This window comes from Cataglyphis hispanica, chromosome 20, assembly GCF_021464435.1.
Source record: "Cataglyphis hispanica isolate Lineage 1 chromosome 20, ULB_Chis1_1.0, whole genome shotgun sequence".
Classification (NCBI taxonomy): domain Eukaryota; kingdom Metazoa; phylum Arthropoda; class Insecta; order Hymenoptera; family Formicidae; genus Cataglyphis; species Cataglyphis hispanica.
In genome coordinates, this window is record NC_065973.1 from 1,781,754 (window position 1) to 2,327,972 (window position 546,219).

At 35.8% G+C, this 546,219-nt stretch overlaps 22 protein-coding genes across 85 annotated transcripts; 13 read left to right on the forward strand and 9 right to left on the reverse strand.

Moving 5' to 3' along the window:
- Positions 1–20,634: 20,634 nt before the first annotated feature.
- Positions 20,635–28,084, reverse strand: LOC126856887 (ATP-binding cassette sub-family C member 10). Its single transcript, XM_050605861.1, has 17 exons — positions 27,943–28,084; positions 27,259–27,397; positions 26,408–27,172; positions 26,023–26,280; positions 25,594–25,870; positions 25,292–25,515; positions 24,943–25,180; positions 24,585–24,853; positions 24,270–24,500; positions 23,998–24,209; positions 23,042–23,900; positions 22,738–22,964; positions 22,118–22,624; positions 21,847–22,038; positions 21,483–21,726; positions 21,265–21,404; positions 20,635–21,141 (listed from the first exon to the last, which is right to left on the reverse strand). Exons 2-17 carry the CDS (start codon positions 27,394–27,396, stop codon positions 21,024–21,026), a joined length of 4,899 nt encoding a protein of 1,632 aa, XP_050461818.1. The 5' UTR covers position 27,397; positions 27,943–28,084; the 3' UTR covers positions 20,635–21,023.
- A 411-nt stretch (positions 28,085–28,495) lies between these two features.
- Positions 28,496–30,683, forward strand: LOC126856946 (coiled-coil domain-containing protein 97). Its single transcript, XM_050605978.1, has 3 exons — positions 28,496–29,410; positions 29,849–30,014; positions 30,560–30,683. The coding sequence occupies exons 1-3, from the start codon at positions 28,512–28,514 to the stop codon at positions 30,623–30,625; spliced, it is 1,131 nt and encodes a 376-aa protein (XP_050461935.1). The 5' UTR covers positions 28,496–28,511; the 3' UTR covers positions 30,626–30,683.
- LOC126856906 (vacuolar protein sorting-associated protein 35) lies at positions 30,569–39,865 on the forward strand. 6 transcript variants are annotated; one of them, XM_050605904.1, is made up of 13 exons: positions 30,569–30,705; positions 31,293–31,491; positions 31,600–31,723; positions 31,799–31,994; positions 32,066–32,260; positions 32,381–32,464; positions 32,561–32,797; positions 33,013–33,161; positions 33,236–33,722; positions 33,803–34,222; positions 34,300–34,443; positions 34,521–34,686; positions 35,668–35,798. In XM_050605904.1, exons 1-13 carry the CDS (start codon positions 30,703–30,705, stop codon positions 35,676–35,678), a joined length of 2,415 nt encoding a protein of 804 aa, XP_050461861.1. In that variant the 5' UTR covers positions 30,569–30,702; the 3' UTR covers positions 35,679–35,798. The 6 variants fall into 6 exon arrangements, 4 of the variants coding, with proteins under 4 accessions (XP_050461861.1, XP_050461860.1, XP_050461863.1 ...); XM_050605903.1 differs by lacking the exon at positions 35,668–35,798 and having other exon boundaries at positions 34,521–34,877; XR_007688424.1 differs by lacking the exons at positions 30,569–30,705; positions 31,293–31,491; positions 31,600–31,723; ... (7 more) ...; positions 34,300–34,443; positions 34,521–34,686 and adding exons at positions 35,132–35,378; positions 36,223–36,307; positions 36,413–36,575; ... (6 more) ...; positions 38,430–38,592; positions 39,732–39,865 and having other exon boundaries at positions 35,668–36,150.
- LOC126856901 (centrosomal protein of 104 kDa) lies at positions 38,843–45,875 on the reverse strand. 2 transcript variants are annotated; one of them, XM_050605896.1, is made up of 15 exons: positions 45,599–45,875; positions 44,076–44,240; positions 43,136–43,347; positions 42,545–42,943; positions 42,275–42,482; positions 41,999–42,146; positions 41,794–41,920; positions 41,499–41,725; positions 41,135–41,404; positions 40,730–40,943; positions 40,492–40,673; positions 40,272–40,417; positions 39,997–40,098; positions 39,755–39,880; positions 38,843–39,475 (listed from the first exon to the last, which is right to left on the reverse strand). In XM_050605896.1, the coding sequence occupies exons 1-15, from the start codon at positions 45,636–45,638 to the stop codon at positions 39,405–39,407; spliced, it is 2,637 nt and encodes an 878-aa protein (XP_050461853.1). In that variant the 5' UTR covers positions 45,639–45,875; the 3' UTR covers positions 38,843–39,404. The 2 variants fall into 2 exon arrangements, with proteins under 2 accessions (XP_050461853.1, XP_050461852.1); XM_050605895.1 differs by having other exon boundaries at positions 40,730–40,961.
- A 1,206-nt stretch (positions 45,876–47,081) lies between these two features.
- On the reverse strand, positions 47,082–48,349 carry LOC126856960 (dolichol-phosphate mannosyltransferase subunit 1). Its single transcript, XM_050606005.1, has 4 exons — positions 48,165–48,349; positions 47,819–48,029; positions 47,550–47,740; positions 47,082–47,477 (listed from the first exon to the last, which is right to left on the reverse strand). Exons 1-4 carry the CDS (start codon positions 48,302–48,304, stop codon positions 47,258–47,260), a joined length of 762 nt encoding a protein of 253 aa, XP_050461962.1. The 5' UTR covers positions 48,305–48,349; the 3' UTR covers positions 47,082–47,257.
- Positions 48,350–49,968: 1,619 nt separating this feature from the next.
- Positions 49,969–117,420, forward strand: LOC126856881 (cell adhesion molecule Dscam2). 50 transcript variants are annotated; one of them, XM_050605801.1, is made up of 30 exons: positions 49,969–50,106; positions 51,995–52,131; positions 56,189–56,370; positions 56,764–56,902; positions 62,119–62,289; positions 62,964–63,125; positions 68,479–68,628; positions 74,119–74,242; positions 88,933–89,369; positions 89,686–89,942; positions 90,139–90,451; positions 94,344–94,664; positions 104,896–105,015; positions 105,097–105,270; positions 105,362–105,658; positions 105,742–106,103; positions 106,187–106,558; positions 106,625–106,811; positions 107,058–107,345; positions 107,500–107,769; positions 107,845–108,076; positions 108,151–108,327; positions 108,405–108,571; positions 108,890–109,132; positions 109,552–109,707; positions 110,228–110,365; positions 111,244–111,434; positions 111,590–111,950; positions 112,369–112,426; positions 113,610–117,420. In XM_050605801.1, the coding sequence occupies exons 2-30, from the start codon at positions 52,047–52,049 to the stop codon at positions 113,692–113,694; spliced, it is 6,219 nt and encodes a 2,072-aa protein (XP_050461758.1). In that variant the 5' UTR covers positions 49,969–50,106; positions 51,995–52,046; the 3' UTR covers positions 113,695–117,420. The 50 variants fall into 50 exon arrangements, with proteins under 50 accessions (XP_050461758.1, XP_050461764.1, XP_050461760.1 ...); XM_050605807.1 differs by lacking the exon at positions 74,119–74,242 and adding an exon at positions 76,985–77,108; XM_050605803.1 differs by lacking the exon at positions 74,119–74,242 and adding an exon at positions 77,859–77,982.
- A 1,008-nt stretch (positions 117,421–118,428) lies between these two features.
- LOC126856984 (protein dpy-30 homolog) lies at positions 118,429–121,380 on the forward strand. The gene is made up of 4 exons (XM_050606042.1): positions 118,429–118,518; positions 118,646–118,722; positions 119,223–119,495; positions 121,087–121,380. The coding sequence occupies exons 1-3, from the start codon at positions 118,437–118,439 to the stop codon at positions 119,463–119,465; spliced, it is 402 nt and encodes a 133-aa protein (XP_050461999.1). The 5' UTR covers positions 118,429–118,436; the 3' UTR covers positions 119,466–119,495; positions 121,087–121,380.
- Positions 121,178–382,941, forward strand: LOC126856905 (protein O-mannosyl-transferase TMTC2-like). 3 transcript variants are annotated; one of them, XM_050605901.1, is made up of 11 exons: positions 121,178–121,326; positions 180,388–180,497; positions 294,209–294,449; positions 297,154–297,450; positions 301,735–302,620; positions 306,980–307,094; positions 347,790–347,875; positions 362,479–362,723; positions 379,893–380,033; positions 380,747–380,831; positions 382,260–382,941. In XM_050605901.1, the coding sequence occupies exons 2-11, from the start codon at positions 180,430–180,432 to the stop codon at positions 382,589–382,591; spliced, it is 2,496 nt and encodes an 831-aa protein (XP_050461858.1). In that variant the 5' UTR covers positions 121,178–121,326; positions 180,388–180,429; the 3' UTR covers positions 382,592–382,941. The 3 variants fall into 3 exon arrangements, with proteins under 3 accessions (XP_050461858.1, XP_050461859.1, XP_050461856.1); XM_050605902.1 differs by lacking the exon at positions 121,178–121,326 and adding an exon at positions 144,179–144,316; XM_050605899.1 differs by lacking the exons at positions 121,178–121,326; positions 180,388–180,497 and adding an exon at positions 187,907–188,109 and having other exon boundaries at positions 382,260–382,940.
- A 51,853-nt stretch (positions 382,942–434,794) lies between these two features.
- On the reverse strand, positions 434,795–475,209 carry LOC126856927 (UDP-glycosyltransferase UGT5-like). Its single transcript, XM_050605948.1, has 4 exons — positions 473,901–475,209; positions 465,276–465,495; positions 438,945–439,274; positions 434,795–435,213 (listed from the first exon to the last, which is right to left on the reverse strand). Exons 1-3 carry the CDS (start codon positions 475,012–475,014, stop codon positions 438,965–438,967), a joined length of 1,644 nt encoding a protein of 547 aa, XP_050461905.1. The 5' UTR covers positions 475,015–475,209; the 3' UTR covers positions 434,795–435,213; positions 438,945–438,964.
- A 12,309-nt stretch (positions 475,210–487,518) lies between these two features.
- On the reverse strand, positions 487,519–490,465 carry LOC126856923 (phosphatidylinositol-3-phosphatase SAC1). Its single transcript, XM_050605942.1, has 8 exons — positions 490,166–490,465; positions 489,958–490,049; positions 489,543–489,883; positions 489,353–489,464; positions 488,913–489,256; positions 488,355–488,732; positions 487,917–488,084; positions 487,519–487,850 (listed from the first exon to the last, which is right to left on the reverse strand). The coding sequence occupies exons 1-8, from the start codon at positions 490,201–490,203 to the stop codon at positions 487,572–487,574; spliced, it is 1,752 nt and encodes a 583-aa protein (XP_050461899.1). The 5' UTR covers positions 490,204–490,465; the 3' UTR covers positions 487,519–487,571.
- Positions 490,466–491,474: 1,009 nt separating this feature from the next.
- LOC126856970 (GTP-binding protein Rheb homolog) lies at positions 491,475–493,498 on the forward strand. 2 transcript variants are annotated; one of them, XM_050606020.1, is made up of 6 exons: positions 491,475–491,892; positions 492,386–492,504; positions 492,682–492,753; positions 492,863–493,070; positions 493,148–493,277; positions 493,343–493,498. In XM_050606020.1, exons 2-6 carry the CDS (start codon positions 492,456–492,458, stop codon positions 493,430–493,432), a joined length of 549 nt encoding a protein of 182 aa, XP_050461977.1. In that variant the 5' UTR covers positions 491,475–491,892; positions 492,386–492,455; the 3' UTR covers positions 493,433–493,498. The 2 variants fall into 2 exon arrangements, with proteins under 2 accessions (XP_050461977.1, XP_050461978.1); XM_050606021.1 differs by lacking the exon at positions 491,475–491,892 and adding an exon at positions 491,913–492,073.
- Positions 493,499–494,179: 681 nt separating this feature from the next.
- On the forward strand, positions 494,180–495,484 carry LOC126856990 (uncharacterized). Its single transcript, XM_050606051.1, has 3 exons — positions 494,180–494,371; positions 494,948–495,111; positions 495,294–495,484. Exons 1-3 carry the CDS (start codon positions 494,323–494,325, stop codon positions 495,351–495,353), a joined length of 273 nt encoding a protein of 90 aa, XP_050462008.1. The 5' UTR covers positions 494,180–494,322; the 3' UTR covers positions 495,354–495,484.
- A 226-nt stretch (positions 495,485–495,710) lies between these two features.
- Positions 495,711–499,850, reverse strand: LOC126856904 (exocyst complex component 1). The gene is made up of 12 exons (XM_050605898.1): positions 499,711–499,850; positions 499,076–499,582; positions 498,809–498,963; positions 498,496–498,723; positions 498,167–498,403; positions 497,830–498,070; positions 497,445–497,662; positions 497,200–497,390; positions 496,738–497,105; positions 496,477–496,622; positions 496,202–496,396; positions 495,711–496,037 (listed from the first exon to the last, which is right to left on the reverse strand). The coding sequence occupies exons 2-12, from the start codon at positions 499,521–499,523 to the stop codon at positions 495,885–495,887; spliced, it is 2,580 nt and encodes an 859-aa protein (XP_050461855.1). The 5' UTR covers positions 499,524–499,582; positions 499,711–499,850; the 3' UTR covers positions 495,711–495,884.
- Positions 499,785–501,822, forward strand: LOC126856953 (deaminated glutathione amidase). 2 transcript variants are annotated; one of them, XM_050605995.1, is made up of 6 exons: positions 499,785–499,884; positions 500,431–500,572; positions 500,657–500,812; positions 500,911–501,114; positions 501,177–501,389; positions 501,464–501,822. In XM_050605995.1, the coding sequence occupies exons 1-6, from the start codon at positions 499,880–499,882 to the stop codon at positions 501,617–501,619; spliced, it is 876 nt and encodes a 291-aa protein (XP_050461952.1). In that variant the 5' UTR covers positions 499,785–499,879; the 3' UTR covers positions 501,620–501,822. The 2 variants fall into 2 exon arrangements, with proteins under 2 accessions (XP_050461952.1, XP_050461951.1); XM_050605994.1 differs by lacking the exon at positions 499,785–499,884 and adding an exon at positions 499,891–500,233.
- Positions 501,823–501,945: 123 nt separating this feature from the next.
- On the reverse strand, positions 501,946–503,090 carry LOC126856958 (ER membrane protein complex subunit 3). The gene is made up of 3 exons (XM_050606000.1): positions 502,833–503,090; positions 502,481–502,737; positions 501,946–502,348 (listed from the first exon to the last, which is right to left on the reverse strand). The coding sequence occupies exons 1-3, from the start codon at positions 502,979–502,981 to the stop codon at positions 501,975–501,977; spliced, it is 780 nt and encodes a 259-aa protein (XP_050461957.1). The 5' UTR covers positions 502,982–503,090; the 3' UTR covers positions 501,946–501,974.
- Positions 503,091–503,925: 835 nt separating this feature from the next.
- On the forward strand, positions 503,926–520,434 carry LOC126856889 (tyrosine-protein phosphatase 69D). Its single transcript, XM_050605865.1, has 11 exons — positions 503,926–504,513; positions 506,986–507,300; positions 507,445–508,032; positions 508,375–508,668; positions 508,739–508,995; positions 509,075–509,879; positions 509,964–510,210; positions 510,569–511,580; positions 511,947–512,234; positions 512,829–513,257; positions 513,444–520,434. The coding sequence occupies exons 1-11, from the start codon at positions 504,408–504,410 to the stop codon at positions 513,522–513,524; spliced, it is 4,422 nt and encodes a 1,473-aa protein (XP_050461822.1). The 5' UTR covers positions 503,926–504,407; the 3' UTR covers positions 513,525–520,434.
- Positions 520,435–522,929: 2,495 nt separating this feature from the next.
- Positions 522,930–526,025, forward strand: LOC126856954 (uncharacterized). Of its 2 annotated transcripts, XM_050605997.1 has the most exons (4): positions 522,930–523,383; positions 523,478–524,383; positions 524,802–525,089; positions 525,588–526,025. In XM_050605997.1, the coding sequence occupies exons 2-4, from the start codon at positions 524,027–524,029 to the stop codon at positions 525,846–525,848; spliced, it is 906 nt and encodes a 301-aa protein (XP_050461954.1). In that variant the 5' UTR covers positions 522,930–523,383; positions 523,478–524,026; the 3' UTR covers positions 525,849–526,025. The 2 variants fall into 2 exon arrangements, with proteins under 2 accessions (XP_050461954.1, XP_050461953.1); XM_050605996.1 differs by having other exon boundaries at positions 522,930–524,383.
- Positions 526,026–526,285: 260 nt separating this feature from the next.
- LOC126856948 (TBC1 domain family member whacked-like) lies at positions 526,286–529,386 on the reverse strand. 4 transcript variants are annotated; one of them, XM_050605988.1, is made up of 5 exons: positions 529,218–529,386; positions 528,208–528,373; positions 527,571–528,138; positions 526,940–527,209; positions 526,286–526,771 (listed from the first exon to the last, which is right to left on the reverse strand). In XM_050605988.1, the coding sequence occupies exons 2-5, from the start codon at positions 528,357–528,359 to the stop codon at positions 526,667–526,669; spliced, it is 1,095 nt and encodes a 364-aa protein (XP_050461945.1). In that variant the 5' UTR covers positions 528,360–528,373; positions 529,218–529,386; the 3' UTR covers positions 526,286–526,666. The 4 variants fall into 4 exon arrangements, with proteins under 4 accessions (XP_050461945.1, XP_050461942.1, XP_050461943.1 ...); XM_050605985.1 differs by having other exon boundaries at positions 528,208–528,376; positions 529,218–529,385; XM_050605986.1 differs by lacking the exon at positions 529,218–529,386 and adding an exon at positions 528,663–529,209 and having other exon boundaries at positions 528,208–528,376.
- Positions 529,387–530,068: 682 nt separating this feature from the next.
- LOC126856921 (CTP synthase-like) lies at positions 530,069–534,951 on the forward strand. The gene is made up of 11 exons (XM_050605938.1): positions 530,069–530,419; positions 531,789–531,959; positions 532,073–532,158; positions 532,314–532,445; positions 532,633–532,797; positions 532,928–533,215; positions 533,333–533,421; positions 533,525–533,823; positions 534,005–534,112; positions 534,240–534,455; positions 534,643–534,951. The coding sequence occupies exons 1-11, from the start codon at positions 530,254–530,256 to the stop codon at positions 534,741–534,743; spliced, it is 1,821 nt and encodes a 606-aa protein (XP_050461895.1). The 5' UTR covers positions 530,069–530,253; the 3' UTR covers positions 534,744–534,951.
- Positions 534,952–536,016: 1,065 nt separating this feature from the next.
- Positions 536,017–541,371, forward strand: LOC126856903 (DNA replication licensing factor Mcm2). The gene is made up of 15 exons (XM_050605897.1): positions 536,017–536,256; positions 536,571–536,743; positions 536,938–537,101; positions 537,259–537,341; positions 537,411–537,593; positions 537,883–538,094; positions 538,200–538,392; positions 538,484–538,687; positions 538,849–539,080; positions 539,162–539,412; positions 539,740–539,904; positions 539,974–540,279; positions 540,485–540,667; positions 540,769–540,924; positions 541,230–541,371. Exons 1-15 carry the CDS (start codon positions 536,254–536,256, stop codon positions 541,356–541,358), a joined length of 2,637 nt encoding a protein of 878 aa, XP_050461854.1. The 5' UTR covers positions 536,017–536,253; the 3' UTR covers positions 541,359–541,371.
- Positions 541,097–543,205, reverse strand: LOC126856978 (zinc finger CCHC domain-containing protein 10-like). Its single transcript, XM_050606034.1, has 3 exons — positions 543,039–543,205; positions 542,789–542,938; positions 541,097–542,459 (listed from the first exon to the last, which is right to left on the reverse strand). Exons 1-3 carry the CDS (start codon positions 543,071–543,073, stop codon positions 542,210–542,212), a joined length of 435 nt encoding a protein of 144 aa, XP_050461991.1. The 5' UTR covers positions 543,074–543,205; the 3' UTR covers positions 541,097–542,209.
- A 259-nt stretch (positions 543,206–543,464) lies between these two features.
- On the forward strand, positions 543,465–545,372 carry LOC126857178 (uncharacterized). The gene is made up of 6 exons (XM_050606371.1): positions 543,465–543,650; positions 544,214–544,370; positions 544,451–544,619; positions 544,706–544,827; positions 544,983–545,029; positions 545,271–545,372. Exons 1-6 carry the CDS (start codon positions 543,465–543,467, stop codon positions 545,370–545,372), a joined length of 783 nt encoding a protein of 260 aa, XP_050462328.1.
- Positions 545,373–546,219: the final 847 nt, after the last annotated feature.

Sequence of the window (546,219 nt, forward strand, 5' to 3'; positions counted from 1 at the left end):
CGTGCGTAGTTGCGGCGAAGGTTCGATTCGCGATCGCGATAAAACGGACAAATAACTGCTTCGGAATGAAAACGAAAAAACTATCATTTGTCTTTTACCGTATTTGCTACGAAGCGATGTGTGAAAGAGAAAAATATCTCGAGTTTTTTTTCGCCTTGATGTACAATTTGCTATCGCGCTTTATTTAACGCACTAATTGACGACATAATATTTGTCGGTTATAGAAAATATCTGTGCGTTCGAAAATCTAGTCATCGGAGTACAATAACATATGCTTGACCAATAGAGAGCAAAAAAGTCCTCTCTCCTGATTGGTCGATCGAATGTTAATCTATCGGAATAGGTTTTCGAACGCAATTATACGCGTTGACGTGCCTGCAAAAAAAATGTAAAAAACCAACTTCAAACCGACGCGCAGTGACGACATGATGCAATACGTTGTATTTCCGAGCATCATCGAAGCATCGGCTAATTAATGTCGTGTATCACGATTAATCGAGAAATTAGCTCGACTTTTATTTCCGGGCCGCATGATATGCAATAATATATACAGAATTTGTTTTGGGAACTCGACGCGAATAAATGAAGTTACAAATGTCGAGCGACACAGTTGATCGCGATCGCGAATATTAATACGACGAAAATTCAGCAATCAATTTGAAACTTTAAATGCGTATAAGATTCTCTCTCGCGAAAAGTGTTAAATAATTTTGTCAAGTATTGGAGCCAACAACTATGAGTCACTCGACGAGTTGGACAACAAAACGAGTAAGTACCGGCTGGCATTATTACATATTTGTTACCTATAATTTTACATTAATAACGATTGAGGTATATGTGCTCGTAATCTCAGAAATTGTATTTTTGCTATGGATTTGCTTGCTCTCTGAAAAACAGAGCAGAAAAGTGGTGGCGATTCAATTAATGAATAAATTAGTTTATTATATATATTTCTGTAAATATATATATAAATTGCTTATTTATTATAAAAATATATAATTCTTAAAAAAAAATTTTCTTTTTTTATATTGAATTTAACTGATATATCAAATATGCCAAATATAATATTAATAATATCTTTATTGCAAATTAAACTGTTAATACGACGTAAAGATACATCTTTGTTAATAAACAATTAATTTGATCAAATGTTTATGCTATTATTTACAGTAATTTTTCAACAATTCTAAAAACATAAAAACACTATTTTTTAAATTTACTTTTATTTAATATTACTGATTATGTATTACTGCTTTTGAAAAAATTATATTCAGATCTTTTTCTGTGATATTATATTGAAAAGAATATCAATAATCATTGCGAAATTACATTGTAAATTTAAGAAACTACAATAGAATATATTTCAGATTAGATTAGCATTAGATTATCTACCGTTTATGCGATAAGGATATACAATATATGGGCACCTCTCGCGAAGGGTCTGTTACGTGACCTCCAGATTTTCCGCTCAAATATCATCGAGCCTTTCCTTTCTTGCATACCCAGACCGATAGACGTCTCGACATGCATTTTACACACATCTGCGCGGAAAAACGTGAATCTCGTCTCGTCTCACGTCAACGATGTAAGATGCGCTTTGCAAACGGTCGAATCCCATGTAAAATAAATTCCGCATCCAGGTGTGATTTTCCGCAAATATCACTCATCGTATTTCCTTGGTTTATTTTATTCGCGAATACGAGAAATTGTTTTTCAACAATAATAACTTTTCCTAACGTTACGTTACAAAAATATATATTATTATCTGTTACAAATTATTTAAAATTAATACGAAATTGATAATAATGAAGAAATGCGTTTTATTCTCCGATCTTTTTACAAAATAAATGTTATTTTTGATAAAATTAACGGTTTTTTTTTTTAATGTTAATAAAATCAGTGATGAAAATATCAAAATAGATTCCAAAAATATTTATTTTATATTTATTCTCGCGCATCTAATAACTTTGGCAGCGATAGTTTCCCAATGTAACTGCGCTACCAATGTGCCGGAAACAATAACGGAATGAAAATTATGAGATGCGATATGAAACCGAGCGGCGCGATAGTCTCATAACGAAATCCGTCCGTAATTGAAGAAGACAATGTGAACGAGACCTTAAGGAATCAATGGGGTTCGCGATACGCGTATGTTATATATGCGAGAGTACCATGAGGAGAGTAGCTGGAATATGTATCTAAGTACATATATGGAGTATCGAACGTGCCCTTGAGGGATATAGTACACGGCCGGGCGGGTAGGCTAAAGACGATGGAGAAGGAGAGAGAATCGTGGAGATGGAAAAGGAAGGAAAAGACGATCGAGATTGAATTATGGCTCGCGGCTTAAACGCCGGATTCAAATCGATCTCATATATCACATTACCAGACACCTTTATTCTCCTTTCTGCGGTCGCATCTCGCCTCCGTTCCCGGGACACCCTATTGTTTTACCTCTGTCTCTCTCTCCTTTGCTCTCTCGTTATTCACCGCGCACGCAACCAGATATGAACGTTCGCGACGCATACGGAATAATGTGCGTTAAACTCTGGACAATGCATCTTGTTACACACAACGAACGGATAATTAAGTATAGTATCTTTCAATATCAATTTCAATAATTTTTTGACTTTGTTAATTTTTTAAATTAACTCGTGTTATTTTTAACTTCAAGCTTGCGCGTGTATTTTTTTATAAAATATTTCGAAACATTTTATATTTACAAAGATCTTTAGAACTTCTTGTTAGACTACGATATTTATACGTGTATGATGAAATTGCGCAATTATGTATTATATTTTTATAATTAATAAGTTGATAGAAAAATCATTTTCTAATATTATTCTTTCTCGTCAGTCTCGACTTTAAACTTATCGCTCATTAATCAGAAAGTTTCATTTGACGACGATAAATTTGTCGGAGAGTCTTACGCGTCGAGTATGAAGTTTTAAACTCATGGGGAAAAGAAGAATACAGATATATCTCGGAAATGAATGTGTCATCATATATCGGAGCCCACAGCTTTGTACTCATCGACGAACAGAAACAAAAGTTCACCGGATGGAAATATCGTTCGATACCTGTCAAATATAAACCTACCGTAACAAATGCCTTTTCCATTGTTCACGTACAGGCAAATACAAAATCTTCTTGGTCTCTTCTCTCTCTCCCACAATACAATATATTTGTAATAAAATTTAAAATAAAAAATAATTGAATAATAATAATATAATATTAAATAATATATATAACATAATGCAAAATTTTTAAATAAAAATATAATCAAATAATAATATAACTAAAGAAAATCTTGTGATAAACACAATTTATAATTTCTCGAATCTTATATATCATTACATTGAATATTCAGAAATATTGTTTTCATTGCATGGATAAATCGTAAATTATTATCGATTAAAAAAACAATATGACTCGCTTTTATTTATTTATTTATATATATTTTATTTGCCAATAATAATCTTAATAGTAATGCACGAAAAGTCAACTTATTATCAAACCTGATCATAATTCAACGCAATCACGCGCGTACCAACGGGCCAATTTTTCCACGCCGGACGCAGAAACTACCAAGAAGAATTCGCTATTACGTTGCAGCGGCCACCTCTCTTCTCTCCCGCACGCGCGATAATTTTCTCGTGTTTACGGTCTGTGAAACATCCTATCGTTTTTCTTGCCACCAGGCACGAAAAAAGAAAAATCCGTGACGTACGGAAACGCGAAAAAGAGCGGACGAAAAATTGAAGGGAAAAGCATACGAGACCGGAAACGTCGATCGCGTGCGTATCCGTGCGATACACGCTTCTACATTCGTGTGTATAAGTGTTGATGCAGGAATCGGATCGGATTGCGTTAATCGGCCGAGCGCGTGCCCATCAAAATCGATCGACGAATCGACTAGATTTGACGTCAAACACATTCGGTTTACTTGTATAAATCTACTGCTTACATTATTCGAGATGCAAGTTTTCACACGAGCGATGAGAAATAAAATCGAGATTGATCCGTGTTCGATCTTGTGTTTTAAAAAAGAGATGAGAAAAAAGACAAAAGGTGAAAGAAAGAGAAGGAGAGGTCTCAAAAAATATTTTATTATAAAATATAAAACTATACAAAAAATATTTACGGAATATAATCGATATGGCTCAATTTTAAAATGATGCGATCATTAAAATGTATTGTGTATTCCCTATACGCGCTTCAATACATTATTTTCTCGTTGCAGCCGCGTTTATCACACACGAGATTCGCGCTATGTAAATCCATAAATATTAAATGTCCTAATCAACGCTGTGTTTTATTTCCATTGAGACGTTTTATTGCTCGGTTGTACGCTCTCTTTGTCCAGCGTATATCTAGAAATAGCATGTTACATTAACGTCGCATACCAGATTTACACATCGATCGTGTAACGTATTCCTCCTTATCTTTATGCTTTCCACACGATCTTGTAAATCGGACCGGTATTGGAAAGGAGACTTCCTATTCCATATTCCGTTTTGTACTCTGTGGCGTCTGTCCGGCAAATACCTGGCTCGCGCGCGTGAATGAGTTTCGTTATGGGAAATTCTACAGTTGTCTCCAGTTGTATCGTCGCGTGTTAACGTTAGCGATGTCAAAATGCAGCTTAGTCCGCATGAAATGCGACTGGTCGGCTAGTATGTGAGGATTGTATGCAACAAATATAACTCCCGTCTCGCGCTTAATACTGTCACAGACTAAACACACGTTATCGTAAATGCAATTTGCTCAACATTGTTCGATAATTCGCGCATTTGCATACGCAAGGTTGAACGCAAAGCTCATCAGTCTGAATGAAGTCCTACGAAATTTCTACTTAGGCACTAAATACGTTTTCAAAGCTTCCGATGGAACATCAAATCTAGCCAGGTAACTTCTAAAACATAATACATTTTAGATATGCATGATAAATAAATAAAATATAATAATATATATATATTTCATTAACTGTGAAAAAGTATTCAAAGAGATATGCCTGCCATTTATGCCATTTCAACTAGCAAATTTTGCATACATACATAATATGCATTATTAGATCATGCTGATACAATAATCATATTGTCAAGATATCGTGTTTATTCGACATTTCCGCGATCGTACAATGTGACGCACGGTAATTAATCATCGTGAGCACTGAGGCAAATCATTGCAACGATATTGTTGCTGCGAGCAATATTGCGAACAATCATTTATAATACATTGGAGAGTGATGAATAATCAGTCACAAATAATCGGTTGAGCAATCATCATATACATCAGTATATTTGTCATGTTGTAATTACTACTCGAATAATTTCACAAACATAATGCTCAGTTCGCGATGCAACACTAATAATTATCGTCATCGAGTTCAAATAATTTCTAATTTCAAAATAAATTACGTTGATAGAAATAAGTTAAAAGCACCATTTTTAGAAAAGAGAAATCACTCATCTATCGAAAAAAATATGACGAATTCATTTCTAAACACAAAAGATGCACAAAGAGAATTACTATATAAAAGTAAAATGTTTTAACTAATTCAAGTAAAATATGAAGATTAAAGTAAATTAATTTGTGTAATTAAACTTTTTAATAGAATTAATTTAAATGAAAATACAATCTCCCAAAAAATGTATATTATTTTAAAAGTAGAAAAAAAATAAAAAATTTCTAATATTCTTTTTTTATTTTCTATATTCTATTAAAAGTGTATTTTATTAAAAATTCAATTATTGCTAATTAATTGTTTTGATCTTTATTTTTTAATTAAATTATTTCATGTTTTACTCTTGAAGAGATGAATATATATAAAATGTGTATAGAATTGTACACATAAATATATATGTGTATATATTTATACATATATACATATTTTTAAAATTATAAAATAATAGAATAATAAAATAATATTTTATAAATTATAAAATAATAAAAGACAGATCTTTTTCTTAGATTAGGATTCCCAGACGTTGTGCTAGATCTTTGAAATATCTCGTAAAAAATTTCGTAACCTGATTTCTGGCTGCGAACTTTTTGCTCGATTCGCTGCAGTGGTTTAAGAAAACTCGCGCTTTGCCGATTTTCTTACCCTCGAGTGTCTTTAAATTCTTGCATCGCCAGTGTCGTAATCCGTAAAATACGCGTGGCGCAAAGACGTTCGACAATTTGCCAGAAACTAAGACTTACACTGAGACTCTCTAATGACAAAGAGAACTAGGGAACGCGCGAGCTTTTTGATCGCGAACTCGAATCACCGAGTTCACACAGATTTTGCGCATTCACACATCAATTCCTTCCATTTCGCCCCGAAAGGCTGACTTATCGGCGCGTTTTTGATTCCTCGCATTTCGTTTTTCTGCTGTGAATTTTGCGGAAATGAATTGGAGTACGTATGCACGATCGGTGTACGAATATAATCCCGATTGCCGCTGATAAACATCGTTTTGATTTAGACAATCGAATAAGCACAGTCGCATGTCGTAATCGACGATTGGAAAGAAAAAATTTGAAATTATAGAATAAAATTTATTCTAAAAAAAACTGTGTCTGAAAAATTTTCTCATTTCCTTAATTTTAATCTACACAATGCAAATAACACTTGGAATTTTTTATGGCATTTTGAAGTCATTATATTTTCATGTAGAAACTACAATTTACATAGCAAAATAAAAGTCCTTTTTAAAATTCACAGAGAAGGAATTAAATCTGATATCTATATTTTTTCTATTAAAATAAAACATTGTTTAATTACATTTAAAGATTATAATATCCGCAAGATTTTTTTTCTTCTCTTAAGCGAATAGTTGATATAATAATCTCGCGTATTAAGAATACCACAAAGATCTGGCGAACCGTGCTTTCTCGTAATACGGATCATCTCAATAAGGACGATTATGAAGGACGACCGCTTAATAGGTCGAGCTTGGATTAAAATCGTGCAAGTAAGTCCTTTGTCTCGCGCGATATAATGATGTGAAGGAGAAAATATAGCGGCAAAGAGACCGAACGAGAGCATTAGCGTTGCAGCGGCGCGACCCTTTACTACGCTTTTCGCTGTATTATTCCGCGCGAAACGGATGCGAGGAGGCATCGCTACGTTCAATGCAATTTCTCCACGAGGCGAAAACATTATTCGTTGTTTTCGCTGGCAGGATCTAAAGGGGTGGGTTGCGGTGCTCTGTACACGAGGAGAGAGCGAACAGCTCTCGACGAATGTACGCTCGGATGTCTGCGGTCGGAATTGCATCGTCGACTTTTTCAACTAGTCTACAAATTGCTGCCTCTCGAGAACGTACATACATACGTCGAGCGATTATACAAATTGTAACTTCAACCTCCGTATCTTAGGTATACGGAGATTTATACATTGACTTTTATTACGAACGAAAGCAATATCTATTTATAATCTGTTTTTTTTTTCATCTGACCTTATGAGTAAGAAATTTATAAGTCCTTAAAATATTTTTATAGACTAAAATATACTAAAATATACAATCGTGCGATGAAACGCAATCATTTAATTGCGTATCGAACGTAGTTGAGTGCTGCATCGCCCCGAAGTAATCCTATATCCTAGAAAATAATTAATCTACAACGATACGCGAATAATTACACAAATTACACATTCCACGATGAAAGAGCCTATATCTTTCGTAGACTAGTTCGCATGCGTATTTACAAGGTGTAAGCCTTGTAGATCGAAATATTACAGCCGGGTCTGCTTAGTACTAAGCTACCTAGGTAAGAGCTATATCGGGTAAAGGGGTGACAACGAAGGTTGCCTTTGTTTGACTGGAGTGCGCGCGTTTCACCAGCTCGAAGTGGCAGTAACGACGAGGTAGAAAGAGACAGAGATAGACAGAGGGTGGCGATCTCACGTGTGTATGCTGCCCGCGCACTTCTGAACGCAGCAAAGGAGAAGGAAGGGTTGAAGAGCGCGCGCGCATATATGTGTGAGTGTACATGCGTAATAAAAAGAATACCGCTACGTGATAGACAGTCGGTGTCAGCCATGTGTAGCTCTAACGTTTTATTTATCAGCGCTGATGACTTCGCCGTCCTCGTCTTCACCGAGGGTCGCGATTTTTTTTTTCGGGGTGGAAGCTTTAAAAGAAGTCCGCTCGTCGTCGCAATCAGGATCGCAACCATGTCCGCGTATTCATGCTCCTGGTATTCTCTTGTCTACCCGCTACCCATTAGCGTTTCCGAGGATATTTAGACCACGAAATGTTGAATTGCGACTTTCGTCGTGTTAACATGTCGCAGTCGAAATGTTCTCCTTTTGTCACTCACCGAGTATTGACAAAGGCGTTGTAAAGGGGATGATTAAATTACACGTCTAGTCAGAAAAATACCCCGGTGGGGAGAATTTGATGATAAGCAATCTCTCTCTAAAAAGGAAAAATCTTACATAATATGACATTTTCATTCCATTCTGTATTTATCTCGCGATTGAAATTATATAGATACAATCGAGACACTATTGTTAAAATAATAAATAACATCTGTATTTCAAAATTTGCGATCCAAAGTTTAAATAATATGATTTTTCGGGTATATTTTAAGCTTGAATATTAGCAGAAATCAAAAGACGAAATTATAATTTGATCGAGTTTTCTAAAAAGGCGGTAGAAATTCTCGTATCGACTTCTTTCCAATTCTTGACAATTCCACCTTGACGGAACTTGCATCATCGGACTGCAATAATTCGCTGACATCTCCCACTTTCGCGATATACCCAACCATCTAGCGCGGCACCCCTGAAAAATATCGTCAAGACGGCGTTGAAATATTACACTGTGTCACACCGCAAGAATTGCTGCGCCGTCGACGGTAATCTACCGCTGTCTCTGTACGCGAGCGACGATTCGTATTGCTCGCACGAAGAAAACTCTAGGGCAGGTGGCGGTGACATTAAACTCTAGGGCAGGTGGAACTTTGTCGATGAATATAGCAAACTATCCCGATATATCGTCGCTGCATATTCGATTTAATTCGCATTAATTCTGGATATGATATACGCTCATTTCCGACCGCGTGTGTCGATATATCATTGTCTTTTAACTAATTTTTGAGCTTATCGCGCGCTTTTTATCGACAATAAATCTGTTCAAAATCGCGTATCTCTTACTAAATATATATTGATTTGGAAACTATCCTTGTAGTAAAACGAGCGTGAAATTACGCGTGTTCACACACATAATTATTTCGACCAATAATTGCTTGATTAAATTCTCACCGTGTAGCAACGATACCTTATACTACTATAATCATCCGCCGCACAGTTGTGATTCTTGGCAATCTGCCAATGGACGCACGTGTGCGTGTATATAGGATATTATACTCGCGTTGTAACAAATTTATCACTCTAACTGACATGATATCCCTACAAGAGAATCTTGGCATTAAATCAAATTATCAATTAATCTACTAACACTCATTTAAATAATATGTCCGCTAAATATTCGACTACACGATTATCCAAAATTTAAGTAATTTTTAAACTCTTTTTTTCATGAAAAAAATAAAAGATATTTAAAACATAATCTATGATAAAAAGACAACACTTTAAATATTATTAGTTATAAATAAAAAACACTAAAATTATTATAGTTATAAAAGGAAAAAAGATATTAATGATAATTTAATAATAAATTATTATACGCTATATTTTATTGAGGATTATACTATTTAATATTCGATTATCATGTCAATATAAATTAGATCAAGTCAATGGAAACTTTTAAATAACGATATTCATCGTCTTATTTCAATCTTCGAAAGGGCGCATTGTACTTAATATATGCGTTATCGCAATCGGTTTGAGGGCTATCGGAAGTAAGTAGGGCATGTCTCTCTCAGCTCTCGCGCGAGATATCCAGAAGTTCGTATTGCTCCAGAGTGGGTTATCTCAAAGGCAACATCTCCATGCTAGTCACGGGAAATGACTCTCGCAATCTTTTCGCTGAATGCCGGTTGGCAGCCGGCGCGGGCCGAGTGGACCTCCAGCAGATATTAAATGAAAACATCGGGGGGCAGCCTCTCTTACGCTTCCGCGGATCCATCTAATATTTGCACAGATACATATCGCAAAGAAACTGTGTCTGCGGCTCCGCTCTTTTTTTTCCCTTCTTTTACCTTCTCGAGATACTGCACAAGAAAGCCGCGCACGTCTGCGTTACAGAGGCGGATCTTTATGAAAATTAACGAAACAAACTTTCGTCTCTTACCGAAAGACTTCGTGGTATAATTTTATTCAAAAACAATTATTAATAATTTAAAGTTATATATTATGTAGAGAATATAAGAGACGATACTGCTGGAGGTCTCTAAAGTTACTATTCATGATTCACGAAATACTATCATCGCCCCTGTTATATCGCCAATCTCATTCAGTGCTTTCAGAAGCGAGAAAAACGCGGTAATGTCGCGAGATGCGAACAGAGATCCAGAGAAATCGCATGAGACCCGAGTGAGATACGCCTTGAAATAATCTCGCCATTTCGCCGTCTTCGTGACCAAACGACCCGTTACCGACTCTCCTTCCTCGCCAGATAGAGAAAGAGAAGAGAGACGAGTAGATTTTATCGCTATCAATTTACAATACGACTGGCGCATCGCCCGCTCGCGCGCCACACCGCACTTTATGATCTTGCTTTTCCGCGAGCTGCGCCGAACAGAGATCTTATCTAGCCGCTTCCCGATTATTCCCTCACCTAGAGAGGCCCTTTACTAATTCACACGATTTTACGAAGCCTATTGTCCGCTCGGACGACGGTGAGGCTTACGTCAATGGATGCTGCATCGAGTATCCTCTTGGCCTACCAATCCTTCCATTCTCCGCTTCTCTTCTCTTCCTTGCTCCGAATCCCTTTAGACAACGATGATAGACTTCAAATCCCGAAGCAATCAGATTTAACTCCTATCTCCAAACTCCCATTAGTCCATACGGTTGAACGGCCTCCGTTGCTGTTTCCGTGCGAATCAAAATTATAAGCGGATTTAAGAAGCAGTCTTGAGAGTTCTTCTTCGATAGTTGCAAAATCTGTAACAATGCCATTAAAACGAACTTTAGCTTTGACATAAAATGTGCATTTTCCGAACTTGCAGGTTTCTATCGTGAAGTATTTCAAGTAAAATAAAATCACCGAAAAGGCCTTAAGGCTGCTATGAATATTTTAATGGGAGAACTCTGCAAGTGCCTTGAAAAATTTTTTGAGAATCAGGAATATTTATTATAAGCAATTAAAAATTTAAATTATGAAATAATAAGAAAATGATTTTAAATTTCTTATTTTTTTTTTTTATTTTAAATGTGTTTTAAATCTCAAAAGTTGCATGAATGTCAGATACATATCTAGCGTAATATATAAATTCAATTATAGAAAATAATCGAATTTCTTCAATAAATTCACTATCGTCATGTTCTGTCTTTTCGCTGCTTCAAAATTTTAGGACACACACTTATATATATATATATATGTCAAAGTTTTATACATTATTTATACATCGATATATATTATACACAAGTAAAGATAAATATGTCATGAAAGAAATGAATATACATAGACATACTTCATTTACTAGCTGTTGCATTTAATTAACGTAATAATTGGCTGACAGAAATAATGAAAATGGATAACTTGTTGATATTGCAATCTCGGTGAAATATATGTATATCCTCTGTTCGTAATAAATTAATGCAATTTATTAATGTTATTAATTAGTCAATTCAATTTGTACGTTTCACATCTCTTTGTGTAATATATGTACAGTTTTATTGGTGACGTAAGTATTTTTGGGAGACAGAGTGCTTTGATTCTTATAGATTCACATATTTTGTCGCTTGTTATTTCCCTTTTCTTTCTTTCTTGCTAGTTACAAATACTAGTGGCTATGTATAATTCATGGCGAACGTATCCATATGATGAATAAGGATAGCGTAACCGCACGAGATACATTGCTGTCGCAGATTTCGGAAAGTTTCTGGATCGATTCAGGGACGACGACCTTAAATCTCCCACGCAGTGCGCAAGCACCACGAAGAACGGCATGTTGAACTACATTTCCAACTGCTGTTGGTCGATGGTTGCATTTTATCTTTTCTGCTTCTTCTCATACAAAATGCACCGTAATCTCCATCCGTATGTTCTATTTCGTGACTATAATTTTATGTTGATTTTAATGTGTGTGTATGTGTGTAATATAAAAAACTTTCATTTCTCAGCATTCCGCGCACGTTAAAATCCAAAAATTTTAATACTAAACATGATTATAATAATATACAAAGCTTATAATAAGTATAACAAAATAGATTTTTTTTTATTATTTTATTGAGTTTGTTATCTCGAATTTTTCATGAGTTTTTTGCTCCGCAATTTCTATTATTTTTTATTTTCTCGAGACTTGATACATCTGATCTGGCGGATGATTATCCTTGTCAATGTCGAAGCTATAATTCAAAGTAAGGAACGATCTCTATTAAAGATTGTTGCGCCTTGTTGCGAGACTTTAGCTCTCATATTCCGCGCTGTTGCATTTTAGTATTTTATTCTCGTCCAATCTCGTCATCTTCTCTCTTTTCAATTGCTTTATATTGTCTGTTCTTCTCGCGCTTATCGTTTTAATCCTTTTAAATTTCTTCTTTTTTCTTTTTTTTTGCGGACGTTTCCGACATAGCGAGTGATTTCGCAGTGCAAAAAATTTACATGAGTTATTGAGACATTATATCAACAGTTAGTTAGTGATTCGTGTCATCATCGCTGCTAGAGACTTTAAAAACATGACAAATGGAAACGTGTGAATAACGTGTTTAAAAATATTCATTTATCCTATATTTACATTAGTTAATATAATTTTAAAGACAAACGATAGAGATCAGTTTCTCTGTTATTTTTAATAACTGGATTGTTTGATTAAATTATTGTAAAATAGTTTTGTTTATTTTTTATTATATTACATAAAATAGAAATAGATGTTTGAATTTCTTTAAACTGATAAGATTTAAAAAATGTTATGGAAAAGCTTATTTCTTTTACAATCGTTTTCTTTAAGAAAAATGAAATCTCTATTTTAAGCGGAAACCCCGAGACGAAAAATTCTTTACCTTAAATATTTCTCTCTTCCATCGTTATATATATTTATTTTTTTAAGGTGATACTACAGACAATGAGATATATTATTTCTTAATATTATTGCATAAATTTTTAAAACTTGCAACATTATAAGCTTTTTACTTCACATCAAAATCACTTTTATAGATTTGTAAAATAATTAATTTTTTTTACAATGAAAAGAATTTACGAAATTTTTGTCTGAACTATAAAGCTGCTTAATGTTTTTTTTAATCTTTATATATGTGGTGCCAAGATAATCATAATGTTGATACACATAAAAATTTTATTTATATTTATATAAATCATGATTCCTCTTATTTTTACATATAACTATACAAAATAGTAATTGCGCAAATCAGGAATACAAATTGTTTTCTGCAAACGACAGCTTAAATTCAGTGCGTGCATATCACTAGGGTGTAAGTTTATTGAATTCCTGGACGGCGCCCTCGCGTCCAATTTCAACCCTTTGCGTCAACGCTACTCAAGAGACGACGCGTCTTATCGCATTCATACGAGAATGCATCCTCATGTTTGCAACACGTGTTGACGGTGAGCTTGACGAAGACATTAAAACATTCTACGCCTACAAACACATTCTACAAACACACATGCACGCTCACGTGTCGGCCGGCCGAATTTATTTAATCCAATTAAGGAACCTCGTCGGCAATCTTTTGAGCGACTGCTCGGTCGATTGAAAGTTACACGTGTTTTTGTCAGCTCTCATTTAACACACACCGGGTGTGTAACCGGATACGAAACCATCTGAAGTACCCGGAGGCAATGGCAGGCAACGCCGATTTGGAAATGTAGCGTTACGTTGTGTGAGAGAGGAGACCTTATAGATGTCGAAGTCTGGCGATTCCGTGTCGATTACGGGGAATCGAGAGAACCGATACGACGGGATAGTCTCATCGTACGATGACGTACGACGATATATTTCGCTAGCCATAAACATATGCTATCATCGAATATCATTTCTCCAAGTTTTCCGATTTTATACACGGAAATATGAGTATGCAACTATATGCTCGACAAATATCAATTGTGATGATTTTTGAGTTCTATTGTATCAGATGTAAATAAAATCGTGTTATGTGATCCGGAAAAGAGAACAATATTCGAACTGGTATTTTAACATGATACTAAATTTCACTGTTTTTTTTTTTTATTTTTTTTTAATATTTGTGTAAAATTTTCACGTTGTTGCAACTTTTATGAAAGTTAAATTTTTCTGGATGATTTCTAAATTATTATTTTTTACGATTCACAAAAAAATAGTTGTAACGACTATAAAAAGTGTTATTACTTAATTGTAGTCCGATGTACATCTGGCTGAGTTTCTAATAAGATGTTTTGGTAGAATCGATATCATCTATACGCCGGCTTAGCCATTTTACTAATGAAACAACTTTCATGGTGCAATTAACAAACTTGCCGTTGAATTAATATATTAGACCAACCATTTTATGTGGGTTTCTCATTTCGGAGCAATGAGACCAAAAATTATGATATTGTCTCATACATATCTTATATGCGTGTGTATATTTCTTCTACACAGTGTCGAAAAAAAAAGTCTTTCATTATGAAATAAATGATATTCATGTCAAAATTTCAAATTTTTAGAAATTAAATGTTAACTAGATACATATTTATCCAATATAAAATTTTACCACAATATTTTTGATATAATATAATATAAAATTATAATCAAAGCAATAGAGTAACGTAGTGATTCTATAAATGAGATACTTGTTTCATCTTAAAGTTTCATATATTTCAAATTTACCATAAAGATAGTTGCTTTCTCTGGTGCACCGTATATAATGGATTTGCGGATAGAGAAAGCCAATTACTATCTGTGCCGCATTTGGCATAGTACGAATGGACTCCCATCCAGTTCGAGCTGCATCTATTTCGTATCAGGTGGAAGCCAATTGCGCAGACTGGGCGAGCCAGTCATATATTCCTGGCAACAGCGCGGCGCTAAATTATTATAATACCCATCGGACAAAGCGCACTGTCTCGCTTGAAATTCTATGCTAATGAATTAGGGGGATCGAATTCGATCGAACATGCGCTTTTACATGGATGCGTTGTCAGATATTATCTACGCAAGTTCTTAGATTATCTCATATACGCCGAATTGAAGCCAAGCTTAATCGAAACGCGTGACGAATGAAATATAATCTTTATGTAGTAAAAAAAGATAAAAATTATAAATAAAATCTTGAGATATATTATAACTTCATTAATTTTTACCGTTATTAATTTCATTACATAAAAATACGAAAGAAAATATACATATAATTGCAATATACATATAACTTGACATAATTTAAAAGTTTCATCAGAGTTGCAGCAAGTTGTTTACGAAATCGCATATGCTCCGTCCGTTTAATTAATTTTAAAAAGCCGGATAATCGTTATACTCATTAGCAACAGTAATTAAAATTTTATAACTTTGTCGAAATCGCATACGGATTAATGTTTAAAAAAATATTGGTTAGTAGGTGTACATTATGCGCAACGTTACCGTTTGCAAGTATTATATGCGTTTAATTATTTCTAGCATTATAACGTTTGCGGTTCGGTGTAATCGAAACTGAATATTTCGCGCAATATTATGGGATAATCATCGGTTCCACCCACCGAGCAGAAATATTAAAGGCAATTAAACGCTTCCCCCTTTGGTAAACGCGCGTCGCATGCGAGAATGCAAAATTCGTCTGACTCGCCGTGGATCATAGGGGACGTAGATAGAGATAGAATCAAATTGTTTATCTGTGCGTATATACAAGCGATTTAAAAATATATTATATATTAAAACTTGTGAATCTTTGCAAGTAAACAAAATAAATTGTTTATTACAATATCGGATTTTATTAAAATAAAATTTGGATCAACATATGTATTTTTACTGTTGAATATAAAGGAGAGCAGAGATCTATCTTTAATAAAATGATATTTAGACATGGAGACTTGGGAGTGTACTTGGAATTGCCTTGATTTCATTCTTAGATGAAACTTGAGATCTGGAATGAAGCAGCTATCTGAGCTCGCCGCAACTTGTCAATTATGTATAATAAGACGCATAATGAATGGGTGCGTTCATGATCCGCAATAGAAAAAAAAAAAAAAACATAAGGAAAAAGGAAAGCTCATTTTCATCGATCGTTAACGGATGCTAAATACGCTCATCTTAACACGAGACTTAGTAATGAGCTCGCGGAATAGAAGTAAATGCAGAAGAGCTCTCATTTACGTAGACTCAACATGTCTTGCTGCGACAAACCGTACAATATGACTCGTATTATACGAGCGATGCATAGATATCTCTGCGTACACGAGAAGTTATACGAAACTTTGTCTGGATACATACCTATTCGCGTTGTTGGTAACGAGCGAATCCTTAATCTTTACCCGACAATGCGACGTGTGATAAGATTAACATTCTATTCGTGGAAAGATATAATAATGAATAATATATAAAAAAATAATTAAAAAATTAATAAAAAAATATGAAAATAAAAAATAATTCTAAAATTATGAAAATTTATCATCAATAGTTAGATTTGAAAATAAATGAACGAGCAACTTTTTATTAATTATTATAGTAATTGTTTATATTTTTTATTATTTTATATTTGATTTCATAAATATTTTTATGCTATTTATTAATTAAATATTATATAGAGAAAAAATATAAGAGGAAGAAAATGAGATAAAAAATACTTAAAAAGTTTTGTTCATGTAATATTTATTATTATATTTGTTATTACTGTTTCAATTATTGAGATATTTGCGAAATTACAATTTTTCGAAATTAAAAATTATTATCTCTCCAAGGATTTAAAACATAAAGCTTTAAGCTTCTCATATAATTTTGATACAAAAGGGAATTCTAAATTATATTAATTATTTATTCATATTTCGATGTCCAAAATAATTAAGCTTTTATTTCAACGTCGTGCTTTGATCAGTCAAAGAGCGTATCGTACGAATAAAAAACAGATAATATAAAAGATGATCGGCACGACTAATGTTACGACACATGAGACAATTCGCAGATTTTCCGAAAGAAAAACGAAAAATCTAATGCACAATATATGAACATGCTAGACATCGACACTTATATCACATAACTTACGTTGCACAAACGAGTTTATGCATCGGATGCTGATGTACCTTGACGTTTCTGATACACGTGTACATATGTTTATATACATGTGTGCACATAGCTTTTCATCTTATCGCGCACTAATCATGGTAAAAGCAGTAGCTAGCGCGTTATATTCGTCATTCGACGTATCTTGCCTTACTTAATGGAAATATGAGAGGTATTACTTTCGCGTTTTCGTGACATCTCTTTCTTTATCTGTTTTTATTTTTTTTTTTTTACTACTTTTAGAAACACTACAGGGAAATATATTATTCCATCATCTCTATTAAAAATAATCATTTATGTATGCCATTTGTCAAAAATTGAAAATGTGCTAAAACGCAAACACGTTCAAATAGAATTCAAAAAAATTTGAAAAGAGATGACGCGCGATCAAATTTTCATCAAAGAAAAATTATCTCTAATTTTAATAGAGAAGAATATGCAAAAGTATATATTTTCCAATACACGTTGTATACATACATTTAAATTAAATTTATTGTTCACAAGTATGTAACAATAAATAACAATATATCTTCATATCCTTAAGATGATTTATTTGACATTTAACCCGGTTACGGTTAGCGTCAGAAAGAATTATTGCATCGATTAAGCAAAGAGAGGAGAAAAGCTGCATGGTTGTAATTACCGGTGCTAAAGATCGCGCCGAGATCGATTACACGCGTCACGCGCACATCGCACGCAATCGTAGCTTTTTAGTTTTGCATCTCGCTATTCCTGTCCACCTGCGACCACCAGTAGAGCAAATTGTGATTTATGCGAGCAACGTGTGCGACCGCCTGACGAAAGAGAATTGTGAGCGTAATGAATTATGGAGGCTCGCTCCTAATTCAGATATATGGTCATGTAATCAGCCTTTTGCTTGACATCCGCGTCACCATGTCTTCGTGTCTTACCGCGATAACATTTTTTTATAATCCAGGATTATCCTCTACCGCATTTTAATCTTGGCAGGAGCGAATCCTAACTTGTGACACGATAAGCCAAAAGTGAATTAATCATTATTCAATTATTGATACATTTTCTAATTTATATTGAAAGCTGATTGATTATTATCTTTGCTTTATGAATTGTTAAGAAATTTATTAGATTTAGGAAAAGATTATAAAAACAACAGCAATGTCACAATAATCGATTTTGCAATAACAAATAGAGTTATAAAATAGAATAATACATATAGAATATTTTTAATGAATTTTAATAATTAACAGTTGCTGAATGGCATCTTTTTAGAGTTGATTATAATATAAAATAACAATATTACGGTGCGATTTTCCATGCATAAATTTAAATACAATCGCGTTTCTCAGTTTTAGTTAAGCAGCGTGCGGTTCGTGGCAATACTGTTCGTATAAATTGCGGTAATAAATGGTAATTATGTTACAGCACACGGCAGTAATGTGGCACCGTATCGATTTGCGCCTGCCTATGATTTAATATCCGCGACCATTTTACTATGAAATTGCTATCGAATTGGATAATAGCGCCTGGTAGTTATCAAAGAGGCGAATATTATGCACATATGCACACATATTCTCTCTCTCTTTCTCTCTCCTTCTCTCTTTCATTCTATCCCTCTTCACGTTCTAACGCAAGTCTTTAGGATTACGTATTCGTTGAACCAACCCCTCGATAGACGCACTTTTGGAGTAGCCAGCCGGTCTGTCACAGTATAGCGACTATGCTTCAGACTTCAAGTGCCCGCCGAGAGGCGTGTAAGAGCGAAAGGCCTGCATACCATCCGTGATACGACAAGCTGCTACGTCCAAGATGAGATTTCAAATATTTTACAAAGCCCATGTAATCTGTTAATGAACTAACCGGATGGATGATGTGTACGCGTGAACAATGATTCTGAAATTATATGTATTTTATCGACTTGACAAAGCTTATACTAGATGATCACGTTATTTTTTTTGCATTTATATATGATTTTCATTATGCGAAATTAATATATATATATATATATATATATATATATATATATATATATATACATATATATATATATATTATAACAATTTAATTATTTAATAGATATAAATTTTGTATAGAATTAATTGTATAATTATTAATAATACAAAGAACAGAGAAAAAAAATTATTAAAATACATATTAAAAAAATACGTATTAATAACATCAAAAATTTTGGAAGTATTTAAAATGCTAAAAAATAGAGAAATGTAACTTTACTATGTTATAAAAGTATTCCTTGCGCGCGCAGCGAATACTTTCAGACAACGTGGTACAAAGTTGAAGGGAGGATCTAACGGCTCTATCATGCCGTATAATTTTTTTTTTTATTTTTTACTTACCGTCAGTCCTTTGAGACACGTGAGCACTCCCACCGCAAAGCACAGGCAATTTTAGTTTAAAAGCGAGGCTTATTGTAGATTTATGTCACATGCGCCTATATCCGCGATAGTTTATAAAATACGTGATAAGAAAACCAACTTTTGCTCGAGACATTTTTCTTTTTATGACTTCGGATTTTAATAAAAAGAAAAATAATAAAGTGATAAAAACATATTTTTACATACATAAGAAACCAATTAATGATATATTTTTAATATTAAGAAATATCTAATTATTAAACTAAAATTTTGTAAATAGAAAGTTTCGATAACTTAACCGTATCGAGTGGAGTTTAGCTTACTCGGGAGCTTCTTGCATCGCGAAAAGCTTCGGAAGACCGACCGATCGTGTAAAATAAACGACCTCATTAGCGGCATGAATTGCGCTTGTTTTCCGAGGCATGCGTCTCTGCCTCTCTCGCATTCTTGTGATTTAGTCGGTAAAACACGAGTGTGCAGGACATCTCACTTTCGTTGACACGTCGGCATAGCGTAGTACATGTCCCGCTAAATTTCAGGCAATTAAAAAACGGAAAGCAAATTAGCTGGGGCTACAGCTCATTAATTCTCGCCGCCTTATAACGATGACAGCGAGAAAACATCATGTCATATGGCTGAATGCCGGATACATTACGATATAAATTATGCCGCTTCTCGAGTTCGCAAACACAGACATGCAAACGTGACTTGCAACACGTGCATACACGCTACCGGGCGCTAATTAACTCCGTAAACAATATCACAAAATGTTCGCCTTTAACAGCAAACAATCGCATTCTCAATTATTATATAAATCGCATCAATCGCGTTTCTCAAATAAACTGTATCAAAGTATAATTCAGAATAATAGATGTGTTACAAAATAATTTATAGCTAGATAAAAGTTTTAATAAAATTTCTGACGGCTTATCCTTTGCATTACATAAAGCATAAAGTATGGGATGAATCAACTAGAACGTTTTTTATTTTTTTATTGTTGTTTATTTGTTTATAAAGAATAGATGGACAACTTATATATAGAATCCATAAACATTAATTAAACAGTAGATTAGATAGCTTCGCGATTAATGTTTACGGTAACAATGATATTAATATATTACATATTTTTTTCTCTCGTAATATATATACACAAATAAAAAATGTTTACTTTTATAGATTAATTGCTTTTGCTTTTTAAACTTATCCTTAAAAATATAATCCTGTCATATTCGTATGAAAATACAATAATTCCTCTCTTTAGAAATATCGTAATATAAATATGTATACATCACATACACAACCATCATGTACATACATTCATTATTTTGAATCATGATTATGTATAATCAGATCGTATTATATGCTTAATCATTCTTGATCCGTAAATTCTTGACTAGCCAGATGATAGAAATAAGAATCGGCATTCTGGATTAATAAATTTGGCTCATCAAATTCCAATACTTCTCCATCACCCATTACTAGAACTCTGAATAGAAAAAATATTTTTTAGACGAAAAGTAGCAAAAAATACATTAAATTAATGAAGACTTTTACATCTGCAAACATATTATTAAATAAAAAAAAAGCTTAGAACTAAAAGATAAAATACCTATCACAGTGCATAATTGTTTTTATTCTATGGGCAATTGTAATAACCGTTGCACTTTGGAAGGAAAACTTTATTGTCGCTTGAATAGATTTATCCGTCTCTTGATCTACATTCGCAGTGGCTTCGTCAATGCAGACGATCTGTAAATGATAAATAAATATCAAGTTATTAATATACGAACAATTGCTTTCTTAAACAATATTACAAATAAGAAGTACCTTCGCATTGTGTAGCACAGCCCTGACTAAGCAAAACAATTGTCTTTGACCGGCGCTGAGATTACTACCACCTTCATCCAAGACTGCGCCAAAGCCACCCAATCGATAAACTAAAGAATGTACTTTACATTTCTCAAGGGTTTTGTATATATGCATATCAGTATACTGATTCAACGGATCCACGTTCTCTCGAATAGTACCCGAGAAGAGAAACGGATTTTGAGGTATAATAGCTAAACGGGATCTAGAATGTTTTTCTTTCTTTACAACTATTAGTACACAGTGATTATTTGGTAATGTTTTGGTAATGGTTTAGTAATGTTTTGCAAGTTTATGATAAATATATTAATATATTTATTAATACCTTAATGCATTCAATTGCAACGTTTGAATGTTCACGTTATCGATTAATATACTTCCAGAGCTGATCTCTGTCAGTCTAAATAACGAAGCTAGTAATGAACTTTTTCCAGCACCTGTGCGACCAACGACGCCTATTTTTTCCGCTGGTCGCGTGATAAATGTTACTTCTTTCAACGATGGCACTAAATGATCTCTGCAGATATGATAAATTATATTTACCAAAAAAAATGCCACAATCGTATTATCTTTCCTAGAAAATTTGAAACTATTACCTGTACTTCAAAACAACATCTTTAAATTCTACAACACCCTGAGTAGGCCATGCGTAAGGTGGATTAGCACCTATCGTATTTTCAGTCGGCACATGATCTAAATACTGTTTAACTCGTTCCACCGCAATCATCTCTCTCTCAGTCTCAGTAAAGGAGTTTACAACTCCAGATAATAATCCGGTTACAGATAATGCGTATGTAATCGCTAAACCTATCAAACCAGGATCAGCTATGTTATATTGATGTTGCAATACTGCCATAATGCTAACTCCGGCTAAAAGGGCGACACCGATAAATTGCAATCTTAGCGCGAGCCATTGACTGATAGCTATAGAAGCGAATTGCGTTTTTTGGTTGGCTTCCAACAGTAGTTCGTTTTCCTGTTTAAAGCGAGGTACAGTGCGAAAGGCTCTGATACTTGTTAGCCCGCTCAAAGTTTCATTAAAATGAGCATATAAAGGAGAAAGCGTAATACTGGATAACCGTTTTACCTCTCTCGATGTTAATCTAAAAGATAATGTAGAAGATATGTGGGGAGAATTATAATTGTATAAATTTTTTCACAAATATCGATTTTTATATTTATATGTGTTTATAGAAAATAGAAAAAAATTGTATACCTATAATGATTTTGTATCCAATGGTAGATTGGTATAAGTGGTGCTAATACTAGAAAGATCCATGGTAATCCATAAGCTGTAACTATAATGGTAGCAACTAAACCAAATAGGTGTGCCAACAAGATGTTAGTAATAAACGGCAGAGAATCGTCGATGGTGTATGTATCGGATGAAAATCTATTTATAATCCTACCGAGCGGTTGAATATCGAAAAATGTTGTTTTTGCCTAAAATAATTTTCATAATAAAATCTTGATATTATGAAAAATAGGAATTATTCCATAACTCTCTAGCTCATATTTACCCGCATAATTATCTTCAAGAGCTGCTTATGGATCGTTATGGCTGCTTGCAAGCCACCATACGCGAAAATAAAAGCTCTGATTAAAGTAAAAATGGAATTAAATATAGCTAGTAGGCTGTAAACTATTAAGTAATACTTCGTATCATGCAAACTATAATTATCGTAATAGAATTGCAATAATTTTCCAGGTCGAGATATGTCGGTTGAATTGATCATTGTGGTATTAGCATGGGTCACCCAATATGTTAACCATAAATCTGTAATGTTTTTTGAGCTTTGCATTAGAACCATAGAGAGAAATATTGAGATTGCCAAGTATCGTCCAATGGCCTTGATGTAGTATATGTACACTGAGAAGCGTACTGTTCCTTTCTCAGTAATTTCTTTTTCAAGTAACGGATCTATATCATTTTTTTCCGATCGACTAAATTCATTAAATATCATCTTTATAGAAGCCATATCCAAGTCAGATTCTGTGGACTCTGATAAAAGATAATCTTCCAGATCGGGCAAAACGTCACTCGGTTTACCTTGATTAATAATTTTTCCTTTCGACATTTCGATAACTAAATCTGCATGGATCAAATATTGAATCTGATGTGTGCATAATATCCTGGTCTTATTTCGTAATAAGCCTAGAATTACATGTTGAAATACGTGTCTAGCAACTTTGACGTCCAGCGTTGCTAATATATCATCTAGTAAATAAATATCTTTATCCGCATATACAGCGCGAGCTAGAGAAATTCTCGTCTTTTGGCCGCCACTCAAAGTGTTCCCAGCTTCACCAACAGCTGTTAAATCTTTATTAGGCAATGAATTCAAATCGGACGTGAGAGCGCAAGCCTTCAAAATGTTCCTATTATAATCGTAAAATAAGATCAAATTTAAATTAGTATACTACATAAAAAATAGAAAATAATATCATCATCAATTTCAAGATGCTTGATACTTACTTGTATTTATTATGATCATAGGATTTTCCAAAGAGAATATTATCCCGGATTGTGCCACGTTGTAACCAAGAATTTTGTTTTACATATCCAAAACCTTTATGATCATCATTAACCGCTATTATCCCTTTAGTTTTTGTTATTTCTGCTAAAATGCCATCTAGGAGTAAAGACTTTCCGCTTCCAACTTTGCCCATGATACCGATTAATTGTCCCTATGCAAAAGAAAATATTTGATTTATATTCAAAGAGAACGTTATAAAATTTATTCTTACCTTTTGTACAGATAAATTAATATTATGTAAGGTAAAGACGTCGTCATCTTCGAAAGTAACGCTTTTCTTAACATCAGTACTCGAAGATGGAGTTGATAAAGTTTTTGGACTTGCATTTATAATATCATCATTATTCTTTGGACGATTTACAGTTAATGTTACATTTTGCAGCAATAAATCAACATCGGGAGTAATATCTGTATAATACAATGATGCATCCATGTCTGGTAACTAAATTAAAAATTAATATTATAGAAACTGAGTATCTACCAATAATTTATTGCGCTTGGTATTATAATTTCGAAATATACATACATCTAACATTCTTTGAATTCTCTTAAGAGATACCCATGCTTCTGTAAGACCATTTAAAACCCATGGAAACGCATTTAACGGGCCTATTAACATGTTCAATAATGCCATACTCGTAAAAACCGTTTTGGCATCTAATTTGTTTCCAAGCAATACATATGTTGCAAATGTTAATATCGCGATGATAACAGGCGTAGTTGCCCAGAAATAAACGCAAAGAGCATCTAAATATTTTCTACCTCGTAAATATTTCACTTCTTTCTCTCTTAGCTCTACATAAAGAAAAAAAATATTTAGATAAAAATGCTAAAGTACAAGAAATTTTATTTTCTTAAAATTATCTAAATGAAAATGTACTAACTGTAAATATTTCGTAAGAAGTGTTCTTCCCATACATTAACCTTGATTGTAGTTATCCCACGCAATATCTCTCCCATCAGCCTGACTCTTTGATCTTTATATTCCATCAATTTGGTGCTAAGCTTACCAATTTTATTTGCTATGATCTTATTAATTGGTATAAGTACTATTGAAAATGCAACACCAGCTAAAAAGGAAACTCCAATTTGCTTATGTAGAAGATATAGTGTCACAAATAACTGAAAATATAAACATTTTTAAGGAGCATCAAAAAAGAAAACTTAAAGATGTAAGATATAAAGAATACTATTTTAATACACATATAAAAAAAAATAAAATAAATATATTACCTGTAATGGTATACTCCAAAATGTATGAAAACTAGGACAGCTATTGACCAATCTATCGCTGTCAGTGCTCATAAAATTAACAATTTCACCAAAATTAAAATGGTGATTTAAATCAATATTAGAAGAATGCAATGTTTTCTTATAGATTAAAGTAATAATTGTAGAGCGAATTTTCAAACCCACAATAGACATCCAAAATGTAAAATGAGTATTACAAAAAGCACCTATAAATATTACTCTGTCATAATAATTCATAAAATAAGTATATTTAATATTGAAATTAATTATAATTGATTTTGTACCAATTATAGCGCTGAGTATTATAAGAGATGCATATAAATATCCATGTGAGATTGGCTCATTTTTATCTTCAATAAAGCCTATTAATCTATTTAACAATATTGGCCCCACAAACGAACTGCAATCTGCGATAAATTTTAATATTCCAACCGTATAAAATTCCCAGCCGAAACATTTATGCAGCAAGTAAAATAGTGTTACTTTTTTTGTAATTACTTTTACATTCGTCTGAAGCGGTACTTCCGAATTATTTTCAAGTCTATCGCTTGCTGTTTTCGGCTGCAACGTCAGTATTATTATTATTATTATTATTATTATTATTCATTATTATTACAAAAATTTATGAAAAATAATTATTATATATACTTAAAATATTCTAACAAATGTTATATAGTTAAATAAACTGCAGAATGTCATAGTTGCTTGCTTACCATATTATTTAAGTGCTCATCAATTTTATAACTAATTGCATTGGTACTAATTTGGTCAGGTAAATCAAATAAATCATCGGAATGATTTAACAACCTCTTAACGCCTTTTTCCATTAATGGTGTTACCCAATGGAACAAGAGTTTAGAAATAATAGTAACATCTTCCATAGCAATTCCAAGGTAGCTCGGGTCCTGTTCCTCCGGAAATTGTACATATGAGGAAGTAGGGGTACTCAATAATGCAGTGCGTTCCCCTATCTACAAAAATATTGTAATATTACTATAAGATTTTTGTTTATTGATAAATTGTTTGAATATTTTCGGAAAATCGTAACAAAAACAAAGATTGATGAAAACATAAAACAATTCTCTGATAGTAACTTACTATGACATTTCGGGATGATATTCTCATGCGCTCTGACCTACTGGGACCCGGTATCAATGTTATTGTATATAATATCAGAAGAGTAACTACACTGATACTGAAACCTAATGATAAGTTTGGCAAAACATCGTCCTTGGATGTATTATTGATGTGACTGCGTAATAGTAGCACAGAAATAACGATCAAGAGAAATATCAATGCTCGCATTAATACCGGTCCTCGTGGATTAGGATTATGTCCACGTTTCAAGCTTAAAATAAAACAAAGATGCATAACCCATGCTAAACCTTCGGTACTTGCTACAAGATAATCCACTGGATTAACAGAAGTAAATTTATCAGAAGTAAATTTCGGTGTTGTCCCATAAATATAGGTAAAAGATGTGGCAGGAGTTACAGTAGTATCTTTAACACTACTCTCTGGTAATAGAATTGATTTAGCAAATCTAATGGTATGATTTAATCCATCACGTATCCTGCTTATAATATCTGTATCATTTAAAGATGAATTTATATTTCTATGAAAAGAAATGTCCAATCTTTTTGGTACTGGTGTGCTATAATCTTGCACTTCATCATGCACCAAAGGGATAACAGTATTAGTCAAAATAATATATGCCCTTATGATAGGCAATATCACAAGACATATAGTAATAACAATTCTTATGTTTATAGCATGGTAAGTGTGCTGCTGTCGAGATGAGGATATGTTTGTTTTTCCACAATAATATGCGGAAATTACAGCTATGAGAGCTAATACTGGTATCTAAAAGTTCAAAAATAAATTTGATAGACAAATCATATCAATATATATTTAAAATAAATAATATAAAATCAATTTTATTATGTTACCTGAAGACAAAGCTGTTGAAAACATATACCCAAATCATGTGTTTCAGGATTCAAAGGATTAATATTTCTGTTAGATCCACATAATTCTGTCCAATTCCATTTCCATCTTTCTACGTCATTCAACAAATTCTCTGCCATGCTAGGAATTATAATTATAATTAATTCATGATTAAGAAACTTGTTCATTTTTGATAGGTTAAATAAATATTCTTGGAGATATAGTAATGAAAAAGATTTAAACATAAATATATAAATAGCATATATGAATTATAAGAAAAAGCTATATTATATTATGTCAATATTATGTACATATTTACAGAAATATAAAAAAAAAATTCCTTAAAAATAAATCAATCAAAGCAATAATAACTAAATAAAATAAACATATATATACATAATAGAACGTTATTTATACTATTTCATTTAATAATATTGCAGTTTTCAAATTTTTATATCACTCTTCTACTTACAAATATTCTCAAAATAATATAGTATTTTATTAAATCATGCAATTAATATAAGTCAGATATACGTTCCGCTATAATATTCGACTTAAGAGATTAAAAATTGCAAAATGATACCACCGAGCGCGATTGATCTGATTGATAATTAATTATAGGCAGATAAGGTGGTAATGAGACATTAGTAAACAATATAAATTTAGCATGTTGAGTAAACGTTTACCTGTCGGTTGAAAAATTGTCATAAATATACTGAAGCACGCAATATTAATAAGCACTATAATATTTATTACGCCTTTTCGATTGCATTATATTTTGCTGTCGTGCTCTCATATCAACGACGACGAGTACATTCACAGGTTAAGTCTTGACAATGACGCATAGTGTGATGTAAACTTTGGATGGCGATTGATTGTCCGTTGAATTTTTACAAAGCATTCTGAATATACAAACATACCTGTGTATATATATACTGATCAAAAACCACGCTCCTTATCTTATTTATCGCAAGTAATAATAACAAAAAAATCTCGCGTAATCTCGCGAGAAATAACGAAGAAAATGTGATATAGGGAATATATATATATATATATATATATGGTGTAATATACATACTTATATTTTCTCTATGTGCTTATTTTTATTCGAACTCTTTCCTGTTGTATTAAAACTACAATACGAACGATATAAATTCAACTGATAAGTCGGCGTATATAAATCTATTCGAGCTCCTGAATTTAATTTGACTTACTAATGAAAGAGACCTAAGAATCTCAAATTTGCAAAGAAAATATGACTCTGGAAATGAAAAAAAATATTTCATATAGTGAGACTGAGAATGATAATAAAAAACAGAACATAGATTTTCCTATGGGAAATGTAAAATGTGATACTCTAGAGGAGGAGATTCTAAATCATGTAGCCAACAGCAAAGCAATTTTCAAGAGCCAGCAGAAAGAAGAACCAGAGTTGACGTACGAGGAGAAGCGTTCCATAGCTGAGAAATTGTTAAAAAAGAATCATTGCTTATTCCTATCCAAATTTGGACACTATTTGAAAATGGAGCATTTGGTATACTTTAATAAAAGCGAAGATTACGAGACGATTTATCATATAAATAGATTACAGAGATATTTTAATAATTCTACAAGACGTATTGATGTTAGGAACAAAAGATATGAAGCTTTAAAGTCATTAATAGAAAAAGGGGAATATTTCAGCGAATGTGAAATGATGAAGAGGAATCCATTATTGTATGAATATTTGGTAGGGCAATATTTGACAGAAGAGCAAAAGAAAGCTAGAGATACTATTGATACACGTAGCATAAATTATGTCGATATATTAATGGAAACTGTTGAAAGGAACAAAATGCAAAAACATCTGGAATCTCAACAGGAACAGGAGGATGAAGTACAAGAAGAGAATGATTCAGATGATGATGATGATGATGATGAGAATGATAATAGCAGAACCAGCACTATATCTAAAACAAGTTTTAATAATCAAATTAAATCTCACTGGGGTGAAAATTTAAATAAAATGATTGATAAAGACAGAGATAAAAAATTATCAAGTAATAAAATACAACATAAAATATCAAGTCAAGAAATACAATTATTCAGGCAAGAGTTTGTTACAAATATGTATGAGAGTTTCCTGGATGGTAAAGATAAAGATTTTGATTATAGGTATATTTATTATACTAATGAATATAAATACAAAATGAAAAAATCTTTATAAATATATTTTTACTTATATTAATAAAAATTTATATAATTAAAGAATTTATTGATAACATATATTTAAAATAATTTATATGATTAAACAAATATTGATATCTTAATATATATTTATATATGTAATTATTTTTTTAAATACATATACAAATATAAAAGATATAAACTATATAATATTAACATATATTTCTGTTCATGAAATAATTTTTAAAATGAATTTATATATGAGATATATGTCCTTTTTCTCCACATTTACACATTTACTTACTTATTTTTTTTTAATTTTTAATAATTATATTTTTTTATAATTTTAAATAATAGTTCAAATCAAATTTTTTTAGGTATTTAAAAATAATCGTTTTATTACATATCTTTGTTATTTATTTTCAGCACTGTGGATGATAATGAAGCTTATGATAATGTAGAATTGAGGAATCAAGATGAAGAAGAAAAATACTTTGATTCTGAAGCCCCTGAAATTGTTCTTCCACGTAATGAATGTAATGATCAAAACGAATCTGAAGATGAATTGGATGTGTATATGAGAACACTGAAGGTTAAATAATATTTTACACTTTACAATTGCCTCACTATTGTTGGCATTGATTCATAGAAAGGTTATTTATCCATTAGGAACAGACACCTACAAATCCACACTCTTTGGATAATCAATAGCGCAGCATACATTAGGTTATATACAATAAATACATTTAAATATAATTCTGATTATATATGTTTATTATAGACTACAAACCCCCTTCCTTTCTCTATTTTAATTTTAATTTATAAAAAAATATCAATTTTGAGAGATAATATATTGAGATGACCTTTTACCCTATTGCAAAATATTATTCTTTTCAGTCTAAAATTAATTAAAAATATATGATTTCTTTTAATATAATTTACCAAAACATCAAAAAAATTGGTTGTTATATTATCAAATATTTTATTCTTTTTTGCCGCCGCAAAATGCTTAATTTTATTTATTACTTCAAATAAGAAAAATTAAAATTAATTAGCTTAATTTTATTTATTTTATTTGTACTTTTGCCTATTTACAATCAAGTTCAAACACATAACCGATATATATTTATGAATCAGAAATTATCTATCAAAACCAATCAGAGAGATGTCTATAGAATCATATGGAATTCTAGCCAAAGTTGAGCGCGTCTGGTGTCTTGTCAAAACGACTGTATCGGAAGTACACAACGGTTAATTGTGTACTTTTTCTTTTCAAGAAAATGGTAAAAATCATAGTATTTTGAATGTTCTGCAATGTCGCTTGCAAAAATAAATATTTTGTAGATTATATCCGTGTGGTGATCGTCGCATGAAAAATTAGCTTAGCATTGTAAAGGTTATGTTTGCAAAAAGTGAGAATTGTTTCGTGGGAAATTTTTTTTACAAAGCAATAATATGTAGAAATAGGATAATTAATTTTTAGTTTCTATGCGAACTAATCAGCGTTTACATAAATTATGAAGAGTATAAATTTTTATTTTTGAAATAAACGTTTTATTTTTTTAATTATTTCTAAGTCATATCATTATTCCTAAGTCATATTTTTTAATATTCTTATTGTTTTTAATATAGACAAATGCATTTATATAGGAAATATTATGCTTGATATATTTTATTAGTAACATTATGTATATAGGAATCAAGAATTATATTTTGCCTCTTATTGTTAGTGCCTATCTTTAATCATGAGTAGATTAGTTGCAATAGCTTTCAAATAATTTATTCTTAATGCTTAAGCATTTGTAGTGCATGCTTGAGTTGTGGCTTACCTAGTACGGTACCCTGGTAGGTATCTTTATTTTTTTCGCAGCCAATGACACCTGCCATAACAGGAATGGAAGAACAAGAGAAGTTGTTGGAAGATGCTATCGGTGTGGTTAAAGTTCAAGCTTTTCAGATGAAACATTGTTTGGACAAGGCTAAATTGATGGATGCACTAAAACATGCATCTACTATGTTAGGAGAACTCAGGACTTCTCTTCTCAGTCCAAAGAGTTACTATGAATTGTGTATCCTTATTAGTTATTTAATTCAGTGACTGAATTATAATATTTAATATGAATATTTGGTTTTGGTATATTTGTGATATAGATATTTCTTATAATAATTATTATTAGATATGGCAATCACAGATGAACTAAGGCATTTAGAACTTTATTTGTTGGATGAATTTCAAAAAGGAAGAAAGGTTACAGATCTTTATGAATTAGTGCAATACGTTGGCAACATTGTACCTAGACTGTATGTATTTGCTTTTAAATTCTGCATTATTATTTCCTGATTATATAAAGCAAGATAATCTGGTTAATATTACAGCTACTTACTCATTACTGTTGGTTTGGTTTACATCAAAACAACTCCTGGCTTGAAAAGAGATCTTTTAAGAGATCTTGTAGAAATGTGCAGAGGTGTGCAACATCCATTACGTGGTTTATTCTTAAGAAATTATTTATTACAATGCACAAGAAATATTTTGCCAGATGTCACTGAAGGCGATGATGAAGATGGGACTGTATGTATCTTATAAATCGTGAAAATTTTTCTCTCTTAAATACATTATTATTTCTAAAATTTTATTTTCAGGTTCGTGACAGCATAGATTTTGTTCTGATGAATTTCGCAGAAATGAATAAATTATGGGTGCGCATGCAACATCAAGGACATAGCAGGGATAGAGAAAGAAGAGAAAGGGAAAGGGAAGAACTTAGAATTCTAGTGGGAACGAATCTCGTACGACTTAGCCAATTGGAATCTGTAACGTTAGATAAATACAAAAAGGTATATTATAGACATTATATATGCATATATGTGTATATATATATATATATATATATATATATATATATATATAATCTTATTTTAATCTAATTTTATTAAACATCACAAATATATTTTCAGCTTGTGCTACCAGGAATATTGGAACAAGTTGTTAGTTGTAGGGATGCCATAGCACAGGAATATCTTATGGAGTGTATAATTCAAGTATAATTCAGTATATTTTTTTATGTGTCATAAATGCTGTTTCATTTTAAAAATGACAAAAATGGAAAAAATAATATATTATTTTTATATGTTTAGGTCTTTCCTGATGAATTCCACTTACAAACATTAAATGCATTCTTAAAATCTTGTGCAGAGTTGCAAAATGGTGTGAATGTTAAAAACATTATTATATCACTAATCGATAGACTTGCAGCCTTTAGTCAACGGTCCGACGGCGTAGGAGGACCGGGAAGTCCTAATCAAATATCAGGAATTCCACAAGATGTCAAACTTTTTGATGTGTTTAGTGATCAGATTGCTATTATTATACAGGTATCTATTAAATATAAACTTTATTATTAAGTATGTAAAAATGACCATTCAATGATGATTAGATACTGCACAATATTTGACAATTCTATGATTTAGAAAGTTAAAAATTCCTTATCATCTAGTTTAAGTCTGAGAATGGTTCCAAGATATGTTACACATACATTACACTTAATTACAGTATGTACTATCTATTTGAGATATTTATCTTTTTATAGACAAGACAAGATATGCCTCCTGAAGATATTGTGTCCCTTCAAGTAGCTCTCATAAACTTAGCGCATAAATGCTATCCAGATCGGGTAGATTATGTAGATAAAGTCTTGTTCACAACAGTCCAAATATTCCAAAAACAAAACGTCGATAAGTGAGTTTAAGCAGTTTATTATACATGTTGGCAGGTTTTTATATTTTGTATATTAAACATTTGTTTATTCTCAGGCTGGAGTATAACAGTGCCGTTTCGAGAGAGCTAGTTAGATTAATGAAAATTCCTGTAGATAATTATAAAAATATATTAACTGTGCTTAAACTCGAGCATTATGCACCTCTTTTGGATTATTTCGATTATGAGGGCAGAAAATCGCTAGCTATATATATAATAACAAATATTTTGGAAAACGAAACATTGATACCAATGCAAGAGCAAGTGGATGCAGTGCTCTCTATGGTATCTCCCTTGGTACAAGATCAGCCAGATCAACCAAACATAGAGGAAGATCCTGAAGATTTCGCCGAGGAGCAAGGTCTGCTTGGCAGACTAATACATCATTTTAAATCGGAAACACCGGATCAGCAATATATGATATTAAGCGCTGCAAGAAAACATTTCAGTGCTGGTGGTAATAAAAGAATTAAATACACTCTGCCGCCTATAGTCTTCCAAAGTTATCAATTGGCCTTTACATATAAAGCATTGAAAGATCAGGTTTGTAATTTCTGTACTTAAAATGAGATAAAATCATTGAATAATGATGTCAACTGACATTCTCTTGTTTTTTTTTTCAGGACGAAATGTGGCAAAAAAAGTGTCAAAAAATTTTTCAATTTTGTCACACGACTATCACGGCACTGATGAAGGCTGAATTAGCCGAACTACCTTTAAGGCTATTTCTACAAGGTGCAATAGCGATCGGCGAAATCCGCTTCGATAATTTTGAAATGGTTGCTTATGAATTTATGAGTCAAGCGTTTTCGATATATGAGGATGAAATAAGCGATTCAAAGGCGCAGCTCGCGGCGATCACTTTGATTATCGCTACGTTTGAACAAATGAGCTGTTTTGGTGAAGAAAATGCAGAGCCTGTGCGTAATCAGTGCGCTTTGTATGCTAGTAAATTATTGAGAAAGCCTGATCAATGTAGAGGAGTCGCTACTTGTTCACATATATTCTGGTCAGGAAAATCTTTAGCTACAGGCGGAAAAGAGGTATGTACGAATGCATATCGATCTAAAGTCTGATTATTTAAAAGATAAATTATAGGAGAAATATATATACTTCGCAGATGCAAGAAGGCAATAAAGTATTAGACTGTTTGAAGAAAGGTATTAGGATAGCGAGCCAATGCATGGATACATCAGTGCAAGTACAATTGTATGTGGAATTGCTGAATCATTACATTTATTTCTACGAGAAAGGAAATACTGCTGTAAGATTCGATCACAGAATAGCATATCAATTTATTTTTTATATGAATTGGCCTTTTTAATTTGATTATTTTTTTAGGTGACCGTGCAAATACTGAATCAAGTGATTGCGAAAATTAGAGAGGAGCTTCCCAATTTGGAAGCAAGTGAGGAAACTGATCAAATACAAAAACATTTGGCAAATACATTGGAGCATTTAAGAAACAGGATGGAATCGGCGGATTCTGATGGACTTTCTTATCAAGGTCTTGTTCTGTAATTGCATAATCGGCATTGTAATTTTGTAAATAAAAGACTTCTAGAATATGGACAATATTATGGATCGATAGTATCAACAAATATTAGCATTAATTAGAATCCTGAAACTCAATTTTCATTTTTGTCTTTATTGCAAACAGGATTGTAAACTATATAGTAAAAAATAATTCGAAATTAATTGCGATTGTTATAACTCATATTAATAGTTGTACAATTATTTCTTAATTGGATAAATGTTTATATTAAATTATATATTACAAGATGATTTATTAACAATGTATCAAGTATATATATATATTGGAATTAGTAGAATTATATATATATTTACTCTTTAAAAAAACAATTCATTATAATTCAAACAATCTAGTTAATCCACTTCCTATTTTATCTCCGCGGTATTTATTTCAATTTCTTGTTCACTCGACGCCATTTTCATAGCCATAGCAGTATTTAACCCACCTGATTTAACCTCTACCACGTGTCAAACGACCGCATGTAGTAGAACGATTATTTGTGTCCGCATATAAATTATTAATACATACTGGAATCGTACTTGTGTATATGTGTAATTATTAGTGTTAATTAATCATAGTTCCGTATTTAAAAGAAAAAAATGGGTAAAGGACGCAAAAATAAGCCGAAAAAGAACTTCGCTGAAAAACGTCGCGAGAAACTAAAAGTACGATTCATAATTATTAATATCAGAGCTATATAAAAAAATAAGAGATAATTATACTTATACAAGATATAAAAATTATTAATATTTAATGATAAATAATTAAACTATGAAAATAATTAAATTGTGAAATTATATACACAAACGCTTATGTATATTTTAGATATTTAATATAAAAGCATATGTGTGTATATATTTTAAACATCTTTAAATTCTTTTCTTATCTGATTTAATATTTGATAGTAATATAAATTTAACAAGTTATATATTGACATATAATTAATATTTGTAGAAAAAGGATGAATGGAATAGCACTCCCCATAGAAGTTATGCAGATATTATTAGGGAGAACAAAGATTTTGAGAATTATTATAAGACACAAGGAATAGTTCCAGAAGATAAATGGGATGCGTTTATCAGCACTATGAGGACCAATTTGCCAGTTGCTTTTCGTATTACTGGTTCAAAAGCTGAAGCTAAAGCCTTATTGGAGATAATCAAAAGTGATTTCTTTAAAGAAATTTTAAATGCAAATTTGAATGATGATAAGGAAGATCTTAACAATGAAGTAAAGACTATTTTACATAGTTTACCTTTTTATCCGGAGGAATTGGCATGGCAATTACAATTAACTAGAAAAGATATTAGACGATCTGAAGCATATTTTAAGCTGCATAACTTTCTTATCGCTGAAACTAATAATGGTAGTATCAGCAGACAAGAAGTAGTTAGCATGGTTCCTCCTTTGGTGTTGGATGTCAAACCTTCGCACAAGGTACTTTTTTAAATTTATTAAAATTATTCACAAGATAGTGGACAAAATAAAATATACTAATTTTATCTACAGGTTCTTGACATGTGTGCAGCACCGGGATCCAAGACAGCGCAACTTATAGAAATGATACATGCAGATGAAAGGAATATTCCTCCAGGTAGCTAATACTAAGTTCAGTTAAGAGAAATAAGCATTATGTATAAGTAAATAATAAGTTTTTATGAGCTATTATATACTAAATATTTAATTGCTTGTTTTATAGAAGGTTTTGTAATAGCCAACGATCTTGATAATAATCGCTGTTACATGCTGGTGCATCAAGCTAAAAGACTGAACAGCCCAAACATTCTTATTACAAATCATGATTCATCTGTTATGCCCAATTTCATAATTACTAATCCAGATGGTACAAAAGACACATTAAAGTAGGCAATTCAAACTCGGTAATGATTATTTATATATTAAGAATTTTTATATAAACTTTTCGTTTTTTGATAGATTTGATAGGATACTTGCAGATGTCCCATGTAGTGGTGATGGCACTATGCGAAAGAATCCAGATATATGGTGCAAATGGAGTCCTGCTAATGGCAATAATCTCCATGGGTAAAAAAAAGCTTAATTTTCTATAAATTTATATATTGAATAATAATGCAGAAATTAATCTTAATTCTTTTGCAGAATTCAATATAGGATAGCGAAACGTGGCTTGGAATTGCTAACAGTTGGAGGGAGAATGGTATATTCTACATGCTCGTTAAATCCAATAGAAAATGAAGCAGTGCTTCATAGGCTTCTTTGTGAAACTGGAGACTCAGTACAGTTAATTGATTGTAGAGACTTGGTACCGGGATTGTTATGTGACCCTGGTTAGTCTTAAGATTAACAATATTTGAAATACTTGTAAAAGAGATTTTTTTTTTAATCTTTTAAAATGTTCTGTATATGATAATATAATAATGTATTTATAGGTGTTACACACTGGAAACCAGCATCTAAAAATTTACAATACTATAACACTTGGGACGATGTTCCAGAGCAATGGCAGACACAAGTACGGCCGAAAATGTTTCCTCCACAAGCAAATGAGGCTTCCAAATTTCATCTTGAACGTTGGTAAATACCAAATGATTTACCAAATATAATTATAACAATTTTGTAGACTGCATTTTTTTACTTTGCTCATTCTATAGTATGAGAATATTACCACATCATCAAGATACTGGAGGTTTTTTCGTGGCTGTACTGGAGAAAGTAAAATCTCTGCCATGGGAAAGTGAAGCCTGTACATTAAATCAGAATGTATCGAATCTAAGTGATAATGAAAACAAGGATGGACTTATTCCTAAAGAAGAAACTTCACAAGACAAGCTTTCAACAAGTGGAAAAAGAATATTAGAAGAAGAAAAGAAATCACGAGATTTACAAAGAAAAAGAAGAAGGATTGTTGGTTATAGGGAAGATCCATTTGTTTTCTTCAAGGATGAGACGGAAGATGTATGGCAGTCTATAAAGTGAGTTTGAGTTTTTTTTATTTGTTGAATAATTTTTTTTTTTTATATTGTATCATCAATATATTTTCAGAGATTTTTATGGTATATCTAATGATTTGGATCCGCGATGTCTGTTAGTAAGATGTCACGAAGGAAAAAAGAAAAATATTTACTTTACATCGCCAGCAATTCGTGACATAGTGATATCTAATGAAAATAAAGTCAAAATGATTAATACTGGCGTTAAAACTTTTGTGCGATGTGACAATAAAAATATGAAATGCGCCTTTAGACTTGCTCAAGAAGGAATGCAGAGTATCATTCATTACATAAGTGATAACAGAAAGCTTAAAATTTCGAAAGAAGATTTAATAATGCTTTTACAAAGTGATGACCCACATACACCACCGGAAATTGTAAAATTGAATCCAGATACTCAAGAACGTCTCAAAGATTTCAGTAAATATTAATGCTGAGTTTGTTTACCTTTTACATGATGATACACAAATATATAAATTTGAAAAATATATTTAATTTTTAAGCAACTGGAAGTTGTATACTGTTATACAAAGAAGAGGAAACTGACAATATAAATCAGCTAAATCTTCAACTGGTAGGGTGGAGGGGAATAATGTCTCTCAGAGCATATGTGCCTACTTGCGACGCGATTCACTACTTACGACTTTTAGGAGCAGATTGCTCTAAATTTGGTATGTTTTGTTATGTAAATATAATACACTATTATACTGTAACGAGAAGATGATTATTTACCTTACAATTTTATAGAGAAAAACAAATTCAAGGAAAATCGCACAACCGCAGTCGAGGACGCCAATAACGATGATATCGGAACTGAAGATTGATAAAAGAATTGTAATGGGGAATAGTAATAGTAAAAGAAAGTCGACGACGCAGAAATACTGACTGAAACTAATGAATCGTTCATTACGTAATTATAACTTGTCAATTTTTCTAATTTCTTACATGCGTGCTTTTAGTCGTGTGCTATATTTAAATGAAATATATAAACTGTATTTTTTATTTAACATGAACACATTATTCTAATGATAATCAAGTATTGATACTAGAATAATGTGATATAAATTATATTATGAATGAATTATAAATATAAAATATGATTTTGTAGGACAAAAACTTCGACAATGGAATGATGATGTAATGATTACTTTTACTATACATTTACTATGAAATAACTTTTATGAAATTACGTGCGATAAGTAGTTTTCCGTTTTCTAATACCTATATGATGCATCTCGCCATAATTTATACTACACATTTTTCTTATAAATATGGCCGGATGCGAAGGAATCATTAATTCCGAAACGAATTGATGTCTTTATAACATCTGATATCACTATCTTTAATAATTGATGCATCCCTCAAATTTCATAGGTATCATATGATAACGATGCGAGGAAGAATGAAATCTATTAACAACTTCTAGTATTACCTTGATTTTCAATCAAGTCATATCCTCCGCAAATTCACTTGATATAAGCGTGTCATCTAAAATTTTAAATATTAGGATTTTTAACTTACAATTAAAATCTCTTAAAGGATTTCTATCAATATAAAGGACGGGTTTTGCTATAAAAATCATTTAAATATAGATACAAATATAAAAAGGCTGGACAGCTCATAACATATATGTATATATATAAACTATAAAAAGAAATAAAATAAAAAATCTTCCTAAGATTTGTCGAATTCCTCCGTTGGTTTCGAAGTTGATGCTTGATGCTAGTAATCCCTACCCGTTGGCGATGTTAATTTACCACTGAGATTTTGCGAACTAGATGGCGATTTCGAACCTAGAATTATATAAGAATTTCAAGTTCCATTAAAATTATATAAAACAATTCTGTTGCTCTATACTCTATATATAACTATTGTTTCTTTGTAAAAAATATTTATATATATATATATATACATATACTTGTAGAGAGAGAATCTTTTTGTTTGTCATAAAAAAATAATATTGCACTATAGCTTAATAGTTTATTATATAAATAATATTAGCTCTTATATTATTATAAATAATAGTTTAAACAATGGCTTTTTTACTAGGATCAAGATGTATCAAGACTTACAACTTTTTCCAATCTTGTTTCGTGTATTATTTATACACGGATGTTCTCCCATGAGATGCTCTCTCCATTTGTTTTGATTAACTAAAGCCAAACAGAGGGGACAGCGTTCATATCCCTCTATAGGTTCTGAAACAAGAATCAAGATTCGAATTTTTGTCATATTTAATTTCCAGTTTCGGCAATTATAAATTGATTTCCAGCATTGTAAATGGTATCAGAATAGTCAGGTAATATTCACATACTTGTGCATTTTTTGTCTTGTCTATGATTTTCAAATGTACTTTCATGGACTGCCTGTTTACATGTTTCACATTTTACGTAATTACTCCTCATATCGCATTCATCTGTAAAAAGAGTTGTTAAAATTTACTATATATATTAATACATATAACTCCACAATAAGTGCGAATCATAAATAACATTATCAATTTTGTTTATCATACTTTTTAAACCTTGTTTATAGAATATTTTCTATTATTAAATATTATTTGAATATATAAAATTCTCATGTACTTACTTAACAAATGTAGATTCAAATAAGAAATTTCTACAACTTGCTTACACGCTTCACATTTTGTTAACATAGGACAAGTCCTCCAATAATGTATGTTTAAACCTTCTTCAGAATAGACTTGACCTTTTGATAGGCAAAATATGCACATTCTGAGAAATGAAATAGATGTTAAAAAGTTTCATATCTATTGTAAAATAACTTACGAATTTTAATTTGCACGTACTTATCTCCCTTATGATCAATACTGTTCTCGGACGGAGACGTGATACTTGTTGAACTTCCAGTACTTACGACCGGGCTCGACCTCGAAGGTGATTTCGTTAAATTAGATACATTATTTTCTGTAGATTTAGTTCGCGTGGGCGTCGTTGTTGCTTTATGGGTGGATTCGGCTTCCTTTTTCCTCTGCAATCATTTGCACATATAAATTTGAAACCTCAACTTCATATATTCGGACTTACCTGAAGATCGATCAAATCGAATTCATGGAAGAGCTGACGATACAACAGATTTCGTCGAGTTATATCATCGTCAGGTGGCAATTGCTTTCGCACCAGTCTGGGATTGACTTTGTATACTAGCACAAGAATCCTTTCGGATACTTTTCGCACCGCCTCAGCTGGATGGTGTAGACCAGAAGAACCTAATTCGGATAACGTCCGACAAGTCAACCCGCTACAACAGTTACAATACCTTATCAGAGTAATTGCGTTTTAATAATACATGGTCTTGAGGAAAGACCTCTGCGAATCGATTAGATAAAAGTCAGCGAAAAAACGCTTCGACAGCAGAAGTCCAAGATTCCTCAAAACGACTGGTAATTCTCATGCAGGCCAGAATATTTTAAGTATATAGTTCAAAACCACCTTTGTTTCTCTGTAGAGATGCCATGGCTCAGTATCAGTTGCTCCACCATCTCTAGTCTACTCAACGCTAGCCTTTGATGCGTGCTGCTGTTGACGGGCCTAGTTAAATGCACCGGTATTATATGTAATTCTCTTACACATTTGCAGTCTGCCATACTGAGGATTGTATGTACTGCCATATTATGTATCCTGGGAGTGGTATCACCGGATTTTGTCAAAAGTTCCGGCAGTAAACGTTCGACGCTTCTGGCAATCTCAGTCGAGGATACTCTGAATAAATTATTGATAAATCATCAGTTGTGGAAATATTGGAAGTTTATTATAATACTAAGAATAATAAAATTTGCTAATAAGAAGAGTTTACCTATCCGCGGCGAACTCAGCGAAGAAGATCCTGATAAGTTGCGCAGCTAAACTATACACACTGAAGACCTTGTCCCTAAGAGCTCTGTGTAACAGTAGAATCGCTGCTCTAGCTATTTTATTCGGAGAATGCTTTGACACCTCCGGATCAAACGTCTTTAGTTCTTCTTTCAGTTGCATCAGACCTTCCTCCTTATCCGTGAACTGTTTCGAATAGAATTTCTCCACCTATATACAATCATTATTATTCCCCTGTATTTAGAGATTATGGAAAACAGCTTTGATAATGTTTTTACCATGTCCATCCCGAAGACCGCGATAGGCAAAGCAGCTTGTTTTTTCTCTCTATCATTAAGTTTCGAGGTAACTTTCGTTTCTGTACTATCTAGGTGACATTCTCTCGTGAATTCATTCGTATGTGAACTAAAAAAGATATTTAAATTAGAAAGATTGCATAGTATTTCTATATCATCACAATATTTCAATATTATATCATCTTACTGTCTGAGAGCGGGAATAGTTCTTTCTTCATAAGCCTCATAACTTGAGCGAAGAGCCGGGCCCGCTGATTTAGTTTTCCGCCTGAGAGATCCCTTGTTACAGTTGCTCTGCTTTTCATGGACACCATTCGTAGGACTATCGGTTACCTCTGGAAAATAATAAAAATACAAAGATTTAATATTATATAAAAATTTTTAAAAATCTAAAAATTTCGATTATAATATTAAAAGAAAAACAGAATCGCGCGCGCGTATGATATCTTTAAATAAATTATACCGGGACTATTAGATTTTTGATGTAAAGGCGACACTGGTGGTTGATGTGCAGGACCAGTAGGTGACAAGGCACCATTGCGATTAGGTGGTATAACTAATCTCGGAGGAGATGTGATGTCATCGGGTAACACAGCCGTTTTCGAAGTACACGTATCAGCAGATGTCTGCTCTGTATCTTCCACGGATGACAAATTGTTTTTTTCTACAGGCTGTAGCATTTTTTTTCATTATTATTACTAAACTTTTGCTGTTAAAAGATTTCGCTACTTACCCCGTGAACTTCGAGCAAGTTGTATATTTCTAACGATTGATAAACCTGCTGTCTGTATTGTTGAGCTTGAGCCTTTTTAGCTTTGGCCTTATCGTAGTCTTCTAAAGCTATAGCGTACTTCTTTTCCAATTCATATTTGCCCAGCCGTTCTCCTGCTTTCCTTAAATTTTCCATTGCCACTTTTAATTTCGAAGCGTATTCGAATCTTTCCTCTTCTACCGCCAACAATTTTTTCGCTTCCATTTGCCTTATGATTTTAGCTACTTCCCGATCGACATACATTTCAAATGCTAGATCATCATAAGGCGAGGTATAATGTGGATTATATGGGGCATCTCCCTGTCCGGTTAATTCTTGACCGTAGGGTTCGCCAAGTATATTTATAGCAATAAGACCAACCTGATTGTAAAAAATAATTTTTAGATTTTTATTGCAGAAAATTAAAAAAATATAAATTCATCTTTGTACGTTTTTTAATTTGTCTTCTAAATTAATTTTGTTTAATTTAACTTATTTTATGCAATTTTATTAAACTATATTTTTAAACTATATATTATTTTATAATTAATTATTTGCCAAAATGATTCGTACCTGACAATAGGTGTTGTGCGCGTTACTGTGCGGTTTGTGTAGTCTGAGCTTCAATGACAGTGCTTCCGTCTCAGGAAGGGCCACGCTTTTCAGTTCCCTGCTCTTGTAAAGGGTCGACGCATTGTCGGATAGTGTAATGTAACCCAGGTAACTAAAGTCCGTCGAAGCGGATGCATTTTCTTCCCTCGATGTCCAGATCTCCAACTTTTCAGCTACAATTAAAATAAATGTTAATATTAATATTAATATATATTTCTTAGAGAAATCGCGTTAATAATTTTTATCAGAGAAGATTTATATCCGATTGTAATCTCAGATTGAAAACTGACATGATTCTTTTGCAGTTCATCGGTACAGTCTCATTTCCGGCAGTACACCCAGAATAAACGAGGGAAAGAAGAAGAAACGATGTAGCCCCGAGAAATTACGGTAAGCTCGTTAACTCAATTTCCATTGTCGGTAAATTGCTTTTTAATTAGAATTTTAATGAACAATAGCGACTTTAAGAATATTAATCTTTGTTTTCTTTTAACGTTACATTTATCTTATTGCCAATTTACTTATTTTTACATTATATTTGTAACATAGTTTGCTAACATTATTAATAAAAATAGTATTTAACAATTTTATCTTAAAGTAGCTTTTAGCACTAAACTAATAAATATAAGATTTCTCTCTCTCTCTCTCTCTCTCTCTCTCTCTCTCTTTCTGACAAAAATACAATTTTTAATATTTTTTATTTCAGCTCAAGATATTTTTTTGCAGTTAGCTGCAATTTACATTACATGTTCTATTATTGTTCAAATTATTTGTTAGACATCTATTTCAATTTAATATTAATATAAAAAATCTCTTACCTTATTTTTTGTAAATTAGATTTAAAATGAATAGTTGGATGAATATTTCGAATAGCGGATAATTTTTTAAAACGCACACTTACGTATGAGATACTGGTGAGCCAGAACCTGTATCCTTGTAAGCTTCGTGGGTCCATGAAGACGTAGAATTAGTTCCTGAGGATATGTGCAATTTCTTGCACTTTGCCAACCCCTTACCGTTGGCCCGTGAACATTAAGCTCTAACGATGAGTGTCTATCTTCCTCGCCTAAACAATAGATTTTAAAATGCGATTAAATCTTATTTAATTGTTCTACTCTACAAAAAGAACAATATATATTACTTCAGAGAATTTTTTCTATTATTTTAAGTTTAATTCTAAAGTATATATATATATATATATATATATATATATATATATATATATATATATATATTATTATAAATGTATATTTTATCTCGTATATTACGCAAGGTAACAACAAAAATTAATCTAAGGAGATTAAACTACAATGAAAAAATTGCTCTAGAGTAATTTGATTATCTTGCTTAATAGAACGAAATGATTAAACTAGGAGATGATATATAATAACTACGATATAATAATAGTTTGAATATCTAAGAGTTACAAGCATTCCATCAAAATGTCAATTTAAAGCCAAATGTCGATCGAACACGCTCAATGTAGTTCTTACTATACGTTACTTAATTATTGACACTTACTTTCATGGTGCTGGATACATTCTTACTTATTTAAATATTTTTTTGACTGTTGCTTTTACTATTTTAATTATTTTTATCCACATTTTCAGAATTTACAATTTTCTATGCAAAAAGAAATCGATATATTTCACTATTATTTTTGCTCTTTTTAGAATTTTAAAATACATTTTTCGAGGGAAATTGCGCCAGATCGTCACGCAATACTGCGGTTTCGTGCGCAATTTATGATTGCATATTAAATAGAACATGTATAACGGAATTATTCTAGAATCGTGCTACTTCGCATTTATGAATATACATTAGTAACATATCTTTGTAATTAATTCTACAGTATAATACAAAAGATTGCTTCCGTCGATTAAACCGGAGACACGTGCCGAATAACATGCTTCGTCGCAAGTTCGAGAAAATCGCGGTTCGTCGCGATAGAAGAAATCAATGTATCCGAATATATGATGAGCATTGAAACGTGGCAATCTCTCTTGGGAAAATTCTCTGGTGGATCATGTCCAAATTGAAGCGCTCAGAATTATACCAACTTGAGCCACAAAAGGTGAATTTTACAACACGACAAGGAAAAAATTTGAAAAATTTCTATAATTTTATTTAAAATTATTCTCGTAAATATTAATTGTAAATTCTCTAATTATAATTTTAACTAATTTTTATAGAATCACCATGCACATTCACGAATCACATTATTTTAACTATTATATCTATAACTGCTGCACTATCTGAAAAAATAGCGAAACAGTAATTTTTTGATGGGATTATTATATCCACGTATACCCATCTATGGCAAATTAAATTTGTTGAATTTTGATCTCTTTGTAATGTTTATCCCTTTTCCGACTCGAGGTTAGTACGTGATTTATTTCGCAATTTTGGATCTGGTTGCCTTACTCGTGGCGTAGACGACGTTGAATCCGACCTTCCTGGGCATGTCGAGGTATGCTGATTGCGGCGAATGATAAAGCGAACGATGAATTAATCGACAGAAATATTATATCACGAAGGGCGCTAATGAACGAACGGAGAGAAACACGGAGGGACACGTCAAAATCGAAAAGGCACAGCCATCTGCAAGCTCGATAAAGGGGGAGCTTGCAAGTTTCGCCCCGGCGCGCAGGCCACCCCACTTATACATCCGGCCGCGGCGAAGCTTGCGACAGAACTGGCTTTCGTATCTAGAACCACCCTCTATCAATTTCTGCTGATGGGTTAAGGGGTTTTCCTTACAAAAAAGCATGCGTATATTCGTCAATATATAATATTATTGTACACGTTGCTGTGATATGACACAAATATTAAAGACGTCGCAATATTGCTATATGATAAATGGAGGCTTCTGTATAATTAGCGAATATATAATATATATCTTTCGGAAGAACAAAGTGAAAGAGAATCAGGAATTAAAAATTTAATAGGTTTTTACTTCTTTTAGATGTGAAAGTTCAAGGATTAATGTTGCGATTGAATTGCTTTCTACTCTTTCCTATTCTTTTATCTCTTGAATTTAACTTTCGCGAATAATTCTGAATTAAAAATAAAAATATTTTCGGTTTTGCGGACGCGAAAAATATGCATCACATAAAATACTTGATTAAAACTAATTTTTTTTTTAAATTTTATATTTTTTAATTACATTGCTAAGTATATATCATATTAGGTTTAACAAGAAAACTAAAAAAAAAATTTAATTCCTAGTTTTGAAAATAAGATTTAATTTAACAGATAGATTCTTTTCAATTTATTTTGAAACTTAAGAATATTATTTTGAAATAATTGTTTATTTTTAGTTTTTTTATTTAATAAAACTTTTTTATACTTCGCTTATTTAAAGAATTTTCGGGTTAGTAATTTTTCAAGAATTACATGAATAGTCTATGAATTGATTAAGTTGCGATAATGTTTGAGAATCTCTGAGAAATTATTTCAATAAAAACTTCACATTACAAGGTCTGTTTATTATATCAGTGCCCACATCCTGGGTTAATCTAGTCTACTTGCGTCTTGCATTCTACTCGAGTCGAAATATAGACTGTAATTTCGTAATGGATCAATAAATGGAGGCTGCGTGACGTCAGAGGGTGCGGCGAGGGTAGACGAGCCCACAGGAATTGTTATATACGCATGCCTCTCTTTATCGTTAGCGGCCACGTGTAGAAGCACGTGTCTTCGTGAAATAGTAATATTTTTCTGCGAAAATGTTCATGTTATAAAAACATCGCGTGACAGAAAAATATCCAACATAGTAATACTGTGTATGTACATGTCTAACATTCATAATAATCAGATAATATTTGCTAAGAGATTTAATAATCAGCAATATACAAGTTTTTTTTTTATTTCAATATAATATATATATATATATATATATATATATATATATATATGTATATGTCATTTTTTTTAATATATCCATATTTTTTAATTATATATTCATACATATTGGTCATACTTAGACATTTACATAGTACAAAGTATAAAATGTTTAGCCAGGAAGTTTGACATTTATGGAAAATTAGAATTTTTCCTATTCTTAAAGGAAAATGCTCATCTTCATGTGGTAGCAAAGAGATATAAAAGATTCTTTACAAACTGGAAAATCTCTGATCCAGCAAATTTGGATTGACCATAGACTCTGTCAACAAATGTAATTGGAACTTCTCCTATTGTATAATTGAATTGCCTAGCCTTAATTATCATTTCCATTTGGAATGCATAACCTTTAGACATACAAGATTGTATCAACTTTTCCAATACATCTTTTTTATAAAGCCTAAAATTAAAAAATCAAAGATGAATACATTAGACATTTCATAAAAGTAGAAGTCTATGAAAAATTTACTACCTGAAACTACCAGTCAAATCACTTGCTCCAGGTCTCAGCAAAATCTGTGTTAGAAAATTTGCACTTCTACTGACTAACTTTCTTTTAAAATCCCATCCATAAACACCACCACCTTGTATATATCTTGTACCACTAACTATATCTAAATTGAGATATCGTTGCAGCTCAACCATTTTTGGAATAAATTTTGGCTGGAAAGTAAAGATTTTCTTATGAAATATGCTAATTATTACTAAATCGCTCTATTCATCTATCAACATAAAACATACATGATGAGACAAATCAGAATCCATGATAACAATAAAGTTTCCTGTTGCATATTTAATTCCATGCATGTAAGCAGTCCCCAATCCCAACTTCTTCTCTCTGGGCTTTAAAACTATTTTATCCTCGCCATAAACCTGTTGCAATTGCTTAGCCATATCCAGAGTACCATCTGGTGAACCATCATCTATTACAATAATTTCGTAGGCAAGCTCGCTGTAATATTTTAGATTTTCGCTTAACAATTATTTTCAATTTTCTGTTTAAATTAATTTGTGTCTTTATCTATTTATTTTTTTCTATTAATCATATATTTCTAATTAATTTCAGGTTATGCAGTTATCTCTCTACCTCTCTTCCATATATTTCACAATAAGCCATATTATTATCGGTAAATTCTCCACTTCATTATAAGTAGGAAGTAAAATGGAATATTTGTCATTTTTGCATAATTCTTTTATGTTTTTCTTCACTTGATCCTTATTAACCATTTTGGCAGCTAATTTCAAGAGATATTGCAACAACAGAAGTGACACTTTGACAGTTGGTCAAACTGATGACTGTGAGAGTGCATTCAGAAATTTTACCCGTGGAATAAAGTATCATTCAATTGACCAATCAAAACAAAGAAATCTTTGCTTCTGATTGGTCAATTAAAGACTACTCTACACTACGGTATATGTCTGAACACACTCTGGGAGAAAGTAGGCGCGCATGTTGATCGCAGCGACATCTCATTCATTTTAAATCTTGTGATTTTCAACGGAACACTGAATTACATCTCTCCTTGCAAGGTATATCATTTTTTTTATATATATTTCTTTAGAAAACTTAATTGTCTAATACTATAGTGTTAAAGTTATAAACAAAGATATATGTTATTCAATTTGAAGCATTTAAATAGGTTTAATTAATAAATGGTGTTGAAAAATGTATACTAATAATATGAGCGCAAATAGTGAAGTTGGCACGATATAATTCTGTTTCTGGATACAAAGTACATAAAATTATTTTAACACTCTAAAATGTGTTGTTTTATAAATAAATCATAAATATATATAAAAAAGAAAAAACATTTTTTTTCTAAAGTAAAATACAGTATATTTACGCTGCCAATTTTTTTTTGTAACAGCATAACATTTAAAAAGTTTTAGACTTTATCGGTTAAAATAACAGGAAAAACAAATTAAAAACGCATGTAATTAAGTAAAAATACATTAAAATAATTGAACAAATTTTTAGAAAAATATATAATAAGGCGCGTTATACAAATTAATAAAATTATTTATATGAGAAAAAACATTTTTTAATAAAATATCTATTTTTTATATATTACACAATATTATATTTTAATATATTTATCTTTATTTTTGTGCTTTTTATATAACTTATTAATTTTGTTATTACATATTTATCTCCTTCAGTTTTAAAATATTATCTCATAAAATTATCGGCGTAATGAGTTTACAAGCATTCCGCAAATATCCGCGAAGATGCGTTTATGCATACACGTTCGCACATACACACACGCATTCGCACATATAAATATACATATTTCATATATATTTGGTCCATTGGTCGTTTCCGTTGCGAGCGACAAAGGTCGACCAACTGATAGTAGCGGTTGAATAATTTTTGACACCCAGGACAAAATGATTAGTGGATGTAAGCTTTTATATCTGCGATAAATAAGTTTTAAGAATCTAAATCTGTAATTATTATATATATGCAATAAATATATATCCATAATTGTTTAAAAAAACACGCATTAATTTTTTTACACTTTTTTATAACAGAGAAAAAAATAAAAATATAAAAGACATATATATTTCATTTCTATAAAATTATTTATGTAATTTTATAACTCACGTCCACTATATTTATATTTTGAATTTCAGGTATGGATTTTAATGATATAAACAAATTACTATTGTAGATTATTGTTTAAGATTTTTATACTTTTGTGAAACAGAAAAAACATGAAATTATATTTTAATATCGAAAATTTCATGCTATCCTTTTTTTCCATAGCGAAGGGTGAAATCTCCTGGACGGCCCTGTCGATCCATCCCCCATTCCATGGAACAGCGTGAGTGTTCACGCCGACGATCCCCACCATCACCTCCACCGCCGTCGACCTCGAGATAGCCGAGGAGCAGCCGCTGCTTCGAAGCAAACGACGCCGCACTCTACGGTCGGTCGTTGACGGATCCGGAGTGTTTATTTCTCCGCTCCGATCAGTGTGTAATCAGCGTGTGCATCTGTGCTCCTGCGAATTTATACGATAGTGTCGGTACGTAAGATTAGCGTCGTGCAAATTTTTCGCGATATTTTTCCCCGCCGATTTTCGAAGCGAATCAAAGCGCGCGGTAGAAAACGAGCGTCGGCCGATTTTACGAAATCGCTCGTAGGTGTGTGTCTGTGTGTGACTGTGTGCGTATGTGGTGGAATATATCAGCAGTGATCATGCTCTGTGTGTATGTGTGTATGCGCCGATCTGTGGACTACTTAAAATGCTTTTTGTTCGGCCTTTGCTGTTGGAAGCTGGGAATTCGGCAAGACGCGATCGCCGATGGTTAAATCTCGATGGAGCTTTCAAGATGATTGATTAAGAATATATAAATCTATCTTATTAAAGATATAATAATTTTTGTGTCAATCAATTAAGAATAATCTTTATGTTACGCGAAAAACGAATTTGCAATTAAGATCTAGGACAATGATTTTGTACGCGTTCGTTATTCTCTCAAACTTGAAAGACATAGCTGGGAGTCTGCGTGGATTATTTTTTGTCCGCTTCTCTTCTCATATGGTCGTAAGATTTCGCTTTTTTGTCACAATGTCGCAAGATTGTTAGCGATCTCTCATCGTTCTTGACTTTTTCGCGCAGAGATCAGCGATTCTATCGCAAACTATCATCTCCGCGACGAGCAAACTGCGATCATTGTAATTTCTGAATTTTCAGTATCTATTTCCATGACTGCTTTCCCGATTTTATGACTTGCTACATGTATATCAAATTACAAGATGTAACGACAATGACGTATGTAGACAATGACATATGTAGCTGGCGTCATGTTTCGATTCCGCGATTTAATCAAATTGCGCGATACATGTACGGTTGACATATCAGCTTGAACAATAATTTTGGGTTTTGTTGTGAATTCTTTATGGGACGCGTGAGAAAGTGATGCGGATTTAATAAAGGTCCACGTACGCAGCACCGTGGCTGCCTGGCTAACTCCGAGTTCCGGATGGCAGGCAGCATGGCGCACACCGTCGCGAGGGGTAGATTGAACCGCTCCGCACCCTGCGATCAATAAACTCGCCGAGAGGGAGCAGCCCCGTGACGAGCCGTTCAACTCCGCCACATTTTGTCTCCCTTCTCCCTTCTATGTCTTTTCATCCCCTCTCGCGATCGTTTTCTCTCCACCTTCCTCCCCCTGCCCGCTTGTTCGCTGTTCTTCAGCCGTAACCCTTGCTATCAGCGATTCAGCACGTGCACTTCTACTCTGTTTCGCAACGAGATTGCGCTCTTGCGTTCTGCTGCAGATTATCGCGGACCAACGAACGTCAAAGAGACTTCTGGTTTTTTAGAGCTTTTCTCGCGATTTTGACCTGTTCTTGCGGAGCGTCGATATTGCGGAAAGAGCAAAAGCTGTAGGAAATATTTTGCGGTTTTTCATGTTAAACATTATTTTATTTTAATTTCAAATTATAAAGAACAATTAGAGCAAAGGATTTAATATTGTTAATGATCGGTCTAAAATTAATTATTTTTTTATAGAATAAAAGAGTCCTTAAATAATAATTTAATTCCAAGATATTAATCCAGTCATTCATTCAAATCATATTTATGATTTCTACAAGCAAAGAACGACCGATTACATGACACTTTGGAAGTCATAAAGATTAGCTTACGTGCGTTCTTAATGCATGCTAAAACGCCACACGCGTTGAAAGCAATCGTGCCTTTAATGGTTACCAAGCAATCAACACGACACTAAACAAAATTTTTTAAATTTTATTTGCCAAATTTAAGCATTCAGATTAATAACTAAATATATTTTAGAAAACTTTTTTATAATAGCTATTGAAATATACCATCGAGACGAACCATCGGTGATTGTTTTACAGTCGATGAACGTGTTGTTCAATCAGTGTATTTTATGTGAAATTAGGTGAAAATCAAAGAGGAAGAGAAAAAGTGCGCTCAGAAGGAACGAGATAAGGATGTGGCGAGAACATCCAGGCGGGGGGTATAAGATACCCGTCAACGTCATGCTCCTGTTAGTTGCTGTCCTGGTATCGACAACGGGTGAGTCAACTTTAAACTAAAAGATCTCATTCACACTGCGTTTCTTGGCGTGACGCGGCGATAATTACCGAGAAACATTGATGGATGCCGGTCATGCGATTTACATCAAAGATTAGAAAAAGATGTTTATTCGAGAAAGACAAGCCATGACTTTTATGTATTAAATGCATAGTAAGATGCATTAATAGAACAAATTTCTAAAGCAATAATGATATAATATTAATATGATTTTTTTATGTGATGAAAATATGTGATGAAGAAAAATTATAAGAATTAGATTTAGAAATAAATTAAAAGATTATGAGAATAATTAACATTTTTGTTTAAAAAAATATAATTTTTGCTAACTAAGAGCTTCTTAAAAGTTTTGTACAAATTATACGTTGAATCTTGTGTATCGCAGCAATTTTTCCTATGTTTAAGTATTCATAATTCCTTATGCGTAAGTTATCTACTTGACATACATTTGAATATATTACTGTAATATCTTTTAAAATATATCTCAGTATATCACATTACTTGTCAGTTGATGCGGCAGATCATTCTCGATAGTACATGCGTGCTTTCAATATATATAATATTAGATATTAAATATCTCCAGATTTTTCTAATTATTATTAGAAAAATTATTAAAAGAAATGAATTTATTTTTATTAAAATACAAGAAATTTTTGTTATTTATTATGAAGGCAAACAATAAAAGAGTGAAATTTTAAACATATAATTATAAAATAAAATAAGATTATTGCAATTGTTAAATAATTAATTTACGATTTTTGTTCTTATTCTTTGTGATTTACTCTAACGGTCCACGCTGCTGCTTTTTTTAGCGTGATCTCATCCGCGTATTTTGAACCTAACAGGCGGTTAGTTGGGACCGTGAAAGGTCCTGAGTATAGGTAGGAACGAATCACGAGACGCAGCTGCCGGCGGAAAGACTAAGATGAAGGGGATGAGGAGATCGAGGGAAAGGAACAGCTGCTGTTCTCAGAATGCAGGCTCACATCATGCTTCGGAAAGAATTGCATTCGGTCGCGAATACTCGCCACCAGGTGAATCAGCCTGTTATATGAAACCTCCATATTTCAACAAGAGAATTTTACTTATTATGAAGTATAGGGGCACCAATTTTGAAAATTCACGAACTTTCTAATCGATCTTTGAAAAAAAGATAGAAACTGAAAGTGATTTAATTAATCTCATCAAACAAAGTTGAACATTAAATTGAACATTTGCTTTAGGTTTTGTTCCAATTGAATGATACTGATTATAAGTATAAGTCACAATAAAAAATTTTAATCACATTTTACTATAACATAATTTTATTGAATTTTAATAATCTTTATATTGGATACTGAAAATTGATTGCATTTACTTTGAACTAGAAAAAACCACACGCTTAAAGAAACATTCGTTATTTTGGTATCCAACAGGAAGTCTTAGAAATAGATGCAGTCATAGAAGCCATATAAGATCCGAAGAGTCCGAGAGTTTTATTAAGCATTTCTTTAGACTTTCTCTACTGAAGCGAAGGTCATATCCACCCTCGCAGTCATCAATATGTGTAGAGTATTAATATAATTTTAATAATTCTATAGTAATTTTGGAAACAATAACTTTTTTGAAATTTCGTAATTTTTAATTTAAAGTTTTATTAATTTCAGTAACTGTTTTGTTTATTTTAGAATTTTTTCAGAAATAACCAGAAAAGAAAGAATTAAAAGAATTAATTAAATTTTTTATTTTTTTAAAGACAATTAAACGTTGTAACAAGTTTTTATTATGAATAATAATTTATGACACATGACAGTTCCAGCAAAATGAAAATATATACGAATTTATATTAAATGCCTCTTCTGACTCTTTCAAGATTGAAAATTTGACATTAGACTAACAAAAGATCGAAGCACAAGTTCCATCAAAAGATCGCTTAATCGACAACTTATGATTTCGAGATATTTCTCATTATTATGTACGTCACACCATTTTACGTTCCAACACGTACAGACGCGAAACTAATATGAGCACACATGTGAGCCGCACGTGCAACGATCACGCGTGCGCGAGTATGTGTGCTGGAAATATATTCGATGCAGCGTGTCCGGACGTTTCAAAGAGCTATATCTATATATAGATTACAGAGCGGTTGTCGACCGAGAAGAATCTTGTCTTTCATCGGGGATGCATAAGAGTTCAATTTCGAAAAAAAATTTTACAATGTACTTTTGCGACCGATATCCGCTCATACAAATGTACTATCTATCATGTATAGCCACATTAGCCACAACAATACTCTGACACATGAGCCGTTATTATGCCGTGCACGTGTTGTAGAAAGCATAAATAATGTAACTCTTGGACATAAACATGCAATCATCATTGAAACGTCTTGTGTGTGTATGCGTCCAGTTAATCATTATAATATCTAAATATTAATTTAATCTTTTTGGCGCTTTCGCTGTCTAATGCTATTGTAATGTTTAAACATCGTCAGCTTAACAAGATATTCAAGACAGAGAAAGAGAAAAAAAAATATTTAGTAATAGCTTTAAAAAAAAAATAAAATGTAAGCTATAGTTATTTATATACTCTCTTTCATCAAAAATAGTAAAAATTATGTGATACTTTGTTTCATGCGCTCTATTTAATCAATCTGTTACGATTTAGTGTAATTCTACTTAAAGAAAGTTACAATCGGCATGCAAATTTAGAAGGAGCGAGGATAAGCGACAAAACTGTGAGATAATGTTTGAATGACAGAGATAGCGCAGATCTACAAAAATTCTGAACACCTGTTCTTTATACCTGTGTGTATGTATCCTGTCGTTCACTCCAACGGTGCGCGCTTCGCCCAACCGGTTCTTCGTGACTTGATTTTATACTGCACCAGGTTTATTTGCTCTCACTTTACTGCAGCCGTCGTCGTAGGTGAATCAGTAGGTGGTTATATGCGAAGAAAGTAGCACAGTAAATCCTTATACAAATTTTGGACATTTTATGTAAAGCAACAAATGACTTGTATTATTAAATATTTGCTACAACTTATAAAGATGTTAATTATTTTTACATATAAATAAATAAAGATTGCATGAGAATTTTTTCTCCGAGATAAAATATAAATTAAAAATTATTGAAATTATTGAAATTATGATTAATAATATAACTAATAATAATTATATAAATAAAAAGTATATCATTATTTTTATATTGAATTACATAAATAAAATTACATAAATAAAATTGCATAATTAAATAAATTATATATTATATATTAAAAAAATTATTTACTATGCTTTATAATATTCTTTAGAAGACAATATTCTCTTGCTTTTTATTATTATAAATATGTATGTGTTTAATATGTAATATTTATGCATTTTGCAATAAGTTTACAGTGATACATAAACTTCTATTGATGGAAACATTCCTGCTATCGATGATATTTGTAAAAGCAAAAGGCGTAACTCTCTGCGACGGAAAAGGAATCACGCATTGTCGTCTCCCTTATGCTCTCGTGACGTTGATCGCATATTATTCAATAACAGATCCGACAACCTGTTGTTTGCTGCAATTGGCAACGCGCCAATTGAATGTGGGTGTCGCATATCCTGGTTAAAACGAATGATAAGCGAAACTCGAAGACACGAGACATAAGGTCTCGTCGTGATGTTCGTGATGTTTTAAATTAATTAGCTTTTTGCGCGCACGTGCTAATATTCCCACAAGCTATTAAGCGTTTCTTATATTTTGTTTTATTTACAAAACATTTTCTTTTTGTAATTAAAACACTTCTATAGCTTTTGATCTAAAATTGATCATTACATCTAGAAAATTACTTAAAGTCATGGCATGTCATTTATCATTTAAAAAATTCAAGACAACTTTTATTTATCTTGAAAATATTATAATTACAAAAATCGTTTTAAATTTGATTGATTAAAATATTTATAATGTTTCCAAATTATATGTAATCTTCGAAATAAAGGGTTTTGTAGCAAGAATAGCTTAAAAACAAACATTCGTAAAATAAATGGAAATATTTGCATTTTATTTGCAGTTGTTTCGGCTGAAGATGTATCCATGGGACCGGTATTTGTCAAGGAACCTCCAAACCGAGTTGATTTCTCAAATGGAACTGGAGCCGTTGTCGAATGCCAGGCAAGAGGAAATCCTCAACCGGATATCATCTGGGTTCGCTCTGACGGAACTGCTGTAGGAGACGTTCCTGGGCTGAGACAGGTATTATGCCAAGCTTTGACTTATTTTCTTTATTTAAAAAACAATAGTATAATAAAAATTAAATTTTATTTACGATTAATTTTATCAAACTTTTTTAAAAATATGTGGCGTTTGTTAACTTATTAATGTTGCAATAGATATTCTTAGTAGAAAAACAGGTTTTTATTCATTTAAAGTAATTTTTTTTTTATATGGGAGGACAAATTATTTTTTTAAATAGCTGCAGTCATTCTAATATCAAACACCTTTCTGTATCATGCGAATGAAAATATTAAACATTTATGCCTTTCTATATTCATTTACACGATCATGAAAAACGCGTCAATTATTTCTGAGTTTGCTGTTACATGATTATGCAAGTTTAGACTACATATGATTATTGATTCCTCGCAGGTTTTGCCAAACGGAAATTTGGTATTTCCCCCTTTCCGCGCTGAGGATTATCGTCAGGAAGTTCATGCTCAGGTCTACAGCTGTTTAGCACGTTCCCCTGCAGGTTCGGTACACAGTCGTGATGTCAACGTGAGAGCTGGTGAGTGTCATTTTTATATTTATTCATTAAGTATTGTTTAGCCATCTACAGTTTTTTATAGAAGATGCCCCAAAAAAGTATAGCAATTTTAATTTTAGTTCTAATAAATAATCTGACAAATTTTTGGTACATATTAATTTCGGAGAAAAAAATGAATTTTTAAAATATTTAATATTAAAATAAATGTGTATGTGCAGAGATAATAAAATTTGCAATTAAAATTGTGAAAAAGATAGAAGCAATTTTTGAATTTATTAAATTAAATGCAATTTGGTACAAATGATTTATTAAAATCAAGGTCAATGATATTGTGTGTGGAAACATTTCATGTAATGAAATTAATTGTTTTTCCAGCGACTTAATTAGTCTATTCAAATTCTTTTGGAAACAAGAAATGGAATTGCTCAAAGCAAATGCTTATTAAATTTTCAAGTTTAGTTTAAATTCAAGTTTAATATTATATAATAATTTTAAATGTTAAAAAATTTTTTAAAAAATTTTTTATTAATTTTATTTCTGAAAATTATTATATGTAATATTATATACATACATGTATTTAAAGTTAAAATAATATTGTAGAAATATAAGATGGCTAAACATAGGAAAATTTAAAAGATATTATTTTCAGCAATGGCTAATCGTGGCACGTTTTATCGTACATTGTTCCACGTTTATGGAACATAATTCGACATAGTTCTTTGGAAGAACTTTAATTCGGTAAAAAACATTGGTATTAATTCGATAATTTGACTAATAAATATTCGGTCAAGAGACTACAATGTATTGCTCTTTTAAATATCTTGCAATCTCTGCCGCCGCCGTTTATGCAAATATATATTAAATTCGTTCTCCAGTCTCAATCTGCTCGCAAGTAATCAGGAAATTACTTTTTACGATCGATGTAATCACATTTCTACATGATGTCATTCCATTTCTTGCAAAGTTGAAAATACTTCTGAATCACATGTAGTGATGTCATTAGACTTGACGTCATGTTGTTTTATCGATCAGCGCAGATTCACAGCATCCTTATTTTTCATTATTTAAAAATAAAAAAATTATGTATACAAAAATAATATATAATATTATTATAATAAATATTCTTTGCAACATATTTTATTTAAATTTTATCTTTTTTGTGACAAAAGTATGTAACAATTATTTAGTAACATTATATTTCAGCAATTAATTATATTGTCATTATAAATATAATAACAAAATTTATTAATAATGTTCCTATATTAATTAGATTCAATTTTGAAACAAGTATTTATTTAAAGAAATGTTTGTTTCAAAAAATATATTTAAAATATTATTGTATAGACTTTTATTGAGGCTGGAGTGAATTCACGTATTTGACAACATACCGTGAACGCTATTTTTTGTGTACAAAATTATAGTGGTGGCGCAGTATTACGACACCGATGTCAATAAGGAATACGCGATTCGTGGGAACAGTGCCATTTTGAAATGTGTCGTTCCCTCTTTCGTCGCCGATTTCGTCAAAGTCCTATCTTGGCATACAGATCAGGGAGAGGAATTCGTACCTGGCGATGACTTTGGTATTATTAGAAGCATTCGATCAGTAAACTAAAATCGATCTCCTTATATTTTTTGCGAGCAGAAAATTTTGTTGTTGCATCTTTAAAGGTACATAGAATGATTTATGTTTCGATTACTATATAAATTTGAACAGGCATTATGATTTATTATGATTATATAATCGTCTAAAACAGAAAATTTTATACTTAATATAAATCTTGCACGTGCAAAATATTAAAGCGCATTTTTGAAAAAATATAATAAAATTATATTGGAATATTGTTAAAAAGATATCGACATTATTTCAATTGATTTATGTCTCTCACAGAGACAATTAAGAAATAATGTCGTTATCACATGCTCGTATGTTCGAGACCACAAATGCATCGTGTCGTTTGGTTGAATAACTGACACCATCCGTGCAACTCGGGCGCTTCTCGTATATTGATCTCAATTGCCATCGTGGCGAAATGCAAACCCATTTGGAGCGCGAAAGTATATGGGTCGCTCACTTTCCACTTCCACGGCCAATATACGTACGCCTGCATCGTCATTCGTCTCGTTAACGTTATTCCCTACTCGATATATCTAGCTAGCGCGTTAACCGAAACAATCCAATATTTGATCGATGTGTCCGCTATCTCTTTTGTTTTTCTATTAAACCACACGGTTATACGATATTTGTTTCTGGCGCGTTATCTGTCTATTTTTAAAGTGTCAGTTTGTTTAAACAATATTTACTTTAGTCTAGTTTCTTTTCTTTATTTGAGAAATTCATCTATGTTAGATACTTTCGCACAATGCTAATTAATTTTAATAATAAAAATAATAATAATAATAATGAATAATTTATATATATATAATAAGTATTTTATAAATTAATTTTTGCCTACATATCATATACAGTTACGCAGATTTGTTGTTATATTAATTAATCAGTCAATCTTATAAAATTATAAAATATTTAAGTATGTCAATTAAGACAATTGTAATACAAACAATTCAATTAAAAATTTTTTTGAAACATATTGACTTATCAATATGAGTATATATGGGTATACATACGCATGTATCGGGGTTGGACAATCGATCGTATACTCTCATGACGCCTGTTTGTCGGCAACTGCGACATGAGATGCGACAACGCGAACTATTCTGCTCGCAAAGCAATGGCAAAATGTATTGTCCAAAGCTGTCGTCAACGTCGTTTCATTCGGTTTAAATAAAAAAATTAATTTTTTTGCGCGCCCGCGTGTTTAAAAACACTATTTGTCAATATATATTTTCGCATTGTAAAATTGCATTTTAATCGAGCAGTTTCAAGCAGCGTTGTCATAAAGTACAATTCATTGAAAATATTTTGATAAATGTATTTCCAATCATTGGAAACTAAAATGCCACAAGAGTGGACGCCTATCGCTCAATAGCAGAAACGAGGACACGCAGATTATTTCGCCCGTTTATTACAGTGGTGCATCAGTATTATCAGTCCGAAGTCAACAATGAATACGTAATACGCGGCAACGCGGCTATTCTTAAGTGCAGTATACCGAGCTTCGTCGCGGAGTTTGTTCAAGTCGTTGGTTGGCAGGACGACCAGGGAAACTCTTTCGATCCGGATCAGGACAACGGTACAATTCGAGATTTCTAAAAATATTTGAAAAAGTCGGAATGCGCGTGGGCAGCGAATGATAAATTAGTCAACGTCGTCGATATCGTTTCCTACATAACAGATTTCTCTTTATCGCAAATCTTGCGAATATTTCATTTAAACTGAAATTTAAATGAGAAATTTAAATTTAGGAACAACCTGAAATGTATTAAACTTATTATTACTGTCTTTATATATATATTTAAATGAAAAGCTTTAACCGTATTAGTTTAATGTTTTATTTAAGAAAGCTATGTAACTGTTGTAACTTCTCTAGGTACTCTGAAATATCTACTTATTACTTAAGAACCAGTTTGCGTAATTACATAGCATAGAGCATCAAATGGTACAATGTTAGTTGTTAGGCTGCAATAGATTGCAATCTCTTTAATCGCCTAATTTCCTCCAGAGAAATTCATTTCATTTTTTTACGAAATGATTAAATCAACGCGCATAACAAGATATTGCCTTACGAGTGTACAATGACTTGCGCGTCATAATGATTCAGGAATGTGTGTTGTGGCGTCCTGAGTCGAGAAAATTGATTCTCCTCGATTAAGCACGCAACAACACGCAACACGATGCGATGTTAGGAAGCGTGCGATGTGCGATATAGTTACACAATGCGCCATTATAATATTATCTTTGCCATTATCTTTCGCAGTCGTGACTCAATATTACGAAGCGGAAGTTGTATCGGAGTACGTAATACGTGGAAATGCGGCTATTTTGAAATGCACCATACCGAGCTTTGTCGCCGAATTCGTGTCGGTCGAATCGTGGGTGGGAAGCGATGGCTCAACCTTCAAATCATCTACTGATTATGGTACATGCTCTCGTCCATTCAGAATACTTACTCTCCTATCCTTCCAGAGAAGAATTCTTTCTTAAAAGGGATAATATGCCGGAAAGATTTTATACTCTTTTTTTATTTTTTCTATTTTCATTCAGACATTATGAGAAAGTTAATTATTTATATTAATTTAATGGCATAAACGATGATATTGTTCATGATATTTTGTTTCTTTGAAAATATGTATGTATAAATATATAGTATATGTCACACATATAAAAGATTACATATACATATATATACTCTCTGCAAATTAAATTATTGGGATGCATTTTAATTAATTTATGAGGTGCAGGCGCAGGTTGCAATTTGTATGACAACAATTATGTATATGATGACGGCAATAAATGTACATAATAAGTACACAGAGTGAGGAAATTCTCTTTCCGGTCATATCACCCTCTGTATCCATGCTACTCAGACACCTCGTCCCCTTGTCCAACTTTGTCAAAGTTCAAAGTGGCACGTGGTAACGATTCGTTTCCGCTGGCCGCGCGGTCTGATAATCTGACAGCGGCTTTGAACGGCGGCGGCAGTACATACATACATGAAGGTTAATGAACCATCCGGTGGTTCTCACGCCGCGAATTATGACAGGCCAAAGAAAATAAGCCGACACCGCGCATCCATGACGCGAGCGCCGTGAATTTCGGGAAGTTTGATCGAGAAGCTGCCCTGGGGAAAGTTTTAGAGTTGCAGATCTCATCGTGATGTAATATTATAGTTTAGTAAGCACAAAATAAAAATTACGAAAGAATGAAAAGAATTCTTGGAATTGTTCAATTGTGATTGTATTATCGCGATGACGTTTTATTCCATACAAACATATTCATGAAGTACGGAAGTATAAAAGATTGCAAACAGTTTTTTCTGCAAATTTAAAAAAAAATATTGTTTGCTTTCAATTTATTAATACACTGATATCTTTAAACAGTTTGAATTTTTTCTGTTCATCGATGAGAGTGACGAATTAAAAATCTAATTATATTTTTTTGTGATCCTTTGCACAAACTTCTCTTTTCTATCTACAAATAATATGACAAACTAAGAATAATAAACATACATATATTTTGTACACTTACATAGTGCTAACTATATTTAAACGACCTCTTTGCGATATTTGTTATTGGTTTCATTAAATACTCGTTTTAATTTGCACTCTCTACATAGTCGTCACTCAGCCTTATAATCCGGAGATATTGACTGAATACGTTATAAGAGGAAACAGCGCGATCTTAAAGTGCAGCATTCCCAGTTACATCGCAGAATTCGTTACTGTCGAGGCGTGGATTCGCGAAGATGGAGAGGTTTATCTTCCGGAGGATCCTGCAGTCGTACAGGGTACTGCAGATCCATCCTCAATTATTTTAGGCATCCCATTTAAAATTTGTATATGAATTAGGTTGACGTACATTAATTTTTTACAATAAATGTCTTTTATAATTTAATTCTAATAGAAAAAGATATTGAAAGTAAAAGTGTGCCGCAGTAGTTTAATTTAATCTTTTAAAGAATTTAAAAAATTAAGAAAAAAAATAATCTTAAAATTTAGAAAATTAGATTTAGATTAATTTTTTTCAGGTTTTTAAGAAAGTGAAAAGCGTTGAATTATTTTTTTATCGCCTAATCATATGCAAATTTATTGCGAAAGACATTAGTCGCTTATTTATGTCCATGAGATATCTTTAACCAAAATAACATACTCACTTTTTCTCTTACAATCCTATTGCAATATTTATATTCTAGTCCGTCGTTCCGTCAGCTTTAACTTCTTGAGGAATATGCATTTTTATAAAAATACATATTTACAAAAAAAATTGGTAACTAACATGAGGTATCGTTTGTAAAAAAAAATACAAAACACTTTGAAATTTTTGTTTAATTTATTTCGTATAAAGTGATATGAATTAATTTTTTTATCATTATGTAAGAAACATATAATGATGAATGAATTCTTAAAGAAATGGTTCTTTCCATCGCGTCTCAAAGAGTTAACACGTTGCCCGCGCCGGCAGTCGTTTCGCAGTTCTATGTCACTGAAGCCGAGAACGAGTACGTGATCCGGGCTAATAGCGCGATCATGAAATGCAAAATACCGAGCTTTGTGTCCGAGTTTGTCTACGTGGATCAGTGGGTGGCCGACGATGGGACGATTTACATGCCCGGACAGGAGTATGGTATGATACCGGTCAATGCCGAAATAGTATGCGTTGTTGGGATTTGGAACAATTTCTGTATTCTCTTCTTTTCCCGCATTCTCATTTCCCTCCCTCAAATAAATTCGCGACACTTTCTTCTCGTTCCCCGACAACTGTCGGCTGCAACCTGCAACTCACGGTCATTTCGACTTTTACTTTTTAATATAGTCTGGTGTAATCGAACACAATGACAAAGAATTGCATTTATAAGCATGAATGTTACGAGATAAATATCAAGATCATGTCAAACACATGTCAAAGATTACACGAAATCTGAAAGCCATAACAGTTTCAGCGACGCAAAACATGATAGTATTATCGAATTTTAATTGTCTTTCGGTTCAGTTCGAGTAGCGTGCGTCAAAGCAAATAAATTACATTCTAATTCAGATATATTAAATCATGATGTATGTATGTCATATCATGATCTGTTCGAGAATTCGCGCATTGCAGTGGTCCAGCAATTCTACGAGACGAGGGTCATTGACGAGTTCGTCTTACGCGGAAATACGGCAACTTTGAAGTGCCTCGTGCCCAGCTTTGTGGCGGATTTCGTAGATGTGATTGAGTGGCAGGCTGAGGATGGCTCGACGTATAATGCGAATAGTCAACAGGAAAAGGGTACTTTACGTTATGCCGGTTGCACGAAATCAACATTAACGGAGTAATACCGTAGTTTTAATTTTTTGCGATATTTAATTTTTCATTCTACAACCCTAGAAAAAATTAATTGTTCTGAAATGCAATTTTTTATTTGCCTTTTCTAGATAAATCTTATTTCTTTTTGTGTATCCTCTTAAAACTTGTCAATATATTTACTTTTATGAACCATTCTTACAAATTGAATTACGATGTACTCATCTCAGATGGTCCATCCGTGCATATATAAGGCACATACGTTGTTGGATAGGACGCGCATTCTCGGATAGTGGAAAGAAGGATTAGTGGTGATGGAATGGAACGCGGATCTTGCCGAAAGTTTGCCCTTTCCGATTCAGCGATCGGCAAGGGTGAATAGAGGCAGAGCATGCGGCTGGCAGTGACTTCGTTCAGTATGATCCTCGGATTAAGTTAAATCGGATTAATCGGGTCGAGAAGCAAATTAACGCCCGCGCGATTCTAGATTGATCTACTTTCGGTAGAGAAGAGAGAGAGAGAGAAAATGATCGTTAAAAGGTTATTTCTGACGACGTAATCGAATTTACTTTACGGCCGCGAAGTCAGTACTGGAAGAAATTATGATATTAATTTATAAAGTATATAGCAAGCATTAATGTATTAAATTTCCTTTGTTCCAATCATGCTATCGTATATGAATAATCATAATTACGCTCTTTTTAATTCGTGGACTCGAATATTATTGCTGCATTATTGCATAATTCAAATATAGATAGATGAAATATTCTAATAAATCAGAATATTTGTGCGATAAGAATAGAAATTATGATATAATTTTCAGCAAATTCAGAGAAAATTTGGTTTATGATTGCTTTGAAAAATATTATTTTAAAAACATGAGTCATCTCTAATAATCGCTTATCTTCTGGATTGCAATATGTCATTCGCGGAATGTGAAATTGCTGTAAAATTAGACGATGAAAGCGCGGGTTTACTCGTGGGTATAATTTGCCATTAGATTAAGTCGGATTAATCGGATCGGTGTCCATCGTACGATCAAAATTTGCTACGCTTGATGAAGGCACGGTCAGAAACTAGTTGCAGCAGTCGGTTTGCCGACAGCCAGGTTCATTGAAATTTTAATCGGCGCGATCGCGATCAAAGCGCGCACCGACGACACTCACAAGCTAGAACAAACGCCAAACTCTTTTTTTTTGCGCTTCATTGCAGTGGTCGCCCAGTACTTTGAAGTTCAAGTTTACGATCAGTTTGCGATACGTGGCAACGCGGCTATTTTCAAATGTCAAGTTCCCTCGTTCGTGGCCGACCACGTGGACGTAGTGGGATGGATCGATTCCAACGGCGGCAGTTACGTCGCCGACGAACAATCATATGGTAGTCAAAAATGAAAGGATGCACATTGCATCGTATTTCTTTCTTTTTTTTTTGCAAACTGGAAGGACACAGGTTCTCCTTAGAGAAGGCGCAAATCACCAAACAAGAGAACTGGCTCGATCATCGAGTTATTCACTTTCTCTTTTTTTCTCTTATCAATGTCAGGCATTATGTTTCTTTGTTTTAAGTGTATAAAATGCTGCATAAATGTAGCGTAAATAGTTATCGTTTCCAAGTATAGCGTTATGTACCGATGTATATTTGCGCGCAACCTGTTTATTAAATATATGCAATGAATTGTAATGTTGAATATCGATCTCGTCTATTTCAAGACCGGTTGTGCGACCAGTTCTCTCTGACAAACGCAGGAACGTATTCTTCACAGCTGTCCTTCGAACTTATTTCAATTTACAGACGTGACTGTGACGTAAATAAAATTCTTAATAAGATATTCATACATGATATATTGTCGAACAGAGTTTATTGAGTTATTGAAAATAATTACGATTACATATGAGTTTGAGAGTATAATGTCTGAATCGTTTGTCGAATATCAACTTTCACTACAAATTCTGACACAGTTTAATTATATAATTATTAAAATACATAAATACATTAAATATTTATGCTTAATTAAGCAAATAACCGGTTTTGTTATACATATTAATAAGATATTTCTGAGCATTTTATTTCGTAATATATAAATTTTGTAGTGATACGAAATGTCGTGATATTAGCATTGCTCGCTGTATGAACATTCGAAGTGAATTCGTTAAAGCGTAAAATAAATTCAATATTTTGTCGGCTCTAACAAACTGTCTGAATTGGTACAATAGACATTATGCAATATATTTTCCGGTCTGATTTCTCTGAAATAATACAAAAATGTTGATTTCGAAATATATCTAACAATTTTTTTATAACTCAAATTCAGTTAAGAAAATATTGAATTTGTAGTATAAATATTGAACCGTTATGTAATAAACTAAAATTCAAATTAAATTATTTGAAATATAATATTTTCAAGAACACTGTGTTTTTAAAAACTTGCGTAAACATATATAAATCTAATATCAGAAATAAAAAAAAAATATTCAGTATTTAATACAAATATTGGGTTATTAATATTCAGCATTAATCACAATACTTTTATTTTATCGTAAAAAAACTTTTCATTTTAAATTCTGCCTACTATTAAAATTGTCAATCGGCGAACGATTGACGCGACCGGCTACATTGGAGATTTGCGTCTTATGGTAAAACCGGAAACCGGTGTCTGGTTGCAGTTGTCGGGCAGCGGTATGCAGTGAACGTGATGGACGAACACGTCCTTCGGGGGAACGCCGCAATTATCAAGTGTCACATACCGAGCTTCGTCGCCGAATTCGTCGAGGTTGACTCTTGGATAGAAGACGAGACTACTGATATATATCCTAGCGCCGATTATGGTACACGATGTATAACATTTCATGTGTTCTCGTTCTCGTTCTACTCGAATGTCGCGTGAATCTTTCTATCTCTAAGATAATGCAAAATTGGCACATTTACAAAATTGACACATTCCGCAAAAAATTCTAGAAATATAAACGCATGGAATATGTTCTGTGAATGAAATTATATTCTATTTTTGTATTTTTTCTCATTAATGTTATTCTACCATCAAAATTATATATTTTATGAGATAATATTTCTGTAGAAATATTTCTATTATTTTTTTATACATTTGTATTACGGTAAAACTGCTACGTTTTTTTTTTCGCATTTGTTTGATAAAGTCAAAATTATGGTGCTCAGAAAACTATTATTATAGCATATCGCAATGTAGTTTAAGGATTCTCTCATGAATCGTCCGATCATCATCCAGTAATGATACTCCGCTTGACGATCGCTTTTGTGTTTATGCAAAATTTATCCTCGGCTCGATCGTGACATATAACAATGCGACCTTCAATTACAAGGTCTGCAATACAATTGTCTCGCACAAATTTTAACAAATATGGAAACGCATAGGGAAAAAGAGAATGACGAAGAAAAGGAAATGAATTTTTTTGATCGACACAAACACAGTTGCCAAGTGGCAGAAATATAAATCCAGGTCGTCTAAATCGTTCCATCGGTCTCCGATTCTATCGACCAAATAATCAATCGAACTACGCTATTGTATCACGACACGCGTGCAAACTGCAAGATATATTTGTAATCGGACGCCCCTCGTTTCAAAACTGCCGTGCAATGCGGGATTCTATATAAAAATTTATACGACGTTGACTGCCGCTGCTCGCGCTGTTCCAGACCTCTTTTCCCTTTTTCCACCGATTTTTTTCCGGTCATTCGATCCGTTTATCCATCTCTTTTCACCTGTGTCCTCCTCTGTGTGTGATAGTAGCTAAATGGTTATGGATACCGCTTGTGTGTGATTGCATGTAACTAGTTCGCCTATCCAGGAAGTCTAGTTCGCCAATGAGACTCGGCCGCAAAAGCGATCAGATTCGTTAGAGGCGTTGAAACTGCAATTTCAACCACAATAGAGAATATCTAAAAGGGATTAACGAACGATATGTTATATCTCGTTTATTAAGGCGAAGATAATTTGCATAAATGGTGCTCTTGCATTCGTAGATATTTAATTAATTTAGATATTGTGAAGAGATTTAATAATTAATGTCTCAAAGTAAAATAATAAGAAGATTTTTAAAAACATTTATTAATAATATCTATATTACTCAATTTTTATAAATTTTATAGATTTTTTTATATATAGAGGATGAAAAAAGGTGTCATTTTATTTTTATTATAATAAACACAAAGAACAGATTTCCTGGATGCTTAAATGAGCAAGAGGAATGTTGCGTCATGTATTTTCACTTGCAAAGAAATAAAAGTGTGATTCTGCATAATATCTTTTTTATGCGACGCAAGATTCCCATGCTATTGTTTGGCGAACGTGCTTGGGTTTCGTAAAGAATTCGTCGAATGTTGAAGCGGGAGATAGACGAAGGGTCCGTGGCGATTCAACGTTCGACGAGAGACACTGCATGTTTATTAATCAAGACGGCATTATGCTCGAAGTATATATTTCGCAATTTTATATCTTTGTATCGTTCGAGCATCGTGCGACTGTATCGTGCATCGGGATAATCGACTTCTCCTTGATGTTAATAATACGTTTATAGCTATAATTAAACAAATAATCAATTAAATGATTGATGATGATATTATGCAATAAACTTAATAATCAGTCGATCGATTATCCTGACGAGTCACGTAAGAGTAAGACTAATGTGCAATAACTAATGTATGCTATTCTGAACGGGTTTAGATGGAAAATACTTGGTACTGCCATCCGGAGAATTGCACATCAGGGACGTCGGACCCGAAGATGGATATAAGACTTACCAATGTCGCACGAAACACAGACTCACAGGTGAAACTAGACTATCTGCTACGAAGGGACGTCTCGTCATTACTGGTGAGTCAAAACGCAAAAGTCTTTTATTCCTTTTATACGGAAATTACGATTCTGATTCAATATCGTTCTCTATAAAAACGTTTCTCGATAATTCTTCGATGTAATCGGAAATGTACTTTCTTCATTAATCAAGGTTCTGCTTCTGTTTTTCAAATGAAATCAGAATCGTATTTCTAGTTTCGGACCTGGATACTATAATTCATATTTTTAACTTGATAGAGAGATTAGTATAAATGGATTGCAGTGTTTATTTTATGTAGGAAAAAATAGTTTTAATTATAAAACATAATTACAAAATAACTATTTTTTTAATAAAATCATTCTTGCTTAACGATTTGTTTATCTGTCGATATAATAAATATAAAGACTTAACACAACATACATTATTTAACAAAAATTTATAATATATATTTAATATTAAATATTATTTTATATATATCTTATACACAATCCAAAAAAATTTAGAAATGTCAATTTTTTAATGTTTTTTAGCATAAATTATTCATCGCATTGCGAGGTATCTGGGTTCGAAATTATTATCCAGGAGACAATTGATTTTTTTTGTAACAGAAGAATTTTGCATAAAATTGATATTTTAAGCAATATCATTATTTAATCTATGTTTTTATCATTATGCAAGTATTTTTATATTGTTGGAAAATCGATTGTCTCTTCGGATCTATAATCACGTTCAATGAACGTGAAATCGTTTGGGCCAACGAGCTTGATCGACTCTCTCTCACTCGGTTTCTTAGAAAATACAAAAGATCAATTGTTAAGAAAAGTTATTCGATATTTTTGGATCAGTATTTGAAGTATTTTATTATTTTAAAGAAGTCGAAATATATGTATAGCATTTGACGCGATCAAGCTCGTGGGTGAACCTGAATGCTGGGACAGGGTACCCCTGCGGGCACGCGCCACCGCCCCGCCCAAAACTCGACTCTTGGCATGATCGGTTTCGAGAGTAATTAAAGAAAGATAAATGAAAAAAAGGAAAAGAAATATATATACATGATTTGGGTTGCGAAATTCTTTCGACGCTCCGCGGCGCCTTCCGCGATCTCCGGGCTCTGTCCTTCGCTCTCGCGTGGTAAGTTTACAAGGAACATATTTTTTCAGCCAACAATTTCATTGTATGGACGTTGCGCACGTTCAATAAACGTGGAATTAAACGCTCAGCTGCGTTCTGTGCTGTTAGGCAAAATCGATCGAATCATTTTTTGCCTTTACAGCAAATTAGCAGTAATATTTAAACCGTTAAGTGCGACAGTGGTATCAGCTGCGTCCCTCCTCATTGAAAAAAAAATGAGAAGTATTGTTTTTTATTTTGCTGTCTATTTATAAATATTAAAAACTCTAAATCAATTGTATATGAAAGTAATATATGTAAATATTTTACTTTGATTTATATCTTTATTTGTGATTTATATATTATTATATATATTTTACTCAACGGTTTATCTTATCGCGTAATTCAAAGTAAGGTTCTCTTTAATATACTTCAATATATTTTAATATACTTCAAAGGATTCTCCGCACAATGAGATATTGAGTGCGAAATCACTTCCGCTTTGCCACTTTCGCATAGCTATTGAGCACTAATCGGCAGGATGACATTGATAAGCGAATCGCTTTGTTCGTATGAGGCGAGCCGCACAATATCGCAAAGGCAAACTTGTCGAGCCATTGACGATGCGCAATGCAACAATTTAGGAGCTAACTAGAGCAAGATGCAATATAGTAATAACGATGATTAGTGGAACGAACGGGGAGGCTTGGCAAGGGCTTGACACGACTCTCTATACTAGCTTTTTGTTATGCAAAACTTATGTGGAATAAAGTTTTCTACGATGTACAACTTAAATGGATTTTCCGTGGGCTTGGAAGGCAAAATATCTCTCGTGCCCTCCTCAAAGCAAAATAACGTAGGTACGATATTCTTGATCGGAATGCAGAATAATTTGTTTTACACTGAAAATTTAAATTTGTTTATCACGAGACAGCATTAATATTGCTTAACGACAATAGAGTGAATTATGTACTTTTTGTTAACTATGCTGTAAATAATAATAAAATGACAAGATATAAAATTATATAATAGCGGATTAATCAAAATTGCAAGAGTAGGTTAGTAGTTGTTTAAGAATGATAAAATTAAATGTAATTATATTATGGATAAAAAAACAAAAATTTTTTAATAACTAAATGGTTTTGATATATTATACTTTTTGATTTTAATTAGGCTTTTTATTGTTAATCCAGATCTTATTTAAATTTAGAATGTGTCGGACATCAATCAGAGAATTACATTCGAGAAATATAACTAGGAGATTTATACATTAAATGATCTTAATATTTTATAATTATGATATATAAAATTAATATAGCAAATTTCTTTGCAAAGTATTTTTTAAAATAACGTATATGTAGCGTAGGGGTTCCCTGTTCCTTTTCACTGATTTTGGTAGATAATCAAGTATTATTGTTCTTTAAGACACGAAAATTACTTGTAATTAATTCATTATCTTCGGGAAGGATAAATTCATATTTCATATTATATCAAGCGGGAGATGCAAAAACAAAAACGACGTGGTTTTTAGAGCCGGTGGGCAGCGTACGTCCAAAGATTCCGTCGACAGATGACATACGTGGCATCCGGACGTTGGTCGGAGGCTCCCTGGTTCTGATATGCCCGGCACAGGGGTTCCCCGTTCCTCTGTACAGGTAGAGACATTATCAAAACGCGAATCCTTCGGGATGACCGTTCGTCGCGGACGCGCAAGTCCCAATTATAAACGATATGATCAGAGCCGATCGGCAGCGTGAGGCCCAAGTTTCCGACGATCGACGACTCCAGAAGTTTTCGCACGACAAAGGACGGTTCGGTTACGTTGATGTGCCCCGCTCAGGGATTCCCTGTTCCCTTGTACAAGTAAGTCGCTCAGGACGCGGAAATCATTACGTGCTTTCTTCTTCTTTTTTTTTTTTCTTCTTCCGGGATCCCCATGATGTGACAGAACCCGTGGGAAGCGTACGCCCGAAATTCCCCAGCATCAGCAATATAAACGGCCTTGTCACATTCACGAACGGAACTTTGCCGCTTCTGTGCCCTGCTCAAGGCTTCCCGGTTCCATCATATAGGTATTATATCATCAAATGTCACATTAGAGTCTCTTGCGAGTTCTCCATTTAGGAATTGCGATTATATTCCGTACTTGCGGTGAAGCTGGTAATTAGCAATGATAACACATCTTACATTGCGACCGTTTTCGTTTCACATTACATGTTTTTTTAATGATATTAATGATATAGTTTTAATTTAATGTGGCTTTTAATACGGTTTTTAAACGGTTGCATAACTGTATTTTATAATGCTTTTATTTTTTCTTGTTTTAATATATTTTTTGTTTATAAAAATTTAATGGTATATAATATTTTTGTAATATAATATAATAATTATAGAGAAAGAGACAGAAAGAAAAAACTTTGTTTTATTTTTTAAGATTAAATGTGAGGCGAAAACCATTTGTATCTATAATCTTTATGCACGGAAAAATTGTCGCAGCGCCGAAAGATAAAATCGCGCCACGTTAATATTTTTATGATCAATCACGAAATCTTAGAAAATTTGGAAGCATTTTTAAGAGCTTTAGGGGTTCCCCGTCATCAAGCATATATACAGTATCCCAAGAAGCAATAGTATATACTTGATTAAATAATGTTTAGAGCCGGTCGGCAGCGCGAAACCGAAATTTCCGACGATAGACGACATCAGAGGATTTCGCATGATCAAAGATGGATCTGCAACTTTGTTGTGTCCCGCTCAAGGGTTCCCTGTTCCGATTCACAAGTAAGTTCGAAGTTCGCGATTCGTTGCATCGTCGTTTTCTCTCATAATTGTCCTCTTCTTCCCTCGGGCTGTGACTGACAGAGCCTGTAGCAAGCGCACGTCCAAAACTTTCGAGTACCATCAACTTGATTGGACTCACGACGAGGACCAACGGAAGCTTGCCACTTTTCTGTCCTGCGCAGGGATTTCCACTTCCGTCTTATAGGTAGGATAAATTGTCTGTCTGTCTCTCTCTCTCTCTCTCTCTCTCTCTCTCTCTCTCAAATCGATTTAAAATAGAGTTATATAAATTCTTAGAATAATGCATTTTACGAAAAAAACAGAAAACATTAATAAGCATTTCTTAATAATAATTTCTGATTAAAAATATTGAATAAAAAAATATTGAATTATGACATGGAAGTGTATAACATCCGGATAAATAAGGAATCGAGCTGGTTACGCTCTTTAAACTATTTCAATGCATTCAAGGGATTCCCTGTCCCCAGGCATACATAAATGGATCATTGTGATGTTGTCAGCACATTTCTGACACGTTTCCTTTCACACTCGGTCTTTTTGTAGAACCCATAGGGAGTGTACGCCCAAAGTTTCCGACAATGGACAACTCGCGTGGATTTGTCTCACATCAAGGAGACACTTTGACTCTACCCTGCCCTGCTCAAGGGTTCCCCGTTCCGTCGCATAGGTGGGAAAAGGTTATATCGCGGTATATTTAGATTTTAGGAATAATGAATGAAATTATAATGCGGAAGAAATAGTATGCGAGCGACGAGCAATTAAAATTTTATTTTTTGAAATCGCAATTATTTTTTCAATACTACACAACAATTTAACACAAGTTTATTTTTTAGTATAAATTTTTTAAAATTATTTCATCCAAAAATATTTGTGTTTATTAATTAATAACGCATTTCAATAAACATGAAATATTAATATGACCTGTCTCAGCAATCAGTTTTATAACAATTTAAATCAAAGGGAAATAAAAATTTGTAGAAATTTCACCGATTTCAAAGACTGATTTTTCATAGTTGCGATAATGCGATTATAGATTCGCGTTGTACGCTCGTCCTTTCTTTCGCTTTCTTATAGAACCAGTCGCCAGCACAAAACCAAAATTTCCGATGACAGAGAACTCGCGTACGTACACAGTTCACTGCGATCGGTCGCTGACTCTCATGTGTCCGGCACAGGCCTTTCCCGTTCCAGCCTTCAGGTATACAAAGCGTCCATATCATAAGAAAGTAAATGCGACTATACTCCAGTTGGTGCACGACCGCAATGCGAAACGAAGAATAAGAGAGGAAATTGCGGACTGATATATGTGCACATTATTTCTTCTTCTTTTTTGATCTCTTGCAATTTTTATAATAATTAATAGATATATCCATTTATTTACGCAAAATATAATTAAAGAGTGCAGTATTTTTTAAAAAATAATTACAAAAATATTAGTCGTATATTTATTAAATATTGTTGTTATCTATTATTTAAAGTTGAAGAATAATTAAACTTAATTATTATTACGCTATAATTTGCAATAATATTCTGGTTCGGTCTAATTGATAATATAAATAGCAGAAAGTAAATCTCGTGTTTATCGATGTTTCTTCGGTATCTTGGAACTTTCGTAGAACCAATCGCAAGCGCTCGTCCGAAATTTCCGTCGCTGGCGGATTCGCAGACGTTCAAAGTATATCTCGACGGTGCAATGACATTGCTGTGTCCTGCCCAAGGGTTCCCCGTTCCATCGTACAGGTAAAGACAGCTTAGTGTGTACTACCGCAAAAATAATCTTTTATATCCAGAACCAGCGTCCAGCACGCGTCCACAATTATCCGGCTCGAGCGATCTTCAGCGATTTAGCGTTTCTTCGCATAGAAGCGTTACTCTACTTTGTCCTGCTCAAGGATTTCCGGTACCTTTCTATAGGTAGGCGTGTTCGTAGCGATTATTAATTATTTTCAGAATATTTAGGGATCTATCAAGACTCTACTTTTACATCTCAGCATGCACAACATCTTGCAACGATGTTATTTTATCGAGAAATTTTAATTATTTTATACACATATTTTTGGTATAATTTTTTTCTAAGATTTTTATTTTATTTGATTTTATAATTAGAAAATTTTAGGACACTAGTATTATTGTTATCTTTTTCTCTCTTCCTCCTATGATAGTTTAATTCGATTAGATTACTCATGGCTCGCTATCGATGCGAAATGTTTATCGGTGTTGACGAAAGGGGCAAACTCTATTCCAGCATATCAAGAATAACCTGGTGCCGCTTTGTGTATATCGGACTGTCTAGCGTTCTGTTTTTAGAACCCGCGTCGAGCACCAAGCCTCAGTTTCCATCTGTAAACGACGTTGGGCTGCGCATTATAAAAGGCACGGGCTTTACGTTGCTATGCCCGGCTCAGGCGTTTCCGGTCGCCACATATAGGTAGGTCGATGTATTGGTCGATCTTCCGTGTCGTGGAAAAAGGAGAATTGCGAGGGGAAGTATCTGAGAGTGTCTTCTTTTTCTAAGGATACTCTGTCCCAGTATCGATTTCTTACAGCAAAAACGAAGTCTGTAGCTAATCTCAGTTTTCAATCAATTGATAGTAAATTCTTTTATAGATTTGTACTATTTATTTACATTTATTTACATAATATTGTGGTTTTATCTTTTTTTTTATTTTTATATTAAAAAAAAAAAATTGTTTCTAGAAATATAATTCTACTTTCATAAATCGATATCAATTAACGAAATCAATGCCTCAACTTGACTGTAAGTTTAATTTGTAGAACCGGTTGGCTTCGCAAAGCCCAAGTTCTCGACTATCGATAAAAGCCGTACATTCGAGATCGCGGAAATCAGAGGTCTGACACTGCAATGTCCTGCTCAGGCGTATCCTGTCCCAGTCTTCAAGTACGTAAGTTTGTGGATGAAAGACACGCGGGGATGATCGATTTTCTACGGCCAAACGATTCGATATTCGCTCGTGTGTATTTTTGATATGACCTGTAGAACCGTTGTCGAGCTCAAAACCGAAATTAACGGCGCTGGACGTGAAATCGACAAATCCGAATGCGATATTGGGCTCCGTCGCGACTTTATTGTGCCCCGTTCAAGGGTTTCCCGTACCGGCATTCAGGTAAATTGCTCCTTAACTTCATATTAGTCAGATCTATCCGCCGTCTGCTTCTGGACGGTCTTTGATCGTGCCTATTGTGGGTGAAGTCATCACGGACACGTCATGGCAAGTAATTATCCTCCCTAGTGTTTTATGATGGTTGCCGAGCACTGGATAGTCAATAAAGCGCGTCTGATTGCCAATGGAGTTACCTTGTCCCGGTGCCTTTTTCAAGCATTAAAATAGAAGAAAATAAAATTGTCGGTTTGCAATAAATGTTATTTAGGGATCATTAATCGAATATCAATAATTCTTATCAAAAAAAAAAATCTATGACTATTTCTAGATTATTTTTAGATATGGCAATAATCCGATCTTGAATAAATAGGTAGAATTTTTATTAACTTTACATTGATAATTATACGTAACAATTATTGATATCTTCGAAAATCTGGTTCCTCTTTTGTAGAACCGGTTGCCAGTACGAAACCGAAATTTCCAATGACAGAAAATTCTCGTACCTACACGACGTACACAGTGCAACGTGAACATCCATTAACTTTGCCATGTCCAGCTCAAGCATTCCCCGTGCCGAGCTACAGGTATATCAAATGTATAGAGGTTATCACTGTGTATATCGGTTGATTCGCGGTTACGATGCAGAGAGTAATTAAGAGAGATGAATAAATGCGAGGGAAAGTGGACATTAAAGGGCAGCCATCGATTTTTCCTTCCAGTTTAATCGCGTCTTTGTTATTCAAATATTCAGATTCCGTTTAATTTCTGCTCAGTCTCTTCTCGGCTTTATAGTGTGCTATAGAAATTTAATAACTGTCGTTTTCTATTTCAAGCCAGGACTGGACAGTAATTTAAATGTACACATAGTTAATATAAATTTTCGAAATATAAAATATTACACATTGCTCTTTCTATTCCAAATAGAAATTTTATTCTTTGTTTAGCTCTGGTTTAAAAAATTAAAATGTTTTATGTATTTGATAATAATAATTTTTTTTTACATTTTTTAATTTTAAATAGCATTTTATACGTATATGTTGTATTTTTAAAATATTAATTAAAATTTTATGCAATTCTACCTCCGATTCTTTCTCGGGATACCCAGTCTCAACATTCGCGAAAAGCGTTATGCGATATCGACACGTTTGACATTCTAACGTTCCTTCAATATAGAGCCGGTGTCCAGCGCGAAACCAAAGTTCACAAACGCTGACATAAAAGTGGTGAGACCGACACCTAGCTCCACCGCGGTGTCGATGACTTGTCCCGCTCAAGGGTTCCCTGTCCCCATTACGCGGTCAGTAACAGTACCAGTTTCCGTGCTTAACAATGCTTGTTCTCGTTTTCGTACGCCTCTTAGAACCCACATCGAGTGCAAAACCTAAATTGCCGAGTATACGTAAAGTTGACTTCATGGAAACTAAATCGCATGATGCGGTGAATCTGATGTGCCCGGTGCAAGGTTACCCTGTTCCAATTTCGAGGTGAGACATGGATATATTTCGTCGAACTCTTCATAATTATATGAAAACAAATAAAATGTTTAATTATACGTCCGATATTGAATTTTTAATTTACGATATTTTATTTTTATTTTTGCGTCCACTGACAATTAATTATGTAATTAATTATTTTCGCGCGCGTATGATATTTTTGTTGAAATCATGGGTTTGCCACGAGCGATTGATCATTCCATCGTTCAACGTTGTTTCTCGTAGAACCGGTCGGGTTTAAATCACCGATCTTCTCTACTGATGATACGTCTAGAGCATATCCTAGACGTATGGGTACGGACGTGGTGCTTGCCTGCAACGCTCAGGGATTTCCTATTCCAACTGCCAGGTAATCTCTTGTAAGAGATTCTTACGCTTCTCGATGCAATTTCCATCGATTTCAGAACCGATAGGTGCCAGATCGCCGAGATTAATATCGGATGATTTAAGTCGTACGATCAGAAGATATGAAGGACAACCCATTAGTATTTTCTGCGCTGCTCAGGGAAGTCCTGTGCCCACTACTAGGTAATAGTTTTTGAAAAGGTTTCATGATCGATAAAAGTTTATTTCGTTACAAAAAAGAAAAAAATGTTTTTTGTATCAATGCAGGCAAAAATCGAAAGAAATAAAGTCATTTTATATATTGATTGACTGAGGTCGAGTTTCGTTTTTAAGGGGAAACTCTGTTCCCGCTATGTGTAAACAGAATAGTTTTCTACATAAATTAACATTCTTTAGAGCCTGTTGGTAGCAAAGCACCCGCTTTTGCGGGCGATGCAAAATTGTCTCTATTGGTGCGAAAGGCGAACATGGACGTTAGTTTGCCTTGTAACGCTCAGGGTCATCCTCCGCCAATATCTAGGTACGAAATTCAATATTATTAATTAATGAGAATGCAAGAGAGAGTATTGTCGAAAGCAAAAGTATCGTATTATTTTTATTTTTAAAGGAAAGCTACTAAACTTTATTTTATAAAAAAGGGGAGAAATATAATTATATTAATTTATTCAAAATATAGCTCTTTTCCGTTAAAAAATGAATTTCATATTGCATTGCGTATAATAATCTTGTTGACAAGAGGAAGCCCTGTCCCCGCTTTGAATGCATGAACGAAAATTAGTTTCGGAGTAATGGCAAGTCGATATTCTTTAGAGCCTGTCGGAAGCAAGGCGCCTGCCTTTGCCGGTGAAGCAAAGATATCTCTATTGGCACGAAAAGCGAACGCAGAAATCAGTCTTCCGTGCAATGCCCAAGGCCATCCTCCTCCTGTGTCTAGGTATGACAATTAGTAAATCGATTCGAATGACATCGGGATCTCTTTTGCAAATAATATGAAAGCTATAAAAACATTTTACAAAAACTATTCTGATATAAAAATGCAACGACAAAATAAAAAGGCCTATTGAAAGATATTTAAAATTCTTTTATTTCAAAGGATTAATTTAAGTTTTTTAAATATCTTGCATTTTTATATTTGTTATATTTAATTATTACTCTTGGAGCGGAAGAAAATCAATTGTGATTTTTCTCTCATATCTTCCATGAAATAACCGCGCGAAAAAAGTCGACAAGGGGAACCCTGTCTAAGGGTATTCAATCATATGAAACATATACATCTTTTGCGGCGCGTGACATCAATTCTTTTGTTCTCTTATTTAGAGCCGATGGGCATCAAGGCGCCCGCATTTATCGGAGATGTTAAAACGTTTTCTATCGTTCGTAACCGCGGGTCGGAAACCAGTATGCTGTGTAATGCGCAGGGGCATCCTGTTCCTGTAACCAGGTACCAGATAATTGCGTTATGATTGAGAATTTCAAACCGCTTTGTTTTTATAGTACATCTTCGTAATACTATTAGTAGTAATAGATATCAATTCCGAGTATGATAACTCGATTTTCTTTGCTTTTAAAATGCATTGAAATTTGATATAGTTATGTGACGATTATAGTTCATTCTCCCTCCGTGTAATTAGAACCAGTCACCACGAAGAAGCCAAAATTCTCGAGTGAATCAAAGCTGGCTTCATATGATCGCGTTCGAGGAAACAATTTAACCCTGTTGTGTCCCGCGCAGGGGTTCCCAGTTCCTACTTATAGGTACATACACATATTTTAAATCCGTAATAGAGTAATATATGATTTTCATATAGTATGCGAGGAAAGTGTCACTTTATTCTTTGTCATGTAATCAGAACCAGTTGCTACGAAAAAGCCAAAATTTTCGAACGATGCAAAATTTTCTGGGTACGATCGCGTTCGAGGGGACGATCTGACCCTGTTGTGTCCCGCGCAGGGGTTCCCAGTTCCAACATATAGGTACATATACAAATACAATACTAGGATCGTAGTTAGAACAAAACATAATTCTCGCAGCATGCAAAGAAAGTTTTATTTTATTTCTCGTGTAACTAGAACCAGTCGCTACAAAGAAGCCGAAATTCTCGAGCGATGCAAAGAAAGCCTGGTACGATCGTGTTCGTGGAGATGATTTGACCTTGTTTTGTCCCGCGCAGGGGTTCCCAGTTCCAACATATAGGTATATACGCGTAAATAAATTAAAATTATAGCTAGAACAATAGTTCTCGCAGCATGCGAGAATTATCTCACTTCATTTCATGTAATTAGAACCGGTTGCTACAAAGAAGCCGAAGTTCTCTAACGATGCAAAGCTAGCGTGGTATCATCGCGTTCGAGGGGATGATCTGACTCTATTTTGTCCCGCGCAGGGGTTCCCAGTTCCAACGTATAGGTATACATGCACATTACAAGTACTAAAGATATAAACGAAGTAATAGATGATTCTCATTAGCATGCTCTCGTGTCTGTTTATAAATTGTTAGAACCAGTCGGAAGCAAAGCACCCACGTTGACGGGCATTTTAAAAGGAGGTTTTATGCAGAGCAAAGCTACTTCCAATATTGTACAATTTTGTCCTGCGCAGGGTTATCCAGTACCTTCGTTTAGGTAAATTCTTCTTCTCTACATATGACTTTTAAATTTTTTTCTTAAGCTTTTAATTTTAATTTTTAATAATTTTAATTTTGATTAATAACATAATTTAAATATATGGGCCATACATTTACACATACAGTGACACATACATTTTGAATTTTTAATCTTCTATACAATTATAAATTACCTTATTAATTATTTTAAAATTAATATGTGATTTGATTCTATTGCTTTCGTATTACTCTGTTAATCGAAGAAGGGTCCCCTGTCCCTGTAAAACAAATGATGATTTTGCTATTGTTTATCGCATGTTCATTTATACATTAGAGCCCGTGGGCAGCAAAGCGCCGGCATTGACAGGCGACGTGAAAGGTGTATGGATGGAAAAAACAACAGCATCTAATGTTGTATTACCGTGTCCAGCACAGGGATATCCTGTGCCTTCTTTTAGGTAAAGCTTTCATATATTTTATACAAAAAGTTTAGCTACATATAACTAAAAAAATCGATTATGTGCAATGAGCGATTATGTGCGAATCAAGCTCAAATTATTGCTTCTTCGTTTCACATTTTACCTCTGCGCGCCAATTTTCTGCTCCGTTTCTTGCCAACGAAGGGGTCTCTTGTTCCATCAGAAAGGTTACATAAAAACACACGTAAGCGTACGCCACATACTATAACCGTTCGCGTTCAGTAAAAATATCATTGCCGAGCACTTGTTGCATAAATGATTAGAACCAGTTGGAAGCAAAGCGCCAGCGATAACCGGCATTGTGAAGGGCGTATTGATGGAGATCGGAGCTGGATCCGCTGTCGTATTGTTTTGTCCAGCGCAAGGGTATCCTGTACCTTCTTTTAGGTAATGACATAGCTCATAAAAACAATTAGATTCGATAGAAATTATTTACTGTTTATCTCATTACTTTTAATTTTTTTAGATTTGTTTCAATTTGTCGTCTATGATAATAAACTCATTAATCTTTCATTGAATTTGGATAAAAAATTAATCGGGATTAAATATTGTGTAAACAATTAATTTAAAAAAATTTAGTTTATCATGCACGTTTATAATCATTAGAGCCCATTGGAACTAAGTCTCCGACTCTCAGCGAATTAAGAGCGGGATGGTTGAAGAAAAGAGCGGGCTTCAACGCCGTGTTATCGTGCCCGGCGCAGGGATATCCTGTACCCTCTTTTAGGTAATGAATAATGTAGGAAGATACATAAAAATTAGATATGAAACATTTATATCAACATAAAATGGATACTTTACTTTTTATTCTATTATTCTTATAATTTTTACTTCAACTTATTGTTCGTGAATAGCCGCAACAAGAATTAATCTTGAATAGTTTGCGCAATCAAATATTTTACGAAATTTGAATTATTTGATTGTACGTAATCGTTAGAGCCGATCGGAACTAAAGCCCCGGCTCTCACAAACGAGATAAGAGGGGGATGGCTGAGGAAAAGAGCGAGCTTCAGTGCCGTGTTGCCGTGTCCGGCGCAGGGATATCCTGTACCTTCCTTTAGGTAAAGTTGCCGCATTTAATGAACACGTGTGCCGTTCTGCTTTTTTTTTGTTTTCGCGGTGGCTTCTGTACCGCCAGAACCGGTCGGTACCAAAGCGCCGGCATTGACGGGCGACTTGAAGGGTGGATGGAAGGCAAGAAAGTCAGGCTTCGTGGTTGTATTATTCTGCCCGGCGCAGGGCCACCCTGTGCCCAGTTTTAGGTAAACCTTTTTAATGTTTGTAAATATAGATGTGCGAATTTTTTTTAGGACGTAAAAATTTACGCAACTTTCCACTTTGAATTATTCCCTTAAAATCCCGACGATTTATAAAGTTTGTAATCATGTAAATATATTTATATATCAAGAAATTTTGTCACAAATTAAAAAAAAAAAAATTTTTAACGATAAAATATTTTTTAAAAATAAATTTTTAAATAAATACTTTTTATAATCAATTAAAAAAAAATATATATATATAATATATTCTTTTTTTTATTAATTAATTCTTAAAATTTTTTTTGATTTATTAACAATACCGAGATATGTATTAATAGTTCCAATAAATATAAATGGTTTATAAATTGCATTCCGCGTAGCATTATGTTTGAAACATTCGATTTACGTCGTTTTACATCATTAGAACCGATTGGAAGTAAAGCGCCGGCGTTGATCGGCGAAATGAAACGCGGATGGAAAGAGATGATCTCGAGATCCAACATTGTGCTGACATGCCCAGCTCAGGGTCACCCTGTGCCCAGTTTTAGGTAATGCTATTTTTACGCGATCCATTTTCGAGCGATTAATATTTATTATGCATCGCTAGAACCGGTCGGTACTAAAGCGCCCTCGATTTTGGGAGAAAAGGGCAGTTTGATGGAAAGGCACACCGATATACACATCGTAATTTTGTGCCAAGGGCAAGCTTACCCTGTACCAACATTCAGGTAAATTCAATGTGGGCGAATTATGTAATCGATTGAAGCATTTTCCTCTCAATTGCATAAGTAACGATATTTAATCGGGAATGAATTGAAATTAGAAAATAATTTTTTCTAAGATATCACGTTCTCTAAGATATCTGAAATGTTTTCTTGCGTAAAGAACCGATAGGTAGTAAGGCACCTTCCGTCACGGGTGATGCGAAACGATGGCTGCAGACTAAATCAACGATTGGATTCGCGATGCAGTGCCAAGCGCAGGGTCACCCAGTACCATCGTTCAGGTAGAGCGTTTTTTGCTCCCTTTATCGATCGCCAATTTATGCGTCATTAATAGGAATTTATGGTACTGATAAAACCATATACCGTTTAGGGAAGGTTATCAAGGCTTCTTTTACTTTTATCGAGAGTTTTATTTTCATGTGAATCGAAAACGTGGATTTCTCGCGATAGTTTGTTTTCTTTTCTTCAAGACTCGTATTTTGGCATACGATTTTTGTATTGCTAGAACCAATGGGAGCGAAAGGACCAAAATTCTCGAGCGATGATCGTGTCAACTCGTTTATACGCGCCGCAGGAAACGCTTCGAGTTTGCAATGTCCTGCGCAGGGGTTCCCCGTGCCGTCGTTCAGGTAATTAAGAGAATGAAGAATTCTCAGAGGAATTGAGAGAGAGCATCTTTTTTTTCATTTCGCTGCAGAGCCCGTGGGATCGAAGGTGCCCGCTTTTCAGAGCGACGCGAAAAGTAGCACTTACGTAAGAAACGCGAAATCATCACTCGCGCTAACTTGTGCCGCTCAAGCATCGCCACCTCCGACTCACAGGTAATGCTGTTAATGAGCTGAACATGAATTGCATAATTTAAAGTTTATCTAATAGAAATTGCAACTTAACTAAAAGCGTTACGCAATGTATTGTTTTATTCTCTTGAACTATTGTCAATAATTTATATATTTTTTATATATTTTATTTGTATAATTTATAATCTAATTTTCTATTATTTTTAAAAAAATTAATATGGAGCACTTTTTATTATATTTACATTCCTTCACGTATGTAATATTTATTTTAATTTATTTTTGATAAATAAATTAATCAAAAAATATAAAACGGCGGTGGCGCGTTCTGTCCTTGCGCAAATATCTCATTTTAAGAGAAATAATAAATTTTATTTCTACTGGTCAGAGCCAGCAGGTCGTGTGTCCCCAAAATTCCCGAAATCGGCAAAATCCGATTCTTTCGAAGTGGCGAACGGTGCCGTAATAAGTTTATTGTGCGATGCACAGGCATTCCCTGCTCCCGCATTTAGGTCAGTCCATCAATATATTTAATTATCAATTTTTATTTTCTTAATAAATTATTATACATATTCTATATACATTTTTATTTTTGTAAAAAGTATATATTGGCGGTGGCGCATTTTAAATAATACGAATGTATTATTTTAAATAATAGATTTCATTTAAATATATATTAGAACCAGCAGGTCGTGTGGCCCCAAAATTCCCGAAAATGGCAAAATCCAATTCCTTTGAAGTAGCAAAAGATGACGAAATCAGTTTATTGTGTGATGCACAGGCATTCCCTGCTCCTGCATTTAGGTCAGTCTATCGATATTCTTGATTTATTCGATACAATGTAGTTTCTATGACGTTGTCGTTCTGTAGAACCGATAAATGGTGCCAAACCTAGAGTCGCTTCCACCTCTAAATATGATGTTCTCGCGAATGTCATTGGAGCAGCTGTAACGATGCTGTGCCCTGCGCAGGGACACCCTCTTCCAACATATAGGTATTTACGATTATTAATGCTGAGGATTATGACGATGAATTTCTTTTTCGTCAATTCTATTTGACTCTTGATAATAAAAATGTGTCATTCATTATAGTGTTCTTTTCTTGGGGAAAGCTTTGCTCGTTTAGGGAATATATATGTCAACGTAAAATATCTAGAATCGTTTCATTGCATTATTGTTTGTGTATATAGAACCAGTAACTGGTGCAGCACCGAAAGTGCCACCGACAGCTAAAATAATTGTCCTCTCGATCGCGTCGCAATCTGCCATGGCGATGTTGTGTCAGGCTCAAGCAAATCCACTTCCTGTCTTCAGGTATGTGTAGATTCGAGGCAAAGATTGACCGTTGATAGAAACTTTTCTGAAATAAAAAGTAATTAATTCAGAATAAATATTAAATAAATTCTAAATAAAATTTACATTTGTTATAATTTTTCATGTATAAAAATATTTTTTTACAAAGTTCTCTTATTTTCAAGAAGCAACTATTATAAATTCTTAATCTTTGAACATTATTAATTTAATTAATCTTATTAAACATCGGGAAAGACTGAGATTTACTTTTATTTAGACAAAAAGTGCATTTCGCCAATCATGTACTCCAGATTACAAACAAATTATGTGAAGATATCGATTGATTTCTTGTTAGGTGGTGAATCTCTCACCCTTTTCGTTTTTAGAACCGGTTGGAAGTAGTCCACCTCGATTGCCGCCTAGATCCAAATTTGATGGAATGATGAAAATCGAAGGTCAAGCAGTAACATTGCTCTGCGATGCTCAAGCCAGTCCATCGCCTTTGTTTAGGTGAGCAAAGTTTAGAAACTTACTTATCGAATAATGTATTTTAATAAAATGCAATAAGAAATTTTTCAAACATAAAATTACTCGATCATGATCAATCGATAATCAATCGTTATCTTCACATTTTGCGATATCTGCGTTTTGCGTATCGTGCATCAACGGTAAGATCGAAAATGATGACGACGATGGAGAAAGTGTTGCGTTTTCCATTTTTCCACTATTTGCGCAATTGCAGAACCGCGAGGTAGCGTACGTCCAAACGTAAGAGACAAAGATGTAAATGGATTGAAGAGAAACATCCTAGTCGAAAAAATGGTCGGTCTACCATGTCCTGTTCAGGGTTTCCCAGCGCTTGCATTCAGGTATAGATATTTATTGGGTCGATTGATTAAACGTGATGCGAAATAAAATTGTTTAACTTAGAATATATAATGTATATAGTTATTAAATTTTCTATTAATATAAATAATTAATATTAAATTATAGTATACAATTACGTTAAAAAAAAAAAGATTTTAAAAGAAAGATTTTCAAGTCAATTTTTAAATGCGTATGATTTTTTTATTATTTTAATAACATATAACGTACTAGTACAAAGTCTTTTATTATGCTAGCTCGTATTTTGCATCGACCCTTTACAGAACCGACTGGCAATGTCAAGCCACGCATTGCTGGTGAGCGTTACGAGGGTGGCAAACTAATAGATGTACTAAAAACAAATACGGCGGCCTTGGATTGCGCGACTCAGGGTTTTCCTGTCCCATTAACAAGGTATATCGACAATGATTGTCGAAAACCTTTTATGCTTTTTTTTTACGATTTTACATAATCCGATTTCAGAGGGTACAAGTAAGATCGCACCGCGATCATCGGGGAAGAAATTTGAGGGATGGGAAGTTGTTTTGACTGCTAGAGATCAGGACATCGCGTTGAGCCATTCCCTTCAGGGATACCCTGTACCTATCACAAGGTAGACTTTGTACCAATGCTTCCATCCGTTTTCATTTTTCCACCATTTTCATCATCGTCGTTATCTATGAAATAAAACTACGTGGAATAAAACTACAGCAAGTCTGTAATATTGAGTATTTATATACATAAAATTTTTTTTTGATGAATGATAGAAATTAAATGGAAAATTATAAATGGTCACAACAAAAAAAAAAAAATCTAAATTTTGGGCTCAGAATTCAGAATTTTCATGAGTGAAATTAAGTAATCTATTCGGTCTATAATATCACGAGTTTACATTTATATTTTTTATCTAACGCTTATATCATATCATTTAGAGTATCAAAAAAAATAAATTCTGAAGAATTTTTTGAGACATATTATTTTCAGATATAAGCAATATGTAACAAAAATATGAGATGTAAACTTATATTAACTTGCTCTCTATTCACAATCCGATATCGTAGTGAGGTAAGTAAATTGCATGTGACGATTTTATTGAATCAAGCCAGGTCAGCACAATGGCATACCGGGTACGTATAATCAAATTTGTTAATCGTTGGGATTCTTCAACTCGCATTCTTCTTCATGCATCGTTTCCAAGATGAAATCAAGAAATACACGTAGAATAAATTTGATACATTACAAGGAGACAAAGCTGTCATTTTGGGCAATCTATTTATTTCAGAGCCGTCTGGTCGTACTGCCCCGAAGACGACTGGAGACGGTCTTAATAAGTACCGCGGGGTAGAGGGCGAGTCTCTGGCGCTGGCGTGTGCGGCACAAGGCTTTCCTGCCCCGATAACTAGGTACACATCTTTATAGATAGATTTCAGTTCTCCTTAATTTGGACGTAGTCTCACGCTCCGCGGGGCACAGATCCTGTGTATTCACTTTTGATATTTTTTATCCTTACCCTCTACCCCGTATCGGGTGGCGGTACCGTAAGATATGACAGGGGCAAAAAAAAAAAGAACAATATCTTCTGTAAAAAGATAGGGATATGTTATGAAGGAGCCAGTTTATTAAGGCAGGAAATATAAAACTATCATTAAAATTCGGTGCAAAATGTAAGAGAAAAATAGATAATAATATAGAGAACATAGATAAAAAAACAAAGAGAGAAAAAGAGAACGAGAAAGAACTGAATTATAATAAAACAGAGCTTAGTTGCGAAAATCAACGGAGAAAAAGCTGATGCTCTCGATTTTTGTGCGACGATTCGATAATCTCGATAGACTTTCAATTCTGAAAATAACTATGCGATATTTTATGCAAGTCACAAGAGCAATAGCGATTAAACGACGAAATATATATTCCTGATTCGGGGCCAATTGGACGTGTTGGTTTTCAGTGCCAACTGGATCCTACCCCCTCGGCTCAACCCTTGAGATATGTGGATGCGCGACTTCGAAAAGGATGCGGGCCCTCTGCTCCCCCGGCATCCTCGATGCTGATCAGGGTGGTCCGAGAGAGTGTCACCCGATCAATGGGCCGGTCAATGTTGCCCTACACCTGCACACCTCCAAATAAGTCCCACAATATCTGGCTGGTAAGTCCTCGCCACCTTCTCGTGCCTCCGTTCATCCGCTCGTGTTTTAATTCATAATTCCCCGCCCTCTCTCTCCCGTTCGTTCACAAGAAAAGATAAAGAGAAGCAGATCGTTCACGAGACGAGGATCGAGCCTTAACGTTTTTTCACATTGTCCAGTTGCACTTATCGCTATTAAACGTACCGCCAGTTCACCAACACCACCACCACTTATGCTTCTTACCCGACAGTCTTCCATTACTTGTGATTATATTCGACAATATCTCGTAATCCCAGTTAATAATCATTTGTTTACAATTCTGAAATCGATTAATCAATGCCAGAGAAAGAATTTTCGTGATTTTATATTGCAACGTCGTTATGTGAGATATTGTTGCCTGGAAAATTACGGAAGTGACCCTGCACTAGCACTTGCGTCCAATAGCCATGTCAAAAGACCGCTACTGAAATCTTTAGTTATGTTATTTTGTGTTCTGGATTTTATTTTAGACGTTTCTTTTTTTCCGCTCTCCCTGTCTTAGTCTAGTCAGCGTCGTTGCGAATAATCGCATATCATGAAGAATCAAGTAGAACCGTTCGTATTTGCTTTCACGCTGCAGTCGCCTTTCACCTTCTCCTTTAGGGATTTTCGCGGAAAGACACGCGAATATCCTTTTATATATTTCTTTTTTCTTGCTTTTAATCATCTCGTCGCCGCCAATCTTTGTTCTTCTGTTGCGTCCCGCCTGCATCGCTTCTCGATCGTGTAAGGTTACAGTAGAGATGTCTTGTTTTATTGTTAAATTATATGGTTTTGTTCTTGTACGAAATTATTTTGCGTGAGACATAATACCGATAGATCGATGAAAGAAACAAAAGGCCGTGCCCAGAGACGCCCAAAGCCCCGCATATAAAATAAGTCATAACAGCGTAAAATGGAGCATATAATGCACTCGCCAAAATTGTAACATTTATCATTTATTCTTATCCGATTTGAGACTTTCATTAGTGGTATATTACATGATAAAATTATACGCACGAAATAAGTATGCTTTTTAATGGAAAAAAAGTTTTTTTAATAAAATACATAAAATAAAATAGTAATCTAATAGATGTATATATAAATACATAAAGAATGTTTATATAAATTTAGATAAATTTAAATAAAAAACAATTTTTAAAATTAGCTTTTTTGTTAATATGTTTGTTCCATTTTGCGATATAAATTTGAATTTATAATGATAAGCGAAAATAATAGAAGTACGGAACGAGCGACTCTCGTTCCGGCATTAGCGCAAAAATCGGCAAGTTTTTATCCTTTTGTTTCAGATGGTACAAATTCATCGAGGGCACGTCGAGACGTCAACCAGTTCAGCTGAATGATCGCGTACGTCAGGTTAGCGGCACTCTGATCATCCGTGAAGCGCGAGTCGAAGATTCCGGTAAATATCTCTGCATCGTTAACAATTCCGTCGGCGGCGAAAGCGTGGAGACTGTTTTGACTGTTACGGCACCGTTGAACGCGGAAATCGAACCGAGCACGCAGACCATCGATTTTGGAAGACCCGCGACCTTTACCTGCACCGTTCAAGGCAACCCGATCAAGACTATCTCTTGGCTCAAGGATGGAAAGCCCCTTGGATTGGAAGATCGCGTGCTGAGGATCGAGAGCGTGAAGAAGGAGGATAAGGGAATGTATCAATGCTTTGTTAGAAATGATCAGGAAAGCGCGCAAGCAACGGCAGAATTGAAACTTGGTGGAAGATGTGAGTTAAACTTTTATATATATGTATATTATAATTCTCCGAATTTGTAATCAAATTATTTATGTACGCAAATTGACATTGTAATTAATTTAATTAAAAATTAATATCAGTTTTATTTATAAAAAGAAAGATTTTTATGAATTGATAGAGATTTTTTTTTATATAATTATTATGATTCTCATTCAAATAATACGCTTGTAATTATACATACATCAAACTGCCAATTAAGAAAATTGATCGAGTAAATATAAAAGAAAATATAATGATTGTGTGTGTGCCAATGGAATTATTTTCCTATCTCTTTGATTATCGACAGTCGAGCCTCCCCAGATTCGTCAAGCCTTTGCAGAAGAGACTCTTCAGCCCGGACCGAGCATGTTTTTGAAGTGTGTTGCCAGCGGGAATCCCACCCCCGAAATTACCTGGGAACTTGATGGAAAACGGCTGTCGAACACCGAGAGATTGCAAGTGGGACAATACGTCACTGTCAATGGTGATGTCGTGTCGCATCTGAATATTTCAAGCATTCATACCAATGATGGTGGACTGTATAAGTGTATTGCTGCATCAAAGGTTAGTGGTTCTCCTGTTTTTTTTACAATATATTTTAAATAAGAACATATAGCAAAATTTAAATTTTGTAATCTAAATATTAGCAAATATTAACAAATTAAAAAATTTTTAATTTTATTTAAAAATTTTTTTAACATATATGTGTCTTTTAAGTACGTTCTAAATAAAATATTCAATATGTATAATATTGTTATAGGTTGGAGCTGCTGAGCATTCTGCCCGTCTCAACGTATATGGTTTGCCGTTCATTCGTCATATGGACAAGAAGGCTATCGTTGCTGGAGAAACTCTGCGCGTCACCTGTCCTGTTGCTGGATATCCGATCGAAAGCATCGTTTGGGAACGAGACACCAGAGTTCTGCCGATCAATAGAAAGCAAAAGGTCTTTCCTAATGGCACTCTTATCATCGAGAATGTTGAACGAATGAGCGACCAGGCGACCTACACTTGCGTAGCACGCAACGCACAGGGTTACAGTGCACGTGGAACACTGGAAGTTCAAGTTATGGGTAAGTTTGAAACTTTATTTTTTCTTATATTTTTTTGCGTGGTCGATATTCCGTAACAAAATTGATCATTAATATTGATATTTCATAAATATGACAACTATTGACTTTTATTCGAAAGTTACAAAATTTGATCGCATCTTTAAAAAAAAAATTTATATTTAAATGAATTGAATTTTTTGACATAAAACTTATTAAATGAAAATTTGAACGTATAATAGAATATTAAAATCAAAAAAGTTTACTTTCATTTAATAATAATCTTAAATAATTTTAGAACAAGTAACACATATATTCAAAATTATTTGTTTTTATGATATACTTAATTCTTTGCCAAAGTAACGCGTCTTTTAATAATTTCGAAAAAGAAAATACATTTACAGCCATCGGCCGAACAGCTGACTAATCGACGACATAATTATGATAATTATGATAATGTTAGAATAGTAAACATTTTATTTGCAGCTATTCTACATGCAACAGATTGTCGTGTCTGTTACAGCCACTATTAAACTTTATGTCGCACTGCCCTATATTGAACATAACAAGCCGAAGGTGTCAACAATTTTTTTTTTTTGAGAGTGTTATTCGCGCGTGTATGAAACGAGTCATAAATTCTAAAGGGTGCGATTGTACATAGGACACGGGCACGGACTCGGACACGGACGCGATTTCGTTGCCGTCGTTATGATTAATAACGTACAGCAAACGTACATCGATTCATGGAGAGGACATGCATTTGTGGAAAGTTATGGGAGTTGGTATGGCGGTGCCCGATTGTGAATCGTTAGTAAGAATTCTGACGCGCTTAAATGAGATTTCTTCTTCCATCGTTCGTCGGTCTTGTGCAATAACAAGTGCCATGCATTCGTGTATGTAAATAGACATGGTTTTTTGATCAGACAAATAAATATCTTTCGCATTTATGATAAAATAAGATTTTTTGTGCAAAATTATATTTAATTTAATTCTTAATTTAATTCAAATTTTAATTATCTATCTTAATCAAAGAAGAAAATTATAAATTATAAAATATTAAAAAGCATTTTTAATGTGAAATTAATGTAACATGTCTATGATATTTACGAGCATGGCGCATGACGCGGACGCATATGCGGGTATACGGGCGACAATTACGCGATCTAATCGTATACATCCATACATCGCTCCTCCATCCTCAGTGCCGCCCATCGTTCAGGAGTTCGCGTTCACGAAGCTACCGATGAACGCCGGGGAGTTTGCGAATCTGCAGTGTATAGTGCCGACCGGCGACCTACCGTTAAACATACATTGGAGCTATCCCGGAGAAGAGATGGGCGGTTCCTCCGGCGTAATCGCGAAGAAGGTCGCGGATCGCGTTAGCATGCTCATGATCTCGGTCATCACCGCGAGACACGCGGGGGAATATGTTTGTACCGCCGAAAACGCGGCTGGAACGGCGTCCCACTCGACCATCCTCACCGTCAATGGTTCGGGACTACGATTCTGTTCCTAGAGAACACAGTCTTTTTTATTCTTCAGTTGCGTTTTGTCACATTTTTATCTCGTCCTTGCACAAACCTTGCAAACAGCATTATAGTTATTTCCTCTCGTTTGTCATGCTCGTCCCCCTCCTCTCTCTCTCTCTCTCTCTCTCTCTCTCTTTGCGTGAATGTTAATTGACTCCTTTGTCCGTTCGAATCCATCGAAAGCTTTAACGCGGCTATACGACGAAGCGATCCACGATTTCACAGAGGCTGCTGCGAATGAAGCATTTGTTTGATGACACCTCTAGTCGGGCCGCAGCTTCTACCCATTGCTTTCAATGCCGAGATTGCTAATTGGGGAGATTCCGTGTCCGTGCCCTGCTCGATCCTGAAGGGCGACATGCCCATGGATATATCGTGGGCGTTTAACGGTGTACCGATCGACACGTTGAAAGATACGGGTATCACAATCACCAAAATCAGCAAGCACTTGAGTACCCTCAGCATTGACGGCGTCTCGGCACGCCACGCCGGAGAATATGCCTGCTCCGCGTCAAATTTGGCCGGTTCTGTCAGTCGATCGACAACTTTGACCGTTAACGGTACGATTTTAATCCCCGTTGCACGGTGTTCCCGTTATTTACAATAGATTTGTACATAATTATTGTCATACACCTCAAATATCTCCATCTATCGAATAATCCATCATCCTTGCCGAAATATCTCTCGACGAAACATATTCCACCGCCATACCAACCTTATCTACTGATTCACGTTGTCTGAATCGAGATACGAAAAATGCCTCCGAGTATTCTTGAAATATCGCGAATTGACAGTTTAGTCTTTCTTGCCCCGTTTCTCCCAGTCGCTCTTTCCAGTTGCCCCGCAAATACTGCCTTTCGCTTTCGGGGATGAACCGGCCAGCTGGGGCGAGTTGGTTTCAATCACCTGTTCCGTCACGAAGGGTGATCAGCCTATCGAAATAACTTGGGCCTTTAACGGAACGTCGATCGACAGTCGCGACTCCGACGTCGTGATAGGCAGCACGAATCGAAAGAACAGCGTTTTAACTATCGAATCAGTCGCGGCCAGACACGCCGGTGATTATACTTGTACTGCGTCAAATCGCGTTGGTGCCACGACACACACGGCTCATCTGGCTGTAAACGGTATATATAATCGATTTCCATGGAAGAAATGAATGTTCGCCCTTTCTATCATGCATCGTCTTCCTCGTCTTCCTAACATATCGTTCAACCAGATTATTAATCGTAGCTGGTCACTGAACATTTACATACACGGCTATGCAAATTTTCTTTTACACCGATATTTACATAATTTTTTTAATTCTTTATTTCCTGTTATAAATATTACTAATAATTTGGTAATTTCGAAACTTTGTAATTTAATAACTCTAAATTTATATAATTAATAATATTATTATTTTCTGTTACAAATGTTACTAAAAATTTAATAATTTAACAATTCTATACTAACATAAACATTTTTTTTCTCTCTTTTTGTTATGTTAAAAAACTATAAGAAAATTTTCATATATTCATATAAAAAATACCATTATTTATCCTTTTGCCGACCATTTTCTGTTTCTCATTACACCCTTCCATCTATGCTGGGTGTCGTTTACGCAGTCGCACCACAGATCCTTCAATTTTCCTTCGGCGACGATCCTCTCAACTCTGGCGAGATGCTGTCGGTTTCTTGCACGATCGTCAAAGGCGACTTTCCCGTAAAATTGACGTGGACGTTCGACGACATGCCGATCGACTCGAGTCGGCCGGATGTTAATATTGTGATCAATAAGAGGGTCAGCTTCTTGAGCATCGACAGCGTAGCGGCGAGACATGCTGGAAGATACAAATGTACTGCGACCAATGCCGCCGGATCCGACAGTCACACCGCTGTACTCTCGGTGAACGGTACCGCGCTCTCGTATATGTAAAAAAATTATTATTGCCTTACACCTGTACACATTCTCTTGTAACTTCTTGTATATCTTCGCAGTAATATCGATTCAGTAATCACCGCTCGTGCTTACTGTCGTTGTCGAGGCGATAATCTCTCTCGTAAAGTATTCTGAAGCAGTGAGATTATCGTTGAAGACGACGACAGCCAGTGACAAAGATCCATCCCGCAGTGACAGCGAAACGATGGCTCACGTTATATATATATATATTTTTTTTTATTTAAATCTTTTCCCGTATCGCTTTATCGTTACATTGTTGTTCGATGTCCTCTATTGAAAGTACCGTGTCTCCATTTCCTTCCCCGATTTGTCCTCTAAAGATCCACAAATACTGTTTTGTGAGTCGTTCAATTTGGTTCTGAATTTCTTTCGGCTACGTTCCCTTACCGCGAAATATTCCAAAGTATCGACGTATATTTCACGAGTGTGCCGTTCGCGGTTGCAGTGGCACCGCAACTCGCGCCCTTCACATTCGGTGATGAGGCAGCCAATGCAGGAGAGATGGCGACCGTTCAATGCGCCGTGATAAAGGGCGATCTACCCATCGACATAATCTGGTCGTTTAACGGGCGTGTGATCGACACCGCGAATGGCGCATTCGACGAGCATAATTACGACAATTCCGATATAATGATAAGCAGGGGTAGCAAACGGGCCAGCCAACTGACGATTGATTCGGTAGCCGCAAGACACGCGGGCGAGTATTCGTGCACTGCGAGCAACACGGCCGGAACCGCTACCCACTCTTCAGTTCTGTCGGTGAACGGTACGCTTGTTCAGTTTGAATCAATGACGGTTGGGTGGTTGGTTGGACGCACGAAACACACCGGGCTTCTCTTATAGCGCTTCCTGGCACCATCAGGAAAGATTGCGTGTGTATGTCAATGCGCCGCAGCTTTGAAATGTAGCTGATAACAGTCACGTTATCACTAGTTGAATTAAATTAGTTGCTTTGAAAAATATTAATTATATATATACGCCAATTATATTACATATTTCTTTGTTAGAGTTTCTATATTTGAATGCTTTCAAGCAAGTTGCATCTCGAGAAAAAATTGTAAAAATTTTGGGAGATTGATATTTCTACGATCTATAATTTTCAAGCTTCTTTTTTTCATGCATTGTCTCACTTATCCCGCTTCCGGTTCGGTATCAAATAGCGTTTCTGTGACAGTACCGCCGCGCATCGCTCCTTTTGAAATGTCCGACAAGGCGGTGAATTGGGGCGATTCCGTATCGGTGGTTTGCACGGTAGTCAACGGGGACTCCCCGTTAGAAATTACGTGGGCGTTGAATGGAATGCCTATCGAGGAAAATCATCGAATATCTGTGACCACGACCAAGAGGAACAGCCTGCTGTCCATAGATTCTGCGAGTCCGAGTCACGCGGGCATTTACACTTGCGTTGCCTCTAATGCTGCTGGTGCAACCACTTATTCCGCGGAATTGACAGTTAACGGTATCTACAATAGACATTAGAAAAGAATGTCGTTTTTGCTCTGAAAAATTATTCCGTTTCTATTTTCCTCTCCTTTTCCCACCCGATTAAAATGCGAGGATGCGATCGAACATCTAAGGAAAACACGGCAATTATTTCGACATCTTATTTTATTTTTTTCTTCAATTCTCTGGCTTTGTCGTATCGAGACAATTGGACCATCAAGAAGATTGACGTAAAAGAGTAACAAAAAAAGAAAGAAAAGAAACAAATAGAAAACTCATTGCAGTCGCACCTCAAATCGCACCGTTCGAAATTGCCGAGGAACCAGCAAACTGGGGCGATTCTATTTCCGTGGTGTGCGCTATTCTCAAGGGTGATTTACCAATCGAAATCACGTGGGCGTTGAATGGCGAGCCGATCCGGCCAGATCGTTCGGACATTAATATCCTGGCGACGACGCGGAAGAATAGCATCCTCAGCATCGAGTCCGTCGCTGCGAGACACGCAGGAGAATACACGTGTTCGGCGTCGAATAAAGCTGGAGCGACCAGTCATTCAACAGTTTTAGCTGTGAACGGTACATCTCATCCGAGATATTTCCAATGCATTCGCTCTTAAACCTCTGCATCCTATCATCGCCCGTCATTATCCGTCATTATCCGCCTCCTCTGAATCATTGGTCAATCGTGATCTTCAAGGCGCTATCAGATCGCAAAGACGTGTTATCGTATTCATGCCGATGTTACATCAACGACTCGTACTAGATTAGTCGTATTATACGATCAATCATCTGTCCACTTTAGTTGCTCCGGAGATAGCACCGTTCGTGCTTAGTGAGAAACCAGCGAATTGGGGAGAAACAGTCACGGCAACGTGTACCATTCTGAAGGGAGATCAGCCGATACAGATCGAATGGGCGCTCAACGGTCAGCCGATTTCTCACGATTTTTCTGATATAACGATCGTCACCAGTAAACGCGTCAGCTTGCTCACGATCGACGCCGTTACGGCTAGTCACGCCGGAGAATACACTTGTGTAGCTAGTAACACCGCCGGTGGAACGAGCTATTCCGCTTCCTTAGCCGTCAATGGTACAATACGAAGTTCTTCAAAACTCTCATTATTATTCTCTGGTGCATGCATGAGTCAGTCTCTCATGTAGCTTGTAACGCTATTCACATACTTACTCCCAAAGATCCCATCACGTTCCTTCACGTCTAACGAAAGTGACAGGCTGAGACGTTAAAAGATGAAAATTCAAGTATAAATTACAAATTTTACAATGTATTAAAATTCTATTACATTTAGGAATAAAATATGAATTTTATATACGTGAATTCGACAAGGAACCATATTAAAAATTTTTGCTGAAATTAGAGTAAAAAAAAAATTATAATTAAAACACTTCTATAGTTGCCCCTGAAATCATGCCATTTGTGATCGGCGAGGAACCGGCGAATTGGGGTGACACCATCACGGTAACTTGCACGGTGTTGAAGGGCGATCACCCAATCCAGATCGGATGGGCACTCAACGGCGAGCCAATTTCTCGAGATCATTCTGACATATCGATAGTCAGTACCAGCAAGCGCGTCAGTTTGCTTACGATCGATGCCGTGACGGCACGCCATGCTGGAGAATATACCTGCACGGCTAGCAACGTTGCTGGTGGAACGAGTTATTCCGCATCACTTGCCGTGAACGGTATAAAGGCCTTCCCACGTCTTGTGTTTCGCATAGCTATTCTTACTTTTCCCTATCGTGCATGTGCAGAGCGGTTTATCACTCCCGCGATTTCCTTCAATGTCCTTAATCCATGCAAAAGTGTAAAAAAAAAATCTATAGAAAAATTTCGTCGATATCTTATCCTTTTATTTCAGCGATGTTAATAACAATTATCATCAAAAACGCAATTTGCGCGTTGAAAAGATAATTTTACTCAAGGATTATGATACTTTATTATATATATAATAAAGAGGTTTTTTATTTACTATTTTATATAAATTTAGATTTAACGGTTGTGAAAGTCAGCTGATATTTGTTATCATAATATTATAGTTGCGCCGCACATAGGGCCTTTCACGATTAGCGATGGACCGGCGAATTCGGGCGACATGGTTTCCGTGACGTGTTCTATTACAAAAGGCGATTCTCCCATAAAGATCACTTGGAAGTTTAATGGCCATACGATTAATCCGCACGATTCGGATATCACGATCACGAGGATTAATAAACATATGAGCGCTCTCAGCATTGAATCCGTGGCCGCGAGGCACGCGGGCGAGTATACGTGCGTAGCTACGAACAAGGCCGGGAATGTCAGCCATTCGACGACCCTCGCTGTCAACGGTACCTACTTATCTCCAGAAGCACACCTGCACGTCAGCTAAACGTCGTATAGCACTTGCTTAACCCATCACTGCGATTCATAATTCATCGTAAACCACCTCGCATAGTCTCACGATACGATACCTTTATTCCTGATCGCCGTAATCACTGCCGACGATCGATTTCGCGAGAACCGCGAGGACTGTAATTCGCAAAGGGGAGTTTCAGTTTCGAGTTTTTGTTTCTCACGCGCGATCCGCGATCGCAGTTGCTCCGCAGATCTTCCCGTTCACGTTCGGCGATGAGCCGGTGAATTCGGGCGAGGCAATCTCCGCGACCTGCTCCATCCTCAAGGGGGACTTTCCGATGGACATTGCCTGGGCTTTCAACGGTGAGCCAATATCCGCCGAGAGCGCAGATCAATTCTCTATAACGAAGGGCAAGCGTCTCAGCGTCCTGTCGATCGATGCTGTCGCGGCCAGACACGCCGGCGAGTACACTTGCACCGCGTCGAACAAAGCCGGGGCTTCCAGTCATACAGCCGCTCTAGCTGTAAACGGTAACACGCGCGCATGCATACAAACGCGATATCTCGTCTCGCGACTATTCTTTCTCCGCCGGACATAGAAGACAAAACGTCCCTCCTTTTCATCATCCTCTTCAACTTCCTCACCCACGCTCACGATCTTTTCAACATTCTTTCGTGCCTTGTCGAGTACGGGGGACGATGAGGACGCGTCTGTCTGTCGTCTAGCTTCTCATCGTGTATTCACTGTGACCGCGGAGATTTTGCAGCTCGCTATCTCATCGCATAAAGTTGACTTAAAAAGATAACGATGCTACGAATATTCTCTCACGATTGATTATATTTTTTTTTCAAACTCAAAGTTTTTTATTTTTTATTATTTATATAAAAAATAGGTGCAATTAACGTGAAGCAACAATGAAACATTAATTAACACAAATTAGAACATTTTCCAACGAATTTTCTGATAGGCATCTTTACATCGGCTTTTTTCGCGTGTCAGACGTTGGCACAAAGGGATTCGAACTTGATGAGTCTGTGAACAGATTTGATACATCTTGGAAAATATCATTTTCAGTCGCTCCGCAGATTGCGCCGTTCTCGATCAGCGACGAGCCCGCGAATTGGGGCGAGGCGGTCTCGGCGGTCTGCACGGTCGTGAAGGGCGACTTGCCGATCGAAGTATCATGGGCACTGAACGGCGAGCCCATTACCAAAGAAAATTATGCCGATGTGTCTATTTCAAGTAGCAGCAAGCGAGTCAGTCTAATAACTATCGAAGCTGCGAGTCCAAGACACGCCGGAGAATACACTTGCACGGCCTCGAATGCCGCCGGAGCAACGAGCTACTCCGCTACTCTGGCCGTAAATGGTACAGCACTGCATGAAGCAAAATGCCTCTCTGAGATCGAGAAATTGAGCTCACTAATCTGCCTGCAAACATATATATTTACACGAAATCGTTTTCCTTTCCTCGCGTTAATAACAATATCGGCCCTTTAAAACCGTCCCATCGAGTGAGGTATAATTGGCAATTGATCATGTACGAATATAATTACTGAGCAAAATACATATCTAAGATAATTGAAGAACTAATTAATTGGTTGATCGATCATCTGGAAAAATTGATTATAAAAATAAAGTACGTTTGCTCAATAAAATGTATATAATTCTATGATTCCTGCGCCGAGAGATCGCGCGAAGAGTTTTCATATCGTTTATATGTACGATAGTGATTGTTTTTTTTTTTGCGATTGTTTTTCCAGTCGCTCCACAGATCGCTCCATTTTCCATCAGCGAAGAACCAGCTAATTGGGGCGAGCAAGTTTCTGCGGTTTGTAGTATTTTGAAAGGCGATCTACCGATTGAAATACGATGGAGTTTGAATAGCGAACTTATTACGCGTCTCACTCATCCTGACATAACAATTACAAATACCGGGAAAAAGACATCTCTTCTGACTATTGAATCTGTCACCGCTCGACATGCTGGCGAATATAGCTGCGTCGCGAGCAACCTGGTCGGATCCGTCAGCCGTTCCGCCATTTTATCGGTCAATGGTACTGAAAAAAAAAATCGCATGTTATAAGACGTAGTATCGTCGTCAGCACTTTATCCCGTAAAATACTTTAAAAATTCTATCCTTCCTAATAAATATAAATTGCTAAAGCTATCGTTATAACAAAATCTATCCTTGAAGATCCATATAAAAAATATAATTTCCTTTAATTTTATTTCCTTGCTACGTCTATTTTTACATTTTACTTCGAAGAAAAAAATCGCTCGTTCGTCATTCTTCTGGATTCCGGACGCCACATATTTAAAAATGTCTATATGTCATCGGACTTCGTAAATAAAAACGCATGTCGTTTTTCTATTCTTTTCGAATCTTGCTTTATCGTGCGTTCGTATCGCAGTCTCCCCACAGATAGCACCGATCTCCTTCGGCGAGGAGCCCGTTAACGCCGGGGACTTGGTGTCGGTGCAGTGCGTTGTGACCAAAGGCGATTCTCCTCTGGAGATCACGTGGACCTTCGACGGCCGTCCTATACAATCTTATCACAGCGATGTGATCGTGTCTGATACCGGAAAGCGCGTCAAACAACTGACCATCGAATCAGTAGCTGCGCGACATGCTGGAGAATATACCTGTGTTGCTTCGAACGCGGCTGGATCAATTTCTCATTCAGTCACCTTGGACGTGAATGGTACACCTTTCGACAAATCTATGCTCGCGATTCGCATTTGCATATTTAGCCATTTTTCTCATCCAAAATTAATCCTTTCCATCCTTTAGAGAGCTATTTTTTTCACAAGTTTCTCTCCTTCTCACATTTTTTAATTTTATATTTCTATTTCACATCATTATTTTTTTTTAAGTTTCTCTGCAATCCGTTTCCTCGCTTTCCATAGCACGGCGTGTGTCTGTGTTCTCTAGCGTCTGCTATCATTACTTTAGCAACGAATGTTATTATTGGACGTGACATTTCTCGATCTTCTTGGTTATATATATGTTCTCTTTATTAATTCTGTTGTCGATTAGCATCGTGAAACATATAGCGTTTCAGAAATACAATACAAAATAAACGGCACACTCGCCATGATACAAATCGCAAAGCGGGGAGCGAGCAAGAAGAAATGAAAAAAGAAGAGGATAATACATCTTTCTATCTTCTACCCCTAAACCGCGCTGTTTCATCAACGTTGATTTAGCCTGCGGCTTCAATGATTCTTTCTCTCCTTCTCTGATCTCTTTTTCTCTCTTCCAGTCATTCCGAAATTATTGCCATTTGCTTTCGGCGAGGAGCCGCTTAACTCGGGTCAAGTAGTAACGGTACCGTGTGCAGTGGTCGAGGGCGATCCACCCTTGAAGCTTCGTTGGACCTTAAACGGTCATGCGATCTCGCCACACTCTGGGATCTCGATCGTGGATCTAGGCGGACGCGGCGCTATACTGAGCATAGGATCCGTCCAGGCGACCCACGCTGGAACATACACATGTGTCGCGGAAAATCTTGCCGGCAGGCATGAGCTCTCGGCCGATCTCATTGTGAACGGTGCATACTGATTAGCGAGGATCTACACGATATTTCGTTGAGGCTTGCAAACCCGCCTATCCGATATCTCATCCTTCCTTTTTTTTATCCTAGATCACCGCTTCTCCCGTAGACATTTGTCATTTTATCGAAATCGATTCCCGCTCAAATATCCGTCGCGCTTTTAACTTATTTTTGCAAACGCGATCAGGCACGAGAGTAGGCTGTTACAGAGATCGGGCTAATCGCGTCAGATATCGTGCAGTTTATCCGCCTCGATAAGCGGGAACATTTATTCTCGCTCGCGTGTCTTTCTCTTTTTCTCTCTCTTTCTCTCTCTCTCTCTCTCTCGGTGTATTATTGCCTATTGTCTCTAGCCTCTGTCCGTTCTCTATCTCTCGGCAGTCGCTCCACATCTGCAGCCGTTCGCGTTCGACGAGGCCAACTCCGGCGATCTGATAATCGTCCATTGCGCGGTCGTGAAGGGGGACACGCCGATTTCGCTCAAGTGGTTGTTCGAGGGCCGCCACTTAGAGGTAGGCGAAGGAGTGGGTATTACCGCGTTGGGGGATAGAGTCTCGGCCCTGACGATACCCGCTGTCAGAGGAGAGCACGCCGGAGAGTATGCTTGCGTCGCCGATAATCCAGCGGGCAGTGCACGGCACAGCGCCCATCTCAAAGTGAACGGTACAGAGAAAGCGTAAACACACACGATCACAAAAGCATCCAGTATAAGACAGAAAAAAAGTATTAAAAAATATAAAGTATACACATATATATTTTCTTTAACATAAAGCGAAACCGCGCGGCATGATGATGGTGTTTAACGGGCGTACGCGTAGTGATGAGTACTACCGTTTTGTATGCGTGTAACTATTTGAGCGGAAAGCAGTGGTACGTTTACCCTTTTATTCGGTTGTAGATTTATATTTAAATATATATATATATATATATTTATTCAATATCTTAGTAGAACGTTTTTCGATTTGTTAGATTTGTTACCCTTGCTGCCGCTTTCATACACGTCATAAAATCTCCAATCTCTCTGCCCGCCCTGACTGTTGCGATGATATTATTACGAGATATGTGTTGTCTGGAAGTCTTGCATTGCTCGACGTGCATACTCTTTCTTTCTATCTATAGAGAATTGTCTTTCTTGTAACGAGTTTAAATCGTTTAACTGGTTCGCATAGGCGTACGTAGTTTGTGCCCACGATTGTTCGAATCGAATATAAACAGTCGATATTATAAGACGAGCCGTGTTTCCCGTTATTTCCCGGCCCATAACTGTCTCTCTCTGTCACATTTTCTGTCACTCCGAATCCCTTCTCTCATCTCGATTACTCGAAACAATACCACATTAGTCAGGAGTCAATTCCATCAAAGAGTTAATCTTGATTATCCCATATAATTAGTTCATTATCATCGATTATTTGCAAAGATATCGCGTTATACAGAGAATGACGACGCCGAAAACAAAGAGGAAAGGCAACGTTAGATTCTTGAGACAAGGACGGATAGAAAATGAGTACGCAGATAACGATCGATGCGATCGTTCAATTGATCGCGAAAGATTCGAAGAGAAGGATCGTTATGAAAGCATGGATCTACCTACCGTTCCGTTGCAGTCCTGCCACGGATCAGTCCGTTCGATTTTGGAGATCAACCGATCTTTGCCGGGCAGGCCGCCCAATTGGCATGCATGGTGCCGGTCGGCGACACGCCGATCGAAATTGTCTGGACCTACGAAGGCGAATCGTTGCCGCAGTACATGGGATACAACATCGGGAAACTCGGCCCACGGACGAGTATACTACTGATCGAGCCGGTAACACCGGAGCACGATGGACATTATGCGTGTGTCGCTAGTAATCCGTCAGGCAAGACGGTCCACGAGACAACCTTACGAGTCCACGGTTAGGTCCAGAATAAAGAACGGAGCACTGAGAATGACATGATAATGATAATTGATAATGATGGTTGAGCAAAAGTTTTGGAATGAAAATGCAGCCGTGCGCGGATCTCGCGAAAGTATTATATGAGCGCAGGCTTGTGATTGGATTGCATCTTATTCAACGTTGCTGTAAAGCTGATCGTGTGTTTTTCCCTGTTGGCGAAAAGCTTTTCTGAAAATTTCAGTTGGTTCGACGCTCGCTCTACAATTCAACTTATAACGCAGCGCGTTGCTTTCGTCGCCGTTGACGACTTTCTCGCGCGTACTCTTTTCCTTTCTCTCTCACTGTCTTGCACTTTCTTTTCATACTCTTTGTCTCTCTGTCTCTTTCTTGCCTCTTGTCTCTATCTACGTTTATTTTTCTATTCTATTGTAATTCTCTTCTCTTTACTACGTATTCGTCGATTTTTTCAAGCGAGCGAAGATCAATCCGGAGCCTTTCGTGGTCCAAAAATCAATAGCTTATTCCGAGCCGTTGGCTTTCCTCGTTTATTTTGCCCGCCTCGTTATCTTGCTCTCATCGTCAGCCATTCTTCTGCGACTTTTTACGTTGGCTTCGATCATCCCTGCGGTGAAATAACGCGACTCTCAGGATCTTCCTTTCACACGCGAGTCTCGTCGCGTTTTCTACATCCTTCACGAACGCGTTCGCCATTCCCGTAGCACAAACGAATCTAATTGCTACTTTGCGATCGCAGAATTGCATAGGTCTGACACCGAGTTTTATATTATATTCGTCTCGTTACATTCGAGTGTCGATTTATACCTCACCGTACCCCCATCGCGCTAAAACGCGTCCTTGCTCTAAGATGACCGACCGACCATCCAACCAGCCGCATCTCAGAATTCTCACCCTTGAATAAATTCATATCATAGCCCTATCCACGAATGAATTTCCCCAACACGTTCTCTCTCCTTGCCCCCTCGCCACCTCACCACACGTCTTGCCTTGCTCATTTTGTAAACGCGTATGTAGCTTAGTAGAGAGACATTTAACATGCATGCAATTATACTTGAACGAACATAATATCGAGTATATTAGTCGTTAACGCGGTACAGCATGATGCACTATACTCGAGTAAAAATTTAATAGCGCTTTGTGTATGTTTGCCATTGAATTTTTTCAGAACCGTAGTCTCTCTCTCTCTCTCTCTCTCTTTCTCTCTGCCTGCATCACGTCTCTCTTTCTCTCTTTCTCTTCATGCATTAGACACCCGTATAATTCAGAATCCCGCATGCTATACGATACTCTATTCATCGCAGTAGCGGGAGCGTGTCGCGTTTTGTCCTGCACGTGACAAAACTAATTTTCATGATTCGAGTCCTTGTCGATTTTATAACAATATTAAAAATATCACGAATATATAACTTTTAATAAACAATTTTATTAACTTTTTTCGAATAAACAAAACTTTCTGATTTTACAAATTTCAAGTTTGTTTGTTGACTCTACACACTATTTAACTTTATTTCTTATTCTTACTTTTGTAGCTTATATTTTATGAAATTTAAAAAAAAGAAAACAATATAATTAAAATCAATATAATTGTAATATTTGATTGAAGTTCATATAAAAATATTATTACGATAAATAATAACTTGATTTTTCGAAAGTAGACGACTCGAGTTTTTATAAGCGACTGGCTCCTGGATACTGCAAAATTCCTTGTTACTCGATAGTGCAAAGCGACTAATCTGTTTATTCTGTAACAGTACCTCCTCGTTGGATTCTGGAGCCTACTGATAAGGCATTCGCTCAGGGTTCTGATGCGCGAGTCGAATGTAAAGCCGACGGATTCCCCAAACCTCAAGTCACATGGAAAAGAGCTGCTGGTGAGTGCGTTTGTAGCCGCAATTTAATAAATGTAAATGTAATTTTTCAAATGTATTAATTGTGTTTGTTTTATTTTACAGGGGATACACCGGGAGATTACACTGACTTGAAATTGAGCAATCCTGATATTAGTGTAGAAGATGGTACTCTGTCCATTAATAACATTCAAAAGACAAACGAAGGCTATTATCTTTGCGAAGCTGTTAACGGCATTGGATCAGGCCTGTCGGCTGTCATTCTTATTTCGGTTCAAGGTACTTTACTTTATTATTCTCACGTCTTTTATCAATATTCAATATACTGTTTAAGTTTTCTATACTATTATTTTTAATATCTTTTTTTTAGCTCCTCCCCAATTTGAAATTAAATTAAGAAATCAGACCGCTCGTCGCGGAGAACCGGCTGTATTGCAATGCGAAGCGCAGGGAGAAAAACCAATCGGCATTTTATGGAATATGAATAACAAAAGGCTAGATACAAAGAGCGATCCTCGTTACACTATTCGTGAAGAAATTTTAGCTAATGGAGTATTGTCCGACTTGAGTATTAAACGAACCGAGAGAAGCGATTCTGCCTTGTTTACTTGCGTAGCGACGAATGCCTTTGGCAGTGATGATACTAGCATTAATATGATTGTACAAGGTTGGTTTACTTGATTACGCTTAATGCGATATCAACAGATATTCGACGAAGTACTTAAATATCACTTTTATAATTTTTTATAGAGGTGCCGGAAGTTCCATATGGTCTCAAGGTGTTGGATAAATCAGGACGTTCGGTGCAATTATCATGGGCGGCACCTTATGATGGAAATAGTCCTATTAAGCGATATGTCATTGAATACAAAATCAGCAAAGGTTCCTGGGAAACTGATATCGACAGAGTGCTCGTACCTGGTTCGCAACAGAATGTAGCTGGAGTATATAATCTGAGACCCGCAACTACGTATCATCTTCGAATCGTTGCTGAAAATGAAATTGGTACGTCCGATCCGTCCGACATGGTCACTATTATTACCGCTGAAGAGGCACCTACTGGTCCTCCAACCTCGATCAAGGTCGAAGCTTTTGATCAGCATACTCTCAAGGTAACGATTAGAATGCGTTATAACCGTTTCAGAAGTAATGATAACAATCAACATTTATTGCAATAAATATGTTATTATATCAGGTAACATGGAAACCACCTCCACGCGAGGATTGGAACGGCGAAATTCTCGGCTACTACGTTGGATACAGACAGTCAGCGGATAAACCGTACATGTTTGAAACTGTCGAGTTCTCCAAGGAAGACGGAAAGGATCATCATCACTTGCAGATTGTTAATCTCAAAACTTATACACAATACGGCGTGGTTGTTCAGGCATTCAACAAGGTCGGCTCTGGACCGATGAGCGAAGAACGCAGGCAGCACACCGCGGAAGGCGTACCCGAGCAACCGCCGCACGATACCACCTGCACGACTCTTACCTCACAGACTATCAGAGTATCCTGGATGTCACCACCTCTCAGCGCGGCTAACGGTGTTATCACTGGCTACAAAGTTAGTAAAAACGCAGTTCGAGAAAAGTAGGCATTTAGCAGCGGCGTCTTTAAATATTTGTTTCAGGTTATCTATGGTCCGTCCGACACGTGGTATGATGAAAATACGAAGGATACCAAGATCACGTCTTCCAGCGAAACTATCCTGCACGGCCTCAAGAAATACACGAACTACAGTATGCAAGTTTTGGCTTTCACCTCCGGCGGAGATGGCGTCAAGTCAGCACCGATTCATTGTCAGACCGAACAAGATGGTAATTTTAAGAACTATTAAACATGTATGCAAAAGCATATTTCGAATATACAATATAATATATTATTCGCGTTTAAAAATACAATATAGCGATTTCCACATTTTTTTCGAACGATAATTATTTTCTTATTATTCATAAAAGCAGCGACAATTTTATTGCTTTTATGACAATAAAAATTAATACAAAAAAAATTTGCGATAATTATTTTTAACAAATAAAATTTTTATTTCTAATAAATTTTCTCAGCACCCGAAGCTCCAATCGCTATCAAAGCTCTGGTCATGTCCGCGGAATCCATTCTTATCTCATGGCGACCACCTAGCCAGCCTAACGGAGTTATTTCACAGTATACTGTTTATACGAAAGCTGACAATGCCGATGAAGCAACTAGCCAAAAAGTGCCGCCGAATCAACTCACTCACGAAGCATCTGGATTAGACAAACAACTTAGATATGAATTTTGGGTAACTGCTAGCACAAATATCGGCGAAGGTGAAGCTTCTAAGATTGTGACTCTGGGTCCAAGCGTTCGAGGTAATCTTTTACTTTTTAATCTACTTAAAATACTTCGTATTTTAATTAAATTAAATTGAATTAAATTAAAATTGTTATTTAATTATAATTTTTTATAGGTGATCATAAATTAAAAACTGATTCTAATCTTTATATTTAACGCGTATTTTTACAGTACCAGCCAAGATTGCATCATTCGACGACAAATTCACCGCGACATACAAGGAAGACGTAAAACTGCCATGTCTCACCGTTGGCGTGCCCGCACCGGAAGTAACATGGAAAGTACGAGGCACGACTCTTCAACCGAGCGACCGACTGAGGCAATTACCCGAAGGATCACTGTTTATTAAAGAAGTCGACCGCGCGGACGCTGGAGAATATTCTTGCTACGTAGAAAACTCCTTTGGACACGATACTGTGACTCATCAGTTGGTCGTACACGGTACATGAATATTTCGAAAATATTAATTGTTAATTTTAACTCTGTCGATTATTCTAATTAACATTATGTTCGCAGCTCCTCCGCATTCACCGCAGGTCACACTTACTGCCACTACGACAAATTCGTTGACGATGAAATTGCGTCCACATCCGACTGACAATGCACCGATTCACGGTTATACAATTCATTACAAACCCGAGTTTGGCGACTGGGAAACTGTTCAGATCAGTTCTACGGCACAAAAATATACTCTTGAAAACCTGTGGTGCGGTTCTCGATATCAGATTTACGTCACGGCTTATAATGGGTATCTTATCATTAAAATTGCACACTATAAAATACACAATAAGAAATTTTATACATGACAATGACAATTTACAGAATTGGAATTGGCGATCCTTCGGATATCTTAAACACGCGCACAAAGGGCTCCAAACCGATCATCCCCGAAGCAGCGAGATTTATCGAAGTATCCACGAATAGCATCACTTTGCACTTGAGTGCTTGGTCGGATGGTGGCTGCCCTATGTTATACTTTGTTCTTGAGCACAAAAAGAAGTAAGATAAAAATAAAATTTTTGGGAATTACATGCGATTTGGTAGAAATCGATAATTAAAAGCGAATATTTTTTCAGGCATCAACAGGAATGGAATCAGGTCTCGAACAACGTCAAACCGGGCAGTAACTTCGTGGTATTGGATCTGGATCCCGCTACTTGGTATCATTTACGCGTTACGGCTCACAATAATGCCGGTTTTGCCGTAGCTGAGTACGAATTTGCGACATTGACGGTGACTGGCGGTGAGTATGAGCTTGACGTTCGCAGCGGCGCCTCGTAGCCGGTGCCAATGGTGGCTGGATTAAGGCCGAAACATTTTTTGTTCCAGGCACCATTGCACCGGCCCGCGAGATACCGGATGTGAACGATGGTGGCAACGACGAGGACCCGATGAAAATTTTTATGGCTAATTTAAATCTGGTCGTGCCGGTGGTAGCAGCTATTCTCGTTATAATCGTTGCCGTCATCGTGATTTGCGTACTCAGAGGGAAGGGCCACGGTAGCGATAAAGGTAACGGCATCCATCTAATATTTTTTGTTCCATTTCTTTTCTCAAACAGGCACGATCGCACCTCCCGTACGTAACGGTGGTAACGACAACACCGCGGATGTAAGACGTTATTTCCCGTGGTTACCAAGTTGGCTCGACGTAAACGTGGTGGTGCCGGTCGGCGCGACGGTCGTTGTCATAATAGTAGGAATAGTTGTCATTTGCGTGGCACTCTCGAGGAGAACTCGAGGTCCGGAACAAACGCGGCTGCGAGGTATCTCTTCAGCCGACGAGAAATATTACGAGGGACAATGTATACAAATTTTTTTTTATTACTTTTACCTATTAAGTCGCATAAAGACGGTGGACATTCGTCGGGAAATAAAATTGCGCTAATAATCTTGCAAGCATAACTGAATGATAGTAATAATCTATAAGATATTATAGCAATATATACTATTTCGTAAGATTATCATAATTATCATAAATTTTCTGACGATTGATCCACGCGTCGGCCACCCTGTCTTGCAGTCTCCTCGAAATATCCCGCATTCTTAATTTTTCTCTTTCTTTTGTTTCACTCATCTTAATTTTCCTCTTCCTTTTGTTTCATCAAGCGTGGGTGATGGCATAATAAATATAATCTATATTAACTAAAAATAATATCAAAAGTATATTATATTAAGACGTATACGCATTTACTTTATTAGATTGCATTTACTCGTATTATAGATGATGTAGTTTATCAGCAAACCGGTGTTGGCGGCGCAACTCTAGATAAACGCAGATCCGATCTTCGTGACGAATTGGGATATATCGCACCACCGAATCGCAAGCTGCCACCTGTACCCGGTTCCAACTACAACACATGTGATCGTATCAAGCGAGGTACAGTTATAAGTAAGCCACAACTGCCAACACTTACCTTTTAGACCAGTTTCGACTACTACTTGTGTAGTTGTTGTCGCATCGGCACGATAGTTCCTTCTTTCATCTTTTCTCAAGAAATACACAATTTTTCGCATATATTATACATTGTTAGACTCTCGACCAATGTTATACAGCCCTCAGACCAGACAGAAGCCATACACACGATCATACAATGCCAGTTTTTTTTTTCGTTTGCCTTTTGCTTCCAAATGTTCTTATATACGTTATGTCGAGATGTATATGTCCCTCCAGCGAATATAACGTTCGTTTTTATTTGTTTGCGCTTACCACGCCGTTGGTGCCTAACGAGTGTCGAATGCACTGATTCGTATATATTAATCGTATCTTTAAAAAAGAAAAAAAAAGGAACGCCCTGCCCAGAATCTCCAGTCCTTCGAAGAGAACAGAGTTGGTCAGTTGGCAGGAATCTTGATAGGCGCCAGCGTGTCGTACGATCTTTGTAGTATGTGTTTGATAGGTGGAACTGGCTCGTTAAGAAGTCATTCGACGTGGGACCCAAGACGGCACATGTATGAGGAATTGAGTCACTACGCGCCCAACAGAAGATGCCCACCGCCACCACGTATGGGCAGCGCAGACGGTCTCTCGCATAGAGGTTGGTAAAAGAGCATTTTTGTTTAACGGGGGCGTCCGGCCGGTTTGTCCGATCGCCCTACGAGATCGATAATCGCAGGTCGGAGCCGGCGATGTAGCTGGCAGTCTTCGTAAGTTCCTCCTCAAACTTCATGAACCTCGTGTCACTTTAACGACATGTTTCTCGATGTTGCACGTTTTCGCATGCCTGCGTTCATAGCACGCCGACAAATGACACGAACCACATAAAGAAGAATTACATTTATTTACACTCATAGTCTTTCTGAGACAAAAAGTCTAGGCTAAAAATCTCTGTGCCCGTTATCGTCATATCGATTTCAGATTTCTAGAATGGATAACAAATATTTTTAGTATTTTTTAAAATTATTTATATATATTTTATTCAAAGATTAGATTTATTATTCATTATAAAGTTTAGATAAAATAAATAGACAAAATTACGACAATTAATTAATTAAAAAATAGCATTGTTTTATATATAATAAAAAATTATGTAATTAATTGATAAGACGACTGGGCGTTTTTGAAACAAATCTATTTAAATATATTTTTAATACGCATGAGGAATTATTGAAGATTTAATAATTTAACGTAGAATGAGAATCGAGGAAAGAAGAAACGTGAAAGTGAGTAAAAACATTTTTTTTGCTCGTTTAAATCTCAATAGAAGTAGCATGTAAAGTCAATAGAGAAAAAGATTGCTTACAATTATATATTTGTAATTCTATTTCCAATCAAGTTAAACTCAAGGAAATTGTCATAATGGACTTTACACGCGAGAAGCAATCTTTAAAGCAATTTTTATCGTTCGACAAATCACTTTCACAGATTTTCCGCCCATAGCGGCAGAGTCTACCCTGGTTGATTACTCATTTGCAGGTATGGAGGATGAGATCTGCCCGTACGCTACCTTCCATCTTTTGGGATTCCGCGAGGAAATGGATCCGAGCAAGGCTATGCAATTTCAGACTTTCCCCCATCCAGGAAACGGTCATTCTGGCACCATGGGACCACCTGTAGGACATCCGACTAATGCTTCTGCTCACAGCCGTTCTGGATCTCAGTCTATGGTATTTTATATCTTTTTCATATACATATTTAATTAAACAATATAAGAAAGTAAATTATGGATTGTTTTATATATTTAAAAAAATGAACAATTTTTATTTTATAAATTATTTCTATCAGCAATTATTGCTAAAATCATGGCTAATTTTTTTCACAGCCGCGTCAAAATGGTCGCTACTCACGAGTACCATCCCAAGGAGGCGGCAGCGGCACTCACAATGTTTTCTCGCCCGAATATGATGATCCAGCTAATTGCGCTCCCGAAGAAGATCAATACGGATCGCAGTACGGACAATACGGCGCACCTTACGATCATTACGGATCCCGTGGATCAGTCGGACGTCGAAGCGTAGGCTCGGCTCGCAATATTCCCATTTCTGGTTCACCGGAACCGCCTCCACCACCACCGAGAAACCACCAGGATCAGAACAACTCCAGCTTCAACGACAGCAAGGAGAGCAATGAGATCAGCGAGGCCGAGTGTGATCGTGACCAGCTTGTCAACCGCAACTACGGCGGTCAGTAGAAAGATTCGTGGGATAGATCGGAAAACGAGAAGAACGAGAGAGATCATGAAGCTGGACGCGGTCCAATGGGAAAGTCGAGAAGATTCGTCTTTCCTGTTCGGATCTTATTTAATCCAGCAACATGCTCCCTTTTGAGAAACGATCTCGCTCCGATTCAGCCCTACCTCCTACTGATGCTCGTTTTCACATGCACTAGGCATTATTAGGCGTACGACGGCTCGCATTATGCGGATCGTATCGCATGGCGAGCGAGTCGTGAATGGAGAAGACTCGCCGCGTGGACTATATGTGTTTTTCTCTATTTTTTTTTTATTCTAATCATTTATATAGCTTTCACGAATTGCATGCTACGTGTTGTCGTAGTAGTTTAATCGTTGTGTCAATCGTGCCGTGTGTTTTTCTATTTCAGTGAATGCTCGCGGCAAGGACGGCATGACCACCGAGGAGATGCGTAAACTCATAGAGAGGTCAGTAGAGCGCGAGTGAGTTTAATTAACGGTGTGAACAGTTTATTGACGATTACACCGTTCCTGCCGCTATATCTCGAGCGATTTCATTTTCACACGAGAGCAGTATATTAATGATATTATTACGATAAAATACGACGCGATGTGTTTTCTGAATTGAGCGCCGTTTCACTATCGCTCGCTGCGGTTTTGACCGCTATCCGATTCATCTCTATGCGTTCTTCCTTATAGGATTACGCTACCAATCGATCCTTTTAATTCTTGACGTATATCTTTATTCGAATACTCGAGTTTATTCGCACGCGATTCAATTATGGTAATGATAGTTTCGAGTGCGCGGTGGTTCACTAGCGACTTTCGAAGAGACCCTCGAATATTTTATTTAAACATTTAACATTCATCTGATCTTTTCTTGTTTCATGACTAATTACGCAGGAAACCGTAAGTTCGTTAAACATAATCAAATCAGGGTGTACAAACGTTAAAGATATGTGAAGAGCTTTTGAGATGCGTCATACTATTTTCCGTTGATTTTCATCATCCCATCGAAATTCGGCTATCTGATTTGTTTTGCGACAAGCAGAGTAGACGACCCTTCAAAGCGTTGCTTACGAACATGTCTCCAATCGGAACGCTCGCTAATATAACATGTGTTTGCATGTAGCTTTGAATAGTGCTATGTGTAACGTGTAGCTATGTAACTAATTCGAAAGTAAGATGCGGTAGAGATATGTATAAGTTTCGAATACTAATCATATTTCCACTGCAGTTATTAATATGCAATAGCTATTATCACTGTTATTAAATCCGCTTTATCAGCTGATGACGCTATTAACGACTAATATTTTTCGCGTTTTTCTACGACCATCTTTACATTTTATTTATTCATGGCATAATTAATATTGTTGCTATCATCGCTGCTTTTGGTATTGTTATAACGCATGTTTTCATCGTATTAATTCGCATGCAGATTTCTTATATTAATTTCTGCTATTGTTGTATTAAACAGATTCTCCATTCGCAAAATAAGAATTGCTAAGTAATCAAAGCAAGTGCTTCTGTTTTTATAATGTTAAAAGCGTATCAAAATTAGGAAAAAGATATCTGCACGCGAGAATGCTATTAAAGTTGCGTGGAGAGAATCGGCGTGGTCGGATGTCAAAAATGCAAATTCTTGTTGCAGAAACGAAGCTCCCGGCCGGCAAACCGGCAGCCCCCACGGCGGTCACGGGGGACTCCTCACACCCTACGATACTGTGGCAGTGTAACCTGTAAATCATCATCTTCCGTGATCTTCCGCCTCTCTCGATAGCCGGCGGCCGCGAGGAAAGCAGCCGAGAGATGCGGAAATGAAGCGCACGCTAATTCTTCCCCCGGTGCTGTCGTCGGTCCAATTTGCAACGATTTACGATAGAAATTAGACGTCGTCGCGAGTAGATAGATTCGATTAAGGTGTGCGCATGTTGATATCATCTCGAGATCGTGACTACAAAGATCTGAGGTCCGCCTTGCGAAATGAGACTGCCTCCTTCGACCTTTCGACCAAATTGCGACGCGATCCTCTTTTTTCTAACACTTTGGCCTTCCAGTTTTTCCTTGTACTTCCTCGAATACGTTCGTTTACAATTGATCCTGGGGAAGGCCAACTTTGAAACTGCCTTGTTTTTTATACGATTTTTCGGACCAGTTCAATCGATTACGCACATCTAGGAAGGCCAGACTCAAGACTGTCTGTATTTACTGCCTTTTCGCGAAGGAGGCATAGCGATTCGTAAGGTCAGTCATATTTCGTTCGCAAGTCTTGTGAGTTCTGAAACTCTTTGTACACGTTCAATTATGTCGACTAAGATCTTTTATACCGCTTGACAGAGATAAAAGACAAATTTTGCGTTTAGACACGAATCTTTCTCGATTATACGTCCATGACTCAACGTCAGATGTAATTTAAAGATACTCGATGTGATATAAACTTATGAATTAATTATCTTTACATATTTTGTACGAAATATTTCAATTATGAAAGAGATGATTTGAATTTTTCTTCGCACTGTTGTCGAACGTGTATGAGGGGTTCAAGACTCGTAGTTGCCGCTGTGAGGCAGTCCTGTAGGAAAGCGAGCACACAACCGGAAGTCGCGTGTTCGCGGACGCCCAACCGCGGCAGAGACGCGGCCCGGATGATGGTGCTCTCGGCGACGGTGGATTTAACGGGGGTTTTCTGATATATATATCCGGTATAATCCTAGACTACAATCGTCGCAGGAGTTGCGTATAATGAGGAGAAAAAGGTACATATGATATATACACATATACACACATACACACATACGCACACATACACATATGAGATTAGTTGGTCGCTTTTTGAGTCATGGTTGTGCCACACTGCCGCTCCCTGCGGGCGTACGAGATATATAAACATACATACGTACATATACTATATACATATACTGTACGATTTATAATTTCGTAACGAAGGTTGTGTCCCCCTTCCTCTCTGCCCCCTTTGTCCTCTTTGACAATCGGCAATCTTGAGTCTCGACGTCGCGGAGAGCAAAGTTTATAGGGTACGTCGTCGCTTCTCGTCTTTCGTCATTGTCGTCTTTTTTAATAGCAATTCATTTAGATTTAGACGAGCGATACGAGACATTCCTATCGCTCGCTCGAAGAATAAGATTCCGTATATAAAACGCCGATCGACTGTCCGTAGGAAGAACATACGCGGCAAGCCATCGAGGGAACGCTTCGATACACAGCAGGCCAGCCACATATAAATTAAAAATATTATACATTAACAACATTATCCTCACATACACGCGCTGGTGCGTGTGCACGCAATACACACGCCACACCACACTTGCTGTCGTCCTATATATACGATATAAATATTTAGTCCGCTGTAAACATCTAATTAATCCCCCCCGTGCTAATCTTCTTCGATCGATTACGACGTACCGATAAGATTCTTCATTCTGATATCGCGACGATGATCGTTAACAGATATAAGCGATTCGAGTAATATAAAAGCTGATTTAAAGTAGATAGCTCGTAAGCCGGACGGATGGTCGCGAGAAGGCGTCGTTGTATCTTTGCGACGAAGCGAGAAGTCGGGACGGGTCGTTTCCTTAAACGCGAATCGAAGGGACCACGATCAGGTGGTTGACCTTCGCTGGATCTTCGAACGAATGGAACGGATGCCTGCTGTGCATCTTTAGGTTGTGCATCCCGACATCCCGCGACGCCGTGATCGCGACGCTGCATCTCATAGTTCGTTTTTATCACGATACTATTTCTAGATATATCTATACATACAAATATAAATATATATTATATATACGCTAACTATATATTATACATACGTTGTAAGTAGCTATTTCTAGGTGTCGCATTTGTTTGCCGAGACGATGCACGAGCCGATTCCCAGTTGGGCGACTGGGCGAAGGAGCACCTTCGAACGAGTGTCTGTCACGCGAGAATTAAAGATTTTTTACTATATTTAATTCGGATTTATGTTTTAAGCAAACTATCTTATATTTATATATATTTTTATTATTTTAGTATTAATTAAAATATTATTCAATTTAGATTTATTTAATTATAAATTGAAGAGATGCAAGAGATATTAATATTCTGGTACTCTCGATGCATTTCAATGTTAATTCAATTTGGAAGTCGCAATTAATACATTCATCATTGTTATCATCTCATTTCTTATTTACATAAATATTTACATAAATTAAAAAAAATGTGCCCAAAGAATTTTCGCGAATAAAACTTGAAGAGGTGCTTCGTCCTCGTGAGTCGCCTTTACTTTCGCAGAGGCATTCCTACCCTCTGCCTCTCTTAAACTGGCCACGGCTCGACACGCCGACGCACTTTTACTCATCGATGTGATTTTAAAAGGCTGCGCAAAAGCCTCGTGTCTCGTGTATATGTTACGATCGCGCTCTTACCGTAATTAACGTAGCCATATTGTCCCAAGTCACCCTTTACGACTTATATAGTATCACGTTCTACTCACTTAACTCGTCCCCGCGAAAAACTTTGTCGCTTCGAATCGCTTCCGAATTTAACCAGAGCTAATACAATCGGCACAGACCGATGATGATAATGATATTAATGCATTCGTATATAATGATGTGATCACGTCCGCGCGTTATTTCGGTCACGGCTCATCATTTTGTCTTATAAGCGAAGTGGACGTCCGCGACGTCGCACAGGTTTATCACCTGTTATGTTAAGCGGTCCAGGGTGCTTGGCAAGAAGTGTTGTAAATGAAACATTTAGCGATGATCAGTAATAATAAATTGAATTTTGGCTAAATTAATTGATTATTTTTTTAGCTGAAAACATTGATAACGAAAGATATAACTTAAAGACTGAGAATTTACGTCCACGTATCATTTTATTCACTTCTCGCTCGTATTTGCTCGATTGCTTTATATTTTTTCACACATTTTAGCATCGTATATTGTAAAATTAATACATTTGCCATTTATGTGCGCTCTTCTTGCCAAGCATCCTCGAGCCCATCGTTCGCTCGTCGCGTGATCGACGCGTATATTGTGTGGTAATTCTTTGCAGGATTCAATGTTACTTTTTGAGAGACGCCGCGAAGCGTGTCGCTCGCTTGTGTATGCTTGATTGATATATGCGTTGAAAGCATTTGGCTGTTCTTTTTGTACGACGGCGAACGCGGTTCTTCGAGCTCGTACCCTTCTCATCGTCGCCTGTCAGACTCGAAGCGTTTCCTTTGCGTTCCTTTTTTTTGACCCCCGCACCCGTAAAACAAAAGCGGGATCGCGATGTATTGTCTAATAATTGGAAAAAAAAAGCAAAGAAGAAAACGCGCGCAACATCATCCTCCGCGTTTGCGGAGAGACTCGAGGACCCGCTCGCAGTGTATCGTTTCCTCTCAACGCCACTATTTTATGTTTTTGTACCAAAGTTGTAGCATCTAACTTTGCGTTAAATAAATAAATCTTAAAACGACAGTCGTCGACTTTTGTTCCCCTAGCTTCGTCAAATTCTCTCTGATTTTTGGATTTTATTTACGCGCAAACGGGAGAGTATTTTACATATATCGATTTTATACAATATCCCCGCATATATTAATTTAATTCATTTTCTGTACATTATTTTGATGTATTATATATCAATCATAGAAACATTAATAATTGTGATTATTTAATTTATTAATTGAGAAATATAATTTTGATTTATGATATATTATAATATATTATACATTTATAACATAATGTAATATATTTTAATAATTAATTAAAACATATTTTAATAATTTTAAATATATTTTAATTAATTTTAATTAATTAAAATATATTTTAATTATAACATAATGTAATATATTTTAATAATTAATTAAAACATATTTTAATAATTTTAAATATATTTTAATTAATTAAAATTAATTAAAATATATTTAAAATTATTAAAATATGTTTTAATTAATTATTAAAATATATTACATTATGTTATAATTAAAATATATTTTAATTATATATATTATACATATATAATATATATAAATAATATAAATAATACATTTATTAATATAATTTAATTTAATTTAATTTAATTAATTATTAAAATATATTACATTATGTTATAATTAAAATATATTTTAATTATATATATTATACATATATAATATATATAAATAATATAAATAATACATTTATTAATATAATATATACATATTTCATTTATAATCTTGCGTAAAATATTTTAAATATATTATTATATAATTATATCAAAAGTTTAATAAATTTTATGATAGTTAAAACCTTAATAATAGTTAAAATCTTATAAACTGTAATAATAGTTAAAACCTTAGATAAAAAAAGTCGCAAAAAGAGCGAGATCCAATTTCATGGATAAGTTCATTGAACCAAATTGATAGGTTCATTGAACCCGCTAAACTTTTAGAACGAAAATTTACCTACTGTTGTGGATCTCTAATCCACCTTATCGATGGCGGTTTACCAGTGTGATGTTGGCCAAGAATGATCGCGGCGCAGTAGTTCAATGTCGGTTGGCAGTGACGGTTGTTTATACGATGGCGTCCGGCGGTGGTATGTATCCGTTTATTTTCCATTTTCCATTGTAATATTGAGGTCTATTTAATGAGACTGGACTCAATTCAAAATCTCGCACTAATGTAATCATCATTTGCTCTTTGTTTCTTTCATATAACGACAGAGAACGGAACCGAAGAACGAACGGAAGCATCGACGCCGGCTCAACCCATCACCAATGTCGTATCCGAGACGACTCACGTAAGTAAATTCATAACTTCAGCTCTTTAGCGACAACAATATTTCATTTGAAGGATATCAAGAATCCGTTAAATCAAAATGAAAACAGGCGCGCGTTTGCAGCGCGAAAATGAGGTTAGGTTAGAGCTCTGATTGTATGATATCATTATTTATTATCTGATATCTGTTGATTGACGAGTATCTTGCATTAAAGTCACAGTATTCTTGCACAGAATGTGTTTGCATGTATCTAACTGTGGATTAAATCAATGTTTGTAACTTGTGTAAGTGTATATAATCTAATTATATTAACATCAGAGAGAGTTGACTAGTAAATTAGATTTCACTTGTATATACAGCTTTAAAGTTAGTATTGTGATTGAGAAATCACATTAAATTAAGTTGAGCAATTGAAGTTATTGAAGGAATTAAAACTTAGAGTTATTTATACAATAGCTGAAATATGTTTTCTATGAGCATTGCTTGATGATTTATAAATTTTATATTCTTTTTGTTTACAGAAAGTAATAGGAATGGATAAAGATGCGGATATGTCTGGTGTACCAGCAAAGAAATCTCGTGTTGAAGTGCAATCTCTTCCAACCAGACAGTATTTGGATCAGACAGTAGTACCGATATTGCTACAAGCGTTGTCCTGTTTAGCCAAAGAGAGACCTGCTGATCCTATAAGCTTTCTCGCTGGCTATTTACTTAGAAACAAGAGTCAGTACGATAACGGCGGTTCGCCGCCGACTAGTCAGTGAATGCTTCCCTGTCCATGTGCGCATTTTGTGGTAATATATGAACTTTACTTCCTAAAAATCTCTTTTTGATATTTCAAGGACATATTTACGTTATATACGTATTATGTACTTGTGTATTTTTGAACGAAATAAAAATGAATTAGCTCCCTACTGTAGGGACAGTAGTGACTTTTTAGCGGAGTAATATAGTGTTATTCTGTGGAATACAAAATATACATTTTTTAAATATTGAAATTATTTAAATAAATATTGTTTTTATATTAAAGTAATAGCAACATCAGAATTACCCTAATTGCAATAGCAGTTACAGAATTGATATTAAATTGTTATTGACACGTAATACATATTAAAAAGAGTTGCTAATTTTTTTATGCTAGTATATCGATAAAGTAAAATTGAAAAATATAATAATGTGGCTTTTATGAAAGAATATCTTAAAAATATATTAAAAAAGCGTACTGACTTCTTTGATTTTCAATTCTTTGCAAATTTATGGCGCGAAAGCGAACAAAAGAAAGGGTGGAGAAAAGGGCTGCTGCCATTGATCCAATAAATCGTAATGAACCTTCCCTGCTCGTGTCGATTTTAATTGGAACGGCGATTTAATTGGAGGCAATTAAATGTAATCGCGCAATGAATCGGCGTTAAATTTATCTCGCGCTCCAATGAAATCGATAATTTACATCGGACGTGCAGCTCTCGCTCGTCTTGCTGTTGCAAATAGAGAAAGGGGAAAAATAATGTCTAGACGCACACACACAGTGCTCGGTTTTATTATTCTTCGTGTCTCATTTCGTCTCTCGTTGCGGTTTTCGTCTCGACGAAAACTCGTCGGTTGGTCTTACCGAGTTTCGCCAGAGTAATTGGGCTCCCTTTGGGGCGTCGGCGAGGCACAAGGAAAAGAAAATCCGTGTAGCGGCGTCCGATTGTACCGCACGAGCTCTAAACGACAACGCGAGAAGATATCGGGGTAATTTCGTGACCGACAATTCGCACGGCGACATCATCGGACCTGGTCCAATTAACGGCGAGCTATCCTCTTGCTCGGGTTCTCCTCGTATATCCTCTCGTAGAATTCTCGACCCTTATCCGTACACACATACATTGATCGCGAACTCTTAGCCTTTTGTTTTGTAGACGTTCAGTTGGGAGGGTCGACGCGTTTCTGTCGTGATAAGATAAAGGCACTAAGCAGTATTTTTACCAAACTTGAGTTTCTCGTGAAAAGTACTTTACCAGTAATTTGTTCGTCTTAGAAACGTAGAGGCCGTCTCTGGAAAACAACAGATCAGATAATGCGACGAAAAAATAAATAAAAGAAAAGAATTTAACGATCTTAAATATACCTTTTTTTGCGACAAAAAAAAATAAAGTTTCAACGCGTTTATTATTTGTCATTTATATAATAATTTGAAAAAAGTGATATTTTATTCTATATTAACTCCATGTTATGCGTATGTATGCATGATATAAATTGCGCTTTTAACATGCGATAAAACGCTGTAAAAGTTTGAATTTTACTAGATGAATAGAGAACTGATATATTTTAACATTTTATATGCTCGTACATTGTCGAACGACACAGTAATATCGATTCTGTTTCTTTTTTCTGTGTATTCAGAGTGAACTTCCACATTCACCACTCATTCCTACAACGGATCACGAATAAATGCGCAAAAGTGGAAAGTCCATGCTCGCGGCACAATACAGAAGTTCGATGTGACTGTTGATAACGTTGCAACATCCACCTTTACCTTTTTTACTTCCCTACGAGAAGCATGCAATAGTTTCCACGTCGAGTTGCTTCCATCCTCCTCTTTCCACATTCCTGTTTGCTGTGCTTTTCCAACTTCAGAACTATGTAAGTAGCTTTATGCAATGTGCTAGAACATGAATATACAGAGTTTATCTCGAACCAAGCGTTCTTTTTCAATCATATAATGCAGATTTAAGTAATTTCCGACTCAAAAATGGATCATTTTGAATTATATACAATAATTTAAAATTAAAATTGATTTTTATATTTAAAAGAAGCTTCCTTTTTTTCTGTTAAGAAAATATTTTGCATTTTTTATATTAATTTATAATCTATACTTTCTTATCTTTATATAGTATCATCTCTAAATAAATCTCTACATAAATTTTCTTTTTCATTGTTACATCCATATTAAAAAAAAATTGTATGTTTGAAGAAAGATACTTTGTTTGGATTGCAATCGGTATAATTTTTGAAAGTTTGACGATACAGATACACGTAATGAAACGCCCATTTTATATATGTACAGCATCGAATCTGTATCTATATCGAAAATTGAACACGATGAAATTGTACCGGTTTCAATACTCGCTCTGTACTATCCCAGATCGAGACATTCCGGATATAGATATCTACCTATTCTCCGTTCCATCCCTGCATTATTCTTGTACGCTCGATACGCGCGCAATAATCACGCCGAATGCCGGATCAACGAAGTATTTCGTAGTTGTATTAACAGTGACCGCGATCATGTCGCGTGTGTCGAATGTGCAAACCGAAAGGTAGGTGGATAGATAGATCCCCCGAGCGTGTCCTCTCCAGAGGCACCCTTATTGCGGTTTGCCATATACATATGCGCGATACGCATATACAGGCGAGCATGTTGCACGCGTGTGTACACAAGGGTGCACGACCGAAGAGAGAGAGAGAGAATCTACGGATAACTATGGGGCCCTAGTTAATGGCCGAGCTGTGTCATGATTTTCGTCAGGGCGTTCAGGTTCGGGAATCCTGCAGGTTCACGCCTGCACGCCCAGCCTTGGGAGGACTCGGTCCAATTGGCACGCATATTGGAATTCTATTACCGGGATTACGGCCGGTAATTGCTCGGTTTAGCGCAATATCGCACGGCCGTCTGTCCGCGTCGCCGACGCTTCGGCAAGACCAGCGTGCGCGGATTAGCCGCGCGCCTAATCGTTGCCCGCGCCAACACGTGATCCCTCGTTACGATCCCAGCGATTAATTGCTGGTGGATGCCGAAAACGTTAATCCATCCCTCACTCTCTTATCGTATTGTATTATCTTTTCAAACCGCGGCTCTGATAATTATAATAAATCACGCTGTCTATCGAGATATTATCAATTTTAAATGTAAATAAAATTAAATATATATATTGCAAATATATATATATATATATACAAGACATTTGTAAATTTTTAATTTCGTCTGTCACAAAGTATTTTGTGTCAATATTCCCGAGACCGCTTTTATAGGAAGATATCTAACATCTGCTTTTATAAAAAGAATTACATATTAATTAATGGATTAACAGGTTAATATAAATATAGTTGTATGTACTTGCTTCTCTCCCTGTCTCTGTTGGCGTTCGATTTCGATCTGCGTTTCAAATACGCAGCTTGAGAGCTCAGCAACTCGAGATGTTTACGATGTAGGTACGTCCTTTGTGGAACGGAGTTAGGGAATTGCAACCTACTAAAACGGATCGGGACGGCTTTTGAAAGCTAAGATTGATTAATTAATGCAGCGGAATAACGTTGATAATTAAATAATGCTAGTCCGTATTATTCATATATAGAAGTCAAAGGATCGTAATATTCGTGATTAGAGCACTGATAGGAGGAAATTATCCTTTATAGCCCTTTCTAGGAATAGAATTCAGTGATGATGTGAATTTTTACTAATATGAAGTATTTACGTGCAAAGACCTAATTTGTATCTAAATAACTTTTACAACTTTAATGTTTTTAAATAAATTTTATAGAGAAAAGAATTTTATATATAATTGTTACAAAAATTTAGAATTTAATATCTTTTTCTATAAATGACATAAAATTTGTATATGGATTCAACATAACATTTGTAATTAATATAATGATATCAAGCAATATTATACCATATTAAAAATTGGTGAGAAATGTATATTGAAATATTCTTCAACAATTTAATATTTCCGCGTTATATTCTTTTTCGAGAAATCACGATTTGTAGAATAATTTTTTTTTTGGAAATCGGACCTAGGTAGAGACGACGGTGAACAAAATTGCTGACGTTCCCGATCAGCCAGTATAAGAATACAATTCTTAAGAAGCGCGACGGGATTTTTAGAGATTCTCTTCACTGATGCGCGGCACAGGATTATATAAAATGTTTCTACATAACTGAGAACTCTCTCTCTTCACCACAGCTCTTCGCTTTGCCGGGGTGTCGGGGAAAAAGCGCTTACCCAGCAGATTCGTGCTGGCTAAAGCCCTTCTTTCTCTCATATTTTTTTGCCGCTTGAGTTTTATCTGATAACGGCAAAAATATTTTTCAGTCTCGTCCGTGGAAGGTGATACACGATCTTTTGTTGTCACAGCAAAAAGCCGAAGCAATAAATACCGATATGAATTCCGGGCCTCTATATATTTTTACGATTAACTGCATTTCGGATTTCGAACTCCAGCTATTGCACGAACAAGTTTGCACACTCATGCGTAAGAATTTGTAAAATATTGGCATATCTAAGTCTTTCATTTAAGAAAGTAAATTTTATGTAATTTCTACAATACGAAAAACTTAAATTGATTGAAAACTTACATTGTTTACATTGTTTGCATTCTCAGTATTTCTCGATAATCTGTAAACAATAATTTAATAATTGTATACTACAGAGATCTTTTGAATAATTATTAGATACTTCTGTATTGAAGCGTTCGAATATTCGAGTTTCAAAATAGAACTGTGTGATGCTATTCGAATATTTGAATATTCAAATGATTTCAAAATTCAGAGATTTATTTTGCAGATGCGTTTTGCTTCGACAAAAAAAGCAAAACGCCTCCGCTCTTCTCGATTCAATACGAGTCGGCGCTTTTGAACCGGTTAATCCGCGAAGTGGTATTATTTCCGGCAAGATAGCCACGCTTCGGGCAGGGTCACTACGTTATCGGGTAACGCGCGCAGTCAACAATCGCGATTTCTACGGGGACACAGCTCGCCGGCAAAACTTAAATATTTGTCGGAGATTATATTATATTCATACTCTCTCCGGGTCGACTTTTTAATCAGTTTGTCGACGTTCTCGCTCACGCGTTCTCTCCGTTCCACCGAATTATCCCGCGGGTCTGCCACAGATTTTCATTTCAGATCTGGCTGCGCGGACTCTGCGAGAGAAAATAAAAGCTCCTCCGTTCCTCATCTCTCCTTTTTCATCCCTCTTTTCTCTCTTGATTTCAATCTGTTTGACGGTCTGCCTCTCTTACCGTCGTTGCTCTAGCGTATGGCGACGACGGCGTCTCAGTCTGAAGACAATGGGAGACAAGAGAGAACGGCGGAGGGAGATGTACGTTATCAAGTCGCGGCATCACTCGAGCATCCCAGCTTCCTCTTATTCCTTCCTTTCCGCGCATTCAAGTCGAGTCTTCCAAATTTGTTGGTACCCTCCTTCAAAGACCCCTCAAAGATCGTCCAGAGACAGTAATTGCAGAAATCAGTCATGTTACCTCTCGGCTAGACGATGTATCTGTCGGAAAATCTCCGCGATATTGATCTCTAATTTTCTTTGGGCGATATCAGGCCAACGTCTTATTTGTCTTATCTATTCTTGTATTTATTTTTTTAAAAATTAATGAGATGTGAGACATCTCAGTACGTGATACTTTGATTTAGTAATATATTATTTGACATAAACGTTTATAAGTTGAACGAATTCTAAATATATTAATGAAACGATGATCTCTTTTTATATATAAAAAATATATATTCTTTTATTTAGAAAAAATATAATTAAATATAATTAATTAAAATTTAATTAAATATAATATAATTAAAAATTTATTCCTCAATTTCGTCATAGAAAGAATGATAATTTTATTTTACATAAAAATCGTTCAATGTTAAAATATATCTGCGTTTGAATTTGCACAACTTGTTTAATTAATCTTGGCTATAAATAAGTTAGAAGCATCATTTATAAATATCGTCTTTTTAAAGTATCTAAAATCGATACTACCCTGTATCGCGAAATAATGGCGCGTGATTATGACTGGGAATATATTTCAAAGGTATATATACACACACACACACATAAATACTCTGTACCATCTCAGCGGGTTATTATTACCCGATCGCGAAACCGTAAAATTCGATCTTACGAACGAAACTGCGATCGGTGGGGAGACTTTCCGAAACACGAGCAGCCATGGAACGCTCTCGGATAGCGTCTAATGGCTGGAACTTTATCGGAAATAAATATTTTTTGCTTCTGTGCAGCGCGCGCGCATCGTGCCATTATGGCAAGAGCGGTTAGTAAGGCGATATCGGCATCGCCTGCGCGGCCTGCATCGATTCGATGAAACATACCTACGAAACATTACCTTTCTTTTAATGGAGCTTAATGTACAGATCCACCCCGTGGGCTTCGGCTTTCGATCGCGGAATCCCTCCTTTCCCCTTCGCTCTTCACCATCCTTTATCGTCTTCTCTCCGGCAGCAGGTCGGCGTCTCTCAGCAAAGCGCTTAATCCTCCAACGAGTCGAAAATCCCGACGGTATTACCGCAAACGTTGATTTGTGGTCGCAATAGCGACATTATTTATAATTTGCGGGTATTAATAGCCGGGCTTGTATCCTTGCGTACAACATCTACCGCCACGATCCTTCCTCTTTCATTTTTACCGTTGTCCTCATCTTCGTTATTCTAGGTTTTCTTTTTTTTTTTCTTTTATAGGAACAATGTCAGTTATAGAACAAAATAGTATTAAATATATTGAAAAAAACAATCTTTAGATAAAATATTTTTTTCACTGAAATTATAATTTATTATTTTTGAAGCATTTTTATTAATAATTTTTTTAGATTTTTGTTGATTTCAAAACTTTTTTATTTCTTATAGAAAAGAACAATCGTAATGTGATTTATGCCAATTAATGATTTTAATATTGTTACTATATTAGAAAAATAGCCAGGATACTTGATTAAGTTTAGTAAATCAAGGAAAAACATGATCTCGTGCTAAATATACAAATTATATGTATAATTTAGTAATAAATATATATATATATATATATATATATACATCAATTTATTAAAAATTAAATTAATATATTAAATTTGAATATAAATTTGTGTCTGTGTGCATTTATGTATGTGTGGTTTGCGAAAAAGCAACATATCATTATATAATTTATTTACTTTGATATTCGAATTGTCGAGAAATCGCTTACTATGATTATAATAATTATTTATTTTTTGTCGTTCACTCGATCGTGGTCTGTCTTCAGACTGTATTTTAAATCCAGGAACTTCTTGCATATGTATGAGTCAGCGAGTTTTTTTTTCCCGTATTTTCCATTGCATCCCTCGTCTTCTCTTCTTGCGACAGCAATGAAAACGGGGAGAATATCGAAACGATGAAAAACCACGCGGTGTACCTGCGAGTACAGAGTCTCCGAATACGTTATTTCTTCGGACTGTTATTTTCACGGTAGAATCTATGCGGATATTCGGCGCATAGATAACGGAATCAGATTGCTGCCATGCCATCCCTTACCACGGAATAATACCTTACGTCATATAATTCACTACTAGCGGACCAATATTTTTGTCCGAACGACACATACCTTTGGATGTCTCGTCTGCGCAATACGTTCCTTTTTTACTTGTGCCAATCATCTAAGCATCACTAATTGACAAATTACGAGATATTGCGCGAATAAAATTTTCGTTTTTTTTTTTTTTTTAAAAATAAAGCATATGATTATTTTTACGTTTAATATTTTTATAATGAAAAAAAAAAAAAAAAATATTGGTTATCTCTATTTTGGTGCGAATACTAAAAAAATAAGTACACACTATAGCTCCTCCGTCAAATTTTTAAAGTGTATCACTTTATTATTAAATGTACTTCAAATGAGTTCTGACATTTCGATAGACGCGTTTAAATATTTAAAGTTAAGTTTGTTGCATCTCGTAAAACGGTAACGACTCCGGTAATGAAAATGGCTGTTGCTTCCGTCTTTCTTCCTCAATATATTTCGCAATGCCGAGCTGAGAGTGCCAGTCTTCTGTCACGTTGCAAAAGACCAAAACAAATTAGCGGATATAATGTAATTGCACGGCACCAATTTATTTCCACTGCGCGGCGAAGCGCAACTTCGCGTTTCGGGCGTTTTACCGTACCTGTAAATGAAATTAAGATTAGCACAAAATAGAAAATAATCGCGACTCGTATGCGAAGATAACGAAGCGATCGTATCTTTGTGAGTTAGGTGAAATGTCAGAAGGAAAAATTAGATCGATAAAACCTCTTGCCTATAATATTGCGAGCCGGAAACGATTGATCTTGATTGAATTGTACATTCAGAATTGATTCCCTGTCGATATCCACCGCATTCGCTTTTCCTGACATTCAGATTAAATAACGTGATCTGTTTTCCTTATTCTACATACGAGCTGTGTGTGTGTGTGTGAGAGAGAGAGAGAGAGACAGCGTCTTTTATATCGACAAATTCTTTGACGAGTATTGAATGGATTCTTTGCTATTTGTGTAAATATATTTGTTTTTTTTTCTTGTATATTTTTTTTTAAATCTGGCTTGGCTAGTTTTGTTTATTATCTGACTATTACACTATAGTTAAAGACAAAAAATAATATTACATATTTTGTTTAAAACAACTTATTTATATTAATTAAAAATAGAGAGATAATATCGCATTATAAGACATTACAAAGTAAGAAAATTTCTCGCAGTTTTCATAAAATTTCTAAACAATTCCCGACATTTAATTTAACTCAAGAGCTATTAAAAATACTCAAAGAAATTACCATCGTTTCTTTCGGATGCAATTCGTTCCAACTCGCGGCAGAGGTACTCGTATCATTCGGACAGCGGCGATGCGCGATTCTCGAGATCAGAAAAATCGCGGATAGTAAATGAATTAAAATTTATAACGTTCTTGGAGAGATTAAACGGAAATGCTGAGGAGCGAATCGAAGATATTTGCGAGGTTCGACAGCGACGCGCAACCGAGTCACACACATACACACACACACACAGAGAGACCGCGAATTGGAATTCCCTACCTAATAAATCACCGTTATATATGTGCGAGCACGACAGCACGACGTATTCACAAGACTCTCGCCATTTCCCTATCCCAATATTCATTGCCCAGCATGAGCCATCTCTGGTTATGGACTTGCCGAGAAAGTCAATACTGTTTCACGCGGAGACGTGCGTATAGGATGAGGCAGATCGACAAATTAATATCTTTTAAAGTAATATGATCTAGAAAAGAAATGCATTATATAAATAAAAGTAATTTCAGTTACACAAGTTTTGTTAAAAAAAAATCGAATTTTATTCTATTGATCTTGGATCTATGGAACTGAGCTCAATTAAATTATATTGAATCAGCAATGAATCTCGTCGATGCGTCAAAAAGTAGAGTGCATGGCAATTATGACGCACGACTTTCGCTACTCCGGTTCCATTATCGCACTTTTTTGGCATTTAATAAATTAGTTGCCAATTAGCTCCGTTCGCGATTTCCACTCATCAGTTACATTTATGCATAATTGAATAGTCTGCCTATCGAAAATATGTCACGTACATTTAATTTTTTTAATAAAATATATTTTAATCACAATATCGCATAGAGATGTATTTAAGAATATAAATTTTTAATATCCGAAAATAATATCTATAAAATAAATAAATAATTTTTTATCGGAAATATTCTTATTTTTAAAATTCGAACGAACATAAAAAGAGTGCTTTAATAATTCAAAGCAATTTTTTTGTACATTATAAATATGTCATGCGAATTAAAGGCGCCTAGGTAGGTCTTTCCAGGTAATGGTATAAACAACACAGTATCTTGGTTCAGGAACGTTTTTCACAGCCTATCCGCTCGCGAAATCGCGTTTGGGACACTTCGAAGAGAAACTCGTAAACCACGCGGCGGAACGACGGCCGTGTTTCTTGCTTCGTCATTCTCTCGACACCAACCCCTGCCAACCGTTGTTGTCGACATTCTGATTCGCCGTTAAAGATGGCCTGGTACTATCTTAATGGATATCTAGCCGGCTTTCCGGATTCGTACTACAATACACGCGGTACCCTTCGAAGCTTTCCCTTCCCTGATCGCTGACGACTGAAAATCTCTCGGACCGAATCAATTCTGGATAACAAATTGCGTCGTGAAAATAGATGTGGGAAATTTATACTGTCTCGAGATTTAGATAATGTGTCTGTTCTTTGATTATTGTCGCCGATTGTCAGGCTGGAGAATTACTCAAATTTTAAACACTTGTTTGGCAAGAGCACGCACGATATTGTTAATATTACCCATTTTCCATCCATTTCTATGCGGTCAAAATTTCCGATATCAGCCCAGATGATACGATTTCGATATTTAATCTCTGTTAACAAATACACACAGATATATATGTACATATATAGTTTTTTTTTTTTTTTTAGACCGGATTGTTCGCGTGCCGCATGTAATTCATTCGATGTGGATTTGCAAGTTAAGAATTGTTTCATTTAAAGCTAATACATCCATTTAAAATGACAAAAATGGTATTGAAATATGGTATTACCTTTTAGTTTTGAAATTTCCATTACTCAATATTTCAAAATCAGCACATGAATTTCGATATGAATTAGTCAATGAAAGTTAATAAATTTAAAGTAATATTTTTTCGTACATATACTTCAGAAATTAATTATTAATTAATCAAATACGCGCACATACAATTTTTTTATGTTCTAAAAGTATTTCACTGTTCATAAACGTTCAATTGTTCCGGGAAAGATCGAATTATTAAATGAAGCGATTTTCACAAACGTAATTCAGAAAGGCGACATTATTGCGATTGAATTGTTTCGACGGAAGCGTCTGTACGCGACGGTGTCGTCGATGACGACATGGGGACAGCAACGGGTGATTTCACCCATGATAGGTATATACCTTTTATCCGCTATCCTGCAGAACGGCCGTATTAAAATGTAAATGCGCGGTAGCTAGTTATTATGCGGAGCGGCCGATGCGATCTCCACCGGCGGCGATGCGACCTCGGACGTCCTCGTGTGTGCCTCGTACTACACCCCTCGTCGTCATCCTCGTAAACACCCGATAATGGTGAAACCGTGTAGTCGGCTATACGATGCTATGCGAACGTTCCGAGAAGCGGAAGACGACAGAAGGTGGTATTCACGTGGTTTTCCTGATCGCGCGATCCAAAAAAAAAATATCTGGAGTATCCTGTATATATTTGTAGTGTAGTTCTTGAAGCACAGCTTCTTTATTTATATTCTGAGATTCGAAACTTAAATGTGTTTAGAATCTACCTCAGTAAAGATATTTTTACTTTAAAATATTAAGACTGATGATTAGATGATAAATATATAGATAGTAAACACAATACTTTGAAATGAAAACAAAGCGTATATGTATGATATTTTATGTGATTTAAATATATTTTGTTGTGTATATAGGTATCATATAAAAAAGGGATAGCTAGTAGTTTATTCGTTTTTTCTTACAGAGAGAGATATTTGTACATGTTCAAATCTCTTGTGATCTTGTTCGCGAATGGTTCAGTAACGTCTGTAGAGATGATTCTCGTGTCAGATTCGTTAAAACTATTGGTACAGCGTTGAAAAGAACGCCGTTGTGCTAGCTGGCGCCAAAAGGTTTATCTGTTCGTGCTGGACGAGGAGTTGCGTTTCTGAAAGGTTTGTGTCGCGTAAAAATCAAACTTTTGTGCGCCGCGTTTTACGCATCCGTTAAGTGCGGGGAATCGATGTTACACGGACGACAGTACGTAGCAACAGCCATTGCAAAGATATATTATCCGCTGTTGAATTTGCTCGTAGCGTGCCGATACAGTCGTCGAGAAAAACGTTCCGACACCAACGGCTTTTTCCAGCAGAACGACTTCCTACATTGTACGGTGTCGCATTGAGGAGATTAACGGAAAACGTTCTCCTTTCGGAAAAAGGATGTGCGCGTTTAGATATACGTGTTTTTAAAAATATCTACAGTCTCAATTTTAAATGACAATAATTCTCAAAGAATTTAGTTCGATTTTTCATTTATATACCGTGTGTATGTATAATTAAATTATATATATAAATACTTCTATATTAATTGTAAGATCCAATAACTTTTTTCGTGAAAATTCGTGGAAAGCGTAAAAACATAAACTACTCGATTGGCAATTTTGCAAAGATTGTAGATATTTTCATACAATTTTGCTGCTGTGTGTAGGGCAACGCCTCTCGTCGTCTTGCTCGCGATATTATCACCGCCGTCTGTTCTGCGGCGCTCCTATTATTTATACATTTTCACGGTTATATTCCTCGAGGTTTCCATATAATAAAATCTCTCTCGCGCGGCTTTGTCTCTCTCTCTCTCTCTCTCTCTCTCTCTCTCTTTCTCCTGCTTCCTTCTATCTTGCTCGCCAATCTCCAGTATTCCAGGGTGCACACGGTGCGTCGAGGCAACGCGTGACGACGCAGCGCTCCGGTCACGGGGGTGGGGGAGGGGGAAGTTGGTCGGAGAATGCAAGACCGAGGGTGCAGCGGGAACGTGAAAGGGTGGGAAAACACATAGCGAGGTTTGAGTAGCTGCAAACAGCAAATACCATCAGGTAGCAGCGCGTAGCCTCCCCTTCTTCTCTCCTCTCCTTCGATCCAGCCGATATGTACATATCGTCAAGCGAGACACACCGCGAGTGAAATCCGTAAGCAGAGAGACTGACTAATGTCGTGCATTGTTATTTGTCGATCATTGCAACCGCGAAAATGGGCTAATCAACTATATGTTACGGGTTCATGGTTTTGGAGCGTTAAGGATGTGGGGAAACTTTGTACATCAGTCGGGCTAATGAACCTGAATAGTTAGGTTAATCTGCCAGAAAGCACAGGATGCAAAGGGTTTCTCGTGGGAGAAAACGTGAGGTAGTTAGACAAAAAGGAATAGTGAGAGAGAGATAGAGAGGGAGGATAGCGACAAGGTTACAAAGTAGCCTTGGCTACCGCCAAGCCCGCAGGTCGGGTTACTCCATCAAAGGTCAAAGGATATATTTGCGACGGCGATGGTATCATAAGGACATTTTTATGGCGCACTCGGTATCGTTTGAGGAGTTTCTCTCCGCGATCTATATATGTAAATATTCGTTTAATAACCGAGACGTTATTTACTCGCGAAGTAACGGAAGCTACAACGAATTTTCTTCGCATAGCCCGTAGCTTGAAGACGCGGATTATTGAAATATCCCGATTTTGTAGGAGATTTGCCAATAAGAAGAGACGCATAAAGATCGGCGAATTATGATGATAACGTTCGCAGGCATAATTTTGTCACGATACTTCTTCGATTTGCGATTTAGGATTTCCTGTAGATTTAATCGAATTAGCTTTTCGCGAATATGACGAGCAAATTCAATAACAGCTATTGTGTCATATGTTTCATTGATTATAATTGATAAAATTATATATGAGTATCAAATTTTGTGTACACAAACTTTCATATATCTGTTAGCATAGTAAAAATGGAAAAATAACATGTGAAGCGCTACATCGTATATTATTATACAATTTTATTATAAAAATATATATTTTAAAAAGCGCCTTTATTCAATAAATTATTAAGTTTGTGTTGCTACATTTGCTACGACAAATTTATAAAGTTTGACGTTTATGTCGAATAACTTGTTTCATTGATAATCTTTTCTATAAATATCTTTGACTATGATATTGCCGATACGCCGACGCGATGCTTTATGCTTTTTAATAACCATTTTAGATAATAAAAAAAGGATTAGTTATATAGCTAAAAAATTATTTATAAAAAAAATTGATATAATATATATTTTCAAGAAAAGAGTAGTAAAGATAGAGTTATTATAATTTCATTTTATTTTATTATAGATTATCGTTAATATTTTTACAGATTTATTATATATTTAATAGAAATTTTAATTTAACATCTAGTTTAATATCTAATATAATATTTAATAATTCAACTAAAAAAAATTGATTCTAAATTAGAATTATTAAAATTTTCTATATGAAACAATGTGTGATATTGTAATTATGGATGATAATATGCATGTAAATTAGCGTAATCGTTCGAAAAAAATGTCAGAATGTTCTTGAAATGTTTGACTAAATCGCACATTCCATTAGAGCGGAAAATTCAAAAGCCGATGTAGTTACTCGATTTAAGTCGCTCGTTACAATGGCCTACTTTGCGGCGAAAGGTAAGGTTGATCGAGTCAATGATCAGCGACTAATCGGAAAAAACTCTTTTCCTATTGTCAGTCTTTGTCAGTATCGGTGAAACATATACATATAGAAAATTTCGTCTCGACGCTGATCGTCACAAGAGAATCGATGTTTCGATTATATGAAAAATATATTATCGTATGAGTTTGTTATTGTGTACATACTACGCTTTTAACGAGTATATAAATTCGCGGTAAATACAATATCTTTGTTTATAGCGCGAGTTTATGTGGTCGCTGTTTATTGACATGCAATCTTTGACGTATAGATGATGCTTCGAAATCTTTTCAAAAATCTCTTTTTGTTCTGGAAAAAGTTTCTTGTTACTAAATTTTACTAATTATAATTTTTTTTTTACTTTATAAATAATACTTGAACAAAATTGTATAAAAAAGAGTTTAATTCGGATTATTTCTCTATTGGCTATTTACTATTCTTCATAAAATATTTCATAAAGAAAGGGGATAGTTTGGGACGAATTTCTGAAATTGCTATGTCAATTAAAAATTAAATAAGAAATATGTAAAGAAAACAATATTTTAGACATTTTTTAATCTTCTTATTTTATTGAATTGCAACTCTGTACTTTAAATATGAATTTTAATATCCCGCACAAAGACAGGAGCGCTTCTACGCTTCTTTTCGATCCAGATCGTAACTTTGTACTCGAGCCTCAATTAATACCGACTTAATTGTTCGGCAAAATTCTTCGTCGTTGCACGAGAAGGCTGCACCCTCTCTCTCCGCTACTGTTCGGTCTCAGCTGGCTCCGATGGTCTCACGATCCCGCGTTTCATACATATTTCCAGCGACAACGGCAAAGGGAGCGTATTCCGCCGCTCTGGGATATCGCGGCACCGCTAAATATTCGAATCGCCATTCGCGATACAAGAGATTATTAAAATATTTAAACGAGCCCGTCGACCGGTCGTTACGATGGGCGGTCTGTAGGGGAAGGTAGTATCCTACTCTTCCCCCCTTTCCCTCTCCCCTTTCCCTGCGAGGTTCTCAATTAAATGCTAACGAGCGAAGAGCTCTTTCCACCTGAATACTGTTTCGCTGGAGGCTGCAGCAGTCACCTAGCCCGTTCCTCTTTTCCCCTCCACCTCATGTCGTTTCCCACCTTCCTCCTTCCCTCCTTCGCTCTTCCTCCCGCGCCTTTTACACGACGACATTGTTTTAACGAGACTGGGAACGTGCAATTTGTTCGTCCCGCGCCCGCTCCGTGGCAAGAGAGAGAGAGAGAGAGAGAGAGAGAGAAAGAGAGAGAAAGAGCGGACTGCATTCTCGGCCGTTGCATTCGCGTGCTATGCTCTTTCTTTCTCTCTCGACTCTCTTCTGTGCGCTCGCAAAATCCGTTCTACTTGTTCGCAACGGCGCAACCTCTTATACGCGTGCATATCCGCGCCGCATCACTACTGTCGCGTCGACGTGTGGAGTGCTGCCCCGGCGCAAAATAACTTTTTTTTTGAAGACGCAAACGCGCGCGTTGCACCGTTGCACTTGTTATGAGTCTCTCGACGCGCCGGCCGCGGAATTGCGAATAAAATTATGGCTCATGGTTTGGAGGACGCAGCTTCGTTAGTGCCTCCGCGCGCCCTGCGACTTCATCGAGGATGGGAAAAATACAGGAAAATATGTACATCGTCATTTAGCCGCAGCGTAATCCCGTTAAGTGCGTTTTATCCTGTGTACAGGAATGAACAAAAATTTTTTGCGTATTACTACCACCTAGCATTTATTTAATATGTAGTAAATGGCTGAAGGTTAAACAAAGACTTTAATATGTAATACATACAATAATATTATAATTCTACTTTAATTACATTAGTGAATGCGAAAACTCATATATCAAAGTTTTATTTTCGCTGATTTAGACCTTGTGACATATATTTCGAGATTTTTCTGTTATCGATAATGACGAAATTTCGCACCCAGTTTCTATAAGGAAACATTTTATCTGATGAACTTGAAAAATCTACATTTCTTTATGAATGAAAATGATATCTCGCTAAGCCTCAATATTCATACGTTATATCGAGGTAAATGGCATTCGCTTCATTTGTCAAATATAATCCGCGCTTTATTAATGCGTTGGAGAATATCTACTCCCACTTTTCTGTACGACTGCCACGTTCATTATTAAAATCCGGGACATAGATTAAAACGGCTGATGAATAATTCAACCGAATTATAAAAAGTATCGACTCCGCGAAATTTTCCGACTAGGCGAAATTAAGCTACGCGCGTCGATTTCGCATTGTAATGTTAATGTCCTCGCGCATTGATCATAGATGACGTTTCTCCTTTTTACGCATTACATGCTTGTGTAGATATGCGTGTGTGTACGTGCTTTTGAGTGTTTCTGCGCGTGTGTTATGTTCCAATATCGTGAGAACGCAAATGGAACTTTTCTCGTAAAACTCTTTATAAGATTTCTTGTAAAGGTTCCCAACTTTTCCACCGCTTCTGATACTTATGTATATTTATGCATTATTTATCATAATGTATCTCGTGCAGTTTATGTATATTTCTGTTACCGCAAAGCCTCTGTAGCGAGAAAAAAAAAGGACATCCGTGCAACTACCGTTTTTCTCGACAAACTCGCGCGTTCCGCGACGACGAAACTTTGTCACCGTCGCGAAAATCGAGTAATTACAATCACGGGTACGTTGCAAAGTTGCAAACGCGAAATTTTATCTTATAGTTATCTCGCAGTTGCCCTAAACTAGTTTTGTACACTATTAGGTATAATGATTTTTTCTCAATGTACGAGAAATTTTTTGTTGGTAAATTATTTTTATCGAATATTTTATATTATGTATATATTTTTATATTTAAAATGTTATAGAGGATCACAAAAGAAAAGCATTTATATTAACAATTTGTGAATAATCTTTTGTGAATAATTTTTGATAATTCTTAAGTATTTTAATCTTATAGAGAAGTGCTATGCTTAATGCATGCTGCTTGTCAAAGTTTTGTGCGATAGATTACAACGAATAAAAATTCCGAAGATACTTTGCTGAGCGAAATTCTTTTAATTTAAGACCCCTCGGACATTCGTGAAACTTCTAAGCCGTCGTCTCGTCTACTCTGACAGATTTTTCCGGCATTAGCTGCGACCTTGGAATGCAGCGGATTATGAGAATATCTCCGCGCTGAGAAGCCCGTCTTCCCTCTATCTCATATATCTCCCATTCTGAAATTGAAAAAAAATGCAATCTCGACTTGCCGGCATTTTTATTCCCCGAGAAGCAACGCAAGTTTCTCCACCGGCGAAAATTTCATAAACCCTTATATTTACGCGCAAAACAAAAGAACAGCATTTATTTCTTATGCGTGGAATTTGATAAATTAACTGAGAGCCTGCATCTGCGCATTGTATTTATCGTTATGTTTCTGCATGCGGAAAATCCTCTTTCTCTTGGCAAAATAATAAAAAATCAAAGCGGAGATGAAATACCGCGAATCGAGAAATTCCAGGAATTCCAACTATTTTCTATAAAAATTTCAAAATTCTTGATATCGATCAAATTCAATAATTTTTAGAACATTATTAATACATTATTAATATATAATTATATATTAATAATATATAATTATATATTATAATTAATATATAATTATATTTTTAAAAGATTCGAAAATTTCCTTACTGAAATCAGGATTTTAATCAAACGCTATTATAATTTTTTTTTTATCACCGGAAGGAGATGTTTAAAAGATTTAAACATTTTTCATTTTTTCTCGTATTTTTTATCGGTATCCCTTAGAGCAATCTGGCAACTCCGGTTTTAGAAGCGTTTTACTGAGTTATAATGCCAGAAAGTGTCGAACGCGCGGTGGTGAGTAAGAGGCGAGAGTGGATATACTGGGAGTTAAATTTTAATTCGCAACTAGTTAAAAAGTTAACGGGAACGAAGTGCTCGCTGGCGCGACAATAATGTAAGAAGGAGCGAACTTTCATCAGGTGGCTTAAGATATCCTTTCGGCAAAGGACATTTTCCAACTTATTTCTTTTCAATTGTAGAGTCACGCAATTTTACGACGCATCGATTGATTAAATTTGAATTGTATTTTTAGTGCGGTACGTGATCAATCGATTTTTTTTTTTTTATATAAAACGATCTATCCAAATCTATCCAAATATCTAAACATTCTCTGTGATTCTTGAAAAGAGAATTAAAGAGGAGACACGAAGAAAAACTGCCTCATAAGCGAGATAATAAGTAATGATGTAACTGTAATAATTGGACGCGGATGATGCAACAATGTGTCGAGTGTCTCCTTGTATTTAATAGACGCTGGAACGACCTGTTTGTCTCGTTTTTCTTCCTAATTGGTCTTCAGCGTTGCGCAATGGTCGGAGATATTTTCTAAAAGAGAATCGTACTAGCCTTTGTGTAAAGCGTTGCAGAAAGCAACGCTATTTTATATAGTATTGTATAAGTGGATCTGGAATTGATTTATTATATATTGTATAAATGGATTTGTGTTTGTGTGAAGTGAATTTATGAATATTGCAGTTGATTAAAATCTTTTGTTAATTTGTAAGAAATTCTATCACAGCGATCTTCTTTGTAGCAAAAATCGATCGCTCAAAGTGACTATTAATGATAAATAGAGATAATAATTATTATTAATATATTGAAAAATACGACATATATTTATTAATTGAATGGGAATTGGATACCTAATAATAAACTGCATGCAAAAAATATTGGCGAGGATAAAATTGCCTTTATTTTTAATTGGTTATATAGATGCTTTGTTGCACTGTTGTAACAAAGTACGAAAAATATTTATATAATTAATTAAGAATCAAAGATGTATGTTTTTCAGTAATATTTCTACTCTGTTTTTATTAATTATTATAGAGGTAATAATCAACGAAAAAACATTTATAAATGAATAAATGTTTAGCTATCCGTCAGAATTATTCGAAATTAATAAGCAGACAATATATGTAAAAAATTATTGTGCTCTCTTTTTGAACTTATTTTTATTATATTTTTTTAAATATTTGTCTCATAAAAAACAAAGCCCTCTCTTATGCCACCTCTTCAATAGACAATGAAGATTAGCATATCAATAAAGCAACAATAAAGTAACTTTATTGACATTACGTGGCGGAATCAGCTGTTTGTCGCGATAAATAATTACCAACATGGAATACAAATGGCAATTGACGTGCGGCAGTTATATGAACATATATGTATGTGTGTGTGTGCGAAAGAGAAAGAAAGAAGGAGAGTAGCAACAGCCGTTGAGTAGAAAGCGGGATGGCGACAGAGGAAAAAAGTCTCGCAGACCGCGAGAAAATGAAATTTCCTCTTCCGGGCGGGGTCGTCGAGACGCGTACGGTCGTCGTCGCGGCGGCGACGACGACGACGGAAATATCGGTTTTCATGGACGACGGGTTCATTGTCTCTGTTCTTTTTTTTTTCTTCATTTTTCAAAGAAGATCGTCGAATAAGACAATCGTTGACGCTTTTTCCGTTGCTATCCCAATTTTAAAATCTTAATTATAAGACTATTTTGTGAGTTACAGCAAAGAGACAGAGACAGAGAGAGAGAGAGAGAGAGAGAGAAAGGGGGAAGGGGAGGGGGAGAAAGCCAGAGTATGGCTTGAAGAGGAAAAAGACTCTTATTAGCTCTAAACTCAGAAACGCAACGTACGGCACTTGAGGAGTGAATTTATCGCGCCAATGCATGAGTAAGCTGCGAGTAAGCTCCGGGCAAGTAGTTACCGCGTGAGTCAAGTTTGTTATAGAGAGACCGTAATTGCATCCCATCCCCGACGACTGCATCCAGCGAAGTCGCTTATCCTGCGACGTTACAAAGGGATAGTAGGCCACAAATGGGGAGTGGAAGGTGAGCCGGCTGGGACTCCCTCGGAAACGATCGAGAATCTTGTGATTCCAATTAACCGATAACGAGCAAAAGTAATATCCCGGTTTCTTTTCTTCCGCCCTCTACGGTGCCAGTCTCCCTCCTTTTCCCTTTTCATCGCCGCGTTTCTGCTTCTTCATCTTTTCCCGAAGTAGATCGATCCCGCGACTCACTGTCTGCGACTTGGCGGAAATAAAAGAACAGAGAAAAATTGTTTTCTTCCATATATGTATATAAAATGTTCCGGATTTCTTTTAAATACGAATTTTTGAGTTTTTTAATGTGAGAAATATCTTTAATATAAAAAACCTAGGGATACCTTTTCTGGATTAAAGTATATTCATTCTTTATAATTTTAAATATACTCTATTTTAATAAAGTTTTAGTTTAATATATATTATGTGATAAAATTTTAAAAATTGGAAATTGAAATTTCAATATCTTGCTATTAGAGATTTGAAGAAAAGGAAAAGCCAAGACATTTTGTCTTAAGACGAGAGAGATATTTGAAATTATGATGACTAATACTTGTATGACTAATTGAAATTATATATTGTTATATAAGATCAAATATGTATTTTTAGCATTGCACACAATGTACAGTGATTCATTAACGCAGATCCGTGAACGAATACGAGAAAAAAAAAAATTTATTATAACCTTTGACGAATCTGCGAAGTAATCTCTTGCAAACGGTTTTATATCAACACTTGCTCAAACTTTGTGTTCAAAGCTTATTTAAATACTTTATGACACTGGAATAAGTGAGCAATAAAATTAATGGCACTCGTCGAATTCGAGGCGAGCGGGAATTCTGCGCGCAAACGTCAGCGAAACTCACATGTATAAATATCCGCGGGTTATCGTTTGAAAAAAAAACTTTATATACTGTGTACAAATATCGCCATAACGCTCATGATAAAAGAACGATTATAAAAAGCGAAAAAAATATATTTGAAAAACATTTATTTTATAAAAAAATCATTGTCATAGTCAATCGATGGACTGCATAAGATGTACTATCGACTGCGATCGTGAAATATATTTTCGTTGCGATATATCTGTCATCGAATGTAGAAAGACAAACATCTTGCAGAGGATAAACCTCTTTCCATTTTCAGCGGAAAATGACATTAATTGTTACAGAATTAAATTAAACTCGATGAAATGATACTAATTCGGAGTTGACAGAAACTTTCGAGCGAAAATTTGACAGAAATTTGATCGAAGAATCCGCATATTAAATGAGTCATATTCGAGGCACTCTCTACTTAATGGCATATCCTGTATGAATATTTCACTCGCGGTTCAAAATTGCTCGAGCACAGACGATCTTCTGCAAAGGACGGCCGAGTATGCGAGCGCGTCCTATTCGGCAAAAGCTCTCGCTCTGTGAGCAGTAGTAGTGGGCTTGTAGGGCACTTCCTGACTAATTGCCGGCGGGTTCGCTGTTTCCCGGAAGTCTCGTGGAAATATAGCTTCCGCGGGTCGAAGCACCGAAGACAAACCACGGAAAGTCTCGAGCCTACCCCATAGCGCGGAACCGACCTCGTAGATTCTCCCAAATACATTTCTCGAGTACAAACCCATCGACCTCCGCCGACTGCTCTGCCGCCGTAGCTATACACGAGCTGCTTAAGATCCTAGTGTCTTAAAACAGCATTGTCTGTATTAAATTCTCGTGTTTAATTAGTGATTACCGTAGGAATGTGTGCTTAATTGCAGCACTTCGTAGAGAGAGAGATCTATAGTAAAAATGTCAATGCGAGAATTAAGTTCTTGCATGCCGCTCTTATCTCAGGAGCTTATCTCAGAAAGAGAGTTGAATCTTCTACTGTGAAATCAGAAAATTTTTTTTTTTTATTTTGTATATATAATGATTGCAAGAGAACCTCTCAAGACGATATTAACAATGGTTCTGGAATACTAATTGCCCATTAATGGCCCGATTGGCTACCTTTAGTGATTTGAGTTATGGCGCAATTTCTCGCGTTTAATTGATAATTAGCGAAAAGAGCGACGTACTTACGTATGCTTTCTGTGAAAATTGGCAACTTTTACATATTATGCTAAAGTTTTTGCATATTATATTTGCACGAAAAGAGAATTATTGTGATGGTTACATTATTATTCGAGAATTGTATATTAATTTATATTTAAATAAGATTTTTTTAAACGATATGATATGGTATATTCCTATATGATAGATTCGAAATTTAAAGAGATTAAATTGTCTGTAAAAAAATAATTTACGTAATTATTGTATAAAAATATGGACTAAGTAATGCATTAAGTTTTAAATTTAAAATTTATATTTTCTACGCATTTTTTTATTTATATATATTAGTACTGGAAGAAATTATAGAGTGAAAGATAACATTTTATTACTTTCTTATTTACATGTGGCAAGTTTCAATATCCGACGGGTTTTAATATTAAATCCGTATAAGTTTGAAATGCGTATTTCAAATTTCAAATAACTGTGATGAAGTTGATGCTAGATTGAACTCATAATTTCTCTTTGAGAAATTAATTCAACATCTCGGGGCAATTTTCCGTTAGATGCGACCCGACACGTTTTTCTCATTACGCGACTTGTCCCACAACGTATCAAAGCCTCATCAAGATCGCATAAGGCCCGTCCTCTTGCTTTCGCATTAATTAATTACAAACGCCGAGCGTAATGTTGCCCGAGCTTTCGGTTTTTAATTCTCGCGAATTTGGGTTCTGCTTTTCGGTGGATGATAATGGTACGTCGCCAAACTAAGAAAATCAAAAGGAAAAGGAAAAGAAACATAATATTTTATTGTTCGCAGAAAAACTTAAGAGAAAAAAAATAGAACGTAATGAATATCTCTTTGCATAGAGATGCATCTCTTTGCATATTGTTTTGACAGTTGTAGAAAATCTTCTGAAAAATTTTAGTATCAATTTCCAAATATATACTTTTTATAATTAAAATGATAAATGTTTAATGCATTTAATTATTTGTTTACGTTAACTCCAAGGCAGATTTTAATCTGCGATTTTAAATCTGTCAGTATCGAGAATTTTTCCCAATGCTTCGAACGAATTTCTGCAGCAGGTCTCTATCTCTCTTCTCTCGTATCCTTCTTCGTTTTACAGATTTCTAGATGCGCCTCGTCGGCGGCCGGGCAATGTCGCGCCTTGGGACCGACGCGTAATCGTAATTAATGAGGCAAAAATGGAACCGTAGCGGCACAACGCGGTCGCGCCAAGTGAAAACTCATATTTACCGGTTAGCGAGCTCAGACGTCTCCGCGGTGTAATACCGTGGCATTACGCGATGCGCCGGGAATACTAGAGCTTCCGGCACCGGTGGACCGGTAGAAATAAGCCGCCCGGGTTGGAAATGTGTGTCGTGAAAACAAACGAGAGGGGAAGTTGATAAAGAGGAACGGGTGTGCACAAGGGCAGCGGCTTTGCTTGGCTATGAACGATCGCATTCGCTTAGACGATGCTTTAATGCTAATTCGAGTATTAGTTTTAGACTATCGGATATCAATCGTGTAAAGCAATTTTTTATCGCTGCCGTTTTTCATATCTATCTTTTATATTGTTTGCGTTCAATAATTAAATGAGATTAAGCAGTAATGATTATATGACTGAGTAATAATAAAAATTGTGAAACGATGACACACGTTATTCTTGTAAGGTATATATTATCAAGTTTATGCTGAAAGATCTTCTTGAATCTTGAAATATGAAACATGAGATTTATATATTACAATGGAAAAAATAATTTATCATTATTAGAAATAAAATATAACGTAACTAGTTAAAATAATTGCGAATGCAATTTATATATTCTCTATATAGCATATAATAGAGACGAATAATTTTGGGTTTGCTTTGATATATTTTAAAATCTCTTATAAATTGCTTTCGATAGACTCGCGTTGGAAAAAGTCGTTTAATCTCAATAATCTTTAGATGAAATATTTTACAATAAAAAAATATATATTTAAAAAAAGTATTTATATAAAAAGTGTGCATATTCAATATTTTATCATGTTGGAAAAATAATATGCGGGACAGACGGGAAAATATAGGAATACATACAGGAATATTGTATATATTCTGCTATAATAATAATATCCATTCTCCGTTATTGAAAAGTTCAGGTAATAGAGAGACAATTCTATCATTATCGTAAAAAATGCAATCCATAAGAAAAAACGTACAAAAATCTACCGAGAGAAAACCCGGTGGGAGGCAGAGAGAGAGAGACAGGGGATCGATAGACATTAACGGTGGATGGATTGAGGGAAATAAAATAAAAATTATAAGCCCAAGTAATCCTCTTCCGGCGCATTCTCGTTAATGACAAAATTTTCAGCCCGAGCCGGACTACCTACGCGCTTTTAACGAGTTCTCGCGCTTGCGCTCCGTAACAGAAAAGTAATACAATATTTTCCGCGTCGCGTAAGAGGGGTCCGCGGGCGCTCGTCCTCCTCGCTCGTTTTCTCTGTTTTTTTCTCTCTCTCTCTCTTTCTCTTTCTTTCTCAGACGGACAATTAAAAGCTCGGAACGCGCGGAGGATAATTGCTCTTCGTTTCGATGCGAAAGCCAGGAATTTTTAGCGGGGAGCCCCGGACAATAAAGCCCAAGCCGTAGCTGCGTGACAAGGGGACGATGTGATTGTGCCGGAGCGACAATCCGGTATGTCGAATGACCAAATGGATTTTACGTGTACACGAAAAATAGAGGTCCGGCCTCCGGGTAGCATTGTACTCGATATAACTCGCCGGTACGAGACAGAGAGGAGTCACACGCGCGCGACCCGCATGTTGTACGCGCGTTACACCTACATTACAACGACCATTGGAATCCACCTCGCCTGTGTGACACTGCCGTGGCGCGGCACAAGCGTAAGTACCGGACGATGTGATAAATTTATTTCCCACCATGTTGAAATGCATCTCGCGTCTCTCGTCTTCAGAAGTCACCTGCAATTTCAATTGCGCATCCGCGTTTCTCGTGCTTTCGGGCATTTTTTTGCCTCCATCCCTCTTTCTTTCGCGAAAATGGGAAAGGGTATGTTCAACCGTGCTGTTCCTCCGATGCGCGATCCACAAACTGCGAAAATGTAATTAGTGCCAAAAGACTATCGCGAGATAGCGGTGGCGAGATTTATTGTTTGTTTAATAATAGATGCCATTTAATAGCCAACCAGTTTTACAATCTATTTTGTTCACGGAACTTTTTTTCTCATTATTTGCAAAACGTTACTGCATCCTAATATCACATAAATGTTAAAAATGAATGTGAATGAAATATGATGAGATTTTTATCGATCTACTAACATTAAATATTTTTCTGCTACTGCGAATGTGAATTTTATTTGAATAAAATCTTAAGAGTCTTACAATTATTAATTAAAATGCTTTTCAAAATGCGCAGGACACATATCTGATCAAATTCAAGCTGCAAAAATTTATTTACAAATTCATACATTTTAAAATTTTATCTTAATCTCGAAAAATGCGCTCTATATCTTTCTTCAGCGAAGATGAAAAGATTTAGCTTTGTCATTGCGGCGGATGATATCGATGATCGACATCGTCATTTTTTATGCGGATATTTTGGATCTGATTTTGCGGAAGACACATCGGCGCAACGCAGTTGCAATCGCGGCGGAAGTAAAAGATCGAGATACTAAACGCGTGACCTGCGTACCGTGTGTCAAAACGAAAGCGTCAATTTTAATTACGTGCTCGCGCCGGTCTATTCGGAATATCGGGATAACGGTAGCGCATATACAGTTATACATCCGCCGGCGGGCAGGTGCGATATCGGCTATCGCCTCCATTCGCTTCTCGTTGCACGTGAAATCGGGAAATATGAGCACATGAGCACGGTACTGCTAGTTCAATACTCTCATCTTTTTCTCTCTCTCTCTCTCTCTCTCTCTCTCTCTCGTAATCTTCTTCTCTATCAGCTGCGTCGACACTCATATTTTCGCATTCATTAGTGTCTTTGAATACCGGATATATTATGAGAATGGAAACTTTTCGGTTATCATGCAGATGGGAAGTATATTAGGAGTGAGTCGTATCACGTTGCATTTGTCTATTTTCTTTAGCGGTTCTGTGTGTAATATTAAAAAATATTCTAGTATTCTAAAACTTCTTTTCAGTATAGATGGCAGTAATTAAAATATACCGTGTTAAAAAAAATGAGAGAGTAATAGATATTTTAAAGAAAAGATTAAAAAAATTATGTAAAAAGAAAAAAATTTTTTTAAAAATTTCTCTAAACAAGATAAAGAAAGAATATTGAAAAACACTACCTACTGCTGCATGATATACGCTTTAATTCAACTTTATATAACACGTAGCATATAATGAAATATCTGAAGTCGTTTGTGACATAATATTGTTACATACAAAATGCATGCTAGTTGTATTAACATTTCGAGTTTGCATTAGGTCGTCAATCTAATAACGTAAGAATATATTTATCACATCTTGACTCTGCGTGTCCGCTAACATAGTTTGTAGTATGTACACGTTCGCCTCTCTCCTCTTCAATTACCCCGAACGCAATTTCTCGCATGACGCTGTCTGCATCTGATCTAGATATACCTGCCATCGCCGCCCGTGTCTCATTACGGTCCGTCGACGTTCTCTGATAATATTAGCTGGTCGTGATCTCAATTCCCTGCATTTTCTGCTAATGATTCTTAATTAGAGATACTCGTACAAAGAATTGGTGATGCGTCTGACAAATATTATTTGCCCAACCGACGCATGAATTATAACCATATAAATTATTACACGGCGCAAAGTTGCGAGGGAAAATTAAGGCTGTATGCTTTAATTAAAGCTCGCAGAGTTTACCAATTTGGCGTAACGTCTACATTGATGTAACGCAAACATTCAACAACGAAGGATATACATAAGTGTCGGGTATCAGAGGCATTAACAAACATTACTAACGGGCTCTGGCGGTCGCAAGCAAATGGAGGGTCAATATTAATTCATAATTAATTCGCGAGCACATTTCCCTTTTTTCTTCTTATCTCGGTATGCGTATAAAGTGGTCCTAATTAACTTACCGAAGTCTTTTCTTCCGCGGGCTTTTTCGCTTTTGTATTCGCTCTTTCTCTCAAGCAGTATACCGATACGTCCGACGCTCGCAACTGTGGGTCGGCCCACAATATTGCGAATTTAAAACACGGACAACGAAAGGGAGTTAATTTCGCGCGGCGTTGAGCCGCGATAACGGCGTCGTCGTGGAAACTGGTCGAATACGATACGGTGGCGTGGCATCGCAATATGTCTTTCGGCCAGTCAGCGGCTCTCGTCTTCGCCCAAGGGTAATTGCGTTTGTGTGTAGCCGGGAAGTTTTATTTGGCTGGCATTTATTCGGCAACGAAGAGACAGCCGACCCACTTAGGCGGGGAGACAAATGTATTTACGTCGTGAATCTGCCAGGATGCCCGCATCCACCTTTCAAGCTTACCCCGTTTATCCGAGGGATTGCCGCGAAATTAAGGGCCCCCCGTGTTCCTCCCTTGGCTTTTTCTTCCCGTAGCTGGGAAAAGACGACGGACCGCGTCTCACGGCGGATCGAGTAATCGTCGAACACTCGATAGTATTAGCGAACAACGAGTAAATAAATACTGCTAGCTAATGGTTACAGTTGGGTCGATTACAGCCAACAGTGTTTTCTTTGAATTTCTGTTATGTCCTGGTTCAATTAATTGATTTGCTTGGTGGAAGGAAACAAATGACTTGCAGAGTGCAGGATGTTGTATTGCTCCGCTTTAAATTTTCTATCTCGAATTTGTTAGAAAATACTTCTGAGAGGGAGAAAGAGAGAAAGATTGATGCGAACCTTACGAAACACCCTATGTTTTTTAAAAATTGATCGTGTACGTCGAGAGAGGAATTAAAGGAGAACACATTCCGAGCATTTTTACTTTTTCCGGGTAAATGGCCTGCGTCTGACTGAGTATTATTTCCTTCCTGTTTCTACTCAAGTTATTTATAGCCTCATAAGTTGTATCTGACTCGCATATCTTCGTATTGTTTTAACGACGGAGATAGCTCGTCTACTTTCGTTCAAAATATCTCGTGGAGAAGTGAAAATTATGGAGCGTACAATATTAAATCGTTGTGCAAAAGAGGAAATGCGTCATAAAGGAAAAAATCTTGTCGAGTGTAAAAACAAATTCTCACAATTGAAAAGGAAATTATTGCAAAAATTATTGTAAGTAAAAATACATAAAGAAATAGAGAGAGAGAGAGAGAGAAACAGATTTATTACATTTGTTTTAATGATTTTATAAATTAAATTATTACTTGCAATTATTTACATTGCAGTCGAACTAATCTTCGCCGAGAAGAGTATCGCGAATCAAATTCTAATTCTTCCGCGACGTATCTTCGCGACAAGACAACCTGAGATATAAGGGACACAGTTCGTCGCTTATGACATGGCCGGGGCTGGCAACGCGCGCAAACGAACGTGTACGTGCAAACGCTTGCTCCGATAATAGATTCCCCATTTGGAGTTCAGAGTTCTACGGCGAATCTGTAACTCCGACGATCAAACTGCTTGCAAAGTTTGTCGCTCGAATCGAATGGGAGTTTGGGTAACTCGTACCTACCTACGCTCGATCTCGCTCGTACACGTGCGTATCCGCCTATACTTTCGTATATGTACATACGCGCTGCATCTGTCTGCTTCCTTCCCTCCCTCATTCTCCCTCTCCTTCTCTCTCCTTCTCTCTCTCTCTCTCTCTCTCTCTCTCTCTCTCTCTCTTACTTTTCGCATATCTACTTAGGAATATAGAGATGTAATATACAATTCGCATATATACAGGGTATCTTGGAAATCTCCTTCTCGCTTTTAGAATTAAGAAGACTATTGGTTGAATTATGACATTTCCAAGTATAGACAATTAAATTTATTTTTCGATTAATTTTAATTCTCATTTTATTAAAATCTTAATATGTATAATAATTTTTTCTGCTGGTATTAATTAATATTAACATTAAATTTTCACTGTTTTTATTTTTATGACTTTTCAGACATTCAGATAAGATTATTGTGCATTTGTATTAGTCGATATATATATATCTATCTCAAAACCACATTTATATATAAATATGTATGTACATACACACGAGGACAGAAACATTTTAACATAGATATTAAACGCATGTCAGAGCATATATGGAAAATGCATATGTGCTCTGATATGCGCATAAGATCATGTGTTAAGACAACTCCTGTTGACGAATACGGCGTTCTGGTAATCTTCTTGGCTGACTTGATGATTGTGTAGAGGTATTTTGTTTTATAGATAATCGATAATACCGAAAGGAAGCATTCGAGCCTTATTTTCGTTCCTTCATTCCATTCGCAGTTCTTGCCATTGCAGAGTGTACTATTAGCGCGTCTCTCGGCAACGTGTCGCGATGCCATGCTGTGCGCCGCGAATAAGTAACAGCACCGTTGGGTTGCAGCCGACAGTGTCGTTTCCTCCCGCTGGGAATGGACTCGCGCTCGAGAGTGACATCGCGGAGAATTATTGTTTTTCTCGGACAAGCCACGTAATACATACTGGCAAACAGATCTCGTTGAATACGCGCCACTGCGCGACGACCAAGTGTATACTTCTCTTTTCCCTCTCTTCGAAGTAATGTTACATCGGTATTTGTCTCTGGCTAGACAGCACCGTCGCCGTGTTTGTTTTCGATGCGTCGAAGATTGGAAACAAATACCGAGCACTTATATCGTGCCATGACAAATGTCACTCCGCATGTCGCTTCGTAAACGATAACAGATCTTTCTTCCAGAAACGTTGATAACTCGCTTTTCTCGTACAATTAAATAATTCTATACAGGTTGATAGAGATATGTAGTAGATAGATGTTTAATTAATTATTTTAATGCTCATTGCCGAATTCTATTCCGAGTCTGTCTCATATATGTAATTTATTTTGCTTATAAACATTTTTTTTTAGAAACATGAACTAAATTCTTCTGTAGCAAATAATTATTGCAAAACTTTTATACTGTTAAAACAAAATTTATTTAAGACAAAATGATGAAAAATATTATGCATTACTTAAATTTGATTAAAAAATTATCAATGTTTAAATATCAATACAAGCCTTATCTTTTCATAAGGTGCTTTTTAATATATTTTAATATTTTTTAATATCTGGGCCACCCTGTACATTGTGGCAGCTTGCTCGTGAATTCGACACTGAAGAGTACTTATCGCTCTCTCGTGTTCTTCTCAAGTTGCGAGTAAATCGTACTGTTCGAGTTCGACTTCAGGGATGTAACCCCCGCAGCGACTACTTTCCTTCGTTCAACCAGTCCTCTTTAGCCTCTTGTTTCAGCTTCTATTATATTCGTTTCTTTCTTTTTCTTCCCCCTACTTTTCTCTTTCTCGCTGAAACCTCGAACATTACGTAATGTATAACGCGGCGCGAAATACGCGATCGATAATTGTATCGAGTCCATTATATCTTTAAAAATTCTCGCGACGAGATTATGAATATCAGAAAAAGATGGTAGCGGGTTACTTGCATTTTCTCGACTTTCTGCTATTTCATTAATAGCAAATGCGGTTCCTAAAAGAAAATTTTTTTATATCTTGATTATTAAAGAATTGATTATGAAAGAAAGAAGAGAGAGAGAGAGAGAGAGAGAGAGAGGGAGAGAAAAAATATGCGAACGCATAATTTAATATCACTAATATTTTATTTATAATTATTATTATTATATATCATATACAATATATATTCTATATATATTTATACGAAAAATTTCTATAAATATACTATATTTTTTATATACATTTTTTTATGAACGAATATGTTTATTTTTTACTTTTTGCATCATTTAAAGGACGCTCTTCGTGCGCTTACTAAGAAATTGAGAAATCCATCACTGATTTCATCAACCATTCTTTTTGCTTTACTCTTTTTTCTTCTTTCTTATGTTACCTGTCTATCTATCTCATCCTTTGCTCTCTCGACGGCTTCCACGTTGCCCGCGTGATTTACCGCGCGCTCCTCCTCATTTTCCGCCGCCCCTCTTCGCTTCAATCTCGTTCTGCCTGGTAAAGGATTCCGAAGAAATTGAGAAAGATTTGCCAATGCTGCCGAGCAGGAAAGCCAATGAAGGGAGAAACGGTAGAGAATGCGAAAGGCAAGAAACCGTAGCACATCCGATTCGAGAATACGCTCGTGTAAAGAGAGCTGGCGTCCCCAATATGCTTTCTCTCTCCGATAAAATAATATTAAACGAACGAGTCGAGTTAATTACAACTGCACCCTCGATCCCAGGAAGATGGCCGTTCAGTATCTTATAAGAGAAACGCGCAGAATACTCGCCGTAATCTGCATTATAAAACTGTCGCAGCGGCAATGCAGCTGCGCGTGAAACATAAATACGGCTTGCAGTTCGCATTTATAAGACGGGCTCTCGACTTCGTCTGTTCGCATTGCTTTGCGGGAATTGGGAGCCTGAAATAAAGATTGAGAAATATTGTCAACGATTCTGATTGTAGTCTCGTCGTGTTTCAACAAAACCGGCGCTTCCACGCAATGTCGCAAAGGAGGTCTTGAAATTGTATTGTATATCGCAATGTAACGAAAAATACGGCGCGGTACAACTTAGCTTTACCTTGGCTTATTCGAGAACTCTTATTAGAGGATTTTTGTACGGGAACAAGCAAAGACGATGCTGCATAGTTCTCAACAATGTTACCGCCATTGGGCAAATTACTTTTTTGCTCCAATGTCTGATAGTCCCTGTATTTCACGCGTGTTCGCGAAAAACTAACATGGTCCTTATTCCGTTATTACATGGCCATGGTTTCAAGCGAAAAGCATTTTGCGGAAAATAAATTTACGTGCATCACACAAGCGCGCACCTCATATCTTTACAGCTGGAAATGAAACTTCCCCTCAAAATCATTGATTAACAGTTTTGCGCGCAGCAATCATAAAAGATTGATAAAAAAGATTGCTGATAATATTTATTCTTTTTGATTGATTTAATTATATTATCAAGCATTATAGTATAATATAACTTTATCTTTTTTTTTTTTAAAGTAATTTTAAATAAATAAAGTTTTCCAATAGAAGTTAATATTTTAACTTTTTGTAATGCTAATATGGAGGATAAATTTTGACAAGAAGTATCATTATAAATAAATTAATGATGTAACGAAAAAGTTATCGTATTAAAAGAAATAGGGACGCGCCTGAGTAATCAGAAAGCGAAAGCGTATTAAAACGGAGTGTCAGCTCGCTCGATACGCGGATAACGAATGAAATAATGCCGCAATCTTTTCCAATCATGGACCAACGATACGCTGCGCGCGCGTGCATCGAAAAGTCGATGTTTTCAGGACCATGTACCGCGTTGTCACCTCCATAAATCAGCCGAATTCCCAACCGTGAGCGGCGCGCATCGCCATCACGATCGCGGAAATATCAGCGTTTTACGTCTCCATCCTGCTCCATCGTCAAAAAAAAAGCCCCGGTAGAATCGAGTTTTGCGATGCAGCCGAGCGTCGGCTGGTTGACGCATCGCGTCGCAGCATCGGGTATCGATAGTTGAAACATCGTTGCCCGTCACGCAATATCGAAACGATTCACGCGATATTTCGCGCTCCTACAGCCACTGAGCTTCATTAAATGGACAGCTGCGGCCGCGATCTTTGCACACAATTGAAAATTTTTTTAAAGTGAATCACATGCATCATCGGTGAAACAATAAGAATCCCCAGTAAATGCTTGGCAATTAAAAATAGCATAACGGAGCTACAGTCAAATGATAACATACTTAACTATTATACTTGTATCCGTTTTTTTTTTTTTTTTTTCGAAAAGGCTACTTTCCATATATTTCTGATCATTTATTTTATGATCAGTATGTGTGCATTATTTGAGGAGTTTTTATATCGCAGAATTCTATCCCAAGTCTATTCTTATCTACTCATGCATCACGTAATTTATCTTGTTTATAAAAACAAATTAAAAAAAAAAAAAACTAAATTTTTTGTGATATTTCTAAGTGGTCTATTTCTCGTTAAAATGTTATCCATTTTTATAGCCTTTTTTTTATATTTTTATCTCTTGCAAAACGCGTTGCTATCATAGTTCTTCTTTCATCACGAAGACCAACGCAATCGCGCGAACCTTTCGAGATGCTCTTGGAGTGGTAGTGCCGTTGCGGGGTCGGACAGATTCCAATTTAGATCCGAGGGCATCGGTGCCGGGGGTGAGTCTTCCCAGCGGTGATGGCGAACAGGCATCGGCATCGTTATCGGCGCAGGTCGCCAACGTTGAGAGAAGGAGAGAGACGCTCCACGTTCTCCTATAGTATAAGCTACGGCCAAAGTCGTTTGTATACAAATATGCAGGCGAACAGGAAATTAAGGAGCGTGGTCGAAGGGGCGCGCCAAGAGAAAGTGACGGGGAGAATCGCGTCGCGGCGATGGTGTAATTTGTGATAGCGCCGTCGCGACGACAGTGCGCCTTCGCCCTTAAGCCGATTAGCGATACTTATTCGATACTTCGGAGAAGCGATATTTACCTGCGAATCGTTAATTGGCAATCGTCGTTTCTATATTTTTATTTTTAGTAAGATAAAAGGTATATACGGAATCTGAATCTTTAATTATTTTCTTTTTAGAGTAAAAACTTTACTATACGTAAGAAAAAAAAATCGCGTATATGATTTTAAAATTGATTTAATTTTCTTTTAACATGTGAACATACAATTAGGTTTATACATTGTTTTTCGGGAAATATGATTTTTACATTTTTTAGTTGTTGCTCCGCTTTAATGTGCGTATTGCAATTTGATAAGATTCGAGGTGGTAATTGCATCATCATACTAAAACGCGTTTCCGTATACTGTAAAAAAAGTTATTACGCGGTTCTCCGTTGAATTCTCGAGTCTTCTGTTACGTCTGTAACGACGACTACGCAGTATATCTTCCGCCAGTTTAATCCAACGGTTTCCCTGCGTGCGTCCTTTTTTCTCCAGACTGACTTTGTGAGGATTAATTTTATTTGTTTTTTTTTCTTTTTTTTTTAACACTTAATGCAGATCCTCGCTCGGGAGGACTAATCCTTTATTCCGTTGGAACCCTTTTAGCTAGTCTCGCGTTATTACTTCGGCGCTAGAAACGCGCAAACTGAAACGAATTGTGTAATTGGGTTGCAGCGATATTCGAAGCCAAATCGAGTAGAATGGCGATTATTTAAACATCAAATGTCGCTCTAGGATAAAACTACATCTCATCATAAATTAAACGATATCAATCGAACCGAGCTTTGAGTATGAATAATAAATGTTATTTTCAAACGTTAATATAAAATGACTCTTAACTTGATAAAGAATTACAGTAGTTTATGTCTCGTTATTTATTCTGTCATAATCTCATTTTATTAGGTTGAAGATGTACAAGTTAAAATTAAATTGCTGAATTGGATCGCAAGGCTGTTAATGAAAACGTAGAACAGAATGATTATTTCCAAGTCGAGATAATAGTTATGGAATTATTTATCTATATTTACATTTATACAATATTGAAATCTCTGTCGTTTAATTGTAACTTTTATTTGCTACCTAATTATAAATACTTTAAAATATTATTCTTCAAAATCTTACATCTTTTTTTTTTTATTCTTATGTTATACAAATATTTATCACGAGAAGATGGCATTATTTTTTAAAAGAAAGAATTTAATATAATTTTAATTTAATATAAAAGATTATTTAGATATAATATTTATATTACATGTTGATATAAGATTTTATATTATTATTTTTGTTTATTCGAATTAATTCGAGTCAATCTAAATATTTATCTTCATCTAAGCTTAGTCATAGTAGTCGAGATTTGAACGAGCTTTATCTCGACGGAAATTTTCGGCTTGAAATTTTGATGACATCTATTAAAGCCGAGTGTCGCGTTACCGTTGCGACAGTGTCGGAGAGACACATGGGATCGAAATGGATCACGCTGGCCGATTGGAATTGCGTTCGTTAAAATAATGAAGCAGATCCATCGAGAAATATCGCTCCCTTAACGCAAACGCGTCCGCAATTTGATACCGATCGCGCGCGTGCACGACACAGAAGAATCGTGAAAAAAAATATTTGCTTATCGACAAACGAGATAGTAGATAGAGAGAAAGAGAGAACGGTATGGTGACCGGTGTGTGTCCCCTGAACATACGATCGCCATAGAATGAAAGGGGTTTGCTGGGGGTTTGTGCGAAAGAATGGACGATAGGAGGACAGACGGAGAATCAGGTGGGAGGGAGCGATGTACGCGTGGAGGCGGACAGATGAGAGTGTGAGGCATGGCTGCGATATATCGTGGCTAAGCCTTTATTAAAACTGCTTTCGGTATTATTGCTTTCGGGTCTCGAAAATGCCATTTCCGCGAGATAGGCCGTGTGGTGGTCCTCCATGAGCCGCCGAAAATATATATCGCGCCCCCTCACGCGGCATCGCCATCCCTGCTGCTGTCTCTCTTGTCCGGAGATCGTCGCAAGCCTGACCCGCAATAGCCGGCAATAAATACGCTCGTCACTATGTACAGGTCGTCGGGGTGCTTCCTTATATTACGTCCTGTCTGCCGGTTATTGTCCGCCGACAATAGTCGAGTCGAGCTATAATCCTCGCCGGGAAACGAGGGCCAACTTCGCGTCCCGGAAATTTGGATATGCGGTGCTTACACCGGTGAATGTGCTCATAACAATATAATCTTTAAAGATGTCACTATGATCTTTCTTATTTGACACTTGTACTTAACTTTGGAAAATTTATTAAGATGAACTTAATAAATTAGGAAAAAATTTAAAAAACTAAGGGAAATGCAATTAAAATGCTATTTCCCTTAATTTTTTAAATTCTTATTCATTCTTATTTTAACTATTTATTATTGAATTATTTATGTATAAACAACTTGATTATGTAAATGTGTAACTTAACTAATATTTAATTTTGATATTTGTAATGCATAAATTGATTGATAATTACATATATATACACATAATGTATTATAGCATTTATATGATAGTTTGCTCATATTAACACCATATAGCATTAGAAAATGAAATAAGAGATTTAAAGTAAAATCAGGTGAATTAAGAAACGAGATATTTGTAGTGTATAATAAATGGATAGATATTTTGTAATTTGAGTTTCCCATAATTATCGATAGCTGTCAAAGTAACGTTTCAGACACAAAAATATCTTGAAATGTACTCGGAATTGGCATGTGCGCAACAAACTGCTGCGTTCAATCTTACGAATTTCTTCGTATGCTAACCGCATCGGCGAGATTGTAAACGCATACCGGAAAGTAGACAATTGCTGGTGGAATGCAATATTTTCCTCGAGATACGCCAAATGTCTCTCGCATGATATTCGTTTTGTACCGCTTGACAAACGCGCGACAACTCAAGGGCATGCCGTTTTCCCGTTTTCCCTATGCTCTCTCTCTCAACGCGGCCATCAGCTGAAAAGGCGGCCAATAACGTCGACCTAGATCATTTTCCTATGTGCGCGAATATTATACATAATACACGTTTTCGCGCATCCTCGCTCGCTACCGAGGAAAGTTAGAGGAAATTTTGTCGACATATAAGTTTTCGAATGGATAGAAATCTTTCATATTCATCGATATAGGACATTTTGCGATAGGATATTTGCGATTCAACTACGGTTTAGTTTTTAGAGTTATCTTGAAATGAAAAATTTAAACTAAATGTTTCATTATTTCTATTAAATTTGGATAAGATTATATTCGGATAGCCATGCACTTGAAAATGAAGAATCTACGTAAATGGTTATTGAAAAAAAGAAAAGTATTTTCGATAATAAAATTAACAAGGAGAGAAACAAGATTAACTAAACAAAAATACTATAAATTTAACAGAAATCTGGAGGAGAAAAGAATAAAACTTTTTTTAAGTTTTTATTTTATTAAAATCGTACAACATTTAAATGTGAAATGCAGTTATATGTATATATTTATTTTTTTCTGTAGTTTTGCTTTTGCGCGATAAAAAACCGCTTAAATAAATATGCAGAATTTTTGTTACTTTATGTAATTTATATCAGAATTGTGTGCAGAATCCGAATCTTTAAAATCTGTCATATAAATTGGCATATAAATACAGTTACTATTACATTGATATATAGATAACTAGAAACACCTGATATGCCTTTTAGCGATCTCTCAGAAAAAGTGCTATTTTATGTGTCAAGATTATCACTGTTGTAAAAGCTCATCTCGACGAATGAGAGTGGCAACGGCTAATAAAGACATCATGACAGTAATGGATGTCATTGGCAATCACTTTCCTCGCGTCCGACATTTCTGCACGCCGATACTCTCCTGCGGTGAGCACGCAACAACCGGTCGAATAGTTTCCCCCGAATCATAGCGAATGCAAATTGATGCGGAATCGATAGCAGGCTGCCAGGAGTTCTAATAAGATTCTCTTACCGCGATGTCGTTCCTATAGTTTCGATTGCATTGACTAAGAACTATTTCGAAATATCGTATATCAGATCTAAGTATTGTTTTGAGAAATAACTTTTTTGATGATATATTTTATTTTATTTAGTCAGGAGATATTTTTAAATAATTAAATGCTGATTTACTTGCAGTAATATGTTTACATCTTTATTATTATTTTTTACATATTTTTATAGAATTGAAAATTAATTACTCGGATTCTCTATATTTTTATTCATATAATTTCAAAAATATCGAAAAATTGATTAATATTTAAAAAAAAAAAATAATTATTCAAAACACATAAATTAGACTGAATATCTGGAAATTATTCTTGATTTATTTTCAAAGTCCTTCCCATTAAAGCAATGAAGAAAGTTAAGGAGAAGTTTGTACATGCAGTTCTGGCTGTGCATCGGCTTTTTCTACTAAAGTCTGACAAATATCCTCTCTTTCTACTATTAAATTCCTAAGGAATAAAGAATAAAATAGGAATAAGGAATAAAAAACAGATTATAACACGCAGAGGAGAGTTATTTCACACGTTTTGTATTTTTATTTAAGAAGAGTAGTCTTTAATAATATTTTGTACCAATATCCAGAAATATCTAATATGTAATAATAATATTTCAAGGATTATAGACGTATATATATATATATATACACGTTAAATTGTCCCGTTTCCCATAAGATAATGACATAAATGACAGTCGCGATAACGGCCGATATTACCTCGGTGGCATCACCTCGGGGTAATTTTTCAGCACGTTTCGATCACGTCGATCACGTCCGCGTCCGGCCGTCCGCAATCAGTCGTTTAACCGGGTACCGCGCGGCCGGGAAGTCTGACTGGGCACCACGTAGCGTCCTCATTATCCGTAAATTATTTCGCGGCCGTCATGTCGAAATTGGTCGCGCAACCGTACGACGATCGCGATAACATAGAGCGTGTGCGTGTTCCATTGGTTGCGTTCTCCGAAAGCCGGTATATCGAGCGCGAACAAACCTCGATTGTGCAGATTCGGAAGAGGGTCTCGTGTAAACGCGCGTCGTTCATTAGAGTCATTCGATTAAAGTATCATTTATATAATCGCATATGCTTAATATGTCGGATTAATCAAAATTTTTCTCTTTCTTTACAAGAGCAACATTTATCTGATAATTTTATTCGTAGAATTTTTTTTTCAATTGACAAGATACGTTTCTTGAAGACATATTGTATTTAAGTGTACATAAATGGCGGCGCAAGAGGGATGCAATTCGTACATGGAATGCCTGCAGGCGACAGAAACGTAAATGCGCCGGTGCGCACGACGAGAGATCGATCAAATTATTTCGTTAAATCGAGGGAGAGAGAGTTCGTTTCCAATCCCCGCGTAAACCCCGGCGAACGTCGATCACTCCTGGTCGTACGTGGTATTTTTTTCAACCCGGCGGCGATCGAATTATTGCACCGGTTCCGAGTCTCTCTCCCTCTCTCTCTTTCTTGTGCATGGCAAGAGACGCGACGCGTCTATTTTGCAAACATTTCGAGACTACGTGTGCACACACGGCGACGCGGCAAACCGATTGATCATGGGGCGTTCGAGAGCTCTCTCTCTCTCTCTCTCTCTCTCTCTCTCTTTACTTTTTGTCCTGCCGCGCTCAAGAAGAATTGCTCTCGCGGAAAAGTTTTGCGGAATTTAGGAAGTTGAGTAGCGGCAGACCTCCTTCTCGTTTCGGCTATCGATGCATCGCCTGTCTCGAGAGCTCCTCGGAACGATCTAATCCTCTTAATAAAGAGTAACGGAAAGAAAATAAAGTTTTAATTTTAATCAAGTTGAAACTTCTTCGTTGATGTAACTTTAAATTATCGTCGCGAACGAAAATTTGAACATTGGAATGACATTTAAATATTTAAACAAGTTACTATATATTTGAAATGGATGAATTTTTTAAATCGATTTGCGTCTTTTGAAAGATTTAACAATATAAACTTATCGACATCAAATTGGATTTGATTGGATTTAGGAATCTACGAATATAAAATTTTCTCAAAACTAGGGAGAAATGCAGAGACGTCGCAGTTTGTATGGTCGGTGACGTTCAAGCAATCTCTTTCTGTATAGAGTGCGGAGGTAATTAGCCAAGCTCCACTCCATCGTCGATTCAAACTACCAAATGGGTATATACGGGTCAAGTCATTAATTTCCCTGCAGTCAAACACTGTCCACGTTGATCCGTCTCCGTGCGCACCCGGCTCTCCCGATATTGTTATCCGCTTCATTATCTTTATCATTTCTCCGTGCCGCAAATATATGCGTTGAGAATTGATTTTCGATGTAAGAAATGATTGGTTAAAAAATTGATTAAATTCAATTAATTAATTCTTTAAACTTGCCAAAAAAGGAACGCAAAATTATCATGAAAATTAGAATACAATTATTGACATATGTAATAAAAATATAATAAAACTGATAAAATAGAAAATTATAACAATTTTTATAAAACTGAAAAAATATAATATTCACAAAATGTGACAAAATATTTTAAGTTTTACCTTTCTTTTATTACATATTATTTCGTAAGGTACATTCTTTACAAAAATAAAATAATAATCTTAAAAAATTACGACAAACAAATAAATATAATTTATGGAGTGACGAATTTTGTTGTCAAATTTGCCAGTTAATTTATATTTATGATCTGCGAATAGAAAAATATCACTGTGTTTTTGTTTTTTCTTTTTCTCTTTCTCTCTCTCTTTCTGTCTATTTCTTCCTCTCATTCTCCTACATGTCTGTTGATAAACTACAACGTGGTGTCATAGGTATATATACCATACGACGAGCAATAATCGACGGGCGTTATATTTCAGTCAGTTGAATTGGATTCAACGAGTCGCACCCAGTCAAATTTGCAAGCTACACTCTCCTGGTAATTATACCACTTCCGTCGACCGGCTCGAAGTTGCTTGTCTGTGTGTGCGTGTGAGTGTGTTCATCCGAGCAGATGTGTGCGTACGATGCGTCCACGCTGCTACGTCCTTACGCACGCAAGCAAGCAAGCAAGCGAGCGAGCGAGCGAGCGATTCCACCCGCCAGGCTTATTTCGCGGTCGTCCTAGTCTCGCATTGTGAATGATGATAAACAGATTAATTAAACCTTCCAAGTTTCATGATTTTAAAAACACAGTGTGAAACGATTTCAAATTAATTTCTTAACACATCTTTTGTGCCTTAAAAGTTAATAAAACTAGATAATTTAATGAAATAAAATACAGACATACAGTATAGAATTTAATTTTTAATTTAATTAAGAAACCACTCATATGAGTAAATTTAAATAGAGATACATTCGTATAGATAAATGTGATAATACAATATCATTAAATGTACGCTCTTTGTATAAGCGATAATCATGATTTCTAATTTTTTATTATTTCCTGACAGCATTAGTACAATTTTATTTTTTCTTATAAACATTTTTTTAATTTTAAATTTTTTTTTGCTGAAAAATTATTTCGACCTTATTCTTAATCGACCATTGTACGATTACTCTGATTGATTCTATCCTTGTGCTTAAAGCTTTCTAATCGCGCAGAAAGATTAGCGGCATTCTGTTTCGGAACCGGGAAATGGGAGTCTGCGCGATAAGCGCCCTGTAATTTAATCGGTAAGGCTGCCTGTAATTAGCCGTCGACTTGGGATTAAACAAAGAATGTTTAATGCGCCGCGGCCTTGATAGCACGTTTTACATTACGCGTACGCGCTCGCGCGATTACCTTGCGCGATCATAAATGAGATAATACCATAAAATTACTCTACTAATTACCGCGGACGATTATGCTAGTATGTATTCGCATTTCAATTAGCGTAATTATTTGGCACGTGTCGCACGGGTCTCGAATGAATGACGGATGACCCAGGTCGGAGCGACGGCACCGATCAGGTTACCGACATCAGATGTTCCGGTGCTGCGGATGTCCGCGGTAACATTATTATATTGATCATAGTTTGTTAATCTCTTGCAGCAATTAGTGCCATCGCGAAAGACTGTTCTCGGATAATTAATAATGGCGTTTGCGCTATATGTCTGGAACTGTAATAAAGCGATTCTCAGTAACTCGTAATAAAAATGCGACGACGCTCGTGTATAATATTAAATCTTTTGAGATCATTAAAGGAGCTGCGCAAGAGGAAAAGTTATCATTCCTTTCGTCGATAGTCTGTTTAATCAATTTAAAGTCGATTTCAACGTATAAAACTGACGTTTAAATCACGTTTCTGTATATAACGTCAAACATTATTAATATATAACATAATTCCGCCGGTTACTTGATATAAATTCCTTTCTATAAATTACATTTTACTCTCTCTCTCTCTCTCTCTCTCTCTCTCTCTTCCATATAGAATTAATACATTAAAAAACCACTATACGATAGAATCCAGCGATGTGTGCTAACATTATCTTGACGGTAATTATTTTTACATGCATACCATTCAAGCTTTATTATGCTATGTATCCGTTTTCTAATATAGTTTGTCGATCAATCTCTGGAATGTAATTTTTACGTGAATTATTTGGTTTTAATTTTCATATTTTGATTATTTATTTCATATTTTTTTCTCTTATTCTTCTTATGAGATTGTATCTCCCAAGAGATAATAAATATTCCTTGCAGCTACATCTGTTCATATATTCGTGATCTCTTAACTTTAATATTATAATAAATTCTTTCATATTTGAAGACAATTTTTCCCTAGAGAATATATATTTTTTAGTATTTTTAGTCATTACATTTGTTGCAATCGAATAAGCTTCAACATTAAACTTTATGATAAGCAAAGTTCCAACTGAACTTTTATAGTAATAAAAGTTATATAGACCGAATGTAAATAAATTATGAAATGCTGTTCAATTTCGGGAATGGTCATAATTAAAAAAAATTACTTATTTTTATGTTAGTTAAAATAATTATATTAGTGGAAAATGCTAGAGATTTTGAATCTCTGTCATTAAAATCTAGTTAAATCTAAGTTCAATGCTTCCGGTATACCGTATATTCATCTACATAAGTCGCGGAGACGCGCTAATTGCCGTCGCCAAGTTTTAGTCTAATTATCATTTCGGGCAGCCACCGGGCGGCACTGAATTTCTAAGCGCGGATGTTCATTAGAAAACGCAGAAGTGGGAAACCGGCGCATTCAAAGAGAAATTTGTCCGGCGTTCCCGTCGTCGGATATAATGCCTTCCTCCCACCTTCTTTCCGCGCTGGGCGTTGGATCGAAATTAAGACGCTCAGGGCAACTATAATCGCCGCGTCTCGGGATCCCGTTGTCGGGTCACGTACGGAGATCCGGGTAGCTAATTAGCCATCTACCGCTTCGGGTTCCGCCCTGGTCAATCAGCGGCGGAGATTCGGTCTTGATTCGATCCTCGGAGCCTCGTTAGCACCGCTGTATATCCTCTCCGCTTCCTCTTTCTCTCCCCCGCTATTCTTCCTCTCTATCTCACTTTGCTCTCCTCGGTTACATTCGCGGCAGAAGGTATACACGTACGTGTAACCACTTGAAGTTTCGCACACGATTTCGGCCCATCGGATTTAATTATGTAAGGCCGACTTCCCGTTAGCTCTATTCTGTTCGCTGCGCTTATTCTCCGAGAATTCTCCGAGAATTCTCTTTTGTTCGGTATAGCTGGCGGCTGATGAGTGAAAAATTTTTCCTGCGTGTGTGTTGGGAGAATATGCGCTTATTAGGATAACGAAGATCGCGCAGAGCGGATGTGTATAATCAATAAGTGATAATGTCGGCCAGGTGGAAAATTGTAATTTCCATAAATCGATCAGATAATCAAGATGAATTTTCAATTGATACGCGATTAGCGAGAGAAAATGACGACTAATAACAAATATCTTTATTAAAATATCCATTACGCACACGTAAAATTATCATTATCGTTAAACCATATAATTTATAAAGCGTGTGCCGTATACTCTCTTAATTAGAATATACTGCTTATTGCTTCAAAGTAATAATTAAAAATTAACGGGGACAACTGTAAAGCAGTTCACAGCAAATGGCTGTACAACTGCACTATTTATTATATCTACATCAATAATATGTACATGTATATAAATGAATGTGGATTTCCTCGTGCATTATGAAGCTTAAACAAATGGATTTTTTACGAGATACACATACATGATTATATGTCCGCGTAGAAAGAGAGAAAGAGAGACAGAGAAAGGGACAGTTGGCCGCTCACGTGCGTTAACGAACAATCCATTACCTGAATTAATATCTGGAGCAAATTGCGTTTCTCGCGATAGGCATCCGTGCGGCGCGTCACCGAGAGAGAAAGAGAGAGAGAGAGAGAGAGAGAGAGAGAGAGAGAGAGAGAGAGAGTGCGTGCGGCCGCTGTCAGCGTATCATTACTAATTCAGGAGGCGGTCGCGGCGCCGCAACGTTATACGCCAGACGACGCATTCTGCATAGCGTATTCAGCTGCACAATGGGGACCGTGGGAGGAAGGGGGAGGGGAGGCAGAAGAGGGTTACTAGAGTTTTGAAATATGACTATGAATACGAGCTCGCGGCTGCACGCCTCGCGCCCGCCGACGAAGACGGCCCTGCCGAGAAACGACGATCGATGTCCGCTCGCCTTCGCTCTTTCACTCTATGCCGCATGATTTTCCTGCGGGTCCCAACCCCGTCCTCTCCCCCCCCTCCCTCCCTCCCCCTCCTCCCGCGCGCTTGGATGAAACTGAAGTCTTGACTCTCCTGACCGAATTTCGTCGGGAATTGTCGCCGAGAATTGCCCGCAAAATGCAGCGGGAGTATTGTGTTCGACGATTATATAATTTAGGGCTTTAGATACGGACATCTTTCGCGGTGATTTGATGGAAAGTTACTACAAAAGTTCTCTTTCTCTTTCTCTCTCTCTCTCTCTTTCTGTTGGGTTAAAATATCAACTAAGATTCTGGCACATTATTAAGACTTGTGGATTCCATGAGGCTTTATTATGACTTTATAATCAGTATTAATTATTAATTATATCGAAACATGCGACAAACACACTAACATATGGGAATTCAGATGTGTGAGAAAAATAAATATTTTTCATTGCCGTAAATTTCTCTTTACTTTAGCACGATGAAGCTTATGCAGTGCATTTATTTATACAAAAAAAGTTGCATTTTTTATTCAATCGGAAAGTTATTTGGTTGAATACACATTACTGATTTAGAGATATGTGAATCTGAACGATTCGTGAAAGATTTATGAAGAAATCGTGCAAATTTTATTGCATATTTGAAAGTTTGTTTTAATATTCTCTTTTTGCTAATGGTATCCAATGAATATATGTTTGATCGTCAAGCGTTGCTGAAAATTCCCGAAACGCAAACTCGAACGCGGCTCTCTTTTGGCCCTGTTTGAATCGAGGATGCCTTAATCGGCTTGAGTTTTAAATGCATGCATCGTTTATAAGCTGAAAGCTGTTTTTTCGTAATATTTTTCCTCGTTGTTCAATCTTGGTAAATATTTATTAAATTGAAATATTTTTCTCTATATATATTTTCTCTATTTTTCCAGAATTTATCAATAATATCTCTTTATCAAAACTATGCATGTTTTTTTTTTTATTTTTTTTTATTTTTTTCAACATCAGAACATCTTTCACACGATCGAGCGAAATCGCAGATGGTCGAAATCTCAAATTGCGAGGCGCTGAAGACTCAAATGCACTTTCGACCACTCGATTTGGCGGTGGGAGCACTTTGCGAGAAAATTAATTAAACGCCCTATTGCTGTCTTTGTCATTGCCGCGATGCAATTCACCCTCGCCGTCGATAGCACGTTGTACGTTGTACGTTTTTGTAGTGCTGTGCTACGTATATGCCGTAGCCCTTCCATTGTACAACGAAACTATATACATCGATACACATATACTTGCCTTACAAGCGACAGATGTGTTCGACCGATAGAAATTGTAGCTGATCTCAGGCACACAATGCGCCATTAAAACTGTGTTACTGGCGACGTGACTGGATCATGAAAAATATTTTAAATATTTTGCAAGTGTATCGCGATGTAACGGTATTATTTTCTAAATTTATTTCGTTAAATTTGTGATTTTATTAAAAAAGATGTTGAAAAGGTCTTCTAAAAATTAGTATTTTATTTATATCTTATTTATTTATTATTATTTATATTTTATTCGCATAATCGATATTTCGTAGAATATATTTTTAATGCCTTTTACGCGTTATTGATCATTACAACAATCTTCAATTATTTTCTCTGACATTTTTCGTTTTCTTAAGCGGGTCGATTCATTTAACTTACTGACAGCAAACAACGGAAGAAGATAAACGTTCTCCTTCGTCGTGCAACGTAAAGTTTATATCGCGCAATAGCGAAGTTTTTATTAATAGTTACGCAACAACGTCCTCTCCTGTCCGACTCCTCGAGCCGGTATCGCTGGAAAACGGTCGGAATCTTCCGCGCGTTGACATTCTAGAGATGTGGGGGCGGCGGGCGGGACACGCCGGGCGCAAGTTCGCGGCGTAGTTCTCTTCCGGTTATTTGAGAATTTACGGCCGCCTTCGTAAGTTTTCTACCAAGTTTCGATATTTCTCGTCGGGGCCGTGGTATCTATTAACATCCATCTCCTGACAAATAGCAAACCGCACGCGCGGAGAAATATCATCGCGGTGCATCGCGTCGCGATGCATCGTCGCGGCTCTCTCGCCACCATCGACCAGTTGTTTACAACGCTTAATCGTTTTTGTCAGAAAGTTCGGAAAATGCTTCGATCCCGTTCGAGTTTCAACGCGACGCTTTTTGACTTCCGTCGACGATCGGCAAACTTCTCGTATCGACAAGTTGAACTTCGCATCGCGCTATCGTGGAAGCGGGACGCGAGAAAAAAAAATCGATGACTCTTCGTCGCTTCAATTCGAGACGATTCGCGCTGACATGATGGAAGAGCATGCGAATTCGAGCCGAACAAAGCCGATATCGAAATCTCATTTTCAAAGCGTCGTACTTCAATGGCAATGCGATGCCCGACAATAATACCAAAATACGATGGCGTATAGCTTCAGTACTTACTGCAACTAATTAATTCTAAATTTATATATTGATTTGTGTATCTTAAGTTTGCTGAATATCTTCTATAAATATTCAGTCTTTAATAATGTCGTTGATAATATTGCATAAAATGACTCTTGTACTGCAAATAATATATATTGCCATATATAAACGATATAATCTCTCAGAAAATACGGCCGCAAAAGCATCAGGGAGAATAAAATGAAGATCGGATTCCATCGGCATTCAAATGTGCACATTCCCCGCTCTACCTTCGATCGGAAAGCGCCGTTATACGTTCGATGTTCATCGGTCGTGCGGATTTAATGCCGAGAGGGGGAGGGAAGGAAGGTTAACAATTCCAAGATCGGTGCCAATTCGCGACCTCCGGACGATTTATGGACGGAGAGGGAGCGGCACGATCGCTCTCGGCCGAAAGATTTTCCATTCCGCCCAGTCTCCCCTAGCTGATCGTGCCGTTGAAAGTCGCACGGTTAATTTCGCACACGCGTATCCTGACCGCAAAATCGAGGCGATATCGAGGATATCGCGACTGACTGCGTGCATTACCGTCCCCTTTACTCTCCTTATCCCTCCTTGTCCCGATCCCGTGGCACCAACCGTCCGGGCGATTTCGAGAGAGGGTTGCTCTCGGCAAGATGCTGCCGCCGGCAATAACCGGTAACGTATTACCTCTTCTGGTCGGTTGAGCGCATTTAGATCGCCTATTTGGCAAGGCGGCGGAATAACTTTGCGTTTTACTCTCGTGCCGCGCCGGCACGAATCAAGCGCGAGAGAACCGCGCCAACCGACGAGTTACGACGCGCGGCTGGGTTTAGTGCAGGGGCCAGATTTAAGGCTTGAAAGTGGTTTATCTCAAAACGTAGTCCTCCATTCTGTCTAAAAACAGCCACTATATTCTCAGTAAGCTTATTTGAAAACGCCAAATAAAATTCAAGATGCTAATCGCTCTTCTCTTGATATGTGACTGACCATAAATTTTTAAAGCCTGAATTCTAAATGAATCTGGATCTGAATTAGGACCACTAAATTTCCAATTTTCTCAAGTTTTATCAATGACGTGTGAATGATACGAGAATAGAAACAACTGAAGAGAATTTTTATATATATAGATTGCGCTTATATGAAAGTTGGATGAAAATCAGGAGCAACTTTATTATAAATTTTATAATAATAAGTCAAAGTAAAAAATATTTATAAATTAAAGAGCGTAGTCAATTAGAGATTATACAACAATATTTATTAATGAAGCAATCAAAAATAAATATTTACTTTTTACTTTTTAGCTTACGTTACTTGCTATTTAAAATTACGCCAATTTATAGATACTAAATGTACTTTATATTAATGTTCAATGTCGTATTTTCTCCAGAGCGAGAAACCCTGTAATCGCGTTGGACGATACATTAATCCGAGTTTGGTTTATTATCGAGAGCGACGCGGGGTGACGAAGGATATGGCCGGGAGGATCCGGCTGGGATAAAACTTGACCCATTCGCGGGTGAATTATTCGTCGTGCCGCTCGCTGTGGCCGCGAACCGCAATTACGCAAATTACGCGAGCTGGCAATTCCGATGATCGGTCTGATACGACCTGCTGGCGAACGACCGTCGGCCCGATAGGACGCTTCGTCTATGACGCGACGATGCGTAGCGCTGATAAGCGTGAGCGTAGCGCGATAATGGCGTGAAAAATATCGATCGCTATTTTGAGGGAGAGGGAGATGTGAATAGATAGATTTATATTCCGCGCGCGGATCTCGCAGCGGAACAAACAAAAGATTTATCGCAGAGCCAAGTTCTCTAAATTATTGGACGAGTCTATACATTATAAATCAACCGTCAACTATTTAGTAATTTAGAGAGATTTTCAGATCATATCTCGTAGCTATAAAGTTATTTACTGGTAAAAATTATTTAGATACTTAAAATGTATTTCTTCTTTTTTTTTTTTTTTAAGGATTTTCTTTGACACCGAATGACATTAAATTAATATTGGTGGTTTAATCGGTATCTCGAAATCAAATTACAACACTTGATGCAAATAATGCAAAAACATCGATTAATCATGGAGATATTGGCGTGTCGAGTTAAATCGATTCACACGATATATCGTATATTTATTTTATTACGTACGAACTTCCAAACGATAGTCGTTTCTGAGTACGTAACGTATTGCTTCACAGTATTTGCTGCACAGCAATGTGTCAGCATTAATTATACCGGCCCCAAATGTCGACGTTCTTTGTAACAGTCGAACGCATGTAATTTGCTCAGGACGTGCGTCACGCAGTCAAAGGTGTGTCAACCGAGAACCGATCGTCATCGGAAATTAATTACTCGACCGCGCGCCGTATATTTGTGTATTCGTGGACGTCAACGTGGATGACAATGCATTCATTATATTAATTGTTTGCTCACAACCCTTTCCTATATACTCTTCTGTCCTTCTATTTTCCCTAACGCTCTTTCCTCTATTTTCCTCGCTATCATATTAATTTTATTGCGTACGTCGCGGATTCCAATTTTATATTTATTGTTTTATAAGTGTTTTAAAATTCCAAAAGAATAGTATTTAAAATAAAAAGAATGTCACAATTTTTTTTTTTTCATTTTGTGAATAAAATAATTTTGATAAAAAGATAAGAAAAATATTTGTTAAAGTTGAACAATAAAATTGTGAAACAAAGAACGTTACGAAATTGAACTGTTGATACATTTATGTCATGAAAGAAGCTCGATCACATCGCGGTCGGCGAGTTTCTATAGAGTTCATCCGATTCGCATTACATTCCCATTTTCCACGTACGTGCCGACGACACAGTCATTGTTGCCATTGACATCGTCTTTTCGTGCAAAGAGGGTGACGACTCAACCCCCAGCACCTCCCTTGTCATTGTCCCTTTTATAGATCGAAAAATCCTATTTTAATATTTCACAACTTACACCCTATCGCTCTTGGTCGGGTACGCGTCGTTAATACGAAACACCCTCGCGAAGGATGCATCGCCGCCGCTGTCGTCACCACTGTCGCCATCGCTGCCGTCATCGAATTCGCTTTAACCCGATCCGTCGAATGATGTATAGATGCTTCGCTTATCTCGCTCTCGACTCTCGATGAGGGAGAACTGCTCCGGAAACTGCACGAGAATCGAGTCTGTGCCGCCGCCGCCGCCGCTTCTCCGACCTCGAGAACACATGGAGACTCACGGCGGATTGCACGGCGATGCCATGCTTCACCGCATGCCAAAAGTCCGTGTACTCGGGATATCGTCGTGGCCAATTACCGCCTCCTCCCCGAAACTGCCGCCGCCCTATAATGGAGCAATTATAGAGCCACTACGTGGGGATACGATTAGAATTATTAACGGTTGCCTCTCGCTCAGTCATCGGCATGTGTGCGTGTGTGTGTGTTTAAGAACTGTCGCGGTATATTAGTTCAGAGAGTAATTTTCTCGACGAGAGAGAGAGAGAGAGAATCCGTCCCATCTTTCCCCTTTTCTCGTGTCGACGTCGCGCCTTCGGTACCGATACCCTCCTGGGAATTATCGCTGTAACGAAGTCGGTGTCATGTTACGTCGCGCGAAGATGATTCTCAGTGGCTTCCCACCTGTCATAAACTTCGTAGAAAACTGCACAGAGAAACTTTGAGAACTTTTAAATTTAAAGAGATAGATCTTGATCTCCAAATACATAATATACTAGTTTAGAATACATGAGAAGACATTGCTTACAAACAATGTAAAATGTTTAATGGAAATTTATGATTTAATACACGAAAAATATGTATAATTAAATATAAATATAAATGTTACTCGGATAATTTTTTACGAAAATTGTAAAACGTTTTAGAATTCGCGAGCTTAATTTTAGCTATGCATTAATTTCGTAATAATCAGAGAATTTGCCGCTATAATTATGATCATAAATTGCGGAATATCCACAGCGTCTATTTTATCTTAAATTTGAAATAATTTACGTTCACACACCATACAATTTTGCGCCGCCGCGTAATATAAGGCAATATAAGATAATATAGTTGAATCCTATAAGAACGAAATATAGATAGAGAATAAAAAGGCAATAACCTTATTATTCGATATTTCGAGTAAACTGTCTGGAAATCTTTTATATAATTTAGCAGTATGATCGATCGTGTCTCTAACATCAGAAATTATCAAAGTTTTATAAATGCATATCGTGCCGATATTTATTAGTTAATTCCGATATGCACGTACGCTGTCTTTCGCCGCATCGATAGCGGAGGAATTCAACAGGAAAATTGTTGCCCCGGGGTAGGTTTTAATGCACGCCGAAAAGTTACGTCTACAACAGCGCAAAATTGAATTAGCTCCAAGCTCCGGGCTCCAAGCTTCAAGACCAGATAACCTTTAAATTATGCAGTCGTTGTTCACGTGTTATTCGATCAAAATTACAGCCTCACATCGTGCCGTATCAGTTATTTAAACTCTCCTTTCGGAAGAAACATTATTCAGAACTCGGTATATATATATATATATATATATATATATATAAACGTTTCGTAAACTTTCTCGAATTGCCTGCATCGAAATAAAGTTTCTCTTAGTTAAATCTCATGTTTAAATATATAACATTTTAAAATATTTAACGATTATATTTTTATATTTATCTAAAGGTCATATCTTCTATTAAAGAGATTAATATCGAGCATGTATCTAAATTTCTGACCGAAATAACTTCAGAATAGCACGCGATATGTATCGTATACTTATCTTGCTATCATTTATACAATCACAAGAGTAATCTTGTTAGTCGATTTTTTCTCGATAAGAATTTAACGGAACGTTATCTTGTTGGATTCAGTATTTGATAATTTACTTCAAAATTAAAGGTAGTGCTTTTGAGATATTTTTTGGATTAAGATTAAATTTAGGATGCCATTATTATACGGGAGAGTATCGATACGCGAGTGCCACGACGACGCTATACTTGATTTCCCCCGAACCATATGCCGCCCCGTACCATCTCGCAGTCGAATGACGAAACATCCGGGAGGAATCTGCGTATCCCCCCTATAAAAGAGCGTGATTTTTCACGCACCGGCTGGCCGGGATGTCGCGCTCTCTTTCCCTGCCTTTCTCTCCTCTTTCTTTCCTTCCCTCTCGGAATCTCGTATCTCGCCGAACGTAGCAAATGACTCGTGTATGTTGTAGTCGTCTCGGAGAACCCAGGGGACGAAATCACCCCCGGCTTTAGATATATCAGCACCCGGAACGAGTACATAGTAACAAGGGTGCGGAAAAAAATATATATTAACATAATTAACGCTTTCTAGTCTCTCATCAGAGTTTCTTGAAAAATTAAGTTCCAATTTCACAAATTTAAATATTTATGTTTATCAATATTAGCTGTGCTTATTTCTGTATGTCTGTAAAAAAAAAAGAAAAACTAAAAAACTAAAAAAAAGATATAATTCTCTCTTTCTGTCTGTCTCTTATTGTGATTATATATCTATTAAAAATCTAATTAAAAATCTATTAAATGAAATCTTTTTAATGATATCAACTATTGTTTTTCGCTCTTTTGAAACGAACCCTCTGGATTCCACCCCTAAAGCCAGTACTGGACGTAAGGGGGCGGCGAGGATACGCGCGTCACGTACGCCGTACGTGCGTCGGATACGTTAGTCGTAAACGGTCAGGGAATCGCGTTCCGGGATGGCAGGAGACGTGGTAGTCGCTCGCGATTCGATCTAGCGACGTGCACGGTCATGAAGCAACGCGCGGACCGAACCTTAAAGCGCACTCCTTCCCTCCGGACTTTCCGGACGCGGCCGGCCGGATCTAGGCCGAAAGCCATAAGGTCGAAGAATGCTCGCGGATGGCCGATGTGTACGTACGTACATACGTGCGCGATGCGGAGCGTATCGCCGACTAAATCCCCGCTGATACGATCTCCGCGGATGAACTCCGCGGACTTTTATGATGCAGCTATGCAGTTACGACACTCGTTTTCTTTTTTAGATGCGCAGAAAAGAAAAAAGTGGAAGGAATATGAGATTGTAATATGAGATTAGAATAGAAAGGTGTTTAGCGAAAAAAATATGTATGTGTGTGTGTGTATGATTTTAAATATATATAACTATATGGAAATTTTTTAAACAAACGTATAACATATTAATCTCTAAATTACTAATATCTTTTTTATAAATCATTCATTACCTCATAAAATATAAGAGAATTATTTTAAGAATTTACTTTCCGGAAATATTCTCCTTTTTATTAAAATTATATAAATAATATAATAATTATTGTGCATCTCTATTAAAGTGAGCTACATTGCGGGAAAAAAAATTTGTGGAATACAAGCGGGCATACATTATTCTATCCTAATAACTATCGCGCGAGTGCTATGATGCCTTCGTTTGATGCAACGTTCAGAAACAGTCCGCCAAGTTTTAATGGATTCGCAGGACGTGCCGTGCACGGGTTCGGACGTGTGTCGGTAAATCCGCGGTTTTGCCTCGTATCGATTAACGGGCTCGATATTCGCCACCGTTACCGTGGATAAAGTTGCATTAATGTACAAAGGATTTTCCATCGCCGTATATATTTTCCAGCTCGTGTCGTCGGAACGTTTCTATTCGACACGAGGGCGACGGCTCGGATATCGTGAACGTGAACGAGCGCGCGAAGTAAAACACGGCGTAATTCTTAAAGGAGACACGTGCGGTTACTCTTATCTCGCTATATCTATATCCTCTTTTATCACCTCGGTAACGGCGGATCTATCGTGAAAGATGATAAAGAGTCCGATGCACGGTCTAAGGGTGCAGTCGCGCGTGTGCGGTATGATCTATCGCGACAGGACGAATATTGCGCCTCGTATTATCCGGAACACGACAGGCTCATTTAAGCCGAGTGGCTCTGTACGGTGGCACTCGATCCCTGGATCGGTATGCATGGACACTAATTGGTCGAAGGATTCCTCCATAGTCCCTCTGACACATACTCGTTGGGTGAGGTTTGCCGGGTATAGGACGGACAGACACAAGAGAGGGCGAAATAGAAGCGAAGGGGATGAAAGGCAGATAGGAAGGAGCATTGAGCGGAGTCGAGTGGATGTGCGGTTTAGGGTATCCTTGACGTCAGTTACGCGCGTGGACGCGGCGTGGCTTCGACGGGAAAGGGAAACATCCGTTAATTAAGCTTGGTATTAGAGAATTTTGGATGACGTGGCTCGCCCAGGTGGTTGCTTAAGATCTTTCGCCGCAACAGACGCCGTTTTGCGGCTGTTTATGCGCGCTCTCATTAAGTAAATACGTACAAGAAGGGTAAACAAAGGAAAGCTCACGAATGCAGAAGCAAAACTGTTCCTAAGTCAAGAACTAACAATACGAGCGTTAACCGTTCGCCGTTACATTTCCTCGACGTGAATGCAAAATTTATTTTCATTTACAGAAATGATTTCTAATTTAGAGAATTCGGTAGAAATATTTTCTTTTTCCTCTCACATAAAATTAGTCCTTTCGGTTTAGATCTCTATATTATTCTCGCAACGGCGCTTCGCATCAATATCACGTACGAAGCCGCGACCCCCGTTTCCTCCCTTTTGAAGAAACCGTATTATCGTATTCTATTCGAGTCGTCGCGTGGGTGGAAACTTACATTCGCCGACGTATACACGAGACACATGCGTAAAGTGTAAGTCGGCGCGGCGGATCTTGTTGCGAGAAGAGCAACTAGTTAACGCGAGATCTCGCGGCGAGTAGATAGGTAAGGTAAGACGAGCCCCGGGCGTAATCGAATAGCGGATTGAAATGACATCCACCACTCACGGGTAACTCGACGAGACCTCAAGTGCCGTCAGCCCGAGTGGCTGGTACTCTATCCAGGTTAGCGTGTAGCGTGTAGCGCACACGCCCCAAACAGCTGCACACGTTGACCATTATCGGCGCACGTTGCACGTAAGAAACGACTTTAGTGCACGGGCTATATCGAATCTCCGCGCGGGTAAAAGGAGCCCTCGTATATATATCTTCTATCTATGTACGTGGATAGACTTTCCTTATACTTTTGTTAGCTCAACTTGCTCCTTATTTTCGCTATTATGACGAAATGGCTTTTTCTTTTCTCCATTATATCTCAAATAAATTTATCAATCATAAGCATTTACCGCGAGATAATCAAATTAAAACTGTGTATTTATTTCTGGAATAACTTAAGATTGTATAATTATATTATTGATTTTTTTTTTTTTTCAAATTAATGAAGGTAAATTAATTATTACATAATCATATATATATATATATATATATATTTTTTTAATACGGATAATAATCGCTTTCAAACATGTATAATTATAACGTAAAGTCATTCTTCTTTTTGATTAGCGATGACGCGAGATGGATGATAGTTCTTAACATGACAATTCATTCGCCTTGTGTAAGCTATCAACTGGCTGACATGTTGCGGAAGGTATCCTCGCTGTCTAAGCAATAATATATTACCGCGGATGTTGCGGCTCACTGCGTTGCGCTTTATCTCGCGGCTATCTCACGGCTGTCTCTGAATAGTTTATAAATTGTTCATCCCGACGTGAGAGAGCCGCCGGTAGTACGAAACGAAGCGACATTGGTAAATCCAGTTCATCCGATCCTCGAACAAAATCAGTCTTTTCAATGCGCCAGTATGTACTGTGTTACATTTGTGCTGTTTTATTTATTTTGTGTCAATCGAGATTGGTATATAACTTTCCTTTTTCCTATTACAAGGAAATTCTTTAAAAGGAAATTTAAAAAAAAAATGTTATATTATAACTTAATAAGAAACTAAACTTTATTTATATTAAATTTATTAAGTGAAATATATATATGTAGGCTCTTTATAAAATTAGCCTTTTTACAAAAAGCCTTTACTTGAAGCTTTATTTAAAATGCCGTATTACAAAGATTCAAGATTTTAGAAAAACGTTAAATCTTTTTGTAAACAAGTTGATTTAAAAAAAAATCCTATCATATATATATATATAATAATTAATTAATTATATAATGTGTGTATATAAATTTTTTATTCCGATACACACAAAGAATGTAATAAAAAGTTGTAAAAATAATCCGCATCTTCTCATGGAAATATAATATTCTTTTTTATAGCTTTAACGCGATAATAAGAAGACTTCTCGCATTTTTGCCCTTATTTTCGTAGCGAACTTGGCGCGCTAATGACATTCAAACGCGCTGCACAAAGTGGCAGGTTGTACGATGTACAAACACAGCCATGATACTTGAGCATGTAACAACCGTTTCTACCTCGCGTAACATTACGCTGTACGATAGAAGGTAGGATAGAATAGGGCGGTCAGTAGTTAAGGCCAGCGAGCAGCAACCAGCTCTGCCCCTTATCCATATTCCGAGCAGCTGTTATCAAAGTGTTACTGGAACTGAAAATAGCTGCGAGCACATTTCACTCGGATTATCTCCACCGGCCGGTCTATCGTGTCGGGAACACTCATTCGTCCAAGAAAGGAATGAGAAACAAAGCCGCGGATAATAGAAAGGGACGTTAAGACGCTGTGACGAATCATACGGAAATTGTGCCGTTTTCTCCGTTATCAGCGTTATCACGAAAGAATGAGGGCTTTGCCGAAATGGCGAAAATACATGGTGCAATAACAAATGAAAAAGTATGAGTATGGAAAGATAGAATAATATATAATAAATATACATATGTATGCTAGTATTTTCTCCCGAGATTTTCTGTTATTTAGCATTTATGCGATGAGTTGTTTGATCTGCATAAATCATGATTCACAATATTCATGTTGAATTTTTTATTTTTTTAAGCTTGCAAAACAGTCAAAACATTATGCAAATACATATAAAATATATTTTGTTGGTATCTGACGCGCATCATATCAATTTTTCCAATTTAATTCGACTATTTGGCAAATGTAATCCAACCAATGTTCTCTGTGAATATTTTTGAACTGTAAATTTATCTAATGATATTTTTGAACAAAAACGCGAGTTTATTTAACGGCCCTTTAACCAATACAAATACTGTTGTCAAATCCCGTAGCAATATTGACATTTTCATTTTCATCATCCCTTTGAGAAATACCATGAAAAATTTCCATCGTTTTATTAGCAAACAAAACCATATCCAACGTTTAAATATTTCCATCTACGGTGGCCAACTAACATTGATGAAAAAACAAAGTATATTTTTTTCACGATTATGGAGATATAATAATCAAACCACTCTCGCATTTTATATCGGTGTTTGATTTTGTAGTAGATCGTTGCTTCATCTATATTCTCCCTCACGCGCGCGCATGTTACCGGAGATAACAAAATCTTGCGTCGTCCGATAACACGCTCCACGCGAACTCCGTGATGCGCTTCAATCCGTTAACGATAACGCGGTTGCTGGAGCCGACGATGACGCTGGGAGAAAAAAAGACGAAACGCACTTCCCGACCGAATCTCGCGCACGGATGAACGCGCTTATCCCTTTTTGCCGCTCAACTATTCCAGTCCTGCAGCACAGCATTTTATCACAGCATCTTCGTTGACTGAGCTGCTACGATGATACGACGTGCTGCAAGTACGTCAGAGTGGAAGATACGAGTTTTTACGGATGGCAACGAAAGAGAAAGAGAGAGAGAGAGAGGGTGGAAGGGTGGAGACAGGGCGACAGATAGTGCTCAACAAGTCGTGCTGTTGCCCCGGGCTTTTCTCTCCCCGCTTTGTATTCTGGTTTCTTGTCTCTCTCTTTTCGTTACATTCGTATTTCTCTCCCTCACTTCCTTTCTCTTTCACCCTCGATGAGGCTTTCTCCAGCCAGCTTTCTCCTCCACCTTCGTTAATGTCGCCATCCTTTCGTCAGACCCTCTTGCGGTCCGCATTTCCAAGCGCCTAATAATATGCTACTTATCGGCAACCGTAATTTACAATTTTCACCGTTTTGCTAATTAATTACTTCATCGAAATTGTGAATATGATTCGATGCAGATCGTGTCATAGTTTTGTTCATTCTGTAATTTTGCTTGTTTAAATTTAATCATTTATGAAACGCATGGATGTATCGTAATGGAAAAAATATCAACGTATTTTTATTTATTCGGGTTCTTAAAATTTACTTTTATTTTTATTTCTTCTTCTTTTTGTATTTCTTACATTTTAAACACATACATGATGATCTTTTTTCGCTCTATAATTTTTATCTCTTAATTGATTTTATATACTACAATGATATTAAAAAGAACTTGCTTATGATAATTTTTTTAATTTATTAGATATCAAATTATTATTCTTCGAATTTAGGAGAAATATGCTATGACATATCTAAAGAAAACAGATTTATTTCGTGGTCTGATATAATCTGAACTTTCTTGTGTATTAAACTTGTATATCTCATATAACTATACTTGACACTGTTCGCCAACGATGCGGGAATACGTGAAATTTGTTAACTTGCTTAATGAGAAGAGCTGAACCGCGATATTCCATTACAACGTGCGGGGCGCAAAGGTCAACTCGAGTTCTAGTTTACACGCGCAATGGATTACGACATCAGAATTATGCGAGTACTTTCAGGAAACGATTGATATAGCTTTGAAGATTTTCGCGAGAGTTACGTAGAGTCAATTATCGAAAGTGAAAAAAAGACAAGAATCTTCGAAAGTAGAGAAAAGATATATTTTGTACATGTGTATATATATATATATATGTGTGTGTGTATATTTTTTTTAGATTGCTTGCTTCTATGCGTTTTTTTGGAGAGCATTTGTATATAATTTTGTTGCTCGTTGTACGATATATAAGCGAAAAACAAAATAAGCGAATGTTATAAAATCCATCATATTTTGTCTTTATATTCTCTCTAAATGTATACCTTGCAGCTTTAATCCGCGCAATTCTCTGCGCATTATTGCACTATCCAAAGTGTATCTAATCACGTATCAAGCTCACGGTGTTTCGCAAGGACTTAGTCCTGCAACACAGGATCAATTCCGCTCTACTTTGCTACAATCTGTCTTTTTCTCTTCTCTCTCTCTTCCTCTCTCGCCACTTTTCCCCGTCCATCTACAGCAGCGTGGCCACAACTTCTCCCGGCTGGTAGCCCCACTTTCTCGTCGGAGTTTCGTTGGACCAGCTGTTGTAAAGTCGCGGAAGCTGCGAACGAGATAGAGGAAGGAGAGGCTGATGGTCCTTACGCGATATTTTCAACCGCACGATTAACGAAACGAAATTTTAGTGTTTTTTTTCGGAATATTTTGTCATTGTCTTTTTATTATTCCTGCGATCAAGTGAATTTCCCGATAAAGCGACGCGATATTTTAATTGCTGTAAACATCGTCCATGCCCTTTCACACCGCCGCGGGCAAGCCATTTGCGGGGCTGCAGCTTCGGGTGTGGCATCGCTCTAAATCTAATAAGGCGTTTAGGTCGCTGAACTAACCAACCGATCCAATAACAGCGGCGTTTGGCGGTCGCGGCAAGCGGCAAATAAATTTCGGTCGTTCGATTAATTAAATTTCAGCAGGAAATTAATTAACCCTTTAACCGTAATGAGGACAATATCGCCCACTGGGCGCGATGCATGGTGCGCCAGGCGATAACTGAATTAATTTTGAGACACATTATTCTCTCGCTTTGGGTGCGAAAATCGCGCCTAGATATTTCCTCCCTAATGTTAATGAAAACATGTGAGAAAGATGGCACATATTGCGCAATAATTTTTTTTATTCAACGTAAAATAATATAATAATTATTACATTATATTATTATTAAAAAGCGAATAATCACTTTTTTTAGTTAAATTATGTATATTATAAAAATTAGAAAAATTAAACCAAAATATTAAATATAAAAATATTAAAAATATTAAAAGTAAGTATATAAAATATAAAAAATATAAAATGTATAAAAGAAGAAGAGAAATATAAATTCAATTCCGCAATTACATATTGATAATTTGTAGGAAGAAGAGAAGAAATAAATTTTTAAATTTTTAATTTGATTCGTTGAAGAAACGTAAGAAAAAGTAATAAGTCATTTGATTCATCATATCTTTTTATCAAATCGGCGGTACTTATAAACGTCAAACGTATGATCTCGATGTAGTGCGACTCTCATGAATTAATTTTCAACTATCGAGTATCAGCCGTCCACAAGACTACGCACGAGTGAGCGCATGCCTTCAACTGTCGTGTGTTTTGACACTTGCGGATGAATTTTCCATCGGTGAATGTCAATTTTAGAGGAACTTTACAAATAGCCTCTCGGCGAGATTTCTCGACAGCATTGACGAAATAGAGCACGTATCTATTTTTTTAATAAAGGAAATTGTTATTGTATATTTTATCAGGGAAATTAATTTATTGTAATTGAGATATTCGAGAGGCAAAAAACAGGAATTAAATTATTTCATTTCACTTTAATTCCGATAACATCGTTTTTACTTAATTAATATTTTTGCCGTTGTCAACATTGAATCATAGGCGTTAAAATAAAGTTTTCAATTTTCTTTTTCACCCTCTCTTTATATATGCAAGTACATTGAAAAATTCTGCTATCACAGTGTTATAACCGCTTGAAACTATGGTCGAACTGCATCAAATTCTCGCAGTGACAGTCCGATACTTCCCCGTCACCGGGGGCACAAATTCGTCTTGCCTCAGGGCGACCGAATAATTGCTCAACTATCTCCGGAGTTTCGCTCGTCTCGCGGAAAGTTGTCACTTCCACGTTACGAGCACCCATTCCTCGCGGTCTCGTGCGCCGTCTAATTTCTCGTGAAACGTCGAAGGTCGCGAACTACCACGGTCTGCAAAGCACGCTACCTGTTGGTCCTCACAGAACATAGTAGCGAAGCGACGTTAAACGACCATACCTATGCATACCTAACACAAATATTTTTATTTATCTACGTATATTCTTCTCTTCAAACATTTAAAAAGGAAAGATGTAGAAATATAAAGTAAAAAAAAAAAAAATTTTTTTGACAGCTAGATGTTATTTTTGATAGTTTTAGACTTTATTCATATATATATAAATTATTTTAATAAAGAAATTATGTATATATTATAATAATTTTACATTTCTCTATTTTCTCTTCTCTGTTTAGATTCTAACAACGAGTCTTTTATGTCATCGTATCGAAAGATACATGTGCATCCTACTACCATTGCGAGTATACGATCGACATATCGTCGTGCCATGCGTCCATCTGTCAAGGTAAGCGTGCGAGCACGGAACGTGCGAACGCAAATTGGAAACGTGAGGTGAAAGTGCTTCGCAGTCGCCTCGTTTACGGCGATTTGCATCGACTACGAGTGCTCGTTCGTACGTACGTTCGTTCGTTCGTTCGTTCGTTCGTTCAACCTTCTACCGTCGACGTCGACGTCGCCGTTGTCGAATCACGATCGAACGTCAGAAGAACGATGGAAGGTGTTCGTTCGAAGAATGTCGCGGACGATGACCCTGGCCGATGAGTGTGCGGAAAATCGCGATGGATTATCGCTACGGAAACGGGAATTGCCGGTGTCTTTATGTATGTTGATGCGACACTTTATGTCTGATTGCGCATGTTACTCATTTAAAAAGCTGATTATTAAGAAAAATAATGCACATTTCTAAAATTTTTTTTTGAAATATACTTATTCAAAATTCTCTCATAAATAATCTGAAAGTGAAAAAAATGATAAAAAATATCTTAATCCCTATAAATTTATGATATTCTATACTTCTCCCATGTAAAACTTATCATGTTTATTTTTGACACATGCACAAATTTTATATATATAGCAATAATAATTAACTTTTAAATAAAAAGAAAAATAATTTTGTTGTTGATACATTTTTTACTTTAATATCTATATTAAAATTTTATTTTTCAAATATTAAAGAAAAATAAATTTAATAATTTTTCTACATGACTTTAAGTAGATAGTAAGTCTGTATAAAGTAACCGGTAACGATAATCGATCGTGTGGAACGATACAATAGAATGGTAGAGAAAATTTAATACCTTTTCCGTTTATTCTCCCTACGAATTCTACTCGTCGACACAATTTAGGAAACCCCCGGATATGTTCCATTTGAAAAGCACCGTCGTTCGAGAATTCCACACGGACGCTCGTTTCGCAACACGCATCCTCGAAACCAGCGTGTCGCTAAATCGTGTTTGCTTATCGATTCCCTCTGCGAACGGCTCTCGAAAACAGCGGGCTTGCAATTGCCACAAATCATTCTTGCGAAACGCTCGCCACATCGTCAATAACAAAAACGCGTGGACAGGCGAACGCGTAGAATCTGCTCCCGATACCGATTGTTAACCCGCGAGTGTCGCGTGTCATGAAACATCGCCTCCGTTGTTTGCGTCTGAGTGCAACGGCACAGTGTTTCCGGAGATAGCTGCAACGCGAAAGCTGCAGCGCGAAAATCGGAAAATGCCGTTGCGGTCAATGGATGTATTCGTCCCTCTTGCATAATCGTTATTTAAATTAAAGCAGAAAACAGAAGGTTTGAAAGAGCGACGAAAATCAATTCTCCAGGCAGCGCATTTTATATTGAGACAGTATAAATATAAATATTTGCTATTTTAAATTAAAATTTTTTTTTATCATCCTTTGAAAATTACACATATTATAATATACCGATATGTGCTTAAGAAACGCTGCATATTGGAAAACGCTTTCATTATAACTGGCATTATAAAAAGAATGGCATCACGGTTGCGTGCGATAACGAGGAAGATTTTTTTTAGCGCCGGCCGATGTCAGACAGATTTCCGGTCTCGGACAACGGTTTCAATGAACGAGCGTCACGAAGCGTACTCGCCACAACCGTTTTCACGGCAAAAATACGTCGGATGTAGCCCGACAATCAGCGGGCCCTCCGCGCCAGTTACGAGCCAATCTTTTTCGTTTGCCGGGCCAATTCGATAATTAAAATGTATTTGGTTCGAAGGGGATAGCCCGGGGTATTGTTACAGGGATATAATAGCTTCACGCAGAACGTCAAACGCGCGGATTTGATTGGCGTTTTCGGTTGCTTCGACATTTGTGTTAAAAATGAAAACTTTGCACCGGCGCGACTCACGTGTCACAGTGTTAGCTTATCAATTGCAACGCGATTCATCTTCGTTTATAAAACCTCATAAAATTGCTAGGTATATCAGGTCTCCGCGCTCTTTCGTTATCGAAGTGCAGTTTTTTTTTATTAATCGATCTTCCCTTAAGTGAGAAAGTTTTGCTAGATATCACTTTTTACAATCTATAATGGAAAAAAATTCCGATTCAATGGTTTCGTCATATAGATGGAAGAAACTAGGACGCTCTGCGTACAAAAGATCGCGCGCGTGCAAGGATATTGCCATTACACCTTCGTTATAATATAATCTGATTGTAAACGCGTCTTATCTCGCGTAACATCTCGCGCGCTGTCGGCCGCCGCGTTCAAATTTTAATTCTCTGCAAATTCATTCCATCACGTATTTTCGGAGACAATAGCGAACTTGCGCCATGCGTGGAGCACGGTACGCTGTGTCCACGAATTAACGACTTTCTGGCTGCGTGGCCTGAGTGCTAATTTCCACGAGCAAAAATTCAAGCGACAGACATTGCACGCGTTTATCGTTTCATTTAATTTTAAATACCATTATGTGTGTGAGTCAAATATATATATATATATTTTGTTATTTAAAATTAAAAATATTTTTTTCTGCGATTTTTCTTCAAAATTTATATGTAAATTATAATTATGCATTTCTCTGTCTGTACCATTTCTTTTTATATTTGTTATTTTAAAAGCAATATAATTAAATTTGACAAACTGAATCATGTATTTATGTTTTTTTTTATCATAAACTCGGTTCTTGTACTGACTCTTTGCGCGATAAATTTATTGTCGTCAAATAATCATCGCGACACGTTGACGAATTGCATGTAGACCGCACTGTTTGATATTAAATTAATATTATCAAATTAATTAAGCTAATATTATTTATGTTAATAACGTTGAATAAGGTAATGCAACATAATTAATAGTGTGAAATAGGATCAATGGATCAAAATTCTATACGGATTCGCGGACAAATGTGTGTAAGTGAAGATATCCCAGGTATCAGGGTTACCACTGATATTCAGATAGTCTTTATCAACGATAATGCTTTTGAAGTATAATCAATATGTAATTGTTGCCAAGCGATATTAATAACTAAAGAAATTTTATCAGGATGCAAATTGTTGTCGAATTGTAGAATATTGCGCGCTGAACCTATGTGTTGTGACACGATAAACTGACAAAGCGGAAGCGCCGATCTCTCTTGCATGTTGTACGCAACGAGTTTGAAAGGATAATAGCGAGCACACGTCACAAAGATGATCACGAGAGCTAACTGTCAGCACGCAGATACATAGGATATATGTATATATACATATATATATATATATATATTCAACAACAGATTTTTTTTTAGGTCGATTAAAAATTGATAGGGAAATTATCAAATCAAATTTTGAGATCAAATTATCAATTTTGTAAAATAAATATATATTAACAAATAAATACATACATATAATATATTTTTTTTTTTTATTTATAAAAATTTATTGATTGTTTTTTGCGCGAAGGTTTTCCTACAGAGATACGTTTGTCATTTCTTGCTACGCACAAATATAATGCGTACAAACGTACTCATAAGTGCATAAAGGCGTCACGGAACAAGCTGATTGCCGGCGCATGCTCGACGATAGGTTCGCACGATAATAATTCTCACATCGGGCTGCGCAAGCCTCCCGTGGCTTGCGTCCGGCGGGATCGCGTGGTCGCCGGTCATCGTATTTGGTGCCCTCCGCTCCCTCACCCTTTCTAGTCCGCCTTTCTCGGTCCGATGACCGACGCAGCACGATGCGGCCTGACGGCTTCGCGTTAACCCATTATCTTAATCTGCCAGCGGGACAAATAACAGGGTACTTCTCCTGCCTGGTAGCTAAGAGCATTATGATATCTGCCACTCGATGCTTTGTGATATTTGGATATTTTATAAATGTCTCCGATTTATAATACACTACAGAATTATTTTTGATTGTAGCATCGATATCAATTACGCGACCGAAATCATGAAATGTAATAATAAAGAGTAATAGTAAGTATCGATAAATATAAAAATAATGATTATTAAAGCAAACAAATAAGAGTTAAATACGCAATTAATGAAATATTAATTATAAAATGAAAAATAATTCTGACATTTAAAGATACATACCGAGTATAGCGTCGAGAATTTTGATATTGAAATTGATATAAACCATTTATATTTTGTCACGTTTCTGCTAGCGAAATAATCGGACATCGCGCGTGCTACGGAGGGAGGAAGGAGAGATAGAGGTGACCGACGTATCCTACACAAACGCGGGGATACATACGAGTTCCCTGTCCCTATTTCTATCCTCCGTGGTACCCACGCAATCTTCGCTCCCCTTTTCGTAAGCGGTATTGTTTACTGTCAACCTCGTTTCGTGAGCCGCGGGGCTATACCTCGCATCCCAACCGAGCGGCCCCTCGTCCCGTCGGACCCATATGGCTGGCTTTAGGGGAGTTAAGCACCGGGGCGGGTAATCGCGGAGTGTTACGAGCGCGGTTAATTTGTATTTCTATGGCGTTGTTACTCGTAGATGGATTACCGGAGCGGACGCTGAGCTTTATTGAGTCCGACGAAAAAAAAAAAAAGATTGCAATCCTTAAATTTTATTACCTATCCAGGGAAAAATTAGTTTCTCTAATTTTGAAGTAAAAAGTATTATAGATCTGAGTGTGTGAAAATACGTAATATATTTTCAGTAATATAAATAATTTTAATTAGATGAGAGAAAATGTGCGAAACCAGTCATAATTATGAGACATTATGAGAAACACGAGACATTCTGAGAAGCATGAAAGAGAGAGAGAGAGAGAGAAGGAGAGAGATACACGTACCGTAAGGTTAATTAGAGAGATACTGATATTGCACGTTCATATGTTATCATATTCTCTCAACTCAGCCTGGCTGTCGGCCATTCCTCCTCGTTTGTACATAGCGCTAATCGGTATTGTAGTTTGCGTAGAAGTGAGTTAAGCGTTTAAATGCTTAATTACCACATTAGGAGTAACCGCGGCGGGATCTTTAATCGCGGCTCATCGGAGCGCGAATTACTTTTGTTACGCGCTCGGAATAATTGAAGCGTTTACGGGTGGCGGCCTCTTGTTCGCGATACAATAGCGGCTCCGAGGAACGTCTAAGTCCAGCGTTAGCACAATAGTAAGAGAAAGAGAGAGAGAGAGAGAGAGAGAGTGAGAGAGGAGGGAATCCGCGTGCTATAATACGCGTGATAAATGCACGCGCGTTTCACGGTGTCGGTTCCGACGATTAATTACATGTAGGTACTTAGTGACGAATCGCCGTTATGCGCCAACGTGTCGACGGATTAAACTACCGAGAGTGACGATACCTTCAACGCAATCTGGTGTTAGGACCCGCGTGAAATACCATACGAGTTATATTTGCGTCATCGTATGTTTATAAGCGTTACAGTGAGAATAAATTTTACATTAGTGTGGGAGCACTACGAGAGAGAGGTAGAAGTTTATGCGCGATATTACGAAGCTTACCTTGTTGTACGACACTGCGGTCCCTTGTTTAAAAGTAATGTATGATTCAAATATAGAAAATTTTCTTAAAGCAGGAACGCTTCCTTCATGCGCGCATCAACTTGATTTGAATTTTACCCGTCCTATTTTTAAAATTAATGATTAATGAAATACATAAAACATGTGGACGTTTCTTTTAAAAATGATATGTAAAAGATAGATGAGCTGTTTGTTCAAAATAAGCGCATCTCTGCGACTACTTTGTATTCTCACACGCGATTCTATTCGATGTTACTAATTCCTCTCGAAATAGTTGTCGCAGAATCAACATTTCATATGATCCTACGATGACATTGCAACTGTCTCTGCGATTGTTCGCCGCGGCATCGTGGACGTGGGCTTAATCGCCACGTGGGTAGGTGACGACAATCGCCGTCGGATGCAGCCGGCTACATTCCCAAGCTAAACGTTTCCTCGACCACACGAACTCCGCGTTTAGTCCCCGTCGACGGAATCTCACGGAAAACGGAGAACCGGACGTACACAATTCCCTCACGGTCTGTCTGGCCGACGCAAACGTGGTCCAAAGTCCGAATTTTCGTCGGATCCCCTCGGTCCGTTCTCCGCGTCGCTACATACCACCACGTGCATCCTGCGCCGTGCGGCCCTTATGGTGGCGCATCATTTTCTCTAAAAGGACGTCCATCGGTCAGCATTGTCCCCGGGGTTGCGGTTAATCCGGCCCGTTGCGAGCGGTCGCGGTCGTGGTCGTTGCGAGCGGTCGTAGATGCGTAGAGAAAGGGAGGATGAAGAAGAGGAGAATGAGAAGGGCTAGGGGGGAAGGAGACCGCGCGAGGAGGATGAGGTGGAGGAGGAGGAGGAGGAGGAGGAGGTGGAGAAGGAGGACCAGGAGAACGGGCGAGCGCAAGCGCCTGTCCGATCGATGCCCGTCTCCCGCGTATAAAGCTCTCGTCCTCGGGGGGCGCGCGACAGTTGGCGTTCCGCATCCGGAACATGCGTCGCGCCGCGTGCCCATCGCGCTGGGAACATCTCGTCGTCATCGTCGTCGTCGTCGTCGTCGTTAGTGCGGCTCACATCAACAGCGGTATCTGTCGCCAATACAATCGTCGTCGTCGTCGTTCGGATTTAATCGTGCTCCGATCGAGCGCGCCGATCTCGCGGATAGGCAAGGAACGGCGAGCTCTTCTCGCGATCCGCGGATCGCTGGATCGCCGCAGGACACTCGCGGGGACACGAAGATTTCCCTGTCCGTTGACCGATAAGGAAGAGACGTCGAACGCAGCTTCGGATCGGCGACGTCGCGCTTCGTCTCCCGGTGAGGATTTTCTCCCCGTCCAAGTCTTCCTTTCGACGCGATTATTTTTGGCCGCGCAGCGGCCAAAGGTATCGGAATCCCAATCGTGCGTCAGTGAACGGTGAATTGAAACGCATCTGGCGCGAGCAGCGACGTCGCCGTCGACGAAAAGAGAGAGTCAACTACAACGAGCGATTCTCCGAGGATTGAGAATCGGTAATCGTTCTCGTAGTCAGAATGCCAATTGCTCTTTGCGGACGTGCTGCATAATCATCTTCCCTCTACTGAGGAGAGCTATTCTCTTTTCTAGGCCGTCAAGCTGTCTCTGACTCTGTGACGTTCTCCGGATCCGCGAATCTATCTCTCGCGAATAATCGATGTAAGATCACGAAGTGAGGCGTCGATTTCCGCTGTCGCGCCGGAATAGATCGAGGACCCGGATTCGGCGCCGGGAAAAGCTTCGTTGCTGGATCGTATCCGGGGACGCGTCACCGACATTCATCCCGCGCGGAACCCGTCATCCGGGCAGGCGGCGTCAGATCGGCGATCATTCGATCGTCCGGCGGACGTCTCGGCCGCCGCGCGAAGAACCGGCGGTGTCAGACGAAGACGTAGGGGGAGAGGAGGAGGAGGAGGGGGAGGGGGAGGAGGTGGAGGAGGAGGAGGAGGAGGCAGAAGGGGAGGAAGTGGTAGTGGTGCTGGTGCTGCTGGTGGTGGCGGCGGTGGTGCAGGAGGAAGGCCCGCGGACGTGCAACAAGTTAAGAGGCCGCCGCCGTCGACGTCGCTGTTGCCGCCAGCGTCCTCGTCACGATGTGACATGGATATCCTCGCCGTAGCCTGCGCCCTCGTCGCGACGGCACTCTACTGCAATACCCTGCAAGCGGGTTTCGTCTACGATGATCGGTGAGTGAATAAAAAATTGTCGTCCTTTTCCTTTGCCGGCATTGAGATTTTGAAGCGCGAGCGGAAACGGATATGGACTGACGTTTCTGCTATGCTATTATAAAATAGGGTTTGAAGTTGACATAATGTCGTTGAGTTGCAACTTTGATGTCGCAGACACGCTTTTATTTTCATTCGCGACGATAAAAGCGCGAGAGATCAGCGTGAGATTCCTCTTTGCGCTCGTTTATTTTTATGAACATTACGCTCGTAGAATTTATAGCGTCCTCAATAGTCTTGATTACCAAGTTTGAAGCTTGAGAGCTTCCGGAAAGTCTCGATCCAGAGCTTTCCTTGACAGGAGTTGCTTTAAGACTAGGTCGGAAAGCGGCCGGTGACACACTTGGCGGGGTCGCGTGACGAGATACGCCGGATTAGAACACGGTGTCGCGAAAGTTTCGAGGGCGATACCCGTGAACGATAATTCGCCGTCACTTGGCGATAGCGGCAAAGCTTTGATTTGTGTATGTGTGTGTACATGTGATGGAAACACGGTTGACGTGATACTCAGGCTTATCGGCTTGTATCGAATAAATGCGAGTCAAAGTACATCAATTCGTTCGTGCATAGTGCGATTTGTTGCCCGACCTCATTTACTTCTTGAAAGTTCGAAAACCATTATATAATTTAAGAATTATTCTCATATAGACATTAATTAACTAAAGTTAAAGTTTAATCAACTTTCTGTCTATTCCTAGAGATCAGCAATATCTGTCACGAGACGGAGAACTTATCTTAATCTAATGTTTACGACAACTTAAAACGATCGTCTTTTTATTATGCATTTTGAGGTAAAATCCTAAGTTAGAATTTTTTTCTTTAAATCAAGAAAAATCAGAGAATTTGAAGAATATAAGTATATCTTGATCTTTTAAAGATCGATTCGAGCTTGATTCAATATTTTTAATTACGCTAATGAACCGTCATTCATCGTCTAAAAAGAAAGAAAAATTCTTGTCGGCTGACACGTTTCCGAAGGGCGATGAATGTCACTCGTAAGGGCTCAAGCTCGCTGTGAATATTACTCATACCTGAAGTGATATACGATAGATGACATTCCTCGCGATATTTCAGCTGTCACTTCCGCGCCGCGCGAAATTGTTTCTACGCTGCCGTCGACTCGATACCTTACCGCCGCGCTATGGGAAACAAATAGCCACGAGCACGGAGTAATCGCAACAAACTGTGTACCACCATATCGTTCGTTCGTTATTTCGCTTCTCTTTCCGGATCAATAAGACTGCGACAGAATTTCCACGGCGTTCTCTCCCTCTTCGACGTCGATATTTTTTTTCAGCGAAATTTTCACGAATGCCGTCTGATGCTTTAATCTTTCATCGACGTCGTACGTTCCTTAAACATTACGCAATTTTGTTCAATATTGGACATTACTGCGAAAGCTCTTTTATTACTCGCCCAAGTAATTCAAAAATCATTGCATGCCAAATGTGAAAATGAATTTTGCAAAGCCCCATTTTATACAAAAGCACTGTGAAATAATGAACTTTAATATTTACGCGGAAAAATCTCTTTTTACAATATCTATATAAATTTTTTTTAAAATAACTATTATTCTCACATATGTATATATAACATAATATTGTTATTTTAAAAAATTTTATTTTATAAAAAATTTCTGTTTTAATTACAGAAAAATAAAAGAATTTTAATTCCCAGTCAAGAAAAAAAATTGCTTTCTCTCTTATTACACAATTTTAATATTTATAAATAAAAAAAATATAGACTTTATAACAAACAAGGAGTAAACTTATTGTGTAAAATAATTGTTATGGTTTTAAACAAACGTCAAATAAATCAACGAATATAATTAACACGTGCGTAATTTTACGGTTTGTCGCTATCGGAGCAAAGAGGGCGATTTCCTCCTCGATGTCATCCAATGTCCCGCGATATCCTTCGAAGTCGCTCGCGAGCCATATCTGGCGGATACCGCGGCCGAAATACGCGGAGCGCGGAATTGGCGCGCGGCGCTATATAATCCAAAGTTACTCGCACGATAAGAGCCCTTAATCCGAGGCTCTCGAATTCTATGACACTGAATCCCCTAATTGAGTATTCCGTAATCTCTCGAACATCGTGGCCAGAACTCGATCGTGCTGCGCCGTGCTTCAGGCCGAGTGGAGGCTCGCGTCGAGATATCGTAAGATGAAATTGGATTGCATTAACGGGAGTAATCTTGCATCATACTGAATTTACATTATTATATCGATTATGATTCCAAAAAATAATTTTATTATTCTCACATTTTCAATGTTCAGAGAAAAACTAGAAAAATGAATATAAATGTAGTTTAATTAAAATATAATTAATTAATTTTATTTCCTTTTCATGATTATTAATATTTTCTTTTCTCTCTCTCTCTTTCTTTTATATATATATTGTAATTATTTTCTTCATTTTCATTCTATTTTGATTTTATATTTATTTTGCACTTCGATAGCGCGCATAATTGCTAACGAACCTACTGTTGTTAGAAGACGATACAGGCTGTACTCGAGAGGCGCTCGATGAATGGAAAACAAGCCGACGTTATTTACACGACCGATGTTTGGAAAACCCGGCTATGCTTCCGTCGATCACTTCCGCGCATTCGCGCCGGTCGTTTACGGTTATCGGAAACAGTGCGCAAATAATCACGCTTATATTTCTCGAACAGAGTACAGAAAAATTTTTGTTGTAAAATTACGCCGTAAAAATGCACATCCGACACATATAGCCCTTGAAAACGTTACCTATCGTTGAATTATTTCTTGTTGCAAAAGTTTTATGATTCTCTTATCGAGGCATAAGTTTCTGGTATAACTACCTATAAAGGATTAGCTATCGTTATATATCGGATGTAATTTTGCATGTGATTCCTAGATCGTGAATACTAACCCGAAATATTCTTTGAGTTTAATAATCGCGTATCTTCATCAGTTCTCAGTAACCTTAATTTTTTTGTAATAAATTCACTCAACGCGTGATTGTGATTTTTCTTCTATTTTATTAAAACGTTATTTTTTAAGCCTCAATCTTTCTCAGGTATGATTAAATCCCAATTATTTCAAAAAAGAATATTTTATTCTTCTTAATTCAATTTTTTGCAACAGATTTATCTATTTTTATTTTATTAATTTATTATACATATATTAATATTTACTTACTCATCAATTGCTCGAAGAATCAATAAATAAAAGAAAATGTGAGATACTCAATATACCCTAAGTAAAAAAAAAAATTTTTGTATAAATTATCTCAAAATATGCGTAATTTTATATACAGTTAATATTTTAGTTCATTTAAATCATGTAAATTAGCAGAAATTGCGATGTCAAATATGCGAAGAAAAGTTTAAACATAATCTATATCCATTTTATTATTATATTCTCTCATCTTAACTTCAATTTTATATAGAATAATTTAAGTTTGTATTGTACTACATTATAAGACTGTACTTATACCAATTTACATAGAAATTAAATTAAAACGACGTCTGTCTAAGATAATACAATACAAGTTTACGAGCAGCGATAATGTCGAAATATCGCGTGACCGCCACGTTTTCTTCGCGTAAGGAGCATCCGCACGATCACTGATTCGGGGCGGTTAATCAATCATTCCGTTTACGTTATCGGCCGCACGAAACCAACAGCGTTATAAACATTTAGGCGCGGAACGGTATGGTGTGGGGAAGAGTGCTTGCCATAAATTAAATTATTCCGGTCTAGGCGTCGGAAATCAACTGTGCCGACCGTTCCGCTGGAAACGCCCGGCGCGATTAGTCCGATAATCAAGCGCTTAATTATGGAACGAATTTGGATAGCCAGAGAAACAGACAAATAGAGAGAGGGAGAGAGAGAGAACGAGCTAAAAAGAGAGTCCCGAAAGCAAAGGGCGAGGATATCGCGTTGGTTCCCGGCGGAGCCTTAAAGCTCGCGTAATAACGAAAAACGGCCGTGTGCTCGCGCGGGCGCGCGCATTAAGCCGAGATAATTTTTCATCCATATCCGGCCCATTAGCGGCTACCTCGTTCGATGCGACCGCCGAGGCTAAAACGGCCGATGTGCCCGCCGGTGGCGACCATAATCAAGTCGAGTCCGGTTATTAACGAGAACTCCCCGGCCTCCCTCTCCTCCAACCTCGTCCTTTTTGTCAGCGATTCTCTTTCTCGTTTCCCTTTTCTCTTCCTCTCTTTCTCTGCCTATCTCACTTGTACCTACTTTCTCGTCCTTTCTCGGCGTGACCTAGCAAAATGCTCGCCCGCCACCCGGCGTCGGCTATCCTGCTGTTCCTGGTTCGCTGGTTGCAATGTTAGGTCTTTCGAGACTTGTGCTCGATCCTTCATTCCATTTGTATCGTGATTTTATCATTCCATCTCGTATCTTCATTCTTATCTATGGCATTCGATACTAATTTTTAACGTACCTGTTTAATTTTAAATTTTTTGATTTCGCGTCTAATGTCTTAGAAACTTTGTGTATATTTATATACGACACTGCCTTTTCTTTTCCATGCTAAACCGAAAATAGAAAACACAGACACGTGCAAGAAGCGCGAGAAGATCCCAACTATTTTATTCCGCGACCGTAGGTCTTAGGCGAAGTTTACCGTGTGTCGTGAGTTTATTCCGGCCGCACCGCTGCGCCTGAAACTCATAGGATAATAAAAGCCCCGTATTTTACCGCGACGCCTCGACCACAATGGCCGTGCAAAGAATACGGGACTTATTTATTCGCCTAGTTTTTTACTGGTGGCGCCGGGAACGGAGTCGGAAGCAAACGAGAGAAACGAGGATAGAAACGGGAACGGACGCCAAGACGAAGGAAGAAAAGCCGAAACGCGACAAAGTTGGAAGGTATCGCTTCTCTCTCTCTCTCTCTCTCTCTCTCTATCTCTCTCTGTGTTGCTTTACCCTGGCGTCTCATCTCAAGCAAATCGCGAAACGAGAATATCTTAGCTAATGCATGCGCAAACTATTTTCTTTTTATTTATCATTTTTTATAATTTAGAGCATTTTTTTAGTCTCTCTCTTTATTTCTCTTATCTATTCTGATAAATATATTCTGATATACGCGATTTGTGTAAATGTACACTATTAGAAATTTGTATTATAGTTTTTGCGCGAAAAGAATTTTTTATTACTACTCGGAGATACAAATTGGAGACTTTCAAAGATATATATCTCGTATATGCATGCGGGAATTTGGAGTACACATAGTATCGTTATGCATCGCATCTTCGTAATCTGCTTGTGATGGAAATATTAGCTAGCAATTTTGCTGTTATACCGTATGCGGACATAACGATCCCATTTCAAAGTCACTTTATTACTACACATTTACATATACTAGCCTTGCTTTTAACACAAAGTTCTTTCTCTCTCTCTCTCTCTCTCTCTCTTTACTTGTAGTTTTCTGTTACATTTATTATTAATCTCATGCTCTAGAAAGCTATTTCATCGCTACTGATCATATTTTATGCTTATACTCAGTTATTCATATCTTATCCATTTGTATTACTTGCATCTCTTTCTTTTTTATTTTGAGATCTTCAAAAAGGATTTTAATCTTCCTTGAGATTAAACATTTGTTTTCTATTTCTATCATTCTCGTGTGCTAGCTAATCTCACGAATGTACTACACGCGACTACTGTACACGTTGGCGCGTAAGCTGCAGCGGTGCTTGGATGCAGCTGCATCGAGGACGAGTGCGGAATAAGAAAAGTTGGCGGTCGAGGCTTAGCTTGTTCCGTTTCCGCCGGTGAATAATACCGGCGGTATTCGGCGAAGGCGCGCCTTCGGATGAAGGCGCCGTCGCATGAAATGTAAAGTACGGCATTACTATTTCAGTCGATGCGGTGCATTCGGACTTACCTACGATGCACGGTTTCTCAGAGCATGCGTAAATAATGGACGCGCTCCGGAACACGGCTACGACGATGAAAGAAAGATTGTGTGCCGACTCTGTGTGTGAGAGGAAACGCGCGCTACATCATGCGGCGTTCTCATTACGAGGAAACCAGCGGAGTCATATGATCGATCAAACGCGTTGATTGATCCGAATGTGATTGATCTGAATGTGCGGATCGGGCTTATGTGTGATACGGGCTTTTACATAACTTATTAACGTTATAATTATTATACGTACGCGAGCCAGGGATTTCACGCCGCAGTTTCCCGTTTTGCATTTTTAAAACTTCATTATAAATCTGCCCTTTGGCGTTAATTATGTTAATAATTGGCGTTGTAATGCAATTTTTATGTAACACGCTTTTCTCGCTTTCATATTTTTTTACTGTTCTATATTTCTTTGTTTCGTGTGCTTCCTCACATCACAGAAATATGACAGTGATAATAATAATATTAATAATAATATTAATAAAATTTATATACGAGGAAATATAATTCTAATTACATAAAAGATGCAATATTCGCCATTAGAACCAAATGTTTGTTAACTTTATAATTTGACAACATATAAAATTTTTTGTAATATTAGCTGACACTTTTATCCTACCATGTTTTGATTAATTGCTATTGGAATGAAAAAAGTTGTATTGTTATGATATTATTCGCGTATGAAGAGTTTGACAGATACCTATTAATTTGTATAACATCGCTTTTGTGCATTTATTACGTATTTCGCAGCCGGAATATGCAATCATGCCAAACACAATTTACGGAACAACATACAGACGCGAATCGCGAAAAATTTATATTCCATCGGAACATCATCGAGAAACGTATTCGCTCACAAAGGTTTTGCCCAATAAATCTGTTCTCCAGATGTAATTTATAAAACACAAATGCGGTTAGAGATAATAATTTATGATCATTGTCAAGCAAAAGCAGCAAACATATAAAACAGGCTAATATGATTGAAATAAGCCCGCTGGCGCGCCAAACTTTGTTAAAACCAGCTCTCGATGCCGCAAACAATTAGTAAGGAATAAAAGTTTTGCTCACAATTTATTTTACTTCTGTTTTTTTGCGAAATTTTTTTATGAATTTTTATGCATCTTTTGCATTCTTAACGCCCATATGAATCTGTCAATATATAAACTTTTAAATTGTATATATATTAATAACGCGTGTCAAAACTACATTAATTAAGAGAGTTGATACTGAAAAGCGATTCATGCGTAAACTCGTTTGCGAGTAGAATTTTTATTTCAAGAGGGAGATCAACCAAAATGTCCGTCAATAATTCTAGCATGCTATACGTCTCTCGCATTTTAATTTAAACAGAATAAACTCTTCGCACATGGAAATTTCCCTTTTGCGCGCTGTCAGCTGACTACGCTTCTCTCAAGACAGATTTGTGACGAAGGCTGCGATGGGCATTTAGGAAGAGGGGGATTAAAGGTGGAATTAAACTATTGCCAAGTAAATTTGAAACAGATGGAATGAACAGATGAAAGAACGCCGCAACTTTTAGGAATTGCTTCCACAGAAAATGACAATTGAAAGAAGGAGGAGATAAGAAAAATAGCCCGGTGAAAAATGGCACTATTGTTCTTTGATGTACAATACTTTATTTTGACGTCACATCGTATCTGCGCCATTTTTCCTTGTAAAAGTGCCAGATCGTTGACGTAAGAACGGCAATTTTGCATTTGTGACTTTTTCCATTGGCTTTCGTAGAATTCAAATATTAATTGTAAAAATATACACAATCGTTTTCCAAATTAATATTTAATTCCGATAGAATACGATTCACAGATCGCGACTATCGTCGAATTGAAAGAGAATTGAGAATCGCGAATACGCGTATCGACCCGTTGCCATCCGAAGCGCGTAGGTGGATGTTACGGGGGAAGGGTGGAACATTATAAATCCGGAATTCGCGTCACTCACGGAGGCGAATAGCCAGCTGCCGGGATAAAAATGACGAGCGGGCGAACGCACGTCCTCCCCCCGAATGGCAGGCGGGATCGAACAAAGAGATGGACGGTGCTGGGAAAGCGGGAGCATCCATACCGAATTCTCCATCGGAACGCCGCGTACGAACGTTGCGTCATCGCGCGGACGCAATGTCCGCTGAAAATTCTTGCAATTTTGCTGCAACCGGGATATCGGTCCATTTTGCTCGTGGACGCGCACGTGTAGCTGTGTGCGTCCGGTATATCGTCCGCGATCGGGAATGCGTGCAACCGCGTCGGGCATTTATCCTATGGGACCGAACGATATAGGATCGATGCATTTTATCGCGCCCGAAGGTCTGCAATAATATAGAGGATAGAGGATGACAAGCTGGAGAGAAAGAGGGAGAGGAGAGCGAGAAATAATTTACGGCTTAGACTCTCTTTCGGTCTTGATAGTACCTTACTGCAGAAACGAAATACAATGCGCGACTGATACCGCGCTGCTATAAAGATCGGAAAAACGGGAGCGACGTGCTAGCGCGTATCCCGTTCGAGCGATAGTTAAAGAGGATAGTATATCACCGGTTGTGAGCGAGAACGGGGTGGACGCGCACGTTACCCGGCCATCGGGTATTCCGTAATGGCGACACGACGCAGTAAATATCGTCTCTCCTCGCGGATGGGGCGAATATACAAGCCGGAGCGAGAAGTTGAGGCTTTGCGAGCGAGCGTGTACACGTCGCGAGAATTAATCGACGATTTTTATTAGCAACGCTTGCTAAGACAAAGCGGAAAAGAAGAAAGCGGAGAAAGGTGTGACGTGAGCGCGAAACGATAAAAATGTTGATACATAAATAATCTTTAATTACATAAAATTTATCGTGTCTTGTACGCTATTGTTTAAGGTTTAAATTAACGTAAGGACTGAAAACATGCACTTCCCTCTAAATAATTATGCTGAAAAAATAACTTTTGTGGTTTCGCTGGATTAAATAAATCAAATCGCTGATATAATTTCGTTATTAAAAGAAAATTTCAGATTATTTCTTTACATATTATATAAATTCTGAGATTTTCAATCAGAAAATATGACGATTTCTCATAAATGTGTAATACTATCTTATGAGATAATTTGTGTTCAGTTAATTTTATAACGCAATTTCTTATGACTGCTTGCTTGAAGAAAATACGTAAAAGAATATTTTGAGATACAGAATTCATATGTCAGCATGCGCTTCGCGAGGATGAAGGGAGGACATTCGCAAGCTGGGATTTAACTCGGAGCGAGTTTCCACCAGGTTTTGCCACGGGCAAGCGACGCACATTATACACTGCTGTGTTTATATATACTAAAAAAAGCGTACAAATATTTCTAAATCCTCTATTTTGAAAGAAATAAGATTTTTTATAAAAATCCTAGCGAGGCGATTCTTTCGTTAATTTTCATGCTCAGCTTAAATACAAGAAAATATAATACAAGATTATTATAGATCAATTAACATGTGAACAATCCTCAAAGTTCAATACGAGTAACTTTTGATGTAAGCATACAAATTAATCGTTTCAGATTTATTGCATTTATTAAAATATTTATAATAATACAGAAGCAGTTTATAGAATTAAAAATATATATAATTTTTTTTTTTTTTTTTTTTTTTTCAAAAAGAGAAAATGTGATACTGAAAGTACTCTGGATGAGATTCAATTGTATCCGATCGGTTGAATCAAAAGAAACTTTTCTTCGAAACGCGACTTTTTCTTCTATCAAACACAAGATACTAATAATATAGCTTCTATAGGAGAAACAATGATTGTTAAAGCCCCATGTGCGTTTCAATTGAAAGTACCGTTCGAATACTACATGCAACGTACGTATAGTCCGTTATATGTATAGACACGGTGAATCCGGAGAAGAGGGTGAGGGAGATGGGGCTGAAAATGGGGAGGAAATGCTTGCGGAGTGTGCACTTGTACGTTTAATCGGCTCATTACCTGCGTCCCGAAGTCAGGTAAACTGCCGCGGCACGCACGCACGCCCAAGTGCAAAATTCAAACTACCCGATTATTGTTGTACGGTAACGCGTGTACGCCGCCTTTGCCCTCATCGCCACCGTCGCCGTCGTCACCGCCGTCGCCACCGCCACCGTCGCACCTCGAATTAGTCCGATTAGTAAACGAGCGATGTAAGCATAATGCAATAGCATCATTTTCACTGCGTGAAAGAGTATTACATTTAATCGGCCGTGCACGCACGCGAGTATGGGTTATATATATTACAATGTCGGCATTAAGCAGCCTCTGGCAATTAGGATCTCTGAAAAAATATATTATTCTTTTTGGAAAATGTAATTTGAAGAGAATTAATTCACCTCCAGGATACGCGTTTGAAAAAATACACTCAAACTTGATCTAATATATTGATTTATATTTTGCAGTCTCTAATTGATAATACAATTAATAATATAATGTACGAAGAAATGATACATATTTATCTTAAATATGCTGCTAGATGAAATATTGATTTAGGTCTGCTGAATATTAATGCAACATTGACTGGTTTTCAAAATTTGCGTCATTATAATAATCTTAAATTTATTTTCGAATAATAAAAAATTTATTTTTTTTTTGGGTATTTAAAAAAAAAACTTATTTAATAAAACAGTGCACCTCTATTGAATGTGTTTTAATATGTTAAGATTTTCATCCATGAATATCCTTTGTTTTGCATAATTTTACGCCACGTTTTACTTCATCATAAGAAGCTTGCGCGATGGCGCCTCGATGGAAATAACCGATAGTGACAAAAAGATCTGATGAAAAATATCGTATTACTAAAGTGATTCGCACAAATGGACGCGATAGTTGGCGCGATTCTGTGCAAAGTTATCGATAATAATCGTGGCGATGATTCCGCGCGCCAGATGGTATCTGCATCTGCTTTTTTTGCGGCATCAACGCTCATCCGCGAATTGGAACGGATCAACGACTGGCACGCATGGCCATTTTTATGCTCATCCGCAAAAAGCGACGCGCAGTGAAACGGATTTCTGGCGTGGCTGTATAGGTCGCGATAACGCGCACAGCGATTTGTTCATTTTGCGTAGTATTTTACACGGTAAATGCGCGTAATGCGGAGAGAAATTTACTTCACGCACGAGGTACTTGTCGGAAACTCATCCTCTAAATTGGCGTGAACATTAAAACGGAAGGATTAACGAGCAATGTAAATTTTACTGTAGATATCTATCGTTGAATCACTTCAACTGAAAATTCAACAAATTTTAACGGGAAATATTTATAGAAAATGTAAGACTGTTCCATAAAAATTCGTGTTTTTTTTTTTTATATAAAACGTTTATATAAAATCTAAAAGTGTTAAATAATAATTTTTTATTATAGTTTTATTTTTTCTTCGTTCTTAATGTAACTACATTCGCGAAGTGAGTGATAATATACAACATTGATCTTTTCAATTAAACTTCAAGAAAGGAATGATTGAATTTTAACAATACGATCTCGTTATTTGAAGAAGCTAGAAGAATCTCAGCTCGCTGCACATAATTTATAGTTAAGCGGAAACCAATTTCAAATTGCTCAAAGAATTTATTATTAAAATTATTTAGTCTGGTGTCCCCTGAATAAAAGTTTCCACGCCACTCTTTCGATAAGCTTAAAAACTACGAGAAGCAGGACGCAAGTAACTCTGCGCGCTCTTTGAAATTAAGTTCAAAGAGATACATTCAACGCTTTCTCGAGACGGTATTTATCTTCACAGCGCTGCTCACCCCCTATCCAAAGAGACTCATGTTAATCACTCGTCCCGCGACATTTCTCTCTCTTTCTCTCTCTCTCTCTCTCTCTCACTCTCGTGTTTTACACCGCGCAAATACTCTTCATTCCTATTCGCGGTGAACTTCGTTCCTTGCCGTGATGGCGGTCGCACCGGCAATAACGCAGATAAACAGTGGATTCTTTCTTATCGTCTCGCGGCATAAGGATCTTTTGCGAGAGACAACAATGTTTCGTTATTCAGCCGGTAGCGAAACCTCAACCTTCTCTCCATTTTCTCCTCCCCTCTCGTCCATCCACCGCTTTTCCATCATTTCTCCTCCCGGATTTCCCTACGTTTTCCTTTGTCTCTTCGTCTCGCTGCCGAAATCCTGCCAACTCCCTGCGAGTTCTCTCCAGAAACTGGAGCTGCCTCGAGATATCGCGGCGCAATAGTTGGAAAAGGATAGGGAATTTGCAGGCAAGACGCGAAGAGACGCGTTGTGGCAGGAGAGAGCTCGAAGGGAGTCAAGCGGAATGGCAAATCCCGAAACAAACGGTGCACAGTCTTTGCGAATCGGGCGAGCTTAGCAGTGGATTATCTTTGGCGTGTGTATAGGTATACAGAGCACGACATGGAGAAACAGAGAGAGAGAGAGAGAGAGAGAGAGAGAGAGAGAGAGACAGAGACGGAGAAACAAGGTGAACTTTGCCCGGATGCTGGGCAAGTGTACGCGTAACTAGAGCTCGAAACTGTGTTTCCCGGCGGTTTATACGTCGTGCATTCTCCTCACCAAGGACGACGCTGTCGCGATCGACGCCGAGATATATTCTACTCGTTTCTCGAAAAAATTGAAACAAATCGACTGTTAGCGCTTTTAAGCGAATTTGAAATGAGAAGATGGTTTATTTACCGGATCGTTATGGTCATCGAGAGAAATTAATTTGACGCTATTTTTCTGAAATATTATTACATAGTTAACTCAATTATCGAATTATATTCACGGTTTATTTTTCAAATATTATTATATATATTATTATATAATATCATATTATATTAAATATTACCGATATTTTTATATAATACCGTGTAATATGCTTTATTAGAAATGTAATTTTCTTTGCGACGGATCTTAATTTCACAAACGGCCACGATTCACTATCATCGAAAGTGAAATGTCTGGATCGATATCCATAAATAGAGTAGAGAAATGCAGCACATGCGGGCTCCGTTGTTGTTGTTGTTGCGAGTCCGTCGTTGTCGTAATCAAATTAGTCCGGCTGAATCGAAGGGAATGGCGGGGGCAAGGAGGTGAGGGAGGGAGGGGAGGGGAGGGGTGAGAACAAGTTGCGAAGCGGAGCGTCCGAAAATTACGACGCTATGGGAAATGCATCGTCTGAATACGACGTTTCACGTGCAACAGCAAATGATTTATTTTACATGAGTTTCGCAGCGCAATCGATTGCACATCAACGATTTGCGAATAATGTTCGCTTTATTCAAACATAAACGACATCTTTTCCACGGTCGCGCAATTTTTGTCCCAATTTCTATGTTGACGTTCGAGTTATCGTTAAAATCCGATAAACGCACAATGCACAACAATTTCATTTTCTCGATTAATTACTGTCGAACGTAAAATTCGGCAGAGGAAAGCTCAAACAAACTGCACGCGATGACGTTGCACGCGGTGAAAATTGCTAATAATGCAACGACGCCGATCTGACCCATATCCGTGGGATTATGATGCGCATTATAAAAATAACATTTACGGAGCGTCAAATATTAAAGCGCTATGGTAGAAAAGCAATGGATAAAAGCGTGATGGTATTTTAACAGCATGTAAAATAATATTTGATCAATTTTACATTAAATTCAACAATCCGCGATTAAACTACTCGTTTGATTATTTCTGTAATAATAAAGCAGATTAATCAAATATATGCAAAATAATAATACATTTCCTCCATCATGTTTAAATCTTGCATAAACTCTCATATAAGATGCTGTGTATATGTGTGTGTGTAGCGAAATAGTGTGCCGTAAAATTAATGACTCGACCAGATTTAACAGATATAAGCCTCCGTGGAGAACATACTCGAGGGTACGTTTTACATATCACGAAAAATGGAATTTTTCTAAGCGGCTCGTATTAAACCTTTACCATGCCGCGTTACACCTTTACGGCGTGAATTTCAGTACTCTCACAACAGCCGGCAGCGAACGGGAGAATAAATGTACATAGCCTCTCGATTATATCGCACGAACCATCTAATAATTTCTCATAGCACACGCGGGAAGAACTCTTCCGGAAAGCTCTGCCGAGAGATTTTTAAGATGCCTGGCGATAGGGAGGGGGCGGAATGTTTGCGGTAAAATTAGAGCGCCGTTTTCGTGCCACGAAAGTACAAGGGAAAATGGGCGCTCTTGGAATTCTTCGGATTAGAAAACGACTAGAGCAAAAGATAGGGAAGATAGCACCCCCGTGAAAACGCTATACGGCGTGGTGATTTCGTGGCATTAGGAGTCGCCAGCGGCGTTCTCACGCGACACCGGTATCGCTGCAAAACCGTGGGACAAAAGTGGGACGCCCGATAATGGAGGTCCTTTTCTACCACCGCATTCTGTGAGCTCCCATCACCTCTCTTCCCTCCCCCGCATTCTGCTGCCCTCCGCGAAGTCCTTTCACGACCAAGACACCCGGTGGATGCGAAATCGATGCCGGTGCCGGGACGTGTTGGCGCAAAAAACCCGTCCTCGGGCCACGTTATAACCTGGTGTCGTCCAAGTGAGACTGCAGTCGGGAAGAACATTACGGGCGACATAGCAGGTGTTTGTATGGGACAGTGGTTCGCAAATTCGAAAGATACGCCATTGATCATAGATAGCTAATCGAATATATTTTCAACCATTTTTACGAATAATAATAATTGGGCAAAGTATTTTATCCTTTTCTGTAAGAGAGAAATTTTTAAGCGCAGTTAGAGGGAAAGAGAGAGAAGAGTAATTGTCTATTTAAATTAGGTGCAGATTATAGAATAGCAAGTTGCGTTTGCGGGATGATATAAATCGCTAATGCTCCGTTGGTAGGATGTTTAATACAAGGTATTAGAGGGACGTCTGGGAACGCCAAAGCCCTCATTCGGGCTTTAAGCGACGTTCTTCGGGGATTACCCAAAAAGAGATATATATGGGATGACGCGAGCAAGCTGCTTCTTATCGACAGATAAGATCCCTACCGACCTTCATTATTCTTACTGACGCGAATCACGCGGATATGTTCGCACGTTCGCGAACTGCCCATATGAGCTAATGACCAATGTTTTTTTAAGTATTTATAAAAAACACCTCGCGAGATAATCGACATTATAATTGCCGGAGATAAATTTTAAAATAATAATTTTTTTTTAAGAAATTGCATTATTGTAAAGAGACGAAATAACGGCAAGAGGTTTTCAATTAAATAATATAAATGATGAAAGATTTTTTTTTGGCTCTGTATATATACGAGAAAAAAAGAAAAGCAAGCAATACTAATGCATCTTGTATAACTACAAAGAGAAAGAGAGAGAGAGAGAGATCATGAATTGTTAATACAAAGTGTCTTAGTGTCCATAAAATTGTGTATCGTACATTATTTATTATAAATTCTATTGGGTATTTATTGATTATTTGTTATATTTATTAGCCGATGTTTTGTTTAATTATATTTAATTTTATTGTTCTTAATCCGCAAGAAAGTTGGACCAACTTCCTCATTACACAATCGATGGAATATTACGTTAACCATCTCTCGCCGGGGTTTACCATCCGAAACTTCGTTAAGGTTAATGATCTAAGAGATCTTCTCTATGCTCATTAATCCCTTCTCTAATACGTTGTTCCCCGTCGTGTTGATTCCTCTTTAGAGGAAATTCTCATTATGATAAACTTAATCAATTAAGATTCGATCATATCAGCGTTTTGATTATCATAATCAGCAATACGCGTTTAATTAATGTTATTATAAATCGTTAATGTTTAACAATATATAACGCGATCAAAAAATAACGTTAAATTTAAAACAGATTTTAATTGCAAAGTTTTAATTTTAAAGAGAACAATATAAGATTTAAAAACTTATAATTCAAATAAAAATAATTTGTTTCATCTTGATAATAACGTTATATGCGTTGAGAAATAACTCTCTCTTTGTGTGTGTGTGTGTTTTAATTAATTAATAATAGCTGGAATATGCGCTTGGTAGTCTTGTATTGACTCATTTTTATTACATAAATGTAAACGTAAATTTATGATTATTGTCATAAAGTTTCAATCCAAAAAATATTAAAAGCATTCTGCAAAGTTTGAATTAAGGTTCATAATGTTGTTGTTACCTTGTTTCTCCCGTAGTTTTTCCGCAGTTTGTTTATGAAGAGCAAAACGTGCCTGGTATGAAATCCGCGGAGATCTGGAATCATCTTGTTTTATATACGCGTGTATACGTCGTGTGTTCTCGAGAGACTAGGATTTCACGAGTATCGAGTTTTCCAATAAATCCGTATGTCGTTGCCACGGGTGCCGTTTCGTATAATATTTGCATGGTATCATTGTTTACGGCCACGGCACGCGTTACTCATGTGCAACTCGCAACAATTTCATGCGCTACTTACGCGCAACACCATGCGTTACTATTCACCATCGTGGGAATTGAAGAGGCTCGTGGGAGAGAGAGAAAATTTCTTTTAAAAATGTTTCCGGATTTTCAGCAATTTTACTTCACACTTCAAATACTTCGTTTTCCAGTTATTGAGTCACGAATGTGGAACAAGTACATATTGAAATTTAAAAAAAAAAAAAAAAAATTGTGTCCAAACGAATGTAAGGCTTACGCGATTGACACACTCAAGCTAAATTGATTTAGTCAAAGAGAAGATAGATTGAAATTTAAAAACATATTTCCACGTGCACATCGCACTTAATTTCCCCTTTCCTACTAAATCCTAAGAAAAAAAAAATCTTGTTTAACCGATTAATTAGAGAACTCGCCGCCGGTGTGTCATATCGCGAAAAATGTTATACCGTATCTCTATCCGTAAATTGGATACGCGCGCAACTTCTTATGTATCATCCTTTAAAGGACACTAAACACAATGCATCTCTATAGCCGTATGCAAAAGCAATAGTGTGCGCGTTTAGAGCATGACTGGTGGGAAATTACACGGAATTAACACAGAGGATTGTTTGTAATAAAGATTAATAGCAGGCTTTGTAACGACCGCGTTTGATACTAGAGGCTCCCACCTCGCCGTGCCTTTCTCTTTCTCTCTTACTCGCTCTCTAATAAATGTCTCTCTCTTTCTCTCTCTCTCTCTCTCTCTCTTTCTCTTTCCACCGCGTTGCGACGAATGTTGTTTGTGTAATCAACGGAACGAACAGAGCCCCTCTGCCACGCCGCGCGAGGGTGGGACCCACCTACCGTTCCAGTAGCGTGTAATTTGTAATTCCGCACGCTGCATTATTTTCCGCTCTACCGCTTTTCCCGCTCGCCGTTCCTCTCGTGCACTGTCAACCCGCTCTCTGCCTCGCAGCGCTCTCTTTCACTCGCACTGATGGCTCGCGCCTCTTCTTGTCAAGGGTTGCGCGCGCGCGCGAGCGCTAAATTACGGCTTCATTCGCGTTTCGCATGACAATCCGCCAGGCATCCCCGGAAATTGTGGAAATCAAATCAGTTGAGCGTGTACGGCGTTACGCTTGACGGTTACTTCGAATCTCGCTTATTACCGTTTATAGAAAACACTAAGCTCGATAGAGCGAAACATACCTGTGCGTGGAAAAAGATATTGTATATAAAAAAAATTTTTTTCCGCAAAAAATGCCATTAATAGCATTTGAATAAAAATACTGAAAACTGCTTAATCTTGTTAACGAAATTATATAGTTACATTTTACTTGTCGATTTTTTGAAGATATGTATATATTGACGAAAATTTTTTTACGCTATGCGAAACGAGAGGCGGTGATTTTGTGACAATTTTATTACAACTATGTCAATAGACAACGTTACGCAAACTAATGTACGCATACATATGCATGTAAACATACCATAGTCGCGGCATAGAGATATTTGATGATTATTCTCGGATATCCAGAGGTATCTCCAAATCTCTCTCTCTCTCTCTCTCTCTCTCTCTCTCTGGATATTCATTAATCGATAACCGCACCATATTCAAGAATTTTTAATATCAGTGCACATGTATATATAATATACGGCATAAAATCGATCTTAATTTTGCAAGGTAGTAAGAAATTGCGATGTATTCATTAGTTGCACATCCCTTGAATATTCGAGATGCGAGAGAAAATTACTGAAAACACCACTTCGCGATCGCCAGGATCGCTAATAACACGACTAATTCTGACTCTGTCTGGGCGAGTTCTCGCATCCATATGTATGCCCGACTTCGGCAATCTTCCTCGGCAAAAACTTCTCGCCCCGGTGCCGCCGTCGCGCGCCGGCTTGCTCTGGCGTTGATATTAATAATGTAATCGGCGGGGGTTGAGAATTAGGAACGATGTCACGTCGTCGCGTAGGTAGATAGAGTACGGCAGGCCGGTAAGTCTCGGTGCCCCGTCGACCCGTGGAGGCAAAGATAATTAAACCACGACCCCACGACGTTCTATGCGATGAGGGTGCCGTCGTCATCGCCGTCGCCGTCGTCGTCTCGGTTACCTGAGCGTTATCGTGCTCGGAATGAGAATCTTAAATGGAAAGGGGTTGTTGCGAGTTGCGAGCACGAGGACCGAAGCTGCGGCGGCGTTAATAACGCCGAAGGTGTTTGCATTGCGAGTACAGTGCCCGAGATAACGTTGAGGATAATATAATCGATACAGTGTCGCGAAAGTTTCTCTGTCGGAGAGTGCATTTGACGTACACGATTGCGCGATCAAATCTACCGTCGACGTTAAATTTTATCTAGGACGGCGATTAAGTGTCTCTAATAAATCGCCGGCAAAGCGCGTGGAAAATCATCTGACAAGAATTTAATCTTCTTACGACGAAGTTAAATCCAACTTCAATCGCAGATATTTAGACAGTCAGAAAAAATATATTGTATACTTATTTTTATTGGAATTTGTTCCATTTTTATTATATATAGTATATGTAAATATTTTTTTAGGTCAACAAATAATAAGAAATGAAAGAAGAAACAGGTTGTTTTTAATCTTTAAATGTATAAATAAAATAAAATGTAAAAATAAAATTATTAACCTGATGGAATATGTAGAAGAAAATTTTTGGTAATTTTTATACTACACGTGCTGATTTGATCACATTCTTTAAATGATTTTTTTATGCAAAATATATGCTCTACTGTAGATTTTTACGAAACAGATTGATATTAAGTTTTATGTTGTATATTACACGTTGTGGCACAGTAATTCCGGGAAAATGATACCATTACCATTAACGTTTTATCGTGATTACTGACATTTATCGCAAAGTGCTCATTTATGTAACAATTATTATTATCATCATCCGTTTTACGAGAACTTTTATATAGTTTACTTATATATAGCGTTATCAAAAAGAATGTCACGTGACAAAAATGGTGACAATATGTCGGAATTATGTGGAAATTTTTCATACAACGTCAAAATAGTATTAATAAGAACATATCGCGTTTATTAATATGACAAAATTTAATTTTATCGGATAAATATTCTCCAAATTCTAAAATTTTAATACCATTCTTCCTGTTCGTTCGAGTTTTGTATTCGATGTTACAATGGAACAGCTGTGCGCGCACAGGCGTATTTTTCCCAGCATTTTCTTACGAAATTTAGCCTCCCACATTTTTAACACTCGTACGTTTCTTACGGGGGTAGGTTGCAGTGGTAAATTTCTTCGAGTCTCGCAGCTACATTATGGCATATAATTTCTAGATATAGCAGACGCGAGGGGAAGTACACTTTCATATACATACCACGCACCACCGCTTTCTCGCTACAGGGATACGACTCTGTGACTTACGAGTTGGAAACTTCCAACTTGCATCTATGCGCGCGGCCCGATAATTCACAATAATCGACATTTACGACTCACGTAGCGCGCCGCGCGCCGGGTAATCAAAAACATCTCTTCCGAAAACTGTTTCATCAAACGAGAATGATTAAATGAAATCAACATTTTCGCTTGCATATATTTTCGATTTGACGATTCGACGATTCATTATTTATAATAACACATTTAAAATAAGCAAAAGATGTCACAAACATTTATCTCGTATCATCCTAAATTCCACGATCTTAAAATTAAAAAAATTATGCTTAATTTATTCATGTTGGAAATATACACAAACTTCTTACTGCAATTCATTCTTCTTTCGCAAAATTTTTCGGGTAAACTAAACCTTGTTTAAAAATCGTTAAATACGCCCGAATCATGATAAGACACGCGAGTACGGTCTTTTGCTAATACTTGATAGGAACTAGGGAATATTTGAAATTGGATGCACACGAGGTACGCTGAGGCACGCGGTGAAACATGTTTCTCGCGAATATTCGCAACGGCGGCAACGGGATACGCCACTTAAATTGCGCACGGTGTGTCACTTTGGCGTAGCGATGCGCCGCTGCCTTTCCGACGTAAGGCGGCGGCTTGTAAGAACCGTCGTCGGGCATTATTAACACCACCCACTCACCACTCACCGGCGCATCTGTCTCGGCAACTGCCTTTTATGTACGGCACTCGCATTCCCACATGCCGGTAGTATATCTATTGTGTGCGTGTCGCGAAACGCGAGGTGGTTTAGGCGAATGTCACAGAAAACGCATCTGCGTATGGGCGTGCTCGCGCACGAGCAACCGCGTTAATGGCAGCTCTGCTGGCGAGGCAACTGCCGTAATTCTGAATCTGCTCTCTCATCTCCGTGAATTTTCCTTTCGCCTGCTATTGTTCCGTTTGTCTTTGGCATTTATTTATGTAAAATCATTAGACTAACGATTGCAAATCTATGCCAAATTATTTCTATATTATTCTATAAAAATCCGTTTGTAAAACAAGCATATTCTTTAACGTTAAAGAGATGTCATAAATTATTCCTATTTAGATTTGTCACTTATTTTTTTTTTTGATATAATAGTTTAATAAAATTATATTTTATTAAACTATTTATAAAATAATCGAAAGACTTTAAGAGAAAGAGAAATGAACAAGTTTGAACTACTCTTATGTATTACAAATCCTAATTTACAGGGCAATTTCGCGCAATTTTGGAAAATGCGACGAAGTCATGCGTACCTAGCGCCGTTTGCCGTGCATATGCGCGTGCATATGCACGATGAATATACACGTGATGATATAAATACTGTTCGGTATGATATGCAGCCGCTTCGTGATGAATATGCTCAGTAATTACTAAACGCTAATTACGCTAAAATGATAATGACGCCGCTTATGCGGAAGTACGTCCGTGTTCGCCAAACTGTTCTATAATTTTACATGATAGGGTCTACCTAATATCCCGTGTATCGCCGCAACGACGAGCACTAAAATCATTAATAATAATAACAACGCGCGCGCGCGCGCGCGCGGATATCGATTTATTTGCGCCTCAAATTACCGCGTCGGGCTATTTCCGCGACTCAATCTCCGCCGATAACGCTCGTCCTTATTATCGCCGGATAGATTTTCAGCTTCTTTTAATCCGCTTTCCTCCCCGGAGAAGATTTATTTCGTTTCAGATACGGGCGCCGCTCTTACGTTAGATATAGATATATCGCTCGGATATATGCGGCCGATGAATGGAGTCGATAGATTTTGATTACGAGAACCTTGTCGCATATAAAGAGGTTCCAAGCTCTTCATCTATTTCTTGATCGCCAATGCTATTTCCTTAAAAGTATTTTCGTGATATTTAGTTTGTATAATTTATGTAAGATCTATACAAGTATGCTAATCTCATAATATTTTTTAATTATACGTATTATAAGACAAGAATTTGGAAGATGATTATTATTCTTAACGTTGTCACAATTTATTAATTATATACAATGAAAATTAACTAAAATTATTAAATTAAAGGTACTCGTTTGATAACAAGAATTTTATGTTTTATTTCAAGTAGAGGTTTTTCTGAATTATTTTTTTTTGTATATATATTTCACAATACGACATCATATTAATTAAATAGAAATGATTTAATTAAAGCTTTCAAAAGTCATAAGAAAAAATGGAATAAAATTTATGAAAAAGTTAGCTTTGAAAATAAATCAAGTAAAGATAATTATGCCTTTGATTTGTAGCCTTATTTGAAAGTAAAATTACATCTAAAATTAATATATATTTCTCTTTCTCTCTTTCTTTTTTATACATAAAATATACATTTCGTGAAAATTGACATGTTATTCATTATAGTTATTTTTCAAATCATGCGAGATTTACAAGCGGATAATATAAATGTGTAATATTTGTCAACTCATCGCCACATAACTTCAAACATTGCAAACTTTATAAACGAGCCAAATTGTAAGACAAAGACATTTCGTATTATTAGTTAATATTTTCATCTCTTTGCTTTGCGGCGAATTTAATATTTAAGAGATGGGAGAAGGGATGCTTTTGTTTCGTCGACGGTGGTAGCGGCGGCGCGCAACTTCAGCCCGCAATCTTCCCTCTCCGGCGGGCAAAAGACGGCAACGAAATTCCCGGTAAGCTGCTTTGGCACGCGTGCTTGAGAGAACTACGGCCACGAAAGTGAAATACACCTGCCGTGCCGTGCGGGCTTTCGCAGATTCGCCCTCGAAAGCGGGGCGAAAGGAACGCGTGAGGAGAAAGAGAAGGGTGGCGGAAGGACGGCGCGATTTATGGCGTCTTAAGACTGCCAGTACTTTATGACGACCTTAATGTTTGCACCGTAAATTGGGTGGCTTAGGACAGCGAGGCAGGCCGAAAACAGTAAAGTGAAGATCCTGCTGCCGAGTCGTGACCGGCATTCCGAGAATAATACTCTCGTTCTAGCAAATTTTATTTTTTTTTTTTTAATTTTATTTTTAACTTGGAATTATCCTTAATTGATTATTTCGCAAAAAAAGTTTTCAAAAAGTATAATTAACGTACATTTATTCTATATTTTATAGAATTTGCAAAGATTATAAGAATGTGTAGGTAGCTCCGACATGATGATGATAAATATTTATTCAAATAAATACATAATTGTTGATTATATTTAAATAATATGTGTTTATAAATGCACATATTTCCTTTCTTCTCTCTGTCTTTTATACTTTGCGGACTTGTGATCAAAAAAGATACACGATTTATTTTTCAATAGCGTTTGGAAGATACATATTTTTGACAGATATCTAATAGTTGGAAAGATGTATTATTGTTTTCCTTTACCTTGCATTACTTCTGCGTCTCTCAAAGAAAATATTGTTATGTTTGTGTGTAACACACGCATATTACATTTTCCGCTCTACTAGGCATTATCTCGCAATACGCAAGCATCTCCTTGCATCGAGTATCCGTAGTTACGTAAATGCTGTTATTATCGAAATTTGAGATGCAGGCAAGCCGCATTTGACGATATCTTGCAGTAACAAGATCTGCTTTCGCAGTTAAAATGTGATCAATAGACTCCTCGATTCATGAGAATCGACAAGTTGAATATAATATTACGATCTGTTGCAAGAAAAATATTGCCTTAACTATCTAATTGCAGAAAATAAATTTAAAGAATTGAGATGCACAGTTTTTTATTAAAAATAAAATCAAGGTTTCTAGGACATGTGTGCATCAGTCTCGGTTCTTCGATTATATAATCAAGTCAACTTTTTATTAAGGAAATTCCGTAACTTGTATCCGACACTCCGACGTTTTGCATTTAATGACCGGTTTGGCGCACCCCAGCCGCCACCTATTTAAATTTTCACGATTTGACACGGTCATGGCATTGCGTGGCGCACGTATAATTTCTCGCGGTCGAAAGTGCCGCGTGTCACGAAGAGTTTAAAACAGACACTCGATATGGAACATAATTTCCAAGTGTCACGCGCGATTGTCATCATACCAGGTTTTCCATTCTGACTGAATTACCGGAATGACTAAATGATGCATACAAGGGCTATTTTTGCAATTCTTGAATCGTAGTAAAATATTACGCGAAATGTTTTAATTTAATACGAGAAATTAACTAAAAAAGTCATTTAAAATGTAGATAAAAAATTTTTTTGAATGTTATTTTTAATAATATTATTTTTGTTTATCTTTACTATCACATATCATTTATTTGAAAGTATATTCTTTGTTTTTCAAAAATAAGGCGAAGAGATTTTAATATATGTATATAGAAGACTATGTATTGTTTCAATGATATTGATTATGCTTTTTATTATCGTTTATGGGTCTTTCAAAATTCCGAATCTTAGACATGCTTAAATAATGGACACGTGAATAGTATACCGACAAAGAAAACGAAAGAAGTTGCATACGGAGCAAGGCGCGAGTGGTCCTCATGGCTCAACGAGCACGCTCTCGTTCGGGTTCCACGTAATTGAGACAATAAGTACCGCTCGATATCCGAGGGGGTCTTGCCTAGTAGGTGGCATGTTACTTAGCGGCTCTCGCTCTCTTTATGAGCGCTCCTAAACTCGAGTGAGGAAACCCTCTCTCGAGAAGCTGTCTACTTATTATTTTCATCCCTTAACGCGCGCGACAAATATTTACGTAGCGTCGTCGAGATGAGGCGCGGAGAGCCTGAAGAGATACCGGTGATGATGTCTGCCAACAGGATGGAAGAAGCAGACGACGCGTCGGTTTACGAGGCAGAGATTAGTGTTAACGACGCGACACTGTGCCGTAAGGTAGTCTCCCGCATGCGGGAGAATTTCATTTTCGGGAATAATAATATGCAGCTCGGCATTCCGGGGCTTATCGGCTTTGTTGGACTTTGTTGTTGCAAATTAATTTGGGAAATTATTGATAATGAACTAGCCAACGCGATTGATTATGCAGGAATTTTATGAAGATCGGCAATTTAACGGAAATCTACGGAATTCTCGCTACATGTAGTGCATGTAGATTCATTATATTTGAACTCGAGGAATTAAAAAATGATTAAAAAGCGAATAAAATGAAAGATAGATAACTAAACATTAAAATTAATTTAAATTTTGTATAACTACAAAATTATCTTTTGCAATTGTAAATAGAGGGAAGGTCCACTTTCCAATTTATTAACATAAATTGCTTCATCTGTTTACTGTAAATTATACAGACTGAATTATATAGTAGTTAAATTATCCAACTTTAATTATATTAATTAAAGATTAATTACTAACTGTAGGAATAGAAAATATTATAATAACAATATTGTTTTAATTAAAATATCGGATAAATTATGTAATAAAATTTTGTATTAAAATTTTTTACTATCTTTAATATATATAAATTGCGATTTAAAATTCTTGATTATAATAATTATAATGATAATCAAAGAAATCTCAACGTTATTGTTATACGTTATACGAGATTGTCACAAGAATTTAACTTATTGGTCAATTCATTTAGATTTTATTGGCGTCTTAATTTTTTGTAATTCACCAACGATGCTGTAAGATGTGTGGATGTACACACATCAAACTTTAAATGAACAACAGCCTCAAGCAACGTTGTGCAAATCATTTCTGGAGTAAAGGCGATACAATAGCGATCCACGTTAGCCGTTTGTAGGTGCGCCGGAATTATTTAGCGTAGCCGCGTCCTATGTTTGCACGCCGTTTCCCTTCGTTATCGTAACTCCGCCAGATTAGGACGGGGGTGTTCAAAATTCCATAATCCGCCTTGAGGAATTTATATCGCGTCTCACGAGCGGCGCCTTTATTATCGTGCTTCTCTTATCTAGGTGTTAGCGGATCCAGAGTATCACGAATCATAGGATCGCTCGGCGGTAATGACTTCCGGTAACGTGGAAGATCATCTAGGGAGAAATTCTCGGAAAAATGGAAAATCTAACGCGATAACGTTTTAACGCCCGTACCAAATGGCGTCTTTTTTGTCGTTTACTCTCGCCAGCTGGAGGAGAGCTGAGGCGAGGATAGGAAAGCGCGAAGGAAAGTTGGAATGTTACAGCAAGACGGCACCTTCCTTTAACAGGGGTCTTATGAGGTGGGTGATTACGTATTGGTAGAAGGGAAACGGTGCAGTAAATGCGCGCATGTTGGGTCCTCGGAAATCTAGACGGATATGTCGATTTTATATCCTGTCATTATTTCTATTACGATTACGTCATCATATGCATCCCTTTACATGTCTCATTTCATAATGTAATCTGATTCGATAATATTGCCTGTTTCTCAATAACATTATTTCGCTATTTTCTTTTATCGAAATGCTAAATTATGCTGATAAAAAAAATTTTAGAAATGATATCTTAAGCACTATGACGAAATTTTTTTATTTATGAATATTTTTTATATAAACTTGGCACAAGTTTATGAAAATAATTCTATTTTTGGAGTTTCGTCCACTTCGTGGATTTTTAATAATTTATAAGTAATATATAAAGGAGTAATTATACTGTTATAATAATTACAATCCCATAGAATTAATAAGATTAATGCGACGATAAAGTAATTAGAGGACAAGTTATATGAAAGATATTTGGAAGATTTCATATTTTCACAATTTTATCTTGGATTTGTAAAAACATGGCATTAAATAAAGTATCGACGAGACGAGCGACGGGAAAGCGTATCGCGACGTTTATTGGAAGCAAACAGTGGAACTAAAAATGTTATACGTACCGGACAGCACGGAGATCTAATAAGCGGAAGAACTCGAATGGACGTAAAGACATCTTTAAAGGAATATCGCTGCGGAGCGAGCGATTTCAAAGGACGACTATGAGTTACCTTTACGAACGCAAGGTATTCACAGCTATATGCAGCGAGATAGAAGCAACTGCACGAGCACACCTTCTAAAAGATTGACGCGCGCGTTCACTTGCAGACTTTCGTTTTATTCGGAAATGTTTAGTCACACATAAATTTATTTGCCCCCGTATACTTGCCGGCGAAACTGTTTGCTCGTCTTGACACAATAGGTACGATATGAATGATGAAACTCGACAAAATAACATCCGTGACGCGTAAACACCAATATCGGTTTACTAAAAATAGGTCGGGCCGAGTCGAAAAGCGGCGAAACCACCCCGTTTCGTCACAAGTACGTTCATCATCCGATCGATGGCAACGCTCCTCCGCTGCATTCCGCTTGAAGGGAACGAATCACCAAGAGACGACAATGCGACAAGACAACGGATTGCATTCGAGAAAATGGATATTATGAAACGAAACGAATACAGATACCCTTAAAAAATTCAGCCCGCTTTTGTATTAACAGAACGGATGAATTTCCGCCCCGTTTCACAGATTAAGTTACACTTTGAAGCTGATATTCTCTTAATGAGTTTATATTTAAGCTTGCATAGATCTGAAAAGATAATGCTTTCTCGTTTATGAAAAAGATTTTACTTGAATACACGTTGTGCGCGTTTGTGAGTGTAAACTTAGACTATTTTATTCATATCGGTTGAAATTTAATCTCGCAGCGAGCGTCCAGTCTTTAGAAATTATGAGTCTAACTGTAATTTCTCGATTATATTTGTGGCAGCCCCCCTACACCTTGAAAAAAAAAAATACTTTGTATTAAAATATCTGCGAGAAAATGTATCTACAAGATATGCTGTTTATGACAATATTTATCATTATAAAAAGAACGTAAAGAGAGAGAAAAAGATATATTATCATATTTAGAGAAATAACTTTCTCCTAAAAGGTTTATCTTTAACACTTACAGTTTTTTTTTTTTTTTTGCGTTTGAATCTACCGCAACGCTCACTCGGGCCGAAAAGTATTTTTAAAGAGATATCGGCGTCGTTCGAGGAGGACGACTACGATGTTTAGTCGGAGAATAGAGATGGCAGGGGAAAGACGACCGGGAATGGATGATGGCGAGAAATCCAGGCGAGCAGAGGACCGCCTGTGCACACACGAGCTGGCGCGCCACTTGTGGGTCGTTCGTGCAAACCCCGGTCCTCAAACCTACGTATGTACCTCGCTAGAGCTACTCTATATTCCGTTCGACTCGAACGTTACCGTTACCTATCTACCTACCTACCTATCTACCTATCTACCCACTCTACCCTACCTATCCCATGCAAGCTCTCGCACCTCGGCACCTGTAACACAGTGCGAGAGCAACCTCCGGACCGTCTTCCAGTTTCCCCCTCCTTCCAGTTTCATCGCCACTTCGTTCCTCGTCTGCTTCGTGTCAGTCCTTCTCTCCACATCGGTCCTTCTCTCCATCCATTCCATCCGATCCTCTCTGATCGCAAGGCGCGAGCCTTCTTTGCATATCCACTTGGCGCATATGTTACGGAACAGATAGACGACGAGACGCCTTATGTAGGAGCGTACTTGCGCTTATCCCGGCCGACATACCGAGGAATAGGTAGAGGAAATCGCGCGCACGTCGCCGCTGCTCTTGCTAGAGTCTTGCTTCCAAATGGAAGCTCTGGAGAACCATCGGGGCTTGTTTGCGGAATTGATCCCTGAACGAGCAACGTCCTCGATCACTCCATTTTTCGGACATTGCGTGCGATGTGCTCAAAAATTACTCAAAGGCACGATCGATCGAGCACGGTCTTGATTCATTAATCTTGGCTTGTTAAACGCCCCGTTCTTTCGCGGTAAATTAGCAACGACAAGAGGTTGTTTTATTTCGCCCGACGATAGATTTCGACAATGGATGCGGGATTCATTATGCACGCAATATCAGCGTATTATGTTTTTAGCAGGATCGGGAGAACAGTGTCGTATATATATATATATATATATATATATATATATATATATATATATATATATATATGCATCGTCGGTGCCTCATCCCGTTCGAGGAGACACCGACACACGTTCTCAGAATGTCGACCCGCTTTACACCCCGGCCATCATATCGCCGCTGTATCACTTAAGGGTTAATACCCATTTATGCGCTGCACTCGCACATGCCTCTTCCGCTGCACTTTCAGCGGCAACGTGTGGTCTCACTACTCTGCATCCATAGCTCGACTCGCTTCCGTCGGACTGTCGAAATGTGTTTTGGAGATCCATTAGGGAGTACGTTATACCGAATAAATTATGCAATTGAATGCTGCAGTGTGTGCTTCCTCGATTCCTAATTTGTGCATTAAGCACTTAAGGAAGAACTCGACGAATCAGCTACGTCAAAAGTTAATAAATCTAACACATTTCGAGATTCATGAATTTGACATTGTGCAAAGTATACGTTTAGCCCGTAAAGATATTAAATTAATAATTAATTTATTAATTAAGAAGGTAAAGATTTGCCCTGTAGAATCATTTATTACAATATTTTTAAATTAATTTTAAATTAAATTATTTTCAAATTAAATTTAATTTTTGTGACACAATTAAAATTGTGGCACGTTCACTATAAAAAAGTTAGTTTGATATAAAATAATAATTACGATTTTGAAATTAAATTTTTTTCTACAGAGTAAATCTTTATTTTAACACGTAAATCAATTATTAATTTTATATTTTAAAAGGCGAAAAGTGTTTTGTGCGCAATATTGGATTCACGAATTTCGAGATTTATTAATTTTTGACATAGCTGATTTATTCTGTTTTTCCTTAAAATCAAGTGCGTAAAATTATCTTGTCGTTTCTAAGAAGAGCCGTAAACAAAATAAATTTCTTATTTGGAAGATACTGTTGTTCAAAGTTATTAATAAAAGCCGTTATTCTTAGAAATAGAAAATTAATTAACATCTACAAATGAATTAATTATAACCGAAACTGTGTCAGACTTCAGAATAAACATTTGCATTTATTTTGAGAATATAATCATTAAACATTCCATATTTGATGAATCGCGAAATTATTCTCCATTATTCACGCTATTTTATTTTAGAAATGAATATCATTGTAAAACATTTGAAACACTCATCATGCAATGATACATAAATACCGATGCGATTTTAATATGTTTGATATTTTGATATATATTCAATAAAGAATTCCTTATCTGATACATTATCATGGAAAACAAAAAATATAAAGAAAAGAAATTATTTGAGATTGGTCGATTCTGGAATTATTTATGCTTCTTATTATATAATATATACATGCTTTCTATTATAAATTCAAAAAGTGCGCTTATGTCTTTTCATTTTTGATATTTTATTTCTTTCGTTAAGAGAAAAGAGTCTATTATTTATTAATATAATCCTAAATCCGTTATATTGAGAAGGACTCTAAAATTAATCACTACAGCTATATAGTTCGCCTCGAGCGATTATCAAAATTTATTTCGGAAATCCATTAGTGCACGGTTCACTGCGTCCACGATAAATTATGCAATTACGCGGCATTGCTGGAGGCCGTAACAGTGGCGAGCCTAAGGCTCTTAAGAGCTAAGACATTCGAAATTTATTCATGGTGTCCTTGATTCGCCGGCAGTGCAATATTCCATTTTGTAATGATCGATTCTAATCAGAGTCTCATACATATACACGTAATCAATCGGAGGCTGTAATATTATACATGATCCATCGGCGAATTTATTATAAGACGGACCGTAATTCTCGCGACAGCTCAACTTTTTGAAAAACATTATTCGCGTATTATACGTACACGTGTCATTTTTATTTAATATAATATAAAAAAAAAACATACACTAATAAGATCCCGTAAAGATTATAAGATGAGACCATAAAATGTGTAGATGGGCAACATAAGAAACATGGAACTCTTAAAAGCACGTCTGAATAATTCATTCGGCGATATAGTAACGCATTTGCGATATACATAGTGAGGAAAGATTATCTCGACGACGAATTCAATGACTGGCGTATCCGCGGGATTATCGTTCATAACGTTCCCTCGACAGTGTCGGTCCCTAATTCCGATCTCGAAAGAAGGGATGTCACGGGAGTAGTAACGAAGCAGCACGTCATCCTATTCTGTATGTATACGGTGTGCTGGTTTTAACACCGGGCGGAACCCCGTGCCGTCGCATGATTCCGGAATCCAGGGCGAGGGTCTAATCCCTGCGGGAACAAAGTTCCCTCTTAGTCAGGACCGAAGCGTAATTAACGTTCGTACTACGTGACCAGCCAATCGGCGACTTTCGCGATTCATAGTTGTCACTGGCGGGATGATCGCGCGCGACGTCCAAGTCGATATCGATCGGCGGCGCGCCGGGCTTTCCTCATGAATTTACATTGCAAATCGATCGTTAATAAATTGTCGCTCGCGCGACACGAGATCGCTGCTGAATTTAGATCGATCATTATAATCGTTGATTGCGGCCCGGCTCGAATGACACCCATGAGGAAAGGAGATACAAATCATTCCCCCGGCCGATGAAGCTGTGCAGTACACGTGGTTGTTTGCGCGTAATTAGAATTGAATTTTTCCAAAGACGAATTTTATTTGCAAAGGTTTTTTGTACAGAGATATATTTTTTTCATTAAAAGTATTTAATTAAAAAAAAGAACTACCGACTAAAAAAAATGTTAATAATAATTACTTTTTGAAGAGTTCTAAGAAATCTTGAGTCTGATAAATTCTTTTTATTATTCGTTCAGAATCGACTTAATAAATCAATTGTAGTTATCAAATGACAGGATAGATATTTGCAAGGAATAAAGTTTTCCGCTCGAAAAATTAAGCTTTTTATTCGTCAGTCTTGTCCGGCGTTCTTCCATTTCGCAGGAGATACTGTCGATCAGCGTCGAAATCACGTTTAATATCAGAAAGAGAGGAGAATACAGTTCTATTCGAACGCGAACGCGAGCAATATTTTTCCGGCTGATTCGCACAAACCCACACGGACCTGTCAACCGCATCTCGGGAAGTCAGATAGGGATCGACCGGCGCACATGGGTATTATTCGGTCGCACGGTATAACACGATCGCGTGCGCGCATATATGTATGTGGATAGACACGTACTAGAGAACAGAGAAATAGAGAGAGAGAGAGAGAGAGAGAGAGAGAGAGAGATGGAGGAAGGAAACAAGAATACGGCGAGCACGGGGAAATGCAGGCTGGAGAATGAGACTCGAGAACACACAGCCGCATCCTTCCAACTCTGTGCGATCCGATTCGCCATTCGCCCTCCAGCTAAATCCAACTCCATTGCGGCCATCCGGAGCCCTCTGCCTTCATTCGTTCTCTTCGGGAATATCATTGAACGGCTCTAGAAATCTGGGACGCACGCCCGACTCTACCTCTCTTACATCGTCTTCCTTCCTTCATCCTTTTCTCCCCATTCAGTCTTTCCATCTTGAATTAAAACGTCGAGATTCATCTCTTCTTCGTTCTTTCCTTCTCTCTCTCTCTCTCTCTCTCTCTTTCTCTATTTCATTTCTCTTTTTCGTTTCTCTCTTACTTTCATTCTGTCTTCCTCACGATCCTTGTACAAAACTGAAAACGTCTCAACGCGTTGCATTTAAGAAGGCACCCCATTTCTACCTCCCAGACTACTCTTCGCTTCTTTGCTAATGGCCATAAGGTGATACTAAGAACTTTCTTTTTCGAGATGTAAAGTCTGAGAGAAGGAGATGCTCGAGAATACAATATATCTGACCCCGATGTTGAATTTTGCAAATTTTATTTTTTGCGCGCTATTTTTTGATGAAATCTCGGTGCGTAATATAAATACGACTTTTCATATTTGCCACAAATTGAATTTGCTTTTAAAAAGTTTGTGTACACCATGTTTATTTATTTGATAAATTGTAGATTAATGCAAAATATATTTACGCAAGGATCATATATTTGGTTTTATTGCACGCGATAGGACGTAGTATTTGCATTAATTTTACACATTGTTCGAAATTTGTGTTCAGATATTTTCTCTGATTATTGAGAGTGCCGCTGTAATATGGAAAGTATTGAAAGATATCGAATTTTTCTGATGGATCATCGCATTTATAGTTTAAATATTATATCGAATAATATAAAATAATTATTTTACATTATAATAAAATTATTATATAATAACTATGAAAAATGTAATTATACATATAATGTTATATAATTATAATTATTAAATTTTTATTTTGAAAAATTATTTTACTATCCAAAGCACTATAGAAAAAAATATACGACTCCGAGATTAAAAATCTGAAAACGCGACGACGACACGATGAAACGTACCACATATCTCGAAATGCCTCCTCCTCCATCATACAGTATCGACATTCGTCACACTTTAATTTTCTGCTTTATCCGTGCTTCTATCCTTTTCACATCAACCATCGTAGAGACGCGATATAATCGCGATAGCATACCGATAGAAACCAGTTGGGGCATTCCCAGTTGGCGCAGGAGAGGAATCTCAATTTTACCCCGGATTCGCAAATTGCAAATTCGACATCGCGAGAGATAGAGGCAGAAAGTCAAAGAACGCGCGCAATCATTCGAGCGTCATCAATATCGGGTGCTGGCACTACCACCCTCTGTCGTTTTCTTTCCGGCAAGAAGAGGAGAATCCTCTCTGGATCGAGGGAATATCGAGGGAAAGATGAGCGCTTCACCTCTCGCGCGCCGACGGCCTCGTCTCTCCGGAATCGTTAATCCGATGTTTGCGCGGGTTACGAGATTAAAGGAGGCCCCCGCAGGATACCTCTCACTTTCTCCCGGCATCGCAATACCCCCGGTCTCTTTGGACGCGGGGGAGTGGGTTGCCTACGGGATCGCTAATCGTGTTTAAGAATAAACTTCGCAATCCTCCTCGTCCTCGACCCTCTCGCTTCTCGGGTGCAACATCCGAGCGAGAATACATTAGCATGATTACTTTCCTGCACAATGCAAGGCAGCTGCGACATGTACACAAGACTCATCTCTCTCTCTCTCTACCGCCGCTACCGTCGTCGTCGTCGTCGGTGTCGGGGAATATATCGCCGCGCTTCCTAAGATCGTTTGTTTTGCGACTGAATTATTCAGTCGCGCTTGACGCACCAAATCTTAACGGAGCGAAGTCGGATAAGAGCGAAATGACACGAGACGAGGCGAGACGAGATTCGCGAAGGGGCTCGGAGCGACTACAGGAAACTCAATAGCGACCTTAATCACATTTCGTTTCGTGTCATATGGATAATAATCTTTTTTTACTTTTATTCTCGCGGTGAAGTTCATTGTGCAAATTGCTTTGATGCCCGATGCTATCGCATACGTGCATCGCGCGCTACCAGCAAACTAGTGACAATATTAATATTATAAAATAATGTATTTTTAATGTCGATATCGCGTATGATACTCTGTTCACGGATTTAAGGTTAATTTAAAGTTATTCTTGTAAAATTATTTAAAATTATTTCATTAATTATTATTCTTGTAAAATTACTGGAATTATTTTCTCCAGTTTATTGCAGAATAATATCGTTGTTTCAAGAGAATCATCTTGTCTCAAACTTGTTCTTTTTATAAAACAGACAAGAAAATTTTATAAGTTGTATACGCGCAAAAAAGACAAAAACATATATGTTTCTACGAGAAATACGGGAACAGTATTCGCGCAATTCATCGTTATTTGTTCTCGCGAAGGTTTAATCTATAAAGAGATTATTTTACTCTCGCAATTTTCTATTCCTTCGGTCTTCGTGCGCAATGAAAATGCGCACGACTAATCCGATCAGATCTTTATGAGGCCCTATCGATATCCGGCAGTCTCGCCCCGTCTTCATCCTCGTCGTTCTATCTAGCTGGTGAAGAATGGCAACAGCGTGGAGCTCGTTTAACGGAAAAATTTCAAAGGCACGAGAAACTTCTGAATGGCTCTTTGATGTTGCTAGTCGCGGCTGTACGAACCCGGCCCTCTTGCTTCGAGCTTCCACCGCACCTTCCACCATCTGTCTCCTTTACTTGTCCCTCATTCGTCTTTTTCCCTTTTCTTATTTCTTCCCTTTCTAACATTTCACCTTTCTCTCGCTTTGACCATTTGCTCGTGTGTATGTGCGCAGTGGAAGTTTCGAGGCTACGGAGCTTTTATTCCTGGTCTGATCCGGACGGGATGTGTGTACTCGCGGATAAAGCTCGATAATAAACTCCCAGAGAGTCAAAGCGACGAAAATCGAGGCCGATGAAAGAACGCGAGGATAAATACAGACGGGAAAAAGAGCGGGAGTCAAAGAAGTGAGCGTCAATAGGGGAAACGGGATGAGTACACAGATAATATAGACATGATCTCGAGGAGTGATGCTTAAGGATTGATCTGCACACATTTCAAATACAATTATATACAAGGACTTTGTAATTGATTCACGAACTTGGATGACATAATGCCATAAATTAATAAAAATGTAATTAATAAATGTATGCCTGCGCGAATATTTTAATTTTTGCGAATAATTATTTTTGATTAACTATAAAATTGAATTAGAAAATTTCAAATTTGTAATAATCATCTTAAAATTACTGAAAATCTCATTCTAGAATTCGAAACGCTTTATGCGAATATTTTATAAGGTCCAGAATATATATTGCTCGCGATAAACGACGATATATTAAACCGAAAAAAGATGAAGATATAAGGAAAGGGGATCAAATATCGAGAGGAAGAGGCGTGATGAGAGAAAAAGAGAGTAAGAGAGAGAAAGAGGGGAATAGAATAACGGAAGGGGAAGATATAGGGTACAGAGGGAAGAGCGTCTTGCGAGAGGGAATTTGGTCGTAAAGCGTGCCAGCCAGCAGCTGAGAATAAATTGGAATGTCGTCGAAGGTGGTGGGCAGGAAGAGGGAAAAGGAGATCCGGGGTGGGTTAGAACCCATTGAGGATGGTGCCCCGGGGAATTGGAACGAGACGGAACGCGGCTCGATGGCTTTGTTCATGTTCCGCAGCGTGTGTTCCGACTGTATCCTCACTAGCCGAGTGATTTTTTTTCGTCCTGCGGAAAGATGAGAAGAAAGATGTGCGAATCATCCTCTCCCTCGTGGGGACATTTAACCGTCCCCGAAGCCGCCAAATTTATAATCCTGCGAGATAAAGTGGCGCGCGAGAGAAGGCGCTGACTGGCTGAGCATCGAGTATCAAATCGTGATCGTCTAGAATGCAACGTCTTATCGATCGCCATTTTAGAAATAGTACTTTAATTCGCGAATATATCCCACGATTAATTTCATCCGCAGAAAAGTTATTTAAAACAATTCGATATTTTAGCGCTGAATTTATTAATTGTTATAATATCATTTTAAAAGTGATAAAACTATCTATATCATAATAGATATTATAAAACTGTTAAAAAGCAACGATTTTCTAAATTATTGAAAAATATTACAATGTTTTGTTCCAAGTAGCATAATTACTGATAATGATTGCCCATTCAATTACTTCATTAACAATAAGGACATGAAAATGCTACCGTGTACATCTGGATTGCATTTTTTTCTTACACGAGAATATTTATTCTTGGCGGGACCGTAAATAACGATATGCTGTGCCATTAGCCCTGAATCGAGCGCGGATGCACAGAATTTACGTATTTCATTGTTAGTAGGGCGCAATTTCGCTTTAACGCGCCGCCGCTACCGGCCGCGCACCGCCAACGGTGATTAAAACTTTGCGATTTACATCCCTAACCCGCGCTGCGCCCCTCGCGTACCGCCATTAACGCCTACACTAACGATCGCTAACGTCGTCGAATTTATTCTTTTAATGTGCTTCATTAATCGCTCAGCCCTCTACCGATTCATATCGTTGTCTTTCTTTAAAAGATTTTACGCAACGTGACGTTTTGCGTTTCGAATGTTATTGGAAACATGCGAATCCAAGTCTGGCCCCAATCCGTTATTGTCAGTCAACTTAGACTATTCAGTCAAATTAAGATAGAACACCGCTCGTCGAATTTAATTCCATGATGTATCACGAGCGAGCTGTTTACACTTCATCTTCAGTTGTTGAGACATTTGAGTGTACGAAATGAAATTGCGAGTTTCTCTGCCTCGAGGAGAGTTGCATAAACGTTAAAGTTGGCGGCGAATTCGAGTTAATAATCCACAGAATGCACGAATCTGCGGGCAATAATGGACCATCTTTGTGGTTCGTAAGGAAGAATAGAGGATAGTGACTGAAATAGTGGCTTCAGAGACGGCATAATATCAATTAAAGACTTTTCTCCTTTAAGACATTGAAATTTTGAATATATCGTATAATAATAATTTGCGAAAACAAAACCTGCATACAAGTAATTGCACAAACTTTTCAGAAACGGATAATTATATATTTACAAAGATTTATAAATAATCAAAGCTTTAAAGTTCGATTTTTAAGACTTTAAAGACTACTAATTGACGCGTCAAATTAATTACGTTTAAATGTTCTTCTCTATATAATTCATATATAATTATTTAGTCTAAAAAGAAATAATCAAATTGCCAGGAATGCGTAGCTCAATTTAATGCAAAATATTACAGCTAAATTTTAAAAGCTCCAGAAAATCTTTGACGGTTAATACGCCAATGGTAAGCGATCGTCGACACGATACCGGAGTCACGAGCTCGAGCACGATTGTCCGCATTTAATGCCGCGCTCCAGCCCCTCGTTATTTTTCGCTACTCGCCCGCCCGTCAGAGTTGCCTCGCACGGCAACATCTTGCAGCTGCCGGTTCTTGGCATTGGACTACTTTCCGCGTTTATTAAGCCCGTGATATATGGCATTACCAGAGGCAAGCGGGCGAGGTGGACTACCGCCGCGCGTTTCTCGCACGACAGCCGGTGGAAAGCTTCCCGTGGGACAAGTTACAGACAGTTCCGCTCCCGTTCTCGCTTCGCGAGAGCACCGGGCATTTAAAGGGACCGCTGATAGCAAGCTCCGCGTTTGAATAATCACGGTAACCTGCGGGAATACCGAATGGGGGTGGCGAGGGGAGGGGTGAACGAGTTTCCCGAAATTCCCAAAATTGTTTCGAACTCGCGAATTAGCTTCGATGAGACAGAAATTCTACATATTTAACCTCTCACTGTATTACTTGATACACCACACTTTTCCAACAATTTCGACAATCCTGTAATAAGCTGTAATATCCTCCTGCCTTTTAGAACTATAAATTCATTCATGGTATTTGAATTAAAAGTAATTGTAAATATAGAAATTTTTGTAAACTTATTTTTACAAATAAATTTGTGTAGTGTATCTAATGCAATTTTAATTGGATCTAAATGTTCAGAAATTGTAGAAAAGATTCAACGAGACGTTTGCTGAGCAGCAATTTATTATGAATGTGTCAGAGAATTTAGAGATGAAAGTAGATGCAGCGAAACAGAGACACTCTACGCAGTCATATTATTATTACATTAATGAGAAATTTATTGAGATCTCAATAGCATACGAAGCTCTTTACTCAAATACCGTCTTGTACAATTCGCTCTCCTTCGCACGCGTCTGCAATGGGAATGGAAGCCCCCTATATAGCCGCACTGCTTCTACACTGACTGTTTAATACCGCACCAATTACGAAACTGCTTTGCATTTGTGATTCTTCCCCGGCAAAATTCTAAATCCCGCAAATGCGTTCTTTTGTCCTTTATGATTCGTAATTCTCTGAGTTGCGTATCTTTTCTTTCTGATAATTCCGCTGTTTTTCAACTGCAACTTTGATATTTCTTTTTTTTTTTTGGAAACTCAATTTGGCGCGAAGAATATTAAAATCAATTTTGAATTAATAAAAAACATGTAATCAAAATTATTAATATTTTGAGACATTCTGTATCAAATTAAGAATGAATTGAAGAGAATCATTAAATACTCTAGTATTTCTTCGCTCACTCTACCATTGTTTTATTAAATAATATGAAGCGCACATATCGAAATATAAATTAAAATATAAAAGTTTATAATAAAACAATAAAATTGAAAAAAAAAGAAAATTATTCTTGAGTCGATTGTATCGATCCACGTTTGGTAAAAACTTCTAACGTCGCGCTGTCTTTTCCATCGTCTTGCAGCTGCTAGGTTCGCGTATGCATCCTGAGTAAATAGATGGATGAGATCCCGCTTACTTTGGATCCCATGGGACACTCTTCGTGAAGAGAGTGAGAAAAACAGAGAGCGAGAGAGAGGCAGCGCATAAAATTTACAAACAAGAAGAGTTCGCCGCGTGCGGCACAACTCCACGGGACGTCATTAATACGGCAAAAAGTTACTTATATTATAAATTGTATAGTATGATGCTGCTTTTATCTTCTAATGATGTAGACAAGCTATTTCCAAGAACATTCTTTCTTTTCACGTACACAAAAAATTTGTTGCATCATTTCTCTTTAGTGTTATTAAATTAATTATTATAATCCGTAAAAGGAGAGAAATTATTACATCAAATTATTATATCTACATGTGATATGTATATATAAAATTTTTGGATTTATTTTTTACCGTCGCCAATTGTTTGTATAATAAATGTATACGCTCTCTTCTATTAATGACACTTCTATCGTTTCGAGTCGTAAATGCGATCTGGCAGTATGTATTACTTATTCAGGAAGAGAATAAAGTTGTCTTACGCGCGACCGAACGAAAACTTTGGATCTTAAAAGATGCAGGAGGATCCTTTTTCTTGTTCGCTATCCTTTTTAAACTGACTTCGACTTTCTTTGTACATACGCGCACGTCGCAAACAGATAAATGAATAGCATCGTGTCCGGAGAGTTCTTTCGGGATCGTCTTATTAACATCGAATATGTAGAGATATAATCCAAATTGTAATGAACAGCAAGACCTTAAATATCCCGCTTAGCCTCTGTGAAGTATCTAGCGGTCAAGATGGATTTGTGCCAAGAACAAGTACGATGTATGGCTGTATTATTGCTCCGAAATAAAATATTTGAGCGAGCAAACGAGTTTTTGGACGCATCTAAATGAACGGAATATTTCGAAAGTAACTGCAATGTCGCATGTACAGGATTAACCTATTTCCTTCATAACTTTGTAATTAACTTGGCACTTTGATAGGAACAAGTCGTTGGATCTTTACTTGGGATTCTACGTTCGTGAACAATTTATTCCAGGAGTATTCTTGAATAATTCGCATTATTGTCATTGCGTATCATCTCTTCTCGTGAGGAGCAAACAAACTCCCTCTCTCTCTCTCTCTCTCTCTCTCTCTCTCTCTCTCTCTCTCTCTCTCTCTCTCTCTCTTTTGCAGCATTTGACGTAGTCCGTAGAAAATTTTTATTTTATTCGAGGAAATGTCGCCCGAAAAATGGTAGAACGTGTAACATGAAGAAAAGAAATACGCGAGAGGCTCCATTGTGAGATCTCGCGCGATTTCGTGACTTATTCGCGATTTCGATATATTTCTGTGACGGTTGAATACGCCGCGATCGTGACTGCCACCTGTAATCTGACGAGGTTGTCTCATGTTCCTGAGAAATATCGTACGTTGAACACGCGGTCGATCAATCCGAAATACGTAATCTGATATGGCGTGATTTTTTCGCACGACGAGGTGAAAATCTTTTCTCTTTGATATATCGGATGTTATTGCGGTTATTGATTAAATATGAAATTTTTGATGTACGTCGTGCTATAGAGATTGATCAATTTTGTTATTAATATTGAATATAATATATTAATTTATTTATTCGTAATAAATAGCTATTGATATAGAACTATTTAGGACACTAACAAATAATTAAATAAATTAATGAAATATAAATAGAAAATAGATCATGTACAACAAATTAAAAAAAAAAAAAATTTAATATGTTTTTATTGATTAAAATTTTTGAAATATTCTATTAAATATCGATAGAATCAAAATGATTTATATGTAATCTTTAAGATTAAATTTCATAAATAACGCGATAAAATAAGTATGTTTTAATTGTTTTTATACTCGATGATTTTGATATTTTCTTCCCACGTGCTAATATATAGTGTGTTGTGTGTCATATGACACATTATATGTGTCATGCAATACATGACACTACAAACGAATATTGCGATGACGTCTCTACGTTTAATTCTCTTTTTTTTTCTGTTTTTCTCTCTCAATATTTTGCGGCAACATTTAATTTCCTTCGCCCACGCAAATTTGTTGTGTCGGAAAATTTCGCGAAGGCAGCATTGCCGTCGTCGCACTTGGCTAGCTTGCGTGACACAATGTAAACATCGAAATTACCTATACTCCGATACACAAGGTCGACCGGTTAATCAGCTGCACCGGCGATTTTCCAGCGAACGACGCGGAAGAGAACACGCACGCGGCCGATTTATGACGATAGGATTTCACTTCGGAAGCCATAGGAGTAAAAACGCGCATCGCTAATCAGCGATATAATCTTTTCATCTGCAATATAAATTTGCTATCATGAAACGAATATTTTGACGATACACAAAAAAGTGTAAATATTTTATTTACAAAAAAGAAATAATCTGTATTATTTCAATATTTCAATATCACACATACGAAAAATTGCAGTAATATTCTAATTCCAACATACCAGATAGAAACTTTGAATTTCTTTTATTATTATTTCTGTTGTTGAATAGATGAAACGTAATCGTGAGTATAAACAAATTCTTGACACTAGACTTTAAAATTTTTAATATTTATTCCGATATGCGGATTTATTTATTTTGTTGAAAAATTGCTCGTGTCTTTATACAAACGTGTTTCAATTAGAGTATCATCGCTTGTTCTCGAGAAACGTCATCGTCGAGCAATGAGTTTCGATAACCATTCGTGCGACCGCAGGAATTTCTTGAGCACATATCCGACGTCGAAGCGTCATCGACGTCGTCGTCGTTATAATTCAGTTTACGGAACACGCGGGCGTAACTATCTTACACGACGTAACTCTCTCGCGTGACGTAAAATAACTTTTCGCACTCTCGCGAAATAGGCTAAAGCGAGTTAGGGAACGCGGGAGCGCGGGGATAACGGGGGAGTACGGAAACGACGGAAGCCCCGCTGAGAATTGGTTTACCTGCAGATAGATAAGCGTGCGCGCAGGTCGCGGCAGTCCAAAGGTCCAGCCGAGAAAACGAATTCCAAGTATCTGTCCCGCTCTCCGAGAATATGGTTAAAATATAAGACCTCGGACGCGCGAGCGAGCGTCGGAGCGACAAATGTGCAAGTTTCGAAACTGAGTTTCGAGAGCCAACCCTCCCGGGGACGCGAAAACGTGCAAGGGTAAAGTGTAGCTCCGCTTCCGGGGGCGATGGACGAGAAGGAGAGCCGGACGAAGGATCGAGAGACACGAAGGGAGTGCACAATTGGAGGAGACAAGAAGGAAGAGAGAGGGGGAGAGAGAGAGAGAGAGAGAGAAACTACCCTAAAATCCGCTATCTCGATTGGACACCTTGGGGGTGCGCGCCGGTGGTCGTGGTGGAAGCAAAGGGGCGCCCCCACGAGGTGCTAATGTCTGGCAGCTTAAATCAACCCCCTCTCGCCTCTATTTCCCTCTCCACCCATCGCCACCAACCGCTATCGTCGACGGAAGCCCCAAGGCGTGGGAAAAACTTTCTCGGCATTGGGGTGTGGGATGGAGGTCGGTGTGTCCTGCTCTTTTCGCGATGTCCTTTCTTCGCTCATCAACCCCACCCGCCGCGGGTCCCCGGCTATAACTCGAGGATCGGGGGTGCATAAGAACCGCAAGAAACAAGGATCCATTTTCGCGATTTAGCCGGAGGGAGAGGGAGGATAAATGCCGGCAGAAGAAACGCATCGCGCGTTAATTAATTCAAACTGCTTTACCGGCTTCGGCGTTTAATGCGTGCTTAACGTTTGCATAATTAATCGGTCCTGCATTCGCGCGATATCTTTTATCTATATAGACGTCGATGAACGCGAAGAGTCCAATTGCGGATACGTAAGAAAACAGCCAGCTCGGACTTAATTTCCTATCCTCTCCCTCCCTAGTAGTTCAATTGTAACTGAAGAGTCAGCAAAGATAAAGATTGCACTTTTATAATTCTCTTCAGCGGCGACTTGTCTCCGCCCCATCTCTCTCTCTCTCCCTCAGCCGGAAAGGAGTATTCGAGTTTCCGAAAGTTCGCAAAAGATTCGCGATTGCAAAACTTTCTTTACTTTTAGCGATGAATTTTATTCAAGTCCAGCTTTTTATAAGGCGGAAAATCAGAGAATAAGACTAAAAATCAGAGCTCCGGTTGCTAACGTCGAACTAGCGAAGATCGATTTTTAATAATAGCTCGCGTTGATATTTAAATTTCATATATTAGTAGTTTGTAAATTTTCCACGATAATATCCACTAAAATAATATTCGAGCACGCACACACGTGCGCGATCTTCCATATAAAACTCACGTTTTTGGCCTCGGGCAGGCAAGTAACGGAGTTTAATAAAAACTGCTCGCTAACTATGAGCCATTGAAGTCGTTTCATGAAAAACGATGTCGAGTATCTCGTAGGAACGTACGGGCGTGCAGGAATTAGGTAGACCCGTGTACACACGGATGTATATATATCTATATATATATATATACATACATATAGACGCGAGTATACGTGTCGGATGAACCATGATGGCAGAGATACTCTCTCCTTCTTCGTCCGGTATGGCGAAGAGCTATTTATCTTCGCTTTACGAAGCTACGAGGGAAAAATGGCGCAGCTTTGTAACTGGCAGAGGGATGTTCGCGAATCGGGGCAATTTCGTCGCAGCCAGTGTAACGACAGTCACGTTCTAGGACGAGGATGAGAGAGACGCTGACGGCAAACAAAGTAATCTCGCCTAGATTCGACCGTTTCGTATATGAAAGAGACACAAACGTGCCATAATGTTGCTCCGCTCGAGTACTTTGAGTTCTCTCGGTCTCTACGTCGTTTGCCCAACAATTTTATTTGGCCCGAGCGATTCAAGTGCGTGTATAAAGGGATTTGCGTCGAAATCTCGTCGAAACGGACTGTTAGCCGAAAAGGAAAGGGAGAAGGAGAGAGAACGAGCTTCGAGATGTGGTTGCAGCACAAATTTCAAGATTTGCGAAATGTTAGACCGTCTTGTTTCTCTCTAGTTGGCGGACACCACCAATGCGCTCTATTCGCAGCTTATTGTAATATAAATTCGTAGTCCAAACTTATACAAACTTAGATATATAAAATATAGCACATTATCAAGTTAAATTACAACTGTATTAATTAGCACATTATATGTACAATTTGCCTGTTAGTATTTCCAAATAAATGACATTATTTTATACAAAGATATCTACATTTCGGAAAACTCGACAATCGATGGCGGTTTGCCGTTACGTAAAATAAATCTTTCGGACGGCTCGCCAAACAACAATGATTATTATCGTTTGCGACTGCCCGAGAGAGCAGCAGCAGCAAAGAATATACATTACAATCGCTAATGAAAGCGCGTTCGTCTTCGTCATCGCGTCACAGATCGCGGGATGAATGAACATAGAGGCACACAATGGGCAGGTACACAATGGCGTACAATTGGTCGATGGCTATAGAATATCTTCTGTAGCGCACAAGCAGGAAGACCCGCATAAAAAGGACAATAGGGCGTGTTACCGAGGCAAAAAGGAACCCCCTCAGTCTCGAAAGGCGAAAGGGGTAACGAGCGCGAGTCGCGAATTAATGGCGAAATAACAGACCGACGAGCATTCCAAACGCGAGTTCCTACTTTTGTTTTTTACTACTTACTACTCGTCTGACTATTTTCCCGTCTGGATACCCGGCGGTATGAACAAACAGAGAACCGTCAAGTGGAAATCTCGAAGGAAAGGTCAGAATGTAAATGTCTTGCGCGCGATTAAGTGCAATTGGAAGCCGGTGGATCAAGACGTTCGAAGGATTGATGGTTAGCGGCAAAATGCGTTCCCGAAGCGATCGGTCATAAAGATTAATGTCGCGAAGCGGTCGTCGCACGCGCGGAACCATCGATGTCGAAGATAATGGAATGCTTCCCGCTTCCGTCGACCCGGCAATAAATGCGCGATGGAAGTTCAATTTGAGTCTCGATCGAGTGTAACGATACTCGTGTACCAAATGTCTGACTATAACGATAAGTTTCTACTTTGTTTCCTTCTCAGGAGTTTATTCCGTCTCTTTCTTTTTTTTCTGACACATTTTCTTCTAATGTAATATTTATTAATATCTTAGTGAAGGAGAGAAATACATTCTCTGTTTAAGTGTAAAAACTTCAGATATATATATATATATATATATATATATATATATATATATATAATTATTTAATTAAACAATTAGTTTATACGCATTAATTACAAACGTGTTGCGCTGGATACTGACTGTCTGATTATATCAGTTTCTACTTCGTTTTGTTTTCGAAAAGATTTGCCATGCAAAACTTGGCTTCAACACATATTTTTCACGCAATGCATAATATAAATTTGACTGGAAGATAAAACAGAAATGATTTAATTCAATTTCACACGCGTATTACTTCCTGCCGCGTATTCTCCTTCATAAGCTTCCCAACGACAGCGTCGTTTGTTCCAAGCAGGATCGAAGCCCCACCTTCATCCTTATCCTCTCCTTTTCCTCTCCATTCTTCTTCTTTGTTTTCGCCTTCCTTCTTCATTCGATGCCCCGACAAAACTTTTCTTACCCGTGATATATCGCGTTACGAATGGGGTGCCACGGGGACTATATTCCCGAGTAGCTGTTACCCCGTTAGCTTCTTCGCCGTGGCCCGCCCATGCGATTTATCTTTCGCGGCTGCGAGATTCTAACCGTCTCTCTCTCTCTCTCTCTCTCCCCCTCTCTCCTTCCCTCTCTCCTTTCTTCTCGTCAGCTTCCGTGCCGTTTCGTTGCAGCCAGCGTACCGTTGCATCATTCGTGCGGGGCAAAGCCCTTCCTCGATCAGCTTTCGAGGTTGACGTCTCTTCCGGGCATATTTTTGTTACGAATCCGCGAGTCGCGCGACCCGAATCTTCTTCGGAAACGGTTCAAGTCAATTTACGAGAGTATCTATCCATAGTCGTTCGGGTTGACGTTTCCGCACCAATTTAAGTCGACTCTCGGATTATCCCGCCGAGACTGGAATTATTCCCGATATTATATCGCTCTGTATTTTGGATTATTGATTTAACGAGTTAACAAATTGATAACGCGTGTCCTCGTGTATAACGCTAATCATTAATTATTAATTATTTATAAAGCTTTAATAATAATTTTTTGTGGTAAAAAAGGTAAAACACACGTCAGGTATAGTACATAAAAAATATTCAAATTTGTAAAAAATTGATGCTATCAGTAAATTTAAATAATTCGATATAAATATTCAACGAATAATTCATAAAGTGTTTAAAATCAGCAATTAAAGTGCAAAACTTCTATTGCCTGAATTGATTAATATAATAATTTAATTCAAATAAATAAAAAATTTTTGGAATTCTAGAAATTTATTTTTATTTAGTATTACCGGAATTATTATACATTTACGAATTCTCAATCATTGAATTAATTAATCGATTGAATTGATAATCATTAACTATTTGTAGAGAATATTCGCGTTTTGAGAAATCGCATATGGAATAGATCGAACTTGTCGGATTTAATTTCATTACGCAAATACTACGTACAACACACGCAGTATAAACAAACGCCAAGGTCGTGTGCCAACTGATCGTTGTCCCGCAACATTACTTTACACTTAATATTTATAAAATAGTTTCATGCCTCCCGAATAAATGCTATTTCTCGCATTTCTGATTTATTATTAATAAATCGGTACTCAATGGCTTTTCATTATTTAAATTATTTGATCCGGCGATTCGTGCATTATTCCATACTTTATATATCAATTGCTTTCCGGTATTTGAGTTATTTGGTGATTTGTCCTTCCCGTGAGAGAGATTTTAATTTAAAGCACATAAGAATTTCCGATAAAGCTATTTGGGGTAGCATCTCGATAATATGCCCAGAATATTAATCGCATTGCCAGTTCATTTTTTATGAACGTCACGGCTATCGCATCTCTTGATTCTTTAACAGCTGCTTTATATTAATCTAATATAATTTTATTATGCAAGTCAAATCCGAAATTAGTTGAAACTATATTTCCATAAATAAGGAGAGCCAAAGTCGCGGATTTCGTGTACGCTTGTACCGATTAATATCACATTAATATTACATTTCCAAAAGTTAATCTTTCATTAATAATACATTTGCGAACGATTGTTCCACATTATAGAAACTATTCTATTAAATACATCGATCGAATATATACATATTTATTAATATTGGTTATTATACCAAAGTTATATTGTTAAAATTTACTATTTTTCTCCGCATCTGTAAAATTCTATCATTGCTATTTTTAGCGATGTTAATCGCCGCTGATCGTTAGAAAAGCTCGACCTATTTTTCCATCAATCTATTCTATTTGATCCGTCACGAATGAGACTTTAAGAAGAAAATATATAATGATATTGAAATGCGGCGAAAAAAAAAACATAATTAAATATTTTTAAAATTATGAATTATTTTTTTCAAGTTTTTTTCAGTTTTTAATCTATATACATCGTTCTCTCTTTCCCTCTCTCACTTTCTCTCTCTTTTCCTCTCTCATCTTAATTTCTTTCTATTAATCGAAAAAATTAAAAAAAATGCTATTTCTTGCATCTTCTCTTGCCTAAGTGCATAAACATAGACTGACGTTCGTTTACGTCCACAATGTCATCATGGCACGTGCATTACATGCACCTACCATAGGTTTGACTCGACGTCATGCTCGGCGGAGGGAAGCTATCGGGTGTCTGCGGCTATTACCACGCCGACCATTAGTAACGCGATAACCCGAGGAAAGGAGAATAGGCGAAGAGGTGGGTAGCCCCCTCGAGGCGTTGTATTGAGATACGTATAGTCAGCCTTCCCACTTTGGCATCTATCGGGATCGGATCTGATAGGATGACGTTATTCAAAGCGCAGGTACCTCTAATATGCTGAAACTTCCGGTCCGACTTTACGCAATTAGGTAAAGCGAATCCCGTAGTCACGATCGTCTGCTTCCTCTTCTCCTTATCGCTTCCGGATTATATTCGAATCTAAATCAAATTGATTGTAAAATGATGAGACCTATCTCAAAAATGATATAATCATGCAAAGATGTGTGAATGCAGACAAAGTTTGATATCTCCGATATATCGATATTAAATTAATATCGAAATATGAACAATCTTAAGATTCTTAATTTGACATTAACAAGAATGCAATTAAACGATTGATTGCGAATATTAAAAAAGAAAGAAAATTGGCACGAAACGTTTACATTTGTCTTTCTTTAGATTCGCATCATACAGCATCACTCGCAATACATAAATTTCTTTCGCGTTCGCTATTGGAAGTCTGGACCAAGTAGTTTCGTGCTTTAAAATCGGTTTATTTATCGTGCGATTTCGGCGCGAAAGAGAGAGAGAGAGAATGAGAGAGCGAGCACATTTCTAACGTTTTCTCGTTCCGCTTAAAAATAGCTTACTACAGCGCATCTGCTGATTTATTCGCGGCGGTATAATTCAGGGATACTTCCGCATCGGTAACGATGAAAATGTTCGCAAGAATGGCTGCGCATCGAGCCGTAAGTCGCGCGGCGCGGCAAGTATTACGGTCCAAGTCGCATTATTTCGTAGGCAGTGACCCCGCAGAGGGTGCAACACGGGGTGGACGGCCTTGCGGCAATAAAAATACTTGGCCCGTATCCAGCCCCGTTTATTGCCGGAATTTTCCTTCTTCGTACGCGGCCGTCCGTCCACCCGTCCGACTCAGCCGCTCGTGCGTTGCATTCGTATATGTTGCAAGTATGTCAGCCGGATGCTGGGGAGATCGATCAGGAAACAACGCTCGTACTAACATAAGAGCAATAACACGTTAAGCCACTCGAGGCAGAAATACAGATAGCGTCTCTGTTCTTCGCGCCAGACTAATCAACAATATTTCAGATTCAGGCGAGTCTCTCTCGCTCTTTATTAATATAATTTATCAATTTTTGAAATTAAAACGCAATTTATGACAGATTATTGAACGATTATAAAAAAAAAAAATATATTAATTTAAACACAAAAGCTAGAACAAAAGAATCTCCTACGCGACACCTTTTCCAAAATTAAATTTGCTAAATAAATCAAATTATACATGATTTGAATTGTGATGTTTATCATCCGGAAATGTCGCCTCGATCCGTAATTGCTCCGAAAGATTAATGTAAACATTTTTGTTTCTACAATATACAAAATGCAGCTCTCATGACACGCTGACATTTTAGTGGCCGAGATAACGATCGTAAATAGAGTCACCCACGACGTTATAAAGCCGACTAACTCACATTTACGTGTGCACGATCATAAAAGGCTTAACAAACTTCATTTCCTGATGCCTAAGTCAAATAAAGCCATTGGGTAAATTTATGGGAAATGAACATGTGGCAACGGACTATTCTCGTCTGCTTCTCGCGAGCTCCGTTGCCTCATACATTTTTATCTCTCATTTCGTCGTTGCAACGGTCTGCTACTGCACGCTAATTCCATGGTTGGAAAGCGCATGGTCGCAAGCGCGACTACGCGATTATTAAAAGAAGCAAACAAACGTATAGTTTTTCCAGTCTCGGTTGTTGCACGCGGTATTTTCTCTCCGTGTAAGAATGTCTACATGTAGCACGATGTTATGTATCAGAGCCGCTGCTGTAGAGAGGGATGTTAGATGCACGCGCGTTTTATGTTTCTGCATTCTCGCATTAAACGTGTCATGCCGATAACGCGGCGTGGAATTAAACGAGGGAAAGAGCAACGCGCGGTGCTTCTACACTGTTTATTTGGCGAAATCGTTATTGCTTTATATGCCGTCTTTCTCTTTCACACAATTCGTTTGGTTTATTCAAATCTGCGCGCATTGTGCACAGTTCGCGGCTTAACGCAATATGACGGTGCGAAAGTGATGCGAGCGTAATCCGTTTCGCCGCGAATATATTACTTTCGATTTCGATTCGATAGATTGCTGCATAATAAGAGCTGTCTATTTCGAGAGTGAGCGAATTAAATTTTCAGAATTTTATTAAAATAAATACATTTCCTACGTTCGTTCTCAGAGTCGAATTTAAGCATTTCCTAAAATTGGTTTGAGTTATGAGCGACTGAAATTAAATCACTTTACGCGAGCATAATTTTTAGAATGTAATTAAATAACAACATTTTTTACTTGTATATTAAGTGTTAAACATCGTTCAAAAGCACACTGTATTTTCAGCATTTTTATAAGATTTAGAATTGTCATAATATTTCATATGTCAAATACTAAAAAATGTATAATATAAATTAGGGCTTTCGCATAATTTTTTTTTATATTAAAATAAATTCTAGATTGATTAAAACCGTCGCTAAAATTAAAATTAAGAATTCTGGAAATTCTTTGTATGGATTCAACGAGAAATCGATTTTCCTAGTGAGACTCTCCGTCTCGCATTTGCGAAGCGAGAGAGAGAGAAAGTTCTCTCATCAATTAAAATTCACGCGGATATTCAACGGTCTTTTGATGTCTCTCGTAGCTGCGCCATTTATTCTGCATTCGTTCTGCATTCGCGGAATCGGGTGACAATGGCGGATGACGACTGCAGGCGCAACCGGCAGCGACACTTTCCCTCCCGCGTCGTGTCGAGATAAACCAAGCTCGACGCTCGGCGTGACTGACAGAATTAATTAAACGTAAAGGCAACAGCATCGACGCTGACTTTTTGCGATTATTCTCACCGTCTGTCCGTCCGTGTTTCCTATTCGTCACGACGAATAGAGCGCTACAGGTCCGATCGTCGAGGCAATGCGGTTGGATTGATACAGCAGCTGCAGTTCCAATTGCAGTCGCGCATGTAGGACGATTTATCGACTCCATTTCGATCCTAGTTTCCCCTCTGGCTTATTTTTGTAATGACTATATTACTATTACACTTATTATTAATGTTCTTACTAATTTATACATTTTTAATTATATTTTGCATTTCTTTCCTTTCCTTGATAATCTTTAATTCTGTCTTCTTTCTGTCTTTTTTAAAGTATACTTGATTATGATAATTTCCCAGATTCTTAAATTTAATCCTACTAGATAGAGATTCATATCAATCTCTCTCACTGTAGCATATAAAAAATAAATTCTCTCTTTTTCGACGACCAATTTGATCAAATTATAATCTCATCATTCATTCTTTTTTTTTTCTTTTCTCTTTTGGTCTCTGCCTCTCTTGCGTTCTCCTTTCGTGCCGCTTCGCGAAGAGAAAATTTCGCCGAGGTAATTCGTTCGGTTGCTTATATTTGCGGAATTTATTGTCACTCGGTCCGTACGCGGCGCGGCGCGTACCGACCAGTCCGCGAAGGGGCTTGTTTGCGACGTCGAGTGCTATCCCGGGGATAGTTGAAGGGGTCCATTGTGCGGCCGCGATTCCATTGTGTGCGTCGCACACCGCTATCCGCTTTCCGACGCTCTCGAGACACACAGGCAAATACACACGGACGCGAACAACCCTTCTCCTCTCTGTCGTAGCAACCCTCCCCGAGATTGCGGTTGCCGTTCTATCGACGACCTGTCTATGTGTGTGCGCGCTCTCATACACGCATATATATATATATATATATATATATTTATACACACACGTCCGCCGCCTCTCCTCTAACCATCCACGACCAGGAAGAACTTCCAAGCACAGACACCGCAACGGCGAATATCGAGTTCGCATTGACTTCGCGCGAGCATGCCGGAAGGTCGATTAGACTTGTTTGGTATCCGCGGAACTTCGCCAGCGGCTACGAAGGTAAATTAGACGCGCTTCATCCCCTCGCGCACGCGAGCGGCTTTTTATCCCTTTCCAGTGCGAATGTAGTTCGCGAATGTAGCCTTTTGTGCCCTCGCGGAATTTGAATACGTGAGAGATGCAATGGCATAAATTCTTCGCGTAGTGAAAATGAATTATCAATTATTGAAAATAATTCTGGTAATCGGGGAGAGACTGTTTCTAGAGGATTAGCATGCAATTATATGTAAAGAAGAAATACGGTATAAATATTTTTATTATAATATAATAAAAAAAAGTGAAAATATGTGAATTGAGAATATAATAGAATTAAGGGATTTGAAATTAAAACTTTGCATATTTTAGTGTAATTACAAAGAATTCCCTGGCATGTGACATTAAATCAGGAAACATTATAAATATATGCAGTAGCATATGAATCAGAATAATTTTTTAACATAAGCCGCGGATTCGGAATATTCGCGCGTGACGTTTTGTCGATATTATAAAACTTTCTTTCCATAATTATGACTAATCTCGAATTTAGAGCTAGTGGCAGATTAATTAATGTTTTAATTTACGATAAAGTTTTCCACAACAATGATAAATAACGTAATTGTTATTTAACATCTTCAAATAGCACAATAATAATATATATAAAAATATATAATAATAAAATTAATGCATCGTATTTTCTGCATTCTTATTAACTTTTTCTCTCAAGGAAATAAAAATAATTTTTTTTTAAATTATATAAATAATTATATAAATAATTAAATACCTAATTTAAAAACTCGTATCAATTTACGAAATCAATTTCTAAATTAATTTACTTTTACAATCAACAATTTAATCTTCCTTTCATTAAATTCACATTGAAATTTTAATACTTAATGAATATTCCAAGAAAAGTTACCAATGTGCGCTGCAAAAATTTATCAGTTACTATTTCACAATTGTATACAATGCATTGCATGTGTCAGCATTAGCGGGTCTCTTGCGTGTGATGAAACCACGACCGAACGAACCAATCCATCATAACGTCAACTATCATTACGCTGGGTGACACTGGGTATAAGCGAGCGTGGATTTTCTGTTTCCCGCTTCTCTTGCATCTATCTCAACCTCCATACCCCCTCCCCCTCCCCGTCCACATAGATTGGATTTAATTCCATTAACGAGGGCGTTCGGACGTTAACGATCCGCGGCCGGCGACGCGCGGGAGCACGAAATCCGATCCAGAGAGAGTCACGCCCGTTCCAAGAATTCTTATCCTGCGCGGGATTTATGTGCCGTCCCGGCGACGACGAAAACGAGAAACACTTTCCGAGCCGGTCGTCATGGCTCACCTCGGGGGAAAAAGTACGTACGACCCTCGAAAAGTCGGGCAGGTGGCGGCGAGAATCTAAATTGAATTTTTCCGTTTCATTTGACGATAAACCCGTCGCGCCGCGTTAAACGAACGCGGCTGGCAAGCGCCACCCCTGCGGAAATGTGTGGTCATCTCGTGTAGCGAGTATAGTGACCCCCGTACAGTGGCTGCAGCTTGCGGTGATAGGAGAAATACGATGCTTAAAATTATTGTTAAAATATAATTGTTAATGAGATATCTATTTATTCGATCAACTAAAATATCTGTCCAACCAAGTTATATTTATGTAATTAAATAAATAGATAGATGTATTTTTAATCTTGTAATATACATGTATACATAAATTTGTATAAAAATGTTTAAAAGAATCCTAATCTCGGAAAATTTATTACATACATTTTTTTCTCATTTCTGTCAGTGAAAACAATCTATTGGCTCATTAAAGTTTCTCGTCGAATTTTAAAAAGCTAATAGATTATGTTTCTCGTTTAAAAAATTGAAAAAGAATTATATTAAATTAAAAAAAAATATATATATTTTTTTATTTTATCGTACAAAAATGACTTTGTTAAGCAGATATTTCAGTTTAAATTATCATAGCATGCGAAGAGAGAAAAAGAGGCGATTATAAAAAATTGTAAGAAAAAATATATTTAAAACTTTAATTATATTTTATAACACGATTAAATCTTCTTAATACAATCCACTACGTTTTATTATGTATATCGTAAACCGCTGGGCGCTCGTCAATATGCGTTTATGAGGCATGCAATACAACGCAACGTGAAAATTGGCATACTCGAGCCCATTTCTCGTGTCTATTGGGAAATGAAACGTGCACGGTCACGCGATTTACGACGGACGGAAACGGCCTCTTCGCAAATAGACTCGATGCTGTGTGCGCGAATTCCTATTTTAATTGATCGAACGGTGAAACTGAATTAATCCCATTTTTCTTATCATTAAATCATTTGCGAAATATGAAGCATAATTATTTTCTTTCGAAAAAAAAAAATTCGTAATTTTTTGAAATCTTTATATCTTAATTTTATTAGTGTTGATTTTAATTTAGATTCAATAAATTTAATATGTTCGAAAAAATGACTAGAAAGCCTTGCAGATGCTGTTTTCTTCGCGTGGAATATTCATAAAGTTTTATATTCTTCAATTTTCTTATTTTCTTAACCTACTTTTTACATGTCTTCTTAACGTTGTATTTCTCATTGGCGTTGCTTCGTCTTTCGTCAAGTATTGTTCACTGTGTAAAAACATCGTTCTTAAAATTATTTAATATTTTAAAAGCCAACGGAAGCTCAATGTGATATAAATATTTTTAACATAAAATTTGTATTGTTTTTTTATATTCTCTCTTTATATTTTAAATAAACTGTTTTATAAAAAAGCTATGTATATTTCATATTTTGGTTAATATTTTCAACTATATCTCGTATTGTTTATATTTAAAAGATACGTGTACTCTGTATTTTGTTTCGTATTTGTCATCAAAAACTGTCATACCAGCTACATCGAAGCTATTACGGGAATGGGTTTGCGGTGCGTGCGGGAGTATGTTGTATGATCGATCACAAGATCACTACGCTATGCGGATATTAACGTAACTGCTACATACATTACGTAAGTGTCACCTATGCGTCCTGCTAGTCAGTCTTGGATAATTATTACGAACGTTCGATCAACATCGGACAGGAGCGACACATCGATCAATGTTATCTAGGTAACTCTATTGCTAACAGAATTGTTGCTCGACGATTATCGCACCTGCTATTGGACACTCGATACAGTGAACCTATTACGACTTGATGCGGCACGCAGCTAATTATCATCCAGCAAGCTATTGTCACACGATCCGCCGATTATGCCTATTTGTTATCAGAGCGTGTCCTTTTGCATCAATCGTAAACATAATGGCGCTAAAATAAATACTTCAAGTGCTTTCAGACTGCTTACATTTTTTTTTTTTTTTTACTTATAGAAATTGTATGGAATTTCAATATTTTGAATATTAAATTTTAATAAATTTGTTTTTAACAATTGTACAAATATTAATATATTTTTGAAATTTATAATGTATATATATATAGTAAATTTTTTTAATATGAAAATAATTGCTCTAAAAGATATCTTATTGTCGCGGTATATATCGCGTATAAGCCGATTTTTTTGAGGTTTGCATATCAGAATTTGAGGTTTGCATATCTTATCGTACGATAATTCAAGATGAAGGAAGAATAAAGATCGAGGTGAAATTCTCGCGAGAGTCGGGGGCGAATTATGCGATGGGCCTTGGACAGAATCTAAAATCAAGCGGAGCGCGATGTCTCGTTGCTATTCAAGGAAACCTCTCGGATATTCACCTGACCCTTCCCCGAAACGCTAGGTGGACGACCGGGGGAAGATGGAACGTATAAAAGGGGGATAGGAGTGTAGTTTTTCCTCGCTCAAGAGAAAGTTTGCCCAATTAAACGCGAGTCGGTGTTTACCACTCGTTTCTCTTATCGTCGTCGAATCGACGACAAGGGTTGAAAGTAAAAATAAGGGAAACACGTCTCTCACGCGTTCCTCTTTCACCATTCTTCCGTGTCCCCTCCCCTCCCCTCCCGCGCCTTCTTGCGCGGGTTTTTGGTGGAATCGATCTCTCCACGAAGCCGCCATTTATTTTCCCTCCCTCGTTTCTATTGGTAGCACTTTGAAGGATGTACATCTTTTACATTATTTGACTGGGGGAAGGATTACGCCCGACAGATATTTCACCGTTGCCTCCTATAAATGGAGACTACATCGACTGCGGGCGGAATTGTATTTGATCGATCGTCGATTTGCTCTGCCCGTTTCCGTGGCATCCTCCAGGAATATTAATTGCGAGGAATTGCGGGGAATCGTGGGGAAATAAGTGGCGGCTAATTTATTGGATCGAAGGAAGACTCAAAGTTTTCCGGATGTACTCGAGAAGCTATTGCTGTACTTTCAAGAGTAGAATGTCAATCAGATGGAGGAAAGGAAAGACTTTCTTAAGATATCTCGTTACTCGTTATATCGTAAAACTCACTAAAATGCTAAATATAAATAAATATAAAATTAATTTAATGCGTGTTCTTATATAATAATATGTACATGATCAATTTATGATTAAATGATCTTCATGTAATGTTTGAAGCGACAAATAATAAAAAATGATAAAGTTTATTAGAGAAAAAAATATATGTGTGATATCCACTATGTTCATTCAGCATTAATATGATTTTAATTGAAAATCACTGTTTAATTTAGTAAGTAGGTCTTTATAGTTATGCGCAAACCGCAAATTACGCGACATCCAATCGACATTCAGAGCGATTTTTCATTAATTATAATAATTGATCCTTCATCGAAAATTAATCGCAATATGTTCGTAAACCGCGAAACACAATCATATTATTTTACTCACGACAGTAATGGACAAATGACGCCGTCGTTACCCCGAACTGCGTTGCCATAATTATTCGCGCGGTCAGCAATATTTGCTCCTCTCTATATAATGTCATCGCCGCAACCCCTAGACGTTTATCGCACCCCGGAGAGTTTCGAGCCGCAGGAAATAATTTGGTCGGGAAAGATAGGCATCATACAAGGATTAGGAAAGAGGGAAAGAATGACTACACATAATCTAGTAGGATAATGCCCGTATTTCTATTAATAGTAAGAAGTTAATGCTCTTAACATAAAGAGGTTGTGATTTTTCGTCGTTGCTTGGACAAAACGCGATATTTAAGACAACAAAAATAACGTATAGAAACAAAGTACGTGTCAAATAAAATTGTAATAAAATTGAATTAAAATAAATTTAAGTTTTATTATCAAATTTGTAACATCAGGACTGTATATGTGATTATTACCGTAATTATTATGATATAAGGATAAAAAATTATTAAATTGTAAATTTAATATTTATTAAATAATTTAATATTTATTATATTTTGCTTATTAAGTTTGCTTTGATTGAAAGTTTCTTTCTCTCTTTCTTTCTCTTTCTTTCTCTCGGCATCAGAATTATCGTGCTTTTCTGTTGTTGAGAGAAAATCGTTTCGTGAAGAATCACAGACGGCAATTTCCGTTTGACCCTCAATGTTGCCGAAAATGGGATAACCGTGTGGAAAAAGGAACCACTTTATTATCTTCCAGCGACAGGCGCTGTGTGTAAGAGCAATGTGATATTTAAGCGCAGGACCTCTCGAGTATAACGTAAGTAATGGCAACGAAAGTATCTTCACCAACGGCGTGGGAGAGATCGCGAAAAGAAAAATATTTTCGCACGAGGTAATCTGTCTTGTGATATTCTTTATTGTCAAATGCTTTATTACCCGTAATTGATGAGAAGCGTGATTATTTTAAACCTTTTTACTTCCTCGTACAATTTCCTTTTACACCTTTATCGACTTTGTCGTTTATCAATTAATCAATAAAGAACTTTGATAGCTATTCATGTCGATAATAAAGTAAACACAAGCGAATATCTAAAAAAAAACCTTAATAGATCTTACACTTTAATTTCACTAATAAATTGTTTCATTAATCTAGAACCAATTTTTTTTTTTATTTGAAATATGGCATAGTTTTTAAATTTTAAAACGACTAAAAATGAAGTATACATTATATATATTTTAAAATTAGATATTCAACTTGTGTGAAATAAAATATATAAATCTTATTGCTCATTTAAAAACTCATATGAATTTTAATTAGAGATCTTTTAATTTGATGTTTAAATAATTAGATTTTTCATATTAAATGTATTGAAAGTCTGCAGTAAAATGAAATAATAAGAAAGAAATGAATTCATACATTAAATCATTAAATCGGCAAATTGATTAAACGTGAAAATTTTAAAAGGCGCAAATGAGATATCAGATATGTGCTTTTTAAATATGTCCAAGTTTCAGTGTGGTAATTTCGCGAAACAGAAACGTACACGTGGCGTCGTTTAAATCCCTCGTTTTTTTCCTAAGCATACATAGTGGCACAGTTTCGTAATAACGGCACTACCACGGCTGCACAGCCAATCGGAAATTCTTAATTAAGTCGCATTTACGATGCGTATTGCCGCGGCCGCGATAAAAATATTTCCGCGGATAGAATTAAATCCAACTCGACGAAGGTATCTCGCCGTGGTTATTGGGGATAAACCCCAAGATGAAATTAAATTCCGTGTGTGCAGAAAAGTTTACTTTTAGACACGATTAAAGATACTGACTTATATATGTATACTCGCTATCACGAAAATTGCGAGGATTGCATATTTTCAAAATGATCAAGCAAATCTCATACTTAATAAATATAGATTGTTAATTAAATATTATGATAATTGAACTTTACATTGAAATTGATAAAAAATAAAATTGTTGATCATCTCTATTCAATCTTTATCCCATCTCTATACAATCCGTGAATATTCTATAAAAAATTTAGTTTTTAAAAAATTAAATTTTTAATAAAATATTTTTTCAATTGTTTATAACTAAAAGGTTATCGATTTGCTATTCATATTGTTTCTAACATTTGCAGTTGAAAGAAAATATGAATACAATTTCTTTTTTTTTATTTGGGACACGCTCATATGTTTCCTCCAAGTTTAATTATAGTCTCAAACATGTCACTCATTCATGATATCGATAAAAACAAGTCGCTCCGGTGACTGAGTTAGTACCTTACGATGTCATGAAATTTGTACAATCTGGCTGACATCTCCTCAATGGCGGGTATTATCCGTACATCAGGAAAGCCAACAAACATTACCATAATGAGATCGCGCCGATTATCTCGTGATTCCATCGATTTGATCAGGATTCGATGGCTAGTTCTTTTTACTACCAGATCGTAACTATGTCCTATTAATTGAAATGGACGCAGTCACGCGGCGCACATTTGTGTTTATATAAAAAAAGTAGGTCGTGCGTGCAGGTAGAAGTAAATAAACCAGAGGAAGTTAACGAGCAATGGCTATTGGACGTTTAAACCAATGGTCTGTGTATTTTGTTTAGTCCGATAGCATGCAAATGAATAGTCGGGCTTAAATAAATGGGAACATTTTCATTAAGACTCGAATACTGTGTGCAGGTGAAAAATTGAATTTACGAAAGCAAACTGTCAATCTGTAAAAGCTGTATGTAGCGTGATGCTATGATGCGACAAGACAGAGCTGACAATTCAACGATATGAAAAATTTACTATAAATATACATAAAAGATCTAAAAGTTATTTTATTCGTCTCTTATTATCCAATTCTATTTGATCTATTTTTAAATTTAAATTCTAAGATTTATATTTTAATTTTATTTTTACAACAGTCATGAGAATCTTAGTACATTGATGTAACATCTTTAAGACAGAATTACTTGAGAAATTAGATACCAAAGTTCTGGTGTAAAATCACAGCACAAAGAACACTCGGATCCCTTATTCGCATTCGCAGCGAGGGGATGAGAGGGGATCGGTGAAAGACGGATAACGCAGTGCATCAGTTACTGGGGCTCGTCTTGAGAGGCAAGTGGAACTGCGAGGATAGGGAACGCTGCGAGCCAATTAGCGGTCGTTAGAGTTGCAAATAACTGGAAACCGCGTAATGCAAGACGCCTGGGAGGCGCGCGCCGTTTGTTCGGGAGGCCGCAGCAGTCGGGGAATGTTGGAGGAGGATGCCTTCACCTACTGTTCGTCCGGTAACTGACTGGGGCACGCGAAACATATTTCACCCCCTAATGGCCGGCTTAGCATAATGTATGCCTCGGGCCGGCATCCCGCCGCCAACGTTCCCCTTCTTACCCCGCCGTTCAGTATTGCTCGCTCCGCGTCTCTATCCCCTCCCTCCCTCCCACCTTTCTCGACCCGACACCCACGCTCATCTCCTGTCAAAATAGATGTTCGTTATCCGTCTCTGAGTTATCGTCCTTCCTGTCGGCTTCGCCGTCTCTTCGAGAGAGGAGAGACTCCCGATACGGAAATCGATCAATCGCGGTCACGGACCGACCGCGATGGCCTCCGTCGAGATTTTTTTCGTCGATGCGAACGCGATATATCGCAATAAGAATAGACGAGCGGTATTTCGAGCTGCCTGCAATCGCAATTGGTTTTATAATGAAACGTTGCTATTTGTAGAAATATTTAATATGTAATTGATATTGCGTTGCGTTGTAATGTGCAATATGCAAATGCAATTTTCGTTTTTAATTACCTCTCAATCAATGGAAAATGTACATATTTGTATTTACTTTTATATTATACAAAGTGTACGTATATAAGAGAAATGGATGGAATATTACAGTATTAAAATGTACTAGATTATTACAGTTAAATATTATACATATATTCAAGGGATAATAATGCGCTTTAATTGTAAAAACCTAATATGTATAAAACTTTCCAACGCGTTCAAAGAAATTCCCTTAATTTAAAAAGCGTTGTAAAAATATCTATCGTTTATTAAATCCACGCGTGATCGCGATCTATTGTTATATCGTCCTACAATAGCCGGGAAATGGAAAATAGATTTCTGATATAAAGCGCTGTTTCTATTTTTATACGGGAACACGATGGTACGCGACTTTTAGCATCCCGCGTGGCTTTTATATTCGTTTCGGTGCCTTCTTCGCGCGGATATTGCTCTCAGCATAATGGCATGGGGCTCAGATGCGAGAGCTCCTAACAAAGAGGCGGATCATTCTTAAAATAGCGCTGGGAACACTCTCAAACCCGGAAATCTTTCTTGATAAGATCGAGCGAGTGCGACGTGGTCCTCGAAATGGGAAATGTCTCTCTCTCTCTTTCTCCTTCTCTCTCCGATCCCCCTTTAAAATGTTTTCCAAGCGTACGATAAGGACAATGACTGGAATTCACGGTCTCACCACTACGTATCCGCAAAGTCAGGTTAAGCCATAATTGATCGCGCCGGCACGATGCTGCCATGCCTTCGAAAGGGGAGCGAAAGATATTATTAATTAATGAAATTATTGGAACAAGGTTTATGAGAAATATCAATTTTTAGGGGAAAAATGTATTTCTATTATGTATAAAATTAACCACATCAGATTTAGCGCGATTAATTTATAATTAATAAATTGATGATTAATTCTTCTGCACAATCGCGCGAACAATTGTTAAAATAATATTAACGTTGAAAAGATATTGAAAAATGCATTAGTCTTGAAATATATTTAATTTTTTTAACAATAAAAATTATAAAGACTTAAAAGATTATAAATAGAATAGATAAATAATGGACTAAGAGATAAGAGCCGTGCGCGTGAACGCAACTAAAGATCAAAATGGAGTTAGAAATAATTAAATGATGAACTTTAATAATAGACGTTTTGATTCCACTTTAGTACGCTGTAATATAAATTAACATTAATTTATTACGTCTATTATTATAATGTCTATTATTAAAGTTCATCATTTAATTATTTCTACCTCCTTTTTCATCTCTACTTGCGTTCATGACCTTGCACACCGCTCTTATCAACCTGCGCGGTGTATTGATCTAATATATTTATTTTAAATATTACTAATTAAATTTTTTTATATTTAATGAATCATACAAATTTATGGCTTTTAATGCGATGACTCCCTTCAGCATATTCGCAAACAGATTATTATAGATGACATTTGTAAATTACTGATAGTCCGACCAAAGATATGAATATGCCTTATCTATTATGTATATACCTTACGCAGCCGATGGGACATGACGGCACGAGTCGTGGACCACCCGATTTAGAATCCTGGAAATTGCTACGCTATCGGGGGCCGAGTAATTTGTCGAGAAGCTAGTGGACTAGCCATGCGGCGCTACCGATGGGATTTAAACGGGATCTCACCGACCGCAGCAGGAGGGAAATACCGGAATGTCCTATTCGACTGATGTGCTCGTTTCGCGAACGTTCCTCGCCTCTCGTATCGCGCGAACGGAAACTGAGTCTATACCTCTCTCTCTCTCTCTCTATGCCTCTCTCATTCCGATAACGCGGCCGACATTCTCTTCTCCTTTATATTATAAAATCGTACTACTACTCCCTCTAAACATCGGCCGACAGTCCCCACGTTTATCGTCCCGACTATTGTTTCAGCATCATTGTCACGCGAGAACTATTTGAGTTTCAATGATTACGTTCTTTGCGGAATGTATCGTACGAAACCATATAATATAGTTTAAAAAAAATATGATAGATAGAAACTATATAAACTTATATTCTCAGAGAATGTCTCAGATATCCAATTTTAATTAATAACGGGGCTTTAGACTCATTCCGAATCGAACTTAATTACGAAAAATAAATGTTATGTGTTAGAAATAAAAATCACTATTGTATCCTTTAGAAAATTTTAAGGAAAAAATAGTTTAAAAAAGATTTTACCCTAAGGACAGAATATGGAAAAGTTCCATTCAATTTGCTATTTTAACCAAATATATATTAAAAATCAAATAGATTTTTGCAAGTTTTTTAATATTAATTTCTTTCTTTTGTTCTCTCTTTCCCTCTTTCTCTCTTTCTCTTTTTTATTCTTGTTGAGAAAACGATAATTTTAAATTTTTTAAACAAGTTGAAATATTGATTTATATTTACATGAAAAATGTTAGCTACAAAATCGCTAAAATTATGGGAAATATGAAAATCTGACAATAATTCAGTTGATTTTGAATTTTACTTGGGAATTTACTATCACGCTTGCACTTACAGCTAGCGACTGTGCGTATCATGCACAAAGTGCAGAACGCTTTACCACTTGTTTAATTCTAGCGACGTTCCGGACTCCCTCGTAAAAGAGCCGCGCCGCATGTCCGTCCATGGACGTTAAGGGTGCTTAGTCTTTGTGCTCCGTCTCTTGATAAAAGCCTTAGTTGCTTTTCATTACGTCGTTCATTACATTGTCCCCTTTTAAACAGAGAAGCCCCTGATATAAATTTTGTAAATTCCATTAAAAGCGAGACTGTTCCGCTACTGTTTGCTACTGTTATTTAACAATGTACTCGAATCGATTTTCTTCGCAGAAACATTAGATCGTACATAGATATATAAGAAATTATAATATGTTTGTGTTATGTATTAATCGCAAACGCGCAGAGAGATTTATTAAATATTTAAAACTAAAATTAATATAGGTCGAGATTAAAAAAAAGAAACAAATAATATTACAGAACTGTAGTCATAAATCAATTTGAGCGATATTTTTCTTTGAAATTAAACAATAAACCGATCATAAACTTGATAACCGAATAATTCTCGGATTTCTTATAAATCGGCCAATTTCATATCTCTCTCTTTTTAATCTCGATAAATTTTTCTCGTGCAAATATCTCAACATTCTCATCGTAAGATTTTATTACGCTGAATAGAGAGATGTAGATATAATAAAACCTCATTCTTGAATTCTTTTCACGTTTATCGTCATTTCAGTTAGAAACCGACGACGCCGATCGATACATATCGGTTTATTATTTTCACGAGAACGATCACTCGGCAAATAGGATAAATCGACTACGGAGGAGCTCGCCAGGACGAGATCACCTCCGCCCTTGGCTTCCTTCCCTTCGAACTTAGCCGTCCAAACGCAATCACACGATCGGGTAACTTTCCAATCTCGGGTTAACGGCGTGCGTTCCCCAAATCCTCGGTCCTCCATGCTCCATCCCTCCTTCCCTATCCATCTCCATCCTTCAACCTTCATCACCATCTTTCGTTTTCCTCCTTATATCTGTTCCTCCCACATTGCATCTTTCCTCTCATCACTCGTACCTTCGTACACCTTCCTTTCGACTGTCTCGTTCTACTTTTACGTCTCTTAGCTTTTCGCTTAGTCTTTCTCCTTTTTCACTTTCTTACGCGTACACTTCCATCTTTTTTCTTTCACTCTCTTCCTATTTTTGTCTTCTTTCCTCTCTGCTATTTGCTCGTTTCCCTCCTGTTTTCCAGTTCTGCGCCTCGGGTGAAACCACTACGGTTAGCTCTCGAAGTTATCTCAATCTCATTTTAAAATAATCCAACTCGCCTTCCCCGCCCTCCCATCCGCATCCCCGCGCGTCTTCGCCACCGTCGCCACCACCCCCGGGGGCGATCTTCGAGCTTAGTTCCCTGATGTGGATTCACTGCACCCGTTGCTTTCCGCGAGTAACCCTTTCTCTCTCTCTCTCTCTCTCTGTTTCCCGTGTTCTCCACCCTCTACCCTTCGCCCTTTCGAACTCACGAAACCCAGACTGTGGCCGCAATTAGAAACCGCGGCGCAGCCCTGAAACGCGTCCGCTTTAAACGCCGCGGGCCACCACTACTGCACTCTCTAACAGAGAGAAGAAGGAAAAGACAAAGAGAGAAAAGCCTCAAGAAAAGCGAGCAGGCAATGGATCGTTGCTGCCACTAATGCAATGAAACAAAAGAGTTTACAAAAGATTGCGGGTAGGCTCGTGGAAATTCGTGTAGTGACATCGTAAAATATTTATTCGAATTTTTGGGATAAGCGATAATGTTTGTAACTTATTTCTTTTGTATTTTAATTTCGTATATATATTATTGAATATCATAAATAGAATTATAAGTACATGTAATCCCATTTTGAGAAAGGGAATAGATTTCTCGAAAAATTTCACAAAAATATGATTTTCAAACTGCACATTAGCATTTGTTTCATTAGTATTCTAACTGCAAGGTAATAAAAGAGTATGCGATTTAATAATAAAATTAACATTCTCAATTGTTTAAATATGTAATACACACGCATATTGTATGCATATATTCTTTCATTTTTATTATGCAAATTTGATATAAAATTAGAGATAAGTAAGCAGTAATAGCAATATTGTCGATTATACATTACTATGGTTTTAGATATCGATCTTAGCGGAGCGAGTAACATTGTTATGAGTCCGGGTCGCTTCCCCGACCCGGAAATAAAATTTGCATTCTCATAACGGCATTCCGCGACGGGGTCTCGCGCGAATTCTAACTGCGTACAAAGCGAAAGCGCCGCCAGGCATTGCTGGTACTTTGCAAGATGGAAAGGGTGAGGAAGGACAAAAGCGAATTGCGACATCGTTCGTGCGGCAAGGCAAAAAAAGTTTAGAAGGATCCCGTAGTAATGGCAGGACTTCAATTTATGGGGCTTGAGAAGAGATGAGTGAAGAGAGAGAGAGAGAGAGAAAGAGAGATTTTTCCTTGGAGAGAACACGATCTTATTCTTACGTTAATCCGTTAAATTCTTAATAATAGTTTCCTTAAACGGAAGACAGCAAAATACCATCGGGTTTACAAGTGAAAACTTTTAAGTTACTTTGATTTTGTCAAGAACTTTTATCGAGGACTGGATAGGATGTTGTTAAATTTTAAATTTCATTTAAATTTTTTTAATTTTCAGAAATAAAAAAGGAATCAAATCATAATCATAATCATAAGCAAACTTAGAATTAGTTTTGCCACAGAGTTATTCTATGTTAATTATGAAAAGATTATATGATTTTATTGAAAGAAAAAAAATGCAAAATTATGTCACGCCAAAATAATCGTAAAATATAATCGATCAATCTTAAAATTAATATTTTTTTTAATTTATGTTTTTGTATTGTTACTTTCTTCTATGGCTCATAAGCTTATCGCTTTTATCTTCTACCCTACATATCTCATTATGTCTGGGTCCTGACCGCGCGTAAGATGGATCTATCTTTAAAGTAGCGCCGCTGTATATGCTACGCGAACAATCGCGTTGGCTTGACAAGAAAGAAAGCGCGTTCTTTTCGTAGAGGCAAGCCCGAAAAAGTTGCGCTATTAGAAAGCGAAGCCTTTGTCCGGCGACTTCATTGTCCGTGACGCGAAAATATTCAGGAAGCCGGATGATGAGAAGTCGGTCCCGCATCGACGCACGTTACCGCCCTTTATGCGATCGGCCGATTAAAGTACGAATAATTTATACTCCCGCGCCGCGGTTCGCCAATGTACGTATATTTGGGGAATTTTCAGCGAGAGGATTCGATCACGCGCAATCGACCCTTTGACATCGAAATCGATGCTTTCATCTTAATCCTCTTTAAATCGAAAGGAGTTTCGAGCAAATTCATCGCTGTATATTCATCTAAACTGAGTATATAGTTAGTTTAATCCTGATGTGCTTAATCCGGATAGGAACTGTTTCGCGCAACTCGATTACAAATTCAAAAAGCGATTCTGTCAATGTTCATTGTGAATACGCTTTTTGAAGCTTGGAATTATTACAAAATCCTATTATTTTCTGAGATTATTATATAATATATATTTTATTCTTTTAATCTCTCTTATATATAAAAATATTCACAATGTCACCATATCGAAAATATGTATGTGACTTCTCTTTGTCATTATAGTTTCACATAATGTTAATTCTCGTTGAAATTGCAAAATTAGATTAAACAGAAATGAAAGTTTGAATTAACGGCAAATGTAATCTTTTTCCTTTCTTACAATTGCACGATTGTCATTACCGTCTTTAAAAATGGTAATCGCAGAGACGATGTAAGAAACACTTTATCGAAAGTATCACCCCGCCACGATGGGGCATTAAGCGCTAAAATGCGATAGAACTTAATGCTCCCATCCCGGGATTCATTAAGCCGCGCGCTTATATCCATTGTCGCATCCGGGATCGCAAAATAAAACGCTCGACTTTATCGCGGACGCGGCCACATCTTTTTCGCATGTTAATTAAGCGAGCTTTATTACGCATCTGCTTGTCCGGTCCCATTTTTCCGATGACACCCGCGTGGATTTACGACGATATACCTCTTCTTCATCTTTCCAACACTTTCAGGAAACTGATGCTAGTTACCGCTTATAGTTAACGAAATGAAGAATGATCGTCTTCACCATTATACTCGATTTTAACGGGATATAATAAAAATTAATCACTTTAATGTAGCGTGTTTAATTAATTTTTGCACATCTCATTTTTCCGCATTTGATACTGATATTTTTTAAATCACGTTCATAAAAAGAAAGAAAGAGAGAGAGACTTAATTTATACATTGAATATAAATCCATCTCAAAATTATATCCGATCTCCTCGATGCTATCATTCATTCAGAAACGAAAGAGGAAGGATGATTCGCGGCCGAACAGTATCACGTCTTCGCGCCGTCATCGGTATCATAAATTCCATAAATCGATCAATCGACGATACGCGTTCTCGTTGATATTCCGTGAGCATGATCCCTGCGGGCGTCATGCAACGCATTCATCGTCGTGTGCAACAATATCTCGCTGCCTCTCTCTTTCTCTCTTTTGTCCTTTTCTAAAATCCCGTCTCCGAATTCCGCGTCGCAACGCGTTTCTCTCTCTCTCTCTCTCTCTCTGTGTTTTTTTTTTCTTGTTTTGCGCACGGCAAGTTTTCTCGTTAGCATTCCGTGTCCCGCGCAACGCGCTCTCGCGGTTCAATTTGCTCGCTATGCATAAGGCATTATGTAGCAGACGCCATCGTCGTCGTCGACGCGGACGTCGCAGCGCGCTTCGACATAGTGCACGCTAGTAAAGTTCGCGCCGCTCGCTGTCGTTGCAAGCGAACGTGCTTTACGTGGTCGCATTTACCGAAATTTACGCCTCTACGTTAACCCCGCCGCTCCCCATCGACGTCGCCAGGTGCTATCCCGAGAATACGAGCGCGAAATGGGTCTCACTTTTCTTGAGGAAATAGCTTCCCGCCCCGTAACAGTCGCGGCAGTCGTGGTGGTGTACGCAGGATGCGCTTTGTACGACACCGTTGCGACGTGCCGAATAAAGAGTCCCGGCTAAGGATCCTATACGTCGTCTATATACGTCGTCCGTATTCCCTTCGTTCTCTTCCGCCATGTATTTCTCGCGTCCGCATATTGCTTACAATACGTAGCGGATAAAACTCTTTGAGTATACTGTAACCGACTTGAACGTTATATTCTAGAGCCAAATATATAGTTACTTTTTTATATATTATTTATATTTATGTTAATTAATGTATTCAGTGACAAATTAATATTTAGAGATTTTTCTTCTCTCATAAATAAAAAAATCAACATTTATGTTTTTCTAAATCGATCAAATAACGAAGCGATATTGTTATTTTCTGAATAAGTTGAATAATGAATTATTTAATTAGTTGCTAAAAATATAATTTAATTATTGAAAGAGAAACATATCGATCGATGAGAATTAAAACTGATATTTCTCGATAAACAAAGAATTATCTCATTTATCGTACTATCCGTTACGCTTGATTTTCCGAAACAGGAAAGGATCGAAGGATTGTCAACCGCGCGAAACGGAATCCTTTCGGACAGCACGGGACATATTTCGTAACAGTAATATCACGAAACATTTTTCCAACAGAGAAACGCGCTAACCATTCCACGCACGCACACCGCAGCTCCGACATATCATACTTTCAACCCTCATCTTTTTTTTTTCCTCCGCATATTGTGCACGCCACGCTCTATATATTCCTTTGTTGCGTTAAATGCCGCGTTCTTTTTCCACGATTCTTATTTTTCGCCCGACGTCTTATTGCAGTATGTTATATCTTATTATGTATTTCTTTCCCTCGGTTGGGACGATTCTTTCATGTTCAATTTATTGCTCGTACTCGCGATTCTCTTTGCGAGATGAATCTGCCTCTTTGTCAGTAAGTACAACTAGGTGAGTATAGCGAGAGAGGAGATCTCAAATCGTATTATTAAATTTCTTGGTTCAAATGCACGAGGAAATATATATATATATATATATATATATATATATATATATATATAATATAATTGCACGGCCCGCACAGTCATTGTCCGTTCATTAAAATACAAATTCTTTATTATCGTCCTTTATCAAGAGCAGCTTGCGTTAAGAGTCGCGCAATCGGCTTTTCTGCCGCCGCGGGCATACGATATTTTTTCTGCGTACATTTCTCGATAAAGCTATTCGGATACGGTAAGCATATTTAAATGAGATTTCCGCCGTTCTCTCTCGCACTCGGCTATCGCCATTAGTATACGGATGAAACGGCGTGGCCGACCGATATCGACTACGATTAACAAATACTCCTGCTTGCAAAGCCAGCGTATCGCAGATAAGCATAAGCTCTCTTTGGTTGCAAATTGTACATAATCGCGAAATTATAGCTTCCATAAATACCACCACCACTGCTCAGCGATATTCCCTCGCGATGCCCCGACGTCAAATTTAATATGTCATGTTTAACTGAAATACTTAAACATTTCAATTAAAGAAATAATAATCGGTTGTACACATTTAGTCGAATCAATAATTTTTTTTTTCTCAGTGTACGGTATTGTATGTGTCTATGTAAAACGGAGCACACGGTGAAGTCTGTGATTTGACGAAGAGAAGGAAGAAAAAAGGGAAAGAGACGCGAAGGCGTAGAGAAAATGTGCCACGGGTGTATCATCGCGCCGGTAAATTTCAAAGCGTATCTCATGGAATTTTGTACGTTCGTTCTCCTTCTCTTCTTCTCTTCATTTCCGTGCATAACAAGAGAAGGAAGTGAGAGAGAGAGAGAGAGAGAGAGAAAGAGGGAGAGAAAGAGAAAGACAAAAAGAAAATGAAAATGTGAGGCATCTCGTACAGCGCGCACTCAGGAAATAGGAATAATACCGCGACGAAAGAATATTCCTCGTAGAAATTACTGTGTCGCGCCTGCAATTTTTCACGAGAACACACCGGGTGGAATGTACGTACAGCGCGTTTGTCCACACACAACTCGGAACGACCGCGTGCGTGAAAATTTTCTAGCCGTTGAGCCGACAAGAGATACCAGCAAGAAAATTCCCGAGGGCAGATTGCAGATATTTATATGCACCGCGCACTTTTCATATATTATTTACAAATTGTTTTCTTCCCATGTCTCATGTCGCAAAAAAAGTATTCCGTAATTTATATGAGTGCGCCAGACAGAGAGAGCTCCTTCGATTGAGAGAAAGACGATAATTTAATAATAGTATATTTTTTTAAATCAAATATTTTTAAATATCTCTCAGTTTTAAATTATAATTTCTGAAGACAATAAAATAATGACTTACTTTTATAATTTTAAAATTTTATTTTTAATTATTTATTGTATGAATAATTTTGGAAGTCAACGCTGTCGATCTTTTTTGACGAGAAATATTATCGACAATAAATTATTAACGAATTTTCACCAAGTGGAGTTTATGAAATTTAAAGTTACTTTGCATAATTAATAGGTATAATCCATTTATATAAATTTTATAAAAAGAATATCTGAATCTTTTAGATGATAAGAATAATATATTGACTTCTCCTCTCTCAACTGTCTGACCATAAACAGACTTGAACTACTTTTTTATTGAGCAGATAGGTTTTATCTGTGGTCATTTCTCTCTTCAGGTGTCTTAAAAGGCATCTCGAAGGTGTTAATCTTTTTTATATAAAAGTTTATATATCAATCAACAAATACAAAGAAAATCTCTTCTCTCTTTAATTTTATTTAGCGGATGTATGTGTATTGATTATTGTGAGAAGAGATTACGATAATGTTTATCGTAATAAAGCATCTCTAAATTATTGCGTCGCGATCAGTGCTTTTTTTGCGATTGTTTCTTTTCTCTATAATGACTATATACAAACGTGTATACTGTATAGATGCCGGAGAGCCATCCAATAAATTTTCGCGTATGGTTATCAAACGTGACCGATCAAACGCGCTTAATGCCCCTTAATTGACGGTACGCTTTGACATTACGAGTCATAGGAGAAATTGAGGTTAACGATCATTTAATTTACACTGATTATACATAGTGTCTGCGAAAGTATTGGGATGTTAATTGAACGGCGGGTTTGACCTTTCGCTCGTATGGAGCTCGTTAGACAAGAAATCAAATAACGGATAAAAATAACTGTAACAACGAAACGAGTCATATAAGCTCCACCAAGCCGGCGGTACGATCAAACAGCACGGAATGGAGGATAATGGCCCCAAGTCGTGAGTTGTCGCAGTTAATCCCGTAACGGGGATACTGTGTCGTGCAAAAGTTTCCGAATACACTTCTCGTTGGTAAGGTTTTCATTGATATAACGCGACGAAATAATTTCTATTTTTCCCACTAGCCACACACGATTGTCGATGTCACAGAATGTCTTTTTTCAACCAACGAGAGACTCGACTTTTTATAGGCATAAACAATGTCTTTGGTATCTTTTCGCATAATCGATTCTACATCATAGTCGAACGCAACAACTAAACAATCGTAAGGTACATGCACACACGTGTAAAGGATACGCAGAGATGCGTATCTGTACAGATATTCACGTACACATCCGCAGACGTGCGTGACGGGGGTGGAATAAACAGCGACCGCGTAATGGGAGGAACGAAACAAGAACACGAGTGCTAATCGGCGCGAGTTTGCATGAAACATAAAACGGGCATCGGGCATCGTCGCAATCGGCCGTATTAACGTTGCCCCGTTGCGAGAATTATTACCGCAAGCGCGTGAGGCATAAAGTACCGCTTCTCACGCGCTCTACGCGAGAATATTGTTTGTATTTTTTTTTTTTTTTTTAACTACAATTGCAAATGGCTTCAATTATGTTTTTTATTGACGTTCAAATCCAGTCGTGGATTACCAAGAGCGCACGCGGCCCCGCAACTTCTTCCAGGTTTTAATAATAATGTTCTACTTAAGATTAAGACGGAGACTAAAACCTTATTAATTATTTATATTATCATGAAAATTAATTTATTAAAACTTCTTAAGTCTCAACAATAAATAACTTTGTAATTTAGGCGCCAACTAAGTTTGGCAATGAAAAAAATTATTTCAGAATTCTCATTTATCACAGTTTGTATACATCTATCTGATCACGTTGAAGTAGATCATCGTGGCATTAAGCGACTCGGCTGAAGGGGAACTCTTCCTTTCATTGTCGCATTGTCGGGAGAGAGAAAAATTGAGACGTTTCTTCCGGCAAGCGCGAACACGACATTTCGTCGTCGGTCGATTCGCGTCAAGAAAGGGAGAAAGAGAAACATGTGCCGTGGAGTTTCGAGGAAATTGATTGATATAATGGTCTCTTTCTCTCTCTCTCTCTCTTGTCGCCAAACGTCGAACGACTGCGTTTTTCTGCACCGTAAAATTTTCAGCTTGACAAAGTTCCATTACGATCGCCGTAAATCTTGCGAGATGAATGTTTGCGCCTCTTAAACAGCTTTCGTATACATTATCTCTGTTTGATAGTTCTTTTTCTTTCTCTGTTGTAATGATTTTGCGTTTAACGGAAAGTAGACGTATTTCATCGATATATAATACAGCGGAAGTGGCAAGTTTTTTTTTATTTTAATGTCTTAATATAAATCGATGTCGATATTTCTTTTATATGATTTTTTTATATGCGATCTTTGTGTGTGTGTGATTAAAAATATATTTTTGATTTAAAAATACGCCCTTTTTCTGTATGACACGAAAATTATCACTTATATCTTAATATTGAAATAATTGCCAATTATTCTTTAGCGTAGTGTCAGTGGCTAAGAACAGATGCGCGACGCTTTTTCCGAGATATTCTTGTATGACCTAATTTATCTTTCATGCGAACATTAACTACTACCGGAGATTACGATCATTACTAAGTCATATTCAGTCGCGATCGATATTCATTATCGCGGGTCGCATAAAGAGAGTCCTTAATGCTTCTGAAATGGCGCGAAAAAATTAAGGATCGCAATTCTTCGATCGTTCGCGCAATATTGTAAATATTCGCGTAACGGTAACTTTCGCTTCAAGCGTCGTTAGCAAGAACATCGTCGTCCTTAACTGCCTCGATTCTGATAGCGATCGTAGAGAGGCAAGAAGATGGAAATAGTTTTCGACAACGACCTCGGCCCAGAAGAACTCGACACCCCGATGGGAGCACTCCGCAAATCTAATCTTCTGGCTTCACAATTTTTCCTCCGCACCATCGCCTTCTACCTTGATAGTGCAAGAAACTTCGATCGTTCGCGCATTGCAAAATCGTGGAATCGAAATTCAGTATCCGCCTGTTCGCAATAGACTCAGGTTGCACGAAATATTGTTTGCACACGGAATCTTAAAAATATCATGTTATTATGTGTATAAAAAATATTATTTATAATTATGTATATATATATATATATATATATATATATATATATATATTATGTATAATTATTTGCTGATAAATATATTATACACATTAATTATTTATAAATAAGATTAGAAGAAAGTTAATTTACAACGATCTCCTAAGTTTCTTCAATAAAAATAGTTATTTACCAATTATTATTTAATCAACTAATTCGAGAATGTGTGATTTTTTTTCATACAATGCTTTAATTTACTCATAAATTTATTAATACTTATTGATATTTTTTATTAATGTATTGTAACGTCTTTAATTTGTTTAGGAGATTTATTCTTAGAACGAAATAGTTGTGTCAATTTATTTCTCCATGATTCTTGTCTTACTTTATTAAAAAAGAAATATGTTTTAGGATTGTGTATCATATTTATGTGCGTTCTTATAATTATTGTCAAAATTAATAACTTAATAAATTCTTTTTATACGTCTCTTATCTTTGGCGTTTGATACGTCGATTCTGCGCAAAATGCCGATCGTAAATTGTCTAAACGTTGAAAGTTAGCTTTTGGAAGTCAAACAGTCGACCTTCCGTTATCACATGAGGGTGAATGATTCAACTAATTTTATACGCTCTTCGTCCGAAGGCGGACTTCGCAGAAATTATGGCCAACGTAATCGATAAAGGCCTCATGTATATTCATAATCGACTCGAATGGCTGACTAAAGTGACCAGTCAGATAATTGCCACTGCTATCGAATCAAGATGAATTTAGACTGTTCATTTAAAAAGAGCTGATTTTCTTCTTACAATTAGTAAAATTTGTGCAAATAATTAGGAAATTAAACAACAATGTGTAAGATCGAACAAATGAGGGAGAGAGATTATTATAACTTATTTTACATATGTAAAGAGTATCGCTTTCAGTTAACGTAATATGAACGATTTCAAGACTTCGTGCATGACTAGAGACACATCTAAGTGGTTGACCAAAGAGTAGGAACCCAAAGAATTTACTAAAACAAAATAACAAACGAAATGTCAGACTCCGAGGAAAGAAATACGACGCAATTTACGTCGCTGCGCGACGGAAGCGAGAAGATTCTGCCTTGTAGTTAACGATCTTTTCGCGCGAGAGTCAAGACTAGTTCTCCAACTATTTCCTCGTCACAATTACACTTTGCGGTACTTCCTCGTTCGTGCTCTTTAATTTGCTGAGCTAAATTTCATGTGACCGATTTCACTTCTAACATTTCGCGGCATTGTTTATCTATTTCTCTCGTGTTTCTTTCACAAGAAAGTCGCGTGAGCGTCATAATTGGACTTATCAACAGGTCAGAATACTGGACTGTCAGTACTTGTTGATATACCGCGATTTTATTTCCGCAAAATCCTTTTCCGCGATATCGCGATTCTACATTTTTTATTATATTTGTATGACGCGAAAATTATTTGAAAGTAATTTTTTTAATTTAAATTAGAAATAATTGACTGTATTTAAAGAATAATCGATTATTAAAAAAGAGATCGAAAGTTCTAAGGGACACATTATGTAATTGAAAGTATTTTCTTTAAGATTACTAAAGCAAAACGCAATATATGGTGAGATATTTCAGACCATATATTATCTACCAACGTGATAAGAAAATGCTTGCTATCACCTGTACTAGTGACTAACTAGAAAGCCTTTGTGTACATGTGCACGCGCCTGCATGTGACAGCTTTAATATACCACAGCTTGAACCTCTCTCTCTTCCTTTTCTCTCTCTCTCTCTCTCTCTCTCTCTCTCTCTTTCTCTCTCTCTCTCTCTGTGTAATCGCTATCCTCGATATTCGTTATTAATAAGGCGTGCATCCCTTTAAAGCGAAATACAAATTATCACGAAGCGTCTCATCTCGGTATCACAGTTGCCGAGATATCTCCGGGAGTTAATCAGCGCCGCGCCGTATAAAATCAAAAGAAACTCCTGTCGAGTTTCGTCTTTCAACCTTTGTGAAACCTAAAAAAAAAGTAAATGAAAAAAAAAAGTATAAAGAAAGAAACGAAAAAGGAAGCGCGTCGGTAGACGATCTGCATCAGCAGGTGTAATATACGCGTTCGCGTTGGTTCAGATTAAAGGGAGTCTTATGCGAGCTACGCCGTAGCGTTATTAATCTTCGAGGAAAGTCTCGGCGGGATGGAAAAAGAGGGCAGGGGGACTTGGAGGAAAATGCCGGCGGGTTTGCTGAAACGCGACGCGCGAGTCCGCCCCTGCCAGATCTTTCTCCCTTTCTCTCTTTCCTTATCTCGCTCGCTGCCGTCGACGTCATCATCATCGTCACGTTGACAGCCCAATTTTTTCGCTCGCCGTGATATCGATCTCATTTTCGCGCGTCGTTGCGAAAATTTCAATGTAATGCGTGCCTTCTTCCTGTACAGGAGGCGCGTACAGGAGGTGACGTGAAGTCGCCGCATCCCATTGTGTCCTGTTTGCCAAGCGACACCTTTATTTAATCCCGGTTGACTTGCATCTCCTGGCGACGTTTCTCGGACAATGTCCGAATGGTAGCTCCGCGTTCTCTTAAGGGACTCGGTCAGATCACTGCAGGATCGCGAGCTAAGCCCGAGCTGGATACACAGGTGGCTTATTAGCGTCAGTTTAGAGCAATGGCATACCGATCCTTTTGGAATGAGCATGATGCAACAGATTCTCGAAGAAAAAGAGAAACTGCAGCTTATTTTATAAATTGAAAGTTCACATTTTTTACAATACAATGTATTTTTTATTTTTGACGGTTTTGAGATATATTGCGCAACATATTGTTCGAAAACATTGGTAATAGATTAGATATATTTGAAGAATTGAAATATATAGTAAAATTATCACGATTTAAAAGAGACTATTTATTATGTATAAATATTAAATGTAATTTTATTTATATTTTTTCAATATCTCGTGAATTCCAAATAATATTGTCTTGCATAGAAATATGTTTTTTTTTTTTTATTCCGGAAAATAGATATTTCAAGATTTATCTGCTATTTTTTTGTTTTCTCTCTCTCTCTCTCTCTTTCTTTCTTTGTATGATTCGTATTTTAATAATCGCATATGCAAACAAATGTATTAAACTCACTCGCTTTCCGCGAGAGATATGTTTAGAAATGTTATGTGTCCAACGAAGTGTTATGAAATTCTCCTAACACGAGCAAATTAATAGACGATGACACATGATAACACGTTCGATTTGGATATTGCATTTGATCGTAATATCTGGTGAATACAAATTTCTTGTAATTTCCACAAATATGTATATGTATACTCGAAACTACGAGTCAACGTAAACTCATGTGTATATTGGTACTGTTATATCATTATATTAAATCGTGTTAATTTCGTTGCTCCGAACCATTCATATTTCATTTATGTTCCATTCTATCCGATTTTTATCTTTGGAGCGAAGCATAATGGAAATTGATAAGAGTTATCTCCGCGTGAATATATTGCTGTCGTCGCGTTACACATATTATTAGAAATCCGAAATACGAGTGAGAAGATTAAAAGCATTAAGCTTTAAATTTTCGTTACCTTTGAAAGCTGTCAAAACGACCCATAAGAGCTATATATAGAGGAGAGTTTCTAAAATCTGGATTAGCTATAGCCTCTGATACTAAAAGCAGATGGAAATTCTGGATTTACATTAGAACGTGTTGACCTACAGGCCTGCACTCAGGCTTAAAGTTAGCTTGCTCTGAGTGGCAAAGGAAAAGTTAAGCCTCGCTTTGTAAAGTTTTCTCATCTGTTGCGAATTTTATCGTTACCTTTCCCGCGGCTAACGACACATTAATTAGTCATGAAAAACGTCGCCTTAAGCGCGAGCGTGATCTGAAATATTAATTAGACTCGCTTGCGTTGCAGTTAGGAATTCACTTAACCGGCAATGCTTTCAATCTTTCAATGCGATACATCGTACATATACACACATAATACATGCGTATACTTTCAGCAATCGCAACATGCGAATATTGAAAAATCGTTGACTCAGAAAAGAGAATATTTCTTTTAAGAGAGAGATACTTCATAAAAGATTTCTTAAATTTATATATCATGCTTTGTGAGATGCTTTGCGCATTTTTCTTCATCTTTATAAGATATTCAAATTATATCCGGAATAATTCCTACTATAGCATCTCAATTTTACATCAAAATTAACGCTTTATTCCTTTCATTGTATTGTATCTTTTCATTGTTCGCTCTCTACACAATCCGTCTTGCTTGTAAACGGTATTCCTCCTTGTTTTCGCCGATTTCCGCGAGCCACGAATTCTTCATTAGTCTCGGCGGAGCTTGAATGAAACCCCTATGTCATTGGGCTCTTCATCGGTCATGCCGGAATAGTCAGAATACCAGGACGCTTTCTCACGAGGAATGCCGAGAGGAGTTAGATTGTGACGTTTCATTAAGGCGCATTCTGATTCCTCTCTCTCTCTCTCTCTCTCTCTGTATATATATATATATATATATATATATATATATATATATGTATATGTCCATCTCTGGATTTGCAGTGTCCCTCTGATCGTACATTGGCAAACATAGAAGTAGACAGAATGACCGACATTGATCGTAGAAGCTTTTAAGCGCAAATTGATGTCTAACTGTGAACACATTATGTTCTACTCGATTCAGTCTCATCGATCTTTCGCGTAACTACGAATTAATAGCGCATTGCTGAAACTTCGTATAATAACAATAATTAATTGCGACATTCATGTCAAATGTTTAGCTGCTGTTCGAATCTGCGAGTTTGTATAATATTACGATACGTTAAAAAGATAATAGAAAAGGTAAAAAATAAAGAAGATATGTCGTATTCGTAATATGTAAATTTTTATAAACTTAACAAAATTAATAAGATCAAAATTTTTTGTGACTTAATATTACATATGATTCATTGAGTAATTAATTCTAAAAACTTTTACGACGTTATGAGAAATATTAATTAATATTTATATATGAGAATAATTCACTTAGAGTAAGAGCTCTATCACAGGACATATCATCTTTATCAATTTCCCGCTTCAATTGTCAGAAGCGATATTTTTCCGGCCGCACGAACCATCACATCGGTCAGTCCAACCGCGATCGATCGATAACCCGCGTGATGACAGAACGACATGTAACGTGACACGCGAAACTTGACCCGGTTCTGTCCCGCCCAAACGGTTTCTCTTTCTCTCTCACACACTCTCTCCCTGTCATATATGCCGGAAATGAATCGTCAATGATTCTAATGACGCCGGCATTTCGAGGCCGTCCCGGAACGTGAGCATCATTAAATCGACGCGTTTCGTAATTCAGGTCAACGTTATTTTGCCGAAATAATAGACGCGACAGTAACATTGTTTTGCTGGAACCACCAGTGCGCGATACATTTCGATATTTTAGCGACGTATACCACATTATCTAGTCATCCCTGCCAATCTTGGATATTAAAATCATTATGTAATAACAAACAAAGAAAATCTTCAAATACAATATTTTATACATATTTCATATTATACATGTTAATTTAATATAAATTTTATTTGCAGGAAACAATTGTCTTAAATTTCTTACCACGATTCTTCATTCAACAAACGATACAATGCACTGAATAATTCCTTAAAAGCAGGGTTTCATGCTAATTTTACATGGTTTAGAACGGCGAATTGGCCAGACTTTGAGTCGAGCGAATCATCGATGGGAAGCGGAGTTTGGCGCCGAAGCTGAGAGAGAGAGAGAGAGAGAGAGAGAGAGAGAGAGGAATCGAAGGCGAGAATTAATCGTTCTGCGCGTTCGCCGCGTGTGCCCGGTTATATTCGTGCGATCCGATAATTACAGATCGCCGCGAAACAATAACGAGTCCGTGCCGCCGCGCCACGTCGGCCGTGCCGTCGAGCGCAATATTTTACTTCTGCCCGGGCAACACTGACGCCCGGCTAATATTTTTCAACCATGGTCGAGCAGCCAGCCGGGCCGTTTATCGAGGGTTCCTGACACGTGAAATCCATCGTAGCCGTAGTCTTTTCCTCCTGGCCCGATGTGCACGAGCGAGCGAGCGAGTGAGCGTGCGCGTGAGCCCAGACTCACCCTTGTACACCCACGATACCGCCGACCACGGTTACCACTCTCCCTCTTTTCACCTCCCTCATGGGGTCGCGACTCGGTCCCGGTTTTTTCCGCGATTTTTTACATCCCGTAAACAGCACGCGTACGATTGCTTTCGGGAAATTAAAAATAAAGCGGGTCCCCCCTGTCGGATCTGGCGTTGACGTACGAATTTTTATTCCGCGTTACGAAGGGTCGGCTAGCGGAGGTTTTTCTCGTCTCGGAGTAAACGCGCCGCGTTAATAGTAGGGCTCTGTCCTGCCGCATCACGGAAGATGGAACGTTCCCAAAATCCCTTAAGAATCTCCCTGCTACCCGATAAACAATTTCAGATAGCTCGGACGCGCCCTTAGGTTCCTCGCTTTCGCATCCTTCTTATCCGCACCCTTGTCAAAGCAAAGAACACTGTCCATCGGATTATGACCTCTCCTCCAAATAAAGTCTTTTGACAGAAAGACGGTAGCAAACGACATGTTGCCCATGATTTGCGTGACGCATTTTAAGTGACTATCTTTTGTATCTCTTGACCGATGAAGTCATTAACGAAAAATATGCGATTTTAATAGATTCTTAGATATAGAGAAAATATAAAAATTAATTTTTATATATTTAAAAAATTTTGAGAAATAAAATTTAAATACTTTGTCATTTTTATTTTGATATTCTATATAATTATTTTACAATTATTGATGTGTGATGTTATAATTAATTTTTCATATTTATTTTAGAAAGTATCTGTAGAAAAATTGATGGTAAATTTAAGTAAATATTTGTGACTTGAAAATATGTGGCTTTTATAAATTGCTATATTATAGATATATCTTGATATAAGATCGCAAAGGGTTAAACTCTCGGTGACAATATTCCTGATACAGCGCGATGACTAGACGATGGCGTTATCCCCCGACATTTGTCAGGATCTGTCAGGAACATGCCCCGCGGCAAGATAAAGAAACTCGTTGCTCATGTTAAAATTATTATTGATGATCGCGATGTACTGTGACTTTAAGCGACAACATTCGACGCGAAGAAAGAATAGCGAAGATTATGTCTGGTACAAATGTTGATTTAAGTTTCGTATCAATCCTATTTGAGCGTATTTATATCCGAAGAGATAATATCGGCGCGCAGATTTTTGTTTAGCATAATCATATTTATTTAATATGAAAATATGTAATATTTTCGGAGTGGCAGAAATATTTTATTCGATGACGCTTTTTGGCATTCATTGGCCATTGCATATTCTATCTATGGAAAGTACTTCCTGCAACGAAAGGGCATAATATATAACGCTCCATTGATATTTCGGAAAATCTATGCATGATTCGCTCGTTCGCACTCACGATTTTCCATATTTTAGCTAACGAGAATCCACATGCCGTAATACGCCATCATCGAAAATGGTTACAGCACTCGTCCGTATAATATAAAACCTTGCCTAGCAACACAGTAAAGGGATATTATATTAAGTAATTGAATATTGTCACGGCAATAACGTATTCGTGCTGTACGCGCCCGGCATTCTCTCGACATTCTCCAAATTCCCCGTAATATCCTTCGATAAAGCGCTCTCTACGATTACATCGCGTCAATCATCGAACAATCGATTATCGAGTACGATAACGCTATATATCTACTGCCTCTATCTTTCTCGAAAACGACAATTCCATATAGTCCGGTTATCGTTTAAATAAATTACCGCGAATTTATGATTTGTCGAAGATATGATTAGTGTTTATTAGCGGCTTATTCATATCAAGCTGACAATGAACACGTCAAATCTACAAAGCAGCCAATCAATAGAGAATCAACATGGTCAAGTGAAATTTGATTTAATTTCGAGATGACTAAGATATTTTTTTGGTCATTAAATTATTTGCAATGATGTTAAGCAGAAAAATTTTCGAATAAGTGAATAATACACTGAATGTTTAATAAATAAATTAATAATTATAATCATTTATATTAATTTTATGATAAATAATAAAATGTTTATAATTTTTATATATAATGCCTTTGTTATAAATTTAAAAAATGTCTATATTGTCTTATTTATTTAACGTGAGATAAACTATAGATTGTGTATCGTCGTTCGAGATATCCATCCGTTCAGACAGGCAATCTTCGCGTAAAAGGAGGGTATATGCATGTGGCATCCCGTTAGGATTTTTGCGCGTGAAAACTCGTAGAGTTAGGCTCCGTTTTCAGCCCGTTGAAGTTTACGACGCCCGGCCGCATGAATCTTATCTACGTGCCGCAGGCGCTGCCTTCTCCATCTTCTCGCGCCCCTTCGTCATTCCTTCCGTAAGGTCCTGGCCGTCCCGCCCGATCGATCTCCTTTTAGCCCGCTGCCACGTCTATCAGGTTTCCCGTTTCATTTCATCAAGTTGATCCGGACTTTTGACGCCTTCGCTTTCGCCCTCGCACCCGCACACGATCTCTCTTGTGAGTGGAAAAAGAAGGAGGACTCTCTTTCTCTCTCTTCTTCTCTCTGCACTCTCCTTCCGACGATAAACGCCGTTCAAATCCTCTCTTCCTTTCGTTCCATCTCCTTCTCTCTTTTTCTCCTTTTCACTCCCCTTACTCTTTTCGTAAGCCGGTATCGACACGACCAAGTAACTTCTTATGCCATCCTTTACTCCTGCGTCCTCTCCTTCATCATACAGGGTTTCCTGCTCGCTTTCTTCCGCTCACCTACCGCCTGCCATCTCCCGAGTGGAACGTTCTACTTAACAATAGAACGCCGAATGGAGAGAGAGCCGGCATCAACCCTCAATCAACAATACCTCTCCGCGATCCTCTCGAGAGCTCCGGATATATATACGTTATGCCTCCCCGCGGAGATCTTATGTGCGCGCCATAGAAAAGACGGTATCATCGTTGATTCCACCAACAGCTACGTTTAGACTCCCTGCGGCGTGGCAGCGAATTGGATCTGCCGACTGGGAAGAGAAGGAAAGGGAAAGAGCAAAAGTCATCGGCGAGGAACGAAGGTGCAGAAAGGGAAGGAAAAGAAGCTTTGAACAATCATATGCGATACTCATCCCGTTACCCATCCCCCTCTCGAACATGTACGACCGCAATTTGAGATCCTGCCATCAGAGAAATGGGATTCGTCCGATTTATCCCTAGCTATTGTAAAAACGAGAAGGCAGGGAATCTTTAACTTAATCGCGGATTTTGAATTACATTAAAAGAGCGATCGATATACAAAACTAACGTGTATATTTTGCGCATTTATGTTTATATTATGTTATTATTATGTTCAATTTTATATTTAATGCGCATTATCGATTTTGTTTTATTAACAAATTTTAATATGGAATTTTTAATATCGGATAAAAACTGTTAAAGTATGAGCCTAGTAAAATAAATCCGTTGAAAAATCGCGTTGTATTTTTATTATTTATTAAATTTGCTTTTAAAAATAATATCGGGAATTTGAGAATTCTCAAAGCTCAGCCCTTTATTAATCGCGGACCTTGCGTTATGCCCTCGCGGGTTCAAGCGATAAAGCGTCCCTGAAGACCATCCTCCATGGTCCGGGTGACTTCAATAAGATTGCACGACGCTCTCGTCTCGGTACAATTACTCGGACCACGGAAGGTTGCTGTGGTTGCCCTTTCATTTGTCAGACCGATCTCGTATCCTACCTTCCACGGGGGATCTCCTATTTATTCATCGTGACGATTCGTGCATGGCTGCATTACGTTCGCCGTAATTTCTCGTATTATATCTTGATATATATATTTTCTTTAAATTTTATATTTTTTTTCTACGAATTATCTCAAAACTATCTGATTAAATATATGTCGAATAAATGTTTAATAAAGTGCAGCGATCTGTGATTGTGCAAATACAGACACATACAAATCTCGATATTATTAATTTATTTAATAAAACTATAATATCATCGCACATATTGTTGCTCGGAAAAATATGCAGTGTATGTATATATTAATGAATAATTTTTAAGAAATGTATATATTAATGAATAATTTTTACATATTTTTACTTATATTTGGAAAACGGATTTTATATATTTTTCAAACAAATTTTTTTTTAATTTTCAACGTAAACTATGTAACGTGGTAAATTTGAAATTAAAATTCCATAAAAACAAAATCCACTCTTAAATGAAATTTGTAAAAACAATTCATTTTACGTAATTACATAATTGTTCTGAGACTAAATGTCGACTGTATATTTAGCAGAACGTTGATCAGATCTCGTGTTTCTAATTATCATTTACATAGTAATGATTGACGTTCCTTTTAGATGTCGCACGACTCTTGATATTCACGTCGAATATAGTTAAGACAAATTCCATTTGAGCTTTGTGCCGAAGCTGAGAGTAATTTGGATCTAAAAGAGATAATCGTTGCTTCGACGTTGGAAACGAAATTATACGACCATTTCTCGAGACGGATCAGCGGAATAACGTTAGCTTTATGTAGATGTGTCTGGGCGATTTATATTCAGACGGCGGGACCGTGATGAGACCGTCTCTTTTATTAGCGCAGTCGGACGGGTACCTACGGGAAATCCTCTGTTTTTCTTTCCGACGGCCGTAATATTACAAACTTGGGCTCCCCTGAGTAAACAGTTGACTGTTCTTTGCGCGCGCGCTGTCTGACGTTGAAACATTAAATCCCATGAAACGGGTGTCATCTACGCATAATTTCAGGAATTTTCGCATCGTCAGCCATGTCATTCGCTGACAAAATTGGAATCTCGCACATTTGCATATGCACGTGATACGACACGACCTGCTGCGATAATATTCGCGATGAGCGAGCAATGTTCTGATTGAAACATTTCGATAATTATTTCAATATATACTTTTATTTTTTAATTTGGTACAACTGCCATTTGTAATTTCCAAACATAGATATTAATATTTATCAAGGGAATAAGGTACTTTAACAGTGAGTTTAATGTTTTTCATTACGAATGGGATTATTTTAAATACATTACGCGTTAGACCAGCTTATACACAAGAACGCGCTATTGCGGAAACTCTCCATTCGTAAACCGACATGATTTGCAAGATGTTTTAAAGATCGATTGCAAATGCATCTTCCGCGAGGATTTGCATTTCTCTTTTTGACGTGGCTCGCTTTGGCAATGATCTAGCGTTTTTCAACGTCACGCTGGAGCACATTGGATCTGTCGATAAAGAACGTAGCAGCGGCTTTTACAACGTTTCCCAGAATGAAGAAACGATGCCCATTGGAACGTCATAGAGAAATACAAAAAGCAATGTGAATATCTATATGTGAATATCGTCATGCGGCGGCAGCAACAAAGGAACTTGATAGTTGAAGCGTCGAGAAATATTCGTTAATTTTGCCCGTGTCAAGATTATGCAACTCCTATACTTTTTATTGGTATTTATTGGATTTTGAAATCTTGAGTTTGTGATAAATTAATGTGTAATAAAAAGACCTGTTACTATTCATTCTATTTTATGATGAATTCAATAAATAAAATATTCATTCCATATTGACAGATAGCATATTCATTTAAGAAGCTCACAAATATTAATTGAACAGGGATAGCTTAAATGAAATATTATAATGAATACTTAATGTTTAACTGAATAATTAGCAGCAAATGTCAATGAATGTTTGACAATGAATTTCGCAGATTATTTGCTTCTTTTGCTACTTTTCGCGAAACTTCCGTCTTCATCGGAAATATATCATTCCGCGCGACGTTCTATGCTCGGCGATTCTCTCGACTCCTCTAAAAGTGTCCTATAAAATCGATTAGCGGCCCGATGCGAACGCGCAAAGTTGCGAATATCTCTCGTTCGGAGATCGTGGGATCGTTTCTCAATGTCGTCGCTGAGAAAATCCGCTTTGTCGATGAGGAATATAAGCGGCGTCGTTACGCGAGAAGCGACTGCAGCTGCGACAGCACTTGGAATCGGGGGAGGAGGGTGGTGCGATCGAATATAAAACGTTGGAGAGACGATTGGTAGAGAGTGCGATTCGACAAGGGGGATGAAAGGAAGAAAAAGGAAACGCGCGAGACAGAAAAAACGGAGATATACGTGTAAAGAGCGGATCGACTACGCCGTTATGAGAAACCTCATTGTATCGCGCGCGAAAGGGAGGGAAAAAAGAGTAAAATATATTCTGCAGCGATACTGAACCACGATACATACTATCTCACGTCATAAAGAGCACGACGTCGGCCAGCGATATCGGCAGCGAAGTTTAGCCGCCACACGTTTTGCCATCTGACTCTTAGCATCGACCTCGCGGTTTCTTCGCGACACAGCTTGTTCCGCCGATCTGTCACTGTCAGTGGGTGGAAAAATATAAATTTTTCCATGCATATACGTTGCTGCAGATATGCGTTTTAGAGATATCTTGAGAGATATAAAATATCAATGTTGTGAAGAATGCAAAAATGGTAACAATTTGTCGATGCAATAGTATAGTTATGAAACTCGAAACTCGATTTTTGACGATTTTTAATTACATATTTAATTTTCATTGCATCGTATAATAAATGAAATCTGCAATTATATTTGTTACATACTCGTCATATTTATCATTTCTATTATTACAATTACACAATTGGCAAAATACGATATTCAATAAATCTCTAGTTAGATACTACAATTCTATTGTTATAAATCTACATAACGCCGTGTAATCCGTCGAATAAAACGATGACGTGTTCTATATAACGCTTTGATTCGACAGTTCACAAAGATAATCGAACTTACACTCGTCGCTCATCGATTTGTTTCGCGAATATATTTATGTCGGCTATCACCTTGTTTTTCCATCAAATGGTCAACTATAGGAAACGAATTTCGGCAAAACGCGTCAAAGATTATTACAGATTAATGACTCGGTATTTACTGTAACGATGCCGACAAAATTCGTTCGCTGGCAATAGGTTTACATGGAATATATAATGCTGCCGTGGAAGTATGCTAATGATTATTTTATGCGAAACGATGGCCCTCTCTATGTGAAACGATTCCGCCATAAACTGTGGCCAAACTTAATTTTCCGCAAAATTCTCTTCCATATATATTTTCTGTATCGCGCTGTATTTTAATGTCGACGATAGCTAACGGTTTGCGCGATAATGCGCGATTTTACACAATGCATTTATAACGAAATTTGTACCATAATATAATGTTTTAACGCAAAAAGTGTGAGAAAATAGAGAACACAGGAACATATATATGATATATATAAAACTTGTTTAACCGTATCTATTTAGCATATCTGTTTGCTGTATATTGGAACTCGAAAAAAAAAATATAATTTATTATTTTCTTAAAATATGCAATATTCGTTTTTGTATGAGTTCTTATTTTATTACAATTTCTAATTTGCAATCTAGTAATTTTTATACGAAAAATACGAATATTATAAAATCACGGGAATGATATCAATTATATTTTCAGAAATATTTAAATTCAAAAGTAATTAATAATATAAAATTTTTATATTAAATATTAAAAATTTTATAATATTAACATATGTATGTAATTTTAAAGAATTAGCAAAATATTTATTACACACAAAGAGAGAGAAAGAGAAAAGATATATTTTTTCAAAGAACATTAAAAATATCATGCTAAAAATTAAATTAAATTAGTACGCTATATATGCAACTGGAGCATATGCTCATTTGCATAATGCTAATTATAATATTAGATCCGGTTGGAAATAAGTTTTTTTTGTCGTTTCGATTTCCTTTTGTCTTTTCTATTTTTATAATTTCCGTTGTCCTCGCAATCCACCCCGAAGCGAGTACGTGATAACGAAAGCCGGCAATTTCACAATTTGATAAGACCAAATTTATGAACACGCAGTACAATAAATACCTATCTTTTTCGCCTGGCGTAATCCCGCAAAAATCTGGTCGTACATTTAATCAAAATGCTCCACATATACACGCATGTGCGCAATAAAAGATGGCGCGTATTTTTCGCGTATTATTCTCTCCGCCTTATGAATTACGATATAATTACACGCCCGAAAGCTATCTCGACTTCGGCGATTAACTTTTGCAATTAGGGAAAACGACGAAAATTTTGGAAAGTTTTGCTGGCGGCTGCAGATCATAGTTTTAGAATATTCACGGGTCCGCCGCCTTAATCGCTAGGCAAAAAAAAAATCGCATCAAAACGACATCAAACCGCCTTTCGCAAAGTGCCTCCGTCTTTGAGGATCGATATGGATGATCAGGATAACGATAGTTGGAAAAGAGCATAACGTTCTTAAACTTCATTGACAGAAATCGATATTCGCGTCCGCGGGCTTCGTTCATTCGAACGTTCGTGGCCATAACGATACTTGTTAATCCCACTAGGTAATCCAGTTAGCTTAGCTAATAACGGTAAGAAAAGAAATGCATTGTGAATAGGAGTAAAACAGGAAGCACTTGGAATTGCTGCAATTCGATTTTGCTCAATTAAATCAAATTTTTCAGTAATTTTCATTATTTAATGAGCAATATACGGAAAAAATTAATATACTCTATTAAAAATTAATTTCACGATAATTAACGATAATTAACATTTCACGGATAATAATGGAGTCGTATGTTTAAAAAATATATTTTCTTTCGAAACGTCAAATATGACTTATTTTTAAGTTATCGAGTTATGTTTTTAATTAAAAATTCATGTAGCAATAAAATATAGAATTCCCAATATTTTATTTATAATAGAAGAAATTTAAATTCGAAATATAATTTCAAAGGAAACTTAGCGCAACACGTAGCTGTAATGTCAGCGGCTTCTCTTTTCCACGTTTACGTGATCATTGCTCGAGTTATGATGCAACATATTTTAATCGATCAGACCTAAACACAAACTATAATCCCGATGCAGACGCATTCCGTTATAACTGAACTGCACTAAGGCAGACGCAGTGCGCATCCTGCTTAAGATCAAGAGGCGGTTGACGTGGAAGACGGAAGAGATATATGTATAGATGGAAGAACGTCGAGAACAGCGGAGTGTAACCATGGAGAAGAGCCGGACGGCACAGCTATTCAAACTATTCGAGTTGCAAGGAATTCCCTGCACCCAGTCATCCCAGTGTACACGGTTCGAGACGACGGTGGAAAGGGAGGGGCAGGGTGCTGCTGCACATATACGCGCATACACAAATCCGCCGATGCCATAGTTTCCCGATGTAACCGCAGTCGAACGAGCACCGCCCCACCCTCCGAATCCCCCTCCCCCCTTCCCACCCACTTCGAAACGCATTGTGGAATTTGTCTTCGGCCCAATGAATGGGATTACCTACCCTCGAATCGCCGTCGATTAAGCGATAGGGGTCCACGACAGGGGAGGCAGTCGCGTGTGCCTGGATACCAAAGGCACATATGTGCGCGCGCGCGCCCGGTAATTGTCGACGGCGTGTAGAGAGGGTTGTAAATTTACTAAACGGTGACGCCTCATGAAAAATGAAGCCGTGTTATTTGCGAGGTTTTGTAAATACGGTGAGAAAAATAGAAGCTTCTATGTAACGATTATCGCGTTAGAAAGTAAAAAAGTTAGCGAATAAAAAAAAGGTTAACGAAAAAATATTAACAGTAATTTAACAAAGCTTATAAAATTTTCAAAATGATACTTGATTGTTTAATCGATTGCATTAAAAATATTAATTGTTCAAGCTGTGTTTTATGATAAATCACGCTTAACTTGAGAGATTGGTGTTTGACGCGACAGACTGTATAAAATTTAGAAACATGAGTGTATAAAGTAAAAAGAATGAGAGTACACGAATGATAATTTATGGAGTCGGCATAATAATGTACATTGTTGAAAACGTCAGCTTGAGAAAGCAATAAATTGTCCCTCGCTTCTCAGAGTCGCGAGAAGCTCGTGTAAGCGTTTATCGCGAGAGTTTACAGAAGACAGATATCTCATTTCCGGAGAATCATAGTACAGAATTCCAAAATGTAATTTTCGCAATGGAGAAATATCACATGAATCAATTAAATCCTTTATATATAAGAATTACTTTTCGGGCTTGTTAAATGTTGAAGTTCTCGAAATTGCAAACATTCGGATACAAAATTGCGAAAAATCCAAGGACCATTCAATTTAAGATCTTAGAGAAGAGGATTTTCCAGAGACTTTTTAAAATCCTGTTTATCGCAATCCTAAAAATACTGAAATTCGCGAACCACCTCCACTCCCAAATTCTAGCACTTCTGTATTCCTGAGATCCTCTAGATCCTCGTGCTACAAGATGACCGAATCCTGAAAAACTCTATTTTAGGCGTATCTTCTCTGTACCGAGAAACACGATGTAATTTAAATTTTTGTCTCTTGACTTTTTAATTATCAATATTCAGATTACGGTGCTTCTTCGTGTGCATCGCTTCGAGCTGCTTCTTAAGAATTTACGGCGTTGATTTTATACCGTTTTATAAATCGACTTATATATCGTGGCGAGAATATACCGTCTAATTCCTTCGGCGCCGTTTCTTCTCTCAGAGGGAAGCGCTTGGCCGTATTATATAGGCAAACTGCGAAGCCTCGTCGATATTGGCGACACGAGCACGAGTCGTAAAAGATTCTCTTGTACCGGGCGCGAGCGAAATCCCCTCGTGATCGGAATAACGAGTTCCCGGGCTCTCTGTACGAGCGATCTGGTGTGCGTGAATGGGACCCGTAGGACGGAAGGGGAACAACTTTTCTCTTGCAGCCGTCTCGCGCGCGAGCAAGAAACGTGCTCGCTACCGCGCTGCCGATCGAAAACGTATAGAGTGCGATTTCCGGACGAGGCCATGAATTTTATTATAAAGCGCATGAGAGGGAGAATGAGAGAGGGAGAGAGAGAGAGAGAGAGAGAGAAAGTCGGAATTACATTTCCGGATGTCGAACGAGCGAAATTCGGCTTGGCGAACGAGGATCCTCGATGGATATCCGGATTTCGCACTGAAGATCTTTTTTTATTTCGCATTAATTCGCTCCGTGATCCGTTCGAGAATATCCTATGCACCGAATAACATGCAAGATTTAAAATCGTGATAATTATTGTAAAATAAGCACTGCCTAAAGTAAAATATAAAAGCGCTCGATACACAAAGCTGACTTGATATTTTATGCATCTTCAGTTAAAAATAATTTAATTATGCTTTAAAATTCGAAAATTATATAAGTTTATATATTATATACTTTTATATAATTTTTCCTATTTATTTTATTATGTATCACTCTAATGTAATTTATATAATAAAGAAATTTATGTAATTTTCGAAGCCATAGAGAGGGGGAGAGAGAGTACTCAAGATGCAATATTAGAAAATATCTTACTGATATTCTTCTGTATACATAGATACCAGAATAAACTCTTGCGACAAATGAAAGATCCGATAAAATATTGGGCCAGGGTTATACCAAGTTAAATATTTACGCTACATTTCTCGAGAAAATTCGAAAAGCCAATATTAAAATTTGCTGAAAGCGTTCATCAGATTATTTTCCGATGGCATGGGTGGTATTAATAAAATTAATTAACCCGATTTTCATACCGCTGCAATTACGCTCACACTCATATTACATTTAATTATGAGATAGCATATATAAATATCAGTAATGTTAATCATGCGCGCATAAAGATTAATGTGTTGATCATTTATTTAAACTGGATTAACCGGAAATTACTATAATATTAACGATATTATTCTAGCATGTAATCTTATTTTATATTTTCAGATAATAAGTAACACGCAGTTATCATTTAATAATGTATCTACTTTATGATTAATCCCTCTATAATTATTTTACTCTGTTTATTCTTTCCATTTAAGCTTTTTATCCAATGGTATCAAAAATCCATTAATTTGATCGTTTTTAATCGAATTCGAATTCGCGTATGATGTGCTTATTATTGTCGAATATATGCTATATGCGCTATCTGGGTTAAGTGCGCGACTGTCCCGTCAGGACGAGGTCCTTGGTGGGCATGGAGTTGGAGCAACAATGCAAAGAGGATCCTCGAAGCGGTCTCCGAGTGACCCAGTATCGACTCCACCACCATCCTGCTCCTCGAGCATTGATTCTCCATCTTGGTCCTTTCCGCGATAAATCTCGTATATCGGAAGTGAAGAGTTATTCACAAAATACGACATATATGAGCCGTTACAATTTTATGTGAAAAATGTGATTGATAATTTATCTTTTTTTTTTTACTGGCTAATATTTCGAATAAATAACTCTTCAATAAAATCATTGCGAGAGGATTAATAATTTTTTAAATGTCACGGGAATTTTTATATTTCAAAACAACCTTTTTATATATCGATATTTCAAGACTAAAAATATTATCTTCTTAAATAATACTATATAATTGTTTTTTTGATTTTTATTTCTTGTTAATCTCAAACTTGATTTTGATGTCGGACAAGTAAAAGTTAAGTTAAACAGCCACGTTGAATGTTAATTATATGTTCTAAGAACTGAGTATAGGAGAAAATACAAAATATTATTTTAGAGCCCCCAAAGTATTATATATTAATGGAATTATAAAGTATCGATAATATTTCCATGCCACAAGATAGAGACAGCTGCAGAGAAATCACGCGTATTTATAAGACGAAACGCGTGACTCGACGGCAACGTTACCGGAGTCAATAACGGTGGAAGGAAAAGCCAATGATAGAAAGAAAGAGTGGGAGAGCTGAAAATGGAGAGAAGTGAGAGCGAAATCTAGAGAATCTCAGCTCTCTCCTGGAAAACGACGTTCACCGGCAACGTCGTCGCTAACGGCCATAAATGGACCGTCGTTGAGGAGGAATACTGTGAGGAAAAGAAGCAGAGAGAACAAGAGGCTGCGCGCCAGATGGATGGAGACAGCGACGAGAGGCAATGGAAAAAGGGAAAGGAAGAGACGGAGAAGGGGAAGGGAGAGAGAAAAGAGAACGAAAAGAACGAAAAAGGAGATACCTTTATTACTCGAAGAAGAGCGACCGGGAAAATAGAGAGACAGGTCGTCTTCGCCTGTGGCAGTCTGCCAGGACCTTGCGGAGAATGCGGAAGACGAGCACGAGGGAGACGTATCGAAAAGATTCAGTTGCACGTGGGTGAAACCCGCGGGGGACGTAAGCGGAAAGATACGCTACACACGGTTGAAGGGACACGCGCATCGCGGTACTGCCTCGATATCATTTTCTATGCAAAATAAAATATTGCAGATACCACGCGCGGAAGGGATCACACACGCGTGCTCGTACAAAAAGTATAAACAAGAAGCGAGATAGGGAGAAGGAGGGAAAACAGGAAGAAAGAAAAGCGCTCTTTTTGGTCAGGGTCGAATCCTACGAAGTTAAAGTAGAAAGGGACACGCGCGTGTAGACGTTGAAACATTCGATATCGTGAATTTGATATTTCCCTAGGGTGCACCACGGCCATACGTATTGCCGCCTATTTCCGTCGCTGTTTCGGAGGTTTCCGGATTACCCAATCGGTCACCGTGGCGGCGTTAAAATATACAGAGCATGCCGCAAGTTCCATCCTCCTTCCTTCACTCTGCCTCCCTCGTCCCGGGAGGATTTTTCACCGAATTCAAGGCGGATTTCTCTTTACGGAAAATCCGATCGTAGTTGAGCACAACTTTTTAATTTTCAACTTGGTAATTAAGCGTGGGATTGAAACTTTGTTGAAACAAAGTCCCCTCGGGATTGATTGAGGAATAAGCTTTTGTTAGCCATTCACACTTTAAAAACTTAATTCATATAGCTCTGTTGTAATCGAGCATTTTGCAAAGTTCTTACTAAGAGAATGGATTCTTACTGCGTATTAAAGGGATACGTGCACGATTTTCTCGATGAAATAAATTTCCTGACAAGAAGTGTGCAACAAGCAGAGCGATTCATTGTGATACTTGACCGTGTGATTAATGGCGCTTTCTAATTTATGCAAAACCGTAATCGCACATCTATGTCGTCGTGTAGAGGCGACACGCGAGAGCACCAAGGGTTAAAGATCGAAGCGTACATTAATCACGATGATTAATACGTCGTTTTACGCGCAAGGCCAAACACCTCGAAGTTACACATTAATAATCGCATTTATTTCACCGGAGTCTGTAATTAATAGCACTGAGAATGAAACAGATTAGACAGCTACCGAAAATTATACGATCTTACAAGCTGCTTTACGAAAAGCTTTATATGTAATTTTAGAAATATATAAATTTATCCAAGATATTTTTTTTATTATTGCAATTATGTTATGTTATAAACCACGTAAACGTTAATTATTATTCTAATATTTCATTTAAATCACATTAGCTGAGAAATGAATTTATACACAATAAAGAATTAAATACAGACTCGACTAAGCACCGATTAAATATCTGAAAGGAAGGCGTGAAATTACAATCTAAAGAAATGTGACATTTCGCATTTTTGCCAGTGTAAATGCAATTCATCTCAACCGCCAGAGTACCAGTAAGTCGTTGGCAGCCTGCCCAGGTCGCAATATAATCTCCGTTCGTTTCCACAATCTATTCAAAGACATAATCACCGGTAAGCGTAATGATCGCAACTCCCTCGCATTATTTCGACAGTTTATGAACTTCCATTTCCCCCTCGGCACGTGTCTTAAATACCATCATTCTCCCATACTATCGCAATTTTTGCGACTTCGCGCACACACTTCCAAACACACACACACATCATTGATCGCTTAATGACCGATTTAGCGATTTAGCGATTTATGCATTATGAATAAGCGAACGAACGATCGTTAATAAAATGATACGTATAATTGAATTAATTGCAGAAGCACAAAGATATTATCGGTCTATTATAGTAAAAGACTTACGATATTTATATTTAGATGTTGTTTCAAAAACAGAGTATATTTCATTAATTATTAATAAAATATAATATTATAAATATTAATAAGATTTGCATATTGCAGTATTAATGAACAAGTATCTATATTAATAGGAAAAATAATATTATTTAGCAAACAAGAGAGAAAGAAATTATCTGTCACATTTAAAACTCAATTTTGTGTAAATATTCCAGAATAGCTCTAGTCTCTTCCTCTAAATTTAGAAAAATATTTTTTTCATACATTATTTATATATTTGTACATATATACATTTCACGAAATCGCGACATTTATTATTACGAGTGCATTAACGAGAGGAGTTTGTACGTGCCACACAAACAACCGAAATTCCGGTCGAAATCTCATATAATGATTGATGCGACGAGCTGACGTACAACGGGACGACGAGACTCGGAGAAATGAGATCGAGCGGAATGGAGCCGGTATGCAAAAGCGCAGAAAGGCGAGGCGGATGACTTCGTGCCGAACGGCACGAGCGGGTTATTCGCCAAATGGAATACGTATATAGATCGCGTCTTGCGCGCCGGATTGGGGTAGGTGATCGATGGATGGTAGGTGGATTGCTTTCACCGGGATCGACCGTTAGGAGATTGACCCCTGTCAGGGGTTTCTATTACGACGTCCTCGAGTCCTGCGGCGTACGAAGGAACGAGGGTCTTCTACTCTTCCTCCCCGCAAACGAATCCGCTTTCTGAGAAAAGCCTCGCTCCGTCGTCTTGTGTCGTCCCGTCTCTCGCAGTAGCCTCGATTTACGCCCACCGATTTTCACGCCCTTCTTCGTGAAACGGAGACGCGTATATATTATGCGTGAAAAAAAAACTTGACGTCGCGAGCTAACTGAAAGGAAAGGAGCTTATAAAGGCAGCCCCCGGTATTCGTTCGTTCACAGATTTGTGAGACAGTTTCTTGCGACGTCGCGATAAATCATGCGTCGATCTTAGAATGAATGCCCGGTATTGAAACTTTGGATGACACATAGATACATCATGCGATTAGCTTTATTCATGAATCACTTGGCGATAAATGATATTTTTTTTTTTCAACGCATGATTTTTTTATGGTGTAATAATCTTTTTCAATTTATTCATTTTTAATATTAAATAAAGAGCTGATTTGAAGGAGGCTACTAGTGTCATAAAAATTAATTTTCTCTTTATATGCATATCAAAATATTAATACAGAATATAATTTATAATAGTTATAACTTGTTATCTATATTCATTATCATATATAAAAGAATATCAATTAGGAAGCAAAAAGCTACAGATTATTGAATAGTTTTGTTCTGAAGTAATTTTCAATTAAATTAACAACAATTTTATTTTGTCTTTAATTGATTTAATCGATAATTAAGAATACTCAATATAAACAATAATTGAATCAAATTGCTATTGCAAAAGTATCAATTGTGAAATTCTTGGAGGGATACACTACTCTTTACGTACTTACGGAACATTCAATAGATCGTACATCACGAGACTCATCTAAACGAGAACGCCGCGCGTCTTCCGATTTAACTCGCAACGTGCTCTAAACTACTGGCGAATAAAATTCGATACGTCGCACGGTTATTTCCGATATATACGAACGTGGTATATATATTTTCCACGATCAATTTGAAAGAGTCGCTTCCGGGAGATTGGATAACTCGCGTTATTCCGAGGGTACAGTAAAGTCCGTGGATCTTATCAAGCCCGACGATGCATGGCGAATAATAGCCCGCGTGGTTTCTCAATTCAATCGCATAAACTAGAGACTGGAAAACACGCGAAAAAAGCAGAAAGAGAAAGAGAGAGAGAGAGAGAGAGAGAGAGAGAGAGAGAGAGAGAGAGATGAAGCACGAGCATTTAAATGAAATATTTTTTAAGTGATATACATATAATTTTATGCACATTTCGCGTAATTTAAATTTCAAATTGCATTTTATGTTATATAACGTTATGTTCAAGGTATTATTCTTTTTTATTTTTAATAAGCAAGTAATCTTAAAATTATAACGAAAAGTGTGAAGAAAATATCAGGATTTATGAATATGGGAAAGATTCATTAAATTATTTATTTAATTATTCTTTACGCAATGCATTCTTTTATTTTATACTTTCTATATAAAACTTTTAACTATTGAAAGCCATCGAGATCTTATCGTGATATATGGCGATGGATTATCGATGTATATGCCGATCAGGCTACTTCTCACCGCCTCATTATGTCCGCGGTCACTATCGGCTGTAGTCTCGATAAGCCCTTTTACGTGATGAGACCCGGCCCAAAGTCACGCCGGCGTAATTACCGTGAAGAGAATTAGAACAACAAAATAGACGCGCGAAATAATACAAGGGCGAAATGAGTTTTCGAGGCGATTTGATGAGATTAATCGATCCGCTTTGCTTAATAATTATCGTCGCCCTTCCCCGATTCCACGTACCATTTGCGGGCGCGACACTTTGTCGCATCTGTTTCGACGGCGCGACTTAACCCAAATTGCTTTCCTGAAATCGATTACAGCCGGCGTAACAGCATCGCGGCGCTGAATTTCTATTACCGGATGCGATTCGCCGAGCCGCGTTGCCGTGTCGAAAATTTACACGAATAATTTTGACGTACGCTCTTATCCTTGACAAATGTCAAACGAAATCAGTATCTATTCTTATGTCATATTTTACGAATTATTATATGTATCTATTATGTGCAAAAACTTGATGTAAGATATATTTTGTAAATATATCAAAGTGTAATCACAGTGAAAAAAAGAATTTTTGATGATTGCATATTTTGCATGATGTGTTAATGTATTGATCGTATTAACCGATATTACACCATATTTTACATATAACAGTGACCTCAGGCATATAAAAAAAACATTTTTTTCCTAAGCAAGATATATTTTTCCTGATTGCATGACGAAAGATTGATGGTTAAAGAAAATATATTTCTAAGTAATATCTTGACCCATAAAGAAAAACAAGAAAAAAATAAGAGCAAAAACATTTTTCTCCTAAAGAAGAAACCTTTCTCCTTTAATGGTCGCATGAAGGAAAAGACTATAATTGTTAAAAAAATATTTCAGCTATCAATCTTGTTTTTCTTCCAAATAATTAATTACTTAATCTGTTCGCGAATCGCGCTTATTGTTAGACAAAACGTAACATACGCGACGTGTCAATTGAAATTCCGCGGGATGAATGAACGCTAGGAGAATTCCCGGGCTCCGGTTCAACATTTCAGTTTCATTTTCGGCGCTCGTCACCATTTCGCCGAGTCGTGATTCCTACCGATCCGCTCGCGAAATCGTACGTGGAAAATCGCGGAATGGAACAGTACGGATTCGCTCGAGCGCGTCGACGGCGCTGCGGTTGAAGGCTTGCGCTCCCGTAAGAGACGCCTGAAGGATGGAATGAGTTTTCCGGACGATTTAGTCAGGTATTTATTTGGCCTCCCCCGCGCGCTCCCCCCGCACCCTTTCCCCCCTTCCCACCTCTTACCGACATCTTCGCGGTTCTCGCTCCCGAGACTATCTTCCGGGAAATGCCTGACATAATGTAGCATCGTCGAGCTATGTGCTCTTACCTTCCCCCCCTCGCGTCTTACCCTCCTACCCTCCTATCCTTCTCAACCGCTCTTCCGGTTTCCCTCGTTTTCCGCCTTTCTATCTTTCTTCTCGCGGTAACGTCAATGTCTTTTCTCTATTCATCATTTCTCATCTTTATCGATTCCTATACTGATCTTTGAGATGGAGCTGTATAAGTTATTTTTAAAGAAAATACTAGTTGGTCCATCACTGCCACATCGAACAATTTCCGTAATAATAATATTATTTATTAACATGTAATATCATTTACATTTCTAATTTTTATCAGTTTGCTTTTCTTTATATTTATTATTTTCTTTTTTCAATGGTCGCATTTATCTATTTTTCCACATGTTCCTTCGTCATTTATAAGATATGCGGTAGAAAGTAGAGAAAGAACTCGGCGGTTCAAGTTAGCGGGAGATAAGGAATGAGAGAGAGAGAGAGAGAGAGAGAGAGAAAGATAGTCTGCAAATTGCCACGCATCGCATCATCCCTTGGGATCGTGCAGCCAGCTCTCGCCGAAGATGCGGCGAGAGTATCGTGTCGCGTTCATCGGTGTGAATTTCTATCAGTCGCGGCGACGGAGACTACCTTTATCGTGCAATAGGGAATCGCGCTACGAAATTCGATCACGATCGATTGTATCGAGCATATCTCTGTGCTGGAACTTTAATATCATAAGTTATTGCAGCAACCAATTTTGAATGTAACGCGACGCTCCGGATAGAATCTCGATATCTAATAACTATTTTACGAAAATGTTTAAATTATTAGGATTGATTTAACGGTTCGTGATTTTTTTTCCGCGTCTAAAATTCCCGATTTTTCTGTGAAATTTAAAGCTTGTCAGGTATCGAGGTGAACAATGGAGAAGTTGTGAAACGTTAAATGACGAATACTTAGTACTCCGATGACGCGTTTCACCCGCTGACAGTGATCTCCGTAATATCGCGTGACAAAAGAATCACAACGATTATAAATTCGACACGAATCGCGTGACACAGTCGCTGCGAGGAAACATGGAGAGATGGGTATAAAGCGAAAACGCGTTACAAATGCTATTTACATTGTGAAGGAAATCGATTTGATACACAAAGTATCGAAGTGTCGCGCGCGATGCAAATCGGAAACCTGTATATTTAAAGCTTTAAACCTATTTAAAGCTTTTAACGAGCAAACGAACGTCGCTCTACTTCCGCCACGGTTCGTCTAATCAATACGAATTTTTATTTATTGGAGGATTAACGACTCTCATTCGAACTTGAATCGAAATGCGCGCTCTAACGCGGGAATGGAAATGATAGCGGGTCAGAAGTTTACGAGATCGCGCGGCCTGGGAGAGGTTTTCACCACGTTGCAAAAAATTTCCATTTGCGATAATACCCCGGGTTTGCGCGATGGCGCATAATCGATTTTCTCACTGCTCATCGTAATGTAAAAAGATAGGAATATAAAATTATTCTCTCTCTCTTTCATAATAACCGTTACACACTATTCGCTATGTTATTAAACAAATATTTTCCATTTCTTTTTATTCTCTCTCTCTCTCTACTTCTTTATTCTCTCAACTTATTACTCTTTGACTTATTCGACTCTTCTGCTATTATCATCAAATCCGAATTACTATCTCTTAAATGCTAATTGATTAATAGAATTATAATACTTTCTTGAAAAATGGTTATATCATATTTTCCAATAATTATGATTTAATAATATAATAAAAAATGATTTATTACTCATTATAATGATATATGGAAATGCCAATATTATACACAACATTGATTTGTAAAACATAGATACAAATATTATTTAAATTATATATTGAAAAGTATCTCAAGAGAGTAAATCAATATATTGAAAAATAATGACGCGCAATTAAATTTTACATTTGTCTTTTAAATTGATATTTAATATGAAAATTTTACGCAATTTCTGAATAAAGCCTTTTATATATAGATATAATTTTTCATAAAATATAATATGAAAATCTAATCCTCTCTTTTCTGTTTGATATATAAACTCTTATATAAATAATCAATGAAAAAGTAGAATTAAAGAGAATATGATTGTATTTATAAAAATGTATAGTGCTTATATCGTGATTGTATTTCAAGAGAGAGAGAGAGAGAGAGAGCGATGATATACACAAAAAAATTGTTATCTTTTTACTCGAGTCTCGCTGCATAAATGACAAAAATGACTGCGTATTAACAGCAACGCGTTATATTTGGTTAAATTCGTAATTTATTTCTTTTTCGTTTATTGAGACGATATATCGCATCTTATATATGAAACGCATTTTATATTACACGGAGCATATTCACTATAATATACTCTACACGTCATCATCACGTCAACGTAACATCAGATATTCTTATATGGGGTTTAAATGTCGGCGACGATCCGTTTCTGCGCCCTACGTTGCTCCATTTAAGACTAATATAAGAATATTTGAGATCGCGTTACGTTGAGACATGTGATGAGATGACGTTATGTGCAGTGTGTACAGTGTATGAGTATATATGAACTTTCAGCTATTAACTCGACTCGTACACAACATCGTGAGCTATCGAGATGAATATTGTCGCTGCTATTTTAAAATTTTATAATCATAAAACACAGTAATAAAACAGTATAATAAAACATAGCTCGCGCACATACATACAGGACTGAAAATATATAGGACGAATCGCGGCAATGAAACGTGTTTTATTTAATTATTAAATACATGTAAGGAGAAAACGAGTTTTTTAACAGAAAACTAGATAGAATCTTTTTTATCTTTCTTATATTTTCTAATTCTTTAAAAAAAAAACTTTGATAAAAACTATTTTTTAAAAAAGTAATAGTATATAAATAAAAAAATGATTGCAAAATCGATATATGATATTCTATATTGGGGCGACAAAAAAAAAATGGTTTGAATGTTAGAAAGGTAATACAGAAATCGATACGTACATAGAATATATGCATCGTGCAATATCATCGTTGTTGGATTTAATGCAACACCCGCATGCTCGATCAGTATTGACATTTTATCCAGTCATCCTCATATTCTCTCTCTCTCTCTTAACATCGATTTGCCATAGAAACTAGATGTAATCGATAGGACATCTTTCCTTTTCGTTCTTTCCCATTGCTCGTCCTTGCTCTGTCGCACCCCCTCCTCGTTCTTGCACCCTGCTCTCTATCACACTTCCGCCATTCTTCCGCTCTTTCATAGCGCCGGCACTGTATGCGAACCGGACGAAACCACGAACAGAGATTAATCATCCGTCGATTTTAATATCGTGATCGCGCGTGGTATCTATGCTCTCCTCGGGGACAGGGTAGGGACAGGAAAAGAGAAAGAGAGACAAAGAAAGAGAGTCACCTAGCTCCTCGTAATTTATTAATTCATTTCTGCGAGCTTGGGGGTGCCCAATAATTCTAATTTGATCGTGGTCGTTAAGCGCTTTCCGATTCGGCCCTCGCCCTCCATGAGAGAAGGAGGGCGTAAAATTGAATCGGCGTCGTCTTACGTAAGTCGATGAGGCTTAAAGGGGTCGGACGAGTATTAAGTGACTCGACTGCGCGAGAAAGGCTGAGCGAAAAAGCCGAAAGAACGCGAGCCACCCAACCCACTTCCGAATCCATTTACGTGACGTCGCGCCGTTTCTTCGCAAGTCGCAGGACGAGCTTCATTAATGTCACGCTCGCGTTGTCAAGTACGCATAGATGTGTAGGTGTGCACGTGCATCAACAAGAATACACTCGCTTTCCTAATGGCCCCGTCGACCCGCGAACGTTTACATTTGTCATACGCGACATATGAAGAACACGCCACGACGCCGCGTCGTTTTTTCGAAGATTATCAAAATGAGACATTTTGGTGACGTTCCCTGCTTTGGAAAAAAGATCATTCTTTTTTTTTTATAAAATGTAGAAATGTTTAGTCCATGAAAGTTGCTTGTGTAAGCATAATGCGTTGCTTTTTAAGACGACTCTAATATAAAAGTGCGAGTGGACGTCGAGTACGAATTTTATAATTATGCAATTTATAACTTTTTGCAGCGATGTAATATAATAATTTGCAATTTAAACTCGTGTGTGAAAAATATTCGGACGTTCGTAGAAAAATAGAATTTAAAGTGTGCGAAGAGGGCGAATGTACTCGAACAATTACGTACTTTGCGCAAAAGTTTGATTTTGTGACAGAAAAATATTACATCCCTTTGTGCGCCCGAGGCGAGTTTCATTAACGTCACGCGCGTTATCAGAACACGATGTCCGCGCTGTAGGGCGTTTTTATTTCTTACGCGGATTTCAAAGAAATAATTCTCCATGCAAATATCTCAGCTCCGCGTTGAAATCGATCACGTGCAAACCGTGATGACAGAGTGATCGATCTCTAAATTGTCGGATGTATCTCGTACATCTACACGCGCCATTAAACGCGCGCACGTCGGTACGACCACGACGTTCATTATCGAGATTAAATTTCGACGTTGATTTTCTCGTTTCGCTCTCGGCATGCAATGTATTAACTTCGCCGCGTCATCTCGCAACTCTTATAGATGAAGGATGAAAAATTAAGAATTAAAATCAAATAAAGGATAGTGCAAGTCGATAAATGAGATAAAAATGTATAGAGAATTCTTAAGTCAAAATTCATATCTAATATATCTTTTCTTATCGTAAATCTTTGTTAACATACCAGATTATCAGACGTATGATAAATGATAATATATTAAAAACGTCTTTTATATTTTTTTTTTTAAATTTTTAATATAAGAACATTTCCATTTTTTTTTTTGTTGCATTTTATTCATTCTTTCTTATGTACGTCATTCAGTCAGACAGCTGTCAAAATTCGCGATGGAGATTACTCGCGAATTCAATTGCAAGGATGTGTAGTTGGAAGGGCGACTTACTTGGACGCTTTTCGTTTAAGCGAGGTGGAAAATCGGAGGTCGCCGCGACAGAAAAATAACTCCTAAACGAGGCGGGTGCGACGACACCGGCGCGAATTTTCAGAATGCTGCAATCGGCATGAATGGGGATTAATTGATGGCTCCCCCCATCCCGGTTGTCGTTCGCGTCTCTCGCCGAGAGATTTTACAAATTTTCATTACACGCAAGCCAGTCGGCACAGGCGGTGGACGAATGGCGAAAGCTTCGCGAAAAAGCGTCGAGGACGTGCAATCTCGATTACTCGAGGCCGAGGACGAGCACAGCTTTACGGACAAACTCATTTCGGCATAACAAATTATTCGGGAAAATGGCGGGAATTGTGCGAGAGCGACTAACAAGAAAATAATTTGGTGTCGCGCGTTTTACGCGACGTCCCGAATTGTACGGAGAATATGACGAAATTTATTCACAGATTAATGAAGAAAATACTGTGTACTTTTAAATATGCATTCGAATCATAACGTCTAAATATTTAACCTCTGGAAATTCCGATAATTTACTCGTTCTCTTTCTAATTATAATAGAAATTCTCTAATTTTAATCATTTATTTTTATTAAACTTTGTCACATATAAAATATAATAAAAAAAAATGCATAGATTACATGTTATCTAAAATAAAAAAAGATTATTTAAGAATACAGTAAATGAAAATGGGAGCTTGTTTAAAATTGCAATGTTAAAAATTAAAGTGATGTAAAGTCAGCGAAACCTCGAGAAATCCTATTTTCTCGACGATATGGATATTCACCGAGACTGTAACCTTTGATATCGGGATCTGGAGACGAACCGAAACATCGAGTTCATCGATACCCATGAATATTGATCAGCTGTCGATTAGAACGCCTTTTCGCCTGAGGCAAAGGATCGTCTATACGATCCGACGAAGAAAAAGTTTGACGAGGCGTAACGAGTCGTGGCGTACTTTTTACAAATCTTTTTATAGACCCCGTCCAATATAGAACCGCGTTAATTGGATGAAAGTAAAGTCGAGAATAATGGATTATATAATATAACATATCGCGTTCATAATCCGCGAAACGCGCGTGATACAAATCGCCAAGAGGCACTTGAAATAATTCAAGATGACAGAAAGAATTTCCTCCGACACGGTGTTGAGGTGTATAAATAGACTTAGCTGCGTAAAATGTTATCGTTTAGCTTTATTCATTTCGCGAAAGCAGCACGAAGCGCCTGTACACATTGTTGTTGCGGTAATCTTTTTTCTTTCTTTGAAATGGAACAAATGGATTTAGTCGTGTAAGGATTCAATTATGTTCTTTCGCGAAGATAAGGAAGAATTTCTTAAGGTAAAAGCGCGGTCGCGTAATTGCTTTCTTTGCGTATCGACTTCTGTGATTTTAATCTCGAATTCGCGGGTAATTCTGAAAAGATCGCGTTAAGAATATTCCATTTTTATTATACGCAATTATTACGTTATGTATATATATATATATATACACACATAGTCGCAATGTTTAGTTTTCCACTGTCATAATTTATATACATATTTTTGCATTGCGTTGCGCTTTTATATTTTTATTCATAATTAAAAATACGATAATTGAAAATGTAATTCAGGAAAGAGATAACATCATTTTACGTCGCATGCCGGTTTTTTATTATATAAAGTAAACTCGATAATCACCGATCCGTGATCGCAATCCGATATTTTTATTATAGTCGATATAAAAAATATAATTTTTTTTTTATAAAACATGTTACCATGGCAAAAAGCTATTATTTGCATAATTGCGTCGGTAAATGGCTCCTGCTTACGTTTAGTATAATGTATAAGTAAAGATACTAAAAAATATATGTTTTATATTACTAATTGTACAATTGCTTTTATTAACGCGTTTTGATGAAAAATTATCCTATTTTTTTTTTCTTTTTTTTTTTTGTTTACACTCATTATTTATCGCTTACACAGTCCACGTTTTAAATCGATAGTTATTCAACGCGAAGATATAAAAATTATTGATGAGAGGAAAGTTTTTTTAAATTATCGAATAAACCTGGAGAGCGCACCCTCTAATGTAATGATATCTTCTTCCATTTAAGATCGCAATAAAGAGACAAAAATGCGCCAGGCAAACGGCGCCATTCCGATCCTCGTGCAACTACGTCGTTGTCGTTTCAGCACCTTCTTGGACGACCGGCGACTCTTAGGTTCATGAAGTGCTCGAAATACACTTTGCAGTTCTTACACGTAGAATATACATATGTACCCGTGAGTGTGCGAGCGACGATATAAGACCGGGCGATAAGGCCGTTTCAGCGAAGCGCTATCGTCGTCGTAACCGTTTTCGTAGGCTAACACACACTACGACCTGTGTAAGTAATCTTCGCATACAATTGCTTCGCTGGCAAAGTAGACGATAATGACGAGTATAAGAAGTGGCGCATCTAACTAGATGTATTATCCGCGATTCCTTTCTCATTTCGTGAAATTAATTAAAATTTTAAAATCCGATAAGATATATTCAGAAATCTCTCATTTTCTGACAATTATTTTGATTTTAAAAACTTTTGATATATATAAAATATATCTTAATGTATGAATATAATTTTAAAATCTCTACAATTTATGATCTTTGCACGATTGTATAATTTTTGTATTTTTTAAAATCTTGATTTAAATGATGATTTATATTTAAATATTAAAATATTACCTGACACATATGATAAAGATTTTATTAAATATTCTGTCAAACAAATAATATTTTTTATTAATTTTTAAATTTATTTTTAAAAGAAAATAAAACTCTCGAAGAGAGCTGAACGCGTCGAAGCAATGATATTTACACACCGATAGGGAACAACCGAACGATAACGAGCGCGAAAATTGTTTCTGCCAACTAATACATGCATGTAGATGGTGTGTCCGCGCCGCGAGTAATTAATTTACGGACGCAAGATAAAAATGGTTTATTAAATGCCATCCCAAATGATTTGTCGCTGGCATTCGGCCCGAGAACTTCGGTTGATGCGGTTAACGCGATGAACTGACCGAAATGTTGCAAGTCCCGCATTAAATTGCATGGCGTAGGCAAATTGAAACGGCTTATTTTATTTTAACCGCAGATTGAATTGCGTTAGGTATAATAATACATCGCGGTTTTTAACATGTTTTGCTGTAGTAATCCGGTACGCGAGTTATATTAGTACACCATGTACTGATTAAGTTACACGCATCAATCATGACATGTCAAAAAATTGATTTTGCCACTTTGTTTCTGCCATAACTAGTTTTTCTATTAAATCCGGATATATTTCACATAAATTCAAACACATACACTGGTTTCAAATCCATGATTTGTCATTATTATTTAATATTTAGAAGGATATTTAGTTATCAGAATTTTAAGATAATTTAATAAACACTTCATATTTTTTTAAATAAAATTATATTAACGATTATTTATTATTATATATGCTAATGATTATATCTATTTTTATTATATTTATTGCAATTGCGATTAAAAGAAGCCGCAATTTAAATTTGTTTACGGTTAACAATTTAATACGAAAATAAAATGTATATTTTATTAGAAAATCATATATTTCTACAAATATATATACGTATAAAAATATAAAAAGCTTCCATGTTTCGTATTACCGATATACCTATATAACGAGAACTTTTCTCTTTTTCTGTTACAGAAGAGCTATCTTGACGAACCCTGACTTACTGGCGAGCACATCGTGGTATCGATTGTTTGAGAATGATTTTTGGGGAACACCGCTGACGGAACGCGGCTCGCACGGCAGTTATCGGCCGCTTTGCGTGGCCACCTTTCGTCTGAATCATTCTCTTGGTGGCCTTGAACCCTGGGGCTACCATCTGGTGAATGTAGCGTTACACGCTGCTTGCACCATTCTCGTAGTCAAGGTTGCTAGAAAGGTGAGTGTGACCACTCTTACTTTCTTTGAGTTACAAATTTTGAAAATCTCCCTTTTGAATGAAAATAAGCCATGAATTACGATAGAAATAAAAATTTTAGCTAAACGCGTGTGCGAAGAAAAAAAATTACGTCGCAACAATCTCTTTCAAAGAATATAAATTTTACTGCGAAAAAAGTTAATGGTGACACCTGTAGAGCGTACATCACATGGGAGTTTTGATAATATCTGACGATATACGTATATATAGTGACTGCCAGAAATATTATAAAATTTTAAAAAGTCTGTTCGATGCTGAAGTATTGTCGTTAACTATATTTTTCTATTGGAATAATGATCGACATATTAATAGATTAACATTAAAAGTTTGAGATATATTTAAGTGATAAATTTATTATTAAAAAATTATTAACCAATTATGTTTATTTTTGTTTTTATTATTTGCAATACAAGAGAGCAATTCTTTCAATTTATCAAAATTTAGGTATCTATTTTCATTAGATATATTTTTTCTTCCAAAATTTATATCACATCAACTTACGTGATTTTGTCGGAAGAAATTAAGAGCACGATATGCTTCACAGTAAAATGCATATTATAAATTCATTTTATTATTAATTAACTCTAGATCCGTTTTATATTTGAAATAAAGCCGCAGAGATACTTATTATTTTATGTACCGGAATATATCTCCGGAAAATTGTCAATGGTGAAATTTAAATAAAGACGAAGGTTTCGCTTAACTTTGGCAAAAGCCTACTGCGCGGTTTTCATTTTACGACGTCACTTCGTTTTAGTTAGCTTGGGATTTCTCTTATTCCGAAGGCGCCGTAGGGCGGTCATGAAAAGGAACTGTAATGGTGATTCGGCGTAACTGCACGCGAACATCTCGAATAGAACTTCCGGATACGTTGGAGAAGATCAAAAGAACCGCGGCGAGGACCTATCATCCTAATGAGATTTTAATTTTACATCACCTCTTTCGGTCACCGTGTTTAACTTGGAGTATATTTAACTTGAGTGTGGCGCTTTGAGGAATCGCGAAAAATACAATATAATTACATACATAATAAATTATAAAGTTTAATTATAACTGTACTACTTTAAATCAAATTTAATTATGTGTATTAATAAAGTATAATTTTATAAGCACTGAAATCTGTATATTAAATTTAATTACATTTTTACTAAATTATATAAAAATCGATGGTAACATATATGTATACACGGACTCAAATGTTCCGGTCTAAATTTTGAGATTTTATAGGAAATTTAATTTTGAACAAAAAGTTTTCAATAAACATAGGTCAAAAAATGCTTGCTTAAAAGTTTACGCTCAAAAATCTCTGAAATTACACAATTTCCCTAATATTTATAAAAAAAATATAAGATAATCATGATTTTAGAAATTTTTGAGCGCTAACTTTTTAAGGAAGCATTTTTTTTGTTTATTAAAAACTTAGTTCACAATTAATTTTTCTATAAAATCTCAAAGTCTGGCCAGAATGTTTGGGTCCCCCTTGTATAAGATTGAACTACACATAAAAATTAATTATGCAATTTTGATTAAATTTAAAATGAACTAAAAATAAATCAGAACAACTAGTATCAAAGTAAATAATACCGACAAGTTGTTGAAATGAAATAGAAAAATATTTCAAGCCGATATAGCAAAGTAACATTAGATACGAAACTATTAGAAATGGAAAGATTCCACCAGAATTCTCTATGTAAATCCTTAGCGCATTCTTGGAACCGTGAAAATAAGCAGTAATATCTCAGTTGCATATCATTTTATAAGTTCATTAGCAACTCAAATCGTTTTAGCGCGTTATTATGAGCGCGCAAGAGTATGAAGAGCCGCGTTAATTTAATACACACAGCACTTTGCTGAGTAATGAAACTGTCACACTAATTAACTGAGTCTAAGTGTATTAATGAAGGTACTTCTCGTACTTCGAGAGCAACGTTTTGAGTTATATGCGTGTTATTTATATCTCCCGTATGGCATTCCTCCCACGCGATGTTTCTCTTCGCTTTCGATTCCGAAGATTTTCCTTCCGAGCCATTTCGTCGCCATCGATTTCCACCGGCGCGTGAAAAAAAATATACGACATTTATACAATTTCCCTGCTCGAAATTCCGCCCATTTCATCGCATCCTTTATCTCCTTATTGCAAAAGTGCATCGGAATCGTATAATTTTTGAATACTATCATCAAAATGATCACCAAGCGTGCGAAACTACGAATTGTGCTTTTTTAAATTTTCACATATTTAACATTTTTTTTTGTTGATATTTTCATTCACTTTTATTTTATTCATCTCTCGAAAACTTCATGATTTTTTATACTGACAATGGGAACATGATTATATTTTTGTCAGTATAGATTTTGCTTAACATTGATATTATTTCAATAAATATATATCAATTTATATTAAAATTTTAACTTGAAGGCTTCAGAAAAATCCGAAAAATGTAAAAAATTTTTAATATTCTACTCGTTAATTAAAATAGATCGTTAATTATTACTCTCCGTTTGCTCGACAGAGAATTAAATTGAAATTCAAGTCAAGCGATCCTTGTAACTGAGTATAGGTAATTAACGGTTAAGTTAATTAACCCCGCTACTCGTCGCTTGAAGGATTGCCTCCCGAAACGTTTACATGTGTACCTTACGAGATACCCGCAATTACACTTTACAGGTCCTGCCAGGAAGGAGCAATCTTGCGCACGCGATCACGGGTTTCCTGTTTGCGGTCCATCCCATTCACAGCGAGGCTGTGGCCGGTATAGTCGGACGTGCCGACCTTCTTGCTTGCTTCCTGACCTTGACATCTTTCCTGACATACTCGGCCCATTGTAATCGCACGAGATCACCGTTTCCTCTGCTACTGGCCTTGATATCATCGACACTGGCTACTCTCGCCAAAGAAACTGGTATATCGTCTCTGGCTCTGTGTCTTTTGTGGGAGCTGTGTCGCGGCGAGCCAAGTCGAAAGGTAAATGATTATACTAATTTTATTACCGACATCAGGCGTTTTTGATCATCATATCATCATATCAGAATTGCTTCATTTGCAGCAGCTAAATCAAAAGATGATTCAGGAACATTTTTCGATCTATTTAAGATACATTTTAAATTGTCTTTGAAATGTAATCTTTCCAGATTACAATTTGCATACTTTTACCATTTTTGTTCTGAAATCTTTAAGCGTTAAATATATTTGTTTTAAATTTGTTGTTTGTCAACTTAAATTTAAAACAAATATATTTAACGCTTAAAGATTTTAGAACAAAATATAAGTATAAAAAATAATAAGAAGTTAAGTTTGATAAATCCGAATGCAAAAATGTAGCCGGATTATCTAAATATTTGAATTGCTTGTAATTAAATATATAATTTCATTTTTTTTCAAATAAATATTGACATTGAACATTTAAGTAAACGCGTTTAAATGTTGCAAACTAGTGCAATGTAAAAGTATCGCACGAAACTAGGAGTAAACAGGATCTTTATAATAAGATGATCGAATAGGATTTTGCGAGTCGATATTTACAATTTGCGGATGTGTCGCACGATTTGCGTTCCACGATTATAACGCGCGAAAGCGGCGCGCCGTCGTTTACTCGCGCGTCTCGTCTCGCATTTCGCGGAGCGTGAAAGTTTCGACAGGGAAACAAGGCGGAAGACGGACAGAACCCCGCGTGCTCACATACGGATTCGGAGAAGCGTGTAACCGATAACGCAGTGCTCGTTGCAAGGCACTGCATCTTGCCTACATTCTGGCGAAGACAGCAAGCTGATGCACACACGGTAAGCCGCCCATCTTCAGGGCGCCTATACTGTCGTCACTTATCCGGCCTCCCTGTCTCTCTCTCTCTCTCTCTCTCTCTCTCTCTCCCCTCTCGCTTCCTTCTCTTTCTCACACGATCCCCGAAATCCCCGTTTGCCTTCTCCTTTTTCGCGCACATTGCATCCGGATGCACCGGACGCCTCGCGTGATGCATGACGTACGCCCGTCTCTCCCCCGACAACGGTAGATTGGAGGGGTGCCAAGAGGATCGTCGCATCTTCCGACGCCTCTCTGAATGCCATGAGGCCTCTACCCGTCCTCCCTTCTTTCTTTTCATTCCCTTTTCTCCCATCTTCGTATATTTCTCTCCTTATTATATTTCCGTCTTTTCCTCGCGTTCGCCGTCTACTGCATCTCTCTGCGGCTTTCATTCCTTTCTCGTTCAGTTCGGAGTATCCACTGTGTGCAAACCGTTTGCACCGTTTCCCACCAAGATAGCCTGCAGTCGAATGCGCTTCGATGGCGAATTAAGGATTAAATTCTAGGAGGAAACTCCAAGTGTAAATGATAATTTTTTGTGAGGGTTAAAATTTTGAATCAAGGTATCTTTTTTATTAAATAAAAAATTTTTAAAAAGAAAGCATCGAGATATTTTTTTTTTATGCGAATCGCAAAGTCTAAAACGAAAATGCCTCGTCCAAAGCGGAAATGTCACCGCTGGTAGCAATACTTTTTCGTTTTCTACTCGCTTTGTTCGGTCGCGCGGAAATATGCGTGGATCGACGGAAACTGCAGCGAAGCAGGGAGACAAACGAGACGTGACGTTCCGCAGATGAGAACTAGAGCTGGCATGGACGCGAAAAGCACGCGAGAAGGGCGGCGAGCGGAAATTTATTAAGTTACGATCGAGCTGTCCGGAACGATCGCGAAATAATTGGAAAAAATTTGATTTTCAGATTATCGATTTGAGGGAGAGTATCGAACACGGGCGGCTAGATATCTCTTCTTGAAATATCACCGCGATGTTTTTAAATCCGGCTCTGTGACGTTTGTTTCGTTTTGGATGCTTCGTTGGGCATTTTATCGGAGATAAAACAATATCGCCACGAAGCGCAGAAAAGCCACGATAAGTGGTGGAATTACGACAATTATAGCGCACCCTCGATAATCCTCAGTATATTCGTAGCTAATTCCGGTATATCCAGTATATATACCGGAGCAAGGATTATCGAGACGTTGGGATAGCTCATATTTGAATATATATATAATCATATTGTTAAAAAAAAATTTGATAATGGCGTTATACGATGAATAAAATTTTCAATATTAAATCGTGGAAAAAAGAATTTATTTTTATTCGAAATTAAAACGAACGATCGAATAATAGAAGACCTGTCATCTGTCTCGGAAATTGTCCGGTGTCAGATTAATTTTCCAGAACAATAGTCGACGAGTAAATTAACATTAATCGCGTGATGTTACACGGACTTTGCGAAACATACAGAGCGCCTTATTGTACGTAATACGGATAATTGTCGCTGTCACAGGAAGTCTTTATAGCAAAAGTTTTGTTCAGGAATTAGCGGTTACGGAACCGCCAGCGCGCCGCCCAGATGCAGCCGCTCGCATCGCCCCGGAAAATTACATCTTACGGTTGTAACGAACTTGGCGGAAGTTTGTACGAAGCGCGACGTATCGTTCGTTTATTAAGGCGAGTTTTAAACTATTCACGGCCATGCCTTGACAAATCTTCTCGTGTATAGTGTCTCTTTCCCTTTGCGATGTTTGAACTCGCGGGCCCAGGAAACTTCGAAATAATATGAAATTGGAATGGAGAGGAGAGTTGGGAGGGCGGAGGAAAAATGGTAGAGTAAAAGGGCAAGGGTAATGCGAAGTAATAAGGCGTATACCGGAAGCAACGTGCGGTAAAACGCGCGCGCGCGCGACACCGTCCTTAAACACAACGACGTGGCATTCAATTTCGCGTCTAACTTTTTTAACGAACTTTGCGGCGCACTTTGTGCCAGTTCTCATTCCAGTCGTCGGAGATATGAGACGAATGTCTCGGCACTCGGTGAAAGAGCGTAATCGTGCTTAACGTGAATTATAAATTCACCGCAAACTATTATTTCAGCCTGATCCGACTGTCTGTGTAACTTTCGAATCGCGTTTCCAACCACGATTACCGCGCAGAGAGATTTCATTATGATTTTTCGCGCCAATTTTGTGCAGTTCAATTTAATTTAATAAAAAATTATTCTTTTAGCTTTATTATATTTTTCATAATATAAAAGAGAATTTGTGATTATTTTTTTATAAACACACGTTATAGAAAGTCGAATAAAAATATCGATCATGATATAAATTTTTTTTCTGTCAAAAAAATTATTTAATTAATTTTCATTTTTTTTTAATAACTAAAAAACTTTAGAATAATATTTATTTCGCATTACATTAATGAAAATAGCAATACTTAAATAATTAAACTGACTCGTTATTTTTGCTTCATAAATTCACCTAAGAATTCTATATAATCGGATCGCTTGCGCAACGCAAAATCTTCCCCTACCATTATTCAATAACATTTTGCTTGTCCATCGCGAACGGTGAAGGGCGCAACAAAGCAACTGTTATTCCTTCAGGTTTCGTCAACATGAGCATTGTACGATGAAACGCGTCTTATTCGCCGATTTGTCGGACAAACGATTTTCTCCTTTCCATCCATCCGAAACCACCTTCCGGTCGGATGCGATGCCGCGTTCGCCGAAGCAAACATCGTCTCGACGACTGTGAAAGCTTTCATACTTCCAATTCGCTTCTTTTTCCTTTATGTTTATTCATGGGAAAAAAAGGAGAGCGCAAGCGCGCCGTAGCAATAGCGGGAACAACGTATACCCGATGAACTGACAACAAAAATAACCATCGCGTTATTACGGTATCATATTTCCCGAGATACCCCCTCGTAATGCGTTTCTACGGTACTTTTATTATTTCTGTACACACCTGCGAGCAACACATGTATCTTACACGCGCACGTGTGTCGCAACATAATATACGCGAATGCACATATGTGCTATCCTTAGCTGGATTATTTTAAATCTACAACATCGTTCTCCTTATATCACGGCAAAAAAATAATGTATTATATTATGAATCAACTAGAGTAAAATTTATAATCAATCGATTGCACAACTGATTCTTATCTAACACATATTTCTCGATTAAGATCTCTGCTATATAATTGTCAAAAAGGCACTTTAATCTTTCGATTTTCGCTGCTGCAAATCTTTTAAAAGAATTAATGTACTCGAAATAAATTTTGTAGTTTCTTCGTAATGCATGACAATACATTGTTATATCCCTTCTAATTTGACCTAATCTATATGCACAACGTGCATGGTTGTGCAATCTCCAAGCACGGCAATCATCATCCGATGGAGGGTCGGAATTACACGAGCAATGACATATCTGTCAAACGTCGAATTTCAGGGCAATTGCGGATTCACTCGGGGCCGCAGCGTCGGCATTCTGTCGGGCGGTCTGGCACTGCTCGCACTGGGTCGGCTCAGGCTCGCAGGCAACAGGCCCGAGTTCGCGAGCGCGGACAATCCGGCGGCGAGGCATCCGTCGCGACTGACGCGCGGCCTGACGTTCCTGTATCTACCGGCGGCCAGCGCGAGAATGCTACTGTGCCCGAGCACGTTGAGCTTCGACTGGTCGATGGACGCCGTGCCGCGCATAACGAGCTTGTTGGACCCGCGTAATCTAGAATCGGTGTGCCTGTACGGCGCCCTGATCGGTGCCGCTTTCTGGGCCGTCAGGGGTCTGCGACGACGTCGACGTAACTCGTCGTCGACGATGGGTCAGCAGGCGTATTCGACGCGCGCGGCTACGTCGTCCAGGTGTCCCGTGTGCGCCGGTAGACGTACCGGCGGCTGTCATACCGATGGCTGCAGGGCGGCCAACAATAACAACAGTCCGCTCGGCGATTGTCATTGTGCCAAGAGGCCAAGCAGTAATTGCGGCGTTAACGTCGGTGGCCGACAAACGGCGGCCACCGCAGTCGCTGTCTCCCTGGGCTTCCTCGTGCTCCCCTTCCTACCGGCGAGCAATCTCTTCTTCTACGTGGGCTTTGTCATAGCCGAGAGGATATTGTACCTGCCCAGCGTGGGCGCCTGTCTAGTCGTCGGCGCCGCCGTGTCCGGATGTTATCGGATAGCGAGGAGAAACGGGTCCAAAACGCGCGGCAGGGCGGTACTCATGGCGACGGCGATTCTCATCGGCGTGATGTCGGCGAAGACGCTCGTGAGAAACGCGGACTGGAGGGATGAGGAGAGCTTGTACAGGTCCGCGTTGCACGTCAATCCGCCGAAAGGTAAGCGATCGATTAATATTATCCGGATATTTAAAAAGAACCGTAAAGGAGGCACACGATTAAATTCATAAATGTCGACGAAAGCTAGAAAAATTTTTTCTATTTTTCTTTTAATTTAATTTAATTTTCTATATATTTTCGAAAGCTTTTAATATATTACAAGATTTAGAATGGAAAAAGTTATATATAGTCTATATTATTAAAAGTTTTTAAAAGTTTGCGATAAAAAATTTCAAACTCAATGCCCGTGCACGACATAGAATTTTAGGTTCAGAAATTAGATGAAAGTTTTCGAGAGATCGACAATATTTTATGTACGTTGATATATACAATATTAATAATTTAGTGCAGAAAGAAAGAATTAACGTGAAAGAAAATGTGATAAATGAGGGGAAAAAAAGGATGATTGATAAGACGGAAGAGATATCGAGACATATACTAATTTTTCATCAAGTGAAATATTATAGTCACGTAAAAAAAAAAAAAAAAACTCAAATTTTTCACTGAATAATATATTTTTTCAACGGCTATGCGATCTCACGCATGAACTCGATTCGGTATCTCGCAAAATGTTGTCATTGCCGATGACATTTTTATCAGCTGCGCCCGTTCCGTCGTCGACCACGAAGTCTTTAAATGCAGTATTTATAAGAATGTATATCTCTTTATATACGCGAGGGACGTAAAAAGGAAGAAGAACAACCGATATGTCCGCCGTGCGTTACCTATTCGCCGGACGGATTAAAGACATAAAGATAATAAAAACGCTGTGCGCGCGTTAATAATAAAAAGCCATTGCGCGTTGATCGAGGTCCGATAGGCGCGTCGTCGCGACGAAATATACGGCCACGTAAAAATGAAATTTCCCCTGCCAGCCGATAGGGCCGACGGATATCACACGCCGCCTGTTTTCTCGTTATAACGGCGGGGCCATTGTGCCACCGGCATGTGTATGTGTGTGTGTGGCACTATCCCGTTTGTTCATCTTGCACCTCGACACAGGCAACTATGCGCCTACCGTGTCCATAAAATCGCTGAGAAGATGAATACACGGCATGCAACGAAGGCCCCGTCTGACCCTTCTCTGTCTTTTTCTACTGCACCGTGTTTCTCTTCTATCCTCGGATGACTCTTTTTTTAATTTCTCGGGGGTCTTGTGTATTTTAATGACAATGAATATATATTTTAACTTGTTATATCTGTTATATGTATAAGCGACAAATTTCTGGATTTATTTATTCGCAATTGATAAATATTTGAGTTATGCAAGGGTTAAGGTAGAAAAAGAATTTTGATGGAAGTTTCTCTTAAAATGATTTTTTATAAAATAATATGTAGGAATTTATTTATATGTAGAATTATTTGTATAGGAAACGAAATATTTATAGCAAAAAATAAATATAAAATTTTTACTATGTATATAGATTTTATTTAAAAATAATTTATTTTAAAATAAAAATTGCAAAAAAATAATGTAAAATTTTAATTCTCAATGTCGATTAGCTAATAAATACTGAAGCAAGAGAATTTGATTCTTTTATACGATTGCTTGTTGCACTGAAAAAATTATCAATTTTTTTTTTTCCTCATTTCCTTGCTCTATCTTTCATATTTTTAATCTATCTGACAGAAACGTCTTACACGAGCGTATAATAATATGCACGCGCGTTAAAAGCATATGCGAGTTTCTCGTTTCTCCTCATCTGTCGGGAGGGAGTTCTCCCTTTAATGCACCCTTCTAATCCGTCCGTACCCTTTTTCACCTTTTATCCACTTTCATACGACGCTTATCCTCCACGGTGTACTTTTTTGTAATTATTTTAACTTACAGCACCGCGTAACTGCTCCGACCGGCTTTTCTTTCGCTGGCAAGAATTTTTGTTTTGTTTCTGTATAAAGCACTTCATCCGCGCGATACAATGCGAGTATATTATCAGAAATGTATCGAATTTATGTCATATATTAATGTTTCTTTCTCCTACAATTATTGTCGATTACATTCAATTTATTGAAAAATTATTTATGACATTTCTCTATCTTTATTAAGAATTATTTTTTATCTTGTTTATTAAGAATTTATTTTAGAATTGCAAAGAGAAATATTTGTTTCTATTTTTAAGAATGGATTGACAAAGGAAAGACAGATGGATATTTGGTTTTTAAACTCGATACATATGGAGCATCGACGATATAAGTTACTCGATTCTTCCTTTACATAGGTTTTCTCTTGGAACGCCATCCGTCTTTGCCACTTTTTATACTTTATCCGCTCCATTTACTTTCATGATAATCTAACGATTGATTGCACGATTTAATCTACCGGACAGTAGTTCGTATTAATTGCGCCGCACATCAGCACTGCGCATCTGTTCCACATCATCGATCGCATTATATTATTTTAAGATTATCTTACCCTTCACTTTTATATTATTTATGCATGTTTGTTCGATCAATAGAGAGTTCTAAAATCAAACTTTGCGCCGACGTCAGCTTTTATTCTACTCCTAATGTTTAAATAGAATATTTAAACAAAAGTTGATTGACTAATAATCAGAATTATTTTTAATAACATATATAGAAATAATAAGTTTCTCTTGTTAGAATTTTTAAGAAGTAAATTCTAATTTATTAATGTAGAAGAAAATTTGTCAAGCATGCTTATATCAAGCTTTGATCCCGAAAGCTTACGCTCTCCTTTCTTTCTCTCTTTTTTTTTCTTTTCCCTTTTTCTATCCGCACATACCCACGTTTTTTAAATTAACAGCTCTCGCCTTAATTCTCCGCGCCCGGTATTTGCCAAGCGTTCTCGCGAGAGAGCACAATAATCTCGCCCTTTCTCCTAGAATGATGCTTTCCATTCTCGCACACACACACACACATTCAATCTCCCGTCGTCCATTTGTTTTAAATATCCTCGCAAAGAGAGAAAGGAAAAAAGTCGAGCGAGGAAAAGCGGATAGAAGCAATGCGGTGGAAGCGAGCTAGCGGTCACGCGAGCTGACGCCGCCACGACGCGCTACCACCGGCGCCAACGGCGCGACGTCACAGCGTGTTTTAATTGCGCCGACAGAAATTGCGTGTTACCGTGTTAACAGGCTGCTCCGCTACGAGAAATAAATTTACATTTTGTTGGTTCAGGTCGCCGACGCGCGCGCTTACGCGCGCGTATTCATCAGATATATCCGTGTGCCTTTCCCGCTCGACTCTTCGCGTCCTTCCTGCTCAACAACCTGCACCCAGTGGCTGCGCTGCACGCATCCTCCCCTTTTCTCCGTCGAGCTCACGAAGTTACTCTCACCATCGGGTTGACGTCCACTCGTTGATTTAACCCGCGTACAGCGACTGACGCCCGGCGTCGGCGCACGCTTCAGCATCGTTTTCCTCAGCTAACTGTGATTTCCACTGATCACGCGGCGCGATATGTCAATCACGATTAGGCGCATTCGCGAAACCATGTCAATGAAAGAGATTAAGAGAGAGATATTTGGATATTTCTGTCAATCTGTTCCAATCAATATTTTCAAAAAAATATTTCTGAAAATCTGTTCACGATTTAAAGCAATCGAAACGAAGAGAAAGTAAATAGATGAATTATTTGAAATCGTACATTTTTGACAAAATTATAAATTTATTATTGATGATTATTTTATTATTGATGATTATTTTATTATTGATGATAATTGTACTCAGTGCGTTCGTTACGTAGATATTTAATTCCGATTTAAAATGATTTCACTTTATGCATTTTGAATTTATCAAAATTAGTATCATTTAAGTAGGTCGAATTATTCTGTGCAAACTGCACCTCAAATATCCCATAATAGCACTGAAAGTGGAATAACGACGAAAATATTAGCCTTTATGTCTGGAAAGTGATGTATATAAGCGCGGTGTGCGTGCGCGCAGCATGTAACTATGTTCCCGGGGCACTTCCTACTGATCATTTAACGAGTTGAATATTCAACTACAAGCCGTGTACTAGAGCGAGCACGTAAGCAGAGAAATGATGGGCGGGCGTATCTTGATCGTGATAATTCTCAAGTAATTGCCGCTAGGATAATAATTAACACTGAAAACATAAGATGTATTTCGCACCTGTATATCGTGCCATCCGTTAATAATTACTCTTGATGCTCGCTAGCATTATTTTTTTATATAAACCATAAATAATTTCACAATTATTCTTTTTATTGCTATATTCTTCAAATATTTTTAAACTTATTAATTTTTTAAATATGTATTTATATTGATTTATTATACGATTGCACTTATAGATCATATTGATTTGAGATTTTTTTATAATATTTGATTAAAAATTAAATAAGATATTAAGCGAAATATTTTTTCTCCTCTTTCTAGCTTATGGTAATTTGGGAAGTATTCTCAGCGAACAGGGTCGAATAGCCGAAGCGGAGGAAGCGTTCGTCCAAGCTCTTCGCTATCGACCGAATATGGCAGACGTGCACTACAATTTGTAAGTACCACATTCTAATTTTCTCATTTATATTCTTTATAGAACGACATTAATGACATATCAAGCAAGTACGAAGATAACAAATTACAAATGCAATAACGCGCTGGATATATTTCCAACTTTGAATAATTTCTTAAAATCTAAAAAGGCTCTTGCTAGAAACAACATATTTTTGTATTCTTTCTATTTAAAATATATCTTAAAAATATCGTCAAATACCTTTAAAGATGAAATTGTTCTGCGAGTTCTTGTTATTAAATAACTCAAAATTTTTTTAAGTCATTGTTTTTGAAATATAGCTTTGCCGCGCCTCTTTAGAGATTTTAAACATGTTAAGGCTCTCTCTCTTAAATCATTTTTGTAAACAGCAATAATCGTTTGAATTTAACCCGCTATCGATGAATACGTGCGAATGTTGGTAAGAAGATTATCAGGCAATCCCCATATTTGATCTACTAATTTTATCTCGATTTTTTCTCTCCACCGCGATCCACCGCGCGAATATATATACCAAATATATTTGTTCGCTCGTTTGAAAAAGGGGAAACCCGGTGAGACTCTCTGTTTACTACTGCAGCCATATCGAGGAATGGCCATGAGCTTCTTAAGCACGTAATATCGGTCAGCGTATATTCCTTTCCGAATCTCTCTCCACGACGTATCAACGACTTCGTATAGAGCTTACCGAGGACAATCCCGAGAGAGTAACTGAAAGTCTCTGGGGTCCTTCGATCGACGCTCGTCATCTTTCGCCGCTCTATCTATTAAAGGTGAGAAAGGACGCGGCAACCTGTCAAGCCATTGAGTCGATAAGCCTGTCCCTCTGCCCGTTACTGATAAGCACGTACTACACGCCACGTACTTGGCCCATTATGTATCTACTATAAAGATCTTAGTACGGTACTCTTGCCGATTGAATAGAATGATCGAAGATGCTGTACTAATCGATAGCAAAATTAGTGGTCAGAAGCGAAATAATTTCAGGCCACGGAATAATTTCGAAGTAATTATTTTATCTCTTCCATTTTAGATTTATATCGAAATTATATAAAAGTTTCTTTAGATTATTTAATGCGAATAATGATGTACGATCGAATATTAATTTAGAATTTTTATTATGTTGCCATTGTGCATGTTCTTTCGATAAATTTTTGTGTAATTTACAACAAAAAGAAAATTTTATATATAATTTATAATATTATTAATACAATTACAATATATAATTAATATTAATTAACAATTAAATCATAATTATAATTACAATTAATTATTATACAATTATTATTACGAGCACAATTTACAATTAATAATGGAGGTAAATAGATATATCCGATATATCCAATGCCGATAATTGATATTAATAATATTAATTTTGAGTTTAACATTACATAAATTTATATAACAATATAATAAATATAATAAATATAATAAATATATATATATATTATATAATAATAATTAATTATAAATTTAAAAATATAAAATAAAATGTAACACACATGTGTTATATTTTCTTTTCTTGTTTTGATTTATTAAAAAAGTATATATATATATATATATATATATATATATATATATTATTTTTAAAATTTTTATAATTAATTTAAATTTTTCTGCAAGTTAATTCTTAATTTAAATTATAGGAAAATTTATTTTTAATTTTAATTTTTCTACAATTTTTTTAAAATTAATTTTCACTCTTTTTAGTTTACTTACATATAAATTTTATTTTATTGTTACAAATAAATTTTATTCTATTATTTCTAAAAAACAATTCAAATTTTAATTTTTAAAGTTTGCCTTAAAATAAGATTAAATTTTATATTATTTATATTTTAATTTTTTGTTTATTTTGCTAATATTTTAATAGTTTTAGTATTTATATTTTTAATTTCTAATAATTGAGTTAAATTAGTTCTAATAATTTTACCAAACCCCTACTTTTGCTGGCTAAACCAACAAGAATCCGGGATCACCGAAATTTTGGGGAGAATATCCTACTCGCGTGTCTTATTCGCGTGCCCTAATAAAATGCTCTAATAAAGTGCACCGTAGGCTTCCGTTGGGCCAGTTGAACCTACCTTTCGTTGATCCTGGCCATATTTATTCTGGCTACATCTAGCCAGAGATGTAGTTTTGATCTTTATCGGAGATCAATGAAGGAGAAAAATTCCTTCCACTGCCGGCTAATTACAGTCGCCGATACATGAGCATAATTTTATGCTCGTTAATGGCATGTTTGTCATGCATCATTTTAATATAACTTTATTTTACTCAATCTAATGGCAATTTATCAAAGATTACATAAAATAAAATAAATCAAACACATTTCTGTGCCGTATAGATAATTTGGCGATAATATTTATAATAATAATAATTAATAATAATAATTAATAATATATAATAATATAAGATTTAATATTTGTAATAATAATATAATAATATTTACATAATAATACTATAATAATATAATAATACTTACATATATAATATAATATAGGATACGCGTAGCGTATTTATGTATTGTTGTGATTAAGGATTTATGTATATCATATAATAATATTATATATGCAAAATTTTATTTTATGTAATTTTTGATAAATTGCCATTAGATCAATTAGAGATGGATGGGCTATGAAAAATTGTGACAAAATTGGCGCAACATAAAAATAATTATTTAAATAAAATTGAAAAAAATATTTTATATTTCTTTTAAATTTTTAATTTATATTTCAAATTATATTTCTAATACGTTTTAATGCGTATTTAAAAAGTCTATTGAAAGTTATTTCATTCAATCTATATATTCTAGCCCATCCATTTTGAGGCAACGAATCTATCTACAATCTACATTTGCAATCTACATCTACAAATCTACAGATACGTCACCTCAAAATAAAATAAAATTTATCACTCACCGGCACTGATGCGCAACAGCGGAGATTAGGTCTTGAGGCTACGTTGTCTGCAACGCACAAATATAAAATCCAAATTATAGCAACTCTTTAAATAATTAATATTTCAAAAAATTATTATTGTACTCATCGATTTTCATATTCGATGCGTATAATAATAAAAAGGTATATAAATATGGAATAATTTTATAAATTCTAAAAAAGAAAACTATTTTTTTTTAATAAAAACTTTTATAGTTTGAGTTTTAAACTATTCAAATAATGATCGAATCGAATTAATGCATGTACAGAATTTCTAATAATTTATATAAAAATAATAATACTCACCCTTGGGTTGCTCCGCCGGTGCAGGATGCCTCTCCTAGGCCTCCTCCTCCTCCTCTCAGGTTGTTAGGATCGCTGCGTTGATCTGTAACATATAAATAGGAGATGCAAATTGTAGTAAAATTATTAATTAAAAATTAAAATAATTAATATGTCAAAAAATTTATTGTAAGTATTGAATTTTATATTCAATGCATATAATATTAAACAGATTAATAAAACAATTTTATAAATTTTGAAAAAGACACTAATAATTTCATATAAAGACTATAATTTAAAAATGGAAACTTTTACAAGATTGTAGCTTTTATATAAAAATCTTTTCCGTTTCTAATTCTCTCTCGTTTCAATCATATAAAAAAAATCAAATTATGTAATTAGGTAGTCAATTTAAATTGTATGTAATTAATATACAAATAACAATTTACTTACCACAGAGTTGCTCCACCGGTGCCCGATGCCTCTCCTAGGCCTCCTCCTCCTCCTCTCAGGTAGATTCACACGCGCGATTCTTTAAACGGCACACCCGCACTTTTATTAAAAAATACTTCCGCACTTTTACGCGCGATACTTTAAACGAAACTCCCGCACTTTCGAATTTCGGCACGATCGAACCCCGTTTCACTCGAGAATCATACTGCGAGTCGACAAGTCGGGAATTCACGATTACTCCGAGCTAGGGTTAAGCGAGCAAAGGAAGAAGACGAAATCGATTGATGGAATCGACGCTCAATTCTTGCCCGCGCTTGTTCTCACCGAGGGCCGACTCGAACTTCATTAGGAACGATCACAGAGAACCACCAAGTTTCTATCATACAGACTGAAACTTACGCTTATCATAAGGCTGAGAGACGGGTCGAGAATGAAGATACCCAAGTCCTAAGTGTCACAATTTAGATCACTTAGAAGATGAGAAATCAGCTTCTCTAGCGAGCGAAAATCGAACCTAATGAAACACAGCCAACTATCCTCAATGCGATACAGTACAGCTGATAGACGGTACAAGATGAGGGAACGACGATTCAAAAATCGATCGAATTCTAACCGATTCGGGCCGAACCGTTCGTCGAAGCAGAGCGTGCCCCCAACAGCCAATTCTCGAACCGAAGTTCTTGATTAACCGCGCGATCGTCGCATCTATACTATGCACGATCATACGTTGCTACGCGGCCGGCATTCACCTCAGCCGCGATACTGAGGCGTTTTAACGTTGCGTCTCCATTAATATATTAAATTTATTAATACATAAATATTTATATAATATATATAACATTAATATTGTATTAACGTTACCAATATCATATAAAATTAATTATATTAATAGGGTATTAATATATTACCGATAGCAACGCTGAGAGATATCCCAGTTAGTCGGCAACGAAGTACGATCCTCGAATCGTGAAAACGGGATAAAAGTCCGACGCGAAGACGCGACGACGCGAAAACGCGGTTATACGGTTACGCGACTCTCTCGTTGCTCGTACGCTCCGATGACGGGCAACAAGGCAACGCACTAAGTCCTCCACAGATGTGCGTGCCACATAAGAGTCATTGTACGACTCGTGGCAATGCAGTATGGACACGCGACGCGACCGACGCGAAAACCGTCCGCGGCATGATGACGGAACACGGGACCGGCGCCGCGACGCGAAAACCGTCCGCGACACGTTGACGGAACCGACGCCGCGATAAGCCGTCCGCGGCACGATGACAGCATTAACGATACGACGAGCCGTCCGCGGCACGTTGACAGCAACGACGGCGTTGGGTGCTTGGTTTCCCCTTCTCAGTAACCTCAGGAGGCCTTTAAGGCCCTTAAGGTACCATCCGGGTACTATGCCCTCCCACCACGCCAAGGTTACACCCTGGGAGGGTATTATACGTATATAATTTTGTAATATGATATATATCATATTACAAAATTATATACGTATAACGTGAGATTGTATTTGAGAATGATGTAAATAAAAGAGAATAAATAATAAATTACTCACTGTATACTGTTGCTCCGTACATCGCTCGATACTTTTCTAAGCTCTTTTTTCTCTTTTGTTCATCCTTTGCTGTTTAATCATAACACTTAGTCACTCGCAAAAACACAATTAATTATGGTTAATTGTATATACAACGATCGTACAATACTTTGCACGGCACTCCCGATCGAGAAACGATTGCACGAGATATACATTTTATTATATCACAAGAGAGTAATACAGAAGATACGATTCCCGCTTGACATTTACACAAGACCATGTGCACAAAAATAATATAGCAATCTTTTAATTAATTATTTTATGCTTGTATTTTAGAAAAAATTATCGTACGAAATATATTTGACTATAAGAATTAATTAAATAAATAATTATTATCCGTAAGGATCGATGATCAAAAGATCGTAACAAATTTTACAGTTTTTATCCATGTTAATTCAATTTTTATTCACAATAATAGATGATCTCAATTGAGAATTTGAAAAAGATTTATATTTACTATTACTTATATCCGCAATACAGTTTCATGTCTTTTATTAAAAGTAAATTAATCATTAATTGTAATAATCATAATGATTTTTCTTTTAATACTAATCGCGATTGCACTCTCAATCGTTTAAGAAAAGTATTTAAGAATATGCGCAGCGTTTTGTACCACTACGTTACTGTCCGAGTGTCGTCGTACGAATGAGACCATATATGTAAACGTAAACAATAAGGCCGCAAAGCCCAAACACTATGTTATTGAAAAGTTGTTGCCGAAATATATGCCGAAATAATAAAAAGGTATATGGGATAACACTTTTATAAATTTTAAAAAAGAAAACTATTTTTTTTAATAAAAACTTTTATAGCATGAGACTCTCTTATTTAAAATATTCAAATAACGATCGAATCGAATTAATACATGTACGAGATTTATAATAATTAATATAAAAATAATAATACTCTTTTGGACTTTAAGTATTTTTAAAGAAATAATTATTGCTTTTAAAGGGAGAGGAAGATCGCGACAAACTAATAATTTACAATTTTGATTCCTGTTTTTTCAATTCTTGATTACATATATAATTCTTAATTATATATATCACGCGTAAAATATGCACCTCGAGATTTATCGTTGCGATATTATTTAAGATAAAAGATAATTAATTATCATATCGAATTATTTCCCGATATTTATCCTGACATTTATCGCGATCGCGTTTAAAAAAGGAATTTGACGTGTCTCGCGCTCTACAACTTTACTGTTCGAGGGTCACCGTGCGACTGACAAGCCCTAAGTAATATGTTAACAACAACGCGTCAATGTTTATATCGCCAAGGCCGCATACCATGTTATTGATAATTCGCAACCGAAATTATTTTACGTATTGTGACGTATGTACAAACGGAATATTAAATTATACAAGGATTTTAAATTATAGATCATTTATTTAATAAATGATTAATATATCATGAAGCTTATCGTTATGTTAATTATTCAGACTTGTGATTCGACTATTTTATTGCGCATTTTCAATTTGAATTATATTTAAATCATCGAAAAATCGAATGATAAAGCATTGGACAAAATATAATTGAACTTTAAACGCGCGTTTATAGTATTATAGTAAAATAAAAATAGTATATTATAAATATTTGATGTAATAAATGCAAAATAAATCTAAAATTAAATGGGTCTACTGTACAAAAAAAATATTTCAAAAATAGAAATATTTTAATTATATTTTAATATATAGTATATATATATAAAAATATAATTAAAATATTTCTATTTCTATTAGGAAGGAGTATTTCCCAATAAAAGCTCACAATATAATATATATATATATATATATATATATATATATATATATATATATATATTATATTTGTGAGCTTTGATAAAAATATTTAAGATTTGTTCTCTCTCTGATAATATTTGTATTATTTTACAATTATTTATTATCATTTTAATAAATGGGACAAATTAAAAACATTTATGAAATATATGCGCGTATATGTGAAATCGTATTTACTTCGTTAAGTAATTACTATACACACGACTTCAACATGCTGAACCAGCGTACACTGAGGCTACAAGCGGTTACAAGCAAATTCCGGTGAAACCGCTCGTCCGTTCAGATAAGCCACACCCGACGTTTGTCCCTTTTCGTGGCACTGACGGTAATACCTCCAGGATCAGCTTTTAGAGTGAAATGAAGCGCGACGTAATTACCTATTACTAAATCCTTAAAAAAGTTTGCTAATGTCATCAAAATTTCAGACATAATACGTCGTACTGTCGATTTGCGACTAGATATTAAAAACCAAGGTGCTGATTGTAAAACATCATTGTAATTCAGTGAGGACTTGTAAAAGACACTTTACTACATTATTGAAAACAAAATATTACAATTATAAATATATGTCTTTGTTACGTGAATATTTTTCCTCTATCTTATATGTCGACTTATTCATGATCGAGCTCCCCCCCAAAAAATGACGAATCCGTTGATCACTTTCTTCCGATTATTATCCTTCCCAATGATATACGGTGCGCAATTATCACCCGACATACGTTATCGATACGAATCAATAGCCCGTGAAATTTCCGTTTACGTCTCTCCGTCATCATCGTTGGAAGAAAAAGACGGTTAATAAGAAAGCGACGTATATCGCTCTCGTGCTCTTCGCGTTCCCGCGTTTTCCCCTCCGGTCGTTTTACTTTCTTCCGCGGAAATTTACGAGCAGATCAGATATATCGCAGGATATTACAGCCTGGATGCTATAAAGGAAATATAAAGTCCACTTCATGCTTCATGATTTTCTCTGATATATTAAATCTTCTCTCTTTTTCTTTTATATATTATTTTTTTTATATATATACATATAGTATACATTGCTCTTCGTTTTCGAACTGTAGTTTGATTTTTCCGTTGCTTTCGCGCATCGAAGAAAAAGATAAACCGCACTTTCTTCAACGTCGATCTCAATTCCGGCGATAAATCGATTCTCGCGACATGCTCGTCATCGACGAGCGCGCTTGTTCACGTCATGGCAACGAGATAGCGACGGGCGATTTTGCGCCTACCATGCGTCTCTCCTCTACCTAGGTCAACTTCTAAGAAGACTGATGACAGACCTACCCCCCTCCGTTTCGAGTAGCGACGACGGATGTTGATTTATTAAAACCCCGGCGTGATCGTAAGTCATCCATCAGCGGCTGCCGGTGAATGGAAAATTGATTAGTCTTCGCCGCGTGTTAGGAAAACCATGAGGGAGCAAAAAACTCTCCCCGAGCGGGTATCCGAAGAATACATTGTAATTATGTATTACTCTGTTACTCTTGTCGGTAGGCGGTACTTAATTAGCCATCTCCGTCCTCTCGATTCCCCATTGTTATCACAACGTGATGGTTTGATGATGCGGAGGCCGGGCGCGCGAAAAACTGGGCTGAAAAACTAAGTCTGCACGGAGCAGCGGGCAAATAAGATGAGCGGGATAATTAGTAATTGTAACGAAGCCACGATTTCTCTCAATTGTATGCAAATATGAAACGCCATTAATCTCCTAACGTTTTATTGCGACAAGTAAATCCATTTTTTTTTTTACACGAATTGTAAATCATAAAGTGGACGAGGTAAATGTTTAATGTGGATGATATTAAGTAGTAAAAACTAATCACAGAAATTAAATTAAACTATTTAAATTCTGTAGTCATCGTTAGCAATAATTGCGACAATAATTTCGTATGGCAATCATCTAAGATGCTCTCTGCCGCTAAAATGGCTAACCAAATTAGCTCACGACGCGCTTTGCTGCGAAACGGGAAGTTGATTCCCGGCGGTCGTTCAGCGGAAAATGGAATCGGTTGATTCGAGGTGGGAATTGACACCGCGTCAAAGGGGGCTCTTCCTCTCCCTCTCTCTCTCTCTACCTCTACCTCTCTCTCACTCTCTCGAGGCTTAATTGTCGTCGTCGCGACGCTCGGGGCGTCTCGTCGCCGTACCAGGTAAGCATGCGCAGTTATACGGTGCATTGACGTGTAAAATGGTACGAGGATGCGGATGCATCAGAGAGAGAGAGAGACCGAGAGAGAGGCGGAACCGCGTCAAAGAGCCCGTTGAATGCGTCATCGCGCAGACAGGTGAGGAGGCTTTCTGTACGTATCGCGCGACGGATGACAAATTGTCGCGAGCGAAGGAGAAAACGAACCGCGGAGATACGGAATCTCGCAAGCCTGAATCGGGAGATTAACTCGAAATCAACTCAACTGATTATTTTAATTAGACTTGCGAGTCAAAGACGCGTTGCAAGAGCTCGCTAATTTTGTTCCCGCTGCTACTCCTAATGGAAACAATGAACGCCGTTAAAACGGGACATTCCGCGGCGCATTGTTTTTCGATATCGCGATCGTAACTGGACCGATGGATACGCAACAATGATATAAATCATATATATTCTTCTCGTTTTCAGAAACAAAATGATTTATGAAAGAAGTCTTTGTAAAATATAACTATTTTATCGTTTTTTTTTTTTTATGTTTTTAAAGGAAACGAATGAAAATTTTACGCAGAAATAATTGCGTATTATGCTGCCTAAAATGTCTATGGCTGATTAATTATTAACTTATACCGCTATTTCGCACAGCGACTCGATTGTTCCGCAAATTTGCTCTTCTGTCCAAAAATGTACGGTGGAATAGCGCGACACAAAGCGAACATTATAAATTCACGATCATAAGAGGAGTGTCATGTCGGCGCGGAATTTGCAGGTCTGTGGATAAAGCTCCGCGATGATATTCGCTGTCACGAAACATGAACACACGCGTGTGTCCTCGAACATGTTCTGTTCGCATCGCTCGCACGTAGCTACAATAGATCAATAATTATAATTTTGTTTAGTCGCCACAACATTGTGATGCTGCAAAGTGGATTTGTATCGTAATTCCCAAACTCTCGTCAGATGTAAAACCGTGTCGGAAATAAGCGATATGAAATTGGGACGTGCCATTTAGCTGCCTAGCGAGACCATACGCATTAAACCTCTTTGCACATATCGCTGCACTGTAATGCAGCTGATACACAACAGAGTCGGTGTATCATCTCGATAATGGACCGATTTCTAGGTCGAGCTACAATGCAAGCATGCAAAATTAAAAAGAGAGTCATATCGATTCGCGATGAGCTTTACCGATGCTCCAATTTGGAAATAAAACAGAATGTAAACAGAGTGTTAAATAATTGCATCTATTATAATCGATTTAATGTTCTATGAAATTTATAATTGCTTAAGAAATTATATGAGTAGTGTAAGAAAATATTTTACACATTTGTGGTAGTGTGTTAATGTTGCATTATCTATATTGAATGAAAAGAAAATAATATTTTCGTTATAATTTAAACACACCTTTTTTATATATGATTTTTAATTGTATCAAAAGTATTTATATAAATATTTAATCAAACATATCTATTCGAAATCCAAAAAAGTTAAGTTGTACATTGTAATGTACAATGCAGAATCCGGATTATTGTCATATCAGCTTGTATCGAGATCATTATAGACAGACTTTAAAATCCTTTGACCGTCCAACTATTGCTATGCAACAGGTTTTGCTATGGGAAAAGCTTTCTTTTAAATTGAAGTTGTCGTTAAGAAAATCAATAAGTGTCTTCAATATTTTCAAACCAACAATCTCAGAAACACTATTTGATCAGATCATCATTTCGACTCGAAAATTTGTTTTATTCTGATCTGAGTCGATGGTTTTTTAAAAAATTTATTGCTTATATCTGATAAGAAATTTTATATACGTAAAATTAAACTATGCAGCAAATTAACTATGCAAAGTTATAAAGAATGTATTGTTAGTATCATAATGTTATATTTTTGTCATATCTACAGCAAAAAAATCCAATAATCGTGATTGTATTTTTTAAAATAGATCTTATGATTGATCCTTATAGCTCTTTTTTTCTTTCTTAAAGACAACAGATTTTTTTTCGTCAATTTTTTGTAAATTATCTTGTTTTCTCTTTCTCTTATGCACGGTGTATCTGCTTTAATATATCGTTCGAGTTAATTCTAAACATTATTATTATCGCAACGCGAAGTGAAGACATTTGAATGTAAGTGTAAATCGAAAAAAGTTTTTGGTAACGAAATACTACTCAACTTGCGTAAAACTAAATGTGTCGTTGTGCGAACTGCAAGACGATGATAGGTAGACGCGAGAGTGCGGAAGACGGGTCCAGCGAATTGAATGGGAAATTGATGGGCTTCGTCCTTGTCGGTCATGTACGAGACCGCGCGCGCATCCGCCGTAGACCTCCTGGAATCTGTTGTCCTGTTGATGTATACAGGCTGTAGGCACCTGCAACCGACCATTCGCACGATCTCCTCTCGTCCTCCTCCACCGCCGGTTTGCCTGTTTCAACGGCTCTCGGCCTTGTTACTACGTGCGTTCCTCAATTGTATAAAGGCTGATTTGCGCTCTTTGATAGAAATGTATTAACAATATTTGCACTGACCGATATACGAATCGCTTGCAAAAACAAAGGCAGAAAATTTTTCTTGCCGATATTGATATAAATATCAACGTAAAATAAAATATTCTTTAATAAGAATATAATGCTGGAATTTATTTATAGTAACAGCTGAAGTGCGAATTATATATGAAAGGATATCCGGCTTTGTATTTTATTTAAATTTATTAGAAAATGTCACTCCAATTCGTAGCCAGAAGATATAAATGTTTTTGTTAAAAGAATTTATTAACAACTCAGAATATATTAGTAGATATTTTATTCAAAATACGCGTTCATTTTTATTAAGAATACATTTTGTGAGACAATCTGAATCAATGTCCGTGACCCATATCTTAATCTATGATATTAGATTCTCATTAATGGGAATGCTGACGCGTCGCTAAGCGTGAATCGGCCTTAAACCATCATCGTCCGTATTCGAGACGATGTTTGTCCGCGCCGGCCGCTTGAATATGTATCGTCTCGACGGAGCTTTGATTGTGCATCCTCGTCCACATTTGCATACCAGTCAGGGTCCGAGCCGGCTCTTCAGAAGATGCAACAGCGTGCGCAAAGGCGAGCGTCATTCATTTGTGCGGTCAGCGCTGACGTATACGCGTTTCTCTCTTCCACCCCGTTGCTTTTCGCGAGTTACGATCTTTACCACGTGCTTAATCGTAATGAAGGGAATTTAATGCGCCTCTCGTGCGAGACGAGAAATACGTTGCGAGAGACAGACTGTTCAAGCATACGAAATTATGAGCGGTTTATTGGACAGAGTAGCGATGTTCGTTTTCCTCGTTTGACTGCCAAAGAAAGCATTGTCATTGGAAATTTACAAAAGGATCCGCGACCTACTCGATGAAAAGTAAATGCTTGTTTCAGTTTGACTATATCGAGGAAGGTAGTTGGCGAAAATACATCAAAGAATTGGCAATCTTAGTCTTTCGCGAAAAATCTACTCGCACTCGATTTTATTATTTTTATTGAAATATTAATGATCTTTGATCTTTTGATTATAGATATTAAAAATAACACGATAGCACGCATACAAAAAGCGTAAACATTGTCATACTTCCTGATATTCTTAATTACAAAAAAAAAAAAAATTTTTAAATCTAATTTTTGTGTGATTTTAAATACAAGATTGTATTTAACAAAATGTAAAGTTTAGCGACTGTGAACTCCTGTTACATCTTCATGTCTCTTAATTAACGTTTCTGTCATGCCGTTGTCAGCTCTTAACGTGACCACTGTAACGCGTGAGCTCATTAGATACATCGAAGGACACAAACTCACTCTCGTACGTTTTACGGAAAATGTCGAGGCCGAGATGCATCGTGCACTCTTGTCTCCGCCCTTGGCATGCACGCGAGACCATACCGTTACCGCTCCGAACTACCTACCTAAACTTTAACAGCTCGTGCCGGCGGTTGGTACAGAGGTATTATCTCAGGCTCTCCCGTCTGTGTTATCAGATACCACCTCGTTGGCGATACCGCCGCGTCGTAAACCCGACCATCCCCGTCTCTCCATCGTTTCATCAGGGCACGAAAGAGAGACCGTCAAGAGAAGCTTACTCGAACAAAAATTTTAAATATCTAAAGGAAATTTAAAAGATTTCAGGAACGATAAAACGATTTTATGGACGAGTTTTGAACGTCTTTCTTTTTTTAAACACGCGCTCCTAAAAAACTTTTAGTTCTGTTATTTTTCGGGGAAATGATCTATGATGTCAATTGTAGCGTTCTTTCCTCTATCATATGAAGCTTAGCTGAGATCTGCATGATTAACTTAGCGGCTTTTAAGCTTTTCCGGAGTGACATATTTTCTTGCGGATTATAGAGACGCGTGGCGGTTTTATCCGTGCATTTAGGTTTGTCGGTCATAAAGACCGGCTGAATGCGCGAATACAAGCAAAACCCATTTACCCGTCAGTTCTCCAACTCTACGCGGCTGAATATGACGAAGAGACATGTATTAAAGGCACATCAAAGTTGCAATAAACTTATTGCCACGCGGGCAATTATCGCGCATCCGACATATCGCATACTAGCGACAGTTATGCGCGAATATCAAGTTCCGCGTCGTGTTAGGAATCCTGCGGTGAAGCGATGTTCACGTCTTCGAGGCTTCGTGACTGAAGAAAACGCTCAGAAACTGTCCGGAATATCGATGAGCTCGGAGATATATCGCGGAGAAAGGACAGCTTGAGGAAATTTTTACTATACACGTAGCACGTAGCAGAAAGCTGAATAAATCTTGACTAAATATCATTCGAAAATTATATAAGAAAGAAAAGAAAATTTCCACAATAATGCTACAAAGAAATGATTTTATATCGCTATTATATCGAATACACAGCAATTATTCAAGACTTGATTTATTTATGAAATATAAAATTGATCATTACTTTTCTTGCAATCAGATAAAACGTAAACCATGTCAAAAAAAAAAAAAAAAAAAATTGAAAATAAAAAATTTTACAGCATCATAAAATTTTTCCATGCATATGTACGAAGCTGCATATCGATTTTCTCAGAGTTTTCTTCGGTTTTATCAGATCGGAAGGCCGTCAAAATTGCGAAGAGAAAGGCTCGCCTGTTAGTACAAATTGAGAGAAAACGCGTATCTTTGGAAAGGCAGCCGCGTTCCGATATCTTTGATCAGGAAAGTTCTGTAGTTCTGTCGGCTTTATTGACTTCGAAACGGGCACGGAGGATCGTCGGAGCGGACCGAGCGATTTTTCTTCGTGACTGCAACGCGGAAGAGCACATAACTGTAGGGCGTAGTTCTCGTTGCGTCTTTGAGCGATTAAGCGACCGCTGAGGTCACTTGGCGTTTCAACTTCGGAACAAGTATTGACGTCGTGAGATCGGCGAAGGTACGGGATAAGAAGACATCGTCGAAAGAGCCCTTCTCTTCCGGGAATCTCGAACTCGACCGCAGAAAGCCACTCCCGAGAGCGTCCCAGGAAGATCGGGAAACAATGCAACTTACGAGTCAATGAAGCGAATTATTGATCGGACTAGGGACAATGGAATTTCGTCGAGACACGTTTTTGACAGCGTTATATCCTTATGTGAACGATCACGATTGATTATTGCTAAACAGGATGGATAGGAGATAAACGATAACACTCAGATAATACAAACATCATCTTAATTATTAATAATTCATTACACGAGTCGTGACACGTATTTGAATGAAATATATAACTATTATTAACGGAAGAATCAATCGCATCACACTGGATCCTTGCAAATTTTTATTATAACGCGATATTGAATTGAATTTTTATCATGTATGAAAAATCGCGAGATGGATCGCAAGTCAAAGATCCGAGAAATATTCCGCGAGAAATATTCGACAAACTTGCCCGTTCCATGAATCATCTCGCAGTTCGTTCGCGATAGTTTGATACATTAATCCGTTAAGTTGGAGAATTTATCGAGCTGAAACTTGGTTTAATCTCAGTCCAATGTAAACGCAAGACACTCGCGCCGTGCTCGCTGTAATGTACACCGAGACGGATACACTGCTAGAGGCGAGGTAGCGAAGAAGACGCAAGCGGAGAGTTGTGTGAGGTATGGTAAAAGGGGAACCGGAGGAATATAAAGAGAGAGTGAGAGGACAGAAAGAGAGAGAAAACAAACGAGAGAGGATCGTTTAGAGACGTTAAAAGCGACAAGACACGAACTGTCCTGGAGTTATCTTCATCTACCATCTTGAAACGTAGCTCTGCAGGTTCATCAAGGTAAACCGAGTTCATGAATTAATTAGTCGGCAAACGACAGCGCGTTCGTTGGCTGGAGCGAGGGCTACTTCAGGACAGGAAAGGGTCGAGACTCTCTTACTTGGTGAGTACATACACGAGCGCAGACATTGGCTTGAGTGGGTGAAATCGAAAGTGTAATAAGGGGCCCTTCATAGCGCCGGGAAAGGGCGTGATTTTTTATTCTGGCCCGAGTTAACAAGCGAGTTAAACGATCTATCAAATAATTTACATTTTACAGGGCATTTACTAATGAATTGCTAATAATTAGCCGGTAATTATGAGAACAAACGAGAATATAAGCTGTACTTAAACTTTTCGGCAATCATAATTTTGCGATATATTCGATAATCGTTGGATCGATAGAGAATTTTAGGATATTGTTGCGATAATGCGTGATAACGATAATATTAATTTATGTAAAATAATTTACTAGCATCATTTATAATACTTACATACTCTGCAGTTTAATCGTTTTAATTATTTTTAGCTTAACTTGTTTATATTACATTTATATTTCACGTACGATAAAATGTATAATTGTAAATTATATAAATTATTAGACATTTTTTCCATCAACAATTTTTTGTTTTTTATAAAGAAAATTAAAAACTTTTTTAAACTTTTTATTTTATGACACATCGTGCCATTTTCCATTCATATCATCTACATAATTTTATTGTATTAACAAAAAAAAAATCATTAAAACCAGGTTTAACAAATAAGATTTAACAAATTCATACGGACATTACGCAAGCGAAATGATGTCGTGAAAAAGGCGCTGAATTTTTGACAATAATGTAGAGCGATAACAGCGTCAAGCCTCGGGATGACGGGGCAAGACAGCGGGAGTGGATAAGGAGAGACGCATAAACTACGACGCCGTGGGGCACGTAAATTCGCAAACACGGGATGGCGAAAAGGGGGAAGAATAACGCGGAGGCAGCACTTATTGGAACTCCGACATCCCTCAGGATCGACTGAGCAGTGAATAATATACAACGATACGTATCCACTGTTTCTCAGTCGTACTGATAGTATCCGATCCCTCAGCGCTGCCTCGAATGCAGAGAGAAGAAGATACATAAAAATAAATCTAAAAGTAAGAGTAAAAGAGGCTGGAGAGAAAGAGGTGATAGTCCAGATACGAGAGAACTGGCGCACGCGCGAGAGTGAGAGATGATGGTGGCGGGCGCGTAAGGACCTCCTGCCAGATCCCAGCACGAAACTTTTCGAGAATTCGTCTGATGGCACTCCGGGGAATCACGCACGCACGGAACGATCCCTCTCGAAGATCCTCATAATATTTCTCGAAACCCTTCAAAATTCTGTAGAGAAGATTCTCCCCGCGTTCACGTCGCGCTCGTGCAAGCTCTTTTGTATAACGAATTTCCAACAGGGGCGAAAATTTATGACGAGAGGCCGAACGACGGGTCTATTATCTTTCTCGGTTCGCAAAATTGTAAAATTGAAAGAAAACTGATGATTACCTATTGCGGAGTCAATGGAAATTTGCGATCAAATTGATTAATGTAGATAATCTGTTGAGGCCTGTGAGATAATGATAAATTTTAAAAGGTTTATTAGTGAAAATCTACTATTCTTATAATCTTTTACAAAGCTTTTTTTTCTAAACGTAATATGCATAATACAATATATTAAATTTATAGAAAGAATATTTTTAAATATATTTTGAATGCATACTAACAGATAGCTCGCAAAACAGCTGATCGCTCTTTTGTCGCTAAAATAAATCGTGAAATCCGTGATCGACGTTTACACAATGTTCTGATTTCGTTAACACTGTCGAAAAACGCAAATTGCCTTTTTCTGCCTGTGAAAAAGCACAGAGGGCTTCAAGATAGGATGAGATCGTCGATATCCAGCGGGCAAATGCTCGCACTAACGGGAAATCAAATTGCGCGAGATAGAACTTAATGCATTCCCCGATATATACTCGCCAGCGATTTATTTGACTTGCGACCGAAATAACGCCGCAAACAGTAAACGTTCGTGACAATTTGGTCGATGAACATGTCTCGTTATATCGTCCACGTTATACGCAATTTCTCCTGCGAGTCGATTGACCGATCCGCTGACCGAGTAATAGGTATATCAAGTGACGCGTGTCTCTCTTATCGGATATATAGGCGACCTTGCTGGTCGACTTCCCTTTCTCTCCCTGATCACACAATCAAGGCTGATCAAGCGGTAACTACTTTTCCTGTGTTCTCTATAATATCTCTGTGTTATCTCCTCTCGGCTATCTGTAGCCTAGAACGCGTCTGTAATTTCCTTTTGCTCGCTAAATTGCGCAATGCTGCGTGCGTTCTTGGTGAAAGACGAGCGCGTTTACGCCCGATCAAACGCAGTTTGTATTGCTCGCGTTCTCTATTGATAAAGCATACCAATCCGCGAATAATATATTCGATGAGAATTTAAGTAAATAGATATTACTGTTTAACGAATTAAATAATATCATATTTTTATCCGTGTGATTTAAATTTTGCACTTTGCATCAGTCTTGTATTACGCAACACGAACGGATTAATCTTCCATACAATGCGGAAACGATATTGTTTCACTATTTCAACACATATTCTAATTATATTATACGCAGAGAGTACGGCCTACGTAGCTATGGTATTCACGATAAACCAGTAACGAATATCCCGATATGAGAGCGAAACGCGTTTTGCAATTGCCCAGGTCGTTTGATCGCGCGCAATCGCGGCCATTCGCGGCAGATACATCCGATTAAAGTACGATTATAATTCCCGGCTGCCCCCTAAATATCGACCTTCGCGCGTATGTATCTTTCGTATGTTCCCTGCGGATCCGCGATGAGGCATCGCGTATGGCCAATCTCACATGTACGGAATATCGTGCTTTCTCCCGTTTGTTGCTACGGCGCTCAATAATGTACGCAACGACTATGCAGCCGTTACCGTACAGCACCACCTCTCTCTTCCTCCCCGCGTTTATCTCCGCTTCCGCCACCACGTCATCTAAATCCCTCTCTTTCCACATCCTCCTCTCTTTCCGTTTCGCTCTATTACGACGTCTCTCCAGTTAACCAGTCTATCTCTATTTCCTCCTGTCCGGTTTTATCAATGATGTATCACTTCCATACAAGATATCTCAAAATTACAGATTATTTGATCAATTTGGAATCGATTAAATCGAGAAAAATTAATACCCTGAATCAAAGTTATAAACTGTTGAAAACAATAGAATTTTTACAATCTAAACTTTTTCGTCCTGTTGACAGATAGAGATATATTGTAGATAAAAGTAGTATATGAAAAATAATAAAAGTATATTATCTAAAAATAAATAATTAATTTTGTGACAGAGTCCAAACATCTCTTTATTCACCAAGCGCATTCGCAAAACCGTTTGCATCTGTCTTTCACATTCTCCCGCATCCCTCCCCTCCTCCCTCCCCCCGCGCGCGCGCATTCTCCCTCACCGCATTACACTGTCCACCCTCGCATCCTACCATCGCGATCAATCTCTTCTTGCGCCCGCATATAATCCCTCATCCTCTCTCCCCTCCTCTCCCCACCCATTTCCTCCCTTTATTACATCGCTCGCATATCACTTCGTTTCGCCATCTCACCCCGAATACACGCACCATAACCGTTGCACGTATCGGCGCAATATCCGCGCAACGCGCCGCGCCAACACACGTTGATGCCGATTCTGACCCGCATACGGAATACCGTATTACCATCCGGCCCAAATACGGCCCGTTGGTTACCGCGTTGGCTGCATCGGCCTTTACAGCTTTGTCTCTCGACGCATCAGATATTACCAGGATAATGCGTCCACCGGACCGCGGACCCTTCCATATCCACCCCGCGCGCGAGGTATCAGCACTCTCCGCGTGCCGCGTGTGTTGCCCACCCTCTATACTAGAGGCATGTGCGTACCATCGACCAGCCTTTGCAATGTGCACATGCGCGCATATATGCACATACATATATATGTATATATATATATATATATATATATATATATATATATATATACGTGTACGCATGCATATAGATAAGTACCAAACGGAATCGACGCCTGTTTCAATACCGTCGACTGGCCGTCTCGGTCGTCGCGACCGAATATTCGGAAGCTTTGTTGTTGCGGTTGCAACGCCACGACGCTCAAAGGCGATGCGTCCACGTCAATATTAATTATTAATGGAAGCGAGTTTGAGATCACCAAAATGATATATCGCTGTCTGTTATCGAAGATAGGGAAGAATGTTAACAGTAGAACGAGACCGAGTGTGGACGGCCACTCGGACGAATGACGTTTTACCTAATGCATAACACGCGGAAAGAATCAATTATCAAACGAATAATTAAAACGAAGTTTCAAACGGTTAAAAATGGAGTGATAGGAAAAAAACGGATATTTACATTTACGTCAATGTAAATGCAGGAACGTTTACATTACGGACGCGGTATGTTTTAACATGTAAACTGAACGATGCAGCGAGATTTTTTTTTGTCCAGTGAAACCTATATTGAAGTTATAACAGTGAATGTTTTTTTCTTTATTACAAAATATTATTTTGTGCTTTATTATAAAATCGAATAAATGGAGGATGGTAATTTGACAAATAAAAGTCGTAATATTCTCATATTTCTTGCATATTTTGTATTTATAAAGCATACATTTTATTATCAAGTGTGAATTTCTTGAAATATCCATTATCATGATTGAAAATTTAATAAATAATCTATATCTGTAAAGTTTTACTAATATTCACTAATGTATTATATGACATTGCTTAATGAAATCAAAATTCGCACCTGGTTAGAATTAGATAGTAAAAATGTGTTTGGCAAAAATATCTAACATTTTCTAAAAATTCTTTCTTCAAGATTCTTAAAAATCCTATCTCATATAAATGGTTCAAACTAGGAAATAGATTGACGTTAATTGAAAAAGAGAAAGATATAATTTATCAATGTCTTTTTTTACAAATCTGAAAAAGATTACACAGAAATTCTTTTGTCAGATATTATTATAGCACATAGAAAATGCACGTATCTATTTTACTATATCTTATCATCGACTCTCATATGACATGATTTGCATTATATTTCTCGGAGCAATGGCTCGCGACGGAGGAAGCTGACTCATCTCATATATGCCTCGATGCATAAAACAAAATACGCATATCTGTCATGACTATGTTATGAAATCATACGTGTATTCGAATGAAAGGTACCAACTAAGGATACAACGAGAATCCTAAAAATTTTTTCATATCGTTTTCTATAAATATTTCTCAATGAAAAAGGAATGTTGCAGATATATCTTCTTTTTTTTATTCATTTCAATTGTGATCTAAAATAAATATGCAAAAGTTATTGGAAATATTTTATTTGAAATATGAAAGACAATCGATTATTAATAGCTTTGTTCTGATGCGCCATATTATAATGGATATGATTATCATAATAAAAATCAAAATTGTCCGTATCACGGAACTATCATTAACAAACAGATATCGTAAAATGCATTACATTTGTATTTGATCCGTGAATATAATATTACATATCCGGAATGGCATCAATCGCAATGTCATAATGCCGAAATTCTAGAAAAGCTTGATTTTGCAAATCGACACCACTCCATCAATTGAATCTGTTGGTATGAATTTCCATAATTTTGACGATATTGTTATTTCTATTTGCAACTATTATCTCGCCGGACCAAGCACACGTACAAAAGGTTCAAATTGACGTCAGGCATGTAACAAAAATATTTATTCTGCACACGATAAGATAAAACAATTGAGAGAAATAGAGAATTCTATATAAATATCATCACCAATTTATATCTTGTTACTCGCACGCGTATTTTACATGGACGTGTTTCAGGCCATTATTGTGTATTTCACATATATTAGATTAGACCGCAATTTCATATAATGAAACGTATTCTCTTCTCGTCGTATTCGTAACGACGGTTAACGGGAGATCCAAAATTCAGTCAGAAATATAATTTTGCACGAACAAATAAACCCGCTACGTATCGTCACGTAGATTTAAAGTGATATAGATTAGCGTAATTAATGAAATCGAATTCGCGCCATCGCCTACTATTTTAAAAATAAAATGCAACGTATCGAGAAATCGTATAATGTGTACCGGATTTAGGCGAGCGGCCACTAATTGTGAAAGAAATTCTGGTCTCATTTAAATCGGTTCACTACGACAGATTCAATTGCTCGACTCGTCCGTTTTGCCCGCCTAATCGTGCTTTTTCGGAGCTATTCTTTTCGCTGCTAATTCGATTCTGGCCCAAATTCTTCTCTTAATACGCGTCATTGTGCGAGTTTGTTACTAAAACGAGCTAATTTTATATATAAACTTAAATTTTAAACTCTCTTATAGCACGTTTTTTTTTTATAAAATAAAATTTAAAGCAGGATCAAATTAGCAGAGAAAAAATATCTCCGAAAAAGTCCAATTATGCAAACAAATATATATATATATATACATATATTTAAACATATCTACAAATTTTTTAATTATATACATTGCATAAGGGGGAAGAAAAATAATATATTTATTTTTACACCTCTCTCTTTAATAACGTGTCTACTGAAGGTTTCTTTATCATTTTTTGCACATCTTCGAAAACTCGTGTTTACAGTGCATATAATTATACGAGATATATATATATATATATATATATATATATATATATATATATATATATATATATATATATATAGAACTCTTCAATTTTTAACAGACAAAAATATTTGGAAACATGTGGGAATAAGAAAAAAACTTTTGCATTGTGAATATTTTATTCATTCTTTTGTACGTATGTCGTGTCGTTGAATAGCATTTTTTGTTCGCGCGAAAGATGCACTTGCAAACACGGAATACAAAAAGTAGGACGCTATTATTTGCATATCCTCGTAATTATGTAACATTTTATTTCAGGACGACCTACGAATTATAAATATATATGTGCCGCAAAATGATTTTTAAATTGAATTAAATTATTTGTGGAAGAAGCTGGTCCGCTTTCCACAATGTTAAATAATACATCATCAATATGAAAGCACTTAAATTAATTTGCAATTAACTCTTCATTATCGCTACTTAAAATTGTTTCCCTTTAAAATAGGTTAATTATGAAGCTAATGAAACGAATTAAATGATTTTAAAATAAATTCTAGTTGATTAATGTAGAATAAGGTGAAATAATAAATACGATATCGGTATTTTTCTCGAATTTGATTGTCAATTCGATTCCTCCCGCAACATAATAAAATATTACGATGCCTTGAAACGCAAATAATATCTCGATAGTCGAGTCGTAGTCGAAAATACGATTCATAAAAGGTACGCGACTTGCGATCACGAACTCTAGAGGCGTTCCAACTTTCAGACTGGCGCGAGTAGCGGACACAAGAACTTGTTAGTCCGCGTGTCGGAACTTGTATTTTATTAGAAAAGTTATGCCAAGGATTAAACGCGATTCACGACGAAGGTAACCATATTGGGTCGGCGAAAACGGGAAAGGAATGTGTAATCGCATCTAATTTGACACTTGCCCGTTATACGCTATTAATTCGCGATATATTACCATGATCCTTTACAATTTTCCTATATCGTATATCACATTCTGACATCTGAAAAGTTCAACAGACTTGGAGATGTATTCCTCGTATTTTACTTTATCTATACATTAGTGTTAAATTTTTCTCTTATTCAAGTATATTCTATGAAATCTACTAAGTTCTGTATAAATAGAATTTTTATATCATGTAATTTTTATTTTATTTATAGTAAAAGGAGAGAGAGAGAGAGCAATTTAAAGAGAATCCTTTCTTCAAAATGCTTTATATTTATATTTTGAAATTTTTGATACAAGAATAAATGAGACAAGAGAATTGCTATATCATTTCTGAAATCCCTCTCGCAGACTACATGAAAATTTTAATCTTACATGTTTGCAATATATAAATATAATTCATGCGAAAGCCAGAACATCTTTGAGTCATTGAAAACGTAATCAGGGTAGCGTGTAACATTCACTTCCGGGAGCATCTGCGCTTGGAAAGTACGAGACGGTGGATGACATGAGAACGTCGCCGTCCTGCCGGGGAACTCGTACTTTATTAGAAAAGTTGCCCACGAATTAGCCGAAAATATGACGAAGGTGAAGAAGGTATAAGAGCTGCGACGGAAAAAGGAGGACTGGGCCCGCGTCGAGGTGGATCGAGACTTGGTGGAGAGTGCGGCATAGTGTGGTATGTGTGTGACGCGGCGTGAAGCGGCGTGAGGGAGAAGCGCAGGGAGGGTGGGATCATTACATTTCAGTACGTCGCTCTGGAAAACTTACGGATCCTGGAGGCCACTCGAGCCGGCGCGCGAGCGCGGCCTTAATAAGCGCCTTAACATCCCGTCTATAAATTTTAAGCGATGTAAAATTAGCGCGAACTCAATGGTAGATAGGGGATGGGTGGTGCGACTCGTTTCTCCCCGCTCTCTTTCTCTTTCCTTCTTACTTTCTCTGTCCTTACTCCATCCTCTTCCCCCGCCGCTCCGGCAACCCTGAATCTTCCCTTAAACTTCGCGGAATAATAGGTTCCAACGTTAGCCCGGCTTGGTTCACTCTCGCAACGGCGACTCTTTATTCATCGTTTCAGATCGTCGAGCTGATCCAACCAACCAACCAACCAACCAACCAATCAACCAAGCCGAAGCCTCTCGTTCGTTGCTGTTTGCCAAAGTCGTTATTAAGCGGCGCGTTCGAAAGAGAAAGAGTGAGAGAGAGAGAGAGAGAGAGAGAGAGAGAAAGTTGGCTGGAGGTAATTTGACTTCGAACACGCGAATAAAATTGGGTCTGACTCGGCAGCGCTCGCGTCTCCGAGAGTGATGTAAGTGATGTAAGCGACGTGAACGGAATAGTTGACCGTGTAACTGATTGTAGAACGGGAGAAAACAGACGTGATCGTGCGTCATGCCATACCCGTATTGTGCTTTATGTCTTGTTCGGTTACTTATGGCCATTCGTGAAGAATGGCAGTAAGAGTCGGCATAAGTCATAAAGTATCGCGATCGTTCCGATATATACTTCCAGCGGCTTCGATACAGCACTAACATAATCGATTTTAAATTCGTCAAACTTGTGTTTACATGTATTTGTTTAAGAAACTTGATAAAAGCATATTTTTTACATTTTTGAAGTTTACTTAGCGTAATATATATATATATATATATATATATATATATATATATATATATATGTCTATATATAAATTAATTAACTTGTAAAATTTTACATGATATTATTTTGAATTCTTACAAAATAGAAAGAGGAGAGGAATTTTTTCTTAAAAAATTTAAATGGCGTCTTTGACTTTATTTTTTCCTGCTGTTTCATCTCTCTTCAAATACAGATTATCAGAAATAATTTAATAATATTATGGAACGTATTATTTTCCTGCAATTTAAAAAGTGCATTTTTGAAAAATTTTTGGCACTGATCTAACCACGCATATAGCAGATCAAAAAGAAAGTTCCGAAAAGAAAAAGAACGTAATTGTACTTGAATTGTTCTTCTAGAATCTTCAATTACTTTTTCAGACACTAAAAGATTCTAAAGCCTTTTTTACACAAGTCGCGCAAAAAGTTGTTCCCATCTACGAGATCCTATTTCGTCTCGCGATACGCGAGGTTCTTATGAGAAATCGCGGAAGCGACGACGGGGATGGAGTAAGCGATGCCGGAGGATAAGGTGGAGAAAAGGGAGAGGCGCACAATGCACAGTCGAGAGATCTCTCAAACGCGCGCGATTTACTTTGCAAACGACGACAAACTCGGCGAACTTGGAGGCGCCCTCGATACGGCGCTGCCGTCTGAAAACTTGGCCAATAAGCGGTGAAAACAAGAAAGAGGTGAGCCCCGGAAGACGAGGGATTGCATAAACGTAAGCAAGCATCAAAACAGTCGATTATATACCGGGTGGATCGGGGGAGGGAGGGAGAGAAGGGGTCGCTACCGATTGTGTATTTTCCGATCGCGCCTAAACGACACCCCGTGTGTTTCCGTCCTCGCACTCTGGACCGACAGGACGACGGCGAGCGATTCGAGATTGGAACGAGCGGGATATAATGCATGACGATGTTCGAAAGGACGGGGAGAAGCAATCGCCGTAGAGTGCCGGCATTGCCGTAAATATTGCACACAAACCGCTCTTATTCGCGTGCGGTGAAGTCAGCGGCCGCGATGCACGACTCGTAGACCCGATGACCCTGAGAATATATTTGCTGAAAAGTATGGAATCGAATTTTTTACTTTAAAAGAAGATCAATACATTTTCTGCATTGCTTTGAATCAATGAAATATATTTTCAATGAAATGTTGCAAGAGATGCTGCAAAAGTACATCCAAGATATACTTCCTTAATTTATATATTTATGTATCGATCTTTTAAAGATTAAAGAAAATTTATATGCAGTGATTATGATTTGCGGCTTTAGCTAAAAGTAATAGTAATAAAATATATAAATATGTAGACTTTTAAAACAAGAGAAGAACTATCAAATAACTAGAAGAAAAAATATATAATAAAATATTTAATAAAATATATAATAAAATATATAGATTTATATAGTAAAAATTAAAAATTTTCTGCATTTAATTTATTAATTTATTAAATTAATATAACAATAACGAAAAAAAACTCTAAATTTAAGCATTGATATTTAAATATTAATGTCCAGATTTTTTCCGCAATTGATTTATATAATTTATTACCACTAGAATAAATGAAAATTATATATAGCAATCACCGACCCTATTCGAACAATAGGACTGTAAAAACGAATAGAAGGCAGTAAATATCCCTTAGACCTGTGTCACTCGTGCAGCTTGAATTATTGTAGTCCTGCGACCATCAGGAGGTTAAAACTCATGCTCGTCGCTCGCAACCAAGACCACACAGACAGCCGGCAAATTTAGCTTTATGACACTTGACGGGGAACAATTGCGAGAGTGGATGGTGTGATGGCGGCGATAAATATTGCGCAAGCAGATCTTGTCGGGCCGATGAAATTGCCGCGCGTGCATTTTCCTACGTAGCATGCGGCTAGAGGATGTTTGCGAACCGCGCGCTTCGTCCGCGAGATATGAAGCCGGAATGGGGAATGTGTCGGGGAAAAACAGCAAGGAAAAAAGAACGATGCGCTGCGGCATTGAGGAGGGATAGTAAATGCGAGAGAACAAAAAGGGCGAGGATGCAGCGGTCAGCGGCGTGGCTACGTGAATAATATATAAAGCTCGCGTGACTCGGCTCTTTATGACGCAACCGAACGTATCGCATTCCAACGCGTGACTGCAACTTTTTCACACCATACACATATGTACGTATATATGTGCATGCGATTACAGAAAATTCAAACGTCAAGTCTCGCGGAAACACATACCTACTATATGAATGTGCGTGAAAAACGCCGCGGTGTCTCTGAAAGGAACACGGCCGTCCACTTGTTACTCAAAGAAAACAATGGCGTTGGCGAAAATTAATTATTCTCCGAATTTCACGGCGTTTCGCGGCACGAAAAGGAAGAGAAAGGGAAGGAGATGGAGAAAAGGAGTGCGTTATGAAGGAACGCAGATGAACGTGCTGGTGCCGGTGACATCTGAGAAAATCATGTCGCCTATATGCCAGACGCCGCCGGGTTGTTGCTGGCGTCATGATTTTGCTGGGCGCAATTTTGCTCACGTACCACTGCGAAAACGCGACGAATCGTGATGCTGAAAATGCGTTTCGCGATATCACGTTTTCGCGTCTCGCGTTCCGCGTGATATTTAAATGGAATAAATGTCCGTGGAAAAGAAATCATTTTTAATGCAGAAGGAACGTGGAAAATGCAACATGGATAATTATTATATTAATACGATTTGATGCGGCGCGAATTATACGTGACTCTTCATTTCGACGAATTATTGGACAAACTTGCATAATGCGATTACTGAATTATACAGAGTAGTTTAATTATTCTCGATGGTACAGTTAATATTTTAATTCATTTTTTTTGATATTAATGATAATAGTTCGATTTTATGGACCAACAATTTATACGTTTATTATTAATTATATATTTAAATTTTGTAATAATATATGTATTATTTGAGCTTATATTTCAAGTTTAATATTCAAATTCTTGCCGCATTATTTATTTTATAATTCATCCTTTTAAATTCTTATAAATTACATAGAGATACTGATGTTTCGAATTAAATCTAACGTTTAATATTAGTTGCATATAAATATGATGGAAAACTGCTTTTAAAATGGTTGACTTCCTGGATTTAACTAGAATGACGAGAAACAGTCGAATGCATAGAAACTCGTTTACTCGACGGCATTGAACGACATACAAATTTTTTCGCGCGATAGTATCGAAAACTCGGGTGGATTCGCGCTGAGCCATATATACGGCGTAAAAACGAGAGCGAAGGAGATAACGGAAAAAAAAAAAAACGAGAAATGGAAAAGAAGTGTTTGTAAAACCGACGGGAAAAAATAGTTTGGCAAAGAGACAAAGACGGGGAGCGAACGAGGCGAGTTGATGCAGGACGATTTCATTCCTAGCTGTAATACTCGGAGAAAATCGAGCGATTCGAATTCGTTCGAAACCCACCGACGGACAAAATCAAGCGGAAAAATAAATGTTCCACCGCGTTTCGCGATCGCGCGGATCTTTCCACGGATTTAACATATGCTTTATGAAATCACGGACGCGACCTTGCCGCACAATTTCACCGATGATTTTTGATTTTGATGCACAAAATATACCAGATGTTTGGCAAGATTAAACTGTATCAAAAAATAATTGACCTGCAAAGAAATTAGATATCACTAGAATTTGTAGCAATTATAGCTTGAACAAGATGTTAATTAGTGCTAAATTAATGCTATATGAATTAACATTGATTTTTTAATATTAGATGAATTTTGAAATTAATGAAATTAAAGACTTAATTAATGCTAAAGTTAATCCTATATGAATTAACATTGATTTTTTAATATTAGATGAATTTTGAAATTAATGAAAATCTCTCGAAAGTATTTTTATACAGAATTTTAATTAAAAAAAAATATATTTATTTACCACATTAATTAATATTTGAAAAACTTGCATATATGTGTGTGTACATATACAATGAAAAAGATAATATTTAGTTAAAATTTTGTTGAGAAAAAGTTGACTTCAATCGTGAGGCAATACGTTCTCGAAGTACTGGCTTTTCCCACACTGGACATTGTATTTTGCAAATATTTGGCTTTACGGATTGTAAAGGATAGAGTACGTAATGGAAAACAGAATGAACGACAGGAAACAGAGCGAAACAGGTCGGGCTTTCATTGCTGCGAAACTATCGCCTTTGTCGTTTTCGCCGCGATTCAGTTCGAAAATAAATAGATACTCGTTGAGATTTTGTTAACGCAGAGGGAGAGATTATAAATCGGAATGCAATGAAAAGCGGGATATCGGACATTTATATTTTACCGTTAAAATGCTTATTAATATCCCATTCGGATTTTTAGTATCTGCTAAAAGCTTCAAATTGTTTAATTGCTAATATTTAAAAATTTTATATTAATATTAATCGATACATAGTATATGCAGACCATATTCGGTATTTTCCATAATATACATATTATCGAGAATTCATAGAATATCAATATCAAGTGATAAAATAATTTACTAATGCAAAATGTGATAAACGAGCGAGATATCAGAAAAATGAATTGGATCTATAATAAGAAAAATTACTATCTATGTATTTCTCAGATCACTTGACATGACAAGAGAGGTACGATATTAGCGATCTTATTTTTTCCACTTAAGTACATTATATCGGGAGCGTTTTATGACACATCGCTAATTGATTGCAGTTTATTTTAAAAATGACAATATCTTCGAAAATGAAATTAAGTAGAATAATTCGATATAAACGCGACGGTAAATAACAAGATAAATGTAAATCGGGTCAACTGTTATCATTTTGCGAATATCCAAGAGTATTAAAAAAAAAATAAGCAATTTAATTCAATTTTTATTCATCTACTTTTTTATAGCTACTAAATAATATTGCATAATTTTCATTTATAATGTTATATAAAATTACCTTTTTTGTATATTTAACACTTTATAATGTATGTCATAGGCAGTGTTTTCTTTCTCTCTAGATTTATTTATGCGATAAGAGCAGAATAACGCTGTGCGCGTCAAATGAATTATCGTAACGCAAGACTGTTCCTTCGATACAACGTAACTCGATCTTATCATCATTATATTGTAGGTCATAATCGTCGCGATGAGAGTGAGCTTACAGCTTGATTGCACAACCCTTATATGCTTCCTGTACGTTCTTCGTATAAATTATCTTCTCTCTCGCGTAAATTCCTCGGCACTGATTGGGAATGTCCGAATAACACATTGCGACTGAAATGACATATTATATTGTTGAGAACAATGAGCGTGAGCTTACTCGATGTTGCACCTGCTTTATTGAACGTTGCGTGACAACGGTCTTCTCTGTGCATACGCATGTATATACGCGCGTTCCGTTACCGGAAACGCAAACACATACGCGTACGCGTTCACAGCCAACAATGATGAATTAGACGGCTCCCTATCGAATATCACATTCGCTTTGCGTCGGGTTCGGGTTGAATAATCGCGAGAATGTTTCAACAAAAGCCTCGCGCGCGCGCGCGCGAGCGCTTTACTTTTACAAATTGAAAATATTTATCTTCGATTCTCCGCCGTATAAAACATAGAGGAAAACGTGTGGCCCACTTTTCCCATCACACATCGCCGCGCGCTGCATAATTCAGCGGACATCAACGGACGATAGAAAAACAGTTTGAAACCGCAAATTACAAACGAAGGACTCATTAATGAACGGACCGGGCGAGCGTGACGAGCTCTCGTTAAAATCGCGCTCGTCGGTGGAGGTTCTCCGGCAAATGGTATCGACACGGTAAACCCCACGCTAAAGCACACCATGTATCTAGCAAGTAGACCACAAAATCGCCGTGTTGCGTTTACATGAGTGGAATTAAGTTTCTGCTTGCCTATTTATTACCGTATCGTCACGCGAAAACGACTGGACAAATGTTCGCCTAAAGTGGAAGTTACATTTGGAGTGTCGTCGGTCGGATTTAATATAGGTTAAACTACTTACAGCAGAAACTTCAATTTTCGAGGCTCTTAAGTATAGTTTAATATCTCATTTTTTTGCGAAAAACAAGGGGCAGAACATTCTTTATATATATATATATATATGTATGTATATTGCGATTTTGAAAATTAAAAACATTTAATTAATATTAAAAACATTTGATTATTTGCAAAATTGCAAATGAATTAAGTGTTGTCCATTATTTTTTACGGAAATAAATGATTTTATATTTTCAATTATTACGCATTGTTCGTAAATAATAATGGCGATATAATGATTTTGTGTACTCTACACGATCGATATATAGTGCTTTCGAGTTTTATCTCGGGAAAATGAGAGTGCTGATAGAAATCGCTGGCGATGTATCACGGCGTCGAGAGATGCCGATTGAAACATCGACGTCGCATGAAACATTTCGCGCCAGCCCGTCTCTTTGATGTTTGCGGATTTAACACTTTTTCAACTCCGACACGGCAAGCTGAATCCCCGAGTGGATCTCGAGAGGGCTTGGTTACACTCAATGCGAAGCCTGCAAATGACAGGTATAACGTATGATACGATACTAATTCGTTCGGGAATGATGATCGATTCGATCTGGAACTTTATCGTTTGGTGAAACTTATCAACGACGAATGACGCGCGTTAAATCAATATTCCCGAATTGGGAACAAGTTATGTGTGGTCCTGCGGTTTAGAAACAAAAAGAAGAAGATGTTATACATTCATAGGACATTGATTCTTTGAATTATTGCACGAATAGAGTTGTTCTGATTTCCAGATGTTCTAGTTTGAAAAAAAAGCAAAGAATTTTATAAGTTTTTACGTTAAATATTAATTTTATCAATGATATGTTTTTGTAAATAATTTTAATATGTATATATATATATATATATATATATATATATATATATATGCGCACGTTTTATGTAAAAGTTGAAGCAATAACTTTTTTGTGAATTAATGAGGTATTTAATGATTGATATTTTCCACAAACTAGAAATATTAGAAAATTTTTTTTATGCAGTTTTTATTTGACATATATGACGCTTGTGTCAAGTGTAATGTGCAGTTTGAAATATGTTTCAGAACTTGTAAATATATATATATATAGAATTCTGATAGCGAAACACGAGTTTTAAATTTATCGAGATTATATAAATGATATATCGTTACTCTGAATCATTACTACAACCTAGTTTGTTACAATAGTAAACTCTTCGAATGAACAGTAAAATTCGAAAATATCTGGAAAAATGTCAATAACGCCAATACTTTAATTGATTGACTTTAATCTTTCGTATCTTCTCGGATCGATGTATATATATATATATATATATATCGTACATACATTTAAGTTAAAAATAATTGTTACCATCTCTCATAACACGAATCGGTTATTTCTTACAATCTTTCAACTAATTACGATCTCATTCTCCTTCGAAAGTACATTTCTTGAATTTCTAAGGAAAATATTAGTCTGCTATTGTTTTTATTTTATAGAGAGTTATGACGGTTTTTAATCATCTATCTTATATTAAATGCTTTTTGTTAGAAACTATTTTAAAATTACAGAGAATAAAGTTATATAAGAAAGCAAAATTAATCACACATTCTTATTGTTTAAAATATATTCACACTTGAAGAAAATAGTATCTCTATAAATGCAAAAAATGGAATAATATATCTGACCTGCTACAATCTTTTTTTATTTTCTTCGGAATTTCTTTAGACACTTGATTTAAAAAATACACGAAATATTCAAAAATTTCTTTTTGGATCAAAGTTTGTCCATAACATGCATGATCGATTTTTGCTGTGGCCTACTCGAGCCCAAAGTTCAAGCAGCTTTTCCCACGGGAACGTTGCCAAGGAACAGCAGGCATGATTTCACCAAAAACCTGCTGCTTCCTAAGCTATCTTCGTCAAGGGCTGTCGTATCGTATTATATAAAATGTTACATTTTTCACAATAACCATAATTTTTTTTTTTTTTTCAAATACTAAGTTTTACACTTTTATATTTTTAATTTCTTAGTTGTTTATATTTTTAGTTAATCAATACTTCTGTAACAAAACAATTAATTACTTACTTTTCTTGATTATGATACTTCTCGGCAATTTCTGATCATTACTTTTCCAACAGCACGAAGCAAAAAATACGATTGGATTTAGAACTTTCGCAGAAAATTTCCGATCGGTATCGGGGAACTTTGTAACTCGCATAAGGAGCGCGAGAAGCGTTCGATACGACGGAACTTCCATCCGACCGTATTCTTGTACGAAGACTACAAGTGTGTCGCGTTATCGGCAAGTTATTCCTGGCTTTCGGAAGCTCTTGTAACATTTTACCCGAGGACCTGATCATAAAAATTAACTTAACGTAACATTTAGCTGTTTTCCAGAGCGCGTTATATATACGAGGAGAATATACACGAATAGATCTAATAAATCTTGGAATTAATTTTCTTGATAGAAATATGTCAAGATAAATCTGTCTCTCGATAAAGTTAGTAATATATTTTAATTACGATATAACGCACATACAATTGATTTCGTACAACTGTCCATTAATCATTGCAATAAACTAAATATATACAAAAGTACATTAGGACTCGATCTTCGCAAATTGCAATATAAATCACACTTGTTATATAGCGCCAATATTGGCACTAGCGACGTAACCGTATTTCCTCCCGTGACACTTTGTACGTATAGAAGCCGACCGTTCTCTCGGCTGCGCGATCCGATAAACAATTAATAAACATAAATTCTCTCAAAATCGCCGATAGGACATGCTCGCTCGCTCGCTCTGTGGCGCATAAAATTGTTATAAATTCTTTTTTACGAGGCAGAGTACATAAAATTGCGCCGAGTCCCTTGCGATTTATATCCCGACGCCTGGCGTCGTCCTCTGTTTGCGCGACGCCTCGGTCGTAAGGGCTCGCCGGGTGTTGATTCTCTCTCTCTCTCTTTCTCAAACCCTTAAAAAACGATCGTTAAAATACGGCGGGAGTGTCGTAAATCGCCAATCGTTACGGAATCATGCGTGATACTTCGATGAGAAAAAAAAGAAAGGCTTCAATTATCGGTCAGAATAAGTCGTCCTCTCTTGCAATCATTTTGCAATCAATAATCTCTCGAGTAGTAAATACTCGTAGAGATAGTAGTAAGAGGAATAAATACATTAGAAATATAATAGAAGGTGCCTATGTGAAGATAACCGCATTTCTCTCCAAAAAATTGCAATTTGAAACTGTAAAAGCGACAAGAGATGAAATACGTAATTTGACATTTATTTATATATCTAATGTTTATTTGAAAAATATCAGTTCATTATTTTTTGTCAAAATACACACGATCCTACTCATATTAATATAAAACAAAACTTTGTTTTATATTTTATATAGCGTCACGAGGACTTACATGAAGATTTTTGTATTTCGCAACATTATTCTTTTTTATCCGAAATATATATACATATATATGTATTTACAATATATGCATTTACATTTTATTTATGCATTTTTTCCGTTAGGATTTTCTAGGAAAAAAGCGGAGGATAAAACGTACGTTCGGTCGCGCTATCGATGCCTCGCAATGTTTGTTCATGGCGATTTCTCTCTCGTATTTGCACTTGCGGCCCGGATTTTAAAGTCGTCTCTGTACGGCTGAAAATCCGTGTGTGGCTCTCTGATTTCGACTTGGAAAAGTCCGGAGAGCGTATGGCCATTGCAGATAACCACCGACAGTCACGAACATGCACGCTTTTCGCGTGACAATGGTAACGATCGATCGAGCAATTCGATGGTCGGGACAGTGAATCGGACAGCATCGATGATGACAGTGTCGACGGTGACAATGGCGATGACGATCGTCATCGTCGTCGTCGTCGTCATCGTCGCCGCGGCGCCGTTCCCGATAAATGCATTTGACGAACGTGGCGTCTGGCGAAAATGATGCCGATTTGGGATTATGGCCAACGATCGCAGATAAGTCACCCGCAATTTGTCGGTTTTCGCGTGTTTTGCAAAGAATTCAGCCCACAAATACTGTCATTCTCGACGTTATGATAATATCTTTGCAATGCACCTTTCTTTACGTTCAAACATTCTTTAGGCAGCTCCAAGCAAATGCTTATTTTGATATTATATTTATTCTATGGATATAGTTAGTGCATTTTTTAAATATTTTAAATTAATTGATAATCTATTTCGCATTTTTGCTTCGAAAGAACGGACTGAAAATGTGTTGTATCTAAACCTATTAGGAAACACGCAATTTGCTTGTATTTTGCATATGAAATCGATCAAGACGTGACTAATAGGCATGTTTCCTACAATAATATGATACGTGAAATTTAATACGGAATGGTAAATTCTACAGGGTGTCCAAGACGATCCCGTTCTTCTTAAAATGCAGCAACACGGAACAACAACGGATATACAATTAAACGAAATCCGTTACATTGTCCGCGCACAATATAAATGCATTTGACGTGTAGAGCGCGGATTACGGTTAAATTTAATATTCATAAGGATAATGGGAGGGGCATTTTACACGATATCGCGCGATATCGATCAGTACCAGCCGCTTGTTCGCCGCCGATCGCAGATTGTCGCGAATATCGTCAGCTACGTCGCCGCTTGGTTCGATTCGGGTCTTTATTGTCGTTTTTATTCCGATTGCAATTCAGACATTATCGATCGGCGCCATTGCGAAATCCATAAGCCGATCGCGCGGTTTATCGCCCCATCCCGCTCGCTCGATTCATCCTTTCCCTGGCGCCGACCAGTGTTTTGCGATCGGCGATTAACACCCCTGTCGCTATCGACGCCGCCGCGACGACATCCGCTTTCGTTCCGGCGCCGCGCGCGATAAGTCATCGCACACAGATGTTGTGCTCTTTTTTCTCTTTTTTCTTTTTTGCTTTCGCTGCTTTTGCCAGGTGATCGCTGCTTTCGCCGCAAAGCTTTTTGCGCGGAAATTAAAGTCGAGTGACAGGCGAAAGTGCGGTATGTGACACTGACGATGTTTTAAGGTAGATTTTTAGATTAGATTGACAATCACGATGGTGTGACTTATGACGGATTTCCGCAATTTGTCTGAAAATGGGCATTAAAGCTCTGACGGCGTTTTAGATGAAATTTTCGAGGTTTCACCGACATGCACGACAAGTGACCTGGAAAAAGCATTGCGGGCACTGAATTTAACAGGTACGATGCTGTTACAAAAAAATATTGCGATCTAAAAATAGTAATATATAGCTGTTACTATGACGTTAACGCGAGATCTTAAATATAAATTGATGTTGAGAATCAATAATACGCAAGCTATTAATATTTACGAAATGATTATATTATTTATTAAGTTTTTGTGTAAATGACAGATATCTCTTCTTTCTTCTACCTTTATGCGCTTGTGTGTGCAATCAACTTTTTAGACTTATGCATCGTTTGAGTTATCACATCGCGACGAGCTGCATAATTAAACGCGAAAACGCGCGAGGTGGAACGCGTGATTTATATCACGCACCGTCGTTTTGTACGGTCGCGAAAACCTAGGGGAAAAAATTAGCGGCACATTGAATGCGCGATGTGCGAATATTAATGATTTTTTAATATCGGTTCCGACCAACCAGACTCTCATTTGAAATTTAATATTGGACATTTTTTAAATACGCGCGTATATAAATAGAAATAAATAACTAGGGGCAACATATTTTTTTTTTTCTCTGTTCTGATATATATATATATATATATATATATATATATATATATATGTATACATATTTTTGAGATTTATATATATTTATATATGTATATGTATATGTTTGCATTATTTTTGCGCAACACACTATTTGCTGAAGAGAGGATTCGCTTTCTCTCCCTAGACCGAATTATATAATAATGCATGTCGTACTGTATATAATCATCGCGTAACACATTCCTCATTATTACGATGAAAGCTTTTGCCTCTATCGGATTTTATATCTAATTATCCGTTCAATATTACACCAAAACAATTTAAAATATAATTTTATGATGATGAAAACTTTTGCAATCTATATTTTTACAAAATATAAAATGTATATGTATATATATATATATATATATATATATATATATATATATATGTAATTAAAGTTAGATTTATTACATCTAAATTTTTATATATACCTTAAATCACTAGGTATATGTACAAATTTTTCGCATACAATTATTATACGGTGTGTCTGTTGGGAATAAGCGCGATCGCTATCATCAAGGTAAAGTTGTATGAGTTAAGTTTAGTTAAATTTAGTTATAGCCAGGATATAGTCCGATTGATGGAATCGAGTTCAGTAGTATGTAAACAATCAAATATTTCAATGAAATTACAAACTTGTTCATTCAATTTGTTTCTTTCGAATTATTTTACATTATTCAGTATGTTTTTAATTTAATAACTACGTTTTAATAACTACGTTTATTTGCATGTCAATTTGCATGCTCGATTTATAATAATTATTGATGATGCACTTAAGAATTTCTAAAAATAAATTACTGAAAATTGCATTTTGCATAATTTTGTGGATAGGTTTTACATATAACTGAAATATTACGAATTTAAACAGTCATTTTCCGATATTGCTTGATGAAAATAATGCAGGCTAATAGATCTCTAATAATAAAACTGAAAATGATGATGTTGTATAAGAATAGATTTCATAAAGGTTTTGTGATATAAACAGATGCTAGATTAAATATCTAAATGAGCAATTTTCACATTAATGATTTTCCTCTCGTTTGAATATAGATATCCTAAAATGTTAAAAAAAAAAAAAAAAATTAAATATTAAATCACACATATATATAGATATATATATAATTGAATAAATTAGCATAAAAATTAATAAATAAAATTTATAGAAGCTAAATATTTTATACGCAAATTTTATGAACGTCAATGATATTAAGTGATGAAAGTCAACGATTGCGGTCACCTATTGTAGCGTTCGATTTGAAATGACACGTTTCGCAGAATCTCGTGTACACCTCTCATCGCATCGCGATTGCATTTTCAGTCTTGTTGAAATACGCACATTCACGCGTCGTGAATCGAAGCAACTTTTCGACATTCCTCGCTGAGCTTTTATCGGCATATTCGCGTGATATGGTGAACATTTTATGGGCGTTTCTATTTTATTGGCCCGCCGCAAAAACGGCCAGATATTCGACGACAATTTCTATTTTTGTTGCTTCTCTCCTCTATCTCGCCTTGATCTTCCAACTGTATTTCTTCCTTCTTTTATTCTTTGCTTTCCCCTTTGCATCTTGTTACGAACGAAATTTTCTATTGGAAAACTCTCGAGGACATTGTGAAGAGCTCGCGTTTTGCTATCGCTAAACCAGCCGACACAAAACGTGATAGTGCAAAGCGCAAAGCGTTCTCCCGTCGTAAAACCGATTGCCCGTTACAGGAAACCCGGGATAATTCGTATAATTATATCCGCGCGATTCGACCAAACGATTGCGGTTTATTTTGTCGATGTGCGGAAACACGCTCATGTTCCCATTTGAACTATACCACGAAGCCGCTGTACGCACAGCGGTTTGACGGTAACAGCATTTGACGCGCCACGTCGCTTTATTAAGTTTCGTGTTTGAAACGAACGACATCGGGGAATTACGCGCGCGATTTGTCTTTTCGTTCCCTGGCCATCTGCATAAATTGGTTCGTGCCTCAATTTTGCATTTGACATTAAATGCGGTTAACTTTTGATGGAATAATAGTGGTCAAAATTAGACAAGAAGTATTTATAACTCATCAATTATGGAATATAATTCGGTTTAGTAAAAATAAAACATTATTTAAAAAAGAATTGGAAGATTAAGAACAGAAATTTTTTTATTATTTTTTAAATATTACAGTATTTGGAGAACAATTTTATTTTTTAGCAAGAATTTTATTCTTTAGCAATTTTATTTTTTAGAATGTCAATCACACATTCTATAGACATAATTGTTTCTTTTTAATTATTCAAAACATTAATTTTACTTGTGGTCTTTTATGATTCTTTATCGTACATTTAGTAAAACACTTACGGATTTATACTACTTGAAAAAGATTTATAAAATCGTTGAAATATACGATCGGTAAACGGGCCAAGAGTTGAATAACAAATTAAACAGAATGGGGTGTAATTGTAAATTGGCACAAACTGGAAATTGTTACAAGAGGAGAAGCCGACAAAGTGACGGACCTAGTATATGTATACGCCACCAACGTCTTCGTCTTGTTGAAAGTTAACGAATGCAGAGTAGCGGCTCGTTAACGAACAGAGATTCTCTTCATCTTGCTAGCTTCGCACGACAGGAAAGGAAATATCTCGTTCCATTTCGCCCCTTTCTTCACCCTTTTCGCTCTCTTTTTCTTTTTTTCTTCAAGCTCGTCGGCGGCTTACAAAGCGCCTCATTAGTATAATTTTTTCGCAACGCTACATCGACGTGAAAATTCGATTTACGCGTTAAATATGTTCTTAATTTTGATAATAAATTAATTGTTTCTAAGGAAAGAATGATTTTCAAAACTGCGCTTCAGAATAAACGGAAAATTTTTAATAATTATATTAATCCGTAAAAGCTCGGCAAAATGTTAGACAATTTACTGACGTTAATTTATATTTCGTCGTTAATAAGACTCGTAAAAAAAGCAGCGTATAATTTCGCGAGCGCGAATATGTACTGGAGCGAAAATGCACAGCAAACTTTCTCCAACATTCAGTAATTTACGCCAATTCAAATTGTACACACCCGCTTTGTTAGGAAAGTTAACGTGGTCGAAATCTTGAAGCGCGAATCTTTGCAATCTCATCAGATAATAAATCATCAGATACATGCACAAGCGCATTTCCTTTTTTTTATTTTTAAAAATATATTATTCAAATAATATATATTAATTATAATCTTTTTTACGAGTAGCATAATATTGAAAAATACAGCGATATATATATATATATATATATATATATATATATATATATATATATAAGGAGTACAAATATTTCGCAAACTGCGTTATAACTCTTGTGCAAAATCCTGTTCACAATTCTGAGTCTCTAGTCGGAAAGTAAGAAAAATAACGCAACATGCGAGGCAAGAAAAATAACTGCACGTCGTATCGTCCAGTCCGATTTCGATAACGTGCTACGAGAAAAATATCAGCGATAGTACTTGGACAAGTCGTTCATCGGCTGGCCGACTATACTTCACTTGTCGACAAGTGATATTTTCATCGTTTCTCGAGCGACAACTTATGTCGGAAGATTAATCACCGCCGAAGCGGTGGGTCCTTTCTAAAATATATAACTTTGCGAGAGAAAGAGAGAGAGAGAGAGAGAGAGAGAGAGAAAGAGAAAGAGAGAGAGACCGTCCCCGTATGTGTATATGGATATTATGAATCGTGCTTATTGCGCTTGCAATTTAATCCCACCGCGTAGCAGCAACCTCATGTGCGATAAGTCATCGCCTTGACAAGTAATATTTTTATATCGTTTCTGAAAGTGACGTTTTTCGAGGAAAGATTAATCGCTCACTGTCTAAAAGACGGAAAACTTTTCTTTTCTTCTCGCAACGTTTGACACTTGATATCATATCGAAGAGGTGAATATCTATGAAAGCTGGGAAATATGTACCATGATGACAAAAGGCAAACTAGAGATTGTGAAATTTATTGATCTTGTTAATGGTTGCTGTTTGCTTAAGAACGCGCATTATCAACATTATTATACAGTGAATTTGATATTTTTATCGATCTTTTGGCTTATTCCTTTTTTTTTTTGTAGAATAAAAATTATAATATAAAATTTTTTAACTATTTTTGCTTTTCAAATATATTATTCTTTCCTCATTGTAATATTCTAATGTGTATTAAAAGTTGCTTTGTTTTATTGTTACAGAGGCATCTTACAGCAGGGCAGGAAGAATTACGAAGAGGCGATTTTGAGTTATCAACGAGCCATTCATTTCCGGCCTTCGTTAGCTCGTAAGTCTTTTAATTACATCTTGTTTTCCAACTTTGAAAACCGCGTAACGTCGTCGGCTTCGTTAGCCGAACTCTTGAACGACTCTGTGATCGTTCCAGCAACTTAATATTTGAGCACCATTAACGTTCATTTGATGGATTCGTTTTATTACCGTCAATCGATCGTTGAAGGATCCTTAACGTCACAAAAAAATAAACCTCTATATGCGTCAGTAACATCATCAAGAAGATGAACTGTCGTTACTCGATCTATTTTACTCGTTATATTTATCAATCTCCCCAACGCGCTCCATTTTCAGTCACTCGAGACGCTTATTCTCTAATTTTTCTCGTTTCGCTATCACATGCTTTCGACTATTTTTACAATCGGTGTAATAATCTTTATTACAGGCGAATTATCCGACTAGTATTTTCTCCTGTGTAGCTCGCTTCTTATATAGTAAGCCCCCTCGGGTCTACGTATACATCCGTACTTACGACTAGAAGCTGAGAGATCGGCTCGCGTCCTTAACGAGCCGCCTTTTACCCAAGAGACTCAATCTTTATGGCTTTAAACCTGAGGGCGAAGCGAAGCGCGCGTCGAAAAGGACCGACAAGAAAAGGAATAAAGCAAGCTGAGGGAAAGAAAGACGAGCGGCTCGTTTGTTACACGTATATATATATATATATATATATATATATATATATATATATATATATATGTATCTCGGTATAGGAGAGTATATGTACGATCTCCGCGATTTACTTCAACCGACATGGGAGCGGTTCGTTACCGCGCGAGATAACTCGTCGCGTTACAATATCGATTTTATGGCTCCTTCACGTGCCATTCCGCGTTCTCTCGGTCCCCAGATGTTTTTCCTCCGTAAAGGGTGATACGGCTGGTATATTCGCGCGGTTGGGAGCACGGGGGCACATCTGCGGCGGGAAACGAAACGCAGAATGTAGATTAGCTTTCAACGACTTGCGTTCACGACGAGCTGTTCCCGTAAATATCTGCATTAATTTTAATGACAGAAATATATATTGAGCGTATATTTGAATTGCAATATTTTATTTATGAGGAAAATTTCGAGAAATGTGACACTCTAATATTAAACGTTGAATAATTTTAATAATTAAATTCCGATTTAAACGTTCGAATACATTTTCACAAATCTCTTAGAGCGAATAATTAATGTTATCTAATTATAATCTGAAGAATTTAATTTATAGCACTGAAAATATTGATACATTTTGGTATTTTTAATCAGAAAGGAAAATCGATTTGTATTTTGTGTTCACAAAAATATATCTGAAATCCTGCGCTCGATTACAATATGCGAGGGATTAATGATGTCACGTCCGATTTATCAGACATCAGATATATCGAGAAAAGTATTAGCATTGCAAAGAATACAAACATATTTATACGCGATATATATAAATCCGAACAGATGCGACACTGTGTCAAAGAGAGATATGATTTTGTATAAATTTATATATGCGAACGATTTGCATGCGCAATGAGTTTCGGCAAATGCCGGCAAAACGAATATTTACCGTATCACAGAATATGCACTGCGAAACAGTGGCAAATTTGTTACGCAATATCGTACACAATACCCACGTACGACGATTTACTTTGACCGATGTGGAATTGGTTCGTTACGAAACGATACTTCCGCACAGTACAATATCGATTTTATCGGTCCTCCAGAGGCACATACCAGTTTTCTGACCGAAATGTTTCCCGTCCGGAACGGAGTGAAACGATCCGTATAAGCGCGATCGAATTCGCAAAGCGTCTATACATTGCAGCCGGAAAGGAAAACGGAAGCGAACTGGAGGAAAGCGCGGTTACACGGAAATCGTTCTTCTGTATTAACATGTTTTATTTTTAAAACGAAAGGTTTCCTGCGAGAAACTACCATCTATCTAAATTTAAATAAAAGATATTTTGCCGTAAACGTTTCATTTACACAAAATGAAAAGATAAATATATAATAATATTTGAAAAATTTATTTTTTAGAAGAAATATGTTTTTTTTTATGTTATTTAATATTTTTTCTAAAGATACTTGACAGATTTTTTACATCAGTTGCTATTATACGTGTTTATTTGACAATGACATCAGGTCTTATTTGCTTCGATTCAGCACGTTTGACACGTAATTATCTCCAAGAGATTGATAGAGGCGAACGGATGGATTTATGTACGCATTGAATTAGCACATTGCCGATTAATCGCGGCCATCCTAGGCTAAATATTAACGGGTTCTCCTAAATTGTTTGTCGCGCACAGTACACTTTTGCAGGTGAAAACGAAAGTTTCAACAGTGTTTGCAAAGTTACCTGTATATCGCCCGCATTTAGTGGCCAACATCGCGGTTTCCATTGACCAATCAAAAATGATCAAACAATCAATAAATATTGATTGAGTAATTAACAATATTATAATATTAATCAACTAACAATATTGACATATTCTCTCCCTCTCTCTCTTTCTCTCTCTCTCTCTCTCTCTCTCTCTCTCTCTCTCTCTCTCTCTCTCTCTCTCTCTCTCTCTCTCTCTCTCTCTCTCCTCTTTCTAATTCCGTTTTAATAATATTTTCAAGCGTGCAGATATCGTTAGCAAGCGTACATTAACGCAACCATGTCTTTACTCGATGTACGATACAAACAACAAGACATACGGAACACACGTGTACTTACAACACATAAACGCGAAGCTGTCCCCATTTTGCGCGTTATACATCACGGGTATCCATCTCCCATCGATTTTAATAGCGAACTAATTGGTTAAAACTACCCTCTCAATGTGAGTAATGGCCGATAAAAGTTGACAGTTTAAACAAGCTTAAAAGTTGGCGGGAAAGTTTACTAATGCATCAGCCCGACACTGTATTGTCGGATAAAAACGTAATGTAACATCTTAGGCCGTAAGATTGGAATTTATTACAAAGCATAACTTGTGAAAACAGTCATAAAAAAAATTAATATCTGTTAACATAAATATCTTGCTTTGGTAAAAATAAAGTAGAACTCGATTGAAATTCTCTCTTGACAGAATAATCGTAATAAGATCGTGAAATTACTACAATCTATTATTTTCTTTTTATGAATACAAAAGAATACAGCTAGAAAAGAAATATGGAAGAAAAGATATATGCGCTCTTTTATATAGGATAAGGATTATATATATATCTGAGACTTTATTGAACGTTAAAATTTAATTAAACCGCAAGGAGCAATTAAATAAACATGCGGCTTAAATATATCGTGAGAAATTAAACCGCGCTTATAGTTATGCATTGTTGCGCGCGAGGATGAGAATGAAAAGCGCGTTGTGCTGGAAATTTTTGACGATTATCGCACGGGGAAACTAAAAAGCTTATTCGCGTATGAAACTTCTCTAGGGAAACGACCGCAATTGCATGTGCGCGTTAGAATGTTTAATTTTATAAGGTTGCGGGCTAACTTTGCCGTTGGGAATAAAAAGCTAGCAAAATTTTATTCAATTAATTAGGAGAATTATTACTCGAAACCTAAAACATGGTTTGCATAATATTAAATCGCTTTTCGTATTAATATTATTCTGTTAGTTATTCTTCTTAAAAGTCTTTCATACTTTGTAAAATAAAACGATAATTATAATAAAAGAAGGTCTAATAATATGTAATACTATCATTTCATGGAAACTCATAAATAATTGTTTTGACTTTCTTTTCAATAATTGTGTAGTTTTTGGTAATTCAAAGATTTAAACAAATAATTCCAATTGTTAAACCATAGAAAATGCTTCAGGACAAACCAAGAATTTTATTTTATTTTATTAAATTTTTTTTTTTTCATTTTATTCTACAAGATTTTTATTATCACTTTTTTATCGCAAGAATTTTTTAACTAATATTTTATTTGAGGACGGCATAATGCAATCTCTTATGAGATATTAATATATTATATATTAATTTTATTTATACATACACATGTTTATATGCATGCTTGCACAATAGTAAATTTCCTATTGGTATGATATTTTGATGGGTAAATTTCATGTTGCCTAGCATCGCCGCCACTTAAGAGCTATTTCTCAAAGTTAGTCGACGTATTATCATCGATTAATCAACGGCTCAGCAAAAACAAAGAGAAAGAACCGACGAGGTTTAGTTTTTTTTTTTTTTTTGTTTTTTTTTGCCCGCGCGAACTTTATTCATTCGAAGTTCACTCGCTCGTCGTGGAAGTTCGGCCGATAACTGAAACGCGGATACATCTCGCTTCTATGCAGCGGGGCACGAAAGTATATTAGCGAAGTTAAACTCGATCCCGACGACGACCGGAGTGGCCTGGAAGCGAAAGAGCACGAGGAATGTTTAAGAAGTCCTTTACTTAACATTCGTCCATGATGGCAGCGTCATGCAAAATACTTCGGGAACTTTGTCGCTAAGGAATGTATAAAACTTTGATAATGTCCATTCTGTCTTAACGTTATCTAATTAACAACAAATGCTAATTTAATTCTTTTTTTACTCCATACTAGTATTATTATAATGCTCTTTAAATTATCGTACGTACGTCAATGTGACAAGAGACAGACAACTTGACAAGATTGAAAGTCCTTATTTCGGATTATATTTATTTCAAGATACACACACACACACACACACACACATACGGATACGCGTTGTACAACTTTTATGGCAGTTTCGAGTAACGAATAACGCGTGCCTCTTTTCGCCGAGATTTTACGAGCAACCCGGACTTAGTTTGCGCCCGCCAGCGCAAGTTCAGAATACAGGCTATCTATAATCCAACAAAACGGCCGCGCTCTCGTAAATCTCGCGGCAGTATCTCCGCTCATTTATAGTTGGTTCGTTCAACGAAAAGGATGAAATAAGCGATAAAAAAAAAGAGAAAGAGAAAGAGAAAGAGAAAGAGAGAAGTGCTCTCTGCGTTAATGGAGTTCGCCACGAGCAAACGCGCCACGTGTGAAAGACTTCTCGCGAGGGCAAACTTCCGGGAAATGTCCGCTTGTCTACAACACGTGCAAAACGCTCGCTCGCGAAATACGGGCGACTCAATTAAAGCAGCCAAGTTCCCGAGAGAATCGCGGGGCAAAGACTTGCGTAGACAGAAGGCGGAATGGTGTTCACAGTTAGACGTTTCTGCTTTACTTTCACAATTAACCCTCGGACGCGCGCGCAAAGCACTTTCCCGCAATGTTAAATGATACATCCGCTTCGGCTCTGCATCCCGGGGTTTAATTTGTGGCTCGCTGATTTTAATTTAACGATACCGCATCTCCACTAGATAATGGATCAGCTTTCACTAATCAAGTTTAATAATTTTAATTTGACAACGCGACGAGAATTTTCCTTAACCAAATGATTGATTAACAATCGCGCGTTATTCAATTTTAGTATAACAATATTAATATTCTGCGATAATGAATCTTTTAAATAATTGATTAACTTTGATTAATTAAGTTTAACGATTTTATGATAAAATATATTACACGAATCTCATCGATGTAATCTCGTCAGGCTGCGAAGTCATATAAATCGCGAGATAATGATCACTCCAATTAATATTAGTCATTGGCTTTTGTAACATTTATTTGTGTTGTTACGCTTCATATTACATTTTCTAATTATATTTATATAAAAGAGAGATAATAATAATAATTTTATAACATGAACATATTTTACGCAGCTTGTCAAATCAAATTACGAATTTAATTGTTTTTTGTAGCATTGCACAAACAGTTTACTTTTCTAATTTGACGACTAAATATGACAAACATGGTTAAATTTATTTACATAAATCAAAAAGCTTGCATAATTTAAATGAATTTTAATTCTATAATAAGATGACAACAAATATTAATTAAAAGTTTATTTAGAATGAGTCAAGAGATCTCACATTTCTAATAGAGCTGCAAATTTTAAAACTGATAGATATTTGGCACTAAAAATAAATAAATAAATATATGTGAATGTATATTATGTTTATGATTATTAGTCATTAACAGGTCCATTCTACAATAAAAATCGTATGTCATTAGTCGTAAGCAAATTGACCAACCACAATCGATTATTCGAAGAATATTTTTAGAATAATTGTTTGTGAGTGGTCAATTTGCTTATGACTTATTATAGAACGGGTCTAAAAGGAGAATATTTTTCGATATAGGCGATAATCGACAAATGCCGTATCAAAGTACTCGTATTTCGCCAACGGATCATCCATAAATCGCGCGTTATTATCGGAAGTTTCCTACAATAACTGTCCTCGTAATCTACCGAATAGGTTCACGAATAGGTAGACTTGTTATATGGGACAGCGTCTAGTAGGCCGTTATTTGCGTCCTCCTCGAATCGACGGCAACCGGCAATCGAAAGCTTACACGTAACGATTCATTACAGGCGAAATATATGAACAGACCGAGCGCATCGGAAATACCCTGTAAGTAGGTTAACCGGACGGCTGCAATTTTAGTCGGAGTATTATTAGAAAAGCCTCCGGGACGCGCGCGCCTTCCTCTATAAATCTCAGTTAATTTCAACGGATACATGTAGCAAAGTAGCATTCGCGGAGCAATCACTCACTTCGAAAGCCGTTTCTAGTTTTCCATTAGCCGCGAGATTCTTACCGTCGACACGAAAGCGGTTTTATCATAGCTTTACCATATCGCATTTTTTACAAATCGAATTGTTCAAATAATGAAAAATACGACACACAATTTTATGACTAATACAACAATTTCGAATGTTAAGATTCCGACATTTAAGTGATATAATGAAATAAGATATGTGTAATTTTATCGACACTATCTTTTCACGATAAATATCGAAAATATCAACTTTTTTTATTGATATGCTTGCTGTACGATACAAATTATTTATATGCACTCTTTCTCTCTTTCTGTTATATTATTTATAAATAATGCAGTTTATTAATTGCATCTATTTTAATAATAACGTAGCTACATGATCCGAATTATTATTAGCACTTTCCAACTATTATTGTTACAAAACCATCGAGTTCTTATAATAACACATGTTAAAGGCAAAACATGATAAAGTTAAAACTAAAATTAAAACTAAAATTGCAGTTATGTCCCGATTTATTATTAACAGTTTTTAACTATTATTTTTAGGAAACTTCGCGATCACATAAAAATTCAATATCTTCTGCTATACATAATAAAATAATGTCAAAAACAATGACATATTATTAGAATCTTAAAGCTGAAATAAAATAGCATGGATATCAGTTGATTTTGATGCATTATAATTTTCCGTAACGTTACACACACACATTTTCATTAATCATGAAAATTAGAAATAAATTTTTTATTAATGCTTTACACAACGATATTCAGAAACTACGTTTTGAAATCTTGAGGTTTCAGAATGGCGGGTTCTTGCGAGGTTCTACGTCTTTACCGGAGCTATAATTGCTTGCGATCATTCACGGTGGAAACGCGATCTTGTTAGTGTCATGGCGAGAGGAGAAGATAGAGATTACCGGGCTCTCCGAAACACAGAGTTTCCGTATCGCGCGCGGTTAAATGTCGTCTTGGGGTTCGAATTGCGAGAAATTAGCTGGATCGGTTGTATGAGCACTTAACACGATTGATTCCCTTGAATACGACAATTCATGTAAAGGCCTTATCCCCTTTCGCGCAGCCGCGCCCTCATCCCTTCTATCCTCGACAGGATCATTCAAACACGTATACAGAGTTTACTGTATATTGTATATACACGTGCGCGCCTTGTGTGCGTATTACATATCCGACCGCTTTCTCTATTCGAAACGTTTCTCGAGAAGATCACAACAAGGTGGTAATCAGAATGATATGTACATCTGATTAGGATCCTATTAATTGGATAGTTATACGAGAAGTAATCAAATTTGTCGCTTTACACAATTGCAATCATTTTAGAATAATATCTATTTGTATTCAGCTACATGTAGCAAGCAAATTCAAGATTTAACAAGCAGTATGATATTTAAAAAGCAGTAGCATGTTTTCTTTATTTTATGCAACTAATATAACGAAATTCAAATAATATAATTAATATTAAGTGATTTTAATCTTCAGAAGAAAGTCAATGAGAGACATTTTGATTTATTAAAAAGCTTTTTAAAGAAAACAATATATAAATATCTAATTAATTTTTTAATTATTTATCTTTTCTACTTAACGACGTTGTAGAAAATCATGTATGAAGGTATGAAGGCATTAGAAGATTAGAAATAAACCGAATCATATTTTCCAATAGTTAAAAGTTGATATGATTTGCGCAGATATTGGTTAAAAGTGCGTTTAGTTAATATTCAAATTGTTTTAACGTTTTGATTAGTCAAGCTTATTCAGTTATTACCTATAAATACAGTGAAAACGGTGAACTCGCGCGTTTGAATATTTTTCACGTATGCGCTGTTATTGGTTTTGTAATTGCTTTTAGCGCAAGTGGCACAGCACCGGCGGGCGGAGATTGGCGCAGGCTCTATCAGAGTACGTAACGCGAATTGAATAAACTATTGAATTTGAGCGTATTAATTAATTTTCATATTTGATGCCGACGCGCTTGTATGGCGATTGTCAGGAATTACATATTTTTCCGTCTCGCTAATCGGTGAATTGTAATTACATTTTCAGAAAAGCCGGATGGACGAGGGCTCGCGCTTTTCATAGACACGTGTGTCGCGATAATCTATATTAAACGCGCAAATTAATTGTTTCATCCGAATTTAATCATTTACTTAATTAATATTATGCGGCGATCGGAGCGGTTTGAAATTTGCAGATTGTTTAAAGCGATCCCGCAGAGTGCAACTTTGTCTGTGGAACAGCAGGGGACAAACCGTTATACCGCGAAAAACGAAAACAGAGAGTCGATTGTGTGAAAATTTCAAATAATTCTGAAGCGTACAATTGTGTCACAAGAGGGAGAAAACAATTTTCGAATATAGGAAGTATATAATGCAATTTTTATAAACGTCTAATGGTCTATTAATTCAAGCGTTAATGTAATTGCTGATCCGTTTTAATATTTAAAATTATCGGAAAAAAAAAAAAAAACTACGCCGATGATTTCATTCACGGAGCAAAATACCGCTATTCTTAATTCGGTTTCCAGCATTCAGCGTGTACAGAGAATGCATGCGCGATTTTGCACGCTCGTCTACGAATCGCCCGCAGGGCGTATTCAAATACACGCACTCGCGTCCCTTTGCCATTGCCGATCGATAAGGGTCGCTCTCACGTTTGCACATTTGCACGCGTCGCTCTTGCAGCTTCCGCACGCACACATCTACAAAAACACACACACACACACACGCACATATATATATACAGATGCGCATACACATCTATATACGGATATCAGACTGGAAATACATGCAAGGTGCGAGGCGCAGTCTGCGGCAGCTCTATCCACAAATTGGTGGCCGATCGAGCCACTAATTACTCGGATCGAACGTGTTTTAAAAGCTGGACGGTTACGATCGATTTACGGGACCGCCCGAGGCGGAAAGAAAGCCGGGTTGTACCGGGTTTTCCTCTCGGTAATCCTGCACGGATCATCGCGGTCTGGTCTATTCGTCTGATCGGCCGTTTCAGCACGGCGGTCACGCGTGCGATTTGGACCGTGCGAATAAATGACGTGTTGTATATCCGGTTGGAATTTCGATACGAAAAAGACGAGAGAAACTGGCCGTATCAATTTTGAGAGCTGAACATTTTTGGAATGTAATAACGGTTTGGAAATACTTTTGTAAAATATCTAATATATTAGATTTAAGTTTTTTTTTTTATATTAGTGTTTTTTTTTTATCTTTACATTCTAGGCTAAATCTTGAATTAATTTTATATGAAGAATTGACCGTAAGTTATTTTTTTTTTTTACATTAATGTTTTTTTTTTATCTTTATATTCTGGACTAAATCTTGAATTAATTTTGTATGAAGAACTGATCGTAAATTATTATTTTCTTTTTTTTTTTTTTTACATTTAGATCTCGGCAATAAATAAAAATTTTTAAATATTTTTAGATCAAATGAAAATTTCTTGAATTATATTTAATATTTTTTAAAGAATATCTTTGAAAGAATACATAAGAAGATATACATGATGTTATCTACAATTAGATTAATTTTAGAGACCGATAATTTGGCTATTTCGCTGAAACTCATGTTACGAGATTACTTCGTAACATTTCTAGTAGTAAAGGCAAGACATGTGCAGACGCGCAAGTAGATAAGCCACCGCTGGTGGTCGGACCGGAACGAGACGAGGTTCCAGGAAGGTAGGAAGAGTTTAAATAGCAGCCATTGGCTCGTTGCAATTTAATTGTCCGCTAACGATCAGCTTACTCGGAAAGTTTCAGTCTGGAAAAGCGGTCGCAAACGGTGGAAACAGTGTATACGTGCCGCAAAAGGGACGGCCTAATAATATATGCGTTAATGAGAAATATTTCTCGTCTACGTCTCTCCCTCTTTCTCTCTCTCCCCTCCCCCTCTCCTTTTCTCTCTCTTTCTGTCTGTCTCTCCTTCTCTTTCTTTTCCTCTCTATGCAACTGTAAAGAGCATTTCCGGCAACGAGTCACAGTCGGATGCGTGCGAAATTACATTGCCACGCCGCGCACTAAATTGTCCCGTAATCTTGAAACTAACGTTTCAACGGTCAACAGCTTGCACCGCCAGCTAGCACTTAACGGCCATATTTAATAACTAACGGAGGGACTCGACCGAGTCACTCCGCGGAAAGTTTGTCTCTACGCTTTGTCGCCGTTGTTCACGCCAAGGTGCAAGACGATTCAGTATATGTACTCTCGGGAACACGTGCTCGCAATATATTGCTAAAATCATAATCTTCTAAAGGAAAACAAAATAAAATTGAAAAATATTGAGAAAGATTACGATTGACGAAACACTGATATGTACGAAATCATTATTATTCGATCGTGGATCATTATGATTTTTAGCAATGAATCAGTGAAAAACAATTAAAAACTCCCGTCATAATAGGTCATCGGGCGCGATACGACGTAGCGTCGAATTGAAACGCTTCGCTTTCACATTCGCCGATGCAATTAATTCTTCTCGCCGGCGCATAAATCGAGCCGCGACTTGTATGAATAACATCGGCCGCCCGATGCGCCGGGCGGTCCGCTTTTGTCTCGCAAGATCAACGACGCTATATCCGCGCGACCGAACACATCCCGCGCCCGCAACGAATTATCGTGAAAAACCAGCGCGTGTCGAGGGCGATAAATCGAAGGTGAGGGGGATGGGGGGGGCGTCGGTCGCGCACCATCGATCTTCGTCAGAACGACGCGCGGGGCCCGTACAGCGAGAGAAAAGCGGACGGGCGTGCCAGGAGAGTCGGTCAGGTTAACCAGAAAATTGCAAGGCACACACAAAACTCGACTTCACAATGGAATCTTAATTTCGCGAGAGCAACGGAGTTGAATTCACTTTGGCCCTAGTCGCTCTCCTCCCCTTCTCTCCCCCTCCCTCGTCCCCCTAGCCGCCTCTACGTCTTTGCTCGCTCTCGTCATTTCCCTCCCTCTTTCTCTCTCTCGCCTCTCGTCTCTCGCGCGTCTTATTCCCTCTCCTACCGTAATTAGGAAGCAAACAGAGTGGCGGCGGTCTTGCCAAGTTGGCGGACTCGGAGATGAAACAGCAGTTTCCGTCCTTCCCATCCTTCTTCCGCGTGCGCCGAAGCACACCTCACGGGAATCTACGGTCCCCTTCACCTCCTTTGCCCGCTCGTTCCCTTCCCACAGTTATACAGCCGTGTACCGACTCTCCATCCTAAACCAGCCATCACATTTTCCGGTGTGTCGACGGGCCACTCTCCTCTTCGACTCGGGACGATTATGTGGAGAGAGCAGGCCGCAAAAGGCGGACAGTATAATTCACTGCCAAACGCAGGCCGCCGCTACCGCGCGTTATTTCGTCTTCTTTTCCTCATCTTCTGTTCTTTTTACGACGCGCCGCAATATCCCTCCGGGAATAAAAGACAGAGAAAGGGGGATATCGGCGAACTCCATACCGAGAGATGGAGAATAAAGTTCTTCTTACGTCGTCGTCATTTCGCGATCCTTCACTTCTTTTTTACAATGTAATTATCTCGCGCGTGTCGATTGCCGTCGCTTTTCAAACGTTCGGATATTTTCGTAGCGATCGAAATGTCGGATTTATAGCGACATCAGTTAATGATCCGATGTCGTGCTATCGAATCATGGATCCACACTGTTTTCATGCGTATACGTTATTATAACAAAGATTCTTCGTGTAAGAAATGAATTCTTGTAGCTATATAATTTTAAATTGTTTTAAATCTTAATGATGAAATTAAATTGCAATCTAATGGAGAGATGTTTTGTTAGTTTTGTTTTATCTTTAGTCGATTTTTTTTACTTTATCATAAAGGCAATTGAAAGAACTGAAGAATGGCCAGCTTTGCTGCAGTTCTGCGTGGAAAAACTGCACAATATCTCCTGGCAGAACGCATCGTTGCTGGAATATATGCAATGAAAGCTACTCACGTTATCGCGAGGGTTAAACATTGACGCGTTTGAGAGAGATATACGCGCGTGCGCTCGTGTCGCGTATACCTTCATCCTGATTCGGGAATACAGGAAGCTCGGTCGGCTCATTCTAATTCCATAGAGAGTATCCTCGGAGAAGGGCGACGAGGAAAATGGATTACGCTCGACTCCAACATCACAGCCGGTTCTTTATTCAAAATAATACGAGATACACAGTTACCGCTATTATTCCCAAAGTGCGAGACACGCGAGACCCAGAAAATTGCTATTTTTATACGCTCAATGAGCAGTTTTTATTTGTTTTTCTTTTTGTTTTTGTTTTCTCATAGAGGAAGCTTTGTTTTTGTGGAATTTTTTTTTTTTTTTTTTTAATTTTGATACCAACGTATTCAGAATGTTCTAAAGCAGAATGTTGAAAAAACATATTTTTACAAAATGTCCGTATGTGTGTATGTATGTATGTATGTATGTGCACAAAAAGGACATGGTTGCCACTACCGTAAATTGTGAGATATTGGTCTAAATATTTTTACGTGAATAAAATATTAAAGGATGATTGGTATTGGATTTGATGAGAATTGATGAAGTGTTAATTTTTAATGAAATTTTGAATTTTTTAATAAATGTCCGTAGACGCTCTAACTTCCACAAATTTTGGGATATCGGGCCAAATATTTTTACATATAAATAGAGTATCGTTAAAGGATGATTGGTATTAAATTTGGACGTATTTGTGATTATGATTACTGATATTATGGAGGGAAAAAAAAATAAAAATACGAGGAACATAATTGCATATTGATCGGCGGGTTTAGAAGTCGACGCGACCGCGCACTCGCGAGGAGATCGAAATTTATCTCGCAACAAAGAAAGAAGTAAGAACGCGCCAGCGTGTTCGAGAGATAAATGGTAACAGGTGGTATTCGAGTGTGCCGCGTAATAAGTTTTCGCGTGGACTAAATGCGAACCTATACCGTCCGGTTTTTACGGCCTCCCATTTTTCATTGCCCCGCTTTTCCTCTTTTTCAGCAATTGCCAAAGTCTCGAAATAAAATGCGACGACGCGGATTACTGCTTCCTCGCGCAGACTGCGTCGACGTTTTCATTAAACTATATATATTTCTCTTTCATATTGCATTCTATATATCTATATTCATCTTTATTTTCTTTTTTTTTTTTTTGTCTTTCTCGAGATTTGCAATAGAATTGTATAACCAACTTTTGATAACAAAGTGTTCCTGTTATAATAAAATTATTTCGAACAGTTTTATTAATATAGAATACAATTTGTCTGATTGCAGACGATTTTTTTCATTTAACCTTTATGAGAAAACCGCGGTAAGAAACGTCTAAATGTAAAGGTGAAATCTGTTTAAAAACTTGAGACTGTCCCTTATTTCAGGCTGAGAGTTCCCCATATTACGTAATCTTCCTTATCGTCCTTGCGGTTTGCGAGAGATCATGGCAATTTTACTTGAGCGACAAAGCGCTTATTCCAATTTAGGGCCTAGAAAAGTTAGTCCCCTCTCTCCGTGAAAGGACTTTTTTAATTAAAGTCAGAAATAAAGGTGCCGAGAAAACGAAATGCCACATCTAAAGTTTCCAGGTCAGGATTTGCTCCAACGTAATCTTTTTGGCTCATGATATTATTCTCCATAATTTAACCAAACGTTCGCTCGTCCAACTTTACGTTATTTGCTTTCGTATATTTCACACAAGTACATATTATTAGCATATATTATCCTGGATTGTCTAACTTGAAAACGTTATTTAATTATTTTACAAAGCTTAAAAGAGAATTTATAAAAAAATAAGAGTACACAATTTAAAAAAGAAAATGCAACTACAGGAAAAATAAATACTTAAATTAGATATAATTTACATAAATTCAAAGTGTACAATAGATTGTTAAAACAACGAAAAGAAAATAGACACGATGCTAAGTCTGGAATTAAATTTTTTGTGCGAAAATCAACGATTTAATTTTCTTTCTCTCTCCCTTTCCTTTTAAATACTTTTAATTATGACGCTCATGATCCTTATCATTTGTCTTTGCAGAGGCTTATGTAAATCTGGGAGCTGCGCTGATTTCGGTCGGTCGCGGCACGGAGGCGGCTACGGTTTTGCGCGCCGGTGCTTCCTTGGACGGCACTGGTCTGAAGGACAAAAGGGCTCACGAAGCGGCCAGGGTGCAGGCCCTCCTTCAATTGGGTGCACTGTATGCCGATCAGGGCAGATTACAAAGAGCCCTGGCAGCGTACAAGGAAGCCCTGCAGTCTCTACCGGATCACTATCCACCTCAGGTTAGTAGTTCACCGCTTCCTCTTCATTACGTCACTAAGGCGGAATAACTTGATGCGCGCGCGAGAGAACTATGAATACTTGGAGCATGTATAGTGAATGCCTATCTTCGAGGCAATGTCTTCATTTGGCTTCGAGCGATTTTATGCAGTTTCCCTTTCCCTTCGTTTCCTCCTCCTCTCTCTCTCTCTCTCTCTCTCTCTCTCTCTCTCTCTCTCTCTCTTTCTATTTCTATCTCTATCTCTCAGAAAATTAGGTATAATGATATTCATATCGACAAAGCACGCATTGATTAAATCGGTGCAACTTGTGCATGCGCTAATATAATTTGATTACACCATAACTTTGCGCCAGAATTTAGTTACTTATTAGATATCAATAAGTGGAATTGAATTTATAGGGAAACTTGATAAAATTATCGTTCAAAATTGATAGAAGAATAAGAGGTTTTGAAATACGAATCTATTTTGTTTTTGGACAAGAAATATTATCGCACAAATAGTCTGGCTCGCAGACGCGACGGTTAACTACAAAAACGATTGCCATGAATCGTTCTGCCTCTCTTGGTCGATTGCACTCGGTCGATTAACAAACCGCGGTAAACCACTCCGAGCGATACATCGAGAGAGCGGTCCGTAAGAAAGTAATCAACTCGAAACAGATTTCTGATGTTTTCGTCGGCCGACTTCGATTACTAATTGCTTTTCAAGATTATTGCTGCCTCCGGTTCACCCGAGGCAATTCAACGTTTTCTACTCAATCATCGTCTGCAGCACGTAAAGCGATATACTCTTTGGTTCGCTTGTTCTTTCAGCGATGACGATCAAAAAGAAAGAACAAAAATGTGTTCATGCTGTGCAGCACTTTACGTAAACTGCATTACAATAGAACAGCTAGAGAGATCCATTCCATTTAATTGTTACACTTTGTTTTTAACTCTTCATACGGTAAAAATTAAAACTAAAAGTTAATAGCACTAGAAAATTGAATGGAAGCAATATGACATAAAGAGAGTATTGTTTTAAATGAATATTCTATAAAGAGAGGGAAAGAGAAAATGTTTACGTATTCAACATACATTTTAAAGAAAAAAAGAGATATACAGAAAGAGACTGTAGAGGTTGGTTCGTGACGATGACATTTCAGAAAACATCGATATTTCCGAACCACCGAGTACGTGAACAGTATCGTACTCCCGGTAACCATCCTAGCGTCGCTTTCCCGGGTCTCTCCTCTCCCCTTGAAAAATCAGGAAAATGCTCCTCGCGATCCATTCACTCGCCACCTTTCTCTTACTTTCTCCCTCTTTTTTTTCTTTCTTTTTCTCTTCTCGCCACCATTCCCGATGCAACCCCCGACCATCCGCATCACAACGACGCACAGGGCCAACTTGCCGCGAATTTCTTCCCCGTAAGGTAGCTTTACCCGCCGTCATCCGACTTTTCTCTCGTCTCTACTTTGTCTCTCTCGCGCTCTCTCCCATTTTACCATCTTTTTCTTTCTTTTCTGTTTTCACAATCCACGTCCAACTTTTTAAACATAGCGCAAGCAAAGCGACAACATCGGATCGCGCAACGACCAACTCCTTTCGCGCCCGGTATCGACGCCGAAGCGAGAAGTTTGCATTTTTACGAGACACACTCCGTACCCTTCCTCCCCCATCCCACCGACGTCCTGTCTGAATCGACCGACCGATCGACCATCCTGTTTCCTTTCTTTTCCCGTCTTCTCTTCGCTTTACAGCCGCGTTTTGTTCGGCGCATCGCCGTGGAATTCCTACGCGACAATTTATTCAAAAAGTATTTTTCGCCTTTACGTGGCTCTCACACGCTGTTACAGGTATATATGTGCGTATATACGTATATACGTATTTGAACATATATGCGTGTATGTGCGGAAGCATATGCAGCAAAGACGCTGCAGATGCGCCAAGAAACTGCGAGACTCGGACGTACGAGGTTTCCACGATTTTTCCACGAATATACGTCGACTACCTCCGTGCCATGAACCTCGTTACGCGTCGAGATAAAGTTGTCTTCGCTCTTCCCGAGTGCAATAAACGCAGAACTTTATTTTCGCCTTTATTAACTAATATAAATAACGCGTTTTTCAGTGAATTTTACAACAGAAAGATTAATAAAAATAATTTTTTTTTAGGTAAACATATATATCTTTCTTTATAAATGTATACTTCAATATATACAACAGAGAAATGTGTATTCTAAATAAAATTTAATATATATATTCCTGCTTTTATATATTAATTGAAGAATTTATTCTTTACTTTATGTACGTATATATTGGACATATAATTTTAGAGCAGACAGTATATTTATATTTTAAAGTAATACATACATAACTTTTGAATATTTTCCAGCATTTTTGAGACTGCATGCATTGAAACTGAGCGACTGAAGCGCTATTTAAAAAATGGCTCGAAATAATAACGGTTTCAGTTGTCGCGTTACCAACGCGATTTGACGTGAAAGCAATGTTTGCCGATCGTGAGTGACGTAACAGTTACCACGTCAAAGTACGAATTCTATGCACGTGTCAAATGCAAAACGCGTCTATAGTTATCAACGTGAACGCAGATAAATGAGTTTCGCGCGTACCTATACCCGCGGTAAAATTTAGAAGAAAATGCATGAACCAAGGCGATTAATACGCCTATTCAAATTAATACAAAATAATATAAAATCAAACATTTCTCCGATGTGAAATGTCACAAATGTCATCGAATAATGCGCCTTGAGAACGTGACCGAGAAATAAGACCGAGAGAGAAATGGTTCTATTCCAGCGCGCGAAATTAGGTGCGTTCATCTCGATATTTCGCTTTATTCACTCGACATAATTTCCCATTCGAGCTTCATGATTGGCAATCGCGATAAAAGACGAGGCGAATCGCCAGCATTGGCACGTTTCCACACCAAACTTTTCCCCGCCATGCAGTTATTCGCGCCGTCGCGTCTCGCGTTCACCTAATTGATTAAACCTCCTTTCCCATCTCTTTTTCTCTTCATCTCTCTTTCTCGCGACAGGCGACAGAGAATCCGAAATATCTGATATTACACAAATTGAAATTCCTCTCTTTAAAACTTTTTGCATTCCGTCTCTATCGACAGCACGGTTTTATTCGATTGTCAGACGTAAGTCTCTCCCTCTCCTCTTCCCGGCGCTCTCACTTCCGGAATGGCTATTTCCTTTGGAAGTCAAAGAGAGACGATCCGGGAAATCGTTATGAAAGCACACCACAAGTCGTTTATCCCACGAAAGTTTTGAATGTACCGTCGCCATTTCGAATATATACACGTAAAGAGGTATTTCGCAAATGCCGTCCTAAGAAATAGTATATTTTCAAAAGTTTCAGGAACATAATTTGCTTGAAGCGAAAAAAATTTATTATGCTACCGAATACTATTATTTTAGATTAATTTAGTGTGTTAATAATAATTATAATTTTTTTAAATATTTGTTCTTTAGCTAACACGTCTCGCAATTAAATTAAATTGAAGAAAAAGAAGAAAAAGTTTGTCAAAATCGGTTTTGTTATTTTTGAGAAATACGTTTCTTTAATATGACACGTCACATTTAGAACATCTCCAGAGACCCGAAAAAGCAGGGAAGTGTATCTTAAAAATTCGCAAGTCAGACCGTCCATCAACGAAAATAGCCAGTCGATACGGTAATAGCCGTCAAACCGCATTTCGGGCACCTCAAATCTGAACGCCGCCAGTACCATTGCCATCCTCCCCCGGGGGACACGAAAATGGCCGGCGAATCGTAACTTTAAATTGGCCGTCCGAGTGATATCGGGTGGCTCAGGCGGAACGGCATCGGCACCGTGAGAAAAGAGAGAGGGCTTTCGTCAAAACGATTCTGCCATTTTTCCATCCCGAGTTATTGCTTCTCCGCGATTTTCGGGAACTTTGCCGGCATTGCGCTCGCATCGAGTTATAATATCCCCGACTGAGTACTTCGATGAACTTTCAGCGGCTTCTAGCCACCGATAGGACCTCGACGGGACTTCCTGCCGAAACCTTCTCTCAGTCGAGAAGTGCCTGCGGGAATTAGATAGCGAAACTTCCAAAGCATCCGGTCATAAGTCGATGGAATATTTCATCATTTAATAAAAGAGCCGCCGCACGCGCCAAATTACCGTCGTTTCTCAAATTTTGTCAAGATTATAAAGATATTCGTATATTATGAAAGAGATAGAAAGCAAATGTTGTACTTAATAAACACACGTTACACACGACATAATTTCTATATGTTTTATTATATGTTTATATAACGGTTTATGAAAATAATTATTATGTACTTTATATCCTAACAGATTTTAAGATAAAACAAGCCATAGAATCAAATGCTTACAAAGCTTACGAGAGAGATTATTATATTTATATAATGTACATTTATAATCGTGATTATAATTATTTTCACAATGAGTTGAGAAATGGCGAGTAACAACAAACGAAGGTTTCATCTCAAATGATGATGATAAAAACGCAAACAGCCGGCAAATATTGTTCTTTTGTCGTCTTTGCAAATAGCCTTGACGTAGCATAATTCATTACTATAGCTTTGCTTAAGACCACATTAATTAGTACTTAGCAATTAGCCGGTGCTCGTAATACGTTACTCTTAAGTCCGCGCTATTTATCATTCTCATTCTATTCGAGAAATTAAAACCATCTTCGCGCTGAGCGGAAAAAATGTCAAAAAATAAGAAAGGAAGTGGCAGCAAAAAATGTATTTTTCTTGAAACGTTATATCAATATATTATATGTATTCATTAAAAGCATAAACGCATAAAGTTGAATTAAATTAGATGTTAAATTCACATATTTTTAAAAAACAAAATTAATATTTTTAATCGGAAAATATATATATTTCTCAATAATTATGCTATTCAAAAAACATTTATTTACGTATTGCTTTTTATTATGCTCAGTGATATTGGAATCTATTTTCAAAAAATCTAGATTAAATTATAGATTTACGATATTTCTATTGTAAATCTAAAGGAAATAAATGAAATTATATTACAATATATTTATAAGTACTTTATAGAATTTCAATAGTTTTGGGAGAAAGAAGATTTAAATCGGACAGCTTAATTTACTGCACCACTAAATTTCTTACATGTATCGTTTCATTCAGACGTTCCCGATATTTATTCCGTTGCTAAAAATATGTTAGCCGTGACGGGGATAAAATGCGATATGTGTCATTTATTTATTTCCAAACACAGAATATCCATCGCTTTCGCGTATGACGCGTTTGGCATATCGAAGCGGTTCAGCCGCGATTGATTTCATCGGTGGAAGCGCGGGATCCTGTCGGAACTTTTCCACCGCAGTTTTAGTCTACATCGAATCCCCCCTTCCATCCGGTTCCGGTCTCCTTTTACGAGACATCAATTATGACAAACTTTGCGACTTCGCATTCATCCCCGCGGAATAAGTAGCGGGACGGAAAGTTTCGGAGGAAAATCGCCGGTACCGGCTGGCTGACTGAACTGTCGTGGAGAGCGTATAACGAAAAATTAATAACCAGAAACTTTTTTCCTTACCGAACCATTTAGTTCTGTCGATACGACCGCATGTCGGAGAGGGGACAATGTGTTTAATATCAATTCGATTATTTAACGACCATAATTTATGGTTAATCGCACACAGAATTTTTTGAAACGTTAGGCATTTTTGCAAATATATATGACAATTTAAATAAATTAATCTAATATAAATTGAAATTGTGAAAATTTGAGAGACAGATTTTATATATGAACTTATATGCAAGAACTTTATATAAATTTTTTATACACATAACATATACAGGATGAGCCCAAACGTTCCGGCGAGACTTTGAGATTTTATTATAAATTAGATCTGTTATTTTATAAGATTGACGAATAATATTTCAAATATTATTCGTATATTATTTCGCTTGAAAGAGCGATTTTTTAAGAAAAGTCCAAAAAATAGTATCAATACGAGCTATTAAACACAAATGTTTATGCAGTACTTACGGTACATTCCTTGTAGTAATTATATTGCTCTCCATAGCACGGGATGATCCTCGTAATAATTTCGATCTTCACGTAGGTCCTCTTCAGTCAAAGATTGACGATTGACTAAACACTTTCAAGCTTTTTCACGTGCGTGACCTCGCGCCAAGTATATAAACAATGTTTACATTCCATACTTGGTTTGTTATTGTATCTGCGCGAGATCCTGTTTTATGTCTCGATAATAAATTCAGCTTTATTGAGCGAATTCTTCAATAATGGCAATATATACGTATATGGGGTGGTTCAATATTTTCATATATCTCGGATATCGTATATCACAAATAATGTTTTCTAGTCGAGATATAATGCACATATACATAGTAGGCTCAAACATTTCGGGCAGACTTTGAGATTTTTTTTGAGCGCTAACTTTTTTGAAGTATTTTTCAACCCATGCTATTGAAAACTTTTTATTCAGAATTAAATTTCCTATAAAATCTCAAAGTCTGTGATCAGAACGTTTGAATCGATATACTCGCTTGTAAATTTTATAAATAATTTATTTTTACAAAATATTTCTAGATAATATAATATTAATATAAATATATATATTGCGAAATTATTTTAGAAAAGTTTAAAGAATGCGTTGAATAATTGATATTTCCGTTTTCTCTTCTTGTCAAAAAGAATACGATGTCTAATCTTTCTCATCATGTCTACCAAACGCGATTTTGTTAAAAATGCGATGAATAATTGAATCTTAATCATCGAATTTTTAATTAATTAGCAAACAAACATCTGAATCAGCCGAACGATTAATTGTGTTTTAATAATTTAGCAACGCCGACATCGTTTCAAACCGACTCAGTCAAACCTTTCAACGTCTCTGTGCTTTGAACAGTGTTTTCATATAAAATATATTATCGCACGATTTCTGTCAGACACAGTAGTTCATTTAATTCGCAAACAAACGACAATTGTATATTATACCTAATATCTTACGAAAACGTTCTTTATAATTTCGACAACGTATTTTTAAGCCACACTTGCTTTCTTTTAGTTACAGAAATTTTTAGCATTAAATTTTTTAGACTTTTATCAGATAGCTTCTTATTTTGTTAAAACTTTTTATTTGAATATTCCTTAGTTTTTCTTGTCTATTTGCATGTCACTGTAAGATATTTTTGTTCTGCAATCAAAATTCCGATAATGATAATAAGTATTAAAATAATTGTCAAGCTCGTAAGAGATTTAATCCATGAGTCGATTAAATTTAGTTAAAACAAATGTTATTACGAAATATTAATACATAATTACTGCTCTGGTGGATATTTTTATTAAAACAAAAAGTTTTATTTAAATTATTAGCATGCATTGGAATGTATTAGCAAATTATCGAAAAAATCTTTTAAACTTGGTTGAATTATAACTGACGTAAATTCTAACATGTCAGAGTTTAACACGCATGATTTAAATTTTATTACCATTCTGTCATGACGTACAATATGCCTGTGCACATGATAATAGTGTCGCGATAATGATAGGATAAACAAAGGATCCTGGCACGACGAATTTCCCGGAAAAATTCTCGGCACCGTTGGGAGTTGCGAGATCGACGAACCTAGCTGTCCGAAAAAGAAAAGCGCTTTGGAGAGACAGCCTCGTTTTACATATCGTTTTAATAACAGAGGGTCGCTTTGTACGGCAGTGTTTGAGTGGCTAATTAGGTACTTGCAGCCCTCCGACAGGCGCACAATGCTGCTCGAGGTAATTTCGCAACCCCTCCTGTCTTCCTACCCTCTTTCGTTTTTTTGTTCTCGCTCCTTAGCGGCGACTTAACGTGTTCCTCTCTTTCCCCGAACATCGCGTATTGCACTTCTCGCGAATATATTGTCAATTTATCAAACCCATCAACTTCCGTCATCGTTTCGATCTTTACATTCTTACACCTGGGGATGAGTTTTGACTATTCTTTTCAGGATATAGTGCTCCGTAATTTCGACGAAGCAGCGAAGCTATTCCTTTAACGCTTTAACGCTCTTGGGATGCCATCGATCGACGGCAAGATCGATAAGTTGAGAGTCAAAAGTAAAGAGAAACTTTTAACCTTATCAGAACGAGAATTAAGGGCGCCTATAAAAGAGCCGTCCCGACAATAATTATTTGCCAGTAACAGTTTGGAACGGTTAAAAGGCTATTGCCAGCTAAAGCTTGACTTACGATCTCAAATGAAAGAAAGTTTATTTGAGTAATTGCGGTACTGTATTGCTAATAAAAATTTCTATATTTTCCGCGATGATAGCAATAGCTTTAGTCATAAAAAGCTAATATAATTATATAATAATAGCAATTTTCTTTTCACATGCGTGTGTTAAATTTTTTTCAAAATCGATTATTTTAAAATTTAACAAATGTCTTCATTCACTTGCCTCTTCAAAAAAATGTAAAACTAGAAATAGAAACGGGACAAAATAATGATCGCGACTCTTTTTTTTGCTCCATTCCACGACTCGCGTTGATATTCCGACGAAGTGGCAAGTCGATTTACAATCGAATACAAGAAGTAACGAGAATATTTTTAAAGTCACCAAAGGGGACTCCCCTGAACGCGAGAAATGTGTGCTGCCGGCGATGTACTTTGCAGGTCATTCTATCTATCTATCTACCTACCTACCCGCTCTACGGCCACCGCTCGCCCGCGGGGATCCTAATGGCCTTCCTTAGGGCCATGCGAAAAACAGCGAGAAGCTTTTAAATTACAAGCCAACACCCCGGACCTCTCTCGCCCTCCTCGTCAATCCTCCCATCCCGCACTTTGCTCTCGCCGTACGTTTTTGCGCGCGATTTTAATTTTAACGCGAGCCGCTGCCCGACACACAGCTCCGCATCGCGGTGCCGCCGTTGCACTTTAATCTTCCAGAAGAACGCCCATTGTGCATCGTCCTCCCTTCGTCCGTCCGCACCCCCTCATCCGACCGTGCCTCCTTGCTCTCTTTCCTCTCGCCGGCCTTCCGCGTGCACCTTCGCAATAAAAAGAAAGCGAAGCGTACGGGCAAAAAGAGGAAGGGGCAGGAAGGGGCATTTCGCGGGCATACACCGCCTCGTGCCACTCGCGCGAATTAAGCACTCTCGCCTCGCCGTCACCTTTTGTTCCCGATATCGTCACGATGTTGCGACAGGCTAACATTTTTTTTTTTTTCTTTATTCCGTGAGGTCTGCGGTCGTGTACGGGATTGCGGACACGACGGAGGCGAGGAAGCTTAAAAGATGAATCACGATGCCATCTCGCGATTACGAAAGCGCATCGTTGTAATGCACGTGATTAAGATATATTTTTTGATACAAAGAAATTTCTTTAACATAAGTGAAAATAAAGATATTAATATTACATGTATTAGATGATATCAATCATTAAATTTTTAAATATTATAAAAATAAATTCGAGTTTGTTAATTCCTGGTTTAATTCTACTTTGATCGAGGGCCGATTTTAATTGACGCCGATTTACATTTAAAATAAATTACATATTGACAGCTGGCGAAATTTAATTCGGGCATTGCCCGATGAGGCATCGGGGCGACTTATCGATCACCCGGCTGATTAAGACGAGTCTGCCGTGTCGCAAATCCATCCGACAGCCGTTCTCTAGTAGACGACGGGAAACTTACTCACACCCGACCATTCCGCAGCAAAACTCTCCAATTCTTGCCTATCTACGGCGGAAAGTCACCGAAAGTTTGCGCTATGTGCTATCAAAGGGATCGGGGGAGGGGTGGTAGGACGTAGTCGAACAAACAAGAAAGTCGAAAGAAGTAAAACGAGAACACTGGGGGATCGGGATGGTGGCTGTGCCATCTAAAGGGAAAAGGGCTTCATGTTTCGATGCTCGCTCGCTCGCATTTAGGGATCCGCGAAAATATATATTCGCGCGTGATTTACGATTCCACTACCAATTACGGCGGCGACGTTTTCCATATCGATGTTTTTTTTCTAGAAAAATGTTGTGCTCGATGAAATAGCGCTCTTTTGACAGATAATGAGAGAAGCGGCTACCATTGTTTTGGTGATTCAACAGAATCCGAAATGAATTATACATTTATTGTATATTATATTAATTCCTCGTCAATAATTTTTAAAAACGATATCGTATATTCTAGTTTTATTCTCCGACATTTTATTATTTCATTTAATTATAAACTTTTATCATTACTCTGTAAAGATTTGAGAAATATAATAGATATATTATAAAAAAAAAAAAAAATATTAAAAATGTTAATAATTAGGAAATATTTCAAATAATTATAAATTGTTTTTATAAATATAGTTATACTGTTCTGGGAAAATAATCTCTTGTTACACTATCAGTATACATTAAATGATAAAAACTAGGTGAAAAGGATGATAGAAATGAATCTGAGCGAGTATACATTACGCTTTCGTCGATGAGACTGAATAGGTCATAGCTAGACAAATTCGGTATAGCAACGCGTCAAACTTTTTTCGGTTTAACGAGTTACCCAACTATTTTGGAACTAATAAATGACAGATACATAAATCACACGAGCTCGCGATTGGCTGATGATAGTCATCGAGGAGATGCAAGAGATCATGGCAAAAAGTGGCGAGAAGAAGCGCGGAGATCTTGCGTCAAAAGGATTCGATCCTTGCCTCGAACCGATTCAAGCTTTCGGGCGGACAAAGGATAACGAAAGGGGCGAAGGAAAGAGGGAGCCGGCACCCGCAGAAATTTAGTTCCCAAAACGAGGGTCTAATCGCCGGCACGATATCTCTCAGGACTTTACGATGCCGCGTGGCCCTGAACATATATACATACACGTTTATGTACGTGTGTGTATGTGTATGTGTGTGTGTGTGTGTGTGCAGCCCGAGGCCCCCTACGTGCCAGCCCGCGCAGTAAAACATCGCCGGCAAGATTACACCGGAGTTTCGCCAGTTCCCGATGTTTTATCACGATGGCCCTTGGTTCTCCCCTCGCTCCTCTCCTACCTTCTCGCTCCACGGCGTGCACGGCTGGCGACGGTTGTCCCGTGGAAAGTTAGATGAAACTCTACGAGAGCGGCGCGGCGGCGCCTCCGTGAATCTCGCTTCGGAAAAGTCGCATCTCCTAATCGTAATCCCGCGAAAATTCGCCGAAGAAATCGGGACTATCTTCTTTTTTTTTTCTAAATATGAATCATCCTTGTCGAAGAAATAAGCCGCAGAACAGTTTCTTGGCGCTTTTCCACGGACGTTGCGGTATCTGCATGAGAGAATGATAAATGGTCGAGATTGGACGATGACTTGGTGTACAACAATGAAAGCGTATAACAGTATCCGGGAAAGACAAGGAAGAATGGGTTTCAAACTCTCCAACAATAATTTTTCTTCCGATAATGTTCAGTTGTTACCTTCTTGCTAACATTTATTTCCGATGGAAGTGCAAAAACAGAGCAATATAAATTACAAATTACAAATAAAACATTGAATTATTAGTAAATTACAGATTTATCTCTCATTTTTTACGATATTCTACAAATTAAGATTATAGTAAAATTCTCAAATATAATTATTTAAAATTTGTTATTATAACGATGGTCAAGAAAATTAGAAATATTTTATAAAATGTTTGTCGATATATTGAAGGGTCTCTTATCAAATGCCATACGAATAATAAATACCAGTGTCCCTTGCGAAGCCATCGGAAAATTCATTAATAGTATAATGAGACGGGATTCCACATTGAGTGAAAGCCCGAAATGAGATGAAACCGTAATCCGCCCAATATTGGATTAGGTAAAACCCACCAGCTGCAATCGATCAAATTACTGAACCATCACATAGCTGATCCTTGCGTATTCTGTGATGAAAAGCCGTTTCAAAGCATCTCCCTTTTAACATAGAACATCTCATATAAATAACAGATACTCTGATATTCCCTGCACGCACGCATGTTCATTTTCCTCAATTCCATTGCCTTATGGATCTTAAATTCATCCAAAATTGCGTTGAAATAAGATTTTTCTTAAAGAATATTGTGTTTGAAAAATTAAATTATAAACTATCATTGAAATAAAATTATAAAATTATATAGTCTTAATAATAAATGATACATTAAAAAAACTTATACACAACATACTTCGAGATTTTTGCGAATGTATTAAAATTGCTTCTTTTAAATAAGGCCTTTAAAATTTTATTACCTTTAATTGTATTATTAAACAGTTCTTGCTGTACGGCATCAAAGTCATCGCGAAAGCCTCACAACGACAATAAGATTACGACGAAGAATTAATCCATTTGTACCCGGTGTACGTAATCAACCGTCTCATTGTTCCGCTCAAAGACTTTGTCAAATCTTCTCCGCGAGACGAATAATCCGTATTTCTCCGCAGTTCTCCGCGCCAAACGCGCGTTTGTTATTGAGTTACCGAACAGATGCGAGATTCGTGAAAGTTTAATATCGCGAGGAACTTTTCTGTGCCCCGTCTATGCGCCGGAGAATTCACCTCGGATGCTAATTTACGCGACTTTGTACACGCACGTGTTCTGAATCGATTCACGCGTTATACACGGAGGGATGACTCGTCGCAAACTAGAAAACTATCTAATATAAACTTCCAATTCCTGATTTGTCTAATTCCGCGTTATTACGATATTCTTTTATGCACGAGAGCTGAGAATATTTCGGATTTTCAACTACGTCACGATATGTATTTGCACTATTTATCACTAATTTTGCAGCTAGAGTAAGTATGGGAGGATTCTATACCCTTTCATAGATAGAAACCGTTCGAAACCCCCCGCGATGAGTCGCTTTAATCCGATTATTTCCAGCGATTAGTTTTCTCGTCTGTCGCACGTATATCCTTTTAGTCAGCCTTCGAACGTAGTCAGTTAGTCTAATTACCCGGTTCGGCTTGCGCTGTCCTAATTGTTTGTCCCGTTGCGAGACGCAGTATGCAGATGTCGTCGACAACGACGACGACGACGACGACGACGGCGCCGTGACATCCTCAGGCACCTTCACCCTCTGTATTCTCTCTCTTTCCCTCTCTCTCTCTCTCTCCTTCTCACATAGACAATCGACGGAATCTAGAATATGTCGCATTAGAGGTAGAGATAACTTCGTGCCAGCGTACGATTCGACGTAATTATCGATCGGATTAACCGTACTGCACCGTGGAAATTCTTCGCGCAATCATTCGCGTATTAATTCTACGGAATCTGACGGCAAGGTAGAGATTTAATCTGGAATAATTTCTCATTCTCATTTCCCGGAAAATGCATCTTATATCGTTTCAGAACTCTAGAGATTTTCTGATTAAAAATTTATCAAAGATACTTAATAGTCACATATAATATGCAAAATTTCAATATTATTAAATAAAATTGTGGATTAAAATATTTAAATAACAAATTAAATTTATATTTTAGATAATTGTGATCTGTGTATGTGTAAAATGTTTTGTTTTTTTTTTTTTATTATACAGTTTTTATAGAAAGTTTCTTAATGTAACGAAGAGTTTTTAGTATCATAGAATATGAAGAAACTTTTTAAATTAAGCAGTTATTATAATTTGCAAATAACGATACACAATATCACTAATCACAATATCCATTCTCCGTTTCCATGATGCATCCGAAAATATTGATTATTGATTGATTCTCATCCATTTGAATGCATACTGTAATGGGACGGACATGTAATTATTTAGAATGGATTTAATAGTAACGTGATTTTAAATGCGTCCGGTTAATGCGTGCCGCGTTTCCGATCGGTTTAATATCAAGTGGGACAATGTCCCAACGTTCACTTAACTATTCATCGATCCGGTAATATTAATTCACGGGAATCGGGAAATGTACACACCGTGTCCATCCGGTCCGTCCGGCGATGACAGAATCGAGAAAAAAATACATCCTATTATTTTTCGAAAAGTCAAAACGTGTTCAGCATATCGTCAACTCTCATCATACAAGGCTTGATTAAACATTCATCGAACCGCACCATAAAGCAGACATTCCGACCAATCGCTGAAAATTGCCGAATACTCGTTGACTGCGACATAAATGTAAACACGATGGGAGTAATTACGCGTTGAGTGAGCGCAACGACCAGATATTTTATAATTACAGGAAATTTGAAGGTTCGCCGAACGATGAGATGTATAATTGGAATAGCGGGTATATACAAACTTAATTAGCCCTTAATTAAAAAAATCATAACGAATCGAAAGGATTGCAATTAAGTTCCATGAGTGCACAACTGCATGAACAGTTATTTACAATTAATTGGCTTCACGTTATCAAAAATTTAAGATTCAAAGCTTACTTTGAATAGAAAATTTAATATCAAAAGTTGAAAAATTTTGCCTTATATGCGTGATTGAATTTTGCGTTATATGTTCCTCGAGAAAAATCAATTTGAAATTCAGAGAATTAATACCTAAAATATCTCTTTGATCATTATGGGAGAAACAATTTATATACATTCTTCTCAAAACATACATCATTACGTCATGTATAACGCAATATTACAGTAAATGGGATGTGCGAGCCCGAGATCATTATTTCTCAACCACGGCGCAGAAAGGCGTGAGAACCATCTCGAGAGTGCATAAAAGCCGCGTCGATCGGTAGAAGCGTCGCTTTGTGTGCCGCGAGCTCGAGCGAGCATTATGCCTAAGCAAGTACGCGCAACATCCTTGAAAAGTAGTCCAAGTGAATAATGATCCGGAACAATGCGAGCGCGCACGGGGAAAGCCGGTTGCTTTATGCGCGCGCGACTTTGCCGGCGCAATTCTTTGACGCGATGCAACACGGCGGGCGCTCGTCACGTTTCCTATTCACAAGTCGACACCGTGTTTTTGCCGCACGAGCGAAAAAATAATGATCGCGATCACGAAGCGGCAACATTCGTCACGGACATAATCACACTCTCGTGTATGTGACAAAAAATACGTTATCCCCGTGTCCCGAAATATACAGCGTATATCAGAATCATCGAATAACAGAATCGAATGCGAGAGAAGTAGAAAATAAAGCCCGACATAGTTATATCGGAATAATTGTGGAAACTGATGTACATAAAAATTTTCTTTTCATTATCTTTGCTCATAATGTGTAACGCTGCGACAATTAATGTAATTGTTATTCCATCCTGCGATTCATGACAATGTGACAACATTTTCGCGATAAAGTATAATAATAATAATTATTGTGCAACAAGATACATTTTGCCGAGATATAATTATGGCATACAATTTTATATTAAATTGAAATTATTCCTGCAGAATTCAAATTCAGAACAGCGAAATATTTATCTAGAAATGATTTGCTCAATTATAAATTACTGGAGTAATTTCGATACAAGCGCGTAGCATTAATAAAGCATTTCGAATAAAAGTATCAATTAACATTCCAATTTTCTCTTCAGCGCTGCCAATTGAAATCGCGGTAGCGACAATTCCCCACGAGATGTTTTCACGGAAATGAGAAAACCCGGATCCATTGAATCACGAGGCAATCGAGTCTGACGACTGAGTCGGGGGATATTCGAGGTCGTTCTTTTCCTGTCTCTCGTTCGCGCCTTGCCATTTGTCTTCTCTACCCATGAAAGACTTCGCTCCTCAATAACGTCGTCTCACCGACGGCTCGCGAGCTCTCGTCTCGAACAAAATCATAAAAGTTTTAGCCTACTACAACTTCGAGACGGAGCTGCGGTCTCTCATGTGTGCTTGGGAAGAAGGTTTTCGATGTTAGTCACCTCGTGACGCACTCCCGATCGCTTTGCTACTTCTCAGTATTTGTATGTGTCAGATAGGATATTCCAGAAAAGAATATAAAATGGAAATGTAACTTTATTTTATTGTAAAATTTAGAATTATTTTTTTTTTAATATTTACAAGTCTTTATTATTTTTGAGCATTATGCGTTATTCAAACAAATTTTATTTTAACATCTCTAATATTTTAACATTTTAATTTCTAAATTTATTTTTCTTACTTTAGTGTCTATATTTTTTTTTTTTTAATTTTATCTTTTATTTTTGATATTTTTTATCGGGAATATTAATTAGTAGCTTAGCAAATAATGTTATATGTTTTCTAATTTTTGCAATGACTGTAAATTCATGTATAAATACACAAATTTGTGCGCATACAGATGACACGCATTTAAGTTCTCAGAGAAATGATAATCGTTAGTAACAGATTTTGAAAATCAGTGAACTTTTCAAATTCCCTTCTGAAATCGATTATCCTCGCCCTACTTTCTTTATTTATTGTATGTATTAAAATACCACATTGCGATTCATTCGTGATGAAAATTTCGGAAATGATGCTTCACATTGAAGCATAATTAATTACGCAGCAATGGGGCATTTCAGCATTCTGCCGTTTGCAATCACATTTTCTAAATTGAAGGTAATTAAGAGCTTATTATTATATTGTAACACGCATTAAAACGCGTACACGCGTCCGCATATATCGCAGCAATTTGTTACACTTTGTGAATTAGTTGTCGGCAAATTTATTAGTTGTTTAATTTATTAGCATAATTCTCTCTCTCGCACGCTAACACTCTCGAGCTTCGATCCACACGTGATTTTCTTGTAAATATAGTTCCCGTTTGTGTTACGTCCCGTGCTCGTGCGTTTTTCAAGCTTAACATATTTTTTTAACCGATATTTGCATATTTAAGTAGCGTGAAGCGAGAGGGAGATTGGAGTCTTTCTGAAATGTACGGTTCTTTAAATTCTGTGAAAAAAACGTATAGTTAGTATAGGCTTCTAAATTTATAATGGCATAAATTACCAAAAAAGAATTTCAGAATTCTCTTGAATTAAGTTTGGTTGTGGTACAAATGAGGGAGATAGCACAATTATTTAAATATAAATATTGTCTTGGTCTGAGATATTTAATTATGCTGTTAATTATAATAATAAAGCCGCATGTGTTAAAGAATTATGAATAGAGAGACGCAATGCATGTAATTGCATCTTTGATACAAAAAAGACTCCAAAAAGTATTAAATCAATGAGTTCAAGTAAATGGAAAAAAAAAGTGAGGATAATTCAGAACATTCTTGAACTTCTTTAGTGAGGGCGAAAGAGATTAGATGACACAATGGAGAATTCTCGCCTGTTTCTTTTCCAGAGCGTGTATAATCTGCTAGGCGAAACGCTATCCAGACTGCAACAGTACGCGGAGGCGGAGAGGTGGTTCCAGGCGAGTTTGGCCAGCCAGCCTGACCACGTGCCGGCCCACATCACTTACGGGAAACTTTTGGCACGGAACGTAAGTAGCCGCTGCTCTTTCGCTTTTAAATTTTGCCCGTCGTCATCGCTCTGTTTCATCTTATCGCGATCTACTTTCCGCGTCTGACTGCATATCGACCGTTACCACTTGAGAAACTACTATTGAGCGATAAACGCGGCATAAATATATTTGGGTCAACACATAAAGTCCCCGCTCCTCCCGGCACTCTTGTACATCTCCGAAACTATATTTACATTTGCGTCAGATATCGATTGTGCTCCGATGGTTTCAACAAATAACAATGGATGACAAGCAAAGTATTTTTTTTTAGAATATATCAAGCAAAGTTTTTTTTCTTAAGGAAATTCAGCGTTGAATATAAATCTATTGCATTTTTCTGATTTTTCTATCGGCTTTTTCTGTGATAAATTTGGATTTTGCAAATGGACTTATTACATATTAAAACAAATTTTTTTATTAAAATTGAAGGATGATGCTCATTGTGATTAAAAAAATTCCGATTTTTTTCAATATGTCTTTAAAGGTGTTTCATTTTTTTACATTATTTTTAGAGATATATTTATATTCAGCGTTACATACACAAACACAATTTAATAAATACATTCAAAAATGTTGTTCAATGCAATAGAACAAGCTCCTCAGCCGGTAGCAACCGCCAGGGGGAGGGGGGACAGACAGGGCTATCGAGTTCGCGGTGGCTCACAAGTCGCCTCTGCTTTCTCTCTCTTTAGTCGAGCCGTGTCCTGGAAGCGGAGAGATGGTTCCTGAGGGCGCGCAGATTGGCGCCGGACGACCCCAGCGTGCACCATCATTACGGTAAGACGCGACCGAAAGCTCCTTTAATTGCGACCGCGGGGAAGCGTCGTCGTCGTCGTTTCGAAATTCGACAGTAGACGTCTCCGGTTATCGCCCCGTCATTATCCATCTCGTTTTTCCAACATCACCCCTTCCGACTTCCCCTCGCATCGGCCGGAATTCCTTTCTCAACCGCATCGCAATTTAAATATCTAATGCCCGTATTTGTAGTCGTTGCGGCAACGATAAGAGACCCTCGTTCATTATTAAAGCAATGAAATACGCTCTCTTAAGCATCCCGTCTTTGCACCCGATCGAACGTATCCCCCAGTCGGTCGCCGCAGTCGAAGCCCCATTGTAACAATGCTATATAATTGATTCCCGATCCTCGAATCTGCCCTGAAAAGGAGTCCTCGAAGCTTCTCCCCTCGATCGCGGGGGGTTTCGCGTCGAGAAAGAATCAAAGAACCAAGATTCGAAGAGTCGCTTAATGGAAGGGGAAGATAAGAGGATCGTCGTTTCCTCCGTCGTGCCGCTATAAATACCGCTGTAATATTTCCTGCGGGATGATAGTAGATCTAGAGTGAAAGAAGGGAGGCAGATCGACTAATCGAAAAAGGGGCGAATACCAAAGGGCACGGTAAATGAATCGAGATGTAGGGAAGAACGGAAATTGATGGAGTATTAAAATTCCGGAAAGAAACTCGGCGACGCTTCAGGACGCATCGGGCGTGTTAATTTGCATGCGAGATATTAAGACGATCTTACTATCGCCTATCTTTTCTATCGCTCAAATAAGAGTTAAAAAAATGTGTGATCTGCACAAAATTGGAAGTTTTTTATTTTTGTTTTTTACAATTAATAATAAAATGAAACATCTCTCTGTAGAAGATTAAAAGGGTATAAAGAGTCAATAAGTGCTCTATATATTTATTTTCTCGTTAATTAAAACTGTTTTCGTGTTTTATTAAATTTTTTTCAAAAACGTCGAGAACATTATCATGAAAAAATATTGTTTTTTTTTTTGTCACATTTGCAATTGATGCTCGTGTTCAATTAGATTTTTTTTTTTAAATTTCAAAAACATTAATGGGAAAAAATTCTGTTTTTTTCATCATATTTGCATTTTTTAATCTTCTTCCGTCTTTTTTTTTTAATTTTCTCAATCAAAACATTTCCCTCAAAAAAGCTTTCGAAAAATTTTCACTCTATTTCAGAGATAAATTTATAGAAATAATGTCTCTATTTATATTTATAGAATTCAAATAATAAATTTCTTTAAACAGATTTTTTTTCTTCAGATCTTCGTAAATTAAATACATAATTATTAAATTTAGCACAAGTCCATTAATTTAATTAATTGTAAGAAGAACGATGTAAGACGAACGGCCGATTTCTATACTATAATTCCTCGCGACACACGACAATGTTTGATTACAAAATTTTCAGGGCTGTTCCTGACGTCTCAGGGCCGATTGGTGGAAGCTGCCGAGGAGCAGCTGCGAGCGGCCGAGCTATCGCGATCCGACTACGAGCTGTCGGTCGCGGCGGCCTCGGCGCTTCGGCAAGTCGATCGTCGCGATGAGGCCGAGATCTGGTATCGACACGCGGTTAATCTAAGGCCGCACGAGGCCCGCAGCCACACGAATCTCGGGGCGATCCTACACCTGAACGGCAAGTACAAGCAGGCGGCCGCGGCTTACAGGGAGGCGCTTAGATTGCAACCGGGCGACGCAACGACCATAACAAATCTGCACAAACTGGCGGCGATCTTGGCGTGACCTGAAGAAATGCAGGATGACCGAGGAGGTGATAGAGAGAGCGAGCCTGAAGACACGATGAAAGAGAAGACGGTGCGTGTATTATACGACCCCGCGCGAACGAGGAAGAGGACCCCTTCTTACCGTGACATTACCGTGTATCCCAAGATCCCTTACCAGCCCGATCTTCCTACCGATATTCGTTTATATCTCTGCGTTGTTGGCGACGCGTGCGTTCACATCGACGACGCGCTGTCGACTCGTATCGCCTGCTATGATATGTGAAGAATAAAGCTTCCTTTATTTTTCTCTAATATACGTCGGATATATATTTTATGCGACTCCTTTTTCCTCCTTATACAGTTTAGCGAGGTGTTAAAGAAGATGACTACTGCCTCGAATTGCTTTTTCAGATTTTTATTGCAAGGAAGATATACGGGAAATATCTTTCACTGTCTGTACATAAAACAGGTAAGTTCATCGTAGATTCGATAAGAGCAAATCAATAATTATTTTAAACCGAGGTATATGGTTATGTCACATCACTTTCTTATCAATCAATCGTTCCAGAAGGGAGATAGAAAATGGGAAAAGTTAGAAAACGTTTTGTCCATCATTCGACGCGAATACTTTTGATTTCTTTGATAGAGTTCTGGATGGAATATCCACATGAGTTTGCCAGCGAAAAATATATTTTATTTTACATGTTATTTTCTCTATGTTAATTTTTTTTATGTCATTATATTTCTGAATTTTTACTTATTATATTTATAATCAATTTTTTAGTTTTTAATTTATAAAAAATTTGTTTGCATTTCTATTTTTTGATCTTTTTTAATTACACGAAATATATTAAGAAAAGTAATTTGATTTGTGTTATTAAAATTTCTTGCGCCAGATGTTCAGATATTTCTTTCTTTCTTACCCTTTCTCTCCCTCCCTCCCTCTCTCTCTCTCTCTCTTTCTCTTTGTCGGTGAGGTGCTGAAGATCCATTAATATCGAATCTATTTGCACGAAGGTACCAAGTAGAATATTTAAGTTTACACTTTAAATCATACCCCCGAGCAAATGCCATCGGTGCGAGCGAGTCCGGAGGCGAGGAATCGGGAGGAAATGACGGATGGAGAAACGGCAAAGAGAAAGAGAAAGATTGAGAAGGGGTGAAAAAGCGGGCACACGGAGCCACCTGTCGCTCCTGTCGCGCTGCTGGAGATAGTCTCGGCAAACACTCCGGCGACCGCTGCGACGCGGTGGTGGCGGCGACGGTGGTTACCAAGCTTTGTTCCGCGAAGAACTTCGCTTCGTTATCTTTAAAGCGGAACATCGAGAGCGCCTTTCTTCCTCGAGGAGACGGCTTGCTCCGAGAGATGCGTCGTCACGGTCATTTTATTTTTCACTAACTTACCCATCTTTACGGCCGCTCCCCTCCGCACATTATCTTCTCTCACCCTCTCTCCTTCCTGCGTCATTATATTTTCTCCACCCTACCTTTATTTAGCATCCAACTTTTCCTACGTTCTCTTGTGCTTATTGTTTTATAATTAGATGGATGCGCCGTGTAATCCGTGAAAAATGACTTAAATTCTTGCATTGAGATTGTCAATAGATTAGTTGTGTATAATAATTTCAAGATATTTTTTAAGACATCACATTGCATTACCATGAATATGATAACTCATTTTTTATTCTAAAATTTTTTTATATGTTCAATATATTATGTTCCCAGAAATTATTTTAACAATTTTGGTCATTTTTTTTGTTGCTAGAAAGCGAGAGTAGGACAGTAGGAGCTTGCGTAGGTGATTTTTTGAGGTATTATTAATTTTTCGACGTATTATTTTGCCAATGCTATTTGGAGCAAGATGTATCTATGAGACAGGATTTTGTTTTGCTCGGAAATTCAAAGTCTCTCATCACATTTTTATCTACTTTTTCTCTCGCTTTAGCTTTCACACACTTTGCTTTTTTTCCTTTCTTTCTATATTATTTTATCTCAATTTTTTATCATAGAGCTCTTCTTTCAGTCTCGAAGGAGATGCTTTGTATCTGCTATATAATCCCTTATCTGTGCCCTATCTTTATAATACTTTAACAATATCCCTGTCATCTCTTTCTCTCGCGTTTCACATCAACGTTAATCATCACGACGCTATTTATTTTTATCTTTTCATACAAAATCTCATTGATTTTCATTATTTTATCATGCAGACATTCCTTTATCTCATCACGTATTTTTCATCGCATATATTCATCGCATATTTTCATCGTATATTGATTTACTATCATAATTTTTATGTTAATATAATGTTAAAATAATTTTTAATATTTTTTTTTGCTATTTTTTTTATGTATCTCTTTCTCTCTCTAAGATCTCTTCTTTTACATAATTTTTATTTTACTTTAAATATTGTAATTACGGGAAGATAATTCATTTTATAAAGAACTTTATCTCTATTTTATACGATTGCATCGATTGTAACGACACACACACAAGCAAAAAGTATAACAGTCTTTGGGTTATATAAAGTTTTCAAGTCAAATTTTTTTATTTGTTGTTTTTATCTAAATACATTTTCTAATTTTTATATTATATTTTTATTTTATACATTGTCTTACTTTTAATATGCTTTCACTTGCTTTGACCTCGTTTGTCTTTCACTTCTCGCTTATCTATGAGATGCGGTCATCGATTTTTAGTCGCAATAAAAGCGGCCCTTCATCCGGCAACTCGACTGCCACGCGCGTGCCACTTTATAAGCTTACAAGTATTATCATCATCCCCTTAGTTCGCCGTTCTGGTTCGCTTCACATTTTCCTTGCATACCCCGCGATTTGTCTGGATCCGTTTACGTGATTTTCCGTTTCTTGGCCTCTTGCAACTTTGCATACACACGATTGCACGTCTGCGCAATCCTTTGCCACAGTTAACGACATTCGAATACCGGCTTTACCAATGTACCTTCTGCAGCATTACCGAGATCCTTGCATTTTCTCGCGTTTATTCTCTATCTCACTGCTGTATATTTCCATGTTATTTCTGAATCTCATTATCTATTGAAATTGTCCAGGCTGAATCAGAAAGTATTTTTAAAAGAACCTTTGACATATTTTCTAGAATCTAAAGAATGTAAAAAAAATATGTACTTATATTTCTTATTTCCTTTCTTAGAAAATCTATTATTTCCTGTTGTATATTATTTCCGCAGCGTATTCTTTCTAGATTACAATAAATTTCTCTTTCTCCTAATTTTCTACTATTTTTTACTCCGCTTAGTAATTTTATATTTCTATTAATTTTACGTATAGACTTTGCTAATTTGTTTGTAAATAAACATTTAATCAACATCAGATTCATTATCATTTTCATTTTTATATTTACCCGTGTCCCTTCCAAATATATGTGATCATTTTCTATCTTTTTTTAGCGTCGCCGTAAAAAGATTGTCGCATCGCCTTGTACTACTCCAGTTTGTTCATGATTTAGCAATAAGTGCGGCGCTTTTATCTCTCCTTCCGTATCCTCTAGCCATCTTGCGTCTTATTGATACTGCCGACCTTATTCTCTGTAAGCATCGTTCGCTTTTACAACTACTAGTGGACAAAGAGTACGTCGTCAAGTTACTCCGGTTTCTATTTATTGTTAGAGTGTATATACCGATTTATTCGTTTACGAACAGAGTTCCACAATAATGCTCGTTCTTTTTTTCATAACATTTGTCTCTTCTCTGAGTATATTCCATCAGTTTCTAACAGTTCTGTTCGTTAATATTTCTGTTGACTTCTTTTATTTTTGCTTTATCATAGGAAACGCCACAAATGCTGTTTTTATTAAGTAAAGCAAATTTTAGAAAGGGATAATTTTTTACGAGAAAAATAATTATGTAACGTGAGAATTCAGAAGTAAACCGTGATCGCGATAAAAGTCACGAGCGTCACGATCTTCCAACGGCACTAAAAATTCTTTTTTCAAGGGAATAAACGACTTTGACGTAAAATAGGTTTTTCCGCCGTCGCTTTTTTCAATGATCTTTTCCTCCCTTATCTTTTTTGCCGCAATCTACGTCACGCGCTGCATATAAGCGCCTTCGTGCGTCCTTCTCTACGTCCTTATCTCACGTATCTTATTTCTTTTTACGCGAAACTCCTCACCCTTTTGTACCTCTTCGGTCCCTCACTTTATTTCTTTACACCATATCGCTGAAACGCAATAAGAGATGGCCAGATAGACAGACATTTATTATGCTCTAGGACTCTTCTGGGAATAGACCCGTCCTCATATTCTTCATATAAAAGCGAAGGAAAGGCGAGCTTGCAAAGATGACTCGCTGAGGAAAATACTGCGGATCAATTTTCTAATAATCTTTTCTAACTTTTTTATTTCAGAATTATTTTCGAATCCAGAAAAAAATATTACAATATCCGGCAATGAATAAATTAATAAATTAAATAAAAATTGAAATAGAATAGTCAGATCTCAACCTGATTTAATTTTGATTCAGCTTAGATCGGATTTCTTTATTTTTATTTTGTAAAACAAAGTAAAAATATTTAATATATTACAATACAATAAAAAAAAAAATTGATAATACATTTTAAAGAAAGGATAGAAGGGACAGATACGCGCAACATAGATTGAACAAGAATAGGTATTAAGCGCGATTAATGTTATTCGGTAAATATCTATATTGCCCATCAATGTCGTAACCGCGTCGACTGTGCGACGCAATAAAGATGATGGCACACCGGTGTGCAGTTGTGCGACGTCGGAAACGAGAAACGGCAGTCGGGAGAAACGGGGTGGAAGCGATGCCGGGGGTCGTTATTGTAACGATGTGTACCGAACAATTCTGAAATTCGATGTTCGGTAGTAACTCGACGAAGGTGGGTGATCGATGCGGCGAGGCGATAAGGCGACGGGTGTATTATTGCCGCAGTAAGAACTTAGCATGAGTGATTGACGTCACGGCGAGCGCGCGGCGACTGGAAACTTGGAATTACTTACCCGTGTGATCGATCACCGACGCTCTATACCATTAGCTTATAAATAATAATAGTGACACCCCGAATATATTCAAGCCGTATAATATTGGATGCCATCGTTCTCTCGCCGCGTCGAATTGTTCCATCAAATAATTACGAAACGTCTTTTTTCGGCGCACGACCGATGAGAATTAACTCAACGGGAAAGATAAATAAAATGAGGTAGAGCGAAGGGTCAGGAAGAAAGGGAATAAAGGAAGGTAGATTTTTCGCAGCGACCCTCTTCGTCATGAACCGCTAATCGCGGCTGAAATAAATCGGACCATTAACCACCATCCGTCAAAGCGAAAGACAAACAAAGAGCCGCGTCGCGGATGAGAGCGGTGGGCGTCGAAGGGACGAGAAAACAACGGGGGAACATTGTTTGTTGTTCTGTCGCGGGATACAGGTAAGCGAGTTCACCTGGATTCCGAAGGGACGGCAGGTGCATTCGATGCGGCCTGATAAAATATTCCGCAGGATCGCGTCACCCGAGATTACAAGATCGGCACACGGGAGTATACGTGTAGGGGTAAGGTCAAACGGTTACTTTGCCGTTGCCGACCCCGAGCTCGCCACAGCGAGCTTCCCTGATTTACTCATTACCACCGCAGAACGGAAATGGTGCAGGGGATGATGGAAAATTTGCAGACCTCGGACTGCCGCTGCTCATTACTCGTAAATGCGCGAGAAACGTATAGAAAGACGCAAAAGACGGGGTAAAATAGACTATATATGTATATATAATAGAATATAACATATATATATATATATATATTTTTTATATTCTTAAATTTTCCTCTGGCAACATTATACGTAGATATTTAAAACAGAGGAAAATATAAATATTATATTTAAAATATATATTACATAAATGTAAAAAGATGTAAGAAAAATACAGAGTACATGCGCGCGAGTGTTTTGATTCATAATTAACAAAAAAATTAGAGAAATGGATGACGAGAATCAACATTATTTTAAACTTTTTCAAGAGCCTCGAGCTTCTTGCGATTCTCTAAATAAAATAATTGAGCGATACGATGAAGCGCGCACTTTACGCAGGTGCGCATTTCTCGCGGGACTGCGTTTTATTCCGCGTCACAGGCCGGAAGTATTATTGGCAAGGCTGTCATAAAGAGAGATAGCAGCGAGTTCTAAGTTGCGAGAACGGAAATAAAGAGCACGAAATCGTCGCTGTTGCGAACCACGTCGATCCATCATCGCGCGACTTTTCCGTTTTTTCCCGTCTCTTTTTTTTTTATTTTATTTTCTTCGCGCATCACCCCGCACCTGGTGCAGTTAAACGCGCCTGCACTTCCCGTGGAATGCGACATGAATGTCAATGAGCTGTGACAGAGCGGAATTCACTAGCGACTTAACGATGCAGCGTTCTTGTCGCAGCTACATCTCGCAAGTCAGTTTTAAACGACGCACCGAGTTTCGATACAAGAAACTATCGCTGCTTCCACCGTCGACATTTATATTGTATTGATATGACATAGGCACAAATGGTTTTGAAATTCTTCAATAACGTATAGAAAAGAAGAACATTTCTTTCTTTAATATTATAAGGATTTAACGAAAGGAACGATGAGAATATATATAAAGAATACACATAGAATTTTTCTTTTTACGACAGAAATAGAGATTTTCATATATATAATCGCTTTTAATAAAAAGCTAACAAACCTCTTTTATTGTCATTTTTCTATTTTTTTATTATGAATTACTATCTATTAGCTTTTCCTCATCTTTTTTATTAATTATTAATCTTATTATTACTGTTAAAAAGCGCCATTTTTAGCATATAATGATGCCGTTGTAATCTGAATAGAATAATATTCCAATTGATACCCAGCATCCCAGAGCACACAAGAGAATATCGCAGATGTGCGTACAGCGCATAGAGCGACGCTTCCGGCCTGACATCACATCCGCTCACCTAAGCGGAACGGACTGCATTCATACGCGTTGTTACCGTACGGACGGTACGGACGATAGCGCCACGATGTTATGCCCGATTAATGCGGAATTGGACAAAGCCTTTCGTGTAGAGTGCCGTGTCCTACATGCCGTTAATCGGTGACTTTAATAAGCCTGGAGAGCTTGCAAGAGTCCGATGCCCCGCGATGACAATCGATTGCCCCGGCATCGTCATTGTAATGCTTTCGAACCAAGTTTGCACAATGAATTCGCGTAACTTCGCTGTAACTACGGTGTAAGTTTGGTCGGCTGGAATAAAGGACGGAAACGCGATCGAAGGATATAAATTATTTAGAGATCACTAATTTAATAGATGAATGCAAATTCTCTTTATATTTTTATTACGATATTCATCGCATGATTATAATCCTGGCTCTAAAACTCAAAGTAGTCCACCAAAAAAATTCCGAACACATTTTTGATATCTAAAAATTTTTGATATCCTTCAGAAAGATTTTAATTTTTTTACTTATAAGGGAAGCGATTGTGAAATAATTGTACGAAGTAATATCTAAAGAAAAGGTTTACATAAGAGCTCGCAAATTAATATGGGCAAATAATGAAAAGATGGTCTTTAGCTTATGAAGAAATATCTATTATCCTAATGCACACCTTGAACGTGTTACAAATTAATTATCTTAATGCCGGCTCTTAAACGGCAGCGCCGTAACGTTTAGGGAAAATTTGATTACTACGGATAAAGTTAGTACAGGATGATTCACGTGATCCGTTCGTAAAATCTTAAAAATTATAATAATATAAGATAGAAAAAAATCTTTATATCATGAGTATAGTATCTCGTCCATTTTCAGAATTAATTAATTAATTAATTAATTAAGATTACATAGTTAAATATGATTGTGATAAATTTGTTAGATTGGGTATATGCAAAATGATGTAAGCATTTCGATTAAAATAATAATTACATGCATTAATATAATTAAATTAAAACGTAAAACACGTACAAATAAAACAATTCTCTAACACAATGTCTCTCCATAAAATTAGATTAAGAAGACATTTGTACGGCAAAACGTACGTCATGCCAGATTATTACATTACAACGATAGTTAATAATTAAACCATTTTGGATTAACGAAAACAGGTCATGTCTGCAGAATTCGTCGTTTCTGGGGAGGCCAAGTGAATGAGGCGCGGGGCTACGGTCGAAAAAATGTAGAAAGCACCTTTTCCATCATAAATTATATCGGCGGAAATCTGCGCTTGCGGAAGAAAACACGGTTCAACAAATGGCTTAAATAGTGACCGGCTTGCAATACCGCAAAATGATTGCGAAATGATATATGTACGATAATGATTATGACTTTAGAATTATCTTATTATTGCAGCCGAGAAGCAAATTATTTTTTCCTCGCTTTTTTAATTAAAAAGAAGTCAAAGAAGTCAAGTGTTAGAAATAATATTCCGAGATATAAGACGAAAAAGTTACAAAGAATAACGCTGCTTATTAAGTTTTTCGCCGGGCTATATTTTTCGCTATATTTTTTTATTTCTATTGCATTATGCATTTTATTTTATATCGCGGAAAAAATGCATTTATAATATACGCGGTGGCTGGACAAGCGCGAAAGGCAAACAAAAAAAAAGTGGGGCGCAGCGCAAAAAAAAATCTTGCCAAAATGAAACTTCGTGAGAGATACTGCGACTCTCCTGCGAATGAGGCGCCGTTGCGATATATCGCAACGGCAAAGGAAGGGTGGGAAAAAGCGATTAATCCACCTCGTTTGCACACCACATGGCCGGCTGCTGCTTTCGTATTCGGTCGTGCCTAGCTATCGAATGGAAATGAATTCCGTCGGCGTTAGTTTCCACGGGACGAGGAGCAGGAGCCGTGCTCTTTGATGTAAGCGTAATCGCCATTTTCGAACCTTCCCGCTAACACTGATTTTTCCACCTCAAAGAGCAACGCGTCGTCGTCTGGATCGATTACGGCCATCTGAAAGCGCACGAATATACAGTGAAAAATGATAAGAATCTGCATATTAAAAAGCAGCATTTCAAGAAATAATGATAAAAGTTTTTATTTTAATGAAAATGATACAGTAGATGAAACTATAGACTACGTCCACACTCGGCAAAAAAATAAATTGATAAAATAACAGCTTAATATCAAGTTTATAAAAACTTAAATTCTCATATTCGAGAAATATTATTTTTTATTGACAGTTAATTATTAATATTAAATTTTCAAAACTGTTAAATTAAATTATTGAACTGAGTAGGAAATATTGTTTTTTGTCTGCTATTGCTTTAGCTCGCCTACATGATTAGACGCTTAATTATCTGATAGACACTCGTTACTAGAAGGGCATACTGTGCGTTGTGTAGCATCAGCATGGATACGCGGAATAAAATTGTTTGGCGTATCATCTTCAAAAGAAAACTTTCATTAGCTTAATGAAACGGGTGACTCCGGCAAAAGCTAGGCCGCAGGCGCGGCTTGCATCCGGGACACAAAGAGGACGCGGAGCAGCGAGAGGGAGAGAGAGAGAGAGAGAGAGAGAGAGAGAGAGAGAGAGAGAGGAAGGAAGACGAGAAATGTGCCCCGGTAAAGCCCCGTCGGCACTTTAATTAGAGAAATTAAATTTTCAAACGAAACACACAGCGTCTGACCCACCGCCTCTTAGCCTGGTCGGCTCATTCTTGCCCTCACAGGAGATACGATGAACAGTCAGAACAATCTATCTCGGTACAGCAAAACGACAACAGTAACAATAATAATGAGCAAAAAAGATGTAATAATAATACCAAAATAGATGTAATAAGTTGCCCAAAGCGGAACTATCAGCGGGTAATCAACGATAAATATGCAGAGTAGGCTCAAATGTTTCAGTCAGACTTTAAGATTTTAGAGGAAATTTAATTCTAAACAAAAGGTTTCGTATAAACATGAGTCGAAAAAGATTTCTTTAAAAAGTTAGCGTCCAAAAATCTCTCAAATCTCGATTATTTTAGAAATATTTACAAATTTCAAGGAAAGTATATATGTTTTTATGTATATGTGTTTTTTTAACAAAAAGTATCGAAACATAAATTGTAGAGAATTGTAGAGAATTAAATAATTGCAGAGAATTAAATATCTTTCAAATGAGATCAAAATAATTATATTCCCATTATTAAATAATTTGCTTGTAAAGCTGAATTTATTATCGAGACATAAAACAGGATCTCGCGCAGATACAATAACAAACCAAGTATGGAATGTAAACATTGTTTATATACTTGGCGCGAGGTCACGCACGTGAAAAAGCTTGAAAGTGTTTAGTCAATCGTCAATCTTTGACTGAAGAGGACCTACGTGAAGATCGAAATTATTACGAGGATCATCCCGTGCTATGGAGAGCAATATAATTACTACAAGGAATGTACCGTAAGTACTGCATAAACATCTGTGCTCGTATTAATATCATTATTTGGACTTTCCTTAAAAAATCGTTTCTTCAAGCAAAATAATATACAAATAAAATCTAAAATACTATTCTTTAATCTTACAAAATAACACAACTAATTTATTTCAATATGAAAAACATCGTTTTTTTACGACAAACTTTGCATATAATGTTTATTTATATATCGTATATACTAATATATATGGACAATAAAATAGAAATGTTTCCGTTTGTTACTCTATAAGATTACGACAAAAGGGAGTTAAATATCTTTCTCGTTAATTCCGCGCGAGTCTTTTTTGCCGCGGTAGTTCTTTCAGAAGTCGCTGACTTTCGCGCAAACTACGGTTCCTCTTTCTTCTGCCATTGTCTCGAATGAAAAGCCGCGGCCGCGCGCAAAGAGGCAAGACGGAAAAGCGAAGGGATTAATTCGAAGGAAAACACCATCACTGTAGTACGTGATATACCCGACCTTGACAATTGGTAGGCGAACTCGAGCCGGCGTTTTATTCACGGTCACGAACGCTTAACAAGATTTGTATCGCCTGCTCGAGTTGCCCACTCGAGCTCCCACATTTTTTCCTTTCCTCGCTCGTCTTCTCCAACATCGAACGCCAATAATTGACTTTGTAGTGGGTGTGAAGTAGCGAAGAATTTAGTGTAGAATATCCGTCGAACAAATGGCCGACTTTAAAGAAATTAGTTTTAAAGTATTCCTCTTTAATGAGTAGAGTCGGACTTCTCTCTCCTCGACTCGAGTGGCGATGTTCGAAAGTCGCGAGTGTCAGCTTAATATTCTGACATTATTACCTGAAAAGTTATTTCTATTCACAAAATATTCGCATATTTTATATTACGCATTATTATTCCTATGAGATTTTACACAATATTATTTTCTATGAAAATTCGTTGATCTGTATATAATATACATTTTGTAATATAAAATTGTAAAACAATTTACATACAAAGACGTTATTTCATCCTCGGAATTCTGTCAAATTTTTTTCCATAATGTATTGCCTCAACATATGTGTAAAATAGAATAGAAATAAATTTTATTAAATTCATGTTAACATATGAATTTAATATAGAATTACATATGTGACATGAATATTAAACACAAGTTATTAAAATTTTTATAGGAGTTAAAAAATAAACTCGTTAAAAATATTTGGATAAAAAAATAATTGCAAAGTAAAATAATTAATAAACGCATTTTCGGTAAAATATATGTAATGTACAATAGACTTTCATCTGTCATGCAAATGAATAATCGCGTATTTTTAGAGCCATTTGTTCTGCAACTTGTCTCTTTTTCCGCTAATCATTTTTGGAATTGCATTATAAAGTAGCGTCAGATATAAATCAGGTTGAAATTTTATTCAATAAGTACGTATATATAGCCATTACATGGTAATTTTTGTTCATTTCTGTTTGCCTTTTAAATTCGAAAGGGATCACGTGTGACGTAGACATGGCACAAAGTAAAAATAAGTGTGAAAGTAATAATTTTATTTACAATTTAAAACAAGTACTACCACATGTTGCAAGCAGTAGAAGACGAAAAAAAAAAAATTATTAAATACTAGTGTTAAAATTAAAATATTCTTCACAAAAATATTATTTAAAGCTACCTTGGTATATTATTTATAAAGCTACTTTAGTAAAATAAAATTATTTGTAATAACTCCTGATAATATACAGTTTTAAAATAAATAACTTTAATATAACTAAAGGTCTATTAATATAATTTAAGAACAATTTCTATATTATTTCAGCTAAAAGAAATATACAGAAAACTTTTCGATACTTTTTATCACATTTTTATCGTATCAAAATATAATTTAAAATGCATATTTTTGCAATATATTTCTGCCAATAATTCTCAACAAATCACTAAGAAACAGCCGTACGTGGCGCAACGGCCATAAAATGGCAGATGGTATTATTTGTAGAAGAAGAGTGCTGGCGTGTCGACATATTCTTATCTCCATTTGGTAGAAATATTCACTTTTAGAATGACGCCATAAATTAGATGGAACTTCGGCCAGTCTTTATTCAATGAGCCACGCGTTAACCAGCACGAAGAGGCTCTTATCGACCCAAGTGAGAAGCTAAGCGAATAGATCCGGATGAGACAAAGGAAAAGGGTAGATGTGAAAGAAAGGCAGATCGGATAACTAATTCAAAGAAAGCCTCTATTCTCGCGAAATGTGATACCGCTTTAGATATTCGCGGCAAGTACTTCGGTTAGAAACTCATTTTACTTCGAATCCTATTCCCGAATGGGAAATAGGGATTATGATTGCACTTCGTCTTTTCGTATTTCTCCTCCTTTTCGTTTCTTCGTTCTGTAATGATAGTCTCAATTATACGAATCGATCCTTAACGATCTTGTCATATTTGAGTAGCCGTTTCAAAAAATAGTGTCTTAGAAAAATCCTACGGAATATATCCTTAAATATTTAAACAACCGTGGAGAAATAAAAATAGATAAAAACAAAATAGATAAAAACAAAAAAGAAATATAAAAAAATACAAAAAAAAGTAAATATAAAATAATATAGAGAATTACTATATTTTAATATATTATAACAAATTTCACAAAGGAGGGAACTGAAAGTTGAAAATCTTAATCTAAATCTTACCTTTCTTTTCTATTTTCAATTATATATTCTTAATTAAAGCTTGAGCTCGTTATTTCGAGATTTAATGAAGAAGAGATATAACTTTATATAAAAGAACGCGCGATGTTATATAATATAAGCTCGATTATTTTTATATTAAAGAATTTTTCAATCTCTCTCTTGCAATTTGCTAAGGATTTCGTGGCTACAATGGCTATCCGCTTAAGAGTAAATAAGGGACGCGTTATTCACAGAGGTGAAAAATGGAGGAAAGAATTGCGGAGAAGATGAACACGATGCACGGGGGAGTAGCGGACAAAGAATAGGGATCACGAGGTTAATTTGAGAAATTTCGTAGGGAATGCCCAAGCTAGCATCTCGTTTTTATTAGTACCCTGGGACGCTAAATAAGGTTACCACTACCGTCTCCTATTCGGTCCTCCTCAGACCTTTGCTATTATTCGCCGCTACAAACTTCATACAAATATGCTAATGTTAACGTTCTACCGCAAAGATACACTAGGCGGCTATTTTTATTTTAATTACAAATACTTTTATAATTTAAAATTTTATAGTAACAATTTTTGAATTGTTAATATTATACATATTAAATAAATTATTTGGTAATCAAGTCTTGAATTAAAATTTTGCAAAAATGATTAATATAATTAATATAATCTTTTTAAATAACATTTTTTTATTTGATTGCGTGATGGAAAAGTAAGATTTGCATAAGATAAGCTTCTCAATTTTCATGATTTATATATATTAACTCTATATTGTTTTAATATTTTAACTATAAGAAGAACTCTAAATTATTCAAAAAATCTAATAGTCAAAATTAACTCCGTGATATATTCTGTATTTATTTTTATCGAGCTATAAATATTACTTTTCCATAATTCTTTTGGAAAATTTTATAAACAATTAAAGTACATTTGTATATTAAAAAGCTGCTGTATCTTTAATATACGGCATATTAAAAAACTGTATCTTTAATATAAGGCATTATATCTCATCCTTCTAAATAAGTTTCACATTAAAACGTGGATCAGGTATCGCTCTCCTTATTCACGATATTAATTTATTGGTTCATCTTGGCAGCGGGTCAGTCAATCTTTATTTATTCCGCACGTATTTAATGAATAACGCACTCCTCTCTTTTCCTTTCGTAACTCGACCAGAACGCAAAAGTAGCAGAAACGAAACGGATACGAGACACACAACGGTGTGATAAGGTGAAGGTTCAGGAGATTAATCCGAGGAAAGGTGCTATTCTCACGGTACGTGATATCACCTCGCAAAAAACTCGACATGGCTCGGCAAGTAGTACTCGTGGCGTCTAACGAGCTAACAAGTCGTTTTACTCGCGATCTCGGACACTAAACAGAGTTAGCGCAATGCAGGGCTGTTCTCTCCGCTTTCACTCTCGTTCCTCTCATTTCTCTCCGTTTCTTCCGTCGTCTCCTACCGGAGCGACCTGGAAGCCAAGTATCCTCGGCAGTTATGTCGTCCAGCCGAGCGAAGAAAGAAGCCAATACTATGAACGAAGAAGAAATGGTAAAGAATAGTTACAGAAAGAGAGTGCAATGAGAGATAAAAGAGGAGAGAAGGAAAGAAAAGAAAAGAAAAAAAAAGAAAAGTGGCGGAGCGTGGCGGAAGAACGTAGGAAGGAAGGAAGGAAAGGAAGGCGCTGCCAGAGGACTCTTTGGTCTTGGGTCTCGGGCGGTAACTCGATTTGTCGCCCGTCTTGAACCAGATGGATCGGAAGTAGACGCGAACGCCGGCCGCATTTCAAGTAGACTATATCCCGCGTTCGGGCACCCCCATACACGTACACGTATATATATAGATAGTTTGTACGTGTGTACGTTTCGCGTATTTTGTCGACCAGCGAGGATCTATTCCGCCGGACCAACTGACAACGACGACGACGACGACAACGACGACGACGACGACGACTTTTCCTTTCCTCTTCACGACTCTGTCGAGAACCGGGCAAACTCGGTTTTACCGTCGAATGCGGCGGGACTCACCGAGAGCGAAATGGGATGAGGATAAGATGGCAGTAGGACGGTAACGTCCTTAAGGCTGGTCGACTTGGTTGCAGGGTCGCGACGGTGACGTCTAGCGCGTGGATCAGCATAGTCCTTGTCCCGTGTCCTTCCGGGATAGTGAGTCCTTGGAGTACGTGAGCAGTCGGAAGCTCCTTAAAAACGTGTCCGCCGTACAAATGACTAACACACGAAATCCGACATTCCCATTACCATTGGATCTCGTTGCAATGCAAAAAACACTGTAACTTTGCCAGAATATAAAAAGGATAATTAAGAAAAAAAGAAAAATATATTATGCGACACATCCTGTATGAGAGACAGAAATGATTCTGTCCTAATTAAACCGTGCTATTTCCGAGTCAAAATTTTCTTCTACTGTCAATCTCAATTTTTAATTTAATATCTACTTTGATATTTTAAATAGTCAGATCACTCATTTTTAGAATTATTTAATATATAATTTTGCCAAAAGCTTTTCTTTTAAATCTCTAACTAAAAAACTGTTTGTTTACTGTCTATTTAATTTGATGACTTACAAAATAGAGCCTTAATTTTTGTATAATTAAACTTAACGAAATCCTTAGAATAAACGTAAGAAAATTGAAGTTAAAAATAAGAACAAAATCTTGAATTATCTTATGTCTTTAAACTGTTTGCTTAAATTTCCATTTTTATTCACATTAAATAGAACTGTATGTCAAACGTAATCTACAAAAAAAATTTGCCAAATGTCAATTAACATTTAGATTTATGGAAATGACGTATGAATTCTCGTATCTTGATACGACATTGCTACTATCCTACTGCCTATTTTCGATTATAACGGGTTAATTCCGACCTCTCTCGTATCGGATTCGAGACATTGCAATCTCCTGAGCTGTCCGCTAGCGATATCAGTGGCAGATGTTCGAGGCAATCGCGCCAGGCAGAGGAGTCGGTTAGAGAGATAGCACCGAGAGATAGCAAACAGATCTGTGTCTTCGCTTGTCAGTTGAGGCGCGAGCTGAGAAACATATTGTCGTATACTGATTAAGATATATCGCCCGCACCTCGCAAAACTAATTGGCCGCAAATTCGGTTTCGTCCCGTTCGTACATTCTTAAAATAATTTTATTTTACCAAAATTTTAATTTGGCAATATATTAATCATAAAATTGTAAGTACAAAGACATTGATATCAACAATCTCTGAATTAAATTAAATTTTTTATATCTAAAGGCAATTATCGATACACGATAATTTCAAAGACTAATTTTTTTGTTACGAAGATGGTCGATGTAAAAGCCGTCTGTTCAAATTTAAACATACTCAAAATGCAACGTTTACGACGTCGTGAAGTGGACTATGTATCACGAACAATTGCGCGACACCTGTGTATCACAACAATTGGATTATCGTACGTTAATTAATGTCGTCGCATTTCGCGAAGATCGAGTTAGCACAACCGGCGACAGCGGTAGAGGCGGTGGTGGAAACAGGAAAATCGAGTTTTGCGCCGATAGAAAATACGAGATGCAGGAAGAACGCAGAAACCGGTACCGCACGACCCGATGGTAGATAGGTGGATGTATAACCGAGAACATATATATATATATAAATAAGAGTATATGTGTATATATACATATAGGGTGGCGCAGGGCGCGCGCGAGATATCACGAGTACCGGGGGTGCCATTAGCGGGGTGTGTTTTGCGCCCGGGTCGTAGCGATCAACTGCGAGGCAGTTCTCCTCGGTAAAGGGGCAAGGGGGAATGAGACCAGGGTGGCAGAGACGTGAGGAGAAGAGGGGGACTACGGGAGACGAGGAACCTTCTATTGTTACCGCTTTACCCGGCATGCATATTTAACGCCCGTTCTCTGCCACCCGCCCACATCCCCCAAATCCCTCCATGGATGCATATACAGCTGGGCGCGAATAGACGTACGTAAGGTTCGTACTTTAGTGCTGATAATTCTGTTAGCTATTTGAATGCGTCTCGGGAAATCGTGAATAAAGTTTCGATTTTTAACTACCGCCATGAAAATCGGAATAATTATTTTAGGGGATTAATCTATTGAAAGAATGTCATGCAAATATTTGAATCTTTCTTAAAGGTATTGCTCTTCTTAAGAAATAATTTTTTAGGTGAGTAAAATAAAAAAATATAAATATAAATATAAATTACACACATTTTTTTAAATAATTGTTATATATAATAAAAATTGTTTGGTTTTATATTTAAAAAAATATTGATTTAAATTGTAATAAAACTTCTTCAATAAAATATATTATTTCCGGGTTTCTGCCGAATTTTTCCCTTTCGTTTATCTTCTTATTTTCCAACCACAAAATGACGAACTCTTGCTCCAAAGTGTCGAAGAATTCGTCAAGAAGAGAACTCCGCTCGCCTTTTTTCGACTTTCTGCCGCCATGACCCTTATTGATCTTTCATTTCCGCGGAGCGCAGACAGACGGAAAACATTTGCGAACAACGGAAACTTAAATTGACTCTATCGAGGGTGAGAGAGCGAAAAAAGGAAGGGATACCGCGTGCGCGCCGTAGCTTTCGACGGTGGTCTCCGCTTTCCGGCAACGAATTCATGCGGCCGTTATAATTTTACGCGGCCGGCTACTTCACCGAGAAAGAACTCTTGTACCGCTTACAGACGGATATTTGCATATTCAACACTCGCATTTTCTTTCGCGGTTTCTGCCGGCACCCGAAATCCCTTCCCTTCTCGTTGCTGCACCTCTACTATCGCTCGTTCGTCTTGTTTTAATTTCCTCATCTCGAATCTCGGCTCCACGCGCATACTTGTAATGCAGGTATATGTTCAAAAGTTCATTCCCGCAAAAAGACTTTTTGACAAATCGAATTATAACTGAATGAAACTTACTGCATTTGTATTTAGGTACTCCATAAACGTCGTATGATATTTTGCAACATTTGAAAATGAAATAGATTTGAGAAATATATTAAATATATATTATTGAGATGTGAGAAAAATATATAATACTTAAATGTAGCGGCTACATTTTTTAAAACTCATTTGAAACAATTAATATTTTGCGATAAAAATCAAGATAAAAGATATATTTATAATTTTATGAACTACATATTTTAATATATGTATGTGCTAATATATATTTTGTAGATGTTTTTTACTTCGTCAAGTATTTTTTGCATTACACATATAAAATTATAAATAAAAGTCTGTACCAAATTTTGTCACAAATTGTCTAAAATAAATTTACATATCACGTTTGAATTTGTTTAAGGTAAAGCTATCCATTCGATTACAATCGACTTTTCTGTGATGAAAAACAGATTTAAATAGTGAGTAGAATAACAATTTTGGGAACTCGATTTCTCAATCTTAATCAATTGACATTAGATTATAGTACAGAAGCTATGTATTGCGTTAGGTAATAATTATCTGACGTAATAATACACGACTGATATTAGCGGTTAAATTGCCATTAATATGTATGCGAACGGATACTAATTAAATCACTCGGGGATCAAATCCGTCTGTCCACGATTATTCCCCTTGTGTGGCTGTGTTCGCGAAATTTTATTATTCTTGAAGCAAATCGCAGGCAGCTTGACTGACGTATTCCAGAACACGTGGACCATGCACCTGTCACGTATTCTCATGCTTTTTTTCCTCACTGGATAATCTCTTTTTCACGTTATGATCGAACAATCTCGACATCACGGTAATCTCTTTATCCTTTTTGATTCAATAAGAAATTATGTTTTTCTAATATAATATTGATATGTTAAATATTTCTTTGCAATTTCGCAAAATTTAGGTCAGCCTTTTTCATAATGCTGCACTGTGTTTCACAAATTTTCTAAATCAAATAGCATGTTGTTGAAAGTTTTCATAAGTTTCTTTTTTTATGAAGTCAAAATTATACACATAATTCCCAACTTTTCTACTCTATCTCTCATATATTTTGCTTCTCTGATATTTATTTTATACATCTCATATGAGATATGCATCGGAATGGCAGATGTTATTTGAATAACAACAAGCAGAAAAAAGTAATTAGTATTGTAAATATTTGTCTGATGTTGAAGCGTCATGTTAAAACTGTTTTTATACGGATTTCACGGAAAATGTGGCTTTGCGTCCCTCGAGATTATCAACATAGCAACGGCGCAACCAGAATTCAATATTGTTGCGCGCGTAACATTCGATTAATCATCGTGCGGGGGAGGGCGTATTCCGATGAAGTGAATGATCGCGTTCACCATGCTGCTAGCACCGGCAGCCCATATTATTTGATCATTAGCTCCGTTAATTACGGATCCCCGCGCTTTGTGCTCGCGGCACAGTGGCAGATCCGCGAACGCGCTCTCGTGCAACGCGAGCGATTTTCATTATCATTTCCGTGACGGCTCCGGGTCGCATAACGAGCCGCATAATATGAGAAAAACGTCGTTCCAGTCATCGTCCGCATGAGAGATTGGCATGCTTGCGCGCAATTTTATCCCAAATCGCTCCCGCGATATCATGGCGACTGGGCGCTCGTTAGCGGTCAGTTAATTAGAAATACTCGCGAAGATATTTCGTTCTCTGAATAACGTTCACTATTCATCGAACTGTGTAATTTTAATAAATTTCTCGTATATTCCCTTTTTCTCTCTGATATCGCGCACTTTTGGCCGATTGCGGATTCTTTCGCGAATTTGAATCAATTTTTTTTTTTCGCAAAACTTTAACTATTCACCATCGTGCAACTTCTATTTTTTAAATTCTTGTTACGTTTAATAATTTTTCTCGGCACTAAACAACTCTTTTTTCCAATCACAATAACTGACATTAAAACAGTTATTGATCTCTCTTTTTAATACCGAACAAAGTGCGCAGCTTTTGATATATTTTGAGACGCACGGCGAATTTATTGCTAATCCGAGAATCAATCTCGTCTTTTCCAATATGAGAAATTTTTCGCGCGTGAATTTTCTCCTAGAATATGATTGCCGCGCTTCTTCGCATCCATCTTCGGCGAGATAGCGATATTTGAAAGAGGTTCTTCCGTCTGTCGATGAGAACGACAACAACGATGATGCGTCGCACTTCGTCGTCCATATATGCACTTTGTGTCGGAGTCGGCTCTCCAGCTTCACCGGGCGAGATAAATGATGTCTCTCAGACGTGAATCTGACGCCCGTTCTTCTTCTCTCGCCAAAGGGTTCCTTCCGCATCGCAATAATGTGCAAATCGTAAGAGACAGCCTCCGTCGCGTGCGATGAATTCTTTGACATGCACGCGGACCTCGTTATTTTACACCCGTCACACATTTTTGCATTGCTACGCTCATAAAGCCTCAAGCTCATCTTCACTTTTCCGTTTTCATTTTCATAATTCTATTCGACGCGATTCTTTCTGCAAGGATTTTTTAAATATTGATCTGTTGCATTAGATTAAAAAAAAATTTGTAAGAAGAAAATATTTATAATAAAATCTCGATTTTAATATTTTTATTATCTTGAAAACAGTTATATATGTATAATCAATAAATTCTGAGTCACGACTTTTTACTTTAAAAAGTCAATCTTTAATTTTATCTCTGTATTCTATAAAATATTTCAAAGATATCTTATTATTCTCTTAATTTTATATTTAATATATTATCATTCAATTTTAATAGCACTTTTAATAGCATTTTTGGACGAGATCAAAATGTCAATGTTTTTAATTAAAAAAATATCTGATATTTTTAACTTTCACTTTCTCTTCCTTTCTCTTTTTCTCTCTCTCTCTCTCCTTTTTAGAGCATTTCTTCAGAGACCCTTTCAATTGGCCGCGATTTTTCACATCTAACCATTATTCGAGTCACGCGCGCGAAAGATAGATTATCGAATTAAATTTCATTGTCTTTCGTGGAATATCCTCGTCACGCCTTCTCCCCGTCATCTCCTTAGCAGTGAAACGTTCTTCAAAGCGAGGTGCAAAATCCGTTGATGAACTCTAGCCGCTTGAACCACTTATAGAAAGTCCTCGATTCTTAATCCATCCAAGATTTACACTTCTTCCGATTATTTTCGCACTAGATTATCCTTAAACCACATTTCGACACTGATTGTGAAAGAGATCAAAAACATATTTACTATAAAATATATAACATATAAGATGTATAACATAATTATGATTCAATCTTGACGAATTTATTAAATAATATCTAATTTTATAAATCAAAGAGAGAATTCTAGATAATCACAATAAAAATATTATATTTTTATTTAAAAAACAGTATCAGAAAACAAAATTATCTTTTCTCAATTATTTTATTTTCTCGATTAATATTTTTACTGCCACATACATTTAATAATGTAATCTACTTATGGATAGGTATACTATAAATATTAGCAGAATTCAATTCACCAAGCTAATGACCAAAATTATAGTGCATTTCCGAGTACTTTCTCGATGCTCGTACAATGTAGAACATGAGCCCTCTCAGCACTTAAATTAATGCTCCCTGCGAAACCGGGAAGCATTAATTTAACGCGAATTAAACAGACGAATGGCAAATAAACAATAGAACTAAACGCTAGAACCGAAACGAATTCTCAACGAAGAACTCTCGTAAAAGTTATCGCGGCTTCATTATCGCGATAACAAAAAAGGAAATAGGATCATTCGCGTCGTTTGACGATAGCGGAAAGATATCGATGATGAGCGATAAAGACCGGAAAGATCGCGAATAACCGGAAGTCGAGGGATGATTTCAATCCTCATGCACTCGCACTCTTGAAGCGGAAAAGCGCTTTTAGTCACCGTCGATTATGATAGCGAGATTCGCGTACACACACACACACACATACATCCGCAAACATACACACATACATCCGCATCACTCGACGGCGAAGCTCTCCAGGAGCTCTCGTTCGGAAAAGCGAAAGCTGCGACTCTTGAAAGTCGAAGCTGCACTTGTCACGGTACGTGTGTAACGTGTCGGTCTGCGCATTCGTCATGTCGATGCACTTTGGCAAACTCCGTTCGCCTCCTGACGGACGTAAACTTTTAACGAGTGACCGTATACCGGCGTGGACGCGAGGGTGGAGACGAGGAGAAGACCAGCTTCTCTTTCCTGCGGTCGCAAAAAAACTGCATCGTACTTCGTTATGAGCTACACACAGCGACCTGGTGTGCGATATGCGCTCGCGGCTGTGTAACACACGCTCGTAAAGTTCGCTGCGGCACGGAACGAATGCGGGAGCGGAGAACGGAATGCGATGCAGGTGGGACCGAAGACAAATAGCTACGCGAAGCTTCAGCGCAACAGGCACCGGAGTTACGGGTACGCGTATCGAGAGTAATACGATTCTTATACGTCGGATGAAGAGCCCGGTGCTTTCCGCGCGAGCAACGGAAACTTTGCGTTGCCTCGTGAAACAAGATTGAATTATACAGTACGCCGCAAACATTTGCCGCTTAGATAACATTGACGTTTGATATAAAATATCATTAAATGTTGTCAGAAATTGCCACAATATTTAATTAATATATTTCAAAAAGAGATGTGCGTCCAAAAAATGCTGAAATAACAATTCGTATAAATAGAAGATATTTCTATAAAATAATGTTATCTGAAACGAGCGCGAGAGCGTACGCTCTGTGGTAACAATGTGTCATATAAGTGTGCGAAACAAAATATATTCCTCGACGTATATTTTGAAAGAATCGCGTATTTGGTATCGACCAAAAATGTTACACATATAAAATATTGTAATTTTGTTGCAATTTGTGTGACTGGATGGAACTGCGAGAAAACACATTATACGTCTCCTCGGCGCGACCTCGATACATCATACGATATGACAATTAGCAGGCACATTATGCAGTTGTTGCATCCATGCATAATTCAATGATATCAACGACCACGATATATCATTCGTCACTTGATAAAGCTATCCTTGAAATAAAACATCGAGGAAACGAAACGCTGCGTCGGAAGCAATTTCGCCTGGTTGTAAATGGAACCGAGTGAATATTTTTAAAGAATGAATAGTTGTGAACGGAAATCAGTAAAACACATTCACACTCCTCAAATATAACGTTATTATAACGTTTTTTTTTTATGATCACGTTAATAATAAACGTCGCTCGAAATTAATTTATTATTATACAATAATACATAATACATAATACATCAAATATACATAAAGAAACAGAGAAGGATTTAAATTAATATTATTAATTAATATTACTTCGTATCAAATTATTTTATTTTTATAATATTATTTCTATATATACATTTATTAATTAATAAAACAAAATTTCTAGTATTAATTTTTAATTGCTTGTTCATAAAATTTTTTTTCAAACAATAAGAATGTACGTAGAATAAACGAAAATTAGCTTCCAATTAACTGCAAAGAACAAATAGAATACTTCCTGATTACTTTGCGATATTTCTACATCGTAAAACAGAGGAGACTCTCAGAGAACCTTAGCGCGTAAATTACTTCTCCATGCAACTGTAGCATGAGCAACTCTGACACATTGCACGCGAATCTAACTGTACAGCTAGAGCGATAGATTTATGAAATTATCGCTCTACTTTCGGGGTGCGTAACTTTCGTCGTTAACGCGCTAGCGAGCGAAATTTACTGTTCAACGAAAATGGACCACGGAAATGATTCAATTCAAATGTTTGTTATATTCGCGTGTTTCTGCCTTGACGAAACGCGTATGAAATTTTCTTCATTAATTTCGCGTAAAGTTCTTGTTACTATTTAAACATTTGTTCACCTGATAGATATGTGCTTGAAATATACTTTGTTAATTATGTTAACGAAAAATGAAATATTCTCACATTTAGATATAGTGTACAGCTAATTATTTTTTTAAAGAAGCGTTACTCATTTTAATATGCCGTTTTCTATATATCATGCTTCAAATTGTAGAGCATTGGTAAAGAATTTAAAAAATTTTATAGGCATGTAATCATAAAATTTTTCTTTAATCTATTGTTTTTTACTTGCAAAATTAAATTTTTTCTAACATAAGATATCACAAGAAAAATAATAATTTTTCTTTTTGACACACACTTTTAATTTCTCGTAATTTTCGTCTCGAATTGTATGTTTGCATGCGTACACTGTTATATTTACGTCGAGAAAATATTCATCGTTTCGTTGTATTTTATTGCATTTTTATCATTACTTGCTATAATATCTCTGTATGACGTTGTAATAAACTGTCGGCAAATTTCAATACATTTCCTCGAGGTGTAAATTAAATTTTCCAGGAACTCTCGCAATATTGCATTAAAATTGACGGAAACATGCAAATAAATGAGTATAACATCTTGGTTATTTCTGCTGTTGTTCTGTACAATCGTAATAATAATTTTTATTCTCTTCTCGTACTATTCTTTGTAAAAATTGCCAGTGGAGTACGTTTATATCTAGATAATGTATTGCATTTTTGCAAAAGAACAATTCTACTTTTTTTAAACGTATACGTTTTTCAGAGTTTTTTTTAACACAAAAAATATAAAGTTATGCAAACAAAATGTTAATATATTTTAACATTAATTTCCCAATTCTGATATTTTTGAAGATAAGTTATAAATTGACGTTATTTAAATTATTAACGTAAAAAAGAAATATTAATACACACACAATATGTTATAAAGCCATGTTTGATAATAAATTGATGCAATCTTTTTTATCATTTTCCATCATGAATTTAGATCCCTGCAATTAGAGAAGATGGCAATCTTTTTTAAACCATATTTTCCTCTCCAAGCTGTGTCATTATATTTACGTGCACTTTGACCCCGTTTTACTAGCAATAATAAAATGCGCTTGACCTCTTGGAGCCGAGCCGAGTGAGTTGTCATTCGTCGAGCACGGCACGGATTTATCGAGAGGCTCGGTCGCTCATTCTCGTTCCGCACATCACGCGTCCACTTTCCTACGCGGCTCCTACCCCTTTAATTAGATTTTCAATTAGATTTTAAAATGTGTACCGTGAGCTTCGAGAGCAGCCAGCTTTGTCGGTGGCACGCGTGGAAGTAAATTACTTTCAGCGACGATTACCTGGCGCGTCGATTAAAGCGGCTCCCTTTCCTATTCTCTTTCCCTTTCACTCTGTTTCTCCGCTTATCTCTATCCGTCTCCCTTTCTCTATGTCTCTCCCACATGACACGCACACATACAAAATTGGCGAATGCGCACATGCACCCGCTACCGTACCCCGTCGATCCTGAATCTCTTCTCTCTACTGTTTCTCATCCCGTCATCCTAGTCACCGTTGCCGCCATACCGCGCCGAGCTTGTCGACGAGAGGGCCCTTCACGAATGCGCACGATTACCGTGGCTTCGTCGTGGAAAGCGCCAGGATTGCGCGCTTCCTGAGAGAGCCCGGGAATAGTCGCGTTTCGGATGAAACAATGTGCCACGGGTCGTTGATCTCGCATGGGAAAGTTCGACCCGGCGAGCGCTACGCGCGCGAACCGAGCCGCGCGCAAAACTTTGCCTTTGGTTTAACGATTATGCGACACGTCTCGGCAAAATTTATCAATGCCCCCGCGGGGACCACTCGCAATTATGAATGGACGGTTGAGAATAATCGCCCCCGGCGAACAAAGCGATCGATGCGCACAGTTGACCCCGGCTTTCCGTACCTTAACTCTCGAGCTTAAGATACTTTTTCTCGCATCTTCTCTCATTGACACGAGCAAAGTCCATCTGGATACATTCCTAACGTATATTTTGATCGACCAAATCGACTTCCAATGTACGACTTCTCTTTCATTTCGATAAAAATTTCTATCTCTCTTATGTTTCTTTCTCTCATTTTCCTTCTTCGAGTAACTTAAAGTCAATATTTTTTAACTGAAATATCGGAAACATCGTTTTCAGTTCTAAACGATTCAAAGTAAACATGTATTATTCATTTAAATTAAATTAGATTTTTTCGAATTTTCTTTAAATTACAAAAAATAAAAAAATTTATAACTTATAAATGTAAATCTATCGCAAATAATAAGAATTAATTTTAATATATAGCACATAATATCTCGCGATAATTAAATTAAAATAATAAATAATTGAGTATTCTCATCAAAACGCTAGAAATATGTTTGCATCAAGAAATTAGAGACGCTTACATTTATGTGCATGTATGCATGCTATTATATTATATTATATTATAATTAGATTATATATGTATAATTATTTACATTGCTTGCGCGAGATAATTGCATAATTGCTTTAATTCTCCTTTTGCAATTCAACATATGGGCGATCTTTTGGCGAGAACGAAACTGTATTTTGTGGAGCAATCACAAAAAAAAAAAGGAAAAGAGGAAGTTACACCAGGCGAAAGTACGCCACGTTAGAGGAAGCCCGCGCACGCGAAATGTCGTCTGTTTAAACGCACTTCAAATTTGCAGAGAGCTCTAAATTTTCAGAACGTTTTTATATTGTTGGTTCAAAATGGAAAAAAAAGCAATGGCTATCGCCAGAGCAAGTAACGCGGATAATGTTTGCTCGTGCTTGGTCCATCCAACGTCTCGCATGTTGATTTTCATTGCAAAGCAAACAACCAAGTTGTTTTCTCCGCTTTCTTTTCCCTTTCGCAGCTCCCTCTTTTTTTTTCATCTCTCTTATTTACTCATTCGCTAAACTTTATAAATTTGTATGCGGAGATCTTGTCGTATATTTGTTTCCTTTTTTTCCGTTTTTCAAAAACGAGAGATTAATATAAAAGCGCACGCGAAAGCTTACGAAAAATTCTTGCTAAAAATAAATAAATTTATATTTATGAATCGGATATGTCATTGCATATAATAACAATCAAGACAAGAAGAAATGATAGGATCATTATTTTATTATGCATGTACATAAATTTGAGAGAGAATACTTGGATAATTTGATGGTTACTAACAGTTTGGAACGAATTAGACTAATTGGATTATTAGATTAATTGGATAAGAAGAAACTAGTTAGAAACAAATAAAATGTTTTTCTTTCTTTCTTTATACTAAGATTACAATTAAGTTCCCCAAAAAAATATATTACCAATATATAATCGTTTGACTATTAAATTATTAATTATTACCATTTATGAAATTGATATTCATTTATTGTATACATATTTAAATATTATTTTTTCACAAAATTTTAAAATAGTATTTAATATACTCTTTATTTTATCGCAAATTTCATTTTGCTTTTTACTATTTTTCCTCTTTTTGCAGAAAATTTTCTTCTAATATATTTAATAAAAGTTCAGGGATATCTTATCTATAAACGGACACGTCACACGTCCGTGGCAGAAGAATAGACGGCTAGCAGCAGCCAGAATTCATTTATTATCGAGCGTAAGGCACTTAATCACGCGACCCCCGTTTCGTCGGTTTCATTATCCTGCGCGTCTTATCGTTTCATAAAGATATTACCTGCGAGAACTCGGATGGCGCTAACAGAGCTTTACGAGGATTCCCGCGGCGCCTTATTGAAATCAGTCCGCGCAGAATTTCGCACGACGTGGAATATGACGAATCAGTGGCGTAATCAACGGCACATAAAGACTTTACGTTGCGAAGGAGTCAGTATCATATCAACCCCTGAGATTAAAAAAAGAAAGGAGAAAAGAAAAATAAAAAACAAAAAAAGAGAGAGAAAAAAATAGTTAAGGGGGAAATATAAATGAAGTAAAAAAGGAGGTAAATGGAGTTATGAAAGAAAAAGAGTGATCTTGGATAAAATTTTATTAGGTTTTATTTTCCTCATGTATGCATATATTGTTCCATATTATTATAAAAATGAGAGAAAAAATTTTATCGATTTTTTCGTAATCGACATAAGTTTGATAAAGAGCCTCAATCTTAGTTACGCCATTGCAATGAATAGACGAAGGAGACGACGGGATGACGAGGTGAATTAATCGCGAGAACGGCAATATTTGAAGCTCGGATTCGAAGCGAAAATCGCGTCTTTCGGAAGCGTCGACTGTGTGCAATCCTCTGAACTTTCCGCTGCGATTCGATTGAATCCGTCTAATTCGCACTCGCGCCGATTCCGAGACTATAACGGCCGGGGGCTCATGAATATTCTTAATTGATCGAAGATTGGAGTCCTACAGTCGTTACAAAGCCGCCAATCAGCATGAAAACTCGTGAATAATAACTTCGACTGAATTAAATAATCGTTGGCTTTCCGCGCAACAATTAATGTACAGCATCCAATATTCTTTGAGATGATAATTTTCTAAAGTATGTTTTAAAATAATAATTAAATAAATTTAAATTATATCAAATTATATGTCTCAGATACATACACACACATAAACATATTCAATTTTATTATAACAAGCAATATTTCATATAAATTATAAATACAATTGTCACACAACTTACAACTTTAATACGGTGCGAAGGCTCAGCACGTAGCCTTAAAGTCCTAAGCGGCCTAAAGATTTACTGTGAAGAGAAAGCCAAGTACCCATTCAGTACAGCATTGCCACGAATCGCACAATGACTCATATGTGGTACGCGCATTTTCAGCGTTGGACGCATTAGTGCATCGTCGAGACTTGTCTCGCATTGTCTCGTTGTTGCATTTTCGCGTTGAACTTTTATTCTGCTTGCACGATCGTCATCGGGGATCATACTTTGATGCCGACTAAGTGGGATATTTCTCAGCGTTGCAATAATTAATATATTAATAAATATTAATATATTAATGTTGTGAGTAACGTTAAAACGTGTATTGTAATATATATATATATATATATATATATATATATATATATATTATATATATATATATGTATATATATATATATATATATATATATATATATATATATAACATTTATAATAAAACATAAGTCCATAAACATGATAATATATTTTATATAAGAACTAAAAAAATAAAGAAAAATTAACATAATTTTAAATCACATCAATCCAGTATAAATTATTTGTTGCGTTTAAAAGTAAGTTTTATAACTTCAGAACAGTTCAAAGATCCATTCTTTCTCATGCAGCTGGAAGCGCGGCTTTCGTACAAAACATTATTTCTTTGTTTGTGCGGAAAAAAGATAAAATAAAAAGATTAATAATTCTTCACTCTTGGACAATCATATCTCGCCTCGCGAGGAAATTAACTTTCTTCGCAAAGCCAGAGTAACAACAACAACAACAACAACAACAACAATAACAAGTTGCTAACGATCCTAATTACCGTTCAGTGCTCGGTTAAGCAATTAATCCAATCCAAACATTTTTTATCTCGACAGTATTTCTTCCAGCGAATAATGTAACGCATTTCGCGCCGCACTTGTCTCGTGTCGTTATTATTGCATTGCGAGTGCCGCACTTGCGCTAAACGTAAGCATTTCGCGGCTGAGTTTACATTATAGAGGAGAATCCACGGTTCTTGAATTATTCCGGCATGCTATTCAACTCGAGCAATTTAAATCGGTTACTTATCCCTTCGACTCACTAAGGCACACTTATTCGCCCAAATTCGATTCACAGATCGTGAATCTTTCACCGGCATCTCTCACCTTGCAGGTTTTCTCCTCCTTTCCAGTCTTAGCTATTTTATTACTGCTCATGCCGGTCTTGCACGTTCAAAGTGCCAATTACGCGAGCCAAGCCCGCATCAAGTATCCTTTTCTTTCCTATACATTTCCATGAGAAAATCCATGAGTTCCTGTCGTAGTTACGGCTTTTTTTATTTCCGCAAGTGGCGTACCGAAAATCGATTAGAGAGAGAAGGCGAAGAGTTATGAAGAAACTGTATTAATATGGAAGAGTGAAGAAATTGCAAAATTTGAAAGTAACGTCTTAGAAAAAAAAGCTAGCATAAGCGAAAATATTGGCGTGAATAAATTTCTATATTAAGAAATATGCATATCAATTGTATATATATATATTAATATTGCAACAATTATTTATTGCAGTAAATATTAAAATGCATTTTGTAACAAATTTTCATGCAAGTAATTTTATTATATTAAGCTGAAATATTCAAAATTATATTTTTATAAAAGATATAAATTAAATAATTAAACTTATTTGTAATATTATATATATATATATATATATATATATATATATATATATATATATATATAAAACAAAGATTATTTTTAATTGTAGACAGTGCAGCACAAATTTTCAATTGAGCGAATTGATTTTTTCGAGAATAAAATATTTAGATATAAAAGATCCTGTAACAAAAACTGCGCTGATTAGAGAAACTTTTTTGTTGCAAACATCTCACATTAATGGCATCGAATGCAAGCTTAAAAGCGACAAGTACGCTTATAATTCCTGAGCACTCTGAGATCATTCAAGTTGCGGCTTCTTTTAATTCCGCGAATTTTTTAAATAAAGAAAACGAAAAGCACTTATGTTAACGATTATTTGTCTTACTTTCACGTATATATTTGATGCATTTCTCAATATTTAAAAAATCAAAATATAACATTTACTTTCAATGCAGTGATTTTGACATTACGAACGTTTACGTGCAAAATAGACAAAATTTCATGATAGAGCTAACTTTTCGTTATTCACCTTTCTGCAACGCGTCATTTTCCAGATTTCTTTTTCCCGAAAGATTTTCTTGCCAAAGTTTACAGTGCTACAGTCGGATTGAACGAAGATACAACTCCTTCATCCCAAAAAGCGAATTTCCAGAAACTAATCAAAGGAATCGAATTGGAGCCCCAAAGCCAGAATAGCACACATAAGGAAGAGCAGTAGAAAACAAGATTTCTTCATCCGAAGACTATAAAAGCAAAATAGATCGCCAAATCTGAAACAATATAAAGGAATAATATACAGAGTATCAAAAAATTATGAATATCTATTAAACTATAACATTACAAGTCAATTTAAAAAAAAATGATTTATTATTAAAACTATTAATTATTATTTAATTTAAAAAAAAAAATGTGAATATCTGCTACAAATAATGACAAAATCTGTGAAAATCTATCGATAATCTAGATATATCCTGTATTAGATATAGCCTGACTCTTTTCCTTGCCGTCTGTCATACATATCTCGATTTTTATCCCGCTGTACGATGTCGTAAGCGAAAAGCATGCCTGTCGCAAATATTTTTACCAATATTTGACTATCGAACACGAACATTCTGGCGAATCGAGAAGCCAATGCTGCCGTGAGAGAGCAACGGCTAAGGGATGGTGCACACAGACAGGACGAACGCAAGAAGTCTTATCGAGCAAGCTGCAGGATGTTTTTACACCTGGAAATAGGATCTTCAAAGCCGATCGAAGTAAAAACGAAAACGCACGGACTCGAGAAGAACGGAAAGAACGCGAAGAGCTTCTTCGCTCCAGAATCAACAGACAAAGCAAGAAAATCAATAAAGGACCAGGGAACAAATCTCGATAGGTATTTTGTTGTTCGTTCTATCGAGGCGGAAAAGACGTGACGAAGCCGCAACTGAACGGCTCTATATGAAATCTAATAAAACTTAAGATACAGGCTTTCGAAAAATCTCGCAACATGTGATTTTATGCAGAATCCCATTCGATGATTCCATTTTCAAATCAATCAATCCAATTTTTAAATTTTGTATACTGCGTACAATTGAAAGATCCTTTTGTTTCTTTGAACGCAATGCTTTTCAATCTTTTTTTAATATGGAAGAAATTTATTTCCTGGCGGAGAGAAGGATCCAAAAATGATTAGCTTGAGATCCCGAGAAGCTATTAGCTGCGCCTGGGGTGACCGGCGTAAAATTATTTTAAACCCTGATAGTCACGGTATTGCTTGCAATATTCCGCTCACGATGTAATAATATTTCGTCGTTACATTCCGGTGGAAAATTCGATACGCTTAAGTGTCAGACGAGAACTCGAAAGAAAGAGAGTAAAATAAAGAGAAAGAGAGGCAGAGGAAAGAACCGAGCTTTTTCGAGAAGCTCGGGTGAGCTTTCCGGGGAGGATCCAGGAGAGTCGACGGATTCTTTTAATCATGGTAACAGGATCCCGAAGGCTGAATCGCGGAAAAACAGGGAGCGACAGAGGTTGATACACCGAAGTAAAAGAAGGAGGAGACACACCGCTATAGAGGACATAGCTTAGGAGTGCGAGAAGACTAGAAACGAGATAAAAAGGCAAACAGAACGACGACAGGGAAGTGGTGGTCGGGTTGGTAGACGGCAAAGGGGCAATAAATCTTGAAGTTGTCGTCGCGCGATTCGACAGTTCGTAAAATACCGCTATAGCGTTTAGCCGGTGCTTGAAAACAATTGGAATCCGCGAATACGAATCACGCCGACTAGTGATCAGAAAGTTTGAGCATTACGTTGCCCCAATTTTACATCAAGATATTTATTTCTTAAGATATCCCTCCTTATTCAACCACCGCTCTCTATTGATTTTATTATTTAATAATATTTTAAAGAAATAAAAAAAAACGGACGCAACAAAAATTGATAGCGGGATGCATTATGCATATTCATCGCGCTAAACAATACATGTCGATTGTTAAAAATCTGTGTTGAAGATGCATTATGACCTAAACAGTTTTATTTATTTATTTAACTATATAACGTAAATAGCTTTCGATAAATAATTTATTCCATTTATTTATAATCTCTAATATTAAAAAAAAAGAATATAACAAATGTAATTTTTATAAATTTATAAAAAATTATTAAAAATAAATAGATATTTAAACCTTAAAAATGAAACATGAAACTCCATTTCTACGTAGAGACTGTCCACGGTTTTTTATATATCTATCCAATATTTTTTATACATTTTATTCTTGTCATTACAAATCCTGTATGTATAAGTGCTCCGGGGCTGCTGGCTTATTCATCAAACGTTGCGCCGTTTTACGCGACGAATATGCATAATGCATCTCACATGCTATCACGTTCTGTCTCTAGTTTTTGTACCGTTTCCATCTGTCTCCCGGATCATTACAAAGCGCGATTGTACTTGGATTCGAGATCCGAATAACGAATACAAACACGTACGACGACGACAACGACATGGGAAAGAAACAGAAGGAGGTAAGAGTCGACACGATAAATCTTGCAGGAACTGCATGCCCATACCTCGATGCCAGTTCGCCGACGTATCCGCCGTTTACCACACGACGGAAAACAGTCGGTTGAACAACCACCGCATCGTCGTCGGAGGCGGTTCATGTCAATTATACGAGAATAACGAGGTGGCCGGTCGAGAAGCAGGACCGCTGCCAAAGAATCGTTCCGCCCTTTCAAATCGAACACGAGAAAGTCGAATCGAGTATTCGCGATGGGGCGAGGATACCAAGAACAAGGATATTAAAGACGTTGAAAGGGGACGAACATACGATGAAGAATGACGACAAGGAAGGACGAGGAATCTAACAACTGAGAATGCGTAAGCGGAATGGCCGCAAGAAACGGAACGCAATCCGTTTCGGGATCTGAGAGGGGAAGCACGAAATCCGAGGAACGCGATGTTTCCCTCCTCCCGCGACGTTACTCGAGGCTGTTCTACATATTGTTGAGAGAGAAAGAGAAAAAGAGGGGAGGGAGAAAGATATTACGTGTACCACGAAAACCAATATCGGACCAAGAGAAATTTCTCCAACTTGTCCTTCTTGTCGTTGTCGTCCTCGTCGTCGTCGTCGTCGTCGTCGTCGTCTTCATGGCGAAAGGGGCGACGCGCATATTTGAAATAACATCTCAGCAGACAACCTCCGCCTCATTACTTGGTAAAACATATATGAAATACGAACAATAGCGTAGCTCGCGATTCCTTTTTCAGATCGTGAAATTGGAATCCAAGAAAAGTCTTAGAACATTCAATCTTGATTTTAATTAAGGATGAAAATTGTCGAGTTTCTTCTTTTGCAAAGATAATAATGAGGCAAATATAAATGTAACTCTATATGTTTTCTTTTCTACAAATTATGATGTAAGGGACGCGCGATTTCTCTTTTCTAGCTTATAATCTTAAGATTCACGGAACAAAATGGAAAAATTTCAAGAAAATAGGACTACTGCTAGAAATAATGTACGTTCTACATATGAAAGATATGATGTAAAATATGTCAGAAAGTATGTGCGCAGACGTAGCTGTATGCTCGCGTCAGAGGATGATCGATGTCGTTCTTAGAGTTTCCGCCTAGCCGGAGGATCTCGTCGTATAATTTCGAAAAATCCCATTCTCATAGATTGCCCCGTGCACAGTGACAGCATAGTCAATATCCTACGTATTTCACACCCACGAAAGACAAACTCGATTTACGATTGCGAAAAAGTCTATGATGCGATATGACGTGGCAAAGTGATAGCAAACCTTTCATTTAAAGAGATTCTTTCATAGATCTTCTTCTTATATATATATATATATCTTTCTTGATTACAATATGTACAAAATAAATAGAGTATAACAAAAAATATGTAAATTAAACAAATTATAAATTTATAATTTATAATTTAATAAAATATATAAATTAAATATGCGGAATTATTATAAGATTATATAATCTAACAAATACCAACTGTAAATGCAGAAAAGTTTTGATGATTTAATGAAGAAAGAAGTTCCTTTGAAATTTGAATTCTATTTTCACCCAACACGAATTATGTATTTAATCTATATAATTCCATCATTTTGCGAAGATTAACATTTATATCTAAAATATCTCCGCCATAAGGAAGAAACATTACGGCAAAAGAATAGTTCAAACTTCGAGCTCGTCTCCTGTATATCGAGAGAAGAGAGATAGAAAGATGGTGGTCGTGGGTGGTGGAGGGCTGGAGGGAGAGTCTTCTTAAGGGAAATACCTTTCTCTTCCCATGTATAATAGAACAACAAGTATGACTGCTGAGAATATAATCCCCGGCGTACCGTGAAGCTCGCAATTGTAGATGCATATTTCATGCTGCGAGAGAAAGATTACCGTACCGCCCTACTACACCCGGAACCGACCTTATCCTGTCGTCTATAATAAAACAATAGGTAGACGATGATTCGCGATGCGCGCCTTGCGGTTTCCTCCCTCCCCCCCCCTCCCCCCCTCCCCGCCCCTCCCCCGCCCCTCGTGTCATAAACGCGTATTATGCTTGCCGGAAAATTCCGCCGGCACTTCCGCCAGAGTGCTGTTTGCAAAAACTCCGAGTAAGAGGTCAACGGTGACGTGAATCGCGTGCGGAAGCGTGAGATTAATAAATGACGTTGATAAATCATCGAATTCCGGAATAGGCGAGCGTGTGCAAAAGAACTAACTGAATATCAAAGATAACAATTTTAGGATTAGGCCAAAAGAACTATGTGAAATATCGCGTACGGGATATAATTAAATAATATTATTAAACGAAAAACTCTTTTGTCCAGGCATAAAATATGAAATGTCGTTTCTTGTCGGAAAATCGGAATATCAATTCTAAAACTCGAACATTTTTTTATTCTTGTCCTTTGCTGTTCGCGTCGCCCATAAAAGTACATAGAAATTTCTATGAACGCTTTCGCATAAAGGCCAACAAATGTAAATTGCAGGACAGTTTCGAGATAACAATATCGTTTATTTAATCGGATCAAAAGAAAATCTTTTGTAAAAAATATTTATGTTTTGTTACACCAATATGCAAATACATGACATTTGCGACAGTTATTTATTTAGATTCCAATATTATTGAATCGTTGCACGTCTGTTAGTTTTTTATCGGTAAACAAAGGTATCGATTCTCACATTCGTTCGTTAGTTCTCATATTGAATTAAAATTAACGTTACTCTCGTTATTGCTCGCGGTATCTTGTAATTAAAACTACTGTTCTCAGTAATATCCATAAAAATATTATTTCTTTCAAAATGTTTTCTCAAGATAACAAGATAATAGATTACACACATTTTATAATGCATACATTTAATATATAATAAATACATCCTTTCCTATTGACCACCATGACTGTCATAAATTTGATAACGCGCGATGTCGATTGACATTGGCAAATTCCACTGAATTAATCGATCTTATCATATTCGCGCTATAGTCGATTGATGCGCGCTTTGTGTAATTCAAAGATAATCGCCCGCTGTACGTTAATTACATGAGCGCTTTTGGCAATCAATAAATTATAGTTCCATCGATGATCCGTCATAGCGTTAGGCAATCTGAAAGCGTCTAGTTAATATTCACAATGATTACGTTATTATTTTGACAGTTGGCGCACTTTATGGCTCAACGATTAAATAATCGTCGGTTAAATCTCTCGATGCGTATACCAACAATAAACGTAATAATCATCAAAGTCGAATTATTAAAAAGAAAACAATAAATATTTTTTATCGCGTAACTATATAGAGACAGCAATAATAATTCGTTTCAAATTATGTTACAAGTTGCATTTGCTAGATTCTACTGTCATTCCTCGATTATTTTTCAAAGTACATTCAGCTTTCCGAAATATCCAATAAACTGTGCCACGCGAAAAACGCATTGAATTTTGCCAAGTTTATGAAACGCCGCCTTTTCCTCTCGTCGAGAAGAGTGCGCCTTAATAAAAGCCATTTATATTCCTCTCTCGAGATGTTGCAAATATTATTTCTTACAAATATCTCGTAAGCGAATGCGGATCTTTGATAGAGCATGATTTACGAGCGATCGAAAGGTCGGTGCAATAAATCGCGTCGCCTCGCAAAAGTCGACCTGGACCGGCGGAAACGTCGAATTTCACGCGGAGCCAAAAATACAAGGAGCAGACAGGAGCGGTGTAGATATCCGCGTGAGGGATGGAGGCCGAGGGGTTGAAATAGCGACGGCAGCGACGGTAGTCGCGGATAAGTAGGTGGAAACGTGCGGGGAAAACCCGTGGGTACGTAAGCACCGTATAACCGACTCGAATAAAAGCCAATATTTGCTCGCTCGCGTCGCGCGAGGTAATCTCGCTCGCTTCTCGCATACGAGAGCGGTACAGACGTAAAGACGACGGTGGGCGTGATGCCCGATACGGTGTGCACATCTCTTACGACGATCCCTTTCTCTTTCGGTCTCTTTCTCTCGTCCTCGCTCTCCTCTATCTTCCTTTCCTTAAAACTTTCTCTCTCTCTCTCTCTCTCTCTCTCTCTCTCTCTCTCTCTCTCTCTCTCTCTCTCTCTCTCTCTCTCTCTCTCTCTCTCTCTCTCCTCTCTCTCTCTCTCTCTCTCTCTCTCTCTCTCTCTCTCTCTCTCTCTCGCTTGCCAATTTAGCGTAATCTTGCGCTAAGATGGGTTGTTTAGACTAGAACACCAGCGCGAATGTGAATAACGCAAGGTATTTTGTTTCGCAGTAGCACGAGGATAGACGCGGATGAGCTTTTAATGAAATAATGTGACGAGAGTGATAAGAAAAGATATATGTCCGCAATCCGGTCGAAGCAAGAGATGTGTGTGTGTGTGTGTACATAACATATTTTTATAGAAACAATATATTTTTAAAGAAACAATATCTCTCTTTCTTTCTCTTTTTCTCTCTCGTTAAAAGAAATATCAGAAAGCGATTTTTATAGAAATTGACATTTTCTATGTTTGAGATTTTAGATGTATTTATTAATATTTAAATATTACATTAAGTTGAAGTATGAATTATAAGTTGATAAATAATATTTATTAAAATAAATTTGATATATAGATATAGAGTTTGATACATTCTCATTTTTGACATTCTGAATTTAGTTTATATCTTCCTTCGAGAACAAATATTTGTGGACACAAATATTTTGTTGGCATAATTTAGATATCGTGCAGGATGGATCCTACTCTCGGTTGTGGCTAAAATAAAAAGTAAAAGGCCAGAGAGCAAAGAGCAGAGGTTTGTTGCAGCGAGGCAACCGCAATAAGAAATTTTACAAAGAAGAATTTTTATATGACATTTATTACGCGTTTTTGAAAAAATATTCAAACAAACGCTATTATGAAATTAAACAAACGTCACAATTTTTCGTTAAAAATATATAAAAATTAATATTTTTTATAAAAAAATGTACATTTTATAAAATGTTTGAATAAATTTTCAGAAAAATAAGAATATTATTAATTGACAATTTTCATGATTTTCAAATTTTACAATGAATTTCAACGTTTATTTAACAAGAATTGCTATAAATTTTAAATTGAAAGTTAGAATGAAATACATTTGTTATCAAAAGCGTTTGCTTAATGCGACAAGGCGCTTTCTAATTTTATATCTCTGAAAACTGTTTCACGAAGTCTCTTTAGGATCATGAACATTTTATATCAAAGGTTTACTCGATTTTCCGTGGCTTATCTCCGACTTGCCGCGAGCGTAAGATTCTTCTTTCTTTTCAAAAGATTCGTATCTGAAAATGCATTAAAGAAACCTGCCTCGGGTTTCTTAGCGATAGTACGAAACTTTTTATGCAATCATAAGTGGCACTTTTTAATTCAACCCTTTCTAGCAGCACATATACACGTCCATCCTAAAATTTGCCCTTGTCCGAGATTACGAATGCTTCAACGCTTTTCTCATTTAAACTTCATTTCTATTCGCACTTAATTAACTGGCAGCGTCGCACGCTAACCAGAATCTGTTTAATTATCTATTCCGTAGCCTTGCTAGTATTATTTCTTATATCGCACTACATTAATTAGAGCGCTTTCGTTCAGAAATATGAATCGTTTAATTTTAAATTCATATTGCATCTGTGTCAGAAATTAATTTTTAATATCTCACGATTAATCGCATTTATATCGCTTCTTTCTCTTTTCTCTTTATTCTGTTAATTTAAAAAAATTGAAATTAAACGTTGCTGAATCAACTTAACGTAATATGATTTAATAAAGATTTTTTAATATGTTTATTGATTGATTGTACTAATAAATTCAATATTTTTTAAGATCATAAATGAAACTCTATCGATCGAGTAAAGAGAGCGGAAATGACCGTCGCGTTTCCGGCAGCTATTGAAATTCTCACTCGAAGCGTGAGCAGACATCATGTCTTTAACTACTCGCACGTAAGCACGATAGTCTGATAATCGGCGATTCAGCGTCGTTAATGCATTGTATCTACGCGGTTATCGTGACTTTTCGGCCGGGAATAAAAGCTAATAATCCACTTCGAAGAGTGTGCCCGATGGAAAGGGTAGATACTTATTGAGGTGATTATCGTTATTGCGCGAACGTGCCCATGTACCAGCCAGTGGCATAACCCTCCCGGAGAAGCTTTACGGACATCGAGCCACTTACTCGAACTCGCGCATAACGATTCCTGATACGGGTTACGTACAGGGGAAAATAATGAGTTCTTTCACCCCCACCCCCTCCCCCTCCCCCGTTTTCGAAACATCGCGCGAATACTTTCCATTACGAGGCGGATGCCTCGTCGTGGTACGGTTGAATAATTTGAAGACCTAACAAGCTATAACGATCAGGTATTATCGGGCGGATCAGGTATCACTATAAGGCAGATTATCGATGCGTTAATGAAGTTTGCACCCTGAATAAGAGAGATACGTATATATCTTCCATTTTCCGGTGACAATTATAATTAAGCCCTTCTGCTTTCTTTTTTACTTTGACGGAGAAGATAACGTTGCACGTCAAAGAATATTTTTATTCTAATTTCTAAAGGGTATTTCTTACATCTTGGGATATATAATCACAGAGCACACTGGAAATATGTATTACTGTCACGCTCGCACTTGTTAATCAGCCATTAGCGTGGGGCTGAGGAAATAATTTAACTTGGTATATCGTTGATAGGCCGATTAAACTAACTACAATTTACAGCATAGTGACGCGTGCACCACCGGTCGGCATTATAATAAATGCAAATTGAGTGTGTGTTATGCGCGCATGTTTCAATATATGCGATACATAGGATCTCGATCCTCGTTCCACCGAACTACGTGCATGCCGTGGCTATCAGGCATGCGATCGTGCAGATTGGTAATGACGGTAACCAAAAAAAAAAAAAAAGGTATAACGGTTAATCCGAGTAATAAATTATTTATTAAGATTCCGTGCGTGAGGAAGAGAGTTCAGCTCCCATTAATATTTTGTTAGTGTAACGAAACTAAGCAAAACTGCGCAAAGCACGTAATTATCGATCTACATCCTTCATCAAAGTCGCGATAAACTTGCTGAATAAATATAGACTCTGTGTATAAAAAATGCAAATACATTGTCAATGAATCCTAGAATTATTTCGAGTAAATGTCATGTCGAAATATAAGGTTTTATTTGCAATTCACAAAGGCCGTATTAGTCTATGATTAATATATTTCAAATAATTAATAAACAATAATTTATTGATTGATTAAATTTTACTTAAATTTTTATATGTGTGAATATTCATAAATTAATAATGTAAATAATATATTGATTGATTTTATTATTTATTCTTTATTACGTAACTGTCATTTTAGAATATTCTTTTTTGTGATTCTTTTCCTAGATATTTTTTCTTTCATATTATGTTTAGCCAAAATTACACATCTCTCTAGAATCTGCATACATAAAAAAATATTTGCATTTTTGCCGTGTACGTTCTTGGCGCAACGTGTTAACCATCGATAATGTTCGCCACAATGTTCCTTTTTCTCACGTTGCTCCTCGCCGTAACCTTGTACCACGAAGAAACTTAATAGAGCGTCATTCATAACTGACGCGGTTGTCGGATGATATACACACGATAAAAGCGTGTAGACGGCTGACGTTTCCCTAGAAATTCAGGCGATCAACGAAGATTGGTATTAAAAATGACGCATATGGCGATGCTCGCGAGTCACATAGTAGAATAACGAGAGAACATTTTTTCAAAGTACGTCACTATTATGCCAGATTTATTGTTGACAAATTTTCGCAATGGAACAATCAATGTTCCTTGATAAAATCGATAATTTTAGATAGATATTTTATACAAGCGTTATATTCGAAATGGAAAATAAATACATGTTATTTTTAATTCATAATCGTTCTAATTGTAATTTTAAAAAGGAATTTATAATTAATCAAAGAAAGATTAAAATCAAATTTATATGAATGAAACGGTCCAAAAAAGATTTATTTATTTTGAGGAAATTTGGGAAAATTGTTATTAAATGTCGCAAAAATTAATTTAATTTATCCTTAAAAATAATCGATCACGATAAACGCGTAAATTTCTATTGCATTAACATTACACATCCGAAAAGATATACAGAAATATATACACGTTCGCAAATACTCTCCGACTTTCGGTATTACTTTTGCATTTTTGCCTTTGAAGCGACAGCAGCAAATTAGATTCAGTGAACACACAGACGTTTACAGACAACGCGAAACAAGTCAAGGGTCTTGCGCGTTTAGATTGGTTAGTCAGGGCGGTGCATCAAAGCACCTCTAACGAACTAATTATCGCTTCTCTCTCTCTCTATACGGTTTACGGCACCTTTCCTTTTAGAGTCCTCGCAATTCGCTTCTATCCTGCCCGATCCTCCGAACAGCTCGGCCCAGATGTGCCAGTAATGCGCTTGTGTTACGAGATTCCGCAAATTTATTTCGCTTATTTAGCTCGGGACTAAAAGAGATGTATCGATAAAAACTTTATGCGCTCATATATTATATTAACATTTTGTTTATTAATATAATGCAACAAAATACTTTATGCTATATTATGTTTTTAATAAATATTTTCGAATTTTTTTTTATTTCGATAAAAAACACAATTCTTTTTGTACATTCATAGTTTTAATTATCGACGTATCACGATGAAAGTGAAACGTGTGAAATATATATATATTAAAATTTACATTTTTTACGATTTTATACTTTTGCGAATCAAGCTTGGATCTCGGTTTGCTTCGTCCGGAATGTCAAGAATATTGCGATTCACATTCATCAACTGACGTCTCGTTTTAATTGTCCAGCGGCTACCGTTCGCGTCCGTCCCCGCCAACGCTACGGTCCTTGCCGGACGCGGCGGACAATTTCCATGTAAATTCTAACGTAAATAAAAACACCGACGTAAGTTTTAATATCCTACCCAAGCGAACTCTGTGGAGGGCGCCAACGAGATTATTTGTGCGTTAGCGCCTCCGGTGGTTTGTCCTCGCATAAAGACTTTAACAAATTAATTTATATTCCACGGCGACAGCCATTTTGCAAACTACACTCCGCGCACCGTGGTGACCGAGAGGATTGACCGTCCCCTGGGAAAACAACCCCGGCGAGCTGCTGTCATTTTAACGAGCCGGTGTTAATCATTCGCGACGCTGCCCGGTCATGTTCGCGCGCAAGCCCCGCGCTGAAAACCAACGTTTCAGAGGATTTCCCGGATCAATTTACACGCAATCTACGATAGATCACTCGGAGGAAGAATTATTTAATCGTCAATCGCGGTGACAACGCAAATAAATAATATTACAATTGCCGATATTGATTATAACTATTATTATAATAATTATTAGCGAATGGATAGTCGATATTAATTCGTGAGAACATTGCATTTGATAATTTGTTCAAATCCATGAGTTTATGAGATTGCACGGATTTATGAGATTCATTACGCCATTAAATCATGTATTATATTAAAACTTGTTGATAATTATTAAGCCAACAATTTAGTTAAGATTAATATCATAATTCTTCTATTTCATCCATTTTTGTTGGAAAATATGTAATTTTTCTCTCTTGCCTTTACACAATGCTTTCACATAATGCCAGAAATTTTAAAATAACGTTTCACAAATAATACGTTTTAGGGGCGGAAACGAAATGCAATAAATTCCCCGTCCTTTTTCTATCGTCGATGCCTTCCAATAACTGTAAAACCTGACGTAACAGCGTGCATTAAATGCTCCGATTTTGCTGGATTTAACGCGAAAACGAATTCCGGTCGCGGAGCGATTATTTTAAATCGACAACGCTCTGAACTTTCACCCAGCGGCGAGCGTTGCGAACGACAATACAGTAGCAAGAAATACAATCCATTAGCTCGGAAACGCGTAATGTGACAGCACCGAATATACCCGTTGGTACCAAGCGCGCTATATGCATTACAGGATATTCGATAAAGATTTTCTATAAATAAATTTGTCGGTTTAACCGTCCATTATATTCGGGAATTGGCGGCGGAAAAATACGAGCAAAAATCCACGGTTTGTGATAGCGGATAACCACATTGGAGATTTCTGTATTATTTAGAATATATCTCCTACTACTTTATCAAGTCGCTGCGCATGATGCAATTTTACACCCTGTATTATAGCAAGTGCGCATTCGTTGCACGGATCCACTTGTGGGATGGGATCCTTAGAAATTTATAATGCATCTAGAGACCAGTGTGTCGTCCTCCTCCCTCTCCTCATTCGTTATTATTTCGCTAGCTGTGTAATATTTGAGATATGATGGCTCCTGGGCGCACGTCACAAAGTTTCCATTGTATTCGCCGAATTTAGACGGTTTGTGCCTAACCGCGCAAGTTAAATGGCAGACGAAATTCTCAAGCTTTTGCCGACAGCACTCTGGACGCCTCAACCGTTCAAATTAATTATCCCTCTAAATGTGTATCGCGCATTAATTGAATTAGCAGTGCTAATTAACTTAACGGAGATAATTCAGAATAGACTTTTTCCATATATCTTTTTTTTTTTATATTATTCCAAAACTCTTTACACGCAGTGTTAAGGCAATTTAAATCTTTATGTAAAATTTAAAAAAAAAAAATGTTTATTGAAAACTTTTCCTTTTTTAAATTAAGAAAAGCAAATTTTCAACTCACTACGTTTCTCTATCTCGAAATTAATGAATTAAACAGTCACTAATTTTACGGCTAACTTTAATTCGCCAACTTGCTTGGCGGTCTTTTTCCCCAAGAGATTTCTTGCGTGCCGAAAAGCGCGCAACAACGCTGCAAGGACGACGAAGGACGAAAACAAGGGAAACTGCGGGAAAACGACAACGGTAGTGGTATACGCGTTATTACGTCTTCCACGAGGGTCGAATAAGCGGGACGACATAGCAGTCGGGCGTGCTCGGAGAGCGGAGCGGGAAAAGCGAGGGGCAATATGTTCCGAAATTGTTTTACTTCGGGCGGCATGGGCAAGAGGGACGAAGGGGTGAAGGGGTGAGGGGGGAGGGTAGAAAGGAGGATAGAAGCAAAGAGAAGATAAAAATGTTTCGCCGTTCTTTCGTGCAGGAGCTGTGCGTCGCACTGCTTCCTGCCTCGCCGCGGAGTAACTTTTGCGGGATGTGATGTGGAAAATTGGATTCAAGTTTGGGGCGGCGTGTAGGCGCAGAGGAAAGAGTGCCAGAATCGAGAGAAGAAGGGAAGAAAAGAGAGGGCTGTGCGCGCGAGACACATCAGGGATGGCAAGAGAGCCAGAAGTCGAAGAGGGAGGAAAGTCACCATGTCGCTGCTAAAGGAGAATGAGAAAGGTTGAAAGTAAGAAGGAGATAAAGTCGCCGCAAGGATCAGACAAGGGCGGCGGTACGGAAAGGAGAGAAATCGAGAACGAAACGGACCCGGAAGACGGATCGAAAAGCTAAGGATGCAAGAGATTATCTGCGAGTCAAGGACACATTTATTGGACTCTCGGTCTCGCTCTCGGCTTCCTCAACGCTTTTCGCTCTTTAATTCCTCTGATATTCGTGGACCTGTCTTATTCATTTTTTCCTCTTTCACACTTCCTTCTTTTTCTTTTTCTTCCATGACGCATTCAGATGTTTCATCTCGAACGCTTCAGGAAGAGTTACTATATGCTTTTGCAATCTTTTTACCTTTTGCATCTCAATGAGCCAGCTGTTTTTCTCAGCTGTTTTTTCGCACGACTGTACACCAACGTCATCTTTTTACCGGCGCCAAAATAAGGAGGTACTTCGTAATCGGCACGCCGACTCTTTTGACATTAACTTTTGGATCAGCGTGGGCTAGTAGCGGTCTGCTTAATCAAAAAGACTTTTCGCGACGGTAGACGGAATTTTTGATTTGTGGCGGAGACTTCAAACGTGGCACGGAGGTGAGCGTGGAGAATTGAAAAAGCGCGAGAGTTCTCGAGGATTAATGCGTGACTGGCAAAATTAATTTAGATTGCAGATCATAATTCATAGTTCTCTGACTACCTTGATTTACTAAAGTTAGTCGCGGCTCATCTCTCTTTCTCTCTCTGGCTACCTTCTTCCCTTTTGTCAGATGTTACATGAATAAAAAGTGAATTTAGTTAATCTTATTATCCACAGCTAATGCAATTGGCTCAATAATTATTTAAAATATATAATTGTGATTATATATAATTATATGTAGATAAAAGCCAGGTTTGAAATAATCATTCAAAGTGATATACATATTTAAAGAATATTTTTAATAAATTATACGTTTCACTTTAATAAAATATAATTTTATCAAATTTTTATAGAGTATGCTTCATAACGAAGTTTCTATTTAGAGAGAAAACTAACTTGCAAACATATTCTCAAAAATAGATTATTTTTATATATATTATATATATTATTTATTTTCCTGTTTTCGCATATAATTCAATTTCAATTAATTTTTCGTATTATAAATAATACTTTTAATATACTATACTAATATTATGTGACTAGGAAAGTTTGTCTTGTTTGTAATCTTGCCGGCTAAAAGCAATTGAAGCAGCAAATAGTTTTGACAAGTCAAAACTAATTTTCCGACGGAATTTCAGCAAAGTAGCAGAAACTTGATGACCGAAAACAACGGGATAATTTGTTCTTACGCGATTCTACGAGAAAAGAAAAAGAATTCGCTGGAGATTTGCGAGGCATGTAAGCGTCGATTGGCTTCCGAAAGTTCCTCTCGAGTGGCTCAATCTTTTAGACGAAGATAAACGCTCTTAATTCCCGCGACCCTTTTCCAGATGAAAGGAGCGACTGAAAAAACACCCTATAAGTAATTCGATAGTGACCTGAAAGTCCTCCTCGATCGAGGCGCACATTCTGGAGGAACGGCGATTATCGTGGTTCGACGGACGTCCAAGGAGCGAGCGATAAAACAAAATCGCGTTAGCGGTGGTGTTAAGCTATGCGAAGTAAATGCGTTATATATCGAGTGGAAAAATATTTGGATATCACAAATATCGGTATTACAGAAGACAATACAAGAACCTCGCGATTATTTTTCCGATTGAAACATAAAAAGATAAATCTAGCAAGTTCATAAAGATTTTTTTACATTAATATATAAAAAATATATACATATATATTAATAGAAATAATTATATCTAACTAGAGGACGAAAAACGGATGTGAGTTGGAGTGATATTTAAAGCCATCTATAAATTTCAATGAGCTCGCAAAATTCCTTTGGATTTTTCAGATCTGGTCTCAATTGCCCTCGTTTCCCGAAAGGCCAATGGCGATGAAAAAAGACAGGAGGACATGTGTCGAGCTTTTCCGATGCAAGAGTAAACGCATCGTGGCGTGGCGGATTTCGAGATAATGCCAGAAACGCAAATCTACATTATTCCGAGTGCGCGAGCACTTTGTACCGAACGAAACGCCTCGATCAATAGTAACGAGTATCGCGAAACTGATGTATTCGCGAGTATCAATCCCATCGTTAATTGAATCTTTGCAAATTGCTTAGAATAAAAAAAGAATATAAAAATGGATGAAAACACTTGGCTCTATAGGCTCTTCTACAACACGATTAATTAATGATAAAATAAAGAAAAATTAAGGAAAAACTCTTTTCAAAGAAAAAAGTATATTTTGTAAAAATAAATAGGAAAAAAATCGCAATCTTGATGAAATATCAAAATCGCCAATTCCAAAAGACTAAGTAAAAGTAGATCGAAAATTCCGTAGGATGCTTAAAGAATAAAGAGAGCGCTCTTCTGAATATTTTATAACTTGGAATTTGTTCAATCGAGCGAAATCATTGTTCAGACAATCCAATGCCGCATGATCGAGTGCGAACAATCGGCGATCTATCCAGAAGCGGCGCGGGAATATTTTACCCTCGACGAGGCGCACCATCACGAGGGAGAAAGTCCGGGGAGAGCCCGAGATTTGAGTTATCGCGATACGTCCAGCGTGATATAAATACACCCCCGCCGTAGCGACGAGGAAGAAATTTACTGACTGGCTGATAAAACGGCGATACTTTCGGCGCCACGTAGATGGGACGTGCGACAAGCGAGTAACGCGGGATCAATGGGCCACGGAATTTTTGCGAAACGTCGTTAAATCCCGCACGTGTCAGCAACGTCCCGCCAACGTGCTCGATACCAGGCTGCGCCTTCACACACACACGCCATTATTTTTAATATCGCCGACACGGACAGCGGTTGCGGCGTAAGCGCTTTTTACTTGATACTCGCGCGAGATCGACGTGATTTAATTTAGGGCCGATACGCTGTATAAAACTCCATCGCTGCCTTCGCGTTTACACATGTACATGTCCGAGTCCAAATAAAGATCGAGGTGAACTCTATCAAGTCGATAGAAAATCGTTTACGGTATTAATATCAAACATGAAATTTGAATAATTCATCATTAAATGTTATAAGAGTTAATTAAGTTCATTTTTTTCAATTAATTATAAATAAACCGTACTCTAACAAAATATCTATTTAACATTTGCCAAGATATTTAAGATTAAAAAAATATGTAAATATGAAAGAGATGACTAACTCAATTTTTAGAATGATACAGAGTGATGAGAGAGAAAAAGAATTATAATAGCATCATACAAATGATGCAAAAAATTAATTTTCATAAAATAAAAGATATTTATTTATACTCGGACTTTTCTCAACGACTATGTATAATAAAATAAACGCTCGATGATCATAAAGAGAAATGAACACTTCAATGTATATCGCATGTTTTTCGATGGCAAGTTCGATCCGAGCAAGTTGCCAGATGGAGCGAGCAAAGAGGGAGGCGAAACGACGTACTCTTTTCCACGGCAATCCGTAACTTCGACGTTAACAACCCGCCAACACGAAGAGGGTTGCGACTCTCCTCGTGGTCCGATCCCCCACTCTTCCTAATCTTTAACTTCCTCGTCTCTTGCTTTGGTCATCTCCCTGGCCATCCCTGCCTCCTCTTCGACGGCCGCTCCACTTGCCTTACTCTCCTTTCAAAGTACGATGCTTCGAATAAATAGTCTTAACTATGGGAAAAGGGAAGGGCAAAGAGAGTGAGAGAGGGATGTAACAAGAAAGTCCTTTTCCAGGATCCGCGAGTAGTTACGGATCAATGTGCGGTCTAACTCACGGATGACCGCAATCACTTTGCTCGCTCTACAAATGTTCTCCGATGAGATCGACGCGATTCAAAGTCAAAAGTCGCAACCGATCCCAATCACGACGCCAGAGTTGGTTTACAGAGAGTTGGCGTATGAAATTACCCGGATTAAAGGAAAGTGATCCGTGTATTGGATTAAGTCGTTAACTGTGTATACGTGCGCAAACCGGATTTGATAAAGTTTGAAATCTATATGCGAAATTGCGTGCAATGATTTTAATTATTTTTGTGATTCAGGCGCAATTTAATTTAAAAGATTGCGAATTATAAGAATAACTATGTATACACACAATGATTTTATTAGAATGTTCAATTTCTGCGTTTGAGTTTCAATAATCAAATCTTCTATTAAATACGTTTTTTAAAGTTTGCTCTTTGAGTCGTAGCTCAGATTTTAATTCTTCTCACACACACACACACACATATATATATATTTATATAATCATGGTAAGATTTTCTTCATCGTTTTATCGCATCGATTACCTTTATCGACTGTATAATTGTCCTACATTTCATCGATAATTTATTCGCAAAGTTGATGTACATACAAGAAGTATAGAATGTAAAGGTACGTAACAAAAACTTCTTTGAAATCTTTTCAAAGTTTTACATAAATACACTATCGCGCCGACGAGCCGCTCGTGAAAGTAAACAAAAAGTAGCGCTTCTCTCGCTACTTTTTATGCATTAAGTTACCTGCAATAAAGCTTTACCAATGTTGATCAGCGCTAACAGTTAAGTAAATCTTTTATTTTTGTTTCCTCATTACAGTGAATGAGCATACCTAGTGCTACAATTTATAAAGAAATGTTTAGAATTATGTAAATAATACTTATAATTTGTTAATTTTAATCTCTATCGCTTTTTAATAAAAAAAATATATACCTAAATTGTATGTATATACATATATATATATATATTTGTAGTATTATAAACATTCCAGAAATCTTTTTAAAATGTTTAACTAATTAATATTTGTTAATAATATAATTATTGTGAATAATATAATTATTCTGTTATGATAAAAAACATGGCTACCAGAAAATAAATCAATAAATCGAGATCACAAATAAATATACATTTTTTATGATATATATTAATTTATTGCACATATATTAGGTTTTATAAAACTAATTGCAAGCTTTATTAATTACGTTAATTATTTCCTGGGAACAATGTCGCACAAAATGCGAGCACAAAAAGCGAAATTACCAGAGCTAAATAAAATGAATAGATAAATGCGACAAAAACGTTTAATATATGTTATAAAGCGCATAAGGCGATGCGAAGAGACAACATTACTGTGGCTAGGAGAACGAAAGGAACACAAAGCCTGGATCGCGCGACTGGTATATCGAGCACCTGTTGCCCCCTCGGGATCGGGGATTTACATTTTCATAGACAGGGGGACGGATAGTGATGGTCGGTGTGTTTGTGTATGTCTCTGTGTGTTTATATGTCTATGTGTGCAAAGCTCGTCTTCAAGTCATTAAGAAAATTGAACCTTAGGCGAGCCGAGTCGGAGATTTCGCTTCTCGATAGCAATCGATATCAAACGATATCCTTATCGATACTTACATATATCGGTCGCACAAATAGAACGTTAAATGTGATATTTCGTCTACTCTTTTTGAGATAAGATACTTCGATAAAAAAATATATCAGTATCACTTGGTAAAGATAGAAAATGAAAAGATTTAAAAATAAAGATTTAATTTATCAAAGACGCGATATTGCTCATCAATGTTGTTTCTTCGCGATAATGATAGTTTGATAAATTTCTTTACTCACAATGTAACTATTTATTAAATTCTTTTACATTTTCTTTTAAAGCTTCACGCTCGCGAAAACGCAGGAAGAAGTTTGTACGAACAAATTTGCCTCTATCTCAAACGCGCTGCTATACACGTCTAAAAATAAGTTTAAAATAAGTTATTTCGAGACTGAACTTTATAATTGTAAAGGGCAACGAATTATGGAGTCTGTAAATAATTTTACAGCGACGGAAATTCTGCAACGGTAGTGTCACTCTCTCGCAATATGAGAAACACAAAATAAACTCGCGCGACATAATTAATGGTAGAATAGGAGCAAAAAATTGTTGCATCGTTTTTCTTATTATAAGTATTTTAGTCGATGCAAATGAAACTTTAAATCGGCTGTTAGCGATAATAGTTCCTTCCTCATTCTGTTTATATTGTATTCATCGCTGTTTCAATATATGATTGTACACTTGGAAATGCTTAATTAAGTTAATTGGCATACAAAATATAATTACGTGTGTATTATCATTCATGTATTTCATTACATGTTGTTTTATTATTTTAGTAATCTTGTAGTGCTTCACCAGTTATTTCGTAAATTTTAAGGAATATTTTATCATAATTTAACAATAATAATACACACTCTCTCTTTCTCTCAAACCCATATACACAGACACACACAAATGCATATATAATTTATTAAAATTTAATTAATATGTCTGAAAAAGCTAATTAAATTAATTTAGTACACCGCACAATTCATGAAAATTCAAATAGTAATTTTATGATACGTGCACGTACAGCACATGAACGCGTCTAAAAGCAGATATAAACCTACAAAAATGTCATGGAGTTTTCAGAATCGAATAAAAAAGATAGAATGCTGGACGATCAAAGTTCATCAGATGGCCAAACTTAATCTCGTCCATCGACTCGCAGCTGGACCCGCGGGGAATGAGAGCAAAAGGGCCGAACCACGCTCATGATTCAATCAACCAAGTTAAAGCGAGCGAGAAATGACACGACGCGACGCGAGGCCACTTTATCCGTCGTTCAAAAACGGTTAGCCTGTTGCAGCATCCTGTAACCATGCGTAAATCAATACGATTCGTCGCGCTCTCCATACCGATGGCTCTCCGCAACTTCAAAAAGAGATGATTTTTGAGATATCGATGCTATTTCAAGTGAAGCATTTCGATTCCTTTGTCAAGGAACAATGCCGAAAAAAATGTACACAAGCGGCAAATTGATATGTAAAGCAATTTTTTATTGAAAAAATTCCAGATGTGATTTCTATTGCAATTTTCTATTAGTTCCAAAAATTTTCTTTTAATTTTATATTTAAATATAGTTAAATATTTTTTCTTGAAAAATATTACGATTATTATAGACCAGATATAGTGATTTAAAGGGAAAGCTTTTTTTTTATAAAGTCTCGAACAATCTGTTCTATAAAAATTAATATTTTTAGTTATGATTCCAGACTTTTATTATAAACTCTAGACTATCCTCGTACATATATTGCAGGTTTTAAAATATTTTAGTAGCATGGTGAATCTTGCGCTGACTTTGAAATTAAAATCTAACGGCGAATAAAGCGAAAAGTTATAACCATTTTTTATCTAGTATATTCTTATCCAAGTCACGAAAGATTTCGTGCATCGATATATATGAAGAATTTTCTTATTGTAATACAGATAGTGTCAAAAAATCATATATACAGAGTTAAGTTATCTATAATTCAAGATAAATTAAAGCGCGATGAATGTATGCAATATATATAGTAATGGCGAAAGAACCGTAAAGCGCTGAAATTTTTTAGTTCCCCGATTATACGGTAGCATAACTTTTTCGCTTAAGCAAGATATACAATTATTTATAAAATTTTCTCAGCATATACTTCTAATAAACTCAACAGACATGCTACTGCGTACGTGCATTTTTAAGAAGATGCTTTTACCGGTAAGGCAGCGTGAAAAAGCTTCTGAATATAAAAAAGACGCTCGCAAAAATTCATTAACTTGAATACAAGAAAATTAACACGGTGCAGCGCACTCCGTGTTGCACATTTAGAGCGGAGTTCTGCGTTATTTTGTGACGCAAAAAATGAGAAATTATAATTTGTTTATGAAATAAAAAACAATCAACTCATTTATTCAATATAATTATTTATTTTTTGTTATTGGTTATTATTTTGTTTAGTTTTATACCTATAATTTATTATATTTTTATTAAATTTTTATAACATTTTATATATTTTTTTTTTTTTATTTTCAATCTACTTGATTTTTTTATTAGATTATATAGATTATATTTTTAATAATCTATTAAAATAAAATAAATAATTCTTTATTGCTTAAACTATATTGACTTTGACACACATACACACATACATATATATGTATATATGTACATATTTTCTTACGATTGTAAATTTTACTGAAATTTCCTCAGTTGAGATAAGCAGAAGTTAGGAAAGGAGTTGACATTGCGTCGACCTAGTTCTCGTCCATCCAGAAATTGCTCAGCTACCAGCCAGTCCCCATACATCGCAATCGTATGAAAATTACCTGCAAGACAATATTTGCCGTGATTCTATTGAAGCGTTGAACATCTTTTACGAACGTTTTAAGCATCGTGACTATAATCGGTGCATCAAAACATAAAGAGGATTAAGAAAAATTAAATTATCAAAATATATTGTTTTATTTATTTTTTTTTTTTTTGAGAATTTTTAACAGATAAACTTTTGCGTCAAAAAAACAAAAATTTTTGCATTAAAAATATAAATATTCTCTTTTTTATAGTTTATTTTATTTTCAAAAGAGTTGTTATTTGTCAGACATATTTTTGACAAAAAATATGTATTAATAGTTTTTCAATAAAAATATTTTTTTAATATATATTTTATTCATACAAGAGACATAAATAAATTTACAATTTTTAAATAATTTGATAATTATATTCTTGTGAAAAAAATTCTTTAAAAGGTCGTTTAAAATTTTTATCAAATTTTTTACCAAAAAATAAGAAAAATAATTCGCTACTTCTATTTTTATATCTACTTTTCTCTCTGTTGTACAAAATATACAATCGTCGTCGAAATAATCAAACGCAAACGATAAAGAACAAATTTGGCCGCAAACTGTTCTTTCATACGTTCAAAAACATCATTCGGCTACCACGTTGCGGCGGTGCAGCCGCTGCAGCAATCGCTGCACGTAGCGCATGCCGCTGGCTTTCTGCGGCGCACCGCTGTGTGATTCGATTAAAGTGTCACGTGCGTTTTAAGAGGTTTTTGAACGTCACGTGCAACAGCTCGAACCGGGTGAAATGAAAACGCCACGACGCGTTCGTCGTCACAGTCACGAAGTCACGACACTCATTATTTTTATCGCGTCGCGATTCGCTAGTCAAACGTCAATTGCATCTCGAACTCTCTTCGTGATATCGGCTAAGAATAACGAATGCAACACTTATAACGCCCGATTAACTATGAAACTCAAAGATATGTTCCTATTATTTGACACTCTCTAGTAATGAAATTCCCACTTTACGAATAAATTTTTTAACATCGTGATACGTGATACGTATTTTTTAGATATCTTTTCCAAATTATCATATTAAATATTTCTTTCAAAATAATTATAATTAAAAATTGTGTATATTTCAATTTCACTTATACATATGTATATATTTATCATTCTTTTTAATCTCTCATTTCAATAATTTAAGTTTACAATTTAGTTCAAGACAGCGAATACAAATCGTGATGGAGTTTACGCGAATTTAACAACTGGAATGCACTTATCCGGATTAAATAAAAAGACTGTATAAAAAGAAATTTGCTGGCGAGGAAAAATCAAGGACCGTGTAGAAATATAAAAGTGAAAAGAGAAAAATAATTAGATATAGTTGGAACACATAGCGGATATAATAAATTTAGTAAAATTGTTATAAATTGTTTTAAAAAACAACAACTTTCATACAATTTGTAAAAATCTATAATATTTTTAAAATCTAAAATACTTTTAATCATGTATTTCCAAACCAATATCAACAAACATATAATAATCAACATAATTAAAATAATCTGTACATCTTATACATGGATCGTGTCAATCGTTGATTAATCTTATAAGATAAAAATTTCGATTAAAATCAGAAATTGATATGACGAGGACAAATGTGTCATTCAATCACATTTTTCGCGAAAAAAGAAATTCAATATAAAATTGACCGATAAATCCGCCAAGATAAATGAATGTGCAGTGGATTTAGAAAGGTATATATGTGTAAAATTTATCCACTAAATATAGACAGCTGCATATAGAAATATTCGAATAGTCAGATTATAGATAATCGCGTGATTATCGCCGCGCGAGAACCGAAGCAGCATCGAAAGCCGATGTTTACCGTCTCGCGTATCTTTACGAAGATGCTTCCGCTCTCATGGATAAAGAGAGAACCGCCTCCGCGGAGGTGGAGAAATGGAGGCGATAGAGCGTAGACGAGATCTGCGCTCTGTATACCGAGGTGAATCGCGTTTAATCCGGTGCGATGCTCACGCGATCCGTCTTTGTCGCGTCGCCGTCGAAGCCGTTCTCCCGGAAAAGCGACTGCCATTGTCGTTCCTCGCACGCTTATACAGGGTGATTGTAAATTTGCGAGATGTTTTGTGTGACGAGATTCTTTAATTAATATAAATTTTATCCTCCTTCAACGGGCGCACAAAATCGAACGCTTTCTCTACTAAAAATTTGTTAATTTTCCGATATTAAATACTTTGGCAACACCAAACTTTAATTAAAATTCTCGAAATTGCTTTCGGAATATATATATTCATTAATATAATAAATCCTCATTAAATTCGCGTCGACTTCGCATAAATTTAAAATTTAAAATTTGTCAATGGAACAATTTTATCCAGAAAAAAATCGTAAACTATCTTTTCGATCTCCCTGTATCAGCGGGAAACGTGTTGCTGCAACCGGTGCCTCGGGTGTCGCCTGCAGCTAGGGTAGCACGAGAAAGAGCGACAGCACCGCTGCAAACGACGACGCCACCACCATCGTCGTAAACTCGACCGTGGTTCTTGCCGTTGCGCTGCAACCGGAGGGAGAGTGGAAGCTGGTTGACGCAGTGGGAGACACGGCCACCTGGGAAATACCCCTTAATGCCCGCAAAGCTGCCTCACTCTCGTACATCTCTTTGCCCTGTGCTCTCGCGGCATTTTCATCCCCCTTTCCCCTTCCCCTTCGCCCTCACCCCTTGTTGTTCACCTTTTACTCTTTGCCATCTTCTTTCTTTCTTCCGTATATCTTTCTCTGTCTCCTCTACTTGCTTCCGGCTGTTTTCTACACTTTGTATTATACCGTCCCTTTCGCTTTCTCTTCTATTTTTTGTTCTCTTTTTTTTTTTTCCTTTACTCGAGATATGGATCAACTCATAAATATTTTAATTCTGTTATTTTATTTGTTTCTGTTATTATATTTCTGTTATTATATTTGAGTAATTGTAATTAAAATATATATTCAAACAAAATCTAATAATAAAGATGTAGTATATATTATTGTAAAGTATTTATTAAAATTCTTTTAATTGTTTATTAAAACGTTATCACACATGAGCTAATATTTTAACAATTTCTGGAAATTTATAAATTAACTAAAATTTGTATATTTGGTTTAAATATTGTATATGAGTTAAGTCTATGCTAGACATATTACACATATAAATAAAAATAATAATCTATAATTTCGATTATCACCGAAATGTCACGCAGGTCGGCAGAAAATGAAGGATAGTTTCGCTGTTTGTCCCGTAAAACGGGAAAAAGTAAAAAAGAGGAACTCGCAAACTATAAGTTTTACACCATCTGTTCGGACAGAGTTTCAGTTAACGGTTATACTTGGATACCATAAAATACTGTAGAACTATCTAGAAATTAAATGACTTTGTTCCACGCCAGTTTTAAGGTCGGATAAGAGAAATTGCCGATCGAATAATTAAGCTAAAACCAATCGATGTCGATTTGTAACATGCTTTTCGTCCGTTCTAATTCCACCTGAAAATATTTGAACCGAACACGAATAGAAAATATAAGAACGAAAGATTTAATACAGGAACGATTATAGGAGTCTTTTTCTCTTGCAATCATTCCCTGCCACGATGGCGGATTTATTTCTGTCTATTCATTACGTTCTCTTTACTCTGTTCAAAATTCGCTCATAATGTGCGCGTCGTCAACAATTGTTATATAAAAAAAAAAAAAAAAACACGTTTGTCGTTCATCTTTCACCTTTTTCGACGCGTCTGTCATTAGTCTTTCTTCTTGCTCTTCTTCCCAGCCTGACTTCCGGCTTTTCCTTTGACGGCGCTAAGCAACGACGACAGCAGCAGCTTGATCAACCGGAAGAAAATGTAGATGAGCGCTGTGGAGACGGTAATCAAAACGAGCGCGACGTCGATGAGATGATACTGGTACCAAGGTAGATCCGCGCCCTCGCTACGCAAGTAAGGATTGCCATTGCCCCGAGCGACGTATTCCGTCCACCATACCGCCGTCTCCAACGGCGTGGCAGGTCGATCACGGTAAGCTTTCGAAAGCCTCTGGGCGTTCTCACGGTAACTGAAAGCAGAAGAGAATACATCGCTGAAGTATACTTGAGATATCGTACGTACACATTTTTCATTTTTCCAAAATAGAGAAAAATTATCTTTGGCGCTTTATTTTATTTCCTTATTGCTCTTTCGATAGATATGTAATTTAAAAAAAAAAAACTATATATATAAAGCGCTTGAGGGAAATATATAAATTTCTATAGAAATTTTCAAAAATCCATTTTTTTCCAACAGACATCGCGGATGAAAGCTCCAGATTGATCGATGAATGACCAGATTGGTTGTTAAAATTGAGATTGACGGTTTCGGGACTTCCCGTAGGCGCGTTGCGTTACATCGCGAAGCGCGTATCGCGTCGACCGACTGATCGGAGAGCGAACACGCGTGTCTGTAATCGCCGCGAGATGCATCGCGGGCGCGATGCGTCGCGATTGCGGGCGGCGAGAGAATGTTAAAAAAAGAGAGTTGGCGAGAGGACACAACGAAATACAAAAGGACAAAAACGGACGCGGGCGCGAACGGGAATGGAACGATCGGGTTGCTCGCGCGACCACCATCGACGAAGCCGAGCACACAATTTACCGATCGGTACTCTCCATTATTCGTGTTTACAGCTGCAGTCCGCGAATCAACCTGGTCCATCCCCGACGCGCATCCTATCCCCTGCCCCTCTGCACTGCTGCATACCATCGGTGCATCCCTGATTCTCCCTATTGCCCCGCATCACGCCCCGTTATTTGCTTCGGTCAAATTCAGTTGCAGTCCCCGCGGTGATTTTGAATTAACCATCAATTTTGGGCGCATGTCTTTCGTTCAAAATCGTGCCTATCAGCGATCGATTCGCTTCAAAGAATTTTACAAATACAATCTGAAAAAGAAAGAAGGAAGAAAAGGAAAAGAGAAAAAAGATGTTACCTATTAATTTATCACTGACAAGGCGAATTCTAATCGGAATTATATTAATCGACCAAAAGTCATAGGACAACACAAGCAAATTCTCTTTGTTTTGAATTAACGAACGAAAGAATGCAATTTTTTCTGGAAGTAGTAGAGAGTTCATAGTTGGAAATTGAAAGCCGAAAATATATCGGACAGTCGCGTAAAATTTAGCATCCCATAAAACGCGTCCACCTTCTGGCTGCACCCCGCGGGAGTATTTTTGCCACGACTGCATCGTGTTTCTTTTTGTATTTATAAATTATCCGCAAGTGCGCCGGACACTGGGTCGCATCAATATTGAACGCGTAACGTTAACCACGGCTTCGTATTACGAGACAAAGCAGATGCATTTGTGTAACTATATGGCTCGCGCATCTGCTAGTCATTCCGACAAAGCTAATCGTCTCAAAAAGCTTTCACAATTTAGGAATTTTTTATAATATATATTTTGAAAGTTTTGCAATTTTTACATACATATATAATATATATTTTTTTTAATTTTCTGATCCCACAAGAAAGGAAAGAAAATACCTCCACTTATAAAAAAATAAAAAGAGACTAGAAATTATAAAAAGATTCCTATAATTAAAATATAAAATATGATAAAACAATAAAATATAATAAAATAAAATTTATTTTAATTAATAAACAATATCATGAACCTATAGTATAGGAAATAAAATGTATATATATATGTATAGACAGAAAATATATATAGCATATATATATATATATATATATATATATATATAAATAGGGAAGGAAATGTAGTTGAGCATAATTAGTGTCGAGCGACATTGTGCGAGTGATCAGAATGTTAATAGCGTCAATGATGCGGTCGAATCGTGCTGCCCCATCATCCACCTCCCTGTCCGACTGCGTACTTACAAGGAAAAGTAAATTGCGCTGGAGAAGGGATGGAGCAGCTTACGCCATCGCGCAGTTAATACGACCCTTATCTTAAAACGGGAATCAAATTACGGCGATCTGAGTATCCCGAGGAGCTATTACAATCGGGACACGCCGTAATAGACGATAGACGGCGGAAAACGGCGGCGTTATCTTCGGCCCGATTAGAAGGAAAGAGAGGATATGATTCACGAGGATCATATACACAGTGTCTAGTATGTGCCTTCCCGTAATTAAAACTAATTTTAATAGAAAGTATTATCTCGTTAGAAATTAAATCGTTTATAAATTGTAACTCATTGAAACTCATTGAAAACTGGAAGGATTTTAATTGAAATTGTCTTCGCACAACTGTACACGGTAAATATGATTTATTAAAGAAGAATCTCATTTATATTTATATATTCAAGAAGCACATTATTTATGTTTTGAATAACTTTAACGCAAGATATTATTTTGCAAGTTCCTTTTCACAAGCTGGGAAACTTTTGCTGAGCAAAAATTGTCAGAGACACCCTGTACATTTGGCAGATATAACGAGAATAGGGATGTGCGAGCCGGGGCGGCCGATATATATGTCGTTCGTAATTGCCGAGAAGCAGTTTTTCGCGATAGATATACCGCGGCCTGTCCGAACCGTAACAGACCCGTTATCGGAAACCGAGCGAATTATTTAGTCAGGAAAGTCCTAAAGCAGATGTCGCGAAGTTACACCACCGTCATCCCGGTTTCTCAGAAGCCGGCTCGTATCTCCGGGGGATCATAATTCCTACAATATCTCGCTCGGATCTCTCTCATCGTCTACTGCTGCGACGCGATGCGCGAACTTACTTTTCGACTTGTAACGTTATCACGGCGGTGCCCTTATTCCGCCATCCCCTCGTTCGCCGCTCTTATACAGGTTCACGCTCACGTGCAATCCCAAACGTGTGCACGTGTCATTTTGCACTTTGCCAGGAAGACATTCAAAACTAAATGAAATTTTTTGAAGATTCAACTCTTCGCTTGATTTAGTGAGCACTCATAAATAGAGAAGATGAGACAACGTCTCTAAAATTATTTATCGCGAGCGTCAATTTTTAATCTTTTTAGTAAATAAATTACATAATAAAAATATATACAGACTAGTAGACTTTTTAAATTTATTTTACAACGTTACAATATAATTCTATTCGATTGCAAGAACTGTATGTGCAATTCGCTGCGCTTTCAAACTGCACATTCGATGGCGATGAATATGGATGTCATATTTTATCAAGCAAAAGCGTGTTAACTTTTATCGATGTGAGTCGCGTATATCGTGTGACAAATTCATCCCCTTGCATCGGACATATAACTCGCTGTTACAGCGCAGGGAAAGTAGGCGAAGTTTCCATTGCGCGGAAAATAGTTTTTCCTACAACTCCGAATTGACGTAATAGAAACTAGTTGAAACGTTACAAAGTCTCATAAGTCTCACACATTCTCTCATACTTTGCGTGCAAACCAGCCGCCCCAGCGTGTTACAAATTACTTCTTTAGTCGGCAATACATTACGCTTACTAACGCGATCGACCTTGTTCACGTCGCATCTCCTTCGTGAAGATTTAGCGTCTGACGAATATTAAATATAAGCTACACGCGAGCGGGAGAAAACTTTTTAAATTGACAAGCAACAAGCACGATGCATCAAATGCGTTTGCAATAATAATGAACTCGCTTATATCCTTCGCTCCCGTAAAATTCTCCTTGATTTGAAGCAGAATCCTCCTCAAAGCTTTATAAAAAATATTTTTTCTATACGTGTTGCTATTTATTCTCAAAATTTTATTTAAAATTCTTAACTATTTAATAACACTTTCAATTCATGAATATTTTTTTTTTTCTCATTTCGATTTCTAGTATCCCGTGGGTGATCTCTACGGTGTTTCTGCGATCGCTCTGTGTACATTGCGCATCATGGGGTTAACGACCGAATGTAGCGAATTATAATTGTAACGCGGCGAGCTCTCTCGCATAGCGGTTATACGAGTGGGCCTCCCGAATACCGCGCGTTAATTATATTTATCACTCGCAGGCCGCGCGAGCAGTTGACGCGGAATTCCGCGCAGCGCATTAAATAACAGTCGTAACGGTGCCAAACGTCAATTGTACTTCCGGCCGATAACAATTTCCCCGTGTACGCGTTATATCGCCTCACGGCACTATCCGACGAATCGTATTACGAAATTACTTTTCGGCGTGTACACGACATTATTACAATGCCATCGCGTGGCCGGGGACATCGTTCATTCGCGCAATCAGAACGCGCGCGCGAACCGTGAACAGCTGGCGGCGAAAACAGCAAAAACCGACCGGCCAGATGATCGATTTTTTATTTCCGTCGGAAATACGCTGCGGAGTGATCCGATGAGATTGATTCAGCGCGGTATCGTCATCCTAGGAAGCAAAAGAACAGTGCACATTTTGTTTTATAATTTTTTTTAAGTTTTTAACGCTTTTGTGCAAAAAATCGTAATTATTATCAATATTAATTACAGAAACAAATTTTTTGATAGATTAAAACAAAATGGGCAAATAATATCGAAATAATTTATCGGAGAGATAACTTTTATCCTAATTTCCGATTTTTGTAAAATACTAATGTTTATAGCCTAGACCTAAATAGTAATAATCGTGAAAGTAAAAAATCAGTCATAGAATAAAAATGGAAAATAATTTTAAAACAATTTATATAATGAAATTTAAGTCGTGCTTTAAACAAACGTGAACATAAATTTCGAGCGAGAAAGAAAGAAATTAAATGAACACGCATAAAAACAATATAATAATTCTTTTGCTGCAAGTAGCACATATTCAAAGAATATTTCTCAAAAAGCTTTCCATTTTTATGTATTTGGTAACAAATTTGACCAGTTTAAAATTAATTTCCACTCAAATTCAAAAAATTACTTTGTCAATTATAACCGCTCGAAAATAAATTGGAAAAGGAATTGTTTTATTTTTGCAGTTAAATATACGGCTAACTACAAAATTTTGTACCAAAATAAGAGTTTGAGTGTATGAAAATATTCAATATTTCGCAGAAAATAATTCCGTTCTGCAATTTCTTTTCCACCGTGCATAAAAATAACACAAATCGTTTTTCGACAAGAGGGTTAAACCGGTTGTGTTTTCGTTCGACCATTCGCTTGCGTATCGATATTACTCACGAATCGTTGTAACAAGCCGCTCTCGCAAAACACTCGCAAAAATTCGCGCGTGTATGACCGGCGGCAGTGCGTCGAACTAATTGAGGGAGCAAAAATAGAAAAGACCAACGTGGATATGTTATGTTTTTGCAACTGACGTAAACAACGCTCAAATCCGCGATTAAAATATCATGCTAACAGCGCGAGATCTTCGTTTGACATATACTCACATTAATTGCACACGCATTTATGCGTTGGACAAGTCTAAAAGGTGTGGCATCGAAATCATTAAAAAGTAAATATTATTGTTCAAATAAAACCGTTAGACGTCAATTTGTATAAGCTTTAATGCAATTGAAATTAATAATATGTTTAATGTTGAAATGTGAAGAATTTTTAAAAAATATTGTAATATTTTTCTAATTAACTGATATATAAGAATGTCAATTTTGAGATTTTTGTAAATTTTATTGTTCATGTTATTAATTTCGACTTCACCAATCTGTTTCTGATGATTTGAGATATATATATTTTGAATACAATCAAATATTATTGCTACACGATCAAACCGCGAATTTTAATATATTAACAATTATACATAGGAATCATATGGACTATTTTTCGACATGCATGTATGATTAACCAATCATTTAAAGTATTGAAGAAGAAAAAATATTTCTATACAATATTGAACCCTTTCGTTATTAGCCTCGTGCTACCAAACGATTAAAAACAAATGTTGTGTTATTGTGTTGTTAACGACAAATATTTACAATATTCTTTCGCGTTTATTTTGCGCCAATTCATTTAAATTTTGCACGATAGTTACCTGTCAATTTATATCAATTTATATGTAACAGTAACATCTCCAGTAAATTTAACAAAACATCAATAATATCGAAAAAATGTATTCGTTTATGTATTTAATATTTATGAGATTCGTTTATGCTGTAATTTATCACAATTTCGAATAAATAATAATTTGGTACAATATGAGGAAATTATCTCCTAAAGAGGTTCCGCTGATTTTGAAGCAGTCTCGTTCGTTCATTAAAATAGTAAAAACAAGCTCTGGTAATTCCTCCAAAAATAAAAAATACACTAGTATAGTATGCCATTGAATGTATCCACCAAACAAACAATTTTAGAATGCATTAAAAAATAATTGTTAGCTATACAAGAATAGTATCGAGAATAGTGACAAGACATGTTACAGGTTAAATTTTAATCTCATGGAAAAACATCGCGCAGATATTATATCGAATATCCCGCAGTTTCGACGACAGACAGAAATCGCGATCAAAACAAATTGCGAAGATAAATAAAAACACGAAGATAAATAAAAACACTGCCGCCAAAAAGTGTCGAAAATCAGCTAACAGAGTTAAGAAGCTGTAAGAAATTTACAGACATCCTTATGTCTTCCTCAGATCCTTCAAAAATATATAGATTCTTTTTGTTCAGCATATTTAAGATAAATGCTTTGCAAGATCTCAGATTTTTCATAAATGAGAGATACTGATGAGGATCTTCCTTTGAGATAAAAGCATACCTTTTTGTTTATCGGGAAATTAAGATAATAGAAAGATAAATACAAATAAATACATGCAATTTTTATCAAATATTAATTATTCTTATATACGTATTTTAAATATTATTTTTGCTTTCACAAAAAGAGAAAGAGAGAAATTTATTTGCTTTACATTATTAATTTCTTACCAAAACGAGAAAAAGAGATATTTATTTTTATTTTCTTAAACTTTTTAAAATTAACTCGTTACCATGACAGAAATTGTATATACACGAGAATTACTTTTACTCTTACATATAAAAATTTATTTTTACTTCTTTAAAAATTCTCATCATATTGGAATACTCGGAAGTTTTATTTAAAATCTAGCTATATAGTTTTTTTAAATTAGTTAATATAGTATGGGCAACCAAAGCTAACAGCGACGATGTACGCACACTTTCTTCTTCACACGCATGCACACCACGATAACAGAGTAGCTCCCCAGGCCCGAGTTCCGATCCAATTAGATTTTTAATAAAAGTTTACCCGTCTCGTAGCAAGTCACGTACTGGCGCCTGTCCCTATGGGCTGAGAAAAAGATTAACTGGTTCCCCCTTGGAGTAACCAACCTTTTGACACCGACCGAATGTCTTTCCCATCGGATTAGCCGGGTTAAAAGACTCTTTTCGCAGACTGCATCGCAGTGCAAAGCTGTCCCGCCGCACTAGTCCATATTATCACACAATAATTTTGTCATTGACGTTACTGCACCAATAATATCTCTCTTATGTACGTAGTATTTCAACGAACTTTTCCTTCTTAACTTTTAACTCCTGTTTTATCGTGTGCTTGAGATTGACATTTCCTAGTTGTTAGAAAAAATTATATCTTAGATATGTATGTATATGTATATTTTCTTTACTCATAAATTCACGTTAGTGAATTTAGTTTATTATTTATACTTGCACTTTATTTTGTCGACCTTTTAATTGGCATGCATTCGCGGCTGCGATTAACCGAGAGCCGAAATCTCCTAATTAACAGCGGTCAGACGATAATTGCTTGATCATTTGACCGGATCTGATCCAGCTGGCGCGTTATCGCGATTTTGATAAATAGTATAACAATGCACGATCACCGGCGACCGAACGAAATCGTATCGTTGACGGTTCGTTGGCGATTCGACATGCAGTCGCCGATAATTATGATTGAACGCTAATTAATCGAGATGCTCACGGTGCGCATAATTATCGAATTAAATAGATTGAGCTACAATAATTCTGTCGGTCCACTAGATTTGTCAAGAGAACACATATATGTAATTATTTTAATCCTCAAAGAGTACTCAATAACTTGTCAAAGTGCTAATAATTTTTTTTAAATTTAATCTATAATTTAAGTAACCACAATCTCGGTCACTTCTTTGGTTCCAAGAAAACGCGCCATTGCGTCCGCATCCTATTCTTCTTCTTCTTCTTGGTCCTTTCGACCACTCGTGGTTTGGCGACCATCGTGTGCACAAGCCGCTGCCAATGGCGTGGCAATCTTTATCGGCGATTCATTCACCGGAGACAGCCGGTGTGTACGGAGGTGCTCTCCTCCAAATAAGTATTTCCATTTGGAAGGCTGGGAGGGACACTTGGCAACCGTTGCGATGCATAAAGATCGAACACCGCGCTGATTCTATCCTAAATTATCACATACCGAGATTCGCAAGGATTTAAGATCTATGTGTATGTCGCTCGGATGCACACACTGGGTGTTCCGGAGGTCATTCGTTTCATTCAAGTATCTATCTTTAAACATGTGTCGGAAAAAGTACTTAAGATGTCTTAACAGAGACTTGAAAAACGATTATAAAATGAAAATAAGAATCTTAATAAGAAAAAGACTATTTATTAATTACAGATATATTGTTTTTTATAATTAATGAATATCAACATATTATTATTATATTTAACAAAATTGGAAATTATCTTTTCAAACATAAAGAACAAAATTAAAGTAAATAATATTTCTATAAATGTAAAATTTTAAATATACATTATATATTTCCAATAATTCAAAAAATATTGCTTATTGCATTTTGTTGGAATGACATTTTTATTCGATTAGGTTTAAGAGAAGATCAGACACCCGGTACACACACTCGCGTGCGCATATATATATATATATATATAACCGATCTCATTCCCCGGAGGCTTCTCCTTCGTCGGGTGCTAGACGGTAGTCGGGAAAATCCAATCGCTTCCCGGCGATATATGTCTTTGTAACTCGATAAGTCGCCCGGGTAATGCGACCAAGAGTGGGCCGGAGGAAATTTCGTCGCGGTATCGTCGCGAGGATAACGCGTGATTTTCCTCAAACGCATGATGTTATATAGGATCACAAAATCCAAAAATATATATCTCATACCGTTGCAAATTAGCTTTCGTACGTCTCTATAACGTGATCTTTAGGAGCTTACATCGTAAATACCGCACACCTGGTAGTGTGCGTGAGCGATCAGCTGTTACAGCGCGGTTCGCTGACGTGCACTCGGCTAAAGATCGGCGATGATTCACCAGACTTTATACAATAATAACTCTTTTATTAAGCGTTATAGGACAAAATGGTAGGACTTTTCTGTTCGGTTTACTGTGCTTTACTCGCTCACGAGCATTGTCACAGGTGCTTTGGGACACCCTGTATATATATTAGCTTTAAGATTTAATATTTTATGTAACATTTTATTTTGTAAAATAAAATTTTACTCTGTATCTTATTCTCTGTAAGAGAAAAGATACACTTTCTGAAAGTCTGGTAATCCCAGATTTCCACTGGCTTAAAGTAGAAATATTAGGACTATTAGAACTATCTTAACTTAAAATATGTAGGTCAATATTTTCGGAGCAATCGCATTGAAATGCGATTATCATAAGTATACGATAATAATAAATAATATTGCCTCTATGATTAATAATATAAATTAATTTAAAAAAAAAACATAAGTATGTAATATAAAATTTTTTAGTATTATAGTTTTTCTAATTTATCTTTTTTACCATTTCGTTCTGTTTTTAGACAATTAGATTTTGATTGTAGAGTTTCACGCGATATTTGTTGAAAAATAAAAAATGAAATTTTAATATATATTATAATTAATGTGTAGAATACTAACATTTAATAATCTGAATCTACATTAATAATGATACTTATGATAAATGAAAATCCCAGATATATATAATTCGGATTATCTCTCAAATTTTTATTATAATACTAATAATTCGTAAAAATATAAAATTACAAAATTACAAAATTATAATACTAATAATTCGTAAAAATATAAAATTACAAAATTTGGTACGATGTTTTTTACATTATTGCACTAGTTATCGCGCAGATGGCATCTCTCTATTTCTCGTATTAATCTACTCGTAGCGCGGTAATCACGCGGACGTACGCCATTTCGATGCCGACGCAGATAGCATGGTTTCGCTCTCGCGCGTAATCAAAGGAATAAATCCGCAAGTAAAACGACGCTAATCTCTCGTAGTTCGCAGTTCTCTATGCACGGCGTGTATACATTCAGTATAATAATCCAGAAACGAATCTATATGGAAATTAACAAAATTTAAGCTTCTTAATCCCTTACATATGTATATATTTTTTTACCATTATTATTATTATTTTGTATTTTATTGTACTAGAATACTATAAACGCGCGCTACGCGCGCGCCATTTATTTTATAGATTAACTAATAAACGAATTATTTAATAAATAATTAATATATCATGAGAGCTTATTATTATGTTAATCATTATTCGAACCTACAATTTGACTATTTTATTACGCGTTCTCAAGCCAAATCATATTTAAATTATGAAAAAATCGAATAACAAGAAAATATGAAATATAATTAAAAATCAAGTTTTAAAGAAGTAATTATTGTTTATAAAGAGAGAAAGATTGCGATGTGTATGTGTATACAATTATTTACATATTAATTCTAATTTTCCATATTTTCAAAATAAATTAAATAAAAATTACACACCCACTTAATATTTAAACTATCAAATGCGTCGCTCAGTTATGACAAGCTTTTTATTGATATAAAGTAATGTTCAATGCATCGTCAAGATAACCAATTAGCATCGCGAAAAAGAGATAACAATATTGCCAGTATCGATTTAATAAACTAACGTAATATATTAATTGATAATTTAATAATTGATTTATAATTTAAAATACATGTATAATTTAATATTCCGTTTGTATATACGTCATAGGACGGAAAATATTTCGGCAACGAATAATCCAAACATAACATGGTATACGGCGTAAACATTAGCGCGCTGTTGTTAACGTGTTATGGTTTACAACTTTATTATTCTCACGGCGATACTCGAACAGTAAGGAAGTAGATCGCGAGACACTCCATCAAATTTCTCTACTCAACGCGATCAAGTATCGGGAAATAATTTGATATCATAAATAATTAATTATCTTTCACACACTTTTGAATAATACGTAACTATATCATAATAGATAAATTCCGAAGCGCGTATTTTGCGTGATGTTTTAATCGAGAATCAAAATGATTAGAATCAAAATTGTAAATTATTGTTTTATCGCAATCTTTCTCTTTCTTTCTCTCTTTATAAACAATAATTACTTCTTTAAAAATACTTGATTTTTAATTATATTTCATATTTTCTTGTTATTCGATTTTTTCATAATTTAAATATGATTTGGCTTGAGAACGCGTAATAAAATAATCAAATTGTAGGTTCAAATAATGATTAACATAATAATAAGCTCATGATATATTAATCGTTTTTTAAATAATTCGTTTATTAATTAATCTATAATTTAAATAATTCGTTTATTAATCTATAATTTAAAATACTTGTATTATTTAATATTCGACACCGTATATACGTCATAACACGCAACATATTTTCGGCCGCGACAACAATAACATTGTATTCGGCCTTGGCGATGTAAACATTAGCGCGCTATGGTTAACGTCTTACGGTTTATTATCAGTCATATAGCAACGCTCGAGCAATAAGGTTGTCGATTCGCAATACGATTCACGTGTGAAACGGGATTCGATAGTGCCGAAGTTCGAAAGTGCGGGAGTGTCGTTCAAAGTATCGCGCGTACAAGTGCGGAAGTATCTTTTAATAAAAGTGCGGGAGTGCCGCTTAAAATATCGCGCGTGTGAATCAACCTGAGAGGAGGAGGAGGCCTAGGAGAGGCATCCTGCACCGGCGGAGCAACCCAAGGGTGAGTTATTATTTTTATATTAATTATTATAAATCCCGCACACGCATTAATTCGATTCGATCATTGTTTGAATAGTTTAAACAAGAGAGACTCATACTATAAAAGTTTTAAAATAGTTTTCTTTTTTAGATTTTATAAAATTATTTGATATTTATATACCTTCTTATTGTTATACGCATCGGATATAAAATTCGATGCGCACAATAATAATTTTTTAAAATATTAATAATTATTTTAAACATTGCTATAATTTGGATTTTATATTTGTGTGTTGCAGACAACGTAGCCTCAAGACCAAATCTCCGCTGTTGCGCATCAGTGCCGGTGAGTGATAAATTTTATTTTATTTTGAGGTGACGGATCCGTAGATATTGTAAACGCAAATGTAGATTGTAAATTGTAAATAAATTCGTTGCCTCAAAATGGATGGGCTAGAATAAATGCAATCAAATAACTTTTAATAAACTTTTTAAATATATATTAAAACACATTAGAAATATAATTTAAAATATAAATTAAAACAAAAAAATTGAAAAATATAAAATATTTTTTTCAATAGAAATTTTATTTAATTTATTTAATGTAGAAGACGCTAGTAACTATATTTCTTATATGAAATATTGATAATTATTGTGATGTTGCGCCAATTTTATCATAATTTTTCATAGCCCATCCATCTTTATTATCATAGCAATGAAAGCTTAGACAGTTTTGTCACGCATCGTTTTATATAATATAATTTTACTTTAGTCAATCTAATGCCTAGTTATCAATCAAATTTAATCATTGTTTGAAGTAATAATCTTATTTAATCTTATAATAATACATAATATTTATATGTAATTTATATTAAAATAAATTAATAAAACATTTATGTGTCGTATAATTTGAATAATTTGACTGAAAGTCAAATTATTCATATATCAAATTTTGCAATTTATTGAAACGATGCATGACAAACTGTCATGTCATAAATGAGCATAAAATGCTCGTGTACCCCGGCGACAATAATTAGCCGGCAACGGAAGGAATTTTTTTTCCTTCATTGACCTCTGATAGGGGAGTCGAAGCTACATCTCTGGCTAGACGTAGCCAGAATTAATATGGCCAGGATCAACGATAGGTAAGTCCAACTGGCCCAACGGAAGCAGCCTACGGTGCATTATATTAGGGCACGCGAGTAAGGCACGCGAGTAGGGCACGCGAGTAAGACACGCGAGTAAGACACGCGAGTAGGACATGCGGTTAGGGCACGCGGTTAGGGCACGCATCTATTATAAAATACATATAACTATTATAAAATTAGTTATTATTTTTTCAAAATAAATTAAATCAAAATTATATATATATATATATATATATATATATATATATATATATAATATTTGAATTGTCAAATACGCAACCATGACAGATTTTTATTAATACGAAGCAATGTACAGCGTAATATTGAAATAACCAATCAACATCGAGGAAAAGAAGCAACAATATTTGCGAATATCGATTTAACATGTCTTTTTAAGAGTGGGCGCCTAAATTTATAATATGTATCAATGTACAATTTATCTTAAAAACATTTAGTATATCTTTAAATTAAATCGAGTTAAAAAAAATTTCGCGATTTTTTAGCTTTAAAACTTTGACAAAAGTTAACATCCGCCTTCAATAGTGATTCAGGGATCAAACGCGTGCGATCTTTTATCAAAAATGTGGCAAAGAGCAAAAGATAGAGAAGGCGAGTCTCCGCGTACATACAGAGCGGAATGAATATACCTGTAGAAGATGAAATCCGTACAATCTTTCGACGAAGATAAAAAAGAAGAGGGGGGAAAAAAAAAGAAGATGAATATTCTTCCGAAGATAAAACTCGCATGATCTTTTCGTCGAAATAAAAGAAGAAAGCGAGCCCCAAAAGTACAAAGGGAAAATGAATGCCCTTTGAGGGCGCCCACGCGAATATAGTGAACGTATTTGAGAGCAGATCGAATTGCACGTTATATCGAACGTATCTGACGTAACCACTAATTTTATTACCACCTATAAAAGCACGTTTCAGAATCCATAATTTATTATAAAAAAAAAAATCCCATCGATTAATTTTATTAAAAAAGTGTGTGTGATTCGCATACATATATTTATCTTTATCTACTTTAACAATCCAATGAATTCTGCAATCTTCTTTATTTCGCATTTGTGTTTGAACAGATCTTTTAAACTAGAATGCTTAATTAAAAATGGTACACTTTAATAATAATAATAATAATAATAATAATAATAATAATAATAATAATAATAATAATAATAATAATAATATTAATGTCAAGAATGATATTTTGCAAAGAGAATAATGCATGCTGATTTAATGAATTTAATGTTTACATTGATTAATGCATGTTGAAGATTCATATTTTAACATAACATGTTCTGAGTGCCCGTAAATCAGTTAAAACGCTGCTGGATGTAACTCACGCGAACATGCTCGTTCGACATAAAATCACCAGTACAATTCCATAGAGAGAGAGAGAGAGAGAGAGAGAGAGGATGTTCGGCAATGTGCAGCTTGTTCGGAACCCGCGTTCGGCACGGTAATAACGGGGTTACCGAATTACAGCCGTAGCAGCATATGAAATTTCGTCAGGACCGCGCGAAATCATTTCGATCAAGCAATTACGCAGCACAATGTCCGCTAAACAACCGCGGGTGTGCTATTATTTGCGAGGGAACGGTCACTCCCCCTCTCTCTTTATCTCTATCTACCTCCCGCATGTCGCAAAGTTTGCGACGCGTTTTGTCTGCAAATTCTGCGCGATTATTATCGACGGTAAATATATGATTATGATTACATGTCGAAAAACCGAACACTTCTTAGACTTATCTCCAAATTTTCCAAATCATTCTTAAAATATTTTTAGGGATTTTATATGATTCGCGTATATAAAAATTATTTTATTAATAATGAAATAAAGGATATAATTAAAAATGTGCTTTAAAACATATTTTGATTAAATACATTTTTTTGAATGTTCTACTACAACTTTATTTAGGTTGCATGATTCGATTCTATATGAATCAATTCATAAATAAACTAACGTTATCTTTTATTTATGCAATTGATCGCCTCATGAGGAAATTTGATACAATTGATTTTCCTCTCTCACATCACACGCTCTATTAATTTGTTTTATATCTCGAAATTATAAAATTGATCAATCATGAAAAAAAAAACGCAAACTTATTCTGAGATATTGTGATAAAAACAAGTACATATATTACATGTATCTTGTCTTACAACAACTTGCAAATACGTTATTGCTCATAGTGAAATAAGGTCGGATTGCATGCGTAAAAGAAAAAAAAATTGGTGAGATCGGTGGACAGGGATGAAACGACGAATTTTGATGCGTGTCACGAATTTGTCGGGATTCTCTAAACGCGCATTCCGGCGGTATTGCGCGCGCCGTGGTAGTTCAATATAGGATATTATTCGTCGAATATAAAATTTCTATGGTATTCCAAAAAGAGAAACAGAAAAAATTACTGATTCGACGTGCACCAAACGTCACAGGAGGAGATCCTTGATGTTCCATGCATGACATGCGGTTCTCGCCACGGCAAAATATTCCCTGATTTTACATATGAAACGGCACTGTCCTACTTCCCTCTCTCTCACTCTCTCTCTTTCTTTCTATATTGACATCATTGTTATGGTTTTTCATGCAAATAAAAATAATTATTGCGATTATATTAATTATTAGACTTGAATGACTGCAAACGCAAATTTCTTATTCTAATATCTATTCTGTTTGTTTCAATCCTTTTGAATTAACTTATAATATAGTTTTTATATTCTTCAATTTAACATAAATTAAAATTTGTTTCTTTAGTTTCGTTAAATTTAGTGCCAGACGATTAAACAACATTTAACTCGCAACGATAACACGAAATGCATTTAGGATTAAATAACAAGGTACACGAGACGCAGGTGTCTACCGTCCAGGATATTCCGCGATCGCACCGGGGTTGTATGTCTATTGTTGTACATCGAGAATAGCATGTGTTTGAGTGTGTGTGTGTGTGTGTGTGTGTGTGTGTGTGTGTGTGTGTGTGTACTAGTAATATAAAATTATTTAAACAATGCAGCGCACTGCCAATGTTTCCTCTTCGTTGTCGTAGCTAGCCGACCGATATAATTACGGACACATGCGATCAAGTGGGTATTCGATATTCCAACAAATTCGCGAAACAGACATGAATACAAATCGGCAGGCAGCGACAGACAAAAATAAACATATCACGTGAAATAATGGAGGAAAACGAACGAGCGTTGCGTTGATGGCATTAGTAACGCAAAATTATCGGCGAACGTGTCTGCGATCGTCGTTTAAACGGTCCCGTTCGAATTCGTTCTTACAATCACGATAATTTTGTGGAATTTGTTCAGATATATCTTTTTATTGTCAGACATATCTTTTTATTGTCAGACCGAAATAACGAATACGCAGCGATTAGACAATAAAAGTTAAGCTTTATCAAGATAAATGCCTGCGTATTTAACAGATGCAAATATACACAATGATTTTTATTACATATATAATATTATGTATGCGATATTAAAGCGTATTAAATAATTTTAATAATAGATTCTTTAATGAGTTTGCAATATAGTCAAATTATTGAGAATATAGAGAAATTAGTGGAGTAACCATTATAATGATCAGACATTGATCAGTAGGTGATTAAATCGACTGACTCTCTCTCTCTCTACATAATATAATCATGAGATTATATAATCTCTTCATCTCTATTTCATATATTTTAATGATATAATGTGTGTATATATATTATTACTAAATATATTATGATCAAAAGATTATATACATGTAATGTTGATACATGTATAAACCATGTTCTCGCAACGCTAGTCGTCTCTTATCAACACGCGACATTTTTCTGGCATTTGTCTGGAAATACATTTTGTCGACTTTATTACAGAATGATGTTATATAAAAAAAAAGGATTATACTACTAAGGAAGGATCATGATGGCGATCGAAACACGTGAGCGAGAAATTATCAATCCCGATCATTACGAGTAAAATAATGAGTGAAGCGAGACGGGGTGATATCTCTCTCTCTCCTTCTCTCTATAAGACTAACACTGCTGACATGCAGTCGTTTTAACGTCGCGTGAGCCACCCCAATTGTCGAATGCAACAACGTTACATGCATGAGTAATGTAAAATTGTCGAGCGATTCGAAAACGCCGCTCTCCTCCTCGTTTTTTCTCTCGTTTCCGTGCCGCGCGCCGCCTTAATTGCCGCTCGGTGTTGATTTACGAGCGCTGCCTCTCCCGCCTGACAAGTAGACACACTTTCTTTCGATATTATCGGACTACTGGATATAGTATCGGTGCATTACGCACATTTCGTTGATCTTTAATCAATCCATATGAACGTTGCTTGAATAATATCATGCGCGATAAAATGATATTTATATTTTATTTTATATTTTAATGGCATCAACAAGAGATATAATTTTCATAATATTAAAGCATCAATGAAATATCAATGTGACGGTAACATAATTTTATTGATAAGGAATCATATTCACAATATTAATCTTATAATATAGATGTAACAAGATATTAATAGTTTTTTAATGATATTGATATTTCACTGCAATTTTTAAGATTGATGTTTATATTGATGTTATTATTGAATTACTGTCAATATTTTAGTTCAATATTCTTGTTAAGGAAATAACTGGATAAGCTTAATTTTAGCGCGCGCATTCTCGTGTTCAGAAACAATTGCGTCACGCGTACAAATAGGTGATTTGTATCGCGCGTAAATGATTTAAATGCCTCGAACAATAGTGAGTATTTTCCTTGTCCGTTTTTCCTTGTCCGTTTTTCCTTGTCTCCATTGATCTATTTTTTTTTTAAAACACTTCTAGCCCTAAATGAATTATATTGATAAAAGCTAAAAAAAATTTTAATTTATTAAAATTAAAATATTTTACACAGAAAATCTTCAAAAAATATAAAAAAATTAACAATGTTCAATTTTATCTAAAAATATTCAAAAGCATTAATTCAAAATTTATCAGATTAATTATGTAGAATATCACACTTATATTTAGAAAGACTATTTATAAACTAATTCCAGATATTATCACTATTTCTCCAAAACGTTTTCCACGCAGCATCCGCGAGAATCCTGATCAAAAGACAGTTACTGGAGTACAACGTTACTCTTAGAGGTAACGTATCCGCGCGTTTCCACAAGTGATAAATATAATCAGCACGATCTTAAGACCGTATTACAGTAATACGCTCTCGAGTACGGTTTACGACTTCTCGAAAGAGCCGTGACCCGTGCCAGCGCCATGTAACTCCGACTTCTCCTTTGCCCTTTGCGTCCCTCCTCTGCAAATGCGAGGGACGCGAAGTGGCCGTTCAATCCCCAAAGATCACTGCGCGTGATTGCGCTTATAAGCCAACTTGGGCTTACTGCCTGTAGTAGTACAGCGATAGTGATATATTTTTGCTACAATATATAATTTTGTATTCTTAAAGAAGATTTGCGAAATCACAATTTTGCTTATAAGATGATGTTTTAAATAATCTTGAAAAAAAAATAATTTATTATTTATTAAATATTAAGCACAAAATTGCGGGATACTTTTTTTTTTTTCACCAAAATTATGAAAAAAAAATTGTACAAATTCGTTATTTTCTTGCCAAAATTGTTTCGATTATTTTTTACCAACAAGAATCTAAAAATAATTTTTTATATGACATAAAAGTGAAAGCAATTGTTATACTAAATGATATAGTACTAAATATTTTAGCACATTATAGATATATCACCAAAATATTCTAATTTTAAAACACTTAGGATTATGTCCTACAATATATACATTCATAAGCAATATTTCTTGCAAATCTTTATATCATTTAAAAACAAACTTCAATACTAGAAAAAAGATTACAAATAAATTAAGACAGACTAGCGTCAGACTCGTCAAAAATTCATCTAAAATTGCACTGACAACCTTTATCAAAGAAAAGCTCACATGACAAATTAAATAAAGTCAGGTCAAAAGTCGGCAACAGTTTTTCTCTTGAACTTTTCTTTACACATTTATATATCTCACAGATTCACCAAATTACCAAACAATTAGATTTTCCGAAACTTTACTGTCAAATCTTATTTGAATTTCAAATTTGTCTAATTCCGCTAAAATAAGATCAACATTCCGAACATAATCAGCACAGCTATTTTATTCAAGTTTGTGGGAGGAAAGATGGGACAAACGTAAAATCGCAACAGACTTTCTGTCCTAAGTTTTCCGGTTAACTTATGATTCGCCATTGAAAAGAACGAATTTCGATGGTGACTAGACTAACCCCGCACAACCCATGAGGGGTTGAATATGTGTATCGCGAGATATGAGACTAGTCCCTTAGCATTTCTCTCTCTCTCTCTCTCTCTCTCTCTCTCTCTCTCTTTCTCTCTCTTGTTGCTTGTTTCACTACTTCCTCCTATCACAAAATACGAAAGTACTTTGGACCCATAATCAAATTCGACTCCAAACTACCCCTATTCACAAGGGTAAAGCTCGCGCGATAACTCGCAGGCGTTACTTAAGCGCACTGTACCGGGTGGTCCGCGCGCGCGCGCGCGCACATACACACACGTTCGCGCATATATATATATATATATATATATATCTTGCTCGACCTAACTTAATGCGCACGCACATACAGAAACACACGTACACACGTACGCACACCGCAACCCATGGGAATAGTATGTACTTAGGAGCGCAAGCTGGCACGTAAGGGCGGCGGTAGTCAAAGTTTCGGCAGTTTGTAAGGAGGTAAGGCACCTTCAGTCTCTCCCTGCTTTTGCCCTTTCCCTTCTTCCGTGTCCACCCTCTTACCTATCCTCAGATTCTCTCTCTCTCTCTCTCTCTCTCTCTCTCTCTCTCTCTCTCTCTGTCTGTGCTTCTTCTTCAGTTACGGCTGAGGGATAACGTAGTACAGCTCCGTCGTCGAGTTAGCCTGACACCGCTCGTTCCTCTCCTCTTCTTCTTTCTCCCACACAACTCCTTTCGTTTTGCAGTCATCTCTCTCGCTCTCTGTCCCCGCTATCGGTCTCACCTCGTCTACTTTATTGCCCTGTTGTTCTCGTTCTTACTCCTTCCCGCGAGCAAGTAACCCTTTCGCTCGACGAGTTCCACTTCCAACGACCTAACATCTCCCAATCCCCGCTTTCTTCTCCCTGCCGCTATCCGCTCCGACATTTCCGCCTTTGCTCACCCACGGCTCTCTTCCGGATTTATTCGAGAGGCAAAATGTGCTAGGGACTCTTATTCTTTGCGGACGCAAGAGAGAGAAATAGAGAGATGGGAAAGAAGGGGAGAGGAAAAGGGACTCTTTCTGTTGGAGGTAGAAACGAGAACTGTGCGGGTCCTACGAGTACTTCGGCGCACCTGCTCGCTCGTAAGAGATGTAATGGTCGACAAAGGTAGACCAAGAAGCTGGCGGGAAAGAGTAGAGAGGGGAAAAAAAGAGAAGAAGCGCTTCGCGGAAAACGAGAAAATGCGGCGTCGCGTAACAACCCCTTCTTCTGACCGGGCGGATGGCCGAGGCGAAATAATTGGACACACTCGGTATCGTTAATTTATTTCCCCGAGAAGGGTCTGCACTATGCTTTCCAACTTCTACGCTACTGATAATGCACTCATGATTCGTTTATCTAAAAGCGAGAGTAACTTCTTTGAATTACAGCGGATTTTTACTTCGGACATGTATAGGATCTCACGGACTCTCCATACTTTGTTAGATTTTATAATAAATTTGAAATAGATTTGTCTTTTTAATCAAATTATGAACTTATAATTTTTCAATTATATTAAATCGAAATAAAGAGGAATTTAATAAAAGAAAAATATTCTTTTTGTTATAAAAAAAAGTCATTATAAATGATAAAAGATCAAAAAAAAAAAAAGAAATAGAGTTCAATTAAATTTCCGTGATGAAAAAATGTATCAATTTAAAATTTTTCAGAATATCTGTCTCGATAATATTTTGCGGTAAATCCGAAATTTCATATTAACTAAGGGATCGAATAATCACATACGTAACAATTCTTTCGCATCTTCAATTAATTGGCCTCCCCCACAAATAACTCGCATGTTTAAACAAATCAAGCAAAATCGCACTCCATCGATTTACTTCGTTCATTATTACATCGGTTTGGCGGATTATTTTGTAAGTTGGTGGAAAATGTAAATATTTCATTCCACGAATTGCGCTCTCCCATCAAACATTTACTTTTTGCTGAATGTTCTGCCGTTAATTAATTCCTTTCATTATCAAGGCTGTATCGTACACGTAGCTTTCTATTATGTTAGCTATCATGCGAAGCGAATGTCATTGTAACGCAAAATTATAACATTAAAAGCACGCTCACCTTTTCACAAAATGACCTATATTTTCAACCATGTGTCGCTTGTATTTCTTTAATAATATATATTTCGCATTATATTTCCAAGATATGTCATCGCGTCCTTTTATAGGTAACTTATCTCTCTTTATATATATGAGAGAGAAGACATTTAATTATAGAAATTTATTTAATAATTTTAAAAAATTAATAACACATAAAGAAAAATCAAAATAATATGTTATTTTATCTATATTTTAAGAATAAATTATCTCCTCCCCTCCCCATTTTTAATTGTGTGATGGATCTGTCAAAGGTGCACATGTGTTATTACATTATGCGGAGTTTATCGAAATAAACCGTGCAACGCACACATTATATTTTTAAAGACCACAAAAGAGGACAGAAGGGATGGTTTGTAGAAAAGCTATATTCGATTGTATCGCAATTTTACTATAATATGCGTCTCATATTCGTAAATGCGCACCGCGCGATAATTATCACGTTATGGATCCGTATAACAGCGGCAACATTGGCGAAATGATGTTAGCAGCGTTTTCAAACCATTCGATAATTCAGCATTCTCTTCGCTCATATAATATCGCATTCAAATAATTGCACCGTATTTTCTAAAACAATGCGGATTCACCATATCGTATTGAATGACGCACATGTGATCCATTTCAATAATCACTTTCACATTATCGACATGTGAAACATTGAAACGCATGTCCGGTTAGAATCGCTATATAAATTAGAAACTGTCTTCCACGCGGATATATTATGAAAATGGAATTCCATATTTTAATCTTTATGAGTACAAAAAGAATTAAATTATCTCTCTACATATCAAGAATTGATTCCGAGGAATAAACGTGCGAAAGAAATTTTAGAAAAGTTTTCAATAATATATAATCATGAAAAATTAAATCTCAGTTTAAAATTTAATTCCATTTTTTAAATTGCTGCCTTCAAAGTAACCAACTTGAATACAGTTAAATAAGATCTTCCTTGATAAATAAATTAATAAAAATTTGAAATAATTAACATTTTATATATATATATATTTTGTGTGTTTTTTTTCATTACAATATCTATACTACATTTTATAATTCTTATCTTCTATATTTATAATCCCAACAGTCAGAAATACAAAAGACAAAGGATTATAACTTAGAGAATCGTCTTCTAGAGGCCGAGTGGATAAATTCGTGTGTGCGGACGGTATTATAATGAAACTGGAATCACGCGTGTGTATATATATATATATATATATATATATATATATATGTATATATATATATATATATATATATATATATATATATATGTATATATATATATACATATCGCGCCCAACTTTAGCGAATCCTTAGTTAAAGGTCCAAGGCGCGCCGGCTCGTAAATCCGGCGACATCGTGATTACACCGACGTTAAGGAGTGTCGTAGGACGCGAAAACGAGCAGCCCGGCGCAACAATTTCATATCCCCTCTGATTTATTAAGCCGGCTTTATCTCGCTCGACCGGATTATTCACGCGTCACCGTAGCGTGTATCGCGCGAAAAGAATTTGCGTATCGATTGTTGCCCCGATATTAAGTACGTTTTTTTGGCATCGCAATAGCAAATTGATTATCGCACATTTTAGATTTGCATATATAATCGTGGCTTCAATAAATTCATTACAAATTTAATTAGTCTTGCATCTTAAGATTTATATAGTATAACATTTTTTAATAATTAATTTATAATTGTATGATAATACATAACGTTGATAATTATATTTTACTTGATAATCGCGAATGTAAATGGGGTACCTTGGAATTAATTTCTGCATAAAACGTGTTCCGTGAAAGAGAAGGAAAGAACGTAATTTCCTTATAAACTCACGATTGTTGGCCATTTCCAGGGTAATTAGCGGTTCGCGAATTTTTGCACGATGATATACATCGGCGCTGCCTCGTTTCGCTAAATTAAACGTACCGTATTTCATAACGATCTCACGATGGAGAATTCGCAGGAGTACCGTAAAAAACGATTGCCACACTGATAAATTGTGTATCGTAAATAATAATCGTACAGTATCCAGTTACGATTATTAGTTTCGTAATTTTCTACATTTACTTCGCTACGTCTACATCATCAACGCCTGCACTTGATAGATGAATAGACATTTATATTTTTTACGCAATGTAAAATAAATCTATTCCGATATATCGAGAAACACTTAATCATGTTGCAGGAAATTTTGAATAAGACAAAAGGAGAATTGTAATAACATGGGATTGTAACTTTTGTGACCCTTATTTCATCAACCACAAATAGGATTAAGCACAAATTAGGTACAAATAGGATTAAGTTTTTGTTAAGCCTAAGTTTCCGTTAGGGTTTGAGTTTTTCTCTTTCTCCTTAACACGCCCTAACAATTAGCAATGGATTCCTATGTATAATTCGCAAATGTAATTTTCATTAAATGTTGGGAATGTGTGTGTCAAAGTTGTGTGAATATATTAATCATCTTCTAAACAACATGTTTGATATTTTCTTTAATAATGTAATATAATATAAATAGCAAAATACAGTAATTTAAAAAAAAAGGATATCGTCTCTTTGGAAATCTAGCGTTTTAAACATTGCATATACACGCATAATTATTATATAACGCTCATTTTTTGATGCATTACATAAAATGCAAATTTCATGTTAACGAGAGAAACAGAAACCGCATACATGCATATTATGATAATGATAAATTTCGAAGCGTCATTAGAATCACGGAGACGGATCGATTGAAATTTCATAGAGAAGTATAATTACAAGATTTTAAAATTGCATACATATTCTTTTTGCATCTAATTATATATTGCAGCATATTTAGCAGAGTATTGCTTTCACGCGGAATATTATATTTTTTACTTTGAGAAATGTTGAATAAATATATAAAAATAAAATAAAACGCAAAATATTGCGCATTAAAATATATATTTATTAAAAAAAAAACTAGCAATTAAATGTTCCTTTTTTTTTAGAATTTTTTTAGAATTAAGTTATCTCTCAAAGGGCGGAAACTTTCGAGTTGTATAAATACAATCTCAAAAATTAAATTAAAATTAAATTAATTTTCCTAAATAATTAGAATATTAAAAATAATAAAATCATTTAATTTCTTCGCGTTTAATGCGCATTTAACTCGTATCAGTTTATTCTTTATTTTTTTTAAATTGTAATCCAGTTATCAATCAAATCTCTTCTAGGCCTTCTACAAAATAGGATATCGTAAAATTCTACAGAAGTTGATTACGTCAAATAAATGAAGGTATAGCTCCTTCGCTTATCCCACGGGACATCGATCCCTTCGTTCACCGATCTTTCACGCGTTCGACACCCCTGAGTATACTATGGAGAGTGGTTATAGTTCGCGGTTGGCTCGGTAACGAGGGTGCGTGCGGTTAACAAGTTGACCGTACTTGGCGAGAGGAGAGAGTGAGATGGGCACGAGAGGAAGAGGATGGATTGGGGAGAGGGGGGAGGGAGGCAGCGTTGAATAATGTAAAATTTCATTTCGGTCCCGCCTCGTCGTCGTCATCGCACCGTTGATTCGGTGCCCCCGTGAAACATTTAATGCTCGCGAAATTTCCCATGCGATTTCCCACGCCGGATGCGCGCGTGCGTGAGGCAGCTGCGTTCGCTCACTCGCTTGTTCGTCGATCGACGAAAAAAAAAGAATTAAGGGGGAGGGTGAAGAGTGCTGGAGGACCATCCGGGGAACACGTTCGCTCTTTCCGTGATTCGTGCCTCGAATTTGCAACGAAGAGAGCGGTGGCGTGCCGAAAGAGAGGAAAAAAAATTTGCCTGCCGGAGGGCTATGCCAAGAGTGTTGGATACACCGTGCCCTCCGCTCAATGGTCTTTTTTTCCCTTTTGCCCTTTCCAACGCTGTCTATCTTCTTAGAGAACGAACGAGACAGCGGTATACAGCGTCAGATAAAAAGAAAGGGATGTCAATGAAGGGGATTGAAAACTGGGGTAAAAGAAAGAGAAAGAGAAAGAGAAAAGAAGAAAAGTGGAAAAGGAGATAAAGAGAAAAGAGAATAGAGAAGGGAGTTGGAACGCCAGTGAGCCGCGCTACGGATTAACGAGGCGCCTCGGCTGCGCGCTGCAACGACGATGCACTTGCCGGATATCCGGTATATCCGGACGGCTCGTGAGATATTCAACGGAGCGAATATCCGCACAGATTATGCAATTCTTCTTTTTTTTTTCACTGCGATCCTTTTCCGTGATTTCCGTTCCGCTACGACATCTCACGCGTGAGAAATTTTAACGTAATCGATATCAGTGGCATGGAAGTTTACTATAATAAGTAACCATGCGCCGGAAATACATCGGCGAAATTCCAGAAAGCCTGCATTCATTAGATATGTCTAGCGAAGAAGTTAATCTCGGATATGTTCCAAATAAAATAATAACGAATTTAAATTGTTAATCTTGCGACAGTTTTATTCTCGACTTCGTCGATGATAAAAAAGCTTATCGCGAAATGGATCAAGATTGTCGTTAATTTATATTTCATCAATGTAATAAAATAAATAAATATATATATATTCGTGATAAGATTTATTAAAAAAAAAATTTGTTGTTATCTTTTTGTTCTCTATCATATATCTATATTTATATCTTTATTGGAGTAAAAAAAAAAACTAACAACAAGTTTCTCATTCTAAAATTGAAAAAAACTCAACAATAACGTACCTGGTATTGTTAAAACAAGCGTCCAAAGCATGTCTCAATGATTGTTCACTCAAATCATTGAACGAGAGTTCTACCGCGGTACCTCTGGTCTTCACTGCAGCCGCATTATGAAACTGATCGCCGTATATCGGTATCAAGATCATCGGCAATCCTACGTAGACAGCCTCCGAGACTCCAAGAAGTCCGCCATGACCCAGGTAACACTTAATATTTGGATGATCTGGAAACACAATAATTTTACATCAGTATTAATAAATATTAATTAATAATTATAATTAATAAGTTAAGATACTATAAAATATATATTTAAAAAAAAAATAGAAAAGAAATCTCAGAAGAGAAAAGAAAACGAATTTTGGTAAAAGACGTTTAAAAAATATGGAAGTTAAAGTAAATGAAAAAAAAATAATTAATCTTGTTTATTGCTTTTAAATCAATTGAAGCGTTGTTTTAATTTAATAGCAATACTATTGGTATTTTAGTGAACTATGTAAAAGCTTTTTTAATTACATTGTAAACAGCGGTTCAATTTACAAAGCCAATGGCGAGTACAAAATATTCAAATCGCAATTTGCACTAAAAATGTCAGAGCTACAGAGAGCCGCGCGTAACAGGCCGTTACAAATGACTCTGACCCTAAATGGAATTGCCAAGAGCACGTAATCTTCCGCTCGCGCGACAAGCCTTAATTGATTAATTACGCATGCATTCGCCGTCGCGTGCGTGCACTTATAACGAAAAATCTATAATTAACAATGCAATTAACAGACGAATTACGGATGCAATTCGATAATTCATAATTGATTGTGACGCAAATTACGAGTTTAATCCATTAATAACCGCGTATTACCTCAATAATAATCGCAGTTCGAACATTAGAGATGTTGAAGCAAAGAAGGGATATTCCTTCGCGATTACTATATTTCTCAGATAGTATCAAATACTTAAGAGAGAAATTTATAATTACTGTTTTCTGATTTAACGTATAATATAAACATACTAAAAAATTATAATTCGGGGAATATAAAAGAAAAATTATTTCTCAGATAATATCAAATACTTAAGAGAGAAATTTACAATTACTGTTTTCTGATTTAACGTATGATATAAACATATTAAAAAATTATAATTTGAGGAATATAAAAGAAAAATTAAAAGTATGCAAAAGAGTAATATAGTAATTAAAAATTGGAATACAAATTTTTGCGTATCTACATGCCATATCTAAATATTTGCTAATATAATCTTCGCACATACACTACATTTTGTATTTACTAAAAATACATTTACAATAAGTATTAATATAACTCTGCATAATTAATGGCCAATAAAACAACGCAATTTCCGCTAATTGTAAGCTCAAAAAATTTTAATTAGTGTTCACCAATATCAAATGTTGAGATTTTTGCAGTAATTTTTTATTAATCCTTCCTAATAAAATTTCTTTCTGTGTATAAAAGGAAAACAAAATATTATTAAAATCTGCAAATGTGAATATACTACTGATTAATTAACTGTTAAATTAATATTTTTTGTCAATTAAGTAATTCTTCTAGAGTAATTTCGTACGTACAAATATCATATCTCTTTTATATATTTTTTTTTCTTTTTTTCTTTTTTCTCTTTCTCTTTCTCTCTGTAAATGCACGCATGTACGATGTTATCTCGCATTCACAACGTTGATCTCGCGGTTGGAATTTTCGACGACCACCAATATTCACGATAAAAGTCTCGCGCTCGCGTTCGCTCTCTCTTTCTCTCTTGTAGAGCTGTCTATATTTCCTCTTCCCGTACAACGGCCGTGTCGATCCTAATGTCAAATTCCATTACCGCCAATGCCTGCCACAACACACGGGTCCATGGAAGAGGACGTACGCGAATATTTGTGAGGATTTACTTTACACATCCTCACACATCGCGCACGAATATATTTCCACGCACCACGTCGAGGAAAAAGATGCGCCTCATCTCGAGGTTTCGCATCACTCTCGATGCATCCGTATCATCTCTTCCGGCGCACGTCGATACGTGACAAGGGATATCTATCGGTCTGGCCTGAATTTTTGCCAGCGACGCGCGCGCGTGAAATATGCCGGTAACGAAAAATCGAAGAGAGAGAGAGAGAGAGAGAGAAAATTCTCGCCGTGTAAGATTCGCGCTCCGAGATTTCCTCCATCCCCATCGCGTGGTAAATCACGCGCGATATAAAATCCATCGTGCATCCCCGTGCGCCGCGTTGCACGCGAATGGATGCTATCCGCAGCCAGTGTGACGCGCGGTTAGAAAAGATAATATTAACAAGGATCGAACAGCTCTTTTGCGCAAGGATTTCAATATCAGCTATCGAAAAAAAAAAAAAATAAAAAAATAAAAATGTAAATGTTATATTAATACATCTTTATAATTTTTCCCATTTTCTGCCTTGAAAAAGTTGGTAAGGAAAAGTACTTCACATATTTTTTAAGGCGATCGATATTCCAATTAAAACACAAGTTAAAGATAATCCTTTCTCATTCAAGAATTTTCTAACTTCGGGATATAACGTACCTCTAGTATTGCATAAAAGATAGGAAGTAAAAAGAAACTGTGAGAGAACGTAACGCGATCTCATAGGGTACGCGAAAATAAGGGAGGAAAGAGCACGAAAAATACGGAAGTAGCTTCGAGCAGGAAAGAGCGAGAGGAAAAGAAAAAGAAGTAGGACAGAGAAGAGATCAAGGTACGGCAGTCACGAAGTGAGATAATAAAATTAAAGCGATCGATCGTAGTGTCTGACCAACTTACAACATAGTTTTAGCAGGATTATGTTGAAATACAGGAATGCAGTCTGAATACAGTCAAGAAAAGAGAGACTTAAGGTAAAAATTGTTATTACATTATTATAATATCAATATATGATATACAAGCAAATTAATTTGTAATACACATTTAGAATTATTTTTATTATAGTAATATATATAATATTATTTTTATTATAGTAATATAACTAACATATATATAATATTATTATATAATTATAATAATATAAATATATATTATAATTTAAATCATTTTACATAAGTTACATGATTTGTTACAAATGTGAGAGCAAATACAAGGATGGAACTTTCAAAAAAGAAAATTTTGGAAAAAATTCTCTTATTCTGCTTATCTTTTCTCCGGGGCTTCATACTTGCAATCTGTAGCAAATGCATATTCGCAAAATATACGCGCGGAAGTCCGATAAGAAGACAACGATATCTCCTCCGTTTGCGAAATCACTGTTTACGCTCGAACGTGCACGAAAATACGCATCATGTCAAAATCGAAGACGAGCGATGAGCGATCTTGGAACTCGTTTCAGGTTCGCCTCGGGCTACACAAGCAATTCTCGACGATGTGGATGTAGAACACATTCGAAAAAAAAGAACGCCGACGATAAGATTAGAGGTCGCGTATGCGAAGACTTTGATTGTGAATTTCTTGTTTACTCGATTCGTGAAATTATTTTATTAAAAATAAAAGAAGTAAAGAGAATTCTTTTCACAAATTAACACTTCAAAAATATAAAAATGAAATAAGCGAATAGCAAAGAGAAAGAAGGTAAGATAGAAAAAGAGAAAAAGATAAAAATAATCTAATCGTTTTGAAGGCACATATGAACTTTGCAATTGTAATTCTAAACGTAATAAAAATAAGCTCATATTTTATTTCAAGTAATATATGTTGCGAGAATGTAATTTTATATCACATTTTATATCTATATAGTCAGATATGAATAATGTAAAAACATAAATAAAGCGAGGGAAGTAAAAAAAATAATCTCGTAATTTTAATCTCGTAAATTTGTGTTTTATTAAAAGAAGCTTATTTTAAATGCTTATATCAAATTTTCTGGTCAAGTTATATAAACTAGTTCTTTTCTATTTAAGCTGCGTGCTTTAAAAGCACGAACATTGTGTGTATATGTGATTATTACATTCAAAATTATATATAAACGTGATGATAACAAGTAGATATAATAATTAGAATAATTCAATTTCAGCAAATGGGCATGTAAATAAATGATGAATCTCAATTGTAAATCTTTAACACTAACAAATAACATAAAGAGAGAGAGAGAGAAAGGAGACAAAAAAATATTATGCAAATTGCGATTTAATAACCGATGCAAGAAAAGTTCGCGATTACATAATTGCTGAACAAAAAACGTAGCTACTTGTATTCATTATAAAAATTCTAAAGAAAAAAATCTAATTCTAAAAAAAAAGAATTAAAGAACAGGTGTTAAATAAATACAGAATGTTTTAAATATAAGGAAACTACTTTTTAGAATATATGTACATGTATTATCTATTACGTAAGAAATTTTTTTTTTAATTGTTTAATTAGCTATTAGACTTCTTCATATTTCCTAAAACATCGTATAATAAATTCCTGAATCTTAATTAACAACACTTAGAAATATCCCCTGTGAAGTCATATAATGGCGATGGCGCGAAATCTTGTTTGGGAAAATAGTTTGGATTATCATTTTACAATATTTCGAAAGAAGTAATTCACTGGTGGACATATTCCGAAATAAAGTAACGAAGCGTTAGGCTCATAGATGATGGACCGTGGCGACGAGCGGAAGGGGCAGAAGTGACATGGTGGCAAACGTAAGAGAAACCGAGAGAGAAAGAGAGAGGAAGATCAAGAAGACGAGAACGAGGGTGGTTCCCGGCGTAGCCGAGGGAGCTTTAACGGTGATTTATGTTGCCGTCGGGTCGTTAGCGAGTTGCCTAATTAAAGTCGTTTCACTCGACAGAGGCCGAGCTGCAAAAGTGCTTACGCGAAAATTCTCACGGCAGTCTCTTCGCCTTCTACCTCGCGATCTTGTCGGCTTTTACCTTCTTTCTCGCCATCTCCGCGGACGCATAGTAGACGCACTGTCTGTCTCTCCCCGCACAAGCGAATAATCTAGGCAAAACTGCCAAAATATTCGGATCACGTTATCGGGTAAATAAATTAACATGATGGTTGTCGAAAGATAAGCCTTTTCGTCTTGAAGACGACTGATTAAAAATAAATTTTTAGAATGTAATTAAAACGCATTAGAATAAATAAAACATAAGAATCTAACAAGTAGATATAATAAGAAAAATTATCTTGACTTATCTTTCACTTGACTTTTGCATCCTGAATGCAAGTAATGACTATTCAGAAATATATTCATTAATGAAAATTAAATTTTCAGCCTAATGTTTATAATTCCATAAACAAACATTTAATCTTCATTATATTTTTTCTTATTATATGTTGTCTATACAAATTATATAGCGTCCATTAATTATTTTTAGCATAAAATATTACATATTATAATACATATTCTCTCTTTCTGTCTCTTTCTCTTTCTTCTCTCTCGACAGATTTTTAGAAGGCATTTCATTTTTCAATTATTAAAACTCTTACAGACGTGTTCATTTCCTCTTATATAAAAGTCATAAATATTCATATTGCTGATACCTTTGTTAATTTCTTCAGCGTCAAATTCGCTGTCAATTATTCTGACATTCGAGCGTGTACCATTATTCCAGATTGGTGCAAATCGTATCCAGGGGCACCAAAAGCTTCTCAAATATGCCAACGCCCGGCTTTCCCGATTCGGATGTTCAAAACTATTTGACGCTCGCCCCCGCGTGGCCCGGGCCAAATAGCACATACCGTAGCTACCGTACGATTTCGAGGATTCGAAAGCTGCTTTCAATGTTTCGCGCGCGTCGACCGATTTCGCCGCGATTCAACGCGATTAGTTTCACCGCGCTCGCTTAGCCAGAGAATTCCGGCTCTTTCCGGAAGTATTCCAATTTCTCGCGGTCATGGCTGATAAACACATTTATTCGGGACGCTTGCGAATCGAATAACACATACCCGACACACACACACACACACACACACAGATAATCTGCACTAATCTGCAGTAGAGATAATCCTATAATACGTATCCCATTTCATTGCCTCTCACGTGATTTTCATGCGTAATTCTTATGCACGATATGTCATTGCGTTTAGAATTTAATTTTTTTTAAATCTCAAATCTCAAACAATTTGAAGATATTCATGATTGTTGAAAATTTTAAACAACTGCTTCTTTTTTTATTTATTACTATCATTCGATAGCTTGATATTAACTGAAAATAATTTATATAATATTAAATATAATAAGTTGATTTCATCAACTGTCAATACTATTAATCCAGTCTCCTATTTTGTATAGACTTGAAAAGAAAAAAAAAACAACGTACTTTCAAGTTAATGAAGACAATAAAAAAGTGGTAATCTTTCAAGCAACATTATTCTCAGAGAGTTACTGCTGACACACGACTGCGATTGCAACGGTCGCACATTGTTACATTTGCACGCGAGTGTATATTTCATGTAATAGTATCATCCACAGGAATACGTTCGCAGACTGTAAAGACAAATCGATTCAGTATAGAATTACGATGACGAGTGTGTTACGCAAACAAAAAGCTATAATAATCGACGAGAAAATGACACATTCAATCTCTTCTTTCATATCATTATAACAAATGGAAAAAATTATATATTATGCAAGTTGCATTATCAATCATTATTATAAAACCAGTTATATAAAAATTGCAATCTCTTATCGGCAAGCAAATGTTTTTTAAATATGTTTATTAACTATTAATCAACATAACTAAAAGCAAAGATAAAAAAGATACAGTAAGCGGATCATCGATTACAAAAGCCTTTGAAAAAAATAAAACTTTACTGCCGAAATCGTGTTTCATGAACCGTTTCACGAAAACGCGTAAAGCCGGCTCGGGAATAAAAGGGATTATTATTAATAGAAAACAGTGAGACCGGAAGCAGCGGACGAACGGGATGTTTCCATCCTGTTCCGTGGTCAGTACAGTTTAACCGCGAGCAACGCGATAAAATGGCAAAAATATAGATAAAAAGACAAAAAAAGAATAAAGAAAAAAATAAAATCGTGCACCGCAGGTGCAGCCGTCATCGATCATTGAAGGTGCGTGCGTAGTTGCGAGGGCAATAAAATATGTTAAGATATCTAAAACAACTCGGTGAAATTTTTAACAGCGCATTACCATTGCAAATCCGCGTGTGCGCGGCTTGTTCTATTATAAAAAAGCGCGAGTCACGAAAACAAACTGTCGCAAGACAGAATTATCCGCAACCATAATCGACGCCGCGCGAATTTGTCACGCGATTGATATTGCGTATTTGTTACCGAAACGAAAACCTCATTTATGATAGTTGATGAATCGACGTTTCCTATAACTGTACATTAAAATTCAATTCTTCAAAATATTATCGCATAAATTATAATTATGATTATTCAGCAATAAAATTTTCTATCTATTTTATTAATTTTTTATTTCGCTTTCATATTTTTTCGTTCTACATATTTTAATAAGTATGTTAAAGAAAGGTAAGGAACATTATGCATATTCTGTTGCAATTAATTAATTGCAGTTAATTAATAAGCAACATAATAAAATATTATATTTAATTGATGAACTTCGAAAGCGAAGCAATACGATAAAAAATATAGCAAACCAAACAGAAAATAAATTGAAATGTGTATCTTAATGTATACAAAATATGTATCTTAATGTATACAATAGTTTGCGTTTAACTATGATCAATCCTTCATTATGTTATCTTTTTACATTATCAGGCTCTATATATATTTATAATATACACAACAAAATAACGGTATCTAAAACTATAAATAGTATTTAAATAATATAATATTTAGTAGTTAAATAATATAATATTTATTTGAAAAATACTGAATTTATTAGCTAGTAAAAGATATATGTTTATGTAAACAGAAATAATAAGTAAATAGTAAATAATGAATATTAAATAACGCAAGATTACATTATTTTAACTAGCACAGATCGACAAAAAAAAATTTGTCAAGTAACTCTAATCAGAGTAGGTGTTTCTTTATAGATTTTCGGCCATAAAAAAATAATATTGCTGTCCAAACTGCTTCATCACATGAGATTAAAGTTGTTTTGAATTTTAAAATAAAAAATCGCTGATTTCTTATTTTTATGTTCAAAATAACTTTAAAACCTAATAGAGCAATTTGGACAGCATTGTTTTTTGTGGCCGAAAATTTTTAAAAAAGCACCTATTCTGATTAGAGTTACAAAAAAAATCTTTTTTGGCCTGTATTTTTTTTAATTACTAATTAAATATAATCCAAAATGTCGTAATCAAAAAATGGCATAACACTTCATATAAAAGACAAAAACGCATCACATGTTTTCACTATCAACTTTCAAAATAAGTAAAAAAAATCAAAAAATTTTAATAAAATACAAAATATATTAAAATGCTAAAAAATAAGCTGAAATTTTTTCTTATTCTTTTTGATAAAATATAATGATTTTATAAAATATGATTAGACTAAAATTTAAACTTTAAAATTTAATCCTCATAATTAATGATTGATTTCATGTACACGCACACATATATATTTAATCGTAGTCTTATTAATGCAGTAAATCAAGAATATCAATTCACTAAGCAACGACTCGACTCTAAACAGAAGTCATCTTCTGGAAAAGAGAAAATAAAACATTCGCTTTCCTCACTTACTCATCACGTCAAATTGAGGCAACCATTTTCTGGTCATGACATTGTCCATTTTATGTGGTAGATCATCAACCTCCCATTTCCAAATAACCTTTCGCGGAATTGAGGTAAGCACCTTCATTATCGCATCCAGCTTTTTCTGCGGCATGGTGGTCGCTTTAATCATGGAACCGAGGCTTAATAGGAGCGCTCCATCGTGCGCGCTATCGAGGAATTCAACTATGTCCTTTGGCAACGGATTAATCTTAGACGGAATATGAATTCCGCCAATCTCAACTACGTTCGGCAATTGAGGTCTACTGCCGTGAAGACTGCTATGAATGTTTACCAACAATGCGCTCGATTGCTGAGCAATCTTTTTTAATTTTGGGAGATCAGGACCGAACACCTTGTTGGCGATGACTTGATCGTCGGGTCGAATCCAATATTCGTAGAACGCCTTAAAAAACAGTACTGTCATAGTATTTTTCATTCTGTTAAGAAAATTCATTGGCCTGGTTAAACCAAGAAATATATTTGGGATATAGCTGGGATTATCTTCGTTGCCCATGTCTTCATTAGTCCACGGCGTGATTTGATGCGATGAAACGGTCAGATAAGGCGTTTTGAAATGATGAATAAAACCCAGAAAACAATCAGTGTTGAAATTCTCCGTGAGGATCACGTCGAATTTTTCATCGGATCGGAGGAGCTCCTTTATCGCTGGATTTCGTAGAGTGACATTGCACGCTACATCAGCCAAGGATTTCAACAAAAAAAGTTCGTTGAATGGACGAAATGAATGACTGATTTGTTGAAGATCTATCTTGTTCACATAGACGCCGATCTTAGGATCTACCAGATCGATATCCTTATAATTAGGCAGCGGTTTCTTCATTTTGGCATTCTTGGTTCGGGGAAAATATGAAATCACAGTGATTTCATGACCCCGGTAGGCTAGCTCCTCCAAAAGCGGCTTAAACACATCGAAGTGACTTTTGCCGAGATATCCGAAGATACTTAATATTTTGAATTTTGTCTTATCTGTATTCACAAATACAGTCTCATTGACAGATGAACAGCATGTCGAAAATACTATGATCAGAAGGAAAACACTAAACGAATATATCCGCCACATATCGCACACATATATTTATATAATATTTATATAATATTTATATAATATTTATATAAATATATATATATATATATATATATATATATATATATATATATATTGAAATAGACGCCTAATTCACGGTGAGTAGATGCAATAAACGTAAATCAACATTTAAGCACTGATCGACCTCCTCCGTCAATCTTTGCCAACCAACTGGCGCACAGACAATCAATATATCTCTGCCTGTTCGTTCTCTCTCTCTCTCTCTCTCTCTCTCTCTCTCTCTCTATATATATATATATATATATATATATATATATATATATATATATCAAACTAACTGTTCGAGTTCAATGCCTATTCGACACCAGTCGTCACGTTGCCTATACGACGACGATAAAGATTCCAGTTCCCCGCGACTATTTCGTAAGATAACATTCTATACCAATGACTAATCGAAATAAAAATACTCTTCAAAATTATTCTTAAAAATTATTATGATTGAATAATAATGATGCTAACTCAAAAAAATGCTAACATGAAAAAATCACTCAAACAATCGAATTTAGATGCATCTCATATTTCTAATTATTAATTATTTGATGGCAAAATTATGAAAACTTTTCGAAAATTTTCCTATGATTGCATGTTATCTAAAATAATAAGCTAAAAATAAAATACTACGAGAAAAACAAGGCTTGCTACGTCCCTGATGTTGTTACTGAAACTCACGGATTACGTAAGTAATTATCGTTATAACTGACTACGTTTGCATAATAAATTGAAATTAGAATTGATAATAAATAGATTTATTTTTAATTTGCATCATAATCTTCACATTGAATAATTCAAAGAAGCAACGCGTTCTTTTATGATGTAAACAAATTCTTTTTAAAATCTTTAAATGAGTTAGAATATATTCTAATTATTATCAATAAAAATTATAAATGCATTGTTTTCTTCAAAGTTAAAAACGTGAACTTGATGAGCACTAAATGTGCATAAGCTGGAAAAATAAGAGAGAGAAAGAAAGATCATAAATATTATATATATATATATAAACATATTAAAATATATTACGAACAAAATCATGTTTTTGAACAAATAGAGTATTGCAAAAAAAAATGTACATTCAGATTACAATTTAAATTGTCAATAATTTTATCAATAATTTTATCAAACTTACATTTATAACAAACTGTTATTTTTTTAAAGTAATTTTTATTAAGTTAAATTGGTGCAAGATAAATCGAGCCATATATATTATCACAAACTACAAAACACTTTATCACGGTATAAATATGTCTAACTCTTCAAATAGGTTACAATATGCAAGTCACAATAAGTAATATAATAATTTTTATTTATAAGATATTATATAAATATTTTTTTAATTTTCTATTTTCTTTTTAGCATACATTGTTTTTGAAATATCTTGTATTACGTGCATTATTAAGGCACGTGATGCTGTATAATGATCTATTCAAAACATTTATTGTTTCTTCTTTTTTTTGTCCTTTATTCCTCTCCTCGCCTCCTCCTCTCTCTCTCTCTCTCTCTCTCTCTTTCATCTACTTTTACTTTGTCCCGACGAATTAAGACGATTACAGCGGCGGATATCTAAAGAGAGGAAGGAAATCCAGGGGAGAATTGCCGTCACGCGCAATTGTGACCTTAATTGTATCCGGAAGATCGACACGTGGCTAAAGCGAGGGTGACGATCGTCGAATACCGCAGGAATGTTGAAACAACAAACTTTGGCGCATCCTACTCCTACATGCGAGAAAACGACGACGTCATCCTGCAGCGTCATTAAAGTAATTACTATACAATTTCCCTCCCCATCTCTTCCATCCTACATGCGTCACTTTGTTTGTACGCGGAGATTTCCGCAAAAGATCTGTTTTATCTGCAACATACATTTTTCAATCTCTCTCTTTTCCTCCTCCACTTTTAAACGTAAGCAAGAAATTATTATCAGAAAAATCACCTATTTATCCCTTATCTAAAAACAGCTCAAAATTCAAAATTTTTATTTCGTGAAAATGTCTAGAGATGCATTTGTATTGAAATCAAATCTAAATAAAGTTGCTCATAAATTAAACTTCCGGAATATAAATCGATAGTAAAAGTTTGCTTTTCTGCGTGGTCATTCTTATTTCATCTTAGATTTCTTCATTTGGCATTAAGTTGTAAAAAATTTTAGCTATAAAATTTGAAATGTTATAAATAATAATATCTCGAAATTTTCGTTAAACAATATTGATATGACACGGCCGAACGAGAATGAAAAATAATTGACCTCAATTATAATGTGTGTGAAATATTATCAAATATTTTGAGATTTTTTTAAATATAACGTGTTTGCACAATTTTATGCCTCAAGCCTTCAAGCCTTTAAGGTACAAGAGACAAGAAAAATTTAATTAATGAGCAACTTTGTTCCGATTTGATTTCAATATAAATGCATCTCTAGATGTTTTCACGAAATAAAAAGTCTCACTTTGATCCGACGCGCGATAAGCGATAAGTAGATACACAAATGGTTTTTACTCAAAGATTTAAAATATTTGAGACTTTTACATTTCGTAATTAATAATGAAATAAATTAAATTATGAACACATTTGTAACAGTGTCAGATCATATCATATCATTATTGAAATTATAGATTCCATCAATTAATCTTATCAGATCTCAATACGTGTTAGTTGTAAAATTTCACGTATAATCCTTTGAGTTAATTCAGTGCTCAAGTTGATGCACGGAGCGTCCTTGAAGGTATCGCCAACAAGATACATCTTTGCGGTCGAGCTGCCATTCTTGCTGGTACTGGTGTACATCGTAGCGACTTCGAGTAAATTGACGAGATACAGTGTGGGTAGCCGGTATACGTACAACGTACAATGTGACGAGCGTTAGTCGAAATAGTCGACATGTCTCGCGACAAAGTCCTGGCCAAGTTATACCGGCGACAGCTATTCGCCTGCTGGTTGTGTCCACTACTCCGGTTAGATAGCACGCTCAGCTCACCGGAAACTTTGCACCGGCAGTGATATCCAGTGACCGTGGTGTACCGAGTTCTCCGGTGAGTAATCATTAATTAATTGCATTTTGTAATCAGCGGGCCGTGCGCTCGCTTTCGTTTCCATTCGACGTTCTATAAACCCCGTTTGCTTACTCGCGGACGTGGTAGTGCAAATAGTATTACCGTAATAACGTCGGCGTTAATACTGACGCGCGTTACTGATATAAATAAAAAATAGCCAGCTAGGCAGCGCAGCAGTGTTGGTAACGTTTTATTGAAAAATAACAAATATTTCGAGTCGGTATACGCTGTCGGTTTATATAAGCACGCGTTAGTCGAGCGCTTAATTCGATTGTTAAATATTTTTTTATCAATTGTTTCATCGTTTCTCTATGCCGTATAAACTGTCGTATTTTTGCAAAAATGCTGCTCTTCATTGTCATGCTTGCCTTACGGCGAATCTATCAAATACAATACACACAACAATTATCGCGCATCAACATAATAATTAATGTAATATATATATCGTATTTATAATACACGATGTAAAACTTGATTTAATTAATAGTAATCTGTAAAAAACAAAATATATATCACATACACATTCTCATCTTGTGCAAACATAATATATATTTTTATCTGTGCAATGAATTTGCCCTAAAAGTTTCAGAAAATATATAAACCGACATTTAAATATATTATTTAAATTTATGCTTATTAGAAATTGGTACTAAATTTAATTACTAAAATTAATAACATATTCAATGTAATCAAAATTATATTATTATTATTTTTAAAATACCTATATAAATATTTATTTCTGCTAAAGCTACAAAATGTAGAAAGCAGAATTAATCCAATTTATCTCGCTCACAAAAATATGTATTAAATTCTCATCATAAATGATACATCAACCGCTCCTCGATAAAAAAAAAAAGATTACAATTATATTGTAAAAACGCCACAAAATTTTTTCTATCTTTTTTTTATCGCCTCTCCCTTTCTGACTTCTTTTCGGGCCAACAAGGGTCCAACTACGAAGGCAAGTGCAATACTAAAACACAGTAATTGGCTCGATTCCATTTTCCTCCCTGTTATCCTCGATCATTTTTCGCCGTTTATAGTGGTGAAAAAACATCGAGTAGCAGTAACGCATATCGCACGTACGTACAGATACTCGTATACGAATAAACCCTCTGCATATTCTCGCACACGCACCCGCAGCAAAACGAAGCGGCGCTGTTTAATTCATGAATCAGCGGAATCGCGTGGGCGCGCAAAGGATAGTCTACAAATTGCTTCGTTTAACCATACCGATTCTCTATAACTCTATAGGGATAATTCAGACCCGACATTTGTCCGAGGGTCATGATGTTGACCTTAAGTCCTTATTCGTGACGTGACGTGATGAGCTCCGAGTAAATCAATCGATATGTACAATCACATCAAAAATACTTTTCTCGATATTAAAACGAAAGTAACTAAAATAAACAATGTCTTCACATTTTTAGAGAAAGTAAAGATTATTTCTTTAGTAATAAAAATTATACAAATTTTTTCATACACATAAATTGATCTTACAAAAAATAAGGGGAATTAATAAAGCATAAATTTATTTTTCTATAGTTACTTTACGATTTAACTCTCAAAATAAAATAATTAATTATAGAAGCAAAAAGACAAATAAACACGTAATTTATCATAAACAAAATTATATTACGCCCCATGTATCTTTGTACATTTAGATAAGCCGGATCGTCTAATATTCCCTTCCTTTTTTCAATTTTAAGATCTCTTCGTAAAATTTAATAATCTGAAGAACTGGTTGTGCGTCAATCTCGAGGAAATTGTGGCGAACTACCGCGTCCTTTAAGTCGGGCTTTTATAGTCGCCATTCCGAATTCGATGTTACAAGGTATCTATACACAGGCACACACACATACACACACACACATACACACAATGATCTACGGTTATTCGCGCGTAGCGAAAGGGTGACGCACGTAAAACTACCCTCGGCTGTAAATCCACTTCCGCGACCATCTTGAAGGAAAGGTGTTACATGTCGCTTTCACTGTTATATTTTTCTATGGAAGATATAACTTCAGCTAATATAAGAAACGTTATATATTTTCTTTTTTCTTTTTTTTTGTTTTCATACCGAAACATATACCATATTTCAATATTGGAGGATATGTAGATATTGCTAACCGGACTTTACCTCTTCTTCTTTTTATAAAAAAATATACAAATAAAATTCTGAAGACAAGATATACTCTCAAGAAACAAAGAAACATATGCAAATATGACATATATATTTTAACGTGAATAGTAGCCACATTGCAAGGATTTCGAAAAATTGAAAAAGATTCGCCGAAAAGGATAAAGAAAGACAAGTAGAAACAGATATTTATAATCAGACGAGTGGAGGGAAAACAATACGTTTAAGAACAGAGTACAAAAAATTTTGTATAATTATTCGGGTTTCCTTTCAATATAGAAATAATAATGATAATTTATTTTATTCCTTAACAAAAAATATCGACATAGTAAATCTATTTTTTTATTTATTTCTTTATCTATTCTTTTGCCTATTGTGGTGCGACCTCCACATCAGTCTGAACAATTAATAATTAACTCACAACTTATAAAAGGACATAATTGATAATCTCGGAAACTGCAGTCTTGGATCTCTAACGAGTCACGGCTACGTACGTCTATTCACGGATACATTCAAAGCTATGTACAGGTTCACGCAAACGTACGATCCTTCACATACATGTTTACATTACGTTATTTCGTGTGTATAGTTTAGCCGGAGTAATATCTCGAAATCCATTAGCACCGTCTCCGCGGACCGCAATCTTGATAATTCCACGTGGACTCGGCACGAGAGTGCGGCGAACGAGCCAGAATCACCGCCGAATGCGGAAACACGTCGGCCAAATGAACGCGCGAACGCTCGCGAGAACGCGAGATGGTTGGCTGGAGAAGAAGAGGCAGGAGGTCGGAGAGGAAGAGAACGCGAAAGTCGAAAGAGCAAGGGCTAGACGGGGAGAAAATACGGAGGGTTGTCGAGAGAGAAAGAGAGAGAGAGAGAGAGAGGATAAGGCCGCCAAGAGACGTACGACTCCCCGGGGAAATTTAGGTGCGACCTCCATGTATCACAGAAGCTGCCGTAAGTAGGTACCTAACCGACGTACATACGTGCTGGCACCCGCGCGCGAATAAACGCGTGCCACGCAGCTGGAACGAGGGACACGCGTGTATTCTTTTGAAAGATTGCGATGAAAGGAAGCAAAAGGTAGATATGCGCGTCTTCTTCGAATCCACACTCTCCGCAGATCGTGTATAATTTTTAAAAAAACTGTAATAATTTTTTTCAATGATTTTTTTATAGACAGAGAAGATAATGGAAGAAAATATTTTGTCTAATAAAATATTTTGTGTGTATTCTTCTTTTCAACATCTCCATCCAGGCATGAGAGATTATACCTCTGCAAAATTGGCATTTCATTTTTTTTTTATTAATAAAATAAATTTTTTATTAAAATTAACTATAACTCTGCAAGGTGCATTATAACTTAAAAAAAAAAATTAATTTTTTAAAAGATAAGATCAACTTCACAAAAATATGAAGAATGTTAATAAAAATATTCTATATATTTTTTCGTAAGATGCTCTTTTTGAAAAAAATATATTTGATATATAAAATATTGAAATAAAAAAATAATCACTCTCATGGGAATTTCGAAAAATAAAAGAGAGGTTGTATTTCCGTTTATAATATTTCATATTGATTTGACGCTCGTCAAGACTGATATGCTCTTCGACTAATAACCGCGAAATCTAGATAATATCTCTCGAAGTCAATCCCGCTATCGCTCCCTTTTTTCAGAGTGAGAAAAATCGACAGACCGCGGACGGAAGAATGAATATACCGGCAAAATGGTAATAAAATCGATGCCCCGGATCTGCTCCGATTTGTAATTGAATCAAATTAATCACCCCGACCGACCTCGAATCCATACCCCCGCAGACTCTCGATTCATCCACCGCCATCTCCAATTAATAGCGAGCGACTGGAGAACGGTCTGGGTAAAAGGGGATGAAGAGGACGCGGGGGATGTGGAAAGGCATCTCGGCGTTTCGTTGAACTTTATAAAACGAATCCAATTATCGACGGCCGTTTGTCAAAAACTCAAAGCTACCGAAAAGTTTCGCACACGAAAATGATGTTGTTCGCCCTACCTATTTTTGCAATTTGCTGTCAATGGTCAAAATAAATGAATGAAAACCAGGAAAATTGCAATCACATAGGCTGACACGCGGCGGAAATCACACACGAAATCGCATATGACGAATTCGCGCTCCGTAAAAATTAATCGCGATGAAATTAAATGCAGATGAATTTAATGCAGATGAATTTAATCTAGGGCAAATTAATGATTTTAATAATAAATCAAACATAAGAAATACAAATCTTACTCATACATCAATGCGAAATATCAATAACATATTTATTATTATGATTAAAATTTTGTTTCGATTTCTTCAATTTTGGAATTGTTTTATAAAAACAATAATTCGTCGATGGTCACACACACACACACACACACATACACACATAATTCATGTAGATTTGCATTTAAATATATTATTATTAAGTATTATTGTTTTATAATTTTCTAATTACGGCTCGTAATTTGTCGAAAATATTATCCTCATAATTTTGCAACTATAAATCATATTTTTTTATATATAATAATTATATTTGAAATGTAAAATATATACATATATATATATATTTTTTATTATTTAATATTTTTTAATATTTTATATAAAAAAATTTGGAATTTAGGCAAGCCATTTTTCAATTTTGCTCGAAATATCTACCAAAACTCGCCGCTGAAAGTAATAACGCATACAAGAGGAGAAATTCCGCTCTTTTTAATTTGAGCCTCTAAACTGAATTTTGATTTTTTTCGAGCAAGCATGGAATATATGTGTCAGCTCAGTAAAACATGAAGTGCATGTAGATCAGTCATTCTGGATCGTCATTCTGCATCAGTTGACATATTGTAAATGAGGACGATATACTCGACAACACCTTATCTAAAAAGTTGTAAAGCAACGATACCGCGCATTTGCCTACATAAATTATTAATATTATTTTACTTTTACAAAACAATTCCAACGTGTACATCTGACGTACGTCTGGCAGATAAGATAATATTCGATATGAATCTTATATAGCTTATGATTTCATATATATAGTGCATTGACATTATTAGTCCAATATATATGTTTCCCGAGATTGTTTTTTAGATTCATATTATCTTATATATGCATAATATTCACCTGCATTAACAGTGACGAAATAAAATTATTCCAGCAATTTACGAATTCCTAATTTTCTAGCTTTAAGATCATGGTAGATTAATTCCTTAGAACATGTAATATAATATCTATGAAATTTTTGAAGGCTCCTTGCAATTTATCTTCCATCATCTATTAATACTAAAAATTACGATCTTTGACTTCTAATTAATTTAAAAGTTGATGAAGCATTAAAAATTGATGGGCTGTCAAATTAACATTTCTTAACAAATTTATGATTAAACAAAAGACTGAAAAGATTTTTTAATCTCTCTCTCTCTCAATTTCAACATTTTAATCGTTGAAACATCTCGATTGAAAATTAAAATTCAGACTATCTATCTATAATTTCGTCGGAGATGTCATATGTATTTGTCATATATATATATATATATATATATATATATATATATATATATATATATATATTTGAATTATAATTTAAATCAATTATGATTCAAAACAAGTATAATTGAAATATATAATTGAAAATACAAAATTATTAGATATTTACATATAACGAAAACATGAGTTTGGCATTCCATATTCCTCTTTGGCTTTCTCTTTTATACATTTAATCATTAGAATCATTAGAATTTTTCTTAATGTATCGTTTTAAAGAATAAAAAATGTATTTAAAATTCTTTAGAAAAGATTTAAAATTTTAACAATTATATCCATATTTTAAGATATATCTAACTTTATAGAATAGGGTATATGTTTATCTTGAATTGATACCATATTGCGTCCATAATCAAAATCAATTAAAAATCCTCTATTCCAAGCTAATCAGAAAACAATTGTGCAAAAATCCGATATCTCGTCGTTCCAGATTCCAACTTTATAGCAACACATGTTATTGGTTTATTTCGCAACGACGAAACATTAGCATTGACCTACTTGTACTTGGTACTAAAAAAATTACTATATTAGCTAGATGTTTATACCTTTTCTAATTATTTAAAATACACGCAGTGTTAATAATTGTATTAAACTAATTAAATTAAAAATTAAATGGCGTAGTTAATAAAATACAAATATTTGCGTAAAATTCAACAAGTGTATAAAAGATACAATATTACATAAAAAAATGAAACAAAAAGAAAGAGTACTATAAAAATAAGTTAAACTGCCATTAATTAAAGATTGAGTTCTTCATAAAAACAATTCGATTAACTCTCTAATCCTATTCATTTGATGTCTGAATTTCCTTCGTTTCTTTAAGCTTTGTCTCAAAAAAATTAAAAAAAAAAATTGAAAAACAATTGAGTTTAACAAGTCCTTGTGCTTATCTGAAAATGTAGAAGAGATAGTAAAAAAATATAACGTTATTTTTTCTAAATATAAAAAGTCCAATATAAAAGCGCGTTTTGTTCTGAAAACTACAATTTGCTTTCAGCGTTCAATAAAGCGAGCTTTCTTCAAGGATTGACCGTCTGTTTTGAACAACGGAAGTTTCATTGCGAAACCGACGGTCGAAGAAAATTCTATGTGCTGGCTGTTTCTACCATATGTTCGTGTACGAATTTCCGAGTTTTCAAAATTTCGAATAATTGATAAAATTCTCTTTTTCTTTCTCCTTTTCCAAAGAAAATTCTAGAATTTTTAATGCAGTTAAAAAAAAGACGACATTTAAATGTAAAAGATGAATAATTTTGTCTAAAAAGAGAAAAATAAACGAAAGACCTTAAACAGATTTATAATTTATATCAAGATCGAAGAGAAAATTTTGTGAAGATACACACAAATTTTCTCTCTTTCTTATATTAGAAATTATTTTAACGCTGGAATACACGATAAGAGATCACGTACGTGCTATTTCGTTTAATTATACCTTTAGATGCACGATCGCAATCCCACATAATTACTGCACACAATGGTCGAATTACATGTCTAAAATATAAGCTACATAAAGGGCATTTCGTACCGTTTCAGCGAGACAAAGGCTCGCGCATCCCGTGTCGACCGATCTACTTTAATACAAATGGTAAATGACCCACGTAACTCTTCTTCCACCCCCGACACCGTTTTTACACTCGCGCAAAAATATCCCGCGGATTCTCGTCGCCGAGATAATAAACGATTACATCTTCCTTCTCGCGCCCGTACGATACGCGCGAGGACGCGCATTACTGTAAACCCGAAATTATAAAGCGGATTTATGGAAAAGGGAGAAAACGAGACAGAAGAATAGCGAGGTGATAAACGGCGGGGCGTACATTTTGCAGGTTGCACGGCTGGTCGAATTGCGAGTATCACGAGGTGGATTACGAACGATTGCGCTGATTGTGAATGGGATACGGAACGCATATTCAAATTTACGTCCGATGAGACATGCGGTGACATCACTTCATATATATAATATCGAAAGGAAAATGTGAAAGGATTCTCTACTTTTAGTATTCTAGTTTTAGATGGAAATGGGATTTCTAGTGGACTTTCTAAAATATTCTATTTTTGTGGAAAAAAAAAACTTAAACTCATAATAAAATGAAAATAAATAAGAGTAAAACATTATATATTGATACATTTTGTACACGATATATGTTTGTATAATTCATCTATTTATGGTAACATTACAGTCCAAAAATCCACAAGAAAGATATATTAATATTTATTGACGAGTAAACTCAACCGTCTGCTTAAGATTTTTTTTAACATGACGAGAGAAAGACCTATCTTTGAAATATTAAAAAATACTCTCTCATCCTGACATTTTTCTACATTTAAATAGACGATATAATTCGTAATCGTGTGTTGCAGATGTACAGTAAAATACAATATACATATATCCTAAAAACGGTATGTACTTTGGCTCAAGATTCCATGCCTATGGAAATTCATATTCGATTTCACGCGTTTGGCTCTTGATTTATTTACGTTAATTCTATTTCATGAACATTTTGCAAATCACCAATGCCCGTAACAAATCGCCAGCGACGCATTCAGTTCATTTATACAAGTGAATTTCAATTATCTAGATTCCTTTCAAGTTCGATAAAAAGTACTCAAATAAAAAAGTTGATCTTTATTACAAAGAAGTTTGAATGAAATCTTTATTTATCGCATATGATTTTAATTATTTCATTGAGATATCTATAGAAAATCTTCTTTTCAAATATTATTTTCATAAAAAAAATTTAATGTTTAACAAATAAAATTTATTCAAAATTTTTTAATTTGAAAAAATAAATAAATAAAATTTTAGCTCTGTGATGCAATTATTTTTAGTCGCCTTTCACAAAAATAATCGATAATTCTATTGCAATGAAAAAAGGAACACTTAGAAAGAAAAATTATTTAAAATTATATCTTTTTAAATAATAATTATAAAAATTTTCAGTGATATATTCATTGTATCAAAAACAATCATAAGATAAAAAATTTTCTTATGTATATAAGAAATATTTTATTTTCCTGAATTCAAAAACTTATTCACTATAAAAGAATAATTTCAAATCACTTTGCACTTTTATAGAAAAAAATTGTAATGTATTGGTCAAAATCGGAAAAATTGTGAGAAAGATTTTTTAAACCTTTTTATATTCCGAAACCGGAAACCAGCTGCAGATTATCTATGGACGGTAGGTGCTGAGCACAACCTGCGGTTAGCCCTACTCACGTAAACTGCCGGAGACCAAAAGCCTAATTCTTTACAACACATTACTTTATAAGAACTCGTCCAAATATCAAACAAATCCTATGGAACGAGAATTATTCGAAAACTGTATTTTCCACTACCTATCATGTGAAAAATGTAAAAATGATACCATAATGATAATTCGTATAAGAGATATCATGGCCTGACATATACCTTGTGTCACCAATAAAAATGCATTTAACGAATACGATCATTTCTACTCATCTTGCAGTGAAACGCGAATAATATCGCCAGAGATGAAAATGTTAATTTTTTTCAGAGGTAAGTCTTGTTATTACTTCACACGATGAGATCTATGTGCCATGATAAAAAACCAAGATACCGATTGATCTTTTAACAAATAATTGTGCAAAACTAATAGAATTCTACTAGTTGCTTTTCGCCGTCGATTATCAACATTGTACAATATATATATATATATATATATATATATATATATATATATATATATATATATATATATATATATCTATATGTAATTTAAAATTTTATGGAATTATTAATTAATTCTAAAGTAATTTTGGCTTATCGACATATTGCTTGCCATGGTGGATAATAGTAGCAAAGGTGCCGGCCACCATGGCACCCCAGAATAACATATAAAGTAATATTTCCGTTGTATATCGCGATGGTAATATTATATGAGCGACTAACATCGAGGATGCAACTAAGAGAACGAGCGGGAATGTAGCGTAACGCCAATTTCGCTCGGATTCCAAAGGACATTGAATGGAAGTGCATTCGCCGTCCTGTACTATATAGCGACCCAGAAAAAGCTCCATCGAATCCTATAACGTAAAGATTGTTATATCACCGAAAAAGAGATGTAAAAAAGTTTTCAAAATTCAACTGACCTGTCTGTATCCATCGGTAAAATTGTTCTTGTAATATCTCGTTAGCGAATTTAGACCGTCTTTCATCGCGCCCAAATTAGTACGTTTTCCAGTTCGCGTGAAATCCGTCTTCAACGCTCCCGTGCCGGAATATTGGATACTTATCACGTCCGCATTATCGGCCCAAACCTAAAAACATTAACAAAATTGTTTTTTAATTGACTATATTTTTTTATTGCATAAGTGTATAAGTGTATATGTGTATATTATGTATATATGCGTATATCATTATCTTTCATAAAAACTTCTTAATTAATATATATATATATATATATATATATATATATATATATATAAATATTAATTATAAATATTTTTTATTATATTTTACTTAATCTTAAATGTTTCAGAAATTAAGTTCCTATTATTGCGCCTGAAAAAAAATAATTTGATATTTACTTGTTTAAAAAGATTTTCAAATGCAGGATGATCCTCCACCTTTCTAAGTATTTCTAACCTACTCAATACTTCATTAAGAACTCGCTTTGCCAGCATGCTTTGTACAACATTTGTTCGGTCTAGGCAATCAACGCAATTTGTACGAAAAACGCCATCCTGAGCCGAAAGCAATGTTCCATCTCTCAATAATAGGAAATATCCCATTTGTTCCTGATCATGAGCTAGTCGGTCCAATAAAGTATTCAATTTGTCCCACTTCATTCTGTTACATTCTGCATGAAAGTCAAAAGCCTCATATCGAATGTTTTGATTATTTATTCTTTGGACTAAATTGCGATATGCATTTTCAAGTACTGCTTCTGGCCCACATTGATTGATCTGTTCAAAATGTTAATAGTATAAAAAGTTTTATAAGCAAATAAAATAATAGTTTTCATAATAAGACATTTTTTAAATAATTCTTGTTTAGTGTATTATTCAAAATTTTAATTATTTTTTTATGTATATAAACATTTTCATAATGTTCAAATGTTATGTGTCAAAAAGAAGGAGATTTACCAAATTCACTAAGATTTGCTTTCCATAGTGAAAGATCTGAACATCGAAGTGTCGCGCACAAGCACTTTGATGATCTTCATGTGGACTGATTTGTGGCTTCGGCTTGTACTTTAAATTTGGTGCTTGATACCAAAACAGAGGAATGGATCCGCGCGTTTGCACAAAAGAACTGCGATCGCCGTTTACTTCGATTAGCTGCTCCGTCTCCACATAATTGGAAACGTTGCCCGTGGCATCTATACCACGCGAAAATAATCTCGTGCCAGCACGATGCACACTACGTCTAGAGATAATGCCCCAATTGAATGCGATACCGTTCACAACCACCGTATTTAGCGAGACGACTGCATAAGTCAATTGTTAAGGTCATTAAAAAAAAATGCATGTTTACATCTGACTTTACATCTGATATGAAGAATGATATGTATATCAAAGGATACAGCCATGAATGATGGGCAAACAGAATTTGTATTGCTCTGGTCTTGCACTTAAGTCCTGCAGGAGATAGGCGTTCCATACAAACCTGGGATCTGCTCTGTCGTGAAGCGGCATCTAAATAAGGACGTATTTATATTCTAAAACTGTTTAGCATTATACAAAACACTGAAAAATATATAATAATGTATTTACTTGCAAAAATTCAGGTGTTGTATTATGCAACCTCTGCATGGTATGACTGAGGTCATAGGTATAACTGAAGTAAAAGTACGGTGTATTCAAGACTGATTTCACCATCTCCAAGTATATGGCATTATTTTGCACCTGTTTTTCAGTCAAATGTAAAGTCGATCTTGTATAAGGTATCACTTCTGTCGATGATATCTTATAGATGTTATGCCCAGCTATAGTACCACATATTTGAGCATCCGTAATAACGATGAGATAACGACATGCCAAAAGACGTATGGTCCCTACCAGTCCCCATATCTTTCTACGACTGGCAGTTGTTGGAATTTGACTAGCTGTACCAACTGAGAGAAGAAGCAAAAATATATTATTAACTTGTCAGACTAATTTAAGAAAACATATATTAGTGACAAATTACCTTGCGTATAGATTTGCTGACTCACTCTATCAACCACTAGCAGGACTTTAGTTCCGACCGGCTCCACAAAAAACTTCTCTGGTGTCGCGTACCTTGGCAGATAACAAAATTAATAATCAGCGCAAAAAAATTAAATTGACAATAGGTATATATTTTTTTTATATTTTACATGAAAAAACAAAATCTGCTATGATAATATCTTACTCACAGATACAAACTGTCATAAACGTCCGTATTTGGCATCATATCGTCAAGTAATGAGTAAATTGAAGTGCGTTAAGTGAATAGACGGGCAAGCGACAAAATAATAAAATAATGCCGGAAAAATGAAATTACGATTTTCGGACGAAACGCGGCCCATATATACACATATATATATATGTTTTAAGCACGAGAATTATTAACAATAATCCGACTAAATATGAATTAATTGTCGGCTTCTTATCAACTCCAACTTGACATGATATAAGCTGTTCAAGATTGTCATAGTCATGGACTATAAAGACTGATCAAAACCAAAGTAACTTCATTGGTCAATTGTTATACCATAAACTATTTTTTCCTAGTTTGGCCTCTAGATTTCTAGATATCTATTTCTAGATTAAGGCTCCTTTACAATATCATAAACAAAATTTTTCAAACATACTGATTCGCTCTCGAATAGAGAATTATAAATTTTTCTAAAAAATTCCCTAAAAGCTTTGAGAAACTCTATCGAACGATCAGTTGGCTTGCTTGACATATTTGGCGCCAAAAAATTGCAATAAAAAAGATTTAACATTTTATATACATATAGATATAGTCTTTTCACACATACAAATATTATTATTCTTTTATTGATTTATTTTTCTTTTTACTAATATCATCTAAAATACTTAAAATTAAATAAACATTATTTGTCTCCTCATTTATGGGAAAAATTTTAAATATATCAATTGTTAATTATGCAAAATAAACATCGTGAAATTTAAATATGAATCAAAAATAATGACATAAATTACTTTCTTCTTTTTAAGAATTCTATTGCTATAGAATTATACTTACAATAAAATAAAAATATTCTCATAATTTGAAAAAATAAAAGAAGAAAGGCTACAAGAATGTATAAAGATTATAATTATAAGAATATAATTAAAAAGTATGGAGACTTACAGAGAGTTGATTTACAATTGATAACAGATCAACATTAACATTTGCTCGACATCAGCATTTGATTTATATACAATATTTGTCGCCATCGTGTATGTCTTTCCGTTTAATTACGTATTTTCGGATCGCATCTATAAAAATATATAGATTTATAAATCATGAATGTTGATTTAAAAAATATACTAAACTGTTCGTCTCTACGGGAGGGGGGGAAGGAGGTTACTAGTTTATAATATTACGCAATGGTGCTATTTAACATTTTTGTTTTTTCGCAATGTTTGACCTCTAAATTAAAGCTATCAAGCCACTATCATTCAATAGTTTGATTTTCATTAAACTTGATCAAATTTAATCTAACTCGTGGATTTCTATCGCATATTTACAATAGTCAAAATGTCAATTGTCTATCCTCTCACCCTTCTCTCTTGTACGAGAATCATCCGGAAGCATCAGACTTTAGACGAAGGCAGACACGACGTAATATATATACACGTCATTGGCGTCATCTTTTCTCTCTCTCTCTCTCTCTCTCTCTCTCTCTCTCTTTCTCTTTCTCTCTCTTTCTTTCTCTTTCTCTTTCTCTTTCTCTTTCTCGTTCCCTCGCTCTCGCTTCGTGCATTGCATTGTACGTACGCGTGCGTCCGTAGTACGTTAAACAGTGCGTAGTTGGAAGCGTTATTTGTTTTTTTGTTCTGACATAGTGCGACTTGCAAACTTATGTTGTGTCGATCTATATTGTGATTTCTTGGAAACGTCGTCCGCTACCCAGGGGCGTTACGCATCCATGTAAGATAAACTCCATGCGTATATTGTTCAGTTTTCTTTTCCTTTCTCTTTTTTTGTCGTAATATTTTTCGTGAGATCGTCGCTCAGCAATTGTTAATTCATCGTCGAACTCTTGGATAATACTATATGCGCTAATTGTCGATAACAATGTCGTTTATTAATTGTTTACTTACTCAATGAAGTAAGTTTGCATTGCCAATAAAACATGTCAAAAACAGATCGCCCGTAAACGTAAATAAAAGATCTTTGGATTGCGATTGTTATTATGTAAAGATGATGTGCGACGCCGTTTATATTCAATATCTTCTGTTGTTTTACCAGCCAGTAATTTTTTCTTAAAAAAAAAAAGAAAAAAAACATTTTTTATAACACATACACAAAGTATTGCTCTAAAATAGTTTTTAGATTTATTATCATAATATGGATTTAGATATGTTAATAGAGATATAGTAAATTTTTTTTTAATAATTGCAAAATTTACTCTTGTTTACAGGTTGTAACTGGATTATGCACCAGCTTTCGCTGAACATTCTCACTGTTTTTCAGTTTGTAAATGCTACAATATGCCACCTAAACAGAGAAAAATAGCTATTATGGGCTATAGATCCGTAGGTAAAAACTGAATAATATATATTACACATTTTTATGGATATGTATCAATTGTGATTTCTACAATGAAACATAAGCACTAGCAGTTGTTTTATTATATAGTGTTTTACACTTATCAGACTCTTATGTTAATGATAACTAGATTGCACAATATTATGATGCCATATTAATTTTTAACAGGTAAATCATCGCTTAGTATACAGTTTGTCGAGGGACAATTTGTGGATTCATATGATCCTACAATAGAAAATAGTAAGAAATACTTTTGTATTTATTTTAGTTCAATTTGTAATTTATAAAAATATAAATTTTTTTTTTTTAATGATTGAATATTGTACTAATATTTTCTTATATATTCTAGCATTTACAAAAAGTACACGAGTAAATAGTCAAGATTATGAACTTAAATTAGTAGACACAGCTGGTCAAGATGAATATAGCATATTTCCTACTCAGTATTCCATGGACATCCATGGTTATGTCCTGGTATACAGCATAACTAGTGCGAAGAGTTTTGAAATTGTACAAATTATTTATGACAAACTACTTGACATTACTGGAAAGCTTCAGTAAGATATCTTGTTTCCTAAATACTCATATATTTGCTCTCATTCAGACTAATTATAAATTGTAACATCATTTGCAGCGTTCCAATTGTATTAGTGGGCAACAAAACAGATTTGTACGTTGATCGTATGATCACAACAGACCAAGGAAAGCGCTTAGCAAATTCCTGGAATGCAGCATTTCTAGAAACCAGTGCAAAACAAAATGAGGTATCTATAGATTTTCCATTTTTTAAAGTAAACTGTGGATTTCTTATTAAATGCGATTTACATAGTCTGTTGCAGATATTTTTCACACATTGCTGATGGAGATTGAAAAAGCTAATGGAAATGTACAAGAAAAATCGAATTGCATTATTTGTTGAATTGCCTGAAATAATGGCATTAACAGAAATGTAAATGTGTAAAACTGGGTAAAAACATTGGCATTATATCTCTGACACCTTCACAATCCCACTGACGCAAATACAAAAATCTCAAAAATATAAAAGCAAATGCAAATGTAACAATAGATAATATTATTTATACATATAACCATAAAATATTTTATGGTTATTATGTTTATAGAATAACTAATAGGTTTTCATGTTCCGGTTCTGATTATATAATTAAAGTGACATTTTATATTATTATTTTAATTTATGTTTAATTATATTTAATATAAATCTTAAGTAAATTTAATATGTATTAGATTAGATATATATATATATATAACAATCAATTAAGTTAATTTTAGGTAAATCTATATAAATTTTTTTTCATACACATTTAGATTACAATATTTACATTAAATTACAGTTTACAAAAAAAACCACATTCGATCAAAAAATAATTAAAAGAGCATAATTTTTACATACACTTATATACGTATGTATAAACGTGCTTCCGTTTATTATTATAATTACTATTATAAGTTATAATTTATAAATAATATGCAAAATAAAACTATATATATATTGATTTCATATGTATTTTGCTTTACATGTTAAAAATTAAAATTTGCTAATAGTGTTTTCTAAGTGATCAAAATTATCGACAAGAAATACAAACTGTCTACTCAAAATGTCGCAAGATGGCATTACGTAATTTGTCAAGCGCAATTGCTCTTCACATGATTCCATATTCTCTGCATCGTGAATTTTCCGAGTACTTTTTTTTAGAATCGGTTTATCGTATTGTCGTAAATTTCACTTGGCTCGTGTGTAACGTTTCGCGAATTTCATAATTGTATCAAACGCAGATTAATCCCGTCAAAATGTTTAATCAAATATTGCGACCTATTGTACGCAACATGGCCAGAAATGGTAAGATTTCTGCATTTTAGATATATACTGTTTCGTATGTCTCATACGGTTTAATCAATTATATATCAACCTTACATAATATCTGCTATTTCATGTGAACAGTCGCTAAATGTTAGTCTGTAACAAATGTTGCAATAAAAAACAAAGAATTTAATTATCCACAAAATTGATCTTTAATTGTAGATTTATCTATCAATTTACTGTCAATTATTTCTTAAAATTTTTGAGCAGCTAACTTTTTCATTGTAAGAGAATTGATAATGACATAAAATTGCAACTAATATAATTACTTAACAAACTATTCATTGGCTTAATTAATTTTATTTTTTTAAGATTGATTCTCAAAGTTATATCATTTGCATACTTAATGTATTAATATTTTGTAAAAATGATTCCAAATTTATCAAAAATGCTTTTAAAATTACAATTAAATTTTTGATTATTTTATATTTATACAAGCTTAATGATATTATCAAAGATAGAAATAGATATATTTATATAAAAAAATGTATACAAATTTTTAAAAATTTATACAAATTTATATATTTTTTAAACATGTAATCTTTTTATGTGAAGGTACTCGTTCTGCCAGCTCAAAAGCAGTGGATTTTAAATTACCATCATTTGATGAAATACCTACACCACAGGGATGCTGGAAAGAGCATTATGATGCAAAACAGAAAGTTTTTAATGCTCAATTAATTGGTGGTGTTTCTGTACTAGTTGCTACCCTAGCTTTTGTATGTATTAATTTTTTCAAATAATATGTTGAATTATAAACTCTCGTAATATAATTTCATATTTCTCAATTGTATATATATATTATAATAGAATTTTGTTATATTCTCAATTTTATCTTTAATAGATTATAAATTTAAAGAGTCTATGCACCATATATATAATTTTTGTATTTTATTTTTAGGTAAAATTTTCGGGCATTATATTCTTTAATTTTGGACCACCTGAGGAACCTGCTGAATAGAAATAAACATTCACATAAAATATTAGCTAATTAAAATAGATATAAAAGCAATTTGGCTACATGCAATTGTTGAGAATATTATGTACTTTATTGTGTGAGTAACATGCAATAACTCTCCTCAATAAATATTTATAATGGGTATATAATCAGTATGCAAGATATATATTTATCTTATGGATATCTACTCTGGCTTAACAAAACGTATTTGCTTTATCCATAAATTGCATAACTAAGATAATTTTAGGTAAAAAAAGCTTATATCTCTAAAGTGTACATTTAAATATATTTAATAATAATATATTGCAACTAATAAATTAATTTTTCTATTAACTAAAGAGCAGAACTCTTAATATTAAATATTATCTTAATATTAAATTATATTTTGTTATTCAATTAATAAACATTTTAACATGTACATGTATATGTTTTGCTTATATATGTAATTTTTTTTATATTTGCTTTTGTTATAATAATTATATTAATAGCTAAGTTAAATTAAATAGCATTTTTATTTTAATATCTTCTATTAATTTAATGAGAACGCGCTATTTCTGAGAAGAATTCTAAAATATCTTGAATGGTAAACTCTAATGTTACATTACTATCTGGATAACAACGTTGTATAAGTTCTTCAATATTCCTGTATTGTGCAATGAATTCGTTTTGCATTTCACGCCAAACAACCTGTGAACATATATATATAGATAAAAAGAAATAAGCAATTAAAATACAAATAATATATTAATATATAATAAATGATTACAAATAATTAAAGATAATTTTTATGTTTACAAGAGAAACTTATATTACGATTATCATCAAACTGGGCAATCTCTTCTGTATTCTACCTGTAACAAATTTTCCTCTTCACATAGATGCTTCTCAACTTTCCGATATAAATTCTCTAGGCCTTTTTTAACTTCTCTTGCGGGATATTCCTTTACTACGCGCCGCAATTCTTGTTTACTGAAGGCCATTTGATAACTGACTTCAGATTCTTTCACACCAGCACCTACCTTGGCTTGTACACCCTCGAAGAAAAGCTAAGAAGTTAACACATTTTTTATTAATATATCCTAACATATGCATCTTAATGATTGTAAAAGTAATTTTAGTAATTTACATTAAGTTTCTCAAGAGGTCGTCCAAAGTATTGTGTAACATAAGCACGAAGTGCATCCTGGTATTTCTGTTTAGCTTCCTTCCGCTCGTGATCCAATACAGAAATTTTTAATTGCGAAAGGAGATCATAAAGATGATGGAAATTCTCTATAAAGTATAGCAGAAAAGATATCAATTATTATAAGCAGCAAAAGAATAAATATTTTTAGTGATCGGAGTTATAGATAGCAATTTTATTATTAATTATTGAAATATCATTTACCCATTTTTATGACTTCTTGTGGTGTTTTGTGATGTTCTCGACTGTGATTGACAATAGCTTCGAACATGGTGCTTACTAGTTTCGTATACCACTTTTCAAGATCGACTTTTCTGTCGGAGTTGCGGAAGATCTTCTCCGCAGTTCTCGCAAACGGCCCAAAGTTCTCTATGTATGGCAATATACCACATTTGTGTCGACGATTGACTTTCGTGTCGTGTAATATGGATTGTAGCTGTGCCTGCATAAACTTATCGAATGCTCGTTTCACATGAATCAAAGCGGACGCAAACGTCATCGACAAAAACGAGCCAGTGTCTTGAGCAGACATGACATGTTGGGACAACCGTACTAGCACATACATACACCAGCTGTAAACAAAATTATAAAAATAGTACAAAGCCATTCAGTGACAACCCCAAATAATGTTATGAATAGAAAAATTATTCTTTCAAGTATACTCACAAGCTGTCGATCTTGTCTAGAAAACCAATAAAATTATTCAATTCAGTTTCCAACGACGGAAATATCGCAGCCATAGTCGCGCGCACGTCCTCGTTTACCTGACGCTCCAATTTTTTACTCGCCGTTGAAGTCACCGACCCTGGACTTGCTGCACCGTTACTCGTGTTTTCTATTTCCTCCATTTCGCTGCTCTAAGAAACAAACCCATTGAAGAAACTACAGTAAGAATTTATTGGTATACTTACTTTAGAAGGCGAAAGAACAGAGTCCAATTGAAGAAACGAAACGCAGAATCCTTGCTCGGCGAGACACACCGGTTGCATCTGCGAGAGTACACAATCGAGGATCGAGTCCAGAAGATTACCTTCGTCCACTGGTGCCCATATTTCGCCACTCAGCAAACAAATAGGCGCCGGATTGAGCAAATCTTCACCTTTCTGACCGCTAGACCTTGATGTATTTACTTAAAACGTATTTTTTTATTCATGTAAAATTTATAAAGATGCGATGAAAAATTAGGCAGTAGAGCACCGATTCGTTTTCATTGTAATTTATTCGTTTAAATTTTCACATATTTATTATCGTTTATTTACTAATCGGAGCTCTATTATAAAAATTATTCTATTGTACCTTGTAGACGTTTGTTAATAAGCTTATTCTTGGCCTCCTCAAAAAAGCGTTTTAGATCCCTTTTATACAATTTGCTCATAGTATCAGTATATACTTTGGTTAACAGCACAAAAGCTTTATTATCTAATGCTCTAAGTAACTGCATTAATTCAGTGTATGGTACAAGCTCATTATGAACTCCTTGGTGAGTCGGTAAAATTAGATCTGTCATGGAAGTCGACGCATCACCGATATCATTACCCTAAAATGCAATTAATTAAGAAATTGGAAAGATTATTTCAATTACATTGAATAACTCTATCAAAAGAAATAAAACGTTCAAAAATTAAATAGTTACCAAGTGTATAAAAAGATTATTTAAATGTCTAGCAACAATAACTGAGAATTTCGCTTTAAGTTTGTCCAACCGTCTTTTTTGTTCAGTAACAGCACTCAACTTGTCCAAACCTGGCGGAAGAGGTGCTGTGATTGCTTTTAAGAGCGCAGCACCTGCAAGACCAAGCTCTTCTCTTTCACCCGGCAGTTCAGCTTCATTTAAAGTACGTTGATGTGTTGGAGAAATATCTAATTGTGACTTGAAGGAAAAAAATTATATTATTATTGTAATGAGAAGAAAAAGAATTTATTTAAATCTTTTTTTTTTATATATAATCCTTGTTTACTTACAATGACTAGATTAAGCTGATCTAATAAAAGTCTTGCATTATTATTGGCTGTATGTATAGCTTGATTCTTCTGTCCAACTCGAGCCATTACTTCTCTTATTCTTCCTAATGCTTCGTCGTATGTCGCTAATCGAGCTTCTACGATAGAAGCTTCGATTATCGCAGCATCTATACTGTTCATCAACTGTGTTACCCTCTGCTCTGATGCTAAGACGGAGTATACATTTTCCTATATAAAGATAGAATAAAATTAATTCTAACACTATAAATTTAATATTTTTTTTTATTTGTCATAGGAAAAGTTATTATTTTACTCCATCAAGAATAGATAGATCCTTTGAAAGAGTTTCCATAAAAAGCTCAGCATTGGAAACAGCATATTCACAATTCTCCATCATTTGTTTTAAATCAGCAGCCTCCTTTTCAGTGATAGATTGGTAGTCTGAAGTAATAGGTGATGCCAAAAGATCTGAAATTATTGCACTATTATACAAAAGCATGAAGAATTTAAAAATATATTTTTATATGCATTAAAAATATGTTAACAATTCGTCTGATTAAATTAAGTAACAAACATATACCAGGTGTAAATGTGATGCTGTCACTCTCTTTTAATGCAATTGGATCAATCAACCATTCTTTGGGAATATTTTTGAATTCTGGCCTCTGAGCTAAACTACATGAATAAGTATACAGATTACTGATAAACGTTCGCCTTTCCTGTACCGTGGTGGATGACCATTTGTAGACTTTATCAATATGTAGTTCTATATCCATAGAATCGTTTTTAACACCATCTACGATTTGTATATCACTCAGAGGCCATGATTGTTTCTTTTTATAAACATTTTTGTCATTCTTTTTTATTTGATATAATATAAGCAATCCTGGTGTATCTGTCGTTGTAGCCAGACATAAAAAGCTCATCTTCTTCTTCTTATAAGCTTTGCTGACATAGCATACACTGAGTAGCTTTTCATCACTAGGAGTAAACACTTCCCTTTGCAAAGTATGTCGAATGGCTGCCATGGCTTAATCTATTGTCTTCTTTTCTCTTATTCCTTGTTGTTACTTAAATATTGCATCTTCTATTTAAAAAAAAAATCCTAATTATTAAAGTTAACACAATCAGAAATAATAATAATATATAAAAAATAAGGTTATATCCGATAGAAAAAAAAATATATTTCATTAGTATCCACAGAATAAAACTTACACAAGCATTGTTAAAATTCTTTATATCAAGCAAATATTACTTTTTTCGTCGTGATAAATAAACTATATTGCAAATAAATTATCAAAGCTTTTATGTTTACAAGATAGTGGATGTGGTCTGTCATGAGAAGAGGGCGTTAGTTCGGCAATGATGATCAGCTGACTGGATAATGATGTAAGAAATGGACTATGCATCATAAATGTATATATAATTATTATTTTTTCGCTGTCAAAATAAGAATGAATTAGATATTGATAGATATGTATTCAAATTTTGGAAGAAAAGTGTAAACGTAACAGGCTGCCCTCTTACATTATTAAAATTTTTTATACTAAATGTACATATATAGAACGTCAACTCTCTCTGTCTCTCTCTCTCTCTCTCTCTCTCTCTCTCTCTTTTCGCAAGTTGAGAGAAATATAGTATCAGATAAGCCAGACTTGTTTAAATAGCGCATAGAATTATATATTAACAATGCGATAAGAATGAAACACACGTGGTCCATTATCACTCAATATTATAGGTAAGAAATTGATCAGAATTAATTTTAGATAAAAAAAAAATATATATATGCACATGAAATAAAAAATAAAGAAAATATGTGTAGAAAATAGCTCTATCTCTGCTTTACTTTGTTATACCTGTAAAAATATTTCTTTTCATTATAGTGTATTATTTCTTTTTATTACATTTTAAAATACCAAAATTATTATATTTCAGCATACAGTGGGCCAAACGTTTCATTAACACAATGGCATATCCACTAGTTGCAGTATGTCAAATGCGATCAATAGCTGACAAAGTAAAAAATTTAGAAATTGTAACTGAATTAGTAACTGAAGCCAAACGCAGATCAGCTGTAGTATGTATATTTGTCAAGATTAAATATTCTATATTATATGATGATAATTTTTCCAAATTTTAAAAATATATGAAATATTTATAGATTGCATTCTTCCCTGAAGCTTGTGATTACTTGGCAGATAATAAGAAGGATATTGTCGCTATGGCTGAACCTTTGACTGGACAGACAGTGACATCATACAAAGAGCTTGCTGTTAAAAATGATATCTGGTTATCCTTAGGTGGAATTCATGAAGCTGTAATACTTGAGTTTCCATTTACATGAATTTTTATATACTGAGGAAAAAGATAATTTTTTTTAATAATATACACAAGATTTTTCTCTAATTATTTTAGTCAGATGATTCAGGAAAGATATACAATACACATATATTGATAAATAATGTGGGAGATTTGGTAGCTGCATACAGAAAAATACACTTGTTTGACATGGATAATAAGGATACTGGGGTACGTTTGATGGAATCGGATTATGTATTGAAAGGAACCCAAATTGTGCCTCCTGTGTTTACACCAATTGGCAAGCTCGCACTCAGCATTGTATCCTTAAAACAAATTTTCTTTTCTGATACAAAAGATATATTGCTTAATAATGATATAAGTGTTATGATATGCGGTTTCCCGAGTTATCGTTAACTTTGCGAAATATGGGAGCGCAAATTCTCACTTATCCATCGGCGTTCACTTATCAAACCGGTGCCGCACATTGGGAAGTGATGTTGCGAGCACGAGCTATAGAGAATCAGTGTTACGTCATAGCCGCGGCACAAACTGGCGCGCACAATAAAAAAAGAGTCAGCTGGGGTCATGCCATGGTGAATAACATTATTCTCTCTCTTAATAGAATTAACAGAATACAAAGTTATAATTGGAATCAATTCTTTTTCAGATTGTAGATCCTTGGGGCGCTGTTATAGCACAGTGTGCAGAAAAAACGAGTATTGCTGTAGCAGAAATTGATCTTACACTATTGGAGAAAATCAGACAAAATATGCCGTGTGAAAACCACCGCCGTACTGATTTATACTCCAATATGGAAAATTAAAAGCTTATTTAACATGAGCAGAAGAATTTACTTAAGTATATAAACAATTAGTACAATGGGTCTAATTATATAATGAATATATTAATTGTAATATATAGATTTATAAATATTCAGCAATCAACACAAATCTAAAGTAAAATAGCATCATTATTAATTTTATATTTGAGATTGTTTTATCATAAATACATTGTTATTGTACTTTATTGGGAAATCTTATTTCTTTATTATCATTTTATTTATTAAAAAAAAATATATATATTATATCTAAATACATAAAGCTAAGAAAATTATTATTTAACATATAAATAAATAAAATTATTCTGGAATTTATGAAAAATAATTTTATTACTAAACCTCAATTTGCTTTACCTTGATGATATATATTGTCAACTGTATCTGATTTCGATTGAATACCCATAAATTCAACATCTACTCCCTGTAAAGCCCAGTTATGTTCACAGATCTCTAATGCCTCCCATTCAGATTTGAAAGCTGCTTTTGGATCAGGTGGCATAGACATTGCAGCACCCGAAACTTGATCTTGTACTAATCTCGTAGTATCCGCAGCATTATTTTCACCAAGCACGAGTGTATAAATAGATCTTAGTCCAAATACATTAAGAAAATACCATGAAGCTGAAGAAACCCATGCTGCATCCAATGTAACTAATTCTATACCCCGTTGCAACATTGGCTTGAATCGTAGTGTTAATGGAAATGGTACTTTAGCTAAAATAAAAATATATATTTATTCCTAATATATGATCTATACAAACATAAAGTCTAATAAATAAACTATAATATTAAATATGCAATGAGTAAATGCAAATAAATATTCAACAATATTAATATAATATATACTTGTTACAAATCCAGAAAACATCCAATTAATCCAACCACCAATTAATACCATAGGTAATACATTGGTCACATTTCCTTTTAACATATCAGTCATCATATTTGGATCGGTCATAGGATTTTGAGAAACAGGAGCACGCTTCTGAGTCTTGAAATATCCAGTCTCTTCATTATTGAAAAAATGTCTCCTGGTCATAAAAGCTACTTTTGGTATATATTGTCCATTCTCTCTGAGTAGCCTGGAGCGTATCATGACTTGACTGTAAAATATTTATTATTGTAATTGAATAATAGTCTCGTGAAGACAACTCTTAAACGCGTATCCAAAATATAATTGTGTAGATAAAATGTTTACCTATCTTGCACTTGATGAAGCTCGACCTTTTTCTGCGAAGCGAGCAATATCGAAACATAGTGGCGAATTATACCGACGAGAAAAGTAATCACTACTATAGGTAAAAATACCCAACCTCGAATATTCGGATCCAACAATAATTCTGCCATTGTCTTTTATCGCATAAATCTATTTGAGAAAATGAAAATAAGATACAGAACGACGTGGAGTGAATCTCATCGCTGCTCCACCATTCTTGCCACACATGCGCCGATCAAGGCTACATTCATGTGCTTAAGATTTTTTACTAGATTGACCAATCAGACGAGTTCTCTTGGACAACAGATGTAGATTGTTTAGAGACAATCTATGCTCTTCTATGTCTATGACTATGATTTACGATAAATTTTAAAATATATGGCGGCAACTTTGCAAAGTGAGCAAAAAATTTGTTTACTTACTCGAGCGTCGCTCACAGTTGATATTCTTTATGTCGCGAATCGAACAAAATTAAGTGATGTTACGATCTATTTATTAGACATTGAAATTGTTATGTAGTTTAAATTTTTCACAGAAAGATTGAAACAGCATCTCGTTTCACAGACATCGAACATGTCGCGCGATGCAACAAGCGATCGCGTATATTTCACGTGATTAATTCGCGAATAAAGGAATATGCAAGCAAAGGAAGTAAACGACGAAGTGGTACTGACAATGCATCGATCGACGTAGTATTTTTGGAGTAATCAACCGTAATCACGTACAGCTATCATCGTATATCATTAAAAGACGATTAAGGGATGATTGCGAGCTCTATTAAATAGCTCTATTCTTTTTATTCAAATTTTCCACTTATAGAACACAAGTTAGATAAGGAGCAGTCTATATCTATGCTTTTCATATTTTAGCTCAACGTAATGAGTTTAGGAAATTGAGAAAAGAATTTTATCAGTATAAATACAAATTATATCTACCGATGTTAAATTCAAATTAGCAAGCGATCTCGCATCCTGTTTGTGAGAGGGTGCTGTCATTGCGCACAGTGGTCGCGAGAAAAAGAGAAAGAGAGAGAGAGAGATCGCCGCCGGTTTCGCTCCCCCACGCGTCCTCGTTCATCGTCAGCGCGTTGGCTTGCGCGTGATGTGATTCAGTTTCTCTCACAGTTTCCCTGTCGCATCATTGCTAACCGTTACGAGGTGAGGAGGTAATCCGCCGTGCGAGATCCCGTCCGATCCGCCAATATTCCGTCAAAGTGCTCCGCGCGTATACGCAGCGCGGTGATAAATTGCGCAGAAACGCGTAACACGGAATACAGCGTGTCTGAATGCGCGAGTAATGATCGAGTGAGCCACCCGCGATCACCGACAACGCACACCCGCGACGACGCATCTCGGGACCTGTGCATCATGGGCCTTTGAGAGGGCGGTATCGAGGAAACGGTGCTCTCCCGACAAGGGAGAGGATCGCCGTATAGGGACGACGATTGGGCATAGGAAGGGCTGGGTCAGCGAAAGAAGAGGGTGGCCGCTACCTGACACCGGGAGAGGCGAACTCGAAGATTCGCGCATACCCGTCTGACCGGCTATCACGACCGCCATGTTATCCCGGAACAGCCGCAGCGGTGTTACATCGGGCGCGCGGTCGCTGGCGCCGCTGCTCTTCTATCTCCTCGTGCTCGGCGCGGCCGCCCTCGATGAATCCGGTGAGTCAGTCAGACGATGTATGTCTTTTCTGAATAAGAAAAGAGCGGAAGAGAGCGATAAGACGATCTAGAATGCGATTTACTCTGTCAGATGCGTCTTAGAGAATTGGAATTTTCGAAATTGTCGTTTGCACGTTTCTTTTTGCGTTGTATCGAATGGATTATACTCTCATTCGCATCTACGTTTGAATTTTTTTTGATGTATTGTCTCATGAATGAATCGGATGTGAAAAAGAAAAAGAGAGGAATATATGTATACATGTATGAAGGGTAATGTTTAGAATTAAATTTTGATAACAGATTGATTATCGAACTGTTGGTATCTGATATATAATTTTGATACTCTATTTTTAATAAATTGAGTTTATAATACAGAAAATGATAGTATATTTAAAATTGTTTGTAATAAAAATAATTTTATTTGTAGTCAAAGTCACAAAAAATATAGTTCGAAAAATGTCATTCGATTTTAAGATAAAAATCGCTGATATACGATAATTGTTGATCTTGACTTAAAATTATTTTAGAATTGTTTCTAGTAGTATTTCTTTTGTTTATCGTTTAAAAGTTACATTTACAATTGATGAAAAATACAACTTTATCAATATATATTTTGAAAATACTTTAAATCTATTTACACCATGTTTTTTTTAAGAATTGTTTTTAATAATTCTAAAAACATGACTCACAAGCGCAGATTTTAAATTACTATTAATTACTAAATTAAAATTTATTGTTAATAAATAATTTTATTGCCAATTTGCCGGTTCATTAAATTCAGTTAACATTGACATTTATCTTGGCATCAGAATGGGGCGTACTCATCGCTACTTAGCGTCCGATTCATCCACGATTCACTTGCTTTTCGCATAACGTTAACAATCGATCAAAATTATAATCGATCCATTCAATGATATGCGAGGTATTCCGCGTCGACGATGTGTCAGATGGTTATCCAGAAAAATCACGAAGTTCTTTCGTCAGTCGCTTTCGCTGCTCCCGCGTTGGCTGTTGTCACTGTATTTCATTTCCGAAATACGGAAACAAGTAGCATGTCACGTTGACGTTTATCTATCTCGGTTCGTTGAACTGCTCGGATCCATTACTGCTTCATCAGATATTGCAATATTTTAAAAACATTTTATACATGTTATAATACGAGAGAAAGTCATTAAGTATGTCACAAATGATTTTTGAAAAAATAGTGAAGATTTTTTATTATATATATACAAAAGAAAATAATTAAGTTATGAATGCATGTGGGATAGATAAATAGAATAAATTAGTTTTTGATTGTGACAATGTGTTGATACAATCCAATGATCAATAATAAATTGATTGTGACATGCTTAATGATTTTACCTCGTATTTTTATTAATTATTATTATGTATGTTCGACTTAATCTGTTCACGCCGATGTCTCGGAAACTATCAAAGCTAGACAAAAAATTCAAAAAACCTCTTCAATAAGACTACTTTGAGGTGATTACTAATATAATTGAAACGTATCCCTTTTCATTGGATTTCGGGAGGAGAGAGATAGTCGAATTTTTCAAATGCGAGACCCCTACAAGAATAACATCAATCGATAGGATTCGAAATCCAATGATCTATGATATAAAGCATTTATCTTCAATATTACATCCGCAATTTTTGAAAACTATGTCGGGTTGTCCCTCCCCCTTTCTAAAATCTAATGATTAAATCGAACACCCTATATACAATAATATAATAGTATAATGCATGTAATAGTTTTATTAGATTTTGCATTGTGCATATATGATCAAAAAATTTAATTTTGTCAATTGCATCTTAAAAGATAAAAATAATTAGAAGTTTAATATGAAAATAAGTAAAACTGATTGTGAGAAATTTACCATAAATTGTTACAAATCCGAATTATCTTTATATTAGAAAAATTATATCGAAAATTCATCGAATACAAAATATTTCAAAAAGAAAAAATATCTTTAAAGCGCAAGATGAAAAGAAATATTGAATAAAAAATTGAATTGTTGAATATTTAGATGTACAGTTTTAGAAATCTTTTGTAATCATAAGAAAACTCCATAAAATAGTGAATCTCCTATTTCATTATCAATATCTCGTTTTTGAAACGAGGAAAGTATGACTATATCATTGTTCCGTTCAATGAGTCAAATAACTCATAAACAGATAGAGAACTCGCCTCACGCTTCGGCGAAGAACCTAATTCCGGTTTATTAATTCCAGTTAACACTATTCGACACAAAAGACGATCGTGTTCATTATTTATAATAATTGGCTTAAATTATAATTGATTTATCCGATTATGTGCATGTTTTCCGCGTCGTTTCTGGTAAAATTATTTTATAAAAAAATAAGAATTTTTATATCGCACGAATTGAAAGATCAATAGAGATTTTATTATGTATTTTATTATAAATTTATTGATTTTATATTTATAAGAAACGATGTATTTTCCTACGGCAGATATAAATAGATTAGAAACAGTGGCAGAATCGAAAACCGAAAAGCAGATAGCATCGCTAGAAATCCGATCATCGCAGGATATCGAGGGCATAGAAGCAGGTAGCACACCGTCGCTAGTATGCAAACTCAACGTGCCGGGTCAAGTCTGGTGGAGCACTGGTGGCAGGAATCTCACCACCATCAAGGATCTCGAGATTTATTCTGGACGATTTGATATAAAGAAGGCCAGCAGAAACGACACGGGCGATTACAAATGTTCCGCGCAGACCGCCGATGGCGAATCTCTCGAAAAAAACATTCATATCAGAGTGATAGGTATATAATAAATTTATTAATTTATTATAATATCTTATCTTTTTCTCGTTTAAGAGATATTTTCTGCATTTTCTCGGACTGTAGGTGTGTCCTCTAGTTACGCAATCATCATTATGGTCTCCGTTAAAACATTGTTTCTTTCAGAACCCGGCAAAATAATATCCAGCGGAGATGTGAGAGCGAAAGTCATGGAAGACGCCAACTTGACATGTCACATACACGGTTATCCATTATCTCAATTTACTTGGTTAAAAGGGAATGATTCAGAGAGCAGCGAGCATTTGAAGGATATCACTGCAGTCACATGGATAAATGAGACTTATGCCATCTTAATCCTGGAGTTCAAGAGTCTAGCGCGTAAAGACAATGGCACGTACGTATGTCAGGCGAGCGACTACAATGGGGTAGTGAGTGCCACGACACATTTATTTGTCATCGATGTGCCTAAAGTCAGCATAGATTTCATGAAAGCAGTCGGTGCTGGGAATATATATTTAAATTGGACCGTCAATGACGGTAACGAGCCGATTAAGAAATACTTTATTCAGCATATGAAGAACGGTACAGATCAACGACAGTATTATGCTGAGCAGATCGGCGGCGGTAATTCGAGTTACGTTCTCAAAGGATTCGAGAGCGGCACAGCATATCAATTCGGCATTAGTGCTACAAATGCGGTGGGCACATCGTATATGCAATTGGATCCGCGATGGATTACTACGCTTGAAAAAGGTACTTTAATAAAGAACAATTTCAAAAAACAACGCGAATTTTTCTCAATTTGTTATTCAGTATTTATATTGAACTTAATTTAATTAATTTAATGAATTTATAAATTTAATTTAATAATTTTTAATTCTTAATAAACAATAATGGAAATAATTATGCTAATATTATTAATTATGCTAATATTATATGATTATTAAAGAAGTTATTATTAAGTCTCCAATTTTATTTTAAATTTATGATAAAAGAAATAACATAACTTTTTAAATAGTTCTTTTTCGCGCGATTGTACGCATTTAAAATATAATTTGATATTATTTTATCTAAAACATCAAAAATTTATTACAGACCCGGTGTTTGTGCCAAAAGTGTCCGTGAACGGTGTGACAGAGAATTCGATTACGATAGGCTGGACTTTACCACCGCCGGATTTGAAAGAACACGTGCATTATTATAATTTGATGGCTACTCACGCCGAGCAGAAAAGAGAAGCGATGTATCCTGCTCAACCGTTCACCGTGTACGCGTTCGTGAATCTCGATCCGGCGACCACATATAAATTCAAGATAGCTGCCTGCAGCGAGTACACAAAGCAATGCGGCAATTGGAGCACTGAAGTAAATGGCACTACACTTGATGGAGGTAAATTGGCACAAAAAAATATATATATTAGCTGTAAAATCATTTAAATGCTTTCTTTGCTCTTCTTCAGTGGCCAGTCCTCCAAAAAATCTCGTCGTTACTTGCCGCTATGACAATATAAGCAGCTCCAGTTTTATGTCTATTACGTGGAAATCTCCGGAGAAGCCAAACGGCATTATACAGCGTTACAACATACAATTGAACGGCGTAGCGAATTTCAAAAATGATTTAGGACGTCTAGACATTGATACCTTTGAACCACCCAGTTGGAGCGTAAAAAGAAATAGCACACGATACAATCAAATACCTCCCAATACAAATTATACGGTATATAGTAATTATTTGATTTTAATTTTAATTTTTGAAATAAAATATTATTATACAAGTTTTTTATAAACGATTGAAGGTTCGGGTACATGGAGTGACTAGGTCTCGCACTCCCGGCAAAGACGCTGTAGGAAATTGCACGACGCCGGTTACGGTTCCAGATCGCGACAGCATGAACTTGCGCAGCTGGCGGAAGATTGAAAGTCAGGGTCGACAATTGTTCAAACTTTATCTACCACGCATCTCTGAGCGGAATGGCCCTATCTGCTGCTATCGCATCTACATGGTAAAACTGCCACCGCAGAAAACGGTCCGGGATCTGCCGCCACCCGAAGAGATCCCGGTATACTCTTATCAGTACGTGCACAGTTCGCCAAACAGCGGTGCTTATATCGTCGAGACATTCGAAAGCGATCAGTTATTAAGCGAGATCTTCCTCGGCGACGGTGAGTCATCCATCGGCGGCGCGATGTGCGACAAGTGCGTCGGTTTGCGACCCAAACCGACTCCACCATTACTACACTTTGTCCCGGAGATCCCGTCGACTACCGCTTCGACCAACGCGAACAGCACTACCGCCATCACTATAACAACAACAATGTCGCCAACGACAACTGCGAGCAATAGCAGTAGCGGCAGCATGATTGTCAACTCATCCACTGTGTTGGCGACGACTACTATCAGCACTTCCGCGAAAATAGATGTAACTACGGCAATCCCGATAATTATTAATGCAACCGAAAAAGCGGAACGACGGAAAAGAGAGGACTTGCCCGTTCAAAAGGCATCTGTGGACGGATCAAGCGTGGAATCCAATATGTTATTGCCTTACGATGGCTTTCTTGATGAAACATCGAATTATACCGGTTTTATCGAAGTGATTGGTGCGTATCATCGATAGATTCATGCAGAATACTTATCAAAAAATCGTTACGAATTTAATAATACATTTGATGATATTTTTACAGTCTACGATAATCAGAGAAATCAACTTCTATCGGCTTACAGCAGTTATTTCAATCCTCTTTACGGTGGAGTAGATCCTCTCAGCGTAACAGCCGCGGAGGCGACTACTATCAGAGAAATGATAATACAACTCTTCATTGCTCTCATCTTGACTCTTATGATACTGTTTATCGCACTTTGCATACTATATAGATTTACAAAACGTTCGCAAGAAAGGGAGGAAGTTATAACGCTGCGCAATAGTTTTAGGTAAGTACTAGTAAAAAAGCAAAATCTTTTTTCAATTAGAAGTTTTATCTCTTAATAGATAAACAATAATTGTACAATGCATCCTGTAAATTTTGATAAAATATTTTATATTACATAGATTATTTTAATAATATAATAGATTGTACTTTTATAGTAGATGTTTCACGATTATATCTTGAAAAGTCATTTATTAAAATAAAAATTATTATATTACGTAAATAAAATACAGAAAGATATATAATACTATATAACAATATAAATTATTATAAAATTATATATATTTCTTAGGAATTATTAATATTGTCAAATGCTTTCCAAGAAAATACAGCAATATTCATTTAATGCCTTTTCTCTATAGGCATCTCTGTAGAAGCCTGAGAAGCAGACATCAGCTTGTGGCAGCGAGTCCGCCGGATATGCCGCCAATACCCAAGAGTGAGTTATTACAGGCATATTTAGAACGCCATCGAGACTCAGATTATGGTTTCCAACACGAATTCGAACTGTTACCCGACCGATTTACGGATAGAACAACGCGCGCATCCGAAGCACAGGAGAATCTCTATAAGAATCGTTATCCAGACATCAAGTGTTACGATCAAACAAGGGTGCGTCTGGCGCAGATAGACGGTATCTGTGGTTCTGATTACATCAACGCCAATTTTGTGCTGGGTTATAAAGAGCGCAAGAAATTTATCTGTGCCCAAGGCCCGATGGAGAACACTGTATGCGACTACTGGCGCATGATCTGGGAACAGCATCTCGAGCTGATACTTATGCTGACGAATCTTGAGGAGTACTCGAAAACAAAATGCGCTAAGTATTGGCCAGACAAGCGTGAAACTAAGAACTTTGGCGACATCACGGTAGAGCATGTCAAAGAGCGTGCCTACTCAGACTATGTGGTGCGCGAGTTAAAAATGACACGGTTAGGTGAACGCGATTCCCGCGCGATCGTGCAATATCATTTCCTCGTATGGAAAGACTTTGTTGCACCCGAGCATCCGCACGCAATTCTACGTTTCATCAAACGTGTCAATGAGGCATATTCGCTCGAGAAGGGACCGATATTGGTACATTGCAGCGCCGGTGTGGGTCGAACCGGCACGCTTGTGGCATTAGATTCTCTGTTGCAACAGTTGGCTGAGGAAAACCAAGTGTCCATTTTCAATACTGTGTGTGATCTGCGGCATCAGCGTAATTTTCTCGTGCAATCTCTTAAGCAGTACATTTTTATCTATCGTTCACTTATGGAAATGGCGCAATACGGTGATACGGAAATTTCGGCATCGCAGCTCAAGGCTACGGTTGCTAAACTTAGGCAACGAGACAATGGCAAGGAGAAATGTAGAATGGAGGAGGAATACGATGTAAGTTACTATACAAGTCACACGAAATTTGCTTTAAATAAAAACGCGCAATTAAATACATAACAAAATTATAAATTATATTATTTTAACAATTTATATGTTTATTTGAATATTATATATATATATATATATATATATATATATATATATATATATATTATGATTATACTAATTGAAATTTTATTTGAGATATATTTTGCAATTATTAACAATTTTTTTGACATTCTACGTATATAAAATAAAATATAGAAACTGACATATAGGATAATTCAATGTGTGCTGTTTTAATTTTGAATTCTCTTAATAGAATTTCACTGAGAAAAAGTTTTTCTTACATTATATAATATACACAATTATTATTTGCAGAAAATCAGTTCCGTATTGGAAGATCGTAAGTCTTTCTCCGTTGGTGGCGGAGAGGAGAATAGATCGAAGAACAGAAGCGAATTGGTAATACCATACGATAGAAATCGAGTGATTCTCACCCCAGTCCCAGGCAGGGAACATTCGACGTATATTAACGCATCATTCATCGAAGGTTACGATAATTCCGAGTCATTTGTCATTACACAGGATCCACTAGAAACCACTATAACAGATTTCTGGCGAATGATCTCGGAACAATGCATTTCTACAATAGTCATGTTATCTGATGTAAGTTTATATTATATGTTTTATTTCTTTCTTTATTTCTTTAGTTATACTTAACAAAAAGTTACATTCTTAGATTCACCTAATTTTTGCAAGAAATTATATAAATGTATGAATATTGCGTTAATATAATATATTTGGTACGCATTTTCATATGTACAGAAAATATTTTAAAAATTAATGCACGACATATTTTTCTCTATAAAATTTTTTTTTGTTAGTAAATAAAGTAAATAAAGTTTTATGATATGTTGTTCTGAATAGAATATCTAAATAATTGATGCAATAAACGATTTTTCAATAAACGATTAATTTTTTGTTAAAATTAAGATTTCTGAAATATTATTACTGATATAATGATATAAAAAACATATTAATGATATAAAAAACAAAATTCTACATAATCGGGTGATAAAGGTATCAGAGTCCCCGATCTTAATATATAATATAGGATAATTATAAAAATCAAATGTATATTTTCTCAGAAAAAAAGAATTAGGTTTCAAATTAAAGATTGTAAGATCACATCATCCAAATGTATGAGACACATCATCCAAATGTATGAGACACATGTAAAACGACTAATATCTTTTCCAGTTAAATGAAGGCCCACGAAAATGTCCACGCTACTGGCCAGATGACGAAACTAATTACGATCATATAAAAGTCCGTTACATACACAGCGAAAGTTGTCCGTACTACACGCGTCGCGAATTTAACATTGTGAATACTAAGACTGACGAAAACGGAGTCGTGAAGCAGTATCAGTATCATGGGTGGCCGACGGTGGAAGGTGAAGTACCTGAAGTAACACGTGGTCTCATCGAGTTGGTGGATCAGACGTTGACAAATGACACCGAGACAAACGGTTCATTGGTAGTGCACTGCAGCTATGGATCAGATCGGAGTTCCATGTTTGTTGCACTCAGTATATTGGTCCAGCAATTGCGCACTGAGAAGCGCGTGGATATCTTTACGACGACGAAGAAATTGCGCTCTCAGCGACACGGCATGATTAGCACCTTCGTAAGTAATTTGATGATTTTTTTCTTTTTCTTACATAATTAAGAAACTTATCTATAGAAGAATCAATAGAGAATCCTGTTCATTTACTGATGAGCTATCACAGATTTGAAAATAATTGTAGCTAAAAATTACATACTGTCATGTATTATCATGTTTTTGTAATGTTTATCATTGCACATGTTACAGGCGCAATACGAGTTTCTTCATCGCGCCATCGTGAATTATTCGGATCTTCACAATTTGGCTGACGACGAATCTGTGTCATAATATTTGGATACATAAGTATAAGCAAGATTAGATTATTCTAAATACTCTGTTTTGGGCGGACTTGTGCATGGAGGACGAGTTCTGTGACGATTTTGAGAATCCACGAACGTTCGAACAAACGTACTGCCCCAACCAAAGATGAACAAGTACTTGATGAAGAATCATTGACATTTTATTATCATCGTTATCCTCGTCATCATCATTGCCATTAAATCAGGCTAATTGCGACGCACAACGCGGATTCGTATGCGAATCTAAAGACTATTTGTATATAATACATCAGCAGATTTTATATATGCTGATCATAAGTTAACTTCAGAAGAGAGAAATTAGAAGAGGAGCATTAGAGGAGATTAACTGAAAACCGATTTATTGTCCGTCTTATCGTACGTGGATTTTCGATGATGTTGGTGAAAATCGCAAAGTGCAGTGCGTGACGACATCATGAAACCGTTATAGAAGCTTATTTTTTATCAATAGTTTAATAATTCAATCAGAGCGTAATGTATCTACAGTGCGTTGAAGTTTTCAAATCGTGATCCGACATTCTCATCGGAATTGTCATGGTTGTACAGCGAGGGATTGGCACAAAAATAGACGAATATAGGTATGTCTACGTATGTACATTCTTCTGATACATGACACAGTTAAAGCTCCGTTTTACTCTTGCGAGTCACAACTGAAGCAAAACGATGAAAAACCTCGATGTTGCGATTAATCGCACAATTCGAGAACCGGCTAGAACTTCTCTGAGACTTAACGCGAAATGTTATCTTAGCATCTGCTACAGAACATTTTCCTTCAAAGTAAGTGAAACGAAGCTAAGTAAAATACCGTTACCTTCGTTTATCGCAAAAACTTCGAGAAGAAAGGTTTCCTGTCATAATGAGTAATATTAATGAGATTACGCGCGTGTTGCGTAGGTTTATATATTCTTCAACGATATATGCGTTATTATTACAATGTATTACGCGTTTCACGCGTGTGCTGATTTATCTTCTAAAAGGAAAGACTGATACTCTTTATTCAGTTTGAAATGCGACGCTTTTAAGACATGCATCTCATTTGCACAATATTGAGATTTTGCTGTGAATCGTAATATTGTGACTATAAAGGGGCGAGAATGGATGACAAAAATGTTCTTTTTTCTTTTTATTTTTCATTCTTGGGGAAAAGTTTATTACATATACATATAAATATATGTGACATGCTTTTTTCACGTGTGACGAGACACAATTCGAGAAAAAATGGATATAAGATCATATATATTGTCATTATGATCTCACAATTACATAAGTCTATTTTTTCTCAGAAAGGGCTATGTTCTAACACAAATTAAAAGCTAAACGGGCTGGGCAAAATATATCGTAAAGTTTTATCCTAAATGCAAAATACAAATTGTAAAATATTTTATAAGATATATTTCAAAAATGAGATACAAAAGTGATTCAACATACATGATATTTGAAAATTTGATTTAGAATAAGAAAAATGATATTTTATATATATTCAAGCATTAGCGCAATGTTCGCGAATCGCCCGGCCCTGCGAGAAGAGACGACGGCGGAAAAAAATTGGCGATGTTTTTATGAGAAAAAAAATTAAATTTCAGATTAAAAGCAGAGAAGGATATAATTATGCGTTTCATTCCTTCGCACGTTCGTTCAGTTCTAGTCAAGTTTAAACTCCAGCACGTGCGTTGCCAAACTATAACCTTTTGCAAGAAGCAGGAGACAATCATGTTAATTACGATTTGCATCGCATCGTCCGATTATTTCCTTTTTCTTTCTTTCTTCGCAGGTATCACTCTCATTCCATTTTAATCGGACGCTCTCCGATAAGAGACACGAAATGTTATAAGTCTATAATTTTATCTCGAAATTGAAATCACATCTCAATAATGAGAAGTAAAATAGTTAAGTAATAATTTAAGAAATTATTTTTTTTAAACAAGTTAAAAATAAAAAAACATTAAAAAATAATAATTAGTTAAACAATTATGAATTATAATATTTTCTCCAAAAATCTTACAAAGAAGGAAAAAGAATGAAATTAGCAATCAATTAAAATTACAAGTGCAAACAAATTTTATATATGTATATTTATATAAACTTTTATTTTTTTAATTATTTTATTTTAAAACATTTTGTTAAATAAGATTTTATCCTTTATACAAAAGAATTTATATACTTTTTTATCTAAAACTTTAAAATTTCGAAAGGAAAGAATATACAAATCCGACTTTGATATTATTTCGTATCTCACTTTGGAGAACTCATTTTAATGTTAAATGCGCTAGGTATCCCGCCTTATTTTACACGACAAATAGATATATATTAATTTTTAGTCGTTATCCCGCATAAAGAGTTCGCTTCGGTTTTGTTGTAGTTGATAGAGAGCCTCTAAAGAGTTAGAATATTCGCTGCCTGTATTTATAAATATATATAAATATATATATATATATACATTGTTACTATCGCCTATCGCTGTTGCTATTTGTATTGATGAATGATGTGACAATACTTGTTTCGTGCGCTCCTCTCTCTTTGATATATCCATTGTTATACGTACGTTTTCAGCAGGGTCATGCGACATTTCGTCTCATTTTTAGTTTTTAACCGATGTAATTATTCTATACTTATTTAGTTAAGCTCACAAATAGCAGCGACAAACCATTTCTGCAAAACTAAAGAGCCATGTGAATAAAAGTGAGGTAAATATTTATTATAATTATATAATAAGTCTTCTTTTCTTATGAACACATATTTTCGTAGAATTTGATATGTCTTTTTTACTAATGAAACGTACTTTGATACGATTATATATAAATAATTATTAATAATAATAATATACATATTATATTACATTTTATAAATTGTAATGTCTTTAGACAAAACTTTTTTTGATAAATTTATTCCATATTTATTTACATGACTCATTAAACATAGCTTCCTATTATCTGCAGCAGCGATATTAAAGCATTGATCTGATTGAAATCAATAGCTGAAATAAAATTATTGCGACAGATTAGTAGCCAAGTAGCTATCGATTATTATTAAAGAGACGTACCTTCCATGTAATATTTTATTTTATTGCGCCACATTTATTTTTATAAAACGTTGCAATACGTCACGCGGACGGAAAGACCTGCGATCAGCAGTAGTTTCGGTTGATTTCAGTTAACTTTCAAGCGAGTCAATTTCCTAATTGACAAGACGCAATCATAAGAGAAGACAACTCTTAGAAAACATAACTATGTGCTAGTAATACATGTGATAGGTTTTTCAATCCGTTTCATATATATCGTTTTTGCACGAGAATTTCGTTTTTGTTCGATTCTGAAGTGTATTTCTTCTATATATTGATCACTACTGATTCTCGTGTAGCCGTTTTACTCTCAATCTAGAGATAAGCGAGAGAGACTATTCCACCAGAAATTTTTCGCTGAGATATGATATCCAACCGATATACTACTACTTAATTAGTAATCCGCAAAAAAAGTATTAATTAAGCGTAGATTAAAATTTGTATTAATAAATATTATAAGACATTTTAAATGGCAAACGACGCAAAGTGCAAAGGAGATTTGTATTTGTTGTTAGCTTCAATTCGCACAATAGAAAAAGACGAATCAAGAGTGATCGATAGATTGATCTATGAAGTTGCGAAGCTGATCTCTCTCTATCTCTTTAAATCTCAAAAATTAATTAAACATTTTTTACTCTTTTTTATTATTTTTCTGTTTTATAATTCTGTTTTACTGTCTAGCGAAATTAATTAATATATATAATAATCTCTTTCTACATAATAAAAATTTTAAAATATGTCATAGTAAACAAATTCTTATGTAATCTTTAAATTCTAAGATAAGAAATTCAGTTTGTCTAATGAGCTCTTGTCAATTAATTATGTTCTATATTTTATCTATTTTTTATAACTATACATTTTATACAATTTAACAAATTATAATTTTACATGATTTATTTCTTCATTCTTTATTCAAGAATAAAATTCATGAGATAAGAAAAAAATAATTTAAATAATTTCAGAACTTTTGCTTTGCATATTGAGAATTATATTTCTTCTCAAATTCGCGACGCAATTCCAAGTAAAATATGACAAGACATGATCCTAAACTCGTAAATGATTGTCGATTGTAGCATAATGAGAATAATATTCTTTTATTGCCTATAGTATAACGGAATGTCCCGACGAATTAATTATACTTTTATTTGCAAAAATGAATGGAGAATACTTGTAAGAAGTATGATTCATTAAAATACATATTAATCGTGTTGCTATTAGAATGGCAACGATTCTTTTTGATAAATCGAGGAACGACTTTTCCTGGTTACTATGCGCAGTCTTACCGAAGAGTCCGATAATCCCACGAGTCGGCTGTTGCTGCAAATGTAACTCTATTTTTACATTTACGATTTTTACATTCAAAAGACGAACGAAACAAAACTGGTTATCTAAAGGAAAGGCGACAGTTCATTTACGTGGTTCATCGGATTCCGATGTGGCCAGAAAGAGTAGAATTATTCACAATTGCGTGCGATGAGGTTCGATATGAGGATAATATGCTCAGCTATTTACAAATTGATAATTAATAAACTTGATACTGTAAAATTCCCACTGATATTGCATGTGTGAAAGAGTTATGTTAATAACCCGAGGCCTATGAATGCGAAAGGAAAAAGGAAGAGAAATGTATGACTTTTGTATTATTCTAACAATATTTGCGTAATTTATTTTATTTAAATTTGTTGCAATTGAAAATGTCTATCAAAATCCTATGTTAATTGAAATATGCACACACATGGCCTAATTTTTTTAGCAAAATAAATCTCAAAGATAAACTCTAACAGAATGTTATAGAATAAAAATACCGCTTATGCGACGAGAAATTTTTCTCTCTTAATGAAAATCTTTATATGATGAATCTTATTATACGATCTACTATATAATTGATCTTATATGATGAAAGTCTTTTTATAATTCCTCCATCTCGAACAAATATGAAAACTTCAAAGCCAATAGATAATAGTCTATTGTTATGTCTATTTGGCATGTCTATCTATCGACTTATCATTTTAACTAAAACTGCAAAAATCTCATTAATGTATAAAAATTTATTACTTTCCAAAAAATAAAATAAAAAAATATATTATATATTAGTTTTTATTATATAACTCTTATTCACGAATTATTTAAATGGAGGAAATCCGCCACACATGAGAGATTTTGGAATTTTTTAATAAATCAATTTGTTCGTTCTCTTACTCTCGCTCTCGGCAAATCGCCAATGTAATTTATGAGACTGTTTGGGAGAATAAGCTGTACCACGAGACACTAATTAATTATTTGTCTCTGTAGTGGTCCTGGATCTATTGTCACATAAGCGATGTATTTACTGTATACCTTTAAAATTAAAAATTACTTATTAATTTTAAAACTTTTCTTATGGGAACAAATAGCGCAATGAAAAAGAAAAAAAAACATTTAACTATTTATGTAATAGAAATCTATATCTGTGTACGCGTGTAATAACTTTATTTCTTTGCAGATAAAATTATAAAAATGTGAATAACGTAGAATTATGCTTCTCTCGCCTTTCTACTGTTATCACATTTTGATTAACAGAAGAATATCTCAAATCGCAAATCTTAAAATATTTTATAAATTATAAAAAATAAGTATACTAAATTTATATATCATAATTAATTACTTTTTCTTTATCTTATTAACTATTCCATATCTGAAAACAAAATTAATTGTAACAATGGTTATCGCAATCTAAATTATTTTTTAAAAATCGCTTGAATCTATTTGATTTTAACATTTTTTGGAGAAAATTATAAATAAGAGACTCAGAGATTAAATAATTAATATTTCACTCATATTTCTTAAAGTTTGAGATATTCTCTTATAAGTGATAACTCGAGGTGTATATTAAAAGTGCACATGTGTGTGCATCATCGTTTAATCGACTGAACGTGTTGCGCGAATGACAGAGAAGCGTGAGGACCCTGTGAGGACATATGCGTGACGTATGTTATGTGTTTAAGATATTTGTAATCAAGGTAGACGGCGGTTAAAAAGAAAACCATTCAATGTACTAAGAACGATGTCGAAAGATGTCACATCGACGCTCCAGAGAGCTGCACATCAAGTTGCAATACAATTCATATCCTAATTAGATTTAAGTTGCATCAATGTTAAGAAGAGTGCGTGATTATAATTACATCTTTTTCTCTATCTTTTTTTTTATATAAACATAAAAATAAAATGCGAAATTTATTTAAGATTTGAGCTCGTAATTTTTTGCGAAACATGTAAGTCACCGTCGTCTCCGTGTTCGTCGATTATATATTGATAGGCCCGAATTTTGTAAATTAACTTAATGATTAAGATAACATACAGGAAATACCGCGTATTATACATTAACAATTACAGTTCGTATATAAAAACGAGATATAATTATAAGAGACATTTGCATATATAGTCTTAGATTTTGTATGATATTCACACACAAAGTGGGAAAAGTGGGGAAAAGTGAAGTGGATCACGTTGAAAGATCTATATACATATATATATATATATATATATATATATATATATATATATATATATCTGTGAGATATTAAGTATACTGATAAAACGGGCGATCGAGTAATTAACGCGCATTCGAGATTAACATCGAAATAACAGGTGCCCGGATACGCACAATCGCAAGATTTTCATTGTCAAAATTTGCTTTCTCGAAGAGTAAAATGTATGAGATTGTATGTCGAATCTGCGACGGTGCTCATCATCGAATCATCCCTTTGTATGAAAAATTGTAAAGCGATATCGGTAACAGTGCACTCGATGTGAAAGGAAATACATGACACAGTAATGAACAGTACACTATCTCTCGCTTTTTTCCAATTATATTTGTTTTTGTTTGTACACGCGCGGTTTTGTTTGTATACATACATATTTATACGTAGCAAGCGTGGCCCAAACGTGACAAGATGTCATTTTAAATTCCGGAAAAAAGAGCATCTTAGTTAATATTATTTAATTTTAACTATTTGAAAATAATTTATACAGAATCACAAAAAAAAAATTTAACAGTTACAGATAAAATATGATAAAAGTTACAATTATATAATTGCATAATATTATCTTTTACAGTGATTTTAAACATATTTAAGAAAAACGTATTCTAAACTAATAAAAAGTTAGTGTTGAATTGTTTTTTTTTTAATTTTGATGTTTTTTAATACAAATTTTTTTAAATAAAATCTATTTATATAATAGATAATTATATTTTTTAGTGAGAATGTATCGCGCTTACAAAGTATAATATTCTATTGGAGCAAAGACAAATGACCCTATAACGGTCATATGTATCGTTAGCAATAATTAAGCAACGGTTCACTGACTGCGATAAAATGCTATATGTACAAGTACTCTTTATTTAGGCGAATCGCAGTTATCCGCATGATGTTTCCAGGAATTTTACCCGAAAAATAACATAAGAATCTCACAAATATTCTAATACTTATAATTTTAATAATAATCAGGTAAAATGGCGAACTGAATTATATGTATGTCAATAATATTATCGTTATTAAATTAATTTGTCCAAAATTAATTAAGTAGAAATAGTATGTATATAAAAATATTATATAATATTAATTATAATATATTATATTTCTTTAATAATATTTGAGCACACAGAAAAAACAAGATTTATCTTGCACTAAAGAAATACAAATAATTTAAGACTAAAATCAATTCCTAATTTCGAAGATTAAGTATATTTGACAGGAATAAAAATTTTCGTTTATCCTTGTTTTAGTTTACTTATTTTCTACAGTGACACCGATATAATTAATTAGGAAAAATTCACATAGGAAGCGGATATATCGTGTTCGTTGAGTGTATCACGATTTCTAGTTCATGGAGACGGAAGATCTTTTACAACAATAATAATCATGGATAATCAATAGTGTCATTTAACGGCTCGTATCGGTCGATCAACGAACCGCGATTCCGCATGTTTCGTTATTGTCTCGGCGCTTTTCGATACGAATTTTTCATTTTTCATAAATAAAGCTATCGATTTATTACAGTAGCTGCACGAATATTGTTGTGATTTTCTTTTATTCAATAATAACGAAGTGCGAGTAAAATGTTTCAGTTTTATACGGTCGCTGAAGATTCACAGGGCAAATCGGGTTATTGACATACATTCGAAATTCCAAAAGTAAATTTATCCTGTCTGCTCGCGTCGAAACAAGATTGGCGAGGTGCTTCGGAAATTATAAATTTTTTCATTTCTCTTTGATCTCAATTAACCACATTCACTGCGCATTTTCATACCTTTGTGGAATTCATCAAATATTTAGAATCTACAAGTAATTTCTATCACAGCAAATTGAAAATGTAAATTACCAAATTTCATAACTCAGATATATTAGAATTTTAATGAGAGACTTTAATGAATTAATTTCAATTTTTTTAACCTATATCTAATATTAAAATTTAGTTTATTTCTCAACGTTAGACTAATTAATATATATGTATATTCTTTTATTTAATTTTTTAATATACATTAAATATTTTTTAATTAAAATTTGAAGAAACTATATAACAGCATATATTTTGATGAAGAAATTTATAATTAAAATACTTCTCGGAGATCAATTTTGCCTCTAAGAATAAAAATATTAATTTTTTATTTTGTAAGTCAAGCTTGAAAATTAAACTTTTCGTGATAGGTAATTTTCTTTCAACCTCCACGAAATTAATTTGTTCTGTAATAATCGCCGAATGATTCTTTACATGAGAAGATGAACAGAGTATCAGGTTGTATTCGTGATTGAGGAAACGTGATTAGGGGCACAACGAAGGATATAATTGTGCTAAATCGACGATCAAACGCCGATAAATAATATAGATATTATCAAAAATTTACTTGCAGTTACATATTCTACATCAAGCGATGACCATCACATGCAAATCGTCACGGATCATACGATTTAGGTTCCGAGGGTTTCGGGTACATCCGTTATATTACTCCTACATCGAATCGAATAAAATACTGGTCTGATAAAGGCAGAATACAATATACTATAAATATATGTACAAATAAGTCATTTTGAATAAAAAATAGCATTGTAACACTTTGCAGGAATCCCTCAAACTTTAATTAAAAAAACAATGGATCAAAAGAAATTAATAAAAGTTTATTATATAATTAACAATTTCTTGTGAGACAGAAACACACAAATTTATTATGTGTGTAAGTCTCATTTTAATATGTAGAAATAATAAAAATATATAATAATAAATAAATAAAAATATATAATAAATAAAAGTATATAATGTTGACTTTTCATAAGTATTATATTATAATTTATAAAAATCCCTGAATTTAAAAAAAGAGATTAAAAGCTTTCAAGAATGTAGTTATCGTAACATTTCTTTTAATTAACAAATTCATATCTAATAGATTTGTAAGATCAAATTATTATGATTAGTATTTGTTGAGCATTTCCACCGATCCGCTTTTTCACAAGAATTTGCCGAATGTATGGGGGAAATATGTACCGGTGAAAGAAGTTAATTCAGTTCATTCACAGTATAGTACCTTCGCGAACGGGCTCGACGATCCATCTCGAGCATACGAGTTTTTCGCGTCTTCGATCCAATGCGATCACATATCTACTGCGAAAGAAGTCCGGATATCGCATGTGTAATTTCAAGCTATGTTTGCGACATAGGTTGATTTATTTAACCCTTTGATTATCGCAGACGGCTATAAACACGCATACCAGACTACGTGTGTCGTGATCTCTTAAGTGTAAATGAATTCTTATCTTAATGCGAATGAATTGTAAATTGATTCCAATGATATATCATATGTTTTGTTATATCTAATTCTTTCTACTGTTTAGAAAATCGCGTATAATCGAAGATATTTGTGACGAAAATAATAAAACACAAATTATTTAAAACATTCCTATAAAATATATATATATGAGTAATAAAATATAAAGTGATATTAGGACATGAAAATGTGTTTCGGCTGCATCATCAATGTTGGAAGATATTCTAAATTAAATTTTAAATATGTAAGATCCTTTTTCTGTGAAAACTTCATTATATCATCATAATAGAGAACAAACGTTGAATAATAATAATCAACTTTAATCAATTTTGTTTTCATAAAATTTTCGAGTTAATTATTCATAGTAATGTTTCAACACAATACGCTAACATAACATTTAATGCTAAGTAATTTAGAAAGAATTAAGAAAAAATATAAAAATTTCATTAACTAAAATATTCTTGATAATTACTATTGAATAAATAGAGGTATATATTTAAATACGTCCTGAATATTTCACCGAGAAATAATTACACGAACAATGAGAGAAAGACATTAAGGAACCGTTAAATCCTTTTGCTCGATAAATACTAAAAGCCCATAAGAGCAATTCAATATGAATTCATCGCGAAGATCAAAATCATCTTCGCGATTCATCACATTAATATCATTGATCATTGTCAACACTCGATTGTGTGGTGCCGAAACGAGCGGAGAGTATCTTCAAAAGGCAATGATCGAGCTTCAGGAATTAAATGTGCCGTCTAATAGCATTACATTGCATGATCGATTGTCGGCGAATCATTATCAATATGCCGGCTATCAGGACGATTATAGCCAGGATAATGTACATCGCAAGCTCAGCACTAATAATGCTCATCAGGACATCAGGCATCAGGAAAAACCGATCGTGAATAATGCATTTGCCGAACAAGCGCAGTCTGCCGCAAACAATATAGTACAATATTACGCGGTACTTGAATGAATCTAATTAATAAAAATAAAAGAAGTGCCTCTCATTTTAAAATAAATTTTAAAAGAATTTATAGTAATTTCCTTAATTTAGGCTGTTTATTTTTTTGCTATCTTGTCTATCTATCTATATATATATATATATATATATATATATATATATATATATATATATATATATATATATCAGCATTTTGGGAATTACAAATAATTAAAAATAGAAGAGAGATAGATAGACAAGATAGCAAAAAAATAAACAGCCTAAATTAAGGAAATTACTATAAATTCTTTTAAAATTTATTTTAAAATGAGAGGCACTTCTTTATTATATATATAGAAATTAATATATATATATATATTAATTTCTACAATTTTTCTTTCTTAATTTGTCAAGGTACTGATATCTGCAAATTTTTCAGATACGCGATTCCGCCGCTGCGGCCAGTTATCCGAAGGTAAAACAGCCAGAGCCGCTGGTGCTCACACGAGCAAAACTGGCCGCATTGTATAAACAGGCCTTGGAAAAAGGATCAGCGATCAGCGTCGCAACTTTGACGCAGGCACTGAATGCCGCGGGCGGCAACGGCAACGCGCAGGTCGGTCACCTGCAGCTACCGGTTAAATACCCGTTGTACAACTATTACTTCTTTCCGCTCAAGAGCTTTGCGTCCGAGTTGCAGGGAGATCATCATCAACAGCAGGCTGCGGTAAGGGAGAATCCCGAACCTGTTGCGCCGTTAGGCGCGAGTCGAGATTTTTTCGATCACCTAGTATACAACCAGACATTTATACGAGCGTACAGTATATTCATGTTTTATGTCGGTGATATTATGCAAAACATCGAGAAGTCAACACAAGAAATTGCTAGAAATCATTTTTCATGCATATGAAATGTCGATATGCAGTAGTATTTTCAATAACAAAAAGAATTATATAAAAGATAAAAAAATTTATATTACATTCTAATTAAATTGTTATACATATTATATTATATATTAAAAATTTAGATTATGAAAAAAGTATAGACGCAAATTTTTGAATCAAAAGTATAGACGCAATTATATTCGAATTTCATTAATTATATGTGTAAATTCCAATATTTATTAAGAAAACTATATTCACAGTTATTCCATATATTTTGTATCTGTTATTATATCAATTTTTTCGTCAATAATGAATACATGTGGCTTGCTTTTTCTTTGCAGCTCGTTCCAATGTACGCGGCCACAGAAAGTACGGAGAACACTCAGAAGCAACTTATGAATCCGCTTTTTCTAGCGATCGGCACATTTATTAGCATGGCCGTTCTGTTCATGATGGGTGTACTATTTCTACCAAAATTGCCGCACTTCGATCTTTTTAATGCACGAGTAGCAGACAATGACGATTTTTTGCGTCTAACAACTTTCGTAATGAATGCCATAGACGGGCGTAATCGTTGGAAGAATTTCAGCACAGCTAGCTGAGAATATGTGTGATACCGTATAAAATAAAAATTATCACATTTTGATATCAAAAATTTTGAAAATATTAGTGAATATATTAATTAAAATTTATGCGAATGTTTGAATCGACCGTAAAAGAAAAATTACGCAAATAAGAAAAGGAATATTTAATGTACATATTAATATGAAATAGTATATTAAACGTATTAGTGAGACAAAAATTATAGTCCGTATTTGTTAGGAAATTAAATATATATGTAGTTATATAAAGACATAGAGAAAAGAATCTAGAATTAATTAATATTATATATTTAATCGAGAGAGATAAGAATTAATATAAGATTGACATTAACAAAAGATAATATTTATTTATATAGTATTATATATAACATTATTATATACTATAACGTTTATTTAAAAATGAAATAAATTTTTGTACATATATATAAATATCGATATAGTATATTGACCACCGAAGATCATCAGTAATTAAACATAAGTCGATCATGAAAATATTAAATAGTATTATGCAAGTCTACAAATGTTGTGCTCTTCTTTGTAGTACAATAATAATAAAAGAAATAAAGATAAATAGTGCACTTTGGCTGTTTGGGGAATGTGGACGTTTGTACGTATGCATGGACGAAGTATATGGAAAATCTCTATTTTGCAAATATACGTACCTATCAGTTTTCACTATATCTCTTCGCTTCGCGACAGGAAGAGATACAAATCGCAGAATCTGTACAGTACCAGAAGAATGGAAGGGAAGGCACATATTGGGGCATTATATGTTAAATATATATTTCACCCCCTATTTCGGTCTAGCTACTTAATTGTCAGTCAGTTCGATTGGCAGTTTCTTTCTCTGCTGCCTTTCTTTTCAACATTTGCCTCTGATGCTCATATTCAAAGTCCTCCTCGCTCAAGTTCAACCTCTGAATCTGCAACATTAAATTATAATTATGTAACAAAATTTTTTGTATATATTTTCTATCACATACACACAAATATGATCCGAGTATTCTCTGTAGATTTCTGCAGCCGCATATACATTTAAATTTTTATTAAATGTAATGTATATATATATTATAAAAAAAATTAATATTTACTTGATAAATTAAAGCTTCTTCTTCCATGATATGTTGTGGCGGGTTTCTTAGAACTTGGAGAGTTTCATATGTCGTCGGGCAACGCTTAACGAGAGATGTACGACCCAGACTACCCTTCAACAACACCAGGCCTACTTTGAAAATTACTTTTACACCTTCGCAAAGGAACATGTCCCATACGCGCAAAATACTTTCCCATGGCAACGTACGCGTGTAAACGCATAAGAACCATTCCGTCATATACAGAATTGGTTCCATTTTTTGTTTTTTCTGAAATGAGAATATTTAACTATTTATCTGTGTATATATATGTATGTGATGATATTATCAATCCCTAACAATAATAAAATTGAATCAGTTTAGACTTAGACACTATTATTCTGACATTCTTTTAATAATATATATACACATACTTTTTCAAGAATAAAAATATTGTTTTAATAGTTGTAGTAGAATTCTCTATCATGTATAGTTAAAATATTCATTTTTGATATTTTCAAAATATAAATAAGCAATTATTTTTTGAAATAAAATATGTATATATATATATATATATATATATATATATATATATATTCACATACACCTACAATTGTATTAAGAAATTTTACAATAATTCAAATGTACTAACTAAATGTTTATATGCAACAGGAGAGACTCTCTTCAGAAGAGCAAACAGAATGTCTCCATCACGCAGCAATGTTTCCATGCCCTGACTATAATATCCGACGAGATACTTGTCGCATATTGCAACGAGACACCAAAACGCTTGCACCGCTGGCATGTGCATCAGCAGGAACGCAGCGATAGGCGCTTGAGCTTGGCAGTAGCCTACTTTACTGTTTAGAATGGAGTATGCTTTGAGGACCTGGAACAATTCTTGCTGTCCAGGAGCGTTCTCGACGAACATCTCATGATGCGGAAATTGGCGATGAAGATCTTTTTTTATATCCTCTACGTATTTGGGATCGCCGGGCCGTTTGATCAGTTCTTCGTACAAGTTTGGATTCTCGTTCATTAAAAGTTGACCACCGCAAAGGTTCAACCAGGCGCGCAGTCTCACGGAAGGCGGTATACCTTTTCGACATCTCTCGCGGACTTTGCGGTAATTGGTTGTCATGAAAAGGCTCCAATTATTCAGCATTTGTATCCATTTTCTTTCTCTTCGCAGTATTACATCGGGTGGTATGGATTGCTTCCTATGTGATCAATGATTATTTTACTGAACTAGATTCCTTGCCACATTACAGGATTAACTAAGCAATCACCTTTCAGGACTGTATTGCGAACCACCTAGGAATCCATGACGATCAGGTACGGTGGAGATCACCGAGCCACATTGGTATATACTACTAGCCTCTGATTCAGTTTCTCCATTCAGCTCCTCCTCATCATTACGTGATGTAGCCATGGCAGCCATAGCATCTTTCTACTCTTCTAAATAATATTGTTCATTAATATAAACATATTTATTAGTAAATTGAAGAAATACAAACCCAATGAGTATATAATCTCAATTACATAGAATGACATAACATTACTGTATAATTATCATATAATTGCACCTATTATTAATTCACAGTATATTTACTTTATTGTTAAATAATTATTTTTAAAGGAAAAAATCGCAACTAGTTACAAGCATAAAATAGATTATCATAAAATAGAAATTCTGTAATGTTTCAGAAATACAAGAGACACAAAATCACACAAAATATATTACCCTAAATATGTGTGTGTAACACTATATGTAAAATACATAACATGTCAGAAAACAAACACAGGGCAAGTAATATGTGAAATAATTCAGTAAGCCAATTATCTCAACATTTCTATTTTGTACACTCGAAATAAACATTGATTCGTCGAATGGATATACATTTTACACGTTGTTTCATCGCATGCCACACACTATAGCGGGCCTATTTACGCCTACTTCACAATTGACAGTTTACGGTAGTTAAATGTCCACGTAGAGAGAATCAAGCCCTATTTCCCGTCATCATAAATATGCAGGAAGCACAGCAAAGTACAGTTTTACGCGACAACTAATTGCGGATATTGTTCGTGTCGCGTCTCTACGTTACGGGGGAAGTGATGATCAAACCAATACGAGATTTTTTTTCTTTCTGATCTGGGCACAGTATATATATACTAGATAATGGAACGCTATATACTTTCACTCTGCAAATATTTACATTTGCGAATGGGAGAATGTAACTGCGAAATATGCGCTAGTAGGCGTATCCTTTATCTCGCGGGGGTAACTGATACTTGCCGTAAATCTTCGCCGAATTTGACATTTCGAGGTGTCACGAGCGCATTCACGCCACGCACAATTCACTTGATTCTCAATTCTCACAGATTTCTCACTGTGTTGTATACAGTTGTATACGCAACACACACATGTGCGTCACGCACTATGTACGCCTGTTACGTGCTACTACGTATTGCATCAGCTATGAAAAATGCATATGTAGATGATCATGTGATTGTATGGATTAGAAATATCGACTGTGCAGGCAGACTCTTATGTGTTTCCAAATATTTCCTATCGAGCGCTACGCTCGTTTGTCCAAAAATCGAAATCATTGTTTAGCCATAGACAATACGTTCTAGACAATCGTATCAAATATGAGAATAGCAGGGAGATGAAAAAAAGATATGATACAAACGAAATAAAAATACATAAATAAAAAATAAAATTCTGTCGATTCGACGGAAGTTCTTCCCGATTTTGTGTCCTCAATATAATATTGTCAAATGCAGATTCTGCTAAAAATTTGTTGCTAAAAAAATGTAGTTTTGACAACTATTTTTACTCAAATTTGTCACCTGTTTGTTAACAGAATTTATTTACTAAATAATATAAATAAATTGTATACCAAGCACAGATGAAAGCGGAAAAAAATAGATTCGAGACTCAGGGCACCGTTATATTCGAAGCTTACCTTTGGGACCTAGTCTATCTATGGGTGCTTTCCAACAACATACACTGAGTTACACAAAAGCATTTTGTTGGCTCATTTTATCTTAGAAGATGTTTAGATAATATGTAGCCAATAAAATGTTTTTGTGTAACACAGTGTCGTCTTGCTGGAAAACTCCCTATAAAAATCCCGCAGCGCGCGAGCGCGGGCACATCGCGCTTGATCGCGCATCGTGCTGTACTTAAGGACCTTTAAGCACCACGATTTACACAGTGCGGTGTTGAGTTCGGTTCAACTCATGTCCGAGTTGTATCGACATTTGCGAACTTGCAGCGAAGGTATTCATATTCCTCTCAAATCATCGAAGAATCAGTTAGCCAAGTCATGAAGTATATTCTGGTGACCGGCGGTGTGATCAGCGGCGTGGGCAAGGGCGTCATCGCCAGCTCGTTCGGCACTATCCTCAAACACTGTAACATTCGCGTGACATCCATCAAGATTGATCCTTACATCAATATCGACGCCGGGACGTTCTCGCCCTATGAACACGGTGAGCGCGATGTTAATTTCTGCACATTACTGTGCCATGTTACATTCCTGAAAGAACAGCGGTTTTTTTCCTTAGCATGTTCGAAATCGATCGATATAAAAGTGAGTTCAATTTCCTGTGCTTTTGATACGGGAAAATGGACTTTATTGCAATCATAGCAGTTGCATGCGAGATCATTTCACGATTGTAGCTCCTAATTTCTCATTTTTTAACATTACAGACAATTTTACTTTATTTGAATATAATTTATTAAAACATTTTATAAAGGATTATATACTATATATATATATATATATATATATATATATATATATATATATACATGTGTTGCGCGAGGTTTAATTCAAATCGTCTTGCCAATATATTTATTTCTGTTTTCTGTCTATTTTTTGATCATTGATAGAGAAGAAAGCAAATTACAAAATTTTTTATCTGAATAAAACTATATGTTTATGTGATAAAATTAAACGAAAATCGATAAATTAAATGCCACGGTGAAGCCTTTATGGCGGTAAAATTTTCGGCCATATGCTCGCGCCATTTTGCATGCTGTTAATTAGCAATTAATTAAGGTCTATCGAATAAGGTCTATCAAATGAATTTTTAGTCATATAAAATATATGTATACAAATTAAATCAATCACGCATATATATTGAACGCAATAATAGAAGAATATTCATTTTAAGCTCCATATTAATTTATTTCTCTATCTCTATGCAAATATTCTACACGTGTCCTGAAGATGTATTTAGGCATCTTCCGGTTCTATACTTGCATTTCCTCTATTCAAAGATGTAGATAGGTAGAAAATGTAGGGCTGGAGAAAAAAACACAATTAAAAAAATTAACATTAAAGTTGATATTAAAATAATTTATGTATAAGACTTATTTTTAAAAATTGTATAATTATATTATATATTATATATTATTAATAAAATTAAAGTAATACAATAATATTCTTAACATTTTCTGTAAAATTATATATAATTAAATTAATTGCACATAGGATCAAATTAGTACTAAATTATTTTTCATATAATTTTTCATATAATTTTATAATAAAGATAAAGTTTAATAATATATTTGAAGCAGTCAGCATTGTTGATCATTAAATTAACAATTATTAGAAAATAGTAATTGTTATATAAATATGTTTGCAATTTCATTCATCCTTTAGAAATAATTTCTAATGTCCAATGAAACTTGATGCTTATCACCACATTCCATTGTTCAATCAAGTAAGCGGTAAAAGCATTCCTCGAAGAGAAACATCTTATGTTACTGATTCTCTATAGACACATCCACTGTTGTCTTTTTAATTTTGCTTATGTTTCTTACTGCAAAGTTTTTGTTTACTCTGTACAACAGGAGAAGTTTATGTACTCGACGATGGTGGTGAAGTGGATCTTGATTTGGGCAACTACGAGCGTTTCCTGGATATTACTCTTCATAAGGACAATAATATAACAACAGGAAAAATTTATCAACATGTTATTACAAAAGAGAGACATGGAGATTACTTAGGAAAAACAGTACAAGGTATATCTCTATCTTTGTAATATTGCATATTTACATATATAAAAAGGAGAGAGAGAAAGAAACAATGTTAAATTTGTTGCACAAATTAAAAAAAATCCGATATTATTTTTTAGTTGTACCTCACATCACTGATGCTATTCAGGAATGGGTGGAAAGAGTTGCAAATCAGTCTGTAACAGAAGATGGAGCTAAACCAGAGGTATTGCTAATAATATGAATTATTTTAATATATAATGTTATTTTAATATATAACATAGTATATTACATAATTCCAGAAGATATTAATTTATATAATATTCTTTATATTATATGTGATACAATTTTAATTACATAATTATTAATAATTTTTTTTAGGTTTGCATAGTGGAATTGGGTGGCACAATAGGTGACATAGAAGGGATGCCATTTGTAGAAGCATTTAGACAGTTTCAATTTAGAGTGAAGAAAGAAAACTTCTGTGTTGCCCATGTATCTTTAGTGCCACAGGTAACTGCGTTACATGCCTACAATCTTTACACACAGGTTACATTCCCGTTTAAATATTTCTTCTATATTTTATGCATTCAATAATAAATGCATGATTTTTGAAACTGCTTGAATTTTTGTGAAACTCCCTAAACGTTTTTGCGAAGGCAATTTTTAAATAATTACTGAAATATAAAATACTTTTTAGCCAAAATCAACAGGCGAACCCAAGACAAAACCAACGCAATCTAGTGTTAGGGAGTTACGTGGATTAGGTTTATCACCCGACCTTATAGTTTGTAGATCGGAAATGCCTATTGGTAATTCCGCCAAGGAAAAAATTTCAAATTTTTGTCATGTCGCTCCAGAACAGGTAATTATCAACAATAAAAAATATTTTTAATAAAGAAATAAACTGTAATTGATTAATTATAATTGTTAAATGTTTGAAATTAAGAAATTAATTGATATTAATATTAAATGACATTAAATGTTTTGAGCAGGTCATCACTATTCACGACTTAACGTCCATATACCGAGTACCTCTTCTTATGGAGTATCAGGGTGTTATAGAATTTCTCAATGATCGATTGCAACTGAATATCGGAATGCCGCGCCCGCGTTCCTTTATGCGAAAATGGCGAGATTTAGCTGATCGCGTGGATCATTTGCGGAAAGATGTTAACATCGCTCTAGTGGGAAAATATACAAAACTCGAGGATTCTTACGCTTCTGTTACAAAAGCATTACAACATGCTGCCATTGAGGCGGGTTATAAATTGAACTTGACGGTACTGTGTCAATTATTTGAAATATATATAATTTTGTAATACATATTACACTTGTAATACATATTACAATTATTATACTATTATTTTCTGAATGATTATGCAATAATATTATTGCAGTTTATTGAAGCTGCTAATCTAGAGCAAATTACATTAATGGAAAATCCAGTCTTATATCATGAGGCTTGGCAACAGCTTTGTAAAAGCAAGTAAGTTTTAATTTTTATAGATCTGTACTTTGCTTATATCCATAATTTTTAATGAAGATAATTTGTTGTGATAATTTTTTAATGAAGATAATTGTTGTTTTAGTGGCATTATTGTACCGGGTGGCTTTGGTAAAAGGGGATTGCAAGGAAAGATAGAGGCCTGTCGATGGTGCAGAACAAACAACAAACCATTCCTTGGTATCTGTCTGGGTCTGCAAGCGGCGGTCATTGAATTAGCGCGAAACGTATTGAATCTTCAATCGGCGAACTCTACAGAAATTGATCCACATACTAGTAGTCCTGTGGTAATAGACATGCCAGAGCACAATCAGGGAATTATGGGGGGAACTATGAGACTTGGCAAGAGACAAACGCGTTTCTGCAACAATAATTCGGTCTTAAGTAAGTAATAGATGCTATGTTTTTACACTAAGATGAATTTTCCTTTTCCTATGTCACAATATATATTTGATATTTTTAATATATATATATATATATATATATATATATATATATATATATATATGTATGTATGTATGTATGTATGTATATGTATATATTTTATTTTAATATTTTTTTACAGAGAAATTGTATGACAATAAAGATGTCATAGAAGAAAGACATAGGCATAGATACGAAATAAATCCAGATTATATTCCAGATTTAGAAGCAGCAGGTTTAAAATTTGTAGGTAAGTTATATTGCATTTTTTCACACACAATAAAATTATAATTTTATTAAATACAATAGGCAATCTTAATTATACATAATAGATAAGATAATGGTATAAGCTATATAGTCTAACATTTTTTTTAAAGGTCGTGATGATGATGAAAATATAAGAATGGAAATCGCTGAATTGGAAGGACATACTTATTATGTAGCTACGCAGTTTCATCCTGAGTATCTATCAAGGCCTTTAAAACCCTCACCGCCGTTCCTCGGTTTAATTTTAGCCAGTGTAGGCAAACTGAAATATTATGTAGCACGAGGGTGTAAATTTTCACCTCGCCAACAGAGCGATAATGAATCAGGTAATAATGAAATAAATAGAAAAAGATATATAAAAATAAAAATTTACATTAATTTATATTAAATTAATATAATTAGTATAATTATGCACACATACATATATATAAAATATATGATAATGTAAAAGCTAGACATAGTTTTAATTGCATGCAAATTCCTACAACTTATTTGTTATGTTGATTGTTACAGACGATGACTACATGTTGGAGAGAGTGTCAAAATTGCAATTGTCTAGTAATGCTAGTAGAAGTGGTAGTAATATGTCAGAACTCAATGATACTTTGTATTGAGTATAATTTATTATAGCAAATTTATCTTGTGTCATTCCATTTTTCTATAATCTGCTCTACATATCTTTCTCTAATCTTACATAATATATAATTAAAAATTGAAATATGATACACACATGAATGTGATAAGTATATTTGTACATATTAAGTTACTATGAAACCTCGTGTTTTTTTGTTATATACTATATATATATATATATATATATATATATATATATATATATATATATAAGCAGATTCTCATAAAAAATTTTATCGTTTTTATCATTTTAATACATCAAATTTTCTTATACCACATAGTAAAATTTATATGATTTTAATAACTTAGTGTTGTCAGAGTAAATCGTTTTTATGATATAATACATTATTCTAATTGAAAGTGCAGTATTCAAAGTACATTTTTTATATTAACAAGCTGGTTTTTTATACGTACAAAGTGTCCAGGATGAAAGAGAGAGAGTGTCCTGAAATATTATAATTTTATTATAATTTCATGTACATTAAATCGTATATAAGGTATGATGTATACCTAATACCAATTTTATTAAATATTATAAGTTTTATATTTTATAATAAATTATACGTTATGTTTGAACATAAAAATTTTTTGTGTGTTTGTATGTAGTGATAAAAAAAAATTAATGTTTCAGATAAAATGAAATATATGAATCTAGACTTTAAAAATTAAATTTTATTATATACAAGCGAAAATCAATCTTCCTAAAATCAATCTCTTTCTAAAAAGGTATGATTTGCTTCGTTTGTTATATAATGATTTAAATTATAGCAATAATTAATTCATCATAGTCTTGTTATTGACACAACATTAATGAAAAAAAATAATAAATAAAAATCCAATTTCTGAAAGATTGCAGTGTTTAAAATTTTAATTTGTATCTTTTTATTTATTATTATGTCCATTTGATATTTTACTCATATTTGAGCTTAAATTTTCAAATTTAAAGTTTTTATATGTTAAAAAAATTCTGTTATAGAAAGCAATGCAAATAAAGAAAAAATTCAAAAAAAAATTTTAAATATCTATATTTTTTTAAGAGAAATATTGTTATGTGTATGTACATAAAATATGTATATAAAAATTTACGATATCTACAATATCTTTTTTAATTTACAATATGTAGATATGAAACTAACTTATATTACATTTGATTTGTCAATTCTGGACATGCACATTCTATTGGTTAAAAATTTCATTCATACACATACCTTTCTTTATGACTGGAGAGTCTATGGCAAAACTATATAGCTTTTATGCTTTTACCTGTTTTACAAAGATATTCCCGCCAAATATTATTTTTCAGTCACTTTATGTTGACGGCTGTGTAACGTGTGTTTGACGATTTGATATATATTTTTAGTTTCTCAATTTTATTAGTAACAACAAAGAAAACGTTAACTTATATCAGTTATAATTATACCGAGTTCCTCGTAATATAAAAAGCATAATATAAAAACGGTTTCTGATTTCTGGCAAAAGCATATCGAAAACATGGTAAAGTATATACAAATGAATAAAATGAGTAACAATTATAGATGCAAATAAAACATCTTTATTGATCTTTGTTAAGAATATGTTATATATGTATTGAATATATTATATCTATAATTTATAAAAAGATGCTATATATAAATGTAATATATTATTTATGTTATTAGGTATATTATTATGCATATTATAGTATTGTTATGTATATATATATATATATATATATGCATAATAAATGTATTAAATAGCAATATCATATACTATATACTTTTGTAATTCAGAAAAATGAGATAATATTTAATTTTATATGCATTTATTAGAGTCAACAAAGTTCTCCTGTACATTCTGAACGGCACACTGAAGCAATGACTTCTCCTGCACCTAATATAGATGAACCATTTGAAGATGAATCTGAGTTATTTGGTGAAGATAATGATGCTAATAATGAGGAAGAGGAAGAAGGAGAGGAATTATTCGGAGATAATATGGAGGCGTAAGGATTTGACATTTTTAATATATTAGTTTTGATGTAACACATAGGAAAAGTAATAACTTATAATATATACCTAAACTAATACTTGATATTTAAAAAAAACTAAATATTAAAATATTACATATATATTTTATAGTGTAAAACAGAAAAAAAAAATTAGAATGCAACAATAATTATTGTTTTTCTTATGACAGGGATTATCGACCTATGTCAGCACTGGATAGATACGATCCCAATCTACTTGATGATTCAGAATACTCAGAATTGTCTCAGGGTGAACGTATAGCTGCAGAAACAGAAATGCGAAAAAGAGATCGTGTGGCTGGTATTATAAGAGATGATCGCGATCTGCTTTATGGTAACTTTTTATTTTTTATTCAAAGTAAAGGGCAAAGTATTAATTATAAATTATAAAGCTAAATCAATTCTAATATAGAACAATTTATAAAATCTAGAAAAACGTGCTTATAAAATTAAGGAATATTTTTTAAAACTAAACTTTTTTATGCTTCTAGATGAAAGTGATGAAGAAGATGTCCAAGCACGCAAACGACGAATAGCTGAAAAGGCTGCTGCTGGCATAATAGATGATGCAGAAGTAATAATCTTTCCATATTATGTATAAATGTTATATAATCATTTAATAATGTGTTCTTCTTTATTTCAGATGATTGAATCCATTGAAAACTTAGAGGATACTAAAGGACACTCAGTGAAGGAATGGGTGATGATGCTAGGACCACAAACAGAAATTTCGAATCGTTTTAAAAGCTTTCTTCGTAGTCATACAAATTCCAAGGGACAATATATGTATAAAGAACGTATTCGCCATATGTGTGAGAGCAATCAGGTATATCAAATCTTGCATATACATATAATTCTAATAAAAAGCTGTAATTTAAAATTTTTCTTAATTTTATTTTTAATTTATTTGTGATAAACTTTGGAATCATATAATAATTTTATTTTAATTGAGGATATTTTAGGATAAAAATGGTAATATTTTATATTTTTTTAATATAAAATTTTTTTTATTTTTGTAAAAGTGTAATAATTATTTTTATTTCATGACAAATCAAATCTACTTAACAGTGTTTTTATTTTATGAAGACTTTGTGTTTTTTTTTTTATTTTAATAGTCGAGTTTCATAGTGGAATTTCCCATTCTTGCCAGTAAGGAACATGTTTTGGCCTATTTTTTACCAGAGGCACCGTTTCAAATGCTCGAGATATTCGACGAAGTTGCAAAAGAATTGGTGCTGACAATTTTCCCTAGTTATGAGAGAGTCACATCAGAAATTCATGTGAGAATATCCGAATTGCCATTAATTGAAGAATTACGTACGTTCAGGTAAAGATGTATATTTGGTATTTATTTCAACTAATATTATTTTATTTATATGCAACAATACAAATAGTATATTAAAATAATGTTACTTTTACTTTGTTATAATAGAAAACTCCATTTGAATCAACTAGTTCGAACTCTTGGAGTTGTAACGGCGACCACGGGTGTCTTGCCGCAATTATCGGTGGTGAAATACGATTGTACGAAATGCGGTTACGTTCTCGGACCGTTTGTTCAAACCCAAAACACAGAAGTCAAACCGGGCTCATGTCCCGAGTGTCAAAGCATTGGTCCATTCATGGTAAATCAAAGTTCTATATTTTAAATTTATATTACCATTTTATTAAAATATATTATTCTTATTTGTGTGAATATAATTATAAATCTTTTAGATCAATATGGAGCAAACTATATATAGAAACTATCAAAAGATAACGGTACAAGAATCACCGGGTAGAATACCCGCTGGCAGAATACCGCGCAGCAAAGATTGCATTCTACTGTCTGACCTTTGTGATCGCTGTAAACCTGGAGATGAGATAGATGTTACCGCTATTTACACAAATAATTACGATGGTTCTTTGAATACTGAACAGGTAAAATTAAATTTTTAATTTATATTATAGGTAATTATATCTCATTGCTTTTCTTAGTATTTATTCTATCCTCTCTACAGCATCCATACATCTTGGAATAATAATCCTTTATAACTTTTATGAGAGGAAATTTTCTAATTTATTATGTTTCTATTTCTTAGGGTTTCCCGGTATTCTCCACAGTACTGTTAGCTAATCATTTATTCGTGAAAGATTCGAAAGAAATTGTAGATTCACTGACGGAAGAGGACATCTCGAGTATACTCGCTCTGAGTAAAGATCAGCGAATCGCGGATCGTATTGTCGCAAGTATGGCGCCTTCGATCTATGGACATGAGAATATTAAAAGAGCTTTAGCACTGACAATATTCGGTGGTGAACCAAAAAATCCTGGTACTTATTTTAAATTTCAATCATTTTATAAATCTAAAAATATGCTCTCTTATTGTTTATGTTGAATATTGCGATATGTAGGCAACAAGCACAAGGTTCGCGGTGACATAAACGTCCTATTGTGCGGCGATCCTGGCACTGCTAAATCGCAGTTTTTGAAATATGTGGAAAAAGTGGCACCTAGAGTAGTTTTCACGACAGGTCAGGGTGCCTCAGCGGTTGGTTTGACCGCTTATGTAAGAAGATCGCCTGTCAGTAAAGAATGGACCTTAGAAGCTGGGGCTTTGGTCCTTGCTGATCATGGAATATGTCTCATCGATGAGTTCGACAAAGTATTTATATAATTTATATATGGCTATAGTAATATATATGTATATTAGTGGCATATATGTATATTAAAAAAATATTGATAATGATAATATCATAAGTATCAAAGTAAATATTTTGATAATTAACATTTATAATTTTAATACAATATTAATGTAAATTATTGATTTATTTATTGATTAAATTATTGATATGTAGATATACTTAACACATTTTATATATATATATATATATATATATATATATATATATATATAATGTATAAAGTATAAAATTTAGATCACAGTTAGGAATAATTATTAAAGGCACATTGTAATTTCTATTTTTCTTAGATGAACGATCAAGATAGAACGTCTATCCATGAAGCTATGGAGCAGCAAAGTATTTCTATCTCAAAGGCTGGTATCGTTACATCTCTTCATGCCAGATGCGCAGTGATAGCAGCATCTAATCCTATCGGTGGTCGATACGATCCCAGTATGACCTTTGCAGAAAATGTATGCATTTGTAACATCTTTTAATTCTACTTTCTCATATAAAATCATGATTTGTAAAATTTTATGCAGGTGGATTTATCGGAACCAATTCTCTCGCGATTCGATGTGTTGTGTATAGTCAAAGATGAGATCGATCCTATGCAGGATCGTCATCTAGCCAAGTTTGTCGTTAACTCACACATTAAGCATCATCCGACAAGCACAGAGAGAACACAGACCGTAGAGTTGGATGCCATCACACAAAGTCTATGTATTCCACAAGACCTTCTCAAAAAGTATATCGTTTACGCAAAGCAGAATGTACATCCAAAACTGACTAATATTGATCAAGACAAAGTTGCTAAATTATATAGTCAATTGAGGCAGGAAAGTTTGGTGAGTCAGTAAAACAAAAATGCTACCTATATCTATTTATATATATATATATATATATATATATATATATATATATATATATATATATATATATATTCTTAAATAATCTTGAAAAATTGATTAAGGAAATGTATATTATACATAAACTCTATTTTTAAAAGTTAAGAAGTTTTATATGTTACATATATATTTTCGTTATTTACAGGCGACCGGAAGCTTGCCGATTACCGTACGTCATATAGAAAGTATTATTCGTATGGCAGAAGCTAGTGCCAAGATGCACTTAAGAGATCACGTTCAAGAAAGTGATATGAATCTCGCCATTAGAATAGTTCTCGATAGTTTTGTAGATACACAAAAGTATTCTGTTATGAAATCTATGCGTCAGGTATCTCTTTATTTTCTTTTTTTCATATGTAGTTTCAATCTGTACTTAATCTGAAAAAAGATCTAAATTTTTTTCTAATAAATATGTAAATTTTATTACAGACGTTCCAGAAATATCTGTCATATAAAAAAGATCATGGTGAACTCCTATATTACATATTACGTCAAATCACTTTAGACACTTTAGCATTTCAAAAAGCTTTACATGGCGGACGTATTACGACTGTCGAAATTTCAGAAAAGGATCTATTGGAACGGGTAATTAAAGGATTTAAGTTCAATTTGAAAATAACATTGAGTTAACAAGTATATAATAAACAGCAAGTTATTTCAACGGCTTGGCCTAAAAAGATTTTTATCTTATTTTATTTTTCATATCTAATTTATACATAAATCTTATGTCTCTTCATTATTTTTAACATCACAAATATATCAATAAAAATCTTTTTATTCAAATATTCAATTCTTATAATTTTCATTCACTTTTTCGCATTAATTGTTATATAAGAAAAAAGCTCATTTTAGTATATTTTACATCAATATTAATGATTTATGAGTTGCAGGCAAAACAAATTGACATACACAATTTGCATCCATTTTATGAAAGTGACATATTCAAGACAAATAATTTCGTTTATGAACCAAGGAGGAAAGTAATAATACAGACTCTGCCTGAAGGTATCGAAGATTGATCTGGAAACAGCGATGTTATATTTTTTCACATGAATATTTGAATTAAATATATATGTATAACAATTTTTTTTATCTTATGTGTAAAATTTTTATATTGCATTGAAATGCCTGATATAATAATGATTTGTTCCATGTCATTGTTCAACATTGTTACATAAGTATTGCGACATTTCATTAAATATAATAAATTATATTCATAACAAATCAAACTTTTTAGTTCTGTTATATTTAAGTATGCATGCAATAGTAGCAAAAATAATGCTTTATATTTAAATATCCACTCTATATAATAACTAGCAATAGATCTTCACAATTACATTCAATATCAAAATTTTTAAAAGTTTTATGAAAATAACATGATTAATGCAATGCAAGAAAATTTATGCTTTATATCTTGTGATGAAAAAAATCTTATAATAAGCTATATATGTATCAGTATACATATTTCATATCTATACCTATGTAATAAAATTGTGTATATCACTATACATATATAAAAATTGAATTTACAGAAGTGTCACAAATAATTTTAACGTAATAGTTAAGCACTCAAAAAATGAACTTACTTGAAAAAAGATCTTACATTAACTAAGTATATTTTATATACAGATTAACTTGTGAGAAAAAATACTTAATTTTGCAAATCACATATGTGTACTTATACTGCAGATAAAACAAATTTCTCAAGTTCTCTTACATGTTCTATATTTTTTGTTTTAGTTTTTACCTTTTTTTCATCAAAATTGTTTGGTGGCAAAATAATTTTGCATAGAACAATAATTATCATATAAAAAAACATGATAAAGTAATCAGAAGGGACTTTCTTCTTGGCTTTATTGTCTGATCTATGTTATTTTTTATAGGAGTTGTAACTGCTACTACTAGTACTGCTGCTACTACTGCTACTACTACTACTACTACTACTAGATACACTGTCGCTAGAGTCCGATTCGCTATCTGATGATGAACTGCTGCTACTATTTTCACTACTACTAGAATCTTCACTGCTAGAAGAACTCGTGTCGCTCGAACTGCTGGATTCTTCTTTCCTCATTTTCTTTCTAACATGCTTCTTTTTTGTTTCTTTATTTTGCACCTGACTAAAAATACAATATATTTAAAATCTGTTAAACTTATTCAAGTATAGATAATGTAGATAATATTTCATCTCTCATATCAAGATCAAGTGTTTGACATTTTTAATATTGTATATATTTTATTTATTGCACATTTTCTTCTAAGCATACATTAAAAAAAAGAAAGTAGAAACATTATTATCTAACTTGATGAATAATATTCTTGACACAAAAATATTTTTTCCTGTTTCTTTAAAAGCTGGAAAAATCGTTATCTTTTCAAATATTTTAAAAAGCATGATATGTCAAGGGAAATATTATGTATATGTAATGAAAAGAACTAGATAACATACATATTGTCATCCTGTTGCTGTTGCAAGGCCTTCTTTAATTGCGATGTGCGAGAGGATCTATGCAAATATTTCCTTTTGCCTTTACATTCGTAACTCCAGTGTCCCATTTCCAGACACTTCTGACAACGAATTCCTTGCGGAAATGGGTCCCTGTAAATTTGAAGAAAAATCAAAAGAATTGCAAGCGTTAGTTATATTGTCGCTCTTATATCGTAATGTTTTACTTTCGCATTACAAATTGCATACTTACGTTTTTTTCATCAACTTTATACCATTCGAACTCATGATTAGTTTATCAGTTTATCATAACCAAAGAGATTTCAAAATGAACGATTGCACGATCACGTTTCTGTATCTCGTATTCTAAACTTTTGTTTATATATCGAGGAATCTTTCATTTGCAAGTGTTCGCCAAGTAGTAGTTTCTAATGCGCGTTAGGATTATGAGAACTTTTCATTTGTCGATATGCGTGTTCATTGGTCGGCAATCTTATCCAATGACATTTCACAAAAATTACACTGACGATGATCTATATTCTATGTTCTATGTTTTCAAACTTCGATATCTAGAAGTATAATAATTTGAATTTTAAATTAAAATATTGCAAGCTAATTAAAATTTGTGTGCAAAGTGCAAATATCTTACATTGATATTTTTATATAGCAAATAACAAAGATGATTAATTCAGAGAATATTGTTTTCACAAACAACGCTACTTCAAAAAATGCTATTTCAAAGTCTATTTTGATGACATATGAATATAAAAGCGTAGAATTAAGGATTATAAAAGATACAATAAGTATGTATCAGAATAGTTTTATGGAAAAGGAAAAAGTGTTAAAAGAAGAAAAACAAAAGCTGGTATTTGTATACAATTGATCGAGAAAAACTTGTTTATACATAATATTCACTTGGCAGAATATGTGAAAAAAATTTTTTTTATTTTAATTTGTTTTAACTCTTTTGCTCTCCTAATATCATGAATTTAATCGCGAAAATTTTATCTGCAAATCGCTTTTTTTAATAATTTACTTTTTGCTTTAGCTTTTTTATCTTTTGCTGAAATATCTTCTTCTATAATAAAATTTTATGATTTTTCGAGAATATTAAAAAATCTGGATTATTACAGATGTAAATTACATTTTATTAGTGAATTGATGGAGAAAATTTTCTTGTGGATTCAGCCAGTGAATATCAAACGAATTCTGATGATAAGATTATAAAGCAATAAAAAAATAAATCAAATATAGGATTATAGTTTTCCATTATTATTAAATGCACTTTTCTTGTGTCTACTGATTCAAAATTTTTCGGGTGATTTAATTATATAATTATAATTGATCATTTTAAAATATACTAACCATGATATATAACGGAATTGTTAAATCACATATTTCAAAATGTTAATGTTTTTATTAATTTAGAAAGAATTAAATTATCAAATGTGGTCAGTAGAAGATTCATATTGCGAACAAATATGGCAATTCTCCCACGAACATAATTTCTCTGATATCTTCAAATGTTACCCCTTTGTTAAAAAAACTGATCATTGCGCAAAGCAAAGAAACAATGATAAAGACGGTATGACTGATGCATTAAAGATTAATAATCAAAATTTAAAAGATTAGATTTTTTTATTAAAGAAAAAATAATTCTATTAGATGTCGAAAAAAGCTCAGAATTGATTGATCTTATAAATGAAATTGATACGATCAGAGCGGAAATATTTAGCTTAAATCGTGAAAAAAATGTTAAACAAGAAATGGAGAGTATCTTAATGATCTTAAAAAAATTACAATTAATTGCTGATGAGATTACAGAATTATTGAGGTGCTTTTACAACATTTTAATATTTCATTCTAATCAATATTCTGTAATAAATATAATAATTTTGCAAAATTTTTTTTTTATTTTAGACTAATAAGTCCTTTAGAATCTTCGTGCGAATTCGCGGCGATATCAATACCAATACATGACGAAGTAATTTTTGATAGTGTAAATAAAATCAAACGACATATGAATGATACAGGTCACGGAAGTATATACAATTTTAGTATAATTTTGGCGCGATAATACAATATATTAAATTTATTATAATAAATTGATACAATATTTCTTCTTGCTATATTAATTTTCAATACTATACTATTGATTTTTATAATATCATCGGTTATTTTTGCAATCGTTCCGCAGATTCAATAAACAAGAAAACATGTAGTAATCAAAAGGAAAAATTATCAGTAAAAAATAAATCGTGCTTGAAAAAAAACATATCGAATTTTATGCCTACTAAAAAAATAACAATTATATCTCCTAATAAAATATATCCTCAATTATCTCTTGAGAGAAATATCGTGAAAACTGCGGAAAGAACGATAATGAATGTATCTACAGAAGTATGTATAAAGTTTTATTTCCCTTTTTTGTTAATTATTTTATGTATCCTGTAATAATAATAAAACATTCTAATAATGATTACAGTTCAAATGCAGCGAGGAATATAAAAATTTTACTCCAAAGAAGCGCAGTGAAATTTCTATTAAATTTGAACAGCATCGTCGACATATAATTGATAATTATTAATTATATATTTTTTAATTATATATTTTTCACATATATAAATTCAAATATTAAAAATAATTAAAGTTTTTCATTATGAATTATATAGATTCATTAATTAAGCAATAATATAAAATATATTTTTAACTATTACTTTGAATATCATGTTTTACATTATATAAGAATAAATTTTAATAATAATTTAATCTTTTAAAATCAAAAATCAAAAGGTAGTCGTGCAAAAAGAAGCAAAGAAATATGAATTTCGGGAAAATATTTCATAATATATTTGTATATTTAGAAATATTTATACAGCGTCTCGTATAGTTACGTAATGTACACTGAATTACATTTAATATTACATTCTTGGAATTATTTTACACATAACACAATATTTTGTGTGTTGCTCAATATACTATTCGATAAATGTTTATTATTATCTCAGAATAGTGTATTGTGCGTTTGCAATTGTGTTACGTAAATTTATCTTGCAAACCACGGGGACTATGTGCCGTCTATCGATTTGTGTATTCTGCTTTACTTTTTTTTTAGAAACTGTTTAACAGTTTATCACAACAGATTGTATTGTATCACCAATTTTGTGGCAACTTACATGTGAATGGCTCCATGGATTTTCCATACGTGAAGACTTTCATTACAATATCTAGTTAACTAATTTGTTAAACGATCGCCACGTGTCATTTAAATAATCCTGTAACATTTATCTAATTAATAAAAATAATTCTTTCAAATTGCAGCCTTCGTATGTAGGTATAATATCTGTTACGACTAATTTTTCCAGAGTTCACCATTAATTTTTCATTAAATTTAAAATGCAATCCAAGATTTTAAAAACCTGGATATTCTCCCT

Coding starts and splice junctions, on each gene's coding strand:
- LOC126856958 (XM_050606000.1), bottom strand. CDS start 502,981: ATGGCAGAATTATTGTTGGATCCGAATATTCGAGGTTGGGTATTTTTA. Junction 502,738..502,832: donor CTTCATCAAGTGCAAGATAG/GTAAACATTTTA, acceptor AATATTTTACAG/TCAAGTCATGATACGCTCCA. Junction 502,349..502,480: donor GTTTTCTGGATTTGTAACAA/GTATATATTATA, acceptor TTTTTATTTTAG/CTAAAGTACCATTTCCATTA.
- LOC126856948 (XM_050605988.1), bottom strand. CDS start 528,359: ATGGCTGCCATGGCTACATCACGTAATGATGAGGAGGAGCTGAATGGA. Junction 528,139..528,207: donor TCGCAATACAGTCCTGAAAG/GTGATTGCTTAG, acceptor TTGATCACATAG/GAAGCAATCCATACCACCCG. Junction 526,772..526,939: donor AAGAAGCTTTAATTTATCAA/GTAAATATTAAT, acceptor TTAATGTTGCAG/ATTCAGAGGTTGAACTTGAG.
- LOC126856881 (XM_050605800.1), top strand. CDS start 52,047: ATGTGGCGAGAACATCCAGGCGGGGGGTATAAGATACCCGTCAACGTC. Junction 52,132..56,188: donor TGTCCTGGTATCGACAACGG/GTGAGTCAACTT, acceptor TTTTATTTGCAG/TTGTTTCGGCTGAAGATGTA. Junction 105,659..105,741: donor CATTAATATGATTGTACAAG/GTTGGTTTACTT, acceptor AATTTTTTATAG/AGGTGCCGGAAGTTCCATAT.
- LOC126856954 (XM_050605996.1), top strand. CDS start 524,027: ATGAATTCATCGCGAAGATCAAAATCATCTTCGCGATTCATCACATTA. Junction 524,384..524,801: donor ATATAGTACAATATTACGCG/GTACTTGAATGA, acceptor CAAATTTTTCAG/ATACGCGATTCCGCCGCTGC. Junction 525,090..525,587: donor ATCATCAACAGCAGGCTGCG/GTAAGGGAGAAT, acceptor TTTTCTTTGCAG/CTCGTTCCAATGTACGCGGC.
- LOC126856921 (XM_050605938.1), top strand. CDS start 530,254: ATGAAGTATATTCTGGTGACCGGCGGTGTGATCAGCGGCGTGGGCAAG. Junction 533,422..533,524: donor CAACAGCTTTGTAAAAGCAA/GTAAGTTTTAAT, acceptor TTGTTGTTTTAG/TGGCATTATTGTACCGGGTG. Junction 534,456..534,642: donor ACAGAGCGATAATGAATCAG/GTAATAATGAAA, acceptor TGATTGTTACAG/ACGATGACTACATGTTGGAG.
- LOC126856990 (XM_050606051.1), top strand. CDS start 494,323: ATGTTTAATCAAATATTGCGACCTATTGTACGCAACATGGCCAGAAAT. Junction 494,372..494,947: donor ACGCAACATGGCCAGAAATG/GTAAGATTTCTG, acceptor TTTTATGTGAAG/GTACTCGTTCTGCCAGCTCA. Junction 495,112..495,293: donor TAGTTGCTACCCTAGCTTTT/GTATGTATTAAT, acceptor TTTTATTTTTAG/GTAAAATTTTCGGGCATTAT.
- LOC126856906 (XM_050605903.1), top strand. Junction 32,798..33,012: donor AGATTGCTATTATTATACAG/GTATCTATTAAA, acceptor ATCTTTTTATAG/ACAAGACAAGATATGCCTCC. Junction 33,723..33,802: donor ATAAAGCATTGAAAGATCAG/GTTTGTAATTTC, acceptor TTTTTTTTTCAG/GACGAAATGTGGCAAAAAAA.
- LOC126856978 (XM_050606034.1), bottom strand. CDS start 543,073: ATGAGTTCGAATGGTATAAAGTTGATGAAAAAAAC. Junction 542,939..543,038: donor ATAAAGTTGATGAAAAAAAC/GTAAGTATGCAA, acceptor TCAAATTTACAG/GGACCCATTTCCGCAAGGAA. Junction 542,460..542,788: donor CAGCAACAGGATGACAATAT/GTATGTTATCTA, acceptor TTGTATTTTTAG/TCAGGTGCAAAATAAAGAAA.
- LOC126856887 (XM_050605861.1), bottom strand. CDS start 27,396: ATGGCAGAGAATTTGTTGAATGACGTAGAAAGATGGAAATGGAATTGG. Junction 25,871..26,022: donor ATGAGCACTTAAATAATATG/GTAAGCAAGCAA, acceptor CTGACGTTGCAG/CCGAAAACAGCAAGCGATAG. Junction 22,965..23,041: donor TCTTGAAGATAATTATGCGG/GTAAATATGAGC, acceptor AAATTATTTTAG/GCAAAAACAACATTTTTCGA.
- LOC126856946 (XM_050605978.1), top strand. CDS start 28,512: ATGACTCTGGAAATGAAAAAAAATATTTCATATAGTGAGACTGAGAAT. Junction 29,411..29,848: donor GATAAAGATTTTGATTATAG/GTATATTTATTA, acceptor ATTTATTTTCAG/CACTGTGGATGATAATGAAG. Junction 30,015..30,559: donor TGTATATGAGAACACTGAAG/GTTAAATAATAT, acceptor TTTATGAATCAG/AAATTATCTATCAAAACCAA.
- LOC126856905 (XM_050605899.1), top strand. CDS start 188,024: ATGGATATCCTCGCCGTAGCCTGCGCCCTCGTCGCGACGGCACTCTAC. Junction 362,724..379,892: donor CGGATCACTATCCACCTCAG/GTTAGTAGTTCA, acceptor TTTCTTTTCCAG/AGCGTGTATAATCTGCTAGG. Junction 380,832..382,259: donor CAGCGTGCACCATCATTACG/GTAAGACGCGAC, acceptor CAAAATTTTCAG/GGCTGTTCCTGACGTCTCAG.
- LOC126856903 (XM_050605897.1), top strand. Junction 537,342..537,410: donor GCATAATAGATGATGCAGAA/GTAATAATCTTT, acceptor TCTTTATTTCAG/ATGATTGAATCCATTGAAAA. Junction 537,594..537,882: donor ATATGTGTGAGAGCAATCAG/GTATATCAAATC, acceptor TTATTTTAATAG/TCGAGTTTCATAGTGGAATT.
- LOC126856889 (XM_050605865.1), top strand. CDS start 504,408: ATGTTATCCCGGAACAGCCGCAGCGGTGTTACATCGGGCGCGCGGTCG. Junction 504,514..506,985: donor GGCCGCCCTCGATGAATCCG/GTGAGTCAGTCA, acceptor TTCCTACGGCAG/ATATAAATAGATTAGAAACA. Junction 511,581..511,946: donor GAATGGAGGAGGAATACGAT/GTAAGTTACTAT, acceptor TATTATTTGCAG/AAAATCAGTTCCGTATTGGA.
- LOC126856970 (XM_050606020.1), top strand. CDS start 492,456: ATGCCACCTAAACAGAGAAAAATAGCTATTATGGGCTATAGATCCGTA. Junction 492,505..492,681: donor TATGGGCTATAGATCCGTAG/GTAAAAACTGAA, acceptor AATTTTTAACAG/GTAAATCATCGCTTAGTATA. Junction 493,071..493,147: donor GACATTACTGGAAAGCTTCA/GTAAGATATCTT, acceptor CATCATTTGCAG/CGTTCCAATTGTATTAGTGG.
- LOC126856901 (XM_050605895.1), bottom strand. CDS start 45,638: ATGCCCAGGAAGGTCGGATTCAACGTCGTCTACGCCACGA. Junction 42,483..42,544: donor ACTTGCTCGAAGTTCACGGG/GTAAGTAGCGAA, acceptor AAAATGCTACAG/CCTGTAGAAAAAAACAATTT. Junction 40,418..40,491: donor ATTGATCATAAGGGAGATAA/GTACGTGCAAAT, acceptor TTCATTTCTCAG/AATGTGCATATTTTGCCTAT.
- LOC126856960 (XM_050606005.1), bottom strand. CDS start 48,304: ATGGTTAATAAGGATCAAGTGAAGAAAAACATAAAAGAATTATGCAAA. Junction 47,741..47,818: donor ATTCTGATTTGTCTCATCAT/GTATGTTTTATG, acceptor TTTACTTTCCAG/CCAAAATTTATTCCAAAAAT. Junction 47,478..47,549: donor GATTTGACTGGTAGTTTCAG/GTAGTAAATTTT, acceptor TTTTAATTTTAG/GCTTTATAAAAAAGATGTAT.
- LOC126856953 (XM_050605994.1), top strand. CDS start 500,196: ATGAAACACACGTGGTCCATTATCACTCAATATTATAG. Junction 500,813..500,910: donor TAGGTGGAATTCATGAAGCT/GTAATACTTGAG, acceptor TAATTATTTTAG/TCAGATGATTCAGGAAAGAT. Junction 501,115..501,176: donor GCAAGCTCGCACTCAGCATT/GTATCCTTAAAA, acceptor TAATGATATAAG/TGTTATGATATGCGGTTTCC.
- LOC126856923 (XM_050605942.1), bottom strand. CDS start 490,203: ATGATGCCAAATACGGACGTTTATGACAGTTTGTATCT. Junction 490,050..490,165: donor GTTTATGACAGTTTGTATCT/GTGAGTAAGATA, acceptor TTATCTGCCAAG/GTACGCGACACCAGAGAAGT. Junction 489,884..489,957: donor TCAGCAAATCTATACGCAAG/GTAATTTGTCAC, acceptor TTCTTCTCTCAG/TTGGTACAGCTAGTCAAATT.
- LOC126856904 (XM_050605898.1), bottom strand. CDS start 499,523: ATGGCAGCCATTCGACATACTTTGCAAAGGGAAGTGTTTACTCCTAGT. Junction 498,071..498,166: donor ATAATCTTTTTATACACTTG/GTAACTATTTAA, acceptor ATTGCATTTTAG/GGTAATGATATCGGTGATGC. Junction 496,038..496,201: donor AAGAGGAAAATTTGTTACAG/GTAGAATACAGA, acceptor ATATGTTCACAG/GTTGTTTGGCGTGAAATGCA.
- LOC126857178 (XM_050606371.1), top strand. CDS start 543,465: ATGATTAATTCAGAGAATATTGTTTTCACAAACAACGCTACTTCAAAA. Junction 543,651..544,213: donor AAGAAGAAAAACAAAAGCTG/GTATTTGTATAC, acceptor TTATTAATTTAG/AAAGAATTAAATTATCAAAT. Junction 544,371..544,450: donor AAGAAACAATGATAAAGACG/GTATGACTGATG, acceptor TAATTCTATTAG/ATGTCGAAAAAAGCTCAGAA.
- LOC126856984 (XM_050606042.1), top strand. CDS start 118,437: ATGTTGGCCAAGAATGATCGCGGCGCAGTAGTTCAATGTCGGTTGGCA. Junction 118,519..118,645: donor TACGATGGCGTCCGGCGGTG/GTATGTATCCGT, acceptor ATATAACGACAG/AGAACGGAACCGAAGAACGA. Junction 118,723..119,222: donor TCGTATCCGAGACGACTCAC/GTAAGTAAATTC, acceptor TTTTGTTTACAG/AAAGTAATAGGAATGGATAA.
- LOC126856927 (XM_050605948.1), bottom strand. CDS start 475,014: ATGTGGCGGATATATTCGTTTAGTGTTTTCCTTCTGATCATAGTATTT. Junction 465,496..473,900: donor GCCTCAATTTGACGTGATGA/GTAAGTGAGGAA, acceptor TTGTGTTTCCAG/ATCATCCAAATATTAAGTGT. Junction 439,275..465,275: donor GCTTGTTTTAACAATACCAG/GTACGTTATTGT, acceptor TTCTGCTTTCAG/TTACCGTGAGAACGCCCAGA.